This window comes from Corapipo altera, unplaced genomic scaffold (assembly GCF_003945725.1).
Source record: "Corapipo altera isolate COAL_440 unplaced genomic scaffold, ASM394572v1 2c, whole genome shotgun sequence".
In the NCBI taxonomy this organism is placed as follows: domain Eukaryota; kingdom Metazoa; phylum Chordata; class Aves; order Passeriformes; family Pipridae; genus Corapipo; species Corapipo altera.
In genome coordinates this window covers 2867751-3422555 of record NW_020884923.1, presented here as the reverse complement: position 1 = coordinate 3422555, position 554805 = coordinate 2867751, and the positions used below count along the sequence as shown (strand labels likewise).

The following is a 554805-nucleotide window of genomic DNA, read 5'->3' as shown; positions in this document are numbered from 1 at the left end:
ATAAAACAAACATTCTTTCTTTTTTAGCAGTATCTTTGACCATTTTAGGTGGGTTGGGGATAGTAGGATTAAGGGCACTTCACTTTCTGCTGCTTGTTGCTGTCATGCTGTGTTGCAACACGTTGTAATAGCACTTTCACCAGACAGAAAACACTTCTGAGATTAGCAGAAAAATTAGTAGAAGAATCAACAAAAATATGAGCATAATCTGTCTTCATTGTGTTATTAGGTAGCCAAATAATTTTTTTCCTTATTCTGTCTCTATTTCTCTTCCACCATTTTTAAAACCTCCATCTATCTTTGCAAAAATGCTCTTTTAAAGGGAACTTTTGCTACAGTTTTTGCCACGGTAGAACTGTGAATTGTCTTGGTACCTTCTCTGGGAATTAGTTATTGTCTAGTGATAACATTTGTGCAGCTTCCACAATTCACAGAGTTTACTGTATTAGGCTATTTCTCTACATAACTATCACAAAAGAATTATTCAACCAAAGGAAATGAAAGTAACTTTTAATACAAAAGATGCCTTCTAGTTTAAATGTTCTCTTTTGATGCAATTTTGTTTTTAACTTGCTTTGCCCAAGGCTGTATTATAGTAAATAATGTCATTATGGTGGAGCTCTGAATCTCATACAGGCCAGACTATTTTCACAAAGAAGTGGTTCTGCAGAACAGCTCATCTATTAAAGAAATGCCATGAAACATTTTGTTTACTGTAGATTTAACAATATAATTGTACAGATCTTTTTGGCTTAGAGGCAATTATTTGACCAGTCCAAATGATACTATAATTTAAATGCAATTCAGTTTTTATACTAGGATACAAGTTCTGTAAAGGCCTGCAAGTGCAGCCCAGCTAACAAAGAGAGGCAGGTAAAACTCTACAGCATACAGTATGGTAAGCTGCCATGGTAACAAATATAGGGCAAAAACCTGTAAAAAAATGATTTTGAGTCCTTGAATATCTAAGATCCCATTATGGAAAAAGGTAAGTACATTTTCAGAACCTCATATTTTCAAATTCAGTTATATGTCTTATTTCCATTTTAGTTTTAAGATTGGAATTGGAATCAAATATTTAAACTTGTAATAATGATAGTTATGATCCAAATAACTGGGATAAAGCTTGGAGAAGGTCCATATAAGTTGAATATTTGGCTTAATCTACCTGACAGGAAACTCTTTGGATCTATGGAAACTCTCTGAATCTATGGAATAATTTTCCCATGTGAAATGAATCCAGGTCTGCCTTCTGGCATATTTTAAGGTAAATATGATAGCGTCAACTCTAATCTGAAACTTTCCAAATACTGAATGACTGAATATATAGCTCATGAAAACAGTGCTTTACAGAGATTCAGGTGTTCAATCTTTTTTAATTACAGTCTTTTTTTTACAGGGACCAGATCATAAAAAATTTCTTCAGCCTGTAGCCTAGATTCAACTTCTAGCTACAGTATTTTGATATTCACAGAAGGGAAAAAGAAAGTAATTATCTCCAATAAATAATAAATATTGCATTTGAAGTTTGTATTTACCAAAACAGGATTATTCCTTCTGCTCATTTTGGGCAGCTCTCTAAGTGATAACAAGTTCCAATAACTTTCCTGGTGAACAATGTACCTGGTTGCCTATGCCTTCCAGTGGAGAATTTGGGGGTTTAGGGCCCACATATTACAACAAAGCACTCGCAAATCCATTTGTTCATGTGTGTGAAAAAACAGGAAAGTTTACAGATGATTATGGGTCTGGAAGTCTTATACTGAAAAAAACAACGGAATGTTTCCTTAAAGCAATCTCTGAAACTTGTAAAGAGAGGTAATACATTACAATAGAGTAATTACTTTTAATCTCATTCAGACTGGTTTAGGACTCAATTCCACAAAAATTCAGCAAAGAGCAATGGAGGAGATGTGAAAGAAAATAATTCCACTAATCTATATTCTTTTTTTATGATTACGGAATATGTGGGACCAAATTACTAAGATGATTTAAATTATCATAATTTCATTGAAATCAATGGTCTTACATTCATTGCATCATTTGAGACTGGAGTAGCTGGCATTTAACAATGCATTGGAACCAGCTAAGTTTGCAGAAACATAATTTTTTTAATACAATTTGTTTTCAGCACATATATCTCAGAATGATCCTTCCTTGTATGGATCAAAAAATAAAAAAACATTAAAAATTACTGAAGCATATAGTGGTGCTACTGAGAACAATTTGAACAAAGGTAATTTTCTTGAGAGTTTATACATCATTTTTCCAGTTTATAAAGGCAAGAAAATGCTCGCCATAATCTCAGCCATAGTGGTGCCTTTGACTATAATAATTCTCAGCATTCATTGGGGTAGCTCTGCTAGTTTCAACATTTAGTGACTTGGACTGAGTTCATGTCTATTGCACTACACAGTTACACAAAACATATTGAAATTCACTTCCTATAGTTTTCTAACAAGGCAAGTGCACATTTTAGTGGTGATCATACCCAACAGGAGTCTGATATCCAAGGGGTGAGTTCTTAATTCAGCTGCAGCTCAGTTTTTACATTTCTGAAATGACTTTGTCCTCTCAGGGTTGCTGCAAAGGAGAGGTCTGAAGAAAGTGCTGCATATTGCAGAGAATATTCATTACCGGTCTAATTGTTGATACTAAAAACTTGACTTTTGCCCTTCCACATAAGGGCTTAAAGAAGTTCTGCATTTAGCCCCATCAATAGCCCAGAGCCAGCAATGCCTTTTTCAGACGAACACAGTCTCATTAGCATTGAAAAGTATTTCCCTCCTTTGCCCTTTATGACAGTGAGAAGCACGCATACAGAAATGTTGCAGCACACATTTTACTCCCCTTTTAGGATCATTATAGTTTGGACTGCAATGCCAATAAGAATTTCCTTGCAATGTGATATCAACCAAATTTCAAATTTTCAGCCCAGGTCATGTGTATTTCAGTACTTGTTCTTTGCATAGGCAAAATTTAGAATATCAGATATTTTCAAACAATAAAAAATTCCAATAATTTTGGTTCAAATATGCTGAAAGTTTAATTTCAAAAGTGCTGAGCAAAAAAAAGCTTCCCGTTCAGACCAGGGGTGATGCACAACATTTTATTTCAAGTATGTTAAGTTGCAATGCTTTTCAGGAGTTGAAGTGTAAGCCACCTCATCAGACTGTCTCTTCATTATTATGTTCATCTCAGAGTATATAACACAAAATTGTTCAGGTGGGAATTCTTCATTATGTTCTGGGCTGTGTAATCCTCTGAGGAGTTCAGCTCATGGGGAAGAGTGCACTCCTGAACACCCTGGGAATTGCTAGGAAATACCATTTCATGTTAGGCTCATCCAATTAACCAACCAATTCAGTCTTTGAAACTGGGTTGAAGCAAAACAATCCTCCTTTTTATTTTCTCGGTGTAAAAGTCTAGACTAGCAAAACTGCTGTTGCATTTTCTGCCTTTTTAAGAGACAGAATAACAATTTTTACTTTCTTCCTGCCTACATTTGGACTTTCAGTTACATTATGGGGAGTAGAACTCTGCAAAACATTGAAAGATTAACAGATTTCAAAATTGCCCTTTGTCTTTCCCATTTGACTTCTTAAAGAAGTGCAGTGAAAAAGTAATGCAAGTCAGGCATTCAGTTTCATAAAGAAGAGTCTGTACAAACGGCATACTAGAAAAAATTGGCCTCTGAGCTAAAGAGTTCATTCACTTCCAATAACCATATTTTTAGAGTACAATTCGGGGGGGGGGTTACCATTTTAATGACTTGTGTTATTTTGCCCCTGAAAATACCAGCCATTTCCTGTATTGTGAGCAAAAACAAAGGGAAGGCTTAAATCTGAGGACATGTACTTCCTTACAGTGTGTGTAATCTCATTGCAAGACTACTTCAATGAGAGTTAAGCTGCTTAGCTTTAGACTCATGGAATCACAGAATAGTTCATTAGGGTTGGAAGGGACCTTTGGAGATCACCAAGTCCAACCTCTAAAACTTTATAAGCTTAGCAGATGGAGGTGATTCCTCACCTGTGCTTTGATACGCAGATCTTGATGTCATATTATTTCATTGTCACAACGTTGCTGTTGTGGTTTCTGGGTCTTGCTTTTCACCAGGTTCAGGAAAACCTGGCCACTGGGGAAAACTTTGAAATTACAGGAAGTTTCTGACACTCCCCATGGAAAATTATTGAGCTTGAAGAGGAAAAGGTATTTTCCACTCCATTCTGACAGGTAGAAGTGCTATAGATGATACTTTCATTGTTAAAAGCATTTAAATTAATATGAAGCAACCAGCTCTATCTCAAGAAACATTCACAGTTCTAACAAATAATCACTTCCTCCTGAATCAGGTGATTCACCTTCCAAATTTAGCTTCCTGTGAGAATGAAAAATAACAGAAGTTTTCCCCAAATAATCCAAATTATGAATTCTACAAAATTCCATTAATTTTATTTCTCAAGTATGCTTCTAGGCAATGGGTCATTTTTACCTGCCCCTCCACCCTTTCTAGCTATTTTACACCAAGTAAGAAACAAATAACCTTGTCTGCAGTTGTTACAAGTCACCTTAATATATATTAACATTTAACCAATTCCACTGAGTTAGTCCAAAGTTCTTTAATGTGCTGAATTATTATCTAAAGAACACTGGGAGAACTTTGCAGCAGCAGGTATAAAGCAGATGTAGGCTGGCAGAGCTCCCCAGTATGATTCATGCAGCTGAACCTCTGTTAATGCTTGAATGCTTTCTTAAAATGTGACTCCACTTTTGATCCCATTGAAGTAGAAGAAGCTTATCTGATCCTTCTCAATCTACATAATAAGTTTTCTCATGAGGCTTCCCAGCTCTGCAAACGTCATCAGTGTTATCATTAGGAGAACAGCCTTTCTCACAGTACTTAGGAACTTGCTTTGCTAAAATCAGGAAGGGAGGTCCTATGAAAATGGAAAATAACACAACCTAGGGAAAGTGACTCACAATATATTGAGTTCTTAAAAGGTCCTAGATGAAATGATAATAATAATAACCTTAACTTTCCAATAACTGAATCAAACTACTGGAAGATGTAAATACCTGTGTGAGTGCCCCGAGGGTTCAGGTCTTGTGACTTGCTGCTTGGAAGTACATAGACATTGCCTTCTTATCTGGCAAGGATGTGTAGGGACACATTCACAAGCATTTGCAATCTACCCATTGAATTCAGTGAAATAGCTAATACTCTGAATTAGGTACCAACTTGACTCCTCTGCTGAAATTAGTCCAAATAAATAAATAAAGATCCTTAGAGCATTTAACTGGACACCTCTGATTCTGTCTGTGTAACTCTGAGCTACCCTGAGAGTCAGAGGCCTTTTCCACACTATCTACAGAAAGAAGAAGGAGTGCGCAGTTTGAGATGTAAACAAAAAGGCACGCACGCCAAATACACAGCTGCTTAGACACAATGAGGGGGAAACAGGAAAAAAGGATGCATGTTTGAACTCCTGTCTTTCTCTCTTGGAAGCAGTCCTGACTCAAATCTAGATATCATATACACAGGAAAAACAGCCATGAAGCCTCAAGGCTCTTCTGGTCTATCTGTAGACCTGATACCAAACAAGCTTTGCCCACCTACACACTCAGCCTGCCATAGGAAAGGAAAGATTTTATAAAGCAATCAGAGAAGGGCTGGGTGGCAAGAGCTGTGTCTGTGCAATCCCTATCACAACAGCACCTGGGCTGGTAACAGGGCTCCCAGGCACCACTGTAACACACACCAAAATCTACTCTGCAGCAACTTGCGTCTTGGTGTGGCATTATAGCCCACCTTCGTAAGACCTACAATCCAATCAGAGAATGCATACAATGCAAGGCATTATGCAAGCTGTCATGCAAGTCCAACTGCTGGTGCCAGGGTGCTGTCTTGGTATTGATTATGCTAAAACCATCTTGGTTCACCAGACTTTGAATCAGATAAGCTGGTAGCTGGCCTGCAAATGCATGACCGGCAGTCAATCACTTTATACTATAAAAGTTCTCTTTCAAAGAACTCTCATGCAGTCAGGTTCTTCTGACATAACCCTTCTTGGTGTGTATGTGTGGAGATTCCTCCCTTGGGTGGCGATGCCCTCCAAGGATACTCCTCAAGACTGAGAGAAAGATATCTCCCCATGAGTGTTGGTATAAGTTACATCAATCTTTAATTAATAATTATTTCTTTTTGTTAGCTTTAATATAATTGCTTCAATATAGTGCACTGTCCTATCTTATACTATACTACTAGTAGTTTTAACACTTGTATTGTGTAGTAAGCAATTCTGATTAAGATCTTTGTCTGATCATTTTTAATAATAAATGGTTCATTTTATATAAATACTCTCGTTTTGCCAATCATTAAAACCTGCAGGAAGAAAAGTCATTCCATCACACTTCTATAATTCCTTAAATTTAAACCATTGACATAATCCAAGGCTAAGATTGGATTCAGCTGCACCTAGACTACTCTCTGAGAAGTTTAGAAAGCAAGGGAGTCCTTTCTGCACCTTGTGGCTCAATGGCAGGGTTTTGTTTGGGGGTTTTTTTAATAAATTTTGCCTAAGCCTTCCACTCCCACCCACGACACTTGTCACACAAAACCAAAATGTGGCTGTGCATTTTCCCATGGCAAACTGAGCTGTATCTGTCAGAGCAGTGCAGAACTTACATTAATTTGGAAAACAGTAAAATGTAGGAAACACGAAAGTGCCTGCACTTCTCATATGTCTCTGAAAAATTTCATCAATCATTCCACTGCCTAAGCCTTAAGGATTTCTACCAGCTAAGAAAGAAAAAAATCTAGGGTGAGGAGATGACAATAAAATAAAAAGATCCTAAGTCGGGGGGGTGGGGGTGGGGAAGAATTTATAAATAAAAAACAACTTTCAACTTCTTCCTTTTAGATGAGAGACATTCCCCTTCTGAGCCCCAAATACTTTATAGGTTAGAGACAGGACATGAAAAATATATTCTCTCTCCTCTTTTCCTGTCACTGTTATGTTGAGACATAGAATCATCTTCCAAAGCAGGGACAGGATAGCAAGAAGGCGGATGAGATCTTTATTGTAACAGGTTGCAGACATTTATACTTTTCACACAACACACATGTCAACTTACTATTGGTGCCTTTCATGTAAACATACATCAGGCCATACACAAGTCAACCTACTCTTGGTACTTTCATGCAAACATACATCAGGCCATACGCATGTCAGTTTACTATTAGTGTCTTCATGTATAAATACATCAGGATTGGCTGCAAAATAGTAAACTCTTGCTGACACAGCTTTTGTTGAGTCATGATGATTTGCAGAAAGTCCAGGAAGTCCATTTTTGTATTTCCTGTCTTCCATCTTCTTACTTTCTTCTTACAGACTTGTTGTTGTCTCCAGCATCTTCCAGTTCCCATCTGTCAGTCATCACTAGAGAGCTGCAGATCAATTCTGCTTACAGAGATGCTATTTAGTCTTTGGGACAGATCCTCTGGAGAATCCAGACCCAAAGGGTTTTGCAACAAATGACTATAAACTCTTTAGAAGGGATAGGCAAAGAAGGAGAGGTGGTGGGGTAGCCATGTATTTTAGGAAGTGTTTCAATTGTCTAGAGTTTTATGATGAGGATGATAGAGTTGAGTGTTTATGGATAAGACTGAGGATGAAGGTCAGCAAGTCAGATGCCATGATGAGAGTCTGTTGAAGACCACCCAACCAGGTGAAGAGGCAGAGGAAATAGCAGCTGGGAGGAGTCAGTTCTCATTGCCAGTCCTTGTTCTCATGGGGAAATTACCAGATATGTGCTGGAAATACCATACGGCAGAGATGAAACAGTATAGGAGGTTCCTGTAGTGTGTGAAAGAAATCTTCCTAACCCAGCGGATGAGTAAAACAAGTAGAGAAAGTGCCCCACTGGACCTGTTGCTTGTGAAGAGAGAAGGATTGGTAGGTTATGTGACAGTTGGGCACAATGACCATGAAATGGTAAGAGATTCTTGGAGAAGTAAGAAGAGGGGTCAGCAGAACTGTTCACTTGGGTTTCTGTAGGGCAGACTTCGGCCTGTGTATGAAAGTAGTTGTCCTCAATTTGCACCAGAGGAGGTTTAGGTTGGATATTAGAAAATTTTCTTCACAGACACAGTTGTCAAGTATTGGAACACACTGCCCAGGGAAGGGGTTGAGGCGTCATCCCTGGAGGCATTTAAAAGACATGTAGGAGACATAGTTTAGTGCTGGACTTGTCATTGCCGGTTAAACAGTTGGAAATCATAATCTTAAGGATCTTCTCCGAGCTAAACGATACTATGATTCTGTGAGGGGATGAGGAGGTGCTGATAATTGCCACATAGCTTGCACAGCTCACTTCAGCAGCCACACTCCAGAGTTAATAGTTTATCTTCCACTTCTGCAGCCTCAGAAGGAAGAGGAAGATGGAGCATACAGAGTCCAGACTGCAAGAGACTTCACAACTTCATTTCATCCTTTCTATCCATATCAGTGTAAATATTTTTTAGCAATCAATAACTTTCTAACATCACTTCTGTGACTTAATTTTTGCTATAAGAAGTATAAGCACAATTTCTTTCTAAAAAGTGCAGCAAGCAGTCTTTAGATATAAGTACTATTTCTAGCAGTAGAAAACTAAAGAGAGTGGAAAAATACAAGTAGTTGAAATTGGTAATAAAATAGTAATTGTTACAAGTTTTCATATATAAACTAACCAACACTAATGAAGGATTGGTTCCATATACTTGTTTTCAAAGTCAGATGCTTTGTTTAAAGCAGAATAAGCAATAGAAGAAAATTGGCTTCTCATTATGGCATCATATTTTCTTTGTGAAAAAGACACAAAATTCCTTATGTATCTAAAAAAATGAAAGAATAAAAGGATTACATAAAGTTTTCTGAGTAATAATAAAAATGGCCATCTCTTACACTTTGCTTTTCATCCATAGGTATCAGGGTCAGACTTACTTATTCCATTTGCCAGAAGAGAAAACAAGCCACAAAAGATAGAGTGACTGCCCAGGTTCATCCCTCTGGCTGACACAGCTTTGGAAATAAATATGAGTTTCCTGAATCCCAGCCCAATGTTCTGTCCTCAGCAATAAATGAATGGCCATCTTAACCACCAGAGGACAACATTACCCAATCACTTGCATGTCTCTGAAACCGAAGGCCCTCTGGAAAACACAAGGTATTTGCATGCTGGTGGTCTCTGCAGTGTCTGACACTTCCAGTGTTTGTAAAGTCATTTTTTAATGCAATGTAGTGATGACCTAGAGAGAAATGGATTACCTCCATAATCAGTTGTAACAAAATTTGCCACTCAGATGCTTTCCTACATATTAATATGGTTTTGAAACTTTCACTCTGGAGACTTGTTCTTGATAGGCTTTGGTATCTAGCCAATATTTTATAGGCAACATTTTAATTCAATAATACTTTAAGTACAACAACAAATTTGACAAATGAAGCATCTGTGTGAAACATACAAATTAAATGCTACATGGGGAAGGCAAATCTGAGGCTGTCTGAGCAGAGATTATAACAGCAGTATGATTTTAAACATAACACTGATGAAACTTTTGGAAAATATCCTTCCTTTCTTCATGAGAAAGTAACTTGTAGGCAGATGTCTACACATCTTTAAAGTCTGGAGACTCAATTTCTTTACAGAGTAATTACTAGATAACAAAATTTTAATCACTGTCTGGACCATTAAACTTTGGTAAAGGTGACTGAAATGATCTCAGGGGAACCAAGAGCTTGTTTAGAACAGGGATATTAAGCAGCAGTAATTAAGTAACACAGCAGGAGTGTGAGTCCCAAGAGAAAATATGTTACAATGACAATGTTTATTACACATCTCAATTACTTTGTACTATGCACTTCAGCTTTCTGCAATAGAAATCTACCACTCTTCAGATCTCCAGAAGCCTGAAGCACTACAGAAGTGTCCTGAGTGCCTTCTCTGGTCCTGAGACCAGGTGTCACAGTCTAGTCATATCCATCCTGAAATTACAAACTTGCTGTGGAAATAGGACGGCCGTATCCAAACTGCCCAGAGTTAATAGCGTATCCTATATTAATTCTCAAATTGTCCCAGGAATTACCTGGAAGATTGATAATATACTACAGCTGTACATGGGACTGTTTGAACAGTTTAACAGTGCAGGTAATTTACTAGTCAAAACAGAGCCAATGATGATCTCCTAGCAAAAACAATATGCTTCTCAGGTGTGATGGACAAAAAAAGAGCTGAAAAAAGATGGACAAAGAAGAATGACGAATGGAGAGGGAAGACAGGGCCAAAGTTCTTAACTGGGAAAGCTCTGAGTTAGCAGTATTATAGATAAACGTGAGCAATGCAGGATGGAAGAAGAGAGGAGGCTGCAATAGTCAAATTACAAAAGGTTGAGGGATGGAACTAATTAAGGGTTTGGAGCAGCATCTGCATTTTAGAGCTACTAGGCAAGAGGAATCTTCGAAGTTTAGAGTCAGCCATGGGCAGAGGCTCAGCTGAAGACAAATCTGAGGTCCAGGGAAGGTGGTGCTATTCTTGGTGAGCAGAAAGGAAGTAGCAGGGAGGGCTAAGGTGACAATGTACTGTTGATTAGGGTTATCCACCACTAAGCTGGATCCCCATAAAGCAGAGGCAAGCACATGGCCTGAAATTCATCTGACTCAACTTAGATACCTGAACACCTGACAGTCTCCCAGAGGTTCCCAGCTGTGAAGGAAGCCTGCAGTTCATCTTCAGTATTATCCAGAATTATTAAAAGAGACACAGAGGTCAAAAGAGAAGCAAAAGTGTCTAAAGAAGCTGGTCAGATTGAGAATATTACCCCAAAAATACATATTAAAAGTGATCATCCCTGTCCTACTGATGTGCTGGTGAGGCAGACCTTCAATGCATCCAAGCTCAGGAGGCAATAGTGGGTGTTAAAATTATTCAAGCTGCCCACTTGGCCAAGTATCTGTGGTTAGAGATGCTGAAGTCCTGCAAGTCAAAGATCACAGAAGCTACCAGGAAACCCTAAGAGTGCCTGAGAAATGGGTTTAGCGTCCCTGTACCCAATCCAGCTCTTACTGCTGACATCTAAACTAATAAGTAAGATTAATAGTACCAGCATCTTGGCTACATAATTGTAGCCTCTTTACTGCATAATTGTTGGAAGGTGATTAACATGGTTTTGGAACAGAGGCAAATAACACTCTCTTAGGCAGTTCTCAGGGACAATATTGGTTTCTGATGAGTCAGGGACCATTTCCAGTAGGCCATCTGGATACAACCCTCTGTTTTGAATTTAAAAATAGAGGCACAGTAAAAAAATTCTGGTTGGGTTTGTTGCCTAAAACTGGGAGAAAAAAACTCACCAGGTCATATTAGAATAACTAAGATAGAGAGCAGGTCTTTAATGAAGGCCTTTTGGCACAAGGAGTACAAAGGCGTGCACCCGTGCCCAGGGGTTCCACAATTTATGGTCCAATCCAAGAACTATCTGCTCCCAGATCCTCCCCAAATCTTCCCCCCTGGTACACCTTCCTGGAATAGTGTCAAAGGTCCCAAGATCCCTTTCTTCCTCATCTTCCTCTTCTTCACGGCATGTACTGTGTCTGGAGCTTCTCCAGGGTTCCAGGCTAGAAGGTTGCTTTGACTATGATGGTATCTTCTTGTTCCGGCCTGGGGTGCATATGTTCTTAAACAAGGTATATTTACTATAGTCCTGCATTGGAAGGAGGCTAAACAAGCCTAAAGAATTTAGAAAATTTGATATGAAGTGGGGAATAGGGTTTGGTAAGTATTAACTACTATACTAAAGTGTGAGAGACTATACAACTATACTAAAAATCTATATTTACTACAAAGCTACTTTAAAATCTACGAAAAGCTAAAATATCCTAAAGATCTTAATGGTATCAGGTTCAAGGACAAAGAACAGGTTCTGATACTGTTCAGTGTATTATTCCAGATGTATCCAGACTCACTATTCTGGGATGAATAATAGTTTTGCTACTAGCAATTTTGCTGTTTCTTAACAGGAGTTTAACCCAGATAAACTTCATATTGGTAGCTAAAGGTATCATCTAGGAGCATGATACAGAGTGTAATACAGGTAGTAGTTGGTCAACAGCTGATGGTTTTGTGGTTCTGTGAATACTGCAATACATACATAAATATTTGTGGGGAAAAAATACCTTATAGTAATAAACTTTGCCTGGCAAATTATGGTGCAATTTAGTGTGTGTTTTACTCCCTTTCTTCATACTTCCAGATAATCACATGGACAGGCAGCATGCTGAGGATTTTGTTTGTCAAGATTGTTGCTGAGGAAAAAGATATTAAGGACTGAGAAACTCCTGGAAGCTCTTCATGCACTGAGGTGCCAAAAGAAGAAAGGAGATTTAACAGCTGAATCCTGAAAGGCTTTGTGTTGGCAGCCAGCATATGACTCAAAGTTTGCTATTATCTTTTCTCTCAACGTGGAGATACAGCCCTGTAAGGACTTAAAGAGAGCAGTTGCCTGTCTCAGACAGTTAAGGCCACAGAAGGACTTTCTCATGAGATAAGCACAGAATGGAGTGACAGGATGTTGCTAACTCCAGGCCTGGCAGAGGCAAGAGTACTGTTGGAGGTGCCCCGATGGAGGCTTACGGGTGGTGGAGGGAAATTAGTGAAAAGAAATCAGAAGAAGAAGAAGAAGAAGAAATAACATCAGAATGCACTTATATCATGGTGTACTGATTGTGCCTGCCAGGACTTCAAGAGTGTTTGTTTCAAAATGACTTTACTCTGTGGTGCAACGGTTTTATTATTAGTATAATATATTTTATTATAAAAATGTGTTATTCCCAGTACTGTACCCCTGTCACCCTTTTTTCCTATTGGTTCAACATAAGCCCTCTCCTTATTTGTCCTACCTGCTTCACCTGTTCTCCCCAGAGACAGTTTCTCATTTGTCCAGGTTCATACAGTTCCACCCCTTTTTGCTGTGATTTGCCACTGTTGAAATACTCCTCCCAATCTCCACCCTTTGTTCCAGAAAAGTCCCTGCTCTCCCTATAAAACCCGGTGTCCATGTTCAATAAACATTCATTCTGTGTCACAGTAGGACTCTGTGCAGAGTGATCCTTTCAGGGTCTTGCATAAGGGGGGTTACAGCTCTCCCCCCGTCAAGAGTACCTCCTGAATAATCCATCCAGACAAAAATTCCCACTGGGGTGAACTGTGTAAAGAAGCAACAGGTCGTATACATATCACTGGTCAAACAAATATCACCCCAAGTTTTGGGACAGGTGGCATCTGCAAGCACCACTGAAGCCCCCGCCAAATAGGACCTGAAACTTGGACTGCAAGATGAAGGTAGTACTATTGCCCAGGTGTTACCTCAGACCTAAGGGGAGGTTAACAAAGCTGTATTACTGATTATGGACATAAAGAATGCAAAGTTTATGGACCACAAGGAAAGCCAACTCAGTTACTGTGATGAAATCAGCTCTGACTGGGTAAAAGGTAATTCTGGCAGGGAGAGATCACAAGCACTGACTCACAACCCACTGACTCAGGAAACCCCCAGACTCAAAAGAAGAGGAAGACTGAGCATGCAGACTAATTTGCATTAGAAGCGAGGGAATCATTTAACTCATAGAGAACTGTGTAACAAATGCACATTAATTCCTTTGTTTGCTAAAATGTATAAATAGTGAAAAGTTTTGGATGACCTTGAGACCCCCCCCCCACCAAGAAGCCCAGGGTGAAAAAGGACAAACAGGACACCATGTGATCCATTCTATCTGATCTCTCTCCCCACTCCACTCTTTTCTATTTCTTTCTATCTGTCTACCTCACCTTCATTTTTGACTAAAACCTATATTATTGACTTTGGCATATGGTCTTGTTTGTAGCTTAATTTGGGCAGAGGTTTCTCTCACTAATCATATCACAACAAGCCCTCATGCTCTACTAAACTAGAAGTAACTCCGTGTCTCTGTAATATTTGCTTCTAACACATGCATCCTTTTATACAGCTGTTTAATAGCTACAACCACCCATAACACTAGGAGTAGCTGTGGCCTGATGCTGCCACATCTAAATAAACATATCTAGAGGTATTTATCAATGGTGATAACGTTTCTGAGGCTGGAAGATGCTGCAGTGTATATGCAAATATTGTTACAATTTTGCTCCTGCTTGTCACAATTTTAAGCCTTGAAGGGTTCTGCGCTCTGGTAGCTGTTTTCCACACTGTTCAGTATCAATCATTCTGCTGTAAATGAACAACAGACACCATGTCCTTTCATGGGCAACTCTATGCTGCTCTGAACTGTTTCACAGTCTCTGCTTACCTTCTGAAAGAGAAAAAATTCGATTCAAAAAATCTGAAAGACATTCTAATGGCAGTGATGGCACCAGTGTTTCTTTGTGCTCATAAATATCTACAGTTAAAAAATTGGAGATTGACCTAAGCTTCTCTTCAGAAACTGAACAAACTTAGGATTAACCTGAATCTTACAATAAATAACGTATCACTCACTACCATTTAGGAAAATAAGGTAACTTGGTCCAAAAACTTCATGTGTATTATATGCTTTGATCTAAGAAAAACACTATTATTTATAGTGAAATAATGAAATAATGTAATACAGAAGCTTTCAGGTGGCCAAGGAGGGATTTTTATGGCTCCAAGGCTTATTTATCATAACTATTATTTATTGCCCCTTTAAAAAGTTTTTATACCATTACCATTCCTGCTTTTTCTCAAGGATCAACAAAACATAAATATTTTCTGCCCTTTAATGTACATTTGGGATGAAGTTCCTCTAAATGGAGATACTACATTACTCTCAGGATCGTCATCCTCCCTGACCCCATCCCTTCCCATCCCTGGGTTCCCTATTGTACATGCACAGGACCTTGTCCGTGGAACAGTTTCCTCACTGCACAGTGCTTTGGTGACACAGAAATATACGAGTATATTAGGGGGAGGAGGGAGGTAAGTCAGTAAATGGGCTGCAGTGTTTTGACCTGGATACAATAAGCACCCACACATGAAATGATACAGCACTCCTGAGAAAGTACTTTATTCTTATTTCAAGTTTGGTTGAGTTTCAACCTCCTCCTTCCCAGGAAGTTACATGTCAAAAGATTGTCCGAACTTTACACAGGGAAGGCTAGTTAAGCCTCTTTGTATTTAAAGGAATAAACCAAAGTCATATTTACTGCCATTTCATGGTTTAACAAGTAGTTAAATGCTTACCTATGTTTCTAAAGACATCATTCCCTGCTTCAATGGTATATCTTTGTCTGGAGTGGGAGGATAGTCCAGTCTTCTCTCCTGTACTATAACTCTTATGACCAGCCTGCAGACTGATGGGAATGTACAGAGTTAAAATATGCTGGTCAAAATCTGTTCCTCAACAGCCCCACTGGTAGAGCACAAATAGGGTAAATATCTGCTCACTAGCTGGCAGATTTTTTTCTTACTATCTGTATTCAAAATATAACCTCGAATAAGGATACTTATGTCTACCAATTGCATGACCGTTCACAGCTCAAGAGCAGCTCTGCCACTAGCCATAACATAACAGTCAGAGCTTTCTATACATTAAACAAATATTCTGCTCGAAGCAAAAACCCAACCAAAATAGCAGTGTCACAACAGACCAATGACTCCATACCAAGACAACAAAAAGACACAGTGACTAAAGTGACTAATAACAGTGATAGAATAAGCCTCTCTACATTCAAAAGCTATGTAATCTCTATATGACTCACTGCTATCTTGGTTTCAAGTTATTTATTTGTATTTGTGGCCAGAAATTAGAAAATCATGAGAATTATATGGAAAACAGGCCTGCAAAGGACCAGGTTAGTCACCATGCTTTGCCCTCCATAATCAAAACACATTATATCATAGGTTTTAAGTCCATATAATTCCAATCCCATTCACACAACCCACAAAATGCTATTCATTATCCACAGCATGCAAGTCAAGCCCTCAGTGACTGCAGTGCACTATGGGAAGAGAGATTCAGAGGCTGGAATAGGGGGCTGCTGCTGGCTATGTGTTCACAAGTAGGCAACTCTTGAGACTGCAAAGTACAATGAGGATCACTTCATCTCCAGCATAATACCTCTCCCAGACAGGAAGAAGAAAAAAAAGAAAACCAATAGAAGAAATGTTATGTGTTCCTGTGGACAGAAAATTAGTTCTCCTACTGCTAGAAAGTAGTGATCAATACTGGTCTTAAATTGGTGCAGCACCTCTGTCTGGGCTAGATTTAGCATGAACTATAGCCATTACCACATAATCACACCAAACTCCAGAGAAAAATTAAAAAAAAATTAACAAACAACCAACCACAAAAATAGAAAACCCTCACCAAAATAACTACAAAATTCTGCACAGGCATTCTGGCATTCCTCAGTGCTGGAGAATTTGTTTTCTCTCTTCCTTTTTGCTATAGCCTATATGGCACCTTGTTCTGCAGAAATCTGAGATAATGATGAGAAGTCAAACATCTTTCTTGACTGGGAATAGATTGGAACCTATAAATGATTACAAGAGGCAAACAGAAATTTAAAGAATATATTTAGACCTGAAGGTGAGCCCCTGGGGATGCAGTACAAGATGGAAGAACGAAGAAAAGCCATGAACCTCTCACTACCTGGCTGATGTCTCCTGGGTTTTCCTACAGTTGCTGAAGAGACTCAGGTAACTCCAGAACACCGAAAGTATTCAGAGTTCCTACTTTGAATTTCTTCTCAGTATCCTGGATACTTGGAGAGAACAATCATGCCAGAGAGAACACATTTTCTCCTTAACAAAAAAACAGAAGTAAAACACTCAAGCCTGAATTTCTCTGCCTATACCCCAGCCCCATATGGCTGGAGTGCCTCACCTTAGTGCTGGGGAGCTTCCTGAACTCAAAAATTACTCCAGGGGTAATCCTGCAGTATTAGATCTACACTTACAGTATATGCTCCACAAAACATTAAGAATTAATTTTTTTTTTCATTTCTATGTCTCATGGTTTCCTGCATTAAGTTGTTGAGGAGAGAAGTAGTTTGATTTTGAATGAGTGGAATAAACCAGGGCGATAAAACCCATAACCCCACTCTCTCTTAATGACTTGTTAAGTCCAGTTCTTATTCATTCTGCAGTCACAACCTAAACTAAGAAGGATTACAGATGGGTGGCACCTGTTTGCTGAGTTCATACTGAAGAATACAATAACACTATCCACTGGTGTCCTAATGAATTCCCATTTATACAGTCTTCTCATTCCCAGAACTTCCGAAACAGCAACACACGCATAGCTCACCTTTATTTTGTGCAAAAGCCCCTGAAAGGTATACAACAAAGATATGCAAATATGGCAGACAATGCAATGTCATTACTTCCTGAAAATGAATAAATTTTCACAGTCTTTGGCAAATCCTCTTAGGCAAATCCTATTTTTCAGACAAAGAAAATGTCTCCTGGTTTTCTTTTTGAACAAAGAACTATCTCTGAGCAGAAAATGCCTCTGCAGGCATAAGCACAGCATTTCTTTTTAGTAATCACAGCTAAATTTATTAGAGACTTTTTTCTTCCACCACATGTGAAAATATACCTCATGGCTGTTGTGACAGCACCTGAAAGCTGGAGAGAAACACACTTTCAAGCATGGAAATTGCTTTTCTTTCAATTCAACTTGGTTATGATTTACTTGAACAGAAAATTGCCCAGTTCAGAAAAGAGGAAAGAAAAGTTAAAGAGACCCTTAGCAGATTCAGAGGAGGGAGAAGTGACAGCAAAGAAAAGGTCCTTTCTAATAATACAGCTCTGTGTGAAAAAATAAAACAAAATAAACAAAAAGAGTTGTTTTCATCAGCTAAGATTGCAGCACATTCTTTCTGTCCTGAGGAAGAGTCAAGTGGATCTGTTTTAACCAGGTTTTCCTAAGGGCCTGAAATTGGGGATGCTTCAGGGACAGATGCAACACGAGGAAAAGTAGAGGGCGCACACAGCCAGGGGACAACTCTTTTATTTAGACTAGGTGATGAGCTCTATCCAGGTTCCCATTTTAGTGTGATCTGCTGAGTAGAAATATCAGCATGTACTGGAAAAGTAGTGGTAGTAAATGCTGGGTTCCCAGACAGCACTGGACTCTGCCTGCACCAGCCCGGTTAAGCCTGTTTCTGCATTGACAGTTCAACTGTTCTCAGTAGGCATTTGACAACACCTCTGGCATCAGCACCTAATCAAACAGGTAAAAAGAGCTACATCTTTCCCAAATAATCAACTTCCCCTTCTTCCTGCCAGGCAGCAATCCAGGCAAAACCAGGATATGGGTGGCAGGATGTGCTAGCAATGAGGCTAAGCTTTAAGTTTTACTTAATTGTCATTATCTTTCCCACTTTCTGAAATATCCACATGCAAAGCCTGTAACTCAGTAGAAATCTTTCAACAATGGATTTTATGATACACTTCCCAAGGACTTTTACCACTAAATTAATTTAGTGTTAAAGACACACACACTGAAAAGAAATGTATTTAAACTCAGTGGAAGTTACTAGAGGCTTTTTTTACTTCTGGACCAATTCTACTTATATTTAGACTTATTTGATCACTCAGTCTTTGCAAATGTCTCACTTCAAAAAGACATACCATAATACCACCAGCATGATATAGCCTTGCACTTTCTGCAGACTTTACTATGACCTTGAATGTCCAAAAACTTAAGCACCACATTTAAAAATGAACACTTGTCTTGTGAAGAATTGTATAATGAAGCAGTTTGTATACTTCGGACTTGTCTGAGGATGTTTATTTCAGATTCATGAGCTCACTTTGAACTAGGAGAGACTTTAGCACTGGTCCATGTGCCATCTGCTTGTGTCAATGACAGGTAAGAGGCTACATCACCATACAGATCTTTCTCCATTACAAATGACTTTCATTAAAATCCTTTGGTTTGATACAAATAACATTGCTTCTAACTTGTTATAAAAAACCTGTATGACAACAGACAAAATAGGAAGTAAGTTGGAAAATTACAGAGCAGGTTTTTTTCCCAAAACCCTGTTCTGGATGCTGGGTTTTTTTAAGAAATATCTGAATTAAGACCTGAAATAAAAAAAAAAAAAAAACACCTCGCACAGATCCAACCTATGAAACTTGGTTTAGAAGAAATGAGAACAAGCTGTGACAGTTCTGCCAAATTTATTGGCGCTATAGATCTGAAGGTCAAAAAAAAACTACCTTTCTTGCATTGTTATGGCAAAATGTTATTACACTAAGACTTCACCAACCAAGTTGACACAAGTATATCACAAGAACTAAGAGAGTAAGATGTAGCTCAGGTCTCAAGTGATCTAAAGTGCTGGGCCAGACATCAGACCCATGCTCTATAACCTTCAAATTTGTAAAAGTGAAACTATATATATATAGTAATATATATATATATATAAACTATATATATATAGTAATGTCCATTTTATGGAAGATATAAGATCTAAAGCAACAGTATTTATAAAAGAAAATAAAAATAAATACTGCTATAAAGAGAAACTAAGTGGTTTGTGTGTGGAAGATCATCATAGGTGGAAAGGCGTTATAGCAAAAGATATGAGATTAGAAGGGTGTTATATAGACAGATTCATGCATATATCATACTATTTGCATTGCATGTTCAACATATCTTGGTGAATCAGATCATAACAAGCCCAGAGCATGTGTTCAAGTAGTGATAGAGGTCTGCAGTGACTGGAAGTAGGGGATGAGAGAGGGACAGAGACATGGCAGGGCAGGAGCTGGCACACAGTGAAGGAGTGCTGCTGGTAGAAGACACATTTACAGGCAAGGTAGGTGATTGGCATTAGGTGAACACTGAGGAACAGTGTTCCATTGTTTCGGATGCCTTCTTTCCAATATTTGCGTTTTCTTTACAAAACTTTTGGGACTTTATGATTTCTTCTTAGTGGTAATGGGTTAGTTTTTTTCTCCCTCAACCCATGTATTTCTACACTTGGTTAATTGGATTTTTTCCTGTTTTGCATGATGCACACTGAAGATGAAAAATGACAGAAGAGATACTGCTTTTAAAAAGAAAGTAGAAATAAGAGAGAAAAGAAAGATGGTGCAAAAAGAAAAGAGAGACGGTGTCATTGTCAACACTGAAAATTAATGACATCTAGAAAATCTATTTATATCTGTTGCATAAGGGTCTAAATTAACTGCAGTATTTTCAATCCAAGAGTACTCAAGTTTTGGTGAGAAATTCTTAGTTAAAAAGTTATTTCATCTTACATTGTAGAAAATGCCCAGAACGGAGCATAAATTTTAGGAAACTTTTGAATGTGTCTTTCACTTTTTAAGTCAAACAGAACAGTGCTCAGAATCTCACAGCAGTGAGATCAGTGCAGCTTTAGCTATTCAGTACAGTCAAAATTTGACAACAGGATAAGAATGCATTAGACATTAATGCAAGTAAATCTAGGTAGAAATCCGTGAAAAGAATATAAATATTTGGTGGGTTTTATATTCTTGAACACTACACTCAAACCTCACATTTTTTACAAATAATCTCATTTATTATGTTAAATTTTCAGTTTTATTTTTGCTTTCTTAGAAATAACATCTTATCTTTCCTAGTTTAGGAAAAAGAGTCAAGATAGAGAAAGAAAGAATTTTAACTGTGATGTTACTTTTCACAGTTCCATTCTTTTTGTGTAATATATCATGTGCTCTTTTCTTCACATCCTCTGAAGATTTCCTGAAGTTCAGAGATCTCTTGCTTTTAGTTAATATTTTTATTCCCACATGTAGTAAAACTCTAAATTGAACTGAACCAGATTTTTTGACAAAGACTTAATTTACAGATCTTGTGGTAGCATTTTTGCTTAAGTTAATCTTCTTTTTCACATGACTATTATTTTTCTTAGTATCATCAATTCAAAACTAAAGTAGTTAATTTAAATGAAAGCAGAAAAAATAAAATATTCACATATTTTTTCAGATTAATATATTCATGTTTACCTGAAAAATAGCTTACAAATACCTAGAAAGCTCAAACATTATACAGCTGGACTGCATCTACTTTAAAGTAGTGATATTTTTCTAAGAAAACCTAATTACAAGAAAATGTCTTCCTATGAGAGAGTTTAATGCAACACAAGGAGTATTATTATAAGTGAAGATAGAAAATTAACAAATCTGAAATGTACAGTACATAAAGAAAAATCTTTCTACTAACAACTACTAGTAACTTTCACACAGTTTACTTTACCATTTCACATCAAATACAGCAAACACCAGTGGGTAAAGAAAGAATTCAGACCTGGATACAAAAGGAATGCTTTCTGGCTTTCAGTGAAAAATAAAGTTGTATGATGTATCTGGTTAATCATGCGTTTCCCAGATAACCTATTCTTTCTTCTCATTCAGTCCTCTGTCATGCTGATGAAAGTTTTGAACAGCATTTACTACCTGCTCTTTTTTCATTGGATATCCCCATCACTAAAGCCACAATTAATCCATATAGTTAACAACATCTATGCAATAAGTATACGGTATTGCACACCTCCTTAAGTTATGCTCTAAGTAACAGAGGCAGTCTTCCCTGATGAGTTCTTTCCTTACTCAAAGAAATCCTTATTATGTATTCAAAAAGTCTCATTCTTCAGGCAAACTATCTACTGCCTTTGCCAAGTAAGTCTGTGGCATTTGACCTCAATGTGTACCCTTATTTTATTAACACGCCAAATTATACTATGTCCATAACATCTTCTTTCTTTTCCTTCAGGAAACATGTTGAATATGGGAGAAAAAAAAAGAAAAATTAAAAAAGACATATCAACAAAAACCTAAGGCAAACGGTCAAAATTCAAAGAAGGAATGAAAAATGAGAGCTTCCAGCAGGGAAAAAAAGAAAAAAAAAAAAGAAGCATTCTATCTATCAGCAATTTAAAGAGATACCAAATTACCAGCATTCTTTACCTAACAATACTCCATTTGAGCAGAGATCCATACAGTTAATAGAAATTGTATTTCCAGATGTTTCTAAAGGAAATTCTAATTGTATTTTAATATAAAGAAAGCTATTTGGGCAACAGAAACCAAACCCGTAATATTTTAGGAATACTTAACTTTGTAACAATGCCAAAATAGTGTTTGCACTTTTCTATTTGAGGTCTTTAAGGAAATACAGGACACCTAACATTCACCCCGAGGATTCCCTAGAATCTAACATCTACCAGGCTTCACAAATGACAGGAAATTTCCTGCTGGAGTATGTTTTATATTTGCAATGTCACTGCTACTTGACATGCCTGGCCAATGTCAAAGATGCCTTTTTCTTATATCCCTTGAAATTGCATCTGTGATGCAATATGCAAAGTATCTATAAAAGGACCAAACTTCATTAAACCAGAATGGTAAAGAATTTTGAGATGTATGCACACATTTAACAATAGAGGGAACAGGACACAAGCCAGCTTCTTTGAGCGGGATGGACAAAAGTACAGGGCAAAAGAGAAACAAAGGAAGTAAAGAGAATATCTCTATAACTTTTAAAGGCTGAAGTATCGGTACTGTCTAACCAATATATCAGCCTACCTTTCACCAGTGTTCCATGGCTTCCAGATCAGACGAGCTGCTCCAGTGGGCAGCTGCTCTAGTTCAAGGACTGCTCCTAAATGCTTCAGTATGATTTATGGTGCAGCATCATACGAAATAATCCGGGGGTTACTTCCCTGTCATCATCACCTTGGCTATGACATCTGATCCCACTAAATTCTGTGAAAATAAACTGAGTTAAAAATAAATAGGATATTCTATCATTCCAAGGGTTTAAATTACCTGTATTATCTCACAGACCCCTAGTCTCTTAAATTGGTTCATCTGTACAGTACATTTGAATAATTTGATGAATTGTTTCTTGATCATAGGAGGATTTACCAGTTTTTAAAATCTTATGGCTAATAGTCAGATTTGGGTACTCTAGCAGAAATATACGCAAGTTGTTCTTATGAAATTCCTTATATTTAGATCGAGGGAAGACGTACCACTCTGTTGCTGCCAGTTTGCCCTACTCTTTGAGGCCAATTGAAATGTTGACTGCATTGGAACCAGAATTATTCAAGAAATAACATCTATTTCAGAGTTGAGAACAGAAATATAAAGTCCAATCTGTAGATATTCATCCTGGATCAGTCATTGCTTCTCTTCATAAATGCAGGTGCTATTGCTTTTTCTAGCTGATCTATCCCCCCTGGAAGACACAGCAAACCTGCAGCCCAGTGATCATAGAATCATGGAATTTTTAAGATTGGAAAAGACCTCTAAGATCATCAGGTCCAACCATTAACGCAGAACCATCAAGTCAACTACTAAACCATGTCCCTGTTGTCACTAAATGTTATTATGTCACTAGGCGAGGGGTGGTGCCTCAGGCTCTGCAGGTGTTTTGCCGGGGCTCAGCCCTGAGATTTGCTGGCTGGCTCAGTCAGCACCTGCCAAGTTCTGCCTGAGACTTTGCTGCTGCTTGGCTTGGCTGTAAAAAGTCATTCTTCGTATGACAATAACACCTGTCAAACTCACCATATAGAGTACAATCAGAGTGATGCAGACTTTCAGAGAAAAGAGGAAAAAATAAGGTGTTAGAAAACCTGTTAGAAAAACACATAAAAATCACTCCAAGTAGATCCTAGTGTGAAGACACAGAAAGCATTGACTTCAACACCATCTTGCTCTTGGCAAAGGGTTCAGGATGCCTATTTCTCATTGTACATCCCCAAACAGACCCCACTATCAACCTTAGAACAAAAGAGCAGCAGTATGAGGAACATAACACCTGGAAAAGTGTTAGATGCCTGAACATACACATAGCAATATAAACTTTTCTGCACAGCAACATTCGTTCTTTTTTTTATTTATTTCTCTTAGATCTGCATTACCAATAGTTATTTTATTAGAATGTTTAGGTTCCATTATACAAATTCTTCACTTATATATAAGTTTTTTTGACTGGAGCAAAACTTTGAATATAAACACAGGCAAAAGAGATTTTCCAACTCAAATAGACATTAACTAAAACATCTCTTGTGTCGGGTAACCTGTTGGGATCTGTAAAGCAGTATTGTATTAAACAACTGTTTTCGACACAGAGATCAGCTGGAACCAGAAATTTATTTACAGATTATTCCAACATGTATTACAAAAATCTCAGACTAAAATAAGGATACAAATCAAATGGTTCAAAGAAATGCAGATGTATGGTGTGACTCAGCCAGCCCCAAACTTCCCAGCTCAAACCTTTACTCCAGCTTTTTGAAGTCATCATTTATGAGCTTCTGGTTCAATACCAACAGAGCAAATATGGCTAGATTGAGTCACTTAGCAAATTGATAAAATTATTCTTTTTATTGTCAGGTATTGTCTTGACATGAAAAAGCACAATGTTCTTAACATTAGAGCATATTGGAAAATGTTTGCATTGATAGGTAATAGGTAATCTCAAATAAAATCAACTTTCTCTGAAGTGAACATAAACTGTGAACTTTCCCCATCACCTTTCACCTTTTCAATCTCCTTCAGATAAATCCTGAACTTTGTTTACATACCATAATTGAATTGAAGGCAAGTCCCTTTTTCATATAAAAACACATCTCCTGGGAGCAATCAATAAGTAATCAATTACAAAGATTAGTGTTAGTTCACCTCTTACATGACATGAATCCTTACACAAACCCAGTGCTTGAGATCAATACAATCTCTCCTCCTTCTCTCCCTGTAATTCCCAAAAGAGATTAGCAAGACAGATTCTCATAAAAAATGGTTAGCAAAATAGCAGTGAGTATGCAGTTGCATTTTTCCTCAACAATAATCTTTAGAAAAACAAACCTTTCAGCTGGGAAGCCTTAAAATACAAATCCACTTATAGGAAAGGAAACCTCAAGGTCTCCTCTTCCAGCAGAGGTCACATTCAGCATTCAAGCAATGACAGCCAGGATTTGTCCCAATGGCTTGAGCTTAAACTAGAAAATGTGGCACTAAAAATACCAGCCTATCTCAAAATCAAACCTCATAATTTCACTCCTGGATACCCTTGACATTCCGCTTTGTTGCATCCTTCTGTTTTCAAAACATGAATTATGGCACCTACCAGCTGTGTAGCACATCACACCTGACGATTTTACCTGCCTCAAGACAGGGCACAGTCAGATGCCTGCCAGCAGCTCAGTGGGCTTGGCCAAGGGCTATCTGCCCCATGCACATCCAGAGACCTTGCAGGTGCCCCCTCTCACACACCTGCCCCTCTGCTCCCTCACAGGTACAATGAATGTCTCCTCTCCCTCTGCTGCAGTTGCGTAAGTATGTTTCATCATAAAGGGGGACTGCATAGCTCCCACAGTCATGATCACCTTCCAATTCCAAAAACTGAAACAAGCATAGGGGTGGAAACTCTGGGGATAGCAAACTGACAGCAGCAAAGGTGAAAAAATGATCCTGTCTGCCTGGCAGTGAAATCAGTAGAGGACAATTTCTCTGTCCTTGTTGTGCTACAGTGGAACAGGATAATTATTTAGCATCAGATTAGGGGCTTTACAGTAATGTCATGATTTGCAGCTATTTTAATGTGCCTAAGATAACCATTAGACTGGAAAAAATTAATAATTAAGTGTAGTGGCATAAACTCCACTGAAGACACTTTTGTTTGAGCTGTGAGCTCCAGTTATGAGCTGGAAGTTCAACTACTTGAGTTTTCAAGAGTGCAAAGCTCCAAGAAGTAACAATTGCATTGTAAAGAGCAATGATACCCCTGTAAGAAGGGAACGTGCTAACAGGGCAAAAAACCACTGCCTCAGATCCTTCACTAGTGAAAGAGCACAGTTGCATTGATTTCAGCAATCTCTTTTGTTTAGCTACAGCCATTTACATCAGCCTTGAAAGCTGTCAATATGATTAACACCTCTTAATTTCTTGAAGGCTGATTGATTTTCATGTGGTTTGTAACTACTGAAAACTGCAGAAGCCGAAGCTGCTCTTTGTGGCATCCGACCTTAGATCTGTTTTCAGGACTTATTTAATCAAAGATCACTGCACAATGCATCCATCTAAAATCTGTCAATCCTAACATCAGTGATGCTAGGAGTCAAACAGTATACAATAAAAAAATAGTAATTGTAGGTACACTGGTGATTTTGTGTCAATGTCATTGTACATAGGCTTTTGAAGAGAAACTCCATAGAAGCAGCAATATTTTTAGAGCACAAGGACTGAAGATAGAGGGAGCTGTGTGAAGCACATGGAAAGAAAGCAATGCTAATAAAGTTATAAATAGGAAGGTAAGTGCTCACTGGACAGTTTCACTGTTAAGATTTACAAAGAAAGTTAAGCATCTTCATATCCAAAAAAGCAGGTGATTCAGACATGTGACTGCAGATGATTTTCAGTACTATTTAATTATGTCTATAACATTAATTCCGTAATCCACATCTTAGAATATTTAAAAAATTCTGAGCAAGAGGGTTTACTGTATATAGGTTTTTTCATTCTTTTTATGATTTTAGAATTCATTTTCCTCATTACATCTAGGATCATTACAGTACAAACAATCCTATGTTATATTTATCTCTGATAAGATTCCCGAGATTTTGTATAAATCGGGATTCTCTTTATGTGACAGATGCCACAAACACAGGATGCCGTTTGATAATCTCTTGCTCTAGAAAATGATCATTACAGCAGCTTTCAACTGCACTCAAATAATAAGTGAATATTTTTAAAGAGAAAAATAAAACTTACAGGAGACATTTGTCCTCAAGGATTTGTAACAGCTTATCAAAATGTCTTCTGTGTCCCGCTAGTCCTCATTACCCATGAGAATGCCTTTAAAATCTTGATGGGAAAGAAAATGTGCAAAGGGCATCCATGATGAGGATTAAATATGCTCAGCCCAAACCTTTGGAATTAATTTCAGAAGCTTAAATAACAGGCAATTCAATGATGTGAGGACTGAAAGGTGGAAATTACCTGATCTGTAGTCTACATTGTAAGGTAAAACTAAAAGGTTCTGTGGTAAGCCAGACTGAGTTTTCTTCCAGGTAGCATCCGAAGTCTTCCACACCAGATGATTCTGTTTCTCAGACAGAAAATAAACCAACTCAGACCCTGAAGCACATTTCATTTCAAATTGGCTGGTAATTAAAAAGTGAAATATATACACAAACCAGCCCATATGGGCACCACTGTTATTACAGTATTAACTGCTTCCCCAATCCAATTTATTTATACTGAATGAGAATTCATTGATCCTCAAGAGCTTATTAACATGAGAACAAATCAAATGATGAGTTAATTAACCCAAACACTGTTAAGATTTCCAGATTGCAGTTTCTAGTCTAGCTGGAATTAATTTTCTGAGCAGAGAGTTGTTAATGACAGATCACAAGTTTAAATGAAAGAGAGGTTTCCCCAAAGCTTCAGAAATATGGAAATACAAATGCCACATCCATAAATGCCCATTATAATCAGTACCTTGCAATTCTGGCATTCACCCAGTATTTTGTGTTATTTAAACAAAACAGATATCTTAATTAACCTATTTCCAGTCTCCCTAACACGAAGTTAACCTTCAGTATTGTAAAATGTGAACACAATGCACACCAACACAGAAACATACTGGTGGCTATTTCAGAGATTGCAGTATCTGGACGAGACTGTTCCCACAAATATAGGTTTAAAAGGACCTGTGCCTCTGACAGGAATCAGCAGAGACCCAGCCAAGCTTTCCTAGCCACACCATGCATAGGAAAGGAAAGCAATGTTTTCAGCTCCAGATACAACAGGCTTTACCAGAAAATGCACTCTCCTTTTGACACAGGGACCCAAATTCAGTTCCCATCACTGCCATATCCCTATCTCTCAATCTGCACAAGTCTGACTAAACAGTGGCATTTAGCATAAGGTCACCCTCTGCATCCCAGATTTTCTTTGCAATGCAATTCTACTTTTCCTAGCATGTTTTTTAAGCTTAGGAAAAGGTTTCTCTACAATCTACGAAAGATAGAAAAATATTATGAAATAGTCAGTCAAGGACAAGTTGTGTTGCTTTTATCAGGCTTCGCAAAGAGCACAGTGCTAGATATCAAAGAGCACTGTGAACAAAATTATGTTTTTAATCAATGAAAATTTTAATATTTTTCAGTTACCTGTAAAAGAAAAAAACCTATTTGTTCTGTTTTAACCTTTAAAAATAATAAAATTATTTCCCAAAGGTAAAATGTTCAATTCAAATCAACCATTTTAAACCTTATTAACTTCAAAATTGGAACACTACAGCTAGCTTTCTTTCCCTCTGCCTCCCCTAAAAACTTGATGAAGTGACCCTCAGCTCACCAAATCCAAATTTGTGTTTCTTTATTAGGAAAATGCCACCTTCACTCAGTACCACTGCCAATTTCCTTGAAAATCTGGTTTTAAATGTCACATAAGGAGCTGATGAATGCTGAGCTCCACAGAGTGGGCTGAGCAGCTGAGATCTTCCCAGAGAGACAAAGATGTCTGTGTATCATATGCCTGTTTTCATCCAAACCTCCTGGTTCTCTGCCTCTCCCTCTCTTGAGCCTTATTAGTAGAACTTCTAGATCATCTTTAGTATTACCTGACAGTCAAGTTTCTGTACATGATTTTTTCCTCATTCAGACTGTCAAGAAAAAAGGAGGCAACATTGAGACCTTCAAATCCATCGTGCTCGGAGGAGCTTAAAAGCAGGGGTATATAGTCCACTCTGATTACATTTATCATTAAATCAGTGGAGCAAATTCTAAGAGAATAATGTGAATAACAACAGAACTAGTATGATTCAAACAACTAAGAGAGTGTAATGAATGTGCTCAACCCCCTTAACCAAACTAAAAATACTTTGGTACAGACTCCAAAAAGGTAAAGGCCTGAGCTATAGTCAGGCCAAGAACTCCTCCAGAAAACCCAGAAAGGGGCAGTGACCCAATGAGCATCATGCATATGAGCTTAAAACACTCTGGTCAACACATGAATAACAGATGTTTTTTCCAAGACTCACAAAGAAAGTTTTGGGTACAAGGGGTCTCATGCATACCCTTCCGGTGCAATTTAACTGTTAGCCAACCACTTTATCCCAAAAATATGACAGCTTTAGAGAGCCTTCTTGGAGCTCTCCCTGCACAGCACTGTGGATGCATGGTGATAGTCTCACTTACAGTTGGGACACCTCTCAAGTTTGAGATTTCTTATCTGAGACTAAGAGATCCTTCCTTAACCAAGGCAGAGGGACACCTTATTCACAACAGATCCTTGGTAAGCTGCTGATAACATGCTAAATCAACACTAATGAAATCTATGGATTTCTTCTATTAGATATAAACCATTTTCCAAGTTAAAGACTAAGATTGAACCTAGCTTCACCTAAGCTCCATCAGGAGTTTAGAAAGCAAGAGAGTCCACTCTGAACCTTGTGACTCAATAGAATAGTGTCCTTTACCCTTTTGTGTCTTCAATTTCTATGTAGTTTATTCTAAATCAGTTATAACTTAATTTTTCTTTGTGCATTTAGTCCATTTAGTAAGCAATAGAGTGCACCTTGCCATGGAATTTTGTTAAGTCACACTTTTACAAATTCGTAGTAAAATAACTTTTGTTAATAACATTGATGCAGATTGAGTGACCGTAAAGCACTCATTCACAATACGAAGAAAACTTGACCGAGAGCAAATTAAAAACAGACAAAATTAGTGAAGTTTCTTTTTGTCAATAGATACTCAAAACAGCATTTAGCCTTTCAGAGGAAAGTTTTTTATGCATGTGTTAACTCTTCTGTGGTTAACTGACTTCATTTTTCACAGCTATTCCTCTAGCACCTTTATTAAACACTCAAATGAAAAGTGGATGTCATGCAAGGTCAGCATTTCCATACCAGAAGCCACCCCTGATCTTTCCTTCTCAGTTTTAGAGGATTTCTGTAGATCATAGGAAGGGCATAAGATTACCATAAGATTTTAATGATCCAAGGAGGTGGTCAGGTGTGAAAACTGATGCAAGTGCTCCACCGTGGAGTAACCACTGTCATGTAGCACCAATGGTAAATGTCACTAATGAGATGGCTTGTAGGTGCCTGGATTTTGCACATCTGATGTGCACAGCCTGTGATGAAGAGGTTTGGAGGTCATTGCTGCTCAACTAAGTGCCTGTGTCCCATTAGACATGTAACAGGGAGACAGACAGGTGGAATGAGTTGCTTTAACTTTAAAATCACCCCCCACTTCATTTTACATCTGGTATTTTCATTGGTCCTTTCTTCCAGTGAGACAAATGGATAGAGTTGGCGTTTGTCTGAAAAGCAGGAGACTGGAAAAAATAATGTATAACTCATCTGAAAGTTTTAAATACTGGTAGATTTGAAAGAAAGGAGAAACCAAACACAGCTTAATAAGCACCAAGATAACAAAGCATGTTAACAATAGCAAGACTTACAGCCCAGTAAGAGAAGATCTAAAGGCAGAAGAATACAGTACCAAATCTCCAAGATCCTCTTGTTCATTCTTCATGCATTTCTGGGGCAATGAGATTACTTCCAATTAGTCTTAATCTGACTCTATTGGACAAAAGCTCATTAATTGGACACTTCTAGTTTAGTTTAATCAAGAGAAAACTAATTTGCAGACTGTGAAATGTTTCCTTGATGTAAGCCAAAATACCACAAGTAGGGGGACATGTAGAATTTTCTTCAAAATGCATTTTTGATTCAAATTAAAATGCCTATGGAGAACTACTGAAAATTTTCTGAGTTCTGCTGCTAAATAAAAACAAATGTGAATTCCCCAGCATCAAAACAGCTTCAGTTTCTTCTTCTGCCTCATGGCAGAAAATAATTGCCAAACTTCAACCCTTATATACTTTACTGGTAAAGAATCTTTTCAAACTATAATAGCAGGTGTCAGTGGGATAGTAGTACCTGATCAGGCCTCCTTCAACCTGGTGGCTGCTTCTTAGTAATACTGTAATGACTTCCCTATAAAACTTTTTCTTTTTAAAAGCATTAAGCAGGTCATAGATACAGTAACTCTAAACAGACATTGCTTCACTGAAGGAAGGCCAAATAAGAAGCTTGTCCAATACCACCAGAGGGTGTTGCTCAAGGGGTCTATCTATTCCTCAGTGTGGTATTGAATATCATCAAACATTTAAATAATTCTTGTTACAAATGAGTGACAGTCCAGTGGGGAATTATTTCATAGATCTAGGAAGACCAAATTGATTGTATCCCTCTTGAAGAACATTAATAGCTGCTATCGAAATACGATGTGCTCTGAAAAATGCCAGCACAATGTTAGTCTCTGTTTACAGTTGTTTTGTTTGAGAATTTTTGGCACCTGAACTACACTATTCATAATAAAATGTTCATGTGTTATGTGCCCCAGGACTAGGCATGCATAAGGATACAGAGAAGACTACGGGACTACTGTTGGCCCTTCCAGCAGACTTCTTTCGCCCCAGCACTTTTGCCATTTTATAGTAAAAAACTACCTTGATGGCTGTGATACCACCACAGACGGAGTGCTTTTGCTAGTAGCAGCCATCCATAAGGCATGTGAAGTCCCCAGAGCCACAAGCCTTCATGATTAAATCCTGTGGGAAGGAGTGCAGGTGTACTTTTCTCAAGAGATAATTAAGTGGTGTAGCAGCAGACATCTCTGATAGTGACTGCAAAACATAACATGCATAACAAGAACTGGCTTTTAACAGACTTTGGAGATTGCAGGAATTGATGTGTTATTTGCGCTTCTGCGCATGAATTCCACTATTTCCCTACCCAGAAGGTGAAATAACAAGATAGAATGCAAGCTGCAGAACAAAGACATTAAGCAATCAAAGAGGATGAATAATCCTTTGACCTGTTATGTTTTGCAATTAACCTATGTTGCTAATAGATGACTGGATTGTCTCTCTGGCACTACATGTTGGAAGAAAAAAAACACAACTGCTTTTCTTCATAAAACACATGCATGATGCATACTTTGCATGCAAACTTATGGCATTGAAGAATATTTCCAATAAAAAGAAGGAATAATATCTTCACAAGATCTTTTAGGATTTCTGGTTTCAGGTTAAGAATAACCAAGCTGACTTGGATAAAATTGTCAACATGCACATTTGATTTAACTTATCTTTTTTATCTAAGCTACATAAACTCAGTTATTTTATCCCCTTAACTCCAGCCTTATGCCCCAATAGAAATACAGGGAAAGTGTGCAGGCAAAATCATCACTGCTTCTAGTCAAGACAAAGTGCTCTGTTGATAAGAGCTTACAAGGGAAATGATTCCCAGGCTTGAGGTCTTGCAAACCATAAGTTACTGAGGAAAAACTTGTTGCTTCTCTGTTGTCATAGTAATGTTGATCCAAATTACTATTAGACAATCCCTGTTTCTGACGGGGGCATTATAAGTCAAGCTTAACTGCACGGTGTAGCCACAAGTCCTCTGCTGCTTTAAGTACACGCAAAGAGTTCAATCCCATGGGTTTTTGGCACTTTCATTTCTGATTGATAAACTGTGAGAATATAGATATTTTATGAAATTTTGCTACGAGAATACTGAACCAGTCAAACAACACTTGCAAAAATAAAGCTAAAATATTATAGGAACATATGTTCTAGCTGTGTGAGTACTGGCACAGGAAAACCCTTATAAGCTGGACTAAGAACAGGAAAGTACAAAAACAAATTCCAAGGTTGGTACTTCGGCAGAGAAAAAACTCATCCCCTCTGCATAGTGTCTAACTGGCATCCAGCCTATCCCATACCAGATGAGGTCAGCTTAACAAATGCATGAGTACAGGAATAGCTGATAAGATATGTAATTATAGTATTTATGCTTTTGTTAATCATGTCAGTATCATTAGTTGTTATTTCCCAGATCAAAGGCCTATAATCTGTTTCTCACAACATTTTAACACTATGTTGAAATATTTTTAGAGCTAATCATAAATGTTATCCTACTAAATCAATGTTGAAACTTCTAGCCATAATGCAAGGAGCTATACATACATAGATGAATTTCTTCCTTTGGAAAATCATATTCAATCTTGAAAGTTTATCAAAATCTTCTGGCATATATTACCTAGAAGAGCTTAGATCTAATTAGTAGAATAAATTGTGAGGTATTATCTTCTCTTATTTAATATTTGGCTAGTGACTTCTCATGCTGCTAAGAGAGGTCCATGATGGAGTGGAATGTCTCTTCAGGAAATTAGGAATAGTATCTCTTTTGGATATTATGAAAAAAGTCTTTACTCTGAGAGTGCTGAGGCACTGGAACATGTTGCCCAGAGAAGTTGCGGATGTCCCATCCCTGGAGGTGTTCAAAGCTAGGTTGAATGGAGCTCTGAGTAACTTGATGTAGTGAAAGGTGTTGGAACTTGATAATTTAAGCTCCTTTCCAACCAAATCATTCTATGATTCAGAAGTGTCTGTACATGTTGGGCACTTGTCTGGGAAGTTAGCAGTTCACCCATTAGGAAGTGGATGCCTTCCAAGCTTTCTGACTACAGCGCAGAAGGAACATTGATTTTCTGCAGTTCATATATTTTCGAAAGGTAATATTTTGAAGGTATGTTCATATATATGTTTGGAATTTTTTTTCCAAGGGTTAAATTATACTATTATTTACCCAGAATTCACATTCTATTGATAACTTCTATCCTTTACAAGTTAAAAATATTTAATTTCAGTAAACAGGGAATAGAAGAGCTATCTAAAAATAACTCAAAAGCTTTATAATAAGTAGGTCACACTTCTGAACTTATAGGCTCTATGGTCTTTTCTCCAGTACATTGAGTGTTAACAATTCTGGGAAATGTGTGCATTTCTTATTTGATACCAAACCTTTATCTTGGTAATTTACCATAACCAGGAACTAGAGAATGAGGCATTTTCATGATATGCACAAAGGTTTTGACTTGAATTAAAAAATGGCCTCAATTTAAACTTACCTCCCTGTAAGTCACACTTAAATCAAAACCTGTCCATAGTCACTTCAGAGCTAGAGAGATTTCCAGGTGAAGGATGGATCTCTCAAAGGCCAACTGAGGTAGAATCTTCAACCAGCTTTGTCACCCTTGACATGCACCTCAGGACAATGACATGGCATCCATCAGCTACTGCAGGGTGTACTCTGGGAACTACAGCCACCAGCATAAATTACAGCAGGTCACAGAGAAACTTCAGCAGCTGCAGCATGAGGATCAATAAGTGTCTTCATGACAACTGTAGATAATAAATGCAATTCTATACTTGCAGAATTATTCCTTGGTTAATAGAGAGGTTAAAAAAAAAAAGTGAGAGTGTCAACATATATCTAAATATTCAGAAACTAAAGGCACGACAGTCCAGACTTACAATGAGATCATTCTTGTTCTCAGAGTCCAATGGAAAGCAGTAGCTGACACTGCACACTTAACAGTGGGAGCTGTCAGACCATTTCCAAGTGAAAGGGAGCAATCTCCAGGACACTGCCCATCACTTTAAGTCGAATTATCATCTTACAGTTAAGTTGTATTATTCCTGAGGTTTAGCCCATGACTATGTTTTAGGAAGAAAAAAAATTTCTGATGGGTCAAAATATACAGCTTATCATGGCAACTAAATCTCACTATGGAGATACACAGGAAAATAGTCAACACATTCAGCCTGTGCTTTCAGCCAACTAGAATGACCAAGAAATGTGCCAACAGCTTACTTAAAATAAAATGGGAAAAATAAAATACCAACACAGAATTATGCATCAATCCCAGAAGAAATTTCAAGTCAATTCAGAGTAGTACATTTGGTCTTCTGATTTTTTCCCCAAATTTCATGCAGCTGCTTCACACAGCATGTCTAAAGGGCTGTCAGGAAGCTGGTATAAGGCTGGATTCACAGTCCTCAATATCAGATATATTACTCGATGGGGAATATCTGCCTGTACATGTTGCAGTCTCCCTGTTGCTGCAATTAAACAAATTTTCAGTGTTAAATTGTGCTCACAGGGCTGAATTCAGGAGTTCAGAAGTCTTTCTACTATGTGTAAAGGATTTTAGGCTAAGCGTTTTGACCCTCACTTTTCAAAAATATTTCAAGGGCTGATTACTAATCAAGTACTGGATATTTACAAATGAGCTGTTTGAAAATCTAGCCTTTTATTCCTGTGTAGCTCTAGAATTTTAGCTCTTCTGAACATCTGGTTTACTACAGGGATCTATTTTCATTTTCCTCATGTAGCCAGTGTATTTTCACTCAAGATCAAAATTTAAAATTGATATGTTTTGTTGAGTGCTTACCAGACCGGTATCTCATATCCCAGAAGTAATATTGACCTCTTCCAGGGCTGCATTTTCTGTCTGCACAGCATGTTTCTCATGACTTTTGCTTTGTAAATGAGCACTGATATTGCTTGTCATTACTATGATTCTTCCCTATAGAATGACTTTCAAAACAGGTAAAGGAAATCTTCCCTGCAGACAAGAGACCCGCAGCTGGCTGAGAAGAGGAACATTTTTAATTTAGCCCTGTAAGTGGTAAATTTCCTTGCACTTCTTTCTTGCAGCATAGACAGTGCAGTGATAAGAACCATTCCAGAAATCCAGAGCCTCAACTTCACTGCACCAGTGTGGGATTTCACAGAATTTATGCCAAGCTGGTTGAGTTACTGGCAGCCCAGCAGTTACTGTAGAAAAGCATTCAAGACGAGAGGACAAAAAAATTATGCAGTACAGAAAATCTCTCTGTAGTTTAAAGCTAATGTTTTGATTTAACTTCAATTCGCATGAGAAGAAACTTTTTGTTAAGTACCAGTAGAGTCAACGGAGTGACTCCACTATAATAATTCAGCCTTTTAGTTTCCAGGTAGCAACAATTTCTCATGTGTTCCTATGATAAATAGTACTATCCCAGTGATGAATATTAGGGCAAAACTGAGGAGCTAAACCAGCATATTTTTTACCAGTTGCATGACCTAGAATCCACCACATATTTCATTAATTAAGCTAAAGATTAAATTATGTGTATTTACTTTGAAAGTTAAATATGAGATAAAACTATAAAGTTTTTGTTAATTACTGTCATGGATGCCAATTACATGTCAAGATTTTGTTTAGTCTTGTGATTTATGATACACTAGATTTTGATTTTCTGATTCTTACTTATTAATTTTTAGAGCAACAGAAAGAAAACATGAATTTCATTTTCTGGCAATGTATGGCCAAACCCTGCCGCAGTGCTTCACCTTTAAACCAGCACCAGTCTCTTATCTCAAGGGACACTCCTTATTTCAAGGCCACCTCTCTTTCCATTCACTTAGCATGTAACAGAAACTCCCAAACAATCAAATCTTTGCAGAGCCAACTGAGCAATCATTGATTAAATTTTGTTTCCCCGTTTTCTCACTCTTCCAACAAAATGAAGCCACAGATGCTGGGGGAGGAGGGGAAGTGATGCAGAAAGGTAATTCCCTTCTGTGACTCCTAAAATTGCATTGAGCTTCACTTCCGAAATACAGAGTGAATAGAGTTGCTTGTAGCCACAGGTTTCAGACCTTTTCTAAATTTTTTTGTAATTCAGACCTTTGCATTCTAAGCAAGGAAATGTGTATTCCAGGAAAAAAAAATCTAAAAAGATTGATTAGTATAGGATCATATATTCACAGGATGGTATGGTCTGGAAGGGACCTTTAAAGGCCATCTAGTTCCAGCCCCCTGCATCAAGCAGGGACACCTTCAACTAGATCAGGTTGCTCAGAGCTCTGTCCAAACTGACCTTGGATGTTTCCAGGGATGGGGCATCCATGACCTCTCTGGGCAACCTGTTCCAGTGTTTCACCACCTTTCATCATAAAAAATCTCTTCCTTATATCTAGTCTGAATCTACCCTCTTTCAGTTTAAAAGCACTACTTCTTGTCCTATTGCAATAGACTCTTCTAAAAAATCTGTCCCCATATTTCTTTTAAGTCCCTTTTAATTACCAAAAACCTGCAGTAAAGCCTCCCTGGATCCTCCTCTTCTCCAGGATGAGCAACCTAACTCTTTCAGACTTTCCTCATAGACGAAGTGTTCACTCTAGCTGATAATTTTTATGCCCCTCCTCTGGGCCTGCTCCAACAGGTCCATGCTTTCCCTCTGCTGGGGACTCCACAGCTAGACACCATGCACCAGGTAGGTATCTATGCAAACAGCAAAAGTTCTCAGAGGCATGACCATTATATGCAGATTAGGACTTTCAAACACAATGACAAAGCAGCTCTTTCTAGCAGAGCCTGAGGCTTTTTGAGTCTGATCCTCTCTGTGCGCTTGGGAAGCCATTACTCAGGATCTGTAGGGACACCAGACACGCAACAGTTGTATCACATAGACAGACAACGCAGGCAACTGTCAGAGACTGAAAAGGATAATGGCTTAAACATTAAGATCACCAAAATACTTTTGTCCACTGCTTTCCCATCCGCTTTATTCTATTCTTCTGTCACGTATGCAGTTTCACAGATACAGTGACCTTCTAATAGTTTTCCCTTACTGTGGGACCAGAGCTATAGCATCTTTCTCGTGTCCTCTTTCTATCAACCACATTTCTGTAATATTCTCCACACTTTAGCACCATAGTTACACATACCCAACCCTATTACCCCATTCCATATCAATTCCCCCCAAATTCCAGTAGTATATTTAGTCTCTTTTTCAAGGTAGGCCTTCATTCTGTTTAAGAACATCTGCACCTTGGCCTGGACAATAAGATATCACCCAGGTAAAGCAACCTTCAAACCCAGAACTTTGGAAAGCTTCCAAGGACTTTATATGCTCTGAGGAAGATGAAGATGAAGAAGAGGGGGTCCCAAAACTCCCCCAGACTCAATTCCCAAGGGTCGGATCAGGGTCAGAACGGGGCAAGGGCCGGGGCGTGGACGAGCAGAGACTGGATGGACATCATTATAAAAATTGTAACACCTGGGTCAGGGGGCACAGAGCCTGAGAGACTTCATTAAAACCTTCCCTTATCTTACCTCCTACTTAAGTTGCCCTGGAGATTTTTTCTCCCTGGGTCTTTTAGGCAACACTACAAACTGGATTTCCAGATAAGGGAAGAGGCTGATAAGAGGCAAATCCTGCAAAGTCCTTCTTATGCCAACGTCTTCCCTTTACGTGATGACTCAGCTGTGGAAATCCTTCCAGGGAGCAGCGAAGACATTCATACCTAGCCTGAGCTATTCATCTTGGATGATGGACGATAAGGGGCCAAGGTTGGTTTTATACAAAGGCTCATGACATGTCCATGTCCATGATCCAGTATTGCATCATCCATTGTAAAATTTCCCATCACAGTGGAGGTACTAGGCATTCCCACCTGAACACCTGAGTATATATAACTCATGAAATCTTTGAGGATTGTGGACTTCCCCCCATCCCTGATGGATCTAGAAGTTTCATCACTGGATCCAATGGGTGGTGACTATATATCTTTGTACTTTTATCCTTTCTTTCTCTTTCTTTTCTGTAAACATTTTCTTAAGTGCTATTTTTATGCTTTTGTATTGATATATTACTATGGATTATAACAACCAGAACAGCCACATACCTGTTTTCCTTTACAAACAATTTGTTCTAAAATAAACCCTACATATACATCGATACAAACACCAATCATTCAGTGTCATTTCACTCTTATCCACCCCAAAGGATCTATTAACAAAACCCGAGTCAACCCTCGCCTTCTGTGAGAGGTTGTAACAACAATGCAGGTTGCATTTGTTAATCATTGTCCCTGCAATCATCATAAGATCTTTTACAGGTCTGATTCTTATCTCTGCCAACTCCAACTGAGCAACTTCTGCTTGTGCAAATCAAATCAGAATCCAGTAGAGCATCTCCACAGGAGATCTTGAGAGTTCATTACTTTGGAATATGATTTATTTTTCCCTTTTATGGACTAAATTGCCAGGTCCTCTTTATGCAAGTAATTTGCCTGCCTGTACTGAGAGCACAGGAATTGCCTCTTCCCCTCTCGAAGGCTGTTAATATTTGTATAGCTGCCTACATTGCTGTAGTTTCATTTGGATATGTCTGAGCTGAATACAAGTGCTTAATACTTGTCATAGAGTCCCCAGTAGAAGTTGAACCTATTACCCCTCTATTCTTGTGCATTTTGGCATTTGCAATCAACATTTGTCTTATTTGTCAGCCTGCTGTCATCCACTTCATTCATTACAAATCCAGTTTTTAGAGAAACATTATGCAAGAATATTTGCTGCAAAACTTACTTGTCCCAATAGCAATCCATAAAACAGAAAATCTAGGTGTTTGTAATTTATGTGGGATGATTGTTTCCCCTTTTAATTTAAAAAACTCCCTTTTAATTTAAAAAACTTGAAAGAGTAAGATTGGTGAGATCTTTCTTTTCTTTCTCCTTTCAGTCATCTTTTTTTTCCAAGTTCTTAGGTAGTAGCTTAGAGGTGTCCAAACTTTTGTCCAGGTTATGCCTCCTACACTTTCATAGGGGCATTAAAGCACTGTATATACACAGCACTGTATACTTTCAGCTTGTGACCAGATGTGTGCTTAACCTGGAACCAACAGGCACTTCTGGCAGCCATTCATGATGCACAGTTATATAATGAGCTGGATGTTCATCTCTGAATGATACATCTGCAGTGTGATCATGGGAGGCTGATGCATTGGGTCACGCTCCCATAGGCCACTGAGGAAAGAGGACAGAAAGGAGTCAGCCATCAGACCACTGAACTGTTTGTGCAGACTGCATTTGGCCTGTGGCAGAGGTTGATTGCTCTTTCTAGCAGTGCAATGCCTGCTTCCCGCTTTGCAGGGAGAGAACACATAAGTTCTCACACACTATCCTCCCAATAGTGTGAATGTTTATCATTCTTGGGTCAAAGCTGAAACTGTGAATGCAGTTCCACCGTATCAGTGAAACCTTCCGGATCAACAAATCGGTTCTGCCTGCAAAGTGTAAAATTCTGCTTTATAACAAATGCAACATTGTCAAAAGAAGCAGAAAGAGATTAGCAATTACAGAGTTAAAGACAATAGCATAGATAAATTGGAGATGTAGTAAATTCAGCAGTGAACTAAATCCCCTTCACCTCCTCCATTCTTTCCCAAGCAGGTGACAAAAAATGCATACAACCATTTCTTAGTGTAAGAACTAAAATACTTGCAATGGTGCAGCAAAATCACAGTACACCAGTATTAAAAGTGCAGAAGAGCATCACTGTGTGCAGAAAGAATTAACAAATCCTGAGGGTTGGCATAAACTGTATAAGAACCAAATGACGAAATATTAGAAACACAGAGTAAGAACTTCTGCTGTGAGCTTCAGCCTTAGAAATTGGAAGCAATGAAAGAGGAAAAGAATCTGTGTTACACAGTTGTCAGGTGTAGTGAAAAACATAAATCTTTTCTGTGATACATGCTTGGAAAGATCTGTTCTAGAAGCTATTTCAAACATGTACAGGAAAGAGGAACCCCAAGTAGAAAACAAGTAATGTGCATAAAATGAAGAGATGGAGAGTAGCTTTCAATTCACACTGAAAAAATCGAAGTATTTCCAAATCACTGATGTTTTGGAATAGCTTTTAATTGGAATTTGTGAAAATAGAACCAAATTTTTTTTTAATATGATATTGATCAATTTACAGAAGCAAGGTTTGGATTCAGGCAGTTCGGTGTGGATGCCTAATGTTTGTAGTCATGAAGCTTTGTACCAACAGATTTCCCCCCGTCCCCATCACCCTCCCACACACACACCCAGGTCACACGTAAAGTGAGTGGGAGCGACTCAGTTCCACATTTTCGTAAATCAGCCTGAAGTCCCCTCCTTGCTCTCCCCCTTGGTCCCTTTGTGCTGCAGACAAGGCCCTGGGATGCAGAGGAGCCCTGTAAGTTCACTCACTGCAGCACATACAGGAGTCAGCCTCTGCCCATACCCATTCTGTTAAGAAGCTGTAAATAACTGAAGGGATTAATGATGTGGAGTTTCATGCTCAGGAGACTCAGTCTTAGGCAATTAATTTAACACATGCTTTATAACCTTATGCTAATAGGCAGGGAACCTATTACAGATAAAATTTAAGGGGAATATTTATTGATCACTACAATACTTCTGTATTATTTTTAATTGCTAGTTTTTCTTTACAATTATACTCACTAGAGCTGTGGAATAAGAAAATGATCAAGTTGAACTGGTAACACCAGTTCAACTAATTAAAGTTTAAATTAGTGTGATCTCCATGTCTTTTTGCAGTTAATTATCACTCTAATACCTACAACAATAAAGCCAAATTTAATCCATGAATCACGGCAAATTATCTAGTGGTAATAACAACAATAAAGGAAAATGATACACAGTGGGAACTTGGTTCTCAGAACCAAGCAAACTATCAGCAATAAAATACAAATGAATAATACACTTCATTAAAGACAAAACACTGCTCCCCATCAAGAGTACCATCAAATTATACAATATTACAGGCAGTGGTATCTGAAAAGACATCGATGGACATGAAATTCCAAGAAAAAGCTTGAGTCATTAGCTGCATGGGTTTTTTTGCTGAAACATAATAATTTCACCTTTGGGAAGCAAAGAGCTCTATAAGAGCAAGAGTGAACTCTTTCAATATTTCTCTGCATATAGGAAGATAAGTATAAGCAATACACTGGATGATAAGAGTCAATGTGTCATGCTAGTTTTTTCTCTTTCATTCATATTTTATTTTTCTTTGTAACTCTGGGATAAGTCAGGCGCCTTACAGATTTTTCTTCTCAGTACAGAGGCCAAAAACCAAGCTTTCCAGAAACTTAGCAAATTGCTTAGCAACAGAATCAGACTCCATTTTGTTCGTTCACCAAGTAGTTTCATTATTCAGCAATTTTGGATGGATTATGTTCTAGCTTCCACTAGACACCATGAAAGTAGCCTGCTGCCTTATCTCTCGTTTTATTGCCCAAAGGTTAGTGTACTTCTAGCAAAGAAGAAGCCTAAGCCTCTCAGAGTTGGAGTAGTTGAACCACTGCAATTTCTGTCCTAAGGGCTGTCTAGCCATTAAGATGGTTAGCTTATTCCCAACTGGATAATTCAAGAAAATTGCTGATTAGCCTATACAGTTTTCACATCATCACTGGGCACTTAAGTGTCCCCATGTACATTCTAAAGGGATAAAAACATTTTTAGAGATGGGATCAGATTTGTCACATTTGTTTTCATGATGATCCCAGTATCTACTAGCATTAAACAAGCTCCTCGCTCAGCATATAACTTTACATCACCCCTCTGAAGGGTCTGATTTTCCAGATGCAATACGCTAAGCACGGCACAATCTGGGCTTTGAATTCCACATGAGCACATAAGGATTAGGGATCTTTCTCTTCTCTATTGGGAAATAATCTCTAATTGACTGTAAAACAAATACAAGACATTTCTTTCTTATCTGCTATAACTGTTTTACGACAAGCCAAGAAATCAGCAACATATCACTATTTAGACAGCTAGCTAAGATAGTGATGGAGCCATCTCCATGCTTATAAGGAGGGTTTGACCTCAAGTAATGAATCATACTTTAATCCATTATAGAACACATCTCTTACTGTGAATTACCAAACTAATGAGGTGAAAAAGTGACAAAATTAATTATCCCTAGAGCTATGACAATTTTAATGAGGCAAAATGAACACAGAGGAGAAGGCAGTATCATAGTTCTTTCCTTTTTCTTTTGGGTACTACCTTTTTCAGGATTTGGCATACGATTGTTACACTGTTGGGTTATATTCTCTAATCACAGTGGGCATTTGTAGGAAGCTAAATTCAGAGTAAAAGAATATAAAAGATGCTCATTAGGAGAATTCCTACTGTGCCCTTTCTGTGGTAGTTAAGAGGAATGAGCATAGAAACTGCTATGTATATAAAATCCCACTACAATACACCCACTCTTGGGGAAAACATCCTTTAGAAAACCTGCCCAGTCCATTTACCACAGAGAAACCAAACGTGGTGGCACTCCTCAGGTTCTACAGCTGCCTGGAATGACTTGGGCGACCAGCCCAGCTTGTGGGAATTTGTAGTCCACCTCCTGATTGCTGCTGAGTTCGGTATTCTCTTTGGATGGGGCCTTGAATGCAGTGGAAATGCTCATGGTGGAAGTTAAGTATAAAAATGCTGGAAAATTGCTGCCTAGCATGCTGGTTTAAACCCTTCTATTTAGAAGTTGTCAAATAAATCTATATTACTATAGAAAATCATTCCTTTGGCAAAACGAAAAGGTCCTTGTATAACACCCCAGTTTTCATGAAAGGAGTATTTTTTTCAGTTTCAACAATGGAGAACTGAAAGGGAATGAAGACAATTCTAACACCGAAGGTTTAGAGCTGATTGCTGGGACATATAGGGCTGGATCCCTGTCCCAGACCCTCCAGCTCTATTCAAACAGAGGTGTGCATCTATTAGTCCTTACAATTCAGGTGTGTGCCAAGCTTCACTAAAGATTTCTTCTTGGGCTGAATTCATGTCAGACTTATGATAATCAGAGACTTAGATTTCATTTTTTTTTTTCTTTAGCACTGTTAGCATTATATTTTTTTGAAGTATCAAAGTTGGAAAAAACAAGAAGTGAAAAAAGAAAGGATGTGGGATTTTTTGATGCACTCAGACAAGAAAGAAATGTTTTTTTCAGACAAAACCTGTGCTGTATAATAAATAAATAAAATACTGTTTCACCATAGGGTTATATCAAGGAAAAGAACATGCAAATAGTTATTTATTACCAAAACAAAAATATTTTTCACATGTTCCTTAGGAAAACAAAATATCTTTATGAGTCATTTCTTTATCAGAAAATTGAAGCCGTTTCTTACACAGCCAGCCACTCTGAAGATTTCACAAGCCTTTTGTTTAATTATTTTCTTTACTATATTTTTTATATTTTAATTAAGTTAATTTTGTTATAATTAATTTCTTTAATATAATTTATATCATTTTTAAAGCCTACACATACCACGCAATTTATACAAAGAACTTCTGGGGTCAAACTCATTTGATCCGATGAATGAATCATCACATGCAAACCACTTGCTGACTGTAATTGCTCAGAGAGTGAATTTCAGTCCTGCCATTTTTGCTAGTGGTTCTAGCAGTGCATAGCGCAAATGAGCTGACAAATTACAAATGTTTAGTTAAGTCCTCCTCTATTAGAATAAAACTAGAAATAAAATACGTGCTAACCTTTGCTCTGCAAAACAAAGAACCAAAAAAAGAAAATGCTTTTTTTTCTGAGGGAAAGAGGTTTGGTTCACTACTTGATTTTGGTTTTATTTCAATATTCTTAACTGTTTTACCTATAATAATACTTATTGTCCCTTAACAGGCAATATCACAGAATCACGGAATCAATTAGGTTGGAAAAGACCTCTGAGATCATCAAATCCAACCTATGAATGAACACCACCATGTCATCTAGACCACAGCACTAAGTGCCACTTCCAGTCTTTTCTTAAACCCCTCCAGGGATGGTGACTCCACCACCTCCCTGGGCTGCCTGTTCCAATGCCTGGCAGCCCTTTCTGTGAAGAAATTCCTCTTAATGTCCACCCTGAACCTCCCCTGGTACAGCTTGAGGCTATGGCCTCTTGTCCTGTTGCTAGTTGCCAGGAAGAAGAGGTCGACCCCCATCTGGCCACAATCTTTCAGGTCGTTGTAGAGAGCAATAAGATCACCCCCAAGCCTCCTGTTCTCCAGGCTAAAATACTCCAGCTCCCTCAACGGCTCCTCATAGGACTTACCCTCTAAAACCTTCATCAGGAAGGAAGGAGTAAGCTGGAAAACTCAATTAATAAAAATAAATAGAGGAATTAAAAAAAACCAAAAACCTATTCTTTCAATTCCACCCAATCTAAAGCTCTTTCTTGTGAAGCAGAAACTGAAAAGCTTATTTGCTAAATCGTTTAGCAATTTCAAGGAGAAAAAGATGCACATCAAAGACAAAGATCATCTCTAATTGTCTTAACTAACTTTCCCAAGTCTAATTATTCTTGTTAAGGCAACACATTACTTCTTTTGATCCCTTGAAGCAGTGGGGAGAAAGCTTAAGATGCATCCTTCTTTATCAAGAAAGAATTTAAATATTTTTTTATTTATTCCCATATGATTGGGAATCAAAACTAAATTTCTTCAAGAAACCCAGAATCATAAAGAGCAATGTCACCTTGCAAATAAATTTAAAAAGAGAAAAATCAACCAACAAGATTACAGAACTTCACTGTATTGTGTTGTTTCAGAGCCAGCAAGAAGGCATCCAGCACAGTGAGCAAACACCTTTCCCATTTTTTTGTCCAGCTTGCTGGAGAACAGATCAGAAAGCCAAGCAGCCCAGGGGACAGTAAGCCAGACCATGTATGTAGTTGCTCCCAAAAAACTCATTCTGGGGATCAGCAGGGCATGGGGGCTCAGGCAGAGGCCACGCTGGTGTCTCCTACCTCCATGCCAGCCTGCCCGGATGGGAGCAGTGGGGCCAGGGAGCACCAAAACTTCCCTGGCTGGGTGGGGGGAAGAAGAAAGTCCAGAAACCAGGGAAGACTGGAAAATCATTATGCAAGGTACAGGGCCACTCAGCCTATCTTCCCAAATAGTTTGATCTGAAGGTTTGGACAGAATCAATAAATTATCATAGAGCACTTCAGGTTTTGTCAGATTGGCATTTCTCAATGAGTTTTCCTGAGATAAGGAAAATGTGCAGGCCAAGTGGGAGAAAAAGGTCAATATGGGCTGCAGTTTTCTTCTGTTGCTTTAAATAGCTTGGCAGAGAGCATGTTATAACTTGGTTGCCTTAACAGTGAGTCTCCAAATAAAAAGAAATGTTCTTCATCACATTCATCTGACCTCGCTTTTTGACATGAATGACAAAGTGAGGACCAGGTAGGGCATGCATGCAACTACTATGCCAGTATCTTTGAGGATGAGGCAAGCTAAACACTCTGCTTACTTGGAGTCTGATTTTCATATTGGCAGGAACATCACTTCTCAACTTGTCTGGAGAAGACAGAGAAGTTGAGGAAGGAAAAGGAAGGCAGAGGTGTCTATCAAGTAGTTTCCTCTTTTTTATTTTGTAACCCTGAAAGCAAAGTAAGACAACTTACTGTTGTGCCAGTCGTGACTGTTGGTGCTCTACTCTGCCTATATCCTGAGCTCCTGAAGTCTGTCAGGTTTGGACAGGAGAAAAACATCTCCAGGATACATTTGAAGCCTGTCCTGTGTCAGGGCACCCCTATCAAGCCATGGGAGGAGGCAGAAAGGGATACAGTTCTACTTGTAATGCCAGACTTTATTTTTCTCTAGTGTAGAGGTTTTACAATCAAGTCCACACCAGATATGTCAAACTTGATATAGTAATTATATCAATGTAAGTGCGAGTACTTATCAGGCTTACTGTTAGAATTGGTAATTTAGGAAGCTTGGTAAGGATACAATTTAGGAAACCTGCAACGGGAAAGAAAAGGATCAGCATACACGTTCCCATGGTAAATAAAATTGCATCAAGACCTAAGAAAATCCATTAAATGCCACAGATTATTACAGAAAATATGCAGCCCCTTCATTAATACATGAAAAGGATTCTTGAATTTGTATGCTAATGGAGATAAATATACTGATGAGAAGTTATTTTTCGTATGCTATAAATCTAATATCAGATCATAATTATCCTGGGGCACTTTGCAGTTGATTTACTTAGCACAAAGAAGAAAGTAGTCTCTATGCAAATATACATGGTCACCTATAAATAGATTTAGCAGAAAATTTAATCTAATCCCAGCACAAGGCTACTACTCCAGTGGGTGATGATCACCTTATTCAGAAAAACATTACTCTGCTCTGTTTTGTAGTACCAAGCAGTCTTATTTCTTTTCTCTCTGTGTAATTATGTGTTTTCTCTGTAGGAGCTACAGAGCATCTGCAGATCCTAACTTGGGAGGTCAGGGATTTGACACAATCTGCTTCTGTTGGAGGCTTTTCTCAATTTGCATATGCTGTTATTGGCCTTTTCCTGCAGCCTAAGTGAATGAGTCCAATTGCGGAACCCTGTTGTGACCAATAAACATTGGAATTTTTGCAAGTGTTTGGGTAATAAGATTTGAGTTTTTTCCAGCATAGAGCTTTTTTTGAAATAGGAGAAAATGCAGTAGTTGAAAAGCCTATTTCTAAAATGTCTGCTTATTAAAAAACATTGTGGTTTGAGACATTTCTTTTTCTTTTGTCATTTGAAAGAAGTCACCTTTATGGCTGATGAAAGACTTTTTTCAGTGCACTGTATATTCCTAACAAATCAAGAACTAAATAATAGGGACATCATAAAATAAGATGACAATATCTTCAGGAAGGCCATTTAAATGCATTATCATATATTCCAGTGTAAAAAAATATTTATAGTAAGCATATAACCCTTGTTGCTAGTTGTATTAAATATTCATTATAGTAACTATAATGAATAGCATATTATAGAGGGACTTAATTATTCAGAAATACTAAGGATCAGAGTTTTGTAAAAGAAAGAAAGAAAGATTTTTTTTTCTGGTTTGTTCAAGCAAACTAAGTTCAAGAATATGATCCATGTTATCCTATGAAGACGTAGTTGTATGACTACTGAAAGCCATATTTTCACTGTAATTTCAGAATATAAACTGCCTTGAGGAAAAGTCACAGCAGACACATGGATTTGTTCAAGCTCTATCTGTACCATAATTTTCATCTAATGGGGTGGTATTTAAATGAATCACCTGATCTTTAGGTGGACTTTAGCCCCAAAATCAGTAGGCCTTTGACAGGTTGCAAAGAGAAAAAGATATAGCTGTCATTACTCCAAACAGGTACATTTTTTAGATGTTTAAAGATACAAGACAAAGAAATCAAAAGTAGAAGAATTTCAAACAACACAGAGCTCCAATCAATCTCCAACAAAAGATCAATTTATGAAGCACACGATCATACAGAATAAGCATAGTTCAGCTTTGAAATTAATTCTAATCCTCCCCTAATTCCTCCATCTACATACCTGTGTATACATCTTTTCAAACTGCTTCTCCCAAGTGATCATGTATCACCTTTGGTAATGACATTAATAAATCTCAGAGATGATAGCTAGGAATCTCCCTGATGTCACCATGAGTGATTCACTCTCCAGTAAGGACTGGCAGCCAACGAGCTGTCATGTTGCTGCTGTTTCTTTAGTACAATGGAATAGGAAAGGACAGGATTAGGAGAAATGCTTTAAATAAATCTCTCAAGTGTCATGAATGCATTTGGCCAATAGATAACAGTGGCCAGTAATAGCGTTAGAGAAATTTCAATTTGCGGTCCAGATCCTTACCCCTAGTGCAGTTTCTGCAGTGCTTTGATAGTACTGAAAGAAAATTTGCCTGAAGTGCAGTATATGCTTTTATCAGGGAATATCTCTAGCCAAGGTAATGATGCAGTAAGTCCTTTCAGCTTTGCTATAACGTTTGGAAAGTCCTAAAATGGTATCTTAATTGTAACTCTAACATAGACTCAGGCTATCATAATTCATCTGACTGTTAATCCCAAGATATTTTCCTAAGGTGGGTGTTTTTCTTAGTCACCTTTTATGAGGGGGTAATCAAATGCAGGGATGAGTATGCCATATTCCCTCTGGGTCACAACATACTTTAGAAATTATATCTATCTCTGTCCAAAAACACAGCCCTCACCCTGCTCTGTTGTTCTAACCACCTTGTTATTCTTCACTACCACTGGAAAAATGGCTTGAAGTTATACCGAGATTATTTACTAGGAGAAATAATCTGTTATAGTTTACAAATCAAGATCTGTGAGAAACACTTGTAAGGTTTGAAAGAGATGAGTGTTGTCCTTTATGCCAAATATCTGGCTGTTGCAATCCAAAATTCAGAAAAGGAACTGCAAGGATTAAACAGGAAACCTTGGGTCCAGGGGCTGGGGAAAACCCCACTGTCTAAGAGACCAGACAAGAGCCATTGACATCATTCATGTGGACTGTCCTGATCTCCTCCAGCAGGATGTAGAGAGACTTTGCATGATGCTATCAGATACCCCATTGTTTTCTCCCTTCCTGTATAAATTCTTCTTTCAGGTAAAGTTGATCACCCTCCCCCAATGTAACCCTGCTTACTGGAAATATCAAACTTTTTCCCCAAAATGTAAATACTATATCTGAGAAATATAAAATCATTTTTCCCCTTATGTCATCCCTGTTACTGGCAATACTAATAGATTGTAGAAACTCCTGTTTGGAATAACCCTGCCTCCTCATTAGTATGTAAGCCCCAAGACCCTTAAATAGCACTTGATTGTTCAATAAATCATTCCAGTTTTTACCAACATATCTGGGATTGTGATAGCTTTATTGGACCGTTATATCTGGACACCACAGATTAGCTCCAGAGCACAGGCTGCTCTCTGATCTGCAGGTCTCACGTATCCTTCTCTGCACATTTTTACTTGGTGGGATTATGAGAGAGAGCTAACATTTTTTGCCATACTTCAACCTCTGGATATTTATGAATTACTTTTTGAAACCTTGTCCTTTCTTTTCTTGTTAAAAAAAGAGATGCTTTGGTGCATTTATTGATGTACTGAGAAAGCAAGAGATTCAAGTATGACAGCAGATGAGGGAATGGAAAGATCAAACAGAAGCCCAAAACCACCTTCTGACAGAAGTCTTTGCTGTGCCAGCACTGCATCTTGACTGTTGGAGGAGAAGAATTTGGCAGATATGCAGGTTGGAAAAAGGACACTGAGCCTAAGTTCTCTTATGAAGATGAGACCTCTCAATGAAAAGAAATGGACTGTTTAAACAAAAGTGTTATGAGCTTTGCCCTTTATTTTCTAGTTTGTTGTACTAGTCCCTGTTTACTGTACCCCAAGTTGTTGAAAGTTCTCCTGTTCCTCATGGTCCTGAACCCTATCCTCTGATTGGTTAGTTTTTGGTGCATTGCAGTGCCTTTCCTTATTCGGTTGTGCCATCCCCTTAGTTTGCATGTTGCGCCTTAACCCCTTCCCAGTTGTGCCCTCCTTCCAGCACTTTCCTGCCCTACCCTATATAAGGGGGAAGCCATTTTAATAAACAGACCATTTCGCTCCAGACCCCTGAGGTGTGCTGACCGTTTTTATCTTCGTGGGCCTTCACCTGATCAGTAAAGAAAAAGGAGCATTCACTGTGCCTGAGACAGGTGAGAGGAGATAGGCAGAGCAGCACTTCACTTCTAGCTCTGTCAGCTGGTCAGTCCTGTCAAAAACTGAGACACTTATTAGCACAATGAAGTAGAGCCTCAGCCAAGTGTAATTATGATTAGTTGCATCCAGAATGAATTTTCACGTAAATCTTTACTGAGTGCCCTTATCTAGGCCAAGACATTCCTCATTTGGACAAAAAGGTAAATGAATCTCCGCTCTTTTTTGTTTCTCCGGGAGAGCGCTTTCTTCTTTGGTGGCAGCTGAGTACAGCCAGCTCCTGCAGCACCACCATCAGGAGCGTGCTTGGGCTCATGACCAGGCCCGTTGCAAAAGGGCATTTCTAGAAGGCATGGTTATCCAACACTCTTATTTTTACGGCTACGTATTGCAAAACTGATATTTATAAGATGGTAGACTGCTCAACAGTGCAGACTGCCTACAGGAATGGGTGCCAGAATTTTATACAAGGGAAAGAAGCTGCTCCAGAACAGAGTACCTTAACTACTACTACTAAACGTTGAAGGGAAAGCAAGCCTTGCATATTCTGCTCAGTATATTTCTCTACTCACTCTCTCCTTCCTTACAACAGAGGTATCAAGGTAGATTTGATTCAGTGAATTTCAAATCAGATATTCCTTAGCCCAAAATCAGTCCAGCTCTGACCTGGTTGTGGGAGATACTCAGTCATGTCATGTAACAGATGTGTAATGTAGCACATCAACTGGTACTCACCTGCCTAGAAAACGACAACCTGTCTCAGTTTTTTGCAGTCTGAAGTCTCACTTCAGACAGTAGTTTAATAACAAAACCAAAGCTCTTTTTTAAAAAGATGTTGTCTATCAAAACAGAAAAATACTAAATAAATTATTAATAAACTTTAGTGAAAATGGTTGTTATCTGTGATCTGGAAAAAGTGTTATTTTTCATTCGGCATCCCTTCATTGCCACTGATCTGTTGCTTACATTGCTCTCTCTGCCTTAAATCCTGCATCCCTTTGCATGGTGCTACTATACTAATTCTGATGGAAAAGATAGGCACAAATGTGAAACTCCTTGTCAAACCTGTGGCGGGTAATAAAAGATATTAGGTGGATAAAAATAATATAAAATATAATAGGTGGATAAAAGGTGCATAATAATACTCTACAGCCTGACAGTGACACTGCAAAAGTCAATGGAAGTGTGTGACATATAGAAATACATAGAAATATCATCCATCTCAAGACCTTTAAGCAAGGTGAGTATCAGAAGAGAAATACACTTACCTTTGCTAAGTATGAAATTATGGCTGCTATTATATTCTTAGTTTATGTTCTCATGCAATAGGTCTAGACATCTGAATCCAGATTAAGATTGTGAATGCAAAGACCATAATGTCCTTTGTCACTGGGAAAACAGACAACGGTGTTTATTATTCTTATACTAAGCTGCAATGAAAGAAAAAGCTTAACATTTCATTAAAGTATTAAGTCTGCTTTGCATTTTAACTGTGTATTGTGACTCCCTATAAATGTAGAAGCTGAGAGCTGACAGGAGAACAGGACTTTCCTGTTCTTCTTTCAGTGGTGCTATGGATGATATTTTGGGGAAGGAAATGAAAATTGTGGTAACTGCTGTAGTGCTCCGCTTAATATTTTTACTGATGTCAAATCCTGTTGTCTTTAGGAAAAACACAGAGAGAAACACAGAGCCTAAAGAAAACAATGCCAAAGATAACAAGGCAATTTCTGCCTTGTAAACTGTGATATTTCCAGCAGAGCTGTTGGAGAAATATTGACACAGCACAGTTTTATTAGCCTCCAAGACATGACCTGATCTCCCCTGGGCCATACTGGTTCTGAAGTGGTCTGGTTGTTTCCTTCCAGTTCCTTCTTTGGCCACAGATCCAAAGAGATATAAACAAAATTTCAACTCTCCTGAGTGCCAAAGCCAGACTTTTATTAAGTGTGCAGGGAGCCTTAGGTCAAGGTGAACAATAATTAAGAGAACAGATCAAATGACAGGTGAGAAGACAAACAAGGGCAAGGACTCTGTTGTCACTTACATGTGCTATTCAGGACTCTTAGATGCAAATGGAGGGGGTAACAAGGACTATTGTGCAGTAGGCAGCAGGCTGCAGTTTCCTGAGGGATGGAAGAGCGAAGACACACAAGTTTTAGACTCAGGTTTCTTAGCCTTTCTTCCTGTGTCAGATGCATCAATCTCTTAATCGGTCAGCATTGAGGCAGCAATGCTTAGAATTTCAAATTATACTTTTTAACTGTAATTCAGTCCCAAAATATTTATATTAGAGAAACTATTTATCTTGTACTCTCCAAAAATTTATCTTGTTACCAATTAAGGATGAGCAAAACAGTTACAAAAATACAATAAACTCACCAGTCGTTCTCCCCGGCTTCAGGGTGTGTTTGCTGAAGTGCAAAATATCTTTATTGCACACCACTGTTTCTTTTGGTCAGAATTGAAAAGAGAACAGCTTTATGAAATATTTCTGGCCCACCTGGATTTCTAGCCACCATCCCAATTAGGCCTTTAAGGCCTTCACTGGTCTGAAACTCTGCCTTAAGGCAAAGTTCTCTACTCCTGTGGATAAAACAACCTTCTGCCCTCTACCTGCCTCCTCTGCCCTGAGGCTTTTCAACAGTCAATGATGCTCAGAGCTACTACCTGTTTCATTTCCAGGAAGGTGCTAACTATTATAGTTTTATAGGCCTCGGGGAACAAACTTAAGTGAGAGGGAAACTCCTGTGGCATACTGGTTAACCATTCTCTGGCTTCTCTGTGCCATAAAGAAAATAAAAGTGGCAGCTGAGGAACCAGAATAAGACTTCTCAGCTCTTTCTGCCCTATTGCTCCTAGTGGTTTTGCTGCTTTACTAACAGAGTAGAGTCCTACAAGGGACAACAAGAGTAGAACTGTCAACTCAAAAGGCAGAGCCTCATTGCCAAAGGGGCTGCTTTCACCATGAAAGCAGAAAGAGACAAAACACAAAATTTTCCTAAATGAGATCAGGCAATCATAGTTGCACAACGACAATTCAGTCAGCACACTAAAACAAAGTGAGTTTCTCTTGTTGGTCACAGGCAATAGTGAAAAAGGCAGACTTCAGAATCTTTCATCACCTTGAAACCTTATCACCCAAGTCAGTTAAAGAGGCTTGCTTCTCCAGTGCTTTTCAGTCAGGCTGGTCATTGAGGCCATGCTCAACACCATCCTGTAGGCCTACGTCAACTTCCATTCTTATTACCATCACAAGTTTTATATAGGAACGTAGACCCAAAAGTCAAAACATAGAAAACGACATTCAAGACAATTATAATCCAGTGTCCTACTAAGCTTTCTCTTTGACTACCATCTTCTATGTGCATATTCTAGAGGGAATGTTAAGAACTGGATTGAATTTTTTCCATTTAAAATTAAAAAATTCATCATTATTCCTCCTTATGTTTTAAAATGTTATAAAAAAGATCTACCAGTAGTAGCCATGGTGAGTTTCCCCCTAAACAATCAGGTTTTCAATATAGGTACCAGCTGCCAGAGCAATAACTCTCACCTGTCAGAATGGTATTTGCTCATCTGGAACAAAAGACTGTTTCTCTTCCGTATGTCCTGAAGTCTGATTAGGGACCAAAAGAAGAGATACTCCTGTCTTTTCCCAGATTTCTTACAAGTTTAAAACCAAATCACACTTGATTTAGGCAAGTAACAGAAAAATAAACTGGGACAGGTACTTAAGAATGCAGTGGTTTCTGATTTTATGTTCCTTTTGTGTTGCTTCTAGGTTTTGCCTTTTGCAATATTTTCCTAGCTTCTATGAGTCTCAAAAATAGAACAAAGAAAAATGACTACTTCAATTTGTAGCATAGTCTGCCTTGTTCTTTTTAGTAGTACACAAGGACTTAAATGTCAAAAGACTGGATATTTAAATATATTCTACAGAAAGCATGGATTGGCCCCTTTATATATCAGATTAATATATATGGCTTAATGCTTTTGACTATCAACAGGAATGCAGTTTTTTGTAGCCCTGCTTCAAGATGTCCAAATGTGAAAGCCAGCAAAAATTAACTGGTTTACATGGTATTTATATGCTTTGAAATTCAAGCAAACATGGAAAAAAAGCATAACCTGAACTTTGACTCTTGGGTTTCTGAGGTAAAAATTTGGTGTCATATTAGGCATGGTATATTTTTGTTGCACTCCAGTTGCCATCCAAGGCAGATGCAGGTATCTTATAAGCCCTGTATAGCTGTATCTGGATCCCTGAGTGTTATTCAAAGATCTTGGATAATGGAGAATATCTCAAATGGCTCTAGCTAGACATTATGTTTAAGCAACTCAGCCTAATCCTTTGGTTTGACCCACTACACCCAGATCTTGTATTGTTATTAGTTTTTTTAAGAACTCAGAATGATATAAAGTAGAATTGCCAAAGTTTTTGCTTCCTACATGATATTGTGCAAATATTCAAGGGAAGATTAAAAAATATCTTTTCTTGTTTGCTGTTTCCTATTTAGAGACAAATTTCTGGGAATACAGCCACAGTATCTTATTAGAAGAAGTCCTATGCCCCTACTTCCAGATTTATATTGAAATTTGTCCAGATGATGAGCAAGAAAGAAATGTGAAAGAGGATGAGATTTTTTTTCCATTAACTTCGGGTGTCAAAAAGAAGCTAACAATCCCCTCCAAAAAAACCAACACTACCAAGCCCTACAGTTCTGCACAAATATGGTAGGAAAATAAAAACAAGACTATTTCACTCTGTTTTGACAGTTATTTTATCCAGTATTCCTTATTCTGTAACCCAGATAAGTCTTCTTGTCTCTTGGGTTCCCGAGGAAGTTTTATTTTCTTTCAGAAAATGAAGACAGCTCTCTCCTTGCCTGTAGGGCAAAAGGGACTAAAGAGCGAGAGCAAAAAATAAAAATCTTCTCTTTTGCTACTGCACCTCTGTTTATGAAGGACAGAGATAAAGGAAGTGGATACCACTGGGGAAGAATAGGAAGATCTGCAGCTCAGCAAGCCTGCTAGTCTCCGCCACTATGCCTGTTGCACAAATTGTGCTTTCAGACCTACTTTTTCAAATGCACTTCAATAAGCTCATAGCCCAGGACTAGACCAGAAAGACTATAAAGAAGGCAGAGTAGTTAAAAATCTATAATTAAAATAAAAATGAACACTTGTCTAGCTTCAATCCTTTCCTTCATTTCCGTTCATGGTACTTCACTACACGCACAAATTTTAAACCTTCATTGCTGCACTGGGAAGTCCCCCCGATTGACAGCAGAGCTAGGATGAAGAGGTAATATATGTAGGTAGTTTAAAGAATTCATAATTGATTTGGAAATTTGATTTCACTTGACACAACAAGAATAACCATGAGTCTGCCTCCCTACAAACAGGTCACAGGCACACAGGAAAAGCGCAGACCATTTTCTGCCAGGATCTAAAGCCTTATACTTGCATTGACTGCAAGGGTTGGCAACCATCACCTTGTCAAAGAATCAGCCTCAAGTCATCACACTTTTTTTACATTAAAATTGTGAGACTTCTACCTAGTTATATCAGACGGAATACTTAAACTTTACTCCTCAATGCTAATCTTCTTGTTTACAGCCAAGTAGGGTGAAAAGTTAGCAGAATACAACACTTTGACATTTTGCTTGAAAATATTTGTTATTCATGGGCTTTAATTTAAAATAAGTTTTTAGTAAAATCATAATAAGAGCTAAGTCCAGTAAACCGCCATGTTGCATAAATTTGCAGGACCATATATTCTGCTATAATTGCAAACTATTTCAATCATGTCTTCAGGTTACAGAAAAGTATTTCCATGGGAAGATAAATTGAAATTAAGCCAGATACAGACAGTAAGCTACAGCAGTTCTTTTGTTGTTTGGGGCTTTTTTTTATAAGTAAAATGCATCCTTCTATAGTGGCAATAGTGATAATAGTTCAGACAGTGAGATCATAACTCAGTCCCTAAAACATGAGATCTAATTGGAAATAACTCAACCATTTGACTAAAATACAGGCCTGACAGAGGATTTGAGAGAGGCACATGGCCTACCAGAGTGGAGGCTGAAAAACAAGCAGGATGCTTTCAGCCATTGCAGTGGCATCAGACTCGGTGTTTAAATAACTGAATCCTACCATGAAAAGTTGAAAACATATACATTAAGCGAGGAACTTCATAATTCATATTATGTTAGGAATAGATTATTCTAAACCATTTCTTGATCTAATTTTGAAGTCATTGATTTGACAAATTATTTTCATTTTGTGATGTTTCATAATCTTGTCTCAGAATCCTGAGAAGAAGAAGAATTGTAAGGCACTTGATGCACATGCCTGAAAGCTGCTTTAAGACAGGATAGTGAAAAGGAAACATCACCTGAGTGGTTTAATATTAATGAAAAAAAATCACAAAGCCCCAAGGAAAACTGCTTTGTGTTGTTCTTCCATGTCTTTAGGACTGCAGGAATATTTTATTGGCTGAGAGTAAGCATTCCCAGTGGTCCACCCACCAGAGACAAGAGTAGATGTTTGAGGAGAAAATGAGGAAGCTGCTATCCTGAAGAAATACGGAGTAATTTCTCTGTAAGAAAAAATAATTTTAATCTTTTTTCATTTTAGTTAAAAAAAAAATAAATCTAGAACTGTTTATGTTGTGACAACTGAGAAAGCTCTCTTCTAAATACATAAGCTTTGTTCTCGTGTTTAAAGCTATGAGATGTAATTCCTAAGAATGGTTGGGATTTTTTTTAATTTATTGGGGATGTGGGCTAAATTATATTTGCAGGGAAAAGCAATTTAGCAGATACTTACTCATGTTATAAAAGCGTTTTCAGTGATCTACTGGATTCACTTCATTCTATATTTTCTGATAAAGGCAACTGCTTTCCAATATTGCCAGTACTGCCAGCCTGAAAACTTACTGCTACCAGATGATAATTACCTTCTTTTTCTCATTCCTTTTCCCCACTATAACAAGTTATCTGGGGAATTTCCTCTCCTTTTTACCTCATAAAAGGTTTTTTTTTTTTTAGAATAAAATGAAATATTTATGAAAAATAATGTGTTCTTTATATCCTGCAAAGAGGATTTTGTTCATTTTTGGCTTTTCTGACATGAAAAGTGGAAATTAAGCAATTACTCTACTAATCTTATTTTGCTCTGTATCACAGAGGTTTGACCTGCAGAGTTCAGTCAGTATTTTTGTCTGTGTTATCTCTGCAGTGAGTCTAAGTGCTACTGACCACATGGCTGAGAAGCATCAGGTAAAAAGCATGACTGCAAACAGAACCAGCACTTTGTTCTCCTGTGATAAATAAGATGTGATTTCTTTGTTAATATTTTACTGAATCATCAAATTGAAAACACAGCATAGATTATCCAAAGGAGGGTAGGCAGCGGAACTTCTCCTACCTGGATTTTGGTAAAATCCAAATTCTGAGACAGTTACAGGGTAACAGCCGAGAGAGAAAACATGGGGAAAGTTGGCAGGCTCAGGAAAACAGAAGTGGCTTGCTTCCTCAGTTGCAGCATGAGGACAAGAACTAGCTAATCACACCCAGTTCCAGGGAACACCACATCAGCAGAGCAGGGACAAACCTTTCTGCTAGTGGTCTAGATCCCACAGTATTATTCCTTCCCTGAATCCAGTCTTCAATCTGGTATCTTTGCAATGCCATCTTTATATAGTTTTTCTTTATACCTGTCTCCAACAGGTACCAATTAAACTCTTCCATTTTTTAATTCAGACCTCCTCTAGGCAGCATGGGTGAGGTATATGCAAACAGCTATCCCTCCCTTTAGTTTCAAATCCCTCCCCTCACTGCAACTTTAGCCCTTGGTTTGCACAGTATACAAACCTTGTATTATCTTAGACCTTACTACACTCTATCCACTGCAAACCTCAGGTTATCCCTTCCCAGGCCATTTTTTTAGCCTTCTTCCTTTTGGGAACCTCCCTATATGTTTACAGTCAGCAGAAGAGAAATTAAAAGATCAGGGAAAACACTATGGCAATGAATTCCTCCACAGGAACTGTCTTGTTTTCCTCCTTTCTGGAAAAATCGCTGTCACAGATTTATATCTGCCAGTCTCAGATGTAAATCGTAAGTGGTCAGTACCGATTTAGGACTGAGTGGATTTGTCAGACTAGAAGTGCACTTCTGAAGTGAGTCTCCTGATTATTCCCACTAACCTTTTGCATGAATTGGATTCCTTTTGGATTAAACTAAACTAGAAGATGCACTTAATGCAAAGTAGCTGTTAGTGGGTATTTTATCCTCAGGTCCAGGCTAGTGTTACTCCAAAGCAGAATGCTTGAAATACAAATATTGTGGACACTTCAATCTCAGTACCAAAGGTATTGTCTTTCTAATCTGCTCTTGCTTGCCCATACTGCTTGCAAAAGGAGACACGGGCAATGCCTATGCAGAGTTTCAAGGCTATAGGCTGAACAAATTTCTCTTTAGTTCAGGAAGAAGAGTCTGGCTGAGGTGGCAATAGATGGACCCATGGATTTCTCATGGAAGCTGAATGGATTAACACTCATCTTTGTGGTTTGCGGAGCTTGCTATCAGAGGAAAAGCTGAAGCCTAAGAAAGCAGCTCAAAGATCTGTAGTAATTAGGCAATAAGAGAGCACAAGGTTCAGAGGAGCAGCCCCATTGCCTCTCACCTGACCACAGTCAAATCACCGGAGAGCTATGACAACTGTGCTCATCAGAAAAGTAAGCAATAACTCATCAGCAGGAAATTCATTCCTTTGCATTTAAGATGTAGAAAATTAAAGCAGAAGACTGAGACCATCTTCAAGGGGCTTTATTATATGGGAATAAGGCTGGCTGAGGAAATGTTGATTTGAGAGTTCCAGTAGCATCAGGGGTTACTTTTGTTCTAATATAGAAATGCTTATGGAAAATGAGCATATATCCCTCATATATTTACACATGAGGAAAGCACTCTATCAATTGGCTACTTTTTACAAGACAGCTCCACCAAAATCACCATCATCGCTTTCTGCTAATTCATTTATCTTCACTCCAGCTTTGTTGCCACACAGTCAGTATTTTTCCCTTCAAAAATCTAGTGCTACAGTTTGATTGCTCCTTAAGAAGCATATGTTGTAGAACTTCTACAACAAAGCCAGCCAAAAAATTCAGTGTGAAGAGAAAGTAGTCTCCAGGGAGGCTAAGAAACAATTAAAGAACGATAACCCCATGAAATTAATGCATAGCTCTTTCTCATTTTATATGCAGTGCTTCATTACCATGACCAGATGCTGCCATTCTAATCATGTGAGTTAAATCATATTTAAAGGGTAGGAAGGAAGGGAAAAAAAATTGTTAGCCAAAAATTTAAATACATTAGGGTTTTCCTGGTTTCAATACTCATGTATTTCAAGAGGAGCGTGCCATATCACAGCCAACTTTGGAATTAAGTACTAATCTTTACGGCTTTAAGGTAAACCATGTAATAAACAGCTGTCATGATTGGTCTGAAAGGAAGTTGAAGCTTTACTCAGCTCCAAAAAATGAGCTTTATGTCTACTGCTAGATAGATACCTAAACTCAAGTACAAAGTGGGTGAAATTCAAATGAAAATGCTAAATTCTGAATTAATTTTTGAAATACAATTTCATGTCCCACAATGTCATGAAAGAGGACTATAATAATACTGAGTTATTAAGAGCAAATAATAGTAAATAAATTTTTGAACAGACCATTCTCCCAGCAAAGGTTTTTCTTGTTCATTTTTACAAAGTATAAGGTAAATATCCCTTCCATTAGTATTTCTAGTTCATTAATTCTACAAAAGGTGCTTTGTTCTCTGGTCAACAAAATTTTTCTCAGAAGCTTGGTTGCAGTAATAAAATAATGCCTGAAAGATTTTAATTTGTCTCCAAAATTTTCATATCCACACAGATGATATTACAACATTCTTTAAAGAGTAACAAGCATCAGCATTTTTAAATAGGCAAAGGAAAATAAACTGTTTTACACTACCAAGCACAGCTATGGATGTTAACATTAATCCCTCTAAATCAGAAGAGATTATTAATCTACAACTGAGCCTGCTTACCCCACAATGCAATAAATAAATTTTGAAACAGTATGCATTATTAAGCTACAGAAGCTTGTTGATACGGCACAGAGTAGCTTAATAGGGACATTAGCAAAATCCTTGCACAGCCATAAAGAACTTTACAGGTGGAAGATCTTCACTTCATCCCTTTAATGGGAGATGAAAAGTGAATTTCTACCAAACATCTGTTTCAGTTGCTGTATGTAAAAAGCACACATCTCCAGAGTGCCGATCTGTTGCCTTACTGATCCAGGAGAAGCCTTTTTTTCTCTACTCAGCCTTGACCTCGGAATCCTTTTTACATGAACTCAGGGTGCACTCTCTTTAATTTCAGTTTTCAGTTAACATAGTTTGAATGTACTTCACAAAAGCTTCATTGAGCACTGCTACATTCTTCTACAAAAAAAAACAACCAAAACAAGTCTCTGCAGAGTGCACCACTGCTAACAAAACTGTTCCTTCTGAATTTGTTGTCTCACAGCATGATGGCCTGGGGATGAGTTGCTTCCTGCAATGCTCAATTGGGGTGAAAGCTATAACTTAATAGGCTCATGCGAAAGTTAACCATGTAAAACATCACAGTACACACACTGTGAGTGTTATAAGCACTTTAACTGCCTTTTTTCTTGTAAAGTCTTTTCCTCGGCTGAAGTTGGGTTCTCAATATTCTAAAAATCACTGTCAAGCTGTTCACTAGGTGTTATCTCCTATTTAGGTAGAAAAGCACTTGGTAGATCACAAATCACTTCATGTGACACAGACAAAACAAGCTGGGTTGAATAAACTTCTTTGTGGGAAACAGTAAGAATAGAATTCCATACTGGATCTTTAATGGAATTTATCTGCACAGACACACACAGAGTGATTGTGAATTTTAGCACCACTCATCTTTTGGTCACCAGCTTTCTAGGTAAAAGTTTTTGCTTATATCTCTATTTAGTCAGCAGAAAAAAAATAAGATCTCCAAAGAACAATTCCAAGGACTTAAAATCGGCTCCTGAGTAGGTTGACCTCCAGTAAAGATTTACCCTTTCTATTGACCATCTATCCATCACTAATAGGTTGGACCACTTAGCCAGCAAAAAGATGGCTGATATGAATATGCACAGCTCTGTTGCAACTTTCTCTATACACTAGATAACAGAGTTCTGGGGCACTACAGGACTCTCGATGGTCCTAAAAAGGAGAGACAGGAAAACCAGATGTGATCAAAAACTGACGTTGTGCTACAAACTCTTGCACTAAGGAAAAGAGGACTTTGTAGCTATCTGGAAGAATTCCTAATAATCTCCTCCTAATTAATCATCCTTCTCATGCAAAATGAACCAGAGTTTATTTTTTCACCTGGAGACTTCTTTCTATGGAATCATTAACAGAAGATGGAGTTACTGCTTGCAAGCAGACAAAGAAGAAAAGTCCAGAAGTAGTTCAGTGCCTTATCAAGCTTTTCCTATTAACACAATGTCATTTTAGAAAGATTCAATTCCAATGCAATTCCACTAAATGAATCTGATGAAAGGTTTCATTTTCTTAATTCTGCAAGTCAGTAAAAACACAGACCTGTCTGGACAAAAGGGTTGTAGGGCCAGTCCTGCATATCACAACACAGAAAAACCCATCCCTACTGTATATCAGCTCCCATACTGTATCTTTGCCCTTATTACCAGTAAAATAACCCTTCAACACATTTAAGCTGCTACATAAAAAGACAGATAGAACAAGAAAGGCATTCAGATAGATTTTTTAGTAGTTAATTTTTAGTTTGAGAAGTTGCCATCTGATTTACTACTAGAGTTTTAATGACTAGAACCCTATCTATCCTGCATCGATTGTGTAGCAAGGTATAAAGAATATAATTTCTTTCTTCATTTAGTGCTTTTTTTGTAATTTTTAGCTAAGGACATAGCAAGTGACAAAAGGATTTCCTGCCATGCAATAAAGTCAGTTTACTTTCTTTCAGTGATTATTTAATCAGTATACAACAATGGCCTAATTAAATCCAGCGAAAGACTGGTTATAGGTGAGACAAGGCAGGTGGTTTACAGATTTGCCGATGTTCTAAATGGGCTACTTGATTCTCAGATTAGTTAACACTTTTTTGATTTAGGGGGTTTGGTGATTGCTTGCTTGATTTATTACAGGAAGGAGACAAAAGGTCACCTCTCCCTAACTTTTTTCTTCCATTTTACTGTCATCCAACTTTTCTACTATATACAGTCTCTACTGACTTCCGTGTTTCTCCGTAGCATCACTCCCAGAAAAATTCCCTATTCAGTAGGCTCTGAAGATTTATTCTGCATTCATTCTGACCTTTCTGCCCTATTAAGCTCATGACAGCTGTGTTCAAAATAAGAAAGCACTGCACAGACTTCTGGCACAATAAAGAAGTGTTTTGCAAGAGATGTGAAAAACCAAAAGAGGAATATTGGGATAAGCGACAGGTTGGAGAGCTTTACTGAGTAGAGTTCCTTCCTTTGGCTAGGGGCCACTACCTGCCATTTGGAACGCATTGGAGACGTGTCCCCTGCCAGCAAGAAACTTGTGACCAAGCCTAATATCTGAGTAGAAAGTTTCTGCCATTCACTGGCTAGTCATGTGTCAGCAGATGGAAAAAGAAAATGCTTGTAGCATTGTCTCAAACTCTCCTTATGGTTCAGAAGATCCTCACCAATCTAGCTTTAAAACAGAGGAAAAACAGAAAATAATATACTCCAATTCAAGAGCATGGCTATGAATTTTCCTTTATGTTTCCTGGCTTCTCAGCTACATGTCTGTTGGAATGCAGTTCAACCAAAAAGACTGAGCAAACAAGTCTTTCTGAGAACCAGTCTTTTTTAATGAAATAAATATTTTTTTTAGAACTATTAGTATCAAAAATATGTACTATAGTCTTTTTGTCACAAACCTAAAATTTTTAATTTTTCAGATTTTGTTTGGACCAATACTTTCAATACTATTAAAGTAGAATGAACATGTATGGATAGATACCACCCTCATTCTTTAGTTCTTATTTTCAATTGCAATCCCAATTCTTCCAGAGATGTATCTATTCAAGCTAACACAGTGATTCCATGTATCAAGGCCTGCTGTACAAAAACAAGCCAATACAAAAAAAAAAAAAAAAAAAAAAAGACCAGTAGTACTGTGAGGCTTTTTCTTTGTTTTATATTCCTATAACCATGCTCCACTGTATCACTGATGAGCTCGTACTTTCAAAACCCAGAGATCAAGAAAACAATGGTGAAAGAGTTGTTCTTAGTTCTGAATAGTCAACTGCTGCATTTTTTGCATTCACCAGTCTTAGTCTCTTTTTACATGAACAGTATCAAAAAACTAGGATTGAGCCAAATTAGTACATTCACTAGGTGGGATTACCAGTCTTCCTTTTGATAATAACCCAAAAAGAGAAGGAAAAAGGACCCATTTCATAAAAGGTTGTTTGCATTTTACTGGAAGAGAGTTGACGATGATGCCAAGCTGATTTCATTAGATAAACATCCGAGTCATACATCCTATAATGTCTCCAGTGAGTAATCAACAACACTGAAGAACTCCTGATACAACTCTGTTACGTCACAATGATCAGCTGCATTTTACGCTATGTTATTATTTTATACATTACAGTATGTCTAAGAGGAAACGGCTGCCTCCATTATGCCCTACAGTCCCAAAGCAGCTAATTTTTGCCACATCCATTTCTGTCAATACTCCAGAAGGTATGCAATGTTTGTCCACATAACAGGGTGACTAGGTGTGCTGCTTCTGGTTGGGTCAGAATTAAGTTTCTTCACAGTACCTGATATGGGGCAATGTTTTGGATTTGTGCTGAAAAGAGTGTTGATAACTCAGGGATATTTTAGTTGCTGTTAAGGAGTGCTTATGCACAGTAAAGGCCTTTTCTGCTTCTTACCCTACCCCACCAGCAAGGTGGCTGGGGGTGCACAAGAAATTGGAAAGGGACATAGCTGGGACAGCTGACCCCAGCTTACTCAAGGGATATCCTATGGTATATGACATCATCAGCATATAAAGCTAGGAGAAAAAGGAGGAAGGGGGCCATGTTCAGAGTGATGACATTTGTCTTCCCACATCACCATTATGTGTGATGGAGCCTGGCTTTCCTGGGGATGGCTGAACACCTGCCTGCCCATGGGAAGCAGTGAGTGAATTTTTTGTTTTGCTTTGCTTGTGCATACAGATTTTGCTTTATTATTAAACTGTCTTGATCTCAATACATAAGTTTTCTCAATTTTACCCTTCTTGTATGGGGCTGAGCTGCTGGCTGGAGTTAAACACAACACTAGGTTAAGGAAGGAACAGAATTGAATTTTCATATTTCAATCCTCTAGAAGATGTCAAAAAGGAAACTGTCTATAAGAGCTAACACGATCCAATAAGAACAGAGAAACCTATGAGCACAGCTGTCAGGAGTGAGACAGGCATAACAGTTAGTGAGAAAGACAAAAATCTAATCTTACACATTTTTGGTTATCCATATTATCTACTGTTGCAGAGTTATATATATCTATAAAAAATTTAAATGAAAGCATGAAAGAAAACGTACTATAGCACACTATCTATTCTGGATATTCTGAACAAATATTCATCTATTTTCCTTAACTTGACCTATGTGTAGGTTAACTCAATGAAAACAAGGCAATCCTCACACAAGGGTGTAGGGCAGTTACAGATAACTGGGACATTGTACCTTGTCTTCCCAGCACAACCAAGATCCACTGAAGGTGATGCATCTGAACCAGCCAGGACAGGCTGAGAAGCAGTATCAGGGGCAGGAGGCTCAGAAGCATCTTGCAGAGGCTGTTGATAACACCTGCCAGGGCTCAAACATGCAGTAAGAAGTTAGAGGACAACTTCAGTCTCAAGGGTATCCATGAATGTACATTTCCATGCCTTTGGTCTATCCAGGTGATGTATTATCTCTTATTTTTCCCCTTAAATATAATTGTTTTTCTTTCTGTTCTTACAATGTTATTGCTGATGTCATGATCTAGACTAGAGCAACTGTTCTGTGACTGGCATAATGAGGCTTCACATATGAATGTAAGAACATTAACACTGGTTACAGTTAAGGTCAAATTTCACAAATGTTTTTGAAGAAAATAATGAGGGGAAGACATTTTGACAGCATCAAAATATTTTGTTTCAGCACGCTGAAAATAACATGTTGAATTTCAGTATTTCAGAACACTTGTCACTCCAATGTGTTTGTAAAGGTCAGAAAGAAAAATTCAGTTAAGGTTAAACTAAACCTTTCAGTGTAACTAACAGCTGTCCTCCTTTAACTCAACTCTTCCAGTAAAATGCAAACAACCTTTTTTTTTTACGCTATTTGAAATAGAGCTCATTTTCATTCAAATCTATACATGACACTGTCTCTGTGCAGCTGGATCCATCTCCATTTGGTGTTGCAGTATTTGAAGTGTATCACAATGGGAGAAGTGATGAACTTGGGCAGTGTGGACTAAGAAAGATAAAACAAACCTTTATTTATAATATGATGTGTTTTGGTTTTGAGGTAAATTAGAATTTTAAATGGTTGATGAGAGGGTAATTGTTTAAGTTAAATGAAGTCTGTGTAGGAAGGAAGAAACATAGGGAAAAAAAGCTAGAAAATTGTATCTTGGGTTTACTTGAAATATTTCATTTAGATATGAGGAAAAGGTCGCTTTCATTTTGCTGTTATGTAAGTTATTTCCCCACCCTTATCTTTTAAGGGAGCTGACTTCAATCAAATTTTACATGAAAGATGCAATTTCTAATGAAAAAAGTCAAAACACTGTAGTTGGCTTAGAGCTGGAAGGGTAAATATGCTTGAACTGCAAATTATAGGCTGTTCTCATTCCTTTCCTACAGACAAAATGAGTTTTTTCTGCAGGAAAACAGCAATGCTGGAAGAGAGTAATTCCCTCAAAAATCACTGAGAATTTCTTTTCTACAGATCACAGGAAGCATGGCAGTTTCATACCATGCTCCCAGTTTGTCTGCTCAAAATAATTTATGATATCTACAAGTTTGTCTTTCCTTAAAATAATCACGGGTTTACTCTTTTGGGAAGAGAGAACTAAGTAGCCAAAAATGCAGCAGCAACATGATCTCCATATAAATCTGATGACTGAAGGTATGGAGGCTTCTTATCACTAAAACTTGGAGCATCCGAGTGAAGAAGCTGCTCAGCATGCTGCTTGCTCATTCTCCTTCCTCACACTGCAGAATCCCCAGCAAATCCAAACTACCACTGTGCTTCATTACTTAGTTTAAGGGGAATTTTACTTAATTTAAGGGCAATTTTTTCTTTTGTTCTGTGTCTACAGTAAACCCCATAGTATTTTCAGTATATAACTCTTCTTTTCAAAAAGCCAGATAAAAGCTCATAACAAAATATTCAATGTTTCTTCTTTATTGTCCACAATGTTTATGCATCTGGGTTAAATCCCTGAGCCAAGGCAAAAAATTGTTTTCAGAGTACTTAAATTTCAGTTTCTGAAGAAATATTTTTCCTGTAGCAGCATTTAATCTCTTTACAGACTCTGTAAGCCTTTGCTTTCCTGGCTTGAAGAGTTCCTCAGGGCTGCTACATGACCGGGTGGTGAAAAAATTGCCCATTTGTTTCATCCAAAAAATTCATCCTATGCTCCCAACCACCTTTTAGTTCTGTGATTTTGGTATCCTTTTAACTTTTCAGTCCCTGGACACCCTACTGTTTCTGCTGCTGAGATTTACGGTGCTTTGAAGTGGGATTTGGGTTATAATTGCTGGACTAGATGCCCAAGTACAGCGAAGTTGCTGCCAACATATCCTCTGGGAATAGCATACAGATTGCTGTAGGCGAGTTCCCATTCCCCATCCCCCATAATCTCAGCATATCTCATATCCTGCTGGACCAAAGCAGAGAATATTTTTCACTGTAGTTCCCCCCTCCTCACATTGCCAATACAGAAACACACCAATACAGAAGACATGCACCACCACAACAGTTATCTAAAGTTTTTGCTTTTGGGAGACAGACCCTCACCATAGAATAAGGCAGCTTGAAAACCGTAAGTCCCACAGAATGAAGCAGGCATCACACTTTTTCATGCAGCACAGGCAATATATTTGAACGGTAGAATGGGGTTTTGTTTCCTTTTAATGTGAGTCATTCTTCAATACACCATGACTTTGCTTTCCCTTTATATTTTCATCCATTATGAGAAAACATTACCATAAAATTTAATTTTTCTTTCCTAGCTGTCATCCCTAGCAAGAACCAGTATTGTAGGAAAATACAGGATTTCTTTTCAGCTCTTCATAAATACCCTTATCTGTAGAATATTAATCTCTTTATGACTGCAATTAAAAATGTGTCCAACACCATGCAGATGTCTGCATACAAAATATTCCTAAGTGGTGTTATAAAGACAATGGGCTTATTAATACCTCAGCTGTTTCTTTATGATATATTGAAATATTGATATAGTTTATTCAATTTGAGAGAAAGAATTTTACACAGAATACTTTTGCCAGGTGGCTTATTCTTAGTGAAATTATGGATTGACAGTTTAATTACTCTAGTGTTTCTCATTCACAATGTTTACAATTACCTGACAATTCCCACTGTAAAACTTTGCTTTCGGGTGTTTATCTTTGCCACATTTTAGTATTCAAGTTCGATGTCTTCTTTTAGATTAAAAATTTATGAAAATTTTCAACTAAAATCGCTTATCTATGTCTGAGGAAAGTGATTTTAAAAAAAATTAAAACTTTACCTTAAGTAATTCTCCAGTCCTTTCAATTTCTCTATGATTTTTTTTTTCTCTCTCACTGGATGACCTTCAATCACTTCAACATCCAGTGTCCTCTGTGTGTGTGTGAGGGAAAAGAGAGGAAACATTATAAATGTATATGTTAAAGTTGAAATGTCACAGAAAAGGTGTTATCACGCACAAAAAACCCAAAAAAAACCAAAAAAAAACCAGTTAGGAAATTTAGAAACAATCTTTTTAAAAAAAATCTGAAATAGAAATATCAAGGTTTTAATTTTACAAAAATTTTACCAGATCTAAGAGGAAAATTTTTTTAACTTTCTATTTTATAGTATAAGTAGCACTAAGTGGTTGCCTTCATCACTTAAAGCTATGTAGTTTTTAAAGTTATCTACACTCACTTTGTGAATTAAGACATATGTCAGGGATATCACTCATTTCTAGTCTACCTTCCTAGAGATTTCTTTCTTATTGCAACTGACAGCATCACATACTGTCAAATCTTTCACCCCTACCTTTAAAACAGCTCTACCTTAACAGGACTCAGTTTTATCCTGACATTTATAAAGTATGAATTTAATAAAAGTTCCTAAATTGCTGTGTTGATATTTACCTGTATGAATTCTCAAAGCCAAACAAAATACATTGTTTTGGGGCAGCGAAGAAAAGAGTGACAAGCTAAAGTTAGTTAATCCAAATAAATGTTAAATAGCATTTGGAATAGGAAATATTTTTCTTATTTCAGGTGTTTTCTTATATTTCCAGGAACCACTTCTTCGGAATTTTCTTGTGCATTACCATTACTTTAATACCAGAAGGTCTCAGTTGTATATGGATTTCATTCTGATCAACATTACTCAAAAAATGCATAGATGTTTTTGAATGTGAATACATGTGAATGTGTATAAAACTCAAAAAACTGATAAACGAAGAGAGGTGAAGTGTTCTTCCTTGGCTATATAATTTATTCACAGTGTATCCTTGTACACTAGCCAATCCTAATCATTTAAAAAACATTTGCCTTGATCTTGGAGGCCTTTTGCACTCTGTACCTTCACTACAAATTTGATTCAAGGTTGCAAACCTTTGCTAAGGTTTCCTCAACAATTGACATCAGAAGTTGCTTCAGAGTGAACTAAAGAGAAAAAAATGCACTAAAAGCCTTAGAAAAGATTAAAGCACAGACTTTTCCCATTGACATACGTTTTAGCTTTTCTCAGCAACTTGAACAGCTTTTAAGGTGGATAGCAAATTCATATTCAGATTAAACCGAAGGCATATTCATGTCTCTGTGCTTCAAGATAGCCATAAACATTACTTAAGCATTTTAGACCAACACAGATTATATTTTCAGCAGCACTAAAGAACTCTGTGTACCAAAAATCTTTGCCTTTGGGGTTTCTGTGCGCATGGCCCCATAGACCATGAAGGAGAAAGTGCTCTAATACACAGAATCACAACAAATCCTTTCCTTTCTAAATTATTTGAATTACCTGACTGGTACAAATCTTCTAAGTGCTCTTTTATCTGCATTTCTTCTGATAAGCATGGATTTGTTTGCAGATCTGCCAAGCTATCCATACAGGAACATGCCTTCCCATCCTTTATTTACACCATTCCATACAGACGGATCCCAGCTGCCAATATCACCAATTGGCTGCTAACTCACATCAGCCAAGGTCCAAGGTACTAATTCTTATTTGATTTCAAAAAAGACAAAGGAACTTGATTTTGGAAGAGGAGGTTGTTTTCAATGAGAGATAATTGCAGTCCTTTTGACTGCTTACTCTTTTGGGAGAGTCTGGGCTGTAGTAAGTGTTCCCCAAGTGGCTGTAACCCCAGGGCACGCACATTAGAGACAAGAGGACCAGCAACATGACTTGCAACTCCTGCACCAGCTGTTTCCTACACTTATGTTCATCCAGAGACATGAACTAATTCTCATTTTGTAGCTCAAGGAAGAAGGCTAATACTGGCTGAGCCTCGCTAACTCCCCTCCACAAGAACAGTATCTTGCCTTTTGTCAGTAGGGCTACTGCCAATTTATTGCTCTTGCTTGTGAAAGGAATCAGGATGTTGTTTTGAAAATCTCTCCACTCTCTAGTAACTTTTCAGCTACTAATAGTCACAAACTGACACCTGAAATAAGAGCAGAAACTAAATCAAGTTACTTACTTGAAACTGATACAGTGAGTGCAGCAAGATTTTCTTTATTAAGTGCATAAACCAAAAGCTCAAGAAGCAGTGAGAAGCCTCAACAATTAAAACTATGGAGTGTCATTATTTTAACCATATGCTGGATTTCTCACTGAGAGTGTTTTCTCCGATAATACTAAATGGTTTCACTTACCTGTGATCTTTGCCCTGATTTGTTAGGAGTTCTGCCTGAATCTCAGGCAGAAATATAAGCTGAAAATAAGAAGCTAGAGTAAGAAGGTATAACAGCAGGAGGGCAGAGAGAGAAGATATTTGATGACAAGTAAAAGTGAAGTGAAGGTCTCTTGACTTTCATTATCCAGGGGATTAGTTCAAGAGTCAACATCCGTGACAGGTTTGCCTTGAAGCTGACTGGGCATTTTATGTAGTATACTCACAGAGAGATGACTAGACTAGGAGAGAGAATTTGAATTATAAGAAAATTGAAACTGAAATTTCAGTCCTGGGAGAAACTCTGATATGTAAACTTTTGCTTCTATCCTGCACAGAAAGGGAAATTTTTCATTGGAAAACTATTTGATGACTATTTGACGACAGATTAACAGTTCTTGTTAGAATTAAATGCCTTCTGATGCTGGCTAAACCATCTTCCTTGACCATGCAGCACACTACAAACTTTCCTTTAGGTTCACTGATGCATAGCAAAAATTTACTGTGCCTCAGTGGCTCTAAAATAACAACAATCCTAACAGTAAGACTTGCTCTCCTCAAGTACTGTGAAAGAATTCAGAAGCATACCCACTTCTGGAAACAGAAAGATAGGTATATTCAATATTTATGTATTTTAATATAAGAAAGGTAATAAGAAAGGTAATAAAACTATAATAGAATTTTCTAAAATACAAGAAGTTTCACCTCAACATGAAGAAGAACTTTTTTACACTGAACATGGCAGAGCACTGGAACAGGCTCCCCAGGGAGGTCATGGAGACTCCCTCTCTGGACACATTCAAAACCCATTTGGATTCATTCCTGTGTAACCTGCTCTAGATGACTCTGCTTTGGCAGGGGGGTCGGACTGGATGATCTCCAGAGGTCCCTTCCCACTTTAACAATTCTGTGATTAATTAAGTCAGAGCACTGTAAAATTATATTTCAATCCAGAGTAGACTCAGTTCTGTGCTACAACAGTTATAAGTTGGACAGGAAGACAAAGGCCAAAAGAGAGGAGTTTTCACTATGAGTATTTGAGGATGGGGAGAGAACGTGTCAAAAGGACAATCAAGAACATATTGGGAAAATATTTATCATTGTAGCATAGATAAAAATTCACAGCAACAGTAGCAAAAACTTGAAGAAAGATGCAGAAATTTCCCTGAATGTTCCTGTGACTATGCAAGCCAGGTAAGATACTAAACAGAAGATACTAAGCCAGAAAAGACATTACAAGTCCAACTTTTGGAGAACAAAAATGGTAGATCCTTTTCTTTTTTCAGGTAGGACTCTGAGAACTAGATCTGCCACAGAGTCCCTCAGAGATCCAGCAGCCACCACCTAATGTGATGGATGGCAAGGATCAAGCAAAGCAGCCAGATCTGGAGGAGAAAGAGGATAAGATGTTTGTATGAAGAACTAAGGAAGAAAGGAGGAAAGTGGCTCAGTTATTACAAACAATAAAAAATATTGCTTTAAAACATTTTCATTACAAAGTGTTCGAGAAGGGCAAGATTTAAACAAAATCCTTTTGGTTAATTTTTCCCCTCCCCCTTTCTTTCCCCCTGCCTTTCCTTAATTATTTATTTATTTACTTATTTATTTATTTACTGATTTTAAAGGGAATAGGAGAGCAGGAAAAATAAAACTGACACGAAATGTGTTTCATTTTCATGTTTTCTTGCAGACACAGCACACTATTCTTTTGTTCTTATGTGTGAAAAGGGAAAAATCTTTTACATGCCCATACAGCTGTGCAGCCTGTTTTTTCAAGGGCTGGGAGGAGAGTCATCAGTGTGGGAAATGAATGAAATGAAGAACAGGTCAGGAAAAAAGCATAATCATAATCAGATGCTTCAGGGATCTTGATCGTCAGGGGAGAGACTCCAACACACTTCAAGAAAGCACAAAGTACTGTGGCAGGAGGAGAGGAGATGAGGTTTTTCCCTGGGGTCCCAGAAAAGCAGCTGGGAAGATAGTAGGGAGGAATTAAGGAAGACCAAAGTCAGAGAAGGACAGAAATAAATTAGAATGAATCAGGAAAAGAAGAAAATGCACCAGGGATGTGAGATGTTTCTAGTAGAAAAATAAAACAAAAAGAAAGTTAAGTCAAAGAACCGAAAAAGCGATAGACCGAAGTCCTATGAGTAGTGCAAAGTAGCACACTATCTCAAGTCACTCAGGCAAACAGAGCTGTAGTTGTCAGTGAAGACACTGTCAGAAAGGACACAGAGTCAGCATAAGATTGGTGGCAGGATCCTGTAGGTGAGGTGATACATGGAAGGAGTCATAGCCCAATTCTGAAAGCAAAAATCTCTTCCATCGTTTCAGTTGTACTGTTGAAACACACCCAGAGGTACAGCTAAGCTACACAGATTGCAGAGAATGTAAAAAGTCCCAAATCTTTACGTAATAAACTGAAACACTGACCCATCTTTCAGCTTGAAACATGCATATATATGTATATATGTGTATATAACTCAAACTGCACAAAATTTCTTTCAGAACACTGGAAAAAAACAGGTTGAGTTATATAACCCCCTATAAATTATGGTGGCACTGTGCATAACCAACAACTGCATCTAGGTGCCTAGCATGCTAAGTAATAATTCTCCCACATCAGACAATTAAAGACTCCCTGAGTTCACATTAGTGTAACACACACTAACTGCACCCAAAGAACTATTATAGTGTCAAGGAACTATTATAGTGTCTCACATTAGTATTCAAGAGTCTAGTGGCTCCCCAAGCAGGTATTGTCAAGATACACCCAAAGGACCTCATTGGAGCTGTAATTGCATCCTCTATACAAAATATGCGGATTAAACACTTGTTTAATAGGTTCCAACATGAGAGAATGTAGCAGATACTGCCTATAATGTCAATCATCCATGGGTATTGGGAGAAACTAACACCCAGCAGCAATGGCAAAACAGATTCAAACTGACGGTACCAACACAATCATTCTACCAGCACCTTCCAACACAACAGTGGCACAAATTCCCTAATATAGCCTAAATTAGATAACAGCTAATATTATACTTTAAAATTGCTGAGTAATCACAGAAGGGTAAAAAATAACGAAAAAATAGCACTATGGAGAATTTGACAGGAACCCTCAAAAAGGAAAATTCCTAATCAATTACATCCTTCTGTTGTCATTTTATGAAATGTATGATAGAGAAAGTGATCATGATGTATAATTTCCACCAATACAGATTCATTTGCATTCAAAAGCATGTTCACTTTCACTCAGAAGCATTTTATCTTGCACTAATGGCTTCCAAACACCTCCTATTTTTGCCCCAGAAAGGAGATGCTATTTTGGAGGACATGGAAATGATACGAATGCAAATGGTAGAAATCATACAAATGGTACAAATCTGAAAATAAAGTTGGAATCCTTTCCCTTTTTTCCTGTTAATACATTCAGAAACTTCACAGAGGTTTGAAAAGAGAAAACAAAATGAAAAGAAGGAACCAGCCCTTTTCCCCAACAATACTTGACCTAGATGAAGTACATAACAGGAGTTACGATGAAGACCTAAACCAGTAGCCACTCAAGTAATCTCACTGCCAGTAGTACTGTAGAAATTGGTGAAGTGTGACAACCCTTCTCTGACAACAGCAAGAAAATACATGAAAGATCAACTTTAAACAAGGCTGCAAAGTGAAAAGGATGATTCTAGAGCTCTCTTTTCTCATGAGATAACTGCTCAGTATTAGCTGCATTTGTTGCTGGGGACTGTGATTTTGGTGTATTGTAGTGAAGGTCTGCCAGCACAGCGACATGAGCAAACCCATATAGCATAGATGGAATTAATCCTGACCAAGAAGTTCTAACAATGACTTATACTAATCAAGCGAGCAAATTCTACTACCTCAGGAAAAACTAGTTGAATCACAATGAAGGAAATGTTGGCTAACATGTCACTTAGGTTATTACAGCAGCCAAAGCTTCAAGAGTGGAAATAATCAAAGAAACATGAAGTTACAGGATGGTGGTTTCAAATGACTGTAGTCATCCAAGCTAGAGTCTGCACCAGCTTTGTCATTAAACCATTTCTTCATGAGGTCTAGAGAACTGCCATTTCAATGGTATTTTTAAACATTGGAAGATGCATTTTGGTGCAGAGGAAAGGGCATCTACTGAGTTTAGAAATTTGAGTCAGATCTTCTTCAAAATATATCAAACCCATATAAATGATCTCATTCTGAAAAAAGGCAAAGTTGTGGGCTTTCTTTGTTTTTTTCTTCTGAGCTTTAAGCTTTCCAATTACTTTCTATAATTAGAAACACCTTTTGAAAAAAAATATTACTCAGATTCTCACAAAATCACCCTGCCAGCACTCAAACCCCAAGCGTCATGAGAATCCTAATAAAGCAATCTTTTAAATGGCACAGCTCACACAACACGACGCTGCTCTTTAGGTGCTACAGACAGGCTTTATCTTATTTCTTTATCCTGCGCATCAAAGACTGTCTGCAAGCACATCTCAAGAGATCTGCATAGTTTCCATTCATTTTCAAATATAATGGGGGTTTGGGTTATTAGGGTTTTGTTTAAGCTTGTTTGCTTCATTCACTTTTTCTAATGAAAGGGTGAAGAAGGAAGGAAAGTGTGATTGTTTCTACACTTGAATCTGTTTGCACAGACTTTGTGTTTTGTGATTACACAGCCAAGAAGCACTAAAAATGCCTCTGATAACTGTAGCACAGCGGTATTTTTTTTATTTTGCTTCGACTAACCTCTTTCTCCAGTACTGTGAATTGCCTTAAGCCTTTTAATTGAGTAAGTGGTCTGAAATAATAAAAAAAAAAATTCCCAAGTCTGTTCAATCAAAAATACGTTACAACAAGAAATCATAAAGCAAGATTTATCTGGTAGGTTCCTACCACAGATAAATTATCAACAAGCACAACCATAGACTCTAATACATGTGCAAATGCTGAATATTTTTAAAAGTGTATGAGTAACTTGGAAGTAACAGTTCCATATTTAAAAGACTGGTAGGAATCTTGATCCCACTTATTTCTGGTGAAACTCAAGATACTTCCTCCTGAATTAGTGGTATCCAAAACACAAATAACAGTTTGCCCACGCTCCATTCTGCCCTGCTTGTTTCTGCCTCTAATCACACCCTCTATTTCCCTTTTAAGGCATCTTTCTCTTATAAGGAAAGCCCTACTATCATCTTCTCTGAAAAAACCTGAAACCTGTCCCTTTGTCCTGAAAACTTTAAGTTATTGCAAACCCCTTGTAAGTAATCATGGGCATATCAATGCCTATGGGCATATCAATGTCTATGCACGTTTCTGTGAGACATCTCCTGAAAACCATTTTGCATTGACTCTTCTTCAGTGATTCGGATAAAACCCCCACACTTCTAAACTGACTTTCAAATAAAAGTGTCTATAGTTGATGTCAGAAAAACATAATAAAACATTTTTAATACATATTTTTTAGGGAATTATTAATACAGCAGTCTGAGGGATGCTTGATAACTCAGAAACACTTTATAATATCCGAGAGAAACCTCAGCTGAATGGAAGTTGATATGCAAAGACTTAATACCCAAAAGAGGCAGCTTTATATTGTGACATATTGGAGGGTGCCACTACAGCAGTCTCCTCTCAGACCGCACAATAATTTGAAGACTGCAAAGACTTGACAGCAGAAGAGAAAAGAAGCTTCAGTTCTCAGCACACTTTCCTCCTTCAGCAGTGTACCCAGCTATCACACCTCCACTGGCATGCCAGAAGCCAGGAGAAATTTATCTGCTCAGTTTGACCACTGATCTTTCTTCAGAAGCAATGCTTAACCTTTATTTTCTGCAATATGTCTTAAAACTAACACCTCATGTCTAGCACCACACAAAAACCTGTCAGACTGGCTAGTGGCACATGCTGTGAGGAAGGTTTACTCCTTTTGAACTCAAGGTCTCAGTTCAGGTCTTACCGGGGAAGCCAGCCTTACAAGTATGTGAGGTTCATGTGCAGCCAACCCACAGAGCTGTCACTGCTTTTAAGTCTCTAACACTCCGCCGACAGACCAAGATCCTGGGCTCTGTTAGCATAGTTGCCTGAAATACATTCTGAAATGCATTCTGAAAACAGAAATAGAAGCAGAGTCAAAGATTAAAAAAATTATTTCCCATCCGCTGAAATCTGAATAGCTTTCAGACTCTGGGTTTCGCACAAGGTCCTTGATAACACCAACAGCTCCAGCACAGAAAACTTCACCATTACTAGCTGACAATGCAGACATAACTTCATGTGTTCAGTGCTATAGCACACCTATTAACCAAAGCTGAACCTTGTCAAACAATGTCTCTACCCATTTGGTTCTAAGGCACAATGGAGTAGCAAAGAATGTTTAAATCCCCATGAAAAAGCTAATTTTTTTTTTTCTAAATGGAGAAGAATTTATGGTACAGTTTTTAACCCAAGGGTTATGTCAGAGGGTTGGTGCTTAAGCCATTTATGGGGCTTCAGTGGAGTTGCCTCAGCAATGTGATTTAAGGACCTGCTTCTCAACTCTTTGTGGTTGATAGCACTGCTATTGCCAGCACAAGGCAAGCATGACACAAAGATATTGTGACTTGATGGCATTTTTTCAGTTACAAAAGATGGTTAAAAATCTCACTCAAGAAGCCTGCCACCACTTCACTCTTCTGTCATGACTGTGCCAAGTTAATCATTTGTTCTGTCTCTGCTGGTTAGTGGCAGAAAGAAGAACAACAGCTTCGCTCTTGAGTGGTCTCTGCCCATTTGACATTAAAAGCTCACATTAGCACAGAAATGTTTGATGGTTATCCAGAGAAATTATGGCAAGGAAGGTGGAGAGCAAAGTGTTGTTATTGTTACTCATCTTAATTGACAATAGGGAAGAAAAACTGAATAAAGTACTCAAAGAAGGAGGACAACAGGGCTGTCACTTTAAAAAAACCCAGAAAGCTCCAGATGGTTGTCACTTTCACAGAGCTGCCTCAGCTGTTTTTGACATGAAGCCTGTGCTAGTGCCAAGCTGTCAGAAACACAGTGTGAAATGGTCAACCAGAATCATAAATGGGGTCCTTGAATGTACACAATGGAGTGTCAAATATGAACTTAACACTTCCTCTCTTGAGACTGTGGTCTAGTATGTCAAAATACATACATCAATGTAATTCCAAAAGGAGTGAAAAGGGCAAAGTACTATTCAACCCACAGGATAAATTACAGTGGAAAACTGACCTATCTTATTAACTATATATCACTAGCAAATTTCTTTGTGCTCTTATTTACATATACATTTGCCTCTGTGTGCTCTGACTCTTACAGGTTTTACGGTAATAAGCCTCATCTGTAGCTTTTATACTTCATATTGATTTTTTTTTTTTTCAAATACTTGGCTGTGACCTTCACAGTGTTTTAAGAGGTGCAAGGGAAAGGAACAGAGGTTATACTCAGCACATATTGACTGAAGGTATCCACAAAGAAGGTATCTAAGAAATGATTATTCAATGACTTTCATTCCATAATGGAAAGACGTGGTTTGCACCATTAAGTAGTTCACAACAATCATGTAGGACAGCAGCTCTGAGTTGTGTCAGTCACAGCAGGGGTTTTGTCAGAAATAATTACCCAAGGGACTAGCTGCAAAAAACGGACTCATTTCATGGAAGTCACCAAAGGATAATCACCTCACAGTGAATTTTTTAGACTACTCATGCAGAATGAATCTAAACAAGCATTTCAGAGGGAAAAGGCTCTAAAATCTGGTTCAAAGCTATGAAGTTAACTTGTCTTTCAGTCAGCTTTGAAATGGTTCTTCTCACATTCAGCAAAGGATGCAAACTGATAATGAAAAATGGGAAATCCTACCACATGACTATGGAATTTCTAGAAGGAATTTAGGATCTTGAAAGAGTGGCAGAGAACCAATTATTTGCTTACTTCTACAATAGAAAAATTTCTAAAAACTCAAGTAATAAACCAACATTACAATGTAAACAGCCCTTAGAAAAAAAGAGGGAAGTCAGAAGACAGCGCATTATCAACTTTAAGCTTCAAACTGTACCAGGGAGTAGCCAAGACTGACAGTTCCCTACCTGATTGATGACTGCCTTCCCAGGAGTTTGCACTAGGGTTGTCTGCACAGCAGTGTCTCTGTCTCAGCTACTCTATAAATGTGTTAGCCAAAAAAAAACCCCCACTGTAGTTTGGGTGATGTGCTTATAGTTTGGGTAGGATCCTGTTTGCAAGCTTCCACATTAGTAAAACTTTCCCAGATATGTATGTTCCAAAGAACTCCAGGTTCCAATAACAATGAATATCAGGTCTAATACCCCTTTTTTCCTCTCATAAAAAGTACTGGATCCTACATACTACTGAGTAGACTGGCTGCAACCCAGTAAAGCACTCAAAAGACTGCTGAGATAAATCTGTGGGTAATGTACAAGGGGCTATTTCCATACTTACAGAAAGTAGGTGATTAATTTTGTCAGAAGTAATGGTCATCAATGATTCTTTTTTCCCTGCAGACTTGAAATCATAAATTTTCTCATCAGTCTGACTAACTCTTTTAGCTTCAAAGGAATACAAAATATGAGGAAATAAAATACAAAGTTTTCCCAAAGAATCGCATAAAATATGTACTTTTTCTTAAATCATCTACATGAATTCACAGAATTATCTTTATGGTAGTTTTTACCATAACAAAATCAGACAACTATATAAATTGGCATGGTCTTTGCTACCCTCTAGCCACATTTCAGTTCTGTTTTCAGTTCTGGTTCACATCTCTGGTACTATAACAATACGAACTGCACTACATACAGAAATTATAAGGATAATAGCTGACATCTGTCAGACTGTAGTGCCTTCATCACACAAGCCCAAACGACTAACACTCAGGTGATGAGAAGTGTTTAGAAAATATTTTCTACAGAAAAATTGCTGTGGGGTCAGGATTCAGAGTTACGTGTCACTGTAAGTGGGCTATCTGCTCTATGTACTAGGAGAAAAACTGGAAGATATAACTCAGAGAATAAACCTGCTTCTGGAGGGGATTGCACTGCATAACCTGACAGGGCATCTGTTTCCATCAACAAGTCTCATTCACTCATTATATTGATTCATGTGTCTGTCCTAAAACTTGTGCTAAAACCTAGCACCTATAATTTACCTCATGTTTAAACCCTGGGCTTTAAAAAAGCAAATCTTTTCAAAAAAATTGACTTATGTTCAAAAGAGAGCTCCTGGATTTCTAAAGTAGGAGTTTTAAAAGGTCTCCTAAGCTTCTGCAGGGCCAGGGCTGTGCTGTACTGACTGTTCAATATTTTTATTAGAAGAAGAGTTGGTATTTTTTCCAGTCTTGCTTTCTGCAGCAACCATGTACCTGTGTACATGCAGGCACACATCTGTGCATGTACATCTGACAAAATATTTTCAACTTAAAAGCATTTTAATTGTAAATGGCTCTATGGCATTGTCAATCACAGCTTGATACAAAGAAAACATTTTGCTATAGGAAATGAAATTATTTGAAAAACCAAGAAAAGGGGAAAGAAATGAAGGTAAATTATTAAATGGCCTAATCTGTGGTCGACATACAGTCTTATTCTGCTAAGAAGCATTAACAGATCATAGCAACAAATATAGATCAGTTAATCGAGAACAATGCCTTTGTTATTTCTTAGCTGCTATAATTTTTGAATGCAATTAAATAATTCTAAAGATTAAATGAAACACTGGCAAGGAAAAACTTTATAAAAGGTGAAATATTAAAACATATGTAACCTTTCAAAATTTCATATTCTTCCCATATATCTGGCCTTCGCAGATTCTAAACCGTTTTCCACATGGGTAGTCAGGATCACTGATTCATAGTCTTTCACAAATCAAATTTTTAATCAAAATTATTTATTATTATTTATTATTTATTTTCTCTTCTTTGAAAAACCTACAATACCTTCAAGAGATTCTTTCTCTATCTTTTTCAGCAAGATGATTTTTTTTGGTGTTGTTATTTTGGTTTTATGGATAGCACAGTGGATCTCTTTTCCTCTACCTTGTTCTTTCTTTCCTTTCTCTTAGTAGAAAGTATGTGATATGGCTCTATCTCCACTACACTACGATTTAAATTCTTTGTCATTGACCCTTTTTGAAGGTTTGTGGTCATTCATGTCACCTTCTATACCTGGTGAGATGGTTTATAAAAAATAGAGATCTATTGACTTCTCCCTTAGTGGAAATCAGCCATATGAAATAGAACTGAGTTACAAGACCCTTCAATACACTTTTATGGTATAAAAAATTCAAAACTTCTCACTTTCCATGTCTTTATGCCTACAACGAAAAAAACTCTAGCTTCAATTACATCCATGATAGGTTAGAAAATCAAAAGATTCTGTTCATCACCTGTTTCACCAGTGTTTTGGAAGATTATTGTGACATTGCTTTGTATACTTCAGTTAAAACGTCATTTCAAGGAAAAGGTATACAAGGATCAAATTTTAAAAAAAGTATTTTAGAAAATCATGCAAGTATTTTCGAGCTTCTGCTAGGACTTTTCACTATCATTATATTTGCTTAATGATTTTCAGTTTGATAATTATAACAAATCATCTACAATCAATTCACAATATACAACTTAATGTAGAAAATATTTGGGTTTATCTGATTATGAAGACCTACTGAAGTACTGAATACTTTGAGAAAGACAACATAATTTTTATGCACTTAGTGAATAGTCTTTTACTTAAATCAAACACCCGTAAAGCAAACAGCGTCATGTATAAACTGCTTAATCCTACTAAGTAGCACAAGGATCAGTGTTCTGCTGCAGCAGTTTGTGTTTTTAAGCATAGCCTAATGTATGCTTTAACACAGTCTGATCAGACATAAACATTAGATAATGACAAAGCCTCTATGAGTTCCCTAGAATACTCAAATATCTTACTGTAGATAATAGATCCTGTGTCATGAGATGGCTTTATAAAATTCTTTTGGTTTTTTTTTTTGCTATCCTGTCATCTGATTTACCCTTGACATTGGTCTATGTTGAACCTGAACTGATTGCATGCTGGTTTTATGTCACTGTAACCTCACAAAGGCAGATTTACTGCCACCTTGCAGCTGTTTTGCTCTACTTCTGCAATGCAAAACAGCTTTTAACTATGTTTCAGTAACAATTTTAGTAGGGTTTACAACTGCCTTGAATAAGAGAGTGGCAAAAATTGTTACAAAAGTGCCACTTTTGCATGCTTGATTATAACTGCAATGTCCATTAGCAATTAGACCGCAAAGTCCATAAAAATTTTCCTCAGCAGGCTTATGTTAGATTTTCTCAACTCTTACTAGAATTATGCATTTCATAACTGCCACACCTGCAAAGTTTCATATGGGCAACAAAAAGCCAAGGCATTGCCATTTCTAGCTGGTAAAAAAAAAAAAAAAAATCATGAAGGTTCAAGTTACACTCACTACAGAAGAGGCTGACTTAAAAATTAAGATCTCCACATAACCATATGATTCCAGATTCCAGTGCTTTACAAATAAGTCTCAGAAACAAAGAACAGCAAAGATTGTATCTTCAAAGAAATAACCTGAATATTGACCCTGCTTTTGACGTAGTAAATAATTCAAAAAAATAGCTAGCTCTTAAGCCATCTGTTGATGAAATGGTGCTCTGAGGGTGCTGAAATAACACTGTGGCAGTCACCCTAAACACAGAGTATATTAATTTTTCACGGTTCACTCACGGACTCCACATTACTTTAAAAATTAAAACATCCATATGTTCAAGAAGTATGTTTCACTTGAGCTTGAACAAGCCTACCCTTTTGTGCTAAGTGTAGAGTACCGAAAATTCCCCACTTCTATTTCATTAAAAAGCAAGAAATCAAGGTGATTTCAGAGCTCGATGAAGTTTTGGTTTTTTATTTGTAAAGACCTTTTTTTGTCTGTGACTTTGCTCTTACAGTTTGGTAGTTGATACAATAGGTAATTGATACAATAGGAAACTCAGGATACCCAAACACATCCATATTTACTAAATGCTTTGTGAATACCATGTAACTCATGAACATGTTTGAAAAGGTTTAAAATATCTGTTCAGGAATCTGAACAATGAACAACATGTAACAGGTTATAAAAGGCTCTTAAGCAAAGGAGAAAGCAAGCATTCCTTGAGAATTTTCTGATCTAGAGACTTAAAAAAATGGAAAATCTTTTATTGACCATGAGAAATATGATTCACTGTTTATTTTTTCTATTATTGTTATAAACATTTAATTCTTCCCCAAACTTTGATTGTGTAATGATATGTTCCCAGAAATGCTAATACATTACATCGAAATATTTTACAGGATCAAGTTACAAAATCTAGATCTAAATTTCCGAAATGTCATTCTTTGAATGCAGTCAAATCTGGCCTTTTAATCAGAAGAGGAGTGTAAACAATTCCTGTTTTTCCTGTCTTCCCCAACTAGTACACAGTTAATATAAAACATACAAAATGCTTCTCTATCCTGCCTTTCAAACCATGAGGAAAAAGAATAATTAACAGGAACAAGTGTTTGCACATAGTTGATCAGATTCATGAAGGATGCTTCTGAAAACTTGGGTTAGTGACAGCACTTTTTCCTTCTCAAGCCTGTTTCAGGCCTGCTGCTCTATTTACTTGCTAAAGTAGGAACATCAGTCTCAATTATTTTCAAAATAATCAACTTTTCATATTTTCTGATGTTCTAAACAAGAAATTATAATAAATGCCAGAGTAGAATATTTTATCTGTAACATGCATATGATGTTTAATATAGAAAAAGATTAAGAACTTGCTGAAATGACACTTTATATGCTTGAATACCTAATAAGCATTCACAATGGGCAATAGATACTAACAGGCAAACATCAACTGCTTGCAATGACATCCACTTAATAGCCTTATCTCACTGGGTTTTATCAAGAGAGAAAATGTAGTATCTTGCTTATACATATTTTTGTGGTACCCATCACTGCATCACTGCAGTTTCAAGGAATATTTGAGTGGGATCATCAAACACCTGTAAGTTACTATATCAAGGAGCCACGAACCGTTCAACCATCTTTCCCACTATCTCAGTGAGAGAAGTATTCTGGTTCATATTTGCTACTGGGGATACATCTCATACAACCATACATCAAAACTCTGAAGCAGCTTTCACAGGCTATAGAGGAGCACTTTGCAATATCTCCTCTGATCTGGTACAGCACCAGCACTTGTTACTGATGAGGATTGTTCCTAAGCTTATTCTTCCTACTCTCACCTTTTAGTCACCAAACTCCTTAATAGAACTATTTTAGAAAATATTTTAAAAAGACTACTTTAAAAAAAAAAAGGTAAAATTTACCTATACGTCTGATTTAGTACAAATTGTTTTATTTGGCTAAAATGCTGTAGTAGTACTTACCCAGATGGGCTGAACTGTTATCTGGTGTATTTTATCACTGAACAGGGTCTTGATCTGGGGACACTATTGCTTTTCAGCACTTAAAACTCCTGAAGATGTTCACATAATTCATATCACCAGAGAGAGAGCAAAATCCTTTCCTGAAAGCCAAGCTCTTGCTACTTAATTCCGTCAGAAAAGAAAGTGCTTTCTTCTCTAAGTTTTAAATCATTGACTTAATAATTCGCTTTGGGAGATTGTTTAATTTCAGAGCATTAGAGAAAGCTACTGTTTCATATAAACAACTTCTTTGAGGAAGCATGACTTGTATTTGTAATTTATTAATTCCACACAGGACTGTGTATTTAACTGCTAGTTCCCAAAAGAGACAAGCTATGATGATAACTTTCAGCATCAGGGATGAAAATAGGGTTTAGTGAAAGGATGTTGCATGCGGGGAGAAGGAATCATAGAATCATAAAAGTTGGAAAAGACCTCTAAGATCATTGAGTCCAACCTTTAACCTAACATTAACGTGCTGTCTTTCATACCAGAGAAAACTGAGGTACAAAAGAATTAGATTATTTGGTTATGGTCACTTATCACATGGCAGAGGCAGGAAGAGATGACAGTGTTCTGACTTTAAGACCTATGACTTAATCACGGGAAAATAACAGTCTTTTGAAGGATAATAGTGTGTGTATGTGCCATCAGCAATGTGTATCACATGAATAATGTCCCCTAGAAATTTCAAAGTATAGGGACTATACTGAAAGCCGAAATTTTAGCCATAATAAATTAACTTTCTTACTAAATGAAGACAATTTCTTTTCTTCTTGTTCAATATCCTGCTCTCAAGTGTACTGTTCGATTCCCAGTTCAGCAAGAAACAGACAACACATATTTCGTTTCTGCAGTTCATCTATACTTACAGTATATTCTGTTTATCTACAGGCATATTTTCATTGCCCATTCCCTTGTAAACTTTGATTTATATTATTCTTATAGTTCTGTTCTAAAAATCCCATTTTTAGTAAACTCATACTTGGACAACTCTGTCACATTAATAGTTAAAACTTTGGTTCACCCAGTGTCAACAAGAATGACACAGTATTTATCTTTTCCCAGAACAATGACTATGTCTTTGCAATAACTAAGATAATGAGAAAGTCTTTAATTTTCCATATACATGTAGTCAGTCCCCATTTTTGCTTGCCAGCTAAGACACCAATTTAAAACTCTTTCTGTTGAAATATACTAAATTTTCACTTTCTAATTTGCCCTCTGGATTCCTCTAATTCATACTCTAACAGACTCTCTATCTCAACAGCCAGAGTTCAGCCTGGGGTTAATAGGAACAGATTTTTAGCTCATAAGGACTATTTTTGTCATATGTTGCCAAAGATACTTTCTTTTCAATGTCATATTGATTTCAAGGGCACCTTTCTCAATTCATCCCCCTCCCAGCAGATCTTAATCTCCAGTCAAAGAGCTAAATTTCATCTACACATATTGCTTTTCTTTACTATCCTAACAACTCAATGACTACTAACACCAGTTTTTCCATATTGGACTGCCTAGGAGCAGGAATTAATTTGTTGTAATTCAGGAATTGTTGCAGAATCAGTACAAAATGCTGTTGAAAAGATTAATTCATTTTCCCTGTATTTATAGTTGATATAACCTCTGCTGACTAGAGCACTTTAATTCACTGCAGTGCATACATGCTGAACTTTTATTTCAGCTTCTTCCAGCCACCAGTTTACCACCATCTAAACAAGTTTTGAAACCTAATTGTCATAGAAGCACCACACTCCTGTGTTTGTCATCCTGTTCAGGACTGAGAGAAAAGTTATATATGGCTTTTGTTTTATTTTGGACAGTTACAGTAGAAGATACAAGGACAGAGCCTGGCCTCTGGTCTATCCACAAGGAGTAGCTAGGCATGTGCCTTGTTGTTGATGATCTAACAGTGACCCTGTCCCCCTTACCTAATAGAGTTATTACCACTCCAGTGGAAACTACAGATGGAGCTGGAGCACTCAAAGAGAAAATGGTATCTTAGGGAATAACTAGCCATCACAAACTTGGCACCTTTTTTTTTTTCGTTTAGGGTACTTAGTCACAAGATCTGGCTCAGTTACTTATAACTTCCATGTTCCCATAGGAATCTGGGATATAGAAAGAGAAACACATCATCTCCCCCTCCAGGCAGCTGTAAACAGAGTTCACCAGACAAGTATGAACAGCTTCCACTTGCATTCTTCATGAAGATTAATAGATTCAAAAGCCAGATGGGAACAACGTTATCATGCACTCTGGTCTTCCACCTAACACTAGGGCTTTCCCTGAATTCATCCTGGTGTCAAATTTAATTGCTGTGATTTGATTATATTTTTTAAATTTCCAGCAACTAAGAATATGGCAAAAACCTGTGTGAGTTATTCCAATGGTAAATTGACTTCTCAGCTAAACGTGTTGTCTGAATTTTTCTTTTTTTCAGATTTCATGTGCTGGATTTTATTATAAAGTAAGGTCACCCCTCTAGCCCCAATATTGTTATTCTTATCTTCTACCATTATAAGGCTGGAAGAAATGTTGTCATATATTCTGTTCCCAAATCAAAAATCAATCACATTTTAAAAATGCCTGCCATGTCTTATTGCTTATATAGATACATTCTTTGAAAACTGGTTTGGTTTTTCACAGAAAATTGCTAAGCAGAAATCTATAAGCATGCTTCCTCAGGGCCAGTTTGTATTTCATACTCATACAAGTTCACAAAACAAGTCCAAAAGAACAACCAACTTTCTGCTTACCATGTAAGAGTCAGTCAGAACTACGGACCTTTTTCTCCATCAAGGTACTGCAGAGAGAAAATGCAGTGCTTAAAAATAATGTATGACATAAGAATTTTGAATATTATTCTAGCTTTCTAGTATTTCTTTGGTGAAGCAGCAACATGTAAGCACATTAAAATGGCTGAACATCTATTAGTTTTAGAAAGTGAGGCAAAATAAATCAGCTTTTACAAGGTTAATATGACATATTTTTACCTCACACAGCTCAGGAAGCATTTACTGTAGTGCCCAGGCACAGCACAAGGTCACTTCACATGTTTTCAGCAGATACAGCTGGTCTGCTGTGTTGCCAAGGAAGCACTGCATCTGGAAAGAAATATATTTTTTTGGATTTGCTTAATTTTCTCTGGCAATCACAGTACGTTATGGCCACAGTGATGTACCTTCTCATGAGTACGTAGTTCACTCACACCATGAGCTTCACGGTGCTCACTCTTTATCTGTAGAGCATCCATCCCAGATGTCACAGATAAATATTTTGTCTTTAGTGCTCTGTGACTAAATTACTATTCACTGCATAAAGTAAAACTTTTTTATGAGTAATGTATTTTCATACAACCATGTTACAATTATCTTTTGAAATTTGGAGGGAGTACTATGTAGTCACCGATGTGAGGAGGCATGGTTACTTATACAATCAGTTGGATAGGAGGTGTCTAGAACACATTTTGTCCCTCAAAAAGCAATCAGTAAATTACTGAATAACTCACTGCTCTAACCATTTGCGACATGATTTTGTCACATCACACTCATATCTAGAGGAATAGATGCTCTCACAAATGCAGAACAATAATGGAAGGAGTGGGCAAAAGCAGCAGCTGGGCTGTGAAGGAGAATTTTATTAAGAGAAACTTAACTGTCTGACATTGCAATAATACAAACAATGATTGCTCTGAGGAAATGACTTTCCATAATCATATTTTCTCATTGTAAGATTATTGTACTATGAAAGTCTCCTTTTCAAGGAGCTGGGCATAGTCTGTTTGGGGTTTCTTTTGCTTTGGGTGTGCAGGGTAGAAGAACTATTAGAAGAACTAGAACGTACAATAATCCATCTTCCTACACACTGACCTTAGTAACCATGACAGATCCTCTTCTGATGTAGCTTTCTAGGCTCAAAATGTTTGCTGGGATTGTGGAACTGAGGTAGGGAATGAACAGCAGAGGATCATATTCCTCCTTATTTTGGTAGTGCATTGATAACACATCTAAGGGTCTTCAAACCCGTATTGTGAATAAGCACTTGTATTCGTCTTTGAAAGAAATACTTTCAGCTGATACTTGAGCAAAGCAGAAGTGAACAAGAAACCAGATCTAATACAAGGATTTCTACCTGGCTGTGAGAGGGGCTATTTGTCTGTCAGACATCATTATCTCAGGGACCAGGTATGATTATTATAATTTAAGTATTGTCATACACCCTCCAAATGGCATTTTTCCTTAGTTGTAACTTTTGAATAATAAGACAGGAGGGAAGACAGCTGGAACACCTCAGAAGGAAGCCAGAGGCACAATCTGATCAACAACATTATAGCTATAGCAGGTGCTGTATTTGTCAACCCATATCATATCTATAGGAGTAATCTCTGCCGCTTTACCTGAAGCAACAAAACATAAACAAATCAATATTGTTCAGTCACCAGGGCTGAGGTTGGCTAGTAACAATGATGGAAAAATCCAAAAGATTTATAACAAAGCCAACATTACCAGATTTGAGAATTTATTCTCTTTGAGGCTGTGAAGACACTTCAACCAAAGGAATTGAATTTTTTTGGTTGTTTTTTGGGGGGTTGGTTGGGAGGGGATGTCATTTGTTTTGGTTTTGCGAGTTTTGGGTTTGGGTTGGTGGGGTTTTTTATATAGCCAGAGCACAGTCAAGTCTCCTGGTTGACAGTTTCTAGAAATTATGCCTGTATTACCTAAATTTAACATCATCAGTAGTTAAAAATATATTGTCTCATTTTTTGCACAGTAATAACCCGCCATCTTTCTTATGTTCTTGATTTTATTTTTTACAGAATGTCTTCATTTCACCAGAATCACCAAAGTAATATTTTTAGCCTGTGAATTTTTCTTAGCCTTCACATCTGTAAAAAGGTTTAATTGTTACTGGCCTGCTCTGAATGCAATCCCACTACTCTTGGAGGACTCTCCATAATATTTAAACTTTCCTTAATGCATCAGTTGAAAAGATTTTTATCTGTAAGCTTTATTAATTTTCTCCCTGTAGTCTTTATTACTTCAGGTTGTGTCCTCTGTTTTCATCAAAGTTCAGGAAACCTAAAGGGCAAGTCTGAGAAAAAATATATTCCAAACTTAAAAGTTCAATTTTTTTTTTAGCTTTACCTACCTCTACTTTTGTTACATGATTAAATTTTTCAAAATTTGGACTCCATGCAGTCATTTGCAAAGTTGTACAAAGTTCGGTCATGCTTCTATAGCAATTTGTGTAAATCAAAGTAGGCATGTAAAAATGAATGGCAAAGCTGGTTTTGCATATGTTTAGTTCACAATATCAATTCTTTACTAAAGGTTTTTATAACTGAAGTGCCCAGAGTATAATTTAGTATAATTAGCAGGGACCAAGCATTTCTGAAAGGTTTAAAATTCTCTTGCCAGAAAAACTGATGAACATCTGTCCAAAAGAACAAAAATAATTTCTAAGACAAATAATTTCAGAGACATCATGTCCTAGAGTTTTCAAATTTAAAGTATCATGTTTCTTATCTTTTGTGTAAAGACATGCATCACATATCATAGAATCACAGAATGGTTTGGGTTGGATGGGACCTTAAAGATCCTCTATTCTCTACCCTCCTGTATGGTATGTCTTGTCCTCTTCCATGAACATAATTTCTTTGAATATTATAAAACCTAGATGGGTATTTGAGGAGTTTGACTTTTACCTTTTCTTGATGTGAAAAGAGACATGCACATTCAAAGTAAGCTATATTTTACACTGAGGACACCAAAATAGTAAAGGAAATAGTAAAATTCTCTGCAGTGGCACACAGAAATCTGCCTCCCCTTCAGAGAGCTCTAGTCTCAACATATTTGCTGTCCTGCTACAAAATGTTACATTCACACTGAAAAAAACATAATTTGCAAACACATATAGGCATAATCACAGAGAAAGCAAGCACATTCTAAGAGTATGTATAAGATGATGTGCCTGAAGAAAGAAAACTACACAATATGTGAAAACAGAGGAAGCCTTTTTTTCAAAACCTTAACAGTGACACATCAGTTGCCCTCTACTGATTAGTTGCCCTCTGCTCTTAAGTAATAAATGCATTTGGCTTTGTCTCACCAATAGCAAGCTGAATTAAAAACTCAGTCATTACATTTCCATCTACAGAAGGTAACTTCAGCAACATCCAGAAGCATGTCTGGTTTTGTACACTGGTGCTCTTCAACAAAAATGTTCAGTAGCCAAAATTATGGTTAAAATGGGGACCCCAAATGATTCGTGAAATAAAACAATTTCTTTTGCTTGGCAAAACTGTTTGGAGAACATAGTCAGACCTGAGCCACATCTCTTCCAAAAGTCTATACTAAAACCGCTCATATTGTACAACTGTAAGTGATGACACCGAGGGTGAAGTAAGCTTCTAGTATGTGCTCTGTACACGGTACCCATATTCCACAATGCGCCCATGAACCTAACCTTACTGTGATCCTTACTCCCTCATATTGCAGCTTTTGAAAGAGGCGACAAACTACAGCACTATGGAAGCAAACTCTTGTCAGATTCTTCACCAGATAACAAAATAATATGGTATCTGTCTCCTAATCTATAAAATACTGAAAGTGTGAATGGCGTGCCTTCACATGCTGTTAAAGCACATACACTAGTAGCACTACCAATAAGCCAGGTGTAATGCAAACACAAAGAGAGAGCTATGTGACAGACCACAGCTCAACCACAGACAAAGTACACTGGGAGAAAAAGGGACATCATGTACAATATGTCTCTCCAATTTTTTTCATTTGTTTTAGTTAAATTACTTTTATTATGAACACAGTATCTATAGTTACATTAAAAATTATTTCTTCAGAGGGATTTGAGTTATAAAAGATTATGTTTATACAAGGTTTCCACTTTTGCATTTATAATGACCTTTAATTTTAAATAGTTACAACCAACTACTCTAACTCTCATTATTACACAGGTCATTCCTTTTCCCTACATCACTCTTTATTATCAGCTACACTAAGCTAATGTATTAATAAATTTTCCTCTGCAGCTGTGGTATGCAAGGAATTAATATTTAAATTAAGACATTATGCTATTTTTCCTCATCAAGCCTTTAAATTGGAGTGAGTACAAGTAAAATTCCTCCAGGTTTTACAAGTTTAGATCCAAGGCAAGGTCACAACACTGAAGCCCATCTCTCAGACAAAAAATAACACTTGTACAGGCTAGATTCAAGGACCCTGGAAATTTTTGGAAGATCAGTTTTTGATTTGATTACAATCAACTTTCCCCCTCTAATTTTTTATACCCCACTTCTCAAATATACTTCATTTCAAGAATCTGCATTGCAATGGAGGAGCTGTTGGCAAGTGAAGAAAGTTGTAAATCATACAGCCATAACAAAAGCTGAAAGTCATGTTAAAATTCACTGTATTTCTCTGCAGGAATTTGTATCAAAGATATAAGTAACGTAAGTTTGCACCTGTCTGAAAAATTAGTCTCTGCTGTACACCCGTCCATTTATACAGGGAAACAGAGTGGTGCTTAAGTAATGCAGAGGGATTCCTCAACTGCTCAGGACTGAAAATGGATACAGACGCAAAAGAATTAATTCAGTCCACAAAAATGAAGCCAAGAACTGCATAATTTCAGATTATAATTTTGTCAGAACAGCAGAACTAACCCCTGTTCTGAAGTGAAAAAATGAAAAAATAAAAAAATAAAAATGAAGTGGAGCATGACGAGTCCTTGATAATGGATCTAAAAACAAAACACCTGACATAAGCAATATGACTCACATTAATACTAGCTCAAGGTCTCATGAGAATAAATCTACTCCATTATTGTAATACATGTAAGTGCCTAAAAGGTCTTTTACCCACACACTGATTGAGCTTGACTTTTCTTATTTAGGCGAGGATCACTAATTCAGCATTATGGAAATAAAGGAATATAGAGGAAAACACATGAGACAGTCTCATGAAAGCTGCATTGTTGTAAAGTCCTCTTTGTTTTGTGAACTTTCAGCCCATGATTTTTTCATACATTTCTTACCTTTTTATTCCCCTCCATTTTTCTTCTGCTCCATTTCACCCTGTTTTGCTTCTCCTGCTTGCAGTTAGACAATAATCTGATAGGAGACAGTTCTCTATGGCAGGAACCCAAATTATACAGGAGTTAGTTTCAGCTGCTTCGTAACATCTTTCCACAGATTTCAGAAACCTTAAAAAAATCAATATTATTAACAGCACAACAACACCAAAACATGTTGATTAATAAACAAAGAATGACTTCAAGTACAAATAACTCAAAATTAGAAAACATAGCAGAGAAGTAAAAGTCAGAGGCACTATTAGGTGTAAAACTGCATCACAGTATCTTGCATAGCAATCAGATTGGTAAGTATGCTAGCTGTCTCTAGCACAGGAACACTTTATATTGGGGAGAACGATAACACTCTCTGTCCACACTATTCATCTAGCCAGGATTATGGGTTGCCATTGAGCCTTCTCGTGAGTCTGTTTATGTCCTGAAGTGTGATCTTTGATTTTCCTTATTTTATTTTGAATAACATTGCTGATAAAAAAAAATCTGCCACTTTCGCACATCCAGTCCAAGTATTATTTTGATTCTCCAGTGGAAACCTAGTCCAGATCCATATTATGCACTATGTGAAAAAAACTGTGCTTTGTAAGATGATGTATTATTTACATATATATTCACAACTTGGAAATTTATCCCTTGGACACATTTCACAGATATGGTTAAATTAAATGCATTAGAACTCTTCTCACCTCCTCTTCCTGAAGTCAAAGTTTTCCAAGACAACTTCTATTTCAAATTCTGGACAGTTTCAAAGAGCTATCCTTAAAAAAAAAAAAAAAAGCCTCTCTGATATACATTTTCTCCCTCACTCACTATATACGCATAATTATGCATAATATTGCATATATGTAAAGAGAAAGTGGAAGATAATACATGTAGTTCACACACAGCAATTAGTAAAGTTTCATGCCTACCTTAATATCTTGTTTCATCTATCAAAAGGTTATGTTATGTTACCATCACCACCTTATGTTAGGTTATGTTACCATCACCACCTTAAAAACACTGTTATTTTGCTGTTATTAAACTAACTTAAAACAGCTAACAGCAGATGTAGGGTGCTTAAAACCAGATTTTGTTCTTGAGCGTGTGGTTACTACAAAGAATGATATTCAGGCTTATACCATTTTACATCCTTTTTTGATCCAAAGATTATACACTTCATCTGATATACCTTGAGACATTAAAATACAGGACATTTATGGCCTACAAGGAATGCAGGGTGACAATCCTAAGAAAAACCACCTCTTTTTTCTGCCCGAGGTTGCAGATAACACTGAGACACTCTTTACTGAGGTCTGTAAAAGCCTGCTGAACCATCCCTATTTGCTTTTGTCAGGTAGATCTGCAATGGTAATTATTGAATTCCATAATTTCTATGCAAATTAGACATAGGGCTTCAAGTTGTTAGCTGAAAAAGGCTGAAATTCTCTTGCATTTGTGAATTCCTGTGACAGGAGTCATCCTCAGTACCCAGGGAGAAACCAATGTCTCCCAGGTTCTGTCTTTTTTGCACTTACACAGTAGGGCAAACCTTGATCTTTTTCTCTCTTACCTGGTTTTTTGGTTGCATAACTTTGTTTCTAGAAATTAAGAAACAAATTCCCACTGACTACCAACATTTCTTACACATTTAGAGGAGACAAATTATATCTTAACATCTTTTTATGAAACTCATCTTTCTTTAAGTTGTAAAACTCTGAAAACGTAGCCTGGCTTTTCTAACATTTGAACTACGTAAACAAGATGTTATTTCCACTTGGAGGAATAACAGTGTCTTTGTGTCAGTAAGAGAGGTGTATAATAAAACATATTATGAGGAATGGACTATTAATGGTTTTGTGCTAGATGTAATTTTTAAGTAGACAGCCATATCCGGAGGCAGTCTAGCACTTCTATTTCAATCTGTTGAAAGTGTGTTCATAATTCAAAAAAATGATTATAACATTGCACAAATGTTCTTCCCATTTACCCCAAAGCAAAGAAGTCTTTAAATGCTGACAGTCTGAGACATTCAGAGGCCACACTGCTCTCCTTCAGCATGACAGAAAGTCATGTCAGTCACCTGAGTGAAATTACCTACAACAAACATCCGTAAAAAATTAATGACAGCATCTGTTTCCTCTTGTGTGGTTGGTGGTCTCTAGAGCTTCTTCCCATTCTCCATCCAAGAAAGCCAGTTATATTCCCTGGTTTGCCCTGCAGGACAGCAGATGTATTGGACCTGGAATGCCCTGAATGCAAGCTGCAAATTCAAAGCACTGTACTTGCTTCTGACTAGCAGAGCGACCCTTCGTCATGAGCACAGTGAGAGTCATGCGTCCAGCTTATCACACCAGCTGAGGAAGATCCACACCCAACATGGGCAGAAACAGCAACTCACACTTCTCAAGTGTTGAAGGGAGTCTCATCTGGAAGATGCTGGTCTTGTAACATGTTACTGGAAATGTCCTTTGACTTAGAGATTTGCCAAAACTGACAATGAAAACAAACAAAGGAAAAAAGCAACATCTCTTCAGTTTTGTCCAATCCATGCTTTCTAGAGGGGAGAAGAGGAAATAGGAACCAAACAAAACTGTAATGTTCCTACAGTATGAAAAAACAGGAACCTTCCTAAACAATTCTTTGCTGGTAATGTTTAAGGGCACACCACTTCTTACAATTAGGAATCCTGTAAGTTGTTTTAATGAGAAAATTAAATAAAACCAGCTTCTGTTTTAGTGGAGTACTCCTTCCAGCTGAACAAGAAATAACATACTGGTAAAGCATCTGATTTTCAGTATTGTTCTCTTACCTTAAAGGAAAAAAAATTCTTCTAAACTCTGACTTCTGTCCCTTGGTCCAAACAAACAATACTTGTTATTTTCAACTAATTAATCAGCTTTCCTTTGAAGGTACCTAAATAGGTATTAAGGACACCTTGGGCTTTGTGTCACCTGGGAAAAACATTTCTATCATGCTGCAGTTTTAAAAGAGACACTAAGGCCACAGGTTTTGGAACTGAATACCTACAGCTTGACATCTGAAATACATCCTCCAGACTTCTGAACAATTAGCATTCATACTGAATGCAGAGGGAGTACAGCACCTCTTACGTCCAGTTCACTTTTAGACACTTTCACTATCTAGCATTAGATAACTAATCTAAATGCACTTTCAGAGGTAGTGAGTAAGCAGAGAATCTCATGTTCATGCCCTACAGTTTTTGTAAACAGAATGAGATGTCTTGAAGTGTAATACATGCACTTGCTAAGAGAAGTTTCAATATTTAAAATGGAAATAATAAGAAAAACTCACTACATCATGAGTTCTGCACCCTAATGTATAGAAACTTGTATCATTTCAGAAGCTTTCTGCTTCCTGGAGGCAGCAGGAAGAGGGGAGGAGAAGAGCCTCCTTGTGTCAGCTGGTATGCTCAGTTTCCTACAAGTTTAGTCTGATGTTACCTAAACTGTCTCTGCTATGACAATAATGCAGCTTCTCCCTAAATTGTTTAGGTCTCCATCCTATGCAATAAATCAGTCATCTCTTCTGTCCCTTACTCCACACAGAAACACTTCCAGTTTCTTCTCAGGTCCCCAGAGTTTTGGGAGCAAGAGCCAGAAAACCTGCTACTTAGGAAGCCAAGCTAAATATAAACCTAATGTGATAGGTAGACCAACAAATGTAATATCCCAGACAGTCCAATCCTTTTATTTTCTCTAGTTTCCAGGGAGCTTCTTATTCTGAGAAGACATCCATATCAAAAATAGCAAAGGAAAATAAAATAATATACAGGAAACTTCATACTGCATCAGGCAGCCTGGACAGAGATAACCAGAAAAAACATTGGTCAGACAAATAGAATCACGCATCTTGTGAGGACTTGTCAGGGTCAGGAGGTGATACACTATCTGTGCTGTTCACACTTTATATGACCTCTTAAAGAGGAAAATGAGCTGCAAATGTCAAATCAAATGTTCATTTTCCCCTAAATGCAGGAGACACTTCATAAATTTATCAGTTCTGACCACCTACAGAGAAAATAAAACATATCAGGTCTAAAAAATGAGGGTCAATCTTTCAGACCTGCCATTCTTCCGGAAATAATAGACCTTTCTTCATGTCAAAAATGAGCTTTTCTAGAATCATTATAGATTAACACAGCTTCCAAAAGACTGGGGGACGGTAGGCAGCAGTCAGATGTGCATTGTTAGCAAGGGAAAAAGGTGACATTTGGTAATTATGTCATGTTCTTATTTTCTGTTCTAGGGGGGAAATGATATTTTGAGGAATAAACTGAATTATTAAAAAGACCATATTGATTCAGCCTGTCAAAAAGACACTGCAATATTCATTTTTCATTAACAGATTTTTTTAATATACTATGTGATGTATCCTAACAAAGGTGTTTATCAAATCAGCACCAATGTGGGGAATTTTAATAAGGCAAGCCTTTAGTATTGCACAGATTACATCCATTTGTTATCTAGTACCTCAGCCAATTTCCCAGTCTCATTTCCCAAAACAATCTGCCTCCAGCTGCTATCCAAATTTGTCCCTGTAAAATGTTTTCATGAATCCTGAAAAACTGTGAAAAATAAATGAAAAAACGGTGTTATGCCATAAGGATAGACATGATGAGGACAAAAGAAAAAGGCATTTTTGTAGCACACATAAAGTAGGCCTTTCCTTAGGAAAGTCCTCATGCACATATCAATATCTTGCACTTTAACTGTAAGCACATGATCAAATTCCAATGGCTTCAGTAGGACTTTATAAGCTACTTACAGTTAATAAATGTTGAAATATTTTTCAGAACACTGCTGGCTTTACTCACCTGCCCCAGTGCTTTACCAGAATCAATGACTCTGCGTGTTGGTAAAGTAAAGATTAAAGTAAATAATATTGGCTAGGGATTTCCCTTTTTGTCAAATTGAAGCCATGGAAGACAAAATATAAGAAGAAATAGTCTCTGTTTTTTACCCATGAAACACAGGTAGTTGCAACAGCCAGGTTCAAGTGCAGGATTAGGATCTGCATGTTTTCAGCTGTTAATAATGGTTAACGGTTAATTATGATTAATGGCTTTGTCTACCCATCCCTCATCAAGATGGCTTTATTTGCTGTGAAATATTATTTCTCTGCCTTTCTTTTACATGCATGCATTTTTACAGAAACTGAGTAAACTAAACTTGGAACATTTCCTATAAGGTTGCTTCCTTTATTCTCAACAAGAAATCCATCCAATTCTTACAAGCCATGGGGCAGTATTGAAACCCAAACCCTGTCTTTTTTTATATTTTGAATTTTTTGAGCCAATTAGATATGGGTATAAGAAGCTGAAGAGCTCCAAAAAGACTTCTTCTTTGTTAATTTCAAAAGAAAGTAGAAAAATTTCAAAGATAACAATTTCCAGTCCATTTTGTGTGAATAGTTTTAGACAGCACCTCTATGGTTGCTGTCCTACCAAACTCAGCTTTTCATAGAGAATTTTGAGAGCCCACAGAGATCAAACTTTTCCTTCAATTCTGAAAAAGGCACAGATGACCTCCTACCAAGTTGATTTACTTAAGAAGCAAATGTAGGCTCTCCTCTTAATTTATCTTTGTTAATGAGGAAACATATAAAACATTGAAATTGAACTCAGGATGACAATTTCCTCTATAATAGAATTTTAGTAATTGCAAATATATGCTGATTGCAGCTGGATATCACCTTGTCTCTCCTTTATATCACAAAATGACACAGTAAGTTCACATTTCTGCAGGTAGCAAAAGTGTTGATTTTGCAGTTTGTGAGGAAGGGCAAAGGGACGAAAACTGCATGTGAGCAGATAGCTCACAGCATGGATTTCTCTTGCTGGGAAGAATGCCTCTATCTCCACCTAAGGAAAGGCCAACCTACATAACTATTAATCAAGTTGAGCTCACTGACAATACTGGTAAGAGTAAAGGAAAGGACCACTGAATAAGAATATTAAAAGTGGGAAAAAAAATACTCAAAAAGGTCAGTTTTATGGATGACTGTGCAATGTAGATCTGTTCTTTTTTTTATTTATATGGAATGTTGGTGTCCTTACTTACATCCTCATATTACTTTTTCCCATGGGGGTTCTGTGCATTCCTTAGTGCACTCCAGTGCTGATGTTCACACAGCAAGTAGCTATTAAGTACATTGTTTAGTAGTGCTCGTTCAATATGCTGCTCTCCGTGCATTGTACTCGTGCCCTACTCCTTATATGGAAGCATTCAGCATGAATTTTTCAGAGATAATCTCGTATGTCACTATTTTTGTCATTTTTTTGAGTTTTCAGTTGTAAAACTGTAATGATTGCCTTGCAGGCATAAATCAACTCAATCTCCTAGGGTTTCGTGGTCTGGATTTTCTTTGCAATGCCGTTTTCAGACAAATTTCACAAGATTCCTCCAAATCACTCAGGAATTTATTTTTGCATGTGTGGGGGTTTTACCCCAAAAATCCAATCTCCAAGCTCCCCACATTTTACCTCAACACCAAAGAGAAGTTTTCTGACAGGCACATCTCAGCATGGGGGAAGATATTACAATTTATTACTACCACACTAAATACAGAAACTAAAGAGCAAATAAATACACAGTATTAATAATAATCCCTACCACCCGTGGGGCCTTCCACATCAGTTCAGGAGAAGTTTTTCAGGGCGATAGTTATCATTGGGGTATCAGGGAAGGGGTCTTGCACCCCCACCAGCCCTCAACTCCTGCTGAGGTCCCCTCCTGAGCTGCAAGGGAAACACTTGCATCATCAGGTCTTCATCACGAAAGTCCAGGGAGTCAGCTTTTGAGTCCTGTCCCCCTGGTTCATGAAGGTTTCCTCCCAGAGAGTAAGATGTTCACTCTCCCTCTCCGGGTTGCAGGTTTCTGGGTCTCGCTCAGTCTTTTTACCCCAAATAGTTTTCACCAAAAGTCCTTACTCAGAAAAAGCCTGCTGGTTTGTTTTCCTCTCTGTTTTAGCTGCTGCAGTTCAGCTTCCACTTGTCACGGGGGCATTCTTCCCCTGGTGCATTCTCTCTTTGGTTTTCAGCTGCCCTTGTCCAAACCTACAAAGGGCACCTCCGAGCCCTTTGGCCCATCTCCAGTTCCTTCAGCCTGGAGTTCTTCCAGCTTCTGCACGAATCGCAGGTGCTTCTCTGGACTCTGGACCACCCTGGCCCATCTCCTGGCTCAGCTCCAGTACCCAGCATGCCTGCCAAGGGAGCTAGCTAGCTCCAACTCCCCTGGTTGGCCTCCAAGTCCACCCCACCACCTCTCCTGGGCAGTGGGGGGGGAGAACCGGCAAGGAAACCACCCCAGCCCTGGCTGAACCAAGGCCGAGGAGGCCCAGGGGCCCCCCCAGGTTTGGAGTCCCCGGGCCACCCCTCGTGACTCCAGTTCTCTCTCTCTGCCAATAACTTCCAGCTATTGTAACATCTAATTTCACAAGAGCGAAAAAACAGTTCTGATTGGTGCCTCAGTGGAAACTCTCCTGGGACCAAACACCTCTAGCCCCTCCCACAGGGGAGGGTGGCTCAAACCAAGACAGCATGGGAAGTCATTTCTCTATATCGTTCTTCTCTGAAGTAGCTGTGTACTACTGTTTTCACAGCTTACCCTGAACAGTCACTTAGCTAGAAAGTTTGGGGTCAAACAGCTAACATCTTGCTAAATTATACACCCCAAAGAAATACATGAATGCAGTATGTGATGTACAAGTAAGGTTGCCTATGTCTTACTGTAAGAGTATTTCTTCCAAAGAATGGCTGGCTATGAATAAATGTATCCTCCACATGATTGTGCCCAACATCTAGGAAAAATGCTATCATTGCATTCCACTGTACTGTATTTGCTTCATTCAGTATGAAATGAAAGTTCTACCATGTGGTCAGCTGGTACACTGTTTTGTCTTTCAGACAAAGTTTGTAATAAACTTTCTTACCCCTGTTGGTCATTAGGAAACATTTAAAGATATCTTAATTTTTTGAAGAAACTTTTAAACCTTTTTCTCTGATCCAAAGCTTCCTCCTCTAAGGAACTTTACAGAACTTTATTCTTTAAGTGTTAAACGACTTCTTTTGGCAGAGGTGGGGGCAAATTCCTTAAAAAGTTTTCGGGTTTAACTATTTTCTCTGAGTCTCTTTTCCATTTAACATGGAACTGAGGATTTTTAATATTGGATTTTTAAATTCTTTTAAAAATCTTTTCCCAGAGTGGTATGAGGACCTGCTTCTTCATCAACAGAGAAATTAAGATATTCATCTTCTGGAGCAGTACACTATGTATGCTGTTACTCAGGAGAAATTGCTTAGAGCTGCCCAAAATTTTTTACAAAATCCTTTTCATCAAAACATGTTGGTTTGCAAAGGCCATAAGGTACATACATTTCAACATGTCAGCAGCTTGTAACACATGCTTATCAGCATTAAAAAAAATAAATAAATTGTTGGATTAATTTCTTAAACTTCTGACAAACAGTAACAACAAACAAAATATGACTGGATATTTGTTCAACAGTCATCAAGTTGAGGAAGTTCCCTAACATAGCAAGAAATTTGTATAGACCAGAAACTGTCAAGATATCTAGAAGATGTGAAACACAATATACAAAAAGGTTACGCAGTTTTCACCCTGCTGGGAAGCACCTGAGAACTGTACAGAGAACAAAAGTTTGAGATCTCTCTGATGTTTGCATTACTGCAGCCACAACAGAAGAGAAAAAACGGCCATAGGTTGAACACAGACCACCAGAGACAGAAATTACTCCAGATCAGAGATGACAGAATATAAAATCAGCAATAGAAGTCTCTTCTTTACCTACCCCATCAACTACCAACTACCTGCTCCCTTTTTCCCCAAAGACTACACAGGAACTTTTCAGGTGGCCATGAGACCTCTCTTTCTGTACTTTACAGCACTAGCACATTACTTGAATCTTTTACTGTGAGGCCAAATGAGCAGCATGTCAACCTCAGCATCACATACAGGTCAGAAGAATCTTGTACAGTTGTCAGCAAAATGGAAGCAGACATGGACTGACCTCTGGGAATATATAGAGCAAGCACCTGTTAAAAGGAGATGGGCTCATGGATGGCTTATGAGGGGAGGATTAGTAACCTTGCTCTGAACCTTGCTCTCTCAAAAAGAACTGTTTTTCTGATTTGCCATTCATCACATTTTGGCACTGTAGACTCAGTAATCATGTATAAAAGTAGCAACTTTTACTTTATAAATGAGATCAAGTAGAGTACAAGTTTGTGCTTTCTGCTTCAACCTTTAGACAGAGCATGATAGTGGAGACTGTAGCACTAAAGAGTAAAATTGGATGCAACCACTGTCATTTTGCCTACTCTATATCTCATAGTAATGTTTTCCCCAAATCCCATCACTATTTAATTTCTCCTGTTGAATATGCTGATGCCATCTAAATTCTGATTGCGAACCTGTCTGTGTCTCTATGCCAATTATCCACTAATGTAAAGGCTCAAATTAGCTCAAATTCACCTGTGATCCTCAGTTCTGCTCAATGAACCTGGTTCCTGAGCCCTGTTGATGTGAGGTGATTGGCATGGGTAGGTGAATGGCCGGAGGACCTGGACAATGAAGTTCACAGGAGCAGGGGGAGAACAGAAGGTGATACTCCTGGACATGTGTAAGGTACTTTGGACAGGAAGGGAACTTTTATTTTAATGCATGAATGTGAATGGCCATGCTTTGAGATGTGAGGTAGGTGCCAGAGCTGAGGGTTGAGAGACTGGCACAGCTTAAGCAAAGAGATGTTTTCTGCTTCATTCCTGCATGGGAATTTGAATCCTACCATACTGGTGCTGGGAAAGTACTGTATGTTTTATTTTAATGTATTTTTATAGTTGCCATTTAGTTTGCTCCAGAACTTGACTTGACTTTCCAAGGCAATTCTGCCTTAGCATATGACAGTGCTCCACCTAGGAGTACTTTAATGTTTTCTGTTGGACTAATAGTGCATTTGGCAATGAACTTTGCATGAAATGATGGCAAAGAAAGAATTTAAAACCTTGAAATATTGCATTTTTAGACATGTACAATCATGACATGGAAGAAAAAATTTCATTTTTCAAAATGTATTTTCAGACATCTTTTCCCTGTAAAAATATTCAAACTAGTCTTACTGTCACACCTAGAGAGTACTGTATGTTTACCATATAGATTTATCACAGTGTAACTAATAACATATTTTCATTTGTCACATGCCACCAATAATTTTTACACCCAATGTTATACTTACTGCACAAAATAGTAGTGGTAGCCATGGTGGTTTGATAGTCTATTAAGATTCCTGTTATGAATGAAATTGAATTTCCACTATGTTTTCTACATTAAGCTGTGTTTCACTTTGTTCTTAATGAACTTAATTATTCATTCAAAGCAGTACATATCTTAGGTTTAAAAAAACCTCTATAACAGTAAGACATGGAAGTTGGTAATAGGTCCTATTACTCAAATATATTACATTTTTTAAAACCCTTGATAAGTTTCCAATTGTTTTGAAATTGAATCTCACAAACTCACATCCATCAAGTTGTTGTTTCTCCACCTTCCTTTTTGTTCTTCTCCTACTGCTAAAGTTAAAACAAACAGATAAAACAGTCTAATCTAACAATAGAAATATCTGCTTAGCCAAATTTACGTTCATTTAATATGTAAAAGTAAATTTATATTTATGTATACACACACAGAGATATGGGTGCTTGTATATGCAAATACAATTTCATTAGTAATGAATGGCAGGTAAGCTATTTATTCATCATTTAATTTTCTATATTTAAATCAGAACCACATATAACAAACAAATCTAAATTCAGTTACTGATTTAGTTCCATCCTTGTCCTCTCTTTTGTGTTTGTCTAAATGAAGCCTTCATAGGAACCAGATTTCTGGACTGAAGGAGAAAGAATAGCAGGGAAGAGGGGATGATATCCATGGTTGTCCCACTTACATAAAGAAGATGAATACAGAACCTGGAATTATTATTACCAAGAGAAATTCTGCACTGCCCCCTCCCTTTTACCACTAAACTTCACAAACTCACAGCATGAACTGTTTTAAAAGATGCTAAAACAGAACTCAGACATTTGGTTATTACAACTTTGCTTATAAAACACAATAAAGCAATAGACAAATGGCACTTAGCTCACAGAAAACCTTCCATTTAGGATATATGACCTGTAGCTCCACAAAGAGTCAGAACAATTTCCTCAAAATGAAGTGCTTAATCTACAGAAGAGGAACTAAACATAGAAAAGAAAATGGATTTAACACAACAAATGGTCTATATGTACTTAATTTATCTAATTTAGTGAGTTTTGTAAGCTAAGACAGATCTGGGTGCTTAAAGGACTGTTGCATAGGGTCTCTTCATCAGCCTATTCCCCCAAATCTTACCCTGATACACTTCTGTTTTAACTCCTCTGGGCCAGGCTTTCTCCTTAAAATTTCTTTGTTTCAGATTTACAGTCATAATTATTCTCTCCTTTCATATCCCAAGACCATAAGTCAAACCAGTTTACTGCTCCCAGTACATTAAATGTAAAATTTTAATGATGTAAAGTCCCACACCAGTAGGTGCTATTCAAAAAGATGTTGAAAATCCAAGGTTTTAAGCAAACAAGGGGCAAAATTTCAGTAATAGTAGGTATTTCCATGGGTTGTGCAAAATGTTTGAGGATTTTTTAAAAGCAAATAACTCAGCTGATTAGCTTGTTGAGTTTCAATGTTGTTTAATATTTACAAAATCAGTTTGTAAATTTAAAGAGTCTGGTGTGTGTCTTCTTTGACATTTCCTTTCCAAAACAGGAACCATCTTCATATTATTCATTGTACACTCATAAAGCTGATTCCCCTAGAAGGTATTTTCACAAAACAATCTCATTAAAAGCAGGAGAATATAACCAAAATAATAATTTCCATCATTTCAGTGCCTGTATTGCATTTGAATGGCCAGGTTTTGGTAGCAGGGAGAATACAGGGATGGCTTCTGTGAGAGGCTGCCAGAAGCTTCCCCCACGTCCAGTAGAGTCAATGCCAGCTGACTCCAGGATGGACCCACCACTGGTCAAAGTTGAGCCAATCAGGAATAATATTAATGGCTCTATGTTAACATATTCAAGAAGGAAAAAAAAGTTATTGGGCAGATGAAATTGCAGCCAGAGTAGAGCAGGGTGAAAACATGTGAACAACTCTGCAGACACCAAGGTCAGTGGAGAAGGAGGGGGAGGAGGTGCTCCAGCCAGAGATGAGGTTTCCCCACAGCCCCTGGTGCAGACCATGGTGGAGCAGCTGTTCCCCTGCAGCCCTTTGATGTCTACAGGGGTGCAGAGACCCACCTGCAGCCTATGGAGGAGACCCACGGCAGAGCAGGTGGATGCCTGAAGGAGGCTGTGACCCCATGAGAGGCCCATGTTGCAGCAGGGTCCTTGCAGGGAGCTGCTGACTCATGGAGAGAGGAGCCCACGGGGAAGGTTTTCCTGGTAGGACTTGTGGCCCTATGGGGGACCCATGCTGGAGCAGCCTGTGCCTGAATAAGTGCACCCGTGGAAACGTGACCCGTATTGCAGCAGTTCATGGAGAACTGTTGGCCATGGGATGGACTCACGTTGGAAAAGTTCATGGAGAACTATTTCCATGGTGCAGCATAGAAAAGACTTCTCTCTCTGAGCAGCAGCAGAAAAGACATGTGATGAACTCACCATAATCCCCATTCCCCATCTCCCTGTACCACTGTGAAGGAGGGAGGGCTGGGGAAAGACGCTTTTAAGATTTATTTTACTTCTCATTATCTTACTCTGACTTTTTTTTAGTAACATATTTAATTAATGTCTTCACTTTGAGTCCATTTTACCAGTGACGGTAAGTGGTGAGTGATCTCTCCCAGTCCCTGTCTCAAGTCATGAACCCTCCATTATATTTTCTCTCCTCTGTCCAGTTGCAGAAGGGAGTGAGAGAGCAGCTTTGGTGGATACCTGGTGTCCAGCCATGGTCAAACCACTACAATGCCCCAAACCAATTTCAGACTCTTTCTACTTTTCTGTAAACGTCACTTCATTGTATTGACTTTCTCTGCAGATTACATCTGTTATAGCACAGAGGAGTCAAATGGCATACAAATTGAGATTTTATATCCTCAAAATTTACCACAATATCCTAGGCCTACCTGAAACCAGTAGGCCCTTATTAAATAGAATTTATTAAAAGCTGTGATAGACTGATTGATTGATTGATTGATTGATGGAATGCCCAAAGATCTGTATGAGCCTTGATACTGATGAGCATGTTGGTATTAGTCTAGAATGAGTAATTCTTAGAACTATAGGGTTAGGTCCTGCACCATACATGGTTTAAGGAAGAGAAGTTACTCCTGCTTCTGTCCTATTTGCAGGTCAGCAGCTGTCCTTCCCCAAAGAGTGGACAGAGGCCTTGAACCTACCTGCAGAATAAATGTCATAACCATTACCTACCCTGATTTTGGATTGCTCTGTCCCTGTTAATGCAGATTTCCATCTTACATACCTCACTATTTATTGGATCAGAAAAAGACTGTGACATTTTATCCTAGTGGTGAGATCTACCAGTAGGAATACTGGAGTTGAGATTCTCCTGTCAAGTCATAGTCTAAGAGAAGTGCTCACATCAATACTGTGGAGCTTGCCAGATGCCACGTAGTAAACCTTAAGTAAGGTACTTAAGACCTAGTGGGCATTAGCATTCCATATTCACTACTTTAGGCCATTGCTTTCCAGGTTTGGTGGGCCACTCTCCTCTTACATTATACAGCATTTTCTGTTCACAGCATTCTCTGCAAAAATTTTATAATCCAGTTGCCTCAGGACCTTTAAATACCAAGATGTTTAAAAGTTAAACACTGCAACAGAAACCTTTTGTCATTGATCCCTTGCATTCAAATCCTGAAAACTTTGTTCTCTATCTTATCTTCTGAACCCTACAGCCTCAACATAAAATTCAACAAGGAGGATTTCTCAACCACAGGAGATTGCCAACAGAATGATGCTTTGAACTAATATTTGCATTTCTCTCAGAAGAGACACCAGTGAAACCCTGTTCTCCTGAAAGTCAATAACAGTATTGTCATTTGCTTACCTTGGAGGACAGAGGCTCAAACACAGCCTTAAGTGAAAAGAAGAAAGTTATACTGCATGGTTGCTCTGAAGAAAAGGGGCAAAATTTGGATGAGATGAGGAAAATGAAGACATACCTAAATTCTAGTTACTAGTTAACATATGTAGTATATATAGACACAAATGGAGCTCTGTGGAGTAAGGAGGGCCTAGGCAGAAGCTTACCCATGGCACAGATATGAAAAGATGGCTCCAGCAGACTTCCACAAACTTTCTCAGACAGGATACAGCAAAACTACTTCACTGGTAGAGACCAGGCTGGATAAGTGAAAGTGAATTTTGGCAAGCTTTTGAACATTGTAAAACTAATAATAAATCCACTGGATTTTTTGTTTGTTTCTTTGCTACAACTGCTCAGTAAGAGTTTCTGTTATACACAGCTTTTTCTGTGTACATGAAAGCCAAGAACATTCAGATAAGTCACCTACACAGATTAATTTTCCTCTCTTGTTTATTTCATATAGGTACTCACCATGTTGTGACTTCAGTGAATTTATATTTGGCAGTCCTTATGTTTAGATGACCAGGACTGTGTATGTAATTGTGCCAGGCATAAATAAACCTTATTTATAAAAACAAGATTTAAAGCAAATTCTTAACAGCTTTGGTGAATATGCAATATATTAGTTTCACATATTTTAACCCTTTCAATATTTGAAAGCTGCTTCAAGTAAAATAAAGATCAAAGAAAACACTGAATTTGCGCTACCCAAATGCATAGAAAGCATATAATTTTCTGATTACAACTAAACCAGGTACTTTTCAGGCATGGAAACAGCAAAATATGAATATTGCAAAGATATTTTTTAAATCCTTTGAGACCTGAGGAATTGATACAACTTTTTCTTCATGAGGCAAATGTGAACACATATTTAGAGAGCTGCAAAAGGCAGTGGTCTAACACAGTTGTTGGAGCAAAGTATTTCTGGTCCTTCCCTGAAGAATTCAGGTCCTGTTGAGAGAGAAATGACAAGTCTGGGGAAGACAGTTCTCTTGGAGATATGCAGAAGGTTGAGGAAACAGCAAGCCTCCTGGGCTTCCCTTTTTTGATAACCTATGAATTACTATTTTCAGGAATTGTAATAATGCCTAATATTTTGATGAATCCCGAAGAACACAATAGAGATTTCTATGCCTGTCTTTCATTAGAAAAAGTTACCAGTTGTGGGAAGTTTTCCTTTTGCAGTCTTCCAAGAAAGACAGAAAGAATTTTTCTTTCACATGAAACTGATACTGGACCAGACTTGTCCAGGAAATGATCCATCCAGACCTTTTAGCTAACAGAAGCATCATTTCATTCCTTTTCACTATGTGAAATATCTCTGTGTTGAAACTAGGTAGCATCTCATGCATTTAATAGTAAATAACTATTTTACTTAACTAACAGTAAATTCCCTTCCCTTCTTTGATAACTCAAGTTTCAATGTGAAATTTCTCCTTCCCTTCGTAGTGCACTTGATAGTTTACTGAGCTTTGTAGTCTGCACATACTTTTGAAATCTAATCTCAGTGAGACACATTTTCCATGGCCTGTTGTTGTCTTCTGATTGAGACCAAGTACAACTGTCATTTACAAACTTAGGATAAAAATAGATTAAATGGATTTCCCCTCAGCATCTTTCTCCTAAGCTTTATGTGATGTTGATTCTGGTGACTGTTACTGCATCCATCTTTACACCAAGGTGAAATTAGCCACCTTGGCTGTATTCTGGAGTCACCTGGTGGTCCTCAGCACTCCACAGGTATTCAGGGTTACAGACCTGGGGTTTCTTTCACTGGTCTCCAAGATTATATTATATAGATTGGATTAAATGATTTGTTGAAAAATAATGAAAAGCTGCTGAATCGGACTAGATGGGCACATATATTTCCCTGATGGTTCAGATAAACATGTATAAAGGAATGTCTGAACCGAAAGAGATAAAAAATAGGAGTAGCATCTTTATAGACAGGTGTCTCATCCTGAAGGGAAAGTAACAACTGAGTGGAAACATTAAGTACAGAGAAACAAATTGCTGGTACAGTATAATGGGTCTATTTGTCATATTTACTGTGGGACTGTCTCAAGCACTTCTACCAGAAGCCAACAGGCTGTCTTTTCGTTCATAATTCATACTGTTTGCAACACAATGATTCTTTGTCATAATGAAGACAAAGATTTCACATCTCTGTACCATCTTTCATCTAGGTGAATCACAAATCACTTAAATTTCATAGTACTTACACATATTGCCTTTAAAAATTTTTTTTTACCACCCACTGAAATCGGACCATTATTTTTTATTATACCAAGAGAAAACCAGAACAGACAGAAAAGCCAGTTAATAACTCCTTGATACAAATCTCTCTTCTTCCTCTTCTCTACGATAGAGTAACTGAATTGTGAAGTCCCTTCTTTTTTTGTAAATAATTTCTGCAGTTCGGCAAAGTAAGCATTTTCTTGGGGAGTCTTCTGTTGTAAATATTCAGCCATGACTGTGGTGTATACATGGTGGCAGAAAATAAGATATGCAAATACTTCTTTCTTTTCCCTCACTATATATCAGATACCAGTCTTCTAGAATAACTTAAAACAAACTGCAGTAAATCTGTGATGATATTCTTGTGCTTGGGAGGCTAGAAGCTAGATCTTTGACTCCTACATTTTTGGAATATCTATAAATATTAATTTTCCATTTTTTCTTCACATAATTTCAAAATTTGCTTTACATCTTGCACCTTATTAAAAAAAAAGAGATTTGAAGCACACAAGCTTACCATTTTTTTCTGACTTTTATTAATAGGCTAAGTGTTTACATTTTCTTTTCCAGTGGTATTTTCCTTAAAGTTACATTTTCAATCTTTAAGCTTACTTTTTTAAAATAAGTCCAAAACTATGTAGATTTATATTTTTTATGCTATTCTACCTACCTAAAAAAATTATACCCATGCCAAAAGAGCAGCCAAAGGCAAGTAACATCTGTTAACCTTTGTAAGCTGCTTTGTGTCATTATATTACTGTATGACAGTTTACTTATTTCACAAATCACTACAAAATACCTTTCACATGGTTACCACCCAAGTACAATTATCCTAGGCCTGTCTCGGATTCTTTGCCAGTCTTAAAATCATAAAAGTTCACACTGAACCTGGCTTCTGTCATGACAGCAAGTACTGCAAAAGATCTTAGCATCTAATATGAGATATGTATAGCTGCTAAACCAGGTTTTACTTACTGGGATTGTAATAATCCAGGAAAAATACAGTCCAAACCAGTTTGCACACAGTGTTGGAGCAAAATCATATGTTTTGTCTTTGATAATTTACTACAGCAGGATATTGATTAACAAAAGTCAAGCAAAAATAATCAGATTCTAACCTCACAAACCATCACAGGTAAACTACAACACTCTATTGCTACATTATAGCATGAATTTACAGCTACTTCTAAACCTACAGGGCCAAAGTTACTCCCAATTCAACTGCAACAAATTCTGTAGAATTGGATGGAAACTGAGACAAATGAAAAGGAAAACTATTTCAATTATTATTGAATAAAAGTATTTCTTACTTTTAACCTCACCTGGAACTGGTGTTTCAGGAGGCATTTTTCTTCTTCCTTTTGGATGAAAACATAATGTCACAGACGGAGGTTGTTCCAATAGTGGTTGCAGAGAGTTCAATTTGGGGAATCCAGAAAACAAAATTCATTTCTCCTCCCAACAAAAAGTAGTTTTATATAAAATTTGATTTCTTGAAATTGATTCATTTAAAATAAACAATATACTTGTTTTATGTTATCATACAAAAAAAAAAAAAAAGTGCTGTTAAAACCTGAGAGTGATCAAACAAAATCATCAAGATCCTTTTTCTTGATGGAATGTTGCAAACAAGGACTTAACAACATGAGGTCACTGAGGAAAATTAGTCCAAACTTTCTAAAGGTTCTCTTTCATAGCATAACTAACAGAATGCCTAGTTTGGTGCCTTTTCAGGTGATAAGATGCCTAAGAAAAGACACTCTGAAAGGACATACAGTTGCAACAGGTTTCAGAGTAAATGGCTCTACATTATCAAAAATTATGGACTTTAAAAATAAAAGAAAAATAATCATCTATTAAATGAGAAAAGCCAGGTGGCAAGTGTGAACACCATCTCATCATGCTATGAATGCACTGAGGAAATGGGAGATGAAAGAAATGTTTCATCCTATAAAGAACTAGAATGAAGAAATGAAAGTTATCCAAACCATAACAAAGTAGTTGTCCATAATTATTATAAGGCAGAAGACAGAAAGTCAAAACCACAATGAGAGGTTTTTACAACCAGAATTAATGAAAATGGAATAAGAATAATTAATTCTATCACTAAGAAAAGGTGGTAATTGAGAGCAGGATGCTTCACCAATGAAAGCTTCTCCAAGTATTCAGAAATTAAAATGTAGTAGGTAATGGCTACATTACACTACATTACCAAATGTGCTGTCTGCATGTAACGTAACAATTCAAAAGAGAAGAGAGACAAAAGGGAAATTAGAAGCCTAGCCTTTGGTTTACCAGACCTGTCTTGTAGGACTATTTGAAAGTTTGCATAGTAAAAAAATGAATCAATATGAGCTGAATCGTTGACCAAACAAGGAGTCTTTTAGCAAAAAATTAAGGTTCAATTAACAAGTTTTGATCACCCCACTTGTGATGGCCCAATAAGTACTTCAGATTAGAATTCTCCATTTATTATACTGATGTCATTTATAGAAAGAATGAACAAAAATTTCACAGTAAGCTAAAACTTACAGCAAAGTAGCTGCAAAACAAAAAGTGTTACCCAAAAGCCCTTAGTGCAGTACAACTATTTATTTAAAAAAGAAAAAAATAACAGAAGCTGAATTTCTTTATAGAGTGCTTCCACTGCAATGCAGTTGTGATTTTCTTTTTTACCGGATTATAAACATTAACTTCAGTCACATCTTTAACTCTACTATCCAAAGGGAAATAACATGGATGTCTAACCACTAAGATGCTTAAGGTGAGATTCTTTTTGAACATTGAAGCTATATAGTGCTTAGCTAGCAAGGAAGTTAAATGCTAAATTCAGTACCACCCTTAAGCAACAGGCTAAGGAATGGAAACACACGTTTCTCTAATTCAGGTTAATAAGAGTTGTGAATGTGAAATAGAAATTTGGATCTAGGCTGCATCTAATCATATATCACCTATCAATTCAGAAGGCCATGGGCTGAATTAAAGACAAAATATAGTCCATGAGTTTTATTAGTATACAACCACCAGGATGTCAATAGACAAGAACAGTGATAGATCTTTGTGGCTCCATCCACACCATTGTGTAAAACCAGTCCCAGGTCAAAAGAAGTGCCTGAGTCAATTGTTTATATGTTGATGTGCCCTCAGGACTGGTATTTGCAAAGGAAAAATTCCAGACTCATTCACTATTTAGAGTAACCTCCAGTGCACAACTATTAGTAGCATTAGGGTGTGACATGCAAGACAACCTCCAACTCTTCTATCCACTTTTGTGAGGATAACCTTTATAGAAGGTGAAATATCATCAGTCCTACAAATTAGTGCAGGCTCCCTACCACAGGCTCCCTACATTACTGGTACCAGGGAGCAGTTGAACCCTTATCAAGCAGAAAGAAAGAGTAATGTTCCCCTAGGGTTATACCATCAGATTATATGATTTCAATATGATAAACCTTTGAGACTGGCTAAATTAAGTCTGGTAAACCTGAACACACAGTGGACCATCATAAATTTTTGCCTCCCTGGACAAAGAGACAAAGTTGGTAAACTGGTAAAATGATGATCATTCTACTGCTCAGAAGTGCATTACTTGTATTCTCACTCCCTGTTCACACCCTGCCCTGCAGTCCAAATGACTGTATGACATGCAGTGGCTGTGAGTCCACATCTGGAAAGTGTTTATTTCCATCATTTGCATAACAGTCCATGATACAGTGCAGAAGTCTCTTTCTCCTTTCCCAAACATTTTAAAGGGCAGAAAAACTACAAAAGAAGTGAATGATGAACATGATGACAAGTGTTTCTTTCTGTCTTTCACTGTCCTGCATTTTTCTGGGGATTAGATAGAACTGGTGATTGATGCTTTGATGACTTTATTAAAAATAATGTAAAGGGCACCTAGAGAAAAGGGATAGATGATTTTTTTTTTATGAACAATAAACATGTAATAAGAAAAATTGGTCACCAGAGACTGTTGTTTCTCCTTTCTCTGCTAATTGCTGCCTAAAGAAATAAAGTTTTAAAATCTTATTTTTCGGTCATTTAAATGTCAAGAAAAATTATGCAGAAAATAAAAGCCAGAGGCAGTGTAACATCTAGACAAATTACTAGTGGGTTTTGGAGGTTGCAGAAATTCCATTTAGGAAAATTCCCTTCTGGTGAAGCAGTCTCTTAAGTCCATCTCAAGAGAATGCAACTTAATTAACTCTAATGCCAACAAACTCTCAGAAAACCTCCAGAAGTCCACTAAAGGCAAAACCCCAAAGCAAGTCTTTGGAAAAGATCTATATCCTTCCATCATTATTCAGTCATTTTCTGAAGGACTGTTAAAACAAAACTTAACAGGTAGCAAGACACATGGAACTGATTTTTGACTTTTTTAGAGAATAAACAGCCGGAATCAAAGCTGGGTGCACCCATATACTGATGTCTGGGTTCATTCTCAGGCAAGGAATTTACAACAGTATGTCTCTGCTTCCTCCTCTATGTTATGCTTGAGTTACCTTGGTATCACTGAAAATAGAATCAGCCTTATTTTGTTTTTAATTCCTTGATCAAGTACAAATAAAGATAAAAGGTTCAACCAGAGGTGCTACATATTTCTGGAAATTGACAAAAATTACATATCAGATATAAGACAAGATGAACTCTAGCTGAAAAGAGACTCAAGTACTTATTACTATTTTATGCCTATTTTGCATCTTAAGGTTGGATTTATTATCTTCATTATTGCATCGCTTCCTTTATTTTCTCAAGCCCCCTAGGGATAATTGTGAGTCGCACTGGTTTGCAATGCTAAAATAAGATCTTATCCAATGTAATGTGATGAAAAAACTTTGTTTTCAACAAAGTTATATTAGTTTATTTCAACTAGGGAACTAGATTTGTAACTTCAGTTACTCTTTTATACTTTTGTAAGTTATATGAAACAAAACTGGGCCTACATGAAGAGTTTGTTTGTTTTTCTCTCTTGGTAGAACAAGATTTTTTTGGACAGTTAGATCAACAAAGAGATTTAAGGTACCTTAAGTGAGGGGTACAAAGTTTAGGTTTGATGTTTATATGTCCAAAACAACCACTCTTAGTTGAGAGCTGCTTAATCCCAGAATTACTTGAGCCTACCAGTAAATGGCTCTAAAAAACTTAATGCCCACCCCTTCCTCATAGAAAAAATTCACACAAGCCATTTTCTTAGTCTCTACTTCCTCCAAACCATAGTTTAGTATTTGAGGAAAAGGGGTTCTGGTCTACAAAGTGTCTGAGTATCAAATCACTTCTCGGGAAGCCAGCTAAAGTGAGAGAGAAAGCATTTCCCTTTATTTGCAAAGTCAGAGCTAAGCAAGTGACTCAGCCTCATGATTAGTGCTCCCATGCAGAAAATATGTCCTTGGGTCTAGATCCACTAAATGTTTCCTAAGGAAAATAAACAGCTTTAAAGAGCGATATCTACACCTCCATCTTGCTCAGCGGTTGGGTTCCAGCCCAGTCTCTGCTCTGTTCAAATCTTGAATGTCTTTTATGTGCCCATGTTTAGTAGCCTAACTCAGCAGTTACAAAAGGATCTTGGATATTTATTTTAGAAATGTGGACTCCCAACTCCTCAAGTTAAAGATTACAAAGCAGAGACTAAATGTCCTCAATGTATTTAGCTTTTATACAGAAACTAACCTAGAAAGACTTTAAAAACTGCTAAAGGACTTTATGGAATTCATATCCTAAATGCAAGACTCTGATCTTCAAACCAGGCTTCAGAATACTTAGGGGGTTTACATAGATTTGGCACTATGTATCACGTGAAACTCCCATGCAAGAAGCAAATGACATGGGCTGAACAGTGAGGTGGTGAGACGTCAGTGCTTCTGTCAGTCATCATCTACACAGTGCAGACCCAAATAGCTACTGGACTTAGTAACTGAAGTCTTGGTTACACCACATACTGAGGGAACTGGAAGTAAGATTGTTTAGCCACTTTCATTGAAAATGCTACTCACTTTGGCATGAAATCCCACTCTCCCCACAACACCTTTAAGGTCCTTTCTCAATCCTGGGGTATTCCACTGGGACACGAAGCCAAGAATACAAGAGAAAATAACCAAACAGAGACCAAATGGTGGTGAAATCTGCTTCTAGATGAGTTTTTAATACAATTTATAATACATTTAAAGAATGGAAAACAGAGTTCCCAGGTTCTTCCTTCTCTGCTCTCAGCCATGCACTTTAACCATTAATCTAGGAAGCCTAATTTTTTCCCTGCTCAAAGAAATATCTATCTGAAGCTGGGCTAAAATTCATTAAAATGGAGAATAATACATTTTAAGCTATCAGATTGCACATGGAAATCTATTATTCAGGCAAAATGAAAGCAAGCAAACAAGATCTAAAGCATATAACTTTAAATCTCTTCAGAATCAGAGAAAAGGGGATATTTAAAACTAAAATGTAGAAACAATCTTTTTCAGAAATGTACACACAAATACATATTTCATTAAATCCAGCCTTTTGCTATCTTCTTGGGAGAAGCTTAGTCCAGCTGTTTTTCACTCACAGTAAAGGATACCTAAAAATAGACTGTGAAACAAATATAGGTTTTAGCTTTGTTTATTCTAAATGAAAATGACAATTTATAAGAAATAGCAAGTGGTGAAGAATGCCAGGTTTTTTCATTCCTTTCTTTTTCAATTTTGATTTTAATAAGGTAACTTTGAGGGAAATTTGCAGGAAGATCAGAAGGTCCAACATAAATCACTTCGGCTCTTTAAAATTACATTGACAGGAATGGAAGAATTAGAAAGAAAAGGTATTAAAACTGCTTCTCTGACTTTATCATCAAGATATACAAGATTCTCAAGGCCCAGTAACAAACCAACTGGTTGTAAAATGAAGCATTTTTCCATCAGGCATTCCTCTACTTTTTAAGGCTAATTGGCACTGTGCACAGAAGAATTACTGAATCTCAAATTAGCCACTTCTAATAGCACATCACATATGTTTATCTGTCACTCTGGTGATACACTGGGATTGTTGAATAATTTGTTTACAAATAAGAGAACAATCTGTGCTAAAAGTTTTGCAGATGAATAGGGACATCTGGAGAAGAGCAACATTGCATTGATTCTGTCGGAATAGACCGGACAGACTGAATAAAAAACCTTTGCAGACCATTAGTCAACAAGATGTCGTGTCTTCACAGCTCTGTTAGCTCAAGGTATAATTCAAATATTGTTTCCAGCTTCAAATAATGGTGCTTTATTTCATTTACAACTAGTGTTTCCTGTATGGTCAGTATATTTTTTTCCCAATCTAAATCTCTACTATCAGATTGATTTTTGTGAAATTGCCTGCACATGGCCCTTTCAGTGACCTGAAGTATGCTTGACTGGACAGTAAGCTGAGGGCCAGTGAGAGGTAAGAGCTTTAATAAGAAACATCTGACATGGATGCTGGAAAACAAGCATCACACAACTGAAGGGCCATCACTGCTGAGAGAAAAGGAACATTACCTTGTAGGTAGAAAAAGGAAATGAACCAGTGCTTTCCATATATTTTTCCATGTTTAATTCTTTTCACTGTAAGAATCATATATCCTTCTGTCTTTGACAATTTCTTTATGCCATCTGAAACATTAGAGCCCATCACATAATGTATCTTCAAAAGGAAAGTGTTAGAATATTTTAGGATTTCTTCTTTAGCCAAAGTGTTTCCTTCAAATGGCACGGCTATTATTTTGTGAAATTAGCAGTAACAGAAATAAATATTTTTTGTTAAAGTTACAATAAACTCCAGAGCCTACTGTGCCCATGTATGCATTCTAACAGACCGTTGAAATGACTACAACTCATTATCTATCTAGTAAAGATTAAAAGTCTAATGAGAAATTGGCTTAGTATTAAGAAGAGATATTGCATTCTGTTTTTCTCATTCTGGTACCCATGTACCTCAAGATGGTTGATCAGTAACAAAGCACTCTGTGCAATTAGACATCAGACCTGAGCCGGAAAAAAGAAACATATATTCCTATTTTTCTGGGGTTTAGTCAAAAACAAGGAAAATGGGTGCCACCTTCTGTGATTGTGAAGGTCTCCTAAGCATGATTCTCTACTGGGCAGGTGGATATAGTGGATTGCTTCAAGACTAATTTCAAGATTTAATTATAACAAATTTAGAAAGATCTCTTAAACCTTATACTGAAGAGAACTGAAGACCATTATGTATTCTAAATCAGCTTGAAAATAAAACCAAGTTAGCAGAATCCTGTGGATCCATAAAAAATAAAATGTGCTTGTAAGAGGTCTGGTATTACTCCTATAAGAGCGAGTCCTCCTTTAAGTTTAGCTTGCTTTATTTTTTAGAATACCTGTTCGTTACCTTGCAAAAACCAGATAAAATTTGCAAGTAAGTATTAGATGGGATGAAAATATTTTAAATTTATCAGATATACAGTGGTGAAGAACAGCATAGGAAAATTTTATCAGAAGGCAAACCCCATAAAATCTTAGATTATTAACAAATCCGATTGTTTTACAATACAGAATTATTATATATTATCATGTCAGAATCCCATTCTATCCAGATCCATGCAAGATATGGCTAGTTTTTTTGCTTCTATCCATTTATATACTGTGATTTTAATAATATATATTAGAAAATTTTGAGCTCTAATTCTACTGCTGCGGACAGGAACAAAGCTTCTGAGCATGATAGAATAATGTTAAAGCATCCCAAGACAGAAATTGAAATGATAATAAAATACCCAGAGAGACTTAACTGTTTCGGGGATGTGACACCACAAACCAGAAGCACAGAACTGGTTAATGAGCAGGATTACATGCGCTAGAAATAAGAAGTAAGAGAATAAGAAAACAGGTGTATTAGTGACTGGAAGCTTCATAAACTGAGTTCACACAACAAAACATACACTGCACAACATGGCTGCATGTCAAAAAAGAAAAAAGTCGAAAAGCTCTACATCTCTTTGGTAACTTTAACAAATCTGAGATACTGCCAACTTAGTGAAGCTCTTGTCCGGCAAATAGATCAATAAGCTCTCTTCCCTAATTTACAACTATATACATGAAAGGTGATCCAATAGGTGTTAAGACTTAGCACTGTGTCATTTAATCAGCACCTTCATTTCAAAGACATCAGCAGGAGTTGAGATTTTGAACATTCAGAAAACCATTATCCTTGTATTGATGGATGCACAAAATAAAGCAAGGGTAAAAAGACAGGTCAACAGATGTGAGAAAAGGGGAAAATAGTATAGGGGAAAATAATATTTAACTCATATTTGCAACGTGATCTACATAAAGCAGCACAACTAAGGCAGTTATGAAAAAGTACTTTTACCTAAACAACTGAGACATCTTACAAATAAAACACAATACATTTTTTGGTGGAAGAACACTGGAGATGAAATCCACACAAAGCATTGTACAGATCAAAAAAAGAAGAAAGTGAAAACGTTAAGTTACATGTGGGTAGAACATGGGTTTATAGTCACTACACATAGGAGCTATTATAAATAAAGGAGAGGAAGGATACAAAGGTAACAAGCAAGAGAATAAGGAAAACTGCTTGTAATGTCCTCAGTGAAGCTAAGGATATTATAGTTGGCTCAAGTTACCCTGAAGTTCACAAAACAAGCTCAAGAACAGACCCCCAGGAGACAGGCAGGACTGAACAGGTGTAGGGATGTGACACCACGCTGGACGTAGTGCTGGAGAATGATCACCAAGTCATCAACGAGGAAGAAGCTGACCAAAGTCATCTGAGGAGACAACATTACAAATGAGTTGGAGGATGACTTTAGTGGAGGTGGACACCAACAAGGGATTCCCCCTTAGGTCAGTCAAGCAGCCAGTCTGGTTTCTGTATGTTGTTTCTGGTGTCAGACAAGAATGTAAACCATGGTATTAACACTCTTCTCTCCTTGCACTGCTGCAGCACAGGTATTTCTTCTTCAGCTTTTGAGCACCAGAGCAGCTCCCCTGGCACAGACTCCATCTGGAGGGGCTTCATTCTTGCTATGGACCTTGCAGAAACCAGTCTCCATAGCAACAAGTGGAAGCCTGGGAAAGTGGGGGTGGTGCTGTCTGTCAGGTTTAAAGAGGGTAGGTTCAACCTGCAGTGTGGATTTTTTTCCTGAGTGCAATCTTTAACACCAAGTTAGTGCTTGTTTGAGACTAAGAAGTAAGGAAGGTAATGCTTGATTCATGCAGAGAAGAACTGCAAAATTACTATTTCTCATCAAATAAAACATTAATCGACTTCAACAGGAACAGAATAAGATACTTCTTTCTTTCATCAGAAGTACTTTACACAACTACTAGCATAATTTCTCTTAAATGAAGCAAAGCAGTAAACACAGACTAACACCAAGAATCTCAGCAAGAATACAATTACCTGCTGAACAAGTCCTGCAGATAAGCTTGTGTTTATGGGACAACTCTTTTATTTGCAAGCAAGTATTGGTAATAAATGATTGTCAGAGACAGATATAATTTTAGAGACATAACAAATCCACCTTTCGCTGTGAAACAAATGAGATTTACCTGTAGCCCAAATAACATTACTAAGGCTGAGTAGTCACCCTCCACACCAGAAAAATACATATTACTTAAATTTCACTCACATATATATTAAAATGTTAAATGAGAACTGTTAAATAAATTTTAAAAAGTGCCTATTTTTCATTTCCAAAATACTTCAAGAAGATGGAAACCTCTCTGCTACGGTAATATATTTTCTTGGTGCTAATTATCGAGAACAAGAACTTAGCAATTATACTATTTCCTCTAGTGAGGAAGGCACAAAAGGTCTTATTCCTGTTTGCAAAAAAGCCACTTCTCAATGTTCTGCCTTTGCAAAGATAATTTCTTGAATCTGCTAAAAATAAAGTTCTAAGTAAGAAAACTGAGACAACTCTCTCTTAAAACAATCAATTCTCAGAGGATTTTTTTCTTTTTTAGAATAAAAATAACACTTCTGTTGGCATTTTCCAGAGAAAAGCCACTACTCTGGTCAACCTGAGGTTTATTTTACTCCATAAGCTGTTATCCTGCTCTTCTCTTTGTGTAAGCACATATTAAGTTTCTTTTTTTGCTCATGTTTAAATATTTTTGCGAAACCACCAAAAGCTCTGAGTGAAACAGGCATTTTAAAGTAAAAACAAAAAGAACTTCCTAAAATGAGGTTTCCTAAACCTAGAAGGCAATCTGTTTTCAGTTTAATGTACGAGAGGCAATGTGTCTCTAAGACGGGGATAAAACACAAATGTTCAAGAGCTGCTTCAAGCACACTCCAACTTTTCCAATGCCTGCATCATATCTTCTGCTTAATATTCAGCACAGCAATTAACATCAAGCTGCTGCTCATCGCATCTTGTGCTTAGGCTTCACTGTGATGGGGAAAAAAGAAGTCCCCCATGACTACTCACTCTGACAACACCCTCGACTGTGTTCCTTTGTCAGACAGACCAAGCTCTCAAAAACCAATCTTCAGTTCCACAGAAGAGCTAAGACAAATGTTCAGCACTCATATTATTTGAGTCATGGGTGTAGGCGCTCATGGGTTTGGTTTACATTCATGACAATATAGTAAGCAGCTTTCGGCAAATAGAAATAGGCATCCATGCAACAGAATAAAGATGCTGCAAATGTTTTCTAGAAACAAACACACCATCTGTTTGGTAATAAAAGACAAATGGGTTATTCTCCCATCTCTTCTGCAGCTTTATTGCGTAAGGTTTGACAAATCACTCTGCCATCATGTACCATAGTTTCTCAGGTACAGGCTGAAGACAATTACAGTTTCTTAAATTTAGGAGGAATCTTGGAAGGTTCATTTACAAAATTGTTATGAATTTAAAGCAGAAAGTTTGAGTAAAATGTAATCTCAATCTCATGGAATTAATACAAAGCTGTACAAACTGATCCATAACTTCCACAGCCTGCACCTTTCTCATCTGATTATTACAAGCCAACACAGTCTGTCAGCAGCTACTGCAAAATATACAACATAAATATCTCTTTTTGCTCCATTTAAACAAAGATTGCTTTTTAAAAAGCAATATGCATTTTTTATCTCCAGATTGCATCCTTATCTTGCCAGTGGCTATACTCATCACTGAAATTAAGCCAGGATTTGGCACACTAATAATCAATAATTAAGTAGAAAAGATAATTATAGGGCCAATGGGGAATTTAGAGAGAGGAGTTGTTAGTTTATAAATTGATTTGCATTCTAACAGGAGTTTTTATAATGAGGCCTGTGTAGCTGTCAGTAGCAGGCACCTGGAACGTGGTCCATGGCTTTCTGCCACCCTCAGATTTTAGACCATTTCAGTGCAGAGCACTTGTTATAAAGAGAAGGAGGAAAAGGCAAATAGTTGTTTTTGCTAACAAGAGAAATTTCCAATCAAATATCAATTTTAGCACCACCCCTAAGTGACAGAAAAGCGTAATGAAGCCAGTGAAGTGATGCTGCCTGTCTTCTGTTTTGCCAGTGTGAGTCATTCATTCACTATTATCCTAGGCTGCAGCTGCCTTGTCTAATGAGGCTAATGAACTGTCCACTACATCTCTCTGGCACTACTGACATACAGAATTGAATAAAACAGCACTACTCGGAAAAAGTAGATAAAAAATGTGTTGAAGTAAATGAATCTGTGCCTCTGAAGGAGCACAGCAGTCATCACGCTCCTTGCTCTTCTCATTTGAACATCGCTTCTCGTATGTTTCAAAAGATTCCACTAGCAACGTTTTTCAGTTTATCATATTCTTATGGGGAGTGTGATTTCCTGTAGTGCAGAATAAAAGGATAAAGACTACTTAACAGACACTTTAACTTTCAGATTGATGATTATGTGAAATTGAAGTGACAAACAGGTTTGGGATTAGTATTATCAGTAATGGACTTCTCACTGAGCTGGAGTAAACTGGTTGCAACTAGAAGGCTATCCCACTGAGAAGGGAAAAGTCCTTGGACAGTTTGTTTAACAACACCATGTCTTTTCCTCTCTGGCCTGCCTTGAGGTCTGGCACTACTGCATGTCCTCCCCTTTACCCCAGTCACATAGAACAGAGAGCAGAAAGACTGACCTCAGTGAGACCTCAGCTGGTACAGAAGAAAACAGAACTCACAAGATAGTTCACTTTGTCTATCTAATTCCCAGTGGGAAAGCATTACAGTAAGATTAACTTTTGCAACAAATTATTTTCCATCATTAACATAGCAGCAATAGGGACAAGTTTCCCCAGGACTCCACTAAAATGAGCACATCTGATCTGTAAAGCCAAGACAACAGCATACATCATTCTCACGCAGAAAAAAGTACTTTGAAATATCTGAATATAACCAGCTAATCTAGCTAGATACATCTCTTTTTAAGGGCAATAAATAACTCTGACACATGCAGACTAACTCCGTTCCCACTGAATTAAACAGTGGGATTCAGTTTCTCTTCAGTTAGTGCCACCCTAGAACTCTGCTGGTATATTTATATTCACAAATTCACTGAAAGAGCATTTCTCTAAAGGGCACTATGTCAAACTCTCATTTAAAATTATTTATTGACCCATTTTGCTACAGGAGAAACCTGATACACTATCATAGAAGAAAGAAAACAATAACAAGATGGGGGAAACAATCTTCAGATTGAAGTGACAAGATGATGATAAATAAATTTGACAGATGTTGATGACAATGATTTGACAAAGATTCACCTTTTTGAGACTCTAAATAAGTGAGCATCATTATTGTAGGGAATTCAAAGCATGCAAGAGTATTTTAAGACAAAAAAGGACAGAGGAGAATGAGCATTATTTGAGCTTTTCTATTCTTTTATTGTACTATTGATTCAAAACATACCATTACTTCACATATACGAATAAGGTATAATAAGGATACTGTATTTCCTGCATTTTTTTCCTGTTTTGAAGTATTATTTTCCACTGAATGAAAAACCTATGCTGAAAGTATGAGCAATCCATGGAGAACTATATGGTCTGAAGTGACTGGAAAGCCAAAACCAGAGAAAAATGGCCTTCTCCAGAGGGTGGACCAGATAATCTGAAGGAAGCTCCACAGATGCAGCCTGCAGAGACCACTTGCTTCCTATCATATCAGCTAATGACTAGAAGTTAAGCAATCTAAAATGCTACTTTCCACCACAAAATATAGAACTTTGGAGAAATTCACTTCATTCCCAGGGCTTGGGCTCCTGATTTTATTGTGCAATATTGTAATCTGACTTCAGAAGAATCTGAAATACCTGAGTTATTGTACTGTTAATCTGTTCCAGTCTTTAGCTTGCCACTGGAGTTGGTTTCAATCAACTCACAATGAAATCAATGGATACCCAGAGGAATAAGCACCCAAATCCTTCGGCACACTGTAGCAAACTCAGTATCTTGCACCTGACTATGTCTATCTGTACATACAAAATAACTTTTAAATTCTGGTTCTTATTTTCTTGATTTCTCATACTAATTTGTTTGCAATTGGAATGCTAGTTACCCATCTTTCAAATGCTTTGATATTCTCACAAAGAAGTCTCTATGGAAATAATAATCCTTCACATTTCTCAACTCTTGACATTGAAAGCAAGTCTTTTTATTAACATGAGACATCCCCTAGGAGCAATCACCACTTATGTTTCATGATACAAGTAAGTAATGTTTTTATTCAACTTACCTGAGACTATGAATAATATTTCAAGTGGATTCCACTCTTACGTATCTGGTATCAGCCATATGGTAGGAAGGAATAATTACTGCTTATTAAGTCTGCATTAAAACTTTTCAGAGAACAATTTTATGAGATGCCATAAGGTCATATACTCACTGCAGTCATTAATCTTCTCTAAGCGTCTTTAATCAAGCATTCTGTCAGAACCATTAAAAGGCCTACCTAAACTCTTAAATTATTATGCAGTTTTTGTTTTTAAGAACCAATGTGTTACTGAATTATTTTCACATATGAATTTGCTCTGTTTCAAGATCCTGATGACCCTTAGATGCAGGTTCCCCTTATAAAGTATATTTTTAAAATGGTTTCTGAATCTGTAGTCAAAACACCATATGATCATGACATGTTGGTTTTAGAATTACAGTGAAGTATTCACATCAACAGGTCAGGAGATTGATATCATGTCTAATGTGAAGGAAAAAACCAGCAAGCAAATGAGAAGCATTTAAAGTCAGTAGACAAAGTTCATGGTAGAGATAGCGTAAAATACCCAGTCAAACAGCCCTGAAGAATTGAATAGAACAATTTTAGGGGCTATTGGTATTGCTGCATGGTACTTACAAAGGAAGTGGAGAAGGGAACACTGCTGTAAAGGATATTGATGGCACCTCTGTGGTCCCGAACAGGGTTACTGCTGACATTGACCTCTATGTCTTCCTAATATGCTCCACCATGGCAGAGGATGGCTCTGTTATAATTTACACATGGACATTAAAACTTACATGTGCAACCATGCAAGAGCCTGGAGGAGGCAGTCTGGCACTTGGTCATATGCTTTATCCCTCTGAGAGTAGTGGCCGGCCTGCTGTGGCTGCCACACTTTCACGTTTGGTGCCCTAAAATATCAGCCAAAATATAACTGCAGCTAAATACATAGGAACTAATTTGAATAGAAGCAAGAATGATGGGCATCCAAAAACAAGGAAGAAGTTAAGTAAGTAAAAAACCTGAATTCCAAATGTCAGCGAAAATGTCATTTCCTCTGGGCCCCCTAAGCATTGTAAGAGGAATTCAGAAGGGGAAAATAACAGATGTCAATGGAAAGATCAGATCCTTTGAAGAGAAGTGTCATCAAAAGAACTGAAGTATGGCTTCTATTCATAATTCTTGAAAATGATTATCAGTCCCTCTGAGGAAACTCAACTAATGCTAAGCAAAGCACCCTTTCCATGCTAATGAAGTTCCTAAGGCTCTCAAAATCTAGAAGTCATTAACAAAATATCCTCCAAAGGTACAAGAACCATACAGAGCCCACGTGGGAGGAAAGGAAAAGAAAATTTTCTTTGTCTGAGAGACACTCCCTTGAAAGTGCTGAGGTACAGCCTCAAGCAACCCAGAAAGGTGACTGGTGACCCTTCACCCTGTTTTTTAGCCATTTCTGAAAAAACAGGATCATGGTGCTGAAAGGTCTTGGGGTCAGTAGGGCCAGGCAAAATGGGCAGTTGTTGGATTGGTGATGAACCAAATACTGACTACTTGCATAAAGAGAAAGCATAAGCTATTAATTATTTTCCTGTCATAAACTGAACGTAGAACATTTTTTGCAACATTTTGGAAGACCCAGAAGTTAAAACTTCCATAAGGGATTCCATGGGAATCAGCGTTTGGTAATCAGCAGTATTTTAATGGAAATTAGTTTAAATATTGATATCAATATAAAGAAAACAAGACAGTCACATAAGGTTTTGGATTTTGACTTTTTGGTCATTTTGAATAGTTTTAAGTCACAGATTCATTAATAAGAAGTACAATCTCACCTTGTACTGGAAAGCAGTGGGTTTGGAATAAACGCAGATGTAATACTTTTCAAGCGAACATATTCATGTTTTCAGCATGATGCTTCTTTCAAAAGCATTTAGACAAACCCTAGCAGCATAAATAAGTCATACGAGTACTCACTTGATTCTCTGTGTATGCTTCTACAGTGCATATGATTCTGCTGCTCATGCTTGAAAAAACATGTTTTTCAAAACATACAATTAATGAGGTGTGAAGAAACCATCTAACAGGGAAAGATGTAAAGAATTCAGTGTGCTTAGTTTATCAAAACAAAACTGAGAGATGACTTAATAGAGAATAAGCATCTCTGAAGCATGAAAAATAGGGTATGAAAAAGTGCTTTAGATAAATAAACTTTACACAGGTAAAATATAGAACAATTCTTTTTGCCGTACTTGATGATATAACATTATAAATATAGTTTTATTTTCTATAATTGAGGCTGATCAAGTATAGAAATAAATAAGAAAAAATCTGTGTCTGTACAGTCTGCCACCTTAGGATCAGAAAAGCAGGATTTCTGAGAGATATGCTTTCTTCAAATACAATTTGTTATGTGTTATTGTATAAAATGTAAGTCTATTCTGTACAGAAACTATACCAAAATATTAAATCTGGGCTCTTTCTTTCAAAAATATCTGAAAGAAAGTGAATTCAAAATTTTCAGTCAGAGTAATCATACAAAATTCCAAGGCCACTATGATTCACAATGTGTCCTCCTTTAAAGCTACCACTGTCTTCCCCAGTTGTAAAAGGCTACGAAGGTCCTCTTTGAATCAGAACAAGGCATTCCAGGAGCCAATTAGTGTGAATGCATAAAATAGTCACAGTGTGTAAGGATATTTAAAAATATTTTATAAGGACAGTATATGAAATGCAAAGCCCCAAATCTGAATGTTATGATTTTCATGATCAAGATTTATGACTTCTTTTATGATTTCTAATGTTTTTTCATCTCAAGAACTGGGATCTCTGTTCCATATATATGAGAAAACCCACCTCACATCAACACATCAGGAATTTAACAATCAATAATATTAAATGAAGCATGAAAGGATACTAAGTGAAATAAGCAAAATTTTAACTCATTTGTTCTTCTTTGTTGCCTTTTTTTTGAGGTATGAAAGAAATCTTATAGAGGAAAACATGTTTAATTGGTTTATATTTGAAGCTTTGAGCAAAAATGTTGTATAAAGAACCTTACACACAGTTGACATTAACAGAACAGGAACATTATTACCTCTTCAAATGAAAACATGTTTTTATTGCAGCTGTGCGTATGTGATAACATTCAAAATTTAGTGATTACTGAAGGTAATAAAAAATTTGGAATGGCATTAGATTATAGTTTTTAATTGCATTCTCTTCCTTCATGACTGATACACAATACCCACATTAAAGTGGTTAGCATGTTACTCTGAATTTTTTGTTGGAAAACTTTGGGATCCAGAGAGAGTTTAGAGAAATACAAAAAAAAATACAATAAAGAAATTATGAAAAAGAAAAACCAAAAAACAAAACACACAAATTTTCTTACAAAAATTCATAATTCTGTTTTTCCAAGAGACAGCTGAACAGCCTTGTGACTGGCAGAATTCTCAGGGGGAAGAGGTCAACCACTAACCAAGCAAAAGCGTGGTACAGAAAAAAGAATTAGCATTTGAAACTATGAAAGCGGATGGGAAAAGAAAGTATTTTAAGCAAATTAACAAAAATTTGCTATTGAGTTTCAAGAAAAAGTAGGTAGTTCTGAATAGAAATCTTTTTTGCCCTTTGAATAGTCAAGTTATCACACACTGAAAATCACTAAACAGGAAAAATATCAAAATCTCTTTGCAGAACTTGTTAACAGTGGAAACAACAGACAACGGACAGAGAGAGTAAGCATTGTGTAGTGACTTAGACAACACAGCCAATTATTGCAGTGGTTTCATACAATTTTAGATTAATGCCTTCTGCCATATAACTTTAGGTAGCATTTATTTTCTGGCCTGCCACACAAGAGCTGCCTCAGTAGAATGACCCATGTGGAATCCGTAAGTACGTTACTTTAAAGTTACTATGATAGGTGTAACAGTGCTGTCATATAACACGGATGAAGATGCTACTGTGTAAATCCATTCTGTCCCCAAAGACCAAAAAAACTCAAAGAACTTGTAAGCAGTCAGCACTAAAATTACTCATGGGAGGAAAGTAAAATTGGCTGCTCAAGAGGCATTGTACAAGAATGCCAGGAGCTAAAGCCAGGACTGTGAACACAGAAAGGACACAGGCATGTGCTTACCACTAGCTCTGATGAATCAGAGACATAACCAGGAGCTTCTGATCATCTGGGAGACTGGGAGAAGGAAGTTCTCTTGTCCATTTATGCTTTCTTCTTTCATCATTATTAATGTTTCTGTTTTTTCTAAATTTGTTGAAATATTTTCCTATAACTCTCATATTTTACTTTTTCTCCTTTCCCTATCTCATTTTTACTTCATGTTTTTTCTCCCACAGCCAACTGTATAATGTAAAAGGAAGAAGGCAATTTATGAATAGTGCCAAAAACTTGAACATTGCTTATTATCAGGTTACATTACACCCTCTTACCTTTCAAGTTCAAACTAAAAATTAGGAACTGCACCCTTCTATTCTGAAACAGACAACTGACAAATAAGCCAACACAGAACTCCTAAATTAATTCATTTTTTCAGTCCTTTGTAGTTTCAAAGTAGGATCTGCTATTCAATGAGTTGATTGGTTTATGCAGCAGTACTGCACCAGTCTCCTAGAACGCTTCCATCAACGCTGCCTCCGTACAATCCTTAACATCCGCTGGTCAGATTATGTGACCAATACATCTGTACTAGAACAAGCAGCTGTCACAAGTATTGAGGCCATGTTACTGAGAACGCAGCTGCAATGCGCAGGGCACGTCTCAAGGATGAAGGCCCACCGCCTCCCTAAGATCCTGCTCTATGGTGAACTTGCCACTGGCTGCCGCATGAGAGGAGTCCCGAAGAAAAGATACAAGGACTCCCTGAAACAACATCTCAGCCTTGGTCTTATTGATCACCATAACTGGTCTACTCTGGCCTCCAATCAGGAGGCCTGGAGACACGCCATCTATAACGCAGCTGTCTCCTTCGAGAACACACACAGGATCACTCTCGAGGAAAAAAGGCAACGCAGAAAGAACCGTGCCTTGCAGAATACACCATCTAAGGAGTCTTTCTGCTGTGCCTTTTGCAATCGGATATGTCTGTCACGTATTGGCCTCATAAGCCACCAGCGTGCCTGTAGCAAATGTAGATAGTGCCTTCTCAAATCTTCGTTCGCAAAGCCTAGCCATGATGATGATGATGACTGCACCAGTAAATCTGACAGCAACCAAACAAGGTACAGGCAAACACAATGTACCTGCATTTACCCTTGTCTCCAGCTTTGGTTGGGTATTTCTGTATCTCGTTACATGCTTACCTTTTTTTTGCCAAAGTTTTCTTCAGCAATGAGGGAAGCATAAATGTCTGCTTCACCTGCAAAGCACTTGGGAAGTAAAAACTGATAATACCATCAAGACTCATTGTACTTTTGTCCAACTTGCGAGAATCTATAGTTGTTTCTAAAATTATTTTCTTTCTGAAACAATGGAGGAAAAACTAAAAGCTGTATCACTGTGCCACATTCTGCTCCAGGGTGCCAAGGCATTCTTCATATGCACCCTGTCTTTCAAATGTTTTTTCCCAACATAAAAATTATATTTCAGAAACTTTACTACTTTATAAAAAAGCTTTCAGTTTTGATTGCTTTTCAACACATCCAGTTGTCTAAGTAATGAAATACATTTCCTAAGTCATTCCCTTTTCCCAGAAAAAAAGGCATTGATCATAATAATTGATCATCTTTCTTTCACTGATTATTACTAGTTTGTGGATCTTATTCTGCTGAATTCATCTAGTTATTTCTGTGACCCCATGAAAAGTCAGGCATTTTCTATTCCATAAAACCTGCTTTGACCATAGGACTCTCATAAATGTAATTAGCAAGATCAATGTCTGATGGTGTTCTTTGCAATGAATCTTGACAAGGTGACAATTTGCATTTGTTAAAAGAATATTGGGCATTTTCAAATTTGTTTCCTAACAGCCTTCTGTTAGGATCACTGTCACTTCTGTCAGACACCACTACAATCCCTTTCAAACAGGCACAGATCCATAACAATGGCTTTATCATGTAGAAATTATATACTCAGATTTTTACCCTTCAAGAGGAGTTGTCCATAAAAGCCATAAAATATAAATCACAGACTTATTTTCAAAATTTTTAGAACTTAGAAATTCACTTCAAGTTAAAAAAAAAGTTGCTTCAGTATTTAAAGACCTTTCCATTTCCACCACCTTTCTAAATCACAACTGTATCTGACTAAATGGACAGGAAGCCCCGCAACTTGTATACAGAATTAATTTCCTCCATTACTGGATTCTTAAGAATACTTTTGATGTCTGTGTTCAACATAATCGAAGTAATCTTGCTTGGATAGCACTTTTAGATATCATTTAAGCCCAGCCTCCTACTCAGAGATGAACTTTGAAAATCCCCAAGGATAAGGGTTCCTGAAAGACTTGTTCCAGTGCTGTACCCCTAGTGAAAAGGTTTCCCTAATGTCCAGACTAAACTTCAGAAAGCACTACTTAGTCCCTTTGTCCCTTGTACATAGTCCAGCACAATAAATCCCCATACACTCTCACCAGAACATACATTATTTTCTAGACTTCTATCTGTATTATATTCTTCTAAAGTAAATTCTTTTATAGACTGAAGAATCCTGTCCATTGAAATCATTCTTTGTGCAAAGACATTGTAAATGGCTCAAAAGATGATTATTCTAACCTTTAACAAAACTAAGTATGAAAATGGGTTATTATTTACAATTAAAGTATAATCTCTGAATGACATTAAACTGTATATTGTTGTACTGTTGACTTCCATCCCCTCCCAAGAAAACCCCAAAACATTGTCTTTAAGAAAACAATAGCAATAATTTTCAAAGAAATGCAGAAATATTTATCTGACCAATATGATCCTCATGAATTTTCAGAAATGAAGACATTGTTTTCCTTAGAAATTTATTACCTTTTTGGGCTGTAACAATTATTGTAATCATTACTCATAAGAAAATCTGGGAGATTCAGCATTTCAGTTAAATAGTAAACAGTTACAGGGTCTAAGATTCAAAATAAAAGAAACCTTTCTTCTTGACATTATTCTTATGCTTATTTTATGCCTCCAAAGTAGACCAGCTTAATTAATTTGAATCATATTAAGAATAGAGGGGAATTGCAAAAGCAGTATACAGAAACATCAATCTTTTCAGGTCCAATTTTGAGTAAGTTAATTTAGGTTCAAATATTAATTTATGAGGGTACTATATAATTTCACCATGTAATAACATTAATAAAGCATCTAACAGTAACTGTATTCATCAAACAGGCTTTTTCTCTATTACAAGTGTTAATTCTTCTCTAATTGGCATATAGGCCAGAATTTTCTTTTTCCACATGGACATGCCACAGATGCTATTACACAGATAAGAAGGAGTGTAACCAACTCTGCCATACAGGTATCGCACAGTCAAAATATATACAGTAATTTGAGACTTCCCTAAACTTCATCACAGGCATTAGTCCTTCTGTGTTTCTCGGTTGTCTTTGAGTATGTGACTGGAATAATGTTAATTTTGTAAAAACAATTCATTTTGCCTGCTCCTGACCATTTACTACCCTGGTTTGGATACAAGTTTTGTAGGTTGATTAATTTATTTTTTTAGGACAGCCACCTTCTGCTTCTATGTTTGTTTGAAATCCATCATTGCTCCCATGGAACTGAATAGGTACGTATAATTTCTCTATGCATGTCATGTCCACAGAAGAGAAGAAAGGAACATGTGGCACCCTAGATCCAGCTGCCTGATCCAGAACCCATATTTCCCCAACAGTATTCCATGTTAGGTTAATTCCAGTGCATCCCTTGGACCCCGTTGGCTATACTCTTGTGAGTTTCTGAAGGATATAACAATTTACACATAGCAAAGAAACTATAAAGGATCTCAGGTAATAAAAATAATCCAAATCCTGGGGACACAAATTGAGTCACAGCAAGATACAACAAGCAGGCAAAGGCAAAAACAGAGACCAGATAATGTGATTAGGGCTCTGGGGCATCACAGTTTCATCAGCCTACAGTGGTAAGATCGCAAGCAGATCAAATAATGGCTCTAGGTCAAATTGGTCAAAACAATGCCAGCATAGATGTTATGGTTAAACTGCAAACTGGACAACTGGACCATAGTTCATCAAGAGCTGATTATATATGCAAAATGGTAACTATAAAACAGTCTTATACAGTAGCTTCCTTTCACCATTACAGTTTTTGTAGTTTACATTGCCCCAGTGGACAAGTTAAGCAGCAAACAATACGGGGAAAACTTAATGTGAATTATTTTCTAGCAATTCTACCAGGCAGAAGTATATTTTGAGCAGTATTATTCAGATTACCTCTCAGAAGCTTATTTTAGCCAGTCTTTTTTAATTCTGTTGGATTCCTATGGCAAGGAACTAAGCCTGCATAAAAATGATCTATGTGAAATGTGCATATAAATCTTTCATGCATATTAATTAACTTGATTATTTTTATTTTTTTAAATCAAAGATACAATTAATGATTTCCTGTCTGTGACACTGCAGAGGGCATCAGAAATCATTTGTAGAAGCAAAATTTAAACAAGAAATAGATTTCTTAAACTGCAAAGGGCTATCGGTTAGGAAAATTATATTGCATTTTTCTCTGAAATAATCCAGGATTATTTTGTCTTTTGTATATAATTACTTCTAAGTAGTGCAAAGTATGTGATATTAACCTCTTGATATGGGGCAGAAATTTGAGCAAATAGAAAGCAAAATTGCCTCATTACAGTCGAGAATAATGGAGGTTAAACCAGGGACCGGAAAATCCTCAAATTATGGATATATCTTTACATTCTTATATTTCACTTATTACTAATTTTGCACTTGTCCAAGCATAAAGAACCAGCAAAGAAAAGAAATTCAGTGTCAGTATTTCCTTTCACAAGCTCATTCCATCCTGACAGATTTATTTGAACACTGAATAGTTTTTCAGATGTGCAGAGAACACTATAAACCACTATTTTCTAAGACATTGTGCTTCAGAGAAAGAGAAATAATAATTTTACCTATTACTTGAATTGGCTTAAAGTAGAGCATATAGATGAGCATCAAGGATAATAATATTTTTAAACAAACAGGAACTACACTGAGTTTTGATGATCCTTATGGATCCCTTCCAACTTGAGACATTCTATGATTAACATTCAATATCAACAAGTTGGTTTATTAATACCTTAGGGTAACATTATGAAACACTTTAAAACAACTTAGTAGTTACATCAAAACTATGAAGCCACTTATTATAATATAGATTGTAGATACTTAAAAAGTTCACAATATTTTACTTAGTGCCTGAAATTTTATATTATTTGGAGAGAGCCAAAAATAACTACCTGCTATATAGTCCAGTCATACTACTAGTTTCCTATTTCCTAGTCAGTGGGTATACTTCTTCCCATCCATTAGGATGGACCACATGATTAAAGGATATCCTTGCTGCCAGCACTGAGCAACTGTCTTATCAATTTAACTTTAATTTGTTCTTGCAAGGAAGTGTCTGCAAGTGTGTGTACAGCAGCACGCAGTCTGCTGCCAGAGGACAGAGCCAATAATGCAACTGAGAAAACACAGATGGTCAGTTGCCTTCCTTTCCCTGGCACTGAGGTAGATGGGAAGGGACTCCTTCAGAATGGGATGCACTGAGCATAGCTTGAGCACGTTAGCACAGGAGGGAACAGGAGCCTTGCTGGATGTCGCTGTTTAAGCCAGACGTCATCCATTCTACTCCCTTCCTGCTGATCTGTATGACAGGCATAGTATGGCTCAAAGATGAGAATAGCACTTTCTTCAAAATTACTGCAATTTATTAGTCTCTGAAGAAATGTAAAAACAGTTCATGACCCTTTACATTTCTTCATTTTATTCACTAGTAGTTACAGGACTTCAGGACTTCAGTTACTAATACTTGAAGACTTTTCATGCTCTAATTCTCCCTGTGTGGTTGTATTTTTTCAGTGCAGTTAATTCATGCAGATTCTTTCTATCCTTCTAGCACTACATAAAGAACAATTAACCAAACCCTTCTGATTTAATTCTCAAGTTGTTTGATCCAGAATTGTTTAGCCACCCTTTCAGTGTTCCAAAGCTTCTTATTTAACACATATCCAGAGAGAGAGGTAATTAGCCAATGTAACTGCAACTTCTACTAAGAAACTCAGCAACTACATCTTGCATGCAAACTTGGGAGCATTTACATAATGGACTGATAGCAAGGACCTTCAGTTTATTTTAATTGTGGAGGTTTGAGGTTTTCTCCCTTACATTTCAGAAATTTTAATACTTTTTTTCAGAAGAACTTTAGCTCAGATGTTCCTATCCAGTATCAAAATGTATAGGTTAAACCTTTGCAGATTAGCCCACAGCTATGTTATTACAAAAGCAAGCTGTTCATATCAAGAATTGCCTCAACTCTTGACCTCTACTGGCACAGCAAAATGATGCTGTTTGGCTGATGGAGATCTTCAATAACCGCCAGAAAACTTATTCTTCTTTACCACCTAAGAGAGACACATCCTTTTGCCTATATAAACATGCAAAATCCCCAAAAAAGATACTAGTGAAGAAAAATAGATAGAAGGAATTACAAGGGTACACTTAAAATGTTATGCAGATGACAAGGAAAAATCCAATCCAGAAAAAAGAATCCTCAAAAAACCCCTTAAAAATGCATAAATGTACCTTTCCACTTAAATATCTTGCAAATCTTCACTAAAAATGGCTGTAAGATCTATATAGTCTAAAAATCCATTTGTAACCAAAATAGTTTAGCATCGCTTTAGAAAAGCTGAAGAAAATTGAAAAAGAAATAAATACATACACAAATAAAAGTGGCTACGACTTAAAGGAGAGAGACTGAAGAAGCTACATTTAACATTTAAGTATCAATATTAGACAGACTTAATCAAAGAACATACCTACCCATGCTCTCTGTGATAGATGTCTTATTGTTTGACAGAGACTGTTTTGGCCACCAGTTTTGTTTTGGCTAATGAATAAAGAAAATTAACACGCATTCCACTTTAGAAAAAACTTCCCCTGGAAAATATTGCATCCTATGAATATGAGTCAGCAGTGCCCTGGCAGCCAGGAGAACCAACCATGTCCTGGGGGCATCAGGCAAAGCATCACCAGTCACTCAAGGGAGGTGATTGTCCCACTTTGCTCTGCAATGGGGTGGCCTCATATTGAATATTTTGGGTAGTTTTGGGCACCACAACATAAAGATATTAAGCTATTAGAGAGTGTCCAAAGGAGGGCAATGAAGATGGTGAGGGGCCTTGAGGGAAAGCTGTATAAGGAGCTGCTGAGGGCACTTGGTCTGTTAAGCCTGGAGAAGATAAGACTGAGTGGAGATCTCACTGCAGTCTACAACTTCCTCCTAAAGGGAAGAGGAGGGGCAGGCACTGATCCCTTTTCTGTGGTGACCAGGGATAGGACTCAAGGGAATGGCCTGAAGCTGTGTCAGGGGAGGTTTATGTTGGATATTAGAAAAAGGTTCTTCACCCAGAGGGTGTTTGGGCACTGGAACAGGCTCCCCAGGGAAGTGGTCACAGCACCAAGCCTGACAGAGTTCAAGAACTCTGTCTTGAACAGACAACACTGAACAATATTCTCAGGCACATGTTGTGACTCTTGAGGAGGGTCCTGTGCAGGGCTAGGAGCTGGAATCAATGATCCTTGTGGGTCTCTTCCAACTTGGCATATTCTTTGATTCTGTGACTTCACTGGTGATTGTGTAAGTAAACTGAATTATTCAGCGCCTCTGAAGATGGTAGGAATATTATCATAAGAGTTACAAAAATAAACATTAATGCAATTCATATTAGTAAGAGTTCTGTAACAGTAGGAAGATACTACAAATGAAAATATTCAACAACAATTTAAATAGCACATTAGTGCCTAAGAAAAAGGGATTAATCTTGTAGTAATGCATGGGTGAAGGATATTACAGAATCCTTTTCTTCCTTTCTATTTTCTGTGATTTTCTCAGCAAAAGAACCACAGACTTAAGCTTCTAACTTTCAGGGAAAAGAAAGACATAAGAAAAGGGTATTGGAAGAAGGTGTAAAATAAAGTCAATTCTAAGTGAACAATATATAAAAAGGTAACAACTTTCACAAATAAATCACACCTCAACTACTCTTCCATCTTACTTTTGCATTGCCATTCATTTCTTCTTTCCTTTGCTGAAATCAACATGGATCCATTAGGATCATCAGTTTTAGAGCTCTCGTTAATTTTTTTTTGACATTCAGAGATAAACAGCAACAATTCTGTCTCGATATTTTCAACAGAGGGCGGGAGTTCCTTCTTAAAATTACAGTTTTACTCACACAAACAATAAATTCAGCTAACAGCTGAAAAAAATTAGCATACACAAATATTTGTGTAAGTATAACCTTATCTTAAATATAACCCGCATAAGCAGTATAATTGAATTTCTTGGATTCAAAACTGCAGTTTTCAAGTGACATGATATTACTCGCTTTTGTATATTGTGCTACTATACAGGACATATGTCATTGTTAATTTCTTTTGATACTATTAAAGCAGTGAATTGTCTGTATTGCTTGACTGTTCGTATGATCACATAGTTTATTTTACTGACTCTTTTACAACAAAAAAAATGTGAAGAAGTTGCATTTGTCATAGTAAGTTCAGTAATTTTTAATAAAATCTAAGAATTTGTTCCAGCTTTGTCTAAGTCTAAAACAATTACACAGTAGTTAATTGGATCCCACAGTGTGCATTATGTATTATGTACTATGTGGACTGCCTGAATAACATTATTCTGTTAAAAGTGCACATTAGTGTTAGAAACAGTATGAGTCACAGGAAATGCATACCTTCTAAATAAACAAGTCTCCTCTGACAGGTACTCTTATTTTTAATTACCCAGTGAGGTTTTTTTTCTTGAATTAGATGTGTTAAGATAACAACTTTCAGTGGTAAGTTTTGTGTCACCAAACAGGAGATGTCGAGTTTCAGGGACTCACAGAAAGCATACGGCCACTGCAGAGGGGACTGCATGAACAAGGCTCTTGAAGAGCTGCCAAAGCCAGTTCACATCATTTTTAGAACTCTCTGAACACTAATCTTGTAAACTCTCATAAACCAGATCCTAGCTGTAGGAATTTTCTTCTGTGAAAGCTACAATTGATTTAACAAATGAAGATTTTTGATACTTAAACATTAGAGGTTTTTAGGATGAAAGCTACTGACTTTATGGTGATGCAAAAACTTTCTGTTTAAGTGTGGCTTCACGGATATTTGTTAAACAGCACACTGGATTCAACGGCAAGGATGCTCCAGCAGGTCTGTGACTTGGAAATTAAGGTTAAAGAAACATGTTACTTTTATTCCGGTATTTACCTAAAAAGGCCATTTGAATTTGTTTTCAAGACAAAGGAATCTTGAAATATCCATCAGAATCATTAGCTACATATTTCTCTACAGAATGGCAAAACCAAAATAGCATGTGTATCTGTATGTCAAACAACAACTATTCCCATGTTGTACACTCAAAAAGAAATATAATTTCAATCCCACATTTCTAAATCTTACAAACAAAACCCAGAAAGGCTGAACAAAGGTGTTTTATGAAGTTGTTCCAAATCTGGAACATTCCAGACTGTGTGTGGGTGAATATAAATGTAGTTGTTACACCTGCCCCTTCCAGTGTCACCAGCCTGTCCAGCCTTAGTTCTTGCAGAATTTGAAAGAATTTTACCGAAATCCTCAACAGGATACCAATTTCGGCAATATTCACTGTCTGCTGAACTGAAAGTTTGGCTTTTAAGAATAAAGAGTTACTATTTTTAAATTATTATTTCTTTAGCTATTTTTTTTTTTTAGTTATAATTGAATACTGATACAGACCATTTATTTTATGATGAAACTATGACTGGTAAAGAAATGAGGTGGGGAAACAGAACAGCAAGAAGTCAGGAGAAAAAAACCAAACAAACCAATACCAGAACCTTTCATTGCGTAAACAGTAGCTTAATCTTGTTTTGAAGTGGTTGTAATTAATTCAAGGATTAATAAAAAGACTCCATAACAAAGACCTCAAATGCTACCAAAACCAGGTTGTTTCCATTCTGAATGTCTCTTTTTATTTGTAAAGACTGGCATTACAATTGAAAAGGACTCAAAATGGAGAAATGTACACATCATTGGTGTTTCATGATGCAACTGATGGAGTCCCTGAATGGATATTGCTTCAGCTTTGCTTTTAAAAAATAATTTAACAAGAAAATCTTCAACTCCACGATCGATCACAGGTGGCAAAAATGAAAGAAAGAAAGAAAAAAGAAACCAAAATTACTGTCAAATTCATACCATATACATTGTTGGTTGATGACACTTTTTCCAGGTGTACAATAAAGCCCACAACACTTTATTACTATGGATATAATTATTGTGAATGTTTTTTTCATGTTGATCAACTCGTTTCTGAAGGTTGGTTTTTTGATTGTTTTAAACTTGCATAATAAACATGCAATGAAACAGTTCTTGTTAAAGTGGTTTTTTGCAGCTCTCTTGTATTCATACAAAGATTTCATAAAGTAGCAGTGTTGTATCAGAGCATTACCAAAATAAGAGCAAAAGCTAAAGAGGAAGGTAAATGTGAAATGAACCTGATGAGAATAACCTAATCTTGTCCTGAGACACTCCAGTCTTATTAAAAAGATGTGCACAATCAAATCCCTTCCTCCCAAACCCACAAAAACCACAAAATAAATATTAACTTGGAAGAAAGGGAAGACATAAAGAAAAACAAAAAGATGTCATCATGCACTCATCTTCTGCATAGCTCAACCCACATATAGTAAGGCACTATTTCCCCACAACTTAGTGTCCACAACAATCTTTTACAGTGCTCTGTGAACTACATATAGTTCCTTCCAGAATGATGAAATAAATAGACTGAATGAGTGTTGCTACCATGTCACCCTATATGTGATCTTAGAGACAAGGGCATCATCTGGCAGTTTCAGAAATAAGCTGTCTCAAGTCTCTACTTGTGTGTGCATGTTATGTATAGGGACATCTTGTCTGTGCAAGTGGTTGGTTTGTTTCCAGAGTTGCTGGAATTTTTCATTGTTCTTTTCTCCAGTGTTCTCAAAGCAAATACACAAGAAAATAAAAGCGCAGTTGGGTCATTAAAAACAGAGCTTTGGTGCTCCAAAATGCACACAGCTTTGGGGATTTAAGAAATCTGTTAGATATTCCCAAAAGAGCTGGGAAATACATGGACATTTTCATCCAGAAAACCTCATCTCTGCTTAGTTGAGTTGATCTTCATATTGTTTTCGGAAGCAATCACCAGCAGGGAAAAACTCCCAGCACCGTTCCTGGTACATTTTCCATACATATGATTCCTGAAAGAAACACAATTTAAATAATTTAACTTGATTTAATGAGAAAGCGCCAACTATGACTTTTTTCTTTTTTATTTATATACCACTCCACTTTTTTTGATTCTGTGTATGTCAGGTTGTTGCATATCAATCTACACATTAATTTTAATTACTTCGATCACTTTAGAATAACTTTTAGGGTTTCTTCCCTAGTCAAGAAGCACTATAGAAATGCACAGAAGAGAATTAGGCAGTTTAGTTCTTTTTGCACACCCAGGAGCACTGCAAAGCTCAATTAAAGTTGGTCACAAGATAAATACCAAGGTAAGCAGAATATTCTCTGTCAGAGAAATCTGACCAAACTTCTGAATCAGTAATTTCAAAACATGTCTACAAACAGTATATAAACCAAAATGACCTTTAAAGGTACTTTTTAGAAGAGCAGTATTTTCTGAGTCAGTGGCATTTTGGTTTCTTTTCCCTTTCTGATTATTTGTTCAGGTAAGGTTCTGTCTCTAGACAGTCCAGAGAACAGTAAAGGATATGTCAGTTTATTTCCATTATAATCACAACACTTACATGGGCTTCTTATTACATAAATTCCATTGTAGAAAGGGCAAGTGTTACACAAGTTACAAAACCATAGAATCATTTAGGTTGGAAAAGACCTCTAAGATCATTGAATCCAGCCATAAACCTAGAAGTGCCAAGTCCACTGCTAAACCATGTGGTAGAAATTATGTAGTATGAATTACTCTCAGTTTCCAAACTGTATCAAACACTATAAAAACTGAATAGTTAGTAGAAATCTGTATTCAGTGAATACAATAGAACACTGCATGCCAATAAAAGGGAAAATGCAAATAAAAAAGACTTTTTAAAATGTAATTTAATATAAAATTCTCAAATCACAAATGGATGTTCAAAAACAGTAAGGCAAACACATAAAATCTCATACTGGACAAGGTTGAGATTTATGCAAATAAGATGATTATAGTACATATATCAGAATTCAGAAAGTGTAAACTACACAGATTTACAGCAAATTATCCCTCTGACCCAAATCTCTAGGGCTATGTATATGATACTATTCAGTTCTTTTGGTTTTCGATCTGCAACACAGGAACATTTGCTTAGTCAGCTGAAAGACTCTCACTAGGAAAAAAGACCAAAATGGTAGTCTGTAAATTTGATACATTTTTTTACTGACTTTCAGTATACTTCAAGGAAATCGAAGGAAGTACCAGAAGGTTGAAAGAACAGCATAAAAGAAGAAACCTCCAGGGAAAACGTCTCATAGGTTTCATTTTAAATATATGCACAAGCTTTTTCATATGGACTTATTCAGAAATGTAGACATGGAAGATAATATATAGATGATAATAATAAAAGACAAAGACTATTGAAAAAATCAACAAGGAGATGTGATGAGTGCTGCTTTCACATGATGCTTAAATGTTCTGTTTCCCATTATTTTTGGTTATAGTCTGTATTTTTATTTTGTTGAAGTAACAACTTAAGAATAATAGGTCAGACAACAACACAGGAAAAATATAGAGAGTTATTCATTAGAAAACTCTTAGTTTTTCCAAGCCTGAACAGTTTTTATTTTAGAATCAATCTTATTTAATAACCATTGACATTTATAGAGTTGTTCAACCTACCTGTCCTGTATGCTCTGTTTCATCTTTGTTAATAAGATACATCAGAAAAAACCTACAAGCAAAGAAAGAGATTCTGTGAATATAGAATTTGGAAGCATTAGGCAATCTGCAGGGAGATGGATATTTTTCAGAATGTAGAGTGATAATGCTGTTCATGGACTTACAAATTCCAGAGTTCTATTTATGATAATATTCTGAGACAGATTAAACAGACTTTCCTGACACTGTTGACATTCAGTCATTGTTGAATGAGTAGTATGCTAAAATACAGGAGATTCAGTTTGATTTAGTGTAGTTAGCAACAGAGTTTAAAGGAAGATTTTCTAAGTTTTCTAATCTGAAAATTACAATAGACATTTTCTTGCCCATGAAAACCCACTGGGAAGCAGACAGATAATGGTCATTGGAACTTTCTCTTTTTCCTCTTCACACAATGAATAAGAAATACTGAACATGTCTAAGAGATTTCTCTTATTGAAATTATAGGTTGATGACATTTTACTAGTGTATGCAACTCAATAACGAATTTAATAAAAAATACACATTAGTCGGGGGTTTGAGATAGCTGACATTCATTAGGTGATAATTTTAAAATTTTGCTTATAATTGACATTCTCTCTGAACATATATAAAAACATAAAATATGATCACGCACAAAAAGATAAAAACCCAGTTCCACAGGATGATGGACTGAAAAGTATGCTATAGTATTTGGGCAGAATTTATTAAGCAGGAATAAAATCCTACATGTTTGTTACAATCCATTCCCTGCATAGTGGCAGCATTAGTATAAAATACACTCAGTCAATAGATTTTCATATGTGAGAGGAAATGATACAGTCGTTGTAGAACTGATAATTGCCTTTATTTCTAGATACAAAAAGACTGAGTTTAATGGTCACTAGTGCTCTGCTTGGATTTCCAAAGGCAGACCTGATGCCCTTGGTTGATCTCTCCTGTCTCCAGCTCCTCATTCCAGTTCCCTTACCTCCCTTTGCCCTGGGTTCTCTTAGTCAGCCTCAGCCTCAACGTATCTAGTCCAATGTAAGATTTCCCCCTTTTCCCTCACTCCTTTGTTCCTTGCTCCTCTCTCCATGAGTCTTCAGACTAGGTCACACTGCTCCTCTCTATCCTACACACCACATTCAATTTTACAATGCCTCCACAGCCAAACACCAAGTTCCTGGTTTCCATCTACAAGCTCACACAAACTTGGTGTGTCACAACCAAACCAGAAAGAAGGATTTGAAATTCGTTCATTCCTTGCTGCCATTGCCACAGAATTATATATTCAGACAGCATGAGTGCACATCAAAGTTAAACAGTACTGACTCTTACTTATGCAAGAGAGTTAATCAGGTACCTGCAGAGGCTGCAAGGGTCATGAGTTAGTGAGGAGTTCACTTTTACTGTACTTACAAATAATTGGCCAAGTTGTGCTCCTGTAGTGTGTGTGTTTCAAAGCCATGGGGCACTGTATCAAAGTAGTCATTTCCTATTCCACAGATAAAGCACTTTGTCTAAAAGAAAGCATACAGAGCACTTCAACATTATATATAACCCTTGCCCAGCTTTGACAAAAGGCCAATGTAACAATTTTTCTTGAAAATGACAATGCATCATATATAATATGTGCTGAACAAAAAGGCTTTTCTTTTAATGACTGAAGCTGGATACCTCAACCAAAACACTTGAATAGAAGTTTAACTACCAGTAGAGTAGTTACTTACTGTTAAAAAAAAAATAAAATCTTTGCCAGCTCTAAGTGAACAGGTATCAGGAGACAGAATGACATACAATAGTCACAGCTGACTTTTTAACACTAAGTAGCACTTACTGTAACACATGGCAATATTTACCTCAAAGCCTGTTGTGCTTGTCCACCTGAAACTGAATAAGCTCAAAGTTCAGATGATAAAATGTAGTAGCTTTGCAACACTTTTCAGAGTTCTTACATTTATATTTCAATGACAGAATAGAAAACCATGAAGTACAGGATACTTTCACACATAGATTAACCAAAGAAAAGTACATCTGAGATGAGATGAAATGAAACATGACAGTGTTAATACCCTTTGCTAGAAACCTCTTATTTGAAGATTCCAAAAGACCTGAACAGCCACATACCTGCAATTCATTATAATATACATTGTACAATATCGGACCATGTACAGAACTGTATTTTCCTCTTAGTTAAAAAGCTATCCACTAAAACTAGATCACATTTTAATTGAAAACAGATATTCATGAAACCTGAAAATAGATATGGTTCAGCAACTAGATGTTCTTACCTCCATGTCTTCCTTAACTTGCTCTTGTTGATCTCTTAACTCACCAAAAGCATCAATAATTAAACCTAGGGTTTAAGTTAAAATTATTTAGTTGATTAGATAGCTAATGTTCAAGAACTGTGACAAAGATTATTTGGAAATCTAGGGATAATATAACTGAGATTATTAAATGAGAATATTAAATGAGAATTTTATGCAGAAGTAATAGAAGCCAATATACATTCAAAAGTCAACAAAAACAGTTCAATACATAAATTAAAATGAGTAAGCCAAAGAAAATGGCTGGCAGTAACATGACTGGCAGTACCATTTTGAATTATCAAACAGGACAAGCAGACTTCTGTTTTATTCCCAGTGCTATAATCTTGATTCAGTACAGTAAGACATAGTTTTACAGTGACAAAGGCCTTACTATAGAATAGCACTGTACTAATAGAGTTCAGGAATCTCTTACACAGCAGATGCAGAGAGGCCCAGAGTTCTGTGCATCCTCTCTCATTAAGGCTGTCCTGTACTACAAGGTTCCACTGTCAGAGCTATATAGAGGTAAGGGGTCATTTCAGGGAGATAGAGAAAGAAGAAGAAAAAGAACCACAGGCTCTATGGTTAAAATTATAAATTCTTTATGATCTTCCCTTCACTTACTCCAGTACAAATAAGGACTAACTCCACAATCCTTAGCAACAATACGTACTCAAAGATTGACAGTTAAGGCCACTATTTTCCTGTCACTCACAAAATTAAGAAACAAACAGTATGAGATACGCCACTTCAAGCTATGAAAAAATTTGTCCCCTCCTCAAGCCCTTTAAAAAAATTGTTGCTTGATTAAGAGTAATAAACAATTTACCACAAGCTCAAATTTGCCTCCTGAATTTCCTTGTAGTAAGTGAGAAAGCACCCTTAGCGCTGTCAAAATTACCATCAGTTAGCTGTTAGCTGACAGAAAGCAATGGTGTATCAGTATTTACAACAGTAAGTGAACCTAGCAAAAATCTTTACCTGCTTTTCCAAAATTGAGAATATAATTCTATTAATTTATGAAAATTTTAATTGAAAATGACATTCTGGACATTCTTGACAATATTTTGAATGTATAATATGTAAACAGATGTGGTCTTAAGTACTTTAGATAATAACATTTAACATGGTTATTGCATACATAATAGAAAAAACCCTGACATTCCAAAATTAAGTACCTACTATCCAGATTATAACAGCAAGACACACTGTGAGTCAAATAGTTTAACTGAAATTCCAAAGCTAACCTAACGGTACCTAACTTTCCATTGTCATTATCCAGGCTATACTAAAGCTGTTTCATATCAAGCACCTTTCTCTACTCTTTGACACTGTTCAAGTAAGCAGGCATCACAAAAAACAGCTGTTTTTATGTAAGACAAGATTAAACCTCTTAAAGCTATGCTCCAATTTTCACACCGCTACTACCAATCTGAAGATTTGTCAGTCAAGAAGATTAGATATTGGCAGCAAGAACAGTGACAGCATCTGCTACTGATTTTGTCCACGTATGGGTTACACTGAAAGAAGATTATAAATTGTGTCGTAAGATTTCTAATCACTCCTCTTGCTGATTTAAAGGAGACTTTTAGAAAGAGCAATGAGAAGATAGAAACTGCAGTGAACACCAGTATTTTTAGAGCAAAATATTTACGTTTTTTTCCATTGATCCAGTTAGAGACCACTGATTTTACAGAGACTCAAAAGAGCAGCATATGGACAAAAGTCAGTTGGGTGTGATTTACCATATAAATCTGCCCTTCATGATCTGCCCTGATGTTCTCTATGAATTTTAGGTGTGGGATTACCATAGGATTAAGATCTTTGTACTGTTAAATAATCTCACCACAGGTTACAAACATATACCTTGGATAATTGCAAGTAAGATGACAATCACAAAGAAGAAGAAAGTGATGTCAAAGATAATCCGATAGATTTCATATTCATCTCCTGCTGGATCCTCTATTTCATCACCAATGCCTCCACCCGCACGTACTCCAACATACATATGAAACATGTAGCACTAGAAAACACAAAACAAAGGGATATGAAATTTGTCTGCAGCTAGAAGTAAAAATACCCACTGTTACAAATTCAGTAACTGGTAGAACTTGTCTGTGTTCTAGGAATTATACCATGTCAAGTCATCTTTTTCTCTCCTTTAAGGTTATGCATATTTCTGAGAGAGGTGAAATGCTGCTGTGCAGTTGAAGCTGCAGTATTTCATGTTCTGTCATTATGTAGCAGTTCAATAAGTTCAAAAGTTCAACTACCAGAAGTCTAGTAGCACCCCGTGATTCACGTAAAATAATTTCAGCAATATACAATTAGAAAATATCACCACCACCACAGCCATCTCCTTTTCTAAATTCCTAGCTCAAAAGTGAATAAATTTCCCTGGTTTTGATTTTTCAAACACAAATTTAAAAACAAACAAACAAAAACTCCCAACCTAAAACAAAGGCAAAAAACCCAACCAGAGAAAAAATTTTTGTGAATGCTTGTGCAGATGACAGGCTAATGACTGAAAATATCTGAGAATATTGTGAAACTATCATCTGAAAAATGGTATAATAGGTCTTTCAGTATAGTTATGATGCGGGATGCTAATACAAAATTTCCATTTTATCGCATTATAATTTAATAAAAAATGATGATATCACTCTAGAGGTCTAGAGCAGGGGATTAGTTCTTTTGCTTTAAGTACATTTGCAAACTACAGGTCCAGGGTTCTCACTCCTTATCAAAAAATAGTAATAACAATAACTAACTCCTAAAACCTAACCATACAAAAAATTCATTCTTCTATTTCTATGCCACACTATCCTCAAAATCCATTAGGTAAGAAACTGATATAGTAACATACAATGCTAAGCAACCATTGGCTAAAAAATCCAACAATTTCTAGAGATAGTTTATATTCCACCACTGAAAGGTAATAATTAATGAGTAAACATAGTGTTAATTATTTAAAAAGTTTTAAAAGTTATTTTTCTATTTCTAAAAGAATTATATATTCTCTCTACTTTTTTTTTAACATCCCAATGCAAATCTTACTGTTTTTACAAAAGACGACCCTGATTTTATAGCATATCACATGTTATTCTAACTCATTCCTGTACAATACTATGGCCTTTAGATCTGTGTATTTTCAGAGAATTGCAGAGTAGGTCAGGTCAGAAGGACTTCATGAAGTCTCTGCACCAACAAGGGTCCACTATAATGTCAGACAAAATTGCTCTGGGCTTTATACAGTCGGGTAATTACAGTCTCCCGAGGATGTAATAATCTCTCTGAGCAATCAGATCCATTGCTTGGCTCACTTCAGTCAGAACACATTTTTCCACTTTATGTTCATGGTCTTCTGCCATGCACTTCCCGTTAAGAGTCTGAACTTCTTTTCCCAATAAACCCTGTGCAGGCACTGGGAGCTGCTCTTACACTCCACTCCACCCTGAAGCTTTCTCTTCTCCAGCCCAAACAAGCCCAATTCCCTCAGTCTCTCTTTTCACAGCAAGTGCTCCAGCACCTGAAAATTTAATAGGCCTCCACTGAGTTATGCTCCAGTTTATCTATATTTTCATTGTACTGAATGTCCCAAACCAAAAATACAGATGTACTACTCTGCTTCAATAGTTTATCTATTCATTCAGTTTTTAAATGTTGTTGACTCCCTGGAAGTGATTCATATTGCATAACATACTGAAATATATTTAACATCATTGTACATGATTGCTTTTTGAGGGATATTAAGTACAAGGTCTCTTAGAAATTCTTTATGGTCTAAGCTCTACTCTACCTACCATCTACAACTCCAAAGCCTGGCACTGTCCCAGTAAGTACAAAATAATTTTCAGTGCTTCTGGGCACATGAGAGGTTTCAGTAACAGAATTACCCATTGAAGATATTCATGGCAACTCATGCTAAGAGAAACTGATGCATTTCCAAGTTTAAACAAGCATTTCGGTACCTGCATTGCTTATGAAAGTCCTTGCCTATAACCGACTCTCTTCCCTGAATGGCCTCTAGAATCTCAAGGTTTAGAAGTACAGCCCTTCAACAGCTCAGCTCAGCTTTGCAGCTTTGCAGTTGGTTTGTGTTTTCTGAGAAACCATAGCAAAGTATAGATAGTATGGCATTTCTTCTGTTCCTTTATAGATGTGTTTATTTAGCACACACAGTTACTATGGATGTTCATTTAGCACATGCTAGTTGTTACGCATGTTCATTACATTTGTTCCTTTGCCTTCAATTAATTATAAACTTTCCTGCTTGGTGGCTAATGATACAACTGTATGAACAGGAATTACAGAAGGTCAGGAAAAAGCAAAACATTTTAAGAAAAAATCCAGAAAGCAAAATAAGACTTACTGTTAGCATATCATCACATTTCATGTCCGGCATATCACCATCTTCACTCTTGTTATAGAACTTGCGGAAAAAATTGAATGCCACCACTGTATACAAGTATACTACTACTGCCAGTAATCCCACTGTTAGGACAAGCTGGAAGACAAAATTATAGAATGGATATAACCTATTATATAATTGTAATTCAGTATTTCAACTAATTTAATATGGACAAAATTTTTTTACATCTACGAAATCATATATAAACCAAACAGTTCCTAGTATTTTAATATCTACCTCAGAAAAGCAGCAGCAAGGACCACACTGCTCATATGCAGCATCATTCAGATTTCACTTTGAGCTTTATGGAAAGGAGGTGGAAGGGAACTTCAGCGTCCTGTAAACTGATACTTCTCTTGTGTAGCTCCCAGATCTAAAAAGTTCTTTTTCACAAATAATGGTCCCTTACTTTATAGGTAATTTGCTGATTTGTTTTGCTTTTTTGTTCTTTTAAGAAATCTGAACAAAGAATTTAAGAAATTCTGTTCTTTAAAATGGAATGAATGTAGTGTGTTGATTGCTGTAACTTTTTCAAAACACAATTTTTATTCTGCAAATGCAACTAAAGTTTGTCACATAAATCAAAACAACAATTATACTGTTTATACAGTGAGTTCATACTTAAGTCTTCTATATGTCATGTGCTTCACCAGCTATTTTGAAATATAAGCTGTGTCCATTTAAATGTGTATTACTTCTTAAAAACGTTGACAAGGACAGTGCATTTGAAGACAGAATTAAAATAAAACAATCATCCTCTGCATTAAAAAAAACATTGCTAATGATTTTATGATTTTTTTAGTATCAAACTTGCTTAAAATAAAAGGGAATCAAATTAAAAACATGAAAAATAACTTGCTACTGATAAATTTAGAAATGACACTTTTTACAAGACTTCTAAAGCACTTACATTTTATAAAGTCAAAACTGTTGTCTTATTACAACAGCATGTAAGTATACACAACAGAGAAAGCCTTTATGTTATCATTCCCAGCTCACTTTAATAAGAATTATATTAGCTGCCTTGCTGGAAGATCTTCTGATCAGATCAAGGATGGCTTTTTCATAATTTGAAATTGTTTACAAAATTCCTTTGAAATGGTAAGGCCATCAGCCTTGAGGAACACCTAGTCTCAAGTTACATTAAATGCCATTTCTACAGTAGATCTCAGTAGATGAAATGCCCAATTTTTTTTTTTTTTTTTACTTAAACCAGAAATGCAATTCCAGATTCTATAGTTTCTTGGAAAAGATTTCTTAACATCCGAGAGCCGAGTTTCTCAAACAGTCCTCTAACAAATGAGTAATTGGATCTCAAGTGGACATTTCTTTAGATGAATCCTGAAAAGAATTTAAATAGCAACTTTATGATACAGTTGCTCATAACAGTTAGAAACTGTCATACATCCCAGTCGGATGTATGACTACCCCATTGGCTAGTTTCCTCACCAGCTCAAGTTCTAGAGTTCATGATAAAAGAACAATTCTGTCGTCAATCTGCAGAGCACCTGAATTAAGTTATGAAGTGATCTTCCCTATATACTCCTGAAGTTATAAAGCCAAAAGGAGATGAAGTTGATACCTGTTTACCATTGTGGGTCACTGATGACAGGATAGTTCGTAATGTCTTGAATCCCATTGCAATGTCAAGGAGATGAGCAGCAAAGAAAAAATTGTTGTAATGGCCAAGGACTGACATGGTCATGTACCACGCTAGGTAAAGGAAAGACTAACAGAAAAAAAAAGTATATTCAAAATAAAACTCATGGTTTTCATCTTTAACTTAATTCAAAACACTAATGAAAGGTAGAATTTTCTCAAATGTGCTCTTCTTTAAATAGAAAACAGTTCTTTTTTAACACAGAATTTTCTAGAGATCTTTGAGAATTTTCTCTATGTGCAAAAATATTAAATACTCAAATACAGAGTCCAAAAGACATGGGCACAATTGAGAAATTCTAAATTAAAATTCTAAAAACTCATTTTGAAATTGTTAAACCCTTATTATAATTGTTTCTGTTGTAAAAAAAGTTTTTCTGATTTAAATTACTTTTTTATTAATTTCTAAATAATTAAATTAAAATGTTACTGCTCTAAGGTAGTTAATGACAAATGATAGGATTCTGCAAGAACAAAAGAAATTTTAAACATTACTTAAGTAGTTTACTATTACCACAAACGTAAACTTCATCTTTTCCTCTATCAATTAATTTTTATTGGATTTAAAGACAAGTACATATTTATAAGAGAAATTACAGTCTGTTCCTTAGGAAAAAACAAACACTAACTGTTTACAGATCATTCTGTCTCTAGACTTGGAGACTTTATTGTTCACTTTTCCTGAGTACAGTCTGATTACGCTCTCATTCTCCGTCAATCCTAGTTCCAAAATTGTTTTTTTCCCCAATCATCTTTCTGACCAACAAAATAAGCTGTTAGGCAAGCAATAATCATAATACTTAACAATCAGATCAGACTCCCTTTTTTAAATTATTAAAATAATCTGCCAACTGATGGCACATCTTACTATCAGTCTCAGTGATACAAATTTAGCAATTCCAGACACATTAACTATACTGATTTGACTGTACTCCAGGAATATTCAAGTGTTCATAAAATTAATGAACAATACGAGAAATGGCAATTAGCATTTATATAGTCAGTTTTCTAAATGTATAATGCAGTGTTTGCTTATTGCTTCTAATAAAGCATATCAGAAGTGGGGCAGGAATTGGCTGAGGTTCTATAGACTACTACCAACGTTACTCTGAAAATATTTTGACAATGTCTTTTTAAGCTTCTTCATGTAGTAAAATAAGTATAATCCAGAGTATTTCACACCTCCCATTGAAACTCTTTGTGGTAGCAAGTGCATATTGCTTTTTAGAAAATGAAAATACATATATGTATGTACTGAGAAACTTACATTATCAGTGAAAACAACTCCTAATTTCCACATCTGATACTTCACATCAATGGAATTTAGCCTGTAAAAATGCATAAATAAATTGCATTTTGTAGCAAAACACAATCAGAAAACACACAACACAATCTGTAGAAAGTGCATTGTCACACAAGAGGAGGCAATGGTTGATCTATTTCTCCAAAGCTGAAATACATCAGAACCTTGTTCTAATTCACACTTTTACCCTGGAATGGATCTGTCAAAAAAAAAATAATTCTGAAAATCGAATTCATAAATACTGTTTTGGATTCATCAGACCTAATGCTGATTGATTTCTACAATGTTAGCACATACATGCAAGTGAAATGAACTGTCTTTATAACCCAGGGAGAAAAAGAGACTGTACTTTTTTTTAAGGGAACCCATCCAAGCCTAAAGTAGCTGTCAAAAAAGGTCACAGAATTTGCCCCACAAAATGCCAATTCTTTACCTGAGTTTTGATAGCCTACCTTGGGTGACACAATTAAATGATATTAAAGACAGACAAATTTAAGTCAAATGAATCTCAGAGCTTTTATCCTTTGCTTTTGCCACTTATTTATTCAGGAATAAATGTGAATAAAAAGAAGATATATAGTGAAAGCTTTTGCAGAAAAGGACCTGAGGCTCTGGTGGACTGCAAGTTGAACCTAAGTCAGCAATGCACCCTCACTACAAAAAAGGCTAATGGTACCCTGTCCTCCCAGAGGAGTTGCATTGCCAGCAGGTCAAGGGAGGTGATCCTTCTCCTCTAACTCGGTACTGGTGAGGCCACACTGGGGCTGCTGGGCTCCCAGTTTCTTCCACAGCGTTTGCTGCTTTGTTATATTAGCCAGTTACCCTCTTCTACTGCTCTCCTCTCTTGAATAAACTTTTATATTGTATAGACTAATAATGTAAACCATGCTCTCAAAATTTTTCCCTTGTATTCCTTTAATTAATACCTTTAGGTATTATTCTATGCTTACTCTAATAGCACAAATAAAGTTTTTGTCCCTCTATAGAGAAGTGATACAACTAACTTAACAAAGAAGATGTATATCATTTTTGCTATTAACTGTATCTTGTCCTCTTTAGTTTTTGATATTTTCTTTTAGAAAAGGTTTGGATCATCTGTATTGTAGTGACATAAAAAAAATTCTAAACCTGGATCACAATTGAAGAACATATATAAGTAATAGAATAAAAAATGTCATCTGTCCTACTTTTATCCTTAAAATGTGAGTGATTCAATGCTCCTGAAAGAGATGAGCTCCTGACAATGACTAAGCAAGTAGAAACACTGCTGGCAGATGTCATACAGTTGCCTTCTGTGCCAGATGTTCACTTGAGGCCTTAGATGAAATAGCAAGAGTTAAATTCTCGTCTATCTGTTTTCCAAAATTCTTACTTGTATAGCCAGAGTCACTGACCACATAAAAATAATAGTTTTATTTGAATATTACACTCTCAAGGCATTCTTTGCAATTGGAATACCAAATTCCTTCTTGTATTACATGCAACAGTATTTAATCTTTAATTAAAAAAAAAAACAAAACACCATTTTTACAGATACAAATTAGAAGCAAAAGACTCCAGTCTTTTACAGTCTTTTTACTCCTGTGTAATAGTATAAGCACCACATATATATATAAGTGGAGCTACTATAATTGAAAACCAGCATTCAATCAATGTTAAGAAGAGTTTCTTATTCAAATTTTGTTGAATATCATAATCAGATGATAAAAAAACCCAAAACAACTTGATATTTATTTCTGAAAGTATTATTGTAGCAAGTGAACCTCTTACTTTATTCTGACCCAATACCACTCATTCCTAATGCCAGGCATATTCTTGTTACTACAGTCCACCTATTCATAATTCTATTTGTGTTATGTATGAAACGTGATGGACACGACTGCTTATGGACAAGTAGGATACTCTCTCATGAAACAAAAACCACCCTCCCAACAAAGGGGGGTCATCTCTAGTCAATTTAATTTGATGATTTTATAGCTTACAAATAGCAATAGCTTTAGAGGTCCTAAAAATAATGTGAATACTGACCTATATGAAAAAAGGCAGGCACTGTTAATTTTTTTATATCATTATTTTTTAAAAGAAGTCTGATCTGAATATGCATAATACTGCATTTTCCTGTTTATTTATGCTCACTACCTTGATCAAGTAGCTTAAAGTCTTTAAAGAATATGATGTCATATAAAACTTAAGCTCTACAGTTGTGAATTAAAAAGTAACGTCTGGTTTCAAATTTCCTTTGGAACATCATTAGTTAGTATTGGATGAATTTTAGTCAATGTATTTTTATTTGACTTCTTTCCTCATCATTGTTAATCCCGGAGTGACACTACAGCAGGTATAAATCCTGAGATTCCAATTGTAAGAACTACTGCAGGTAAAATTCCTTACTTTTTCACTAGCCGTTACGGGCAAGAGGCAGACTGTCACCTGAGGGAAGTCTACTAGTTTTCCAAAGACAATATTGTTCTCCAAGATACTATATTACTAACAACAAAGTTACCAGTCCAGAATCTTTTGAAAACCCAGGTTATGGTTTCTTATGACAAAGAAGAATAAAACCTTTTAACTTCTTTCACATTCTGAGGCCAGCTGGCCTCATTCTTTGTACACTTCACATTTATGATATGGTTTCACTTCTCACCAACCTATGAAAACTTTAGATCTTCCACGAGAAAATTATTTACATTTTTTCTACTCTTGAAAGTGGAAGAATTCTTCTACCACGTGAGCATTTGATAGAAGCCCCACTTATTTCCCTCCCAAATTAGCCTTATGTCACTGCTTGCTGCAGATGCATGAGCCTTATCTGACTCTTGTACTGACCCTGACTAGACTAAAGACCACAGAAACAACAGCATTTAGAAAGGTAAAGGGACAGGGAGGTAATAGTCACAATGGCACGTATGATAATTAACTTTCATGTTTGCGGTTTCCATATTATTCTCCCAAATATACTTCATCCACCATGCATCTAGTTTAACACCACCCAAAAAAGCAACTAAATAAATGGAAAAACAGCACTGCTGTCTCAAGCTCAGTGCACAAAATTTAACTGTCTTTACTGTCTACTCCACAGTAGAGCTCCAACTTTACTGCTCCAACTCCTTAGTTGGTGATATTTAAATAATACTAAAATATATTGAAATAATTATTTATATATTTAAATATATATTTATATATTTGAATAAATGTACTTTAAAAATACTCAAGACTGCATCCATTAGCTGTATGGCTCTTCCAGAGTCAGTACACCGAGGATTTTTTTAACACAGTATATCAATAGGATGGGCAGGAGCTTCTGACGAATCATGGTCGCCTGCAAGTAGAGTGCTTTAAGTCCCTTGCAGAAAGACAGATGGGAATCCCAGGCTATTTTCCCAAAGGAAAAGGGGAGAAGCCATAGGAACTAGGGGTCAAGGAGACAGAAGAAAAACCTGTTCACTTGTATGGGGAATGAAAATGCTACACACTGCAATTCCCTTCTATGTTGTGAGTGACACGGGTATGAGGTCTGGCCTCAGTCTGCACCACCTCCTCCTGGCTTATGTAGAAGCACCAGCTTCTTCTAGAGGTGTAACCTGGATCCAGGTCATACCATTCTCTATTTTATTCCCAAAGTACCACAGGAATTTTCCAACAACATATTAATCTCTTATAAGTACAGAATGATTTCTCCAGGGAGAACATGAAACATGTAGGAGGTCGTAATTTTTTTTAACCATATATAACATGGAGAAGATGTTAGAAATGTAAAAAAAACCCAGGCATGCTTCAGGCATGATTCTTAAATTAAGTATTTCATCAGCTTTCGCCAACTGTTTCAGTCTGGTCTGTTTTCTCAAAAACATTATTTCAATTTTTTTCCCTCATATGAGTCATGAACAGAGAGGAAAGGGAAAGTAGTTTTATTTTGGTTTTAAACCAATAATAAAAGTAATATTTTCTTTTTTTTTCCCCTAAACTCAAGCATGGCTCCTACTATAATCCAGCAGCAGAAAAGAGCATGTAAGAAAGTATTCTGCAAAATACTTCTGCCACAATATTAAATTTCACTTAGTACTGAAATGCCAGAGTCCTTGAGCCTTATCACTGCACCTGACTGATTGCCCAGTTAGACCCTGGGTTAATTAATATCTTGCTTCAGTGGTCTGACTGTGTACTTCTCACAATCTTTGTAAACCCATAGATCAAATGATGCTTTTAAAGAAAGCAATAAATAAACTCTTACATAAAAATCTCTGTAGCACTAAAATTCCACCTGTTAAAATATGTTCTACCTAGTTGAATACCTTTTTTATAACACACAACTGGAAAAAAAAAACATTTTTGCAGTGCTTTACAAAAACTAAGGATGCCCCTGCCCTACGAAGGCAAATTTATTACTCTGAATATCTAGGGGTTTTTCTTCATGTCTGTCTCTCAAATGATAAGCAAATATACCGTTTAGGGAAAACAAATTATAAAAGGATGTGAATACTGATCACCCAATCCCTAGATTTTACTGTTCACTAGCACTTAAATTTATTCCTTAATTTCTTTATAAACAGAACACAGAGTGCCAATTTTCTCCATTCTTTCCAGCAGAGTTGAACTGACAGAACGGTGAAAAGGAGTTTCCAGCCCAGTCATAACGACACTATCAAAACAGTGGGAATGTTGCAATATTCAAGCAGCTGTACACTAAACTAAATCTTCGTAAACAAAAAACAGAGGAATCCTGCAGATATGTTGTCTATAATGAAATAAATTCACTATATCATTCAACATAAGAATTATCTTATACAGATACACATAAATGAGCAACAAACATGTTTTGTCTGAATGACAAACCTTGAATGCTTGATTTTTACTTACAAAAAAAGAAAAGAACAAACCAACCAACAAAACAAAAAACAATCACACAAACAAACTGGAGGTAAATGCTTACACAGCAGAAAAGGAGCTATCTTTCTTTGGTTTCTTCTTTTCTCGAGCATCACTAAAATCAAGAGCAGCTTTGTCCATTCCTAGTAACTCACTGATCCTGTCACGGCCATAGAACTCACCATATTTATCCATGACCTAAAATCAGAAGCAAAATTCAAGAATAGTCATCAATTGGGTAGATGAGCTGTTATTAAGTCTGGTTCTGAAGACAAGAGGTTTAAATACATGATATTTTTCCTCTGTTTCCATCTGCTTATCACACAAGTCAGTAATAATTTTTTTTTCTGCTCAATTGCAATCAATTCAATAGGCTAAGAGGTGGATGTCACAGAATCACAGAATGGGTCAGGCTAAAAGGGACCACTGTGGGTCATCTTGTCCAACCTCCCTGTTCAAGCAGGGTCATCCTAGAGCACATGGCACAGGATTATGTCCAGGCAGTTTTTGAATATCTCCAGTGAGGGTGACTTCACAACCTCTCTGGTCAAAAGATGTATCAAAGATAAGATGTTTCTACTCATTTAACAAAAGCAGGAAGAGGAAAGGTATCTAGCAGCAGGAGAATAACTAAATCTATATCATCACTGACAGGAAAAAAAAATACACTGTGAGGTCACACAGAAAGGAGATGTTTTGAATATCCTAGCTACGTGACAAGCTCTGATTAAATAAGATTTCTCAAAGACAATAATTGATCCTTACTAGTTATTAGTTTCAAGAAAAAAACCTCCAGTATATTTATTCTGCTTAAATAGGTTTTTTAATAATCCAAATTTCTTGATAATGTTAAATTTTTTTGTCTTTTAAGAGGAAGTGTTTCATCTTAGGAATGAAAAATGTCCCCTCTTATAAACTAGCTCAATTGAATTCTTTTATGATTATTTTTATTAGTTAATACTGCAATGAAACTATAATACACATAAAATATGGAGGAGTCTAAAGATCTTGAACATAGAGTTACAGCTAAAAATTATTTTCACGGAATTCAAACTACCCCCCATCTCTTTCTTACAAAATTTAACATGTTTCAAAAGAAATTTGTCTGGAAATGAACATTTACCTGCTCTCATTTTCACTGAACACAGAGTTCCTTCCTAAATATTATGTGTCTCTTCTCATTTTAAAAAGAATACTCAAAGAAATACAAAATTTTGAATAATAAGATTATAACTGAGAGACTCCTGAAAGTGAGGTGGTAGTTTACCAGCTTTCAAATAAGCAATGTTTTAAATCTTTATATCTTTAAATCTTTAATCTTTGGAGATTTTTAGAGGCAAGCCTTCTTTGTAACATGCCCAAAAGTAGTGCTTCATGACTGGGGATTATTCTTCCAGCTGGGGATTAGGGTACAAACATATATAAAAGAAAAAATTCTTTGCAAAATAGGGTTACTTGAAGGCACTTAAATCTACACAAAGCAGTTCCTCAGCCAAAGATAAAGTACCAAATCTTCCACACAATTCAAAACCATCCTCCTTTCCTTTCAATTGGAACCTTCCTTGACCTAGTACCTTGGCAGAAGCAACGTAGAATTTTATTTTATTTCTCGAGTACTCTGTCTGAGGTGCTCCCTCCTCTTTGCTTAGACAGACAGAAATCTGTATATAACAACTTAAAATATGAAAAAAAAAGTTTCAACGGCAAAACGAATACACAATTCAAAGGAATTTTTTATCAGGTTGGCCTGAGACTATTACAAAGCAGAAGAGCTAAGAGCATTAAGAAAAACATGTTTCCAAAAGTATGACACAAGATTGGCATTAAATATTGTGAAGGAGGGGTAAATCCAATCCAGCAACATGAAAATCCTCTTTTTCAATTGTGACAAAACACACTAATACATGTATTCTTGCTGTAAGCTGTGGTACAAACATTAGATTTATTTCTTCAGAGTAAGCTGAGAAAACATTTGAAATAGCATTTGTAAGCAATGAGTCTCCGCTTAGAGAGGATTTTTTGAGAGAGAGATTGTTAGGTTATGTGATAAAAGCTCACCTGCACACCCACAAAGGACCACAGAGACACAAAGGTTGGGGAGAGTCCTAAGAATATCTTGCCCAGTTAGTCCCAGGGCCATCAGCCCCTTAAAGGCCCATTTACTTGAGCCTAGAGGAGTACAGGGGCACAACGGCAGGCAGGAGCTCAAACTGCAGACCCCAAATGAATGGACACTCTGCCTGGTCCCTCCCAGGGCTGTCCCAGGAGAGCCACAGACCCAGTGTTCCAAATCTGAAACCCACCAAGATGAGTCATTGGTAGTAACTCTCCAGATAGCCTTTCAGACTAAGAGGATTACTGCCAAGAAATGTATACGTTATGTATCCCATAAATGAGTTGTTACAGGGAGAAAGTAAAGGTGGAGAAAGGGAAGAATTTCAGTGATTTGGGAAGGTGAAAGTGTGGAAAAACAGCGTGGCAAGGGACAAAAAGGGCCAGATGCATGTATATACCTTTCTGATAAGTACAGTTGTCTGACTATGCCCTGTGCCTAAATAACTCTATCTGTCCTGTCTTCTTATTAATTCCTTTCTAATCTGTTGGGTGAGGGACTCTCTATTGTTTGTGTATGGAAGTGAATACATAAATACACACAGACAAAACATTTTACACAATTTTCAATAAGCATACAAGTGTATACAGAAATTCTTCACATAATTTCACGAATGTATTTGAAATCCAGTTTTATACAACAAACTGTACGCAGAAAAAGTTTGAAAGAATAACTACCCAAACCAGTCAAAAGCAGTTGTAAGAATGAGGTGAAAAAGGAATTCTGTTCATTTTAAAATGGTAAACATCAAAATTTACACTGAACTAAAGTTATATTTCAAAGAACTGTAGTACACATTTTTTTAAACATGAAAAGAAATATGCATTAGAATTTTATTTTACCTTCATACATGTTTTTAAAAATAAGTCTTACCTTTCTTTTCACAAATTTGTCCCAGTAGTTATTTGGAAAAGACCTGAAAAACACAGATAAACAAGATTACATTTTAGACAACCATGAGAAGGTGTGGTAGTTACTAAGAGACCATAAAAATTACATAGCTTGTTTCTAGGAGGTTCTTTGTAGTGCCTATCACCAGCTAGTCATTTGTGAAGCTGCCGGAACGAAAGCTGCCAAATGGTTTTCAGCCTACCATGTAAATGTAGCTCGAGAAGAGCAGCAGAGGAAATGCCTGCAGACAGGGTTCTAAAGAGTTACATCTCACAGCCCCACCAGGCAGAGAGCCAGAACTTTAAATATGCTCCTAAAAGAGAGCCTTCAAGAGACACTGAAAGGATGCAAAGCACAGTTCACTCTCGAGCTGACAGCAATACACAGTCACTATCACTGTGTTTGCCAAAAGAAACTCAGTGCATTTTTTTGTCTTTTATGGAACAGAAATAATTTTAAAGCAAAAATCTAGGAATTAATAAGACTAAATAGTAATCCTAAAAATAATAGTAAACGTTAGCCTAACAGGTGCCTGACATATTTTGTATATTTTTGTGTATCCTTGCTAGAAATATGTCCCTAAAAATTATTTATTTCAGACAAGCTGGATGATCAAGTACATAATTGTGGAAATGGAAGAACAATTCCTTGCAAGGCTATAATGAGACAGAGTAAGTAAAAACTCACTGTGTGTTGATTACAAGTCTATCCCACTGTCCCTTAATATCATCTTCTGATGGCTGCTCAGTTATATATAGCCCATCAAATTCCAATTTCCTTGCCACTTCCTTTTCTCTCTTAAAAATAACCAGTGGAACCTGCAGTTAAAAAAAAATGTACAGGAATTATTTAAAATGCACTGACATGTCTGCAAACTTTTAAGAAAATCTGGTTGTTATGAAAAGTTAAGTATGAAAACTGAACAAAGCAAAAACAGTATTTAAAAAAATTAAAAGACTTGACAATTGCCTAGAACATGGAAAACGTATTGATGCACAAGGATTAGGTCATTCAGAATCATTAAACTGCAGTGTACCAAACAGTCATAAAAAGGTGGCCAAAATCCCTGAAAAGGGATCCTTCAAATAAAAATAGCTTTTCACTGCTATGGAGGGATTACAGTTATTCAAGTGAAAAGAGAGCTAAATAATATCTTTTTTAAAATTCTTAGAAAGTCTAGTTCCAAAATTGACTTGGGATCACACTTTTGGATTTCATTTTGATATTCAGAGATGCCAGATTTTGCCTTTTACTTGTTAAAGATTTCTTGAGGTTTTATAGTAGGAAATAAAGTGGTTTCACAGCAGAGAGAAAGACAGACTGTAAGCAGTAAAAAAGAAAAATCATATTCACATTCCATAGATTTGATTTGTCAGCAGCTGAGACACCTAACCAGTAAGGATCAGGTTTTACCCACAACTCTCTTTCATCAGCAGGATGACATTCAAAAGTACAGCCTGAGAAGGCAGATGTAAATAGTGGCCCCAGAAGAGTGGATTTTTCTTAGAAATCTGTTATCAACAAAAAATAAACCCTACTCTTCCCTGGAACTATTTTGCAGGTCCCCAGAATGCACTCGCCCTCCATTACCCACCTTGACTGTAATATTATTCAAGAGTGGACATGAGTATACTAAAATGGTAATAATATAATTAGGACTACTCAAGCAATGTGGTGATTACATTAGGTACAATGAAAATGTTCCAACACTATTTTCCAATAGTTAAATGAGAAAAATGTAGTGGATTTCATGATGAGCAATCTTCTGAAGTAAAGCTATCACATACAGGCCTGCAGTTATGAAGATTTTGGATTTCAAAATCTTCAAAGATAGAGATTGAAACCATATTTGGACTTTTCTTCAGAGTTTCAGAATTAGAAAGAAGACAATTCATTATGACAAATAATTATAACAATGCTTTTCCCTTCTAATCAGAGAATAAATGTAGTTTGAAAAAAAATGTGGTAAAGTAGCATAAAAAGTCATAGTAGAAAAAACCTCAAAACATATGGGGTGGGAGAAGAGAACATCTCAAAACCCAGAAGTCTAAGCTTTCATATTTCATGGCAACCAATGCAACAAGAAAACGTTGTAGTATTTAGTGGTCTGCAGGGACACTTAAGGTAGAGTTGTAATGCAGTAATATGAACTAAAAATGCTGATCATGTCTTTAGCATAGAAAAAGTATTATCGATTAAAAGAGGAAGGTAAAAATATCATGGACCACATAAGATATTATAAGGACAAATTAGCAGCCATACTGGGTCATAGCAGAGGTCCATTTAATTTAGCACTATCCTGCACTTTGACCTATAGCTTATGCCTTGGAAGAGTGTAAAAATGGGGGAAGTATATCCCATACATATTTTTCCCAGGTTCAGAGATTTATGGCATTTGGTTTTCCTAAACAACAATAAGCATTTTGCCAATAAAAGTCACATCTTTATTTTTCACGTCCCTAACAGAGACCTTCTGCAAGATATTCCGCAAAAGATGCTTAAGCTCCTGCCAAAACACTACCACCAGAGTGTGTGTCTATGAAAAGCAGACATTTTGTATAGCCACAATATGCAGCAGCAATAGGCCAAAATGCTGCATGCTTTCCAAAAAACCCAGATGACAGACTAGTAATACAAATACTGTCATCTAGCTTCCTCTGGCCATGTGCATTCACACCTTGTCTTTGACAGACTCAAGCAGCTTTTGATAGAAGTTATTGTTGTCAGCCAGACAATTACAGCAGATCTTCCTGAACTTCCTGAAAACACATATCAATTTCTGTTTACATTACACTAATAAAATATGATTTCTTTACATGATTTCCCTATCTGCTTAAGCAAGGTTGCTATGACTTTGTTTCAATTTATACCGTTCAACGGATAAAAGATTTTGGACCTAGAATACAAAAAAAAAGTTCAGGTTTTTCTTACTTTCAAACAGTAATACCCTATGATACAGAAGAATGAGATGACTGTGTGTAGGATGGCCAAAATCCGCAGCGTGGGCTCCATGTAGCCACTGCTTTCTTCCAGGACATAATGCACTGCAATGACCGTCTCATCATCGCTTTCCAGGATGTTCAACTTTGTACTTTCACCATCAGATACCACAGGAAGTTCCTTTTCTTCTGTCACAGCAGATGTGGAGACCTGTTTAAATCACTTAATCTTAATATTGCAGCTGTATTTCCTTTGATATGAGCTTTACAGTAAAATAGCTAAGTAGGATAGCTGAAAACAATGATACCAAGGACAATACAATTGTAAGACTTTTTTTGCATAAAAACGTCCAGAAAGAATGGCTTAGTGAGACCTTTTTATCTTGTTACACCAGCCTGTGATTTTTTCACTGTCTATCCATTGTAGCAAATTTGGCCCATGATAAATTTTATCTCCTCAAATTCCATGGCACAGCCCTCTTAGAAGAAATCCAGTCAATTCCTGACAATCCCACATGTAGTCTTTATCTTCAGGGCTCTGCCAGAAACTGATTTGAATCCACAGACTCTAGAGTTATATTAATGATACTGAAAGTCTTGACAAAATCAGTGAGATGAAATGTAGGCAGCTTGAGATGATGTGACTTCTTGTTGTACACACCCCCTCAGGAGAGCATAACAGCACAAGAAAACATCTCAACTGACGTGGATTAGTTTAAGTTGCCAATGGCTTGGCAATGGCTTGGCTTGGCTGGTTCACTGTACTGTGAAATGGAACATCTGAGGCATGGGTATGCCTTACAGCCTGCTGCTTTGCTGCAGCACAGAACTTTGTAAATAGATATTTGTGTACACGAAGTCTCTTCTTACTTCACTCAAGCACTTCAGCTCTCCTCTAGATTTCTGAAGTGGTAGGATGAAGCAGGTATTTAATCTGTTAGGCTAGGCAGTTTTACCATGGCATATTGCCTACAAAATCCGAATGGTTTCCATTGTGCTACTTGAAAAGTAATATTTTTAAATATTTACCTTATAGAAAAGCAGGATAAAGTTGATGGCAAAAGCAACAAATAACGCCAACATCCTCATGTTGTAAAAGTTTCGGGCAAAATAATTCTGAAAATAGAACAGAACATAAATAAACTTTGACTAATAAAGATTCAGTCATAATTATTAGGTTCTTGCATAGAGGGGGTTTTTTGAGTTTTTTTTCCCTACAGAACTTTTTAATGGAATGTTAAATATTTTTAAAGAATCCAAACAAACAAAAAAACCCTCAACAAACATTTTGAGTGATGTACAAATTCTCTTCTACTCCACATTACAATAATGGATAAAGGACCTTTTGTTTCACTCCTTGCAGAAAGGATGAAGGATTTTTAATTGCCTCTTACATCTTTTTCATTGTCCTCTCAATACATGTGGAGACAACACAGAGACATCACAATGTAATAGTAATGTAATAATAATACAGAAGTCTCCATTTTCCCTGCAGCTCATTTTTCATTCATATGGCAAATTGTTACCAAGAAATAAAAATATCTGCATATAAGTTTATTTTAAGTCTTTTCCTATTCCAAAATCAAATGGATTTTTAACAGGTCAGCAAAAATTCATCTGTGACCTAAGTACTGTGAGTAGAAAGCTTCTCTGACATTATGATGCAATCAAAAGGATTGCAGAAATGTGCCTTTTCCATTCCTGACAATTCACAATCCTTTACAGTAGACACTGTGAATGCTTTAACTCTCCCATAGGAATTCCTCAATTTTTCAGCTGTAATTATAGATGACTATTAGTGAAATATTAAACAAGACTATTAGAAAAAAAAATCAAGTCAAATTTGCATGACTGCTATGTGACTAGCCTTAAAAAAATTAACCTCAGTTCAAAAGCAAAATTTAAACACCTAATTTCCTAATAAGATTGTGACTACAGTTTTGTAGTTTTGCTATATTACTCATGTTAGAAGTAGGTTGTACCTAAACAATTATCTACTAGATAAATAGCAAAACTGTATTTCTTTTCGCTTTGCATTTCACACTAGCCTCAGTGAATATGCATGGAATCTCCTAGCTAATAAAAGCATAGATTTTAAACAGTTCTACAGCTAACTCATCGATATCATATTTTACTTAGAGACTCTCATATGCAGTTTTACTATTTAATTAGTCTTATTTTCTACAGGTTTTGAGAAGTTTGACAAATATTAACTTGTTATTTCACAAAGAAAAAAATCTGTAACATCTTTCCTTATTTGGTTTAGGTTAAGCATTGTATCTTAGGCAATTCTTTTTATAGCAGAGCTTGTAATTGCCCAAAGTTGTCTCTCAGGAAAGGAGAAATCCTACAGGCTCATTAGCTGCTGTAAAAATTCAGGAATTTTATTCCCAGAAAAATGCATGGATGTTTTCCAGTGATATACAGGCATCTCTGAAGGTCTGAGTTTGGGAAAATAATTCTCTGCCTAAGAATTAGTATCTTGTACACTATTTGTGTGTTTCTTTTCTCTAACATTTCCATTAAACCTTTGCTTTATGTTCTTTTTATGGATGATGGTGGATAGAAAAATGTGGTCTTTCAGATGCTATTTGTCTTTACATTGGTAGAATAATTTGATGGTACATGTCTCTGCCAACAGCTAAACACATAACCTAGAGAACAGCTTACAAGAAGCTTCTGTTGGTATGCAATAATATTCTTCCAGAAGACTGATTCCTGAACTTCTGGTTCTCCATATCTGTGTGTATGAAGTTGTCTTAATTTCTGTTTCCCTTTGTCTTCCTTAGTTTTCTCTTCTTTTTCTCCATCTTCTCCTCTTAGGATACAAAAGAAGCCAAAAGAGTATGTCAAGTCAATAAAAGTTAATAAGTTAGTAAAATTGCTAAACACAAAATTAAAATCACACACTGAAATAGGCTATTTCATCTTTTAATGAGGCTCAATGATGAGTCATGCGGTTCATGCAGTTCATGCACATGAGATGTATCCCTCTTCAGTCCAAAGCACTGAGTGACAGTCTGTTTAAGTCTGCAGATAAATTTATTGCTTTGGCACCTTGAAGTGAGAATGCTAACTGGCAGAGGCAGGTAATCAAGAATCTGCCAACCTTATTACCGAAGGGTCTGCTTCACAATTGTGCAGATAAGAGTTGCAGTGACAAAATGTCTGTAAGCTGACAGCTGTATGTCTGTATGAATGCCTATATGTCTAAGTGCTCCCCTCCAACCTCATGCATTTGAACTATCTGGTTCTCACAAATGTTGCAGAAAACTTTAGTTCTTCTTGCAGTTACAAGTCAAGCCTCAAGTTTTAAATTTTTTATTTCTGCCCACCTGATGAATTCATAAGTACCCACTCCAGAAGGAGACGGGAGTAAGAGTGTGTCAGCATCTGATGTGTGATTATCATCATGCTATCCCATTACAGAAAGTCAGAGTTAGTGGGCTGCCTTCCCCAAACACATGATCTGAAGAATTGTGAATTATTTAGAAGTTAATTTGACCTGTCAGCATGATAGATGAAAAGATCACAGAACTACATTTGAAGCCAAACTTTTAAGTTACACTATTAATTTCTGTGTATCTCTCTACAAACAGAATAACTGATGTTCTAAACTGCTTCTCTTCTCAGAATATACTTGACAAACTTTCACTTTCACTTGAAAGTTTGTCATGTTCAGAGTAGCTTCAGGGTAGCTAATAGTGCCAGGTACTTCACTCCTCACAGAGAATACAGGTATCACTGCAACTCACAGAGCCAAGCAGAGCAATCAACAGTGAAGTGACCTTGTAGGATCTGACAATAAAGTAATACCTACTCTGCTTTTTCAGGTTCTGATTTTGTTTCCTCTTTTTCTTCCTTTTCATCTTCTTTCACCTGCTCCTACAGAAAGTCAGGTTTAAAAATATGTCTAAACACTGTTATACACTACAGAGTTAGTTTAAAAGAATACCCAGAGGGCAGAATGTTAGGTCTGTTTGATTTTGTTAAACAACCAAAACTCTGAGACAAGATGATAATTCAATTTACATTAATGAAGAAACAATTTAACACTGAGCTAAAAGTAAACCAAAACACCATGTACTTAGAGAAGGTTGTGGAAATTCAAGTTTATGACATGAGAAAGAGTAAGCCCTAGTATTGATATGTGATTCCCTTAACAACATGTCAGAAAATCCAGAAAAACAGAGATGCAAATTTCATTTCAAGACTATACTAACATATGAAAGAGGGAAACATACATCAAAAATAAAAGAAACAATTTACCTGGATTTTTTCCTGTACCTCAGGCATTGGAGCTAAGGAGGGAGTGCTCAGCAAGTCACTCAAACCAGCATTTGGATTGTGAGGGATTAATTTATACTGTCCACCTTCTCGTTTCAAATCCAAACCAAATATATCTGAGAGTAGATCACTCTCTTCTGATAAAGTTTGCAGATCTGTCAAGTCTTCTGTAGGCAATGCAGTTTCCGTTGGCTTTCTCTCCCCTTCTTCTCCTTCCCCACGCACCTCATCCTGAGTGGGATCTGGCATATTAGCTAACAGTTCAGCCACCTTGATTTTCTTTGCTCCTTCTACTAAGCTTCCTCCAAGCAGCAAACTGCAGATAATGCGAAAGAAGCCCCGGACAACACTAAAAGCAAAATGTAGTAAGCCCATCAAAATACTCCAATAGGAAGAAAACAAAGCCATGACCATGTCCTTCATGGTCATTTTCTTCACTTTTTTCATCTGTTTCTTCAGGCTTTTCATGCTGAGCATTTTCATAAGAGTCATTAAATTATACTTGAGAGCTACTAATGCTGATTTCACGGTCACGAGAGAGAAGAAACCCATTCTAGGATCTTCTTCCTCAGGGTTATCTTTCTCATTCTCCTCTTTGTTTGCTGACCTTTCATTCAGATCTGACTCAGAGATCTGGGCAGCCAGTTGCATTTCAAAGATGGTATCCTCACAGAAGTTAACAAAAAGCTCCATCTTTTCTTTCTCCCCGCCTTCATTTACAACATCAAATATAAATTGTCTCTTTGACTCTTTTACCTGAGGTTTCTCCCACTGAGTCCGACTTGACTCACTTATTTCGAAATAAACTCGTTCAATGCGCTTTGCGCTGCCCATGATTTCTATGCGTCCAAGGAAAGGCTGAAAGTAATTTAGCACACTCTCTGACAGTTCAAGAAAGGTTTGCAAGCGGGTATCATGGGGCATGTGCTCTGACAGGTTTGTCAGGAGAACAGCAACATTGAAACCAATGTCTTTTGCAGGTTCATGAAATCGTTTCACAAACTCCTCATAGTCCAAAGTCTCATTCTCATCTGTTTCAGCACATGACAGCAGAAACTCAGTTTCAGACTGGGTATAATGCTTATGGCTTTCCATTGCCCTGTGAAAATCCCTCTTCGAAATTATCCCTTTACCATCAGGGTCATATTCTTTGAATGCATCAGAGGAAGTCAAATCCTTCAATTTTAAGAACATATCAAAAAACTTCAGAATCATCTCCACATTGTTCGATGATTCCACAAGCATATCGACCATTTGCTTTCCAATAGTTCCATTCACAACATTACCTAGATGTGATGACAGGATATTAGAGATAATGATGGCAGCAAATGTTTCATCAAAGAAAAGTGTATTATAATGACTAGTGAAATAATCAAAGACTAAAAATTATAAACTATTGGACAACACACTCATATGAGAAGCTAGCAGTAAAATCAGAAATCTTTTACTGATAACATTACCCTAAGACTTGGAAAAAAAAGTTAGAGAAAGGAAGAGCTAACAAGGCTTGTTGAGAGATATCTGTTACATCTAAAATAGAACTAAAAGTGGGGCAGCATATTATGAATTTCACTGTAGCACAACACAGACAGAGCTAGTGTCCCATTAGTTAGCAGGACCGGCTCAGTAGGTTATTCATGGAGCACAGCCTAGAGTACTAAGAATTCACTTTGCTTCTCAGTGACCTATGAGCAAAGCAGTAGCAATGCATGCTACGCTGCAATCTATGCTGCATTTACTGCTCTCCCATTCTCTCAGGAAAATATAATGGGATACACATAAGAAGCAAAGAGTAAAAAAAGATCTTTGAATCATCTATGTGTATGTCTGGTTACTCTAGCACTAGAGGCATTCATACTATAGAGAAGCTAAAGCAATAGTAGTATTATTTCTTGACAATGGTTATATTCCCTGAGGAATCATAATTTCAGGACCTTGAACCTAGTCAGTCACTAGACAAATCAAAGCCTGTTCTTTATGGTTAAGAGCAATACCAAAATAAATGCAATATATTAAAGGTGCTAAAGTGACTGATAAACAGTTCACTTCCTAGAACTCAAGATTTCAACTTAAATAGTCAAAACTTTTTCATCTAAGCCAAAAGAGAAACCAAGTTCATGGAAAGAAAGTAAATCTTCTGCTAGCCCTGGATTTTATACAATTCTGGCACTCAGAATTAATATCATTTATATTAACTGCACTAGTTAAATCTCCCATTCACTTTCAGATGTAAAAACTCTTCTGACAACTGAGACGTGAAAATTAAAAACTTTAAGGAAAATAGAGCATTATTTCTCAAATGAAGAAAATCGCAAATATAAAAACTGTTCAAAAACTGTGAAAGAGGATTTCAAATTTTTACTACCTTCCAGCATAGACAGCAACATGACAACCATATCTTTCTGAAGATCCATCAATTCCTTTAGCAATTCAATTTGACTGGAATCCTAAATAATGAACACAACATATATATATAATTGATATGTTTATTTCTTTGACATTCATATATGTGCACGCATATTTCACCTTGTAGAAATGAAACTTTGAAATCAGGAAGCTAGTAGTGTCAAAACTTGTAATACAGTGAGAATATATTTGACTGCTTGATTCCTTACAGTACATTTACAGGATCAAACATTTATACTATCATCTGTTTAGAGGGCAGTAATTTAATAACGGCAAAGTGAAAACTGAAGGTGATGAAAAAATTTAAAACAATAACTCGGTATGTCAAGCTCACAGATGATGCTTCTAAAATATTGTTGCTTTTCGTGTAATCAAGTTTACAGCTATGAAGACTTGTAAAAAACAGTAATAGCAGCAGCACACAGAGCTCAAAGTGTAACACAATTCAGAATGAGTGGTTCCATTATGGGTCACTGAACTTTTTTGGGGGAGAAAAAAAGTTGAAATAAAAATTAAAAATATTTTTTAATAAAGGTCTATTAATTAACATTCTTAGACATACATTATATATATTTTTACACATCTTTTATCTCATTGGACTTTAAATCAAGTTTACTATTTCATTTGCCAATGATTTCAACCTGGAGTCTATCTGGATGGATTTATTCAACTACTTAGTTTCTTCCTCAGCAATACTGTTGCTTCATGCCATTGATAAGGCATATTTGAGCATGGATGGACTTCAGAGAATGGTACAAAAATATCAAGGTACTTTATGGCAACTTACATCTTGGATTAAAAACAGCATAAGTTGGAAATAATAAAGATTTCTAATTGGTTTGTTTTGTAAGTTTTCATTATAAATCTTTTAACTTACAAAAGTTGCTTGCATACTGGATGATCTTTGTTCATTTAGATTGAAAATTTTACTTTCATTTTCTACCTTATGGAGATTTCTTAAGTATGACTATTATCGTGTTATTGCTTCCTAGTACTAGACTAGCGAGCAAAAATGCAAAAAAATACCTCAAAACTGAAACAACACAGTGATTTAGTTTTGTTCCCTTTTAAATCTTATTTCAAATGTTCTTCAAAAGTGACAGGGAAACTTATGATTGAAAGAAAAAAACAAATACTTAGCCTAGGCAGGTCCCTTTTACAGTCAAGAGCCATATGGCAGCTCCTTATAAATCCACTTAGTTACAGTAAACATCTTAGAAAACTTGCATTTCAACAGAATCTGAAAAACTTCACCATATATTCCTGCAATAAATATAAATTAACAAAAGAGCCCACGTCTATTCTGGTATTTCCCAAGACTCTGATGGTCCCCTTAAGGAGTTTCCAAATGGCAAGAGCTTGAGCTTCATGCAAGAGAAAGACATCATCATTATTTGTCACAAGTTTCGAGTAGACTGTGCTTCTGTCATCTCACAGAACAGTGTAAGTAACTCTACACACTACAGTGGATCCTGTGCAAAGCTGCTTGGCTATCTTTAAAGAGGCAGGATTATTATCATTATTTTCTAGATGCAATAATTAAAAGATGCTGTGAAGCCACTCTGGGCACAGCTGAGAATTTAAACTTGTCATTACTTTAAAAACAAATCTTGCCAAAAGCCACATCATATTTCATAAATAACACATAGCTACCACGTGTTTGACTCACTGTCAGTAACTATTTAAATACCTCTTTCCATGTTGTTTTAGTGGTACAGGAAGAAAGCACAGTAGCCACCATGGTGGTCTATGAAAATATTGACTGTTTTGTCAATTCTTAAAATTCTACAGGCATTTTAAATGCACTTTAGCAAAAATTCAATGCATTATTTTGCAAAACAGGTTTGACTGAGCCGTCCCTTCACTATTTCTATAGTGAGTACTCACATTCAAAAGCAATTCACCCATGATAAGGTCTGACTACTCTAAATCTCTGCTGAGAGTGGAAATAGCTTAGATGCAGATGGTTTGAACTGTAGTGAATAAACATGAACCAGGGTTCAATGCAGGCCTCATCAATGAAGATGATGGGTCCTGTGTAAAAGGATCATGAAAAACTTCAGAAAACATTGTGACAGAATTTTGGTACAAAAGACTGAAACTGAGAGTTCTTTTTGAATATCAGTGATATGCTTCATTTCCAGCTTGATCTAATCTGCTTTGTGCCTGTGGCCAGCAATCCAATTACAGGCCCACCATTCACATCCACTACAGTTTTCTAATTTACTCCCTCAATTCAATTGTATTCTATCACCTCTCCCTTTTCTTCATATTTCCTCTACTAACTGGTATTATTAATGACTCAAACATATTAATATGTTTGGTTTTGTTTACAAAAATGCTAGTAACTTATAAAGGAAAAGTAAAACAAAACAATACCTGAGACAGCTTCATCTGCATGTGGGCAAACACATGAAGGAAACCAACGACAGCATCCCACAGCCTGCTATGTGCCAGACTTTGCTGATTCCCAGTACATGGCCCCTATGTTCAGGTAACAAAACAGAAAAAAAAAAAAAAAGCCAAACAAAAAAGAAAACCAGAGTTTGTTTGCAAGAAATGCAACAAAACCAGGAAGAAAGATAGATAAGCAGTGCATAGTTTGGGGTTTAGGGGTGTCCTTTAGAAACTGCTATGAAAAATTAAACATATCTAGAATTACGTATCCAAGACCACCACTAACTGTAAACAATGCCTACTCCTAATAATCATTCTGCCTCTGTTTTGGACAAGTCTCAACATACTAATCGAGGACCACAAAGTGTGTAACTTTAAACAACAAAATCTTCAAGCTGATTCTTTCCTATGTACTTCTGTAAATCAGGAATAACTTTTATAGAAGGTTAATGCAAAATGTGCCTAAGGGATTAGAGAATCAGTCTCCTGAGTTTTTCCTCACAGCATATTCTAGCTGTTGTAGAAGACAATGCTAAAGAATATTTAAAAAGAAATCCAACTTCTGAAAAGAAGGAATACAAAATCTTTCGAAGCCTCAAAGGGCAAGAAAAAAGTTCTCCCAGATAAAAACACTACTTGTGATTTGAGAAATTCAAATACATTAAATATATATACACACATATGTATGTTGCCTCTTCTCATATTTATTCAGTCCTATTCTATCACATTTCATCCTCATGAACTATAAAATACTATTTTCATATTAATGATCTTCATCTGAATGAAAACAATATAATAGACACCTAATAGTCTAACGAAATTCTCTCTAACCTGCTTATTATTTGCAGATACAAACTGTAATATTGTTGACTTATTTACATGAGGAATTATTGCAGAAGTAAATTACACCGAATTCTTAAGATATCTTGGAAGAACTGCTATATAGTTATTTTCACAGAAATTATCCCAATCTCATTTATTGCTGAGTCCACCTCAAGTGCATCTCTACAATTCTCAAATGCAACATGTGAATTCATCATTTCAAACACAGCGTTGTTGCCTTAAAACAGCCTTAATCATGACAGAAATCTCTATCTAATGTTATATCGACTAAATAGCAACTATGATCTGCACTGACACTAGTTACTCAATGGAATAAAATTAAAAACTTTAATGTGGGTAACACCACTGCAGTTTAATGCAAATTAAAAACTAAACAAAACTCTACTATCTTATTAACAACCAAAGGATGTTTATTAATAATTTTAATTTTTAATAAATTGCTATAGATTGAAAAAGAGTAGTGACAGATATATATATACTTGAATATTTTACTTCCTACATAAACAAATGCACCAATGTTGAAGCACAAATGCATCTATTTTATATTTCTATGTTATATCTAGCTACTTTATATTTTTATGCCAACAGTATGAATAGTTTTCTTTCAAATCCATAAAATTCAAAATAAATTAATTTACCTGGATATACTCTGTAAGAGTATTGAATACTTGTTTTGCAACCTGGATGGCTTTGGAAAAATTTCGTTGTCCTTGCTCATCAATAACATCCTTCCCAGAATAATACCAATAGAAATCACTAATGGATTCCTAAAAAAAAAAAAAACAGTTGCAAAAAGCACAAAGAGATTATGTAGTCAAACTGCCTCTAGCTGGTTATTCAGCAACATAAGAAAAACAACTTTGATAGTATTCCAGTTTGGAAAAGTATTTACTTATAAAGGCTTCAACTGACCCCTCCCTAAACGATTCTAAAGTACTACTTCAATAATTGTGGTTTCATCTCAAGGGAATCAATAGAAAAACAAATACACTGAAATAAATAATTATAAAACCCCACAGCAAACCTCAAAATAAAATTAAATAAAAAATTAGATATGTTGGTATTTGCTCTTAGAAATACAACAGCCTGCATTCCGAAAAGGAGTGCTCGGTAGCACTGCCCTGTTGTGTGCTGTTCGTTAAACAATGTCTCTTTCTACTGCATGCTTGACACTTAGTCAATAATGGGAGTAAATGTTGTTTTGTGTGCATGATTCCTCTCTCCATCTTCCCTAAAGCCAAGCTTATTAAAGTTTCAACAAAGCAAGCAACGGAATTAAAATCATTGTATTGTCCCTACAACTTCTACAGAATGCATAAGGATATAAAGCAACATTGATAACAGGAGCAATGCAAAAAAACCCAAACAAAACAAAACAAAAGAAAAAAAAAACAAACACAAAAAACCTCATCCATTTTCAAAGTTTGGAATTCTCAAGTCAAATAAATAAATGGCTAAGGGGAACTAGACAAATAAACAAACCAATAAAAAAAAAACCAGAAACATACCAAAATATATTATTACCTACAGTGATTTTCAGAAAGATGAAAATTACAAGTAAAAATTATTAACATTTATCACAAAATATGTCTTTCACATGGTTCAATCTGGAAACAAATCAGAATCATAGAATCATAGAATCAGATTGGGTTGGAAAAGACCTCCGAGATCATCGAGTCCAATCCCTGGTCCAAATCCAGTCCATTTACTAGATCATGGCATTCAGTGCCATGTCCAATCTGCGTTTAAAAATCTCCAGGGATGGTGAATCCACCACCTCTCTGGGCAGCCCATTCCAATGCCTGATTACTCTCTCTGTAAAGAATTTTCTCCTGATATCCAACTTAAATTTCCCCTGGTGGAGCTTAAGCCCAGCCCCTTGTCCTATTGCTGAGTGCCTGAGAGAAGAGACCAACCCCCACCTGGCTATAACCTCCCTTCAGGTAGTTATAAACGGTGATGAGGTCACCTCTGAGCCTCCTCTTCTCCAGGCTAAACAACCCCAGGAATTTTTATTACATCCTACTGGGTTGTGACAACGCAATGTTTTCCTATTTAAAGATTTGGGAGATAATTCAAATTAGATGGTTGAAGGGTTTTTAATCTAGCACTGTGCTTTTGTTTTTCTTTTTGCCTTTTATTTCCCTCCTTAGAAAACCATGTGCTGTTCTTATGCTTCACTTCACACCAGCCTATGACTATTTATTCATACAGAAGCCAGTGTTCAGACTAAATCAGAACATGGATGAAAAAGCAGCTGGCTAAAGCTGAACTTGAGCAATACAAAACGCTCCTCAGTCACAGGGTAGTTTCAGCCAACAAATGGCTACTTGAGTTCACTGATACACTTATCCACCTTCTGCCCCCTTTCCTTAGTTAACAGGCTTCACTGCATTCTTGCACATAATGGTTGAAAACGGTCTTTCACACTTATGACACCTTTACTCTTCTGATAAAAAATATAAAGAACCATAACCGTAGAGAATTTCAGCCTTTCTCATCAGTTTGGGCTACACTGACCAGAAAAAATATCATGACAAATAAATGTGCTTCTCTAATAAAAATTAACATTTTGTGACAAGGATTAAATATGATTTTGCTGGAAAGTAAATTTTTTTTCTGGCAGTAAACCTTATATTACTGAAAGAAATTCCAGAGAAATTAGGAAACCTGAAGTCTCCTCATACAAACTTCTGCTGTATGATCAAAAGTAATGAAAGAATAAATAAAAACTGCAAATATTGTATAGAAACAAGTTATTGTTGTCACCTACTTAATTAGTATATAAGTTACCTACCTGAACTCTTAATAAGTAATCCACAGTAGAAATTATAATATTAACAGTTGTGTTGTTGCCAGTTTGAGTTCTTAGGTAATTCTGAAAATCTAAAAATTAAAATAAAAGTTTAATTTAAGTGATAAACCTATTTCTGAAAATTAATTCTGATATAAGGTGATCTAGAAAAGTCTATTATAGAGGCATGGATTTTTTTTTTCACTCTTTTTTTTTTTTGCAACAAACCATTGTATAGAGTTTTAGCATTTTATTGCAGAGATCGCATACCAGTGAACTTCTGAAGTCAGAAGCTTGCTCGTCTATTTCACCTGTAAAATTTAACTTGGCCTTATTTTAATCTCATTTATAACTAGAACTACATCAATATCAACCTAATTATACCTATATATTCTGTTAAGCAAAATCAAAATTAAATCACATAATTATACAGACATTGATAACTAAGTCAAAAATAGGTCCAATGGCTAAAACAGAAAACTATCCTTTTTTTTATTATTATTATTCCTTAAGAATGACACAGAGAACACAGGGAGATGTATTTAATGATAAAAATACACAATACCATACATTTTTGCTATGTGTTTTTATATATTTAAAAGAAATGCTATTTCTTCAAGAAAGGTATTGTGTACATTGTAATTTCACATACAATTCTCACTGACATTAGTGGCAAACAGCACACACCAGAAAGCATATAAATGCCAAAGGACGGTGAATATAACTTCCCGTTACATTTCGCCATGAATCTTCCCTGTCTAGAAGTCATAAACCATGTACATTTTCCTACATAAATCTACCTTTCCTAGCTGGTCAAGATTCAAAACTCATAATTTTGGAAACCATTATGTTTTTAACAACCTTAACTTTTCTACAAAGTTAAGACTGTTAAAAGATCTGGTAGTTTAATTCCACATACTTATTTTCCTTTCAGGTACAGCCTAGCAGCAACTCCATATTTCACAACATTTTATGAAGGCTGCCAAATCTTCACCAATGAAGAGCTTTTATTTGCAGTTACCATCACCTTGACTTGGTTGACAGGCAGCCTGCCCACAAACCTGAATTATGTCCTTCACAAAGCAATTGAAGGAAGCGGAAGAGGTCACAAGTGAATTCATCATCCTGCATCACCTTTTCTCCTGTAGAAAGGACAGATTAAAGCAGGTTATCACAGTCTGCCAAGTAACACCCCACAGCCTCTGAAGAAAATCTCCATAATTAATATTAAGAAAGAAAGAAGGGGAGAGAAAATTTATAACCTCCAATCTATCTGAAGCACGTATTGGGTTGTGCTTGGCAGATAGTTATTTGGTTATAAAAAAAAGAAAAAATTAAATTACAAAACTTAACTTTTGATTTATAAATATGGCAGCATGAGCTTGGCAACATTTTACAAAAAATCCCTGATTTACATTCTTGTTTGACTTCACAGGGCATGAATACTTCATCACATACAAAGGTAAAAGCTGGATTAATTTGGTTCCGATTCATCACAAAACCAGGTACTTAAAATACAGAATGAGATTTAATCAAACGGTGATGAAAATCATTCCTCAAATAAACTATTAGATTTTAAAATATTCTAAAATAACCCATGAAATTTACAGCTATGTGCATTTTCAAGAATCACTTAGGCTGAAATATTTAATGATTTAGCACCTGTCTGTTGCTGACACAAAATGTTGGGCATTTGTCTCCCTTGACAAAATAAGGCAATAGATTTATAATGAATTAAGACTAAATGCCAAAATGCTTTACTGAACTAGCCCCTTCATTTCATGTTTTTGATAAATAGCTAATAGCCAAATGAATAAAGCTTCAAATTATTTTCTTGATTTTTTTCACAAGAAACAATACACTAAAAAGCCCTCAATTAACCACTGCTATGTCAAGTACATCAGTAAGTGCAGTTAACTTAGTACAGGGACATCATGAAGAGGAAAAACAACTATTCACCCAGGAAAAAAAAAATCACAACTGAGGAAAGTGTAGAACAGCTAATAAAATGGCACAGGAGGACAACAATATAGATGTTAAAAAAAATAAAGGCCACCTATTGAAAGTAAAATTCCCATTTAGGACCTTGAAAATGTATTTGGAATATATATGGCAAGAAAAATGGAAGTCACAAAAAATCGACTTTTTAAGACTATACATCCTTCAAATATGTGCTATTTGTAGACAAGAAAAGGGAGATAAAAATGTAAGCAAACTGCAAAAGAATTTGGAAGAATTTTTGTTCAGGGAAGACAACTGAGGCTCTACAAAGACAATATCTTTAGTATGTGAACAGGAGACCAGAAGACTGAATAAAGGAATTAAAATTTAAAAGAAAAAATAATTCAAAAATATTACAGATAATATCTAAATTAACAGTTACTTCCATACAGTTGTATTGGTGCATCATTCTAACTATAATGTCTACATTTATAAATTACTATATTATTATAAGTAGATTATTACTGTTTGTGCTGGTTTTGGCTGTGATCAAGTTAATTTTCTTCATAGTAGCTAGCTGAATTGTAAACAGTGTTTAGTACAATTTGGAATATAAATAAACATGATCAGCAGTTTAACTTTACATAAAGTCATGAACAATTACAAGTTCAAGCTAATGGACTTATCCATCCAGAGCCTGTGAATTTTAAAGTGAGAAGCTTCAGTACAATGGTAAGAATAGGAAGCAAAAGCATTTTGAAAACTGATATGAATATTTTAAAGTACAAAATTTCACTCTTTTCTGTTGTCATTAAGTCATAATCTTTTGTATTAATAGTATACAGCACTAAGGTATATGTCAACATAATTTCTTGTAACACAGGGAAAGATAAAATGCTCTTTCTCCTAACTCTAGATGTGGACTTAGGGCAGTCGTAAACAATATGCAATTCTTTCTCCAAGGATGAATTAAAATACCGTAAATGACATTCCACGACATTTTTCTCCATTGCATTTATAAGTACCAGACACACAGTTTTTCAGCCACAGAAGACTGAAAAGCCTTTCAGCTAATTAAGCAATGAAAAATAAATTACTGTTTCTATCCAAGTTGATTATTGTATACATACAATATATGCCCAAGAAGGCAAAATCAGGAGTGGCTGTGCTCTTAAAAGTTGGATAATATTATCCAACATCATATGCAGGTTCGGCCCAGCAAGATACTTTCATGTGTTGCACGGCAAAAGCCAGAGTGTTGAATATTCTGCAGGATTAGTCACTCTCTTTTTGATTTAATTCCTTTCATGCTTAAAGTTACACTTGGAGTCACATGCTTTGTTGGTCTAGATGAATATTTATATATTGCAAAAGCAAGCATTACAGAAAGCCAAATATTTGGTGAAGCCTGTACCATCACACACGTAATGCACGTAGCTTGACTGCTGAGATGGTAATGATTTTAGAAAATAACTCAAAGGGAACATTGCTTGTAAAGATCAAGCCCATAAAAAGCCCAACCTTTTCGTGCATACAGGTACCACTGAATCAAAGCCAATAAAACTACAGAGTAAGTTACAGTTTAATATTTTTTGACCTCTGTTTTTCTTGCCCTCTTAGAAAGTAAGATTTTTCATAACAAGAAGGAAAACAAGTCTCCAATTAAAATGTTATACAGATTAATTTATGAAGTAATCTCCTGGCTTTTAATACACTTACTGGAGTTTGGGATTTTTTATTAAATGAATTCCATTTTTAATATTGGAAGGGCTTGGAAAGGTCTTTTAATTAGCTCCACTGTAAATAAAACACACCATGAATACAAGTTATTGAAAAATTCTTCAAAATCAGAAGGTGTTTAGGTACATCATTACATATAAATTGAAAGGTCCATTCTTTTTAGAAATATTTTTTCATATTTCAAAATGAAGCAACCCCCCCCCCCCCCCATCAAACAACCTGGCCACACTAAGATTTAAAATAATCCTGGTTTCCAATTTTTACAGCTGATCAAAATCCAACTAGAACCAACACTGGTAATGACAGGAATTTTAATTTTCAGATGTTACTTACTGACAGCAAGTGGTGCCTTACTGGTAACTGCAGAATGGCAATGGAGATTGATTTCTTTCTATAACATCTACGGGAGCAACCACTGTTGCTGTGCACACAAATTCATGCCAGTTCACACAAATATTTGCAAAGATACTGTACTTAAAAACATATACACTGCACAGAGTACAATTTGGACTGTCACAAATTTCTGTTGGTATGAGCTATATTCTGGCATATATTTGCTTAGCTGTTAAAATGCTGCCATTGCTCATGCTCTATGTAAATTATATGGCTGCACACATGAAGGCTTTAAACCTATAGCTTTTGCAAAACTGGCAGGTTGCGTTTGTGATATACAAGAACAAATGTATCATGTGGAGGAAATGAAAATAAAATTCAATGAAAAATTAAATACATGGTTTTTTCCTTGAAAGTGCATGTGTCCAAGTTCAATAATTCTTCCTCTTTTTTTTTTTTTTTTTTAAATCCTCAGTGGTAAAGATCTGACTTCTATTACTACTCAGAAACATGGTTCTGATGCTACATATTACAGAAATATACAAACACTTTCAGCTTTCAAAAGGGAATACGGCACTTTTTTTGATGGTTGTTAAGCAAGAGCATAGCTCTCACACAATAAAGCAAGTGAATTTATTCTTATCACAAGACATAGATCATATTGGGTTGGATTGTGAGTCCTGTATACCTTTGATTTCTCAACAATCTAACTCAAATAAGAAAGCACTTGTTTTCTCACTGGGTGACACAGAACAACTTCTCTGAAGTTACTCCAGTTCCCTTTAAATGCAAACACTGATTCAAATACAGCGATATAAAGGTGGAAAACACCTCTCCAATGTAGGCTGCAGTGGATCACATAGAATTTAAACATCCACTTTAAGCATGACGAGGCTGGTGAAGAACAAAAGCACATTTATTCATTTCACACTGTTAACAACTGAAAATAGCCCTGACGTGAACCCACAGTATAGCTAGTTATTATATCACATGTGTACCACTCTCACTCAGATTAATAGAGAGTCCTTTAAGAGCTACTACCAGATCAAATCTCATTCTAAAATTGTATTTTATTAAAATAAGTCTTCTGAAAACTTATGGAGAAACAAAAGAGTGCCGTGATACAATATTAAAAGATTAAAACCTAAAATAGACCTTTCTGAAAAAAGGGGGGGTAAAAGGTAAAGTAATATAAGTGTAAACTTAAAATCTTCAATTTAGTACTTTATACGACAAGTAATACAAATCTCTCCAAGGGAAAAAACATTGCACTTTCAAGATTTTTGTGACTCACAGTGAAATAGCAAAGAGTATGAGTGTTAAATGAAAAACCATTGCAAGATAATAAGCATTTCTACATGTCTTTGGTTTTGAACCCTCCTTTTTGGAAAAGGAAACAGAACAATCAAAACAAAATACATACAGAAGAAACAACATTGAGTACACCACAAAAACAAGTAAGAAACACGTTTGCTAAAGAACCATCAATGTTGTTACCAGTGGGGGTTCCAGGGTTTGAAAAGGGAAGGTAGTACCAGTCAGAGGAATATCAGGACAAGGCACTTACGATGTGGACAGCACAAAGAAACAATTGGAATAGAGCAATAAATCTCATATCCATGTTGACTCAAAACAGGGCTTTCTATCTGTTGCTAAGGTTGACATGGGACCAGAAACAAGGACTGCATATGAGGAAAAGTTGAGTCTATTCCCATAAGTGTCAATGGCAGTTTTTCTTTGACTTCAGGAATAATAGTTTCAGACCTACAGGTTGCAAACTCAATGACAATTACTCATTAATGTGCTTCTGCAACAGATGACATGAGAAACCACTAAAATGCACATTTTACATCCCATCATTCCCCTGGGAATATAATTGAGGAGTAATTCATTACTTATAAAATAAGCATCTCCCTCAAAAACAAAAAGGAGAGAAAATCTTTCTAATCTTTGCTACTTTCTTTGAAGTATTTACAGATGGTTATTCATAGGATTGCAAACAGACATAAGAACCTGGGTATCCCATAAAATCTAGATACTTTGAAAGTGTTCACTACAGGACTTTCCCCACAGGTACACTGGCTTGGTTTTCTAATGCTATCAGGTATTAATACCAGTACCTGTACGGCTCTTAGGTAAACTCTTTTCAATTAATTGTAAAATGTGTGCTTCATAATATTAAAAAAAGTTATTTGAAGGTAGCATAATATCAACAATAATGTAACCCTGAAAAAGAAAATTACAGTCTTTTTTGCTTGAATTTTCTTTTCCCGTTTTCTTGAATTTTCAGTAGCTGGACAATAACACATAAGAAAAGATGCTGTTAGCAAATATTATCCCTTTGTGCCAAGGAATCTTTGACAGTGATTACTGTATCTTGACACTGCTGCTGCTCAGTAACAAAGAAAACAAAAAGAAAATTATCCTAATAACTGTGTAGAATTTTGTTAATCTGCCAAATAAAAAATTTCCACTGAGAAAACAAATAAAACACCAGATCAGCCTCCTCTCCAACATTTGGGTAATGAAAAGACACTTCTCTGTTTGAGCTTATTGTTTCTGCTGACTGGTATACACATTTTGTATTTTAAATTCCCTTTTCACATGGTGACATGAACATCTCATGGCAACTGCTCCTACAAAGCTCTTCCATTACTTGAAGAAAAGAACTTTTGAGGTATAGCAACCTTAACACATCAAGTAGCTTCCCAAACAAGGAAGAGGCACCTGCAAACAGTATTGATTTCTCTAATTTAGTGATGCACCACCTCTTTCTTGTATCAACTCCTGACTGCATTAGATAAACCTAGCCAGTGGCATATCCTCTCCTTACTAACCACCCTCAAATCCTCACTGGATCCACCACTGATTTCCTGTGCTTGCACAAATCAGTGCAGCAATAAAGCCACATTCAATACACAACATAAAGGCTACAGGAGGACTATAGCACAAGGCTTTGTGTATATATATAATATTATTTTCCTTTTAACATTCATCCATCGCAAATACTGGGCTAACTAAAATGAAAATAAATAAAAAGGAACAGGAAAAAAAAAGTATAAAAAAGCTTGCTGCTCTTATATCTAGTGTGTCAATCACTGTGCAAATCCTGAGAAAGGGAGGAAGTACAAAGTAGGGAGATTTGACATGGAAACCAAGAATTTTAGAATAAATAATTATAATAATAATAGAAAAGTCACACTAGTCTAGCAGTCTTACAGGAACAAAAAAATCTCATAATGTTCAGGATCTGTACAGTGCTGACACAAAGCTAAGAGCAGGAAAAATAAGGAATAGGCAGTTGTTTTTAATAATTACCACGCTCATGAGTGATGACTGAGGAAGGGAGAACAGGACAATTAGTTCAAAGAAACAGAAACAGGGAAAAAAGAAAAAAAAGGTGAGAAATTTTTTTTAGAAAATACAAAGTACAGTTAGCATTGGTTTTGGCAAAATTAATTCTGTACTAAAAGAGAAACATCAAATAAATAGAAAACGAAAAAAAGTCCTTTAAATGAGGAAGCACGGAATACTCTTAATATTGGTAGAGTCAGTTATGCAGCATTTAAGGGTTTATTTATATTTTCATGCAAAATAGTCACCACTAGAAACAGAGCAGTGGTCAAAAGAAAAATGAGCTTGACAGTCCATTTCAAAATCCAACATTATGAATAAGTTTAATGATATAATAATAGAAATATTGTCCAAAAGAACAAAACATTATGCAGAGTAATCCTCAGTAAAACATGAGAGTAATGGCCAAAATTTATATGCCAGATAGCTGCACCAGTGCTCAATTCACAATCTTGTAGCAAAATTTTATCCACATGGTTTCACTTTTTGTTTACTCATATAAGTCTGGCAGGACTTAATCTATAATTTAAACTGTGGGAGCACTTTCAGAGAAGCAGCATTTCTGACTAGTCTTGAAGTCATTCAGTCAAATTTAATAGTTCATGAAAAATCATTATTTGTGACAAGCAGCTAAATATTAAAGAAATAGGCCACATAAAAGATCTACTGGCACAACAGACAATGGGATATACAGTGTTGCTGGTATGAATTATGATCCTTCAAGTGCAATAAGGATTATACAGTCAAGCTTTTCTACCTTGTTTTTAAGATAAAAACATGTTAAAAGATTAGGTCACTGTAGGATTTAGCTATAAAAATTCACTGTAAAAAATTCTGAGGATAAGGGAAGAAAATGTGCTCTGGTAGCTCTCGTAAGTATAATAAGAATGAACTTAATATTCCCAGACAACCACAGTAAGGGAGTAGTAGAATTTACTGTCAGACAGAAGAAAGGAATTGACAGTGAACTGACAACAACAAGGGCAGAAAGCCAAACTGGTTCAAAGTCAAAAGTAAAGAAACAGCTTTCCCAGTAGGCTTTTCTCCAAACAGCAAATAAAGTTCTCTCTACCACTTATATTTAACTTATAGTTTAACTAAATTGTGTGGTTTTCACTTTAAGAAATCAGGTGGGAACTTATAATTTCGTTTTAGACTTAAACTGGTTAGGAACTCCTGAAATGTTTTACATGCATAAACACTGCTGTTTGTAATTAGAATATGTTTTCAATTTTACATGTAATGTCTTCACTTCTTCAGAATGATGGGTAAGAGTCCTCTGAGACCATTCTGAAATCCAACACATGCTAGTGATTTACTGTTGACAAGAATGAGCTTAGGTATGCCAATTAAATAAATATAAATCACTTTTAAGAATCCTGTTTCAGCTTCAGCCTCTCTCTATACATATTTACAGGGTTCATAGAATTATAGAACATCCTGAATTGCAAGAGACTCACATGGATCATTGAGTCCAATTCCTGGTCCTGCACAGGACAGCCCCATGAGTGACATCATGTGCCTGAGAGCACTGTCCAAACATTTCTTGAACTCTGACAGGCTTGGTGCTGTGACCACTTCCCTGGGGAGCCTGTTCCAGTGCTCAAGCACCCTCTGGGTGAAGAATCTCTTCTTAATATCTAACCTAAACCTCCCCTTGGTTCTTTCAGCTTGCTTCTGCAAAATTTAAGATAAAAGTTTACAGAAAATTTCTGTTGAATCAACAGTACCTGATCCCTCTTCAGTCACCATGCCAAGGCCTTCTGCTTTGTTCTGACGTTCAAATGCATTTAGGTCAAGAACACTGCAGTGAGAAAAACGACATTTGTCCTGTGATTAATTAAATGTATGCAATATTTAATTTTCTAAAAGTTAAAAAGGATTTGTGATTAAAATTTCTAATCATACTTGCATCAAGAAGATACATCTCAGTGGCTTAATATTGTATCTGCTAAAAGATTACAAGTCAGCTCTACAGACTTGACCTGCTTTTGCCCTGACACTGACAACAGAATTTAGCATTTTATGACTGACCAAAAAAAGTGAATACATGCGTTTCTAACATGCATACTCATTTTTAGGTGTTACAAAGAAGTCATATTATTGACTACTTTTGCATGATAGCCCAGTTCATCCCAAGCAGTAAGGCCCATTAAGAAACCATCATTATTAGCTCCGCTTCGTGTTTCCCTCCCACCACATTCTGAAAAACTGAAGCTGTCAAAAGGGAATATGTATTCAACTAGATTTAAGGAACATATACCTTGCATATTTCCATTTGTGAACCTGTGAAGTTCTGCCTTCCACGGCTTTGCATGTCAGTTAACCATTAACTTTAGTTCATAAGCAAGAATGCTTATGAAAGTCAGGTGAACATAGAACTACAACAGCAGCTCTGCTGGCAAGAAATCTCACTGATTTCAAGATGAAACTTGGCCAGAGAAGAGAAAAAGTATATAACATGGTAACCTTGACACAACAAGAAGACTAAACATTCGATCCAGGAAGTCCTTTATAGTCCTATGTTTTATGTTCATTAATACATTATTTATTAATATGGTTTATTCTTAGGAATTACATATAAAACATCTAAATATATATATTTATATATGAAATCAGTATCAATTGTCAATAAGAATGAATGGACAAAAAGGTCACAGTACCTCCACAATTTATTAAAAAACAATATACACATTCCTTTTTCTGCCTTCTAAAAAATCTTATGAATATTTCTAACAAAGCCGGGTTTTCCCAAAATCTTTATGATTACTTAACATTGGTCATTAACCTGGTCTCTGCAGGATTACAGAATACCTCCAGAGTTATGGATTTGCCTCTGAGGAATGCTCCTAACTCCAGAATTGTCTTCTGGCATATCTCAGGTATACACAAATCACATAAACATTTGTGACAAGAGCTCCTTTACAGTGGTAGATCCAAATCACAAAGACTTTCACACCACAAGCACCACCCCATCCTTTATCCCAAATCTAGCACATTGTAAGCCCCAAGTGCTGTCTGCAAGAACTATGTAGAGTATCTTTCCAAAATTACAAATCCCATGGAATACAATATAAATCCAAAATAATAAATTTTTAAAGTAGATACTTTCTTACCTACAGGATTGCATAAGACCAGCAAGGCTCTGAAAGAATCCTACATCCTTTTTATCTTTGAGGTAGTCAAGCATTTTCTGCAGCAAACACAAAGAATTTATGCAGAAAACTATTATTCGTATGTTTTAATTTAGATAACTTAATACTATATAGATTCTATATTATTAGTGATGCTGGTGTTTGGAAATATCTCTAATATTTACAAATTGGATAAGTGTCCTGCAGAGAAAAATCCAGGTATCGAACCAAAAAATAATATTTAATGCTCAACTTTACAGAAAAGGCCATCTATTTCAGATATTCCTTCCTAAAACATTAAAAATAAAGATAGTAACTAAAGTCAACACAGCCAGTAGAATTCAGTGTTTAATACAAATGCTATCTTGCACTACTAGGCCAAAAATTTGCATTGACATTGTTTCAACACCAGACTGGGCTTTTTATAGCCTCAGTTAGTTTTAAATTATTTTAGCTGTAATAGCAATTTGAGCATTTTTTAAGTTTGTTTTAGCTTTATTGCAATGCACAATACCTATCTGAAAACAGATTGTAATAACAAGAATTTATTCAGTGGAGTGAAATTTTATTCTGGAATGCAATGTGTTGCTGAGTGATGATGGCAGATGACACCAGAAGTCTCAGTTGTGAGCAAAAATCACAAACTTGAAGATTAATCTTAGTAGGAAAGCTACAAGAATTCATGTTACAAATGAGGTAAAACTATTTTTGCAAATAGTAAAAATAATAAAAAAAGTGGATAATAAGTAACCTCCAAAATGAAGTGCACATAAGTACACAGTATTAACAAAACATATCAGCACAATCCCAAGTAGACACCAGATCACAGAAAAAGAAAACCCCCATCAACAGCAGTACACTAATCAAAGCAAAGAACTCCAGAGGATGATGGTGACGACTTTTGAAAACCACTTCTGTACCTCTCCCCCCACCCATATCATGCTTCCCAAGGAAGACTGAAGAGTTGATTCTAGGACCTAAGGGAAAATTGGAAAGGTGAGCATAACAGCAGAGAAAACAGATAGAAATGAGACAACTCAAAAAACCAGGAATTCAAACTGTACTACTGATGCTTTCATGTTATATGTCGAAGTATGCCATTTAGATTAGTAGCATTAGTATTAATGTAACCATACTAATAATTGTTTCCTGCATTGTGATCAGTTAAGACTTTATCAAATAATTAAACAAAATTGACTGTAGGATTTCAAATTAAATTACTATGTACAAATGTCATGATTTTCCTAATTTAATATCATGACATCGCAAAGAACAGGCATTGGTTCAAGCAGATATTTTCAGCACAATCTGTAGCCTTTCTGGTCAATTCCTCATAATGATAGCCCGAGAAAAGAACATTATTTGCATTCAGCTGCTTCAGTGTCTGCTTAATTTGGGACTTCAGCTGTTCCCAGTTGTTTGTATACTTCAAACTGTCCTACAGTAATTTAGGAATGGCAGCTATGAAGCCTTCTTGACTCAGGAATCTTCAACTAGTACAGAACACTGAATGTACCCTGTATCAGTCTCTTCAACAGGATACTCTTAACGTATCAGACTTGTCCACTGATCACCAAATTATCTTATAGATTAGTGAATCAAGCTTGAGTACTCTGCTTTTATCAGCAAGACTCTCCATTGCATAAGCTAAGGGCTTGTGAAATTGTATATCATTCTTTTTGGTGAAGGTTGGGGTCAGCAATTTTGCTCTGCTGACTATAGGACAATGGCAATCTCCCAAGAGACTCTTCCCTCCCAAAGAATTTCTCTAGAAGTAGATGACACAAAACTTCCTCCTTCCCCCCCAAGTGCAAAACAAATTTCTTTTAGCCTTGTATAAAAATAAGAAATAGATACCTACCAAGCAAGACACTTTGGTATACTATTTTTTTCTGGGAACAAGAGTAAGAGGATAAACAGCATGTGACAAATAGCCACACCATGTAATGCACTACTACAATAATAATGACCATGGTATAAAGATCTATACCGACTAGAATGGGTGAAAAGAAACTAATATCTTACCTGTTGAACAGTAGAATTTCCTCCATTTAAGATGGCAATTCCTAGCTTTAGGGTAGCTGCAACCATTGGCCCCATCTCACCTTAAAAATTATTTTAAAATACACTTTTAGATCATATATAAAATAAGAATGTCCTATTAATTTAACCATTCAATGACTTGTAAAACAGACTCTTCATAATTTCTAGTGTGACTTAATATCTTCCTGAGTGCCTACAGACATAGCGTAATGTATACACAGCACACAAAAGAGGTAAGGCAGGAAGAACTGAGCTCAGTGAAAATAAATCATGTTTCAACCGCTAGAGCATCCAACAGTTGATTTAAGGCTGGGTGCACAATTTTATGCTAGCTATCAAGTTGAACAATGTGTCTCCTCTGCATGCCAGTCTAGATTTCTTTTCCAGTTTCTTCAGAAAATTAAATGATCCAAGCATTTAGTTACAGTAAACAAAATTTGTAAACAGGAATTTTTAAAACATCACTACTGTGGAAACAAACCACAGAAGTAAAAATGAAAGTATCACACCTTAGAGCAAGATGGTTTCTAAGGGACAAAAGCATCGCTTACACTTCTGAAATTTTTTATCAAAGTACACCAATAATGCAGATATTTGGGGAATAATAAAAGGACTAAAGTCTACATCTACTCCAAAACTGTACACATTCCAGAATTTGAGGGCATTTTTGTCATGGCATACTGCTACAGTGATGAAGTTTTTCACACCTCCTCTCAACTAGCACTAGAAAAAATAATAATAACTACCAAAGAAACAATAGACTCTTGAGAACTAGTCATAATACTTTTCTGTATTAGCTGTCAGCAATTTTTTAAACTCTGGGTTCATTTAGAAAGCAAACCTCAGGGCCTAACATCTGCAGGTTTTGGCCAATAAAAAACTCAATCATTTCAAAGTTCATTAGAAATAAGGTTTAAAATTTAATCTACATACCAAAACCTTACCTTTACTAGCACTGATGGTTTGCAGAACCATCTCAGCAGCACCCCGATCATGCAGTCTGGCTTGTTGATACAAAAGTTTTTGCTTTTCCATTTCTTTTTCCTGAATAAAAATTCCAGTCATTTAATGTGAGAATTCAGTTACTATCAGTCCTCCAAAAGTTTTTGGTTTTCTCTTAGTATATGGGCTCTATGGCAACATCATGGACCATTTTAATACATACAATGCTACTGAACAAATATTTAACAGGATCAAGTAATAATGTCCACTTGGTATTTTTCTTTAATATGCTTTTAGCAGTTTATCTGGAAAGAGTCATCTCAATTGTTCAAAGCCCATGTTCATTAAATATATATATATATATATACTACATGTATCAAACTTGCACTTTTGTGCCGTGTTTTTGTGCAACAGTTCATACTCTTAATTATCTTCTATAGCGTGACCATAACTTCATACTGCTCAGTATGTGGCTCTTGAGTTGCAAGTTCTTGCTGAATACCAGAGTAACAGAAGCATCTCAGAATTTTTTTCAAAACATATAATTATATTACAATATAGATTGCCCACCTTGCTAACAGAATATTTGATAGAATACACTGTGCTTTTATATTTTGCAGTCTCTAGCGGCAACAAACAATACTGCATGGCGTTGCTTGAGCAATGGTGAAGTTTGTTTTTTGCCATTTAAACTACTACCGAAAACATAAAGAAGAGCATAAAGAGCAAACATAAAGGCACAGTTAATTCCAGATGAGTTTGAACTTTCATCAAGTTAATTGAAGTTTGCTGGAGAATTGAGGATGACTAAGCAGTATAAGTTGCAAAATGGAAGTTGCATAGAGCCCTATGACAGTGAGTCCATCAGATGGCGTGGTAAAAAGCTTACTCAAAAGGAACATGACACAGTCAGTTAGTATCATGTCCAAAAACACAACGCCCAAAACATGTATGACCTAAAAGCAGGAACAGCTGCAGCAGAAGTAGCCAGAATGACAGCTTTGCTGCCATAAACTTTCCATCCACGTTACGGAAAAAATACATTGGAAGATGGAAGAGGTTTAAAAAATGAAGGCTTGCTAAATAGAGGATATGAATAATAAATTAAAAAAGAAGAGGTATAAAAGAGAAATATGTTCAAATGAATGAAAAAGAAACCTTTAACTCAAAAGCAAACCAACACAGACATTTATGCTGTTACCAGAGAGTTCTCGCCGAGGCTGGCAAATTTGTTTCTTAAATCTTTGATAATATCGTGCTGCGGAAACAAAATTCATCAGGTTTTGTTTTTCTTTTCACACTATTAGCTCTCCTGTGGTTAAATTGCGGTTTAAATTGCTTTAAATAATGTGACAGATCTAGATGGAGGCACAAAAAGGAAAAAAAAATGGCAGCGTTGCTTCATATTTAGCCATGCTAAGGTTTGAAAGTTTTGCCTTCATGTTTAAACCTCTTCCTGGGAGTTCAACAAAAGCAAAACAGAAACATACACACACCCACACACACCCACACCCACCACACACAAACCACCACCATGACAAAATCATGACATCACAGGTTCCAAATAGCTACAATAAAATATTTTCATTTGCTTCAGATGTCACTGAAAACTGATCAGTGTTTCTTTTCTTAAAAACTCTTTCCTATTTCTAGTTACTTTTACTTTTAGACTCAACAATTTTTCATCTTTCTTTCACTACAAAATTTATTATTCACAAGCCTAATGTCAGCTATACTACTTTCATTATCTGGTATTTTATGATGAGTTTATAAGTATGCTTACAGTGGGAACACATCTGAGTAACCTGCAGACTAACTTGCAATGGCACAATAGAACAGTCAAAAGAGGCACTGCCGAACAGCTTAAAATGAGAGGACTGACATTTCCAGTGGAAATCAATATGTCTGGGTAATTAGTAACAAAAGAGAGCAAAAAAAGAAAACCAAAACAAACCAACCAAACCAATACACCAACAAAGAAACACCACAAGCATTTCTTCTGAAAGCAACCATTCCTTTGATGATAACACCCAAAGATTATGGTTCCTTCTTCAGCTTGACAATGCTTTTTTACTGCTGCTTTCTCCATGAAAAGTTAATACATATATATAAAACATACGTGTAATGGCAGCACTTATAAGAAGTGGGCCACCCACTGCCTCCAAGTATACTAAATAATTAAGGTATGCCCATTTCTCTAAGATGTGCTTACACTGTTATCTGTGCTACCAGTTTCAGCTTTTTGCACTTTATCCACTTGCTTGCCTGTTGATGTCAAAAAAACTACCAAAATAATTAGGCAATGGTTTGAGTTTTCTGTCATTTACAAAACCATCACAACAATAACAAAATACTTCCTAAATGAAACATTTAAAATAATTCACCAGAATTAAAAAAAAAAAATAAAAGGAAAAACAAACAAACAAACAAATCCTCATTGAAGACCAAATCTATCTTATCAGGGATGTTTTCCATTCACATGTGAAAAAAGCTGACTACTTAGAAATGTGTATAACATATATTCTCATTTCACAGACTTTTTCCAGCAACCTACCAAATCAAGGAAACTTTTGAAACATATTCTTTAAAAGCAGAGACCCAAACATTTCCTACTTTAATCTATTTTTTTTTTTGGGGGGGAGTTAAGTCATTATAAGCAATTGTATGCCAAAATACACTGGTGAAAACAACAAAATTTCTTGTTTGGAACTGTAGGCAACAAACTTGCTAAAACTAAAGAGAAGCTTTAACTGACAAGCATGTCACTGAAATTCTTCATTTTTTGTAACCCATACAGACAATGATACTTGGACTCTCTACTGGAGCTAAGACATACGGAGAGGTTTTTTTGCTGTCACCATTAAGATCCAAGCCACAGACTGCCTCTGGCATAAGATCCCACTTTTACAAAGCATTCTCTCTTTTTTTTTTTTTTTTTAATATGAAATCATGAAATTAAGTTAAAGAGAATGACAAAAAGATAGAAAGAGAAGAAATTACTTTCAACTCAACTGCTAGAATATAAATTCTTCTCCTTTGACTTGTCTTCATATTTTATACTTTTCAAGACTTCTGTTTAGTCCAGAGAACAAATCCTATTAGATGAGACTTATGTTGGCAAAACTTGTGTTCATTTCAGTGTCAGGCATGCATGAGTAAAACCTATGTAATTAAAACATCAGGTACTCATGCAAAATCTTTATGTATATATTTTTATATACATCTTTATTTAGAATTTAATCCCTTAAGTTCAATATATGTTGGTTTACACTTTATAAATGAAATTGATTTTTCCCTAAATTACTCCTTTTGGACTTCATCATTGAAGCATCACTGATCATTACAGGGGATTTGGATTAGATGACCTTTAGAGGTCCTTTCCAATGCAAACTATTTTATGATTCTATGCATAAATAATTCATCCTGTAGTTTTAGAGTGAAAACCACGTACTAGTTTGCAAACATTCCATTATGGATAGGAAAAACTAATAAAACCCACATTTTTACGTATTAACAGGAATGTTTAATTCCTAAGAATTGATAAATTGATTATGGAGTCTGACCTTAATTCCTATAATCTTTTAGCAACACTAGTTGCTTATTGTAAATACATGGTGTATGGTTACTCTGTTTATTCAGGATTTGCAACAATAAGAGACAACAGTAACATGTTCAACAGGCTAGAGCTTTAAGAGGTTGCATTATTTGTATGTAAAACTGAAAATCTTTCTGTGTTTCAGATACAAGTGATAGCATAATGCATCATTTTGCCAGAAAAAGTAGTGAATACAGAAGTCTATCAACAAAGTTGCTACTAATAACAGGAATAAAAAAAACTAGCATAAGGAAGCTCTATTTTCCCCATTTCTTTACTTCCTCTGAAGAGTCAATTTAAATCAAGGTAATACAATTGAGTTTAAAAATATGAACTAGATTTTTACTCTTGTCTGAGTTCCCATCCCGCACGTATTTAGAGCATATTAATACGTAGCAACCAGCAGAGTCAGCAACTCAGATGCAGAAAACTATATGCATTCAGTAGTAATATGGTTCAATGTGAAAGAATTTCCTACCAGACAGAATCAAAAGGGACTGTGACACCAATTCTATAAGAAGACAATTGAGCATTTGTTCAATATGACAGAAAGTTAACTTAGAGACAAAGGACAAGGGGCAAGTACAATTGTTTTAACTCAAAGCAAATAGTAGCAGGTAAACAAGACAGGAACATAGTAGGACACAGACGACTTTATTGTGGATTTATATTGTCACCTCCCTGTTGCCCACACAGTGATCCCAGCATAGATTAATTGTACAAAAATGAGACTACACTGCACCAGATATGGGTATGAAAATTGTCAATAAAATACACTTGGCATTCTAAAGTTGCTCAAATGTCTCTGTTGCTCTGCGAAAAGATTTAAGACTTTAAACATCACACATTTTTAAAGCCTAGAGGAGCAGCAGAGTTTTATTCCCATACAAATTGAACAGTCAGTCTTTTCGGATGCACACACAGCACGGATTAAAAGAACTGCCTTCAACACTGGATTTTGAGGCAGATTGCCAGACACAAAGAAACACACAAATGCACACACACGCACACACACAGCTGGTATATCTGGTTTCATATCTGTACAAGTATTTCCTGCCACGTATGAAAGAAGCAAGAATTATTTCTTGTTGTGCTTTCTTTTTCCCTTTTAAAACACTCCTCAGTCAGTAAGACAGAAAATTTTCTATGGAGCATATAACATTTAGTGTATGTAACCAGGTAAGCAGAGTGATAGATACTTAGTATTTGAATAGTTGCATTATTTGAATTAAAAAAAAAAGAAATTATATTATTAGATTGCTTATATATTTCCTTTAGAGTTTTGTAATATGCACTTTGTGTTTCTGGCTTTATAATACTTTTTAAATAACTTTTTGTGAATCTTTGTGAGTACACTCATCTTCCAGGATAATGCCTTTCTTGTATGAAGGTGGAACAGATTCGTGCAAATTTTTGAAGGAGTATATGGTAAAGTCGATCCTGAAATACAGAAAGGGAACCCCTTTCTTTTGTGATCTGAATGTTAACAGAAGGCTAGCAAACAAAACACCAAAATCATCTTGCTCTTTCCGTGGAGAAGTTTACAATTGTGTCCCTACATTGCCACACGCAATGAAATTTGACATTACTGGCTGGAGTCTGACCATTAGCTAAATCCGTGCATTCCAAATCTCAAGCAAGTCATCTCTACTAAGTCTAGATGCCACTAGCCACAGCACAAATAACTGTATTTAAACACCTCAGAAACAAAAACTAGTGGCCTCACACACCACACCTTCTCTCAGAATATCAGCCTTGCAGCACTATCAGCAAGCAGCCTGAGTCAACAATGGGAACTAAGACTTCTACCTGCATAAAGTAGGCAAGTAGGCTGCTGAATAAGCCATGGAACACCTTATAGAGACAAATGGTGAGACTTTCATGATGAGACACAACAGACTGTATAAGAAATTGAGTCAATAAAATAATTCACACTGTGAACATTCAGAGCTCTTGCCCCTATGTTCTTAGAGAAAACTTGGAACAACTAGAAATCACTTCAGGTAAGGAGTAGCTAAGGAGTTTCTATCAAACAGTCATGACGAAGGCTAAGGACTTCCATCTGAATCAGAGATGAACTGTGATTGATGCTCTCTCTGTGATAAACACTGGAAACAGAATTCTACCACTGTATCAGAAGTGTTTGTCTGCTAAGATACAGAAAAAAAGTCCAACTACTTTCCCTTAAGAGCCAAATAAATTGTTTTAATCTGTCAGATTAAATTATAACCAGAAAGAAGAAAACTGATGCACAAAAGGCAACAAAACAATATGAATAAGCCAAATAAAACTCTGTTTTCCCCAAAATGGTAACACTATTTTACATGACATATTCTTCATAAATAATTCTTGGAGTCTTTAGAGAGTTTGTGCACAAGAAGAGTTTGGTAGAGATGTCATGCTGGAACTGAAATGCTAAAAACATTTTCAAGACCCTTTAGTTGAACTTATCCAAGATGTTGGGCCTGAAAAATCACAAAATTAGACCCAGACAAATACACACATATTTTTTTTTGTTTTACCTTGCTGCGTTGTGATCCTGTCACCTTAAGGAAGGGCAAGGACAAGAAGCGAAATAGTAATAAGAAAAAGAAGTCCAAAATTTTTTTCTGCAGGTGACTGACCAAATACATACACAAAATTGCCTTTTGAACATATAAATACATTATTTAAACATAAGTTTCACAGCTATAGAAAAAATAATAATGAGAAACAAATGAATAAGATCTTCTCTCAAAACAAAAAAGTTGAATGCTGAACAAAGAACCCACTAACATTTAGATAAGAAGCACTAATAAATTCCTTACTGATAATTTTTTTCAGTTATTTCAATGACTTTCTATTTATTGATTTTCACATTCATAAGCACAAGACTTTTGACAACTAACAAGCATATATGGGCTAAGTGAAAGAAGCTCGTAGAAATAAATATTCTTTGTTTAGTCAATGATATGTCACACATTGCATTTTCAGGGGGGAAAAAAAAAGAACAAACACACTGAAATTTGGATTCATCCTTAGATATTTGCCAAGAAACAAAAATTTATATATTGGGTATATTAGTTGTAACTCAACTGAACTTCTGAGTGACTGAAAAGAATTTGGTATTACTATTCTTTCTGATTTCTGTATACAGTCAAAAAGGGAATATATAGTTAAATAATTTAGAGCTATCTCATGCAGCATCATGTAGAAAACATACAGAACATTTGATGTGCACAAAACAACATGAGTAAAAGGAAACATAACTCAAACCACTCCTCGAAATCAAAACAGTATAGATAGTTTTATATGAAATCAATCAGTACATTTCGAAATATTTTTAAGAAATAAGAAAAGTGTTTCTGTGGCTTAGTAAAGATACGAAATATAAGTATTAACTGCTTTGAAAGATATGAGACAACTTTTAATGTCAGAATTGTACTATTATGAAATATGTTAAAATAATTCCCTCAGTGTCCCTAAGAAGAGACAAATTTTAACAGACTCCATTTTATTAATGGAAAAAGAGAGACAGATCCCAGAGCAAACACATGACAAGGACTCATCTCTTACTCTTGTAGTCAACTCTTGTGCATATCCTTATACAGTGATGATTGCTAAAACTCAACATTGAACAACAATAAATACAGATTTCCTATTCTCAACATAAGCAAAAGCTTAGCAGTACTGATGAATAAAAGCTCACATTTTATTAAGAAGCACTAATATATATGTGAACATAAAACTACTGTATGAATTATTGGTACTGAATGAAAATGTCTACTCCAAAATCATTATTATTTCAGTATTTTAACAATCCAAACTAAAGGTAAGGTATAATACTTTAAAAGATACAGTCTGTTATTATCAGACTTCTATTTTAAGTTACTAGCCATAATAGTCATCTTCAACAACTAAAAAGTTAAAGTCAATGAGATAAGTATGTAAAATCCATTCAATTACTCTCTATATAATCTTATATTATGTGATACTATGTATGTTTTTGTTTTACTAATATTAATCTGGTGACTCACATCTGTCAATCCAGCTTGTGACATGCAGTTCACTGGCATAATAAGCTGCAGTAAGCCATGAACCAAGAAACATAAATGTCGGCTGGAAGCTATGAAATAATGTCTAACATGACAAGAAAAACAAAACAAGTATAATCTTACTTCAAAACTCTTTACTTCTTCTTCACCATCATCGTCTTCTTCATCATGGCAGCTCTGATATCATGTAGAAAGAAAACATTTACTGATAAGTTGCGAGGGAGAAGGGTATAAGCCTTCCTTCACTTAACAAATATTTTCTCTTGATCTTCTTCATTAGGTTTATTAAAACAGAAAATACCCAAAAGATATCAAACAAGTTACCTTTGCCATAATGTCAGCATAAGCCATATACAGGAAATCTTCTTCCAGTTTACTGGTTAATAGAGAGAGGAAAGGGAAAATGAACAAGATTAGAGTCATTATTATAGAACTGAAGTGCTAAAATAGTTTTAAACATCTTACAAATATTTCTAAAGGATTTCTATGCTCACAATTAATTACAAAAGTATTTTTGGAAAATGAAGACTTGATTAACTAATATAAATGGAAAAGTATAGTCAGCTATAAACAAAGTACTCGGAAATTCATAAACATGAATTCATAAAAATTCATAAAAATGAACACAGTTAATTTTTCAATTATACTTAGAATGTACTTGTATTTCACATTTAGAATATATCTGTCAATAGGGAACATAGACAGAAGACAGAGGTGTAGTAAGTCCTGAACATAGCATTCATAACTGTGAAAAAGTCGTGTTAAAATCTCTTTACATGCCACAAGCTAAAGAGGTGTGAGCATAACTCGAACTCACCATATGTTCATATGCACATTTTTTGGCCTAGCCTATGCAATCTCACTTGAAAAGAGACATACATAACTTCAAATACAGGAGTAATCTGAAAATCTGCATACACTCTGAAGTCTCTCACACCATCCCTACCATTTTTCAGTCAAGGCTGTTCGACTGAATAGCAGAATAAGTTGATGTAAAGGATCAACTCTTTTAAGGCTTTCATCTTCTTCTGCTGGTTCCTCCCCAGGTTTCTTTAGAGAAAAAAAAAGATTTTAAAAGCATATTCAATTATCTATAGTAAAAAACGTTTTACTCTGTGCAATTTACTAAACATTAAATAAATGTAATTAAACATATGTAATTTTGATTTGGACAATCAGGAGGAAGCAAGTTTCAAGCAAAGTATGAAAATACTGAACCCTGACTGTGTTTATGACCATGAAGACTCACAGAGATGATACCATTTGCAAAGCTTTGGATTTCCTCTCCTCATAAAAACTAACCCTCTTCCCCAGATTCTGAAAATAACTTCAATCTTTTACTCTGTTATCGAAAACCAGTGGTAACCAGATACCATCATTTGCTATAATATTGTTTGTTGCTCACTATGTTAACCAGCTTCATCAGCTAAAAATGAGAATCCTCTGTTTCAAGTCTTATGCCAGATATAATGTTCACTGAGGAACTCTGAGAGACTTCAAAGGAGAAGCAATCCAAATCTGAAGCTCACCAATAGTTTTAGAGAGAAGGAGCCATATGTACCAACAAGAGCAATGCTGATAGGACACAGAATTTTAGGAGATGACAAAACAATAATGTTCCAAAAGTATTATATATCATTCAATAAGATATAATGCATAAAGAGGTTAGGTTTTTTTCATGTGGCTATTTTGCTCTCAGGTTTAGACAGTTCTAGGTAGTTTAATTTAAAATAAAAATGTAGTCCTAAAGATTATAATGTCAACCACCAAAGCAGCGTTTTGAAAAGAATCTATACAAATCTGTCCTCTGACTTCTCATCTTTTGCAAAAAGACATTTCAGAAAGTAAGTTTTGCATATCAAGTTAGTAACAAAAGTGTTTCGTCCAGACATTTTTTTCTACAAAGAATCTGGTAGCTCAAAGAAAACTGGTTGCATAAATTATGCCCACTATTCCTCCTTGTTTTCACCCAGCAGTATACACTAAAATACAGATAAAAAGAATTCCACAGCACAAGTAAGATGGCACAAGTAATACATTATTATATTGTCAGATTTTATCTGTTAAGCAATAAGGATCAGTAGGTGACATAAGAGATATAAGTAAAAGGAATTTTTTGCCTACTGAGAAAATAAACTTTACATGACAAAGATTCCTGTGGGAATGCTTATAGATCTCTATGTGCACTACCCTTTCTATGTGCCTGTGAAGTCCATCTTTTTCCACTCAGCTGTACCAAACATGAGTGGTTGCAGCTGAGAATTCACTTTAGTTGACATCTATGCACAACCATTTTTTCACATGCTACTTGTATGGCTATGATGGTCATACAAGGCTCATTTTACATTTTGCAGTACGTGAAAATATTTACGGTATCAATAACAACATCAGAACAATTATGGATGTCTTCCCCTGCACTTTATTTCAATCTCATTTAGAATCCTGACCTTTCTCTTTAATTAACTGGTAGTATTCTATACTTCATAGTGTTATCAACCAGAATACCTCTCTAATGCTACAAAAACTGATAAAGTAAAAGGTCAGAAGTTGTGTTAATGTGTTACCAGTTTTCATAGGTTTACTAAAATTAAATGGAAGATCAAATTCACCAATGACTGAGTTAAGTAGAACTCATTATTAAGCACAGCATGAACACTGGAATCAAAGGATTTTATGACATTTCTGGGAAATAAATATTCTTAATTTTCAGTGTTTTGAGACATTTGCCCTATAGTTATTTAATTGTAAAATAAAAATCTTTAACTGAATGCAACATAAGAGGGTAAAAAAACGCTGAAGGTTTAAAGCATTTAATTTTATAAAATCTAATTTTTAAATGGTTATTAAGCATTGTTCTTATAAGTTGTTATGTCCATTAATTTCTAGCAATAAAACTAATCAACAATTATATCAAATAAGCTTAAGTGTTCATATAAACTCTTTATTAAAGTAGAAGCATTTTAACAATTAATAAAAAGTGTTGAATATCCTATGGTCTTAACATCAAACATTTACAATCTAGTTCCCTTAGAGGCTTGATTTTTTGAATCAGAGTTAAGAATTAGCAGAATTAAGCTCCTCAAAAGGAGGACAAGTTTATACTTTCTTCTTTTAATATTATAAAGGGAAGAAGCAGCGCCACTTTTGTGTAACAGACTTAAGGATGGAAGATTCATGGAACAAAACAGCAAGTTTAAAGTCTAGTCGTCTGCTTTCAGGGGATGGAGATGCTCAACTTACACATCCTGGAAAAAGCTCTTACCACAAATCTGTAAATTGCCTAGATCTGGCAAAGTCAGGAATGAGGTAGCTTCGACTGTATTTTTCCCTTTAAATTATTATTTTTATAGCAGAAAAGAATGCTTTAGATTCTCAGTATTAAGAAAGAACTCACTATGGCATACAAGACTGTAGTTTATTAACTACAGAGAGTTGAAGGACAGGAAGTCTTGGCTATAGTTTCTGGGGTCTGGACTGATCCAGTTTTCTACCTAATATGTAAACAGTTCAGAAACTTCAGACAATCCTTCAAATATATATCAGAGAACCCAAGGCTCCTCCTTTCTGCCCTTCAAGATGAGTTCTGCCACCACAGCCTGGTCTGTGATTCCATCTTGACAGTCCAACAAATTTTTAACTCCTTGCTACACTAGAGTGCAGTTTCTCTAAGAGGAACCTTCACCAGTAACACAGCCACATCTTTCATGTAGTCCACTCTGGGTCAGCTCCACAGAGCTGAGCAACAGAACCTCAAACTCTCACCCTCCAGGTGAGTGCTCTAATGCAGCAAGAATGTGATAGAAATTTATTTAAAAGACAGATAGGGTTTTTTTTCTCTTTTCAATGAAAGATGTAATACATCTCTCCTGAAGGGAATGATGGATGCACACTTATCTGTATCTTTGAGGAATTACAAGGGAATGCATGTAGTCTTTTAGTAAAGGATGATACAGAAGCCAGTCCAGTCTGTTTCTGTCTTCTCTGAGACAGTTTTCCACTCAAGCTACCTGCTGGAAAGGAGTTCTTCATAAACTTAACAAATATATAGTTTCATAGAGGAGGTAAGGAGACAACCCTTTACGTGAGTGTAACTAAATGATCACACTGGGTTATTTCTTTACATGTACATACTTGCACATACATGCACACATAAAAAGACCTATGTTGTTCCACATTCCATATCTGCACACTCATGCTTCCAACTGCTAAAACATCATTATTTTTGACAATGAACTTGCATTATTTAAAACACTTGCAGTGTGGTGGGATATATGAAATATTTTGAAATATTTTCAAAATTCTTCACAGCCTGGGTAGCTGATTTTAAGCATAAGGTTCAAACAGTAAAAGTAAACTATTATTTTTTCTAGTAGCAATTTTCCTCTCTCTATTGCAGAGAGTAGGCTCTTCTCACAATAAAAAGACTGGTCTCAGACTGTGTTCTGTTGGGCCTCTCAGGGGCTGAATCAGTTCCTAGTACTAGTTCTTGCCCAACCTGTGAAAGAACTACTTTTCAGAGAAGTAATTGTAAGAACTGAGGAACAAGACTTAACCGAAAATCACTGTAGGGATTTATCAGGCTAAAGACATGGCTCTTCTGTGAAGAAGAAGCAGACTGTCTGCTTCTGAGGAACTGATTAATCTAAGACCAGAATTCCACTCGTTTCATATTCTAACCTTTTGACTTCAATGGCTTTAATGTGGATTATGAAGTCCTTAAATACACAAAGCTGCAAAACAGGAGGGAATAGGCTGTTCCCCTTTTCCACAGGTCAGAAGATAAGAGATAGAGGAATTACAGCAACTGGTATGTAATTTAGATAAAAGATTATAAAAGGTGTTTGAAGCCCTGAAGCAGACTGCCTGAGGGGATTTTGGAATCTCCATCACTTTTCATTTTTAAAATCTGTCAGAGTGACTTAGTTATAACTCGTCCCTTCGGGTAGAGAGCACTTGGGTGATGTCTTAGGTACCTCACAGACATAAGTATTATTATACAAGATGAATGCTAACACATTCCTACGACCCTTTGCACCCAGACGTACTGCTAAGTCTTCTATCAGTTTGTCTTCAAAATAGTGTTCTTCTGTTTCAATCCAAGATTTATCATAGCCTTGAAGAAAGAGATTGACGGCTCGGTGCCTAGAAAGGGACATTTAAAACAAAAGCTGTAAACTTTTAAAGAGAAGACTTGGTCAATATGAGTTTCATTTAGCTTGAAGTACTGTCCAATCATTAAAACTCTAATTTAAAAACAAAACGAAATTTCTATGGTCGTTCATTCCAAAGAATAAGTTTACATTAAAATGTTCTATTTAAAACTTGTCCCATTAACTTCTAAAACTGATACTAAAACATAGTCATAATGACTTAGGAACAAATAATAAATAGAATTTTAAAGACATTCAAACATAATAAATAAATAAAATAAATTACCACATTAGTGGGGTTTATTTTTAATATATTATTTTAATTTAAATATTAAGATAACAGCAATAGATAACTTTGGATTGTGCTCCAATAATTGCATTTTTTAATGTTCAGCATTAGACTTGACTATCTAAAATGACAAACCAATTTTTTTCCAAACTCCATGAAATTAAGTGGATGATGAGGCTAGGCAAAAGAGGGTAAGCCACTGATGGGTCTTTTTGTTGTTTATTTGTTTCTTGAGGACTCAATCCAAAATGGAATGTCTGATGACCAATTCCCCATGAAGAATTTTATTGATCCTCTAAATCTTTTTAAACAAATCCCAGTACCATATACTGAGAATGAAGAAGTATAATTAAAATATAGAGGAATGCTAGTTATTTGCAGGTGACCTACTTGTTAAAGTAACAACAGCTACAGATGGATATATCTTTGTTCTATTCTCAACTGTCATGGCAGCTCCATTTTAAGGTAGTATGATTCTCATGCCCTAGTGCATCTTGAGACAGACTTCAAGATTCATCCTACTAACTATGGTAATGACAACAACATGCATAATTTCCGGAAAAAATAGAATTTTACTATGTTGAAAAGATCAGATATAAGTGTTCTGAAAATTATTTCTAGAAACTGCACTAAATAAAAATAATTTTTTCTGAATGTCCATTCCTTCCAGAATCTCAGGATTCTGAAACTTCCTTGACTAGACATCCCATTCTCTATTGAACAAGAAAGAAGAGGAAAAGGAGCCACAGGAAAAGGTGTGAAATGCCTAGTGTAATTCCTGTCTAATAAAATGCTCTTCCCAAAAGTGTACAATAAATAAACAAACAAGTTTTCAGATAAATAGTGTCCATTTATTTGCTGCATACGGAACATCTAGCATCTAATAATGAAGTTAACTCTGTACTTCCTGAGCTATACAATGACTTAGGAGGAAATTTATCTCCCAAGATGATATTACAGTGACACCAATGTCAGTTTCTGCATTTATGTCCTCTGAAAGGTACCTGCTTTTCAGAAAAGAAAACATACTAAGAGGAACAGCTGGAATAACATCAGGAGGAGAGAATCAGAAATTTAAAATTATATTTTTTGTTATTCTTTTCAGAAGATAGAAGGAAGTAATTAGATCTAATAAAACTAAGTAATATACAAACTATATTATCACCCAGTTTATCTACTGGTTTAGATTTTTTTCCTTTTGATCTTGTCAAATAGTACAGTATAAACATTAGTGCATTTGTGAAAGAACAATATAGCTCTTACCTTGGCAGGTTATACAGTGGTGCCATTCTAAAGCAGGCAACTACTGCTCTTTTCCTCTGTTTAGACAACAGCTTATGCCACACTGCTTTTTTGGACCGCTGAGGATGCTCAACCTGTTACGTAAAATAAACAGGGAAAAATAAATGATATGGCAATATCCCTACTGTCTGGACATAATAATATTAGTAAAAATGTGAGTTAACAGATAAATTAAGTAGAAAGGTAACAGAAGAATAATAGATTAGGAAAAGTGTTCTAGGCAGAGTTCAAGCAGTCAACCAAGTTGTAGAATCAGAATTTAGGAAATAAAGCAAAAATATTCCTTTCCTGGTATGATACAGATATCCTCCTTTTTTACTTCTTTTTACTTCTTCTATGTTTTGGATAGAATACTATAATCAATAAGGCTGTGTCTCAGGAAACCTTCACTTTTAATACAAAGAATATTCACTCATTCTATCTTTTATATGTAACTTTTTGCATATGTACAGGTAAATTGTACACCTTCACATTGCCTCATACAATATTTTTAAGGAATTGTGCTAAATACAAGTCATCTTTTATTTCTAATGTTTACCATGATCAGCTACAATGGAAACAAATTAACTTTAAAAAAGAGAAAAAAGCACAAAGACTTACGACTAAACCTCTTTCATGAATCAGCACAGCTAGAATGTACATGAAAAACTCCAAAACACTTCAGCTACATTTCATAAACCTACAGATCTATCTTAAGATATATCTTTCTGCATTGTGGCTCTACAGTAGCATGCAATGAAATTGGCTGTGCTCCATCTTTAACTTTTGCTCTTTTAGTTTCTTTTCTTCCACCTTTAATCCTTGTTTCCATCAGAAGAAAATTACTACTGTGGTGTTGAAGAGTATCTGCATATATCAATATATAGCCTGACTAGATAACTGGCAGCCATGATCACAGGCTATGCTATCACTCCTTTTCCACAACCTATTTACAGTTTTTGTGATTTATTTCACAGGTCTTCCAAAGAGATTATATAATTTGATTTAACCTACACAGTTTTTGTAGAGTTAAGGAGGGGATTACTTTTGTTGGGGGTTGTTTGTTTGTTTGGGAAGGGGGGTTGTTTCTTTTACAGACAACTATGCTAGTGGAATAATAGCTCCTCTGTGTTCCAACATTGTCAAAGAAGTCAATAGAAGTTAACATTTGTACCTTGAAAGACTTAATGATTCTCTCTTGTAACCAAGTTAGGTATTATATTTAAAATACATAGTGATGATTCTGATGTTTATGTAGACTTGATATTCACTCCAAATTTGGTTATCCAGTTTAGTGAAATACAGAAAAATCTCATAGTTAAACAATAAACATTTAATTAAACAGACAAAATACTACCAAGCATTCAGTGATATAGACAATTATACTTGTAAGAATAAATGGTGACAATCTGAAATAAGCTCCTTCAAAAAGTTAAAATAGAAATGAAAAATATTTGTTAAGAGAAAGAACAAAAAAGTGCTCACTGCAAACTTATTTACAGTCACAAAACAAAGTCAGTACTAATAATTTAGAAGTCAGACAAATCCAAATGTGAAAGTTAGGTAATTAGTAATATCTTCATAAACAGTTATAAACCCTTCTATACTTTCCCAAAAGAAATAGCCTCGGCCTACACAAGCAGATTTCTGAAAATAATAAAAACAAAGAAGTTAGCTGTGCATGGAAAGAAAATACAAAATAATACTGACAATTGCCAGTTGCAATAAGGAAAGCATTCAGAGAATGTATATATGGAAACAGAGGATTTGCATACAGAGAGCAAAGGATTACTCAAGACATCATAAAAATAGATGCAGGGCTCACATATTCATTATTTTTAAAAACACCGAATTACCCGTTTCATTAACAAAAACACCTGAGCATTTTGGCCTACAGAAGGTAAGTAAAGCTGAGGCGCTAAATGTTTAAACAAATAGGTGTAAGGTAGCAAAAAAAAAAGCAGAAAGCATTTACTTGACAAGTCATTGTTTAAGTCTGCTCAGAAGGACTGATCTTAAATGTTGATCAGATATTACAATGGGAATCCATCCTGTTCTGTACTACTGCTGGATTATATATGCTGTCAGACTGATCCTATGACAGAACACGCAAAAGACAGGTAACATACCTTGGGTTTCACTCACTTGAAGAATTTCTCCAAACTACACAATCTTAATCGATTTATATACATGATAGTAAAGCTAAAATGCCAGAAATCAAGATTGGTATATGCTGTTTGAACTCAAAGACAAGTTGAATTATGCAGCTCTGTATATGCAAATCAGTTCTTTCGGCTCAGTTAACTTTGATAAAACCAGTGTAAAAGACAAGACCTTTTGCCTCCCCCCCATTTCTAGCTTTCCTCTATTTTTCCTTCCTCAGAGCAACCCTATATCTTTTCAAATCAGCACCTATTCTCCTGTCTCTCTCTGTCTCTCTTTAGTTGGCAAACCACGATTGACATGTGTTTACTTCCATCTTCTATCACTTTTTGCTCGCTCCACAAGTATTCCGCAACAGATAGAATTTACTGACTCCTCTTTATCCTCTTCTACCAAACTGTGTAAGGCTGTTGAACTTGAAGCAAGTCCATACCAAGGCCAGCAAAGTATATTAAGAAGGGTTGTGTGATGCAACAGACAACGCAATATTCACATCAACACACTTCCTGCAGAGCACATTCACATATCTCTCAGGTTCCTACTTGACTGAATCAGTGATATCATCATGATATGTAAGCTTCCTGACATCAGATCTGAAAACTTGTGTCAAGCTTCTAAGCGAAATCAACTGATCTAGTCTATAGTGTGCAACCATCAGTTGCATCCTCAAATCCATCAATCCTCAAACCCATCAACAGCCTCCACGTTAATGTCCTGTTTCTTCAGAACATTTTAAAAAGGAAACCCTGGAAAACACAGAAGTCAAAATAAGTAACAATTAAGTAAGTTAAATGGCAAGACTAATTTATGAAGTAGTCTTTGACCACTGAGATGTATCAGTATAGGAGACTTGTTATTTCAAATTTTAAAGAACGATGGTAGCGGGAAGAGGACACAAAATAAAACACAGAATTATTTAAATGAAACTTACTATAGTTCCGGTCACATGGCAAGTCCATATATTAATGAAAAAAATATTAAATAAAGCTCTGTACCAGATTCTGAAACAACTTAAAGATCCTGCCAGAACTTTCCCAGAAAAAAAACAATTCCTCCAACCTGCTTCTACTCTCTTTTGAATGCAGCAAGGAATATATGAGTTGGCCTTGTTGGTCAAACAAATTACTGTTGGAGCTGCTGCAAACACACTGTGTGATCAATATGACCATAATATTTGATTAGAAAACACAAGACTAAGCATGTAAGCAGTAGCCATCAAAATAAAGAAAAAATAACATAACATTAAATACAGCAGGTGAAAGTATAAATAAAAGGGTAAATATTTTTATTCAGAAGCAATGGAATTGGTAAAATGTGTCTAACCTGTTCCAGGTGAAACAGTACATTAGCTATATCAAGGACCCTTTCCACAGTCTTCTCTGGATCTGAGCAATCTTCAGTCCTGTTTGGTAAATCTTTGTAAAGTGCCATCTGCCACCTAATGGCGGGATCCTCAAGCTGCAGGAGAAAGATTTCACATGTCACCAAGTCAAAACGTTCCAAACATAGGTTCAGTTTAATTAGTATAGAAACTGCAGCAAAGGTCAACTGAAGCACTTTATATGGCTAACCCACACTTTTACATGGCAAACTCATAAAGTATCCACTACGCTGTCTGTGAGAACAAAACTAAAGACTCATTTGTGCAGCATTTTTAGGAGTTTCCATAAAATGTTTTGGGTTGGACGGAACCTTAAAGACCACCTAGTTCCAACCCCTCTGCCATGGGCAAGGACACCTTCCATGAGACCAGATTGCTCAAAGCCCTGTCCAACCTGACCTTGAACACTTCCAGGGATGATGCATCCACAGTTTCTGTGGACAACCTGTTCCAGAGAACTAAAATGCTAATAATCATACAATTAGCAAATGTTCATGGAACAAAAAATAGCACTGGCATCAGCAATGAATATGCTATTTGAGAAAAGTAATGAATATGAAGTGGACAGGCATAACTTAGTACATTGACTTCCCCATTATTAAACCAATTGAAATTGTTGCTCTACTAGTTGGGATTACTTAATTTTCAGTCATGGAAATTAGTAGCATTACTATTATTTATGTCTATTTTTTAATTTTTAATCCATTGCTAGAAAATCCTAATTTTACCAGTTACCAGCTAAAAAATGACAAGTTAATTTAGGAAAAATTAATTCAAGATGCATTTGCTTATTAGCCTACAAATTATAAAGAAGTGTAAAAATCAATTTTTTTAAAAAATTTTTCTTCTTACATTTCATTTTTTTCTATTTTACTGACCTTTAATTCTCGGTTTTACAATTAATGATCTCTTTTTTGGTTTATTTTGTCTCCCCAGACCCACTAATCAATGGTGATGCAACACAGCTTGCAACCATTTACCGTGCCAGGGACAATGACGACAAATGCAATGCCTAACCCATTTTACTGAGATCTGTGGCCAGTGATCATTCCTGATAATACAGTTAATGTTTAAGTCACATTGGCCTGGATGCCTAGAGCAGTTAGGGGCCTAAATACTACAGATTCAAGTAAGCCTTGAACTAAACACTTACTTATCTAGAAAATCTTTGTGGATCCAGATTTCAATTTGTGCCTAAGATGAGACAATAATGCTACTTCACCTCCACAACACATCTTAAGATACACAGTTTACTCAAGTTCCAGGAATTATTATAAACTTACACAGTCGTTCAATAATAGCTTATTACAACCTAGAAAGCCACGATTGGCAGGCATTTCTTCCACCTTTCGGCTTTTCCATTTCTTAACAACTGCCACATCCACAGTCTTTGCGTGAGCATTTGACTGGATCATCATGAATGGATAGTCCACAAAAGACTTTTTAATCACAGGTGGAGATGTCTTTTGATCTGAGGACTCCTCACATTCTATCAAGGTACAGCTTTTTTGTATAGGTAGTTTTTTAAGGGTATGAGTAGTTGACATTTCAAGGTGTGAATTAGAATGGCTGGAAGAAGATTTTGGTGACTTGAGCTTCATCCATGTCAAAATGAATGCAAGTTTCGTCATCAATTTCTTGAAATAAAAGGCTCAGTACTGAGTAACAGCATGCAGGCATGCAAGGAAAGGAAAGACAGAAACAGGGTGAAGACAAATGTAGACAAAGGTAGACAAATGCATGAAATAGACGCCACAACATTAATAGCCTAAAGATTCAGAAGGATGATTCTCAAACAATGCATTTTTCCAAAGAGAAATCAAGATTAATTGAATTTTAGCTCTAACATAAATGACAGAACACGGTGTCTGTGAGAAGCAGGTGGTTAACAGAAAACACCACTTGAAGAATGAATATTGTTATGACTGGAACAACACCAGCCTTTCGAAAAATGGTATTTTTCCTATGCTTTGAAAGCCACTTTACACAAACACCATTTCACACGTAAGTTACATAACATAAGTTACACACTAATGCACAGCATTAAATAGTAATTTAACTTTATAAGACCATTTGGCCTACATTCCTTTTATGTCTAACTCAATCAGACAACAAAGGAGTAGTGTATGCAGAGAGCAAGACAGCATAATTTTCCTTAACAAGAAACATCATATTTGACTGTACCTGACACGTACTTGAGTCAGTCACAGCAATGACTGAATGCTAATGACATCAGAGAATTATGGAATACATTATATTGTACTTTGTACATAACTACTGAATTTAACTTTATGCATTAAAGTAATTAAGATACATGCTTAGGTTTTATGTGAACTCGAGAATGTACCAGTGATAAATGATTCATTTTTTCTGTAGTTGCATTGACTACTTTTCACACACAGGACAAAATCAGAGCTTTTCAAAGCTACTAAAGAGATGTGTAAATAGCTATAAAATCAAGACAGCTACAACAGCTGTTTAGTTTTGTTATCTATTTATATGGTTCTCTCTCAGATTTCCATCTTCCATGGGAAAATCTAAATTCACTTACAGCTGGATTAGCTAAGATTACTTCCTCCTTAAATATCAAGGTCCTGTGAAATTTCATCAATTTAAAAAATTTAAAAGCACTTTTATTCTCATGTGGTATAAACAGAGGAGGTGATATGTTGCCTAATAATAGTAAACTTTTAATGGAAGCACAGGAAGTTTCTGAAGACAAAGCACAGGTCAAAGTGTTAAGATGTAACATTCCTTCCAGGCAACAAAGCAGTAACAGACAGAAATTTCTTAACAGCAATATGTAACACTGAAGAAACTAAATAGAAACTGAAGTAGTTAAAACAGGAAGAAAAGGGCTAAATAGCAACATGAAATGCCAGGCAAGACTTAAAATTACATGGCTCACAAAATGACAATATAGACATACCAAAAATAACAGAACAGAAATATCTATCTTTGTCATTAAGAAAACACTATTGAAGTTTATACACAAAATCACCTCACATTTAATGTTTCTATGTTCACGGCATGCACATTGCTTACATTAAGATCTTCAGAAATGCTCTTTTCTTCCTAGTACTTTGCCTGTGTGTTTTCTTCTGCTTCCCAGTATATAACAATATTTGCTATATAAGGATAAGTATTTCAAGCTTTTGCTTTCAGTGGTAAACTTTTCTATGTGCAATCCCTATAATTTAGAGCTATTGAATTTTTATTTGCAGTATTTTATGAAAAATGCTAATTGTTAGCCTTGCAAATGATGCATGTTCTTGTGAGCTCCCAGAAACCCCACCTCCACATAATCTTGCTTGACATGGTAGTGATACATGGAAAACATGATGGGAGAAGATTAATCTTCACATATTATTCAGGAACAACCATCCTAGTACCAGCTCATTTAAAAAATTTATTAATGCCATGCATTGATTGCAGTGGAATCTAGAATTCTGGATGATTCTTAAATACTCTTCAATAAAAATGCACCAGATTTTCAACTCACATGTTTATTCTCTTGTGACCTTTTTATGAGCACAGGAAGTACTACTTAGTTTTTTCTTGAGGTGAAAAAAACATAGGGTATGGGAAAAGGTAAAGGACAATCCTAAATAAATAGGTACAATTCCATCTTCCTTCAACAGAGGAGAGGTGTAATTTTATTACACTTTTATTATACTTCCATATTCTGGCTTCTTTGTCATTATTTGAAGCATTAATAAAACAATTCAACTACACTGGCCATTTCAGGACTTTTTCCCTAGGGCTATTCATCTGGTACTAACTGGAATTCATTAAGAAAAGTTGATTTTTTTTTCCCCAAAATACTTTCTTTTCCCTAGGCTGAAAACCAGGAAAAAAACTTTGGAAACTAGAGGTTTTTCACTTTACAGATTATGCCAGAGCTTCCTTTTCCTTTACACTTCAAATTGAAACTAAGTAACTCTGAGCATTTTGCAGATTTTATCTCAGATAATAGTAGGTGGAGTGCTAGATGTTGCTTCCATCTCCAGTTTCCTGTTAATGGTGTGCATAGCTAGGGATTTGAAGGTCCACATGTTATAATACATCAAAAACGTACGATTTAGCAATTGACATGAACAAGCTACTTGACAGAAGAGAAAAAGAGACTACAAGTTATCCTAATGAACCAAGGTAGGATGTCATTTTATGGCACTAACACATGAATTCGAAGGAAGAAAAACCACATTTAAAAAATGCATATAGATTACCTTGCCCTGAAGGTGAAGATTACTGCGGATGACATCTCGTACTTCATCTTCAGTATCTTTCTGCCAACAGATTACAAATCATATAAATTAGGAATAGAAGGTAATTAGGAAAAGTTATGATTCATTAAATGTCAGTCTTGGGTTTCATTGGATGATGAATGAAACTGACAATGTGGAAGACTGAGGAAAATCTCAGAGACAAATCTTTTTGAATCAGGCCAGAACTAGCTACATCCAAGCTTGCAGTAACAAATTCTGGATGGCATCATACACATTTGATCACAGTAACACACTAAATGCAAGTCTGAATTAAAATTACTAGTATACATATAACCAAAGTTTCACCAAATAAAACCAAAAACACAAACCCAGCCTTCTCTGATTTGATTTCTGTTTCTTTTGGAAATCTTTTATCCTGTATAACACTCAATTCAGCTCTCCAAAGGTCAGAAAGTGTATAAAGCGTATAAAGGGTGTATAAAGTATCACAGCCTGAGAGAGGACTATATTCCAAATTACAATCACACTATTGCACTGTGATTTTATACCCAGAAGAATCACTTTTAAATTAGTCTACCCCTACAAAAACTCTTGCATTCACATGAGAGTGACCAAAAGGAATTAGTTATGATATTGGGCATAGAAGTTAGGAAACATCTAGTCCCTAATTTTATTTCCAAATTCAAGCTTCATAAAATATAACAAACTCAAGTTAACATTAAAAATTAAGAGAGAATAATTTTTAATTTAATAATGTCATCTTTATTCATATACTGATCATTTAGAAAATAAGTATGTCCAAACTGAAATGTTTTAAGCCATGAGAACTACGTGCAGATAACTATTTACCATTATTACCTATTGTGCCTTTATATTACAGAATTATAGTCTTGTTTCTCTGTGTCACACTGTAAGATGAATACAGGGTGAAATATTCAAATAATTTCCCTAGTAAAATATTTCTACCTTTTGCAAGTGCAAAAAGAGCACCTACCATGCTAAATCGATTTTTGGCCAGTGCAATTAGCTCTTGGTCTCCAGGAGCACAAATGTTTAGGCCGATGGGCAGTAATCTCTTCAGTGCTGCCACAATGAGCGAGGTCTGCATAGAATACCGGTCACCTTTTCGCTTCATCTTCTTCCTCTCCTGGTCAGAAACTGCTGCCTGCAGATAAACGCCAAGATGAAAAAAAAAATCTAATATTAAATAAAAGAATTGTACTAGCAACTTTGTACTTGTCTCTGGTTTGAAAATCTCCTTATCACCTGTACAGGTGCAACTATATCTAATGGAACTGCCATTATTTCACTGCCAATATTTTGCACGTATACCTGTAAGGTCCACTGTGTTTCTCAAATGACTATGTTTTGAATCTCAACCCAGGGTTTTCATCAGATCTTGTTACAAAATCCACTAACAAACAAAACCTTCTCAAACAAACACCACCAAAAAACCCAAACCCCGCAAAAAAACAAATTCACTAAAAAAAAATACCAAGAATACAAAAAAAGGCGTTTCTCTGGAGTCTTCCGCTCTTCTTCCCCTTTGCAACAAGAAAAATACAAAGAACTTTACACTACCTTAGACATCTTAGATTTGGTGTCACTGATAAGGAAAGACATGTTGTTGATTTCATTTTGTACCACAAAGTTCTGTTCTTCCCTTTTGAAATTCTGGAAATATACAGATCTCAGTTAGAAGCATTTATACAAGGAATCTATCTAAACATGTCTTAAATAAAAATTTAAATTAACTGAAAGTCTGTAAAATCCATAAGATAAGAACAGTAAAAATTAACAAATGATCAATAATTTCCTTGAATCTCACATTTATTTACATGGCATAGCTAAGGTGGTTGTATGTTTGGGGTTTTTTTCCATGTTAGAGAGAAGGAAATGTTTCTCTAGCTATTAAACAGACATGATAAAAGTCTCACTCCTCCTCCATATTCAAAATAAAAATATTGTCTGGAATTTTCCTTACCAGTAAATATTCATTTAATTTTTGCCCCATTATAAATTTCCACTATATTCAGATACATAAGAAAATTTTTAAATAAAAGACTGAACTTGTGAATACACAAGTAATTTGATGATCCAGTATCTACTGTATAAAACCAGTTTTTGTGAACAGTGGTGTTTATATTAAATCTTACAGTTAAATTCAGGTACAAGTACAGAATTCAAAACGAATCTTGTTTCCCAAACTTGAAAGAATTGAAGCTATGGTAAAAAAAGAAATTTAGTATAGCCAACAGTCCATACAGAGACCTAATGCCTGAAAGTATTTAGTCTCTTTTGCTTTTTTAATTCTTTGTGTTCCAGTATTCACTGCATCATGTGCCTGATTATGTCTGGTTATAAAAAGGCTATAGGGTCAAAAGAACTGAAAAGAAAAAAAAAAATAAGGACTCAAAATAATGAGCTTAATATATTAAATATAAAAAAAAATTAAAAACCCCCAAACAAACAGAAAACCCACAACAACAAAAAAAAAGTAGAATCTCTAAATAAAATATCTACAATTAGTGTTACCATGCTACAAAATACCTATCAACTCTCATAGCTACTCTGCCATTTCAAAAGTGTCAGAAATGTGAAAGTCATTATTAATACCTTCTCATCTGCAGTTTCAATTATGTCATTAAACGTGTTTTACAAACATATTTGATCTACTTGTTTAAAAACCTCATTAAAACAAGTATTTATCAAGGAATTACTTACATGAGACTTTGACCAGTAAATGAAGACCTCAGCCACCATGCGGAACAACTCTTCCGCTTCAGGGTTTGGCTCCTTCAGCCATTTTGCCCTAAAATTTGGTTAAAAGGTGAAAATGCGGATGATTCTCACTGTCTTTATGCTTTGAAATCAGTTTACAACATTTTACAAGGATACATGTCAACAAAACCAAGCATGCATGTTTTTAATCCTTTCTGGTACCAGTGGCTTTTTGTTATTCTATTTCAAAACCCTTAAAATCCTTCTACATTAATCCTAGGTCTAATCCAATACATTTTGATTGCAATTGTTTTGTTTTGTTTTGTTTTCTTATGAAAGAGATCCCAGCTCCTTCTAAAAGTCACAAAGCATTAGCTTGAGCAGTTTCAAGATTGTCAGACTGAGTAAAAGCCACTTTAATTCAGTGCTAGGTATATCAAAGGATATGAAATTGTATCAATAAACAGGAAGGTTTTATGAGTTTCATTGACCTATTCCTCTCCACATACCTGTTATAGTCCACAAATCTAATCAACAAAGGGTAGAAGGCATAGAGGTCCCGTGCCAAAGTGGTGAACTCATCTAGGATGAGCAGTTCAGACTCCGACATGTCACCTCTGCCTTCTGCTCTTAGATGTTCTTCATCCGATACAACCACTGCTGCCTTTTTCTTTAATTTATCCATCAGTGGAAGGAAGTGTGTCTTTAAGAGTTGTGGTTTCGCTTTACTTATGATGGGCTGGGAAAACACTATTTAAGGCAATGAACATTATAATATATACCTTGCCACAACATATAAATAAAAACTTTTACCTTTTCCCACTTTCTTGAATCTCATTTCTAGGCTACAAAGCAAAATCCTGCCCCCATTGAAATCAGCAGAAGTTTTGCCCAGAATTAAACGTGGTCAGGATTTCACAAAGTCAATTCAGTTTGTCACTATGAGAGCTAACTAAGCTTGCAAGATAATAAAACTTGAAATACCTCCTTACTGGTATTCTGTCAGCATGATATTTGTCTACATAGCAATGTAGAAGTTGTTTAATGGTATGTGTGGGTGGATACACGTATAGATAGTTACATAATGCACACACAGGTTTTCTCAGCCACTGGCCACCCTTTTGAACGTTTTTTTTTAACTTGTGCGAAGTGGAACTCAAAAGCATTCCCTGGTTATTTGAAAAACCTAAGGAAACAGCCTGCCTGTATTTCTTATGCACATTAGGAAGGCTTGTATGTAGACACAAATGAGACAACCATTCATTTCAGACTCATTAGCACAAGCTTTTGCAAATCTACTCATAAGAACAAATATGTAAATTAGCACTGGGCCCATTAGTGCAAAACCATTTGTAATATATTGATTAAATTACAAAGAATTTGTCAGTTAGCACCTATCCTTAGACTACATTACATTACTAACCCTCAAAAGACTAGGAATTCAGAGCACTACGATGAATGAAATTACTATTATAGCAAGTACTGGAAAGTCATAATAAAGTCTAATTGAAAAATCGAATCCACACCACTGAAGTGACTTTTCCTCAGGGATTGTAACACTGAGAAATAAAGTGGTTTTAAATAAATTTTAAGGTGTTATCACAATGACGTTAATGTAAGGATTACTAAAATCACACGAACATTTCTAGATTTTACTGTAATGGATATGTTAGATATACACCTTCACAACCACATTTTAAGGATCCAGCACTCACATAGAATAGCAAAGAACTGTATAATGCCTGCAAAGGGAAACTTGCTACATAATGAAAATGAGCTAAATAACTATAAGTCCTTGAATTCAGTATACTGCAAAATGCATGTGTATATTCTGGGGGAAAAGAAATAGTCTAATGTACTTCTTATATTACTTATTAAGAGATTAAAACATATTGCTTTTTCTTTATACTTAATATTTCCGGTTCATCAAGATTTTTCATGGTTTAAAAATGTAAAAATATGAGTCTTCTACTTCAGTTTTAACACAGTAAATACAGAGTAATTCAGGGTGTGCGTGTGTATATATACATTCTGAATACACACACGTTTGCTTGCTTAATTATTTATTTTTGCATCTTACCTGCTAATCTCTTCATCCAGGCTCCTTCATCAATACCAAGATTGTTATAGATGATTTTCAATATGTTACCCAACAGAGTGTTCATGTGCTCTGACGTCAAGGCTGTGCAACACATTTCAGCCTTGTCAGGATTGTTCTCTGGTCCATGCTCCCACCAGTGTGACATGTAACTACATAGCATAGGCAGTATTACTTCCATGATATGTGGCATTTGTGTGTAACGGATACCAGATTCTGCCAGTTCCACGATTTCTTCCATTAACTTCACCAAGGAAGGAATATTTGGGCAAACCTCTTCTACACTAGTAGGTAAATTGAGAACTATTGAAAAAAAAATTCCAAAAATCAATAAACTATGTTATAGAAGGAAAGTAATTTTTTTTTTGCTATTCAATACAATTTTTGTTTTCTATTTACATTTACAGTCTTCTGATCCAAAGGAAGAAACCCAAACACAACAATAAAAAACCACATCATTTCATACACTTGAGGAATAAACTGTTTATATGAAAATTCCCATAATTAAAATAATTCCTACATGAAAGTTTTAATAATGTAAATATTATGGAATGAATTTGGAGAAACCAGATGTGCTTTTCTATATTCAAAATAAAACTTAAATTTCAAAATTTTTTCCAATATAAGCTTTGCAGTTGAGGAAAGAAATTGATACAACAAAATATCTCTCAACAACACATCAGATGAGACCTGGAATGCTAATAGAAGAAAAAAAAACCATTGCCTGTCATAATGAATTGAGTAGATCCAAGAAATTGATTATAGAGGTGAATGTCTCATTGTAAATGTATACTTTTGAAGTTATTTCAATTATTAGTTCTTTCCTCTGAAAAGGCACTGCAGTTGCCTTTATTTTGGAGGCAGTTTATTTCATCTACAAATAAATATCTGTAAGCAAAACTACTAGTTCTGTCCAACATCCTTATATATATATCCTTATATACTAGCTCTGTCCAACACATACAATGACATACACAGATATCTATAAATCAAAAATTTAGCATGCAATTGGTAAATATAAATGTCTGTACCAATATAGCCTAAGGCTAGTCTTTTTTGAAAAACATCATCTTCTCCACATAGACCCAATACATTTTACATGGACATCACAGAGTCTCTTTAAGATTAACGTAATTTTTGAAAAAAAATTCAATTTTCTGTTAAAAAAATAATTGAAAATACAGCGGATTGTCCTTCTAGGTGTAGTAAAATAGCTAGAATATATATGACAAGAATGCATAGCTGTTGCTATTTTCAAGTTAAGATACTATAGCTCATTGGAGAACAAATCTGGTATGACCCCTTTTTTAAAAAAATAAAGGTGAAGTTATAAAATGGATGTCATTATAAACTGTCATCTTATACAAACATACTGTCATGTATCTGTATCTGTCATATAATTCACACTCAGTATATATGCAGAGCTTGTACACTGCTACTGCAACTTCTATTTATTGCAGGAACAGGTTTGCATATTCTACAATCATGTTACACCATAAGAAACATCAAGAGTAGAATAAAAAGGTATGTGCAAAATAAACATACGTAATATTACTGGAAAGTATCTGTACTGTCTTGTATGTCAAACAAAATAAAAAAACAATTTACATACTACCCTGCAATGTATTTACTTTATAAGGGCCTAATATGTAATTAATACAGCAAAGGTATTTTTCTTCAGTTGCAAGTATTTATATTTTAGGGACCCAATATTGTGTGCATAAACTGAGGAACCAAAGTTACTGATAAGAATACATAAGTTTATCATCAGATACATAAAAACTGAGATACTTAAATTGTGCAAAGTCTCTTAATTAAATTGATTCCAAAGTGGTATTTTGAGAATGGTATCTCAAAATTAAATCGGTAACCTTAGGAACATAAAATATTCAGTTTTACCAGACCTATTACTGGTTTAGGAAAGAAATACAGACGAGATATTACAAGAAAATTCTTGCACTATAAAATGTATTCAAAAATACATGTATTAAGGAAAGAAACATTTATAGTAAAATAGTGCTTTCATAACCATTATGTGAGTTTCTGGAAATACCTGCTCTGTCTCTCGCATTCTTGGTATTGTAGATTGAGTAGATATTATGTTTGTTCAAATGAGTTTCCAGAAAAGCCACTGGAAAGGCACCTGAGAAAGCAGCCAAGCATTCTCCTAGTGCTGATCGTTGTCTGTGAATTAAGAAACACCAGTAAGTATACACACCTTTGATCACAGAATCACAGAATGGGCAAGGCTGGAAGGGACCACCAGTGGAGTCATCTGGTCATTGGTGCTTGACTACACCTTGGGGTTTTATTTTAAGATGAACACATTTCAAAGAGATAAGCCACTACATTATTAGGATCATCAACACAAGGACAGGTAAGAGAAACTGAAGTCTAGCAACCCTCTGCTAATATATGAATGAAATGTTAAGACATAAAACGTCATTAGCTTACAGAAAATGAGAAATATGCAGGGAAAAACCAAAGTAATTTTAACAATGTCTTCTGTTCTATTACTTTCCTCTTAGCTTTACTGACTTTTATAATCCCTACCATTAAAACAATGCAAACAGATAGAACACGAGACCAAAAACATGTATCATTTCATTTGAGTGATATTTCCTCTTCCTGAGAAATAGTGACAATCACTTTCATGCTTGGTCTAGTATGAAAGTTCTTCAGCAAGTAAAACTGCTTCTAATGATCAATAACTGAAAGTTTTTCACAAAAACATTGCTTTAATGTCTTCAAATATATAACAAGATTTATTTGATAATCAAAATTCCTTCAGTGTGTCAAAATTTTAAAAAGCCTGTGTCTAGTAAGAAATAAGTGAGCCCCTGTCACTTCACTTGGGTCAATTAAAACTATTCTTTTTGATTTCCAATTCAATTGATCAGATTTTAGAGAGGTGAGATATTCCTAGCTGACGCTGAGTCACACAGGTGGCACATAGCCAAGAGAATTTGAATCCAGGAGAATCATGAAAGGCCTCAAGAATGATTTTGTGATTTAAAAAGATTCATCTTCAGTCTATAGTTTACCTCATTTTTGGAGATTTTATTCTTTCTAGATCTAACTCATTAAACTTTATATTTAAATCTAATTTCATTCCCATTGTTATTTATACTGTTTGCTTCTTCTTCCTTTTTTTTCCTTTTCATTAAGTCTTCATAAGCAAATCATACATCCATCACATACACCTAAAAAGAGCATGCTATATGCTTTTCAACTGCAATAATGGTTGTAGACAACCACATACAAAAATATTCACACTGAAATATTTTGTCTTAAAAACAAATCCCATATAATTTATTTGCCAAATAGCAAACTAAGTTAATTTTATCTCCTTAATGAAATTAAGGAGACCTGTTTTTCCTCAGATGTGTAATTTTTAACTTAAGTATTGGTCCCAACCTTTCTTCATAATGTTTCCTATGATGCGGCCACCAAGTAAGCAAGGGTATGTCATTGGGCTGCTCTGGAGTTATGCACAGGTGGATTTGCTAAAGAGTATGACTTCCTAAACAGTGAACTTCCTAGATTACTGCTACCAATATATGAAATGTATAAATGCTGTTTAGCCTTCCTTCCGAACAGTTCTAGTCACTATAGTTCAACTATTCAGTTTTAAGAACTGAATTATCTAAGTATCTCTATTTTTTGGCCTAACATGGCTTACACAGACCAAATGTAACTTGAAGGGGGGTTAACAGATACACAGATGCATAAAAAAGCAATTATAAAGCCTCATTTCCCTGGGTAACTGAGTTAGAAAAGAAATAGTGTTGTACAACTGACAAATTAAATTTAATTTAGGGTAATAAGAAAGAAATATACAACAAAATTAAACACTATAGAAGGAAGAATCATAACAATTGCTGAGCTGAATGACAGAATTTTGCAATGCCTCAATTGACCCTCAAATAGGCCTTATTTGTTATAATGTCAGATAATTTTTTTACTTTTGTTTTAATTTAAAAATATATTTTGACAATATAATGGAATATTTTTAGTGTATTATAATAAATGCAACTGCATTCCACTTAAAATCTGAGCACCATTTTTTCTCTCATGATATCTTTGCAACAACAATCTCTTCCTATACTCATTTCTGAACTGCAAATTCATGATGCTAAATATAAACACAAATATTAAAACCAGAAGAACACTTTTCCTTCTTACCGCTCTACATAGATACTCTTGCTAGTTCCCAGAGCGTATAAACTGGCCAATATTCTATAACAGGAGACCTGAACATCTTCCACTAAAGAAAAGAAGAAAATGCTATTTATAAAGAGATTTTTTTTTGCAATTTCCCTAGAATTAAAATACATTTCCTTCTACAATAACTGAATTAATAACATTAAGATGTCAAAGGCAATCCACAGAAATCACTCACTAAACACAGAAAGTCTTTGGACCACTGAGTGCTATAGTTTTCACTCAAAACTTCCATTCACTTCAATATCATGTTAACAGCTAAGACAGTAAACGTATTTCACCAGTGCATTAACTTTCTGAAATTAAGGCATACCAACTCTTTACATGTGACACCTTTACAAATAGAACACCACTGTACAAAAGAAAGGAAATCCAGTGAAACAAATACCTAAGTATTTTAATCAGAGTTTATACTTTTTTAAATTTAGGCACAGATACTAGCTAATAGCATGTACTTTGTTTACATTTTACACTGACAAAGGATTAAAAATATAATCCTTTAGTCCTTATGAATACTTCATCAAAGGATGTTTTAAAATTATCAAATATTTCAGCCACAAAAATGTCAGAATAATCTTAATATCTATTTGAAAAAATGCTTTTCTAGTGTACTCTGCAGTAATAGAGTAACAGAGTAAGTACCATCAAGAAGGACAACACTCCCATTCTTGCCATAGATATCTTTCCTAGTATCTCCTACACTGCTCATATTATTGCCCAATATGCAGTGAAATATTGTGAGTAAAACAGGATAAGACTTCATGGGCTGGGAGAGCCTACAAGACATTGTATCAAAGGTACATGGCTTGGCCCTTTACTGTACCATGATTTCAGTTCAGATCATCTTGGAGTTGAGTGTTTTTACATAATAATAGTAACCTCAGGTACACCTTCGTACATGCTACTCCCATAGAGTACTCTGTACCTAGTACTTCTAGGTATAAGTGCCAAGTCAAGATGCTTGTACAAATAAGATAATCTTATTCTTAACAAGATGCAAAGAGAAGTTGTGTGCAAGAAAAAATAACCTTTTCATCTATGCTCTAGATAAAAGAAATAGGCATAACTTAAATAATTTATTCTTTCTCAGTTTATGAATTCTAAATTGGGTGTTTTACACCAGTGTGATGCACGTAGAATAGCTGATAAGTGATAAAGTATACAGAGCTAATTATTAAGTTTTAAAACACGGAATACAAGAGATCAAAAACTATACAAGGTATGAACCCGCTGATGTCTGAAACACTAGTTTATGATGAACAAGAGAAGTATGTGAACTCCACAAATACTTTTTCTGCACACCATCACAGTCTCCATAATTTTACTGAAATAATTTAATGAGAAAAGAGGATGTTTATATGTCATGACATTCAAATCCATCAATACAACTGCAAACTTTCAAAGAGTTCTTTTAAGGCCATACTTTTTACAGACTCTAAAAAGAGAAAAAATATAACTTGATATTCTTTTCCACCAGATCCTTTTCATGCATTTTCATAACTGAGTTAGCTTTACAGAGCAGAACTGCCTCCTTTAGTGCAGTCTGGACAGCAAAATTTCTGTGAGTTCCTAAAATATATAAAACTGAACCTTTATGTGCAGACTGCAAAGTCTGCAAAATGTTGTCTTGCAGATACCGTGTTGGGGAAAACACAATATGCTGTATTCAGAATCTCTACAAAAACCCCATATACAGGGTCTCATAAACATTCCCTTCTCTGGTGCCTGAATTCTTCAGGAGCTTCTTCCACTTCTCCCGTTTCCTTAGAATTTAAGATGCACCCTGCTAACTGAAACTGAGTCAAAGTGCATGTATCATCATACATGTATAACATCATTCTTGTAGTATAACCTTATTTATAGATAGAGAAAAAGCAAATTGCACAAAATGACTTCTCACAGAAGAAGAAAGTCATGTTAAATCTATAGTAAAGTTATAAACAAAATCAATCTTTCTTTCTAATCACAGCCACATCTGCTTTAATAATTTACCTGATGTCCACTAAAACCTGCAGACTGTTTTTGGTTGATTACAGCAAATTTTTTATTAAACCTATAATAATTCTGTCAAAATGACATAGGATTTGTCCTTCTCTAACAGAAATGAGAGTCTAGTAACTCTTACTACATGATATGACCAATATTTTAGTGGCATGGCCCTTCTACATACATACATGATAATATAATGCATGATACATACATATCAAATCTTCCCCAAACTGGTGCTGTCCAATATGCTCAAATAATGAAGATAGCACTGGCAGGAGAGCAACTGTGGTATAATTAATGATTTGTGTAACTCCTTTTGGCTGATTTCTGCTGTGTGTAAACTGGCCTTGCTTAAGATTTTCCATTGTTTTCTCCAAATCCTCAGCAGCATTGTCCAAAAATGCTCTCAATGCCATCCTAACAGATTCCAGACCAGTTTTCATCACAGTCCTGTTTATAGCATGCAAAAAGAATGAAAAAGAATATTCTATTAGACAAGCATGGAATAAAGTTTAGTCTCGGATGATATGAAATAGATAACAGAGATCTGAAGAAAAATCTTTCATCTTTTAATATTGTAAAATTTTCTCAAAGCAGAATAACTTACTGAAAACAAGTTTCATAGGTATCCTGCAGAACACAAGGATACTTTATTTGGCTTTCTGCTGAGAAAATGAAGTCCTTTAAAATTTATAAATTTATTCATTTAATTTCAGAGGGGAAAAAAAAACACCTAACAAAACCAAGAATGAGTAAGTCTGAAATTTCTGACTCTAGAAAGAAAAGAACTATCTCAAGCTAGAAATCAAGAAGTTTTCCCAACCATGACAATCATATTTCTATCTCCAAAATAAAGACATCAAAAAGGAATGAGTAAAAATAACCACATCTGTTTAAAAATATAAATAAATAAATAAATAAATAAATGCATTGATTACATAACTCTAGTACCATAATCCAAAGACATAATTCAGGAGAATTATTACCTTATTTGTTTTAACTAGTTCAATTACAGAAATCCTTTGTTTAAAGAAAGTGAAACCCAGATTATGTTCTTTTCTAAATTTAGTATTAGTCTAGTTTTTCTCTTTGGTTGTTCATTTTAAAGAGTAAATATATATAGTTTCAATGGCAATCTCTTCAAACTTACATGTTACTCCCATGAATTCCCTAATCCCTATCTAGAGCTATTTTTACATCTCTACCAAGAGCTAACTTAGTGACCTCCACCTGTATCTGTATTCCATCTATACAATTGCATAGAGCATGGACAATTTAAGACCAAAAATCCAAGATATTGCAACATAAAGGATTACCATGCAGTATCTGAACCATATTAGTGACCATGATCCTGACTACTGCATAGCAAATGGAAAGTAAAACTTGTCCATTTAAACCACTGCAAATATACTGAGAAAAAGAGCTATCTGTGTGTTATACAGTCAATTTCTGAGACTAAATGCAAAGTGAAAAAAGTTACCTTGAAATTTCCATGGAGATAGTTTAAACTACCATATTTTGCTTCACAGCTGCAAAGATCTAAAAATCAACTATCAGCACAGATGGTTGAAAGTATAGTAAACAGAAAGCAACACAATACCCTCCAATATATCAAGGTTTTCTCATCTATAAACCTAACAACAGGTTAGGCAGCTCAATTTAACTTAAAAGTAACACTGAAATCTATGTAAAGCGTCTGGGTTGTTTTGTTTTTTTTTTTTCAAATAAGAACCTGAATTAATTTTGCAAAGACATTCTGTGAGACAGATTTATTGAACTTCGTGTCCATTTAACTCCTGAATTTTTTGATTAAACAGTGTAAGCAAAATACTAAAATATAATTTTACTGCGGTTTTAAGAAAGTCACATGATTAAAACAAGATGAATTAATAGCCAGCAGTTTCTGGAAACCATTGATCCATACCAAAGTTGAAAGTGTAACCTACAAATAGCATCCTGTCAAAGCCTAGTAACTAACCTACTTCACAAGGGGAATTCTTTTCAGCGTGGTAATTCCTTGAGTGTTGAAATTCAGTAGCCTTATATAGATAGCACAAATCTGACTGCACGTTATACTCTTTATTCTTGATTTTCTTTGTACTTTAGAAAATATAATCAGTATTACCTTGCATCCAAAGTCTGGCCCAGTATGTGAAGACAGTTGACTATTGATGTGGCATCATTTCCTAAAAAGAGGCAAAAATGAACCACCAATTAAGCTGAGCATAGTGTGTAGCGTATCGATACTCTGCTAACTGTATCTTTGCATTTAATGAAAGAATAAATGACATAGCAGAAGAGCACCTGAACTTCTGCATAATTTTAACATTCAAGTGAAAAAACATGCATGTTTTGTCTTAGCGTTGTTTACACAAATGCAGTAACCAGAGCCAGTAAAGCATCTCTCATCAAATAGCTGAGGCAGTCAAAATGGAAGCACTAAAATGTGGGGTTAATTAGAGTTACAGTGTATTGTCTGGTTTTCATTTGATTTCTATAAATTTTGCTTCAATTAGTTCAAGTTTATCTGGACATTTATCTTCCTCCTCTCAGTAACAAAAAACTGTTAATTTTCAAAAGTTGCTATTGCAGGAAGAGAACATTTATATAAAATGTCATAATAGAAGTTAGTTCCCTGGTGTTACCTATAGGCTGCAGCCATTTATAGCTTGATTAGATGTGGTTCACATGAGTAACGGCCTCTGACATAATACACATATTCCATAATATTTTCCATTATTTTTTCATACTTACGTATGTAAAAATAGGACTTACGCACAACATGCCTTGTATGCATATATATCCCAAAATGTTGCCTTGTACAAGCCTCTTTCCTCTAAGTTCACTTTTTAAATACAGGACACATGTAGGCTACAAAAATCTGAACCACAGCTTACCTAATACTTTTTTTTTTTTTTAATGAAATTCTGCAAAAATAGAACTGCCTTTTCTTGTATCTCTTTATATTTAAATTTTCTCAATTAATGAAAAAAGTAGAAACTAATTGAAGGTTTAAGACATATTTCTGTAAATACTGTGATCTGCGTACAGTGATACAGTACACTATACTTCTGACTGGTGGTTATTTCACTTAAAAATACAAGCAAACATACAACTAAAATTAGTAACTCAGTGAAATAAGAGATTTAAAGATATAAATTGCAAGGAAGGTGTAAGAGGTTTGTTGTAGCACTGAGAAACTGTTCTATCCTGCCAATATTAGGAGATATTGCCATGGTGTTCATCCACAGCAGATTAAACAAAACCGAACCACAACTTCCGCGGCTGCCCCTAGTCAGGCTCCACCCCTTTTTCACTGGCACTTGTGATCAATACAAGGAGCAGATAAGAAAACTGAGGTGACCTAAAACAATCCTACCAAAAACACCACTCCCAAGGACTTTTTTTGTCAGATCCATTTTTTTTTCCTTATTATTTTGCTGCTCTGGTGATATCAATGCCAGTGTTGATGCAGAGAGTGCAAGATTGTGCTAATGACAGCAGGTATGAACGGAATACTCAAAGCAAACTGGACTTGGATTATGGATTAGACTGTCATAGAATCATAGAATGGTTTGGGTTGGAAGGGACATGACAGATTATCCAGTTCCAACCTCCCGATCAGGGGGGCCAGGGACATCTTCCACTAGACCAGGTTGCTGAAAGGTCCATCCAACCCCGTCTTGAATATGTGCAGGGATGAGGCAGCCACAAATTCTCAGCAACCTGCTCCAGAATAGAATTCCTTACTAGAGATTTAAACCAAATTGAATCAAACTACTCATATAAATGTGCTTTTTAAGTGGAGAGAACATAAATTAAAATGCTCAATTCACCAGAATTATTCACTAAAATCTTTCAATTTCAGCCAGTAATAATAATGAAAATAAGTCATTACAGTCTTCCTGATGCACAGCTACAACTCTCAAACAGTAAACTACTGGGGTCAAAATCTACTTTCACAGTGTAAGAAATAATGCTTCCATGTTGAATTACAATTCCATAATCTAAATGACAGTCTTAGATATCGAATGTGATTAACTAATTAAGTTCCCTCTGGAAGACTCGCATACTTAATTTCCCATTTTATCAAGACTTCTATATACAGCTTAAGCTACATGACTTTCACTAATGATTTTCATAAAGGCAGCTGTATATTCAGAAGTACCATTCAAATTCAGTTATAAAAATACCTACATATCCAAACTATATAGCATTTTGTTATTTGTTATAGCAAACTCCCCACTATCCATAAAAGGTGAAACTCTTGCTCACTGAAGATGCCTCCAAAATGCACAAATAACTTTCTAGGCCCCAGCTGTACTCAGGGGCATCCTTATGAGCATTTTCCCCTCTTCTACAGAGTCCTTGTCTTTGCTGGAGTAAGTGCAATTCTGTTGATCAGGTTTTCGAACATGATGCAACTCACTGTCAAGGTAAGGCAAACTCTAAGGTGACTTATGAATTGAGTTAGTAGGTCCACAGTAAACAACTCAACCATGGTCCACAACCTTATGGTGATCTTGTCATAATTAACAGAAAAACCGCAGCACTGGCATAAAGATTTTCTATTCTGTTAGTTACTGCAATATAGGAAAAGAGTTAAAAACCAAACTGTAGCCATAGGGAATAGTCATTTGATCCTATCTGACTTATCTCCTACCACTCGAACCTAGCCAAACAACAGGAAATAAGAAAGCTGAGATGTAGAGTGGAAAAGATTTTTTCTTTAGTACTGAAGAAAGTTACGTTGACTTGGATTTTTTTATTTCAACTGTGACTCATTTTAGAAAAAAAAAGTCTGAAAGTCAAATGCACACAATAACAAAAAAGATTTACAAAATTTTAATAGTATACCTGAGCTATTTCATTCTTTGAAGAAGCAACCTAGGGTATAAACTTATGCGTACGCTTGTGACATATTCCGCCTTTCAGAAAAAGCTGCAACAATGCCACACAGCTGCAGACATAACTCCATTCCTCCTATGATCTTTTCGCTTTACATATCCCAAAATAACTTCTGATCTTTCTTCTCAGTTTAATAGTTTTCATAACAGTCTATAAACTTTTTAAACACCACACTGCTGGAGCAAGTTCCTTCCCTTCAAATTGAATGAAATATGCAGGAATTGAGTTAGATGCATGTTACCTTAATCAAATTCTAATTCACTAGAAATTACACATTTAGGTATGTTCGTGGATGCTGAAGTTTGCACTGCATCCATCATAGAAGCTATGTATGCATAGGATGTACTATTTCAACTCTCAACTCATGGCTTAAGAAAAAATTGCAAAGTAAATGACTTCAATTAAGTGATTTTCACATGGCATAAGACAAACACAGAGCTCCTGCTAAAGTCACATAATATCAGAAAGATATTACACATGCGTATGTAGAGTCAAGCAGATCTGGGAATATTCAAGAATTCCACAGAACATAACTAAGCATTTCAGCCCACTTCAAATTTTCCTTAATGACTTTCCAATACAAATGTGCAGTTCGGTGATGTTTTTCCCAAATGATTTAGGATAAAATAATGAATTATTAATTATAAGTTATTCAGCAAAATTCTTTGGTAGGATAATGAAATCCAGATATTAGTTAAGACCCACGGAAAACTAAACAAAACCCCCCACACTGATAACTACAAAAACTTTTTATTCCCTCTAATAAATTTTGTGATCTACCAATCTAAATGATTAGTGGTCTGTGTAGACCATGCATTTCTGCCATGCAGCATGCAACAAAGCAGCACGTAACACAATGCAAAAATGGCAAAGAAAACCAAGTGATGGCCATGCTAGTATTTGTCAAGGGTCTCCTTACCAAACAGTGAAATCCTATGCCTGACAAGAACTCCAAGTTTGCAGAACAGGCTGAAGACAAAAGAAAAACAAAAGAGAAGAGAAGAGAAGGGAGAGGGAAAAAAATAAGGGGGGGGGGGGGGGGGGGGGGGGGAGAAGAAAGAAAAAATAACAGCTGATATATGAGCAGGAAAAGCAACATGATGTCACGCAGAAAGAATCAACTGTCTGAGCAGAATGTGGGACAGAGTACTAAAGAAAGAGTTTTTAAGTGCATATCTTTAACAAACATGGTTAAATAAGCACATATTATAATTAAAGAAACAAAAAAAAAATTAAAAGCAAAGCTTTTAATGTAAAAGCGTCCCATAAAATAACCCACAAAGAAATAATCATCAAAGTTTTAAGAAGTAAAATGCAATCATTGTGCTATGCAGGATACCACTGACAATTTGAAAATGAAAGGTAAGGGAATCAGATTAATTGAAGTGTGTGATGGCAAATGTTTAACTAGTTCAATTAGGATCTTGTAAACTCGAACACAGTAAAAATTTCTTTTCGAATATGTTTCATTTTAAATATTTAACATAAGAAGTAGCCCCTAAAATGTTTTAAAACAATAAAAATGAATATGAACAATGATTTTACTTCACATGTTTGAACTAATCCCTGTGCTGAGCAGTGCTCCATTGAGAACAATGAAGAATGAAGTTTTGTGTTAATGCACTGAAGCAGGAGCAAACTGCCCTACCCAAACTGACCCAGCCTCCAGATTTGGGAGGGATTTGTTCAACCTTCATGAATTCTTCTGTGTGAGAATTTTCACCAAGAACAACATCCATCTTGGTGTTAATATTTTATGCTGCAAACCCCCTTCATCCACTACAAATGGCATGAATAATATAATAACATTTTATTAAGTTACTTAATTATTAGGCACATTGGATATTTATTAGCCTCCCAATTAGAAGCAAAATATAAAATAAGCATGTCTGCACAGCTTATGGATGAGATCTGAACATGTTGTTGCATTGACAGACAAGAGCATGGTGTCAAATGAAAACATTTATGTCCAGAATCACAACAGCCAGGTTAATGTGGTATTGAATATAGCTAATTAGCCAGTGCACAGTGATCCACTTTACCAACAGCAACTGTTCTATTTTAGAAATGAGTCTGTTTGGTGCATGTTCAGGGATCTCTGTTCACTTTTTATTCCATGATGCAGACATTTACTATATATTTCTTTATAAGGATCCTGGTTCACCAAGTCCAATATGAAAAGCTGAATAGAAGCATGTAGGCATCATGTAGATACTGTAGATATACAAATACCTCACAATCTATTTTATGTTCTGATATACAAATGTTATTCAATGTTATATAAATGTTATTCAATTGGCTGTACCATTCACTACTGATGCTCTGCTTTCACAAAGTGAGACTGAACCTGTTTCCTCCAATGTAATTAGTTTAGGCAAAATAAAGAAATAAATAAGTCCAAATGGCCAGCACTTAAATTGATGTCCAGAACCAATTTCATAAACATACAGTAGTACAAGAACTTGTACCGTACTGTCAGATGGTCTAGTGGATAAGAAATGCAAAAAGCCCAAACCTGAAGAGGCTGGCTACAAGCAATATGGAATATAATGCCACCACATTTCAGGAAGAAGTCTGACCCATATTTTCCAGAAAAACAGATCCGTATTTACTGTATTTTCTGAACATGGAATGGTTTTTGCATATGTTAACACTCTCACTGCATTATCAATACCCAAATCCATACTCTTCCATAGCTTAATGAATGCAAGTTTATCTTCACTGGAGAAAGAAAGCAGCAAGGAACTGCTCTTAGCTTGAAGCAAATATTATGTAGGAGGTGCACTCAAACAAATCTAAAGAGAAAATTCAACAGAAAATCCAAAATTCAGCTTTGGTAAGCTCCCTTTAATACTGTAAGGGGAAAAAAATACACAAAAATGTTGGGAATCTATTAAAATATGCCAAAACAACCCTTCAGGAAATGGATCATTCAGTGTAGTTTCTATATCTTTGTGTCTTGATAATTAAGAAATAAATTGCTTATCAGGGCTAGCTATACCTATTATTCATTCAAGGTTTCCTTATAGGTGTTTTCTTTTCTTTAGCTGACCCATCCGGATGGCAGGTAACCCACTCAACTGTGGTAGCAGCTCTGATCTTTATGCAAGGCTATATGTTCAGGAATCTCACACAGCTATAGAGCATATGTGCAGAAATCCTGAATCTCTATGCAGCAGGTATGATGACATATTTGACATTCCAGAAGTGTGGGGTTTATTAGCATGACTTAACAACTGCAAAAATACGGTTATCCAGGACATTACAGAAAGAAAAACAGCAGCTCATAAGAGTGGAAAATTATTTATATTCGTGCATTTCAATAAAGTTTTTAAGCTCTTTGAAGAACACCATTCATATAAGCTGCCAGATCAAATTAGTCCATGAGATGATGCAGGGTCGAGACAGTCATTACCTACTTATGCTTAGTATTGTTGCTAGAAACTTTTTTCAGTATTTACACAATCTTGCAAACCCTGTATAATCACGAATTAGCTGTCAGCCTCAAAATACAGCAATTCAATATTCCATGCCCAATAACAGCCAAGAAGGCAACTATGATACACACATACACTACAGGTATTCAATAGGTCCTGTGTGAAGCTTGTAGTCCACCTTACTAAATGGGAAATGTGGGTTTCAATTCAATTAGAACTGAAATTAAGTGAAAACATATCTTAGAGAGATGGTCTAAAAAAAAGGGTAACTTAAGTGAAATGAAATAATCAAGTGGGTATTTCTGTAATATTACTACTGTTATTACTATTTAGAAAACTAAAGAGCAGAAAGAATGCAACTGCCTCATTTTTCCTTTTTATGGTGGACATAATAATGATATTTACTGAATATCAGCTATAATATATGTTTGGCTTTTAAACCTACCATTAAATTTTGCAGCAATAATGATTTCAGTATATACCTATTTCCCACAGTGAGAAACGATACATAATTGTATAGCCTGTGCCACAGACTTACACAGTGCTCTATTGTGCAACATAGTGATAAATTTAAGTTCCCTGCATGATAAAATCATCACCACTGCCTTTTAAACAGCACATAATAGTAACTCTGCACTCCTCTCCATTTTATACAATGAATTTTCCTAACAGGAAAAGAAAGTGAAAAAAGTTTAATCTGTTTAAAAAAGTTTCATTCAGAAAAATATTTCTCTGCCTTCCACTTCTCACTTTCCCACAGTCAACTGCTGCTGTTTAAAGACAAACACATATATGCATAGACATTAACATTATTTTAAGCTTTACCTTGTCACCATTTCTTTCTCTTTATTAGAGGCATGGCCTCCACTGCTGAGAGGCCTACTTGCTGAAGATAAGAAATACAGGCGATGATTTTTAAAATACTGATCAATCAAAGGGAGCACAACCTGAAATTACATCAGAAAGAAGTAGTTATCTCAGGACTTTCTTTACTATGTTCTGTATCACTCTGTAAGTCACAACTAAAGACAGGAGGTTTCAAATAGGTTTTCTGTTTTAAAATCTCTATGTGCTTTTTTTCTTTAATGTCTATTCCTCTTTGAATTTATTTAGTATTAAAGGCACTTATTATGTCATCAAGAAAGGTAGCAGAAGAAAACTTTACATTACCTCTCAGCCTTAATCTGTGTGTTTATTCAGGAGGAGTACAAAGCAGAAAGCATAATCTAATTTTATATCACAATTTCAGATTTTTCCCATACCACATAACCAGACACAACTATTACTATTTGTTCCTTTTAATGTAGGTTTAAGAAAAATTCACCTACAGCTGTCAGCACACTAACAGCACTTAATTCTAGATGCTGTCAAACAAAAATCCCAAAACAACCTCATTCATTAAGGGTTTGTCCATAGAAGTTTTACTGTTTACTTTCTGTGGTTATTATTACTCAGTACCTACTGAAGGTGTCAGCCACGAGGAGACCCAAAATAAACTGCCAATAAGAACACCTGAAATTGTTTCCTTTTTGGAGCATGGTTCATAAAAAAGTGGAATGCTATCTTGTGAGTCAGTGAACTTGGCAAATAATACCACATGGAAGTACTCTAAGGTATTGAAATTACAATTTACTGGAAGGATATCAGGGTTAGAAAATGCTACAAGCAGTGCATTAGACAGACTGTTATCAGTAGATCCAGGGAGAGGATTCTTCCTCTCTCTCAGCACTGGTGAGACCACCTCTGAAGCGCTATGTCTAGTTCTGGGCTCCCCAGTACAAGAGAAACATTGACATACTGGAGAGAGAGCCTAGTGAAGGGTCACAAAGATGATTAAGGTAATAGAGAATCTTTCAAATGACAAGAGATTGAGGAAGGTGGGACTCTTTAGCCTGGAGAAGAGAAGGGTCAAGGGGGATCTCATCAATGTGTATAAATATCTGAAGGGGGGGAGTACAAAAGATGGAGACAGGCTCTTTTCCATTGTGACAAGACCAGAGTCAATGGGCACAAACTGAAACATGGTAAGGTCTCTCTGACCATCAGGAAACACTTTTTCACTGTCAGGGTGACTGAGCATTGGCACAGGCTGCCCAGAGATATTGTGGAGTCTCTGCCGTTGGAGATACTCAAAAGTTATCTGGACATGGTTCTGTGCAACCCGCTCTAGATGACACCGCTGAGCAAAGGGCCCTTCCAACCTCAGCCATTCTGTGACTCTATGCTGGAGACAACAGCATGGTTTCAAGACAAAGAAAGAAACAACTAATGTGACACTAATGGATACATGGCTGTGTTAATTCCAATGACTGTTGCTCACATTTACCTGCCTGAATATTGTAAAAGAGAAAAATCTACAAAAATAGACTAAGCTGGAAAACAAAATGTAGGGAGCTTATGGAAAATATCGTATGAGTATTTGCATATCATGGAGCAAGGAAATAACCAGAATAAAAATATAATCCTGTAATTTTCCCACATCTATACTTCGTCCTACATTATTTTCAAGTTATTTTTATTACTACTGGTTTTAATTAATGAAATAATGAATTTAACACTGAAAAATGCAACTATAACAATAACAGTCACTAAAATTATTTATTATTTCTCACTTAAATTACTCACAACGTTGACAAAGAATAAGCAAAGATATACTGTACTTTGGCAAAAAACTTGATTTCTTGTTCATATGGGAACTGCTCTCCTTTGCCTCTGCTGCCACCATCTGCAGAGAGAAAAAAATTAAGCTCCCTGTCATATATCCTAATTTCAGTCTATTCTGTATTTTTCTTAGAAAGTGTACACTATAAGCAAATAATACTGGTCAGTTTTAGATGTAGATTTAAGATAACTCGAACAGTATACACACTAGTTAAGTGGCATTTTATGACTACCTCATGTGAAGAAAAGTAATAGCAAATAAAATGTGGAAAGAATAATTGTCCAAATCTCTGTAAAAGTTTAGACATCTCATAGTCCAAAGAGATACGGATATTTTTGTGAGATAAAGATCTGGTGCTATGTTTGTCTCTTCCTGTTACAGGTGATAATTTGAAAGCCTTATTCAGATTCTAATCAAACACCTTTCTCCAGGTGTTCCTAGGAGAAACAAAATTAATGAATTTTTACTCCTTACGTGGAGTCTTTAGATGTGGACTTCCATCTAAAGGACAAAATTAATGGTTACATCTATCCAATTGAAATTTAAATTGCTTCACTTCACTATAAAAATTACTATAAAAATTACTATAAAAATCAAAACTTCATAATCAAAAAATAAAATCTGGTACAGCTCCCAAACTATTTCTCCTTTATTTAATTGTCCTGTCTTTGTTAATACATTGCAGGACTTGAATGGTATTTGTTCCACCAATGTTTCTAGTGTTTCAGTCTTTATTCATTATCTTTCTTGTAATTATGACAAATTTATATAATTAAGAAGGATGAAGCCATGGTAATCAGGCATGAGCAGATGAAGTAACCTGATGAGGTATCAAGACCAGACTTTGGCTAGTGTAAGTAACCATCATACCATTCATAAATTTGATAATTTCCACTTTGAAACTAGATAGACTTTTGGGTGAGCATTGATTTAGTCAATCTTGATGTTCCTGTTACTGTCAATTACACCATCTGTGACTACACATGAGGCACAGTATATACTGTGTGTAACTTATAACTCCCATGGTCACAACATGCATCTAGCCAGGTTTTTTGGCTTTTACTGCTCATGTAAGAAGCAGACTTGGGTCACTGAACTTTTATATCTTTTTTATCTTCAACAAAAGTAGATAAAGTTAAATCCTTCATAGCACTGTTGACAAAACGTGCCAGGCGTTTGTGAAAGAACCTCCCAATTGTGGGACTTTGTTGAAGAGGTTTCTCCAGAGAACATTTCAGAATTTCCCTTCTCCAGAGAACATTTCAGAATGGTACAAATGACTGGTTTTGTTTGCTCTCTGAAAAAGGGATTATATATGATAGTAACTATTAATGTGCACATGTGAGAGATTATAATTTCGTGCATAAATGCAAGGGAGTATCTAGTTTCTTTTTCAAAGAATGAAAGTCATTATAAATTCTGGCCAAACACTTTTAATATGATGAATGAATATGGGAAACTGGAATGAATGGCAACCACGTAACTTTTCAAAATTCATAATCTTCATCAACTATAGGAAATTAAGGGAAAAATTAGTCCAGGAACATGCTATTTTTAAAAATTTTCTAGTTTTTTTATAACATCATCTTAGTTAGTAATTATTTGAAAAAAATGTGCAAGGGATACTATACCAAACTCCAGAATGTACTGATGGGCTTCATCCACGTATCTTATAAGCTGCTGAAGGAAACTGTAGGCAAACCGTTTCTCAATGGAAGGTGTGTCTAATTCCAGGTCCTTAAGTCCTCTGTAAAAAGAAGCAATTTTCACACACACACACACACACACAGAAGGACTAAAAGCAGTCTTACCTTTCCATGTAAGCTGACACCATTTTCTCTAGTAACAATTAAGTGCTTATTAACATAAGAATTTTTTGTGTTTGACATAAACAGTACTCTTACACCTACTCAAGTTTTGAGCAATTTCTAAAAACACAACTAAGATTTCCCAGCTAGAACATTACAGAAAAATGAGACTTGTCAATCAAGTTAATCCACTATTATTATAATTTCTTTCCACTATTTATAAGGCATTACTATCTTATATTTTCCTCCAGGGACTGATTCTTTGGTGAGGGAGTTTTGATGCTTCCAAAATACTTTGATTTAAGCAAATTAGAAGAAAATCTATTGTTCATCACTATGACTTTTCCACAAAAGTCTGTTTGCAATGGAAAAATCTTTGAATAGTTATGTAGCATTTACAACAAAATCAGAGAAAACCTAAAATAAACTGATGGGATTGCTCTTCCTGCATGTTTCATCATAGTTACTAATCTGATATGAAAAGCACTTCTTTCAACAAGTATGAATCGTCAGAGAGTGAATCCATGACATGGACTGATTTCTGCTGGCAACAAGTTAGCATTGACACATGCCTTGATTATGCAGGATCAGAACTTAATTAATGGCACACAAAGAAACCAAGCTTAATGAGCAAGAGAGAAGGGATAAAGAAGACAATACTAGAGAATGAAAGTCTCCAGTTACTAAATAAGGGGCCATTAAGAAAGTTCAGACACAACTTTGGAGAGGGACCACCTCTATTTTGTAACTCCTAAGAGGAGGGGACATGAGGATTTGGAATATTTGAGGCAGATCAGTGGAACTACACAAACCAACGATGAACTGTGCAGCAGGAAAATATCAAGAGCAGAGGGGAGAAAAGGCAAAAAGAGCTTTAAAAATGGCTGATCACATGTAAACTGTGGCCTGTCAATATAGTTTTCTGACTGAGCCCTGTACCTCATCACTAGAGTTTGTCCTATACTCTTATTATATATGCTATATAATTTTATTACCTGTAGAAAACTAGAAAGTTTACTAACAGTTGGATGTATGGAGACACACCAGAAAGGAAAAAACAGGCTGCAGTGTTGAGAAGAAAGGTGGAAGAAGATGTGCAGAGATTCTGGAGAACTCTGCTTATGCCTTCCAAAACATTGCTACTATCTCTGTAATGCATTTCTTCCTTACAGTGTTTTAAATGAAGGAGTTCATCCTTATTTCCAGGCATTGAAACCTAAAAATGATCACAGAGCTTTCTTCTGATTAAAAAACCAAATAAAAATCCCCAAAACCAAACAACCAAACAACAAACAACCACCACTACTGAGGACTATTAGAAAACTTCTGTTACAGAGAATTACCTGGAGACAACATATCCATTAATCTGTAGAAATTTCAGAATATCCTGTGCTTTTTCTCTGTCCTTGGCTTTTTCTTTGGCAGTGAGTGTATCGTAAGGAACAAGAAGAGGATGGTTGCCTCCTCCTACTATGGAACATAAAGAGAACTAAAAATTAGTTAAAGAGTTTTCTGTTGACATGGTAAGTCCTAGTAGGCAAAAGCATTCTCATGTACATATATGTTACAGTAAAATCTAGTCTGAAATAACAATAATACATTTGTCTGTTTCTTTACACAAACCTTAAGAAACATTCACATGGGAACTTTGGACATGGCTCCATAGTTCTGACATAGTTGCTGCAAGTACCAAGTAAATACGCTGAACCTACCACAAGAACTCTTAAAGAAGAACAAAGTGCTTAACTGTTACAAACATTTATTACAATTACAACTTCATTTAATGAAACTGGAAATATTTCAATAAATTACACATAATTTAACAAGAAAATCATTATATTAACAAATACATAAACATATACAGTCCTGCTTTTAAACATTCTGACAGGGCTCATTGAGTTTAGCAAGATATACACATATTTAAAAATATATTAAAGTGATACCATTCTATTTTATAATAATAAATTAAAGACAGAAAACTAGAATGCATTTTTCAAACATGGTTCACACAACTGTCCAACCTGATTAAAAGAATGCTTATCAGAGCTAAACAGAAAAAACTGCATTGGTATTGCTTACAAATATCTGATGTATCAATACATCCCTGAAAGTAGACACTTAATTTGGCAGGAAAATAATGCTGCTATTATTAATATAAATATCTGCATAAAAAACAACATTCTTAGGATTTCAGCTTCTAAAATCACCATCACACAAGAGAACACAATAAATTCCTACAACAATTGCTCTGAAACCCCAGGAAATTGTAAGGGCAATGATCAGACTCATCTCAGAAAAAATACTATAGCAAGTCTCTAATAACAGTAATATTTCTAAAAAGGAAAAAATTCCCTCTATAAAAATCCTTGGATTTTTTTTTAAGCCACATATTATAAAATTTTCTATTACTTCTAAAAGATTAATGTTATAAGAAAAATATATTAATGTAGCTTCAATTAATTTACAGCCTTTGAGTTCTCTTCCTGTGATATATTTGAACTGGTAAGCTATAAAAACTTCCAGGTACTAAACATCGTAACAGATACTTTGTTGTTTCTTTTTTGTCATTTTAATATGCTGTTCCTTTTTCTGTTCATCTATTTTCTCAAATGCATAAACCAAGCTAATCACAGTGAACTTAAAATACTGAAAATATTTATAGTTAATATTACCTTTTGCTTCAAGCTCCATTTTCTTTTTCTTTGCCCATATGTTATGGTAGTTTTCAGCCATCATCTCAGCCATAGCCTTAGGAAAATGGAGAGCTTAGAGATATGTCTTGCAGTGGTTAACTCTCAAAAAGCACAATTTTCTGGTTGATAATAAATAACAAGTTTTGTTCTCTGGGAAGTTCAATACAATTACACTATAATGATTTACTGGAAACAAGTTTTTATTGAAAAATTATATAGAATTTGAGTAGAACGGGCATAGGTATAGGAGTTAGGAACCTGGTGCTGAAGAAAGAACTGTTATTAAAAAAGGGGAGGAACTACAAAGAGAAGTATAGTCTGGAAAGAGTACTGGGCTGTAAGATGGGGTACTTGATTCTTCAAGGCCAAAAAGAACCCTCTGAAGGCCCTGGTCAGGGAAATAAAGAACAGCAAGCCAAAGGACTGAATCAACATTGTTACTGCTGGCTGCAGACTAATCATATACCCATGGATATAGCTTCTTCAATGTGGATATTATGCTCATTTTTGTGGGCACACTGTTAAAAGCATCAACTATTTTACCACATAAATTCTTTTATACCTTCTTCCTATAAAACAAACTCAGACTGGCAAACTAGAAGCTAGATCCCAGGCAAAACAGACAAGCTCTCCAATCTCTAACTAGAAGGAACTACTATTCCAACATGAAACAACTTTTTAAACCCACCTCTTCTGTTCCCCTGGTTGCACCCCCCACGGTTGTACAGAGTGGTGGAATTTTCTGCAGATTTCATTTTTCATTTCTTTCATGAAACTACAGAAATATTCTGCTCATCTTCAGTAAGGGTTTTGAGTAATGAGTATTTCCTTTATTTATGAGAATACTCATGAATTCACAAACTTTTCAGCCATATCCTGTGCAGGGCTAAGAGTTGTACTCAATGATCCTCGTAGGTCCCTTCCAACTCAGCATATTCTGTGATATCTTTTTCATAAGACAATTCGTTTCATAAACTTTTCTCCAATGAATATATTATTGCACATATCTCTTCTGCATGGTAGATGCTTTCTATTATGCACACTCGGATCCTGGTGTTTTGATAATCCAAATTAGGACCTTGGAAGAGTGTAGTATAGTCTGTGTTCTATTTCCTTGGAAAGCAGGATGCTATGAAGATGTTTTCAGAGTAAGATCTAGCTACTCATGGAGCCAAGATGTGACCAGGTGATGTAAGACCAAAATGAGAAGTATTTTGGAGAGTTACAGTTTTAGACATGGTCAGTTCCTCCTAGCATATTATTTGCACAGGATGATGTAAAAATTGAACAGCATTAATTCTTATGTACTAGTTAAAACAAACAAAAAAAGAAAGAAACCACAAAACCAAAACACTTAAAAAAAACCCCAACTCTGTTCAAAACTATTAACTTTGTTCTAACAATTTATCTAAGCCTGAACTCCAACTTGAAAGATATTAAACATTTTTAAAAATGTTCAAAATTAAATACACAATTTTTAAAACTCAGATCTCATTAATACTAACATGTTTGGATATTTCCTGAATGTCTGTATCAGGACAATTAATAGCTGAAATTGCATTTTAATTAAATTTACTTAGCTCTAAAATAACATATTCTGAACCTGGTTTCAAAGACCTCTCTTCACAGGGCAAATGAATCATTAAGTCAACAGGCTCTGCTTTATAGCTAAGGACTACAAAGGAAGTTCAATTAATGATAAGTATTAGAGGGTATGGGACTAACAGAAGTTCTAATACCATTTCTTTGTGGTTTGTGACAGGATGGTTACTTTTATCTGACCTTGGTTTACTGTAACATAACACTATGATGATGTTCACATCATGAGTTTGTTCATGAGCAATAAATAAAGTCCTCACAGTCTTTCAATTATACTGAGTTTATACAAACATTAAATGTAATTGTAAGGAGTCTTTGTTATCAGAATAAGATAAGAATGTAAGAACAGAGAATAAGATAAGAGTGTAAGAAGAGAATAAGATGGAAGTAGTTATTCAATTATCAATTTTATGAACTCTTTGGAATAATCATCAGTGTAATGACGGTTACCTGGCAGAAAATTCTTATTACTGTAAAGCTAGTCAACAATCTAAAATGGCTAGAAATATAAAACTCGAAACTACAAGAGAGAAATCAAGGAGGAGAAATTCAGTGTGAGAATTTGATACAGTACAGTATATACTGTACAATTAGCCAGTTATCTACTACTGCTGCTTGTTTCCCTGCACCATACCAAAGCTTAGTATGGGCAAACTTCACCCTGTGTTTCAGGAGTCTATCGTAGCCAGCTTTGAACACCATGTTGCAATCACTAGACTGGCACAAACATTCATACTAACTAATTTAAAACTATTTAGCATGCCCACATAATACTGTAATCATATTCCCAGTAAATAAGTAGGCTGTAAAAACTAGCATCATGCTCCATCAAACACCATGAAAAAAATCCTAACTAATGAAAGAAACATCATTTATTAACTAAAATATATTGTTCCAGACAGCAGCAATCTACTGATAGGTCTGTCAAAATCATACCCGCAATTCCTTCATTCTCTAATCTCACAATATTTATTGTAGCAACAGTTCCTAGTTCTTATTTCTTCAGTTTAGGGAAAAAAAAAGGCAACGACAAAATGTTTTGGACAGATAACAGAGAAATGAATGAAAAACAGAAAAGATTGGTGCTGCTAGCTCTTCTAAACAGGATTGTCTTCAAAACAACAAATGTTCACAAAGAGAGATGGGAAAATCAATTCAGGAATACAGAAAATTTTGAAGCTTTTCAACATAAACCATATTTTTTAAGCAACAGAGAATCAAGGAGAAATTATAGAAAAAAAACCCGCAAAAATCAAAGCATATTAAAGAAAGTAAGATTTGGTAGCAAATTATTTAAAATAAACTAGTAGATCTTAAAAAATTAAATTATAAAAAAAAGGGTAGGCAGTTTAAGTGTTTCTGACTCACATGTAAGTCTCTGGAGAGGGTGACATTGCTCATATCAATTGCTCGAGGAGTGTAACCATGGGCTGTATCTACAGAGATCTGAATGACAAATGTGCAAAACAGTCAAGTTATGCAAGCATTTAATATGAAGAACTTATCATTAACAAGGCAGGAAAATAGTGAAAGAACTTAGGGAAAAAGTAACTTGTATATCTCTAGAGAGCAAAAATATCCTATGTAGTCCAACTGAAAATAAATCAAGGTCGTAAACTTAAGTGAGAATTAGGCAAAGATCAACAAAGTTTGTTCCCAAGGACAGCCAGCCATCAGACACAAATCCCTCTCATTCAAAGGCAAATTTTACTTGAACTCCTTTAAGGTTTTAACCTACCTATTGTGGATCAGGCCATATGAAGTTATAATAAAATCTCTGCATTTTCTAGAGGTTTTTCTTTTTCTCAGCAGGTAAAATCTCAGACAATCACGTTGAAGGTGAATTCAGGGAAAAATCAAACTCTGAATTCGGCTTTTCAACCATATTTCTACATTTAAGACTAGAATCTACAAAATACTTCTCTTTTACCTTCTGTTCCTCCTCTCCACTCAGAAAATATCACCATTTTGTCATTCTTTCTTTCTACCGCCTGAATTGGTCAAAACTTTGCTCATTACATTGACACAAATGGTCAAAGAAGGTTAAAAAATTATGGAGGTTCTCTGGGTGACAAGCCACTGATACAAGAAGTGTGGCTGGAAAAGGGGAAAAAAGTGTGGCTAGAAAAGGGGCATTGCTAAGTTTTCCTCTACGTATTCTGCAGTAATAGATATATGTCTCCCTCAGGTAGGTCTTCCTATAGAAAGAATAGTGTCCAGACTTTTGCTCCTATTTGTGATATTATTTTAATTTGTATTTATATGAGCATGTAGAGGCCTAAAAGTTTGAAGGCTTCCTTTAAAAAGGCAGTTATTATTCATAGACAATAGCATAAAGGATGTATAAGCAGCACACAGTAAATAAATACTGAGAAAATACTATTTTCTAAAGCAAACAATGCAAGCATTGTTACATTAACATGAAGGTAGTGATTAAATTCACAATCCTAAACATCCACTGGACAGATTATATGACTAATATGTCTGTTCTAGAACAAGCAGCAGTCACAAGTATTGAGGCCATGTTGCTGAGAACACAGTTGCATTGGGCAGGGCACGTCTCCAGGAAGAAGGACCACCGCCTCCCTAAGATCCTGCTTTATGGTGAACTTGCCACCAGCTGCTGCAAGAGAGGAGCCCCGAAGAAAAGATACAAGGACCTCCTGATATAACATCTCAGTCTTGGTCATACTGATCAACATAACTGGCCTACTCTGGCCTCAAATCGGGAGGTCTGGAGACACAGCATCTATAACGCTGCTGTTTCCTTTGAGAACACACATAGGATCACCCTTGAGGAGAAAAGACAACGCAGAAAGAATCGTGTCTTGCAGAATGTACCACCTAAGGAGTCTTTCTGCTGTGCCTTTTGCAATTGGACATGTCTATCTTGTATTGGCCTTATCAGCCACCAGCGTGCTTGTAATAAATGTGGATAGAGCCTTTCCCAAATCTTCGTTCGCAAAGCCTGGCCACGATGATGATGGGATGACAGTGCATTTTAAAAACATAATGATTATTAATATGATAATGTACTCTGAAATACAGAAATATTTTAGGTTTCAGAAACTCTTCTAGAAAAGTTATACAAATTCATTATAGTAAGGGAAGATAGTAAATATAGCTACAAAAGTTGTTCTGATATGTTGTTATAATTTGAATCTCAACTAAAAAGCTATTCATTCTGAGATCCTTATGCTTAAAGCATATGCAAATATCTCTATCACTACAGTCTTCGAAGTTGGTATTATACACACCATAAAGTCTGGAAATTTGGAAGTCAGTAATTTTGGAAGGCAATAATAGTGTACAAACTACAACGTGTAGTTTACCCCAAGTACTAAATCAAATCACTTTATATACACTAGGGTCTACATAGAGCTGAGAGGCAGGTTCAACTGTTCATTTTACACAGGTATATCACCACTCAAACATGTAAATAATGCAGAGCTGAGTGGTCAGAAGAGGAAAAGATTTTTCCCCTCCAGTTTATTTCACCTATTTGTTTGCCCTCCATGTGTGTCTGTATGAATGAGATTTTCTCACCTCCCTAGTTTAATTGCAAAGTATGTGGAGCTCCAAGAGAACTTAGTGTCACTATTTCTCCATTTTATCCTTACAGAATTTTGATTTCAGAAGTCCATTCTAAAAGATAAATAATAATTCATAATTTTGGCAATCTATGGATGTAAATTTATGCTGCATTAACATTGATTCTTAAGTTTCCTTGAAAAAAATAAGTATAAAAGTAACTTTTATATGTACTTTTATTTATTTCTTTATATACTTAAAGGTGTCAAAGACACCAAATTTCAAAAAACAGCAGACTAAAATCATATGAATACTCACAATTAATATGTAATCACCAGCTGGAGTAAATAATTCCCCTTAATATCATGGTTAATTTTAAATCAGGTGAACAAATCCATTCTTATTTCAGTTTTGTTTAGTTTTATTTTTTTGAAAAATGTTTATTAGCATATTACTTTGGAAAAGGGAAATAAAGTTCCAGCTTCAGTGAACAGAAATCCAAACCAACTGTCAGAATTGTACAATTATCTGTGAAAACTGCTTTCACATATTCTTATGCTACAAGTTTATTTCATCACTTTTGAAATCAAAGACCAGAGAACAGATTTTGCATGCCTTCTTGTTAAAAAGATTTTAGCAAAATTACTCACTTGACTGGTTTGAGATATGCGACGCGTCCGATTATACAGTGCCATGGAATCTCCCTCCCGTGTTCTTTCAATTCGCCATCCCCATGCCAGCATAGTTTTTAATGATTCTTTGATTGGCCATCGATAAATTTCTTTCTCCTAAAAGAATGTACATACAATAATTAACTTGTTTATTACAGTTGTACAGAGCAAAAAAAGAGTTTGGATGTTTCCTGTTTATGAGATGCAAAGAAATGCATTTAAATCAACCCTTACGGTCCAGGGTTAATGAAACGAGGCAAATAAATCATATAAGATATTAAAAAGCTTATTTATAATTTCAGGGTTGGGCAGAAGAATTCTGGTCCTGCAGGAAGCTGATAATCTCATCCTGTTAACAGCATTCTCAGACATGAAGTCAAAGGTAGAGCAGTAATTCTCAGGAGTAAGTGTTCTGTTTGCTACATGAACCAAAAAACCAAAATCATAGAATCATAAGAAAGTCTATGTTGAAATAGACCTCTGGACATCATCTGCCTCTACCTTCTGTTGAGATCAGACAAGCTAACCTAATTGGGTTACGAATTATTTTACTATATTTTAATGTATTTAATATATTTGACTATAAAATTTACCAGCATTATCACACTTCAGTTTCACCATAAATTATGCCATATAAATTCGGCCATGTGACGAAACAGACTGAGTGGCTTATTTAATATACAATAAAACCCTTCTATATCTTTTCAAGGTTTGGGTGAAGGCAACAACCACACATTAACTGACGTACTCCAAATAATCTTTTAAAATTATATAAACACAAGATAATATTTTCAGTGATATTTCAACCACCCTGAATGAACAAATTCCTTACCTTTTCAGACAGTAACTTATATTGTTTCATTAATGGTTGCACTTTTGCAGATTCAGAAAATGTTTCACCATACGTCCATCCATTGGCAAACTGAAAACAGCAACAATAAGTTAGGAAAAAATGGAGAAAAGCAAAAAATTACGAAAAATCCTATTTTTATTGGTACAAATTAACTGAACAATGCTTCTGCAGACCTGTTCTCTTGAAGTTTCCTTTCTACTATTTTCTCAACCAACATTTATATTATCTGTACATTGAAAAGAGAATCATGTAGTGTGCCATCTTTTTGCAAATTAATGATTACCCAAGGCTATCATATCAATACTCTTTTCTTTTGCAGATTTATATGGAGCAGAATATCATGCTACAGTGGAGTAACTACTTCTAACAGTGGACAAACAAATGGCACAAAGGAATAAAAATGCTAAAGACCTTTTTTGCTTAAAAAAAAAAAGTAATTTCAAGTCCATAAAACTGCTAAACAATTAGCAAGTATGTTTACTCAAAAGTTAACAATAAAAATAATGAAATGATGAAACATTATTTTGAAACACTCATATGCACTTACAGAACTTTTCTTCAAATACATTTCAAGAAAATTATTTGTCTATATCTTATCTACATACTAACTTGTAGCATTATGAAAAATAATAACATCCAGAGTAAAACATTTTAAAGATGAAATGGATTCAAATAAAAAAATCTGATTTTGCTTTAACAGGAACATAGATTTTACCTTTTCCATTGACCATTTATCATGAGCATGTTCTGCATATTTGTTAATGAAATATTCTAGCTTTTCAGGGATTGTAATGCTGAAAGTGAAGAGAAAATTAGCATTATATTACACATGCTAAAATGTGAAAGCTTTTGTTTTGAAGAAAACTTCAAAGTATATAACTAATAATGCGTACATCAATTCAACACATCTTACTGTGCTGTTCTTCCTCACCTACAGTTTGCTCCAAGGCCTAGTTAAATCAAGGAAGAAATCTGAATTATTTAATGGGCACTGAATGACAATCACAGCTGTTGTAGGAATTTTACTTCTTTGAAATGTGTGCAGGGAAAATCAATAATGATATTGAGCACTCATGTTTCTTGACACATATTTCTTTTACTATCATTTTCTTAGTATTAAAGATAAAACTATGACTTATAGTTTCAGAATTATGGTAGTAACTTATTGCACATGTCCATTATAAACTAAGTGCGATAACAGTCCTTTAAGAAACACATCATCTATTTTATACATTCCTACAAATTGAATTATATGCTTGAAGCACACTAACTTATGCAACTTGAAAATTATATGCCTAATGCTTTATTTTCCAACACACCAGTGAATATTTAAAATATTAAAATCCTTATTAAAAATAATAAAAATCCACACAAATTAATACACTAGCCTTTCAAGAGGTGTACAGGACAATGCAGAAGTTAAGGTTTCTGAGGCAGTAAAAAAAAAGGAATGATTTTTAGTTGTCAAGCAACTACTAGAGATAGAACCTTCTTCAAGAAAAAACTTATCAAATATCAGTAGTTTTCTTCATCTGCATTCTTACAAATGAAAAGGATTAACTGTTTCTTGGTCATTGCTGAAATAACAAAATCTTCCCTTCTAACACATGGGATTTGGTAGTAGAAGTGTTACAGTGCCACCTACTGCAAAGTAGAAGAGTCTGGATTTTAATTTTCAGTCATAAGAAAAAGCAGAAATGTAAACCAGAAATGTCTGAGTAACAGTTTTCAAGAGCCTAACCACATACAAAGGTCAGAAAATATTCATCCAGTGCTGTCATCAGTTTTTTTATTGCTTGAAAGAGTGTATTTCAGGGGGAACTCTACTAGTGCTATAATACTTCAAATAATTTCAGAAATGCAATAAACTGACAAGTACAAAAACGTCCTATTACCTACAGCTTGATATAAACAGGTCTAGTAGTAAGCAATGTGATGCAGGATTTGCATGTTAAAAGAATATTAAGATAATTTGTAGGTGACATAGCATTAGTGCTTTCTTTGTCTTGAAATATCACAGAACTGGTGACTATGGCAAAGAAGTGACCTATGGTTTGAGTAATGTTAAGTAACATTTTCCAAGTTTTTCAAATATATTCTATCTACAATTTTTCTCAAAAATGACACCAGATAAAATAATATTCAATTCGCTAAATGATAATATAATATTCTTACTAAATTTTGTTAAACCTTCATATATTTTAAATACATTTTAGACAAATGAATTTTCATGGTGGCTGAAGTGATTTCTATATTCCAGACTAGACTGTGGTTTTTACTACCATATTTCAATGTGCATACATGTACAATCATGCTGTAACACAGGTATCAACCTACTGACAGCATTTTGTGTGCTGAATACAGACAGAAAGCTCACTGAAGCAATTGAAGCAAATGTCTAACAAGAGGAATTTTTCAAGACACAGTGCATAGCCACACTTCTATAAGACTGTTCTACAGAAAGGAAAACAGCATGTTGGCTGTAGTCAAAAATCAGGGCAGAAAATTTCCATTTAGATATGTCTCTGTCTGGTTAATGTACTTAAAAAATCATGGTCAGAGTATGACTGCCCAGAGAGAATGAATATCTTTCTGCCCAATTCCCGATTATTCATAATAAAATGATGATATGAATGCATGATCAAACATAATTTTTTGTAGGTACACTGTCACTCACACATACTGGAATTAGTGTCTTGTCACATGTTAATAATGACAGGAATGAGTAGGTTAGTCTACTTTTTCAGCTCCTAAAAACATGATGGTTTGTTTGCAGCAGACATATAAAGATAATTGGACAATTCTATCTTCAGGGTAAAAATGCATTAAAAATATTCTAATTTGACCAAGAAATCAGTTATGTAACTTGATAGTTATTCCTTTACATGATTTAAAATAAATACTTAAATAAAAATAAAAATTTAAGGTCTCAATTTTATCTAGAAGATAAGCATTCCAAAGAGAAGAAAAGCCGTAAGTTCCCATTATACCAAACAACAGATTCCCCCCCCCCCTTTTACACATTCACAATTAAAAAAAAACTAGTTGCAATGAAGTAATTCCTTACTTTGAGGTATCAACAGGTTGAGGATTAAAGTTCCCATCTGAATCCATTGAAGCCTGTTTTTCCATCATATTGACATAATTTGATTCCATGTAATCTGGAGGTAAGGCCCCAGCAACTGCGCTCAGACAAGGCAAAGCCAGTTTGAACAGTTCTTGTTCATATTTCTGTGGAAAACACCAGGAATAGAAAGTGAGTAGTGAATAGGAACTTTCAGCATCATTGCTGAAACTGATGCAGTTATGTGTGAAACCAAGCAGCCACAGACTGGCTTTCTTGATGTGAAATTGAATCTTTGTTCTGAAAATAAAACTGACTGTCCAAAGCATGTAGATAAAGCTAGGATCAAGTCTTGTTCCTGCTCAAATAAATGAGAAAAGTGCAGACTTCACTGGCAGAAAAAATAGACATTTTTCAGATGCCTAAGAAGAAAACATAGCACAGGAATATGCACAGCATTCCGAAATACTTAGATTTGAAATGAAACTGATGAAATTTTAGGCAGATTTGTTAAAAACTGTCACAGAATGAACAATAAATACATAACAAGGTGTATTATTAAATTTTTGTCCAACATAGAATTGATTCAAGGGTGCTGCAACTACAACTACTAAGCAGAGAACTGTACAGATCTATACAGATATATAACAAGATTACTGCTTTACTGATATATATTTTTTTAATGAGCAGAAAAATGGTATACCTACATTAAAGCAGAAGTTACAAGAGAAAGATTTAAATTTACTAAAGCCTGTATCTTTTCCTTCAGAGTGCATAATACAGTACTACAAAAGCTGGGTAAAAATCACAGATTAAAGAAAAAAAGATTACACAGTAAGGATTTTACAGTAATAGATGGATATCAAAATTACTTACCTTTTGAGATAAAGCATCAAAAATACCCCAGAACAACTTTCTGGATAAATGAAGTTCTTCTTCTGAGGCAGCACCAAAGTTACCCCATCCACTTGGCAAACAATAATATTTCCAGCATCTTTCATAATGATTTGTCAGCAACTAAAACAAAACATATTTTGAAAGCAAATAAAATTATCTGTTGAGGTCCTTCCGTTCTGGCACTTGACCATTACAGATATTACCAGAAAAATTTCTATCTTTTTATCAATAATTGATGTTGTGTATCAATTTTTTAAATCACTGGGTCATATACACACAGAATTAGAAGTTTTTTCTTTGTTTCAAAGTTTTTTGGAAAAAAATCTTGCAAGTCACAGTCAGTAAAGATCTGACAGGATTCTCTTTTTCCAGTCAGAACACATGTCAAGGTGGAAAAATGCAGACATTCATAATAAAAATCTGCACTATTTATGCACAAAAATAAAGACAGGACTTAAAAAAAAAAAGTCTGTTGTGCAGAAGTGAGGATTTTGATAACCAAAAATATAATCTTGATACCACACAGTTCTTTTATACTTTTAATGGATTGGGGGGAAAAAACCCAACAATACACATAATATATTTTTATACCTTCATATTTAAATAATCTATTAATACCTATTTACTACTTAAATTGGTCAGATGATTAAAAAAAAATAGAGAGAAGAACTTACATGCATATAACCTGTAAAAAGACAAAAGTTTTATCATTTATGTAGGACCACAAGAGTCTCACAAATATGGACTCTAAGAGTCAAATATGTTCTATTACACAATGGCCAGACAAGTTTGCTTTTAGACTGTATGAGCATACTAATATATATATACACATATGCTTTTAAACCTAGTCAAGCGAGTAAAGGTAGGTCTTAGAAAAGTACCTGATGAAGCACTGAACATGAATTAAGAGGAAATAAAAAGGCAGCTCTACTCCATAAAGTTTGCCATATATTATACAGGAAAAACACCACAGATTTGAATTCACTTGTTGCTTAAACTGAGGAAGTTTTTAACTGTAGAAATAGTAAGTGTATTCACAGTAGGTAACACTGTATTCTGATTAGCCTTCATTATTTGCTCCTCTTTTCCCACTGAAAATTGCATTTCCAGATGCCTGATTAACTTACAGTTGCCTTTTTAGATTACTATAATCTGTTTGCCAGTACAAGCCCATAAGGAATACACAGAGTAGTTTCAAATCAGAAACACATTAATAGATACAGGTAGGAGTCCCTTGTTAAATCACTGAAAAACAGTTTGTCAGTGAAACCCCTTAAAAGTTATAGGTCTATCATCAGATTAAGAGTTCACTTTCCTCAGAAACTCCTATTACTTGTTTAGGGTCAATGGACAAAATCTTTTGATAACACCATGGTTCTCTTCACATCTATATTCTTGCAAGGCCTGACTTGACAAAAGGATCCAATTATTATTTCCTTACTGTTCAGTTCGGCAACATGGGAAACTCACTGCAGTCATGACCCTCAGTATCATAAAGCCTGCTATTTCAGATGAAGAGATGTCAAGGAACTGGGGTTGTTCCTTCCCAAAAAACAAAACCCTGAAGGACTATAGCCATGGAGAGAGCGCCAAGTTAATCTTTGGTTTTAGCAGCACACAAAATGTCATAATGCATTAGAAGGGTCCACTTTAGGGCAACATACTAAATTATCAACTATATTTCTCATACACAGACACTGAAGAATGGCAGATCCGGCATCTTAGTTTGATCAAGGACTTCTTAAGGAACAGAAACAAAATTATGAAGTCCTTGGCAGGACTTCAGCAGCAGGTCCTGGGTTTGAGATTAATGATTTAAATTCCTCCTCTGAGGTCAGAGACCTGATAGGCTTTAAAATCATAAAAATATATTAAGTAAGAAAAGATTAAATACCTCGTTCAGAGTGGAAGTGGGAAAGCACTAAAAAGGACTGCTGAAAAACATTAGGTAAGGTAGGAAGCCATATGTTTCTTAGAACTGATTATGATGATATTCTGACGAATCTTCTCAGAAACAAAAAAACACACATTTTTCTTGTGCATTAGGAATCAGAACAAAAAGATATGGATAAACTTTTGGGATCTAAAACCAAAATGAAACTTCATTACTAAATATGTATTTCTTAGATTTCCAGGTCATCATGGCCAGGCTTCGCGAACGAAGATTTGGGAAGGCTCTATCCACATTTGTTACAGGCACGCTGGTGGCTTATGAGGCCAATACGTGACAGACATGTCCAATTGCAAAAGGCACAGCAGAAAGACTCCTTAGGTGGTATATTCTGCAAGACACGATTCTTTCTGCGTTGCCTTTTCTCCTTGAGAGTGATCCTGTGTGCGTTCTCAAAGGAGACAGATGCGTTATAGATGGTGTGACTCCAGGCCTCCCAACTGGAGGTCAGAGTAGGCCAGTTATGGTGATCAATATGGTCAAGGCTGAGATTTCCAGGTACCAACTACAGAAAAAGAGTCTGTTTTCCAAGAGCAAGGAAAACCAAAGCAAAGGACAGAAGTAAGGGTACATACAGATTATAAATTGCTATGCTTTGTGCACAGGATTCTACCCCCTTCCCCCAAAGGTTTTTCTTTTCTATATCCACATGGGCTAAAACAAACAGGAGATAAAGGAGAAGCAAATAGTAGACTCGGACTTCATAATTCTATATGAATTGATGTAGATCAGACTGAATTTCTCCCAAAGTAACAATTTATCTTTAAAAATCATGGCCTTAGATTACTGCAGAGTGGAGATAATGTAGCAAAGATTATAGAGAATCTTCTCCATGCAAGCATTTTCTGTTGAATACTAATATACATTTTACCTTGAGAGGCATCTTTGCATGTTCATTTAATAGAGGAACATCAAATACTAATCTTCTCAGCAAATGCTGCATCATGGAAGGCCGCAACTGCCTAAAAGCAGACAAACCATTTCAAAGGGGTGTACCAGCACAGTTTCATTCAAATAATTGACAATTACATTAAAGCAACATATCAGTTCTATGTCATTACAATTCTTCAAATTCATAAAAACTGGACAGAAAAAGAAGTTGTCCATAAGAAAGTAAACAAGTGCATACCAAATAAAATATTCTGAACTAGCTGCAAATCAAATGTTTTAAAGAAGCTGAAAAAATACCTTATCAATAGACAGAGAAAAGCAGGAAAAAAATACTCAATTTTGATATTGTGTATTAGGATCACCATGCACATGAGAAAAGGATATAATGTAAATTTCTTGTAATATATCTCAATGGCTCTTAAAATATCCTAGAAACTAATAAAGACATAAAAGCACTATCTCTTTAGATGTCCTAAACAAGACACACAGCAGTGGACACAACTGGAAAGACAGTAGAAATAGTTATAATATGTATGTTAGAATGGCATGAACATTAAAGCTTTTCAGATAAATAACAAGCTCTGGTCCATTTTATTGGTTCCTATCATGGTAATATATATATAAAATTGTCAAAGTAATATTTATTTAAAGAAATGCTATCTAGTACTTTTTACAGTATTATAGTATAAATATCTGTAATTTCTGAATGCATTTCCACACTATGAAAAAAATCACGGTGAAATATTAAAAAAAACCCAAAACATCTCTGTTGAACTGAAAGCCTATATATTAATTTAAACCAGAAACTGAATTCATAAGTGTTTAGTCAACTTCTGATAATTAAGCCTGTAGGCTTTTAAAAAACTTGGGTAGTAATTAACTGGGTTTGAGTCTGCAGACACCCAGACAAAATTTGTCCCATAGGTATCAATAATCAGGTATAACAATATTAGTCATTGATTAGGATTTCAAATGTAAAACATAGTAAATAAAAATCTACATAGAAATGTATAAGTTCCATGTTGATCAACCACACTTCCAATCTGTATAGATAAAAGTATTTAAATGGAAATTCAGTGTATGTATAATTCCACAATTCCAGAGCTCTATCTTTTTGCAGTACCTCCTCTTCGTTAATCACAATGGATTTAATTTAAAAGATTTGATAACAACAAAATAACTGAGGAGTGATATGGGTAATTTATAAAGCTGCAAATTGAATACACTATATTAAAAACCATACAATCATTTGCCAGGAAAAAAAAAGTCTTAATTATGTTACTGGTGGCACAGTTCTGAATTCCTCCATTATAAATATCACAGGTTACTTTATCACTTAGCAGTCCTGTACAGTCAGGAGTATTTTCTTACCCACAGATTGACAGCAAACACTCTTCAATAGAATCTCGCTGAGCTTTGGTAAGAGAGCATCCCTTTGAGAGTCTGTACACAGTATGTAACAAGGAATCAATGAGGGAAGCATGGTGCTCTGTGCCAGCAAAAAGAGGAGCACATCTGGTCAAGAGAGGCAAGACTGCTGTGCAAAGGTATCGATTCAGAGCCAAAGCCATATCCGTAGCACTTAAAGCAGCCTATGAATTAAATGGGACAGAAATTAGACTTGTCTCATCAATGTTGTTACAAACGAAAGGAATTTGTTGGTTTTTTTTTCTTTTGTAGTAGTTATAAAGAGGGAAATTTCCAAAACACAAATGAGGATTTGATACCTACTGAAAGCTAGATGCCTATCTCCTTCTCCTACTTCTGAAGTCTCATAGATGGCTTTTGTTTTTAGTGAATGAAAACAGAACACTAAAGGTAGTCATTCAAAAACAAAACAATTTTCAAGACTATATTGAAGAATGTCATAGTTGTTTAATAGAACACTCCAAAATCAGGTAATACCAGTCAGTATTTTTGTTATGATCAAGGCCAAGTTTCATGTGAGAAAAAAAATCTTCCCCTGCTCTTTCTTAGATATCTGGATGAAAAGGACATGGGAGTGCTGGTCCTTTTCATGAGCCAGTGTGTGCCCAGGTGGTCAAGAAGGCCAGTGACATCCTGGCTTGTATCAGCAATAGTGGGGCCAGCAGGACCAGGTCAGTGATCGTTCCTCTGTACTTGGCACTGGTTAGACTGCTCCAGTTTTAGGCCCCTCACTGTAAGAAAGACATTGAGGTGCTGGAGAGACTAAAGAGAAAGGCAACAGACCTGGTAAAGGGTTTGGAGCACAAATCTTACGATGAGTGGTCAAGGGAGCTGTGGTTGTTTAGTCTAGTGGAGAAAAAAAGGCTCAGGAGAGACTTTATCAATCTCTACAGTTACCTGAAAGGAAGTTATAGTGAGGTGGGGGTCAGTCTCTTCTCACCAGTAACAAGAGACAGGACAAGACAAAATGGCCTCAAGTTGCACCAGGGAGGTTTAGATTAGTTATCAGGAAAAATTTCTTCATGGAAAGGGTCGTCATTGGAGCAGGCTGCCCAGAGAAGCAGTGGAATCACAATCCCAGGAAGTGTTCAAAAAACTTAAATATACTCAAAAAGTGGATATGTCACTTGAGGACAGGGTTTAATGGTGAACCATGGTGGTGCTACACAGATGGACTTGATGATCTTAGAGGTCTTTTCCAACCTTAACAAATCTATGATTCTAAATAACAACATAATTATTTTCAGAGTTGACATAACAGGTCAGACAGGAAAACCAAAGACAATGTCTTAGCCCTCATAATAGTTCTCTAAATCTAATCTTTCTGGACTAAGACATTTAAGAAAAATTAGATTGAAATAAGCCTCACAGAAAAAAAAGGTAGCAACACTGAGGAGGAACTAGACCAAAAAATCTGTCATTTTCTAAATAACAATGTAGGTGTCTCTAAAAAATGCACAGAGATGAACACTTTCTGTGTATCTTTGGAAAGAGGCTCTCAGTTACATGCTTCACCGGCAGCTCATCTGATTTTGATTCCATAGCACAGGCTCAGAAAGTCTCCTGGGGAAAGGCATTGCATCTTTTATTGTATGGGTAATAGTGGGGGCTCTTATAAAGTGAGCATTATTCTGGACAATTCATCTCCAAGTAATATCAAATTTCAGCAGCAACACACAGTACATCCAGAATTTGAGAAATGCAGAAGACATGAGGACACAAAAAATGTTTTTCTGAGGAATGAAAAATGCTTTAGTGTTCAGTAAGAATCAAAATAAAAACAGACTTAAACCCTTACTGTATCTAAAGAAGCAGCAGCACGAAGATCTGGCAGAAAGCCAACTTCAAGAAGGTGTAGAAGAAAATCTTGGTCCTCAATTCCATAGACCCTGTCAAGGAACAAAACCATGGCTGCCTTGTGATCTGGGCAAAACCCCGCAGACATGTCAGGTTCCACCACAGTACCATCTAAAAGGAAGAAACAAGACTTCAATGACAAGGATCATCCTTCATCAGCAGACCAGGCAGTCTAAACATCTTCCCCATGCTTTTATTACAAAAAGTTAAATGAAAAAGAATGCATAAGGCTAATTCTATCCAGAGAGACCTCAAAGTCCATTCATGCTTTCCTGTTTCTGCTTTGTGTATCAAGGGATTCTTACCAGGTGATATTCTGATATGCTAAGTACTCAAAATATAATAATTAATCTACAGAACTACCTAGTTTTTAGAAGAAGCAGACAGAAAGTAAAAATTACAACAATTCTACATCAGATATCCTGGAAATGCAGCATTGGTGACCATATCTGTAATGTGTGACGAAGAATTAAGAATGTACTAAAAAGTTCTCTGTATCTGAAAACTTTTGAAATATCTGAAATATCATTGAAATATCACTGAAATATTTTAAAATGTTGATACTTTCATTTTGAAAAGCAATAAGCAATTCTGTATCTGTGAGTGGCATTCTGCTACTGAGATATCATCTACTGATCTATACTATTTGGAACATAAATAAATAATGGTGTTATAGAAGGATTAATCTTTTTATGTCTTCTACAGCAACCTATTGGACAATCTTGTGCTGTGAGTTCTTAGACAATCCAAGCTGCAATTATAATGCTCTCTCTCCAGACACCTTAAAAAGCAGATGTAACTCCTTTCCCCTTTTTATATAGATGCTCTCATAGCTCCCACAATTGCAACCAATTCTATATAGGCAGAAAACACAAAGAAATACATTTGCCTATATATGGCACATCTATAATTTCACCACAGTTGCTGAAGAACAACTCTGGTGTCTTAGTAAGATCTGCTAGAAAAAATTGATAGGGTTAGAACAACAAAAGTTAACAGTTATGCTATTGAGAAAATATATCTTAATTTTTTAAAATTGTTTATAAAAACCAAAAGTATGCATTCTTAAATCTCTTTTTAAAGTGGTAATAGATTTTCATAACTCCGTTTAATGGGATTTACCTCAGTGATTTAAGATTACACAGAATTATTGACTACAGCATGCAAAAAAGATTTTTGAAACATGTTTGGGATACATGATTTCTCCTCTAATTCACATAATCAATAGTTTAATTTCTATAGTATTTTTAATTGCTGAGAAAAGTATGAGTGTCAATACATCAATAAATTACAAAACATAATAGGATGAGACAAAAAAATGCAGAACAACCATATTACCTTTAGCTATGGTTGGCATGTGGAAAGGAATACTAATTACTCCCACCAAATCTTCCAATGGAATCAAAGACCGTAGAATTGATCTGATTCTAATGGCTTCCCCTTTACCAGCATGGATTAGCTTAGGAAAAGACAAATAAAAAATTAACAAGGCCTTCTTTTTATCTTCAGTATGTGTTCATGGTCTGGAAACTTCCTTAACCATGGACAGACAAAAAATGACTTCTCCCAAAATCACACTCTAATTAACAATGTAAATTTCAAACAATCTGCATATATTTACTCTATTTTGGATGCAAATGTACAAAGTCTAAAAATCTAGTTGTTTGGTTATTAAATAAGACTAAGTTTTCAAAATGGAGTATTAGGTAAAAGAGGTGGACAAAGCATTTAAATATAGCATATGGTGGGAGGGGTGGAGGGAAGCAGAAGCAAATTTTGTGATTAAAAAAGACAGTTTTTCTGTCCTGGTCAAATAAGAACACTTTCAAGTATTCCAGTTGTTTCAGTTTTGTTTTTAAAAAAAGGCAGCAAGACAATTCTTTTATTCAAACAAAAGAGATATTCATACACTGACCTAAATGAATATATCTCTCTTTTTAAAATTATTAATCTCTTCAATAATCTTATACTGATCTATACTAATCCATATTAATTAAGGAACATTTCAGGGTGAAATTAAAAGCTATTTATAAGTAAATTTTTGAAGAATAGGAATATATATTGAATCATAAACAACAAATATTTTCAAATACTTTCAAGCTCTTACAAAATAAGTGGTAAGGGTTTGGTTTTTATAGTGTAACTAATTCTTTATATCTAATGCCTAAACAGTGACATCTTACCTTTGAGAAGATTTGTCAGTGTGAATAAAGATTATGAGATATTAATGCATACATTCAAGGATAAGAATGCTATCCCTACATTGTAAAAGAATGTCCTATAATATTTACACTTTGCTAACATTTAAACTTTTATATGCAATTTAAAGAGTCTGTTTAAATACGTATATGAAGAGTAAAGCTGTGGTTTGCAAAAAATAAATCACTCTATCACAACAAATAGGGAAATCTGAGGAATTTGATTGTCACACTGGACAATCAAACAAAAACAAACAAAAAAAATCCACAAAAAAAATAGCAATGGAATAATTATTTTTAAAAGAACAGCTTCCAAATAGATTTTTTTTCCTTGCAAATTATGAAAACACCACATTATGTACACTAAGAAATTATGTAGCCATATCACTGCTTTAATACCTGATAACATGTTACTGTGAAAAAAACAAACAGCAAACCACGGATCAGTCAAATAACTATGCTTTTAATTTTTAATGCATGAAGAATAAAACTTACATGCATTTCAGGGGCACAACGTCCTAAGAGATCAATCAAAGCAGCATAAAAGGTCATGATTGCATTTCCCATGTGAATAGTGTCATCTTCTTGTTCTTCAATTTCTCTGTAATTAGTTAAATTTTACAACAATTAAAAGATGAAAAAAAATACAAGGAAGTACTTTACAACAGTAATAAATAAAGAAAATCTGCTCTAGATGTAACAGCTTACACAGAGTGGCTTCTGTTAATTAGCAAACTCTTAGCAGACTAGGACAGAATGTATTTTGTCCCTAAGAGATTGTAGTGACATCTGCTTTGTAACCATTGATACCATTTATCTGCCTCATTTTGCATCAGACATCATTTGCATCAAACTCTTAACTGACTGGTAAAGAACAAACAGAATTTCAAAGATGTTTTAATATTTAGAGTTACTTAAATTAGCACTGCAGAGAAAGCACAGTTTAACACAATACAAATTTCTACTCTTCACAGAATCCAAGGGAGAATCCAACAGATAATTGAGGTGTTAAAACAAACAAGTCATTTCACACCTACGATTATAAAACAAATAGTCAAATATTATGGCAGTGTAAGTGGTTCTATTGCACCTACAGGGTTTTACTAGATCCATTACTTGGGGAAGGTCCATCTCTTGTTGTATCTTCTGATATTTCTATTGCCTCTTCCATGGCAGCAAGTAATCCATTGCCTCCTTCTCCTCTTAGAGCTGGACCAAAACATTCAGGTCGACGAATAAGCAGTCTGACTACAACATTAGCATTCTCCTCCACACTCTCTCCTACCACACAGAAAAAATATCAAGATATAAGATTATAACAAAAAGAGTTCTGACATATAATCAGAAAAAGGTACACAAAAGTGCAGAGTGCATGCATCAGTAGATGCTTTTAACTGCAAAACAGTTTAAATATCACAACAAAGTTACATAAACATGCATACTCCTTTATTACTGCAATAAAAGCTATGAAATAAAATGCGTGTTTTAATTCAAAATTAAATAGAGTCAAAGAATTAGCTACGTAGTAAAGGGTGTTTAAAGCATCACTGAAACTACTGATTTGTAGTAAAGACTCACAGCCAAGTGCAAAGGTTAATGAGAGGACTGATATAAAAGCTGAACACTAAACTATAACTGCTGGTCTATCTAAATCTTCACAAAAAGATGAGAGTTTGGCTTTGCATTTAGCATGACTTTATCACAGAAAGATTTAGGACTCTCTGCTCTACTTTCAAAAGAGAGGTCGGCATTTCAAAGATTAAAGCTGAATCTGAAAAACGGAGCATAGGTTCACAAGATCCTATATGACTTGTGAAATGGGCATCTAAGATAATGTATGTATTGAATAATTATAGTGTTTCTGCAATTGTCCTTTAAATTTACAGTAAATTATCTAGTTGGCTTGTATTACTATTTAAAATTACAAACTTATTTGAATATTAGAGGAAGTTATAAAATATATAAGCTTCTACTCTACCATTGCAAAAAACAGCGAAACGAAGAAAATCCAAATATCGTTCTCCTTCAACTGGATTCCATCCAATGTCTGGGTAGCCTTTATAAATTAACAAAGGACAACTCTGCAATCCACATCCAGCCAAGTAGCGAACTACCTAAAAGCAAAGTAAGATGAAAAACACATTAATTGTGAAAAAGAAGGGAAGTGCAACTTCAAAGGGAAGCATTCCCACTCTGTGTCAAGACATGGTGTCCACATTCTATTATCTCTGACACAACCACGTCATACTGTGAGCAAATCAGAAAAGCACCCTCTTCATTAGCTCACTTTCCCAGTCTTTTCCTACTTCTGCAAAGACCTACGTGAACTACTTATCTTAATTCCATCATTCCTCTCTCTAGATTACTGCTCTGATATCTGTTATTTCTCTTGCAACTCTGAGTATTACAAATTAGTCAATTTTTCACTATTCCCCAAGTACACACTATCCATCCTTTCCTTTATAATGAATAAAAGGTCTGAAATGGGCAGTCCAGGGAGGAGGTGGAGTCACAGTCTATGGAGGTATTTAAGAAGAGACTGGATGTGGCACTTACTGCCATGGTCTAGTTGACATGGTGGTTTTGGTCAAATGTTGGACTCAATGATCTCAGCGATCTTTTCCAACCTGGTTGATTCTGTGATACTCTTTATTTTAACCATTCACGTTCACTTGCCTTTTTTTCTTCCTTTTTTTTTTTTAAACACACAGCAGTGACACTCCCTGTAATTCAGGTCTATGGGCTCAGCAGTAGTTTTCAGTTGGCCCTTTACTTTCTGAACTGTAAGAATTGTAAGCCTAACCTTTAGCCAGTTTGGACAGCTTCTTTCTGCCGACCACTTATAAGAGTGATAAGTCTGAAAATGTCTTTTTAAACACACATGTTCTTTCCTAAGAAAGGAATATATACACTTATATTACTCCTGACAGATATTTTCCTATGAATATTATACCAAGTCCAGAATTCAAGGTCTTCAAGAAAAAACTGGATACTGTAATTCCACTGTCTCACTTTCCATTAGAAAGTGGTTTTAACATCTATCTTTAATCCATCTTTCTATTATTTAACCTGCTTTTCTTATCCACTACTGACATAGAAACTATTATGCTAATCCTTCTTGCAGCAGCAATTTACATGTACTATACAATTGTCACAGGCTCTCTTGAGTGTTTTACTCTTTAGTCTAATTAATCCTAATTTCTTAAAACTTTTCTGGAACAGGTTTAAATGATAAGGGAAAATACAGAGAGATATAGGCAGATATCGCTATGAAAATTTGCCATATATTGTAACAAGTTGTCACAAAGTTACCCCTATTGTGTTATGTCACCACATCATGTCACCATCCAAAAGAACAACAAAGAAAGATTTTAGCAATAAGGTTTTGTTGGGTGCACTACTCCAAAAGTAAGAGCTGTTCTTGAGGCAATTCCTTTTTGTTACAACTGTGTGTGTAACAACCAGAAACTCAATTCAACTTTTCAGACCACCAACAGAAAAAACAACCAGTCAGATCACGATAATCTTCCCCGGAAAAGTAGCAAAAACTCCCATACAGGTTTGAATTTGATGACTCTAAGAAACAGTTATCTTGCCCTCTCTACAGGGACAAAAATGCTTGAAAAAGACACTACCAACCTTCTCCAGATCAGGCTCCCTTAACGCCAGAGCAAGTTCATTGTTATCCATCACAGACGCTGCTGCAACATCTAAAGGAGTTGATCCTCGCATAGAAGGAGAGGCTGTTAAAATAACATTTAGTTTCAACACCAATTTAATAAAACCAACAAACTCATAGGAAATGCATTAATAATAAATTGCCATGTGCTTGCATGAAATCTGACATTGTTATGAAATCAAAATATAATATAGACTTTCAAGCTAGAAACAACTTGTCTTACACGTTCCTGTTCTCATCAGATACTTTATTTTAAGATCTCATTCTTTCTAATTTTCCTAAGTGACACAACTTTGTTTTGAGGAAAATGTAGTAATGATTTTATATCTAATACACTGACATGTTATCAAATCCATTGAAATAGAAAATACCTTTAAGCTTTAAAACATAAGATTATAAGTTAACTATTTCTTAAAAAAAATGGCAGTAACTATAGTGTTGGAAAAATCTGAAGTTTTCATATTGACACTCCAAATTCATTCAATTTGGACACTTTCTCTTCAAAAAGATTTTTAGTTTATGCTTCTGTCCTATATCTTTACATTAATAAATCTGTGATCATTTAAAGAAAATTACTATGAAGACTCCTAAATAATTATATATTCTTAATCATAAGTACTAAATTAAATAAGGATAAATGTATCTCTTCTACAACACTTTGCACAGAAAAGAAAGGCAAACACTTCAAGGTTCATTTCTGACACTATACATGCATACCCAACCAAATGAGTCGTGTATTTCTCCTACTGCCAAAGGCTTACACTGACCAGTCTACAGAAAGAAAGTGCAAGGGTGTAAGCTTGAGCAGTGAGAGATAACCCTAATGAAATGCTGCCAATAATTATTGATTATTCTCTTTCTCAAAACAGGATTATATTCTGTTCCTCAAAATGTACTATCACTAACTCTCTCTGAATGTTTAGGCACATACAAAAAAAATGTATACTAAATTAGCTCAACTTAATGTCTCCCTGACTGTCAGGGAGGCTATTTGGAGTTAGCAATACAGTTCATGAAAATATTTTTTCATTGGGAAAAGGAGAAACTTCAATACAGAGCGTAAACAGAGAGATGTAAAAAAGTACAGGTGGTTTTATATATAAATTAGCTGAAAGTTTTAAATTATATTTTTGGTATAGGATCTCAAAAGCCCCACAATTAATACTTACCAAGGCCAACACTGCTGTTCTCCAATAAATAGCTAAGATGATCAAACATAGCTTTTTGATTCTGTCTGCTGATGCGGCAAAAATAACACAGAAAACGACAGCAGTTTGCCACCATCTTTGGGAAAGTGATTTCCTAACAAGCAAATAAAAACAGACTGAAGCTCAACTCTAAGACTGGAATAAAACTTGCAAAAGTTCATTTATGCAAAAGCCTTTTAACCTACTCATATGTTGGCATTATATTCACTGTACCTCAGTAAAATTAACTGTTTAGGTTTTGCACTGGAATCAACAGGACTTTCTCAGCAAGTTAGTAACACCTTAAGCCTCAAAGATCAAAGTATAAGCTTGAAAAACAAAAGCTGGGGTCACCCATACATTCTAGATTCCAACATGAAAGAAGGTGAATGCTCATTTTCATAGAGTAATACTTCATTGATTTTTAATTAGTTACTAAAGAGATCTCCCCTTCAAAACACGGTAAGCATATAAAGTGCTATTTGCAATTTTTTCTTTAAAGCATCTGAAATTACAATGCTAATGATATCTTCCTCTGGAATGGAAGGACTGATTCTTCTAAAAACTTAGTCAACTATTATGCTAATGGTAATTAACTAGAGGTTATGGTCCCACTACCTCCAGTGACATCTCAGCGCCTTATGGGATAAAGCTTTGAACAGCTATGTTCTAAACTCTCTGGCTTTAACAGTTAATTGCTTTACCTTGGATTCTCCTCCACCAAGTACATTAACCATCACTTCCATGACAGTTTCATGCATGCCTAAAGCTCTCATGAGATTTGGATGTTGGTAAAATACTTTATTATTCATGATGTCTCTACAGGAAAACAAAATAAAGAAAATGTTATGGACCAACAGTTTACCTATTATGTTATTAGCAAAGCTGATTTACTGTGCAATTCTTCACCACCATGTGAGGTGAAAAATTACCCCAGGGACTTTTTCACATTGCATTTCAATCTCTCTTGTCTATTTTTCTATGCACATTGTCGAAGAACCTGACCTTTATTTTCCTATAGTTGTTGTACTAATTGCCACTCGATTACAGCAGAGTAGAATGATATTCTATTTTCATTAGATAGTCCATTCAGATCTAAGACTATTTTCTGACAAGAACATCATCAAAATTTTTAATTTTAATAGTTTAAATTTTTAATTCAATTATTCAATATATTCGACATAACATTCTTTTCAGATTATTTCAGCCTTGAGACATTTTCTATTTGCCATCAAAACAAAAAAAAATGGTAGAGGAAAGAGAATGTATACCCAGCTATCCTCTAAGTGTCAAAGACAGAGGCTGCATAAATATTGACCTTAATTGATGAGTTACTGCTCAAAACAACTCTTCTTTCCTACATATTTCAGCAGAATAGATTTGCATACTTAAAATGAGTCTTGAAGTTCATAATGTCAATATTTTATTGGACATTTATCCAAGACTAACTATAATTAGTCTTGAAATCACATACAACCCATAAAACCCTGCGAAAGCAGTTAGATCACGGAAGAAAAGGACTAGCAGATCTCTAGGAAAATACTGTTTGCAACTGCTCAAATTTCATTGTATGTTTTACAACAGTCCTTTTCTTATTTTCTTTTTTCTGACCTAAACCCCTGCACCCAGGCAAGGAAAATTTCCGCCTTTTGGAAGATGAGATGTGAAGAGAACTATTCCATTACTCTAAAAGCTATCCATTCACGACTATCGGTCACGCAACAAAACGCATATAGTATGTCTAATGTAGATGACACTATCAGAGCTTTTGAGAGTCAAAATGTCACTTCGGGACTGGTCAGCAACATTGCACTACTTAGGCTAGTACATCTACTTTCAGTGTTCTGTTTTCTTCAAAAATGATACATATAATGTTGCAAAGGTTTTATCTTACAGCTGAAGATACAATACAATGACAGCGGTCTGCATTTACACCCATATTCAGATTCAAAAAAAATTCATGTATAACCTCGGCCATACAGTAAATAACAACAAAAATCTGTAAATAAAGAGATGTTACACTCCAGTTATTTACCCCAATCCACGAATCATAAGTTTCTCCTCCTCCTTTCCCATTCTGACACTAAGCAAGGAACGGATTTGGCCAAGGGATGCCAGAAGATTGATTGTATCTTCCACAGACACACTATTTATGGTGTAGGTCTTTGGTAAGGCTCGAACTAGGCCACCAATACCATCATACTGGCGATGTAGCAATACAAACATGGCCCTCACTAACTCCGGGTCTTCTATCACTGATTCCTGGGCCCAGCGTACCATTGTGTCTGAAATCAATTGCTGAAGAGTAGCTGTGAAGAAAATAAATCACAAAATTACCATTAATTGCTAATCTCTCAACTGGTAGTCCCTCAGAACCCAATATGCAACAGGAATTGGAATGAATTAAATTCCTAAAAAACATCTTTTTCTTGGTACTTCTTTAGTAGATTACCAAAGGAAAACAAAAATCACACAAGAGAAGTAGAAATATCTCAAAACCAGAAGTCTATATTAAAAATAAAACTTCAGGAAAAAAATCTGCTAATAAAAAAAATTATGAAGACATAGAAGATGCTCAGAAAATCACCAGATTTATTTGTACATTTTTTTTTCAATATTTTTCCATAAATTCAGGTCTGAGAGCTTTATTAACATATTATTGAATTAAGGTTGAAAAATTATACTGGTAGCATATATAAATGCTGTACTATTTATTTACATGTCTCAGCTCTGTATCCACTCAAAGTTTCATAATGTACATAAGGTACATAATTTAACTTATTCCTTTGCCAAAACCAAAGGCCCTTCAAAAGAAATAGACATAAGAGACTAAAATCAAATAAATAGCAAATCATCATTTGCATATTTCAGATTTAGTCTAATGAAGCAAGAAACCCATATCTGGTAGTGTCACTGATAATCTTTATTACTTGGGATATATATATATTTGGGAAAGTCATATGTTAAAATAGACAAGCTATATAATCTCAGTTAAGATTTGAGACTGCTGTTTAGAAAAATCACTCATGAACAAAGAGTCAAGGCAAAGTACTTGAAAAAAACAACTGAATAATGTTCTTTTCCCCAGCTCAGGGAACTTCCATTCATGTTTGCAAGATTTTGTAAGGTCAACTGAGGATCCTCTAGAGATATTCCAACTTCAGTACTTACCTAACTAATCAATTTATGTCAAGCAGCTAACAGCAAAAGTTTATAAGAAAGATTTTAAATATCCTGATGTTGAAGAACGTGTCTGATGCAGATCAAAAATCAAAAAATATTTTCAAATTCACAGTCTAAGTGTTAAGATAGTAACATGATTTTGGAGTAAACCAAACCTGCAATTCCAGGTTAATTCAAACAAACAAAAAGCAAAAGTACTTACAGAAAGATACTGAAGGAATAGAAGTTTACAGAAAAGAGAACGTTTAACAAAGAGAATTTGTGCTAAGATGTGTTAGTACAAGGGAAAGGGGAAAAAAGAATAGTAGTAATGTATTTCATTGTTAATGTCCAAGCACTGTACTATAGGTGTTTCTATTGAAAAAAAAAATCTTTAAAATAAGAAAAAAGATTAAATGTGTCTGGGCTGATACTTCAGAAGGACTGAAATAATTATGAATAAAAATGGACACAATGGTAAGTTTTGAGGAGGGGTTTGGGGGGGTTTTGTTTGTTTGGTTTGGTTTTTTGGGTTTTTTTTTGATGAAGAATCGCAGGAACAACAGACCCTCATTTGGTTCTTATTTTGCTAACTACAACACTGCATTTCACCTACCTGTGGGTCTATTTGTTTAATATAATACTATCTTTCTACTAATAGGAGAGAGAGAATCAGATTTTTTGGAGCTTTAAGCTTACTACAAGAAAAAAAAAGATTCATTACCATAGTCTGCAGACCTAGTCTCTAATTATCACTGCCTCACAGCTGAAATAACAGCTATAAACTGCAAAGCTAAAAGGCAAAAATATTTCTACTTAAAGAGCATTAAGCTAACACTAATAACTGGCAGCTAAGAAGCCACCTAATTAAAGTACCCAGGGGAAATCTTCCCATCCAGTAACTTTAGGAACTTACATTAAGCAACCAGGGTAAAAGGCCAATTTCCCTAGGAATTCTGCGTGGTCAGTGATGGAAATCAATTTTTTTTTACCAAAGTCTAAACACCTAAACTGTGTGTCCAGAAATTCATTCCTGCTAGTAGGGTAGCAACATAAAAAATTAGGACATTAGAAAGTACTACCTATCACAAGAAAGGGAAAAAAAAAAATAAAAGCAACATTGACAAAAAAAATAAAAAAAAAATTAGTCAGTTGGTACCAAGTGCAGAACTAGGATGTCACTGGCAATGCCTCTTATCAAGAGGGAAAAACAGAAATTACCCAAAAAAAATGGCAGAACAACAGTGATAGTCAGCAAATCTTGAATTTTAGGTTGGGTGAAGAGGTTTCTGCTAATTACAGTCTAATTGTACACTTTTCTTTCATACAGTAATCTTCATGCAAATACTGATTTGAAGATGCTGCAACTCATTTTATGAGGAAGTTCTAATAAATCAGAACCTATATATTTTAAGGCGCACAGATGTTTCACTAAAAATCCACCTTGTTTTGGTTGAAAATATATGAAGAACTTTCTGTTCTGTTTCCTTTTCCTTTTGCAATTAAGACACAATAAACTGATTTAATTTTGCTTACTGGATGTCTTAGCATCATCATCAACTGGCTTCTCAGCTTGCTTCTTCTTCAGATATGTAACTTTTTCCATGAGGTATAGGAGGCGACCCCTAATGGTTAAATCATTGTTGCCATCCAAGGTTCCATCTTCATCTAGTTCAATTCCTGAAATAGTAAATATACACTAAATAGTAAAAGAATAAAATTAAGGGAGTTACAGAGATTTTTTTGTATATTGCATGCACAAATATAATTAAACTGAACTATGTTGTTCTGCTCTATTAGAACTCTAAAGGAGTTTTATATGGGATATGCTTAACCAGGTCTTTGGAACGAGTACAGAACAGGCATATGTGCAGGGCAGGAAACTGTAGATAAGGATCATGTAATCTTAGTAACTTAGTGTAGAAATTGTATATTGTTATACCCAAGACAGAGAGTAAACATATTTCCCACAGTATGCATTTTCCCATGCTAATGCTGATGCCTGTGTTTTGGGAATATGTACCTCAGAAATGTGGATATAATCCCTACTGACACAGTGTCGTACAAATAATACTACTGTCAGGATACTGAAAGTTCAGCAAGGACGAATGCAAAGTTTTGCAACCCCATGTGACAATACAGGCTGGACGTGAACTGGTTAAAAAAACATGTTGGCAAAAAGAACTTTGAGAGTCCTCTTAGCAAGCTAGACACCAGTCAGCAGCAGTCAGCAGTAGTCAGCAGTTGCAGTTTAACAGCAAGGGGAGTTAAAAATATCCTGTAGTAGTAGAAACATAATCACTAGTTAATTAATTGATTATTACCCAGTACTCGGTACTCATGAAATGGCATCTGGAATACAAAATCCAGTTTTGGGTTACCAAATACAAGAAAAACATTGAAAAAGCTGGAAAGCATCCAACAATGACCTGTCAAGATGATTGGTGTCCTGACTACATGCCCTATAAGGAAAGGGTGAAGGAACTGGGCTTGTCAACTTGCAAAACAGAAGCTCATGATGCAAAATACACAGCATTCCCTTTCAGTTTGACCAGATATGAGGATAAGAAGATTTCCTTGGTTTTGACTGCAAGCTAATTTTCTTTATTTGATAGTATTTATAACTGATACAGTCTAATCTATAGACTATTCAGTTGGTGTTGCTTATGTAAAAGTATTTATAATTGCTTCTACAGCTAATATAATTAAAAAATAAAAGTAAGGCTTACCACAGTGTGTCATTAGGTCTTCATGGAAATCCAAGAGTTGATCCCGAATTTCTTCAGGGCAAGGACAATCATTTTTATCATCTTTAAAGTTCAGCAGCATGTTAATCTTAAAGAATACAAAAGACAGATTACACTCTCAGATCAAACAGAACTCTGCCACACACAGACCAGAACAAAAAATAAATTGTCCATTGTGAGTTGTACCTGCTCCTGAGGTGGGGATCGAAATTCTTTTGTTTTTCTAGCTGTCAGGGCAGCAGACATGTTCAAGGCCTGCATCACTTCATTGTACCGGAAGCGTTGATTCTCCTGAAGCTTGGCCACAAAATCATCTGAAAATGCTACAATGGCTTCTATTCGGTGTCGTACTTGGCAATCACACAGGTACTGGAGTAGATGACACATCTGAGAAAACAGTATCGAGAGACGAGTTGGCAAGCTAAGAAATATCTTTTGCATATTATGCAAGTAATGATGGATTTCCTACAGCAGCAGTTACTATCATGTAAAGTGTCTGGAATATTTAATGCTGTCATTTACTATATGTAAAGTAATCTCACATCAGGAATATCTGGCATCTGCAAGAGATTAATGTCCCCCAGACATAATAAAAGTTATAAAAGAATGGATTTACCCCTTTCTTCTAGGGAATTTCTTTTCTGTTTGGATCCATAAAAATGAAGAATTCCCTATTAATGGCATTGAGAAAGTAATTCTTTTTAATACAACAACAGTTGCTTGATCTATAGTGAACAGGTTTATACCATCAGAGATACTAAATCTTCTCATTTCCTGTAAAGAAATTACCTCTTTATTTGACTAACACCAAAAAGAAAAGAGGATCTGTAAAGAAATGGGAACAACCACTATCACAACAGTATTGTTACCTGTAATTTAACTGGTTCTGGAAGTTTCATCTGAAGGAGTCCTTCCTTTGGCATTTGCTCCCCTCTGGTTTCTTCCTCTCCTTCTTCTGACTTGAATTCATCTGAACCCAGCTCCTTCTCTGAGAAAACAATTTCATCCTCCTGGCTCATTGCCTCTTTGAAAACCCGGGGCTCAATCAACTGCAAGATGTGTTTCAGATCCTCATTGTGGAAGATTCCCATAATTAGGAGGGTATAAAAGAGCTTGATGAGAGGGACAAAGAGAAATTCTGTAGAACCCCCAACTGGATCTCTGACGTGGAGGCTTCCCTCCTGAACAGCTTCAGTCAGCATCTCTATGGTTTTGGCCTTCAAAATTTCCAGAGGGAATTCAGGACTGAACTGAAAGCATTCACTGCTAATGCTTACAAAACTTGGAGAGGAGAACTGCATTCTTGGCCTTAATGAAGTGCTAAGTCCTATGCCAGGGAGGCCATGTTTTTTGTTTTCATCAGGAAACAAAGTAATACTCTTGGTCTCATCTGTCATTGGTACTATAAATTCATTATTCATCATTAACCTGGCAGTTGCATAGGTATTGAGATGGATGTCAATGAGTAAATCATAATATCCTGCACGTAATAAACCTGGCATGTATTTATTCTCAATAGCATAGAGGAGCTGAGATTCATCCACATGGCTACACAGGGCATGGGCCACTCGGTTGTTGCCTAAAGCACAAACAGCTGAATATAATCGGAGGGTATGGTAGTGAAATTTCAGCAATTCTTCTTGTTCTGTCAGCTCTAAAATATCAATTGTTCTGCAGAGAAAAAAAGAAAAACAACAAACAAACAAACAAACAAAAACAAACAATAAATACAGTAAATTTCATATCAATGCAAAAACTTCTTTTGAAGGGATTAAAAATTCTCCCTAAGGATAACATTGGCTTAATATCAATTCTAGGGATGGACTTTTTCCACATTTCATCTTTCATGTGAGAAACACTGTCAACCTAAGAATCAAGGACTAATAACAAAGCTCAATCAGAAATTTATTGAAATTGCTCCTGAATTCATTACTTCAATTTCTTTTGGTGGGGAAGAAATCTAAATTATTTACTTAACATAGAATATTTCTTCATACTACAAACGAGAATTTGCATAACTGAAAATTAAGGTTTTAAAATCAGTAAAAATTGAGATATTTATATCATTTACTGGTTTTAGATCTCAGATTGCAAAATGGTAACAGACTAACCAGTTCATTTGAAGAGGGTTCAGGGTTGGGGTTCTTTGTTTAGAATTCTTACCTAAACAAGTCACCTTTTCAGTAACTTGTTTTTCAGTTTTGGCACTGGCAAAATGCTCATACATTTGGATAACAAGGAAATCACTTCAACTGTTTAAATTAAATTTAGAAAGAAAAGGAATGGAAGAATTAAGGGGATCAAAAATCTTTAAAAGTCTCTACAAAAAGACACCTTTGCTTATTTTACGGATTATCTTTAATAATTTATAAATAGAATTACTTTCATTTTCTTTCAAAACCTGCATATACTATTAAAGAGTTTAGAGAAAAACTAGGAGAGGTTGGAAACACAACAAAAGAAGGTAGATTTTAAAACACTGAAAATTAAGATAAATTTCAATATTAGTTAAATCAAAACACACTACCTTTATTTACCTGTGTTATAAATACAGAGAAGACCTTAGACCTTCTTATAGAAATGGTATTACATGACCAGTTTCATAATACCAACCTAACCCTGATACAGCACAAAACAAAAGCATCAACCTGTTTTCTTCAGGAATATGAAGGGCCATGAACTGCAAAGGATTCAGGCACTGTATCATCCAGCCTTGACGTTCACTGATCCGAGACACATCAATCTTCAAGAAGTGGTTTGGCACTCTGCTCCAAAGCACATGAGTCAGAAACTGGACATGAAGACGTGGAGGACATTGAGAGACTGGGTTTTTGTGCTCACTTTTGAATAAGCCAGCAGATAATGGCATTACATTCTGGAAAATTCCAATGGAAGAGACAATCTGTTTCATCATCTTTATCAAACAGTGCATATTTTATTTCTCAAAAAATGCATTCAACATGTAGTAAAGTACAGTGCAACATGAAATTAACATTTTCAGTAGTTTTTAAAACCAGCTGGGAACTGTTGGAAGATCAGCAGCAAGCAGCATTTTCCTTTTTTTTTTTTAATAGCTAAATTTGAAATAGAAACTTTGACTGGAATGTGTGGTTACTTCCTTGTACCAGAGACCCAATTTTCCTTCTGATTTTTTCAACATCCAATTATCCAAGGCAAAGAAGCAACATTCAGCTCAGTTTCCTTGAGTGTTTTGTTTGCGTGTACTTTAAAATTATTTTAAAACCCTAATCTAATCTGCAGATACACCAGTCTTCCATGCTCTGTTTGTAGAATAAGAGAATTGCCTTACTGACCCCAGTGATTTTGTTTCATCATGAAGGATGAGATTCAGAAAATTCAACAGGACTCTGCAATATTCTCTGCTAATTCTAATCAGTTTCAACCCTTCTTATTCAATGTACTGTATGTTAAATTCATGACGTATTTACAACTGAGTTAAGAACAAAAACAGCAATAGTGCAAACACTTGGAATCATAAAAAATGTGCCTAATACTAGGAAGACATCACAGGAACAAATGGTAAAAAATAAAATAAAATTATTTTATATAATTCATAAATCCTAAACCTATACAAAACCAAGCATTGTTTACCTTTATTCTTCCCAGTTCAAACTGGAAAACATTGGGGCTTGTAGCTTGAGCAAATACAGCAGGAAATAACTTTGTACTTGGTTCAACCTAAATCGAAGATACACAAATACATAACCACAGAAGACAGCAAAACAGTATTGCAAATTAAAAGAAAAGGCAGCCAGCAAGTGCAGGCCTTTGAATAAAACCCCATGAAATTCAAATAGGAGGGGAAAATTAGAGTCATAACAGTGGTGATTACTTTTTCTTACAATCTTGTACAAAAACCTCTAATGAGATGCAGTCTGAGGACTTGGTTTTCCCCCTTCCCGTTGGAAGACACCATCAAAAAATACTCACCTGATAGTACGTGCCTAGTTCCTTGCCATTAGCTGTGAAGGTCAGCAGGCCACTGGCAGCATCGACCAAGCAACCAATCTCCAGACCATTATTATTACGTCCTTGTCCAGGGCTCATGCTCTCTCCTGCGCACACCATATAGCAGTTGCTGCGTTTTATACTGAATATCAAAAGACAAATTTATTTATGGATGCTGCGTAAACTTTATGTAATGAATTAATAACAACTTTGCACGGCTGAAACCAGGTCCTGTGGCTTAAAACAGTGGATCCCACCACAACCACTGCCAAAACTCAATGAAACTTGGACATCATAACTGAAAAAATAAAAACTGAAGATGACATTGTATGAACAAGTTCAAATGTTTTGTAAAATTCTGAAGACAAAACTGACTTTGCAAGTTAAGGTTTTAAATCACTTAATGTTGAGCATAACAGAAGGTTTCTGGCATGGATAATAAATTGAAGTGCTGAGAGGAACTGTTGTACTAATTGTGGCCTCAGAAGTCAACATTTACAGGATCATAGTCTTCAACTATATAGATAAGCTGCACCATTTTACTTTTCAGTGCCTATTGATTTGACTAGATCACTACTGCACTGTTTCTTTACAAGTAAGAGGAGGTAACAAACCACACTTTTTCCTACTACTGCTTCTTTTATTATTTTTCCACATCAAACCAGTTACATTAAATGAGCTGGATTTACACTTTATAAATTACTAGTTGCTTTTATGGGTATAAAATATATATCATAAGAAAATTATTACCAACCTCTCATGAACCTTCCCTTTTTCATCTCCCAGTGTTACTGTGACAGTACGCACTCTGTCCAAGTCAAAGCTTGTGTCATACTGGTGAAAGTCTGATGTAATCCAGCCCACCCAGACATTAGCAGGTTCTTGACCAGGAAATATTCTCACTGAATAATAGTACTGTTAATGAAAAAAATAATGTTATCAAATGTTAGTATTCGCTTTCCAGTGTGATTCCAGTTTGATTCAGAGCTTGTTGCTCTAAAATTTGGAAACGTAATCTCTTCAAAAGTAGCATAGCCTTATTCAAGTGCAAGTTGTAAGCAAAGCAACAAAAGAATATGAACACAAATCAAAATACAGCCAACAAGATAAGTTTGCTAAAAGAAAAAAAAATTGGAAAAGAAGTGTATTGAAGACTTCTGTATCATAGCATTGTAAGCTATTTTTTACAGCAGCTACAATTTCTATACTGCAGGTGACTCAGTTTCCAATATATGATATCTTTTAGAAAGAGAAAAATACATTGGGAAGAGTATTTTTTCCCTTTCAACATCAAATAGTGAGTGCTTACGGAGCTGATTTTGTCAGAAAAATATGCACAAATCCTGCACAAAACTTCCACCAGGAGTTACATTAAATAAATGCTTTGTAAAATTAGTACAGATGTTTTCAAATGGTCCTGAACAATGACCTACTGGTTTAATGTACTTTTTCCTATTTATTTCTTATTCTAGAACTATTTAATCATCCTCTTTTATGTTAGGTGTTATCAACACTAGTTTCAAAAACAGATTCAACTAGTTTATAGGTTTTCATCTGGAAATTGTTTTAGACTGACAATCAATTCAAAACAAAAGGAACAAAGCAGTCTTAACTTCAGTAGCAGTACAGAACTACCATAGACAATTAAATTAAAATTTCTGCTTGAAAATTGGACTGTTTCTGAAACTCTTACATGCAAAACAACTTCAGCTATATATAAAAAAAACTCAGCAACAAAAAAAACCAAAACAAAATCAATAACCCCCCCCCAAAAAAAACCACAAACCAAACCAAACACAAAAAAACCCAAGAAAAAAAACCCCCATCAAACAAAAACCAAACAGCAATCCTATGTTACGATACCGTGGAAGTTTGCATCAAATAATCATAGTCATCTCTATCATCTGCTAGCACATCCTCAGTAAGCCGTGCTGAGTGACTCGTACTATAATCTGGCTTCGTCCTCCTGAGCATAAATCTGTAATAAAATAAGTAAAATCAAAATTTATTAATGTCTAATCACAAAGACAAATTATTCAGAAAAGAGAAAGGGACAAGCTCATTTTTAAAAGCACTTAATTCTGACCTTAAACTACATATCCAAAAGTTATTTCACTGGTCTGCCAGGCATGACTGGCATTTTCTTACACTTTGAGAAGGGAAAAAAAAAAGTAGCACACCAAATATACTACTAACCTTTGTTTAAGACGTGAAGGCTTTTCTTGAACATAATCTTTATGGTTGTTTAACTCTGGTTTTGTGGCATCTTTTTCTCTTTCTGTCCGATCGGGAACTAGATGACCATGAGCAGTTTTCATTAGAACCTCAAAATCAGAATCAGCATCATAATCCTCCAAGTCATTCTTTGGGCCAAAAAGACCAGAGCCTGGTAACCCTCCTGCAGCTGATCTGGAGAACACTTCAGCACATTCAATGGGCATGCTTAATCGAAAAAACATGACATCTGTTTTACTGTTCTGTGAACCAAAGGACTTCTGCGTGACTTTCAGACAGGGGCAGCTGTCTATGGTGCCATCAATTCTCATCACCTATGAGACAAAAAGATGTAGTTGTGTTGAAGCCAATGCTTCTTCTGCTTGTAACTATTCAATTTATATTTCTAGAATATGCATCCATGACTTGCAAACCTTGCAAGAGTATGCTGTCAACAATCAAATGTACTGCAATCACGTACTGCCATTTTGAAGGGAAATAAATACTATGAGGAGTGGATGTTATCTGTGGTTCCATTGTTAAATTAAAAAAAAAAAAGACTCAAAGAAATTACCTTTCTCATAACTCTTTGCAACATAATTCCAGCCCTGCCCAGAACAACACAGACCAAAAAATATAAATCATACATGTACATATGCAAAAACATAAATTGTTTCTTAAATACTACATTGTGATACACAACAGCTGAAAAAGAATTCTTATTTCATCAATTTCAGAAGGATTTAATGGAAAACTTACAAGGCATGAATTCCGTTCCATCAAGATGCACAACTGAGACATAGGTTTTGACACAATTGGTTAATAAATGTTTATTAAAATCAAAACCAATTAGCTATGGAAAAATCACAAAGTGTGATCACTAGAACACACGGTATCTGTTATGTAAAAATGCCCAATTTCTGGAACTTGTTTACAAACATAGCTTTCACTGCAAAACGAGCTCTTAATGAGGACATCTTGTAAAATTTGTCTCTGAGAATCTCATGTTTACACACATGACAGATTTCATTGATAAAAATACTATCAACCAAATAATTACATTCTTTGCAACTCTATTGAAGGTAATAAAATTCTAACAGGTGCAAGGTTCATCCAGAAATGGGACAACATATCACATTAAAAATCTTGTCTAGAAGTGCAAAAGTAGAAACGTAAATTAAACATATTCAAGTGTTTAGAAACATTTTAATAGGATCACAAACCTCAATATGTTCATGATTTGTGGGCACTGGTAAAAACTGAGGGAGTCTTTTACTCAGCCAAATGGTGATGTCTCTGTTTGTATTAACAGCAAAGGGTTCATACCCTTCCTGTAAGCCACATATAGTGAAATATTTTAGAGTGCTGACATCTTTTCCAAAGTTCATTCTTCCCACTTGAGATGGGCCCAGACTGCACACAGGTAGAAATCCTTAAAACAAGATGAAAGAACACATGGGTTGTACGTCATGAACATCAATGAACTGCTCTTCTCCATAACTGAATTAAAAATTATTTGGTAAAAAAAATAAATGAATCCAAAAAACCAAAGATTATAAATGTAAGCAGTCATCAATAGCACATCGCATCTTGCGTGTCACCAAGTAATGTATCCTAAACATCATTCTGAAAAAGAAAAGCCCCCTAACAGTCGTGAATCTCTTCATGCAACACTCAGTTTACTTCACGGAGTCTGACAGTCAGTTCTTGGTTAATCATTCTGCTAAGCTGGGAGAGTGTTGCCAATTTTACTCCAATTTTACTCCTACTACTTTTATATTCCCCCTAAAATTTCATTATTCATGGTATTTTGAGAGAATCTTACTTTAAAAGTAATATAGTGCTTGTCCATGCAGCTATAATAGTGAAAAAAAAATACAAATATGCACCAAGTGCATGTCATAGGTTTAAAAAAAAATAATTAATTTTAAAAATTCATAAAACTGTGGCTCTGGATAGTGAGAACTGACAGTATGATACTACAGCTTCATGAAACAATGTAGTTTGGTTTGGTTTCTGTTTTACCTTTTGAATCAGTTTCACATTTGTATGCATCTTACTGTTTCACTAGCACAGTGAATTCATTTGTGACTTCTTTGTACCTTTTTAAAAAGGGGTATTTTTCTCAGTTTCAGTCCGAACAACCTAAGAAAATCTTCAAATTCTTCTATTCCTTTTCATCCTGTTTGTCAATTTCCACAGCTACAAATCACTTTGTAGATTCATTTGATCTAGTTATTAACAAAATGTTTTCTTTTTTATCGAGGCAGGAATATGAATCAATGATTCTGATTCATACGAATGTACCAGGTATCAAAGGATAAAAGGACAAAATACAATTTAGTTCCTCTCTTTCTTTATGCTACCTAGATAAAAAAAGGGGCAGAGGATCAATTCATGATACGTGTTTTCTTCAGGGACAAAAGCAAACTCCATAGCACCATCTACAGGAATGACTTCACCAGTTAAATGGTCAGTCTTCAGTATCACTTTCTGAAGATTTTACTACAGATATACAAAACTGGTTGTCATATTTATGTGTATTAGACATTATATATTTAATGACATACTCTATAAGTCATATTTTACACACTAACATAAAATGTAAATGAGCATTTGTAAGGTTCCCTGAAAGAAAATAAGCCCAGAAAAAGCTCCTACACAGGTAAAACTCTCATTGATGTTTTTACTCAGTCTAGTACTTCCCATCAACCCTGTAAATGTAGCCAATACGAAATCAAGATGACAAACTCTCTCACCAATGCAAATTTCATTGATTTCAGAAGGCATTGTACATGTAGCTAACTCATGCAAGTAACTGTAACTGTATGAACGGAATATAAATATGAGTACCAGCCCTAATCATGAAAACACTATCCACCTCTGGTGAAATTCTGGACTGATTTGCTCATGGTTCAGTTGTCATTAAGGTGTTTTAGGGTCTCTATATGACATAGACAGAGCATATCATCTTACAGGGAGTGTACTGATAAGGCAACTACATGTCTTTCTATGGAATAAAAATGAATTTTCAATACCCACTTCTAAATGGGTATCCAGCCATTTCAGATGTGATGTTTCACAGATTCCACGTAGCCCTTGCATGCTGGAGGCCACATAAAAAGATTATTTGTCCATAACCTAGCTCTTAACCTCCAGGTATATAACTGGGCTATGTAACAAAACTTTCATCTCACTTTGTGAAATAGGAAAACAAGAAATACTTTAACATTATCACGCGAAGAGTGACCCTCTAGCACTGTCTGTCATGTGGCGAAAGCACAGGACAGCAGCACTTTTCATAATGTTCCCTACTTTCAAGAACACTATATGAACCTCCTGACCCAATTTGTCAAACACTAAAAACGGTTCATGCTCATGGAGATTGAGTAGAAAAAAACAAAATTTGATTTATACAGTGTTCTTGTTCATATCTACAGTGTGAAATTTCCCTTATACAATTGCATAATAAGATGCAATTATGTTTATCAATTTTACTACTGAGATGGTATCTCATAAGCAAATTTGTCTGCCATAATCCCAATCCTCTCATTGGTAGCACAATATAACACACAGTATATGAGTCTTATTAATAAGATGGGAGAGCATCATACTCCATTTTCACCATTCCTAAGTAAATTAAAACTACAGGCCTGATTTACAGTAAGGCTGTGCCAGAAATTCTAACCTTTTTTTAAAGCTAAAGATCCCTTTCTGCAGCAACATAACATGCACAGGATTCACTGACAGAAGAGACCAGAAGAAGAGTCTCAGTTAAGCAAGAGCCAATACCAAAACCAAAGTCGAACAAAAAAAAAAAAAAAAAAAAAAAAAAGAAGAGAGAAAGCTCAATAAAAGTAATTTATTTGGGGTATTTCATTTGTCTGTTTGCATATACACACTCATACACAGAGTTACCTTCCCTCCCTGAGTCCTCTTCCCCCCAAGAATTATGTATTAAATACCCACAATATTTTCAAATATGGCTCTGGAGTTATTAAATCTGAGGTCAATCAGCACATTCCTTTGAAAACCAAATAGGAGGTCTTATTTCAAAAGGCAAGTTCTTTTCCACAAACATGACAATAAAGGAACTTAATGTGAATTACAAGGATATTGTGAAAAATATGAGAGGTTTGACACTGACATTAAGTCTTCGACAAGGTTACCAAAGCCTTCAGGCTTCATGTCAAGCCAGGAACTACTTTAGCAGTTTCAGACTCAGAGATCCGTTTCAGTCTGAACCTGCAGCTAGAAACAAGTAGCACAAAAAGCACACCACTGTGATTTCATCAACTTAGAAATCAAAATAGTAGTCAAACAGGCTACCCTCAGAATTTAATAAAATTTCAGTTTCTTTCAGAATCTTACTCTTCAATGGGATTATACTACCTAATAACTGGAAAGCCATTACAATTTAATGGTATCAAGATGATTTTTTTTTGCATATAGCACTAACAATAAGCCAATTCACAAACCCCTTTCCCTCATCATGTTATCACTGCATATAAAGAAATCTGAAGTAACAGCACAAGTCTAGAAAATTGATGGCAATTATGTAATTTTAAAGGAAATTAAAATATTTCTAATTCCTAAGGTATGCCAAAAGAAGGAAAAAAAATTCTCCCAAAGTACTCCTGAAAGTAAAATACTCTGAAATCCAGATGAAATTTAAGTGGTTAAAATTCAAAGAGGGAATTGCCTAATTAATAGGTATGAGATTCATACTTCCCCTGGGAATAGGAATGAGTAACCAAACAGTATCATTTGCAGCTCTTACTATTCAAAAAATTTAACTTTATCTCTCAGCTACAGCTGTATTGTTTAAAATATGTATAATATATATGGTAGAATATATGTACCTACAACAAATAAAAGGGAAAGATTAAAGCTTAAAATATTCTTTTATGCTATGATAGTTCAGAAATTTTAGGCAGTGAACTAAACTAATGCAATTTCTTACCCTTTTCTCTATCTATTTGCACACAAGTATATATTAAATTTATAAACAAAAATGCTTCTTTGGTATAGAATCAATCTGGCACCTGATATACCCTCACAGTCTTTGCCATCTTTGGCAAACCCATAAGCTAGGGCTTTATAACAAATTAACACCTGCTTGTGGACTCTGAAACCTGCACCAAGAAACCTACAGCAACAGACACATAGCTCAATCTGCTGCTTTAGAATTAAGCAAAAAATTTTGAAGGCCAGCTTTGTATCATTTGATTTTACCCTGGATCAGGTGTCATTTCTCCTCCCAGTGCTAAAACAAAACCTTAACGATGACTTAAACTTCCTATCACAGTTTCTCACTAATTTGGTAACATTTAAGTACTTCATCTAGATAAAATCTGATGTCCCTACCCACAGCAGGGCAGGTGGACTAGATAATCTTCAAACGTCCCTTCCAAACCAAACCATTCTATGATTCTGTTATATCATACAATGACCTGCTGCAGTGAGGATGAAATATTAAAGGTCATGAATCTGCCATTCCAGACACATCTCTGTAAAACAGTGAAAAGGTCTCATGACAAAAGATGGCCACAACAGTCATCACAGAACAAAAGTCGTGTCTCATCCTCACACCTAGCAAACTTCCTTTCCAAAGGCTTAATACTAATCAAATAGAGAAAAGGACAAGGGGTAGTTCCTGGGATGGGAGGGGGCAAGGGGGTGCAGATGAGGGAATAAGAAACACACCACAAGAAACACATTAAAGCAAAGTCAGAGCAAAAATTGGGCAACAGGAAGTTAACAGCACGATATATTACAGTACTTACCATCACCAACCTCAAAGTCCTTGAATGCAAGTTCTGAACCTGAGTCATCAAGCAGGATTTCACCATTTAAGGTGAACATCATAGTGTGCTCATTCATGTCAACCATGCATCCAACAACATCTCCTGCCAGCCAAGAGCGGCCAAAATGCTCATTACCTTGGTGCCACCGCTGTGCCTGAAAAGAATTAAAATAATAATAGTGACAATGTGGGTGTTCCTCTCATCTTTATTGGTAGAACTAATAATTAACCTTCTCAATTAAGATGGTACTGAAGTGAACACTGAATATAATTCCAAAACAATGTCTTTGAGTTCTCCAAGTTGAGTCTGAAAATGGAAATCCAACAATTAACTTCGTGCAAGTACCCCTCACATCAGCATTATAAAACACTGCTAAGAGAGTTGACAGGGAAAATTGCTATTTCAACATTTTACTAACAAGTAAGAGCATTGCTTATTTTTCTGCAGTTTCATGGAAGACCTGTAATTAAAATAATATTATATCTATTACAATTTTACATAGCTGTTTCATAAACTTTTTAAGAAATTGCTTTTATTTATTTCAGTGACCTATAAATTCATTACTTGCAAACAAACTTAATTCTTTCCTCGAGTATAATTCTAAAAATGTGGTGTGCGAAACAAATTAATCTTAGATTAATGCATAGCAGATTTTGGAAGGAATAGAATTGCCTGTAGATGAGACAAGCACTGAGTTTCTGATAGATTCCAGAGTAGCTGAGGGCATGACTAATGATACCTGTGACTGCAAAGGCTTTGGACAGAGCCTTGGATTGGAGTTCAAATAAATTTAAAAGTATTGCAACAAGCATAAAACAAAAAAAACCCTGTTAATAACAAATAGGTTTTCTATTTATATATTCCATCACAAGCAGATTTTTATCATCTGTATTCATCCTGAAAATCATACAAAACAAATGAACTCTTCTGGTATCCTGAAGATCAAAATTTTTTCTCCAACCAAGAAAAGAGCCCATTAAAATCAAAGACAACAAAATAGTTCTGTGGATTGAGACCTAAAGATCAAAACCTAAGATTAAGAAGGTAAACTACAATGCAGCTATTCCAGTAAAAATACAGGATTTGAACAGTTTATTTAAGCCAGTTAGATATTTTAAAAAAACGACTTTTCAGTTCTCTTTTCAAGGCATCTTCTCAAGCAACATAAGAGTGGAAAAAATAAATTCCCACCACATAAATAAAATACATCTTGAGAGCTTTATCTGACTGGGAACACCCAGGAATACTGTTGATTTCTGTTACATATTATAATAGTAATAAAGTCAATTAATTCCAATACCAGATAGGAGAAATACTTTGACAATAGCCTTAATAATAATTATGATTTTGATAGCAGTTGCAGTTGCACTTGCCTTCATACTAAAATTAAAAGTTTTGCTGAGTCATTTAACCTATTCTGATGATAATCAGTAACATATAAAACTTTGTTTTCCTATATATTTTTACTACTTGATTTCAATCTGTCATTGTTTCATACAGAGTTAATTTTGAGCAAAATTTACTGGTTCTATGATACTTCAGTTAAGTTGTAAGGATTTCCATAAAAAACTAGCTATATTCTTTGGAACTCTTACATTTCGACAAAAATCTGTATCAAAGTTTGCCTCAAACACTAACTGTTAATCATCTTAACCATATTTATTCCCTAATGGTACTTCTTATTGAAAGAATAACAGAGTAAAACTTTAAAGAAATGATTCATAGCTAATTACAGCTCTGCCAGTATTTTGAATTTAAGTCACTTTGATTTTCAATTCTTTATAGATACTGTACAAATACTGTGAAACTGTGAAAAAAAATATAGAAATGTCAAATCCTGTTAATTAATTTTTCAGGTGACACTGATCCTCCTTATTCCACCTAGGCCCTCAAAGACAGAGAGAAATAATTTCATAAAACATCAATGAAAGATGAGAAGGTAATTAAGTTGAGGCAATGATACATGGAATTAGATGCAAAAATTAAAAGTTTTGCAATCACTTATTACTGTAGATAAACACATACAAACCTTAAAGCCATCAAAAACAAAAGCTTCTTCATCTGAGCCAAGCTCCTGATCTGGCAGACAACCTGGCCTGGTCCAACCAACTCTCATGTCTCCTGCAGTAACCGCCTCAAACTCGAAGTACCACTTCCCAGCCTTCACTGCATAAGTCTTTTCTGTGCGGAAGATCCTGAACTTTTCCATTATCCCACTGCACATGTCCAGTCTCACTGCTGTAAGGTTTAAAAAGATACAAATAAGGAAAAAAAACCCCAACCAATACAGAAAGTACTGTGTTAAACTACTGACAAAAATTAAGACAGTGAAAGGAAAAGGTAAAGGAACACCTTTAAGCATAGGCATGTAAAGAAGAATGTGCTTGCAGAACAGCCATATGGAGAAAGTGTCCTTTCCCATTCTGGGGAATCAGCATGCTTAAGTACCTCTCTAAAATAACCCTACACTTGTAAATTCACGGGGGGGGGGGGGGGAAGAGAACTTAGAAATCTGAGTGCAGCTACAAATCACATGACTCAGGAATCACTCTGATTCTTTTTCTCAGATTAGGAAAAAGAATGCGAAAGGCAAGGATCTCTTTCCACAAATTTGCAATGTATTAAATCCTGTGCAACCTCTGAAGCATTCCAGTCTAATTACCACAACTCCTCTTTTCCTTGCATTTGTTTTAAGACCAAATGTGTCTGCACCTACCTGCACCTTCTTATTAGACCATGCTATAACCTCTCCCTTTCTCTTCTGTTTTCTCAGCCACATCAAGGTCCACATTTCCAATATCATCTAGAATAGCCTATAAAATCATATCCCTCAGAATTTATTATCACTTCTGATGCCACTATGCCAGACTTGGGTGAGGCTCATTAAGCTTCCTGTAAGCAACTCTGAACTCTCCGCCACATAATTCTTTATCCATAAAATTTTCTCTTTGATAGTTGACAAAATCAAAAACATTTTTGAAGACCCTCAGTATCTCAGCTATACAGATGTAGCACCATAAAGCATGATAACTGAGAATTTGTTTTCTTTTTAAATTCTAAGTAACATAATGCTTTCCAGATTCTAAGCAATCCCAAAAATACAGCTGCTGTGGGAAACCAGCAAGGCATAATAATAAAGCATAAAACCTGACACTAGAGAGCTTTGTAAAATTAAGTTTAAATAAAAATTAATGATTGGAGATGCAGAACGCCACTAGAGGGCTCTAAATCCTTTAATAACTGTACGGATTTTTCCTGATGAAAGAGGATCCCTATAACAAGTTTCATGCATCTCAAAAACTTGAGAGACTTATAAACTGCAAAATCTAAATCCTCAAAATGAGTATAAAAATCTTCTGATGAATGTAGTTCCAGTCTTTGCTCAAGAAAGATCAGTTTGTGGGACACTGTTCTGCAGTTCCTTTCCTCTGGCAATTTTGTGACAGCACTGATCACATCTTTCAGATTCAAGTATTGAACTTGTGTTCTTTACATTTAATTAGTAACTCCATTCAAAGAACCAGATCAATGACCTCTGCATTGTAAGGAAAAAACAGTATTTTCCAGCAGTTCATTCCCAAGGAAATTAAAATCTAAGGGAAATACAAACAACAGAAAATGAAGAAAAGCACCTATTAGATTTGGAGACACCCATTCAAAATGTTTTACTGAACCAACAAATTCAATAGTGGAGTGAAACATTCTAATCCTTTTTGGTTTTGAGAAGAAAAAAAACCCCAAATTAATTACCATGGTCTTGATCAGGAGCTTCCAGATTGTAACCATAACCTAGAAGGGTGCGGACTGCTTCCCGAAGACTGTCTTTGTTTGACTTCTTTGTTCGATCATCCAAAAGAGCATATGGTACAAGGCGAGGGTTTCTTCTATTCTTCACATCCTGCATACAGTATGAAAAATCAATTCAATTTCAGAAATTGCATTTTTGTCTTAAAGACAAGATTATGCTAGTATAGCAGTATAAAAATTACTATTTATACCAACTGAAACATGGAACTGCAAGTATAGCAAGGATTCAAAGAAGCTGAATAGTCTATAAAGTAGTAAAACCCACTAAATTCACTAAAAAAGAAAGTAACACACAAATAAACAAAACTATGTGGCTTATATCTGCTGCTATTTTCTATCAAATTTACTTAATAAAGTAACAATATAAACCACAAAAACAAGGACAGATGCGAAGACGTTGACAGAAGAGTCAAAGGATTATATTTCGAATGCTGTTTATGAAGCAGATACCATAACAATAAGTTAGTACATAACTAAAATTCAGAGATATTTCTGTACCACAAATATACAGGTTTGAGGGTTTTTTAATTATTACAGTACTTAACAAGATACATAAAATGCCCAAACAATAAACATCATTAAAACAAAAGAAAAAATACTAATAAAAAATAATAAATACATGCAATACTAATAAATAATAAAACAGATAAAAAAATCTGTCTTACTATGTCAAATGCTTAAAATATGTATTTTTCCAAAATAAAGGGTCTTGTAAGAATATGGTTGATGTGCTTCATGTGTAGAATTTTTGTAACAGACAATTAAACTAACCTGTCCTCCACCTGAAATGAATGTATTGTAAGGTTTAATCTTCGTATTTTAGGTTTATTGACATAATATTGATAAAGTTTTCCTCTACTGCAAAATTATCTCATTTGAAAGCAGCATTTAACTGAAATATTTATATGAGAAACATAATTTTTAGTGACTAATAGAACTGTTTTCTTGTCTATATTTTCTTCTCACATCCTGTCAGACTTTTTTGGCAGTCAGAGAAACCATGCTAAGAACTCTCTATGTTCTTCCTAACATCTTACTATAAAAAAAATTACAGGCCAGACATATAAAAAAAATATTGCTGTTTCCTGTCTTGAGTACAATACCAATAATATTGAGAGGTTTTTATGATTGGTAAGATTTAATAAGAAGTGCAAATATAGTGCCTATTATTTTAGAAAGCAGCACCTATAATGAAAGTATCTTTCTTCTTTTATAGCATTACAGTTCTAGTTTTAGGAATATAAATTCTCTCTTAGAAGGCAGAAAAGGAACAGCACATCCATTCTGACAAACATTTGCAGGCATCTCTAAATGCTTAGATGCAAAGCTATCTATCTTTTGTCTTGTCATGGTAACCAACTAATAAAAGAGCAGTTATAAACCAGTGCTTGATGAAATCTGGTCCTACAAGTGATCCCTCTAGGAGAAGAAATATGAAGGGACAAGCATTACCTATATCCTAAAAGGGCTAACAAAAAGATAAAGATAATACGTTGCTGGGGACACAAATCAAGAACATATCAGCTCTAGTTATATTCAGTGGAAGAGAGAGTGACAAAGCAAACACCAAGACCGTTTGAGGGATCTACTTTTCATACTCATTCCAAACACTTAAGTTCATATTCATAGCTTTTTCCAGTATTTAATTTGGTAGATGCAGGTAAGGGCTGCATCCAGAATGAAGTGAATGTTGAATTAAATTTTACAAAGAATTATTATTTGATATAAGAATATTCACAGAAGCATCTGAGATTAAACACTATGGTTTAATTATTTGTCCTGGAAAGGACATAAAAAGAGAACTCATTTCCTCTGAAACACTACCTGTCCCAAAGATATTACCAACTTTTACTGTCTTTAAAAATATAAAATGGAATTTTGGAACAAAAATTCTGTAATTTCTTACCCATAATATACAGTTACACTAATGCATTGGTAGTTGCCATAGCAACCTTTAACACACATTAACATACAGCAATCAGCTGATAACAATGTATCATAGTGAAATATAGTATAAGTGATTTTAAAAATGCCTAAGCACAAAAATGAGTGAGGCGAAAAAAAAGCCAAAAGGAATAAAGAAATCTTATGTATTAAACCAACTTGATTCTACAGGGTTTAATTTTATTTAATATTGTGACCTTTGTCACCCATTCAAGACTGTGGCTGCTTCTTTACATTTGATCGTGAGAAGGAATTTTTCTTTTCATAATTTTGTTCTTCTTTTTCCTAGTACATGTCCATCTAAATTTTGAATGCGTTACTTATTGATGAATTAAGAACTGTTATTGTTATACTCATCATAAATTTTTGTACTAATGACCTTCTACATCTCTGTGATTTAAGTGTAGCTAATCAAGAGAATGATCCTGTACAGTGATTGAGCTTTGCACACTCACAATCAAGTCAACAAGAAAACTGATTAGCTAAGAGTGCTAATTTTTATTGAGTATGCTTCCAATTGGTATACAGACTGAATTCTTCCTATTAAATACAGAGAAGTTATTGTAGACTGTTAAAAGAAGAAAAACTCAGCATAAGTTTTTAATTTTTTGGCAGTATTTTCCAGATTTGACAGTCTAATGCTTCATCAGAAGACTGTTTTGTATAGAGTTTGTCTGGCAACTACTTATACACAGACAAATGGTTTGACATGGGTCACACACATGACATTCATGAAATTCTTTTATTTTGAATTCACACTCTCTCATATCACAGGAAAAAAAGGAAAAAAGCCTATCCATTTTATTACACAGCTTTGTCTTCATTTGATGTTACAAACATCCATTAATAATTTAGAATTTAATTTACTTTAATTAGGTAAAAGAAAGCATTGCAACCATGAAAAGTTGGAATGCCTGGCAGAATGTGCCTGACCGTTAAGTGGAAGGAACTAATAATGTTAAATGATGTAGCGCTGACCAGGAAAAATCGGTATTACTTTATACAGTGTACACTACAGATTCTGCTAGATACAGCAATTGATAGACAAATAACTATTACAAATAACATATACATTTATTTTTATACATTTATTTTTATACACTTTAAAACATTTTAAACAGGCAATAATTGGTCAACAACTGCCACTACCTGAATATAGCTCTTAAAAGTAATAGGAAAGAAATACAGAAAAAAATACCTAAACACACACCAAAAAATATCACTATATCTTTTAAAACTTCCAGGTAAAGAACACTGATGCAAAATAATTCCAAGGAAACACACAGGGAGCCAAGAGATACAAACTGCATTTATTCATTCAGTGAGTATGTGACATGTAGGTAACTGATCCAGTGCACTGGAACTAACAACTGGTCTTGGAACTTGCATAGACAGATATCACTTAAAAGCAAGAGTGAAACAAGAGGAATGGTCATACCATCTACAGCATTATAGAAAACCATAGTGAAATTCTATGAGCCTATTAATAGATGCAGTGTGTGTAATAAGGTTGTACGCTTCAGAAGTAATTCAGTGACAAAAACCAAAGTCTCATATAAACCTCTAAAAGACATCTGAAAAGAATAATGTAGTTTTCAGAGTTATAAATGTGATACCGCAAACCTGTGAACTCCTAGACCTTCCTAAAGCTCTTAGAAGTTCAGGAACAACACAAATCACTAAACTTACGAGAATACAAAAGACACCAGAAACATATGTAGATAAGTTCCATTCAAAAAGAAAGATAACACATACTAGGACGAGTGCAGGAAAAATATGATAATAATGTAATGGGATCATACATTTTGCAATTTGAAGTATTAGAAGTGTACGAATACATATTCTGTAGGGTAATTAAATGATTTTGTTCTCATAACCAAAGCACAAAGCAAATGTATTTTAGCACATATCCAGTGAGACAGATGCGCTGTTGTTTTCTTAGCTTCTTTTGCACCATTAGAAAACACTCATTCCACAGTCGTGAATTGATTCTGCTTGCTGTCATATCTCCAGAGACATGCAAGATCCACATCTTGCACTACCACAAAGATTTCTGAACAACTGGTACAACAAATGCTGTCAGAAAGCCAGTGAGCCACCATATGAGTGTGCAGCATGTACACTGTGAACAGGATCATTTACATACCCTATGCCATTCATGCCTTTTTATCCAGAGGTCTAGCTTTTTTGCATTTATCATGGTAGCTCATGTTTAACCAGAAACCATAAAAATTAAAACTCATTTTATAGGGGAAAATGAAAAATACAATTCTAAATTGGTATTTACTATGTAAGTAATTCACGAAGTCCAAAGCACCAGAACCATAAAGCACAACAAAGTCCTCATGAAGTTATATTCTTAGCAACATTAACAAATACTCTACCCAACCAAAGCAGAAGTTGTATTCATCATCTGGAGTACTAACAGCTGAGTTCTGACCTTAGAAGTATGTGTATACTTAGTAATATGTGTACAGCTTCTACCATCTTCATTGAGGACCATACCCACATGGAACGCCTGCCAAAATATGCCCTGACTAAAAATACAAGGAACTAATATATCAGTATAAATAATGTAAAATGTGAAATTTAGGTAACATAAATAGATTTTACAAGGACAAGATGCTGGTTTTATATATATTTAATTTAAAAAAAGTGACAACTTGTGATTTTGCCCACATATCTTTATTTCCTCAGCCTGAATTTCCAGAACAATGCCCCTCTTGCATTACAGTCTGTGGGGGGAGGCTGCAGGCCCACTGGGCCCCTGGAACTTGACGAATATAATGTATTGAATGATATAAGGCCATTCCCGTGAGAGCAGAAGCTAATTAACTGTCCCCATAAACAGAGCAGCCTTGAGAAGCCGGGAGTTGACTGGAAAGATGATAAGCAGGATGGAACGTGCAAGGACAGGGATGTTGTCCGTGCTCACAACTGCAGGTGTTAGTACTCTGGTGTTTTGTAAAAATTATGTTTACAGAAAGTGAGTGGTAAAATGTGGGTTAGCTGGTTCAATAAAGGATGTTGCTACGCTTACGTGGCAGACAACTCTTGTCTCAACTGTGTGTGTGTGTGTGTGTGTGTCTGCTTTTTCTATCGACCAAACCTAACCAATACGATACCCCGCGACAACAGCCCTAGGCAGGCTGAGGAGACCAACTCCTGATCAAATGGTGACATCATATACTTTTTATAAATCTAAAAAAAATAAGATCCTGACATAAAGACCAAACCATCTTGCATTTTGGGCCAAAGAGAAGTCAGATTTGATAATTGCTTCACAGTACTAAATGTTGTAGAACAGGAAGTGCAGAGCATCTTTTTTAAGATATCCTTCACACAGTGGAACTTTTTATGTTGCTGATTTTTATAAACAATTGTTAAAGCTGTGAAATTTTTGATACTTTTTTTGTCAATATTGATGGCAGAAAGGCACAAAGAGAGTTATTGCTGGTACACCCTGCCCTGCTGAGCCAGAAGAAGGTAATTGCTTAAAAATTAGTGCCACGGTCCAGCAACCACGGTGGTAGTGGATCAAGGTCGGACTTGATGATCTTGGAGGTCCTTTCCAACCCAGCTGATTCCATGATTCTATGATATTTGTTCTCCCTGTCTCACTAGAAGAACACTGTAGGAATACTGGTTAATGTCTTGTTCTGTTCTGTTTACTGGACCAAAGTCTCAATACTAGGGAATGGACCACAAGGTAATAAATCAGGTAAACTACATGTTTAAATAGAAGGAGGGACAGAGCCAGGATTTTGCAAGCTTGAGGAATCTAGGTCACCTAACAAAGAAAGCTGAAAAATTCACCTGGATGAAGAAAAGTGTGGCGACCACCAGGGGATGAAGGCTCGAGTAGGCAAGCACCCTAGTAAAGAATACGCATGTGCCAAGGAAAATTCTGGAAAGTTTCCACCCAGAGACCAGTCTACTTTTTAATATGTATGTTAGAAGGTGTAACCGTGTACCTAAAGTGTATAAAATGGCTTGTTTCTGCACTTTCGAGCTGAGCAAGTTTTGTGTGGTGCAATAAACTAATACCTTGCTGCTTCAAGATGGAAAACCTCTGAGCTGTTCTTTCATTCCGAAGTTTTTTGGAAATGGGGTTTCTGATTGTTAGCTTCTTCAGCCACAACACAATGCAACATGAAGAAGCAGCAAAATAACTTTTGACTAAGCTATCTGGATGCATGACAATGCATATAAGCAAAATTTGAAAGAATCTTTGGCTATGATTCCCACAGTGTGGACACCTAGAAATCATGTATTCAGGAGGAGGGAGGGTGTAGGTAATGTACTTGAAATTATTTTCATTTGCTTTCTGGTCTCTAAACTTGACTCTTTTCTCTCCCTTTCTGTATTTTCCTTATTTATATGGAAGTTGGGATTCTCCTGTATATATAACACCACAATTTTATGAACATCAACAAATACTGTAAGTACATGGATAAACTTATGTGAGTTCTGAATATTTTCCATTAGACTTGATGGAAAATATTTGTGAAGATTTAGTCATAAATACATCCTTTTACACTTCCATGCTATTTTTCCATCAGCTTATTATGAGAAATTCCTTAAAAGTAACCAAACAAAACACACAGGTAATCATGATAGGACTTAATGTCAAAATCCATGGCATATTTAAAGAAAAAAAGCCCTCTCCCATAGCACAAATGCAATTATTTTAATTCACTTACACCAAGGTTATATAGCTCCTTTGCCTGGATCTGGCTTCTGTAAATGTCCTTGGTCATCTACCACTCCCCCAGTTCCAAGACCACTAACTTGCAGGTAATCATGTTTTCCCTTAAAGGGACTTGTTTTTCCACTTACCCTTGCTATTTAAGATGTTCTTTTAAGCAGAACTATGTATTTTTTCTACCTGTTTTGTTCCTTTTGCTCCTTTCATGAAGCAATAATTTACTGCAAGTCTGTACTACTAAAAAATACTTACTTGTTAGTGATCATTGTCATCACAGCTGTCAGGACAGTTCTGTGAACAGGATTTATTAGCTAACTTGTGCTCCCTCTCCTGGTTGGTTGGTTGGCTCTGCAGCAGCAGAACAAAAATACTGTATATAGTCATGCACAAAGAGCAGCTCTTATGTCTTCTTAAGAAAAAATCCTGACAAGCAGTGGTGAATTTAGAAGAAGAAAAAAAACCTGGAAGTAGGAAGGTATTTTCTCCAATACTGTTTAAAGGAAAGAAATGGTTTATACATGGACTACTTGACAGTATCCCTTTAATTTTTTCATTTTATGTAATTCCAAAATGATGAGGCACTCATACGGAACAGGTCTACTAGATTATCTAATTCACCCTACAGCCACAGCAGGATTGCTGTTCATAATATATTTCCCAGTGATTAGTTCATCTACTTTCAAACATCTGTAAGCTTCTTTCCCTTAGGAAACTATTTCATAGCTCTGCAAGATCTGTTATAGTATTATACAGCATAACATCATGTCACTTTATTCCAGTACTGTAACATGTCACAGTAATATGATGGGATAAAAAAATGTAGCCCATGAAATAAACCCACTGGAGTCAAGCAGAAGCACATAGCAACGTGGACAACAGCTACCAGATTGCCATGTGATATATGTAAGCTAAATGAGAAACATCTCTGCACTGCACCCAGAAAGGAGAGTCTCATTATTCTGCTCTCTTCTTACAAATTTTAGTAAATGGTATTTGCTATCTGCACATTGTAAGCACTCCTAGAACTCAGCTGTCTGTCTTTTCTAGAGAAGATAATTATTTGAGAAGAGAAAATTATGGCATTAAGATCAAATCAACATTGGCACTTGAGAATGACAGCTTCTGCAGGACACACTATCGGGAGCAAGGCTTTCAAGGCCATCATCTACCTGTTTAATCATACATGAGACTAATGTAATTTTTCTGCCAAGAATAAGGGAGCAAAGTACACTGCTGATCTTGCAGATCTTCCTGAAGGTCACGAATATTTCTGAGCTCTTGTTCATCTCCAACAGTCATACTCTATTGAAAGCATAACTATGACGCTGTTCACTGCACCACTACAGTTCCCCACCAGCACACAAAAGTTTTCAGTCAGTTTGGATGAATCAGACACAAAAATACTTGGATGTTTAAAGCATAAGCACTCAATACTGCAAAATCCCAACTAAGTGGCTTTCCAATTCCCAATATGATCAGCTTCATAGGCACGTAACTTTTTAAACTTATTTAAACTTAAAAGTTAAAAAGTATTTAACTTTTAAATACTGCAGGCTCTTCTCTGAATGCCCATAACTGTCTTTGTCTTTGTAAGGAAGAACAGTACAATATTTATCATATATACCTAAACCCAATCAAGATTTAGAGCAGAAGCATTTGTCTAAGGCTCTGAAAGAGCCTTAGACAAAGTAGTCAAAATCAGGGCATGATTCACACTGACTGCTTAAAAAATTTCCAAAAATTTAAGTAGGGAATCCCATTCCAATAATCTTTTTATAAAACAGCTTGTCCTTGGCCACCAAAATGGATTTAGATACCTAACTCCTATTTGTCCAGTCAGATACTTCTGAGGATACGGGGTCAATTTTTAAAAAAAACTCTTGAAAAACGGGTAATGCACCATTCAGTAATTACAAGACTAAGGGGTTTGAAACTATACCTCTATTTTCCATGAGTTTTCTCACACTAGACTATAAATTGTAGTAAGTGAGCACAGATTTAATTTTCCCATTGAACTTTGTCATCTAGCAACAAGGGCATTAATTAGGAAGAAAGTCTAGGCAAGGCTAGAGTTTCAAGGTTGCCCCTCAGGACAGTATTTTAAGAGTCACTAGATAAAATACAGAGAGCTGTTCAGTGAGTAGATCACAGAGTCCTTTTTCCTTCCCTGTGAGCCTCAAAATTGCCACTTCACAGGGTCACATTTTAGATTCAACAGTATGTTGAGTCTCTTTCCCAAGGCACAGCGCTGAGAACATAAGACAGACTTTATCATTCTTCCGACATTACGCTGAAGTGTTTAATTTTAGGTTATATCCCATAGCAGATTTGTCTGATCAATGGGTTTCTTGGGGTTTTGTTCAGTTTTATTTAACCAAGTTTGTGGTCTGGAGCAACTCCACTGCCTTTTGAGAACCATAATAAGACTAATGATTTATGACTATCACATCACACCTCTTCAAATGCAGGGCCTTCTACATCAAAAGGTACACCAAAACATATATAAAGACAGTGTATAATAAACATGTTGTGTAGATGTAAAGGAAAACTTTTTCATTGCCACCCACTCTCGGTCCATTTTTTATTTATCATTCCCAACCCAGTAAAACTCGGAAAAGTCTTTGACATCATTATTTAACTGCCTTTCCTACTTAATATCTTACTAATTCAGAAAACACATAATTTAGCTGCAAATTCACTCCAATAAATGTGGCAAAATTATTTGTGTTTTTTTTCAAAGATACATAGATACACAGGGTAGGTTAGATTGTCCTCAAGAAACTTTATTCACTACACATGAGTCATGGGATTAAATTTTCCCAATGCTACTTAGAAATGTAACTAGCTAAGAGATGCATTTGATTCCAGAAACTTCTTAGCTTCATCTTAACCAACAAATTTTGGTGCAAAACTAATTTTAATTGTGGGCTATGTCAAGTTTCTATCAAAGCTGTAACTATTTCCCAACTTTCATTCATTTCAAATCTCCCGATTGGCAAGGTCACGTATTGAAAATTATTGGTTTCTGGAAGAATAAAAAATATGGGAGGCATACTGTAAATTACTGAGTGCATTGTTTAATATATCAGAAATATTTCTTTTGAGCATACAGTTTTTCATTCTAGAAATGAATTGTGCACTGCCTCCATAAACACAGGATTGAAACAGTGAGTTCAAAATGAATTAATCTGCTCCCCCTACCTGACAACAGAAAATTATCACTTCCAACCTTTATGATTCATATTCTATGAGAAATATTAACAGCACTTCAAAGGGCCACCTTCTCTTACTTAAAGATGTAAGCACTATGGGAAAATTTAATCCTGTGGTAAGCAGGGGTTTGCACCAACACTGAATTATCTTCAGTGTTTAACTAGCAGGAATATTACATACATTTCAGTCTCCAAACACAAGAATTGGCTCACTGTCTGCCTAGATCCAAGTACAGAACATATATTTCCTAAATAGTTTATACAGTAACACAATGACAGCTTTATAGTAAGATACTACAGAGGATGATGTTGAAATGCATATAAGCAGCATCTATTTTGTCACAGAAATGTACTTTGTCATTACATGGTGAAGTGAAATTAGTGGCTATCTTAATATATATATAACCAGATTAATTTATTTTTTTATACAAAAGTTTTGCAAATAGAACTAGTTTTGGTCCTGTAGAAAAACAAAATATGACATGAGCGGCACTGAAATGTATAACTCAAATTTTTGCCAAAAACAAAACCACTGTTTGTAGACAGAAAAGGGTATGTACCCATAAAACAACCGTTTCTCATTTTTGCAAAAATAGTGAGCTTTTATGCTCAGTGCAAAACCATGAAAAGTCTTTTTTTTTCCCAAGCCTAAATTTTCACTGTGATATGCTACCACACATTTATTAATGGAAGTGAAGAAACCTTTCTGTATATAAAATTCACAGTCACAAAAAGAATAGAAAATAAGACTCTAAAGGGAAAACTGATGTAGTAACTGTTTTGAAGAATGCTAAATTAGGTTCATTGTATACCAAATTGACTTTTTTGGTTGGTTTTTTTTTTTAAAGAAACCAAAGAACCTGAGTTTTAACAATCTATCCACGCTTCGTTCTTACTCCCCTCTCTTGTTAACACATTATGATACCTACCACATAATATTTCTATTCACTGAAACAAAACAACTAAAGTAGGACTGAAACTTTGAGACTCACTTAACTGTTCTCAGATAAACACTGTCTCTGCCAGAAATAAAACATATTAGCAAAATTACTAGAAGTTTACATGCTGATTTTCCTGGATAAACAAAATTATTCAATTCCAAGGACTGCAAACCTTTAAATGATGACCCTAGTGAAAGTCAATGTTTACATTTCCTAATACACTAGAGCACATTAGCTTCCTGTATGCAATTTTCTCACTCTGAAATCTAGACAGCATATAAGAACATACCACCAAGTTTTTTTAATACTGCTTTTAAAAGAGTCTCATACTCCAGAAGATTTAGCAGTATTTCTTCAAGTATGTTTTTGTGTTTTCTTTGACTGACATACATTAATTAGTTGTTTCTTCCTGATTGTGTATCCCCATTATTTCCATTTTACTGTGAAATATGTCAATAGATAAGTGCTTTTTCAAGCGTCTGAAGTCAGCACTTACCTGCTGGATACCGTATGTCCACCCCTGCCTTATACGGTCCCTTGCCCACACATTGTGAGCATTCTCTGCTAGTTTATCCACCATAGCTTCTTGAGAGGGAGTCAGTTTGATAAAACTCAAATCCATGGGTGCTGGTTTATATCCACTTAACAACTGATAGCTGTTGAAAAAGAACAGAACTTGCAGTTACTTTTCAATAAGAAAAAAAAAGAAACCACAAAGGAAATAAATATAACATCTGTAACATCTACTCAACATATCTACATAAATATGATATATACCTTTGAAAATAAAGATTCACTGATGTGCATCTTGAGGGGATGAAGTAACTGGTAATGAAAGCTACCCAAAATAGTCTGAACTAAAAATGTTTTTAAAGTGTTTTAGTACTTCCACATATTCAAAATAGTAGATTAAGATGTTGCTTATCAAATGCTTATATTAACACTGTTGTTGTTACCTCTGAGTAGTTCACAATACTTATTAAAATTTTTCTATTTCCTACTGAAGCAAGAAAATATATTCTTCCTATTACACATAGGGATGTGAGAGACAGAGCAGGTCAAATGGCTTATTCAAGATCACTTATGAAGTCCATATAATAAAAGTATGTCTTTATAATACTTCATACCTTAACTATCATTCAAACCATAAAGCATGTTTAAAGCATGACTTAAGAAAATAAATGCACTTTCTCACTTTTTTTAGCACTCCTAGGGATGCTACTTTTATGAACTTGTTCCCATCCAATTAGTTACAGAAATCTCCTACTTTACTTATGACCAAATCTTCTTCAATAAAGGACGTAAAGCATATGGTGACAGATGCAGCACAACAGGACTTAATAAATTTACAACAAAAACCTATGACACTATGCAGCACCACTGTGGTGGTGGACATGACCTCCCTTAGCTCAGGTGATGAGGGAACACACAGGGGAAGAGGAGCAAGAAGAGAAAAGTGTTTGGGGAAGACAGACAGGGGCTGTACTGGGTAACACTTGTGCCCAGGCACTGGTGGGGGGGAGGCCACAGATCATATGCATATACAAATACAGTTCCATTATTTCAACTGTGTTCAAGTTCCCAAATTCTTCATTCCTAACCTGGGGGGGGATGCACTGGTGCTAAGGAAGAGGCCAGGGCACCTTGGCTGAGCCATGAGAGCTGCTTTTAGATCTGTGGTAGTGGAGACCTCTATACCATACCAGCCTGAGCCCAGTCCTACCAACGCTGTTGCCAATTGATTGCTTGGGAAAAGAAGTCAGGCAGTTGTATGAGTTCTCTCCACTTCAAGTCATGGCCATTCAAGGACTTTCAATGGGTTACGTTCAAATATTTTCAGCACAGTTAAATATATTGACAAATTTGCTGTAAAAATTCTTTATAAAGTCTCTGTGGTACACTCCATATATAAAATAAATATATAACAATGAATGTCAGACATTTCAATGAATTACAAAAAAACTAAAATTTGTCTACACATCAGGTCACAAATATCTAAAAGAAAAGCTGTGGATGAAGGTGTGTGAGAATTTCAGAAAATTCATACACAAAAATGTATGCCCAAGATAAAACTAGCATTATAAATATCAAATTGTTAAATGTGTGTTCGCTTAACTCACACTGCCTAACAAAAAGATGCATTTGAATTTCAACTTACTTCTTTGGAAGTTTCATTTTTTTCACTTTTTCTTCAGCATGTTCATCAGCAATTCCAACATGGCAGCCTAATGCCAGTAGGGTTCTAGGACACAGAAATCGGAAAAATTAGTGCCAATGTTTATATATTTAGAGTTTCTGCTGTGAATATAAATGGCACTATACCACAAAAAAGACCAATAGAAATTACTACAATACAATACGGAAAGATCAACACCAGCCTTTTTGTATATGTAATAAGCTTTCTGATAGTGTTAAGTAAACGCCACAAGATGTTCCTAAAAAATTTGAATAAAAATATGGGGAGGCTACTTTAAAATGGAACTGTGATACAGTCTACTTCATCTATATGAGGCATCAGTTCAAAGATTCCCTGCCCTTGATATATTATTTCTGCTTTATATACTTATTCATACTGTTTACATACTCATTCATATCACTTCATATCCAAATCTTTTTATGTTATGTTATTTACATCACAGTTGATGAAAAGAAAAAAGGAAGAAAATGTCATTTGTTATTCTTAGAATGTGCTTTCTTTATCAAGAGAGGCTATTATTCAGAGATTTCAGTTGGATCTGGATTTTTTTAGGATACGCTACTGAAGAGAAGACTGACAGCAGAATGCATGATAAGCATTAGCCCTGAACTGGCATCTTATTCAAGCTAGACACAGTGTGTCATGTACCACAAGGCTTGTGTCATAGAGCCACTGAGCCAGGCAGTCCACCCTGGTCTGATTCTGCCAGATGCAGTTCACTTCAGAAAACCAACACTCTCTACATAACTTTTGAACAGGGTTGACAGTATTAATTGGGTTTCTGATTACTTCAGACTTCTTCCTTTCCTTACAGTCACACTCTTCAGCAGTATAAATTTTAAGTCTCATTTGTCTTCAGAATTTGATCTGTATATCATCAGTTATTTAATCCTGCATTATATTCAATACTGGGTATTAAAGTCTTAGTTTCTTTAGCCAGCTGTGTTACTAAAATATTGACATTGAAATGAAAAGAAATCCTAGACAAAAGTCAGAGACCACTTTCAAGTCAGATGAGAATTTTCTCAAAATCTAAAGGTTGAAACTGATTACACAGAAGAAATCGCAAATTTCAACACCTTGGACTTCATTTCCAATTTCCTCAAAGTGGAAGAAAGGTGGAAAACAAGGCTTGTATTTGTTCTCATCACTAGCTAAAACAGTATTTTCTAGTCTTGCTTTAACCATGTTTACTGCTCTTGAACTGACTGGAGAAAAAAAGAGCATAAATACCACTCTAACATTATTTCTCTTGGCAGATGAATTGCATGTTTCAAGGAGATTCTTACAGTATATTTTTAGTGCTAGCTACATGAAGTAAATCCTAGTGTTATGAATTGTGAACCTGATTTAAAATTAAACAGTAAAATCAGAAATGAGGAAATCAATATGCAGTGGCTACCTCTGGCAAAACACACCATCTGCACACCATGCAGCTAAATTTCAGCTGGTATAAATAGTATATGATTTGTATGCAGCTATCACCAGCATAAATAAGAGAAACATATCTAACAATATAGAGGAGCTAACCTCTGGTAAGCCTAATTTTCTTGTAATGTAAGCCACGAATTTGGATACTACATTATCTCTACCCAAATAAAACAAATGCATATCAGAGTGGTACAGGAGGATAAAAGGACATACCATACTGACAGATCCTGAAAGACCACTAAAGCACTTCAAACCTAAACAAGAAAACTAAAAGCATCTGAATGCTGCTCTCATCATCACACTGATACATGCAATTCTCACATAAAACTGAGTACACTGACATGGGAAAGTCAATCACAAAATAATGAGCCATGAAAACAAAAAAATGTACAAGACCAAACTACAAAATATGTAGAAGAATGCGCAGAAACAGTATGAGGAAGCATATTTTAAATCCCATGACATTTTCAGAGGCAACTCTTTCCTGAATCTTGACATTTCCTACAGTGTATCATTTTTATAGTTCATAAAATAGTCAATCATATTGAAAAATAAACACAGATCCAAATATATTGAAAAGAACTGTCATATTGGATAATATGACTCAGAACTTCCTTGGTTTCTGACTCTCTCATCTAGTAAAGCTGGTAGCAAAGCTGGCAGCAAAGCTGGCAACAAATCAACAAAGAAAACACAATCACAGTCAGAGTAATTCTCAATGTCTTGCAAGTATTTCAAGTATGCAGTAGGCAGCTTTGATGCAAATTGTAAAGAAAATTTTTAGGGGAAGTTTTAAAAGAACATTTTCTTTCCTTCTTCCCCTTTTTGCACTCATTGAGGTTTACAGCTAGTAGATTAGAAGCATCCAGTAAGTCAAGACAGCTTACAATTCGAGATATCACAGTTTAGATCACCTAGAACTGATTAGTGTGCTAATTTTTCCACCTTTCCAAACTTGCAGAAATAACCTGGGCAAGAAACTTCTATTCTAGTCACGAAACAACAGATGTCTACGTGATAAATATAACATGATATTACAAAATTAGAAATGTGTATTTCAGAAAACAAGGAATAATAGAAGAATGTAATGAAGACTGAGCTCAGTAAGCATACAAATTTTGAAAGCCATAGAAAAACTGAATGTTTTCTATTTTGGATATTATCCATTTAATGAAAAGGCTCTTTCTAGAGTAATAAAATTACTAAAATAAAAGTTATCCATAGTTTATATGTTTATAAAATAATTTTTTTTTACCAGGGTTAGATTAGAAAAGCCCTGGTCCTGAACTCATGTAAGGACTCATAAAATTTGTTTAATACTTAGTGAAACATGAGAAGTGTGCATTTAATTACGAGAGCAGGATTTTTCTGATGCCTGAGTCATATTATATAGATTATTCTAGGAAAAGATCCAACTATAAGGAAAGTTAATGACATTATCTTTTGTAGTTTCATAAAATAGAAAGGAATAATGTATCCTGAATTCTTAGCACACTGCTGTGCTGACAAGAGTCTCAAAAACATTCCTTGAAATTCTAATATCTAGCTGAAGACAAATATGAACTTATTTTCTTGCTTCCAGTTCAATTTATCTACAAATGCTTTATCTCCAAATAATGCCAAAATATCCCTCCAGAAACTGTTTAACACTTAGGATCATAAACATGTTTTTCACCAAGTAATTTATTTACTGCGGAAATGGTGGGTCAGTTAATAGTGCAGAGAAGCTGACCTGAGAAGAAATCTGCAAGTGTAGGAGGTGTGTTCTACCCAACTTTCTACTATGAGGACATAAAGTCCTTATATTATGAGTGTAAACACTCTATTGTACCATCAGTTTACATGGTAAATACTTAATTAATATAGGACAAATATTCACAGAAAATTAATATCACCTGCAGATGCTCATTTTTGTAAACTCTATGAGCAGGAAAAAACAACTATCTTTTAATAAGAGATAAAAGAATAGATTTCAAAAATTAGTGACTTGAGAACCACATACACCACAGAGCATTTATCAGCTTGAGAAATATTTTAACAGGTTGGCTACATGCAATGCTACATATGGAAGAAATTACTTAACAATTACAGATTTTTCAATGTATTCACAGTAAAGTAAGAACTTGCACCTGCTTGATTGACAAAGCTGAGGTGAAGAACTGTATCTCTGTGAGACAGATAACTATATAACTTGAACAAACCCTTTAACATCCCCCTGAAATTTTCTAGCATTCCAACTGGAGAGCTTCTACAACATTCACATATCTAACTGCTCATCCACAAAAGGAGGGAATGCCTACTACTGTCTGTTCTGTGGCAGTATGCAGAGATAACACAGAACTATTAGTCAAGTGTCCTGAAGTAAAGTTCGTCATTAGTCAAATCCAAAAAAATATCTATTGAGTGTCAAAGTGTGCTTTATCAAAAAAGAAAATTAAAAGAAATTAAACGAAATTGAATTAAACCAAATAAGAAGCAGATTTTTTTCAAAGCTTGGGTCTGTTTCTTTCCTCAAAACTACATGAAAACTGAGTTTCTGCCATTTCATAACCAGCATTACCACAATAATTCTAAAATTTCATAGATAGTAAAAAGACTATCAAAGCCATTTTCAGTGCCAAATACATTACTCATTAATGTATCTCACTCCTTCATTTTCATATTATTGCCCTCAACTACATGTCAAATTTTAATTCTGGAAACTGTATCTTAGAAAATTTTAACTATAAACTTCAAAAATGTTAGCAACTTACTTCAGTGTTTCAAGTGACATTTGCAAGTTATAATTTCTTTCCTGCTCAGGCAATTTGGAGAACTCCACTAGGCATGGGTGTTGTCTTTTGTTGTCATCTCTAATCTGAAAAAAAAGTAAAGAAATAAGCTTAATGTAAAAATGTAAAAACAGTCCAATCCACAAAGTAATTAAAGCTGATCCTGTCAGAATTACTCAAACTGAACAACACTTCAAAACAGAAAGTATTCTGTATTCTCAGAGCATGATCATTCTGTTCAAGCAAGGCAAAATTTGCATTTGCAAATAAACTTCAGATTTGCAGATCTCAAATAAGTGTTAATTTGTACATGTTATCATAGGGATGTTCAGAGCAAATATGTAAAGCTCAAGAACAGTGCAATCTATGCTTTGAACATACAGTCATAAAATCTCATCTTCAGCCTCATATTTGAAAAATTTTACATCCAATTTATATAAATATGTTGATACAAATAGTACTTAAATCCTTAATGAAAATAACTATATAAAAGATAAATATTCCCTATCCCTTAATTCAGAAAATGTTTCTTTCTAAGTCACGTCCAGTATCATACAAGCAGAATGTGACTGTTCAGCAGTCACATGAGTGGAAGGCGAATTTCCTTTTACTGTATAGCAGAGCCATACAGACTATAATATACAAAATCCTACATTTTATTAACTTAAAAATTTGATCAAAAACATTTTTCACCTGCACTATTTCTACACAGTTTTAGTCTATTACTGCCCAGAATCAGGAAAGGAACCTAGGAGGCTGGGATAACTAAACACTGTTGCTGTCAACTTAGCATCTTGTGCTAGAATTCAGTCCACAAAATCTACAGGTGCTTGATAAAAAAACATTAGTTTGAAAATATTAGCTAAAAGACCCCAATGAAAGCATTAACATTTGCTCAGTTGATGTGACTTTTTAAACCATATATTATAACACTTTTTTGTCTATGTTTGATGGACCATAAGCTCATCATTTATAATAATCTTTAAAGCCGCAAAGTGGAAGTTATTGAAAAATAGCGTTATTGACTTTGGATCAATCAGATAATTCTGCTGGAAAATTGAGTGTTAACAGTTGAGGTAGAAGCCTAACTGTCATACTTTTTCCAAACTGTTCTTAACCCCATTAATCAATGTGGTTTATTCAATCTCATGAAAAAAAATCACATTTCTCCATAATATTTCTGAGTAACATATTTTTTGCATTTTGATCTAAAGCACATAATAATTCTCAAATTGAACAACTGCCATTTGTTTATATTTTAGATTGAAAAATATTTACAATCTCTAGGGGATATTTATATTCCTTTGATGGGATTAATGTTCTTTGGACAGACAATACAGGCAATTCAACTGTCAAGCTACTTGATCAAAATCATTAGAAGCTAAAATGAGAAATATCTTTTAGTGGACACTGAAAATGTTTATTTCCAGAGTTCTTTCTAAGATCTACAGTACTCTGCATTAATAAAAATTCAGTATAGTCTCTGAGCTGTGTACGGCTAATTTAAGCATTGGATGGCAGGTGTTTTCCTCAGAATTCCAATGTTAATTCATTCCCCTAGTGACACTCTTTTTGCTCTACAGCAACAATGTATAATAATTCTATTATACAGTAAACATAATTTGCAGGTTGCCTTTCCATCACTTTTTTTTTTTCTGAGTACAACGTAAAAATTTACTGCCTTGCAAATACTTTATATTAGTTGCAGAACTCATGACACCTATCAGTTCTTTATTTTTGTCAACGGTTTTAAATATACAGAGATGTTTAACAGAAATAAAGATATGCAGATGCATTTGATGATTTCAATAGGTAACACACATATTCAACCTTATAAGGAAGTCAGTAAAGGAAGACCTAAATTTTGCTAAATTAGTTTGCTGTTTTACTTTGTTACATGAGTAGAATGCGGCAGTAATATCATATGCAATATGAGGTATCACTTTGGTGATACTACATACAGATCTGATAAAACATATATGTAGAAGAGAATATCAAATGTAAACTATAAAATGTAAAATCTACAGCAGATTTTTTTAATAATATGGAGGACCATTTAAATTTATAGATTGTCTGTCTTTCAGCCTCTAAACTTTTTGACTGAGTGAAAAAACACCACTAACTACTATATATAGTGCATCTTGCTCTGAATTAAAAAGACCAAATCTTACTAAGATTAGATGACTCGTGTGCATCTAAACCAGCTAATATCTGTTCCATGCCTCCCCTCAATACTCAGTAACTGCAGTGCATCCATTCAGATAACTAGAATTGACCACAGTGGCTTAAACTGATGAAATCATCTGTGCAAAACCAATATGATTAAGGAGTCAATCTCCAGAAGATGATCAGCATATACTTTGCCACATTCCCAAAGTGAGCATATCCTATCACAGAACACTACCTCTAGAGAGAGAAAGCTAGAAAATTTATAAGATTTAGCACCTATTTTTATTCCAAATATAACTAAATTTATTGCTGCCTAACTTGATACATATTATATATTGTTTAAATAGTGTTCAACTGTACATTAAGATTCTCACTGGTAAGTAATGGTACACTAAGAATTTCTGCAGACTGCTTCACAAAATTAAAATGTTTTGACATGCTAATTTAACTGGGGGGTTGTGTTTGATTTGGTGGGGTATCAAGAACAACAACAAAATCTAAAGAAATTCTCTGTTATTTAAATATTTTATTTGCCACACCAAATATAATAACTATGTCCAGTTACATTAAATCTGTAACCTGAACTCCTCTAAAGACCAAAATCTTTTTTGTAACAAACATGGATTACATATGTTTTTACACTTTTATCTGGTACCTGACGTATGTTTCTATATACCCTTCACAGCAATTTCTTCATAAACACCAGCATTTGGGATCCAAATTACAAGCTCGGATACTTTTTTATTGATTAACTTCAAAAAGAATTTTTTTTCATACTCCATGAAAGTAGAAAAGAGATAATAGTTATTTGGAGCACCTAATACAGACATGAGACTGAAGAAGTGGAGAGAAGGCAGGAGAAAAGCAGGTTTAATGAAATTTGCTATAGGCAATACTTATTTTTCATGAAAAATAAATTTGGGATTTCTGAAAGAGCTATATCAGTCAGCACATGTGAAGAGAATGAAGAATAACTGCTTTCACTGGCTTACTCCATCAGGCAACTGAATTATTGTTGCACCCACCATGTGCTTTCTGTGCTGACAGACTGGCTGAAAATTGCAGCACCAAACAGATTTAGCACCAAAATTCTGGTTCAAAAACACACAAGCACTGTTTGTTTCCACCTGCTTCTGGTGTGAAGGTATCTAAAATCTTAGTAATTTTGGGAGGACGATAAAAAAATGCAGTCCCATTAGCACATTTAAACTAGCATGCTGAATAATACTATGCAATTAACAGAAAATTAATTTTGAAGGTACATACTGGTCCATACTGCCAGCCAAGTTCAATCTTATTCATAACCCAAAGTTCATGAATGTTCTCTGCTAATTTTTCTCTAATCCTTTCCAAGTGGGGAGGCAAAACAATCTAGAGAAAAGAGAGAAAGAGGCTATGACAAATAAGTTACTTGATATATCACCCAAACTTTTATAACAGAACAAACTTTGTACAAACCAGATCTCTCAACAAATCCCAATAAAAAACCAAGTTTGAGACAAGTTGCAAATTCAATCAAATGTGAAGTAATACAGTCCTACAATATGTGTTTTAAGAAGAAAATGAAATCTTTCCGTTTCCATACCTGGCTAGTATCTACAGGAACTGGAGTGAAAGCTGCTTGTGACAGAGAGACAGTGGGACCCAGCAGGTCTCTTGTATAGCTACGATCTTGTTTGTATTCTCGACTATGCTCCACTTTCAGTTTCTCTTTTGGTAGGACAGCTTCAAAGCAAGGGGCATATCCAGGTGGAGGAAGGAACTTGAACTCTCCATGGCGACCTCCAAGCAAGAAACGTACCCTGTAAACATCAGAGCTACTTTAGATTACCAAGAAACCCCTGGTGAGACCAAATCGTGAGACCAAAATCGTGAGACCAAAATCGTGAGACCAAAACAAGGCACTGAGAGAGAGAATAATCTGTTTACTTAGCACACCTATGAGGTAAGCAGCAGCCTTTTGAGTCTCAGAAGGCAGGGATTATAAACCAGAGTAATCAACCAAGTACCTCTGAACTTCCTCCATTAGCAACTCTCCATTTTCTCTCATTTGAGAAATGAGCCTAAAAACCCCATTGTTCTTACTTTTCTCTCACAAAATCCTAAATCCTTAGGAGACAATACAAAAACTCCTGTACTTCCTTCCCTAAAACTTATATTTGTCATACTCATAGAAAGCCAGGGGAAAGTACTCTTTTATTCATTGAAAAATGGTGAATTTTTTTTACGGTCTTTTGTTACTGAAAAATTCATTCAGTGAGGTAATAATGCTGCAGCAATGACATAATACCAAAATGACATAGCAATGACATAATACTGAAAAATCGTCCTAGAACATTGCCATACAGAAGGAACCAAAAAACACCCAAAAACCTACCTTGAACACAGAATAGTTTTGCCTCTTTTCTGTTTACTATCTTACAAGATCGTTGTTAATGCTATACCAAAACATACTCAAAAACTGTATGCAGCACACAAATAATGTCTGTCAAAAATATTTCTCTCGTGACAGAAATAAAGCATGCAGGTTTACAGCTTTGCATTTTGCAGCATGCGCATCTATAGTTTCACCACATTCTACCTCCTGTACTATCCAAGGCAAAGTCTAAATAAGTGTATTTTCCATCTGGAACAAAAGGCAGGTTGTGCCCACTATGTGATAGCTCTTAGCTTCTGAGGGATTCTTTGAATGAACCCTCTCAGAGCATTGTTCTGCCTCCAACCGAAATTAGCTTTCAGCCTTTACCTTTGCCAGCCCTGCTAATGTTGTTCTCCCCGCCCCGCTGGAACACCACACAATCTTTTTTAATATCATAGTCTCAAACTGTTCAATACATGGAAGCAGAATTCTGGCATCTCAAGTGTGACTTGAAATTTTATAGAAAACCAGTACATATTGACTGAATTTATATTAACTCATCCTGCTGTAAAGGAAGTGTATGACCACCATTTCTTAAGGTAAGTGCAGATAGTGCCTCTTTAAATAATAGTTACTACCTCATAGGAAGTGAGTTAGGAAAAATATATTCTTAATATCAAAGGCTGATGAAGGATGCTGTCCTGGAGTGAATGTGTAGCAATGCGTCAGCAAAGAAATCATTAAGCTTAATACACTGGTGTACTGAAAAACAACAGATGCACTATCTCTTCAGGACTTCTTTGTAGCTCTCACTACCCCAAGAAGTGGAACTTCGCCAGAAAAGCAGATGTCAGAAAGGGAAATAAGAGCAGGCAGCCAGGGAAATATTCAGCATATTCTCATATATAGAAAAAAAAAAAAACAAACCAAAAACAAATTGGGGGGAAAAAAAAACACACAAAAAACAACTACACAGGATGCTAACTTTATTCCTGCAGAGAAGCTGACAACTGGGAAGAAGAGGCCATCTATGTTGAAGTTTTCAAACATTCCTTGAACTGGCTGACCATTTATTCGGAAAGAAATGCTGGGGGCACTTAGATCCAAACAGCAGCTAATAACATCATCAGTTCTCAACAGATGTTGGTTGGGAGAATTTACTGTTCGTGCTACACAACCTATGGAAATAAAGGAGACACATTTGGTGAAACTTATGGAAATTGCACAGGTTTTCACAGCAGCCTAATAAAAGAGAAAGAAAACACAGCTATAAAGCACAAACACATTAATACACAAATATCTAACCTATGACATCCAAGACCTGATTTTAAGTTTGCAATACAGTGAATAGCAGCCTACAACCATAACAACACAGCTATTTTAATCATAAATAATTCAATTACATTATATTTAAGGTAAGTGAAAATAATTACTGATACCCATATAAACAGTCAAAAAACCCCAAAAAACTATATTCTATTCCTTACATTATAGAAGAGAAAACTGAAAACAACCATTAATATTTAATATGAAACCTAGCATACTTTACTAAAGAATGCTCCATTATTCATGGTAAAGACAACTACCTTACTTTGAATTATTTAGGAAAAGTTAGGTACTCCCAGTTATTAACAGCCACGTCATGGTACTCCTGCTAACTTTCATAAGATACTACTCAGTTTCATAATCAAACCACAAATCAATATTTTTATGCCATATGCAAAGAGGTATATATATTCAGTAATATATGCATTTTTAATAAGTGTTATATGAATTCTAAAGGATTATTCTACCTTGCATCAAATTACATTTACACAAGTACACCTGCTTTCCAAGAGAAATAAGTTATAGCATTCAGAAATAGAATGATAGTCTCTGAACTTTACTGCCATATACAATAAAAGAATTTATGGAAAAGCATCTAAGTTGTATGAAAACATCTCTACACGTATTTCCAAAAATAACTTATGCACTGTTTGCAAGAGATAAAACCATGATGTGTACTAAGAACACAGCAGTAACTCTTTACCTATGGTGACCAGCTTTGCAAACATGAAGCACTTAACTTGTACTACATTTCCAAGATGAAGATGGCATATGTTTTTAACAGAAGCAAAAATAATAAAAATCTCAATAATTCTACAAATTAATTTTCATACACATACCACTACCACCACCCCTGAGGAAAAATAAGTTCCCATACTCCATACGTATATGGAAAATGACTTCACAATACTGCCAGAGGAAAACATCATAGCTGAGGGTTAGTTTGCAATAAATCACATAAAGGGACACTTATTTAATGGTAGGGATAACTAAACTCTAAAGACCTATCAATGAAGAGTGGATATTTCATCTCTTTAAGGTGTTCTACTTGAGACTAGATGCCTTTTTAGGCACTAAAATTTAGGCAAATATAGGTTATGGAGATCAATGCAAGGGGGACTGCTAACAGAAATATATACTGGTCACTGATGAACACACAGCAGACCAAATGACCTAAGTGTCTTTTATGGCCTTAGGCTTTAAAGTTCCACTTTACAGAGAGTTTCACTTTATGGAGAGTTCCACTTCTCCATAACAGATAAGTAATTGCAGGGTTGAAGAAACAATTTTAAATTAAATGTGATTCTCATACACGCTTGGTCCAGAAAAGAAATTTGGGGGCAGAAATTATTGCTTCTATTCATCAACCCAGTAGGTGCGTCATGTTAAGGTTATTCTTAAAATGCCATTGCAGAGAGTTATCAAGATGCAGCCGGGGATCTTGGAAGCAAAAGAAAGGTCATGATTTTCAAAATTCAGCCACTTAAAGTCCTTCCAAATTTGAGAGGTATGTGTTACATAATAGTGCCAATTAAGAATGAAGACAGAAATATGTTCAAATCTACCAGCCAAATCCACATTCACAACAGATACAAAAATTGCATATAAAAAGGTTGTCTGGTTTCTTTGTCTAGGCTGGATTATTGACTTGAGAACCACAAACAATTGTTCATTTATTGGTTTGTACCATTTCAGAATAAAAAGTTTGATGTAGTTGAAAAATAGTTTTGATTTTCAGCAATCTTTTGTTTCCTACCTAAAAGTGACCTTATCTACAAGAGCTAGTTTGGTTAGCTCATTATTTTCTGGTTCTTCTGTAATAATACTTTATCTGTCAAACTCAGTTATGACATAGTTTTAATGATACCATTAATTATACATCATTGTTCCAAAGTAATTCTCACTATACATGAGAGGCAAAGTGGCAGCTACTTTCCTAAGATGCCACTCCAGCCGAAACGCTATTATTTATTAATACAATCCATTGCTATTTTGATTGCAAAGTTCTTTTGAAATGTAAGACTGTATTCTTTTCCAAGTATCAAGACACAATGCCTCAAAACTTCAAAGATCTTGGATGATACAGCTGACTTTCTCTCTTGTCTGCTAAGGCACTTCAGAAAACCTGTTCATACCTTCAAAGTGGCAAGAATTGCCAATCCAATGAGCCTTACTCACTTTCCAGTCAGTTTTACAGGTCACCACTGCCCAATAATCTCTCAAAGTAAAAGGAAAGTTTTTTTCTCAGCAAGTGAAACCACAGTAAAATCTCCTTCCAAGAAGTTCAGGACTGTCCAACTCTAGAACTACCCATTCTAAATGACATCTAGGAATCTTTTCACAAAAGTTAAATCACGTGAAAAAGATTAAGAGAACAAGTTATGATTCTTATTATTCTGATTTTGCTGAGCTAACACAATTTGAAGAGAGAATAAGGTATCTGTAGAATCAACAGTAAATACAGATACTCAGTTCAGCTTTCTCTAACACTAAAATTTGTGTGAAGAAATTACTTTTAACAAACAGATCCACTAAGCCAAGAACATTTTAAAGATGAATACTTGTCCAAATAAATCATATGCAAACTAGGAATATGATTCTGCAAGTCTGGAAATAATCAGTCAGTCTTTATGTACATAAATAAAAACATTATTATAGAAAAAAAACTTGTTTCGAAATGTATGGCAAATAACATACTTAAAAATCTTTACACCTAAAGTATCTCTGAACTCCTAAAGACTCACATTAAAAATCTGGTTTGAAAAAAAAAAAAAGGAGAGTCATGTGAATTAAATTTCTCAAAATGTTCTTAAACTACTACATACGAACTAAAAATCCAGATGACTGTCAGACTTCATTTTTTGCAGCTTGAAAGTTTTAAATAAAATATTTATAGTTGGTATGAAAAACAAACAAACAAGTCCCAGGCTGAAACATAAATTATTAGTCTATTTGTATTACTTTGTATAAAACAAGTTTTTCAATACACAATGTCAATTTAAATAATATTTTGATATAGGGTACTGTTTCTGTATGTTTCTAGTACCAGTTGAAACAGCTGATTCACTTTGCTGCTGTTGAAAACAAATCCACTGGGATTGCAAACAAGACTGTAGTCTTTAAACAAGAATAAACAACAACAAAATACCCAAGAAAATACCTGACCACAGATGGAGACCATCAAAGCCATAGGAATATAAATCATCACCAACACCATTTCCTCCCCATTCTGCTCCTCCCCCTGGATAGGGTGAGTAGCCTTCTGTTGAAGCCCAGCCCACTCGTAGATGAGTTGATTCTGCAGTCACAAAGGGCTCTAGATGGTCCACCATAAGTTCATAGTACCATTTTCTGTATTGGGCAGAGCCTTCACTAATACCCAAGAAGATGTTGGGTCGCATGCTTAAACAGAAAGAATAAAAATGGTTATTAAAAACTTATCTCAAGGACATGATGAACTGCTGTATACTTTTTATTAAACTCAAATTTCAAGCTTGTTTTGTGTGATTAAACAACAGAAGTAATTTTATTTCATAGAATCACATAGATTACCAGTTTGTAAAAGACCTCAAGTATCATCTGGTCCAACCTTTCTTGGTAAAAGCATGGTCAAGACAAGATGGCCCAGCACCCTGTCTAACTGAATCTTATAAGTGTCCAATGTTGGGGAATCCACCACTTCCCCAGAGACATTATTCCAATGGGTGATTGTTCTCATTGAGAAAAATTTTACTCCTGTGTCCAATCAGAATCTCCCCAGGAGATACTTGTACCCATTACCCTTTGCACCCATGACTCCTTGCAAAAAGGGAGTTTCCATCTTTGTAGCCACCCTTTAAATACTGGAACACAGTGAAAAGGTTTCCCCTAAACCTTCATTTCTCAAGGCTGAACCTCCCATGGTAAGCTTTCCAGTCCTTTGGTCATCTTCGTGGGCCTTCTCTGGACCATTTCCAGCCTGTCCAGATTTTTCTTGCATAGCAGGGACCAAAACTGAAAACAGGATTTCAGGAATGGCCTGACAAGCACCAAATAGAGTGGGACAAAAATTTGTTTCTCTCTGCTAGTGATGCACTTGAGGATGCAGCCCAGCACCCTCTTGGCTTTCTCTACCACAGCAGCACTGCTGTTCACTCGTTCTGAGCTTGCTGTCCAGTGAAACCCTCTTTCCACAGAGCTGCTTCTTAGCCAGGCAGATGCCAGCCTGTGCTGCACTCTTAGATTATGTTTTCCCAGGTGCAAGACATTACCACTTGTCCTGATCTTCATAAGGTTCTTGTCAGCCCACTCTTCTAATCTATCCAGGTCCTCCTGCAGGGTGACTCTCCCTTTCCAAGTGTCCACTTCCCCATTCAGTCTGGTATCAATGGCCAACTTCATCAGGGTACACTTGATCCTTTCATCCAGATCACTCATGAAGATATTAAACAGCATTGGGCCAAATACCAATTCCTGGGGTACCTCCCTTGTGACCGTTGCCAGTTTGAAAAAGAGCCATTCACCATCACCCTCTGGGTGCAGCCGGGCCGTCAGTGCCCACACACTGCACACACCCCTTGTCTCGAGCCTGACATACCAGTTTCTCTAAGAGAAGACTGCGAGAAACTGTATTGAAAGCTTTGGAGAAATCCAGGTAGACAGTGTCCACCATTCATTCCACATTAACCAAGCAGGTTACTTTATTGTAAAGGTGATCAGGTTTGCCAAGCACAAATAGGCTACAGTCATCAAAGAATGTCCCATTGCCAAAAAAGTCAAAATCCGCACAACAGCACTAACCATGAAGCCAAAAGCTGATCTGCATTATATGTCTATATCTGCACCCTTTCCTCTAACTGGTAAAATGGAAGAAGGGGTAGACTGAGCACCAAGACTTTGCACTGGCACCCCCAGGGCTTTGCAGTCTTCCTGACTCTACCCAGGTTCTGGCTTGCAGTGCCATTTGTGCCCACATGAAAAGTAACAATTGATAGTAATTCTGTGCTCTTGACAAGTGGTGGCACCCTTTTGGCATCATCTCAGACCTCAGCTCCCAGAAGGCAGAAGGTAGTATTTATTTATTCATTCATTTATTCTGGTGAAAAATACATTTAAAGTAAAAAAATATTTGCTTCAGTAACTGAAACAGTAACCTCACTCAGAGACCAATCACAATGGTTTATGTGTTTGAATATTTAATAGATGTTAAACCCTGCAAACAAAAACGCCACCTATTAACCAGTTACCAATATAAATGTAGTAAGTACACACTGCAGGCTTAATCTGACACAGCAAACTGCAATCTGTGACAAAGATTATCCATTCAAGAGAATAATATTTAAAAAGATACAAAAGTAAAGTATTACAAAATTCTCTTGTACCTCCTCCTTCTTTATTCCAAGTCCTGTATAACTCAGTAAATTTTAGATTGTAAAAATCCTTAATGCCAATGTGATGCTTCTACTGCTACTGATTTTACAGTACTTCCCAAGAATACTTAAAAGGTAAAACTATTACTGTGCCTTCTCAATATCTAGATAAACAGCAATATGCAGAGTCATATACCTAAAGGTCATGGTGGGGGAAAAAAAAAAAAAAAGGAAAAAAAACCCCTGCGCTTTTTAAATCTGATTTTGGGGATAATATTGAATCTAGACTCTCAATCAAAAAAAAAATCTCTCCAGACAATCATTTCTGTGTCAGTTTTGTACTAAGAAAGCCATTCAATCTTGAATTAAAGCTGTAGAGTACATGAGTATCCCAAACCAATGCTAGGTATATTTCCTCAATGGTTGCTTACTCATAATACAAATAATCTTTGACTTCTAGTCTGAGTTATCTAGTCTTCACATCCCTCCATTAGATTGGGTTATTACTTCCATAAATATTATCTTTCTACATACAAGCTGACTAATCAACAAAACTGAAGCTCCAAGATAGCCCAAACACACAGTATGTCTTCTGGTGTAGGGAATAGGAAGAAGGGCTGATACAGGTGGTTAAATATAAGTCAGTGTAAAAGCAAAGTTTACTGATCTGGTAGCTTATAAAGTAACTTGTTTTATCAGATAAGACTAATAAGCTTTCCTTCTAGAAGCATATGGGGTGTCTTTTGCTGAATGTTTAAATATAAATACTCTTCACTTTGTTCCAAGTAAAAATTTTAAAAATTTCCTTAATATTATAAACAAAACATGCTTGACAAAAGCTATCTTTCAGAAAATTCATATCATCTGTAAATTATTGGCCAGATCACCAACTGAATCTTTTCTGCCTGAACACAGTATCAGCCTTTGTCCAGACCTCAAAATTTAATCAATCTAATCATCCAACTTAATCTTGTTAAATGGAGGTTTTTGAATAGAATTTTCCAGTCCCCTGGAAAAGTACTTTAAACAGAAATATCTTAGAAAGTTTCTTTGCCAAATATTTTTGAGGCAAGGTATGCATGTCTTAGTCTAAGACTAAATGTCATCAATGTTTCATTGATCTTACTTACTGCCTTTTGAAAAAAATTTTTTCCTTGTAACTGCAAGAATAAGAATGTTCTCATTCACAACTTTCTACTGTAAAGCAAAAACATGTCGTAACAAATCTTCTTTTTCTACAGCCATATTTTGGAAAGACAGCTCTACCTTCCATGTATGAAATCCAAAGTCAGCTCAGATGCTCAATCACAGAATCACACAATCATTGAGGCTGGAAATGATCTCCAAGATCATCAAGTCCAACCTTTGGCTGAATACCACCAGGACAATGAAACCATAGCACAAGTGCCACATCCAAGTGGCAAGTGCTTCTTAAACACTTCCAAGGATGGTGACTCCACTACTGCCCTGGCCAGCCTGCTCCAATGTTTAACCACCATTTCCATGAAAAAAATTCTTCCTGATGTCCAAGCTGAACCACCCCCTGCACAGCTTGAAACTATGTCCTCTTGCCCTGTCACTAGTTGCCTGGGAGAAGAGACTGATCCCTACCTGGCTACAACCTCCTTTCAGGTAGTTGCAGAGCACATTAAGGTCTTCACAAGTCTCCTCCAGAATAAACAACCCCACTTCACTCAGACACTCCTCATTAGACTTGTGCTCCAGACCCTTCAGCAGCTCCGTTGCCCTTCTCTGGACATGCTCCAGCACTTCAATGTCCTTCTTGTAGTGATGGGCTCAAAACTGGATACAGTAGTCCAGGTGTGGCCTCATCAGTGCCAAGTAAAGAGGGACAATCAGTTCCCTAGATACAATGTGGATTTTTTACATTTTTCAGCACGTAATAAATCCTGTCAACTCTGAATTATAAGTACCACTTCTGTGTTTCAGTTTTCATTCTCACTTAATCAGTGATTGAAACTTTTAAAAATAAACATAAGTTTGAGACAGAGGAAGATCCCACAAATCTTGACACAAAGCCATATTCTTCTGCCTCAGCATAAATTCAAACTCTGAATAAACATTACTTGGTAATATTTGTAAAAAATATTTTACTAATTTAAGACACTCATAGCTTCATCTTGTAATTAATGTCTGCTGCAAGGTAGCTTCTAAAACTCTGCCAGTGGAAGGAAGGATGAGAGCGCTGTCTAAATATCCCAGGTACTGGTGACGGTGTTTGGCACTAAGTTCTTAATTTTGACCAAAGGTGATTAGGAAATTCTCACAAGATCACAAACAGAAAGGCAATCACAGGACATTGGCTGACAATATGTTGAATACACAGCTAGATCTAGACAACAATCTATAAAAAAGACTACTGCTTCAGAGATTTAATGCAGTTTAGGGCAGCTTTAGCTTGCAATAGCTCTCTCTGCTCTCTGTTTCTAAATTAATCACTATTACAAAGAGAATTTAAAATCCTGATAAGAATAAAATATCTTAACAACATTTTTGGAAGTAAAACAGATTTTCTGTAGTGACTATTTCTTTTAAGTACAATTTTTTTCTGCTTTGTTCATAGGTATAGTTTTTTTTTTTTTTTTTTTTTTGTACCTGCTCACGTGGTTGACTAGGCGTGTCTGTAAGAGCAGATCTCTTCCTGGCAGGAGATTATCACAGATTAGATGTTGATTAGATCGCACAGCTACTCCATGACAAACACAGAGAGAACACAAAACATCCAAAACCTGAAAAAAATCAGATTCTTTTAATCTTAAATATTTTTTCATTATTATTGTTAATTCCTTCAGGCAATATAATGCTATATACCACATTACTGGAAGACGTGATGGTACCTAATTCATCCAACACAGTGGTTTCATTTTAGAACAGTTCTGAAATTTTCATAACAACATTAAAACATTCTTCCAGCATCCCTTGAGAATTAATGTGTATCAATGTTTTTGTCAAAAAAAAGATAACATTCCACTTTGCTTTTTCAAACTGCTCATATGCATTTTAGGAAAAGTTTCATTCCTAATTATGAAAACAGCATTAAAGTATTGGAATTCTAACTTTCACATAGAAGAATGTGCTCATTTTGTTCACAAATGTTCACCTAAATATACCTGTCTATTCTTTGCCTACCTTATGGTTTCTTCCATGTTTGTCTAAAAGACAGATGATTGATTTAATATGCCCTTCCTTAATAATGTTTAGAGCTTCTGGGCTTTCTACCAACACACAGTGTAAAACCTCCAAAATTCCTGGGGAAAAAAAAAAGAAAAATCATTTTTCCAAAGTGCATATAAAAACACAACTGTGCATAATATTTTTTAATATGTTGGTCAGTAATACGGAATAGTTTCAAAAATCATTGTATATGATAAACCAATCAAATAAAGCAGCAGTCATTGCCATCAAGAATCATTAGTCTTAAAATGTTTCTCTGAAATGGGACGTAAAACTCCTGTCTGCAGTGGATCAAGTCAACACCTGCTTTGGGATCTTCCACATCTGGTAAAGATACATATTGTACATGGAGTTCATCATTATTCATCACTACAGTTGTTGACACAATGAAAAAATCAAAGGGACTGAAATAAAGCTGAGAAGCAGTCTTAAACCTAGAGATATGCAATTCGTATTTACACTGAACAGCTCATCATTCTGCCTTCAGCCTTGTATTCAAGCCATGGCTCCAAACACTCAACTTAACCTTTGTAAAGGAAAATCCATAGCAAGAGTCTTCTGCTCTTTGCATGTTTTCTCCTTTAATTAAAGAAAAATGTAGCATGTCAACTCCACTTGACGTGAGAAAAATAGAACCATCAGACAAAAAAGATCTCAGTAAGAGAAAAAAGACTCAGTAAGAGTACAAGAAAGACTCTGGTCTTTCTTTTATCCTAGTGAGGAAGAGAACATCAGCCATTATAGCCAATCTACAGCACCATCACCATTTATCCCCATACTATTTAAAGGTTTTTCCAGAGATCTGGAGGATGATATGCTGTCATCACTAATAAAGTGTATGGAATACTCTACAACTGAAATGTAGTTAAGGTAGAAGACAACAGGTACAATGACAATGCAATTTATCAAGTAAACAGGTTTCAAACAAAGTGTGTGGTTTAATATACTTGAAGACAGAGTCATACATATGTAAACAGAAAATGCAGGTGACTCGGTACACATATTGTAGACTATTTTCTTGTTCTGTACAGCGGCTCCAAAAAAAGTCTCAACTATGATATAATGAGGTAGAGGTGAACTCCCAGAGCGATTCTGTAGCCCTGAAGGTATAAGAATAAGAAGTCTCAACTACAAATTAGAGAACATACTAAACCTGAATTTGGCAGTGGTATAATCTGGGCTGCAATGGATGTAAGCTTCCATTATCCCACCATTCATACGTATATGAATGTATTCTGTATTCATATGGTTCTATAAATAATGACAGTAACAATATGGTTAAAAAGGGTAAAAACCTAAGTCATGAGAGTAAGCTAAAGGAGTAGATGCTCTCTAGCAACATAGCAGGAGCACAGTCCAACCATCCTGACAACTATACAGGTAGGAGTCACTTGACCATTGTAAAACTACCTAGGGAGGTAAAAAAAAAAAAAAGTGTTAAAAAAGGATTCTTAATCTAGAGGGGTAATCTGTACCAAGATCAACAACTTTATTGTGTATCACAGTGATCTGGGAATGTAGGAAAATCACTACATTCAAAACTTGGTAGTTGAAACTTTGCCACCTCTCATTGTAGCACTGAAACACACTTTTAACAATATAAACAGTAATCCAATATGAAATTATATCATATAATGCAAGTGTGGTAACCATAACCTTGGAATTTTCAGATTTGTGTAGGCAGAGTCATAATCTTAACTTCGTTTTAAGGTATTGTACTGGATTCATTTTCTATTCTTAACCTTTTCAATAACAGAAGTAAAAATACTCTGAAGATGTAAACATTCAATAATACATGCATGTTATCAATTAGATCTAGTTTCCACAGCACCTTCTTTAATTCCTGGAGCAGCTGATTGCTAATTATCAAACATGTTTTGTTCTAAGGGCAAATTTTGTCTGTTTTAGAAAAAAATTGCATATGAATGCACTGTGTCTGTTTGGATTGATTAACTTTTAGATTGTCTACATTAAAGACAACTGGACTTGTTCTGATTTCATTAGAGTTGTTCAAGACAGTAAAGCAGGAAGCTTTAATTTAATACAAATATCACAAACAGTATGATATGCAGAATTTATGGTAAGGAGAGTGAAAATTCTTTCTTAAAGACTAAAAGATGAAAGGAAGCATATATTTTCAGGACAATATGTTAACTCCTCTGATGTCATATTGTAGAATACTAGAACAAAATGCATGTGCTTTAAGAAAATATTCAAAAACTGATATCAGCTGGTTCCAAAAACCTTACTTGGAGGATATCAGTGTTAAGGAATCTTCCCTGTCCAACCATCCAGGAGCCACTCTGGCAGCAACACTTGCACTACCTGAGCTGGGACCTTAGCAGCTACACACCCCAGACTCACACAGTCAGACCAGGTTTCCTTACCAGCTTGACCCCATGTTTCCCATAGCAGTCTCAGACATCCCGATCCTTGAAATAATTTTATCTTAGTTCAATAACTAAATAACGAAATAACAGTTCAAGCTGGTGCTGCCAGGGAGGGAACCCAAACAAAGGAACCCCTGAGCTTTTACACCCTCACAGTCTAAGCACACGAAAGTCTGGGGGTCTCTCCTCCTGCTGTGTCTCTGAGGGTCCAGTCCCCTGCATGGACCACAGATTCCCGTGCCCTTTGTTTGGCAAAGGGTCAGCAGTTCACAGCCTCTTGTCTGGGGTTCAGGCTCCTGCCCCCCCTAGAGATCAACCTGCAGCTCACACTGCAGCTTACAAATCAAGCTACCTGCACTGAATGTATTCCTCAACATCAGATTACTAACTTGCCATATTCTATTGGGTTTTTTACCTAAGTTTTAATGCCTATAAAACTTTAGTAGGGCTAGTTAATACCATCTGGAATATATTTCAGAGTGAAAGACTAATCTAATCTTAATTTATGCATTGAAGAGACAGCTGAAGCATTTGCATTGCATTATTCACCCACGTCTAACCTGGTTTACTCTTGGACACATTTATACTTGGACAGAACATAATTTTCTTTCTTTTGCTTCAGTGAAACTCAAGAAGTGAATCAATTTCTGATCTAACTTGTACAATCAACTCACAGTTGCTATTTATATATTTAAAGCCTTTGTTCTGTTTTCATAACATTTTTAGCTCGAGGACAAGAAAAAGTAAAAACAGGAATTTTATTGATATTAGTTTATAGCACCAAATCTTTGTCACAACACATTCAAGGAAACACTTGCAGATGTAGTTGACAATTTCCATGTTGAAGGTGAGCTTTGTTTTGGTGTGATTAACAGAACATGGTATTTCTTCCTCATATACATTCTCCCTTAGAAAAACATTAATTATTTTAAGTTAATATACACATCTAAGTACTCTTATTTTAGAAGTGTAATATAAGCCAGTATTTCTCCCTATTGTAGACCTACCACTGTAAATTAAAACAGTGAATATCTTCATCCTGGTCAAGCCAACTAAAGCTTAAAATCTGTCAAGCGAACATCCCACATAAAATCACAAAATTACATGTATATGCTAAAATCTAAATCTACTGTGCCTCTTGAGATAACTAAAGTACAACCTAGTAAGTATCTTTTCTAACTGACTCCATCAAAACCAGAAAAATCCTTATTATAAAACTAGTTCTGGAGGCAACATGGAGTTACGTTACCAGAATACATGGGAAAAGAGCTCAAGTGGTCTAGTTCCTAGAAGAAAACTCAGAACAAATGAGCATTGCAAATATTAATACCTTCAGAGTTTTTGCAGCATGCCAGGAGATTCATTACACAGTGAGACTACAGCATCAGATTACTCTGCAGTTTACAGAATGCATCTCGTATCTCACTACAGCATCATAAACAATTAAGTTCAAATTTTCAAATTTTTTTTACTTCAAGATTAATATTTAAAAATACATACATACACACAGAAACCATGTACCACAGCATTTTTAGAGCTATCTTAAGATATTTCATCTTGAACCTCCAAAAGTTGAGCACAAAGTTTTGCATTATTTCTGAGAGTTTCAGATGTAAAATTAGGTCTCTCAGGAAATAATCACCATGAAGAACTTGGGGAAAGTACATTGAAATTAAGCATGTTGCAAGCAAGTCCCATGCAACCACATAGTTGTGAGACCATTCTCCTTAGACGAATGCTCTCACACCAAAGGTGGACCATAGTGGAAAAAGGATCTAGCTTGTGATTTTGACAGTTTTTAAGGGCTTTTATTTAATTTAAGTTTAAATTCTTTGTTACTCAAATTCTCATTAAAGTAAGAAGATCACAGCATCTGCAGAGCAGGTTTCCCTAACAATAATGCAAACCCACATGAATGTTCAGTTACATCTATTTGGTTAGGACACTGGTGCTATGAGCAGCCAGCTGTCTGTGTCACCAGCTGAGAACTAAAGTAGTGATACAGGCAAAGCCTCCTATGTTTCTGTTGCCTCATCTCCTGAGCAGCTCAAGGGTTTAAAGCATAAACATACCCAACTGAAACAGATCAGCTGCATGCCAGAAGTAGGAACTAACCTCATAATAAAATAGATCCACCACCCTAAGGCCATAGTTCTGCAAACAAAATCTGAAACAAAATTCTGCAAAAGTGCTTCTAGGAAACATTGCTGACTGAAGGGGCTCACGTGGGCAAATGCTTCAAAGTCTCTACACTAGTCTCCACCCCAAGAGAAGAATAACTGACTTCTAAACTCTCTTCTTGCTCCAAGCGTTGACAATGGAAGAAACCTCCTAGAGGTGAAGAATCAGTGTGTAACTGCTCTTCACAATTGAAATCACTCACTGCAGAATTTGCCAATCAACTAGCAAATGTCATGCCAGTTCACCCTTGGCTTGGAGAGGGAAAACACTCCTGCCACTGCCACATTCGACAATATTTTCCCATGCTGTTGGTCAGTTCATTTCAGGAACAGATTTATGGCAAATAAACAAAATGCCATGAATGTGTAATGACAAAGCTGAGTGGAACAGAAACACCTTGTTTACTATAGAACACATCTGTTCTCACGGCTGCTACTGATCCACTGAATACTACACTGAGGTAAGAAATTTGTTAATATATGCCAAATGGTCATCTGCACTGGGACAACTCCTATTTTTACTTAGAATACTCAGCAATAGCAGGATATTTCTCACCTATTAATGCCACAGTAAAAGGTAGAACAACAATGTTGTGCCTGTGACATTTCTTTTCAAATGTTTACCAGTCTAATATAAAACAAAGAACTTTTTCAATGAGGGACATATTCCCTTCCTGGCATCCCTCCCTTAGTATTTCAGACTTATGTACACACCTATCTGTGGAAGAAGTATGATTTAGGAATGGGAACAGGATGGGGAATGCAATTCCAGTTCCTGAGGACAACTCTCTAATCAATCATTATGTTCCTTTCAGTTCATGGAAGAACACATGACACTAAACCAAGACACTGATGGGAATAAATTACAAATATGCAACCTGAGAGGTGTGTTGCACTGTTTTTGTAACTATCTTGCCACTGGTCTGTCTACAAACCTTCCTACCTTTTGAACTTACTGTATCATAATTAGAGGAAATAAGACTTGAAAGACTTTCAAAAGGTCATCTTCAAAAAAAATAGTAAAAAATATTATGTATAAAGCAAAACAGTCTCAACTGCAACTGAAAACATTTCTTGTTAACTTTTAATAGAAATTCAGAGCTCAGGAGCAAGAGAGGTGATTAAAAAGGGACTGTATGTGTATTACATAGGTAACACTGTTACTTGGAAACATACAGGTATTTTGTGAAGACTCATCTATTCTTACACACACTCAAGTAGAATACATGAACTTCCCTACATTACCACTACAGTCCTTCAAGAAACGACAAATTATATCCATTCCATACAGTTATTGTTGTATTTGATTTTATACTAATCCTGAAAAACATGCAGACTTCCAAAGAGAAGGGTAGATACTACAATTAGAGAGAAAGCAATTTAATATGACTTAAACTGTAGAACAGCTATTTTGTCAAATGCTTTTTTTGCCTGCATTAAAAGGTAACACTACAACCAATTGGTCAAGGAAAAGGCAAGACTGCCAGAAGTCTAAGTAAAACTACAACTGAAATCAACATGTAAAAAATATCACAAATATAATTCTCCCTTTATTAATATAATTTATTCTCTCAGAAGAAGAACTTCACTATAATTAGGCTGAAAAAGTATATCACCAATTTTAAAGAATTTAGAACTGGTCAAATACGGAAGTTAAAATACTAAAAAACATACCAGAAGAGGCTTCAAGTCTTTCTAATCTGCTGATCAACCAATCAAGAGATCCAGAAAATTGAGCACAGTTTTTACGATTTCCTCGAATCAGAGCCGCTATTGGAAAAAGAGAGAGAGAGAAAAAAAAATCACAGTTATGAATCCATTTAAATTTAAGTAATCCCTGTCTTGTCTTGCCAGGGAGAACCCAGTAATCTAATTATAGATTCATAATCTTTAATTATTGATGGTTTTGATTTAAATTTAAATAATGTAAGCAATAGTTAGAATTAAGCATAAGAACATCAAATTGACCTTTAAGGAATTTTAATTATTTTGGCTTTACAATCATCTCAATAATCCCTGCAAAATGCTTTACATGAAGTAACCAGTACTGACACCACAGAAGTCAGCTGCTACTGTAGAAGCAAGTTTCTGTAAAACAATATTCTTGTAATGACAGGAAACATTGGAAAAGCAATGTGTAGAGCCAACAATACAGGTGATGAATGTAAATTATTTTCCATTGATACTTTAGTACAAGAATAATAGGAATTAACACAAGATAGATGTCCAGGAACTTTGCCATACTTTTGACAGGGGAGGAAGTAACTGTTTTGAATCTGCTTCACTCTCATGCTTAAGCTGAAGATAGATGGAGACTTAATGCATGTGCTGATTTGGTGGGTATAACTGAACTGAAATCTCACTGGCCACTGCAGGCACCCACAAGCCAGCCCTGTCCTGGATTATATGCATTTGCAGGTATGTGCATACACACAAGCTCTCAGAGAAGCATTTGTTCTACTCCATTTCTGTCTGTTGTGTGGAAGAGTGCATACTGCTTTTCTTAAGATTTTTTTTTCCAGTTCTGACAAAAAATTATTTCAAACTGAAATTTCCATGGTTATTTCAGCAGCAGAGACTGTTGCTAAGAGGCAATGGCCTCTTAAAATCTGTTTTGTTGCTGCACAAATTCACTATATTATATATTGCAACAGTGTTTTTATTCTGCTTTATTTATAAAAGGTTAAACTTAGAGACTTAGGACATCATAAAATATGAAACTATCTGCAAAGAGGAATTGCAAACAAATCACTGTACTGACAGTTCTATATGATAAGAAAAGAGATCACAATCCAATTGCTTCATAGCAAAAAAAAAAAAAAAAAAAAAAAAAACCCTCAGGAAAACAAACCTTAACAGCAAAACATACAAAACCCTTTCTTTTTCTGCCTTATATAACAAAAAAAATCTGTACCCTGAAATCTTACACTGTTAATTACCATGACCACAGTTATTGGAAAGGGAGAGCATCTTGTTAAAACACACAGATTAGAACGAAGGAAAACCTGTTTCTATAATTGTTTTTTATTGGTTATAGGCAAGCCACACAATTTCACTGTCCCTCAGGTATGAACATAAAATGAAGGCAGTAATAGTTCAATGCTTAACACAACATCACTAAATTTAACTTCATTAGCAGTAATAAGACACAAGTGGCTTCATAAATGCAGCTCAGCAGAAGTTTGTGAAAGGTTAGTATTCACTGGTTGAAGCTGTGCATTAAGTGAGGCACACAGACTCTTAAAATTGAAAACAAAAATTAACATCCAACAGTTGCTTTTCTTATTGTCTACTACTCTGAACAAGAGTAGTGCTCAGTTTTAAAGAAATAAAAACCAGTTAGACATTAAAGTCACATTGTTGCATATACTCCTGCACTCTGTGACACAAAAGGATTCAATATAAGTTCATGAATGCATGTATTAGTGATAGAGAAAGGACAGACGCCCTAATGGATACATGTCAATCATTTCAAATTCAAAGATGGTAGATTTATATTGAATATAAGGAAGGAACTTTTTGCAGTGAGGATGGCTGGACTAGATGATCTTTAAAGGTCCCTTGTGACCCAAACCATTCTGAGATTATATGATTTTTCCATGTCATAGTTTGCAGTCAACTCAAAGTCAGTAAATGCCTCCATTCTCATCACTGTGAAATATAACACAAAGTCAACAACATGACAAAAGCCATGAATTCTGCCATCACAGTTTACTTTTATTTATGTGCAGACTCAGAAAACAAAGTGCTGCTTGCTGAAGGAAGACTGAGAAAGCAATATCCATTTGTCATCCATGTAATTACTGTACACCTCCAGCATTATTCAGAACAGAGCAATGTACAAATTCATTATAGCCAGATCAAAGCCAGGCTTCCCCAGCATTAGCTGCCAGAAGATAATGCAGTTGGTGAATTAACATCAGAGGGCAGGAGGGACATGATGACCAAAACTTGTGCAATGTTCTCACTACAAGTCCATGGAAACAACACGAGGTACAAGACATGCAGATTCTTTCAGTAGGAGTTTTCTAGCCTTGCCAACTGGAAATTTCAGACTTCAAGAAACGATTCAGATATCAAACCATTACTTCCTCCAGTCTGTGCTTAAATGCAACAAGAGATAACTAAACTGTAACAAAAAATTCAACTAACTCCTACATCCATGAATAACCCAAGCACAGAATTTTATACTCTATCACCTACGCTCTAAAAGGTCATCAGTTGATTTCATGGAGACATTAACTCTCTAGCCCTAGTCTGGATAATTTAAAATGTTTATAATTCCTGCCATAACTTCTCTGACTGATTCTTAATAAAGCATATAACTACCATTAGTATAGACAAAATAATCACCCTTAAAAAAAAAAAAAAAAGGAAAAAAGCCTAAAGCAGGTTCACATTACTTAATGGGCATATGAGTTGAAAGATAGATTAAGATGTAAAATTTTTGCCAATGTTCCTTCTAAATGACCTTTTTATCTCAGGGTTGTACAAGTTATCCTTCAAAATCACATTACGTCATACCACATTTTCAAGCATTCATACAGGCATTAGAGTGAGAAAAGAGAGAAACGAAGGGAGAGAAAACATAACAGTAGTACTAGTTGTGTGGAGAAGCTCACAATAAGATTTAATATAATTTTCACTATGAAAACTTAGTTCAGTGTCATGCATCTTTTAAAAATTTTAACCCTTTCCAAATGAGCCCTAAATAAGGAATGGGTCCTATAGAAAAACTAGTATGCAACTATGTTTCACAATGCATACCCACAAAAAAGACAATTAGTAATACCCACACTATATTCACCTGAGCACTTCCTAACGACTTGATTCACTTCATTTTACAAACTATATATTCAGTTATGGAGTTTTAAGTGGAATTTATGCAAAAAGTAACATTATTTGTACACCTTTTCAATAATAATTTTTTCAAGAGCGAGATTTAGTATAAATTATACACAAAATGCTTTAGGTTTTATTAGAAAATAAGAAAACAATCCTGCAAGAGGACTTTGTCCAAACTTGAGCTTTTGACAAGACATGTGCAAGTTTAAAGGCAAGCAGGCCCACACATCAGAGCTAGTGTGTTACAGAAAGAAAGTAGAATAGGGACATGTATGCAGCCTCCACAAAGGACTGCTTAATGACACAGACACATTACTGTCCTCAGTCACTTAAGGTCAATGTTACTATTAATGTTTAGGCTTAGTTATGGCAACAAGAAAACCTACTGACAGAGGATAAAAGAACGGACAAAACAGTCTGGTAGGCAGGAAAATTTCCTTTTGTAGACAATTAGGAATTCAGCAGGGGTGAATATCCAGGCAGCTATTATACGGGATTAATAACCCTATATAATGATTCATAACTGAACATAAGTAACGTATGCAAATAAAACTGGAGGAGGTATTGTGAGATTTTCAGTGACTGCAGGTGGACAAGAACTTAATGACTAGATTTTACATGAGTATATACCTTTCCATGGCATACCGTATACTACTATAATGCTGGAGTCACTGGTCATTGCTGACTAATAAGAGAGTTCTTGGTTATAGAAGCTTTAGATATATGCTGCAGTTCTGCAGGCAAATGTGTGAAAAACCATAGACTTCTACAAAGGCATATCTCCTTAACATAAGAAAGATGTATTTACATATATTTTGTTCACACATTTTTGGATCATATACAAGATACAGAAGCAATACGATGATATGAAAAAGCAGTCAATCATTTAAGTCAGAAACTTACTATTTTTCATTATAAAATCATAAAATTTACAATATATGAGTGTTTTTGGTGTATGTTACTCTTAAGCACATGCAAGGACCTGAAAATGCAAAAATCTTGTTTAATTTGTATCATAAAGTTCTACACAGGGGAAATTATTCTATAATAAAAAAGGTATGTGTTTCTTTATTATTTATTATTTTAAACTAAAACAACAACGCATACTATGTCTTACCTAGTAATTCATACAAAGAATTCAGAATAGATTTCCATGCTTCTCCAGCTTCCTTCCCAGCTACATCTGCAAAATGAGCTGCACTGCTGTATACATTCAAGCGATCAATACATTCAAGAACAAGGTTGATCATACCCTAAAAAAAAGTATTTTTTAGGTGCAAACAAAAAAAGGATAGCATATGCAAAACACAAGAATATATACATGAAATCAAACAAGCAATCCCTATGGAAAATTTTCCTTGGCTGTGATAATAAAAACCTACTATTTAGTATGGTCAAATTAAAACAAAAAAGGTATAATTTTAGAAAATTTTCTATTCTCGAAGGCATTTAGGCATCTGAAAAATTATAGGCAACTATCACTGCCAAAGAAATAACAGACAATATTAAACAAGATACTTAAAGCATGCTTATTAAACCAAAACATCCTTCTGCATCAAGAGATTAAACTATAACTAAAGAAACTAATTCACACATAAGAAGAAAATTATGGTTAGAATTCAGAGCACTAAGATTTAATTTTTTTAAAAAAGAAAAAGGAAGTAAGGCCTTAAATGAATTTCTTTAAATAAACAGGAAAATCAACACATCTAGAGAGATTATAAATATAGCAAATAGTTTGAGTCTTACAGGATAAAAAAACCCCAAAACAATGTAATCATACTCCACATTAGATAGCAACACTACAGATATTGTGAAAGAATACTTGCAGACAACATGGTGGAAAATCAGGAGTAAAACTGAAAAAACTACCTCTTCTTGGAAGAGGTTCTGGCGGTTCTTCAGTGCTCGGAGCCTATTTTGTTTGTTTTCATGCTCTAAATGTTCATCAGGAGGGTGAAAGTAGCCAATCAAGTCCTGAAGGCTCAGACTGACTGACTCAATAGGCAAATCGACGGTGGAAGACTTTACTTTTTTGCTGAGAGCATCAAGGCCCCTATAAAAAGATGCAAAGTCTCCTGAATATTGAAAAATTAATTTATCATTCAAACTCTTTATTTGTTTAAAAGCTAAGTTTGTTTAGATGCCAAAACTTGAATCATTTTCTGACAGCCAAGTAACTCTTCAAAAATTATATATGTCTGCCCATTCTCTACTTAATAATCCACCCCTCCCTTCCTAAACATAACCTAAAAGCATCAAAAATGTTGTTTCTCTTACATTTTTTTTGAAATCCAGAAAACACTTTAATATTCTACCTACACATGTAGGAGTTTCAGAGGCAGAGGAAAAGAAAAGTTACTGTAAATCTGTACAAAGCATCATGAAGCTGGAATGGACAGAAGCTAAAGAAACCAGTTCTGTGGTGCTGAATAGGGTCTGGATAGCCCATGGAGGCTCTCAAACACATCTCTAACCTGTTCTTCAGCCTTCTCCAGTGCGCAAGACTCAGCACTTCCGCACACTCCATCCCAGCAATCCATTAGCCTTTTTGTTTCCTTAATACCCAGTTTACGCTTGGCCTTGCAGTAGTCTGTGATCAATTTCTCCTAGAAGTGGAGGGCTGACTGTCCTCTAACATGTTGCACCTGCCCCGGCTGAGCTGAATCCCCAACAAACTCCATAATCCAATTTTCCCTCAGTGCTGGGCTTTCCAGACCCCTGATATAACTCTCTCCTCCATTTAAACCTCATCTTTATTGAATCACAGGCGAGACCTCACCAGCACTACGCAGCAAGTGGAAGGCGAGGGCTCTCCCTTGCACATCCGTCAGGAAGATGATGGTGGGCAGGGGGTCTGCCCCAGCAAGGGCTGCAGGAGGCCCTCAATAACCTTCTGCAAGGAGCAGGAGGAGAGAGAAACTGGGGTCCAGAGGGCTTGGGAAAATAACACCCATGCTCTAGGAAGAAGGAAAGGTCTGGAGATCTCAAAGCTCTGCAGTAGCCAGCCAGGGCCCGAAGTGCTGGGAGAGAAGCAGCCCTGAGCAGAAGAGCCCACCCTGGCAGCACACAACAGGGAAGAGTGGGATTATTTGGCATGTGATTTCTCTTATGACTTATTCTGCATTCTGCCATTGTAACATAGTTATTTTGCTAGCTTATTTTTGAGTAAAGCCCAATTATGTAGAAACGAGGTCCTTTTTGTGTTCACTGGTGGTCTTTAGATCAGCATAAACAGAGCAGAACAGCCCACCACACCCATACAGTCACCCACTCAGCCCCATACCCATCTCCCTCTTTTCTCTCCTTGAAGGCACCAAAGGTTCCCAGCAACCTAACCCATGACTGTCCTTGCCAATCCTTTCTCCTGAGCTGTACAGTACCTGGCTTGCTCCCAGGATTCATCTCCTGGCCATGATATGGAGCACAAGCCTCATTTCATACTCTGCTTCTTGCTGGATTAAGAGAAAATATCTGGGACAGGGTGGGGGTGGGAGTTATATGCTTCTTGTTTGATATTTGGTTTGGGTTTTTTGTGTGGTTGGGTTCATTTTTCAAATTTCTTACAATAAATGCAATGTTTCAAAAGGATAGCTACAAAAGTTATCTTTAAAATTTAATTTTTATTCTGAACACGTTATCCAAAGTGCAATTTTTCTACTGCCTTCGTGGGAAAGAACACTTAGAAGAATAATTTTCATCCTCTCCAATTCAGTTTTTTCTTCTTGGAGTAACATCCTGCCAAAACTGAACTGCTAAACACTACCTTGGACTCCCTGTGCAATCCACAAAAATCTCCACTGTAATTTAGCAATACCTTAATTTGCGAAACCTTATCATTAAATTCCCTTTCTCTGTCCTTGTCTTTTATGGCATTCTTAGAAGCTTCTAAGAAGCTGTATTATTTCGGAAGTGACCTAGGGCTTACATTTCTTTTGTATTTTAAATGTCATACAGGAGGCAATTCTCCTGATAGGTGATTTTCTCTGTTGTTATTTAAGTACCTTGTTAAATGTTTTTCAACAAATTGACGTGTGTATATCTTTGGCTGTGCAATGATTTATGACTTGGTTGCTTCAGGTCACCACCTCCCACACTGTTTTTTTCTTGTCACAAATGAATTCTTATGAAATTCTTATCATTCCATATAGTCTTACTGCTTATCATTCTTTTTCTAATACAAGCTACACTGATGAATGGGCCTTTCATCAATTACTGAAATTAGAAGCAATTGAGAATTAGCATTTTATCAGTGTTATTTAGGAGGACATTTGGAATAGGAAGATAAATGCAAATTGCATAAATCTGACAGGATTTTTTAAATGGCTAATTAGTATAAAATAACACATTTTTCAATGTTTCAAAATATTAAAGAAAAAAGTAGCATTAAAATGGTACAAGTAAGCAAAGTGTAATGGGAAGGTAGAAAGAAGCTATAATTTTTAAGAAAAAATTTTCTTGAGACTATGAATTTCTTCAGTATATTTGTGTTTTTAACAAATCTGTAGTCATACAATTATCTCCTTCTTCCAGCTTTTTCAAGGAAGAGAACTCTTAAAAACTATACTTAGAAAAGGAAAAGATAAATGATGCATCACATGACTTAAAGCAAATGTTGGAAAGGAAAAATCTCTCTTTTATGGTTTGTTTGCATTTTCAGTATGTTATGCATTTAAATCAAGATTGAATGAGAAACTGGTATTAGAAGACAGAGAAAAGAAACTGACCAGTATCTCTCAAGGCCCTTATCTGCTGATAACACATACAGAATTGACAAAGTCTGCTTTGAGAGGCATTCATCTATTTTTTTTCTGAAGGCTAAATTGTTCACTGTTCAGTTAATGGCCACTTTGAATAAAATAGAAGAGAACAAAAAGAAAAAGGATAAAACCATAATTTTAAAAGCATACCTTATAAACCTATTGAAAAGGAAGACTGTACTACGGATGACACGTGCTGTACGGGATTCTTCATTCTGAGATCTAGACAGTGTCAAACCATCATCCATGTGACCTTCGTGGTGCATTATTGCCTGCAAAACAAAAATAAGGAGCGGTCACTGCAAAATGAAACATTATTTGCAAATAAGAACTTAGAAAACTCACACAGTAAGGGAGGCTAGGAAATGATGAAGTCATATACAAAAATAACTATCTGATTAAAAACAGATAATTCCATGTTTTAGTTCCTCATTTCCAAGGACAGACTTTACTGAGCCAGCAGGTTCAGTGCCACAATAATCTCAAAGCCACAGCTTTTGTAAACAGTATATTTTATTACAAAAAAAAATCTAAGGGATTTTGCTTGCTGTTTGTTTTTATCAGTGTTAAAAGCAGCAAAACCCTAAAGCAGACATGGTCATAACAGGTATTCTTTACTGGTTCTGTTTTCTAAGAGTGTTATTGGCCTTCTTTTCTTTGAGTGAATGCTTTGAGTGATTTCCAATAACTTACAGTTTTTTATGTTTAGTTATAATGGTTCTGAAGGCATTCAATCCAATCTACATAAATATTTTAAACCATTTATGGTAACAAGATTTTTTCATACAGGTACATGTATACACACACACACACACATGCAATTTATAAGACTTGCATTACTAAATTATTTAGTAAGGTAACTTATTTTGAATTATTTTAGAATTATTTAGGTATTACAATTATTATGATTGATAATTTTGTTAGTATTATAATCACTAAAATTGTACACGTATAGAAACTGTTTCCTAAATATTACCTTTATAGAATATCATAGAATATATGTTTATTTCATAGAAAATATGTTTATATTTATACACACATATGATACAGACAAATTTTATATATAAATTTGTAAGGTATGTCCTTTGCTCCAGCTTTGTAGTTCTGGTATGTAAAACAGTTATGGAAAATACAACAGTGTTAAGTCGTAAAATAATATTTTTCCTACTTTATGATGCTGAGCTAGCATTCTGCTTGGCTATTATTATTCTATAAAAGATATCTCTCAGGGCTCAAGACTTGAACATTCTAGATCAAAAAGTAATACACTTACAATGTGGAAAGAAGTACTTTGAACTAAAAGCATCCTCAATCCAAATTACACTGAAGAAACATATTTTAGCACATTCTATAGGTTGTTACTAATATTTAATTTGAAATCAAGTATATCCAGATTTATCAGTGTTTGTAGGTTAATGTCTAGAGGCTGACACATGCACTTTGTCTGCCTTTCAGTTTAAAAATTCAGTAAATCACTTAACTTTTTTCAATATGTGACTGAAAAGAAACCCAACCTTTCACATGGTAAGCATGCTAAGGCATGCTTTAAGTATTTGAAACCCAGAAATTAATTGTTTCATATAGTTCCCTTCATTTCCTACCCCCACCCACCCTATCAAACTGTGACTGAATGAAATGGATTCCTATTTAGAGTCTTACCTTTCTCTGCACAGAACCCATTCTTACAGACTTTGCATCAGCAGACTGGTATGTAAGCCATAGGCCTGTATCTACATGTTGTATAAAGCATATTGAATCTCCATACTTTATTTCAGGTGCTCCCATTCCATCCACCTCTTTTCTTGTCCCTATGTCCAACTTTTCCTGAAGAAGACAAAAATGTATACACGAACAATAACTAACATGTTAATATTTGCATAAAGCATTAAATACCAGGCACTTGTCCAAAACAGGACCTAAAAGAATATTCGAGATCCTTCTTTAAATTAATTATTTTTAAAAATGAGAAAAACTGCTAATTAAAGACATAGAGAGAGAAATCCCATCAATACAAACACCTCACTTATTCATTTCACCTGCACAGAAAGAACTAGGATCATAATTGACAGTATGTCATTATTGAAACATAAAAGCTTACAAAACAACCCCAAATGCTTTGACTCCCCTAGCTGAACCAGGCATTAACCTTCATAAGCTTTTTCTTGGGAATTTGGGGGTTTTTTTCCAACCTGGAAAAGATGAGCACCATCCAACTGTCACTGAGAGATGGCCTTTAACCTATCACTGCCCAACAGCAGGCTCAGTATTTCCTGAGAAAAGCAATCCATTTCTGTGTGTTTGTGACTAGTCTGCAAACTAAGAATGGCATGACAGTAGTTGCTTCAGGAGAGGAAATGTAGTATCCCAAACAATACTACAGTTTGTGACGGTAATCGGAGGTGTTTCCCCAACACCTAGCTCTTCTAAGAACCAACTCCTTCCCCACAGACATCAGTTTATAAGACAAGTAGCCCATGCATCCTGCTTCACAGCAGATCATCCATGTCTCCAAAAACATATGGTTCAACTGACTGATATGCCTATTCCACTGTACATTCAATGTGGAACATAACCCTCTTAAGCAAATACAGCTTCAACATTCTCTGCTTCTCCTGATAGCAGTAGACAACAAGCATCTTCCTTCAGCTAATCAGAGTAATGTTACAAATAGTGAGACAAAAACTTCTACTTGTTCCATCCTTCTACAACCAGGAAAGAGTAGAAGAATAATTATACCATACACATGTGCCTTGGCAATGTGGGAAGGCAGTTTCACAGTAAAAGATGGCAAAGATTGGTTTCTTTAAATGAACAATGATCTCTAATTTATTAAAGCATTTTTAAAAGTATTTCTTAAATAAAGGGAGATGTCCTGCAATCAGATTTTCAGCCTACAATTATGAATGCATTCTGAAGCATTTTGAAGTATAATTTGTGATTACTTTTCATAACATTAAGCTTTCAGATATAAAACATTCATCAATGCAGATTGTTTTCTGATTGTTTCTGGATACAGATGTTAATTTTACTACCATGTAAATGGCTGATTCCTTAAGCGCTCAAATTCTTATTAAAATCTTGTCCATTGATACATGCTAATAACTGATTTATTAGTAATCTGATGTCAATAACTGAGTTATTGTGTGCTTCTATTTCATTATTAATTCATTATTTTGTTCATAGCATTTCTCTAAGTGTTGCATTCAATTCTTTCAAAAGCTAGCACAAATAACCTGAATGTCATGACAGTTGGAAACTGAAAAGCTACTTATAATATGACATTGCAAACAAATGATGATACAAGAAAAATTAAGTTAGGTCCCACTACTGTATGAAGAAAAAGACGCCTGATTTCAAGCTCTAGTCCTTCAAATTCTCTTCATAACTACAAGATAGCGTGAACCTGTGTGAATGTACTGTACTTTTACATTGTAAGATTTTCCTTTTTCAAGTCTCACAACTAATTTTTTAAGGTATGAATGTACGGATTCACAAATTTTCTCATAAAGCACTGTAAATAATATGAGGGATTATTTATTTAAAATCTTATTCCATACTTTGTTTAAAATTCACTGGCAGGAACAAGGGGGTTTGGGGTTTTTTTGTGGTTTTGGGGGGGGGGTTATATTAAAATCTTCATAGAATTAACGTTAAATTTACTTAGCATAAAAATTGCAGTGCCAACAATTTGTCAAACAAGATCTCTGTTCTCAGCAACATAACTACACTAACAGTTTTATGTGTAGGCTTAGAGCCCAGATTGAATTCAATCCCATAATCTCTTTCCTGCAAAAAAAATATAATAGTCAGGAAAGTATAGTGTAAAAACTGGACTAAATATAAGATAGAAATGGAAGACTAGAGGATGATCTGGGGCAGCAGGCATTAGAGCATTCATTTGGGGACATTGAGATTTTTGGAGGAGCGAACAGGAACCACAAATTGTTTATCAAGGGGAAGATTTGAATGGAATCCTGGTAAACAGTAGGTAGTACAGTAGAGAAAGTAGATATAATAAATCAATCTCATTATCCACTGTAAAATACTGTTCACCAGTGAAAATTAGGATCTGAAAAACATCAGCAATCACCACGTCACCAATTAATAATTGCACATTGGTAGAGATATTAAATTATGCTAGTTTCCAGTCTCCTACACACTTACCACATATGTAACCTGTCATTACTTAACCATCTGTTAATTCTTCCTACTGCATTTTTACACAGAAAACCTTAAGTTTTATTGCAGTCTATACCTATTCTAGACCAATTCTCAGACCATATACTTTTTCTAAGCAGGGATCAAAAATCTTGATTTATTACACTGGAACAAACAAGTGGGTTTTGCAACAGTCTGTAAAGCACCTCAGTAATGCAAAGCAACAAGAGTGAATTGGAAATGAACAGATTTAATGAACAATATACCAGATTTTCTCCAGAAGGATGTGCTCTTTATAAATAGTTTGTATAGTTTGTGAACAATCTTCACACTTTTGTTGTGGCCTAAATGAACAAAATCATTTAAAATGGTTTCATCTTACTGTTGAAAAAATTATTCTATGAAGCCTCACCTTAAATGTGTTATTTCACTCTAATGTTTCTGTTTAATTTCTTATAACAGTCCAAAATGGATTCCCATGATTAAGCCCTGTCCTTTCAACTTTACCTCTTGTCATCTGACCCAACTTATAACTTTTGTGGCATACTTTTAGTCAGGACTGATATTCTAAAAGATCTCACTGGTTGCAAGAAGCTAATTCATGACTGCTTTTTAAGTTGATATTAATATATATTCTATGAAATTTTTTGTAAGAAAAAGTTGAAGACAAAAATACAAACCATAAAATTTTATTTAAATTGATATATTTCTGTCCACTGGAAAATACTACCGACAGAAAAAGCGGACTATGTACAAAATATATAAACATTTCTAAATTGGTAAAATTACCTTATTTCAGTGGGAGAGTGATATTAAACCAAATGCTTTCTATTAAAATGAATCAATATTGAGCAAATGGAAAAGAGAAAAAAAAATCCTCAAAACTTGATCACTACAAACTCAAGTCTATAAAAGAGACATATGTTTGGGGGATAAATTGTAGATATCTGTGGACATCCTGTGCTGAGTGAAGCGGGACCACAAGAGTAAAAAAAAAGAAAAAAGTGGTTTTTGAATTTCAGATGATTGAAAGGTTTCAGCTTTCTGGTTCTCTTCTGGGTTACTTTTTAAATGCAGTACTGGGAAGCTAATATGTTTAAGATGATGAGCCCTTGCAAATAATAAGGGTAAAACAATAATAAATGATAAGCCTTTACATTTGCATCTGAATCTTCAGATTTATAGGGGATACATTTTCAATATTTTCTCTGCAAACATGAAAGCCACTTTTCATTTAGGAATTGAAGTTATTATCTTCTCACATGTTTGAAGGAAACTAGTCTTTAACACTTTCTTCTCCTTCATTTGTTTTTGCCTATTTAGAGCTAACTTACACTTGCACAACAAGTGGGATCTTCATAATTCTTCTCACTTTTCTTCTACTTTTCAGGTAGTGGAAGGAAGAACTGTGACTGTGGCAAAATAAAAAGGGCTGAAATTCCTATAAGAAATATCTAGCTCCTTGAAATACTTCCAGGTATTAATGCTCTGTAGTCAATAAAGAAGGTTAGGGACTCCCTCTTATCCACTAATAATTTTTTGTGTGCTAACAGCACAAGGGAAAGGTTGAATGATTTTTCATTCAACATGCATTTTTCATTTTCATACATGCTCAGAGGCAAAGAGACTCTAAGTCTGCTCACCTTCTCTACAGAAACCTTCCTAGGACTGCTATAATTTTGAAATCTTTATTTTAACACTCTTTTCCAGAGAAGGAAGGCACCTGAAAATTTTTAATGCCTGTATTCTAATAAACTGAAACATGACACTCCTATAAGAAGTCCAAAGCAGGACACTGAATTCCAGAATCAATCAGGTTGGAAGGGACCACAGTGGGTCATCTGGCCCGTCCAACCTCCTTGCTCAAGCAGGGTCATCTTAGAGCACATGGCACAGGATTGCATCCAGACTGGATTCATACCCAGCAATGAAGTGCAAACCATATACTCCTCCCCTGTGGTATCTCTGTAACTCCTGTCAAATAAGTCTTTAGTTAAAATGAATGTGGACATCCACAACATTTACTTCAAATATGATCTTCCAAACTTTCAATTTCTTTGAAAGTCCATATTTAAGCATCAGTAAGACTGTATTTTTCATGTGCTGATTAGTTTATAGACCTCTCTGAGAATTCTCTCATGTTACTTCAAGAATTAATTACCATAACATGTTTCTACCTGCCCCAAAGGCTTTTATCTCTGCTGTGCTCATCATAGAATAAGTTTGGTCACTAAAAACAACTAACCAAATATAATTCCAAATAAGTAAATTCAGGCTGAAAAAAAATAAAAAACACATGTGCATATGCTCCTCAGAAAAAAAGAGACAAACCACCTTATTCATATCAACAAAAGATATTCTGTATTGGTAGCAATTCTTGCCTTCAAGTATTTTTTGACTAAATAAAACATGTAACAGCAGAGTTACAATAACAGTATATTGTTCCACTCTTTTTGGAATAACCCCTGCTGAAAACCCATCTTGAAAATCAGTGAATGGATTATTCTATCCCTCTTGCTTTAAAGTGTTGAGATCTATAATAGCTGCAACAGGAAATCCCCAATGTAGCTGCACTGCATTGCCTTAAAATATTTAAGCATTTTTATGACTTTTCTAATTGGTTTTAAAAAAGATACATTGTCTGCATGTCATAACAATCATCTGAAATACAGTCTTTGTTATCAGAATGCAAAAGTCTATATATCTGCTTTTGGGTGTCTATTCTTTTCTTATTTACCCAAGCAGGCAACTAATTAAAATACGTATAGTAAATGCTACAGAAGAGCTATTGAGTAATTTTGTTTACTATTACTATATATTTTAGAAGACAATTTTTTACAACAACAGAATTATTGTTGGCAAAATCTTAGAGACACCATGCAACAGGTGAAAAGTATGAGAAATCAAAGGACATTAAAGAATTTATCTTCTTATTATTATACTTAATACTATACTACAAAAAAGTACTGTTTTAAACTTTAAATGTTTATTGAAGGTGTCAAAATGAAAACTCAAACTACGGTAACTTCAGATTAGACCACAATAAAGTATCTGCTGAAAGAAATCCTGAATTTCCAATTTAAATTCAGTAACCCACAATACTACAAATTTTTCCTATGACAGCCAAGAGATCTAAGCAATGAAGAACCAGAGAAGTTAATCAGAAAAACAAATCAGAATTGAGTAAACTGTTCAAAAGTGGGTGAGCAGGACAAAAAATCCCCAACTTACAAAAAAATACACAAAAAAACCCCCTAACCCAAAACAAAACAAACAAATAAACAAAAAACAATGAAAACAAAAAAAAATCAACCAAACAAACAAAATAAACCAACACACCACAAAGAGACAGACAAGTAGCAATACACAAAGAAAGTATTCATAAAAGAAGCATTTTAGATATTGATTATACTGAGTTTTGGATTTTTTTAAAAAGTGAAAAGCAGAAGGTTCCAGTAATCAATGCAATCACAACAAACAGAAAATATCTAAATGTTCTTTTCCAAAGAGATTGAAATTAGTACTAGTTATACTAATGCTGCACTGATTCCATACCTTGGAAGACCGAAAACAGAATGCTGTAGATTTTACATCTGCCTTCTCTTTGTCTGTAAGAAGAAGACTCTTGTCATCCAGAAGACTTAAATATTTTCCTGTCGTTATATGCCTCAGTCTGAATGGCTGTCCCCATCTAATGTGGCTGCCACTCCACCTAAGAGAGTTCATAGAAAATATTTAGTTACAAAAAAAAAAAAAAAAAAAAGGAAGATTTTAACTACTGGCAAAAATATTTTACAGTACATTATATTTTCAACTACTCGGTGAAAAGATAAAATTCTAAATGTTGGAGTATCAGCAAGAAAATGGCTATTTTGTGGCTATAAAACTACTCTAATAAATAATCTTAACATCCTAATATCTTCCTTTGCACAGTCTGCTTTCGTTCAGACTGAATTCCTCATGAGAAACAGTACAGACCGCCTACGGAAAAGGCGGCTTATGCTGTACACAAAGAGCTTAGATCTGCCAGTTCTCTCTCCAATACTTCATCTACCAGCAGCTGGGTTTGTTCACTCTCCCAGAGTCCTCATCTTCTAGCAGTCAGCACACTTTAAGCACACTTAAAATAGTGTGCAAAAATAAAATCGATAAACAAATAAATAAAGAAACTTCCTAAAATAAATAAGAAAACTTATTAAGTCAAGAATGGCCCAGATTCTTCATATAGGAGGAAATAAAGGAAGAAAGGCAAAGCTTGTCTAAGCTCTCCAACAATTACTCTAAATACAGATCACAGGTTTCTGACTTCTTGCCTTAAACTGAAAATTCAGCCCTTCTGTACTTCCTGATTAATTCCTGAAGACAAACTTGTGTAGGGGTTACTAAGGAGTATGTATTTCACAAAGGCTTTTCAGAAGGTTTCTCAAATATTTCTTAGATCGGAAAACGGTCACAGCTAGGATGTTTTCCTGGGTCTTCACAAAACTTTCTTCAGTCTTATATCTTCAAAAGTTTGTATTTCAGATGTATGTGGCATGCTATTATTTAGAGAAGAAATCATACACTTATTTTGCATTTGCAAAATACCCATCATAATGGAATTATGACATAATGTCACAGTTCTGATGTGCTTTTGCAAATACTAGAAATTCTCTATGCTTACTGTGGTTTTAAAAAAATAACAAGTTTTTATGTATATGTTTTGTATATATTCATGTACAAGTCTGCAAATCTATTAATTAGCACTTTAGCATGTTTAAGTCATTTTTGTTTTCTATGACATATAGATGTAGCAGATTAGAGCACTTACCTATTCAATAACAATACCTGGTTGTTTAAATGTGTTTTCTTTAGAGTTGGTCATACTGTATGCAAAGTATGAAAAACCAATTTGGTAGACATTTTCAAATCCGTGAGTTTTTAAAATGCTTCTATTTTGTAACAAGATTTATTACATTTCAGTGATTAAACTTCTACACCTTTTTAGTTACTGATTCTAAAGAGGTCAGAAGAATGAAAAGGTTTTCACCCTCAACTATTTTCTTTTTTAGACTAGACCCTCTTCTGTTTAAGTTGAGGGAGCTCTGAGGAAGAAGGAAATACAGAAGTTTTACATCTTAGAAACACATTTCCCTTTTTCTGTCTTCTGCACAGCAAAGTTGGTATACTCCACAAAAGGACATCTAAAGCCAGTGTTCTAGCGTTAACTTCTGTTCTCAAGTCAGTAAAATGTCAGATCATGAATCTCAGCTATTGTGTTGCTGAGTCTGGTAAAATACATGAGTTCTGCACCTTTCATGTTACAGGTCATGCTGGGGACTTGCCTTTTCTCTTGTTTGATTCAATTTTCTCTTGGACCCAAGAGCTATGGACCATAAGAAAAAAAAAGAAAGAAAGAAAAAAGTAGTGCAATTGAGCCATGTCCCTAATTCATCCCTGCAGGATAGAAAAATAGCAACCATGTGCATTTACGTGTAAAGTCCCTTGAGCAGAAAGAATCTTGTGAAGCCATTTCTGACTACTAAAAACATTTTTCTGCAATGTGAGAATATGATCCCTGTCGCCTTTTCAGAAAGAAAGCAACGCTGAGTAATAGTATTTGGCATTCTATGGCATGGAATCTGCACAGGTACACTGCCCAGGCAATTTTTATGGGACTTCTCCACTTAAGAACAGAGTGGAGGAAAAATGGTTCCTTTAGAATCATACAATTTTAGCACAATATTATATCTGCAGTCATTCTGGGAAGGACTACAACTTATTGAGAACTTCAGGCATATATATATTAAGCTACAAATACGCATTTGCATGAATGGTAGTGGACTGCAATTCAACAATGAATGTATAGAGCTATTACAATATTATATAGGAAATAGGTTGGTGAGGGACTTGCAGGAGAGAGCATTATTCTTGGGATTTTATTTGTTTGGGGGTTTTTTCCTGGTAAGAAAATCTTGAAAAGAAAGATTACCACTGCCTTCGTTGGAGTTATTTCGACAGATCTTACAATTTCTTTCTGTCATACATGTTCAAATGTTTACCTTTTAAAAGTTTGTATAAAATGCCTATTAAAGTGAGATATATCATGGTTGTAACAGATGGTTCCTGAATCTCCAGATTGGTCCAGTACTACTGCTTATCAGGGAATTACACATCATGAGGAAAATAAAAAGCCAGAAATTCTTCCACAGTTTCATTGTTGTCACTGTCTCAAAGTCTATTTTAGTCCAAAGGAAAAATCTCACTGCCCTATCACTGACATTTAACGTCATCCTATTAATAAAATGCACACACAGAAAACAGCATCATTAGAGTGTAACCTTTTCATAAGATGTCCTGATTCAATCTCTAAAAATCAATCATTTATTAGTCTCTAGAAACTGTATCACAAGTACATATTGTAACACTATTTAAGTGCAATTTTACACTGCAATTACCTTAACAAACAAGGCACAATTCCTTACTATCACTCCAACACTTCCAACAATGCATGATAGTATTTTTTTTTGTAAATTTTTTACTTCCAAATGGCTTAAGCAAGTTGGGGGAAAGGGTGTCACACATGAATTTTTTTTTAAAAAATCAGTCCTGTTTATGTATGTATGTGTTAAAAAAGTAAATGGTGAATTCAGTGACAGCTATAACAACATCAAAAAATAATCAAAACACACACATACTCTACAGGAAGTTATTTAATTTTAGTGAAAGTGATATAGAGTATTTTTTAAAGCTTATTTTCGTTTTACTAGTCTGGACTTATCATTATCATTCTGATTTTATAGGATCACTCTTACAATACAAAAAGTGTCTTGCCAAAGGTACTTCTTTTCTGAGATGGATTTTACTTACGCAACTCTTAGAGTCTCTAGTCGCCAAAGGGAACGAGCATGAATGGACACAGCGCCACCTTCATAATGGACAGTTCTGAAAACCAAGCAAAGCCACAGACTAAATGCTCAGAAGAATTCATCATACACGTTTGTTCATTTAATCACATCTCTCATTTCAAAACTGTCAAACAATTATTGCATTTGTCAGATTCAAAGGTTATTAGATTCAAAACCCACCCATCAACTAAACCTTCACATTTAGTTACTCAAATTTTGTTTTAATTGTCCTTAGCATCCATTATTGTGACATTCATAACAGTAAAGTTTATACAGTGTTTGCTTAGACATTTTTCTTAGTGTTTTAAAGATAGAAAATCAGGGGAGGGGGGAGGGGGAAATAATATCAATAGCCTGATAATTAGAATATTTCTAGATTCTAACATAAATATAAATAATTATAAAGATTTGTGATCATTGCATACATCTTCTAAGAAAGGTAGTGTTTTCTCAGAACTTATACTATTAAAGTAACTGCAACTTATTACACTGAATCATGAAAACTTACTCAATTAGCACTTTATTTTATTACCATAACACCTAAAGTCTTACAACCCCACTGATACAGTTTTCACACATCTCAGATGTTAATAGCTTCCTATTTACAATTGACCTCTCTAGTTCCTGCATATACCCAAAAATCTAAGTGTCTCTAGAAAACAGCCAGTTAAGCCTAAAAAAGGTGAAGGGTTTTTCCTCCATTATTCTACACACAGATAAGTGATTTATATTGGATGCACAAAAGGGCTGAGACTTATGGTCAAGAAAAGCCCTCAGTATGTAACTTGACTTGTCTTAAAAGTAAACACTAAGGAAAGTTAGCATTGCCATTCTAAATGTAGGGAGCCATTCTTTGGATTGCTTCCTGTCTGCGTCTCTATTTCCACCCTATGGCCTTTCCTTTGGGAAAATAAATATAGGAGTCACTTGTGCAAAGGAATGCTGTCACTATGCTTATCAGATCAAGCACGTCAGGGAACACTACCAAAGAATGGCCTAGTTTTATGGATCCTGGAAGAGCTTATGGATTGAGTAAATGTTACAATCTTCAGCCAAGATCAGGCACTGCCAAAAATAGCCAGAGGTATAACTTTCAGGAATATTAATAAGGAAATGGCAGGCATTCCCCAATCTTTGTTAGAAACAATTTTTTGAGGACTACAAATTTGGAATCAAGTACATAGTACTTACTAGGCTTTAGTTTCCAAAATCCTCCTGTAGATATAATATAGAGGGACTGAATGCTTAGCACAGAGGAAAACCCAGCATTGAAAGAGACAGTTCAAAACCAAAAGAAATAGTGAGTTAGAATATGCTTCTTAGTACTATTAAGCATACATGCAACTACAGATGAGCTAAAATCATCTTGGAATATGGTAAAAAGTATTATGGAAATAAACACTTCCAGACACTGCAAAAGAATGAAAACAAATTATACAGGAGAAAAAATTAGTCAAAACCCAAAATAAATACATCTCACTACAATTACAGAACCACTCATACTGAACATTCATGACCCAGCTATAAATGGAAAGTCTGGCGGATGTTCCATGTAGCAAGAAGAGGTTATGCGTTCATGTATAAATATGTAAAAAAATTCTCCCCTTGACCACTTTTTTCTCCAACCATTATCTTAGCCATTTTCTGAAATGGTTGTGGTGCTAGGAGCAGCTGACAGGTATTGGCAATTTGAATGAAATTCAAAGGCCATCTTATTTTTTATTGAAATTTACCTTCTTTAGTACAGTAAAATGCAATTGCTAAACAACCTTGCATTAAGCTCCTTCTCTGTTCAGACACTCTCTCTGCTCTTCAGGTACTTGTTCAAATTCTTCTTCTGCAACTAACAGACTGAGACTGGCTTTATGTTGTAACATCTCAACAATAACAGATCAGATGTCACCCTGGTCAGGTATTTTGGGTTAGGACTGAGAGGATGTGGGCTGTTTTTTTGGGCAGCTTGCGTGGGGGTATTGCTGTTGGGCTTTTTTTCAAAGCTGAAACGTTCTGATTCCATCCTGGCATATTTCAGTATGAACCTCACTCACAAAAATGCATTGGGAATTCTTGTACTTGCATATTGCATAATACAAAATTTAACAATTCTATTCAGCAGTATTCAAGTCATTAATTGTATGAAAAATCAGGTTGAAGCAAAGGTTCAAATTCACAAAAATGTTTCATTTTTAAGTTGGTAATTTTTTACTTTGCAGGGATGAAGTTCTTTCTCATAGTGGAAACACAGAAACTTTCACCAGTTTCTCAGTCTGATTATTCTTTTAGAGCTAGTTTTGGATTACACACAGCAATGGGTAAGTGTAACATTAAACACCTAAAAAACCTCCCACTGTGAACTTAAAAGAATGGTTTCTCACGGGTGAAGTAGTTTTCTTTCATGTGACTACCCATCCATTATTTCCTTTCTCTGTTCCTTTAAGGGGGAGCTATCAGTCTTGGAATCGTGAGGTAAGATGAGAAAATGGAAATGAAATAGAAGAGAAGAAACCCTAAAGAAAAACATGTGATTTGTTTACCAGAGGAAATAAAAAGGATTCTAGGATTGTCTCTTACTTTAATATGAACAGACAGGTACAGCAACAACAGAGGGAGTAAAGGCTGAAAGACAGTAATACACCTTGGGGACAAAAGCCAAAAAGGTAGCAGCAAAGCCTCAGCAAAAGAATAGGTGACAGCAATCTGGAGGGGGACTGAGAAAAAGCTGATGACTGCAGGGCTAGGGATCAAAGATCCCTACTTGGAAGCAAAAGGAGAAACCTGTAGACTGGAACCAAGGATGGAGCAACAAGACTTCGTAAGGATAGGAAAGAAGATACATGCTACAAAAAACAAGTTAGCACAGAGCACCAGAATAGGGTGTTAAGCTCTTGTATTTTTAGCTAGATACTGTCTTTGCTACAGAAAACATGGTAAAGAAAAGGTGGTTTTGAATAAAAGATTTCTTTAGTGAAGGGCAAGTCACTTGGTCTTTACCATAAGAGCACATATACTAACCATTGCCCCAGAGCAGATGAATAAATTCATAACCTAGACTATCTCAAAAGTCTTTCTGCTAAGGAATTGAAAGTTCATTTTCAGCTCCTTTCATTCAAATAAATGTAGCAAACTGCTCTGAGATTGCTTAAACCAACTTCCTTAGTACTTGTTATATATACCATTCGATAGGACGCACCTCATCTCTTTTTATATACTTCCGATGGCAGTTCAGTGTTGGAAAGGAAGGATGATTCATTACATTTGAATCCTCCCTGAAGCTGACACTGGTAAGCCATATCAGATACTGGTACTACTAGGTCAAATGAAACTGCTTTTTATGATACGAAATTAGCGACAAAAATTCTCTGACTCTCAAGGAGTTACAACCTATTTATATTCATACAGTGGGGAAAAAAATTGAGTTACAATGTGCAAAGAAGATGTACATTTGCCAAACAGTAGAGAAAACCCCCACATTACAAAACCTAATGATGAAATTATAAGTCATGTAAATGCACAAGGAAAGTGCAAATAACAGCAGAAAAAATGAGGATTAACAAGAAGCTAAAATGAGTGTTCATCTTCCTCAAAGTTTGAGATAACTTGTATCTTCAGAGCCATACACTAAGACTAATTCTTGATGGGTTTCTTCTATTCTTTCCAAAACACTTCATCCACATATTCTACATGTATGGATTAAGGGTATTAACCACTTTTATTTCAAAATAAAATATCTATAAGTAATTCAGAACCTTTGAGACTTTTCAGTCAATCTTTATTATAAACCTTATAGTTACATTGGTGTAATGAAGTCATTTTTTGGTCTGACCTATGACTGTAAGTTAATCATCCTTTTCCTGACTACGTCATTCTTCTATTTAATTCTCCATAATACAAACTAGCATTGGGATGGGCCCTGAGGAGAAGCCATATGAGGAGTGGCTGATGTCACTTGGTCTGTTCAGTCTGGAGAAGAGGAAACTGAGGGGAGACCTCATCGGAGTCTACAACTTCCTCATGACGGGAAGAAGAGGGGCCAACACTGATCTCTTCTCTGTGGTGATCAGTGAAAATACCCAAGGGAATGGCCTGAAATTGCATCAAAGCAGGTTTAAGTTGGATATTAGAAAGAGGTTCTTCACCCAGAGGTGGCTGGGTACTGGAACAGGTTCCCCAGGGAAGTGGTCACAGCACCAAGCCTGCCAGAGCTCAAGAAGCATTTGGATGATGCTCTTGGGCCCATGGTGTGACTCTTGGGGATGTTCCTGTGCGGGGATAAGGGCTGGACTCAATGATCCTTGTGGGTCCCTGCCAATGCAGAAAACTCCGTGATTCTGTGATTTGCCTCACAGCGCCCAGGCTGTGGGTGCAGCACCAGGGACAGCGCCATGGCCCTGGCAGGACCAGCCGCCCAGGAACCGATCCTGCTCTCCTCGGCTTGCTCCTGGCGCTCTCCTCCAGCTCTCTGAGAGGAGATGCACAGGCAAAGTGAGAGTAAACATCAAAAATAAAGCTTGATATTTGAATCTATCATCTCCAATTACAACAATAAATTAATTATATAGGTTTAAAATAGACTACCACGTATCAAACCCCCTGGAGAACCATTACTGAATTCATACTCTTATTAAAGTATTGTTCAGCAGAGAGAGGGCAATCACTTCAGTGAAATTCATTGACTAAAAATGGGCATTAAATGAGGTTAAAATAAATTACATTAAACGACAGTGTTTTGATACTGTCGAAGTAGTCTTGGTTCAAGAACTTGTAAATCCTAAATTCCATAGCAAGAAAATAATGGAGTAAATCTCAGCAGTTTGGAATGAATCAGGGTGCCACGAGAACAATGGTGGCACCTAAATAATACAAAAATTAATAAATCCAAGTAAGATGTCAAAGTTCAAGTGAAATAATTTGTTCCATTCCCCTCAATGACAGACAAAGCTGTTCTGGTTTTAGTTTGAAAAATCAGTCATTTAAGACCGTCACTATTCAAGGCTCACGGTGTGGGGGAAAGGTTACTGATTTATGCTGGGTGAAAACTTTCTGAGTTCACATTTCAGTCATAAATAATCCTCCACGTATGCCAGATCCCAGCCTTTCTGGGGTATGACAGACCTCATTAGTTCATAATGCCATAACAAAGACTGTTGGAAGAGAATAGCATGGAAAGTGAACAGAAGCAGAGATTGGTTAAGTCATAATGATTTTGACCTTCATCATTTTAAAACCCTGTCCATCTCTGAGACTAACGCAAAATGTTCAATGCCATTTCCAAAAGCCTTAACGTAATACGTTTCACCCAAAGAAAGTCTCAAAGGCAAGAATGACAAAACTGTTTCTGAAAGTAGGCTTCACTTATACATTCCCTCATGAAGGCCTATTCCAACCCAAATGATACTTTGAAAAGCCAGGAGCACTTTGCTCTCTCTCACAGGTAATTGCTTTCTGTAACAATATATTTCTGAAGGGTCCAAATTGCACTGCAGTCATCACTTTGAAATACATATTGCAAATCAAAATGCAAAGTAGTTGCAATGGGAAAATTCATGGTTCCCTTCTAGACTGGGAACTGAATATCAAAGCCCAACTCCTGTGTAGTATTTCAGTTCTAAAAGAATATGAAAGATGGTGGTATAATAAAAAGTAAGCATCACAAACCAATTAGAAAAAAAAACTCTTTTTTTTTTTTTTTTACATACTTCTACTACTATCCGCTATTGCCTTTTTCGGAGGGACTTCTAAGAAAAAAAATGAACTAACAAAGAAAAAACAACAACACACAGAAACCAAAAAAAATCCTCCAAAACCAGAAAGCAATAAAAAACTCTACAGTCCTGCCTGAATTAATTACCAGCTGACATTTCTACAGGAAAATAAAAATGACACACATATTACAGCAGCGGCAATATTGTAAAATAATTCCACTTAATTGACATATAAAAAAAGGGGGAGCTGTTGACTGATTGAATTGTGATGAATTTATTATGAACACTTTTAATTAATTTTTTTTAATCAAAAGAATGAAACAATGGAAAACAATTTCATAGAACAACTTCAATGTACACCCGCTCTAACTATCAACTTCCATCACAATTAGAATAAATTTATTCATTCCTTTGATATTATAAATTCAAATGTGAAGACTCAATACTATAATTGCCAAATAACATGGTTTAAAAAAAAAGTGTCACAATTTCAACAAGAAAAGATTTCAAAGGAAAGCAAAGACTATTCCAAAGTACTTGTAATACAAAAAGTGATCCAAATCTTCTGCTGGATAAACTCATAGAATCCTCCACCCAAAAAAGAAGTATTAAAAATTATTAACAAATTTCTCCTGTATGAAACTGGAGGGAGAGAGTGGGAAAGGAGACTACACAATTCTTTATTTAAAGAAAAAAACTTTTTATAAATAAAGAAAACCCTTGTGGGTCTGCCTCATTCCTACTGACATACTGCTTATATCAGTTCATATGACAGAAGCCAGACCACGAACCACGTGGACAGAGAGTGGAGGAAAAAGAGTAAAGATAAATATGGACTCCCAGCTACTGTGCTGCTGCAGAAGTTTGCCCTGCCTTTAAAGATAGATAGAAACCAAAGTAGCCACCACAGGAACAGCAAGTTGATTACAGTATGCCTTCACTTATCTACCTATACCCATATTTATTTTTTTAATCTACATGGAAATACTTCTGAAATTTGAATTGAAGAGCTACAAAAACAACACTGTAAATTTAAGTCTAGCTTGCTAGAGATAACTAAGGCATTTTAAAGAATAAGAACACAGTTTAAGGATTCTATGCACAAGGCTTAAACAGCTGCCTTAAACCTACAACATACCTAACTAGAATATGCAGAAAATTATATTTAATTCAGTGAAATTGCACATACTTAACCTTTTCTCTGTTTCATTATTGCTCTTTATGTGGGTCAGTAACTGAAACTATCAGGGTCATGTCCACCTGCCTGCGGCATTTTAAAAATAATACCACTTTTTTCCTCTAGTGTAATATCAAATAATCAACATATTGCCACAAACTTCTCTATTTGCACTGCTTCCATTTGGAATGTTTTTTAATAGCAAACTATGTCTAGCAACTTCAGGGAGGATCTACTTGAAACTGCTTCCTAAGGAAAAGTTAAGTTTCTGACTTGACACCAAAGTCCCTCTTCCACAAATACAATGATTCCATCCTACCCTCTAGTGATCGCAGTAGCACAATCTAAGGACCACATGGAAGGACACACAGGCTAAACAATCAAGCAAGGAAACACAGTATACACTCAGAAAAAAATTGTGATACATAGAAAATAATTTTATAAGTTTTTTATATGACTAATTCTGCCACTGTATTAGGCCTCTTCCAGCGCAGATTTGGATAACCTTGCCTCAGAGGAGGTTTTGCTACTTACTGTAATCACAAATACAGTATCTGCACTGTCACTGCTTCATAAATCTCCACTGTTCTGATGGTATAAACTCTCACATATACATAGAGTATAAACACCTTGAGAACGTGTGTTTTATTTTGAACTTCTGGTATTCTTTGAAACACTTTTATTCTCAAATTTATGCAACTGTATCAATGTTCGAAGAATAGAGTTAAACAGCAGTTAGTTTTGGAAACTGCCTAGGAGGATCCTTCACATCTAAACTATTTATTTATTTCCTGGAATAGATACCAGGTGACATGATAGAATAAAACTGTTATTTTAGTACTGTCTGATCTTTTATTTATTTGAAAAGGCATAAAGAGAAGGCCTCTGAAGAAAAATAAAAATGAGATAGAGGAATTAGTGAGTCACAACAGGTGTGAACTTCTCAGTGCTTCTTTATGCTGGCATTCTACAGAGCAGAGCTGCTCTTCAGGCATACACTGGAACAAAACAAACCAATCAAAATAATCTATCACCAGATTATTTCAAAAGGAAATGACAAGATAATACAGAATTATTGTACTCTAAATATATCATACCTAACCATGTCTTATGTGCAAAAGTTACAAAACTTAAATTGAAATGAAAGACAAAATAATCTATCTTACAATTTCCCACCTGCCAAAGTTACATGTATTTTTAATATAACTGTACCAGCTGTTGAATCCTACCCATCAAAATAAGGTACACATGCATACTGAAAACTGAAAGGAGCCACAAATTATTTTGAATAGGCAACAGTCCTAAATAGAGATAGAAGTATAGAGTTTTTAAGCAATAACTAAATTTACTAATAATTTAAGAGAAAGCGTGGGGCACAGAGCGATTATACCTAACTCCATACAATTAAAAGTAATCATAGATTATATTCTAAGTTTATTATTAAAAAAAATAAAATATTTCAGAAAAGCAATAGAAAAACTTGAGAAAAGTAAAATATGAAAAACAACAAACTTATTTTTATTTTGCTTGTTTATTAAAGAAAGATCCTGAACAAGTAAATTTTAGAATATCAAATCTATTTTTATGAAGCACTGAGAAGCAACATTTCTCAGTATTGCTATCAGGAAATATAAAGACAAAGACATACATACTATTTGTTGCCTACTAGCTCTGCTTCTTTTGGGGTATTAGACAGATACAGAGAAGGCAGAAAGAATTACAGAACACTGCTGACATAGCAGAAAGAAATACAGTTATCTGATCTGTTTACAGCCTGTCCTACAGCTTAAGAAATGAACCATATTCTTCCCATGCTATAGGACAGAAAGATGCATTATGCGAATGCACACACAGATCAGATCAATTTTTTTCTTAATTTGCAGCTTCACTCTCCATTACTGTGGTTTAGATATAACGTTAGTCTTGTTGAAAAGAGACAGATTTTTAGTGTGTTCTTAAGCACTGAAGTTCATTACTGAAGTACTTGATTGCCCTATAAATCTGCAGTTACACTGCAACTAAAATTTTTTAAAGGAATTTTGCAGGATTTAGACTGAATAAGTAGCAAACACTATAGGATCCTATTTATCACCTTAACTTTTCATCACTTTCAGGCTGAGAATAATAATAGCAGTGATAAACTCCAAGTTGTAACGTATATCACATGGTAACTAAAATTAAAACACGAACTGATCACATTTTAAGTATCAGCATTTTGAACTCTCTTCTGCATTCAAAAAACTATTCCCTTGTCTAAAAATGGGAAATATCCAGGAAGGGTTGGTTAGCAGCTGTATAAGAAAATTCTAAATTATTTTTATTAATATTTAAAAAATTACAGAAAATTTTTGCAGAAAACATTTGACACAAAATATTTTATGAGATCTTCCAGAGTCTTGTCCTTATCATTACAAATAAGAATAAAATAGAATAAAAAATACATCTCTATTTGCAAACCAAGAAAACTAATTTTAAAATGAATGAATAGCACTTTCCTTGTCATGGAAATGAAGTTATCCAACATGCTGCATCAAACAAACTAATCCAAAATATAATTCAGCAACATTTAGGCTGAAGGTAGGAATAAATTATATGACACTGCCCTACCAAAAAGAAACTTAGGGTATATTGTATTAGAGTACATAAGAAGGAGACTGATTCATCCATGCAATCACTCCACTGAGACATGCCACTTACAGTGTCAGTCTTCTTACTATTTGGATTTTTTAGTTAACAGAGAGAGAATCATACTGAGTTGTCCTCATTGCTCTACTCCCTTTCTAGGATTTCTCGAGTCAAGAAAATAACCACAAATTAAGTTCTAGACTGCCATGACAGCTAGACCTAAGATCAATACTCAGACTAGCAGCCTTGACGGACTGGGAAGTAATCTTACATGCCCTGTCCTGAGGAAATTTTTGTGACTATAGAAAAAATCCAGCAGTAAAAAACCAACACATTTCATTCACAGGGTTTTTAAACCAGTAAAGATGACAATAGATGACCAAAAATCACTATTGCTAATACATCTGGTGAGTGAAACGAGACATGAACAATACTGAAAATTCAGAAGGCTCGTGTCTAAAGTTTGCCTCAACAATATTCATTCTTATGAGTAATATATCTCATCACAACATCCTCCAAACATCTGGATATCAGTGACACCTAATATTGATTCAGCAACATTTGTTATTATTATTCTGTTATAAGCTGGAAACCTACCTTCTTTGTTCTTCCCCATGTTCACCCGAAGGGACTGTCAAACATTCATCCATGTGACCATGCAATAACCTCAGAACATCACCTCCTATCAGGTATCCTTGAATAAAGGGAGAAAATCGAGGGCATTTGTGTGAACGTAACACCACATGAAAATATAGTTCGAACTGTAATAAATACAATTTATTTATTTCATTTTTTTCTGTTGGCATTTTATGTTACTTGAAAAAGAGAATCAGAAGAAGAGGAAGATATCTCATACCCTGAGGAGCCAATTGAACATTTTCAAGTGAGAAAAGCTCCAACTCAGCAAGTAGCAAAGGGTGGATCAGGATAAAGAGGAGCCAGAGATGGGACCCTACAGAGTTTCCACAACTCAGAAAAAGACTGAGCCAATGGAAACAAGGAAGCAAGTACTCCTCCCTAAGATTACAACATAAAGTGGGAAACTTCCATGTTACCTACTCATTTTGCTTTTGATTTAAGGATTCCAGTTTATATACTATCATAACAAAGATTGATTTAGTTAGCTCATTACTTTTAAAACCGTTTTTTGGAGTATTTGGAGTTTTCTGTGAGAAAAACTTTTGAGACAATCTCTAAGCTCTGCTTGACACAGATTCACAGCCAACAGTCATGATTTATTTGGACTCCAAAAGGAAACTCCTATACTGCCAATACCTCCACTGCACATGCAAGTTCAGAGTCAAACACTTGGCTTTACAGTGTATATGTGTGTTCACAAATTAAGGCGCAGAGCATACACATAGCATCACAATATTTGAAGTTCCAGGACATGGCAACCAGAAGCTGAAAATAAGGCCATAATTCTAACCAGTAAAGATGTTAATAAAATAGAAGCTTTTTCATTGGTCTTTTTGCATGACATTAAAAAGAAAGATAATTTTGTGTTATCGTACAAATATTATATTATTATCTAATACTAAGACTTAGTAGATTTTAAGCACAATTCAACAGTATTTTTTCAGTTTGACAAGATAAATGTAAACACTTGTTTCCTAAACTCACATTCCCTTCTCACTAAAACTGGTTAATATAAAATTCTGCATTTGAGTAATGGTAACATAATTCCTTGGGTTTAATGTTATAGCAAAAGGATTTTTAAAAAAATATTACTGGAATAAAATTTTGAAACAATGCCAAGTAATGCATTCTTGATTTTGACACAGAGGAGGACAGTAGTTACATTGTACATGAACCTGTGTCAACATAATTTTGGAGATGTTCTGCCCTGAGTAGCTTTTTAGGTTTTGTTTTGTTTTTAAAAAGGCCTCCATTAAATTCACAGTACAGAATTAGCAGAATTACTTGATCTGACTCTAAAGCTATGTTTTGATTTCAACAATAAATTGACTCCTGCATAAGCCAGTTTTACAGATATGCATGCAAAAAGAAATTATATTCTTTAACTACTTCAAATATCCCAGTTCATTTTACAAACTAATTATCCATTATTTCCACTTCAAAGTAATTTCATTTAACTTATTAACCTATTTTTAATGGGAAGTTTTGATTAAGAGAGGGTATTATTGCATAGTTATTCCTATATATCAATATTTTATTTATGAATATGACGAAGTATTTGACAGATATTAACAAAAACAGGGGTTTTTTTCTTCCTCCTTCATTTTGAGGTAATTTTCTGCAGTTCAGCTACTGTTTTTATGAAGCATAGAGAGTAAGGCCTTACACACAGTGTCAAATTTACTCTCCCTTCACAACAGGACTACTTTGATTACAGGAACATTTGCCAGCTTTGCTAGAACAAGGCCTTTGCTCTAATCCTTTCTGACACTAGCCAGCTGATCTTCTCTAGAAAACATACTGGTTAACAAAGATAATGACTATACTTGAGGAAAGTGAAAATGGAAAGGCATAGCAACAAAGAAAAAGCAAATACACAGAGAAATGCACAGTTACAAAAATCATATTACATCATTTTCACATTATTTCCTGGGGATATAAGTACACAACATGACACTATATCATTGTGGATTTTTGTTTCTCTAAGAGACAGGTAGGTCTCACTAGTGAGGTTCACCAGGCAAAGATGTGGCACAGCACAGATCTGGGTCTCAGCTCATAAACCATACTGGGGTTATTAAAAAGAATGACACATCAGTGCTGGCAGCAGTGGGAGGATGAGGAGAATGGAGTTTATAGGCAGGAGCAACAGGAAAAGGTTTTCTCTTCTTCTGAACAGAAAGGTTTTCTCCATAAAGTTTTGGACACTGTCAAGAAATGTGCTAGCATTCTTTACTAATGATTTGTACTAGAAAGCATGTCAGAGAATCTGAATGTGCAAAGTGATTCTCATATGCAAAAACAAAATGAGTATATAGAAAGGAGATTTTGGCAGTGCTGTCCCTAAAATCTGAATGACAAAAGTTGCAAGAACGTTCCACAACTGAATTTTAAAATATGCCAGATAAAAATAACTGAAGTGAAATTTCAGTGTATTGCCTTCTATAAAACAGTATCCTAAAATCCCAAGATTTAAGCAACGAAAGGACCTGCAGCTTTAGCTTTCTTAAGGTTCTATTACAACACCCACTCAAAACAATCAGTCTGTAGAAAACTAGAAATCATTAGGCTTTACACTGTGACAGACTTCTCAGAAAAAGACAACTGTTTTCTCCTTCTCTGTGGAATCAGCATGGCATAAATTCCTTGTCCTTTCAATGTCAAAAAATTCATTAAAAAAACTCCTTCCTAATTCCTTAATAAAATAAATAATTCTTGAAAGCTGCATTCTCTCTTTCCTCTCATTTTGTTTTTCTTCCCAACCATATGCTACCCACAAAACCATTCCCCATCTTTACTCTTAGGATTTCACATCCTGCTTCCAAACCTCTCGCCCATTTTTTACACAGTCTCAGGAACATGTAACTATGACTGCATACATCAGAATAATGTTAAACAATATTTTAAACCAGGACCAAAAGCCATTTAAAAAAAAATGTTATGAATGTTATCATACCTTTATCAAAATGAGATTTGAATGAGCTGTTCAGTATTCAGTAGAAATACGTTAGAAAATTATCACTGTAACTTTCAGTATAACCTTCCCTCTATTTTCAGAACATTAGTATATTTATTTATTATTTTGAATGTTTACATAAGAGAAACCCACTCCCTCACTTGGCATAATAATTTGATTTTTAAAGTATTTCATTTACCATGAGTCTTTCAATAATTAAAGTTGAGTCAATCTTACCTTGGGCAACTTCACTTCCTGAACTGATCGGTGCTACACTCCAGAGTGTCTGCTGGAAGGCTGCATCAACGTGTAAGCTACCATTGCCATAAGAGAGATGCTAAAACCAGGAAAGACAGAGGCTTTTGTTTGGGGTTAATTAAAAAATCTCATTACAGTATACAATAATAGTATCAAACACTCTTGTTTCTTTCACAAATAAATTTTTCCCATTGATTCTGTAAGTAAACACAAAGTTAGACCTGGGTACTCTTCAAGAGACATCAGAAATAAAGCTGGAACAGTAACGGCATATTTGCTTCAAAAAAACATACAAGAACAGTATAGAACATTCAGCTGCTTGGGGTCTTAGACCATAGCACACACTCTGAAGATATTACTGTTAAATGCTGCAGGGTTCTTATACTTGTGCTCTTCCTTCTATACATAATGGGGTTTTCCACAAAGTTTGAATATTGGGATATGACATTAACCTGTATTTCAAGTGTAACTCACCACTTGAATATTTCTTGTAGCCCACTGGCTTCCTAAAACTGCCATCAGATCAAAGAAATTAAGTAAGCAAACTGCTTTGTAAGGTACTTAAGAGAGTTCACGAAATGTTTTCAGGATCCAGGCAAATCTAAAATGATCTTTCCCTGAAAGACTCGCTTCCTACCAAAGCATTCAATGGATGACTTTCCTTTGCTCCATTACTCCCTATCTTCTGCCAATGTTGCAGGTCTTTACAGTGCCACAGGTGCTTTCTCTTCTCAGAATTCCTTGTGTGTGTGTGTGTGTGTTTGTTCCAGCTAGTTCAGTAACATTATTGTCTCGGAAATTCTTAAAGCATATTTTATTGCATCCATACAAAATCCTTTGTCCCACACTCACAGTCAGTTCCTTTGATACACTGTCAGTGCCAAACAATATAACATTACACAAGATTATGGAAACAAGTGTTCTGTGAATAAGCACCTCTTTCGAAGTATACTGTTTATCCTTATTAGGTAATAATTTTTCAAGTGCAGTAACATTTAGACACTTCTATCAGAACTCTGTTTTAAACTACTGCACAGTAACTGTTTATAGAGTAGTATTTGGCCTCTGTTTTCGTGTGTTGTGACCAAAATTAACAACTTCTGGGTAAAATAATTAATGATAAAAAAGACAAAAATGTCAATGGAGGTCAGAAGAAGGTAGATTCCCAATGACATTTGAAGAGTTCTTCTATCTTCCTACATGCACATATTCTAGCTGTACAGCAGTACAAGAAACAGCACATCAGCTCATTTAGAAGGCTCCCATAAGAGCTAATGGCATACAAATAAGACATTTCACAAAAGTCATGTTTACACTGCACCAGTGTTACTCAGCATATGTAACAGAGAACATTAATGAACAAACCAAGTTTTCGCTTCTTGTTTTGCCCTTACTGCAGTTATATAAAATACTAAATGGCAGAACAGGATGAGAGATTAGACTGCAGTACAGCTCCAGTCCTGTTTTTGCCCTGTAGGCCTTAATTTTGTTAGGTTTCCTCTGAGATCACTACATCGATCCAGTTAGTGACAATGAGGAATTCAACCATTAGACCAAAGCAGGAATATTACTTTTTGAGGAAAACTTGTCATTCAGGGTAGACAAAAGAGGAAGAGGATAACTCCTCTGTCATTTAGATCTGCAATCAACAGAGTACTTGTAACAGTGTGCTTTGTACATGTCAGTGAACTTATTTTCACACACAGTGGTATCAACTGAATTAGTGTTCTGTCTTTATAGACAGGACACTGAACAAAAATACATTGCTGACATATCTCTTCAGAACATCTGTTAATTTTATCCATCCATTTGACTCCAGTTGCAGCTCTGTTTATAATCCAGACGTCTCAAGCTGAGTCACCAGGGAATTATAACTTTAAAAAGTATGGTTTAAATGACCTAATACAACACATGACCACAACAGCAGAGTACCTCTGCAATTCCCTTCTTCCCTTCACTTCCCTAGATTCCTTGTGGTTTCCTTAAATTTACAATTGACAGCAGGTGTCCTGCCATTTACAGTTCCATAAACTATGGTGTTCATCTCTGGGAACCATTCACAGAAAGCAATAAAAGGGACCTTTAACCATGTAGATAAAATAGCCTGTCAACGAATATCAAAGGATTCAATTATACAACATGTATCAAAAAAATCCCAGAAGTTTAGTGACGGCAGTTATTTATCCTGGCATAGCCTAACTTTTCAGTGCTATACTTTAACAATCTCAACATTGTTTCAAAGCAATCTGTTCTTTGTCTGTAACTTCCTGGTTACAGACTGCTTGGTCTTGTACATTCACCACAATAAAGCTATCCAAATAAAACAAAGTCCAGAATGCAATGTCCAGGATGTGGACATGACACAAGGATGATGTCTCCATACGTACTACACAGATCTTTGCTAGCTGGTATATCAGAGTATGTGGCAAAATTAGCACGTTACCGTCATTGGTGAGGACCATACGCATAGCATATCTTTTGGGTATGCAGTAACAACATATGCAGAGTAGAAATATGTTGAGTTTAGGAATCTTGCTGTCTATTCCAATACTGATATGGGTCTTTCCCTCTACAGGCAGGGTGTCTACACCAAATATTATTTTTTTCTACACTGGTGCCTAGGCTCAAACAAAAAGCTAAGTTTGCCTTTCCTACTAATAGACTGATAATCCCCTAAACCAGTACTTAACCTCTTTTCAGAATTAAATGATGTTATTTTATTAATAAGGGTTAACACTACAGTCTACAGGATAAACTCCCAGACTCAAATCTCTGAGGATACTACAGGTTTCCCAACTTAATGGCGTATTTTAAACTCTGCTCTGCACTACTCTGCAGAAAAGTAACATAATCACAACTCAGTCCCTAGGTCTTCAAGAAGAACACAGTGTATTTAAGCTCACTGAAGAGCTCAGAAATCAGATGGTAATTTCCACAAGAACCCTTCAGCAGTGATTGCATCAGCATAGTGAATTTACAATAGCTCTGAATAATTAGATGATATATTTTAAATTTCACAGTCTGCATGAAAAATTCTGTTCTCCAAAAAATGCATGCGCACAAAGAGAAAAATGTAAAGAAAGGAAAACTTTTGCTTCAGGTTTCCTCTTGGCTAAGGTGTGTCAATACTGACAGTTTATCTATCAATATGTATTTCCATTTGCAGTTTGATGACTCTGCCTTCAATCTGAGGCCATTCCAAAAAGTGAGAATAGCATAAGAAAATAATACAGAAAGTCTATTTTCTTCTTCTACTGTTTGTTAAATTTTGAGAACCATGTACAAAGCAGGAAATTCCCAGAATGCTTAAGTACTGCACACAACAGCATCATCAACCACACTCCTTCAGATCTGTCAGTACCAGCAAGTGTAGAGATAGAGGGATGGATTCATATGCTTCTCTAGTTTTCCTTGGTCAGTCTGGAAAATGTTCACAGCGGATATATTTCTATCTTTAGAAATAAGTCACAAATAATGTAATTGTATCTATAAAGAAAACTGAAATACTAAACTAAATAAAACAAACTACACTCCTTTTCTGTTTTTTCCTTTTTTTTTTTTAATTAGGAAGGGAAAAATATCTTGCATTAAAAAAAGAAATTTCCAATGGGTTTGAAGTACTACAAAGTCCTGGTTTCTTTGCATTTCTCTGAACTAGTTTAAACAGTTAGCCAGCAAATTCAAAAGCAAAGATTGATAAAGAAAGAGAATTGCCAGCAATATACTAACCAATTCTCATCCCTCCACTCAGCACAAATGTCCCATCAGCAAAGGGAGAGTAGAAGGTAAAACCCACAGATACTCAGAAATTACCATTACAACTCAGCCATCGAAAACCATCTACTTAGCTACCACCTAGCTGAATATGGGTAATTGGAGATATATGGCAGGAAAGCATAAGGAACCCACAGAGCACAGATGGGGGGAGTTTGCATTCCCCCTCTTTATAATAGCTTTCCTTCTGCACTGTAACCACAAAAAGCCTGAAGCACATTGGTTACTGTGCTTCCAAATGATTATCATTTTGTAAAATTAATCACAAGAGCTTCCATTAACAAAATATTAATTTTACAGAAGCAAGCATTGAAAGTTAGGAAACATCAAACAAAGAACCCCATGGAAAAAGAATGGCTTCTGGTGAACACATCATGTTACGGTCTTCAATGGCACGATCCTGTACAATTTTTCCCCATGTACTGCCTCATTGTATGTACAGAATAAAGGAGTTCGCTTTGTCAACAGCTGCTCAGTGCTTTGTTTTCCCCTCAGTCTTCAGTCTGCAGTCTCATGCTTTATTCAATATAGTCAATTCCTCAAAGTTTTGAAAAGAGAATTATTAATTTTCTTACAGTCTTTTCTCTTGTTTTTATTTCACAAAATACAACAAATATTAATGAATTAACTTTCTCAAAACCCCAAAGAAGTAGTATTACGGTCCATTTTCCAATGGGGCATGGATGTACATATTACATGAAGAAGTTTTCATTAATCTAAGATGCTCAAGTTAAGGTGACAGGGACCTTTTTAATTTCCACTGTACACTGCATTATATGTAGTTTAATATTCAAGGTAAATCTTACATTCACCTCAGTTGCAGGTATCAAGACTGAGTAACTCTGAGACTTTAACCTCTGGCAGAAGGAGGAGACATGAGAAACACGACTCCAGCAAGGAATATTCCCAGTAAGGGATGAGTAGTGACCTCTGCAAAGCAAGTCTAGTATACAAGAAGATCTGCTCAGCAAATTCCACAGTAGTCTGATACAGAATCTAATTCTCCGGGAAAATAATTAACTAAGCATCGTACCGTCCATCTTTCAAATGCAATTCCCAGCTCAAAATTTCATCTTCGAAGTTGCTTCATTCCACAGTTTCTCTGCTACTCAGCCCTGACACATCCATCTTTTATCATCACTGAAATAACATTCCATAAAAAGCCAGTGTGACTATATACTTAAGAGATTTCATAAAAATACACCAGTGTCATAATTTTTGTATTTTCTATTGCCTGTGATTTTTCAAAATTTAAGAAAATAATTTTTGTGGTATCACTTACATGTAATTTTCCTATATTTAAAAAAAAAAAAAGGTAAAAAATTCCCACAGTGACCTGTGGTTCATGTGGATAACTTGAAAGCAATTTTTTAAACATCTGCCACTTAAACTAACACAAAAATCTCAACAGAAATTGGCTGTCAGCATACCACATGTGACTGCTGTGCCTTAATACAATGGGTTTCTTGAATAGTTGTTCATACTAGTTATCTCACCTCATTGCTCCAGGCCTCTACCACTCTTTTCCTTACCAAATCTTTACCCTTTTCTCACAAGAAATTCTTTACTGTGAGGTGGTGAGGCACTGGAACAGGTTGCCCCCATCTCTGGAAGTGTTCAAGGTCAGGTCGGATCGGGCTATGAGCAATCTGGTCTAGTGGAAAGTGTCCCTGCCCACTGTAGTGGAATTGAAACTAGAATATCTTTAAGTTCCCTTCCAATCCAAGCCATTCTATGATTCTGTATCTCTCACATAGCCAAACCAGCTTCCTGATCCAATTACAAGCCAACCTTATCATTTAGAATTAGGACTTTCTCCTGCTTCAGAAGGTTCTCCTGAGACCTACAAAGCCTAAGCAGGGTCTTTAGGCTATTTTTCTTGCTCAACCTCTTCCCACATCAACCAGCATTAAACTTCTTTCCAAAAACTCACCACAACTCCCGACTGCCAATTCTTTTCTCATTTCTTGGCCCAAGACGTTCTTCTCCCTGGATCTTTGTCCAGCAGTTTGGTTCTTCCCAGATAGCCCACTTCTCTACAGATCTCTCTTGTCATCCTTCATTCCCAGTCCCACTTCGTTGGTTTTTTTATCAATTCTCCCTGCCAAAACCACACAAATTTTCTGCCCTAAATTTTGAACCTCAGCAAGCAGGTGCCTACTGCTCATCACCATCTTCTTGTCCCAGACAATTTGTTAGTCCCTTACTGCCTGCCTGTCTTCAGCTGACAATCCTTTCAGCCAGTCATCAAGTCCCACTCAGTTTCCCTCCTTCCTGCTTCAGTCCCACTCCTGTCACTGATACATCACCTGCCTTTTGTTCCTTCTGCTTTGTCATAGTTTCTTCCTCCACATATCTTAAATGACAGCAGATCACCAGCAGCACACACAACACTGAGTTCTCAGCTGTCAATACAGCGCCTGACTTCATCTCTGCCTTGAGCAACCCATTTCAAGGAGTATCTACTCCCACCAGGGTTGGGGTGTATTTAATTATTCACTGTAGAGGGAGTTTAAACAGTTCATTAACACACAGGAGGTACAAGAGATCTAGCTTACGTAAAACAGTCATCAGACTTTTAGCTACTAGAAGAAAATTTAAACCATCTTCCCTGGGCATGACCAATCTCCATTATTTCAGAAGAATGTTTCTTTATTAAGATTAAGCAAGAAGAGGTTTTTTGCCTTTTTATTCCTTTCCCTTTTAAATTCTTTTATGTTACCAAGAAGTACACAAGAAAATGAGCTCAATTTTCCTAAAGATATGATTTTTTTTCTTTCCTGTGTTTGAGCTCAGTAACATCCGAACTCTTCTGGAGGAACTAAAAAATATTATCTAAGACTGATAAAAAAAGACCAAACAGGGGGAAAAAAAACAGAAATAGATGCTACTATTTCTAGTAAGTGATTTTTCACATTGCAAGCACTTGACTATAAGCACTTGGAAGCAGGACTCTATAAGGCAGAGCTGCTTGACAACCTTAATTATCGGGAAGTTCTACCAGCCTCCACAGTAACATTTCTATGTGTATAAAGACTCCATGGGAACTGCATTATGATCAGTGTAACAGAGCAGCTCAACTCTACCTTGGTTCCACTAATTTCAGGTTTGTTTATGCAGATTAAAATTATTTTAAAAAAAAAATCTTTTTTATAATTTTTCAACAATAAGAAATTATGGAATTGTGAATTTACACATAAGAAAGCAAAGTTCAATACTGAGTTTCATACTTTTACAAAAAACTGAAAGAGAAGAATAAATTTTTTTGAAATTTAAAAGAAAAGTCATACACTGCTGTTTTCCCTGGTAGTATTTCACCAACTAATGATACAGATATTTAGAAGCTGTTCCAAGCATATGATAATAAACAAGACAAATAAAACTAAGAGCTGAAAACAAACAATGTATTTGATGCAAGAAGATGCAGAGGGAATGCCTCTGCAATACTGAGGAACCTGTCCTCCTGTTGAGGAGTAATGACAGATATCAGCTCCACCTTTAAAATAGTGTGATCTAATTTGGATGAAATTATTTTTGAAAGGGAACTCTGCCATTAGTTAACCATGATAAAAATCTTCAAGGAAAAGCTTACACTTCAAAGGAAAGCTTCTGATTAGTTTCATATTAGTTTCCAGTAGCCAAAAAATATTTAAGAAAAAGGTCACTTCAGTCAAATAAACATCAAGATTTGTTCACAGATCTGCATAATGCAGCTGCAGGTCAGCACTGCAGTCACTGAGACAGCAACTCAGAAACTACATATATACCACAGTGCAGAAACTATTGCATTATACTGAAATCTGTGCACCGTAGATTCAAAGTTGGGGGTTTTTTTCCCTCCTTTCTGACTACTTAGCCAGAATAACACTGGTCTCATGGATAAAAATTTTCAGTTTTATCTTCACTTATGCATTTTGTATTTCAACTTCATGTTTAAGGTTTTTTTCTTGAATTATGTTTAAAAAGACTAAATTATTCAGAGGTTTCACAAATTTGAAAGAAATTAGAATTAACTGAACTTCTAAATTATCAAAAATTGTCAATATTGAAAGAAATCAGGATATATAATTAGTAATAGGCATGGGCAAACCTCAGTGCAAAGGTAGATACTATTACGTACAAGTTGGGAAAACTTGCTGGAAATATTACATCTGTTCTTTATCAGGCTGCATTGCCTGAAGAAAGGAAATACAGCAACTCTAGCTTGAACTTAAATGGTGGCAGTATTTATAGCAGAACATCTTTTTGCTAACAGGGTTCAGCAGAGCCAAGCTTCCTCTCTGAAGTATCTGGCAATAATGCAGCTCACACGTTATATAATGCCACAAGCACTTACATAAGTGCTTTTCCTCAGAAATTCTACACAGGAAAATAAGGATCCAAAATTCCCTTGTACAGGTAGATAATTAGAGTCAGAATAAGTGAATGACTTGTCCTGGGATATTGTTGTGAGTCAACAAACAGTAAAAAGTCCACATCTCTGGACCTTTAGCTTATGATTTTAACACTAATCTTCCTGTAAGTTTAGCTCTTGTCACTGCAAGTAAAAAGATCGCTCTGGGGAAAAAAATAGAGTCAATTGTCCCAAAATAATTTTTTTTCTTTCTTTGTGGAAAGTGGGGAAGCGGAACTATAGCAAAGTTCTGATATTTTCTTAATAGGGGTTGCCAACCAAATAAGGTATAAACACTAATCTACTGACTACACTGACTTTGTGAATTTATGATCTCAGTGTTAAATTAATTAAGCTACAGTCAGAAAACTGGAAGACTAACTAATGAATATGACATAGTTCTGCTCTCCTCTTACATTATATAAATTCAGCTAAGAGCTGACTGCATTTTGAAAAAGCCATGCCCTGTGAATGAACTCTACTCATCTGTTATTTTTACATGCACATCTGAGCCCCAGGGTGGTTAACCTATTTGTCTTCATTCAGAAAGAATTAGTGAGTTGTTTGAAAACATAGAGCAATATTGCAATAGGAAAAGGTGACATTCCAGCCCTATTCCTAACAGCATATTTACTCAGAACATTTGATAGAAAACTTACTTTTCCCTAAGGTTTTAACCATAGAGTACACAATATACAGAAGCCTATCCCTCAGCATCCTGATGAACATCATTCTTTGGTAAGGGATCCATCTGAGGAACTCCACATCCTTAGAAAAAGCATTCCTCAGCTAGATTAAATAGAGCTTGTTTGGTATCACTCCAAGTAGCTTCACAAAAATAACTTCACCTCTCCACAGTCCTAACTATTGTAAAAGGTATAAGTTGCTGCATTTCTTTAAGAGTTGTAGAAAACAGTAGCTATAACATGACACTGCATTCGACATGAAAAAAATTTACAATTTATAATATATGCATTATTAGATGTATACTTATAATATATGTATTACTTTCAAATTTAATGTCCTTTGAAGTTAATTTTCTAAATGGCTTAATGGATTAAGAGAATAAGAAGCAGCTTTCATGAAAAATATTCACTCATTCGTAACTGGTCAATACAGTTTTTATCAATTATTTGAATTTTCATAAAAGTTTCACTGCTTTATTGACAGTAATATAATTACTGAATAGGTAGGGAAAAAAACAAATATTTTTATGATTAGGAAGGTACATAGTTTATCAGCTCTTAATTTAGTCTTGAAAAACATCTGTTTATAAAAATGTGTGAGTGCACGTAAGAGCAAAATTAGTTTGCTGAAACCTTGCTTCTTCTTACTGTCAAACCAGAGCCGTATAACTCTAATAGGCTTAATAAATACTCATTAAAGCCTAGTTCTAAATCATGTTACAACTATAATTCAGTGTCATTTCTCTCTACACTGAAAATATAATTTCTTTTTAGTATATCGATATTTTGCATGGAAGATGAAGTATACACATTAACACCACGTGTTGACAAAACTCAGTCTCTGCAGACAGCATCTTGCTGCATCAAACTACACATTACAGCCTTGAGAATCAACAGTTGATGCACAAACCTAAATAATATAAAAAGCTGAGTTGATTTACTAATTAGAGGGTAGGAAGTATAAGTTCAGGCATAAGCCTACAGAGAGATACTATTTGGAGTAAAATTCAACTTCAGCAACCCAATTCAATAATGCAACGAAACCCAATGTCTTTAAATAAAACCTTTTCATGAATCAGATTTCTCATTAATTTAGTCCACAATAAGTTGTTTTTCCACTGAGTCTAATTGCAATTCTCCTAAAAGTAGTTATTTAAAATAATTTTAAAATGCAAAGATGGTGAGAAAGTTGACAGAATATGTAATTACAAAAAATAACTCATTTAATGAGTTACTGAGCTTCTAAGTAGAAGTTACAATTATATTCTAATAATTATATTCTCATTTTCCTATGTGTTTCCAAAAACGGAAGAACATTTTCAATTGTATAATTAAAGTCTTATTAAGCTATTCACTTTTTTCTAAATACTGTAAAAAAAAAAAAATAATGTCTCATAGTAAAAAAAAAAAAAAAGTTAATAATAGTGAATAAAACTTAATGTTATATGCAGATATCATGGAATATCCTGAGTTGGAAGGGAATCATATAAGGATTGTGAAGTCCAACTCTTGGTCCTGCACAGGACAGCCCCATGTGCCTGAGGGCATTGTCCAAGTGCTCCTTGAGTCTGTCAGCCTTGGTGTTTTTGCCACTTCCCTGGGGAGCCTGTTCCAGTGTCAAATAATCCTTGGGTGAATAATCTTTTCCAATATTTAACTTAAACCCACCCTGACACAACTTCAGACCATTCCCTCGGGTCCTGTCACTGGTCACCACAGAGAAGAGATCAGTGTCTGCCCCTCCTCTTTCCCTCATGAGGAAGTTGTAGACTGCAGTGAGGTCTCCCCTCAGTCTCCACTTCTCCAGGCTGAACAATCCAAGTGACTGTTCATAGGGCTGTTCATCAGCCACTCCTCATAGGGCTTCACCTCTCAACCCTTCACCATCTTTGCGGCCCTCTCAGATCTGAAAAAGTTTTTGATAAACTCAAAACAGCTCTTGTTTAGAGATTCTATTTTTAGGTTGTTTTGCCAAATCACTACGGTTGATTTTTCAAAAGCCTCCAGCAGAACTATCTTCTTCTTATTTTGAACTTCCTTTACCATAAAGAATAGTTCAGGTGTTTGCAACACCAAGAATTCCAAAAGAAATTCATGTTAAAGTGTGGAAGTGTTTCATCACAGAAAGAATGGGAGATACTTAGATGAAGAAAGTTATTTAAACCAGTGATAAGAAGCAGCTACCACAGAATTTTTTTAAATATTTCAACTATATTTAATATTAAGTATTTTAATTATATTTAATTATGATGTGCCAATAGCTCTACATATTAAACTGTACATAATCCTAATAAAATTATAGTAACAAGTTTTAATTTATATGTAACAGCACTGTTAACCTCAGAACACTCAAAGGGATTCTAAACATCTCAATTATGCGATTTGGACAGATTTTTTTTTTCTGTGTTTCCTTTTTTTCATGATTAGTAGATTTTTCAACTTCTATTCCATTACTGAAATGGACACAAATTAGGTTAGTCATATACTGAAGTCTACTGAAGTCGCACTTTCCAGACCTTCAGTGTCTTGTGTTGCAAAATAGTATAAAAAGAACAGTTTAAACACCTAAGTTTTAGTTCTGGGAGGTGGAAATGTAAACCACACTTTTTTACAACACTTTTTGTAACTGGTTTTTTTTTTTCTATAGAAGAAGAATTGTACAGGTATTGTTACATAACTTACCAAATATCTTTCTGAAGAGACACTGACTAAAATAAGATCATCTCCAACACGCACTTTTTCTCCTTCTGATCGTTGCTTGGAAGCAGGATGTATGGTCCACCAGCATGCCTCACCTATATCAATATTAAGTAAGAGCAAAGAAATAAATAAGAAAGAAAAGGTCCAATCTTACAGACATTACTTTCACACCTATCTCAGCCCTAAAGTTCGGATCCATTTTTCAGTTTGTTAAATCAAATGTTCATGTGTTTTCAGTAACTAGTATCACTCCTGCACCACCTTGTCAGAAACTCAGCTGGAAATAGTACACATAAGAAGACAACTAAGATCTCTGGAACAGTGATGCCAGAGTAAGGAGGCAGCTCTGTGTTCTTTAGGCAACCTGGTCCAGGCTGCTTTTGCTAAAGATTCACAGTCACCTTCTTAACAGATTCTGAAAAAGACATCAAAGAATATTCTGATGAGAATTAGGACAAAGAAATAGAGCAAACCATCACTAAGGGCAATGAAAATATCCATTTACAATACTGCTTAAAACGATATTTGATAGATCTCATAAATTCAAATTCAAATCTGTCCTTCGACTTGTATTGGTTGCTAGTGTCTCTAATATTTATGAGTCAAAGATTCTGTTCCCACGACAAATCTTACTTTCTGATATGATTCCTGAACAAAAAGCTTGCTTTTCAGAAGAGAACTCTTTGATCTTGAAATTGGTCAACTATTGCATTTATTAGCCTTACTATTCCTAGTTAGAACAAGACTTTAAAAAACAAGCAAACTTATGTCTAACTACAATTATACCAAATTGATTGCATTGCAAGAAGCAGTATTAGTCTTTAAAAAATTAAAATAAATCCAAGTAACCACCAGTTTAAAGCTTTAATAGAATTTTTATTAAAATAATACATTTTTTAAAAAAATTTTTAGTGAAAGGTTTCTACAGGAATTAAAACTTGGGAATATTCCTTTACTTATATTCACTAATATAAATTTATATTTAAATAGAAGTAGACATATTTATATATCATAGAAGAGAAATAAAATATCCTATTAGAAAACAAAAAGATACTGAATATTTAAACAAGAAAATATTGTTTGGTTTCATTAGTTCTTAAAAAAATCTTACTTTTTATGAGATTTATCCATAGGTCTCTTCTGATTTTAGACTGAAAGTATTCTTCATTATCTAGTCTTTTTAACTAGTGTTTACCTGTTGTGTCCTCTTGCAATCCTACGTCAAATGCCAGCTTATCCATTGAAGATCGAGATGTAGAGAGGCAGCATAGATACTATCAAAAGAAAAAAGCGTACAGAACTTGTTCTGCTCACTTCTGATAATCCACTAAAATATAAAAACCTACTAACACAGGATTAACTATTCTTAGATTATCCCCACTAGCTACTTTCAAGAACGTGTATGCCTGATAACCAAATGGCACTCAAGGAGACTTGACAAAGATATATGTTCTAAAAGAACCTCTCAGTCTATCCAAGCTATCTTTCCACTGAGACAGGAAATAGTGAGAGTGAAAATAAAGGAATTAGTTGAATCACATTTCAGCTCCATGAAGCCTCATCTGTAGTTAAGGAGTTTGGAACCTATATAATTCATCAAGGAATTGAAGACTAAGACTTCTGTCCAAAATACATGCAAGAAGGAATTTCCTTTTCCACTCAGCCTTCAACATATGCTCAGGTTGACAGCAAGATGCCAGCTGTTAATTCAGTCAAAGCTTATGCAACATGGAATATTCAAGGCAAAAGGAATGAGAATTCACCAACAGACTGATGAACGGAAGATTCAGCACTGCGGGAGCCAGACTTAGTTTTAGCACTTACCCAGATACCCCCAGCTTGGTTTTGTATTTCCAAGCATCTACCCTTCACCAAGGTTTCCAGTAACCATGAGTAAAACGCCTCTTTGATGTGAATAACTCTCCAGATATCAGTAAGTGGCAGTAGGGTGGGCACTTTCAAACATAACTTTCATACAGAAAAGAAATCATTGCTGCTCACAACTCCTGTTACATACCATGCCACTGTAGGAATGGCGCAGCAAGATTGCATGCCCATAGAGTAGCGTTCGGTGACCACCACCTTGTGCAGACTGAAAGATAAAAAGAAATAATATAGTGGTATGTCATAATAAAATGAGGCCTTTTGAGAAAGAAAGGAAGAAAAATGAGAGAAAATTGAGTACTTTGTACCATCACCTATTTGGTATAAAATATGTTCTAGAATCTTGAATACTTCTTCCTTGGGCTGAAAGCAGGCAGTTCTAGAGAAGAGCAGCTTTGATGTGTCATACTACCTTCTACACATTTATGTATTGTTAAATCTCTCCATATTCACCCATTTTCCCTCCAAATTATTTACTTTTATATAAAGGTATGCAGAGTGAGGACATTCTGAAATATTCCCCCTATTTTACCAGAAAGTATTAATCAACCACATTGAAGAACATCAGCCTGCAGACTCCTTGTCCCCCACTGCTTATCAGACAGAATTCTTCATCTGCTAGGGCAGGTAAGCTAACTCAAAAGTATTTGGGGGTTATGAAAATTCAGAAATCATGTCCAAGTAATTGTTCCTCTTGCAAAACGCAGCATAAATTTCGAGAGAAAGAAAATTAAAAGTAATAAAATTCACTTCTATCCTAAGAAACTACAACCACAATTTCCACAATTTTTAATACAGTTTCTACTAATCAATAATCAGTTTAACTACTCAAGAAAGAATAAATAAATCTTGTTAAAGCATGAGCAATGTTTCAACTTCTGCTGAAGATTTACATATTCCTTAGACTGAGATGCAGATGACTGGTACTGGACAGGAGCAGAGACTGTCTGACAAGACACTGTCAGGAGCCTAAGCTCATATTTGACAGAACAACTCAGGTAACATTATGCACAACACGCTCATCAAGAAGTATTGATGAGTACATATTTTATGAGTCTATAAATGTGACAATTCCATAAGTAGCATTATTCTTTCACATAGGATTCCTAATTTAATTTCTCAAATACAGTATTTATATCCCTTCTTTTACCACAGTAGACTGACCTTCTGTTTGATTGGAGCATCAGATTCATAACAGAATAAACTAGACACAATCATACTATTTTATGTGTTTGGTAACTACACTTCAGTGCTGAAGATCAGTTTAACTGGCTATGGTGGTAACACACAATTATTTCCCCTCCTTGTTTACTCATTGCCTTGCTTTATCATTTATGCATTTGCATTTGTTGATCTCTGAGTTACTTGGTCAAGAAAAACATAATAGGAATAGGTGGCGAAAAAGTGAGCACTTCAAAAATAACAATTTTAGCACTTTTAAGAAACTGCCAAAAGTTTCAGACTTTTACATTTATTGAGAAAAGAGCAGTTTGATGGACACAAGGTATATTTTGACTTTAAGCAAACTGCGTAGCAGTCAAAATGCAGGGAGGAACATTCAATAATCTCTCTGGAAGACTGAATGACATGAATTTGTACTGAGAAAGAATCAAAGCCATGGAGTTTGTCACAGACACAGTCTTGACAGTAAGATATGAAGGTTTAGCTTTGAACTACCATTAATACCACCCCTCCTTCCAAAGGCACAAGGAAAGAACAAGACATTTGATAATGTCAGGCCCACTGTGCCAAAGACGAATGTCTGCTGCTCATCACACTGGGGAAAAGAGAAAAAAGTGCTGTGAACATACTGCCCTACCAGCATTTCACCACTATTTTAATCAAAATTATGCTGTGTTACTATTCATAAATTTGATATCTAACATAAAGATTTGGTTGCCTTTTGTACAAAAGATGAGAGGAGTAGTGTGACCAACAAAATCATAGCAATGTTAGTTTGCTCTTACTTTGGCCATATTGATTTGTCTGTCTAGCACTTATTTTCTTAAATGCTCACTTGTAGTTGAACAGGAAAAAGGTTGGCTCAAAACAACTTCAATCACTCCTGTGAAAAATGGCAGAGTGGTTTTAGATAATTTTTCCAAGAGGATTAAAGCAATTCTTTTTAACCAATATTATTTTGTCCATTAAAAAAATGCAAGCAAGTTTGCTGTTAGTTTCTTTGATGGAAAACGGAGTTGCAAAAAAACATTTTAAGAATTTCCCACCTAGAGGTTTTTGAGAGGGAATCATAATTAAACCATCCAGGTTGGGGAGGGGGCGGGGGGAACAGAAAAGATGAGACAGAAAAATACAGGAAAAGTTAGAAAAGAAAGCTGGTTCTATAAAACTGCCTTCCATTTTGGAGCTTGTCTTCCAGGATATGTACATACCTATAAGTTCATTTCCTATTTTAATGGCTCGTTTCATAACTAAATACTCAGCATTTATCTTTATGCCAGAAACTGCATAGGAAGTAGCAGTTGGACCATGATTGTCTACTGAAAGAATCCTTGATTTTCAAAATGATCCATTCTATTTCCAGCAGAAAGCTGCAAATTTTCCACATGTTAAAAAAAAAAAATTAAAATAAATTTAAAAGTTAACAACTGGACTATTATGGCAAAGTTGCAAAATCCAAGATGAGATCTGCCACTGAAGTTTTACCAAGTTTCTACTAATACTGCAATAATAAAAACATTCAGAAAACTCTGCAAGTAAGACTTCTTGGAAGCCACAGTGCTGACTAATTCAATTCGTTACGCCCACAGATTTTTGCACAAATATATGAATGGCATTATAATGCAAGCAATTTGCTAACAACCACATTATTTATCATGAACTTTTTAAAATTTTTTTAATTTCCAATTTTCAGAGTAATTTCTAAGTTTAACAATACATTCCTCGAATAAAACCAGGATGGACAAAAATATATTTGTGTTCAAAGAAGAACTCACCACTGAAGTTCTTCCATTCAGGAAAATCAATTATATTAACACAAAACTCCTCTTATTTTATCCCCCAAGAATCTGGGATTTAGAGTAAGACTTGAAAAGCCTTCAGAACTGGCAAACACTGAAGACAATAAATTGAGATTTGAAAGCACATGGGGCAAATTCACAATGCTTGTGAAAACTTCACATAAACTGCCCATCTCTAATGTAATATTTCTGCAGCTGGAATACAAGATTAATTTGGAGCCATCTAATTAATCAAAAGTCATTTCCAAGGAAAAGGCAGTTTAGGATATAACAACAAGAATTAGAGTTGAAGAAATTAGCATTAAAAATATATAAACAGCTTTCAAGTTCAATACATTGCTAAACCAGGCAATGAGAACAGATTACTAAGATCTGAGCTGTTTAATTTGATGTAAAGAGTGTTATCTTGAAACAAAAATAAAAGAAAATAAGTTAAAATTGGGAAATATTTATTTTTCCTTGTTATCTTAATAGAAAGAGAATTAAAACACCAAAAGGCACTCAAATGCTACAACCTATAAACTATGTAGTAAACTGTGCAAACAATGTAAATACCATAACATGAAATAACATATTTATAATTAGATTGAATGAAAAAATATCTATTTTACTGTGAACACCAATGCTATAGTAAGATATGTTACACTTGACTTAAAAAAACCCTTTATATCTGTATAATTTTGTATATACTTGACTGTCATAGATACAGACGTAATCATCTGACAGAACAAAAAATTCACAGAGTAGCACCAGCACTGCTGTGCCTACGGCTGCACTGCTACACTCCTACATTCACATGAGAAGCTGCAGGAAATGAATCAAGGTCACATCAAATAAGTGTTTTGGAACCATTTGTGCTTCTGGGAACCTCAAAATGAGACTTTCTAGAGGCTGGTGAATAGCTTTGTGACATCCATGATTTCGAGTCAGATAGCCATTTCCTTTCTATTCTTTTCAAAAGAACAGCCTACTACTAGAGTAAAACATTTCTTCCTAACCACTAGACCACCTAAAAAATCCACTGCGCAGGCTCAAAGGGTAAAGACCTTTCCCAAATCTTCGTTCACAAAGACTGGCCATACTATACTATACTAAAACATTTCTTAGACCAGTGAGTACTCTACTGCAAGTAAATGCTCATGTTTCTTTGCTGACTTTTCTTCACAGGTCTACACAATCTTCAAATGTGTGAGAAAAGGAAAAAAGCTACGAGCTTCAGGGAGGTACCAGAGAAAGACAATCATGCAAAAGCACGTACTGAAGACAGTTATTTCAGCTTGTGTACAGACAAAGTTTCTGTAACATTGTCATTATTCAGAAATCCAATGCTTGCGAAAGCATGACAGCAATTGCATTTAGCACATGGCTATTCAAACAAATCTAGTCACCCACGAAAGCAATTTAAAAATACTGAATGTGTCACAAGAACACAGGAACTGATTCACACTCTAGAAAAAGTCATACAAGATAACGCAGTGACTTTTTAAAACAATGTAATGGCTTTTCCTGCTTCATTCCATTATGGGTCCATATCAGTAGAATGGAATTACAGAAATGTGCTATAGGGAAACTGCCAGTACAAAGAGTAAATTGTAGGGAAAAATAGCTTTGATGGACCTAAAAAGATAAAAATTCTAAAAAAAAAATCAAATGAAAAAATAAATGACAAGACATCAGTAGCAAATCCTTCAAAAATGCAACCCATATAACTTACTGTAATGGTAAATCATGACCTAATTGCAATCAGCTGCTCAGCCTCATATTTCCTCTGTGCCCCAGATGCAGCTCTAGCACTCTAGATGGAATTTAGGACCACTCAATATTTGCTCTACATGGGTTTCTAAAAAAAATACTACACAACTACTTTCATGGCACTGAACACTTTTAATATGGCAAAGCATGAACAGAAGCTTTACAGTAAAAGAAGCAACATGCTCCCTGTTTTTTCTTCAAAAGTGTTTTCCAAGGCAAATACTGCAAGATAACATTAAAAAATTCAAATATGACTGTTATGCATTAGTATATCACTGTAAAATTAGTGGCTGTTTCATATGTACACTGGAGTAAAACAATGTCCCTTAAAGCACTGTGTACTCACACTTCATTAAAATGGAGCACACTAATGGTGGCCAACTTAAGCATAAAACAGATGCTAGAGACAACAGCATGTTAAACAGAGGACACCTATCCATAAAAACACTTGTAAACATAAATGTAAAGGCATTATTTTCTTCATCACAAGTATGTTCTAAGTTTCAAGAAGTTCAGTAGTTTATTTCTAACATTTGTACTGTTAGAAAACTACAGAATTATGAAAAAAATTCTATTTCTAAATATAGATTTAAAATTAAATGTATAAGCAGAAGTATGGAATTAAACACAGAATGTACTACAGTTACCTGCTATGAACCCTTTTAAATTAAAAGCCATCACCACCACAAAAATAAACCAAGCAGGAAACTGCACCCACCAGTGATGGAAGCTCTCCAGAATTATATGTAAAAAACCTACATGTTTCTCCAGTGATGGAACCTTCTCCAGCTCCCTTCCCTGGGACCCACTTTGCAGTTGTCAAATTTTTCATGCAGGAGAATTCATTACATTCTGAAGTTGTGGTTTTGATCCATTAGGAAGAAAAGTCAAATAGGAAATCTGAGTCTGACCACATATATTGGCTTGAAAAAAAATCAACTACCACATATTTTGAGTAAAACTACATTTAGGCCCTGGACTATGCTGTTCCCAGTCAGAAACAACTTGTGTCAAGATCAGAGATGTAAGGCTGTTGGCATCAATGCCTTTATCAAGATGCTGATGAAAGTTTTTTAACCAGCAGGCTAATATAAGTATTTAATCTCAGCTAGTTCTTTAAAAAGAAAACTGTGAATGCATAAGAAACATGTTTTGTTTACATAAAATTCTTCAGGAACTTCTTTCATTAAAGGTCTCCATTTAAGCAACCTTAAGATAGAGTGAAAACTACTGGAAGGATGTGGAATAAATGCAGATCTTGAAAGTTTTTGAATTATCCCTCAGGAGAAGGCAGAATTAGCAAGGAAGTGAAAGAAATCAGGAAGAGACTAAAAGGAACTGTGAGGAATAGGAGGGAAGGATGTCCCACAGTCTAAAACCATCTCACTGTGGTTCTACATATAAATATATGCATGCTACAACCATTTCTGTAGAGGATATGATACTCAAAGTATTTCCATAGCAATGTAAAAACTACTCAGTTATTGATTTAATTATTAATATGCAGTTTCTTAATCTGTTCTAGAACAATGTTGATGGAGGCCAGTATTTATCTAAAATTGGCAATTATGCAATCCTACAAGCTGCCTAGAATAGGAGATCACCACAGGTTGATGAGACCTCTTATTCCCCACAATTACACATTGTCTAAATTCTTTAACACTGAGTGCAAGTTAGATGACTAATGAGAGCTTCTTGCTGACACTAGGAAACAGCCACTGGAAAATATGGGAAGGCCTGTTCTCTTAATACCACCATGATCCATTACAGTCTACGAAAAGCTAAAAAAAATTCTTGATGTGGTAGGTTGACCTTGGCTGGATGCCAAGTGTCCAAGTCACTCCCCCTTCTCAGCTGAACAGGGGAGAGAAAGTAAGATGGAAAACAACTTGTAGGTCAAGATAAGGCAGTTTGCTAAACCCAAAGTGAAAAGTCATGCATGTGCACAAGTAAAGGAAAAAACCCAAAGATTTTATTTGCTACTTCCCTGCACCAGGCAATGTCTGGCCACTTCCCAGGAAGCATGGCTACAGCACATGTAGTGGTTGCTCCAGAAGGCAAATGTAAATAATGAATGCTTCCACTTCTTCCTTTTCTTAGCTTTTATATCTGAGCTGACATCATATGGTATGGAATATCCCTTTGGTCACTTTGGGTCAGCTGTCCTAGCTGTGTCCCCTCCAAAGATCTTGCCCACCCCCAGTCTACTGATGGAGGGGCAGAACGCTGGAGAAACAGCGCTGATGCTGTGCCAGCACTGCTCAGCGGTAGCCAAAACACCGGTGTATCACTGACACTTTTCTAGATACCAGTGCAAAGCACAGCACTGTGAGGGTTGCCATGGGGAAAATGAACTATGGGCTATCTGAACTAGACTTATGCAAACTCAGATTAATTTAGCCTAAGGCAACTAAACAGCCAGTGGAGAGAAAAAGGCCCTTTTGGTAATAATTCAGCCCACCTAAAATCTGAGCATTCTGCTTGCGGTTACACAGGGAGCTTAGAATATCCACGGTTGTTAAGTCTGGCATTTCAGTCTTGTGAGATGAATGCCAAACAAAGAGTCCAGAAAATCCCAAGCAGTGGTGAGACTAGAGTGTGTGGAAACAGGCTGAATCACTGCAGAACTTGCGAAGTAACCTGGAACAGAGCTAGAAGGCTTGTGAGACAAGATTAGGCAGGCAAAACTAAACAGCTAACAGTTGGAATGCAAATGCTGGTAAATTAAATCTTCAGTAGCATCAGAGAACTCAAAAATGCTGCAAGCAGTAAAGACTACAAACAAAGCTAGAGAGTGAGCCAAGAAGTTTTACATGTTCTTCTTGCTCATAGAAGTATCCATTTTCTTTAAAAATCTTGACACAAAACAGACGGAATTCTCTTTACTAAGTAACATCATCCAGGCCCAGAAGCCTTGAATTCTTCTACCAAAAAACCCAAATAGCTAAGGAGACCCTTCTGCAACTACTGTGCTCTTGGGTTGCCATTTCCAGTGGTTGGCACTAAACCCACAGCATTTAGTTGCTTAGAATTTAAAGATGCAAAGTAAATCAATTTACTGACACATGGCATTGATCTAATTTTCCTTCACTCTGCTCCTATCACTTAACATCAAGTTGAATATATCAAGACATTATACATGCTATACATATTCTAGTCTTTATAGCTAACTTTTAAACCACTACTTATTTAATTGACTTTTCAGAAATTCACTACAAAGCAGTAAGTGCTGCAAAAACTCAGGCGTGGAGATTAGTATGACTGATGACTGCTGGTACCTGCTCTTAGATAATGATGGTCACTGTGATCAAGAAAAAAAAAGGTAAAAAAAAGAGAAACAAATAAAACTTCTTTCATTGACATGATCAATGGTTACTTTCTATTTAATGTCAAGCCAAAAATAAAACAGAAAAAGGAGTTTATCTAAACTATAGGCTTCCTGAGAATAGCTTGAATTAAAAGCTGCATCACAATGTGTAATTATGCTTTATATAAATATCACATAAAAATCTGAATGTGAATAACTCAACTGGCCAATAAAAAACATAGGCATGTCTTATTCAGCTGAGAACACAGAAATATTTTACTATCTACATTAAAAAGATTGGAAACATCAGTAATGATGACAAATGTTTTCCAGCCCCATGCTAAATGATCCCAATTTCGCTAATATTACCTGTTGGAAGGCAGAATTAGAAACATTTCAAATACACCTCATCATTAATATTTCTGACAGTAAGTATATGTTATCACTTCCCCAGCAATGGAAAACTACACAAGAAAGAAAATCAGACACAGCAGTAAAAATAAATCAAAAATTAATAATATTGATCATCTGTTTCCAGTCTTATATTTAAAACAAACATTTATATTTATGGCTAAGGCAATAATTCCATTACAAACGCCTACTTTCAAGCACTTTCAGTGTTTTGGAAAAAAAATTGCCCAACAGAATAAAATTTATCAATTTCTCCCTTCATCTAGTGAAGATTTCTCTTCCCCTGCACTCCTCCTCCTTATCTGTATAGGACATAGAAGAAATAATAAAAATCGCCCTGGTTATTTTAGAGCTGAATAAGCGGAGGAGGGAGGCATTTTTCACAGGTTAAGGATTGTGACTAAGCTTTTTCTGTTGTTATATGATAGAGGGAATGTGAATCATCCTTGTCACTTGAGAAAGAAACTCACAGATAAAGAATAAGACAGACAGCCGAGGGGGAAGAAAAGATGGATAAGCAGAGGAATCATGCTAAGAAAATTCCTCTGACATCATTAAATCCAGTACTTAAAATAGAACTGCTTATCTAGCCCAGAATTTCTCCCTTTGGGAGTGTGACAAGGAAGCAAGACCATACCATAGAAAAGCAAACTCTTACAAGATGAAAATCAGTAAAGAAATCATTTTAGAAGTTGAATTGGGAATAGACATTGATAATTAAAGTAGAAAATGGATCAGCAACACATTTTGGTGAAAACTGCAGCTAATTATTCAAATGTCAGGTATTTAAAATGCTAAATTCTTAGAGGTTCATCACGTGCTTTGTCAAAAATAAAAGCAAAAAAAAAAAAAAGCAGCCCTGAGAAGCAGAGCTACAGCAAATGCCTGCTGACCTGAGGCAGGGACAGCTCCATCCCAAGCGCTCCCCACCCATCCTAGAGAGATACCAAACCATTACAAGAGCTTCTTGTGACAGAGGAAACTGTTTGATGTCCCTGCTTTCCAAAATGCCCAAATGTTTTACTGTGACTTCTCTTATTTATTCATTGTCTCAAGATTTTGTATTTACAGAATAATGCTACATTCTTACTGAAAGGATAATTATGAAATGAGAACTGGAGAAGCCAGCCAAAAGTCCTTTCTCCATAAGAGTGCTTCCCCTTAGTCCTTCATTATCTAAATAAACCATAACCCCAATCCAAACTAGAGTCACTGTGGTTTCTAAATCCAAATTTTTAAGAAATTCAGTATGTTTTATTTAGTGAAGGCAAGTTTGATGCTGATGTTAAAAATAATGAAATAGAATGAATTAAACTGTAGGAATTCACAGGAAGTATAATACCAAATGTTTAACTCACTTACCTTAATCATAAATTTCTATAAATCCATGAGAAGGGGAAAAGAAAGAGAAAATGTGAAATGAATATTTGCTTTTGGGTGCTTAAAAGTGGGATTTGTTTTCCCTGAAAAAGTGAGTGGGACATACTCACTAGAAACCACATTTAAAAGGAACATTTATCATTGCAATTACCATAATTATAGCTCGTGTTGGAAAGCAAAACAGCTACTCAGAACAAGGCTTCATCATTTTTTTTATGCAGTAGTTTTCTCAGAATTTTCTTTACCTTTAATAATATAGCATATGAAAAACTTATTGCTTAAAGACAAAGGACAGTACAGTTAAAGCAGGAGCCATGTCTGATTGTCTTAAACAACTTGCTCTGCTGATAGTTTCTAAATACAATGCAAGTTGTAAATCCTGCATTCAAAGTGCAGTGTTGAAGAGCAACATCACTATTGTAGTAACACATCATATGTAAATGCACATTAAATTAAGACAATTTAATGTTAGCAAGACTAAAAACCTGAGAGCCACATGACTGATACCAGAAGATTATAGAAAATTTTAGGTTAATTTTCATGAAGGGTGTTCAAGAATAAAAGGAGAGTGATATGCTACATGCAATGATTTTCTTTTCTTTGTGAGAGATCTATGGCCACCTTTTCCCCTTTTGACCTCATCAGTTCATGTTTTGATATCACAGAGTTGAAACCGAGGACTGAAGTTTGTTTCTATCCCATATGAAAAGGGAGTCTAACTGGAGAGTTTCCAAGCAATGCTGGCTGCTTTCATTTCATACATGCTTTTAAAACCAAAGTATCTGTTCTCGAAGATGTACAAGGTGTTCTAGCTAAAGGGAAAAAAAGTATCATCTAATCAATTTAAAATGTCCAAAGAGTTCTCTCCTTAAAATTCTTCCCCATCTACTTGGTTGTTATCAAAATAGCTTGGTAGTTGTCACGCTGAAATTTTGTTTGTTTTTACTGGGAGGCTCCAAAAACTAACCAGAAATCTTTACTGAGCTGTCTACAGTGGGGTGTGTATAAATTAATTAATACAGAAACAAGCTATGTACATGATTAATTAAAATAAAACCTTTCCTATATTTGTCAATACTGACTTTCACTTGCCAACACGCTGTCAGTTTGTCAAGGACATTAGATTCATCAAAGTCTCTTCCAGCTGTCATTCAACTACGAAATTTTATTCAGGGAACTATACAACCCCATCTCTTTTAGTATATCAAAAGTACATTAAACAACAGTCCTGTGAAACCTTCTTGTTCTCTTCTTGACAATTTATTTAATTGCTGGATTGTAATCTCTTAACCACCTTCAAGTTAAAGTGAATATTTTATACAGTAGCTTCTTGTGCTGGATTTTTTTTATGACCAGATTCAACAATTCATTGTCACCAGTTAATGTATTAAATGAACTATAACAAATGAGAAACAATTGTCATCTATTTGGATCTGTCATATCATATTCTTTAGAGTTACTCTGGTTCCTTAATAATTTTAAAAATAATTTACACATCAGTCTTAGAGACAGAAAGTTTCATGAACAGTCTTCCTCAAGCTAGAAAACCTGAAAGACAACACTGGGTGAGGAAAATCTGAACACATGTCCACCTATTGCTTCAAAACCACCAGGGAAAGAAATACTCTGAAATGTAGTTGTTGCAAAAATGTTATTTCTACATGGCAAACACTTAGATGTATGTTATGCCCACTTATATGAAGCAAGTTGCCCTGTGAAACTTCAGGCCAAACCTAAGAAGTTAGGTATCATGAACTGTAAGGGCCACAGCTGCCAGCCAACAGCCAGAACAGAGGGTTCTGGATACTCCTGTCATACCCTCCTGGAAACATTCTCCAAGGTTTTTAGACAAAATATCTTCTTAGTTAAAGGAGAATGCTTACTCTTAAAAACATTAACTCTCAGCTTGGGGGAAAAAAAGGAGAGAAAGAGAAGAAAAAACACAGTAGAAATTATGGACTTCACATAGGTAACAGGCTGTCACAAAAGAAATTTCTCCAACTCGTTCTCTGCAGAAGGAAGAAATTCCTGCTCCTACACAGCTGCTCTCTGTGTCTCAGCACAACAGTGGACATGAGTTTCTGGGCTAAAATTAGCAATTTAGAATCTGTATTTGAAAATTAAACAGACAGAAGAGATATAATTTGAAACTTTTAAAAGTCATTCTAACTTTCTCTCCTGGTTTTACCTGGGACAGAGTTAATGTTCTTCCTAGAGGCTGGTGCAGTGCTGTGTTTTGAATTTAGGATTAGAATAATGATAATAACACACTGATATTCTAGTTGTTGCTAAGCAGTATTTATACTAAGTTAAGGGCTTTTCAGGTTCTCATATCCTGCCAGTCCGTAAGCCGGAGTGCACAAGAAGCTAGGAGGAGACATAGCCAGATCAGCCAACCCAACCTGGTCAAAGGGATATTCCATACTATATGGAGTCATGCTTTGTATACAAACTGGGGAGAAAGAGGGCCTGAGGCTGCTGGTCAGGAACCAGCTGGGCATCAGTTGGTGAGTGGTGAGCAACTGCATTGTGCTTCACTTATTTTGCATATTCTAATTTTTTCTTCATTATTGTTACTATTATTTTATTTTCTGTCCTATTAACCTTTAATTTTATCTCAACCCACATATTTTACTTTTTTTTCCCAGTTGTAACCCTCATCCTACTTGGGGTTGGGAAGGCAGTGAGCAAGTAGTGTGGTGTTTAACTGCCTGCACTTATAAAGCACCTCAATCCTTTCTGGTGCCTGAAATGGGGTACGAACTGTTGAGATAATGACAGATCTGATTGGAGTGTGCTATAACAAATTTTTTATAAGCATTCGTTATATTATTTTATTAGTCTCTGGTCACAATGTTGATTTATTTGCTTTTAGAGGCCATAGAAATGTAGAATCATAGAACATTTTGGGTTGTAGGGGACCTTTAAAGGTCATCTAGTCCAAACCCCCACAATGAGCAGGGACATCTTCAACTAGACCAGGTTGCTCAGAGCCACATCAAACCTGATCTTGAATGTTTCCAGGGATAGGGCATCCACCACCTCTTTGGGTAACCTGCTCCAGTGTCTCATTGCTCTCATCATAAAAAATGTCTTCCTTATACCTAATATAAATTAACTGTCTTTCAGATTAAAACCATCACCTCCTGTCCTACCCCAACAGGCCCTGCTAAAAAGGTAATCTGTCTTATAGTTGTTGTGTATGTTCTCAAAGTTGTGTTATTTAACATCTTGTATGAGGTGTATCTTCCCAGTTGCTCTGTTTATAATCTCTGGGGGTTGGCTTAGGGTCATTATTTTGTACTTTGTAATACTGCATTAGGATATGATAAAATTGAGCATCATGAGACTACTCTGGTATTTGTAATCAGCATTGCCATCACCTTCATATTCCAGGAGCCATCTATCAGAAAGTATTAATCATTACACCTTTTACCTTTACTCCTCAGAGAGCCAATCTATGGGGGAGATATGTTCCTCCATCTTCCCCTTTTCCTCCAAGCTAATTACAATAGTGCTTGAGAATTTTGGCTATCCTCAGGGTGTTAAAGCCAGCATGTTCCTATTACTAGGTCTCCTGAATGTGTTTCAGGTCTTGTTTATGGCTAAACAGCTGTTTAAGAATACCACCCATAGATCTGTCCTGAGGCTTGATAGTGATGAGTGTCAGGGTGTGTGGGATAGGACAGGCAAGTGCCTAGAAGTGCCTCTAACATTTTGGGATTTCACCCCTGAACAAGTGCAGAATCCTGAAAAGCTAGTAAAATACTTGGTAAAGGTATGCTCTCACCCTGGCAATTCCAGACAGACACAAATCACTGCAACATGTTTGGGCCTGGTTCACGCCTGCCATGCCCTGTTCAACATTATTCATACCCTCAAGGGGAAGAGAAGATCTCTGGATCTGATGACAAAATGACATGCACTGTGGCTACCCCAACCCTGGCCATAGGCACTGCAGCTGAACCAATGAACCAACCCATGCCAGTATCAGTCACCTCTATACACCAAAAGAAATACTGGAAGCAGAAGTGAGGTCATTTAGTAAGGGATGAAAGAGTGTCTTCTAAGAGGGAGTAGGAAGGAAAAGTGGACAAGGTAGACTACTTCAAAGCAGGGCCATCACAAGAACAGGAAGAGGAAGAGAAGTGGACATTGATCAGGGAGCAGAAAAAAGAAAAACTCATAAATGAGATGGCAACCAACCAACTGAGTGAGCAGTGAGACGTGTGAAAAGATTTCAGCTGTTGTATAGGTAAGCACATTGTCATCTTGCTGCTCCAATGTTGGGAAAATGGAGACAGCAGCCTGGAATTAGAGGGTAAGGAAGCCGGGATTCCTTTCTAGGGAAGGAAGCATTGACAAAGTGGTTGAAAGAGGGGTAAAATTCCTTAGTTTCTGGAGGTGACTTCTGTCAGATGGGAAGGAAAGGCATCCCTTCAAGGAATATGTGTCACCCAGGCAAGTGGACCACCATGGTGAAAGGTATCCAGTACCTGAGGGAATTAGCCATGCTAGAGGTGGATGAATTAGCCAGTCAACTCCACCAATACGGAGAAAATGTCTCTTCCTTCCTCATCTCAGCTGCGGAAAAACTGGTCCAGCAACACAAAGATCATACTCCCCACCAGTATGGACCAGTGTCTCAGCTATTCAGTATAAACTTTTCTCTGCTCAAAAGAGAGGATATAGTAGGTACACATCACCCTGTAGTTTGACCTATGCGACCACAGAGAGGACATGAGGAAGTGGGCTGGCAAATCTGCCTCAGTCCTAGAGGCACCTGTTTCTCTAGCATCAAATTTTTTCAGAAGTTATTCTGACAGGAGGGGAGGGGAGAGGAAGGGGAAGGCAGGGCAGGGCAGGGCAGGGCAGGGCAGGGAAGAGCAGGGCAGGGCAGGGCAGGGAAGGGCAGGGCAGGGATCATTCTATTCATCATCCTCACTATTCTCTCTTTTTCAAAATAAAACAAATAGATGTAACCTAAAACCTGTTGAAGCTTTATCTGAGGACACTGAAAATGTGTTCTTAGTGCAAACATTCACAGCTGTTCAGAGCCATATTACTTGGCTCCTTGGACAGGTTTTGGGTAGCATATCACTTAATATTCTAATTTATCAGAATCTCACCTTAATGCTTGGCCTTCCTGGCTAGATGAAAAGATCAAAATAGTATTGCTATTTTATTGATAATTTTTTGACAGCAAAGCTGCCATAAATCCTTTAATTTAGAGATCATCTCCTGACTATATCTTTCATACAATTCTTGTAGCATTGCATATGCTATCTGAAATATCAGATCTTTACACTAACCTAACCTAGAAGTTTGTTTCTAATTCACAGAAATTACCATTGGTACATGGAACACAGCTTGAAATTCTCAGATCTATAATATGGACTGAAGGAGAAATACCAAAAGAATCCTAGTATACAGTTGGAAATGCTACTATCTATTAAAATAAGTTTTAGTCAGATTTGCACACGGATTTTTTCTAGAAAGAAAATGTTAGTATAATTTTTTTTTTGATGACGTAAATTAGACTTGGACTGCAGTTAGAATACACTACAATATACAGGGCACCAAGGATGGAATTACAGATACGATTGAAACTATCACAGTAGGTGTGGCATTTTAGCAGCATTTCCACAATCACTCTATTTCGATATGTCTGTTCACTTTAACATCATACACTGGTATCTCCTCCCATTTCCCTTCATGACATGTGTGAAAGTAACTGAACGCACCTATGTTAACAGTGCTCATTTCACTCATTGAGCCACCTCTGCAGTCTATGTTACATCTGAAATTTGAATGCAAATTCTTTACATTGGGGGATAAAATATTTGTGCACAATTTGCATATTTGCCAACAGTAATATGAAAAATAAATCTATATTTAAGGAAATTAACTTAGTGTGAACATGAAATTAAAAAAAAAAAATTAAGTCCTTATATAATTCATTTAATGCTTGAAAATCATACTGATTATAAAGTACAGATGTGCAATTAATTACTTTAATAGCACTGAAGACATATTACCTGAACCATTTCTCTTAATGAAGTTTTGTTTTATGTCTAACTCCAATGTCTACAACAATCGTAGCTTGTTTCCTCTAGCCAAAATCCATTTGTTACATTCACCCAGTCCACACTATCCTCAAAGCCAGAATTTATTAACTTCTTCTCAGCTCAGAAGTACTGTAATGAAAGTAATTCTTTTGGAAAGTGTCTAAAGTGTGCATCCTTACTCTGCAAGTTTCTTTTCTCCAAAGAAATTGAAAATTAGTTGTATTAGTGGCATAAAACTAAGCTAACGCTGTAACTACTTGAGGCGAAAAGAAAAAGATTTACCTTTACCTTCAGCAAAAGAGGTTTCTCTGTCTAAAAGTTGAAGACAATCCTACATTGCCATTAGCCAGGGTAAACATGAAAATTCTTGTACCTTGCACTCTAATTTTAAGAAACATTTCATTTCCCTTCAGAGTAATCTGTCCTGAAAACATTCATTCTTGATGGCTCTTTTTGATGCCAAATTTTCAAAATAATTCAGCAATTATATGTAGTTGATTCTGTACCAAAGCAGACCTACAAGCCTTCACACTCATACCTGCTCAGAGACAAAAGGAGAAAGCCAAGGGTTCAAGGAATATCTTAAGGCCATTTAATTTTTACTCAGCTTCAACTCCCAGCATATCCCTTAAGCAGAGCAAATATTTTGGAACAAAATAACCAGAAGAATTACAGTCATTCAACAGGAGAACACAGGAACTGGAGTAATTTCTCCTAAAAATTTTGTTAGCACACTTTACAGGCTAGAACAGCTCAGAAGTGAATGACTTCAGCTTATCCTTTGAATGGCATGAAACTACTTGCAGTAAGGTTCAGCTACTAATTTGCTCATTAATTTGACATGAAGCTTTCCTCTGGCCTTGGGCTTCAAGGTTTCCACAGATACCTAGACATAATTGAACACACTTGCATTAGTCTTGTGTGTCTTATATTGGAAAATGGCTTATGAAGAAATAGATGTATTAGAATGAGGTGTCTGACTTCAGTGACCATGCAGCTGAACAATCACCAGCTTTCTACTGCATTAATTCACTGTGTACATCTGCAGTCCACCATAATACCGCTGGTAACACTCTGGAATTACAGAGGGAGTTAAAAACTGCTTTACAGGCCAAATTGGGGCTTCATTTGAGGGAGAATTATTTTATGTGAAGTAAAGCCAGCACCCACTCCATCTCTATCAGATCAGTTGTCTGGATTACATAGTCAGTCTGTTAGGAAAAGCCTTTAACCAGTATAACTTGGAATGAAACATTTAGCTTTGCTCTCATGGGAATAAGCTCTTTTTAAATAACTTAAGGACTCATTTCGATGAAGCAGTCTTTCCAAAGCATAAGATTTTGATGTTACTAAATTCTGAAATAAAATAAAATAAAAAAAAAACAACACCAAAACAAAACAAACAAAAAAACCCCCACCACCTAAACAGCAGATCTGAAATACTACATTTTCCAAGAACTGACTATGAACACTTCAGGCAAAAACAAGCCACATCAGAGTGTCACTAATAAACTTCTAGCATATAATTTTTCATGCATTGTGAAGTATGAGGCTAGGTGCTTGTATAATACTGAACATGTTTTTAATAGTAGTTTTTTCTCTTTATAGCAAAATTACTTATAGGAATAAAACCACAGAATCTAAAGATATACAACCTAACTTTCTCAATTGTAGTTAAAAAGATAGGCAAACTGAGAAGGTAACCTGACCATCAGTATGGCTTAAAAACACTCAAAATCAATCCGTGTAAGAATTGATGGTTTTTATCAATATCAGATCCACAGAATATGGATAACGCCACCATACTGCCACAATTAGCTAAAATTAATACTTAACTAGAGTTATTGTTTAATAAATATTATAAATATATACCTATAGATGTCACATAACATAGATATTTGTGAGTACAGTAGCACGAGTGTTGAAAAGTCTAAGCCACCATTTAAACAATGTACTTACCTGCAGAAGTCTCAGGCAAGCTCTAATTTGAGTCACTACTTACTATAAATATGTAATAACCACAGATTAAAATTCTGTAATTTCTGGCTGAAATAAAATGAGACCAGTGCTATAGTTATATTATCGGCCATATTCCAGAAGATGTCTGAGGTTGTCACTGGTCATGTGCAGCTCAAACTAAGTATTAAGAAACCAAGGAGGCCTATTATGGCCCAAGCTTTCAGAGAGGCTTCTAACATTTTCAATGTGAACAAACAATTCTACACACATTTTTACAGCCATTAACTCATACATATGCAGATGTTACAGATTACATTGAAGAAAAACATACGTAAATATGTCCCACAGAGAGGAGTTATATCAAATGCTCAAACAAATATGCATGGTATAGACAGACACATTAGGAAAGGCCTTAACAACACATTCAACAGAGAACTGTGCTTTATTTGCAAAAATCTAGGAATTTTTTTTATTCTACAGCAGCTGTTCTCCATCATTAAATGTTTCGTGTATTTGCAGTTACACACAGCATTACACATTATTTACCAGTATTAATTATCTTACTGTCATGCAGTTTAGGATTACACTGTCTATATTGGAAAAGATAGGGTGGGTTACAGAATGGAATTATAACATTAGACAGCAAGGCTCAAAACTGACAGGCAATAATCATACGTTCATATTACACAATTCTATGATCAAATTAAAAGAGAAAAAGTCATTGTGGTAACATGAAATTTGGCATGACAATTCACAAATGACCAGATTCTACACGACCAAATATTAGCCTCTTTTTTTTTTTTTTTTTTGAGCCGTGCAAGTTGAAGGGTCATGAACACACAGGGTATCAAAACAGACAGGTTAGACTCAGTGGCAACATGAAACATTTGGGATCGAGTGAATAAAAGACAGAATCACATACCCATTTTTCCACATCAACTAGCTGTAGAAAGAAAAAGCAAGAAATCAGTAAATCTCTTCCCTTAAATACAGTGTATCAAAGTCTATTTTGAAGTTAACATTTCACATTTTTGGAAATGTATCTAGTATGAGTCTAAGTTACTCTTCTGGTAGTTTCTCTTTAAAATACCAATATTCCACTTTCTCTCTTTATTTTGTGGAAAGCACTTCAAATTCTGGAAGTCCAAAATGTCCCTCCAAATATCAGATAATAGGCAGCAAAGGAAGACTGATGCTGAAGTAATTCCACAGTGTATTCAGTACCAACCAGTCAAAAATGCAGAACACAGTTACCCACAAATTGTATTGCCATTTCTTCTTGAGTAAAACTCTGTCATAAGTGCACATTATTCACTTGAAAAGGTTCCATTGCTGCTATTCAAAGTTTGCCATTTTAGTGAATGTAGTAAGTATAAAAGGTAAAATTAGGGGCACCTGTCAGACCCTGACCCTACCTGCAACATAAGAGAATAACTTGTATAAGAACAGAGAACAGCACATCAAAATGTCATTCAATTTTCTGATGGGGAAAGAGAGAATGGTTTCAAAAGCTTAAGGTTTCAAGGTTCATTAAGGAAACAGATTTTAAATTACTTTATCTAAGAAGTTTTTGGACTATCTTACAGTCTCAGAAAGGATTGAGAATATCTACTAGAACACATTTCAGCTACTAGAACAGTTTGTATGGCACTACCTATTAAAAACTAAGTTGACAACAACAGCAGTATATCTGAAGTAGATTTGTCTCTGGACTTTGCACAGAAAACACTGAAGCATATCATGCCTTCCATGGTTTTATTGCAGGTACATACTGACCTTTTGTTAGCATATGCCACATAAAAGTTTAACAATAATTTAAGATAGCTTAGGGAAAACCAAGAGTAATTCTCAAAAACAGTAATATTCAGATTAAAACTTGTTTGTGAAGTTTCTGTAAAAAAAGGCAATGTATTTAGTCTTATCTGTTAGAATAGTTCAAAGTAAATTTTCTCATTTTTTAAATACACATTTCGATTAAAGAGGAGTTTTATATTTTCAATATTGTTCAGTCCTGCTAGCACATAAAATTCTTATTTGCCTCTATTTTTTTAATTAATCTTTATTGTGACTTTTATTATCAACCACAGCTTCAGGAATTCCTCCTAAGAAACACCTAAATGTTTTAAACCAGATAAAATATAAGAAAAAATTTAATAAGATGTTGATATATTAGAAAAGTAAGCAATAATTTAAATCTAAACACAAACAACACAATTACAATGTCTTAAAGAAAAAAAAGGAGTAAGGAATAGCCAAGTTAGATTTAAGTACAAGTACTTCATTTTTTACCTTGTTTTAGATACATCTTTTGCTTTGTTAAAATTGTATATGCTCTGAAAACGGCACTGCAAGCAACTTGCCTGTGTGACAATGCTAGAAAGAGGTGAATTGATTTATGTCTTTATTGCCTTGCTTTGAGAAGTGCTTGCTATCCCAAAATGTAAGTGAACAGGGCAGTATTGGTATCAGAAAGAATTTACTCAAAGCTCAACACCCATTATCAGTTCTAAAATTAATTGCCTTTTAATTTCTGAATTGTTCATTTACCTTATTTTAATGAACACCAGTTATCTTAAAGAGTCAAGTGCAATATTTGCCAAGTATTTATAAACTCTACACATAAATTCTGCATTGGTATACTCACCTTTAAACAGAACTGTCAACAGGTTTTGGCATATGCCAAAGCCACCTTTATCCAAGAGTCTCTCAGGACAAGTACTTGAATGGTTCATGTACAATTGTCAAACATACAGTTTGACACCCACATCTTTCATACAGGAAAGATGATGAATGCATCCAAAATGCTTCTAGTACAGTGTACAGCACAACAAAATCTTGCATTTGTAATTATGGACATATTCTATAGGCCCCCTGCTGTGAGTTTCTTCAGAGCCCTCCCAAATCCAGTGTGCTTCCTTTTCATTTGTGGGAGAGCTCATTCAGAGACTGAGGTCACAAGACATTTGTTTCTTACAGACCACTTTGACCCAAGTTCTAAAACCTGTCTGTTCAATATATGTAGACAAAATTTAGTTTGCTTTTACCTTATGGAACATATTCTGGAAGAGCTATGACCTTCTAGACATTTAATATCCCATCTGGGGGTGAAAAACGGCATAAGCATGACATAATAATATATTTACTTAACTGGAAATTTCCAGTAATGCATATTAGGTAAAGCTAAAAGTAAATAATATGAGTAATCTTAGTATATATATACATAAAAATACTGTGAGTAATTTTCCTAACGTAGGCAAAATAGATGTAAAGCTCACAAAAACAGAAATGAAAGCAAACAATGGATATCTCAGCCTAGTGTTTGTATCTAAGATCTAAGCTATGATTCAGATATGAAGCAAGCAGATACTTCACAGCACTCCTATATACCGATTATGTTTCACACTGAGACCTCCATCTTTTGTCTGTCTTGAAGACTAGAAGCCACAGGAACCCCTTTTCCCATCGATTTCCCAGTATTCATCCAAATTCGGGAAACACTAGGATTCAGAGTTCCTATTGCTATATATGCATTAGTCATTAATCCAGGGGGAGAACTTAAGAAAAATCAAAAACCTAACAAAACAAAACTAAACAAAACCCCCCCCCCCCACCCAAAAAAAGCCCATATACACTCAAAAAAACAAAGAAATAAACAGAAAAATATAAACAATCAAACAAATTCTAACATTCTCTTCTATCAGACCACATTTTGTCACCTCCCTTTTTTGGAGTGCTTAATGCTCCCATGGTTTTGGAACTACCTGTTCTTACCATAAATTACTCAGCTTGGGTTTTGCTGAGCTGTTCACCTCTTAGGAGGTATAGCTCTTCCAACTGGTCTAGGAAGGTTTACAGTTCAGGAAGGGTTGAGTGGATGGCAGACAGGGACTGGCAGTCATTTCCATAAGTTCCCTCTCACTGTGGCCTCTTACACTGTAAATTGCTTAATTTCTATCACACATTATGTTAAAGACAGTCTGAAAGAACAGTACAATCATTTATTTTATAAAGCACAGTCAATTCTGCCTTGTCCCAATAAATCCAAATCCCTGGAATTCAATAACTATTCTTCTTCTGGCTCATTTTCTCTCCTGATCATTTAATTACATTGTTTGGAAAAACAGAATGCTTAGGTAGGTATATACTGATTTTTCTCATTTTCTTTATCCAAAGACTATCAAGATTTACAACATTTCCTCCAGTAGAGGATGCAGAATCCGAATTAAATATATATACCTCAAAGGCAGTATGCTACTTAAAAATATTCTTTCCTCATGTACCTTGGTTTTTCCTAAGACAAAAAAGAACATGACCCCGTCTAATCCTGCATATGAAAATTTAGTGGGTTCATTGCCATATGACAGTTCTGAATATAAAAAATTATTATCTTGCCATGAAAAGACCAGAGTTAGCAAAAGGATGATGGATGTCATATCTCCAGAATTCACCTAGTGATTGTGAACTACTTATACTACAATAATCATTTTACAGAAAGCTACTAACTTGAACTTAAAAGAATTATTTCATTGCCTACTGCTAGCAAGTAGCCATCAACATAACTAATTTAATTAGTAGAATATATGATACTTCAAACTAGAGTATCGTTTGATGGGCAATAAAATGGTATGGCACCCATGTATATGGATGTCTAAAAAAATACAGGTAGAATAAGGACAAAAAGACAAGGATTCAAAGTTATATTCTAAGAATCAAGCAAAAGATCAAAGATGGCATTTCACATTACAAAATGATTTCTCTTCTTGAACTAGAAGAGAGCGCTGTACTACAGAGTCTTAATACTTCCCTTAGAATTTCATATAGCTCTAGTGAGAAGTTCTCAATGAAGAACATGCAGTCACAACTTAACAATTTACTGCTATGCAAATCCAGAAATTTCAGTGATCTGCATTTGCGGACTTCTCTTCAGAGGCATATCAGAACTCCAATCTTTTCAGGCAAGCTTTCATTTTAAACGCATTTAATCCAAACTGGAAAGCTGTTTTTTTCTTTATTTTTCCTGAGCACTGCAGATATTCAGCATTACATTAACCAGACATAAAAGTCAGTTAAAAGAGCAGGAACGTAGTTTCGTTAACCATACTTTCTCTTGCCAAAAGGAGCCATGAACTAAATGAAGAGAAATAGAGGGACCTCTTCACCATTATGAGGAGTCATTCACAAACTCACTTTTTAAATCTTGACATAAAGTAAGCTCACAGAACATATGCTGAATAACCACTAATACAGCAATATTGATTACCAGTGCACAAAGCTGCAAAGTAAGCTACTTTAAGCCATGAAAACAACCTCCCATTCCTAATTCTGGCTTCTGTATTCTGTTTGCTTTCATCTGCTTGAGCAGCATACAAAAACACTAAGGAACTTTATTCCACACAGTATAGGAGAATCTTAGCTGACTATGGCTAATCACATTCTCTACAAATATTTATGAAAACTTCATGATATTTATAATATACAACCATTATCCACAGATGGGATTGTAAGCTGAAATCTCAAGGATATGTATTCCTGCTAGTGGATGTTATATCTTCCCTTGCGGTTATACTAATTTTTTTATTAAATGAAGAAGGATTCTCTTATTAGAAAAAACAGAATTTTTTTTCCATTTCTCAGTTATGGAAACTGAGAACACCAAGCAAAACCTTTGTCTAAAAGTTTAATAAGATAAGCAAGGTAAGAATAACTAAAATCAAACCAGAAAGATTCCAAATCTAATTGTATTTTTTACTTCTGTTACAACACTTGACTAGCTTCATAGACACCTTGATTTCCTAAATTTAATACCCAACAAGTTAATTGATGATATGCCTTCTCTTCCAGCCCAGGGTTGTCTTCCACTGCAGACTTTTGTCTTCAAGATGCTTCAAGAGCTGTGCTTTCATGTCTATTTGGTTTAACGCCTCTGAATGCAACTTAGATCATAAAACATAACTGAGAAGAAACAATTTCTCTTCCCCCAAAGTCAGTTTTTACTGACCATTACCCTAGAAAGAAAACTTAGAGCACATTAGCGCTCAAAGGGTCATGGTAAGACTGAAATAAGGTTTGCTGCTATCTACCTCCAAAATAGGAAACTTGTCTAGGATGACAAAATGTTTACTTTTATGCCATACATCCTCATTCCAAATATGGCACACACAAAAGAAGAGCTCATGTGCCAGGCTAGAAATACTTGCTTGTCACAATTCTGTGATTTTAAATAGGTAATGATTTTGATCCTGTCCTTGCTTCTCCCTGAGGATGAGCAGAATGCAAAAATACTGTGCCTGCCCTTTTTGATCTTTTCCAGTACTTGCATTTGATCAAAGTGCAGTTGATCAAAGCCAACTCTTATTCTTTATTCTTTTTCTGCCTTACTTGAAATGGACTGCTAACAATCACTTCAGATGCTAAATAAGGTGGAACGGGGAGAAAATGACAGTACCTCTTCATCTGCAAAAATTCCACACTTTGTCCCCCCCTCCATTTTATTTCCTATTGTCCTGTTAGCAGTGTTGTATCTCTAAAATAGTTGTGAGTAGTCAGTATTTTAAGTACAATAAACCTCTAAACTATCTCACCTTTTCATAAAGCTTTCCACTGGTAGCAAGTAAGTCCATCCGCATGATAAGAAAGCCCACACTGCATTAAATACTCTTCTTCCTCTTATTTCTCTCACTTTCTCTCTTTGCAGTGAGAAACATTTAGGTTATGTAAATTCAAAGTCTGGGAGGGTAGACCTTGCAATAAGTACAAGCTAACACTGTTGGACATTAACAACTCTGTCCCTTTTTATGACACATCACCATCTGATAAAGACTTACCCAAATAATTTCTTAAGAAAATTACTGGGTTTATATTTTGTTATTTTAGAGAGTTATGCCTGGCACCTGTAGACAACCCCTAGACTAATGAAAACAGTCAAATAAAGTACAGAAATAAGAAACTATAATTTGGATTTTCTGGTCAGAAGTTTGATTAAGAAAACTTTCTAGTCAGTGCTGGGAAACTAAAAGAGCTCTGGTTATATCAAGAGACCTCCAGTTCATTTCTGACTCTTCCTTCCTACAAGTGGGGGTTCCACTAGAAAACCTGAAAACGTTTTCAGCCATCATAGTCACAGCTACTGTTAGCTTTCAAATATGTTATTAACTAGGCTACTGTAGTGTGAATCAGCGAGCTTAAATTGCCAAGAGTGCACTTAACTGCCAATCTTCATACTTTTTTTAAGGAAGTACCTCAATAACTTGTCTTATTCATTAACATACAGAACACTTATTAAAAGAAATGGGAGGTGTTACCTTTTTCCGTTTGCATGAGGGATGAAATTACTTTCCCCCTCCTCCCATGCTGAGAAAATGACAGAGCTGCCAGCTCTCTGTGTTATCTTGCTGCTTACTAATACAAAGTAATTAATGAATTCAGAGTTCCGCAGTTGGAGATAGGTGATTTGAATATTTAAAAATCCACCAGCTAAAGTTGCATTCCTCTTCCAAAACGGCTCCATTCTGCTTCCACAGCACAGGAAAGCTTTTTGACTCTGTGGGGAAACACACATTTTTCCTACCCCTTAAACAAAGAAGAATAATCATACATGCAAGGTTCTTGCATGTGATGATTCCTTCACATGGCCCTTCAGATCAGAGAAGAGTTGCACTTTGATCCCTTCAGCAAAAACTATCCCACACATGAAATTAGACAGCACTTTTCTGGTCAGCAGCAGGGAAAACAGATTTTATTAAAACAAGGCACTAGGAGGAGTGATTTATCAGCCATGACTGGATGATTAGATGGGAGTTAATAAGCTCATGATGCAATTTAGCTGTTACACTGCCTAACTGATGAGTATCTGCAGACAACATTTTCCTGAAAAATGAAGTTGTCAAATATCGGAGTAGAGCTTGTGAAATTAAATTCTTTCATGTTACAGAAAAAGTTTAGCTTAGAATTCACATATAATGTGTGCAACCAAATGCTTTTGGCTCCCTTAATAAGCTCTGACAAGGATTTATGGGCGCACAAGCCTGAAAAACTCCTAGCCTTAATTACAGTGCTTTACCACAATACTACTGAGACTTTTTAACAAAAGATATTTGTTTCATGGCTGTTTTCTCATGTTGTCCATGAATTATTTCTGTCTCTATTTCAGTGGTTCTCTAGTGTAATTGGATTGGGGTGCGGAGGTGAGGCAAAGACTGCGACATTTGGAAGAAAATAAGGACTTTCTGGAAGTAATGTTACTAAGGAAGGAAAGAAAAGTCGGATAGTAGTGTCAGTAACCAGGCTGCACACTGGTCAAAAAGTTCTGCTCCAAAGTTAAGATCTCCTGTTAGTTAGAGGAATGAGACAACAATGTATAAAAACAATCAGTCTCACAAGATGTGGAAAAATATGCAGCAGACCAAAAAATAACAGTATAAATGAAGGAAATAAAAGCTATTAAAACACATAAAATAATAAAAAATAAGAAAAAAGTTATATTAATGCAAAAGAAAACAGATGTACATGTCCTTTATTGCTGTACTCCAAAATCAGTGCAAAAACCAGTGTCGGGTTTATATTAGAAAGATAATTAATTCAATAGCAGACTATTTATATGGTTACACCAAGCTGCAAAACAAACCTTTACCAAGCATCTCCTCACAGACAAAAATTTTCACTTAGGCATGACTGAATGTTATGTGTTTGCATCACTCCCTTTAATCATCACTTTCACAATCTAATTTTCAAGAAGCTCTTTACAAATCCCAACTACAGTAGGGTTCCTTCATATTTGGTTCTCTGAGTCTGGTTTCTTGATTAGTTTAATCTTACCCTCAGTTTGAACTGATCCAATAGGCCAAAATAAAAACAGGAAACTGATGCAAATGAAAAATCCAACTAGAATAAGGAAGTGAAAGCAATGATATTTCCCTTTATGAAATGCAGCTAGACTGTAAAAAGGAGATATCTATGAGCCAAAAATCCCTAACTGCTTTAAATACAAGCAGAATAAGCATGGTATAAAGAATTTAGAAAATGCTTCCTACTGTACTGTATTTAAACCACCAGCTATATTTGTAGCCTTCAAATCCTCAGGAGATTTCCATTTCAAGTTACATGGAAAGCCTGTAAACACTGTCCTGTCCTATCCACAAGAGGTTTCAAACAGTGGTCAGTGGTAAAAGACATTGAGAATAAGATTATCAATGCCAGGACAAAAAAAAAATACATATGAAGAATAAGAAGAAAATGAAAAAAAGTCACAAATGCTTTCCTAAAGGCTTTAGCACATAAGACAATTTTTGTACTTCACTGATAAACTATATCACGTAGAAATGATCAATTTTTACTGTGAAGATCAGCATATCAGTTTATCTCATTAATCCCTTGCTTGAGCTTTTAAATGTCTTAAAGAGATCTCTGTGTTAAGGCATTAATTTTCCTTACTGTTTTACATCAAACCAATAAAATCTTGAAATCATCTATGAAAGTGATTACAATTTCACTGAAAAAAGTAGGATAAGTTACTGGACTTTCAAAAGAAATCTCAGTAGAAAGCCTATTGCATGCACTCTTTCTCCTCCATGGCATACATGAGTTCAGAAAGGACTCTGTAAGCTGTAAATCTAAAAACAGTGTGCAGTCTTGAAATCAAGCAAGTCTGTGTTTTAACTGTTCTTTCCACACAAAGATCTTGTATCCCTAAAAAGGTTGTATTTTATACTTTTTATCTTCTTCGAATACTCAGAGAGTCATAAGAAGCACTGGAGTCTCCTATTGCTTGCAGTAATAGGAAGAAAGCATACAGAAAGAGAATTGTGGTCTTTTTTCCAGATGGAGTCAAATGCTGGCTGCCTAATATGTTCCTCTGAAGATCTCCAAACCCACCACCAAGTTGCTTCTTTAAGACAAAGATTTTGTATTTCAGTAAGTAATGTACCTAAAAAATAGCAGCACATGGCTGAGGAGAGAGAATAAGAAACCTCACCTGAAATTCCTTGGAACAGCCAAAGGATTTAATCAGTTAGTGACATTATTACAATTTGGGCAAAGGCACAAGTTCTTTTGAAGAAGCAGAGCAACACCCAGTAGATTGCGTATAAGCTAACAAACAAACACCACCTGGAAATGGAATTTTATAAAAAGACCAAAATGCACCAAATGCCCAGGTAACTAAAACAGTCTGCAGTAAATAACCTACATATACAGTAGACTATGTGAATTTACCACATTAAATAATCACCACTAAAATCCAGGACTTCCAGGTTTTTCCCTTTCCTTCTGCTCGTTATGTACCGTTGTCTTCTGTAGCTCATCCAAATATTTTTTAAATAGAAACTTTTCAAAAAAAGTAAGTGTTCTGCATATTTACCAACAGACTGCCAGCTACAAAAGGCTGCTTCAGGAGTGGAAGCTGCATGTACCACCATAATCACCAGCACATTCCACACTATCAGCAGTATCTGCACAAACAAGAATTAACTACAAAAATCATATACAGTAACACAGGACTTCATAAACTGAATGAATTAGGTCTAAAGCAGATGACAACACCCAACATAATTAGAACACAGGTTTACTGGTAGTAGTCTGAGTGCTCTCTGTTCTTGCCAAGTTACTTTTCTTTGTTCTGCCTATTTAAAAGTACATTATTTCCATACAGAAAAGTAAGGTGTGAGCTTCCACTACTATGACACGAAAAAGGAAATCAAAGCCTTATCTATTTATGTGCAGAGGGAATGACAATTATCTGGAGGACTAAAGGGCAACTAACTGTCTAACCAGCAAATGCTGTAAAAGGCTGTAGCCCAGGTAGAAAGAAGAGACTTCTAGGAAAAGGGAGGACAATCCTCAGAGCTCAGCAACTATCACATTTTTATCAAAAACGTATTTATGAATCAAGATCAAAAACCTTAAAACAGTAATGAATGAGGGGACAATGCCTCCCCTTCTCACTTGCCATGTTGACAATACTCTAAAAGCACAGGTTTCAATTTTCATTTGAAAAATGAAGGACAGATGCATACAAAGAGCTCAGAAGAGTCAAAAAGAGCATATTCTTGGTTTTTTAACCTAAATGTGTGTATGGATATATATATATATATGTGTATATTTCACAGGCATGCTTTTGAAGTGGAAGAAGTCAATTCAGACTGCCTGCAGGAACACAGCAGGAGCCTTTACTGCAGCTGAGATCTTGCAAACACTCCAAAATGGAGCCTGCTGGCATGGGACCCACTACCCATCACAGAGACAAGAGGCAGCTCAGCAGGTTGGCTGCATAGGCTGCTGCAGGCAGGCGGCAGCTCCCTGCCCTGTCCCAGAGCCTGCAATCCTGACCGACCCTGGCAGAAACAAGGTCCTGCCCAGAGTGGCCACTCAAATGCTCAAAACCAAAATCCAGGTTTAGGAAAAGCCAAGGGATCCTGACACACACCGAGGCAAGCTCATGGTCTATAGGTGGATGATTCCACCATTCAAAAAGGCAAGTCAGTGCCCCTGTGAAGAGCAGGGGTTCACAGCCTCTGCTAAGCTCAGGTCCCAGACTCAGCTACAAATAATGCACCAGGAGCCCAGAGACAGAATCTCAACTCTGCAAACAGAGCTGCTCCCTGTTCTCAGCATCTCTCTGTTCACACCCCTGGGCCATAACCCCTTCATTTCTTTCACTTTCCTTTCCGGTATCCCCAACTCAGGAGTTGTTGCCATCCTCCTAAGTAAACAAAAAATGGTAATTCTCTATGATAAGAGAAAAACAAACCCCAAATATGTTAACTTTAGACCTGGTCTCACACTACAGTAGTACTTAAAATAGACCGGTACACTCACCTGCTTGAAAGGCTTTGGTCTTACTATAATTATTGAAACAAACCATTTGATGACTCTCCAGCACAACATTCCAAAACCAGAAACCTTCTCTGTGAATCAACACCACCACAGTACTAAGGAATAACTCGGTATCAAAAGAAATCATTTCTCCATAGACAAATAGTTACTCTATAGATGGATGGATGTGAAACAATGTCTGTTCCCACCAGATATTGTGCTAAGATACTGAAGATTTGCTCAGAGATGTAGCTACCACAGATTCAAATTTCTTATTGCCATGGGGAGATGCAATTACATACATGCAGATGAACCCTCATGCTTATAGTACCTATCCAGACCTTTTCAGCAGCAGCCATCAGGAAATCATGTGTGTTTAATCACCAACTCTGACAGACACCACAGATGCAATACAGAGAGGAATCCTGCTCCTCCCCAAACTCAATTCCTTCCCATTTCCTCTTCAGGAGAGGAATCCAGTCTGTTCAGTCATACTCAGTCTCATGATGCTAGTTCTATCTCTTCTTTCAGGCACTAATCCTGTTTATGTCATTCAACCATCACTCCTTTGGGGAGGACCATCCCCATCTAAACTTTAACAACATGGAAGTCTATGATGCATTTAGAGCATCATTAGCATCAAAAGCACCCCAAGGTGCTGAACCCTGCAAGATGAGGAGAGTTAGAAAGAAACTTGCATTAAGAAAACTTGTCCAAATTTGAGAATTAGGGTGGTTTGTTAGTTTTTTTTAATTATCATAGAAGGTATTGGAAACTCCTGGAGGATCAATGCACTGAACACATTTCAAGAGGGAGAATCCCCTGTGTAATCTTCCAGCTCCAGCTGCTGAGGTCCTACAGAGCTGCCTGATAGACTATTTTCTTGTTACTGCAGACATGATTAGCATTTTCCACACTCCCACCCTCTGGGACTGCTATGTATTTCCTACACTGATATCATTTTGCACCAGCCATCTAAATATTCTTTATATTTGCAGTTATAAGTTGAGACAAAAGATCCTTTTTTTTAATTTTTTTTAATTTTGAACCAACCTAGCCAAATATTGCAGGAAGCTATCCCTATAAAAAGCCATTACAAGACAAATGTAGATTTAGAGAATTTTCATATATATGACGAGATATTTATATAAAGTATAAACAATCTGTATAAAAACATTGCATAATTATTATTTCCATTCTCAATATAACTGGATAACTTCACAAAAATTAAAGTTATATTTTATTTAATTTAAGGTCCTGGGCTTTACCAGTAATTCATGTTACAATTGTGTGCCTTGCAAAGGAAGAAAATACAATATTTGTGTATCACACTATCGAGGCCTCACCTCAGTTGTGCGACTAATGTAAAGTTGCCCTTTGTACAATCAGTAATTGGAGAGTTGTAGCAAACACTAGCCAGAACTATACGTATTCATGAAAAATTTAATATTTCAAAACACTTCTGATTAAGCTAAATATCAAGGTTTTGCATTTTAAAATATTATGCTCACTTTTACAAAAAAAAGTTAATACATTTAAGGCACATTGAAAAAAGAAAAAAGACAAAAAGTGACAAAAATCACCTGCAACCTTAATTTCAATCCAGTTCTGTCACTGTTTTATGACACAGCCTTCCACATGTCCATTGCCTTTTCAACATCAAATCTCCCTCATTTAACATGTAGACAAGAGGGTGCTCACTTACTATTTTATTTCATTCCAGCTCAGAGTGAAACTATTGTACTGAATATTGATAAAAAAACCTCTTCTAAAGATATAACAATTAAATCCCATCAATTTTATGATATCCACTACTGTAATGATAATATCACATATATTAATTCAGTTTTCACAATACCTCAGATGACATATAAATAAAGAATCTAAAGCATTGATCTATTAAAGTCAAAATAATACACAAACCAGGAAGTTCAGTTTAAGGTGCCTAGGACCCAATTTCTAACATTATTTTATGTCTAGGTTTCATCAGCTATGGTCCTCAACACCTGTACAAATCAGTCCTGAGATATGTAGACAAAGAAAACAGAAAAACTACAACTAGCAATCACCACTTAGCTTATTGATTCTAACTGCTTATCTAGACTGACTTGGTTCAAAAACTGAGTGTGTTAATAGCTTGATTAGACATCTGGTAGCATTAAGAAAGCAAGTGGCTGAAGAGACTGCCTCAGCTTTACATAAGATTGTGCAGCAAAATCGAGACTCTTCAGCATTCTGAAACAGCATCTGAATGTGAGGATTTGGTGGGTTTTATCTTTTCATTTTGTATTTTGTGCAAATAGCCTTTAGAATTTCAGTTCCAATCATTGCAAAGAAAAATATAAGGGTTTGGTTCTGAAGACAAATTTAACTGTATCATTTTCAAGTTCACTGCATTTAAATGTCATTAGAAAAAAAAACAAACAAAACACAAAAAAAAAAAAACCCAACCAAAAACCAAAACCAAACAACTCTTTCAGAACTTCACAGGGAATCTTTACCAAACAGCATCAGTATGTTGCCATCCTTTATGTTAACAAGCCATGGATTAGAGATTGCAAAGGTACAATACCCATGAAATTGACTGGTAAAAGGCATAAAAACAGTCTTATTGTCTCACCCTTATTGTCTCACCCAAGGTAAAAGCGCCACAGCACACCTTCATCATCTTCCTCATCTTAATCTCTCTGCCAATATTTCTCTGCTGTCCCCATGGCATCTCAGTACATCAAAGTGACATTTTCAGTGACTTCTACACTGCTCAGATTCAGTTTTGCCCAGCTATTCTCAGCTTCTTTCCTAGGACCACGTGGAATCTGAACCGATTCTTGTTTTCATCCTAGCTTTTCCATTCCACTTCAATGGCAGAATTGAATTGGCTACAGTTCTACTTGAGTTGAACTGTTACAGTGCCTGAATGTTCCAAGAACATCATCCCACACATCAGTTTTTTTCTTATAGGATCAATGTCCAGCTTCAGATGGGTTAGCAGAACACCCAAAAACATCAAACAGAAATCAACTTCCAGATCTGAACCTCCATCTCTCTGAGAATGGTATAAGTGCAATCAGTCAAAGAGCAGATCTGAGAAACTCCAGCACTTTCACTTAGTATGAAGTCTTCATGCTGCATTTGTTATAAAGGTTTAAATGTCTTTACTGAGAAAGAAATGTGAAATAAGATCCTCTGCCCCTTTTTTTTTTCCTCTCACCCCACTAATCCATGTAAGACCAAGCCTCACGAGTTGACAGTGGCATAGACAATGTTTCACATCCTTATTACCAACCAGGAGGACAGGATAGAGCTTCTAAGTGCAGCAAATCTCCAAGGCATACAGTATTAGAAAAGCACAGCTGCTGGGCAAATTAATACTGGGGGAAAAATGCAGAAGACTGCACACCAAAGTGCTCCATAGACACTATAGCAACTTAGATCGATTTGCAGGAAATTAACAAGGGATTTAACTCTACACTTCATTTTACATAAAAAATAAACAAATTTCAAGTATATTAAGGCAACTGGGAGTCAATTTTTTTCCCTGTATAATGAAGTCTAGTAGGACAAATAGCAAAAAGTTCTCTCAGAAAGTAAAGAACAAACACAGCGTGATTTGCTGAATAAGCACTTAAAATCACCTCAGTATAAATTTTAGAAAACCCCACACTCTGTTGAAGTATTCTAGTATGTAGTCTATTATATCGTTCAAAATACAGAAATTGTAACTATATATACATTTACTTTCTTGCTACAGGTGACATGCAAAGAAATCCATACTTATTTCAGTGCTACATTTTTTCTAGTAAGCAATCAAAATCTGACCCTTGAAGTGAAAGGACAAAAAAAGCAACTGAGAGAAATCCATCAGGCTGCATAGAGGATAAGTGAGTTTGGTGCATCTGTCCTGTAAGACTCATTAAAACACAATTCCAACAGAAACACATTACACTCCAAGTGCAGATGATTCTACTAGTGAGCAGTTCATGTAGCATGAAGCCGAGCCATTAGCAAAGGAATTGAATTGATTCAAAGAAATCAAACTCAACAGCATGATACTGTTAAGCCAGCATTCCCTTAATACAACATCAGGGTAGTGTTGGGGATAGCTCCTCCATAAACACTCCACCAAAACAAGGATTTTGTGAGCTTTTATACACTTTAACATCTCAAGCCTCTCCTTGACAGTTAATCATTTCATTGTTACAAGGTATCAACATTAATCTTTAGTTAAAGATAATCTAGACTTCTTTTACTTAAACAACTTTGAAATAGTTTCATATTTTATTGTTACAGGACCTCAACAGCAATTTTTAGTGAAAGATAACTTAAACTTCTACTTAAACAACCCTTGATTGATTCAGCTGTCTAGAGTGTATTTTCATATCTTATTGGTACAGGATTCATCATCCATCTTTGTTTAAAGATTAGACCTAGACTACTTTCACTTAAACAATTTTCTATTGATTTAACTCTCTAGAGTGTAACAGTCTCTGAAACTAATTCAAACTACAGCTGCATAGGTTGCTGACCTTCCTAATTTTTACTCTTTATTTTTTAGCAGTGTTTAGGTAAGGGCTTCAAAGTTACAAAGTTTAAAGCAGTAAGGGCAAACTACAAAACTCTTAAGATTTTTATAACTGGGACCATCATGAACAGCCCTTTTTAGAATGTTCCATTCGCTGTGCTGATAAAATTGGAAAAAAAAAAATCCACAGCAATCTCATACCCCTATATATACCTAATCAAAAAAATCCTGTGCCCACATCTCATGTTGCCAGAAAAAGCACATATCAGCAAAGAGGAGTTCCAGAAGCTCTCACCAGAATAGATGTCTCTTACTCTATACCCTCCCAATGCCATGAGATTTTCCTGTGGATGGATGGTACAACAGTAAAATTGGGATGGCTTGGCACTCACTGGTCTTCTGGTAGACCAGAATGAAAAATATGTTTTAGTCCTGCTAGAAGGAATAATTAAAGGTGCTATGAAAGACAGGATATTAAGAGTTCTGAATCACTCCAATTCAACTCTGCAGTTAACAACAATTCTCTGCATGGGATATATCATCTCTCATCCACACAAAGATGTACACCAGACTGGTATGTGAAAAGCAAGTCATGTACACCTGTATTTATACATGTCATATATAAACATACACACACACACACATATATATAGTCTATTCACCAGATATGGCATGTAAAATACAATCCAGAATCTTCAAATTTCAGTGGCCTCATTTATGTTAATTATCATGGAGGATTATAAAAGACAAGGCAAAAGAGTAGTACATTATTTATATCATGCGACTGCTGGATATATTTCAAAAATGCAAGCAAAGCAAGTGTAATTCAAATTATAACAAGTTTTTTTTTTTCTTGCCAACATAAAAGATAGGTGACTTTGTGCTTGTCCACTTATGGTAAAATGCCCTTTAAATGCCAAGCTAATTTTATTTCCTGTACCTAGTCACTGTACCTGAAACTTTTTTGATCTCTTTGAAGTAATAAATGCATTAGAACAGAATGAAAGTTCAAACTAGCCTCTTGTTATATAAATACAGATAGTAGCACTGTTTTGAATCCTTAGGTATTCCCATTAGAAAAAAATAATTTATATCAAATCATATGAAAAAAAACTTTGAAATACATTTCAAGTAAGAGTTAGTAGCAATAGACTTTATGAAGGTTACCTCACACTTAATTTTAATTTTCACGCCCTCTTGGCAAATCTTTATCTTAATACTTGTTTTTCATGCAGTGTGTTTGCTTGAGGATGATTAAAAAAACCCAAAACTTTCAGACAAAGGTCTGAATCATTTTTGAGCTAACTGAGGCTACAAAGATACCTGATGTTGTTCTATGTCAAATCTGTCTGGACAATTTTTCTTCTGGCAGCTCTAGAACTGCCACACAATAGAAAAACTTGTTGGAGAATTTTTTGAAATCAGGGAAATTCACCTGTATGTCATCAAGACTTAAAGCCAGTAGGCTTGCTCAGGAGTATGCATGCTGGCCCTGATCTTGGCAAACAAACTGGTAACAACCAGCATCACCACCTACTTTACCTGCTATATAGGCTGAAATCTGTGCTGGATCTAAAGATACCAGTCATTGTAAGATCTTTCTGAATCACCAGTATCAGCAATACATCATATATTGTAGATAAGAAGTAAAGTAATTCCTGGATATACAGTAGGACAAAGGGAAATAATTTTCCTTGTCATAAAAGCTGAGACTGGTAATTGCACACAATGTACAGGTCTGTTGTTTAACTTACCTGAAAAAGATGTTAAAATCTCAAAACTGAAAGTAGCCACAAAATTATAAATCCCTTCCTCATACCTGAAACTTCCTTCCCCGGTCCTTGTGACACCTCTGCCGAGCAAAAGACAGCAGTGCAGAAGGTACAACAGTGCAGCAGCAGTGGATGGTAAAATAGACAACTTTGCCTTCCTTTCCTCTTATAAGGGACATAAAGTTAGATCCTTTTCTCCCACCCAATATCTGTCACATCTGGAAGAACATAACTATCTACTCCTGGTTTTAATATTGTTTATACTGTCCAGAAATCTCAGAAGTTACTGAATTCAAGAGTACTAATGGATTGATGGCCAGGCTTCATTTCCTAATAAAATTACAGAAAATTTCCAGGAACTGATTTGATTATAGCATTTCATCACTTTCACAAGAAGAAAGCATTAAATGTTAGAGCTCTTGAATCTAGTAAAGAAAGACGTGATTTGAAAAAAAAAAAACCAAACCCAAACAAAACAACCAGGGAAAAAAAATTATTCCAGAGTGCTGTGCATTTGCTTTCTCAGGATCATTCAGTCTGATGAGCTTCAGTGTTCCAAAGAAGGTTCACTGGAAAAATTTAACAACCAGGTTGAACACTTTTTATGGTCTTAAATGCTTTATAAAAACGTAAGGATCTCCATTTTCATCATTCATCTGTTTTACTGATGATAAAAAGCTACACTCAAAAACCAAGCAAAATTATTACAAAATAGTACCTAGGCTGTAGGCCTGTCTAGGACAGTACATCTGTAATTCTGCTTGCCTAAGATCATAGCCCAGACTCTGGGCACTCTGGACTATGTAATGATAATCTTCATTTATATAATTATCTACTATTCTCTCTCCTCAGGATTCCTCCATTTTTCCTTCTCTATTTCTGATTTGTTGCTCTTTGTTTTTTTCCTGCAGATGAACTAATAAAAGCGGTACATGCATATAGCATGCTGGTACCCAGCAAAATGAAAAAAAATTATCTGTTCAAAATGAAAAGTGTAAAATAAATAACGCTACCTGAGCAAACAAAGAAAGTTGTGATTTTATTTTTGAAACTAAAACCAAATCAAGCTATGAATTTCAATGTTTTAATAAACTACCAGAGCTAAGAATAGTATTTTACAGGGAAATGATAAAACCTCAGGAGCACAAAGTAACTACTCAGTGCCTAGGGCTAGAAGAAACAGAGCACTTGCTTATGAAATTTCACTCATTTTCCACTGTTGCCTTTGATATTAGCATTTAGCTGAATCAGGAGAGACAAGCAGGTATGCTCAGATAGATGGATCACTGATCTCATGAAGTATGGAAATTCTCATTTTGGGATTCTTGCACTAAAAAGGTAGGTATTTATTGCAAAGGCATCCAATACCCATTTTCTGAGTATATAGTAGGACAAATGGAAATTACCTTCCTTGTCATAAAAGGTGAGACAGGTAATAGCATACAATGTACAGGTCTGTTTTTGAGAAAAAGCATTAAATCCATTTAGTGTACACAGTTATTCTTTCTTAGTCACAAGAAAGTTGCTTATTGTTCTGACTCAAGTCAGCATGAGATTTTGTTCATATTACTCAACCATTTCATTATTGCTAACTTACCTGTTATATAACAAGAATGCCTGTTATATAAACATAGCATTCAAGAGATTACACAACTCAAAAAGCAAACCAGTGCAAGGAGACTACTTATAAGCACAGCAGCCTCAATGATTTCTAATGTAATGAAAAGTAATTGAGGACTGAAAAGACCTCCCTTTGCAGGATTCTTTCCATTAGAAAACTGTGGTCATACTGAACCCAGCTTATAGTAACAATCTCTCAAGAAATTGCTATACTTTCATTTAAATGAAATGAAACACTGTTATTCTAATAAAAAATTGAAGTTTCTCCAAGAAGATAACAGTGCTTCAGATGTATGCACAAAATTACCTCTTCTCTTAAAACTTGTCCTAACAGCTATTTCAAAGAAAAATGAAGCTGTCTATATAAGTACCTTTCTTATTATATACAAATATAAATGTAAAGGAAAACTTTGTATATTTTTCATAGAAACTACATAGAGATTTCAAATGCCAGTTCTTTCAATTTATCTGCAAGTACATATTCAGTCATTTTAGTATCATCATCACTCTTGACTTTGACTTACTAGAAAGAAAAATATTGACACTGACAACATTAATTTTTTTCATCTACGAGTTACTATTTTCAAGATTAATCTTGTCTAATATCACTATATTAGCATGCAAGAGATGCACAGGCAGATTCCTAATGCATTTGTACAGAAGCTATCAAATTCTGCAGCAGGAATATATTTATGGTTCAGTGAATACCATCTATCTACGTTGGTACAGCTGTAGCTCTGTATCTTCTGCTAGTGTTGGCATTTAACAGGTGCTGAGAGCCCAGTAAAATACTCTGTAAACAGCTAACAGCCACTTAATGACCACACTCATACCACTGCTTTATCTTTCTTGTGCACACCTCAGAAGACCAGTGAGTACAAGCACTGTACATCAGTACAGCTGCCATCAGTTTTATTTAGGCATGGGTATGAATGCCCACAACTCTGACCTTCATGGTTATGCACAGAAAATATCAGTAATTGTTTCCAGAATTGTTTCCAGGTTACCATCAAACAAAGTAAGTCTCATCAGTCACTGTGCCCTACAAGAGTCTTTTTCTGCTCACATCTAGTGCAGAAAATAGTCCAGAACTAGTGCAAATATTCCACCTGCGACCTCTAGAAAGCTCTCTTTAGTCTCCCTCTTCCCAGCAGAACACTCAACCTAACATTTTCTAATCATTCTGAAGAGAAGTTTATTCATTCTCCAGCGTTCCCTAGGTATGATATCTATATTAAAAATAAATATTCACTTAACACTTGACCACAACACTCTGCTAAAGACAATGCAACAGGAAATCTGCCAATTGATGTTATGATTTAAAGAGAAGTTTCAATACTTTATATTCAAAAATTGAACATTTTTTCATTCACTGTATTCTGCCCTATAGCACTACTTTAACACACATTCCTCTACATTTTCTTTAATTTCTGCTCCTGCCCAGATCTGTTGGGAACAAACAGCAAGAAAACTGTTGCTCTACTTCACACACGTGGCTGTACGCAGTTATCACTGCACGTCTTCAAGTCTGGACTGTGATTTTTGACATTATGCCTGTATGTGTCGGTCCTTTTTATTTTATTTATGCATTTGTTTGTTTATCACTGTGGATTTCATTGCTCTTAGTTTCAACATTTACAAACTAGGAGAATAGGGGTTTAGAAGCATGTCTCTGCTTACACTGGTACCACCTCTTCTACCTCAGATGTGCTTTTCATTCTCTTGCTGTTTAACTCCTTCAAACAAATTCGCACTGACAGAACACACTTTGGATCATCCATGGGACTGTTCCCAGACTTCATTTCCCAGATATCATTTTCAGTTTCAGTGCCTTGCATGTTATAGGACTAACTACCCTATATTAGTTTAAAGTTTGTTTTCTCTAGGCATTCCCATAAATATCAGAGACATGCTTCTCTTCTGTCAGCTTTCACTCCTGTGCCTACAGTCACTCTTCCTCACTTAAAGTTTATAGGATTTGAGTTGGAGCATAGCATTCGAATTAATACTACAAAGCATATATGGAACATTCAACAACAGCATAACAAATCAAAATAATTACTCAGCAGAGAACATTAATTACACTACTATGATTTATTTGTAAATTCCTATTTGCTAGTCAGACAATTTATTCCTATTAAAACCAATAATATTTCCTATAGGATTTGATTAATTCCTATATCCTTCACCTTCCAGACTGCAAAAATGCATTATTGTCCATATTTCTTGTCCACTGAGACTCAGTAATATTCTATTTCCAGCTTAAAAGTCTATTTCAGGACATTTTAGCTCGGGCCACACAGAACAATTTCATTATTCCTAGAGAAAACCAGCACACTTGACAGTCTCATGTGATACAGCCAGGAATGCTCAGAAAGCTTAGCTGCCCTGAAGAAGTGATCAAGCTTTATATGACACATTATAAGATCTCAAATTAAAGCATCCTTTTAGCTCTATACTGACCAACAGCACATTGAACTTGGTGTGAATTTACAACTCTGGCAAACTTCAGTGGAAGCTGCAAGTGTTTATAATTTCTCACAAAACAGACCATTCCTGTAGCAAGGGAGGAAAATTTAGCTATTGATGCTATAAGCTTGTGACAGTCATGAAAATTGTGGTACTATAGGGAAAAAAAAGTAGTATTGTGCAAGATGAAAAAAAAAGTGAATATTTAATAACTTACCCCTTCTGCCTTCTCTTCTGTGTTAGCCAGCATTTCCTGGAGGGCCCGTACTGACAGAGACTGCTCCAGCACAAAGGTGCAGATGGACAAATCAGGTGGAACATTCTAGGTGATAAAAACCCGTGAGATAACATTAGTAACAGATTTGCTGAATAGCAATTTCCAATGCCTCAATTTTCCCTCACTTTCCATAAATCTGAAAGTCTGCTAGATCTTTGAGGTTATGAAAGACAGCCACATACTGGGCTGCAACAGCTAAGTCTTAGCCAGCAAACAAAGGGAAGCAACTCTTCCCCTGGCTCAATGTTTCTAAGCTGGCACCCGGGGTACAAGGTTCTATCTCACTGAAAGAAAGAAATGCTCAATAAAAGAAGAAACCAATGAATTTCATGAGGTTCAGCAGAGATCACCAGGACTGGCAGGGCTGGTGCACTCACCCTGTGTGCCTGCAGGGAGCTGGGCTTGATCAAGCCTAGATGATGGAGAGAGAGATATCTTACAAATCTAGTGGTGGTTACGGGGAAAATGGAAGCAGACTCTTCTTGGAGGGGCTCCTTGAAAGGAATAGGAGCAGCAATAACAAGTTGTACAAAAAAAATTACAGGAGAAAATTAGAAGAACTGCCAAGCAAAGCAGTGAAATGTCTGCTTGGACATTAGCATACAGAACATGTGTCCCAGGCATTATGCTCAGACTGTAAGGGAAACCAAATTCAGTCTTTAGGCTACTGATCGTAGCCAGACCTCATCCTTGTGATGAAGGTCAAGATGAATTTTCGTAGCAGAAACATTCGACACTAAGTATCAAGGCCAGGCCAGCAGTTTCTCAGCCTTGCAGGGCAGTATGCTTCACAATAGTCTGCTCTAACTGGGATAAAACTAAAGAGTCTTATAAAAATGAATATTTAATTTGTCATGATTGAAAAAAATATCATTGAGTTATTGAAAAGATAATTTTCCAGACTACCATAAAAATTCATATAAAATTGAAAGAGGTTTGTAATAGCAATGCCTAAATTACAAAGTAGCAAAGTAAAATTAGATTTTATGTGGGGATCTTTTCTTCTGTTAATAGAATATGCAACACCTACACACCTTTACTTGCCTCCAGAAATTCTTTCATATGTCTTCTCTTTTTCTTTTCAAGTTAGTTGCATATTTTAGTTTAGAATACTTTTATTGACTACTGGAAATCAGTTTTTTATACCATGAATGCTTTTCCTACTAAAGATGTAAAATCGTACATTTACTCAAACTGTGCACAATATGAAGAGACCTCTTCCAAGGCCAAATTGCAAAATGTAGTTGGAAAACCACTTCATTCCCACTTTTTTTCAAAAGTTAGTTTATTCATACCCTTAACAGCTTATTAAACTGCTGTTCATTCCCACGAAGTACAGCAATTCAGGTGCTTTTTTTTAATACATAACAAATCTTTCATTATCTTCCACTACTTATATTTCAATAAAATTAATGCAAAATTGTATTTTAAAATTAAGTTTTACCCAGATGAAAAAGAATTAAATAGCATCCTCTTTTGCATGTGTTTTGAATGACTTATGCAACGATACTTAGGCATGAAATATTTTTAATCCAACTCTTTCAAAATCAGGCCTCTACTTACTGAGAAGTGTTCATGTTACCATTTTTCTTTTGTAGCTACTCAAACAATACAACTGCCCTTTTCATGTTAGTACTAGGCCAACAGACAACTAATTAGATTCTCTTCAAAACATCCTTATAATGTAAGTACTATCATAAGCCTTTATTTTACAAAGCAGAAAGGAGAGCACTCAAAGACTGAAGGTTGCAAGGTGTTGCTTCTACTCAGTAAATGTGAGGACAATTTTCCATTCTAGAAAGTCTCACAGAAACAAACCACCTAACAGTCCGGCTCGCCCTCCGTTCTTCCCAGTGAAGATTGAATGACTGACAAACAAGAGCATGAACAAAACAGGAAAAGATGTACAGAGCCCTGTACACTGGGCTCAAAAATGAGTCAAGGCTACACTTCCCGTATCTGGTTACAAGCAAACAACTATAAGCAAACAAAGTCTCCATAACAATATTCCCACTATCATTCATTACTGTTACTTAAGCAGGATTTTTGCTGGCAGAATGTCTCACACATACGACTTTGGACTAACCATTTTTTTTACTACTGAACCCACCCTATAGGTTATACACTTTCAAATACAGAAAATCCCGCATCATTTCACACATTGATCAAGCCAACATAGCAAGGACACCCCTTCATCCATTTCGTTCTCCTTTATGTTCAAGACAGCCAGGAGCACTTTCTTCCTTCCCCATTTAAACTGAGGTATGAAGTCCCAATGAACATTTTTCAGCTATTCTCATAGGGGAGTAAGGCACACTTTTGCTGCCAGAGAGTAATAAAGGAGAACTGTATGAGACCATTTTGCTTTAATTAAGTGGAAGAGGTACTGTCTTCTTACAGTCTAGCAAAATGTTAGAGTCAGTTTCCTTTTCATGAGACAAAGAGAGAGCACATTATCCCACCTCATCTCTGTTGTACGTATGCCTAGACACTTGGTGGCCCCCAGAGAGCACTGTGTTTCCCCTAAGAGCTAAAGAAAGATGCAGCTACTGATGCCTCAGTAAGCATGTGAATTGGACCTTCCTCTCTGGCAGTTCCTCACCCAGATCTGCTCTACTGATGATCAAACAGGCAAGGTTGCATCAATCACGGCATGTACAACAATCAGAGCATGGACAAATGCAGAACAGATGCAGAGCTGCCAATATATTTAGCTCAGTTACAGCTCTGCTCACCCTTATACACTCCATTTCAATGCTGATGCTTTTAAAGCTCTGGATTTAAAAGAGGAGGCTTCAGGTTGGCATAGAGACACAAACTGGAAGTTCCTATTTTGAATAGCCCTCTCCATAAAACAATAATTCCAGCTTATTTTTAAACCCTCATTTAAACATACCAAACATTACTCACACCGCATTTCCCATCTCTTCCAAGCATAAAAATGAGGAAGGAAAGTCTTTGCCAGACCTCTGATTGTCTACCTTATTTCTCATATTATCTCACATAGAGACAGAGGACAGAATACAAAAAATAAAGGTATTCTGTGTTATACTGGCAGTCTGACATTCCCTATCGAAAGGTATCTTCACACAAATTACACAGTAGATTTTAGTACTCAGTCTGGAAAGTAACTGCCTAGTCTAGGTTCCATAAGGAAAATCTGTAGCAACCAGTTGTCAATATCAGATTCTTAAGGACAGGTGAAATGTGTAGGCAGCTTTTTAGGAATTGCTTTGCTAGACTATGAGCACACTATTAAATAATAAATACTTTTTAAAGAAAACGTTTTGCTACATGTCCAACAACCACCCACCAGTGCACTTTTAATAAATACCAAAACTACCAGGAAATTTTCAACAGTTTAATGATAACAATACATCTCAGTGCTCAAAAGCAGATTACTTAACAGATATAAGTACCCATACTGGCAATCGTCAATCTTCTTTTCCACCAGTTTTCATTGTATTTAGCTTTGCTGCAGTAACTTTCTAAACAAAGGCATAGAAAATTAGTTCATATTTCAAAAAGGTTTTTTTCTTTTGTTTTGTGACAGAGTATATAAGGAGGTCCTTGGACAGTACAGGGAATTTGTATCACTTTAAAAAAATCAGTGGAAAATTCGGATAAGCAATGACTATTCAAAACAATTTCTTTTCATTTTATTTTTCACACGTTTGCAAAATCAATTATATTTTAATGGATTTGAACATAAAATACACCCAGTGACTTAAAAAAGTAAAAGTTAGTAATTCCTGTATATCTCAGAGTTTCAAGCATTAATGATTTTGGCTTCTTCTACTCAGACATAATTACTAATATGCAAGTAGCTTGATTTTAAAAAAGTTATTACACAAATAAACTAGAAATTCTATATTAAATTTTAAAAGGAGATTAATTTCTGCTAGGAGAAGAACAATACATAAATATTACCTTTTTCTATTGTTCTGTTGTTTGTAATAGTCCAATTAACAAAATTAGACAAGTTAAAATAATGTAACAGTCATCTGTATTTTTAAAGCATATCTATTACTGAATTGCTAGATTATTTAGAAAATTGGTGAATTCTTTATTTCTTCCCATCATTTTAAACTACATTTATTGTGTACACTAGTTTTCTGTAGTAATATTTGCATAGTAAATTATGCTTTACTCTGTGGGAGGCAGATTCGCAAATTAGATAATCATACCCTTTATTAAAAAGGTGTCTTGAGTAAAGCTTTTGAAACACGATTTAAAAATATCCCTAGCTGTATTCCAACCCACAACTGAATCATGGATACTGAATGTATTCATTACACTCTACTTCAGTTTTTAGTGAATTACTATTTCCAAGCATACCACACTCCAGTGAAAGCAAGAGGCTGAGATGCAAAACTCAGTCCCACTGTCATTACTCTGATGGTCACACAGTGCTAACAAGCCACAGTAATGTATGACCTGCTCATGTAATATGTTGCATGTAATCTTGTGAATGTAAACTGAACTTCTGCCTCTCATAAATATTAATACAAGACTGAAGAATAATAAATTACATCAGCAAACAGAATTCTGTCTCTAAGAATAAGCAGCTTTACCTCGGCTTAATTTTTCTTCCTAGTTATTTGTAAGCTTCTTAGTTATTTTCCTAGGCTCAGGGGTGTGGGTTTATTTCTCTTCTAACCAGATTCCCAATGAAATGGACTTGCAGGTATTTAATTTCTAGCTGTATACTAAATATTCACATAGCAACGCCTAAAAAATCACCTAATTAAGTAGCCTGATTTACAAAGCATCTATCATTTGCATCATTGTCAAAAAATGAGATGTGGGTGTTCATAACTTTTTTTAACACTAGCTCATTTACTAAATGCCTAACTTTGAGAATCCAAGGAGGATAACTCAGAAAATTAATTTTAGTCCAGAATTTAAGCAAATCATCTGTAGTTCTATTTGTGGGAGTAGCCTGAAAGAAACTGAACCCACCAGATATTTTCAAGTTACATTTAAATTTATAGATCTCCATCGTTCTGGCCATCCTTTCTACTTAAATGAGATTCTGTCCAGTGACAGTGACAGAACAAACTCAATACTACCAAGTAAAAAGATTCATTTCTAGGACTCTATATAGAAGGAACAGCTTTCCATGTTTTCACGTTTGTCATCAAAACAAGGGGCCCAGGACAGAAATATATGGGTCTGACAACCAGTCCCATCAGCCAAACAGGATGAACCATAATCATCAAATCCCAAAGTAGAAAAGACAGAGAATTAATTATGAGGCTTACAGTTTCAGCTCTATGGAAAGGATGGTGTCAAGTAACACTGTCCTCTCTGTAGTACTCTTCCAGTAACAGAGTCAAGCTCCCATGTGTTCATCATCAGCAGACTGTGAAGGTTGCCTGGCCACTTCCTAAAAAAGTTTGCTATCAGTTGCTTATGATTATTTCAGTCTGAAATTATCACTTTCTGTATGAGGCTTTTATAGGACATTCTGTTCAAAACAGTTGTTTCCTTCAAAAGAAGTTCTCAACATTCAAAACTTTTTAGGTTACTATATCTAAAAACCATAATGGTTCCACGTTTTAGGAAGAGTAGTTTGACAAGAGAGTGGCTCTTTGTGACAAATATGCTTTTTGCTTTTTATAGGAAAAACTTTGACAATCTGGTCAAGTTCTGCTTCCTGAAATATGTTGGTTTTCACATAGCGAAAAGTTTGTTGTTAACAACTGAAAGCTCTAAAGAGTCCTTTTTCACAGGACAACTGTTTCAGGGGATAAAAGTTAAAAATTCACAGGAATACCAGCAGGATAAAATGAGAACAGGGTCCAAAAAAAAAAAAAAAAAGTAGAAGGAAAAAAGGAGACAAACAACCAGAAAAACAGCTAGCGGTGGAACTGAGGTCAGACCCAAACACATTTCAGTCGTTCATTTTCAAATCCTAGAACACAAGACAGCTCCATATCCTCAGTGGTTCTCTTGAATCATGTGTTAGTTGCCTATGCCTCTACATGCTGATCTCCTTGTTAATCTGACCTAAAGAATCAATTAATCGTTTTAATTTTTAAAAAAATATTCTCTTGTGGTCACACATAAAAAGTTTCCCCATCTTGTCCAGATTTCCAAGTGAGGAACTCTATCATAAATGAAGTGTTAGATTTGATAAACCCATCAGTGAAAAAATTCTTAATACACTGAGCATACTGTTGATATATGAAACACTCATCTACAGTATTTTTTGTCCGATTACAAGGAGTTACTAGTTTTTATCTCCATTAGACTTTACACAACAGTAAAGACCAAAATCCTCCCCTACTCATTTTCACATAGTGAATGTCATGTGCTGGTCACCATGGAACAGAGCTCATTGGCAAAGAAAATTGTGTATGCCTGAAACTTAGGCTGCACAAACTTGAAGGTATAACAACATCCAGAAGGAAAGTGCTTCTTGGGGTTTTTTTCCTCTTACATTCTCATTTAAAGATCCATAAGAAACCTATATCTATTTAGACTGATGTTACTTAAGTACAATCACAGTATTTTCCTTTATGCTGAAAACAGTGTCAAAGTTTCATCTTACAATTTTTCAGCTTTTGATCCTTGGAAATAGCTTTGATTCTGAGAGCTGTCAAAGGTCTTGAGGCCATTATTAACAGACCAGACTGTTTTAATTGCTTAGAAGTTGTAATTCCTGGTACAGTGTTTTCTTTCTTCAAGGGTCTCAGAGATTCCACCTCTAAAATGGATAAGTAAAGAGGTTTTTTTCTCTTATCCTCCATCTCTCCCCTCTAGTCTCCTTTCTAACTACACAGAAGTCCAACATATCTACATTACTGAGAGCTGTTTCCTTTTTTTCTGTTCTCTGAAAATTTAAAACTCTTAGCAACAAATAAAAGTGATATTGTGTAAGGAGCCATATTACTACTTACAGCATCACCAGTTAAACTCAGTCAATCAACTCAACACCCATTGCAATATATGTTGCTGTAGCCAGAAGCTCAGATGAACATTAGCTAATAATGTTTCACTCTAATGCAGTGCAAATGTGTTAATTTTGAAGGTAATTAGGAAAATCCCATGCTCATTAATAAAATAAAAACATCTTATAGGATCAACAGTGCTACAGAGGTTCTGGGCACACATTCAAATTAAGAAAACAAGATTTGTTTAACTTCATATTGATCCTGCAAACTCTATCTTATTATGCTAATCTTATGTGTATTATCCAAAACTTTAACTTTCTCTTTTATTCTTAGAGATTACGTTGTATTTGCAGCTGGTGCAACAAGTAATGGAAAAATCTAGGATATTATCAGTTGGGCGGGTACTGTTGCTTTAGAACCTGGAAAGAATTGGCTATCCTTTGATTCTTGCAGCATCAGAAAGATGACCTATTCTGCCCCTTTTTGAAAAGCACAGCAGACCTCCAAGAGGAAAATCTTCCTAATATCTGACCAGATTTAATATAAGCCATGTACATTACAACAATCATATTTCAAAGTAGGAATCCTATAACCTTTAAGGATCAAACTAATAGGGTAAATGTACACATATTTTGTGGCTGTAATAACTGACATGGCCTGACCTGTGTCAGTGGAAGTCTTACCTTTGCATAATAATCAATAGACCCTTATTTCCTGAGATTCTTCTTCTGTTAAATTTATCCCATAGCTGAAATCTTTACAGTAGAATTATAGAATGTAAAAATGACATACAAATAAACATAATTACTAACTTCCAGAATACTAACTCTTATAAGTAATTCATCTACTTTGAACAAGAAACAATATATCTAAGAGAAGCAAAACCTGCTTATTTATCTCATAAACTATCAATTATAAAACATAATGGACACCAAATTTTAACTTTTTAGGATTTTGTTTTAAGTTTTCATCAATTACATTTTCCATTTTATGTTGCTGAAATCAGTGTTCAGCCTGATTCAGAAAAATCAGTACCTATCAAATACTGCTGGAATAGGGGACTGGACATTTATGCTGAGTCACCTCTGACTTGTCCTTAAACAAAGGAAAGGAGATGCATCATCAGCTCTGTCCTGGGCAACAGTGTTTAAAAGTAGCAAAGCATGCATAACTATGAAAATCCTTTGTGGTAAGATGCAACAATGCACTTAGGTACTTGCAGTACTAAATTGCATATTAACAGTAAATATTTTCTTTACACATATGTAAAGTAAATCAGTTTTTATAGCTAAAATGAATAATACATACCTCTGTTTTGAGTCACTACTCATCTATGTGCTTAATTCAATTTACAAAATTATTCAAAACAAATTAAATGCAACCACCCACAGAATTTTCAATCTATCCCACCACCTTAACAGAAGCTAAACACGCTTTATTGAAATTTACACGTGCCAGTCCCTACTGGCTGGCAAAAAAAATATATATTATAAAGCCACTTTATGAAGACGAATATTAAACCATATCACAGTTCTTTAATTCATTTTGTCCTGCTTGTTATATGTCTTTTAAAGGTAGTAAGTCCATTTTGACTCAGGTTGGATGTTATGATCCCCAAATTATTTTGCACTACAGGATGTCTGATCTGATTTACTTGATTTAAAATTATATCAAAAAATACATTATCTTAAAAGGTACATACATTTACCTGTGTAATGTAAAGCAAATCAACTAGAATGGCATATTGAAAGTTGTTCAGTCAAAAAAATGTATTTTTAATAATAAAACTGTTGTAGTCTTAGAGAAACTCTAGCAAATATTTGGGTCAGGGACAGAAAGGTTTTAAGAGTCCTAAGAGCAAGAACTGTCTGCCAAGAAATTTTCCAAGGATTTAAGGACCTGTACTGCCAGAGTTCCACTGCTGATAAAAAGTGCAATAATACTTTCAAGCATAAATATCTGCTTAAAAAAAAAACCCCACCAAATATACTCAGAAATTGCGGTTTATCTTTAAACATGTAAAATATATAAAGCCTCTGCTTGCCTGTGTATGGCTCTGCATTTGAATATCCACTGCATGATGTAAAATATAAACACTTACTTGACTACTCACCTCTATTAACTACAAAGTCAAAAAGAATAATTAGAAGAGTAATTAGTGATTACTTTTTCAGCTTCTTAAAGATTCAAATTTTTCCTGTTTTGGTCTAAGGTGCTGAAATATTGTTACTAACCTGTTAAGAAACAACCAGTTCCTGCTTTAAAGGACTCTGCTTATCATTCAGTAACACAATAAAAAAAAAAAAAGCTGCCACAAAATACTGTCTAGACAGAAATACCCACATGCATTTCCCACCTATCTCAGAAGTGAATAAAGCAAGAGGAAATAAAGCAAGAGGCTTAAAAATTCAGAGATGGTAAAGACAGTCTCAAGGACTCTGAAAACTCTCTAGATTCTTACTCTTTTCCTGTTACTCTTGAATAGATGTGCAAGGAGGGAGTATAAAAACAAGTTCACAGATATTACTCCTACATGAGAATATCACATTCATTTAGATCATTTACCAACCTGGAGTTTCCTCCTTTGCCATAGTCAAGTTCTTCCTTTCTAAAATTTCACATTCTGACATCACATCAGATGATAACTACGCACCTTTGCAGAGACCTATTATATTATGCACAATCACATATTATTTTCTATATGGCTTTAATTTTATTTTACCAATATCTCAACTTCCACCTAACCAAGCAAAGATATTCCACTCCTCTAATAAGGTGCATGTCTGTGCTGGGGATTTGACATAACTTTTCAAATGTCTTTGATATTGGTTTATTTTCTAAAAAACAAACAATCAAAAAAATCCACATACTTCTACGTTTTTCTTATTAATCTTATTAACTCTTTCTGATTAATTCTCCTAAGGAATTCACATTCTCTATAGAAATAAAACAATTCTAGTAAGAATTATGCAGACAGTTAAGTGTATGTGAAAATCAAAGCTCCAATGGAAACTACAGATACAGATAACCTCCATAATAAACTAGCCAGAAACATGCACAAGGAGAAGGAATTCTTTTGCCATTTTAAAAGATTTTTATAGTCATTAATCTGTACACATTCTTGCAACTGTATCAGCCCAAAGAAGCTTAACTAATTGTTAGTGTACTGCTGAGTAAATCAAATATCAAATATGGCACTCAAAGCTTATAAAGCTTTATTCTTACAACAGCTAATCACACTAGGCGTGTTTCTTATTTAAAAATAAAACCTCATTGCAATTGGACTTCATTTCTGCGGACCTTTTGTATTGACTAATACTTACTCAACTTACAGACACTAATGTTCTAATGGCATTAGAATAATGGGTGTTGATTCCAATTCACATTTCCCACAATTATTACCTTATCACCAGCTGTAAAAAGTGTACTGTTTAATTATAACTGGTCAGTACTCATAGAAACACCAAGAGAACCTGAAATTCATAACTACCTGTTACCATTAAAAGACATTTAGATGTGGGATAGAAGTAAAGTTTGCAGGATTGTTAGGGGAAGACTGTATTAGTCTTTTAAACTCAGTCCGGTGACATTCGTTGTCTGTTCTTTTTTAATAGCATGTAAAAATTCAGTTCTCATGAAAAGGCAACATTTTTGTGAATGGTATTTTTGTAAACATGCCAAGACAAGAGTACAAATACCTAGAAGATGGAATAAGCTTTCTATTCCAAAACATATTCTTTATATCCAGGAGGGAAGAAAAAGAGACCTTCTAAGGAGTTAAAGCTCAGAAACATCAATTAGCATTATTCACAGGGACTCATTGTATTTACAAGAATATCACTTTGTAAAACAAAAGAAAAACTATCCCACACTCCATTAAGCAGAACATGAGCTTCAACTCCTTCCAGCTCACCTAGCTTCCCAATTAGCAGGTTGCAGGCAGGGCAAAAGTAGATTGCACAGAGTCACTGCTCTACAAGAGCCTTGCACTGAGGCTCTTGCACGGAGAACCAAACTCCTCTTGGCTTGTAAATGGTATTTGAACAGGTCAAGCCAAAAATGACAGATAAGGAGGACATCTTAAGCTGCTAATCATACTGTGGGAAACCAGAGTATTGTTCTCATCCTCCAGATATTAAAGACATGTTGGTTCGTGTAAGAAAAACAGACTAGAGATGCCAATGTGGTTCATATGTCAACTGCATGTCCATCACTCTTATCTACAGGTTTTCAAACAAACATCAAACTTCCAGCAATTATTCAAAGATAAACTCGCATGAAAAGCAGCCTGAACCTGACCTTCTGTATTTATGCATACTGTTTAAGAGCATAATCGCTTTTTTTACAGTCTGGTCTCTGATTTTTTAATGTAAAATAACGCAACTGTTCTTTTTTTGTGAAACCGGAAGCTCTTCTTGTATTTGTATTCAGTAACCCACCAGTCAGCATTAGGAAAGTTACTAAAACAACTTGTATTTGGGTTTCAAACACAGGGACAAAAAGCATAAATCTTCAACCTCAAAACTACTTCCACTTGCCCAACTTCCCTCTTCCAATCCAGACTATTTATAAACTAACACCTTCAATTTAATGTTGCAAATACTCCTGTTATGATAGTAAATTACAGCATTCCCTTGGTTGTTACAAAAGCACAAATCTTCCACCTTTTTCTTGGGGAAGTAACCAGGGAGAAAAGCCTAAAATATTGAAAATCACCACCTAAAAGGCCTAAGTTTCAAAAAGTCTTAAGAAATAAAAAACAAGTGTCTGATACTCTTTTTTTAGTTCTGTTTCAGATGTGATTGACACTATATACCTCAAACAAACACAGATTCACTCGTTATTAGGCCACATTTCTTTGTCCTAATTTCTGAGCCCATTGGGCTAGGATTATTCACAGGAGTCTGCTGAGCCAGATTTAGCCAAAGTCCTCAAAAATACTGAATACAAATTAATAATACCATGACTTAAGCGCTAAGCAGGGCTACGAGGCTAATGTGAAATTGCTATTTTAGATAAATGCTCATTTAAAGGGCATAAAATAACATATTTTCACGTGTTCTTAGCTTGGAACACAGATTTATGAATCTGGTTTTTTCAAGTTTTCAGATGTGCAGCTACCTATCAGTCTAATTACAATTCGAACAACTGCTTTGTAACTACTCTGCATTTGCTAATGAAGTATAGTCTACCATAAACCCATCAGAGAAAATATTTGAAATGCTGAGCTCTAGGGGACTTGGTAGAATATGCCACTGCGTAACCTTGTGATGCTCAGTTTCCCAGGGTAAGGCAGCAAGCCTGAAGCTGCCAGGGTTGTGTTTGCACTGAACAGCTAGCAGTTGTAACTTTCATCAGTCATGAATGTACAGCAAGTAAGAACTCCCATCTCAAAATATTATGCCTTTGCTCTATGAATCACTTTAATTATCTTTCAAGGACTTTCTTATGGTATTTTAGCGCATTTGGGGAAGGCAAATAATCTGTTTGTAGTCCTTAACACCTAGTCCCAAGATTATTAGAGTCCCAAGACTTGTATACTAAATGGGGAATAAGACAAACCCAACCATCAAAACCCATCAACTATGCATTTGGGTAAGGGCATTGCTTTGAACAGAATGTTCAAAATGCACGTAGACAAACCCATTATGCAATGATGGCAACTCTCCTTTATAATAGGAACAGTAGTAAAAAAATTAGGACTCGGAAGCTAAATCACAGCAAACTGGTAGGTTTTTAGAAGCCCCTAGAAAACTCACCAAACCAATACAAAATTGTACACCACATATCTGAGCTTCTTCAGTCACAGTGTTTGTGTCACAGCCATATCCCAGACAAGATTTTCCAGCACAATATCTGGTTCTTTTTACCTTTTAATCTTTAAACAATGAGAGGCCTAAACAGTTACTGGGATATATAAAGGAAAATGGATGTAATGGGATTTTTCAGGTTTTCTTCATTTATTTTAGACCAGAAGTGAAATTCCTACATCTGTTCCACTACAAAAAAAACCCAACCAAACAAACAAAAAAACCTCACACAAACAAACAAGGGAAAAAAACCAGCAGCTACTATCATAGGCAGATCTGTAAACATTTAGCATTTGTTTGGTTGGGGTTTTTTTACATTTAGATAATTAAGAAAGTTGCAAACTACATATTTGACTGGAGAAATTACAAGTCGTTTCGTTTGTTAAATTACATAAATTATACAGCTTTGAGTTAAGTTTCTTGAATGGATAGCCTATGTCACTAACAGTATGAAACCCATCATTAATATTAAAAAGAAAATGAGCGTTTCGAAATTTGTCTTGCTTTGGTTAGTTGATAACAGACATAATGCATGCATAGATATCATATGTACTACTATTTTATTCAGTGCCATCACTTGGAGTACTATCATCAAGCAAATGTATCTACAAAACTGTTTTGATTTTCTCTTTCAGCTTTTGTTGCTACATTTTCAGATTATGTCATGAACTCCACTAGCAGATTTAGGAATTTAGAACTTTCCTTTGGAGGCTTTTCCCAGGTGCTTTACCAATGACAGTCTTAAGTATTTCTAAAACACTATAAAACATTTTGACAAAAAACTCCCAAGTACTAAATACATTAAAAATCTTCTGATAAAACCCCATGGGTTCTAAATAACTAATATTAAACATGCAGAGTTATCCCCAATAACAGAGAACTGGCCCGTAGCAATGTCATACTTTTAAAAATATTAAATAAGTGAGTGTGATTGAAAAAGAAACTCTTTCCTATTCATGAAGGTACACTTTGAAGATAGGAAGACTTTTTAATTCTTTTTGGTAGTAATTAATGCCTTATTATGGTAAAACTCAATGTAAATCTCTGGCAATACAAGATTTGATAAAAAAAATATTTCTGTAAGATCAGAAATAATCCATTCCTGTGTGAATTTAAAATTCCAAATATCTGCTTCAACAGGAGCTACTATGTGGACAATGAGAATAGTAAGGTATCATATATTGGATATATTATAATTACACTATTTAGTCTGTGATGGCTTGCTTGATATCACACAATTGTTTCCTTTTTAAAAACTACCTGAGTTACAGGTGACAGTACAAATACACTAAATTTTATTGTTATGCCTAGTAATAATGCCCACAGTTTTCAACTCATATATCTGTTATTGCCTTACACTCATGGAGATCTGACACAGTGTCTTTCATAGTCTGAATATTTCACATTCATTTTAAATTATTCACTTTCCATCCCAAGAAATAATTCTGCTGGTTTCTGGGACTAAGTACAAGGATCACAACCAAGTCTAATGAATATAGCTACACATCTACATTTAGTCTCAAAATTTATACAATTTTTAAAAGAAGTGAAAATTTAATTGGAAATACATAAATAATAAAGATAATATTTACAATTATGTAAATTATATGTTGCTTAAAACTACATACATATGTTGCAAAACACACTGTTCTTATTTGCATTGCTTCTACAGAGCATTTTCATGGGAAAGAATGACTTACTGAACAAAATTCTGTCTGATCGACACCTATGAAGACTTCATCTACCTGTGTCTAAATTACGTATGTAAAGTAGGGCAAGTAATGTGTAAGTATGCATATATTTGATAGCAACTCTTTATTTAAATTATTAAAATCAATCATCTTAGTAAAAGTCTGCTAAATGGAGAGTACTCTGAACATTACATTATGTAAGATTAAGTGCCATCTTTGTCATTAAATGGAAATATTCATTTTGGCAACATGACACAAAAGCAATTAAAATGGGCTTGGAGATGTAGCTACAAAGCCTTGCCCAAGCTCTGACAGACTTTTTTGACTTTTTTAGATTAATCAAATGGAAACACAAGTACAGAAATGAACCACAGTAACTATCAAAAAAAGTCCAAGCAAACAACCACCTTACTATATGGCAAATTCACAGAATGATCCAATGCAAACACAAGCAAACAACACTGATATGATTTCTCAGTGTGAATCGAATTTTAAAAAATTCAGTATTTCATTATGTCAGTAGCTGCTCAAAAGCCATCTACTTTCTGCTGGGTGATGGAGTCAACAGTACCAGCCAACTGGTCTACACCAATCCAGCACCAAATCTGTAGAATCCCTCTGCCCTGTCACAGGAGCAGTGACTCTTCAGAAGCAAAAATGGAAAGTAAGTTATCGAAGTCTTACTTTCATGTGAAGTCCCTTCTCACTTTACAAATAAAATTATGAAAGGTATTTTTTTTGGACTCTGCTTTCGGCACTGTAACTGATACATAAAAATTTCAAACCAGAGGATCAGACATTGTACTGCCTTCTTGAAAAAGTTGAAGGGAAAAAAAATAACTTGGGAGGCTTTTCAGATCTTAAAAAACCCTCACTGTGTTATACACCCCTCTCCAAAGTCCAAATTATGGAAACCTCAAGAGGAGAAAAAAAAACCCAAAACACATAGATTTTATCACTCCTTTTAAATTATGTAAAGCAGTTCTTCTATACCTCAGAGCATCATCAAACTAAAGCATGTGAGTTTACCACCTGTTTTTAAAAACAGAAAAAGAAACCAAAATCTTGTGTAATTTAGAAAAGAGTACCTGAACTTCCAGTGTTCTGCTGTGCAGTGATTCACAAGGGATCAACACCACATTTGTGACTAGCCCAGAGCTGAGTATTTTTCATTCTGCACCATGGACAGGAATAGTTTTCAGGAGCTGTTAAAACAACAGCTCCAGCTTGTTTGATTTTCAAAAGTCCATGCATTATTTAGGTCTACAGAAAAATTACTTCCATAGCAGACAACATGGTCTTTTAATGAATGAACTTCCTCACACTAAAAATCTCTTTATATATAAAAAGCAACAATCTTAATTTTCAAATGTATAGAAATAGAATCTCACTAGTCACTGAGACAAGTTAACTAATGATAATTTTTTTTTAATAGAAGAGATGGTCTTCCACACAAGGAATAGATTTAAAAGTACAGGAAACACTGACAAAACAAAAGTACCTATAGACAATTGTCAAAAAGGAAGTTTACAAGTGTGCTGGTTAGGGCTATTCTGTTTTTCACGCTGCCATGCTGGCAAGGAAGTTGGGGGTGCATGGGAGGAGACAGCCAGGACAAGTGGCCCAAACTGGCTAAAGGGATATTTGATATGACATCATGCTTAGTATATAAAGCAGGAGGAAGAAGGAGGAAGAGGAAGAACATTTTGAATGATGGTGTTTGTCTTCCCAAGTAAGTGCAATGGGGCTCTGCTTTCCTGGGGATACCTGAACACCTGCCTGCCCATGGGAAGCAGTGAATTAATTCCTTGTTTTGCTTTGCTTGTGTGCATGGCTTTTGCTTTCTCTGTTAAACTGTCTTTATTTCAGCCTGAGTTTCCTAGCTTTTATCCTTCTGTTTCTCTCCCTGATCCTACTGGTGGGGTAGTGGCTGCATGGAGCTTGCTTGGTTGTTGGCTGAGTTAAACCACAACAGTGGGGTGTTTTGTTTTCTTTTCTGACAGCCATCCCTTATTTTCTTCTTACATAAGAAGTTAAAATTTTTGCTATAGATTTGACAAAACCTGCTGAAGAAATAATTGCAACAGACAAGAAAAGTAAGCTTTTTAAATTTTGTCTTCAGCATGTTTTCCTTGGATTTTGTTATTCTTGCTGTTGCTACTTTTTCAATGTTAAAAATTTTTGATGGTTTACATATCTGATATTTTTATACATTTAAAACATGCAACCTATCCTGAGAACAAAATCAATTTTGAGACAGATTTGATTTGAAATTGGTAGAGATTGAAATATAATTATTTTTTACTTAAGCTACTATGCCTCTATAGATGAGGTAGTCATGCATTTATCTTGGACAAGATTACTTTATATTCAGAACTGTCTTCCATTAATAAAAGTACACATAATTTAGACCTGACATCTTTTTTATTTATTATTTTGCTCTTCAAGATATGGGACCAATTTGAGTAATTTGCAGCCTTGCACTAAGTCAAGACCTTTGTTGTTCCTCAACCCACTCCACCAGTGAGTAGGCTGGGGGTGCACAAGGAGTTGTGAGGGGACACAGCCAGGACAGCTGATCCCAACTGACCCAGGGGATGTTTCATACCATATGATGACGTGCTCGGTGTATGAAGCAGGAGGAACGAAGAAGGAAGCATGGGGTGTTCAGAGTGACAATATTTGTCTTCACAAATCACCAGGACACATGAACCAGCTTTGTTTTCTCAGGGATGGCTGAACACCTGCCAGCTCATGGGAAGATGTGAATAAACTTGTTGTTTTACTTTGCCTACACACATGGCTTGTGCTTTATCTATTAAATCGTCTTTATCTCAACCCATGATTTTTCTCACTTTTACTCTTCTGATTCTCTTCATCATCCCAACACAGAGGGAGTGAGCAAGTGGCTGAGTGAGGCTCGGCTGACAGCTGCGGTTAAACCACAACACCAAGTTAAAATAAAATAAACACAGCAAAGGGCAAAATAGCTTTTGTCTCATTATCAGCCAAAACTAGAGAACAGTCCCTTGTGTAACTCAAAACAAATGTTACAACAGACACATGCCTGATTTGTCCAAGGCTACTGCTATCACTCATAGAGAATCTAGTCCATCTGTGTGTCCTTCACAACTGCAATCCAATCCACTGGCTCAGGTAATTAATTTCAAATCAAGAATACATTTGCTATACAAAGACCCAGTACCCTCTGACCCAATCTGGGAGTCTGCTTTGCAGAAAAGGCCTGAGGGTAGCAAGGTGGGCATGATTCCACAATGTGCCCTGGCAGTAAAGATGGGCGACAGCCTCCTGTGCTGTGCTAAAACTTGTGTATCAGGGAATTATTGTTTTTCCCCTTTACTCGGCACTTGCTAGGCTATATAGAATCATAGAAAGGTTCGGGTTGCAAGGGACTTCAAAGATCATCTAGGTCCAACACTCCTGCCATGGTTGGGTTCCAACCCTCATCTTCCACTAGACAAGTCTGCTCAAAGCTCCATCCAACTGGGCCTCAAACACTTCCAGGAATGGGACATCCACAACTTCTCTAGACAACCTGTTAATGAGTCTCACTACTCTCAGAGTAGAGACTTTCTTCCTAATAGCTAATCTAAATCTACCCTCCTTCAGTTTAAAGACATTACCCCTCATCCTATCACTACAGCCTACGATAAAAAAGTCCTTCACTTTCTTTACTGAAGGTCCTCATTAAGTACTGGAAGGCTGTTTTTAAGGTCTGCCTGGAGCCTTCTCCAGGCTGAAAAATCCCAGCTCTCAGCTCAACTCCCTTCCTGTAAGAATGACCAAACCAATGCATAAAAACATTCACAAACTCAGAGTAATAACTTTGATATACTTTGAAACTTAGTTCCATTAAAATGCCATTTTGTGATAATTTTTTTCCTTAGAAAGAGTACCATATCGAATTTAGTAGCAAAAGATGTCTCTGTATTTGCTACAAAGAAATAAACCTCAAGCCTAAAACCAAGTTGCAATGTACCTCCAAATACTATTTAATTCCTTATTTAAAATCCAAACACCTTACAATACATACAGAAGAAAAATCCATTTGCAGAATAAAGAAAAATAAAGAAATAAAGAGGATATTTTTGCTCAGTAAAATGATTTGACAAGCAAGTCAAAAGAAGTGAATAAAATGGAATTTGGAAATAGTTTTTAAATGTGAACACATGAAATGATAATCCTTATTAAAGTGCTTACTAATTTATTCATCTTTTGTTAGTATGATGTTTTCAAAATCTCCTGTTTTCCTCTGACGCTGAGGGAATCTATATGACCCTCCAAAGAAATACTTGTGTTTTAAACTTGAACAGAAGAAAATAAAATTCATTAAGCAGTTTTCATTATGGGCCTTCCAGTGTTATTGCTGTAACAGGATAAGTATTAACAGTCAGCAGTTGCCAAATTATTCTATCAACATGTATCTTCAATTTGACCATTATTTTAGTAGTGTGAATTATTTAGTGATCTTAGGGCAGGAAAGTGCATGCAAAGAAGTTGTGATAATAGAACATCAGCTACGTCATGAGGACCCGCATCTTGAAAGATATTGGAGAGAAGCGGGGGATAGTAACAAGAATGCAAGTCCAGGATGATAGCTGAAGTCCATTATTTGAGTTTGGCTTATTACTGGTGCTTGGTTTTACACCTCATCCTTGATACCTGGTGGGAATTCAGATGCCACACTACTGTTTGCATTAAAGTGCATCACAATCCCATTAAAACTGGAAAATAGTCTTCAAGACATGAATGGAAATTTTTTTACCAGCTCAAGAACTCTGTTGGAACCTTTTTCAAATTATCATATGCCTCTTTGAATATTTTGTATGTTCCTCCTTATATAATGCAATAGTAACCTTCTATGGACACAGACATTAGGAAGAAAAACATGTTTATTTATAGTCCACTTTGCTTTAAGGATTTGGTAATTTTATGGTTCCCTCAGTACTTATACCTACAAATGACTTCAAATGAGCACATCCTAGAAACTGTCAGCCCTTAAAAACTGAAACACAGAGGAGCTGCATGAGTTTTCTTTTGTTTGTTTTTTTCCCCCCAATCTCATGCAGAATGAGCAGAATACAGATTGCTTCACAAAACAAGGAGAAAAAGCAGTATCAACAAAACAAGCATAGAAAACTGATATGAAATCTACACTGTATTCCTTAAAGATAAGAATGTTCAGAAGTTTAACACAGTGAGAGAGAGACTGTAGATTTAATATCCAAACTTACTGAATGATAATAAATTCATTAAATAGATCTTTCTGGTCTCACAGGCAACGAGCACTACAACCACTTCTATCCAAGCACATTTTTATTGTTAAAAAGATTCACTTAAAACAGAGTGGCAAGAATTAATTCATCCAGATCACTGCTATTATAATGAATCATTAATATCCTAGTGAAAAATTTATTATTATGAATAATACATTCAAAATGATGAGACAGAAAATGAAGCATTACTCTGTGAAGAATCAGAGAGAATTAAAGTGATGTTATGGAAGCTGGCAAGATAAAAATAATCATTTTTTGTTCTAAGTCTTTCTCGATGTCTTTCTAGATGACCTACCCTTATTGTATTTTCTCATCAAATATTTATATTTTAACTGAAGAAAAATACGTTAAGCAACATTCCTCCTTTTCTATGGATAAAATGTCCAAGTATATCCATTACTTTGGTCACAAAACCAGTTCTGCCCTCAGAAGGCCTATTTGTGTCTTCAAAACATTTGAGCATTATGTGATTGTGAAATAAAATCCCTACTTTGCAATAAATAGCAAAGTTTTTTTTCAAACTACTCTATCTACTGCATACACAGCAGAGTTAGAGGAGGCTTAGATAACAAACTTCTTAGACGAGATAATTCTGAAATTGCACTACGCTCTGTTAGGGAATTAGGTCTTAAAGTAATAATCATCTCCATGTAAATGTCCCAGAATAAAAACTAACCACAAATAAAATGATTGCTCTCTTTCCTGTAGAGCTAAAATCAGAGGAATCAAACTCATGTTTGAAGTGCAGTACACAAAAGTTGCTCTGTGGTTCACTAAAACTGAGTTTGGACAAGCAAAATAACGAGTATTACTGAGATGGACTTCAGCAGCTAATTAGTTTTAAAGTGAATCCAAAAAAAAAGCACAGCATCAGAGTCCAGTCAAAGGGCCATGACAAAGGAACAATTAAACTTTGAAAGGGGATTAAACATTTCTTATATTATTGATAAATTTTATTTGTCCATACTCCTTGATAGACTTGTGTGTATCACATCAAAGCAAGCAATGCTATAACTATCCTTGCCTCATGCATGACAATTAAAACATTCAGCAGTACCTTAGAATTTGATGTGGATTCCAAAAAGCAAAGCCTGTTGCCAAATCCTTCTGCAGCGAGACACAATTTCTGTTGCTCCTTTTGAACAGTTGCAGTGCACTGCAGAACCACTTCATCATCCTACCAAAAAAACCACCAGACAAAAAGAGAACAAGGGTTATACTTCTGAACCAATAAGATTTGTGGAAGTATTTAGAAAATCTTTGCTAAGTGCACAAACAGTTATACCTGAACACAAGTAGAATCAAATCTCAGCATCATTCTTATCCTGAGTTGTGAATGTCAGCAAATTAACTGAAATACTTATAATAATTGCATATATACTTTTGTCTGTCTTTATAATAAAATTCAGTATGTATTATCTACCAATTTTACAGAACTAATTTCTTGTAGTAATATAGTTAAAGGAGATCTTGTCAACAAGCCTCAAAAACCAGGCAGTTCTTCAAGAGCTGGAGAATCCCTTTGAAGAAATATGGTTCAAGTTAAAGAAAGAAAATTTTGTTGCAATGAGTCTATTTACTAGAAAGATTTTCTGGTTTAGAATTGAAAAAAAAAAAAATAGCATCACCCTGTGCATTCTGCCGATTCATTTATGGGTTTCCAATAACAAATTTCACAGGAATGATTATGGGGGGTCATATTTAACACTGTAAATAAGATGTAACACAACAATAAAACTACTGGATGAATCCTGCAACTGGAAGTAGAAGAGGATGAGACTACAAAAAATCATTCATTAAGGTAGACATGTTTACTAAAAAAAGTTGTTCTTATAGGCAGTTTGCTATATAGCGACATTCAGAAAAGTTCATCAAATTAAATAAATGCCTGGCTTTAAATTTAACTGAGTAATTTGAAGCTACCTATAAACACCTATCCTGAATTAAGCTAGTTTGGTTTAATTTACTTTACTCAAATAATTAAACTAGACTAAATTAAAGTGTATTTAATTCTGAAAAGAGTAGGAGCTTACATACAGTTTAATCAGACACTTGAAAAAATTAATTCCTGTTACCCTTTTTTAATTGTCTCCGTGTAGCAAAGTTAAGTGTGGGTAAACCAATTTTCCTTGTATAGCAGCAACAGTGCCCATGCTGCAATCTACAGTCAATTGTAGAGGCAAAAACTAATAATGGTTTCCAATCAGGCATTAAATTCAGAAAATGTAATACATGCATATGTTATATGTGAAGTTCACAATGTAAAATTGTAGTTAGCAAAATAAAATCCCGGAAGGCCAAAATCAAGGATCTAGAAGACCATGTATAGAGACCTAAGAGCTTTGCTGTGTAACCGTTGTAAAAGTAGCATCATTTATTAAAACCCAGAGCATTTGGGGGAGGAGGAAGTTGGTTGTTCGTGTTTATTTTTTAAAGCACTAAATTAGTATTTCTTAATCTTAATTAAACTTGATTCAAATAAAAGTTTCTTTTCAGGTTAAAAATAGTGATGTTAGACTGCAGCTGTATCAACACATTCTCCTTCCTCTTTCTCTTCCTAGCTCTTCTTCCTGAAGTAACTACACCAGCAGAATGGAAACTCCAGTAACCTGGTCTCCATCATACACTGTGCTACAGTTGTTTCCAAAAATGGTCACTAGAAGATTCTAACATCCTACCTCCAAAGCCAGAGGCAGACAACATAGTAAGGCTACTTTCTACCGATATGAACCAACAATTTGGTTTTATAAGTCCCATATTCTACCATTCTATGCTAGGATTTTAGAAAACATCTGACAAGTGTTCTACATAGCCCATCTACAAAAATGATTTTATGCTGACAGCAGCAAAAATGTAAGTTGGTTTGGGGAAAGTCCCTGACATACTTAATTTTAGTTAATGATCTAATGCATTGTATCCTTCCCTGCAAACCAATTAAGCTGAATTACTAAGCATACGTGTATAATGCAGATAGATGCTGCCTATTGGAAGATTAAGAACAGGAATAATGCAACTGCTAAATTTCCTGGCACATAAACTTTCTCAATTCATTTTGCAAACATTTTCTCCTTCTTTTTCTGTACAGTGTACAGAGTACACACATTATTTTGTTACATACTTAGCTCACAAATAAAGATGTTTTCTTAATAAATGCGTATTAGTTCACGAAAATCAATCACCTTCCCATGCCCTTTTCAGAACTTAATTTCTAGGTTGGCAGGACATGTTCATTAAAACAACAAACCACATTTCTACTCTGTTTTGCTACATTTTCTGTTTTGTATGGTGATGGTTACAATAAATATTGTCTTAATTCAGGCCACAGAGTCACAGTGTTGAGGAACTTACTGTTCTAGTCAAGATGGTGTTAATCAAATTGCCACATAAGGTTAAGAAAGACATGATGCCATTGTCAGATCAAGTGAAAGGTTATTACAGATAAGGTTACACACACACAGTTCTAAGATACTTTGCATTTCTGTGTACACGATTAGACAAGAATCTAATACAGACCCTGCCCTCGATTCAGTCTTCCAATATTTGCTGACTATGTGTTTAGAAGATTCCCACTGATATTCAATTTGATTATGTTGCAAAATTATATTAAGTCACATTATTCCATTATATTTCTTTAGAGTTGACTGGTAAGTGGGTAAGCATCTCAGCAGTGTCTTTATAAACCTGTTTTCAAATCAGCAAATGATACCCAGCTCAAGCAACAGGAGAGCTAACAATGGGTAATTTTCATATTTTAAGTCACACCACTAAAGAGACCTTCACTGAAGGTCACTTTGCTCTTGTACGAAGAACGCTACAATGTACATCATATTAAATGTCCATTAAAGAAAAATATCCTTTAGATATTCTTTATCCTTGAATTATGGGATGCCTCAAACTGCTTCATTTTCTCCTATTACCTTCTGAGCATTTTCACATCCAAACGTTATACAGAAGAGATTTTAGATCATGAACTCTCCTAACACATGACTGAAAATTCAGGGGTAGAGGCAACACAAGGGGGCTGACAAGAATATAAGTGCCTTTTAAACATGTCTGTAAATGTTGAGTTATTTAATATCACAGTAAACTGCACACAGACAAAAATTTGACTGTTCAAGAACCCAACTACTTTCTGAAACCCTGATATTTGGTGGTTTGTTTGATTGTTGGGGTTTTTTTAAATATTCATTGTGTTTTATTTTATTTGGCTTTTATTCTGCACTTTGTAGTACCTTAAACTTTTAATCATTACACATACTTCTAAAACTCCTGAACTCATTCATATCTGGTACTGTTTCAGTGGGGAATCAAAGGATAGGAAAGAATGAATAATTCTTTTTTTTTTGCATTTTTTGAGAATGCAAAATACATTTTTCTACAAATTTCTGCACAAAAAGCTGATGATAAATAAAGCAGCAATGCACTACAAGTAATACATTTATTTAGAAGCACTCTGTGTACTTCAGCCCAAGGTTCTTAACTCCTCATGTCATGACCTTGACATCTGCATTTTCATTCCATTTTAAGACAAAACCAGTCAACTTTTCCAAGTATTTTCCTTGATTTTAAATTTTATACTTTATATTTTATTTCTTTGCAGAGAATGGAGCAAATAATACATGAGTTATTATGACTTTAAATAATTTGCCATGCTCTTCGTAATCTGACCCATTATATAATTATAATTATCTCCCTTAAAGATGTAACACTGACTCTGTATTTCTACTCCAACATGACAATATACCAATGCTGAAACTGTATACAGAAGAGAGAATGTCACATTTGCAAAATTCAGCATTTAAAGGTTAAACTTGGTAAGTTATGCTTGTACATTCAAACTCACTTCTATTGCTGTTTTATATGACAAATACTGCAGTTAGTAGAATGTTCTCTCAACTTCCATATGGTATAAATCAGGATCACAGCACAGACTTTAATATCTTAATCTTTAATAGGTTCCTCAAACTCCGCATATGCACAGTTCTGCTTCACTGCATCCCATTTACTGTTCAACTGTGCAACTGAACTCTGCAATGGGAATAGGTGCCACACATACTTTAATCTACTTTGCAGTTTTACCAATAGAAATTCAGCCAGTACAAACTCCTTTCTGCCTAAGGAAACTGTAGAGTATTTCTTGACTTACAAACTTCACTTCAACTTCCATTTGCCTTGTTAGGATAAGCAACAGAGTACAGTGTAAAATTAAAGTCTTTAAGTCCAGTCAGTTATCGAGTACAAGACTCGCATAATTATGGGCAACCACATGCTGACAGGATAATAAAGCCTACAAATCAATCCCCCAAGATGACCCTACCGATCTGACCAGCCAAAAAAAAAAAAATCAAATGTGACTTTTTTTTTATACTAGGCATCTGAATAAAACACACCAAATGGCACTTTAAATCTTGATACAAGCTCTACTACTAGTTGCCCCAGAGCTCTTTCTTTCTATGCTTTGGAAGAAGGTAAAAAGCTACAACAGAGAAATCAAGTAATAAACTAAGATCATGTTTTTCCTTCTCCACATCCCTGCTAACAACAAACAGAAGCCTTGACGCACAAGATTTATGAAAAATCATGTACATCACATGTAAGAACTATGATCTACAGTGATTAAATAGCTTTTCAACAATTTTATAGAAGACGGCAACAGAACAAACACTCAAGAGCACAGCATTACTTAACTACTAATTCTATTTTTGTCTGATCGACAAAAGTTTAGTCTTCAACAAACTACCAAACTCTATTTTGTAATATCACCCTATTAGGGTAGTGGCTTCTGAGATCTGAACGCAGAGGAAGACTGTGACAGAGGTAAGAAAAGGATGCAAACTTCTGATTACTGCATCTGAGCTTGAACCACAACTCCCTACCTTCTTAGTAGTAGATGGTCATTGCAATAGTTAATAGTAAAATAACAATAGTAATGTACTTGGTCACTGGGAATTAGTGCTCAGACTCTTTTAAGGGTGACCAATCTATAAGGAACTGCAAACATCCTTAGAACACATCCATTAGGTAGGGTCACAGGGTAAAAAGCAATGAAAAGATAACCATGCTGTAGAGAAGGATTTGCTGGTTACATTGAATCAAACGTTCATCAAGTATCAACACCACCAGGGAGATGCATGGAAGCCAAAAAGCTGTGTTAATCAGGAAAGGGTACATGACCACAAGAGCAGTGATCCTTCGACTTTACAATCAACACTGGTAAGGCTTCAGCTGAAGTAAAATGGCCATTTTGAACCTTTGTTTCAAATAGGGAAAGGCTAAAGAGCAATGAGACTGATGATACCTATAAAAAAACAGGAAAGATCCAGTAAAACTGCTGGGATGCAGCTGCTTAGATTGTAGGGAAACTCGGCAACAATAATATTTTTGTCAGTAAAACATGGAACAGAAAACAGGTAATACCACTCCTCATTGCATTAAGAAAAGTATTAGACAGCTCGGGAAAAGTTTTCTTAAGATAGCAAAGCATTGTTACAGACCCGTTTAGGAGCTTCATCTTCATAAGACCACAAAAATTGCTCATGAAAACCTCTGTCAGGGGGATTTATGTACAGTTGAACTTTTCTTAGTATGAAAAGAAGAGAGCTGACTTTTCTGGTCTGAACACATTAAATTGTACATGTTTCAGTTTTATCCTGTAGGAGGAGTAATTTCATAAGAATTCAACCTTATTCCAATGGAATTATCCTTTGAGAAAGAAAACTCCATGCAGAACAGATGGAATTCCAAAGGACCAGACTAGCTGCTAATTCTCAATACAGTACTATAAAGTAGGTTGCTAGTACAATAACCATGTTACCTCCTCCTCCTTCCCCAAAAAGCTCTAACTTACTCATCAAAATAATTGGCAAGACTGCAGCAATGTCATGGGAATCTGCAGTACTACAGACATGCGGTAGCAAAAAAAAACCAAACCAAACCAAACAAAAAAACCCAAACCAAAACAAACAAAAAACCCCAAACCAAAACAAAAAAAAAACTGAAAAAAAAAAATCTTGAGTCAGGTAGATTAATATTCTGCACTTGTCAGAGAAAGTCTTCACTAAAGAACAATCATACAAAGAGTCTGTCAGAAAAAAATCACTAAGCACAAGGGAAACAAAACTTGTTACATACCACTTGAATATTGTGATGCTATATGGCACAGCAGAGTTTATCTAAGACTCGCACTGCAACACTGTAGAGTGTCTCAGACACAGTGCACATCCCAGTCTATGCACTTCATAGCCACCGGAGGAAAATGAAGCACGTGATCAGAAGGCAATGAACAAACTGAATGCGCAGCTCCAGCACACTCAGGTAACAACTGCACCTCCTGTGCTCTGAGAAGTGCTCCATGAAGAAACAAAGGTACTACTGCGTTTGATCTGGCTGGGCACTGCGGTGATATTGTAGGTGTCTGCAGCCTTCAACTGCACATACTAACCTCCTCCTCAAATAAACTATTTACTAGTGATATCAACATGCACACACCAGTGAAAACAGATATACTATCTACGTGTAGTCTAAAAGCTTCCTCTTCTGGCTCATTATTTCACCGAGTCATCATGAAATGGTGTCAAATTTGCTTTCAGCATTCAATGGCCTTGTGTATGCGCATGTGCTAGTGTGCTCTTGAGTTTTACTAAAAATGTGTCTGCAAATGAACATATATTCCAATTGAGATGGTTCATTTTATTATTTCTCACCAATTAGGTTTTGTGGTCCTACAACCCTAAAAAAATGCCGAGTTCAGTTGTCCATGTCTAATAATAAATTCATTTGTCTGTTACCATAGTTAGTACTAGCTAACTCTGCATCTGACACAGTTGATAGAGGAGTAGTGGAAAACATCTGCAATAAAGTATGAATATCAAATTAAGCACAAAACAGCTGGTGAGCTGATTTCAGCTTCTTAACAGCCTCAGTATTTCAAATTTATCTCTGATGTAATTCCACCTATTTTAGGAGTTTGATAATAATCTCTTGCATTACACACTCACTACTTTCGGGCTATGCCTCCTGCAATCAAAGGTGTGATTACAGCATGGGAGATATCTACGCTATATTTGATTTTGCTAGTGTGAATAACAGTAGCAGTAAAGACAGAGGTGAGAGTGTGCTAGAAAAGGTGTCCACAAGATTCTGCAGGCAAACATAAGATTATATGTATTGTCTGAGTCAGGAAGGTAGCAAGTTGATTCTAAAAGCCGTCAAGGATTTTATAACCCCACAGCATTCACAGCTAATAAACTCAGACTCTCACCAGTATCTGAAAATGCTTTATCTGAAAAAAATCACTGAAGGGTTTTAGTTTTACAACACTTTTCAGAGAAAGAGTTCATTAATCTCAACTGGAAAACAGAGGTGCATGTTAAAACAAATAATTTGTTCAAGGTCACAAAATACTGAGACTCAAACTGAACAAACACATTCTTTTCCATGTACTCCCCCTACCCTACTAACAGGTTCCAGAGCAAGAAGGCTCTAACAACACGCCTCTCTCATGGACACGGTCCTCTCACTCCAACTAAGGCTAAGAAATCCCCCCCTCTGCATCATCCTTTTCATGCAAGAACACATGATAAAAAGTTCACCAGCTCTCAGTCTCGGATCTTGTGAAAAGTCTCAGGCAGCTAAGTCAGTAATATGACCTCTGCTTGAGTCTGCGCATTGAATCCTAGATCATTTTCTCTTCCCTTCATCTTTTTTCAGCAGTGTTTCTTGAATTATTCCAATTCAGTGCTCTGCTGAACTGATATTTTGCAGTTCCCCAGTCGATCATGGAACCTTTCCTCTCCAACCCCAAAAGACTCACCTATCACTGTGTTTATTTTTGGAGTAAGGTTAAAGGTTCATTCCAATTTTCATCTGTTTCAGCCATATAATCCCCTGTCAATATTTCTCCCTGCTTTCATTCTGAACCTGTTGCAATTTATGAGATTAACCCTTTCACTTCACACATTTCCCATGAGATGCCTTCTTGTTTCAATTAGAAGTCTACTGCCTTTTCGAATTCTTTTTAGACTAATTTCATTTTGAAAACTTCTCTCAGACTGCTGTTCACGACTTCTCCTCTGAGCATCTTTGATTTATGATCTATTCTTTTATGTAGACCATTAATAAAATCATTAAGACAGATTGTGGTACCTTCCCATGAACAACTCCAAAAGGGCTATTACCAAACATTTAATCTCTACCCATCTTAAATGCCGCAAAAGGGGCATCATACAGCTGGAGTTGAATCATATTACGAAACCCCAAGCAATCATAACACTGAAAACTCAGTTGCTAGGTATCTTTACTATATAAGCAAGCATAAAAGAGTTTTTAAGTTTCTCACAGACCTGCTTCTACACTCACCTTGCGCCAACTGAGATTGAGACTAGCATCTCATGACAGGTAAAGGGAGCCATACTTCAAGCAACTGAGAACCCTGAGTGAACAGCTGCAGTGGAGCAGTTGGATTAACAAGTAACAATCTTTACAAAGAAAAAAATTTAGACATCCTTCTTCAGTTTTAAAGAGTCTCTGATACCTCATGTACCTCAGTTCTAATTGTGCACATACTTGGCCACATTGAGCAGTTGTAAGAACTCTTTGTGGCCCTTTCCATGTATGCAGGGATGTAAATACAAGAAAGACAAAATGCCAAACAGAGGCAGTCTGATCTTGATCTCATTTACAAATAAACCACTAGCATGTTGCAGTTTATACGCACGTTGTGTGACAAAAAGAAAATAATTTCTAATAATTTCTATTTTTGAGAGAGGATGTTCTACCCTTACTACCAGCTGCCAGTCAAGGCAACAGCACGGGGATACCCAAGGATGTTAAGCCTCAGCTAATCCAGGGAGGGTTGAGAGGGTCCTATATTTATCATCAGGCATTTTGAGTCCTAGTAATAGAACTCAACTTTACAAGAAAAGTTTTATGAGGAAAACATTCCTCAAGCCAGGAACCACAGATTGTATGGACAATTCTTGTCAACTTTACCCCAATTTAGAATCACAGTAGTTAAGTCGTAGGAGTCCTATTTTTAGGGAACCATGAGACAGATGTTCTAGACAATAGCAATTGTGTATTTTCTTTAACTTGCCAGTTCTACTTTTACCTCACTTTTATGATAAAAGAAAACCTGAAAAAATATATGGTTTTATTTTTAAAATTATGTTTCAAACCATTGTTACGTAATCCATTAAATTGCCCCGCTTTGTCCTAGGAAAACTATAATTCCCTTAACTAACAAATTTTCATTTTATTTGAAACATCATGACATACCTTGCTTACCTGGCAACAGCTGCCCCCAGAAGCAGTCCCTACTACTGATGTCTCGTTTACTTCATATACTTTAAAAAAACCCACATGTATAGGGGGTGTAAAATGACAGAGGTCTTTCCTAATTGCAGTAGAAAAGATGCTACATGGTAGCAACTAGATGTGGTAGGCAAGATGGTAAAATAATCCTAAATTATTTTTCCAGGAGTCAAATGCTCTAGCTGGCCTTTATACTTCTTGTTTCTGACACTAATAGGCTACTTCTTTGCAACTCCTAAGCCACTGTAGAAGAGGGGATGGGATGGGGGGACCAAATCTGTGGCATCTTGAAAAAGACACATCTGAAGCATTAATACCTTGAAAATCAAAACACCTGAACAGCTCTTATCCTGACTGCATTATTTCCCCCTCAAATAGAACATACAAAACACTGAATTTTGTATTTTGCACCAAAGCTGACATGTAGGGTCTGCCAAAGATAAGATTTCTGCTGCAGAATTTAGGTCATCAAGCAGCCACATATCCACAGGTTTTAGTGAGCATGGGATATTCCTCTGTACTTTACCAAGTGCTGCAAACTGCTACTACAAAATCAATATTTGATGGTATCATAGAATGCCTCCTCCAGAGAAAAATACGCTGTAAATGTTGTAACAATTGCTCTGCCATTCCACTTGCTTTTTTTCTCATAGATTGAAAAATAATATTAGTATAAAAAGATTGAAAGATTCAGTGCAATAGTAGCATATGTTGGATTGACAAATTCTGCATAAGAAATCAAAGCACTCTGAAGTAGAACGTTTGGTTAGACTCTGTGCAGGCAATAGCAGAATAGTAAGCAGATCCTCATGCATTCTGTGCTAATCCTGTCTTTTGAAATAGTAAAAATTTATGGATTCCTAAAAGAATTTCTCTTTACTCCAGTCTTCAGGGCACTCAATTTTTTAATCATTTATCTTGAGTCCTTCACAGTCTTCCTGTGGAGCTGAACAGTTCAAGGAAAATCTGTGAGTCTCAACCAGCACACTGGATACTACTAACTTATGAAAATTAAGGAATCTTCAGATACACAGGAAAATGGCTTTCTATCATTAGGTTCTCAAGCCAGCAGATATCACACATTTTAATCACGTGCAATGACAGAAGGCTGCAGTGAACTGCGAATCCCAAAAATATGTTATTAAGCAGGTGCAAAAATATCTTTCAGGCTTACGTACATGTTGCAACATAACATTCAGAGACAGTCCAATTTTTATTTCCTGTTTATGTCCCTGAACAAACTCACCAGCTATTGTACATGAGCCAGTGAAATGGAAAATTATCACCATGAATATTGAAAAGCACAAGTATGTTTCAACTGCTTCAACTCTAACTTTCACCAGCAAATGTTTCAACACACAAAATTATGCACAAGCACAAACTCAAACACTATAAATCACAAATTCATATTTGTATACTAATTTCTTATTCTTCCACATATATATATATATATTACATGACGTGGGATAAAAGGTATGCTTCACTCTACTCCCAATTAAAAGAAAGGGCAAAAAACCCAAATATCAACAAATTCTTGCCATGTTTGTTTATATAGTGGAATTAATGGTTCCGTATTATATTTTGAAAACCCTACATTTTGCCAAAAAAACCCCACATCTCGAAATACAGGTTAATCACACCTAAAAATAAAAATTCTCAAATACTGATTTAATTATCATATGCTGAACTCCATTTTTCCCATTCTTATTTACAGTAAGAAATTCTGTCATTGCTTCCACTGTACTTTGAGAGTATTGAGACAGTAAAAAGTATCATGTTATCATATGAGCTGCATCTGATATTAGAAGGCCTCCCAGAAATCTGTCAGAATTGTAACTAAAGAAGATACAAAAATCAACATTTTTATTTCCAGCATGAAGTTCTATGTATAGACTGTTTTTCACAGGCTGTTCTTTATCAAGTGCCACCCTTGCTAAAAATCACACCATTACATTAATTGTAAATCAGAGAAGTCTGAGAAAAGGAAAAGAACATTTTAACCAGGACATGGATTCAGTATAATGGTTTCATCTGAGCCAAAGAAAATCCTAGAATCCCAGAATGGGTAAGGTTGGAAGGGGACACACTGGGTCATCTGGTCCAACCTCCCTGCTCAAGCCAGGTCATCCTAGAGCACATTGCACAGGATTTTGTCCAGACAGTTACTGAATATCTCCAGTGAGGGAGACTTTACAAACTCTCCAGGCAACTTCTTTGAGTACTCTGTCGTCCTCACTGCAATGAAGTTCTTCCTCGTGTTCAGGTAGAACTTCCTGTTCTGCCATTGTTGAACAATTTCTCATGTTGCCTCTTGGCATCACCAAGAAGAAATCAAGGTTGGAGTTTTTAATGCTGGGCATTTTTTTTCTGTTTTTCTGCATATGTTACATGACTAAAGAGTTGTATTCTAATACCTTTAAAATTTAAAACAACGTAAGATATGTCTAAGTCACACAATTCAATGTATTAACTTGTCTACTTATTACAGAGAATATCACTTTGCATTACCACTTTTATTCCTTCATGCATGTACACTGATGCTCAACATTTACTGTTAAAACAAAGGCATAATCCACAATCCCACAGAATTTTTCACATTGCCTCAAACACAGTACATGTGTGTAAGTTCATTTTGGGACACAATTCTATTTCAACGCTTCTCCTCCAAATTCAATAATTTTAGTGTTTATTTAAACAAGTATGTACAGCAGCAAAGCTATGCTGACAACCATCTGTATACCAAAGAGGCTAAGCTCTACTGAGTCCATTTTGGCTCTAACTGAGCTAACTGAGCTCCTGCAAACCACTTAGACTAGGATGCACCACACTTAAACCACCTAAAATTTATTCACTTAAGTCTGTTTAGACCTCTGTCATTTACAGCTACTCAGCCTCAGCTCCCTTTACAGCAGATGCCAGATTAGTTTTCAAGACAGCGAGATACCTTGTGAAACCAGCCGTAATGAACCACCCTCTGTAGGTATCTGCTCCTCTCCTTGGACTCTGCAATAATAAGCTTAGGCTGGGGTGACCAACATTCGGGTGTCTCAGTTTAGGTGAGACGAATCCCAGCCTTACCATGCTTATAGGAGCTCGTCCAATGGTCAAGAGTCAAGAGAGAAACTTTTACCTTCTACAGAAGACTACAGAAGTGGTAGTATGAAAACTAACTCACAGGAGCTCAAGGCATCAAATGTAAAGAAATTTAGAGAAGCTTTGCACAACTATTTAAATTACAACTATATCTTAAATAACAACAAATACCACACTGTTAACTGGGGCTTCACATCCTTTCACTGCCCAGTGCCTTAAAGTGCCAAATCACATAAAGACTGAGCAAAGAATACCTTGGTATATTAATTTCAACCTGAATCACATGCAAATCTGGATATTCAAAATAAACTGTCAACCTGTCATTCCATCTCTACTTACAACCTCTGAGTCCTTGGTCACAAGATCAGTCTCCCCCCAGCTTCAGTATTAACTTACAAGCATGTGCGTGCAGCACCTTCAGCCCCTAAATGCTGAGGGGTAGCCACAGTCAACGTGATGGCAACACGAACAAATTCTGAGGCAACTGAGAATTTACAGACCTCAGCTAGCATGAGTCATGAGCCAGCCAACTCTCCAATGCTCCCCCAGCTGCTCCAAAACATTTAGATGAAGCAGGAAAAGCCAATAATTCTGTGAAGAAAGTATAAATTTGTGTGGCTTTGGCAGTCCAGCTTCCACACAGCTAGTCGTCCCAGGAAGAGGGGTGGAATTGCTGCAGTAAAGCTTTAGGCATCTATGTTCAAGCTACTGCCATTAGGAAAGAAATTAATGCCAAAAAGAAAAAAATAATGAACTGAATAGCTGGCATAAATCCCGCTATACTTCTCATGTTAGGTCAGCATTACCAGTTGTCTTCATGTCTAGTTTCTGTGGGTAGGCATAAGATAATAGACCTGAGATAACAGAACCAAAGTACAGGTCAGAAATCACTATTTCTTGCCATAACTAACACAGCATAAAAGTATATCTAATAAGAGAACCTGTTAAGCCTGAAGCATGATAGAGCATGCTGCTAGCATTACAGCATGCAGACGATTAAACAATTCATGTATGCATACAGACACACACACACACTCAGACATACACATGTATCAATATCAAATCAGTCTTACGAGTAGTTAAAAGTTAAAATTCAAGGTTTCTGGTTTTATTTGGCCTCCAGCTCACAATAATTCATCTTAAGTAGTGATAAGACATAAAAATTTTGTCTTTTCCCCACATGCTGACATAAATTTTAAGAATATTAATGGCTAGGTAGAGCTTTTCTTGACCCTTCTTGAGCAGGCCATTGATCTCAATACTGTAGATGTAAAATAAAATGAAAAGAAATCTCTTTGGAAAGAAAGATATATAGATAAGGGCAGATAACTTGAACCACAAACTTTGCTTACACAAATACAGCTTATTCTCTGCTTCAATACTGACGTGATTTTAGGTTCATCCTACAGGCTATAGTATTTATTTACTTTTAAACTAGAAAGATGATGGAAATTAAAAGAGAGCAAAGTCTACAGAATGAAATGATACAGGCCTCTTTGTGCCTTACCACTTGAAAACACTACAGTACACAGGAGTTAAACTAGTTTCAAGCAGAAGGTCACTAACACAGCATAGACAACCATAATGGACAACCACTGGCCTTAGTGCTCCAGAAAGGAAATGCTGCACTGGTTGTGTAAGGAACACATTGATAGAATACTTCTCTGCTATGGATAACATAAATCCATGAACTATGAAAGAAAACATCACCTAATACCAAGGATTTTTTTTTCCTTCCAAGCTAAACATTTAAACTAAAAACATTTATGTCCAGGGCACCGCTACAGAAGTCAAAAGAAGTTTAGCCATTGTCATCAGAGGGAATGTTTGGTAGTAAAACCACTAGTAGAGAGTCCAGCACAGCAGATGCCTAACATTCACACAGTTGAGTATATACTGGAGTACCAGATTACCTGCCAAGAATAAACCCATTGAAACAAAAAGGGATCTACAAGAGTTGAACACATGCTGTGGTGTTGTCCCTTCTACTTCAACCTCCCCAGCTTTGAAAGGGTAAATCCTTCTGTACCTACCCCCACGGAAATCATCATAGATTTCTCTTTGGTCACTACACCATTTCCATATAAATAAACTGAATTACAAGTTTGTATAGCTTTTCACATTGTTCATTGCAGTTGATGAATCAAACCTGCAGTATTTGCATTTGAATTGTTCTAAAATGAGTAATTTTTTAGCTGAAATGCTCAGGCTTGGTCTTCACTTAAAGACAAACTAGTAATGATATTTTAAAGATGATTTTTTAGGAACTGAAAGCCTGAAATATTTCACACATACTTAACTGGGAAATTAAAGTTTATATAGATGCAGTGATAAGAACACTGAGGCAGAATCACAAACTGCAACAATAAAAAGGGAACAGATGTTCCAGCTCTGATTTTTGGCTTTCTCAAGAAATACTTACATTAATAATATATCACTGTAAGACTAATTATATTTACTCTATGACATGCTGAGAGCTTTCTGGAAAGTGTTGCTTTCGGCAGAAACACATTGCACTGTATCATATTGCTAATAGTAGGCAGAATCTAGCAAAATCAGACTTAAATCATGACTAAAATACACAATACCAAATTGAAAGTAATCAAGGTGTGCCTTTACAAGACACATTCTATTAAAAAAAAAAAAAAAAAACTACAACTATTACAACTTTAGGTTTATTTTAGCAGCTTGAAAAATATCTTCTGCTGACTGCATCTGTTCCATTTACCCAGACAGTCTACACATCTGTCCAATTCCACTTATTAGCTTTAAAAAAAAAGGGAGCAAAGTCAACAATAAAAGCAAAATCTGAAGAGCTTCTGGGGACTCATGGTCTGTACGATATTAGTTTGCTTTTCAGAGGTAGACTTTGTTTAGCCAAATATAATGCAAGGACATGTGAAGTAAAAGACAACATACATTGGAGGTATCAAATCTGCACCAGAAATTGTTGGAGTTTTGTGCAAGTACAATTGTTTGTTATTTATGGCTAAAAGCTATTTCAGTTGAAACAAAATAGAATCATGCATAAACCACACAGTGTTTTTAATTACACAGGAGATGGAGTTTTTACTTGACTTGGTTGGGTTTTGACATGTTCCAGTTAAGCTGGCATTGGTGGGAACATTCAATTCCATTTAATATTTCCAATTAGATGTGCTATCCAGACTTTCGTTATAGGAATGCAGCTTCTAATATCATTTACACAAATACAGAATGCTTTCAAAAATCCCGAAGTGTACATCTATGTGGCTTCACCATAAGCAAAACACTTTGTCAAAACCAACCTTTTTCAACTTCCTCTCTCATGTTCCTTCTCCTTTTTTTTCCTAGTCATGAAGCAACAGTCCAGAGTTTTTAAGACAGAGGAAAATACCAGACCAGTAACATTTCCCAGAAATAGAGCTAAGTATCTGCATTTAATTAAAGGTGCATTTAATTGCAGCATGTTGATCTAAAAGAAAGCAGATCTTACAAACCTACTCGCAAGCACAAATGCAATAAGAATAAAAGTTCATATAAAGTATATACTAAGAAGTAACACAGTAAACTAATGCTGAACACCCTTGCCTGAAACAGACTGACACCATATAGCACTTGCTGCAAAGTCTAATGACTCTAAACACACAAGCCCTTTTTTTTTCCTCTATTTGATTGATACACTTCTCTAAGTGTCCATAAGCATCAATTCAATTACCATTTACGAACAGGTAACCTGAATTGATCTCACTGCATCAGATATGTTCCTCTCTCCAAAACAAGATGTCTGCTTGTGCATATAGTCCATGCAAGAAAACACCAAAATCTTGATGTTTCCAGCAGATTCACAGCAGGCAATGCCATGACTTTCTTTGTGTCAGGCTTGGATCTCTCACTTGCTCCTTAAACATTCCAACTGACATCCCTCCTGACTTTTCTCAGGAACATCTCTCTGCCACTGCATTTCTTTCTGCACCAGTTTCTCCAAGTTTGTATTTCTTTGTATTTGAATTACCAAACCACTCAATTCTATTGCCTCAACCAATACATTCTCCTTCCACTCCCATCTTGTTAAAATGCAACTATAAGAATAATTTTCTCAAACTTTTGCTTTGAGCCTATTGTCACCTTCCTCATCATGCTCTTGCTTTTCCTCACGTCAATTTGTATGTATATCCTAATTGTTTTATTCATTAGAGATGGTCAAAAAACATAGCACCTGATTAAAAAGGAAAATTATTGGGGAGAGGAGGGGCCTAAGAAGAGTTGAATAGCAAATAGCAAGAAAATCTCTTTTACATTCAAGAAAACTTCATGTAATTTCACACTTTACTGCCTTCACGTAATTTTTAGGAAAACTCCATATAGCTCAAAGAACCCTTACACCTAAGCTTTATAAGCTATTGCAATCCTTCACATTTATTGGAAATATTTGGTATTAAAAAGCAAATATAAATGCCTAATTCCTATGTAAAAATAAAATTTTATGTGCAAATATAGCACAAGCATTTCGTTTGCTGCTATTGCTGGTGGTTGCCTAAAAGCTTTTACAGTTTAGAACGTTTATATAATTTTCTAAGTGTGTTTAAGCAATCTCCCTGGCAAAGCCAGAAAACAAGTTACTTCTCCAAGAACCATTACACACAAGTTAGATGCCTTTTGGGGGGATTCAGATCCTTAAGAATCATGCAAGATTTAAATAGATATTTGAATGTGAAAGTAAATATTTACATAAAAGAGGGTGGTTTGTACTTATGTGAAATAAGCATTCCTATTAAACCTCTAAGCAAACATGAAGAAACACATCCAAAGATGGAGAAAAAAACCCACAACCCTAGACCTCTAATTTGCTGAGGTATTTGGCAGTCCTTTCCACATGAACAGTCATCACCCTCTTGAAAACAAATTAGCAGCATGCATCCAGAAGCAGTAGATGATTCACGAACAGTCATTAAAGAAGATGGGCCAATAAAAGACTACTTGCTACTAGTATTTAGGACTAGGTGAGCCCTCAGACGTTTCTAAAGGATGCACGAGGAAGCTACACAAGTGCAATGCCTGCAGCTCTCAGCTTCAGAGACATGGCTTGCTCTAGATCCCCCTTTCCTCTCAGACTGCTTCTCTCATCTCTTGAGGGTGGCGAGCATATGCATGTACACAAGGAGGGAGGAAGATATGCTGCACTGCAAAGTGCCAGCAACAACAGAGCTTGGGAAGATCCTTGTGGCTTCCACATCAAGTCTGAGAGAAAATCAGCTGGAAAACTGGCTAACGAACTACATTCATTTTTACTGTGTGATAGTGAAATCTTGTTACAATTTATGCCTACAAAGGGTTTCTCTGCCAGAAAAACAGAGCAACCACTTCGGCTAGGTATTCCTGGAAAGGAAGACAAAAAAACCGACAAGGATAAAAGGGTAGATTTATTTTGAATTTAACCAGGTTTTGTCACTTTCCCTTTTGTAAAACAGGCTTGGAGGGCAAGGGATTTTTGTGGGGTTTTTTTTCTGTATGGCTTTTGGTTTGGTTTTAAGATAACTGCTAAATGTTACCTCTGGCTTCATACGATTTACATAGGATCATATTTTTCCAATTTCAACAAGTTGATGTTCCCAGGATAAATCATAGATTATTTACTTATTGTTATGCAAAATTCCTTATCTACAAACAATTGTATTTTTTAAATGATACACAAAAACAAGACTCACTGTTAAGAGCAGATAAGACAGTTTCGTTTTATCTACTCCTGAATCCCACAGCCAGAAACCCTTGAAAGTGTAACTACCACAAGGTCTTCTCTATAGCGTACAGAAAAGAAACCATAAAAACACAAATTTCTTCTTTGTAGGGCAACGAGGGTGTTCTCCTTTTGTTCTTTTCAGTAATTGTATTGTTGAGCTTGTTTTGCTCATTTTTAATCTTAGAGTTCCCTACAACAAATTTATGGAATTCTATGAAAGTGAATTGTGGGTAACTTTTCCTGAAGGTTATTAAGAGACATAGGTATTAAAATCTGGTTTAACATTCCTTGGATTTCCATTCCACACCTATAAAAAAAATACCTGCCTTTCAAAAACCCATACATCATTTTCTGTCTTGCATAAAAATTATAATTTTTAATGGAAATCAAAAAGTTTCATAGAGAAAGAAACATCCTTTCACCATAAACCAAGGCAAAAATGTCTTCACAGATGTTTTTGATGAGCTCTGATACTATTATAGCTATAAAATTGACCTCCAGTTAAAAGAAAAAGAAAAGTCCATCTGGTTCTCAAGAACTGGGGATGACTCATTTTTGCCTCACCACTGCTATCTTTTGGCATCTTCTCCTATACATGTGCCAAATTTAGCAAATTTCTCTGATCTCCTGATACAGAAAATTACTCTGATTGCGTTTAGATGTTCGCGCTTTGCCAAATTCTTACCTGCCTCAATTTTTTAACTTGTAAAATACAGCCATTCAGTGCAGACAGATATAATGAAGCATTTCATTCACAGTAACAAACAATGCAAGAACATAATTTTTATTATTGTTTTGGTCCACTGGTTGACTGTCCTGCAAACATACCTTTTAGACGTTGCCGGTTTTTTGGTTGTTTTTGTGGAGTTTTTTTTTTAAATACTTTCAGTATTAGCAATCTATTCCAATAGCCATCACATACCAGAGAAGACAGAAAAGCCTCTTAGTTCTACTTCTCAACATTTCTACTCAGAGTTTAAATGCAAGATCCTAATCCCTCACTGTTCACACTGCAAACCAGGATGGGGGAACCTCTTCCTTGCTGAGGATCAGGCAGCCCTCTCAAAGACCCCTAGCGAACCACATCCTACCACATCTCTTACCATTATCAAACACAGGTATTCAAGCACAGGTCTTTCTCCATCACAGTGAGGACACTCTGGTTCAGAGCAACACTGCTGGCAAGCACACAGCTAAGCACTTAACAGATCTCAGATAAACAACCACGCTGAATTCAAGGGGCTGCAATGGCCATCTCTACTCAGAGCTACAGAAAGGTGAAATCAAGTCAATCCCTTTGTCTTTTATCCACGTATCAAAAAAATTTCTAACTTAATTAAGCAGCTTACTAGGTCTTAATAGCAGTATGACCTATATGTTGTGATCATACATATCAAAGAGCTACTTACATTCATATTTAAATATGTAACTAAAACAATGCAAATTTTCATGATATGAAATTATTAAAGTGTAAAACTTAATGTAATGTCCTTTCTTATTGGCACTGAAAATCTGCTGAGGTCTCTGATTTCTTACATTGCTAGGGTAAGATTATTTCCTTTTATTCAATGTCATTAAAATGGGAATATAGAGAAAAGCTGCATAAATGGTGAGCTATGATAAGAAAGCACTTTATCATATTAATAAAGTTGATGCTTTAATATGACAGCTGAAATCTAAAGCAGTAAATAAACAATTAGCAAAATCACTGGAATAGAGGGATTAACAGGGTGAAAAAGATGTACAGACTCCCAAGAAAATAAAAATATTACCGATCCATAGCTGTGCAGCTCTCAAAGTTTGGCCCCTGAGAAATTTGCTTCTATCAATAATAAAGAATGTGGTAAATTATAATTAAATCACTTAAATCATTGCATAGTAACAGTGTTCTGCTGAGTTCGAAAGAAAATTGTCTATACTTTAAGTCTATACATAAATCATATGAATCAGTAGTTACATAGAGTGTCTCTTTTCAAATGCCTTTTTAGACAGAGATCAGGTAATTAGTAAAATTGACTTTACTGTTAGAAAACCTCATCCAAAAATCCTACATTTGGGTTGGCAATGTAGGAACTATGTGGGAATGCATCAGAGAGAAAAAAAAAGCTCAAGAAAAAGACTTGAGCTGATATTAGCAAAAAAATAATGGACTACCTTTCATTTCAGTAATCCATTAGTAAATTAAAAGGGGGCCATCATCCTCACTTCAAAAGGAGAAATGCAGAATTTTCAGAGGAGGAAGTAAGACGTGGAATTTCACTGCTGCATGTAGGATTTAGGTGACTGGTAAGCCAATTCTGTGAACAGACACTGGACTACAACTCTGTCCCCAAAATGCTAATGGGCTTGTCCATCCACACACTGACACTACTTCCAGCAGACAGCTGTACCGCTTACATTGTTAGACATACTGTGTTATACACAAGGACATCACCTCTGACTCCACAAGTTGTGAAACCACTGGAGGCTACATGAGTCTTCTGGCCAAGTACCACAACACGATTGCACTGTTCACCACCAAACATCCCAACTTACAGATGCCTGCCTCTTACTGTGTTCATTTCAAAAACTCAAATCTCATGAATACCACTGGACTTCAGAAATCCAGTTTTGGAAGTCTTCTCCCTCATGTCGTGTTATAAACGGCTGTAAGCATTGAAGGGCAAGTACAGATGAGCCTTTTTTTTTTTTTTAATTGCTTGAAGACACGTGTACCAACAGGATAAAGTCAGAGGCAGGGAGACCATTCTAGAGACTGAATGAAGGGTGGTGAGACACAAGTCCCAAAGGGTCACTTAATATATTGATATATCTTCCTCTCTCTTTTAATGAAATCCCTAGGTCATCCCAAAGACGCTCTTTAAGAAGAGCAGAAAGCCAAACCCTCATTTCCATTTCATTAATATACACATGACTCTGCCACAGTGCATCAGAGACCAGCCTGATGACAGTCATTCCTGCAACTAACTTCATGGTAATACCTCATTAATGACAGGTCTCCTTTTTTTCCTAACCAGAGAAGGCAGCATTAAGAATATAGAATGGTTCGGGAGACAGAACACTGGAGCTGTTCAGTCCTATTTGAGCCAACCACTAGGGACAGTAAGTGACAGGTGTCTTCTGATAGCTGTCTTACAGGGCACAAATAAAACAATCGAACAAAAAAACAAACAGGGATAATGTTCACATCTCAAAACAAAGGCACTACAGATGTCTACATTACTGGCAAGGCCCTGTAGTTTCTACAGAGATGCCAGTGATCGAATTCAAAAGTACTCAATTTTTCCTATATCTGCAAAACAGGCACTGTCAGTCAGGGCTGAGGCTCTGGGAGGGTAGGAAGGCCACGGCAAATCTGGCACAAACACCTCCAGCTCTGTGGATAAGTCAATTGACTCTCTATTTAGAATTTTAGGTTTTAGCTCTAATACGAACATGAGCTATGTTACTGTAAATAATCCACATCTAGAACAATTCCTCCACATTTATTTTCCAATTCTTATTTTATATTGCTAGAATAGCAGATGGATTCTTCAGATTAAAGGAACTAACAGAGAGACATAGAGAAAGTAGTTCCCGCATCCTTCCAACTCATGTCCTATAGAACATGCTATTTAAAGCTCAAAAAGTATCTGCAAGTTCTAAAATTGCCCCATTACAAATCTGCATCTACAACCACTTTTTTAGACAGAAGTCAAAATGATCACAAAAATAACAGCAATTCATCAGTTGTATTACTTTCCTTGGACTTTCTTATATTTCAGACTGTCCTAGTTCAAAAAATCCAACCAAAATATTGGATTTCAACCAAAACAGAGTGGTACATGAGGAAAAAAAATGTTTAACAAAATCCACAAACTCCCTTCTTGCTGCACTAACATAGGAAACAGAGGTGCAAAATTAATAAACTACTTATTGATTAAAGAGGATACAAGGGAGAAAAATATTCTTCAAACTAGAGGTCTATGAGACAAAGAGCACAGCAGAAACTAACAAAAGTATAGTATCATCTAGTGGCACAAAATAACCACAATAGCTGGAAGCCTTACAATATGCAGCCACAGGACCACTATCCCGCAAGTACAGCAATCTGTCACAAATACTGCTTAGCAAGCTAATGACATCATATATCCCAGGCTCCTAACTGAAGGATGCTACAGACAATTAAGGATTCTGCAAGGTAACACCATCAAGAGGCTTTTAGAAGCATAGAAGGAAGAGACACTGAAATGCTTAGAATACCTGACTTGACGGTGCTAGAAAAAATCACAGCAAAGAGAGAATATTTTTGTGTTTGCTGTCTTGTCTTGTTCAACCCAGTCACAACACAGGAGATACACAGAATCAAGCAAGTTATGGAGGATTTTCTAGCATGCTTGGTAACAGCTCCTAAGGTTCAGCATAATTAAAGATTATGAAGATATAATTTACACATTCTTTGCAGAACACCATGAAAGTAGGAATTATCTGAACAGTCTTGATATATTTAGGTCTTGAGAGTTGCTGAAACTCAATAAAAGGCTTATTGATTTGGTAGGGTAAAAAAATCCACAACTTAATAAGATAAAATTTTAATTTGGAAAGGGGTTTTTTTCCCCTGTTTTTTTTTAATCATCACCTTCTTGCAGTAAAAAAAAAGGAGATAAGAGTAATGCCTCCAGACTTTTACGCATGGTTATACTTTAATGGTAAACTGCCTTTTCTACTCTAGAACATGCACAATTATAGGTAGATTCTTATGAATGGCCATAAAAATTACACTGAATCAATATAAGCATGATGGACCATTTCTTTTTCCCTTCACTCATAGAAGAAATCAGATCTCCTTCTGCACAAAATGGAAGTGCTTTAGTAATTTTTGCTATTACGCAAATTTAACATTAAACTGTTAACTGCCAAACAACAGACAACTCTCACACATCAAACCAGTATTCATAAGCTAAAAAACTGGCAAAGAGAAATGAGAACACTTAAACACAGAGGCCAAGTATGGATTAAAACTGCAAGTATCTCTGAATAATTAAGCATATCATAAACATATTTTTAAAACAGCACAGAATAAAAAATTGAGGTGGATTTAGAGAGGAAATAACTCTGGTCCTTCAGTAGACAGCAAAACACCTACAAGTCCAAGGGGAAAAACCCTGACATAAAGCAGATCAACCTATAAGAAAGTCATAATGTGTCATCTGGATGGAGGATGGCCGATGGTTTGGTCTTAGATAAGGAAACCTCTTTTCTTTCAATTAAATTAGCAGATTCATTAATTTTAAAGTTGTTGGGAGACTGTCCCTGCTCCTTACAGGACAGTGGACTACCTGTGAATTATGTAGACTACACTTGGATAATTGGACATAATTAAAATCTATGAAAAATAACTGTTTAGCTAAACATCTGTGTTAGTTAAGCAACAAACTCAGCACTAATAAGAACACAAAAATAAATTTCTCTTCAAATACATGTGTAACCATCTGCAGGAGTTTGATATGCCTACCAAATAGCCCAGACAGCTGATTTGTCTTCAGCAATTCATCAGATCATTCCAGAGAGCAATCTGCTTTTGGAGTCCTCCTTTTGGAGGGCTCTGAAGTGAAGAAAAAAAGCTACCTCAAGATGCCTGTATTCAAAGAAGTAGCTCTTCAGCGTTTACATCACTTCAAATAAATAGGAAGCTAGTAAAAATGTTTTGCTGAGATTGGGCTATGTCTAGCCACAGGTGAAAACAGAACAGGTCTGATGGAAAACTGTGAATAAACAAGTCAGTATATAAACTTCAGCTCTATTAAAGTATGCACTCAATTCTATATCCTCACAAGATCATGCCACTTCTCTGCATCTCTGTTTTCCCATTCACATTACAGGGTTTCTTCCTCTCTTCTCTGAACCAATTTGAGATTAAAGGAATAAACAAGCAACATTTATTAAGACAATGTTGTTCTATGAACACTTAATCATCGCTTTAAGTGCTTTCTGTATGTGATTTCAGACACAGCTTAGCAAAAAAACATCTCATACGTAAGCTGGCAAAACCATCATAATAAAATGCTCTGATTCATAAAGTAATTTCCAAGGCACTAATATTGGAAATGAAATTTTCACTCCTCAAGATTGCCCAGTTGTAAGCCCTATATAAAAAGTATAATTTCCAACTAATAAACACACTAAACTAGAATTTGAAGCTGCATCTTAAATAGTGTGAAGCATAAAGAGTTGAAATACAGTTAGAGCCAATTTTTAAAAAAGGACAGTGATTAATTTAATTTTTGTAATATTGACTATAGACCAAAATAATTCTGACAGTTTTAAATTTTCTGAAATGTGGAAGAGCTTTTTCTAGGTAAATGAAGGGGGGAAAAGGAATCTATTTTTTCCTATACCAATCCAAATTATTTTTTTTCTCAAATCTCCTCAAGAAGCAATAATCAATTCATAAAAATTATGAGTTAAAATGAAACTATGCAGAAGGTATTTACCTCTCTCACCTCTTACCTCCAAAAAGTACAAATATTTTAATACTTATATTCCTACATGTTTCTGAGTTTTAGATTTAACCCTATTGTATGCTCAGAATAAATAGTACTACTAATAATACAAAACATTAACTAATATGCTGGAATTAGTGACATGAAAAATAATCATTAACTATTTCAATATCAGAACACATCAGTATATGGGAGCAATAAATAGAAGCAGTTATGTGGGCTTAATAAAAAGCAAATATATTGAATTAGAATACGACAGTGGCACAGGTTAAAAGATACTACTTGAATTCATCAAAGTTTCAAGATTTATTAAAAAAGAATAAGTTTTATATATTCAGAAGTTTAGATTTATGACCAACTATCAGTATTGGGCCAAACCTGATCCTTCAGTACAATCACAGAGCTATTTCATCTTCTTTTGTATGAATACTTATGCAAAACTAATACATAAAAAACACAGAGCACAGGCATTTTTTACACAATGATCACTTTCATTTATCATTGTTCCAATTTACAGTAAAACAAAAAAACATTCTGTTCATTTACCTCCATGGAAAGAAACACGGATGAAATTTTGAACTAACAAGCGATATCTGCCCTGACTCTTGTGTATTTTATTATAGCACCCTCCACAAAGAAGTGTGCATATGAGATGTAGCAGAATGATGCAGCAGTAGTGGTGCTCATGCTGGACAGGTCATGCTGGTGTTCCTCCTGTTCTGAGGGGGCTCTGCAGTCATGGAAATTTCTGTAATAGGCAAATGCCAGTGTTGGCAATGGGAGACTATGTGAGATGGTTTGCAAAGTCCAAGGAACTGACAAATAACTCATCCATCAGGTCTAAAGACTGCAGAACCTGCCAAGTTAGATGAGTCATAATTGGGCAAGAAAGAGAGGTCACCATACCTTTAGTTACACTAGGAAGAAGGGGAGTGTAGAAATTGTGTTTTTCAGTTTGGTAGTAGGAAACTGAAGTCAAGAACCTCCATGGCAACTTAAGAAACAGACTGAGTCTCAGTGCAGCCACAAGATAATGTTGACAAGAGGAGAGATACAAAGAATTGGGGAAGTAAGGAATTAACCGAAGAGCAAGTCAGGCCACCTGCAATGTCAGCTGACCAGCACATACAATAGGGAACAACAAAGTACTGATAAGTGCTTCCACAACAGTATTAGAAGCCTAGAAATATGTTAGATAGAAGACTTTGATAAGGAGATGGCATCTGAGATACAAAAAACTCAACATGCAGAAGCAGCAATTTTCAACTATCCATGTGCAGTCTGGACAAATGTCACATAAGGACAAGATGCAGAAATACAATTTTTTGGATGCAACAACTGGTTCCTAAAAGAGCTAGTCTTAAAACCCCCAAGAGAAGCTCTTCAGACCTTAGTCATAAGTGGAGCAAAGGACTTGTATCAAGTTGTAAGTGGAAAAACCTGATGTTTAAAAGTAATCAGAACATAATTAAAAATAACACTAAAAAAAAAAATGGAGTATTCAATAAATCCAGCACAATATTTAATTTCCAGCAACGACACAGATAGAAGTGGTACAAGAATTCAAACCAAATGAAAAAAAACCAAAAGGAGTGGTTGAAAAAGCATGTGAGAATGCAAGCATGAGCTGTTCCAAAAACAATGTACTAGATGACCAGATAAAACTGCCTACCACAGTTCTAACAGAAAGCAAAACAAGCAGATAGAGATCTTCTTAACAAAAGAGTAAAGGAGACAATCTCAGTGAAAAGGTCAACAGCTTAAAAAACCTGGAAACTTATCCAAAAAGGAAGAGGAAAGCACATAAACCATGACAGATCAAACAAACTGAAAACAAGAGGAAAAAGGAGAAGAACTTGCAGAGCTTACAAGAGACTGAAAGAAACACTCTCACCTGTAGGGAATCAAACAGGTGTTCCTGTTTTAGGGGTTTCTTTGGGTTATGGGGTTTTTACATTGGTTTTTTGTTGGGGTGATTTTTTGGTTTTGAACAGTCTATAATTAACTTCTGAAATTTCTCACAGGGTATTGTGTATTCTGCCATTGCCAGAACACAGAGCTAGACGGACCAGCGGTCTGACCTAGTAGAGCATTTCTTAACTTATTATATTCTAAAGAACATGTTAAAATAAAGGAGTCTAAGTAAACTGTAAAAACAGAATAGTGAAAATTAAGAGGACACAGTTACCATGTTCAAAGTATAATAAGCCAGTCCATAGTATAAAGGGCTTCCCTATACAACTAGAAAACTATATATTTCTTACTTAACATTAATTTTTCCATGAATAAGCAATTGTTGTTGCCAGAGTTTGCTACGCAATTGTGGTTGGGGAAGGAAAAGGAGTCCCCAAGGCAGCTTCTAAACAGGAATGTATTTGAAGGCTAAGTGATCATTAGTAATAAAACTACTGACATTTTTTTTGCTTGTATAATAAAAGATTTTCAAAGTGACAGTTTCTCTAGAAGGGTATCAGTGTTCCTAGACATATAAGGTTTCTTCCAGAGAGCAAGTAACTATTGCAGCGACAAGCACTAGAGTTATTGTCATAAAATTAACATTATCCTTACGTAATGAATGCAAAATCAGATGGCCCAGTTAAATGAAAACAGACTCCTTTAAATACTGCCCTGCTTCAACATTAGCTTTGATCATATTGCACTTGAAAGGTGACAGATACTCAAGATAAAATTAATCTTCCACCGTAGTGTTTACTTCTTCTTTGGACAGCCATAGCAATCTGTGAAGGGATCACAAAGATAAATTCGTGTGTGTGTGTCCCCCTTTGCTGTGTGCTTCTCTACATTTCATCTGCCTTTAGAATCAATCTTGCCTTATGCCTGGGAAATAAACACATAGCAAGAGCTGGATGTTTGTTATGCATCTGTGCAGCGTATAACATAATGGGGATCTGAAGTATGATAAATATCTCTGAGAGCTATCACTCTATAAATACCTGGCATACAAACATATACACACAGACCTTTTATAACACTTATACTAATTGAAATGTCTCATCATACTGGGCAGAAGACTTTTAGGACTAAATTATCACAGCCATTACTCATCCAAAAATGAGAAACAGAGAGATTCAGTCTAGTGTTTCCTATTTTGCCATCCTAACTCTTCTTCCCTCTGCAAGCAAAGTGGTGGAAAATCACATTAGTAATTCCATTCACTCCACTCCTCAAAATCAAACAATCAAACATAAGCAAACAATCAACTATGAACTCACAGTATAGACTTGTCCTGAAGCCAGGAGAGACCAAAATGAACTTGTCAGCTGGCTACACCCCTTCCCCAGAACATGCTAAAAGCTGCCTTTTGGTCCTGACCAAGCAACAAATAACTTCTTCAGTAGATAAAAAGCACAGCTGCCAACCATACAGAAGCAATAGCTATCCCTAATCAGCTTGATGCTGTTTTCATTCATTACCAAGATAAAGTAACAGGAAAAAATGGATTTTTTTTTTTCTATTTCATAAATGCTGTATCACAGGAAAAGGGAGTGAAGGTCCATTAACTCTTCAAATATTACAATTAGCTGAAACAGAAAATGCACGTGCAGAGAAGTGATGGTTTTCTAGCTAAGGCAATGGACTAAATATTTTCTCCTTTCAGATGACCATAAATATTCTGTCTCAGTTCCTTTTACCTAGGAATAATAGCCTCTTATCTTATGGGGATAAGAACACAGTACATTAATACATTGTAACACTGCTGCCTTTGTAAATGCATAAAACATTTTAAAAAGAGGACATTATTACAAAAGATGACACAACAGGGCCAAAAAGGTTGTCCATAACTTGCCAAAAGCTCTAAAGTCAGGATTGTGTTTCCCATCTCTCAATTGAAATATCGATCAGCTTGGGCAATTAAATAAGAGAAGAAAGCAGAGTGAGGTATACAGAGGATATAATTAAACACATTCTTTTCCCTCATTCTGAAAATCTTTAGTTTGGGACTTTGTGACACAAAGCTAATAAAGGCTCTCAATCATTTTGAACTGAAAATTACATTAAAATAATGACACTTGATTGCAGACCTATTACTAAATTTGTTTAGAATCATGTAAAGCTGCCAGGTTTCAGTCACCAGTCAGTTCTGGGTCTATTTGCAAAGTCCATGAACTAAGACTACCCACAGCACCCTGTTTGGCTCAGACTGAGTGAGCCACCTCTTAACAAGTTCCTCTGCTTCTATTGGTGGTGTTATTTTATGCTTTTAACAGTGTCGTTGGTTTATGCTTTTATTAGAGGCTTTTTGACTGTTCTGGCAGCTTTCAGCAACAACCTACTGCAGAGACAGCTGCCCTTGATTCGTGCAGGTCCTGACGTGGATTGCCTCCCTTATTGCAGAAGCACCAAGACCTGCTGCCTGGGTTTTATTGAAACAGTCGTAAACCCTTGCTCCTCAGAATTTGCAGAGAAGCATTGGTTAGCACCGCTAACCAATGCAGCATTAGCATTGGTTAGTGGAAACCACTAACCCACTTTTTGTCAGACCAGAAGTCATTGCCTCAAAGAGACAGCTGGGTAGCAAAATCTTGAGTAACATTAAGTTCCTAAATGATTAATTACCTGAGTGCCTCACAACTGCTCTTGAAATACCACCCTTAAAACACAGTTGTGAATCAAAACTATTAGTAGTGGTAGTATTCAGCATAGGGAACCAGAAGAACTGCATGAAGCACTGAAAGTCTATGGTGAAGCCAACAATCTAATAAAATATTTTCAGAAATCAGTTTTAGTGTCTAAATTATACTTTCTATTATGCAACATTTAAAAAAAATGAGGTCCTAGAATAGAGAAGCTTAGGATAGGAAGAGCACTACAAGGGATTTCCTAGGTCAAGGAATAAATCCCCTGCTGTTGCAGATATCACAACATATTATTTCCTTAAATTCCCTCCATCTTAAATGCACCTGCTTTCTCTTATACAGATCTGAACTGAGAAGCTAATCATTATGATGATTAGGAAATTTATTTTGATTTTCAAACTACATTTTATTTTTTTTACTTAATATATATGTTCACAACAAATATTTCTTGAGGTTCTATAATTCTATTTTTTCCCTCTCTGATGTATTATTCCTTTCAGAGCAATTAGATTTCCTTTTGGCCTTAAAACTTTCCTACACTAAAAAGACACTGTTTTCTTATTTACCTCAAAAAAAAAAGTTCTCTATCATACTTTCCTCTTCCTCTGCTTCATTTTACTTTCAGTTTCCCTGAACAGATTGAGTTTTGCTAACAATTTCCAAAACAGCATTAATATTTCTCTACTGGGAGATTAATACTCTGAATGAAACATAGAGAACATATGAATTACAACTTTAAAACTGCAAAATAAATCTTTTTTAATTGCAAATGATCTTTGAGATTTCTATCGTTTTATTTTCATGCAGAAATAAAATCCATGTCTTAACATTTACTATTATTCTACAATTAAAAAGCTGCATGAATAACTTTAATGTCAGAATTAGCACTCTTCTGCTTTGGGATACTTGGCTGAATCTCTAATCAGGTTTGCAAACCCAAGATGTGAGATCAACTTCGTCGGCAAGATCAATTACAAAATAATACACCCACTGTTTTGAGGCAGAAGTATCTAGCACAGCTTTTTCCCTTCTCAAATCCCTGGACTAATTTACCAAATAACTGCAAGTGATGCTTTTCCTCTGCTACAAACTGAAATCAAATAAAAAGTTATTTCTACACCACTCACATATCAATAACATTAGAATTTGTTGGGGTTTTTTTTTTTTAAGAAAACTAAAATCCCAAGAAACAATATTTTTATGTACATAAAACTTTTTCTCTTAAGGCCTTTTAAAGGCTTTAAGCTGCCTGATTTCTAGCTTGAACATTTTATTTACGTCTATTCCTTCAGCACATCTAATTTGCAGAATACTTCGTTTCTTCAATTCCTCCCAATATTTCTGGGGAAAAAAATTATCTCCTTGACAGGCTGAGCAGTATATTTTTCAAAAAATGGTCTCCTGACATCATCTCAGTTTATACTAAAGGTTATCTCATATAACATGATACTGACGTATGCACTTTTATAGAAAAACAGATTTGGTTATATTATAGGAGTATTTTTTCCCCTTATCTAGGAAAAAATGTCCAGAACCTCTTCTGTCTGGCATGAAAGGCTCCACAGTTCATGTTTTTGTCTCCCCACCTTGGCCTAATATTATTATATGGTTTCCAAGGCTATGCAAGAGACACCTATACAATATCATATACAAATAAACCCTGATAGTATTATGTATAAATCCTGCCCATTCAATCTAAATAGAGCAGTGACTGCAGAACAGCATTTGCTTAAAGCTCCTCACAGTCATTTTTTTAAATGGGGGCAAGGACAGATAATAGCAGCAGGTATGACATATGTTATGGTTCCATAAAAACAAAACAAATTCTCTGAAAAAAATATGCAGAGTAAAAGCTAGACTCAAAATATCACATTTTTTTCCAAATATTATGGTTCTACACAGTAATCTTGACTTAATATACATAAAAGATTTAAAAGATGTTATCAGAATGAAGTACAAAATTTTTACTAGCCTTATGAAAAAGCAGAATTTATATAAAATGCCAAAAAATTGCCAAGAGTACATCCTCTGTCCCCTGTAGCTACAGACATGTATAAGGCATAAGAAGTAAAATTCTACTGGACATTATAAGCTTGTTTATCAGTTCATAAATTATGTATTTCATTTCAGTGCTGAACTGTAAGTGGGAGTGCAAAGTTCTCCTTTCAATAAATATTACAGGGAAAACTAACACTGTTCAGGTTCTACTTAGCAAATAAACCTAAAAATAACTACTATCATTAAATTTAATTAGTATTTTTGACAGTAACCTTATACAAGCCATCAATATCTTCAAGCAGACAAAAAACAACCAAAAAATGACAGAAAAGGAAAAAAAAAGGAGAAAAAAAAATCTTCTCCCACAAATAAATAACGATAAAAAATGAAACAAAATTCTGGTTTTTCATTCTCACATGTGGTTCGACGACAGAAGAGCTGCAGACCATGAAACGGACAAAAAAAAATTCCATGTACATTGTAGGTTGCTCAGATAGACTTTTGTTAATGCCAAATTCTTGAAGCCTTTCATAAACACTAAATTCACTTCAAGTGCAAAACAGGTAGATGATCGCGGGAATTCTATCTGTACCAATAAATGCACAACAGACTAGCTTTTATGGAATAGTGGAAAAAAAAGGAAATACTAATCAAGAAACATTAAATACCAGCTAATACATTTTCCTTCCACAGTATCCAAAATTTATGCACTGTAGTTTATTTCAGGAAAAAAAAAATCTGTCCAATATTATTTTTAACAACAAAATTGACAGACATCACTATTCAGCTCTGTTGAAGGAAAACTTGCAGAAAAGCAGCATCAAGAAAAAGGGAGCTACTGGACAGAGGTAGTTAACAAGCATTAAGTCAAATTCAACATCATTCAGATACTAAAAAAAAAGCAAGCCAAGACGGATGGAAATGCATCACATCTCCATCTATATCAAATAAATTTCACCACCCCAATAAAGAAATTTTGTATTTTTGATGTTCACCCCAGACAGGACAGTGGAAAATTGCACTGACAATTTATATGCAAAGTGTTCTCCACTAAAATGAATCGAAAACCATAGGTCTAATATTAAATAACTAGCACGTCCACAAATTTTCTAATTTGCCATTCATTTTAAAAACAAAGTATAATTCTTAAAAGCAGCTTTACAGTTAAAGCAATACCATTATTTACAGCTACAAAGTGAGGAAACTGGGAAAAAAAGAGTCAAACATCCAAGTTCTGAGAAGCGGCCAGATTTTAGCAGAAAATTACAAATACTCAGCAATCAATCCATGATCTTTTGCCAAGGACTGTAAGCCTACATTATTAATCTCTTACTCTTTACTTACTCTCTAACAGCCTTAATCAGATGTTCTAAGGACCACTGGAGAACATCAGCTACTACCTCTGTGAATCACTTTATGTTTCTGCAATAACTTCCACAGAAGTTAAAGCTTAGTAAAGAATAGATATATTGCATATAAATTCCTCAGGTACATAATTGCTAAAATTACCAGAAGTCTTGTATGCAACTGAAAGGGAAAGACAGTGGTTCCACAACATAACCGCTGAAATGTAAGCTATGCAGTTCAAAACCTAAATATCTTTCATGAAAGGCCATGACTAAACAGTTACTAAAAATATTTCATAAAATTCTGATACCAATATGCAGTGCTGTGCATTTTAAAACTCACCTCATGCTAGCAAGTGTACACTTCAGTTATTTCAGCTTATCACACTAGCACAGGAAGAAAGAGAATCAGAATTATCTCCTTTTCAAGACAAAGGCAGACAGAAAATCTCTATATTGCCAGTCTTGCTCTTCAAATCTAGACGATACAGTAAAATTTTGCAAATACATTCCCATACTCAGCAGAAAAATAAAAGTGAGGTTCCTGATGCAAAAATAAAGCAACCAAGAGTTTTACTGAATTCCAAGGATCCAATTTCCATTTGTTTAATTATTGATAGAATGGTAAAAATAGATTAAAAAGCTTGAAATTGGAGTCTCCACATATACGTACAAATAGGTTGAGCTGTGGTAATATTTTATCATCGTACTTTTTCAAACTACCAGGGATAAAGAAGTTTCAAAACTGAGATAAGTTTATCTGAAAAATATTCTGCATTGATTTTGATTGAGTCACACATAAGAGGACTTTATTTTTCAAATGTTAAAGAAATGGCCTTTGTCTAGCTAAATATCAACCACACAATTTTTCTAAGGTTTCATGCTTGACTTTTTTGGTTTTAATGTGAAAACTAGCCACCGTGCAATCAAATAGCATAGATCATATAAACAAATAACGAAATAATCAGATTGTAATCTAGTTAATCACATGCAAGAAGTAAATGATGCAACATCTGAATTACCTGAGTGCTTCTATACCTGTGGGACTAAATCCACTCTTACCAGAGTGATATCTAAACTAGTTACATGCAGCTCATCTTGTGATCGGAACAAGGAAAACAGCCCTTTTAAAGTGCAATTTATTTGATCTATTTTCAATGCTTATATCAAGATAAGATTAATTCTACCCAGCGTGATTGGCAATTTTTAAGGGAAATGATAGCAACATTTACTAGGTAGACTACAAATTCTCATTTAGCATCTAAACTTTCCCTAAAGATCAGTGTGCACTCGTTAAAATTTAAAACAATCCATTTTTCACTTGTAACATATATTAGAAACAGAAATCTCTATAGCTCTTTGGTGCCTAGAGAACTTATAGGTACTATTCACACATGCAAAGGGAAAAATCTTAATGAAAATAGCTAAAAAGGAATTAGTAGGCTAAGAAGAATTTTGATTTCTCATTAAAATAACATCTAGAAATTTAATTCCTTTGCAGCCCGCATCCTCCAATGCTATGACAAACTTGCCCCAAAACAGGGAAAAAATGCTAACTTTCAGTTAAGGTCACACTTAATGTTGATATATCACATTCGTGCTTATTCAAACAAAGGTGCTTCAGGCAAACAATTTTCCTAACATCCCATGTGCTCAAGACTGAAGAAATTAATCACCTGTAATTAAAGCTGAATTAGCGCATTATCTGGTCCAAACATTAGAATAGCAGTAACAGAATTTATTAAGGCTCTTTCTTCTCTCTAAAATAAGTAAGAATTTGTGTAGATGATTGATTTTCACCACCTCTTATTTTCAGCCTCCTTTTCCAGTGCAAACAGAAACAAGAGACTATCTATCCAAGAGAACTAGTATAGCAGTTTTAGATGTCCAAGAGGGTAAAGAAAACTGTCATTATCCCACAATGTGTTTTCTGAATAAGGTCAACACATTTGAGAAACAGAACTGGAAACAAAGGACAATAAACCCCCAACAGTGATTTGCAATGTTTGACTATAACAGTTTTGCTATAAAATTTTACTTCCACAAATAATTTTTTTAGGTTTTAAAAACATATGACAGAACATGAACAGAAATGAATTTAAATGTCAGATTGCTTGAGGTTCAGAGTTTCTCAGAACCAAGAATCAATTCAATTTCGAAATACTTTGTTATCTCAGCTTCAAAGTATTTGTTTTATTATGACATCTACCAAGTTACCCCATCTTTTAGACAGCAATGCAACAGAAGAGGAAACAAGAGATACTGAACATCACCAATTCTATAGTGTAAAGATGATTTTGATACTTTTCCTATAAACAATCTCAACATATGCAAAGTTGCACAAGTAAGATGAATGTGCTACTCCTCATGAACACAGATAAAGAACTGAGACTTTAGTCAACAAGCCTATGCACACTACTTTTAGCATTTCTGTACTACAGAAAGCATGCTTCAGAAGTGTCTAAGGCAGATAAGTGACTATTTTGTTTCACTAACTCTCTTCAGTGTGGTCCATGAGGTGCTATGTTCTGGATTTGTGCCTGAAACAGTGTGGGGATAACAAACCATTATTTTAGCTAATGCAGAACAGTGCTTGCATGGTGTCAAGGTGTCTTTGCTTCACATTCTGACACCCCAGCAAGCAGGCTAGGGATGGCCAAGCAGCTGGAAGTGGACACAACCACAACAGCTGAACTTAACTGACCAAAGGGATTTTCCATACCATGTAATGTCATGCTCATCAATAACAACTGAGGGACAAAATTGTCATTGCCTGGAGACTCCCTGCACATCAGTCAGCTTCTGGGAGGTGGTATGATGGCTTTTGCATCACTTGGGGTAGAAGTGGTGTCCCACCTCTTTCCTTCACTTTAATTACACTATTTTTAGTTTGACTGACAAGTGGGTTTTTTTGTTTTTGCTTTTCCAGTTCTCTTCCTTATCCCATTCAGGATGGGGAGCAAGCAAGTGACTGGGCTGGTGCTGGCCAGCACCTAAGCCATCACAGCGAGGTCTGGGGTTCATAAAACTGTCTAACTTTTCTTTTGCATTGCAGACACCTCCAACTCCAGTGCATCTATACAAGGATTGCTAATCTTAAATTTACAGTGCGTGTAAAAACACGCATCTTCAAATTCAAAACATTCCATGCATCTTCACCACACAGTAAGAAATATATCAAGTATAGTATCTGACCAGCCTTCACCAGCATTATGTTTCATTACTTTGCATAATTCATCCAAGGCCTTTCCTAGAATGCAATCGTGCTAAGGGATCCTCATGCAAAGCACTTTAACTTCAATATTACAGTTATCAAGAGAAAGGTCCTTAAAATATTGCCAAATTGCCTTTTATATATCAGACACTTTGTCTGCATTTGAAGTTCTGTCTTCACAACAGTTGTTTTGTATCCTTACATGACACCATACTGAAGTGGTAATAACAGCAAATCAGTCTCACTACAATAACTGTTTTTCTGTATATTTTTTCATTGCTTTTCTAATACTTTATTAGTTTTTGTGTAGTAGATAATCTTCTTTACTCAACTAATAAGGAAAATTTAAAGAATGTTTCCTGATGAAACTTCTGTAATTAGGGGAGTACATAAAAGTACAGGCTCTGAATCATAAGCAGGCTCTCACTTGTGTCTTTGCTAACTTTCATCTACCAACACTCTACTGTTTCCCAGGCTGATTTCACCCTTCCAGAGATCCACACAAGCTCTATCTTCATTCACTTAAATTAAACTGAAATCTGAAATACATGGCCATTAGTAAATAATATATAGCATCCTACTCCATCTGTCTTCCAACAGTGTTTATGCATTTACCTCATTCAAAGGGGAAGCAAAAAAAGAAAATCAAGATGGCCATAGTAAGACAATCTTCTTACTTGAAAATCATGTACTTTTCACAGATGATTCACAAGTAGCAAAGGAAATACTATGTGACAGCTAATTTATTTTTAATAAAGACTAGGTTTTTTTGCAGAAGAAAGAACCTTCTTGTGCAGCAACCTTCATCAAATCATGAGTAAATATTGAATCTGCTGCAATCAATTTTAAACAACTCTTGCTTACATGAATTGGCATTATTAACGAAATGTTTTTAATAGAGATTCTACCCCCTTTAATTTGAAAGGCATCATACCTAGGGTTATTCTTACACTTTAGCCATTGTTTCATCTGGGAACGCATCAGCAGTACCTTTACAATTTGGACAAGTGATGTGCAGGATAAATACCACTCACAAAAAGCCTGAGCATTACTTCAGAGAATTCTGGATTAGAAGGAGAAGGTGAAAACCATTTGTCAGCACAAAGAAGTAGGAAAAATATGCTGTTTAACATGCAGGACCCAAAAATCCACAGGGATTTTCCTGAAATCCACAGGGAAATTCAGATTTCTGCCCTTCCCCCTCAGCTCTGACCCTTAGCATCTCCCATTCTTCAAAGCTGGATCCACTCAAATCCATACTGTCATCACTTCCCCTACTCTGAATTTCACTTTCTCAACACAGATGTTGCTTTCAAGGAGGGGTGAGAAAAGATTATAACTGCCTTGAAGAATCAAAACTATTTCATCCTTCCAGTTTCCTTATTATGAAAAACAATGTATCACAACAGTTCAAAATCTCTGCTGAGAGTTTCTAATCTCATACACAAAGCAATGAGATGGCTCTCAAAAGAGCATACCACGCCTTAAAAAAATAAGAAAAAACAAACAAACACCCATAAACCCTACAATTAGTAAGCAATCACAAAAGTTCTTTCAGATGAAATACAAAGAAAGGAAAAATAGAAAAATAGAGTTCAATAATGTGCAAATTACTTCCATAGGACCTTATTTTTCACAGCTTTGTAAGTTAAATAGCATATATATTAAATAATGGTAAGAAGTATTTCACTCTAAGTATTTATCACTATTTGATATGCATATATAACCTTAAAAGGGCTTAATTATGAACAAAATACTTAGATCACAGATTTTTTTTTTTCCTGTTCAAAGATTAGAGGCAACTTGGAATGGAGTGATGTTTTACGTTCTCTGCTAAAGGTTAGACAACAAATCACAGTAGATCCTCCTGGCCGTGTAGTCTATTACATCCTAAAATATGTTATACTATCTTTTATGCTGTTGTTGCTCACTGTGATACTGCCATGCCCTCTGGATACAGGCTATGAAAGCAACAAATATCAGAAGACAAAAAGTAGAGAAAGAGTAATTGAACAGAGTCTCAACTAAGAACTAAAAATGCATCCCCTGCAATGGCAACCAATATCTGTCACATTGCTAACTTTCTTTAAAAACTATGACAAAAACCAACTGACTTATTTATTGCATAATTTGGGATGATATCTCCTTTTTTCAGATATTGCATTTTTGATCAAATACCCTTATAAATATTTGTATTCATATTTCTTCGGAAATCAGTGGTGGGGGGATTTAAGACAAATATTGCAAAAAAGATTTACCTAGTGAAATGTAACCCTACAGACTTTCCATACTCCATCCACTGGCACACTAAACCAATAAAAGAAGTTAAGTAGAACCCCAAATAATCCAAATTAGAGGTAAGTAGCACAATCTTCTTGCATTTAAGAGCTACATTCTTATTTATTTCTTCAGGAAATGTAGACCTAGATGCAAAAATCTGTTAGCAATGAGAACTATCGTCCAGGACCTCAAGCTAGCTCACTGTGTTGAATTCATATTCCAGACTCTGGATGACTAAATAGCCCCCTCTTTTTTCTCAATACATACATATACAAATGTGTTCATTTTCCACTGCTTCTTTCCACCTCCATTGTATTATCTTGGCAACTTCACAAAAGCAGCACAAGAAGTGAACTCACTTGTTTCTCATGCAAGGAACTTGATGTAAGCATATAGCTGGCTGTTTTGACACTTGCAATTGTCATTAGGAGATGACAGACTGAAATTGGTAACCAAATTTCAACTTATAAATATTAAAGTTATGGAGAAATTTTGAAAGATTATAAACTTTATTAAAATAGTTATCTCTGTTCATTATCTGTTCTACATTTCTGACTATAGAGCAGAATTTTATTAAGTTTTTAATGGAACTCTGCACCTCTATCACTTTAATAGCAACAAGTTTTTGTGTAATGTTTTTGCTAAAGAATAGCTGTATGATAAATTTCACTTAGTTGTTACAACATAAATCAACCTAAAAGTAAATTTTGCTAAGTTTGCTAGCTTGCTAAGATGATGTATCAATCTGGGCATAATCAAGATGAAAGGCTGGTGGACATAATAACATAAACCAAAAAAAAGTTCTAAATATTATACAATTATACACATGAAACCAAAAAAATTAGAATTTATATAAATTCTATTCATAATTTTCATAGTCTCCATATAAAGAAAAACACAAGCAAAAAATTCAGGCTTATAATAAAACAACAACTGGACAGTGTTCAAGGACAACCATGAAAAAAAAGTCTGCAAGGAGTTTTAAACCTACTGTTTCAATATTTATTCGTTGAAACTGAAATACAGCTGTGAAAGTCTACAGTTTTTACCACAGGTACAATTTGCTTGATCTGATTCTGCTAGCAAAACATAAATGTTCACAAGACAATGAGACAAAGAAGAAAAAAAATGTAGCTCTTTTGCTAAGTTTCACTTCTTCCCTTATTCCAACACACTCTCTAAAAGCGAGGCTTCTAAAAATTCTCTTAATACTTGTTCAGAAATTGAGTCTTTCAAATTCACGTTTCCTGTTGATAAACAAAAACAAAACACCTTGCTAACAAAGGGATAAAACACAAAGGTTCTTATGCAGTTTTGGGCTTCTTTATGCTGCCAATAACTACATAAAAGGACCGCTGATGTCTCCATACGCCGTGGTAAACCATAAGATCAAGGAGTTCAGGCTGAAATAAGTTAGTATTTGTTAAAGGCACTCGAAGCTACTTGAACTCAGCTCCTGCCAACAAGTTACCTTTTAGTTGGGCCCTGAACCTGCCTGCATCTTTCGGGAGAGCTAGAAGAGAACAGCATAGACACTTCTTGGAGAAGGATAGAAGTGCTGAGTCAAATTTTGCAGTAGTGCCAATCAGTACTTTGTGTTACCAGTCCTCATCCAGAAATTGAAACTCAGTTTTTGTACGTAAGGCTGCAGAACAAACATACCTCTCTGCCATCACACCATCAAATTTTATTCAAATAGGGAACATTCAGAAAAGGTCAAAATCTCTTAATTCTTAATATACCAACTGTACCCCTATTCTTAACTAAGTACATATCTGCCACAGCCAGAGCCAGAAGCTAAGCCAATTGCTGGAGGCAATTCTAGACAATTACTCAGCAGAGAAGCAAAGGAACAGACAAACTAATTTCAGATCCCATGCTATCCATATTCTAGTAGCTAGTTGTGTGAAGTTAAGAGATATTTGCATTATATTTCTTTATTATACAAGTTATATCAGCTTATTGGTATAAAATTAAGAAAAGCAATAGGAATTCACAGTACATTCAAAACACAAGACCAAAAGGAATGCAGGATAAAGGCTTCATTTCTTTCAGCTTCACTAAAAAAATAAAGCAATACTGTAGCCGCACTACATGTGGTTGACAGCCTTCCTACTGAACCCAGACTAAAGCTGCAAGGAGCTCGGGGAGGTAGGAGTCTTTCCAAAATAATAGCATTTATTTTCTTACACAGACAACATGCATGAAAAATTGTGTATTTAGTCATGGACCAAAAAGCCCTTTCATACATTGTGCATCTCTCTAACTTAATCTGGGACTTATAACATTGCTCATTTCTGTTCCCTTTATTCTTTGAAATGCGGCAGTGGAATGAAGCTTGGTTTATCAGAGCAAAGCTCCCTGAAGACTTAACAATGCAGACTGCATCATCCGCAGCCTATTATCACTGCAGCCGTTTGACACAAATACATTCAGATGCTGAACACTCACTACAGGCTTTGGATATGGTCATATGCTCTCTAAAAAGCAAAATCGAAAGAAAACAAGAAAAAACGTGGGCTTTCCTTAGATGTTCATCTTAAGAATAAAGGAAAGGTAGAGAGTTTCCGGTGATAAAAACATTCATATACTTATTGCAAAAAAGTTATGACTGAATATTGATGAACAGAAAAATTATTTAGGTGCAGCCTTATTGCAGTTAGATATAGTCAAGAAAAACATTTAAGCAATAATATCACTATTTTTTTCTGCTCATGTGCAGATTTGGACAAGAAAAGCAATTTCTAGGAATTAAACTGGACACAGGTAGCTACTAAAAGCAATAATGCAGTCAATAACTTGGTTATATATAAAAAGAATTTAAGGTTACTAGTTTTTCACTGTATTTGCATTCAGATTACTGATGTGTGGCATTAATTTTCCCCTGAACAATTAAAAAGTTTTTCAGCAGACATTACTAAATACTACAGATACCTGACCCTGTCAAACACTGCTTCCCAGAAACCTTTTTGCTTAGAAATCAACTGAAAGATTTCCCATGAACTGCAATAAATTTTAGAATAAGACTTCAAGGGGGAAAGAAGCCAGAGAATTATATAATATTAATGCAATTTTGTCACAGAATCAGATTCGTATACTGGAAGAAGACACATCAAATAATACTAATATTCAGGGCATCCTAAACATATATTGCAAACAGATCTTTAATTTAGGAATACTTTTTCCACCTAAACAAAGACTTTCAGTAAAGCAGTAATATCTACAGTGCTCAGTGACACACTATTTCTTTCTGAGAGCCAAACAGGTTTCCCTCTTACAGACACTGGTCATCTAACTCAGGTACCATTCCCAAATCATGCACAAAATGCTAAGAAGATTATATATCATAATTCAGGACAAGAACATGACTAACAATCACGTGGTTACTTCCATCAGTTCTGCATAATTTACATGGCCCAACAGAAAGCTATTTTTAATAATTAACTTCTAAAGACTTACAGCTTGTGGTAAGTGGAAGTGTATAGCTTTAATCAGGAACTCTGAAAGAAAAGAAATGAGTCCTGAAGCAACTTCCAGTGAAGGTTCCTGCAAGCATTTACAAAGGCACTTACATGTATGAAGCTTGAACAGCAACATGGAAGTTCCTTGTGCACAAAGACAAGCACACTTAAATTTCTGCAGGATCAAGATGGTAGGATGTTAGGCAAGGATTTAGGAATGAAGTAACCCAAGGGTCATGAAGTACAAAGCTGAAGGATCAGACATTAGGATGACCAGTTTTTTGTACAATGAACTCACTCCTTTTATCCCCACTGCCATACATAACTATACCTAACTCACACAGCTGCCATAAAGGTTGCAGCTTTTGCAGGAAATAATACAACTCTACTCACATCATTAAGGTAATGTAATTAATGTAATTATTTACAGTTAGAAAATTATATAAAATTATAAAAATGACATGTATCTCTGGTATTTTAGGAATAAATTATACTGTACATCCCAGAAAGGCATGTATATAACACAGGAAAATTAAGGAGCATATACTTAATGACTATTTAACTTCCAAGGAAAAAGATGACTTCTTCCTTTAGGCTGTTATTCTTAAAAATATGGAGCATAATAAAATATTGGAAGAGAAAAATGACACACAAGGCCTTATTAAAGTTTTGACTTCGTTGCTTATACACAAGAAGACTGAATTCAAATTTTAATTATTTTGGTTTAAAAAATATCATTTGTCTTATGAAATAAGGCTAAAAGGTGAAGTTTCATGACCAAGTATATTAAAATTACATTCCAATTTTAGAGTATCGTTCTAAGCAAATAATACTAAAGTCTCTATCACAAATTAAGAGGTAAGGCTAAAAATGGCCTGCTCCACCGAGGCTTAATAGCTGCTACTAGTAGATGAGCAAAAAACTACTGCCAAGGAAGCAAAAATCCCTGTTTTTCAGTGTGAACCCTATATGGGTTTTTGTGCTTCCACAGGCTTATGTTAAAGCCTTTACTAATTAAATTGCATAACGGCAGTTCAGTCATTTTAAGAAGCACCTGTAAAATAAGTCAAAGACTGCCCTTGAATACTATAAACCTTACCAGGCTACACTGTAATGAGCCAAAATAAAAAAAAAAAAAAAAAAAGGTGTAGTCATAAACATATTATATATATAGTGGTCATAGAGCTAGATTGAGAAAAAACATACTGTAAAAGCTGTCATCATAATAAATATGTGGCATTTGAATTGGATGAGATCCATACAACATGACAGAAGAGTTGAGGAGTTCCACAGTCTGCCAGATCAATATCGCAGGCTCAACTTGCAGCTGCTCTTGAGTACACGCTGCCATTGATGAGATGCTTTAATGTCAAGAAGGTAGTTGTAGAACTAACTTCCGATCTGCTATATGCTGAGCTAAGCATTTGAGTGTGTTGGTGCTCATAACTGTAACAAGTCCAAATAAAGAGAAATAAAAAAAGTAAAATTCTTACCCCTTTGGAAAATCAAGTTTACTTAAGCCCATGTGTTAGTATTTGAAACCCTGGTAAAGGTGACAAACAAAAATCCTTCCCAATTAGCACAATCATACAAAGTTTTAGAACCCATAAAATATGAAACAAGATGTCCAACCCTTGGAATTTTTGTCTCTTGCTTACTGCTTTGTTTATTTTTTTATGTAATGAATGCTGAAAAGCTTCTGACAAGTGCTGATTTCCAAAATAAAAATAAATGCAATATTTTGAAAGGTAGCACCAAAATTATGGACTAAAAATCCTATGCCTATTATTTCAATTAAAAGTAAGAGCCAAAATAACGCTGAGGGAAACTGTCTTTGAGGCTTTTAAGAGCATTTAGGTTTATTTCTGGGTTATTACATAGGTTGTAAAAGAAGACACACAAAAAATGATTTCTGCTATTCACTCCATTTATAACTTAACCTTGTTAATTTAGGCAAAGGCCACCTTTTTTTGGATGTCTGACCTTTCAAATTGAAATGGGACAGTCTTTAAGACAACTCAGAACTCATAATTTGAACAGATCTCCAGACTAGCTTAGCTCCTACACATACATGAAGAAAGAATAAAAAATAAATTAAAAAAAAAAAAATAAAAATCCAAGGCACAACTCCAAAAATGATTAACCAATACAGCTTAAGTTTTTTAGGAAACATATTTTTTAAACATACCTGAAAAAAATAACCGATATACATACATGTTACACAACTGTACTGTGATGTAACTATGACTAGCAAAGTCATGTAGCTATGACTAGTGAACAAATAGGATAACAGGAAACACAAAAACAAAGCAGGGCCTGTACAAAAAAAAGGTCATCTGCTCCCCTCACCCTGCTCTCATTTACTTTATAAGGCCTAATAAAAGACTTCACATCTCCTCTCCACCCTGATGAACTTAGGTGTCATATGAAATGTTTGCATATTGTGTATAATTTCTTTAATATTATACAGTATTTTTCAGTCTACAGCTCTAGTTAACATTTATGTATGTTGTTTACTACAGGTCTTTTATATTTTATAGTGAAAACAGGAGTATCTTCTGCATATTTTACTAAAGCATCCTTTACTTCATAAATGACTTGGCAAAAATCATCCATTTCCAATTACACTTCCAATTACACTTCCGCAAAAAATTAAATTACACTTACAAAGAAATAACAGAAAAAATTTATTTTACTGGCTCAATTAAGCTGCATTACCGTAAGAAAAGTTAAGCTAAAAACTAAACAAGCAACTCAGTTATTTTCAGAATTCATCAATCCTTATTTCAAAACTGGTTAGAGGCTAATTTGACCATTTGGAAATGTCTCTTGCACTATTGAAACTAATTAGGTAGAGTCTTGCCAATTACTGTTCTTATTTGTATATGCCTAATTCTCATGCATGTGTATTCACTGTGTTTAACATCCAACTAAAAAAAAAAAAGGATGCATAAAGAAAGTCACTTCACAGACAACATGCAGCACACAAAGTATCTGGATACAGACTTCTCATCAGTGTGAGCTCAGGTAGTAAAAATCTCCAGGCTCAAGATGTGGAAGCTATTTATTAGAGAATCGTGCTACTCCTAAGGTATTCCTTATTTTAATTGTGAAATTAAAAGGCACAAAATTGGCACAAGTGAAATGCATACTTGAACACACGAGCCTTAATACATACAGATTTTACTTAACCTCCAACTTCTTAAATTATTTTGCTCCAGAATTCATACCTAGTTCTAATAATATTCTGAAAAAATCTTGTCTCATCATTACTCTTCTGCCTCCCCTATGATCTCACTGACACAGCACTGGAACTACTGAAACTAATGATACAGCAGCAAAGGTCAGCTTAGAAAAATGCCTTTTGGGGTTTTTCTTAGTGACTACTAAAATCCCAACACTGACAAGCTTTTTCTATTTCAAAAGCTTCTCATGTATTTACTTTCAGAGGTAATCTGAAATATTATCAAAGATGATATCATTCAATAATCAGGGATTCTGGTTCAAAAAATATCACTGCACTAGGCACAGCAGAGAAGAAACTCAATCCCAGAAGACTCAAATCTGCATATCAGATGGAACAAACATACAGATGGAGGTGAGGTGGGCTGGAAAGATGAACAGATCAAAGGGATGCATAAAAGAAAAACACTTCCACTGCATATCCACCCCCTCCCAAAGCTTAAAAGATAAACACACACAACTGTTTTTAAACTACCAACACATGCAACTTTCAGGCCAGAATTTTTCAACTAACATCCAATTTTATTTTTGTTTTGGGGAAAAATGGGGTCTTAAAATAGTAATAATAATAACAGACTGATAGAATGGTCTGGGTTGGAAGGGAGCTTCAAAGATCACCTAGTCCAACCCTCTGCAATGAGCCAGGGTATCTTCAAATAGGTCAGGTTGCTCAGAGCCCCGTCCAGCCTGATCTTGAATGTTTCCACGGACGTGGCATCCACCGCCTCTCTGGGCAACCTGGCACAGTGCTTCACCACACTTAGGTAAAAAACTTCTTCCTTCTTGCCTTAATAACAATAATAAACAATCACAACACAAAAAAAACTTTGATATCACTTGAAAATCTTTCCATTTCCCTTGAGAGAACTGAAGACACTTCCTGTCCTCTCTGCCTAGAGACACCCAAGGATGCTGGTTTCCAACTGCACACCAACTGAACTGCCCTTGTCCTTCACCCAATCTAATGGACTCCTGGACTTCCCAGTGCTTTCTCACCACTTTCCAGGCAAAGATGCCAGGCTGGCAGCCTTCCCGCTTTCGGGTATTCTCTGCGTTTTTCTGTCCATGGGGCTTCCAGATTTCCCAGACCACCAACCAAGTGTGGTGCTACACGGGCTTGTTCTGCCAGCTGCCTGGTTTTACAGCAAGGCACACAGACTCTTTGAGATTCTGTCCTTGGTTGCTCTGAATCCAGCTAGAACTCAAATTTCAAGTCACAATGAAAGCTACGAAATTTCAGCAATATCTCTCCCTCATGAAGGAAAATCCCAGTTCCTACATTGCTCTCACCCTCTTGCTGAGATGCAAAGACTGTTCAGACACTTTTCTTACAAGCTTCAAAAACACTGGAGAAGCATTTATATAATTACAGAAACAGTGCTCTAATCCCCAGGTTCCAGACATCAGCCACTGATAGTCACTGCTGACAATCTGCAGTGTGCTTGTGAGCATCATGTGAGTGCTGGCAAGAGGCACCAGGTCTCTGCATCTTGCCAATGTGACCCTGTGCTAGCTATCTTGTGATATTGTATTACTGCAGTCAGAAATAGTCTTGTTTTTTGGCTTCCCTGATTCTTTTCCTTTGCTGTGTCTTGATTCTGTTTTTCTAGTGAAAAACAGTTTTTCTGTTTTGCTTTACTAGGTCAAAGTTGTCTACTTGTATTTTGTTTAATGTCTCTTTCATTCTTTAATTTAACTTTTTTATTGCATTCTGGAAGCAGAGCTCATCAGTGGAAGCTTAGTTATTAAATACAAACCTACAGAAATTTGTTAAAACCTGCCCACACACATAGATGATTGTCCCTTCAAAAGGAGACTTTTGATATCCATTATATTCATGGAAGTAAAAAGAATATCTTCCTCCCTGCCTAACAAACAGTAGTTGAGAGCCGCAGCCAAGACACAGTGTAGAGTAACTGAGTTTAATATCCAGGGGAAAATAAACAAACAAAAACCCAAAACAAAAGCACAAACAAACAAACAAAGAAAAACAGGAAAAAAACCACCCACAGAAATCAATTAAAGCCTCCTGTCTTTTGGGATGTTTGGGAAGTTTGGCTGGGAGTATATGCCTTTTTTGCTTTGCAGCAGCTGCTCTTTTCATCTCGTCTACCACACTTTGACCTAATACTCATCTCTTTTCCCCCACACTCTCACAGTTAATCTAAAGAAGATTATAAAAGCAATGACAAGGATGTGCATCTTAATCTTTTTTTGGACAATATTGGGGAAAGGAGCTTATAGATGAAGTTTTCTTAGTACAACGGAAAAGCAGTTTTAGGCGATTTCCTTAAAAAAGGCTGAGCACATCAGATCTCACAAGCTAAGAGTAAATCCCGTCTACATGTCTAAGCACTGCTGGCATGGCAGAGCTGTTGTAACAGGGAAGATTAAAGATTCTGCAGATGGCACTCTTCCCCTTGAATCAACATAGACATAATGCCCCGGAATAAACTTTCTGAGCTCTCAGCAGCAGCGTCATTTTTTAATGAAACATTAATACGAAAAAGAGAGTACCATCTACTCTTAATAGGCAACATATGTTACCCTTCATGAAAGAATAAATAAAATGTGGGTAATGCTTAAACTCTCCCTTCACAAATTCCTTAGGTTATCACTGCTCTCCTCTATCACAACCCTTAAGTGACACGTTACATAACTTTACACTGTTCAGTAGGTATTTATACAGCTGCTTTTTTTTCTTTTTTGCAGTCATATGGCTAGACAAACCTCTAGTCATAGCTAATAGTTACACATACTAAAGCAGCAGCAAACAAAATTCCATCACCTTTTAAGGACTACTAAATGGCATCCTCGTTAACAGGCTGAGAAGAGTTGCATTCAGCTAGCAATTGAATCCAACATACTGAGAGTTACTTATTGTTCTGTTGTTTCCTGGAGTCTGTCCTAAAGGCTCACTCTAATGTAACTCCTGAAGAGCAATATGGCAGAGAATAGTTCTGGTAGGAAGAACAAGAATCTCTGCATTGTAAAGCTGGAATATTATCAGATTATATAATTTGTTCATATTCTTATATAAACTTAAGTAACCAGCCATTAATCAAAGTGATTTTAAAGTGTCACAGAATTAAAAAAAAAAATCAAAACAAAAAAAATATAAACAAAAACACATACAAAAAAACCACACTGCAAATATACTCCTAACCTTAGATAACTGCATCCTTATAAAAAGCTCACACACATAATGCTGACAATGTAATCTGTATAGTCTACATATAAAGCACCACGTTACTCAGCTGATCTGTAAAAAAATTACAGAACATAATATTTACACTTTATTTAATCTCATACATTTAAAACAATTCTGTACAGACTATTACTCTGTTTTTCTTTCTCCTTTTCTCTTCACTTTTGTGCATTTAAAATCAATTGAAAGATGCTAGTATTTTGTCAATAATAAGTTTTCAGGGCATCCTAATTTATCAGTATATCAGTGTCTGAAAGAATAGCATAGTACTTTCATAAATGTAGCAAATCCTTTGCCAACTACTGCCACATTATTATTATTAATATTATTATTAATATTATTATTATTACTAAAAGGAAGATCATAACTCATGAGTGAGAAGCAAAATAATTAATACAGAGGAACCTCCAAAAATTATTTTAGCAAATTCTATTAAAGGCATACAGGACCTTACACCTAAAGGTCAAGAGTGAATTGAAAAAATCAACATTCTCCTTCAGTAGGTCCCGTTCTGACATTTTCCATATACATAGACATATGTACACAATCTCTGGGATTTCTTCAAGGACTTCACAGCATCAAGGTGCTATGACACAGTGTGCTATTTTTCCAGCCCTATTCCCTGATACAAAACAGAGTTGCTATGAATTCTGCATTATATTTTTTTTTTTCAAACTCTCCACATTGGGTTAAGAGGGGAAGAGCACAACCGGAGAGCTTAAAGAAAAGGAAAGGCTTAAATGGTCCATGTTTGCTCAGGGGCTGCCACTGTCTTACAGGAAAGTTGCTTTTTGTCCTAGAGATGCTAAGGGCAAATCAGGCAAGGCATTCGAGAACAGAAAAAGAAGGAAAGATGTCACTATACTACTTAGAGCTGTGAATTTGTTTCGGACTGAATATACCAGCCAGTTGGGGTTTTTTTCCCTAATAACTTGTTGAAAGTAATCAATATATTGCAACTGTCAGAGTCAGTCAAATATAGTAGTTTTTACAGAGGTTTGTGAGCCTGTGGCAGCTGAGGATGGGCTGCTTCCCAGACTGCCCTGAGGAAACCTGTGTCATTTTGGGCCTGTGCATGTCTATGTGAATTTTTTACTGCCCACAGGACAGCTATCTCAAACTTTAAATGCATGAGCCCTGTGTCCATAGCACAGAGATACAACTTAAGAAGAGTAAAATACAGATTAAATAGACATTTCCCAAAGAACACAAGATTACAGAGAGAACATCCTCCCTTTGTTACAGAGCTGACAGCAAAGAGTTTCTCATTAAAAGGTTTCCATAATAAGCAAATCAACTATTCCCCTACTAAATGAGAGAGCACAACCAAGACATGAATTATAAAATGGTTTGGGTTGGAAGGGACCTTAAAGATCACGTAGTTCCTACCCCCCCTGCCACAGGCAGGGATACCCTCCCCCAGGTTGTTCAAAGACCAATCCAAACTGGCCTTGGAACATTTCCAGGGATGGGGAATCCAGAACTTCCTTGGTTCCAGTGCCTCAACACCCTCACAGTAAAGAATTTCTGTTGCATATCTAATCTAAATCTGACCTCTTTCAGTTTAAAGGCATTACCCCTTATCCTATCACTACATGCCCTCTACGCTTCCTTGTATGAGGGATAAGGAAGTAAGTCCCTCTACAGCTTCATTGTAAGCCCCCTTTAGGTACTAGAAGGCTGCTCTAAGGTCTCACCAGAGTCTTGTCTTCACCAAATTTCACACTTCTTGAATAACAGAGGCAAGAACTACAGCTAAAATTACAGAATAGTTCTCATCAGTGACTTAATACAATGGTATTATATTTTTTTTCTACTGGAAATACCTTTCTTGACGTATCCTACATTTTCATTTCCCTTCTTCATAGCTTCATTCCATTACTGGTTCATAGTGAGTCCCACAAAATAAGTGATTTACACACCTTGTACTCGCTTTGCAAAAAATAAAACATTCAATTTGAAATATTTCTTCTGTATCTACACTGCATATGCAAGTGTGGGAATGTAGTTCAAGATTTATTATTGTTATTTTTATCATTACTAAAAAAAAAAAAAGACACAATTTTCTTTTATATGCAGCACAGTATAACTTCCCACTTCAAATGAGTATTTCTATTTTCTCCAACTACAAAATTTTCAGCTTGTGACACCATTTACATTCCAGTCTGGAGTAAAAGGAAAATTATTGGAGCTATGATCTTGAATATACTCATAAATTGAATATTACTGGACGCACAGTTAAGAAATTGTCAGATCAACTAGCAAGAAGTAACTTCAAGACTGAAAGTCTGAAACACGTGAACCATTTGGAGAGAAAATGTTCTAGTCTACAAAATAAAGCAACTCAGCACGATCAGCAAACCTCCCACTTTGTCCCTACAACTCATCAGCAAATGTATAAACAACATTGCTTCCAGTAACCTTCCTTCAGGAGAAAAGCCTTCAGCTGTTTAGTAGACTTTATTCTCCTTCAGCATATACAGCAATTTTGGGAGCACAAGAACAGCCTTTAGGACTTTGGGAGACCAGGTAAGACCAAGGAAAGCTACTATATATCCAAACATCTGGGATTTTTAGTCTAATAAATACATTATACCAATGCTCTACAAACTTTGCTCCTCTAACTTGAAAGTTCCATGCAACTCAATCAGCATTTTGCCAATAATTCATGAATGTCAATAACAGCACTGCTTCACCTCCCCAGGCTTTAAAGTAGAAGTAAAAAATAATAAGCTATCAAAGGCCAGGCACACGTGGGGGTGCACAGCTAAGTCTGGTAGCCAGGGCTCATCCCACCTCCCGCTGCAGGCATTGAGTTCCTGCCTGGGATCAGTCCAAAGCTGGTCTGGGATGTGGTCTACAGGTGGGCACGGCTCAGCATGGCCAATGGCTGGTGTAAGGTAAACATACACAGGTATTCTTCCCAAGAATACCAAGGCAGTGGAAGGACTAAAAAAAGCAAGGACATTTCAGAAGCAAGGACCACTTTTTTACAATGCAGAACATCAGATCTTTCAGGGGCAAAAGGCAATGCCCCTCCTCCTCCGGGGCTTTTGGTATCTTCTCTTTCTCCTCCCCCATTCCCTCTGGCCCAAGGAGACCTTGCACATGTCTGCAAACATGTTATCTCTCTGCATACCAGAGCAATGCTGAGAACTTCTCTTGCTTTGCAGGGTGGGGGGTGAGGGGGTAGCATTGAAACTGCCTTTGAGAAAGAGCCACCACCTAGGCAGAAAACCTTCCTAGGGAAAGGAGTTCTACCTTTCCGTTACAAATTCTTCCAGATATGTATCTATTCCTACAGTTGACAGAGCAGGGCTGTGAAGAGCGGGAGACTGGCCCTGCAGCAGCATTCCTGGAGCAGTGGCTGAGGCTCCCAGAGAGCTGACACAGGGTCCAAGTATATGGGCAGGCTGGAAGGGGAGCCCTGAGACACTGTGCAGGAACAGTAATGTCTACAAATGCCTTCAGAGTCCTTCCAATGTGGACAGGGATGAAAGAATGGATTTGTGGTGGGTTTTTTACATGAAGCTAAACTCTTCCCAATATTCTCTTCTTCATAAGGCTTTCCTCTTGTTTTTGCAGTGTTGATTTCCCTCTAATTTAGTCTCTTTCCCATTCACATGGCTCTTACACAACACTGGCTGTGGAATCACTGAAGGATCATTCACTCTATCTTATGGTGGGGTTTCTTTATCTTTTTCATCCATTTCTTTAAGGAGAGAAAGTCCTTCCACCTTATCTTCTTTCTACTATGTTCTAGCCTTATCCTCAAAAGCCTTCCTCACTTATTGTCCTGGAACAGCTTCCTCCAACTTTTGTTTTCCAGTCTCTGTTCACTTTCTTTCTGTTCCTATTGCTTCCTTTTTTCACCTGCACCTCATCCAAATGATTTTCCTTTTCTCCAATCTCAACATTTGCCTGCTTTTCTCGGCCTTGAGCCTGCTCCTCATCTCTGTCTCAACAATAATCTTCATCATGATTTTTTTTTCCTCTTTTTCCTTTCATTTTACTATCCACTTACAATATCATACATTACAATGGCATCCAAAATTCAGAAGCCGTAAAGACAGGAAAAGGTTTAAGTTCCCGGTCTTCTACAGATGTCTGGTCTCTTTTATTCCCAGTCTGCACTGAGAGTCAGAAAAAACTAGAATGAAAAGTAAGTTCCTCATCTATGATCCTAAACGGATTGAAACACTAAATTTTCTAATTATTTTTTTAAGTTAATGCACAGTTTTGCATTTTGCATTTTCTGTGTTTTGCTTGTTTGTTTGTTTATTTTAAAGGACAAGAGACACAAAAGAATTTCAGAAAGGGATCAATTCTCCCCCTCAGAAGTTGGAAATAAACAAGGATTTAGAAATTTAAAAGCAGTTACTGCAAATCAAGCAAATTTCAAAAACACAGGATCTCAACAAAGTAAGTTCCTTTGTATCACCATTACATTATTTTTACTATGCTATGCCTTCATACATAATCTGGTCCTGTTCCACTGACATAGATCCTCAGAATTGAGTTTTTCCCCACTCTTAACATTACAACTAATAAACAGAGACCACTGTATAGTTACAAACATCTTTTTCATAGAGTTCTCATTTTCCTGGGATATTCAGTAAGTTCTCACACAAGGTATTAATTAATTAATTTAGTTCTCACACACCATAAATTTTACTAATGATAGAGTGATGTTACATTGTTCTTTAGATCTTCTCACTGCACTGTCACAGACATCCAGCAGGGAAGGGGGAGTGGAGCTGGAGCGAACAGTCCCTGCAGGAGGGTAAGCTTTCAATAAGAGAGCATCAGACCAAGAGATTGGCTGCTTCTTTCTCCCAAAGTTTTTGCTTTAAAAAAGAATTTAGGACATACCTCACTATGTATCATACAAGCAGTCGCATAAGCACTGTCACAGGCATAACCTGTTTCCTACCACACTCCCTGCTTTCACAGTAATTGTATGCTGAGGGGCTTTAATTCAAGCTGCATTTGATTACTGAATGCAAATATCACCAAGGGGATACTTACTTCCCCTTTATATTTTAAAGGGACTAATCCAAGGCTTTCTCTTATTCAAGTAGTAATTTCATAATCCTCAAATGACCTTACAGCTTTATAGCTTTGCCTGGCACAGTTTATTCAAGCGCTACGTGACATTACACTGAGCCTAACTTCTCCTGATGTTCCACAGTGAACATAAGCCAGTTCTGACTGGAAGATACAGCAATTCTGATGGCAACTTAGGGTAAGAAATCACTCTTATGAAGCACTTGGAATCAGTTGGATCGTTGTAGTCTGGGAAGAAAAAAAATTCCTAGTGAGTCAAGTGCTCAATGAACAAGGGTTAAGCTTCTTATAATTTTTTAATATGAACATCCCTCTTATTAATGGTGACAAACTACAAATCCTAATTTGCCAAATTTCAGAATATATGTTATGTAAATATATTTCTGTTGAAGTTTTGTAGCACATGTACAAAAGACAGGTAGAATGTTAAGTTTTCCAAAGCTATAGAAGTCTTGAATGCCAAATTTCCTACTGATCACTCTTTAGTGCAAAGAAAGTAAAACCATAATGTATTCTGATTATATTACAGAGTTTTTTAAATACAAAATTAGACCCTTCTTTGAAGGACCTTGGACACGATCCATTGAGCCTACAGAGATAGGCTCTGTAGAAATCAATCTTTTCTCATTTGCAAATGTACTTTTCCATTTAGCTGTACTGATTTTCAGAGTGTCAAGAATGTGGCTGAAGCTGAGCAAAGGGCCTCCATGTTAAGAACTAGACATTTATCTGTGCATTGGCATCAGCCTCTTGACTTCAGCAGAGCTCCTGAATGTTGCAATCAAAGAGAAGCTGGGGTCTCTGATGAGGGTACAGAATTACTGGAAGTATTGTTAAGGGAAACAATCCCGAACTAGCCTGGCGAGGAGCCTCGCCTCTCCCACCTGGAATGCAGCAAGATGAAAGACACTGACAGAACTTGCCAATATAGCAGTAAGGAGAGACAGCAATGAATTTAGTCCTATATGGCAATTTAAAAGAGGGGTGCAAGGAAAGTATGTCATGATCATCTTTTTGTCTGAAATGGAAACTCAGTTAGGTTTGAAAGAAAAAAAAATTAAACTGGTCCAGTGAACACATTTCAGATCAAGCTCTGAGTTTGGTTCTCTTTTCAACTTTAGACTGTTCAGGTCACAGCTCCCCGCTCAAAAGAACAGTGCCTGTGCTACAATAGCACTAAGAAATAAAAAGTCATGGGAGAAGGCAACCACAGGAAGTATTAAAAAAGGAGAGAGGGAAGACAATTATCCCTCTACCACATTAAGATACTTAAGACAGCTAAGCTTAAGAAATTTAAGAAGTAAATATATGCCACATTTATGTGGCAGATGTACATGAACCTACAATACACTGTGCAGAATATCAAACTGTTTAACTGAATGAACACTTTGACTAATAAATATAAACATTTCTGTCAAGATTTCTCATTCCAGAAATACCATATATCTAACTCCAATAGATGATTCTGCCTTCTACAAAAGCCACACTTTGCTTCTTGGACACTTTTAGGCTTCAGAGACCCAGTACATAATGAATGTCAGAGTAAAATGTTCCTTGTGAGGCTTTCAAGTGACAGTGTTCTTGCTTATATACCTTATGTCAACATGGAGGGAACAGAAACAGTTAGGTTAATGTTTAATTAATAAAACAGAAACAATTCTCTTTAGGGTCTTTCATTTTCATTAGAAATCTTTGACTGTAGTCAGTTGAATGCAAAGTCAATATGTCTGAGTATAATAACGAAGGACAAGGCCCTCTGGCAGATGACATCGCCTTAATTAAGACTCCATACAACCTAGTAAGAGATGCGATTATTAATATACATGATTGTGCATTACCACCAGCAAGGTTTTAATGCAATACAAAGTTTTTACACAAAAGTGACAGTGAAAATAAAGAAAAAAAAATTAAAAAATTACACACCAATAAAAACCCCCATCAACTTTCAGAAAACTTTGACTAATGGTAAAATAATCCATGTGAACAGAAATTGCATAGAATAAACCTCTGGTACAATTGCTGAATTAAGAGAAACAGATAGAAGAAGAAACAATTTAAGCCTCCATATACCCAGAGAAGGAGAGGGTCTGTTTACTGTCATGGCTGCTTTTTGATTTTGAAATACCTACGAGGGCTGAGTAGCTTTGTGACAAAATGGACATTTGAATGGGCTGCCCAGGGAGGCAGTGCAGTCACCATTCCTGGAGTGTTCAAGAAAAGACTGGACATGGCACTTAGTGCCATGGCCCAGTTGACAAGATGGTGATAGCTCAAAGGTTGGACTCAATGATCTCAGAGGTCTTTTCCAACCTCATTGATTCTGTGATCCTGTGAAAAACATCCCAGATAGCTGAGCACATCCCAGAGCTGCATGAAGGCCACAGAGTTCCTGCTCTGTTATCACTAATTATAGCTATTCTTCCACTGGCTTCATAGAGGCCCCACCTTCCATTTCTACTGCCTGTCTGGGCAGAAAACACAACAATGCCATGGGAACATGCTGACACCAATATCAACTAAATCTTACCATTATGTTCAATCTATATTTTTCTAATTGAAGTGGAATACAGGTCTGCCAAGAGGATTTTAAGGCAGTGGAATGGCTGCTGCACTGCAGATAAGAGTATGGTACCTGCCATGAGACTTACATTTACAGAAGCCAAGGTATGTAACATATTTCCTAACCTAATAATGTAACCCAGTGCTTCAGACACAGACATTACCAGATGCACCAGAGGTCTTAGCTGCTGTCAGACAAAAAACTGTTACAAGAGAAATGCTTACATCAGACTGCAAAACGACAGTAGAAGAACAAGGCACAAGAGTCTCAACTATTCGCTCAATGCATTTCTAGGACAGATCCTTTCTTCCACCCTTTTACCGTCTTATGCTTTCCACCACCAGACAGCTAACAATATATCAATCTGCCATCACCATGACTTCAGTGAATGCAATTCAAAACAAAATATACATTACCTTATATCACTACAGTAATAAAGTTCCGACATATCACACATTAAACAAATGTATTGACTCAGTATATTTGTTGTGAGGACCTAAAGTTTTCAATCTGCATAATCCATAAAAATGGAAGAAATTGGCAAAATTTTGAAATCAAAATATTGCTATTAGTTTAAAATTCATCAATAAAAATAAAATAACTCTTCTTAACCTCTAAAACTCTTCCCAGTTTCTGACAGAAACACTAAAAGAACTATAATCAATGAGTGAATTACTGACTATGTCTGGAAAACAAACCACTTCTATTATACAATTCTTGTATCACTAAGAGATATTTTGTGGTTTAGAGTAAATTCAGGAATACTTGATTGTAATGGTAATGATGGAAACAAAACAAATTTCACCAACACATTCAGCAAGATACTTAACACAAAATAATCATAACCTTTCCTGGCGATTCTCATGGCTCATCATTAATTACTCAGAATCCTAACACCTTGCTATCTCGACCAAAGTTCAGTTCACCACTCAGATTGTGTTCCTCTAGGAAACTGAGATAAACTGTAGCATGTCTGCTACTTGTGAGCCTGGAAATTCTCTAGAACCACTTACTATTTTTAAACACATTCTTTAGATGGAACATACTGGTATGCTGTAATTTTTTCCCTAATGAAAAGCAGTATCCAACACATTCTGACTGTCATGAACTCACGTGAATTGTTCCTTTGTGACAGTGCCATCATGAAATATAGAGCATATACTGCTAGGTTATACATAGTTCTTGATGAGAGTTTAGGAAGAATGGCTGAACAAACACAACACAGTGTATACTTGGGAGAAAAACTAATGAGAACTTGAACAGTGAGTTCCTGAAGAGACTCAAAAACAAACAGCATTTGGTTTTGCCTATAGTTGCTTCATAGGTATTTAAATAACAGTGAGTGATTCATATTCTTTTATCTCCCATAGTATCCATACCCACATTGTAGACCCTGCCCATCTGAAGAAGAGTAATTACACTGGATATTAAACCTTATGAAGTCATGGAAAGACAAACATTAAAAAATAACCACATGACCTTGTTGAAAAAGTGCAGATCTGACAAAGTCTAGTAACACAGGCCAGTTGGCCAATTAGACAGTGGTGGCTACTACTGCAGTCCAGTAGCAGGTAGGAGTCACCACATGCCCAGATTCAGAACATAGTTAACAGAGGGCACTCATTACTTGGCCACAGCACCTGATAATTATGCCTAACAGATCTTCATCAATTCACTCTGCCAACTAATGTCTTCTCTGACTTCAGCTTCCTCAGCTTTAATCCAGCTCACTCTCATCTGCATGCCAATCTCATCCAACACACAGCAATTTTACTGACTGATCTGACTACACCACAAGAGTGTCATGAGGACTACACTGCAACTGCTTCCTAAACTTCTCAACACAAGGCACACACACATTTGAAGTGGACAGTAGCAACATGCAAAGATTGACAGAAGACTTTCAGTACTATTCCTCACTTGTGACAATCAGAGCAGGAAGGTAGCAGTGAGGAATTTGTGTTTCCCTGGGATTTGCAGCAGAGCTCCATTTAAAGGAAAACACCTGAAGATGTAGCTTTTGTCTCTTTCAAAAGCTATCTTCTAATTTTGGAGTCCCTTGAAATAGTTTATTATAACCAAAGAAGAAATAGAAAATTTAAACATTTCAAAATGAGATGCTGACATTTTCTAGCTTGAGGAAAAAGGTAGCTCCTAGTCCCACTCCCTACCCTCCACTCCCAACCCCGGCAAATATTAATCAGAAAAAATCAGTCTCAGACTACAGGCCTGGCTGACTTAAATATTTTAATCACTACTAATCTTACACACTTAAAACCCTGCATTCTGCATCAAGCTTGCCTACCCATAATTTAACCTGCTCAGTGTCATTCCCAGAAGTGATAAGATTATTTTACTTCACAAAAGCAATGTTGCATGAAGACATTTAGTGTTGTCTTGTCCCTGACTGCCATTGTCTTTATTGAAACCTGATATAAAGGAGGGAATGAATTCTGCAAATAACCCATAAATAATTTTATGATGGGATTTGAAAAAACAGCATATTACTGAAATGATATAATAGCCAGATAGTGACTTAATGCTATTATTTTAGACCTAAGGCTGGATGAAGTAATGCATCACTGAAAATATAACTGCATTCACAGTAGTTTTCTAGGCTTTTATGTGACTTCAGGAACTAATAGAAATTAACAGGTTTTATCTCTATAATGACGTTTGAACATATGCAAACTGCAGAAACAAAAATTTGCAGATCCAGTTGGTTTATAGCTTTATTCTATTAAGAAAGAGTAGAGCTCTCATTAGCCTGCCATTGTTTTCTGTTCTGAAAGAAACGAGCAGTATAATTTGGATGTAATCACACTGGAATCACTTCAGCATTTCTCAACTCATTTTTCATCCCTATTGTACAACAGTCATTAAGGGTGTAAATGCATTAACATCTACCTTTTGCAAATCAGAAAGCAGCCCTCTCTCAGAACAGAGCTGTCCTTTCATAGAATCATACAGGATCATTATAATTACATCAATTCAAGAAAGCACTGAAGTGCAGCCTGGCTTCAAGCACGTACATTAAACCTACTGGGCCTTGAGTAAGATTCTAAGTGGTTTTTTGAATCACAAAAAAAGGTTCATAAAAAAATATCAGCTTAAAAACAAAAAAACACACAACTGATTTGAATGACACAGACAGCACAATGTCTTCTGTAGTCCTTCAGAGAACCACTGGCCTACTCAAGTTCTTTTGAAATTCAGACACCGAAGTATGAAGCTAGGAATTTTATCTCAATATCCCATTTTGGAAAACTTTGATTGAAAGTTTTAAATACAGTGGATCAATATCAGTAGTGAACAGATCTGAATGCTTTGGATTCCAAAAATACTCTTGAACAAAAAATTAATTCAGATTATTTTTTTAGGTGTCACAATTACACATTAGTTTGAAAAGCATTTCAATAATTGTTTGACATTGTTCTCAGGGTACTAGAACGGACCATATCAATTATTTCCAAAAAAAAAAAATCAAACTCACATCCTAGATTATTTATCTTATATACATAACATACATAATCCTTATATTATGTATCTAAGTAAATGCACTAGCTATGCTGTATAAAAGTTTTCATATTTTTTTCCAATTCGACCATCTGAAAGAAGAATTTATTTTAAATGACAAAAAACCCAAACAAACCAACAAACAAATAAAAACTTGAACCATAACTAACCTTTCTATCTGAAAGACTGTTTGCATTTTATTAGATCAATGGAAGGCTACCTAGCTTCTTAAATTTTCAAAACAGCAGACAAAGAAGAGATAAAATCAATTACCATACAAAACCACAAGTATTTTACTTGTGGAAGAAACATACATGATCCAAAATACTATGTATGAGTACTAGAATGCCCAGAAATAATGGATGTTTGCTATTGTCTTGTTCTTGCTCAGGGTATTTCTCTTAAATGACCCTTTGAGTTTTCTTCCAGCCCATCACACCACATTTGTAAAGGATGAAGGAAGACTTCATATTTAAGTTTCACTTTCTGTTTAACACCCAGGGTACTCACAAAAAAAGGTTTTTCAATTCTGAGGTTTCTTCTTGCCACAGTACTTCGGAAGATCAAAATACATACCCTTCACTAAGAACTAAGAAACATTCCAATCATTTCTTCTTTCTTGGACAGATCCACATGCAAAGTGCTGTTTAAGTCAATAGTTCATTTTGTTCACTGCTGTTTCTGCTACACTCTCTCATCTCCATCAGACAGAGATGTTGGACAGATTCAATAACTGCAAATCCCAAAAAGGACAACTGACTCTTCAGTGCCAACAGGGATTTGACTAGACTTGTACTGCAGAGATCTGCAGACTGTTTCATCAAATATTCACTATAGCAAAGCTTCCAGAGGTCTTTCCTGCAGCTCTTCCTTTCTCCCCTTGCCCCACACTCATGACTATCTGTCTTTCAAAGCTCTGCCAGAGTTTTTATTAATGTTTGCTACATTTTCTTGTTGGGCACCTAGGAAAGAAGTTCATTGTCTCACTTCTTTTAATGCTCAATGCCTGAAAAATGGCAGAAAAATAGAGCAATTCCAACGCATACCAATTTCTGTACTGCAGTTTTGTCAAAGCACTACTGGAATTTATATGGCAAGTGAAGCTTTAATAAAGGATTAATGAAGTTATTTATCTGATTTTTAAATACAGTTTAAGCAAGAGGCTGCATGTATGACATTAGAAAATGCTATAACAGCCTTTCTTAATACCTCAAGTAGTGGAATTAATTCTTCCTGGTAATTAAGAAGTAACATTAGTTGGTCCACAATCACCTTGACACAGCCCTCTGATGGAATTCTCATGTGAAGGCATGCATACATTATATGTTTATGTATACTGGGTGGGTTCATCATTCTAAAGATATCCTTATATTAGTTTGTGTATACTGTCTGTAATGCTATTTGTAGTTAACTTTCAGAATGTTATTGAAATTATTAGAAATGTACTCATACAACGGGGAAAATTTTTCACAAGCCCCCTGAGAAGAGATAAGGTATAGTCTTAATGTTCAGTGTTGAAGTCTACAGAAACTGTACAGGTGCAGTGTCACTTCATTAATTACATTCTTCTCATGAAATAAATATCTCACAAGAACATACAAAAGAATGTTTTTATTCAATTCATTGTGGAGACATGGTAGATCTTAGAATGACTGATATTATTTCTAGGCTTCCGTTCCCAGTTTTTCAAGTCTATTCGTATTCCTGCTATTTACTTTCCAGTGGCATGCAATTTTAGACAAATAAACTCCAAAAATAATAAAATGCAATGGATGAGAATTTTTTTTTAAAAAAGTAAATTGCTAGATTCAAGGTTGACTTGAATAGCAAGTAACATATTACCTGATTGCCAGAATGTAATGACTGTTTCGATTGCCCTCCCAGCACTCACTGTGACACACATCTGTGCTTCTGCTGTCAATACACTTTTATTATACTTTGTAACGTATTTCCTCCATAGTACTGAAAGCAGCAACATTTCTCTTTTTTTCTGCCCTTTTTTAAAAAGAAAGGAAATCAATACAAGCAAATCATGAACTTAATCAGGTTTTGCAGAGAATATTATCCTTCGGAAGTTTCACCAACAACAAATTACATTAGTTTGTCACAAGGCCTAGAAAATGAACTATGGGAAGGAAAAGGTATCATACTTATCAGTGAACAGATTCCTGACAAATCCATGTATCAGAGATACCACGGATGCATGGTAAGATAGTCATGCATCCCCAATATAGTCATGCAATCAAAACACAAACTCAGCTTGATTTCCTAATTTATTGTATAAATACTTTCAGAGGTCACCAAATGGCTGGAAGAAATCTTAGACATTTCTTCATCAAAACAAAAATGATTTTAAGTAAAATCTTAAAGCTACCAGTTATGTCAGCTTTCTCACTCTGTAACAAACTTTGAAAATTATTTCATTTTGTCAAAATATTTACTTTTAAGTAAAATAAGTAATTCTTTCTACTATGAAAATATCAATTATTTTTAAAAAGGAGTAGACATTTAACATGCAGTTTATTGTTTGAAGTTTGTGATCATTTTTTGATTCAATGCTAAGGAATGTTAAGCAGGTATCTTTGTTTCGAATTAAATCTCTTGAAAAAAATTGTAAGTTCCAAACTAAATTTATTCATTTGAAATCAGTATCCAGGGAACACAAAAGTACAGTAACAACAAGAAGCATATCTCATTGTGCGAGTGCTGTGTTCTCTGCTCAGTCATTCTAAACCTGGAAATAGTCTAGGGAAAACATATTAGAATAACTATTTCCTACGTTCCTGAAAATTTTCTGATAGGGATGGTATCTGAACTAATATTAATGCTAACCATCCTACTTATAAGATAGAATTCAAGTTCTAGTTTAATGAGATAAAACACATAATTACCTACTTTTTTTACAACTTCAGCAGCATAGAAATCAAGTGAAGCAGAAGCTATCTGAAAATTCTGCCCAGAAAAACAACACTAGCTTGTTTAAGTGCTCGTTCTCACAAGAAGTCCTGCAGATTTTTCCACTGACAGCAGCAGCAGTTTTTCCTCCTTCAGTCCTCTCTTGCAGCCTGGGTAGCCAGCTGGACTCAAACCCAGGGCAGAAACAGGTGGTAAATAAAGGGACTTGCTTCTCTTAGCAGGAGGGTGAGTTAGTGTCTAGCAGTTGACAGTGCTAAAGAACATATCAAGAGTATGGAATCTAGTTCTCTCTATAAACCCCTATAACACTTCATAGTGAGGGAGCTTTGCTTTTACAATTCCTTCAGGGTTGACCATTAAGAAAAACAACATAAAAACACCATCTGAACAAATTAAATATCAGTTAATTTAAAAGCTATTTAATTTGCAGAAGGTTTCCCCATTATTTATTGAACAAAGAACTCGTCTGTCCATCTTACAAATCATTTGACTACTCATAACTGCAGCTTACTCTCTGGTAAACTGTAAGTTTTCCTTAGTTCTGCTTTATTATTATCTCCTCCTTACCTTTAGTATCTTTAATCCATTTTATTCTGTCTAAAATGTGAATTGCATGCTCTAAAGATCAATAACTAGGCTTTTTTTTTCTTTTAAATGAATCACCTAGCAAAAGGGGGCCCACATCTTCCACTGAGGTTCCCAGCAGTTACTATATTAGAGAGAGTAATTCTCTCCACATTCCAGATGGCAAGTATCCCAATGACAGCCAGAGTCCTTTTAACCAGCACACTAGGGTGAATATAATGATCCTCTTGGGAAGCATTTCCCGTAAAATTTTGAGAAGTTGGCAGATGGAACAGAAGATTTTAAGACTAACTTTTCTACATGAGTCAATTTGGAAGAATTAAAGGTGCTATGAAAGCAAGCTCTCTGGAGGTAGGGAATTTCTAAAGACCTCTTTCAATAGACAGTCAAAGTAGCCAGGAGTTTGTGGGGGGAAAAGAAATAAATTAATCTATACATTCGTCTACATTTACATTGCCCTGGTGTTCTGTTTTTCACCTGGTACTGTTACTGGGTAAATAGAACAGTTTTTAAATTTGGGAGTTTTATTTCAAACACCTAGGAGGAAGATCTAAGTTAATTGTATAGAAGACTTACCATTTAACCTATCAATCTGTCATTCGGCATAAATGTTGCTACAATATACAACAAAACTTTACTGCACTAAAATGTGTGGAATAGAAAGCAGAGAAAATACTCTCAAAAAAAGCCCACCTATTTCTTGGGAAGTCACCTAGTAGAAAAAAAAAAGTACACCATGGATCCAAGAGCTAAAGTCTTCAATTCCATCTCATTTACTCAGCTTTCCCTTACACAAACCTGGGCCACACGTTCTTGAAGATAAAGATGCTAAGCACTATTATGAGACAATGCAGAGGGGTCCTACCCAAAGGCTTGATCACCTAATGTTTCTGTTTTTCCACACACCTCAAATCTCACTTGGTACATATATCAAGTTTGAATCCATCTCTGGAGGTCTCTTGCTCCATAAACCAGTACATGTACTATACTCTTCCATACCCTTTATATAGTTTTAATCCCAATCTGTGTTAGAAATAAACTTGATAATTTTCTTTATTATGTTAGCAATGCTAGACACTAACAAAACGCTTCTACATGTTCATTTTCTTCATCCATTATACCATTTCTTAGAAAACATTAAAGCAAAGTCTGCCTCTGAATATGGCAGAGACTTTGCAAGTTATTTGCAGCAAATGTTTAACTTGCTTTAGTTAGTACAAAACCCACCACAATTTAAAAATGCAAAAAAAGTTTATCTTCTTTGACATAGTATAGGTATAACTCTTCTCTGACATATCATAGGTATAACCTACTGGAACTTTTCGTTTTCTGTGAGGGCTATAAATCTCACTGCTAAATGCCTACCTGGTAATATTAGAAAATACTGGAAAAGTTACTCCACAGTTTTCTAGTAGCAGGAATGGGAAATACAAGGCACAAATTCATATACCAGATGCAAGAAAATGTAGTTACTTGTAGAAAAAGAGATACAAATCTTGAATCCCTGTTATCTTGCACCCTGTATATGTAATTTGCACTTGTGCAAAATAAGCAGAAACTCTTACACTGCACTTATTCTACACTTACTTTCTGTTATGCTAATGCCTCCAGCAAGGTGAAAGGGAATTAAATAAATTTTAAAAAAAGTAAATTTTACATTGCCAAATGCACATGGACATGCAATTCCAGTAAGCATCTTTATTTCTCAAGGTTAAATCAAGCTACTACACACTTTATATTTTACCCATGATAAAGAAGATGATGCAGAACCTGCCTTCAATTGAACATACAAATTTAAAAGGCATGAAGAAAAAGATCTCAGATAAGGCAGGAAGAAGGAAAGCACCAGACCAAAGCACTAGCCCTGAATTAACTGAAGGGAAAGAGAAGGGGAAAATAGCTTCTAATCTCATTCAGGAAACATAGACTTCTCAGAGGGCCAGGCTGTGCATAACAGTGTAACTGCTCCAATGGACCACTCTATATGTGTACAATTACCATAGCATTAGACAATTCCCTCTGGGTTTTCTGCAATTAGTATCATTGCACCCTTTGTGTCATACATAGATGGACTACAAAATAGTTGTTAATTAATTTTATGAGCAAGTATCTTTCCCCTCCCCACAGAATGAAGCCCTGTAACAGTGCAGACTGAAAGACGTTCAACAGATTGGTGTTCAGTACATGCCCCAATGTCTTGCCATCTTTATTGCACACCACTTCACTGCATCCACCAGCATTCATACACTGCTGGGTGTTCTCTCCATAGGAGACAGGACTCCAGCACCTCACATCTTCACAAGCACTGAAGAATCCTGTGCAGAATCCCAAGCTAAAATGTCACCATCATAAATTCAAACAGGGAAAAGTACTCAAAACCAAATGAAGGTAAAAAGGACCGCCTAATTTTGAGTGCCCAACATGCATTGCCTGGGAGCAGTGTTTTTGGAACACTTACAATTAAATAAAAATTTACATTTGCCAAACACATCCAATACTGAATTCTATTGTACCTGTAAGTGCTTAACACTTCTCTAAATCAGTTCCAGGTATTCCACATCAGTTAACCAAAAAAACACAACCATCTATGAATATTTGGTCCAACAGTACTCAGCGTTACAAAGAAGTGGTGTAAGAGCAGCAGCTACCAAACCCTAAGGGTGCACAGTTTTGAAATTCTCACTATCCAGGTCAGGCCTCCAATCAGAGCAAATAGTCAAGCACTTGTATGTCCTAAAGACAGCTATGTATGACACAGACTGGTACAATCTGATTTTTAAAATCAAAAACTAAACACAAAAATTTCAAGTTGAAAAGATTTAGTCCAAAATTTTGTTTTTGAGGAAGAGCCTAACCATAAATTTAATTTACTAAGCAGGTTGTGAGGTTGTCTAAAAACAGAGCAAACTATTGGATTTTACTTATATAAGTAATTTTATTTTTTGAGCATATATAAATGTAGCTTCTGCTACCAGGGATGTGAAGGTTAAGTTATATACCACTATGCATTTTCATTCTGGCTGTATGGAGGGAAGGAAAAAAAAAATTTTAGCAAATTTTTGCACACACTTACTTGATTTTTAAAATAATCTGAACTATGGATCTATCTATTCTAACACTGACAGACAGACTTATAAGACAAATTCTAAGAGCTCCCAGGCAAGCTTCATAGACATGCAGACCAAAAGCTAAGTTTATCGGTGTCCTTGTTCATGCATTCACTGATCTTTTAAAACTCAGAAAAATCTTAAATCATCAATTTTGTGCAGGATGGGAACACCAAATTTTTCTTGTTTAGACTGTGGTTTTGGGACAGCTGAGGGCTGATAAACAGAAATATACAACTTCGGAAGTTGTGGGGTTTAAGGCAGAGAGAACTGCCTTAAAATATTCAATATTGCTGCTCTTGAATTTTGTGTTGTCTTAGCAAACACAGCATGTTCAAATACTGTAGAAGCCACATCCAGACAACAGAGCCTACATGCTGGTACTCTTCCCACTATGGTCACAACAGAGCTTGTCAATAAACTTTTCAAATAGATTCAGGGCCCTGAAATTAAATATTTAAAAATCTTTGTTTTCAATTAATGAGTCAGACTTGAAGTCAAATTGAGGGCAGACAATTAAAAGTGCTCATCTGAAGGCCTTTAATGATGGTTGATCAGGAATTAATAAAAATGTCTTCATTTTATTACTCTTCATTTCTTACAGCCAGGTATCAATATGATGAACTGTAATAAACACCTAACACCTATTAAAACAGATAATGGTTTTCATTATGAAGAGAAGAACAAATCTCTCAAAGCACCACTGAAGCCCTCAGTGGCACCCAGGTTAATTTATACAGAGTACTTCAAAGAAGTTTGGTACACCTAAGAATAAGTCAAACTTCAGAATCAAATCTGAACAGTACCTACCCTTGTTGTCGTATATCTGCCTCCTCCATTCTTGTCTTTATGGTACTCAACGGTGGAAAATCCAGTCTCAGAACAGAGTATATTTCAACAGCATACCCAACAATAGTGCCTGGAAATAAGGCAAAAGTAGCCCAAGGCTTGGAAAGTAATCTCAGCATTCTTGGTTTAGTATTAGTTGACAGACGGAGAAAAAATACCATTCTCATTTTTGTCAGCACCTGACCTAGGCAAAGTATAATACAGTTAACTGCACTGAAAACAACGACCTGAAATCAGAAGGTCCTGATTTTTATCCAGTCTGGGTTGAAAGAAGCCATGCCAAGCTTTGTTGAAACACTCTGCGATGAGTGTCAGACAGCACTGGCTTGTCACTTAAGTAAACAATGAAGAAACTCATCTTTGTCTCCTCAGACTGAGGAAACACGTGCCAGAGCACATTTAAGTTTAACCTAGAAGCTTTAGTACAAAAGTTTTTGACAATAAAGGCAGCAAGGAGAGAGACATTCAGACATGGTGAAGAGTTAGCATCATGAGAAACAGCAAAGGGGTGCTTAACATTTTTTAAAATTTGAAGTAGTTTATGAATTTACTAGTGGTTTTAAAACATAAATAACAGTCTAAGAATTTCTCTACTTCTTTCTCTCTTTTGTTTCACAAAGAGCCAAAGAGAGGGCTTCACAAAAGCTAAATCACTGCATTATTGGTCTTGTCTGTGACTATGGAATGATGTTGGCACTATTCTCTCAAGCCCCACTGTGTGCCTTGATTACAAGAGAAAATGAAAGAAATTGAAAAATTAATGATAAACCAAGCACAGTACAACTACAAAGATGACCATGGCAAAGGGTACAATTTCTGAAAAGGTGCCTTTACGTTACTGTGACTTCAACCCACTTCTCAAGCCCTCACCTGGCTTTACTGACTAATAAAAACACAAAGACTTTATTGATGTGCATATTTCAAATCACAACAATTTCTCATGCACATATGCATGCACCTTATTTTAAGTTAGTCCACAATGAAAGATTGTATATGTACCCAACTCCAATGCACACAATATGTTTTTCTTCCCAACTGACACAAGTCAGAAGTACTCATGCACATCTGGTAGCTTCACACTGAGATAAACTATGGGAGACATCATTACATAAGCAACAGCAGAAAAGCAAATCTCCAATGTAAATTAATATCATTAAATTCTTCACATAACAAAAAGTCTTAAGATTTAATAAGTCTAAATATACCAAGTTAAATATACCAAGTTAAGTTCAAGACCAACCATAAGCTCACTCACTTTCTATTTGTGCACCTAAAAATTGAAAACTGAACCACTTTCTACTCTTCCTCTGCTTCCCTCTGCTAAAAGGCACTGCTGGGGAACATTCTGCATGTCACCACCAGACTGCCTTAAGGCTTGCATGTGATATTACAAATCAAAATCAATACCACAGGCTTTTACAGTAGTTGATTGATTGTTGCACAGATTTGTAGGACAAATAACCAAATAAAATTTATTTAGTCACACAACTAAAAAAAAAAAAAAAACTACCTTTTATTTTTTTACTATGATACATAACCCAAACTGTGTTTGTACATTCTGACACCTGCAAAAGTACTGATGCACCCTACTCTGGAAAGATGACATTACTTTTTTGAGGTAAAAAGCACATATTGGATTTCTTCTGAAATAAATAAATAATAACTTACTTATTACAGGTAAACAGAAAATGTGAAAAACCTGAGAGATCTAAACCAGAATAAAAAGAGACACAAAATTATTCTCATTGACTAGAAACTGAAATGGATTTGGTATATAATCCCTTGTCAGTAATTAAACAACTAAAAAACTTTAAAAGAATAGATCAGTGATCCTTATTTGAGAAAAAAAATATAAAAGCAACTAAATCAGAAATAAATCATTGAATTATGTGAGAAAACTGAAAAGTTACATGAGAAAACTAAAAAGTTAGTTGACACAATAGAAGAAGAAATTACAGGGAAAAAAATGCCCCAAACCATGATTTATAACTAGACCAAAATCAGAGATTGTTATAAAGAACAAAGCACCTCTACTACGAAATCCTGAGGTGGAAAAAATTTACTGAAAGTAGTTGAGATACGCATACAATAAGAATATGGCAAATAGACTGTGTCTATCTGAATGCAATCTATGGTGAAGCCACTGCATAGGAAAAATAAGCTCCACACAGACACAAAACTAAACCTGAGAAAGGTACGAATGAGACTGCTGTCATATCTCAGAAAAAGACTGCAAGCATCTATACCCTTGTAGGTTATGAATGCATTCTGAATTTGTCTTTTGCAATTAGACATCACTAGAGGACAAATTAGGGGGAAGAAGTTACAGGAAAAGAAAGCATGGTTTTTAACTGTGAGGGTAAATAACCACAGGAATATTGTCAAAGGAAATTACTAATTCATAACAGAATATTAGCTGCTTAGGGGTTTGGGCTTTGCTTTCAAATAGACGTGACTTAGCCTAACTGTACTTTAGTGGACTTAAAGTAGTCACCAAATATTCAACCTCAGACATGCAAAATGATCTCTCACAGAAGAGCGGAATCACTGCTCTTTGACTTCTGCTAAGATGGGAAGGGAGACCAAAGAGCAGCAATGGGCTCTGTGAACCTCAACAACCATAGCTGAATCTATGATGTGCCTTAATTCAAAGACAGCTACTATGGCACTCTCAGAAAGAATGAAAAATAAGCTCAAGTCAAGAGACTTGAGAATATGTGCAGTTTAGGGAGTGCAGAAGTGGCAAACTATGTCTACCGTCACCACTTCTAGAGAGCTCTTACATATTCAGGATTTGACTTTAAAAAAATGGTAGCTACAGCTGCTAGTAAAAATCAGCAAGAGCCTTCAGCATCAGGCACTTCTGAGAATATCTTCATCTCAGAGCAGATAAAACAGCAAAAGCCTCAGTGCAAAACTTTTTCTGCCCAAGGTGCAAAATGCAAGTCTCACAAGCTTCTGCTTGAGCAATTCAGAGATACTTAGCCCAGTTCAGAGCAGTAGGTGAAAATCTGCCTGAGCTATTACATTGTACTAGTATGTCATAGTTTAAGAGTGGTACTTCCCAGTTCAGTGTCCCCACAGAGGCTCTCCAAATCACATGCCACTCTCTCTTGCTCCTCCACTTTGTCCTCCCCTTTCCCTTGCCTCTGACAATGACATAAGGTGGTATAGAATAACCTCCAGGTCTTAGACATACCCTCTTCTGGCTACTGCAAAAATCACCCCTGTCCTGGCCAGAACCAGGACACAGTATAAAGTAAAACTGAACTGTACTGAATAGTACAAGCCTAATCAAAGCAGAAAAACAGTTCATTACAGACTAATTTTGTACAGAGTAGCAACTGACCTCCATTCATTCATACAACAGTCTTCCCATCAGTCCAATATGGAGAACACAATACCTTTTGGCTTGTTTGAGTAGGAAAAAGAAGGGGGGGGGGGGGGGGGGGGGGGGGGGGGGGGGTATCTACCCCCCCCCGAGCACAAAAGCCCCCCAATAAAAAAAATTCACAGCCCAGGGGGTTAAAAAAAAAAAAAAAAGAAAAGAAAAAAAGGAGGACTCTCAAAGACAATGATAATTCTCTGTTTCAGGACAGGAAGTTTGGGTTTTCAAAACCCAAAACATCAAAATGACATCACCACCCTCAAAACTAAGTGGAAACCTAGAAATTTACAATTATTCCATCTGAAATTGACAGTATTTTTAGCCAGCCTTGTATTTTCCAGTTTTCATCTGCAAGTATTAAGGGTCATCACTGAAAGGTCAGAACTAGTGACCTCCATTTCAGAACTTCAAAAGCCGAGAGGAGAGATGCTCACCACTTGGTTCCCATACAGGGCATCCTCATACTTACAGACACTTCCATTTGCAGTGCACAGCTACCACCAAAAGCAACTGTTGTTTTCTCTCTTCTCTAAATCTTTACTGTGGGTGTTGCAAACCATGTCTGCTGTCCAGATGGAAAAGCAGCAATAGCAGATGCAACATTATTTTCTTTGCTATCTGAGGACATTTCCTTCATCTCATTGTGCTTCTAACCTCAGACCAAGAGCTTCAAGAAAAGCCTGCATTTGAATGTGAATATTTGAATGTTTAGTTTTCATAGAATTCTTATTTCTTACCATTGTTAAGTTCAGGACAGCATCTCTCTTTGAATATTCATCAATTTAGCAGCCTTTCAGAGGTTTTATAAAAGAATAATCCAGCTTACAGTTCAATTTATTCATTATAATAAAAGTCAAATTAAAAATATCCATACTGCTGTTTGGGTTTTGATTAATTGCTTTTTTAAACAAACTGCAAGTATTGAATGATAAAAAATTATTTTTCACCTCTAAGATTTAGTTTGAACACTGGCACTTAATACTTTCCTGCACTCAAAGGCAAGATGTCTGGAATTGTTAAGTATCGTTACTGTAAAACAAAATTAGACAATATGCGTAAGAGACTTTACTGCCTTACCAATAAAGCATTGAGATTGTAAGTTTGTCCTCCACCCTGACTAAAGGGTGAGCATTTAGCTGTGGTGTATTACCGATTGCCTGTCTCCTCACAGCACTGCATAATCCAGCGACTGTTCCCTATTTGCTCTACTCACCTACACATGCATGAAGGTCAGGGTCTGAATTCCTTCTCATCCTGCCAGTCCTCACAATACAGGTACACCACAGGGGTATAAGGGATGGATCTCTTCTCCTGCACTGCAAAACAGATAGCTTGTGCAACCATGGAAGATCAAACCTTGCACCTCCATCTGGCTGCAGTGTTGCCTATGACTATCTGACCACAATTGCTGTTGACTTAGGCAGTCCTGCCAAAAAGAGCTGCACACCTCAACTCCAGGTTTCTTAAGCTCTAACACAACCACGTCTCACTGTCAAATACACGACAGCAGCAACATTACAAAATGGCAAAGCAGAGGGTCAAGAACTAGAGCCCCAAGAAAACAGACTGGTGCTTAGTCCATACCATTTTTCTTAAGGCACTCTGACCCTTACTCCCCAACCCTGTCATCTCCCTACAGCCAGGAAGGACCCAGGGCATCCTGTTACAGTAGACTGCATTTCTCTGCCCAGGAAACATTGGCCAGCTGGTCAGAGCCACCATTACCCTCTCTGTGCACTCCCAGCAATGCTTCTGTGGACTTTCCAACGCTGAGACCAGCCACTCAAACCCCATTTGAGGATGCAGAGACAAAATTTTGTAGCAGTGCATCCATGAGGAAAAAGATTTCAACACAGCATTGAAAACAAAATAAGCAAGTAGAAATGATTTCCTTTCAGGCAAAAATCATAAGCATGTTTGATAATATTTCTAACTCCTCAAATGCCTTCCCCAGTAGCCACAACTGGAGACAAATAGACTGCTGCTGTAAAAGGTCAGAAAGCCTCCAGAATGCAGGCTATGCACAGAGCCACTGTTAGGATCCGTGACTATAAAAAGTCAAGAAATCTGCAATTGCAAATCCTTCCACAAAAGTGCAAATTAAGAACCACAAAAAGGGAAAAGTGGATGAGGAATGTGAAATTACAGAAGAAACACAAAGAACTCCAGCTATTGTTAAAAAACAACCCCTTATTTTCAACAATTGACTCTGTTGCAAGACTGAGCAACAGATTAAAAAAATCTGAACCTTTTCCTTTAAGCCTACCAAAAAAAATTTACAATAATGGCAAATGCACGCAGCAATATTTTCAGTTATGATTCACTGCCGTTTCCAGTACCAGAACTAGGAATCATCAATTAAAAGTTGTACACAGCAGCTTCAAAACAAACAGAAAGTGACACTTCCCCATGCAACATCCACAGCAGCTGCAGAACACAACTTGTTACCAAATTCAGTGTCACCAAGCCTGAGATTAAATCCCCCAAGACACAAACCACTAGGGGCTGACACCACACAGCAGAGACAGGGAAAGTATCTTCTTGTCCTCTCCCCTCTGTTATTGACCACTACCAGAGATAAAATACTGAACGAAATGGACCCCTTGGTCTTCAGTTATTCCTTCAGTTATTTTTATGTTGTTGTGTAATCTACAGTAAATATACAAATACAACACACAAAAGCACTGCCATTAAGGATAAAAGTAGTCTAGCATATTTCACTGGGAGCACTGATGTATAGAAGAAGATACACAGATTTTTGAAACACAATATGTTAGTAAGAGTTAAAAGAACAGCCTTTCTTTTCAGACAGCAAGCACTGCTTTAGACTGGAATTTGTATTTCCTGAGTAAGGTAAACTTCTGACATTACATCATAAATTAAAAGTGCAGTCTTGCATAATTTCTTTTAATTATTCTTTTTTAAGGCATTATCTGCATATTTTAAGACCACAGAGGAGGTCTTTAAAAACAACAACTACCAAAAAAAACCAGGAAAAAAACCACCACAACCAACAAAAATATAAACCAGTAAGAGTAATTGGATACAGCTTTTATTACTATTTTTACAGTCTTTCCATCACCTGACGTGAACTAAATACTTTAGCAATTTTATGTAAGGCATTTTAACTGTGACTCATCTGCAAGTATGCTCTTGCATACTAAATAAGCTGAAAACAGTTGGTACTGCATGCTGAGTGACACTCCTGTTTTGCTTAAATCTTCAGACTCCATCTTCATATGGTATTTCTGTTCCTTTTAGAAACAGTGTACTACCGGTTGCATATCTTTGCTTCTGCTTGCCTTTTTTATTCACCAGTACAAATCTGCATTTAAATTTCAGGTGAGTCATTAAATCCAGTGAAAATGCCAGTCTTCATTCTCACTGAGACTTAACTGCAACCATAAAATCATCTTTTGTTCTTTTTACAACCTCCTAATACCTCGAGAAGACATCTGTGTAGTAACTTGACTAGGAAAATAAAGACAGAAGATCCAGTTAGAAAAGCCTCCTTGAACCGTACTGAAAGAAAAATAGAAAATCTTGACCTATGCAAAGCTTAGTAAAGGTGGTTTCCACAAAGAAAAAATCCACTGTGTTAAACAATTAAATGTTTTTCTTACTCAAGTTTTCAACTACAGATTCACTGCTTTACCAGAACACAAAATCTAAAACCTGTAAGGCCTTATTAATTAATTGTTTTTTCATTATTTTACTTGTACAAACAGATCACAATATCTAACAAACAAACAGCAAAAAAAATAAAATCAAACCGAATTCACACTGTTTTCACAGAATGGACAGAATAATCAGATTCTAAGAATTAATTACCCTCACTTGAAATATTTCATTCAGAATGCAATAATGATAACATACTAAAGTTCAGGGAGGGAAACCAACAGCTAACTACAATTTGGGATTTTAGAGTGTAAATTAAGAGTTTAATCTATGCTAGCATTAAGGACCCTTCTTATCATATATGTCTTCATGAGTTAAGTGGTCATACTATGCCATAGCAAATTGCAATATGCTTTGGTTTCTCATCCAGTAGGTATCTTGTATTTACATAATTCAGCTGCAAGGAGATAACATTTAAATAAGACAACTTTTAAGTACAAATAATAGCCATATTGACCACCTACAGTATTGGTACATATGCAAAACAGCTCTATGTACGTGAAACATCATACATTTTGTAGGTGCACAGAAAGAACAAACACAGGAGTTAAAAATTACCTTCAAATCGAACTTGCACTTCCTTGGAAACATTCTCTGAGAATTCCTACATTTATTCAATTCTAAGTGCAATTTCTTTTTAGGCACTTCAGGAAATTCTAACTTATTTTGATCAGAGCAGACAAAAACAACCTCCAAAACAAAAAGATTATATACATGTGAAACTTCCCTCCAGGTTTTGCAGTATGTGGCTGGAGCAGAGTTAGAGCTTATCCATTAACACTTGAAACTTGGGACAGTTCCATGAACAAATTTGTTGCTATTTCTGTTCATTTTTAACAAAACATTCTACTCAAATATTATTTTACGTGAGGATGTGCACACTCCCACACCATGCAGTAAAACACTTTCAGGTCTCCAGAATGCATATTTTACAGTTATTGCCTGGCCATACAGTTATTCAGAATAATTGCTATGTCCCATCTGCCATTTTTTCCACTAAGAATAGCTTCTCAAAAAGAATTTTTTCCCAGTCCTTTTTTTCTGATATGCCATGAACACAAGAATCATGATGTATTCTACTTTAAAGTAAACATTACCATTAAAGACCAGGCACTATTTTAAACCAACCAGGCAATCACAATTTAGAACTTTCAATTCAATAACTGTAATGTTGGTGGGGTTTTTTTCCAACTATGCTATTATTAGCAGTATTATACCTTTTATAAAAAGACTTCTTCATATTTCTGATAACAACCATTGAATAAGTTGAAAATAAAGTCACCTTTTTTTGTCCAGTCTTCTGCCCATTAGGCCTCGAATCTCTGTACTGACTTCCAGCATCCTCCCACATAATGTCTCTATTGTATGTCCTCATCTTCAATGGCATAGCTCACCAAGTCTCTATATTCTAATTCACCACGAATCCAGAGGAGCCCAGAAAGGACCTCAAGACATCATCTGTGGTCCTGGGCACACTACTTCATTTCCCTGTCCCTTTGTCTCATCTCAGTGTTTCTCCATCATGCCTACGTGGAGTCTGTCCCCTTCAGGCGGGAATTGTGACACACTGTGCATTTGTACAGTAGCATAGTGGAACCCTCGCCTCAGCTAGCCCTCCAGGCACTATGTAATACAATCAATAACAGTAATTAATTTTGTCCCTTCTTTCCTCTTCTATCCAATTGCTGTAGTCTTTCCCCTGGTAACTGAGTATACATATTAGCTCCTCAGGTTTTGTCTCACTAGCAAAGATATCTACTGTTCCCCTCTCTTTAGACCTACTTAGATCCAGATCTCTAAGACAGACACAGTAATTGCTTCTCTTTGTTCAAATCCTATCCCAAAATTGACTTCCTTCAGGGATACAAGAAGTGATTCAGAATTAAAATACCAATCTAATATGGAAAATTGTATTTTATACACACACACACACACATATATATATAAGTGTGTGCGTATATATATATATATATATATATATAAATAAAATCTCTTATCAAACTAATGGGTGAAGAGAAGGACCAGTCTGTACATAGAGCAGATCCTGGATTACTGATTGGGCCCTCTGACAATGGTTTAAATTATTGCAATAGATTCCTATTGACATTAAACACAGGAGAATACTCAGAGAAAACATTCATGTACTTTCATCCATACTCATACACACACACCCACGCAAGCAGTCAAGAGTCCAACAAAGCCAGAGCTCTTCTGGCAAGGCAGACTTCAAATCAAAATTAGCATTTTGTGCCAGCACCAGTCAACAGTTTCTTTGTGTCAGTCTCTTAAACACTGCAGCACCTATTGCTAGACAGAAAACGCAAGTCTTTTCCATGTAACTATCCCTAATGTGACTATTTAAAAGCTCCCATTACAGATGCCTCTCACAGAGCAGAGATGCCAATGTGGAGAAATCACAAGCAATTTGTGCCATTATAAGTGACTAAGACACTACACTTTGAGGAAAACTAAGTCAAATTTGGGTTAAAGCATGGGTAAGTCACCTGCACTAGCACATCACATCACTACCACTTGGTTGCTGTCACCAATGCAGCACCACATAAGAAACATTAAAACATCTTATCAAGATGTAAATGTCTTAGCATCGTGTCTAGCACTGAAACAGTGCCAAACACAGTTAGATTTCTTATAACTTCTCTGACAGTTTAGGGACCCCTTCCTTAACCAGGAAAGAATTGCTTTGATTTAGAGACCAAAACACAAAACTTTTCTGTCTTCAGGTTAAAAGTCAAATTGTGACAACTCATGAGCTGGATTTACACCATTCAAACAGAGGAGGAAAATCCAGTTTTGCAAATGCAAAGTGATGTAATATTTCTGTGCAACTATCTAAAGACTCCAAATATTTCTTTGCAAAAGACTCTTTAACATTTATTTCTCTCAAATCAAAGCTAACTTTAACATTTTAAATTTTTATATCTGTTTATTTACAAAGATTTGCAGAAATTCTTCTTGTTCATTGTGGCCATCAGGTTAATTGTGCCTTTTACTCACTCTGATAGGGATAAAATATTTTACATACATATTAGGCATATTCTACAATACAATCTAAAGGTTTTTTCATATGACCTCTCTCCCCTTGTACCAAACTCTCTTTTGAAGTGGTGCATATAGCAGCTAGGTACTGTTCTTAAAAAAAATGTAGGTAGCTTCCTAATGAGAAATACTTTTTTAATATTTCTTTCCCATGCTGTTTCTGCAAAGTAAAGAAAAGCCACATGTCAAAAGGTCTTGTAATTCACTTCAATGTCCAGAGTTGGAATAAGGTATATTTGGATTGACTTAATCAGAATTCCGATTCTGTAAGAGTACTCTAATCACGGACCATTTTAATTCTAAATGTGAATGACTTTTCTTTATCAAGTTCTTCAAAAAATGTACTTTTACTCCTTATGGAAAAATCCTGCCATTGTGTTATATGGTTCAGTTCATGCTGTCTTGCCTGGACCAATAGAGATTCTAAAACTATTGACAAGCCCTGAGGCGAGGTAGGTTGAACTCCAGAAATCACTTCCTTTTTATCTCTCTCTAGGTGCACACACTGCAATAAATTGCCATGAGACACTATGATCTCTGCATCTGTGGAGGTGTTCAAAAGCTAAATGGACTAGATGATCTTCCAACCTCAGTGATTCTGTAAAAAATCCAAAAAACATCAAGTGTTGCATTACTAATAATTTTGACTATTCAGACTGCATTAATCACCAAGACAATCCCAGTTAAATTAAAACACCTGCTCAGTGCCCAGGAGCAGCCAAAAATCAGCAGGAAAACAATGATGGTTATAATTAATTTGGACTTTACAGTTTTGATCAATCAGTCTCCACACAATTTACAGCAGGTGGAATGCAACTTCATCTTCAAACTATAGACGGAAGTCTAGGTATGAATTCCCACACTGATACACATTTTAACAAATGCAGTTTTAGCAGCAGAGGTAGAGGATACGGTGATTATATGTCTTAACTTAGATGAGGTTCTTTATGCCTGAAGAGGGTTCTGAGGATTGTTTTATTTTTCAACAACATTGTACTTAAACTTCTTCTTTAGAGGATGAATTTCCACAAATCAGAAGCTACATTCCTAGTGGCCTACCTACCCCTAGCAATAAATATGTATTTTGTGATAGGACCCTCATTATCTTCACTCAAACACCAATACTCATAGAGGTCCTTTCCACAGAGATTCTTAACCAAGTATTAGAATAGTCGGGCAAGATTTAATAGAAGATTAAAGTGATTAAATATTTCAAAGATGCCAAATTCCTTATGCAACAAGTAGACTGAAACTACAATATTTGTACCACAGGTGATCTTTACAACCTGTAGCTAAACAAGTGGCACTTAATTTCTCAGTTTCCCGGACTTCACTCTCTTGCTAGCCCTCCAATCTCATTTCCCTCCACCTGATCCAAAGAAAAAGCTAAACCAAAGAGAAAAATATTACAATATTTATTGCTTAGAAATCAGTCCATATTTAAGTTAAATAGTTAGGATCAGTCATAAATCACTGCATTGCTCATGGTTTAAAATTATCTTTCAGAAAAAATTTAAAAAAGTTATCTTTTCATTCTTCATCTTGCAACCTCCAAGATTAAAATAATGCATAGTAAATCTCCTCTGTTTAACCCTGTTTGCCAACAAAACCATGCCAGATGAGTGTGCAGCTAATCAGTAAAATGTACCAGAACAATGCAACAAGATTTCTAATGCCCAAATTTGAAGAATGAAAAAAAAAAATAAAAGGGGAAAAAAAAGAAAGAAAATAGTTCATTGAAACTTTTCAGTGGTTTGATAGCTCCCTGAAGCAATCTCAGTAACCTAACATACTGTTAAAACAAACAAGCGTCAAAACAAAAAGCCAAACCAAACAAAACCACGCCAAAAAAAAAAAAATCAAGCCAGAATATAAAAATAATTCTTCCGCATAAGAAAAGTCTTCAATTTCAAGCAATAATGCAGAGGAGGGTTCCACATTGCACTGCAAGCTGTACCATTGCAAGCTGTACCACAGTTTCATAGATGTCATGTTGGCTGACCAGCTGGGAATGATACCTCCATCAGCTAATCTTTAATAATACTCTGTTTGTCCCCTGGATCATCTCCAAATCTCCTAACAACAGCTTCTGGCAACCTCCAGAGTCAGTTCATGAGCATCGCATTGTGCAACAATTGCAATGATATTTTGAATTGACACATGTCCAAATTGCAAAATATCATGACGGACTCTGTGCACACTTCAGCTACAAAGAATTCCTCTCTGCAATTATTAATGTTCTTCAGCACTGGGCTCATCACAATGCACTGGGGTTTGTACACTGTTTGCCTCTACTACTTGCTAAAAACTGTCTCAACATACAGCATGTAAAAATCCAAATCTTGGCACAAATGACTGAATCTGAAAATATAACATGCAAACAACAGCTAAGAGAGCTAGCTATCATCCCTAGATAGGATATTAAAAGAACATTATTGATGTAACAGAAGTTACACAACCAAAACCTAGTGAATTCTAAAATTGCTGACTGATCACACTTTCTCATTTGAATTTTCTTACACATCCAATGAAAAAATAGTCCTTGGCCAGGTGTTGTGAAATCAGGATCTTCTGTTAAGCACTGAAGTAAAAAGTTCACAATTCCAGTTGAACCTGACAAAAAAAAAATGTCGGGTAAAATGAGATAACTGCCTTCCAGTCTTACAAAATGTATGTCTTTATGATTTTACTATACTGTACCTCCTTACCGAGGAACACAGACAAGAGCTTGCTTTCCACCTTGAGGGGGAAAAAAAAAAAGGAAAAAAAAAAAAAAGAAAACCAGACAGAATTTCCAGGACAAAGAAAAGGTATGGCTCCTGATTGCCTGAGGTTAAAAAAAAAAAAAGTAAATAAAAATAAAAGCCAAAAAGTCACAAGAATCTTGGGGAAAAAAGTTATAAACTATATTTTTTTATATTATAAAACTACCATGAGTTTAAGATACTTACAGTGCTCTTACCTCTTTATGGTATAATATATTTATTATGAAAACATATTGCATTTTAGAAGAATGTGACATTTAAATCAAAAAATACATTATCTTTTACTTCAGCAAGAGTTGTATTAGGAGAATAAAGAAATGTAGGTCAGTTTTAAAAGAGAGCAAGAGGTTGTTTATACATTCTTCAGTTTTTCTCAAGATCGTCCTCTTCAAGAGAAAAGATTATCATTTAGGGTTCACCCCTCTGGCTCTTCATAAAGAAAGAGATACATGTTTTTGAAAGAATTTAAAGTTTGAAAATGTTGTTTCAATTTCATAAATGGGTTAGTTTCGAAAACAACAAAGCAAAAAAATTCCAAAACCCCATAACAAATACCTACAAGGTCAAGAACAACCACAAAACAGCATCAAGAAAACCTGAAGAGTAAATAACATATGCATATTTTCAAGCATCAATATTTTCTTAACTCTGATCAAATTAACTCCTGTGTGTAAGGGAAAAAAACCCAAACAACTGCTATACAACATTTTAAGTAAACATAGTCATGAGACCATGCTATCATTTTTAATAATTAGTTTCCAACAGAAGTTACTGTACAAGACAGCTGGAAAACAATGGCTATTGTAGAAATATGCAAGGGAGCAAAGGTTTGGTTCAGCGTATGGAAAATCCAGTAAGTTTGAAGAAACTTACAGAGTACTTCAGCAGGAAATAAGCTGGAAAAGGACTGTTACCAGATACTGCCATGAAAACCACGTGTACGCAAAAATACTGATTGAAGATCTTTCCATTTAAGCCTTTCAATTTTACTCTAAGCCAGGAGCTCAAGTGCTGGACTAGGCAGAGTAGAAAAATGAGAGCATAAGGTAAACACCTGAATATTCCTATGCATTTTCTCATTATATATTCTGCTCCAATCCAAGTGCAAGGTGAATTATTCTGATGAACTGAGAAGACTAGCAGATATATTTTAATGTTTACCTGCTCTCTACAATGAACTTGAAAGTGTGTGTAATTTTCACTATTTCGCCACTGCCACAGTTAACATATGAGGCTGGAAAAGCACCGCTGCACAGCAAAAGCTCAGTTCCATCCAGTGCTGATATTCCTAAATTGGGCATTAGTCAGGCTCGCTCGCAGACACCAAAGAAAAATCACAGGTGCGCTTATGATGTTTCAGAAACTTTGTGACAAGATAGTTTCTTACCCTGAAATATAATTCATACTTTCTTCAATAACTAAACAAAGGCAACTGCAAAGGTAAAAGCTTCAAGATAAACAGATCTCCCAACTTGTAATTCAGACCAAGTAAAAAGATATTTGTTTTAAAAAGATACTAAGAAAAATATGACACTAAAATAGTAAAAGAAATTAGTAGGAGAAAGAAGTGTTTTGCACATATCAAGCACCTAAAAAGCAGTACTCCCCATAGCATAGATGACTTTCTGAGAAAATTAAACAGTATATGTAATTTCATATCCAAAGTAGGGTTCTGTGGTCAACATAATAAAATTTATGCTAGACACAGCAAAAGCACACTGATAACAGAAAAAAATACAAATGCAACTCTGCAAGAATGACATTCAGCTTCTTAACAAAGACATCAGGGAGATCTGTAGAAAAAGAAAAATCCAACTTTCTTCTCAGAAAAGAGGAGCATGTGACAGGTTATTACTTTTGCTGAACTGGACAAGATGATATATCCGAGTGGCAAAGTTGGAACAATTCAGCATTAAATGTAAATATTTTGATGGAAAGTTAGCAACGTGTACACAATTTTAAACTAATTGTGCAAAAACCAGGTCACACACTTCCGGTGCAGACGCAAGATAAATACTAATTGTGCTTAAAATGGCAGACAAGGATATGAATTCAACACATTTAGGCCATTATATACAACAGCACACAACGCAATTAGTGTATGATTCAGCTCTGGTTAAAATCTAGAGGAGGTTTGACATTAACGTCAGTGAGAACAGAACCAGATTTATAAAAAACATACATAGTCATATAGAGACCCTTGCAGTCAGGGTCCAAAAAATCATTTCATGGAATGTTTCATGGATGAAGAGTCGATTATCCTGCTAGACAATATACTAAAATCAATTAATTTACATTCAGATTGCAGTATCATTTAAGCAATAGGTAAAAAGCCAGGTTTTTATTTGAAGCAGCCTTTGTAATACAGGGTTTGGTTTAGGCTTCTGGCCAAAAAATATATTTGTACTATAAGTATTTTCTTCTAGTCTTTTGCGAATAGAATAACCTTTAACAACCTGTTACACCAACACAATTATTTTCTTCAGCTGATTACTCTGTTTAAAGGTATACAGTAAGGCTACAAACTCATTTCAATTGCAGAACTCCCTGTTTCTCTGCCCTGCCCAACGAAACAAATTACTAGGATACAACCACTAATAGCAAACTGTAACTTTTGAATAAGAACTTACTACAACAAAGTGTGCTTCCCAAGCTCTAGATGTGGTTCCAATAGTCAAACTGTAATTCTGGAACAGACACAAATCATCATAAAAAACCTCACTCATCAATAACAAGTCACATAGGTACATAAAGAAGTACTTTTGTTAGCACTCAAACGCCCACACAGTTCACCATCCAATCCAACTCATTCCTTCATTGAATGCGTGTTCCAGCCCATGTCAGTTTATTTTGTTAGTAAACCAAAAAGTGCAGCAAAGCCTTCTCACATAAACAGAAATGCAAATGCCATGCCTAGAAACAAACGTCCCCCATCAAATTCTGAAAGTTGAGCACTTCTCACGCACTCTATTAATTGGATTTACTTTACAGGATTACAGCTTCAGAAAACTGATACAGTAACTCTCACCTAAAAGTTTTTCAGAGTTTGGTAGAATGCACCGCTGTGCAGAAGGCCAGAGTAAACAATTCCCTAAGCCAGGCACAGGATGTCTGCAATGAGGTGACTTATCAAGCCGGAGGGACAACCCCCAAAACAAACTGGTTTGCAAGGAAAGAATATTGTCACTGATGCTCTTTTATCTTTACAGTTTGTCAAGAGAAAAATAAACTGTAGAACAGAAAACAGAATAAAAAATGGGCATAACATAGGAAGTATCTAATTCTGCTTCAATAACAGATTTATAGTATAAGGAAAGAAGAAATTCAGAAACTTCAACTGCAATTGCAGCTGACATACAAATTATAAGATAGAATCCAACTAGAAATCTCAAAATAAAACCCAGCAATATATTACTTATGACATAATCAGAATAAAGTGATGCTTGTAACATTATCAACAAAACATGTCAACATTGCAGCTTGATATACTTTAAAACCACATTCATTTAATTTTCAGTAGCTTAAAAGAGGTATGAAAATTCCCAGATCAGAAGGGGAAAAAAACAACTATGCTTTCAGCTGGTTGTAGTTAATAAATAGGTGTAAATATTTCAGTATTTAAAAATGCAGGTATATAGCTTTTTGCTAAACTGACCCACACATCTCACCTAGAAAAAGATACCTCCATTCACCTTTAGGAACATGAAAATCCAGTTCTCACTACCTAATTACTCATTTTTCACCTCCCACTCATGGAAAATGAAAGTGTTCCTTCTTGCATCTAAACTTAAATTACACTTTCTATATAAAAGCATCTACTTATTTTGAAGAAAAGCCAGGCAACAAGCCTCTCAAAAGGATGACAAAGCTCACCTACAAGTTCTGGCATCCTTCCCTCCTACATTCCATCCCTCTCCCTTTCTAGACAAATTCTGTTCATTTGGAATTGAGGATTTTAGAGTCTTCCAGTTCAATAAGCTGAAACTTTCCAGAGGTGAAGCATGCAAAGGAAAAGGAAATTGCAGACTAATTCATACATCAATATCAACGATGTGGAGAAACATATATTACTGAAGTTCTCATTAAAAACTCTCACCTACTAAGTGAACTTTATGTAACACTTTTAATACACTTATTGTCTTGTTCTGAGAGAGAGAAAAACAAACAAACAAAACCACTGACCTTGCCCTTTCTCAGATCAAGAGAAAAATTTAAAGGAAAAAATAGATAAGGAAAGAAATTCCAAATTTATGAGCCCCTTGAAGAAAATAACCTTCTACCAATTTGAATGAATGCTTAAATTCATAACTAAAGAAAACAGCAAGTCCTACTACACGCTTAGGCTGAAGCTGTGTCACACTTAAAATCACGAAGAGCAATCAAATCCAATACCAGAAAACAGGGCTCTCAGTGACTTTAACAAGAAAAAGGGAAAATGGGAAAGTAAACAAAGTTTTGGACTCAGATGTTGAAACTACAAAGGAAAGCAATTTAAAATGAACTAGAAGATAGGGTACAGAACAAACACAGCACTCTTCTTGTACAAGATACTGCTAACAGATTCCCAAAATGGACTTGGAGGCATAACATTGCAAGTAATATTTTGAAACTATCCAAACTGCAACAATATTTTTTCTACAGAATTTCAGGAACCTCATAGCAAAATGAGATTTACGGGATGTTTCTACAAGAATCCTGGTCAGCTCAAAATGGAGACCAGGTTTCCACTGATGATTTGTTTACAATCCTTTTTTCTTGCAAGCTTTAAGATTCTTTTACCATCAATGTACCAGTATCAAAAGTAGTAACTTTTTAAATGCATAATTCATTACATTAGACATATTAGAAGTAATTAAAGACTAAATAATAGCTGACATACCTTATCAGGCAGTCAGACTGTCAGGTCAAGACCTACTAAAAAACATTGTAGGATATGAATCATTAACTCACAAGCTTACCATACCAAAATTCGGTCAACAATGATGGAATATCTATGGCATTTGTGTTTTCTGAATTTACCTGTGTAGCTATCACCCTCCTTCAATTACTAAATATTAAACTACTGGGGGGTTTTAGCTAACAAGCTATTCTGAAGGACTACTACATAATTCCAAGACTACAATAAACTAGGAAGACTTCTTATGTACACACCAATAAATACAACCTTTATCCACGTTATCCTTACTATGGGAGCATCATATTTGCATCTGTGATAGTACTGATTCATTGACTCTTTGCCTCAACAGTCATACTTCAGCAAAGCTGTCTAACATTTCTGGCCCTGAAAATTCGTACAGTGTTATTTGCACAGACTTTTATCTCTATTAGTTCCTTTATTAGGAGACTTAGATCTCTTCAGCCACACTTGCTGGGATAGATCTCATGAATGAGTTGCTCCACGTCTGCATGAATGCAACACTGCAGTTCCTTCAGGTGCCTGCTAGTACCTGTCAAATCATGAGACAAGTCTTTGCTTTCTGTGTTAGATCGGGTAGAAAAACAGCAACCAGAACCGACATTTACTTAATACAAGCTTTTAAAAAAAGATTAATCCAACAATTAAGCAGTGAAGGGGTATTAAATTTTCTCTAAAACCAGAAGAAAGGTTCTCTCCATCCCTATTTCGTTCTTACTGAGTATTTCCCTACACCACACATTGTGAATTTTTTTACTTTCCTGTAGCATGGAAAAGGGCACGTGCATTCCATCTCCCTGGTACTTGAAATAAGACTGTGTAAATGCACAAAACTGTCCATGCATTAGCATTGCAAAAACTAATTCATAAGTGTGCAGAAAATAGTCAAAAAAATGAAGTCATGCAATTGATGCTTCTTTTTTGGCAAATCCCCACTGTAAGGATCACACGGAATTCTCGTGACTGTTGCAGGGCTAAAGGTTTCTTATTCACCTGTACAGGTATTCAGATTTCCTCTGTTCCACTGGAACCAAATGTTTTAACAAAGACTGCTTCAGGATGAAGACCGTGTGTCTGCAGGGAGAGGTTTAATGACCTAGCTTGTGTTTAGCATGCCTCTGTTAGTTCTAACTAAATTATTCCATTCTGCAACTAGAAAATAAACACACCATACGGGATGTTCAAATGTTTATCAGCATGGCTACAGTCCTGATGTACGATGAAGATCAGTTACCAGTGGATGAATCCAACTATCCCATAGTTTACCAAGTTTTATGCAAATCTATCCAATTGCCTAGGCTTACTTCGAAAACTCTGCAAATTCCTTTCATTCCTCCACCTAAATTTTTATATAAGGAATTCTGTTTGCTCATCAGAGGAATGAAGAGGCTCATATACCAAGGGAAATTATGTGGCATATTCAGCAAAGGAAGACACATTCCTCTTTCCCATTTTCCTTTTTATGAAAGCAAAGAATGCATCCCACACAAATCCCAGGCACTCATTTTTGCCAACTTTGCCTGGTTTGAAAGGAAGAAATATAGCTGTAAGAGACAACCATTTCTGGCTTGATTCCACTGATAAAACTCCACTTTCTCGCAATCCTCAGAAAGCCAATGCAGATTTTGTGTTGCTTCTTTCCATCATTCCTTTGAAAGAAGGATTTAATCAGGGACATTCTTTAAATTCAGTGCACTCAGTTTTCACAGTAGGATTCCAGAGAGGTTTTCACACAGGTAGAGAGACAGGACATGCCAGCATTTGGCATTTGGTTCTGCCAGCTAATATCCATCAGATATTATTTCCGACAGTCAAGTGAAAAACAACCAGGTAATACAACTATGTTATTATGCAGCATTAATTACTCTGAAATCCTCTGGGAAGCTACCTCACAAAATGTAATGATCTTGTTACTCCCTCTCAGTGCTCCTAAAGTGTTCAGAATATGAAAAAATCCAAATTAAACAAAGCAAAAAACTTGTCCTCCACTAAAATGTGGTCCATGATAAAAATTAACTGATCCATGCATCTTACAGAATGTATCTTGGAGATTTTTGCCAAAGTCCATCTTTGAAGTCTACTGAATTACTAGGTAACCTAATATATCTACAGTTTTCTTCAAGCACATGGCAATTTTAAGGAAGTCATTCTGGACTATGATAAAAATTAAAGTATGCCACAATACTGAAAGAGTATACTCATCTTTTTATTTAAAATTTAATGTAGCTGTTAGTGTGAACACTCTTGCAAACACATTAATATTCCTTTAAAACTGACCATTATAGCATCACATTTAAACAGAAGTTGCAGCTGTAAGTTGATACAGCTTATGTTATGACATCTTACCTATCCCATATTTCCCTTTCCTAACAGGAGACATCTAGACATTATTTTGTTTTTATTAAGGAATTTTGATAAGCTAAGCAAACCTTCTACTAAATTACATGCCTCAAACATACATTTATTCCAATCCATAGCTGAGTAACATATCACTGGGTTCTAGAAGCAGCAACATATTTTAAGAGTTTAAGCCCTTCACCTGACAAGTTGCACCATCATAATGTAAAAAAATTTAAAAAGAAAAGCAAAAGTTCTTTAATAAGTGAATACATAATTAGTTAATGAATCTCACACTTAATAACAAGAGACTGCAGCATAAAACTACCCTGCAGTAAAACCACATGGGAGTTACTGCCAGTCTTTGCTAGAAAACTGGGGTGACCTCTTCTGTGATGATGTTTCAGGCAGTAGCTGCCCTTAAGTTGCTCTTTTTTTTTTTTTACAAGGAGAACAAAGAAATACCATTGCTGTGCTCCTCGTGGGCACAGAATATTTCAGTAAACTCCATACTGCTGTGGTTGCTTTTAAAAAGCTTAAACTATTATCAAAACTAGTTCCTTTATGCCTTTTCTCAGTTGCCGAGATGCATCAGGCAGACTCTTCAAGAGGCCCTCCATTTCCAGAATGGTATAGACAGCACAGCCAGACAAGTGCACAAGTGCCATACACTTGCAACACATAGTATAGGTCTTTAGCAGAATACAGACTAGAGATGTAAAATGATACCTGACTTTGAGATATGAAGAAATTTCAGGGTATAACTGTGTCAAACAAACACAGTAAGATAAAGTTTAAGATCCTTTCATTCACCCTGATAAAATGTGCTCATTTTAGAGTTCAAAGGTTATTTATGGACCAGTATCATGACAAAAAAAAACTCAAATCTATGTTACTGAAGTTTTATTAGGAAGTATAGGAATACATATGCAGTTCTTGACTTGCCTTCTGTCATTCACCACAGCTACTTTTTCAGTCAATTCAGTAAGTTTAAACAAAAGCCTAGGTGTAATTGAGAAAACAAAACCAAAACTAATTCAGAGTTTCAACACGAATCACCCATAAATATAAAAATCAGATTTCTGTATTTTTAGTTTAACCCACGTACTTCCTGGGGTCAATCCACTGACTATTTCCCCACACAGTTTCAGATCTCTTATCTAGATTCAAAGAAATGTTTCAGTGCATCCCTATCCCTGCACAAGAAAGACCAATGTACTTTCTTGAATTAGGATCATCCTGCACACTTTCCACACAGCTATATTAGAGAAAAGACCACCTTTAACAATATGCCTGTAGTAATATAGCATTTAAATAGAGAAGTGAAAGTCAGATATAGCTCTCAAGACCACTGTACATCTTGGGTCAGAAATTAACTGGAATTCTCTCTTTACGGTCTGTCCACAGCTTAAGTTCCTACAATGGATTTTCCTCAGGCCTCCACAATACTGAAGAGCAGCATGCATCAAAACATCTTCAGGAAACGCAGCTCTGTCTCTCAGAACGTGAGGCAAGCAACTCACAGGGCTAGCAAGAAACTTCCCTGGTGGACCAATTATTTGCTACAGTTTCCTCAGTTGCCTTCTCACATATCTGATAAAGACAACTTCCAAAAGCAGAACACTGGACAAGACAGTACACGTGCTAAACAAGTGATTTTATCCAGTAATATAATTCTAATGATGGTATAAAATGTTTGGCAAACAATTCTGGAATAAAAAAATTTATATATAAAATGTTCACATGCAATTCCCAAATACAAAATGGACTACATGTCCTGGCTAAAACCCATTCACTTCAAACAGCCTGTCCAGCTCAATTCCAAAACAAAATTTGAGATCATATTCAGTATCTGTACTGCAGTGCAGTGCCTTAGAGAGGAAGGTACAAATGCTGCAATCTCAACCACGCCATCCCTCACATGAGCTGTTAAACAGTGGTCTCTTGTGTCAGTCCCTGGTGTATCTCCAAAAGTCACACACTGACAAATAAAAGAAACACTTTTTAAAATAAACAAAAAATACCCAGAGTGTTTTTCAGCATTATTTTATTCTAAAATTGCTTCTAACATCCAAGATTGCTTTTGAGCATTTTCTTCAGTGCACTCTGGGAATCATGTTTGTATGTTTGATGACTGCAGCTACCAGAATCTAATGTATTGTGATAAATTCCTTTAAAGATAAGCAGTATAAATTAAGGGATTAAAAAAAACCCTAACTTTTTTTCTATTCTATTTTACTGAGAGATTCACATAGCAATTCTTCTGATGTTTAGTGACTTATTTTACAATAATCTTCGAACCTCATTTCTCCAGGTTCCTTTTGTGTCCTCTAATTCCACAGAATCTTCATTTAGGATGGCATCTAAGCATATGATTATTAGTCAGATTTAAATATTGCCATATTGTTTAAATATTGCCATAATGAGAAATATCTGGAATAGAAGTGACTCTGGAATCACAGAACTCATGTCCTTGAAATGTGAATACATTATATTCTTCCTTTCAGAATGGAGCAAAAATCTCTCCCATAAACTTAATTCTTTTATTATCTGAAGTATTAAAACGCAGCACTGAGTGAATAAAATCTTTTGCATGTCAAACATGAATCCTAAGTAATGTTTAACTTTTTTTAAAAGTACTTTTCCAGTGTTGCAAAGTAAACTTACACTTTTTTCTGGCAGTCACACTCAGAACTATTAAGTCCATGTAGAAAATAAGGTAGCACAGAATATGTTCACACAGGCAAAAATTCTCTATTACTGCAACGTTCTAATTAAAAAAAAAAGAAAAATAAAAGAGAGTGAAACATGGAACACTGGCATTTCAACCTTTACAAAAAAAAAAAAAAAAAGGGTGAAAAAGAGATGATGACTCCATCTGACCTGGGGAAAACATGCTGCTCACACTGATTATGCTTCTGATTCCTGACAGGCATGGTAGTCTTCACTGTCTCAGAAGACAGTGACACAGACCATAACCCTGTCAGCCCTATTTTAGTGTGTCCTGGTGGTGTCTCCTACCATAAACAGCTAAAAGACGACCTGCTTCTACACTGAGAAACTCCACAACTCCAGAAAAGCATATATACTGGCATCAGGAATATCACAAGATCAAATAGCTAAATTACACATTTCTCATCACTTTTAGATACATACTGATCCTAAAATTCAGGACACCCTTAATGAATATAAGGAACATATATAGGCAGTATTTCATTGAAACATTGCAATTGTTTTAATCCCTTCACCAGATTGTCACCCCACTCCATGCAAAGGCCTTCCCCTATGGGGATTCTGTGTCACGAAAAGCAGTCCTTGCAAGTGTGCATTATGGAAGGAGACTGTGCATTTAGGCAAAAACATTTTCTGTTCTCTCCTGCAACTCTGAACTACTTTCACGCTGGTCAAACTACACATCCTAAAAAAAAAAAAAAAAATTTAAAAAAAATAAAAAAAACCTCCAAACAAAATCAAACAAAAAATAGGTAATTTCCATATTAACTGTAAGTGCTTTAGATTCTTGACTGTAAAGACCAAATAATTAAAGTCTATTTTGTACATACCTTCTTCTTTTTTAATACTTAAAAGCAAAATCTCCTCTACAAGGAAGAAGTCTGCTCCAGACACACAACTAATAAAAGCAAGGGCAAGACACTCACTCCTCTTCAGTTCTCTTCCACAATATGTGTGCATTCACTAGGAGAAGTCAGGGGAATGTATGCCCAAGTTTAAAAAGGGCCATACATAATGAAAGGTCATCTCCACCTGGAGCACTCAGCAAAGTAATGAGGGAGATCCCTGTTTGTGGAGAAACGTAACATTCACAGCACTACAGAAGATTTCCTTGAGGAGAACTGAACAGCACAGAGCTGAATCCCAGTCTGTCCAAAGTTATCTCAAACAAAGTAAGGACTGATGCTTCCAGAAATACATGGCACTAACATGTTACATTCACTTCTCAGAATTGATGCAGCAAACTCAAATTATTCCCAAAAGAAACAGAAATTCACCCTAGTAGCAAAATTTGGAGGAGATAATGCATGACACCACCTTACCAAAAAAATAAGAATAAAATAAGAGCAGCAAACAAAAAAGAGGGATCATTAGGCATATAGGAATGTGTAAAGAGGAAAGGAAAAAAGAAATTATACATCAACATGGGGGGCAAATACAAGTTCAGTTTAGTCCCTTAATGCAAATAAAGGGTATTTTTAATTGAGTAAAATCTCATATGTCTCCTTAAACATTAAAAAAATATAGTGTAAATACTTCAGGGTAAACTCTAAAGATGCTACAGTAGTTTTGAAATATCAGAAAAAGAACTCACAATTTTAGAAAGTTTATCAGGTCCTATCAAAAAAACATGAAGAGCACTGCTTACATGTAGTAGGCCTACAGATGTCATCCTGAAAATATTCCAAGTATCGAATGCTTTTTGCTTGCCTAGAGTGTTCTTTGAAAAGTTCTTGTTTATCTATGAAACATTTATGAATGGGTCAGTCCTTAATTACTATTTTAAAAATAAATAAAAATAAAAACTGCAGCAATTACCAGGTAATATTCAATTTCCAGTGCTTTCTATCAATCGCATTCAGAAAGTTACGCACAATTAATAGCTTTAGAGAACACTAGTCCAAGCTTTCTAAGAATAGACAGAAGGAAGACTACATTAAAAATTATGTCTAAAGCAACAGACTTTTCTGAGTAACTTAGACAAAGTGGAAGGAAGAGAGGAGTAAAAATCACTACTTACATACCACTACAGATTAGAGATCAAAACTTCACATGAAAACAGATTTCACTACACAATAAGCCTCCCCCAAGCCTCAGTTTACCATATTCAAGGTCATTTTACCACCAGTACAACATTCTAAACATTTTTAAGTATTATCTAAGACTGGGTTTGCCAAATCTGTATTAAGACTGACACACATTATCAGGAGTGCTGTTTTACATAACATGCTGCTGCTGTCAGGTGCTGGAGTTTAACATTACTGTATACGTGCTGAGAAGTATTAGCATGCTCACTGCTCCTCTTTCCCTATTAAGCATTCAGATAACACAAGCTAAGCTTAACATTCAAGCCTGCAGTAAAACTGCCATTGTACAAGTCTTCCAAAAATGTTTACCAGTGAGAAGCACTACTAATTAAACTCTCATAAATTGAGATGACAAATTATCTTTCACAGAAGTATTTTTCTGTTTTGTCTTTAGGTGTTACACAACACTAAAATAGAAGTCACATAGCACTAACAGGAAAAAAGTTGCCAATCTTCATGCCAATGTTGCATAACAGCTGTATTTCCTGTAAAAGAAGATTTTCCAAGAATCCTCAAACAAACAAAAAGGGAATAACAGGATACATATCTATTATTTTAGGGTTTCTGGTAGAAATGGAAGATGACTGAGACCCAGGATTCACAATGCTGCAAACAGCATATGAATATGCTTCACATCCACTCAGTGGCTTGCTTTCCTCTCCTTTTTAGATGTATTTTCTTACAGGATGTCGAACATGAACATTTTCTAAATCAGACTGCACTAAATGAAGAGGAACTTAAGCTTTATCCTACAGTCTCAGTGTTTTCAGCTCTACTTATCAAATGTCTCAGCAATTTTTCCTCAAACTGGCACGGTTTGTATACGCCACTACTCAAAGATGCTCATCTGCAAAACTTGCTAGGATTGTCCATATAAAAGACACTTGGGAGATGGCCGAGAAGGTAAATAAAGCAATGCTTGAAGAAAAATAATCCAGATAAGCATTAGATGCAGCAGTCCTGATGTATTAATTAAACTGAGGGAAGAAACGCTCTAGCGCCTTAACATGCTTTGGATCTAAGTAACGAAAGGATGCGCACGCCAGAAAAAGCAGTATTAGTCTGTGCCCAGCGACGAGAACGCTTGCAAGTTAGTGGGAACCTCCGTGGGGAGGGGATAGGGTGGGAGAGTTGCTTTTTTTCCCCAACTCTATTTTTGCAAAAGGAGTGTGATTGCAGCTTTCGCGCTGGGGATGGCTGCTCGGTTAGTATCTGCAGTACGCGAACACATTGGCGGGTGGGAAGGCGGCAAGGAGAGGTGCTACTGGGAAAGCGCCGCTCGCCCCCCGCCCGGCTGCCCGCCCCTCGCCCTGCCCGGGGTACCCCCACCGCCTCCCCCTCCCGCTCATCCCGGCATCGCCAGCAGGGAGGGCGGGCGGTTGTCGCCCCTCTGCCCGTGGGTGCGGGGCAACACGGTGCCAGGTGGAGAGGAACGGGGCTGGGGCTCCGGAGCCCTCCGACAGCAGCCCCCGGGGCGGCGGGGACAGCGAGCACCCGCCTCCCGCTGCCCTCTCCCGGCTCCCACCCCGGCGAGGTCTGGGCGTCTCCCCCCGCTGCCCTCGGCCGGCGCAGCCCCGTTCCCTGCCCCACGCCAGCGCGGAGGTGAGGGAGGCAAGCGCGGCGCTTACAGTTCGCAGGAACTGGATCTCGTCCTCGCCCTCGCCCCCCTCGGCCATGGCTCCCCCTGTCTGTCCTCCTCCCGGGCGCTGCTCCCGGTGCCCGGGCGGGCGGCGGCGGCGGTCGCTCCCCGCGGGCAGGCGGCGATGGCAGGAGGCTCACGGCCGCACCGCACCGGGCTGGGGCAAGTGCGAGGGCGGCGGAGCCGGCAACCCCAGCCCGGCCCCGGCTGCGAGCGGGGTGCGGGTGCCCGAGCCCCTGCAGCAGGTTGACAGCGCTGCCCGGCTGCCAGTCCTGCCAGGGGGAGGGGGATGCGATTAACCGGGGGAGGAGGGGGAGGCGGAGCTCCCCAGCCCCCCCCGCCGCTGCAGGTGATCCGCAGCCCGCTCCCTCCGCACTCCAAACGCGCCGCCCAGCGCCCCTTTCCGGCTGCTCCGCGGAGAGGCGGCCCCGGCCGGCGCGGGGGGCTCGGCCGGGGGCGCGCCTGGGGCGGTGATGCTGCTGCCCTGGCCCGCCTCACGGTCTCCTCGCACGGCCCGAGCCCGGGGCTGCACCAGCCCCGCCGGGAGGCACCGGGAAGGCCGGCCGGCGCCTTGCCTGCCTGGGCACGTCTGTCCCGCAGGAGTTCTGCGTGATGTGCTGCACTGAGAGATACCTCAGGAGAGGTATTAATTAAGCGGCTCTGCGCCAGTTTTTTTGCCACCGGACAGTACTGTCGGGGAGAAGGGGTGGAAGGTTCAACATGGCTTCACGGGGTGTTGTACCTCAACCATCGTGTGAGTGAGCTTAACCCAGAGCGAATGTAAAGCTTTAAATATCATTCCCTTGAAGGATAGCTACCGTGTGTTTACCGTAGCGTGAAGACAAGGGCTGCCATGGAATAGCTCATCTTTCGAGCATTCGTGCAGACCGTACCTTACCACGGACACATAACCCCATTGCAGGAAAGATGCTTGGCCTCCATCAAAAAAAAAGTCTGGCAAGCCACGGGAGCTGCCAGGCATTTAACAGCAACAGCTCCCTGGAACAAATACATGGCAGAGGGGCTCTGCTAATGTGATGCAGTGGTCATAAGGTGAGGACAACAGAATATCTTAAAAAAGAGTAAAATTGAAACTGGATCATTGACAGCTTAGAATGTGTGAGGGGTGTGTGACTGCAGAAGGCTTCTGAAGGACCAAAACTGGTAAACATAATGAAATCACAGTTATTTTGGTAATCAGGCCATGTGGCTAGCATAACAAAATACATAAGTGTTTCTAGAGAAGCCATATCCATAATCTGTAACTTCACACCGTTCAAGGACATAATGAAAAAGTGTTATCAAACACCTAGGAGATTTTATCATTACTTCCAGCAGTAGAAAACCTGTTCTTCTGACAGATTGGAAACTGCAAGAGCAGCCATGACCCATAAGGCCTCTAGAGCAAGTAATCTATGAGTATTTAATATAGAGGTTCTCCAGATGAACTCCAGAGTTCTGCAGATGAACTCCAGCTTAAGCATTTCCTCTATAGTTTCCTTGTTTCAGTTACTACTGACTTGAAGAGATTTTTACCTCTCAAACTTACTCGTGACCGAAAATATTTTTTTCTAAGAATGATAAAATAAAGACATTTTTTCATATTTTTCATTCATAGTTTATTCAAACCTCCTAAATATGCCTTCCTCTATATTATTTAAAGTGAGAGATATTTCTTGAAACCTACCCCAATTATGAAGAAAAGTCCTGGCTTTGGATAACTTTAAAAAATTAGGATTTATAAAAATGCACTGAACAAATATAATTGCACTTTATTCTACTTACAGCTCAAGTCAGTTCCAGCACTACTATTTGTGAATGTGTTTCATATGGTTGTAAATCTCAGTTCACATGAGTTTACAGGACCAAGGTCTGGATTGTCAAACATCCAAGATAACTTCCATAATGCTTTGAAAGTGAGTAATAGATTAGATGCTTGTTTTATTTCCAGCATGTAATGCAAGGACATTAGAGAGAAAAGAAAGAAAAGAACTATAAATAGTCCCCTCTAACATCTCTACCTAAAACATTTTGTACAGTTTTCAGCACATTATGACATAAGGAAAGTCGTTCCAAGAATGTGGAACTGATGATACCTGGTTCCTTACAGATTTGGAGCTCATAATTAGACTCCTTGGTTTTTAGCAAGATGAAAACTCCATCTGAAGGTTCTCAAGGCTAGGGCAGTATTATTTCTCTAACGTGCAGATTTGTTGATGTCTAATGTAAGTGAACTGTATGCTGCAGTTTTTCAGACACCAGAATATTATCTGCTATCTTCTTTGCCCATGCATCTGTTGTAATGAAATGACTAAGAGCATGTATTATTAGGACTATTAGTCCTCTGTTAAATTGTTGGAATTTTCCAGATAGTTCAAAAAATATTACACAGTAACAGACATACATACACCACACCTGGCTACATTAGATAATTTGCTTAGGAAGCAAAGTTAAAATCAGGAAAGGTAATAGATTCTTCTGGAAACTTTCTGAACAGGGTCATAAAGGCCGAATGTAGTTGGAAGCACAGCTTCTTGTTTAATTATTCATCAAGGACAAATATTCATGTGTGCAGTACACATAGAATATTGTATGTACATATCTGCAAAATACGTATTAGCTATTATAAAATATCCACAGAATGTAAAGTCAGCACATGCACAAAAGCATCTGAACAATCTAATTCCTGATGGACAGTTTTACTTCCTCTACGTTACCTGCCCACACCAATCAACTGTATTATATGTACCTCTCCCTTTTGACTCAAAACACACAAGGTTACTCTACCCATGTGAAAATATAAGGAATGTTTTCAAAACTGGACTGGTGCTGTGTCTTAAAGGGAATGCATTTTGGCTGATGTGAGGTTATGGTTAATTAATAATTAAAAACAACTGATCGGTTTTAAGTGGAAATAACATGATCATTTCTATCATAACAGGAAGCAACATGAAGTTCACAGACTTGTTTCTGAGATAAACTCATAGTAAAACTAAAAGAATAAACATCATCCATGGCTGATATTTGCAGGTGGAATTCAGTGGAATTGCATATTTTGTGGGGGTGCAGAGGAACAGGGCTCCTTGCTCCAGGACTACCAGTCTCAAAGATCAAGGTGCCAGTCAACCCCCTAGCGATAAACTTTGTGTTCCCCACTGTTATTTGCTCATTTTCAGTCATGCATTACATTTTATTATGGCCACTGGTTTCCACAAGTCTGAAGATTTTTATCACCAACTGACAACTGTACTTTCCACAGAAAAATGCAGAAAACACTAGACCCTACTTCTACCAAAATAATCCCATGCTGATTTGGGAATTTAAAAGTTTTAACACAGCCTCTGAAAATTAACAGAAAGTTTTAGCAAGAAAATTGTAGTTCCTTACAGCTCTAATTTATGTTTTGTTAGCTATCTAGTTGTCTTATGACATGCATATACTATACCTACTTCTTTTTTGCCCAATCCGGAAGAAGTCTTTCAAATTTTTGGTCCAGTTCTCCCACATTATGTTGCCTGCTGCTTAATGTAGACCTTTTGTTGCCCTGTTTTTGTTATGTTTTTAAAATGGCACTTGAAATCTGCCCATCTTCATACACGTTTGTAATTGTCACTATAACAGGTACTGAGTGCATTTTGCCTTTGAATGGCAAGGGCTTCTTGTTCTTGCAAGCCTAGTTTATCAAGGCAACAGCACTGTTATGACCCATAATATGCCCTTAACAACTTTCACCAAAAAACAGCTTTCTTGGTATAATGCAAGGAAGTACAGCAGCACCAGTGTGATAGTGCTTCTGAGATACTGCAGCAGGATTCTGAACTGAACATAAATTGACACTATTATAAGAATGTTAGCACTTTAATTTCTCAAATTTTATTCACTTAAATTAGATGGTAGAAGATGCATAGATAAGTTTGTATGCACACACTAAAACAGAGTTTGCTGTCTATAATAATAACAAGATTGTAAACGTTCAGTATTTAGTAACCTGAAGGGAATTCCAGGTGTTTCTTTGTTTTCATCTAGCAGAATATACTACCACACTATTTTTTTCTTCTTGGAGGCACAGAATAAGATAATGCCAATAGGAATTAAATGGGGCAGATACTGTACTTTCTTTCTGGCACTGTTCTTTCTTACAGCATGTCAGACTTTTCAGCCAGATATCAATCTTGCAAACATGTTATTTCAAAGGGTGTAAAACTAGAGAGATTGCATCTTCTATCACATGTCATAAATCAACACCACTGTGGTCAATGAAATGGAATCAGTGTAAAATCTATGCCAGTTTAGGTTACAACTGTGACTTGGAAAGAAGAATAAAATTAGTAGACCCGATTCCACACTGAATTTTAAAGAAGAATTTATTGCAGATTAGCAGAGTTTAGGTGAACATAATTATACCTAACATCATGTAGGTATGTGCTTGTCATGATCACCCTGGAGTTCAATAATATACTGCATTTTCTTCAGTTGGTGTTTATCCTGAACCCATAAAATACAGTATAAGTGTTAATTGCATGTCTGTTATTAGGTATGTTTTCTGTACTCTATATATAGCATTATGTAAGAATTTACTACAGGGATACAGTGCAATAATAAAATTTAGACAGTGAAATTTTTCCTTTTTTATGAAAACTTCTGTTCTGCAGCTACTGAGCTCATGTCTAAGTGTAGTCTGGAATATGGCTGTGCCAAAGTCTGGAAATCTACACTTCTCACCCAAGAACAAGAAACCAACACTGTCTGAAGCATCCTTCCCGGGAAAGCTCAAAGCTTTTCATTTCTCTTTTTATTATTTTGTGTGGGATTATTAACATTAACAAGGAGGTATGGATCTTGTGGCTTATATTTTTGGGAAAAAGTTTGCTTGTGTTTTCATGTTCTTGTCTCCTTTGAGTTTTTATTGCTCTTTTGAACTTTTTCTAATGTACTGTCTGATAAATTCATTGGAAACTGTGGGGAGACACAAAAGAAGAAATAGTTTTTTGAAGGCGCTTTTTTTTCCCCTTTGGTCATTTTGTAGGCGTTAATATATTATGTTTCTAAGTAATGTTGGTTTAAATTAAAAGAGCACATGGAATAGCATCCTCAAAATAGAATTTCCTGTTTTCCTCAGTCTTGTAGCAGGTTATGTCATTTTGTAACTATATATATGTACTATATGACTATAATGTATATAAGGATATACATCTTATATATACAATGTATATAAGGATATACATTCTCTCTCGCTTGTATTAATAAATGTGTTTAGTGCTTTCTTCAGCTTCTTGCAACTGACATTCCATCAATGTTTAGCCAATGAAAAGGAAGGAATAGAAAGGTAATTTTAATTTTGTTGATAATTTATGTTAACCATACATCAGTCTCAAAAATCAATGCTGTTGCAAATAGTTAATCAGCTTTGCAAAATCTTTTCAAGTAAGTGTCTAAATATTACATTGTATTCTGAATGAGTTAATAATCGAGGACCTAAATAACTCCCTAGAACAAAGACAGGGAAATCCCTCCTTCTAACTCCATCAATCCGCTGTATAGTTTTCCAGTAAACTTATAAAACCAGAAAAACTTGATCCCCTGTCCCTACAATGGCAATCTTTGCTATGAAGTTCAGTTGTGTGATATTTAACAGTTCTGTTTCTAAAGCAACAGGCAGTTTTGTGGGAAAAATTTTAGTAGCCACAGCACTGCTCTGAAACTTGAGAAATGCAAATAATTGTTAAGAGATTTGTCTGCTTCAAAAGAAACTTGTTTGAGAAGGCAGTGTTTTTGCACTTTCATTTTCAGAAAATCAAATTTCAGTGATACAGCAGACTTGCATTTTGTTCTATAGAGATAAAGAAGGGTTTTTTCCTTGGCTGCTGAGACAACCAGTTGTAGATGGGGGAAGAATGAAGGTAGACAGCACAAACACTGGGAACAGCATGAAATTTCTTCTAGGATGCATTTCAGTATTAATCAGATACTAGTTACCAAAGGTCAAAGTTTTTGGCAGGTTGCGGAGAAGTAACTAATTCATTTATCTTCAGAGACAATGAAAAGAATATTCATGGGGAAATATTTACATTACTTAAAATGCTTATAAATTAGTGATAAACGAATTTGATAATCAATGCAAAACTCAGTTGGACTGACCATTCTCCAACTGAATGTCCTTTATGCTAGCAGTTAAAATGTACTTTTCGCATAAATATTATGGGAGGTGGTGATGTAGTAGCCTCAAGAAGCTACTACATAAGGGCAAGAATAAAAGAATAAAAGGGAAAAAAAAAGGACGAAGCAGAGAAAGGGAAGGACGACACTTTTAAGGTCTTCCAATTTTAAATATTACACCTGTGAACCACAATATCATTAGATTAATATCTTAATTTTTACCTTTCACCTTCCTTTTCTAGTACTTTTCCAAGTATATCATAACATAAAGCCCAAGACTCAAATATTCACACAAGACACAAAACACCACTCAGCACTTAAAACTTCAAACTTGGATCCATTGCTAGTCATAATGCAAACATCTTATTTGAATTGTGATTATTACAACACAACTACAGGATTACAACTGTTACTAGGCAAACTGTTCGCTGTGAATAAATGATATAGAATATGCTGAGTTGAAAGGCACCCACAAGGATCATCAAAGTCCAACTCTTGGCTTTGTACAGGACAACTCCAAGAGTCACACCATGTGCCTGAGAGCATTGTCCAAATGCTTGAACTCTGTCAGGTTTGGCACTGTGACCACTTCCCTGGGGAGCCTGTTCCAGTGCCCAACCACCTTCTGGGTGAAGAACCTAATTTAGCTTTTTTCAGTCAAAAATTGTGTGCTAAGAAGTTTACTAATATATTTGTTTTTCATTATTATAAACAAAAATGTCAGGCCATAGTTTTGAGAGTTACACACTTGGGTTTTACCTTAGAATACTTCTCACACCTTTTGTGATATCTGTGGTGTCATGTAAGTGACACAGTATGGTTTCTACTTCTGCAGTGGGTGACAAAGTCAGAAGGACAAGCATTAACAACTGTACATAAGCACAAATAACCTTGTGCACATGCCAGGGCAGATAACTGAGGAAAAAAAATAGATGTTCCCTACATACTCATAGGAGAAATCTGTAATGAGGCTACTTCTTCCCACCATTATTTAACAGGCCAACATAAACATGGGGTCACAGATTTCACGGTTAATTATTAATTTCTTTAATATAGAATAATTACTCAGGTTAAAGGATTTGTTTGTCTTTATAATTATGATGAGTTTATTCCAGACTTCCTTTAAGTCATTCTAATGTCCTCTGCACAAGCTATTCTGCCTGGAAAGGCACACATGAGCTATAATTTCCTTTTGACATTAAAAGCCACAAATCTAAACACCACTACAGTATTGCAGGGGAAAAAATGTTTGGCTCTTAACTCAAGATTAGTCTCTGTAGCCATTAAGAAGTGAAAGTTCCATGGAGGTAGCAGTACCAAAACCACTAAGATTACATTCCAGTCACAACAAGCACTTAACTGTTGTAGGTATGGTATCTGGGAAAAGATATATAGTAAATAACCAACATTCAATTGTCTGTTTCACTAATATAATTTTAAGAAAATATTCATTAACGCAATTGTAAACAGAAACAAATAGATTTATTTATTGAAATAAGTAGCAGAATTCCTTAATTGGAGTCTCATATCACACAGTAGGAATAAATCAAGACATTAACAGTACCTACAACGTTCTTGCTAGAACACCAAACTTATATTTGCTATGGTTCAGTGACTTCTATAATTAAAAATAAAACTGTTTTCTGAAGCTCTATGAGGAAACTATATTGCATAAATACATTGTTTAGGTACTTACTATCTCATCCCATAGCAATTAATAAAACGCCTTACTTCTAGAAACTGGAAACAACATCTTTTTGTGACTGCTTACTGAACTAAATAAGAAGAAATGCTGAAATGCATCTAAATCAAAATGTATAGAGCATAGTATGCTCAATTGTAAAAGGAAAGGATTTAGGGGGTTGTATTGTTATTTTAAAGACACACACAGAAGCAGCCCTGCAGCGTTTAACATCCTGCTTTGCAGATGCTCCTGAGCTCTTTGGGCTGGAAGTCAGCTTAAAGAAGACAGAGGTCCTCCATCAACCTGCACCTCAGGAAGTCTTCCATCATCCCCACATCACCATTGGCCAGTCAGAGCTCAAATCAGTCCAACAGTTTAATTACCTTGGTAGCCTCATCTCCTCAGATGGTAAGACTGACAGAGAGATAGACAACAGGTTAGCAAAGGCATATAGTGCTTTTGGAAAACTCCACAAAAGAGTATGGTGTAATAAACACTTGAAGAAAAACACCAAGATCAGTGTTTACAAAGCCATAGTGTTGTCTACTCTCTTATACGGTTCCGAATCATGGGTCATCTACCGCCACCACCTGCATCTCCTAGAACGCTTCCATCAACGCTGCCTCCGTACAATCCTTAACATCCGCTGGTCAGATTATGTGACCAATACATCTGTACTAGAGCAAGCTGCTGTCACAAGTATTGAGGCCATGTTGCTGAGAACACAGCTGCGTTGGGCAGGACACATCTCAAGGATGAAGGACCACCGCCTCCCTAAGATCCTGCTCTATGGTGAACTTGCCACTGGCTGCCGCATGAGAGGAGCCCTGAAGAAAAGATACAAGGACTCCCTGAAACAACATCTCAGCCTTGGCCTTATTGATCACCATAACTGGTCTACTCTGGCCTCCAATTGGGAGGCCTGGAGACACGCTATCTATAACACAGCTGTCTCCTTCGAGAACACACGCAGGATCACTCTTGAGGAGAAAAGGCAACGCAGAAAGAACCGTGCCTTGCAGAATACACCATCTAAGGTGTCTTTCTGCTGTGCCTTTTGCAATCGGATATGTCTGTCACGTATTGGCCTCATAAGCCACCAGCGTGCCTGTAGCAAATGTGGATAGAGCCTTCCCAAATCTTCATTCGCGAAGCCTAGCCATGATATTTTGCTGTGCTAGACTGGACCTACTATCTGTGAATTCTAGTTTCTAGTCGCCTTCTGTGGTGTGCAAAGAACTTAAACAAAAAGAAACTATCTAATTCTCCCCTCCTTTCCAGTCATAAATACTTGGTCTTGGCTGGATATCTGTTTCAGAATCTTTCGTACAGTTGATTTTAACAATGGGTTTCCCTGTTGTGTACAAAATTCTATTTTAATCTTGCTTTAAACTCAGTGACTCTTGTTGAGTCCAACAAATCATTCTTTATTTTGAAAACCTCTTAACTGGACCATTTTGTACCATCACTAAGATCTTAGATGTGACTATTCAGTATTTAGTAGAACTGTTCACATAATTTTCAGGAATACTAGTTCATTCCAAACCTTATTCTTCCTGTTTAGTTCTCCCTCCCAGTTAATGGATTCTGCTCTACTTCATGCAGCTCAGACTGACTCCATAGGCAAAGTTCCTATATGTTTCCCAAGAACATGGCATATTAAAAAATAGTTCAAACATCCTTCTCAGATGCAGGGGCATTTCACCAAGTGATCAGTGAAGACAAGCTGAACTGTTTCCTCTTTGCATCATCAAAGATTCTTAACTAAGGTGCTCCTGCTTTCCTGATAGCAGAGACTAATTTGGTAGTCACTGAAAGTGAATACCAGCTAATATATCAGGTATTTCCCATCTTTATTTTTGCTTCTCTGACTTTGATCTTAGTAGTATATAATATAAATCAATATTATAATATCCTACTATTGTAGTATCTTTCTTTTCACTCCTTTTATTGCTCAGCAGTTTTTCTAGAGAATAAGCATTGTGCAACCTGTTAACTCTGTTTATACAACAGTGTATTATGTGCCTTATGATACAGCAAAATAATCACACAAAAACTGTATCCACATATAGTAACAATTGAAAAGTCGGGTGAGTCGCTTAGAACAGAATGGGTTTACTTCATTAAAAGCAAGAAAATCAGCCCTACTCCACTTAAGACCATCTTCTCTTTGAGGTTACCGGGGTCATTTAATAGCTTTGGAGATTTTGTAACTCTAATTCAGTAGGGCTAACCTCCTAGTAATCAGAGTGTGAAAAGGCCAACTCAGGGCACGATGTTTCGGTCTGAGTAAAGCAATTGTTCTCAAACCACGAGATGACTGAAGCATCATCCAGTTTCAACATTTCTAACTGGCCAACATATTCCTAAGCAAGAAAGGGAAATGCATTGAAATGTCACCCACTTAGAAATTAGAGAAATCTGTAAACATGCAAGTATTTTTATAAACCATACACAAGTAAATTTCCACATTTCATTTCAAGGCAGGCATGGTTGCACTTGAAACACTCAGCTTTACATTAAATCAGAACCCCTAGGCTTTTCTGCATATCATAAATGGATATTTTAATTGTCCAATTAACATTTGCTTTTTTAGCAATACATCATGGTTTCTAGCATTAACAGCGGCACTGCAGCTCAGAGTTTTCTGACAAATCTGCCTAATCTGCTTATTGAATTTTATTTTAAAGGCTTGGTTCCATGCTTGCCTCTTAGCATGTGTAGTCATTGACACCAGCAAAAAAGTGGGTGTAAAGCTCTCCCACAACAGACTGATAACATTTTACACCCCCATTATCCAGATGTATATCACTCCAAAGCAGCAGAAAATAGCGATTTTATGCTTTTGAACAATATTAGTAGATTTTGAGATAACTGTTACAGGAAACTATTAAAAGAAGCTCATAAACAATTAACAACGGGACATTCAGGTTTCTGCTGATTTAGCAGAAGGCAGCAATTTGTTGGTGATTCATTGCTTATCCTCCTAAGAGGAACACATAATTTGCTAATCCATTTCAGTCCCTGCCTAGTGATCCTAAAGCATAATGTTAACATCCTTCACTTGTTTTACCACACAGAATAGGTATAATGAGACTACATGTATATACATAGATAAGACTATACATATACACATTAGCATTAAATGAGGATGGAGATGTCAGTGCAAACGGAGCAGCACCAACTGCAATATCCACTCTGAATTAGACTTTAGAATGACAGAAGACTGCTTTTCTCCCGTTGCAGAAATGTGCTTTTATTACTGGTCAAGAAAACAAGCTTCCAGTTAGGCCATGTAGCAGATCTTTCCTACTGACAGCTGAATTTATTTTTATTTAAAGCTAAGCAAGACCATAATGGAGTGAACTGTTAGACAATTTTTACCCAAATCAAATAATATTAGCTTTACGATAACTATTCTCTGCAGTGATATTGCTACTACTTATCCTCCCCTCACCCCAGCTTGTATGACCAGCGGTTGGTTCTTGGGTTTTTCACCTGTATTTTTATGTCAGTCAGCTACGGGACTGTGACTTCTGTATGCAGTGGCCCCTGCATTTTGGATTTGCTCTCAGAATTCATAGATATAATTGTTCCCAGGCAAGATAAAACATTCAAATGACACATTAGTCCTAGCCAAGGAAAAGAAGGACAAAGAGGGCATTTAATCAGTCTTCACATAAAGTTTTGTCATGCACATAGTCACTCTGGTAGTTCCTTTCCCATCAACTTTGATCCCCCATTGTCCTTTTAGTGTTGTTTTACAAGATATCTCAGTTCTGTTTCAATTGCAGGTTCCCATAGTCCCTGAAGCTCATTATCCTTCACTGCTGGTGAAAGAAAGAAACAACCTAGGACCTAAATGTATACTGAATTTCAAGGAGGTAGCTATTTGTAGTGATATCTCCATGCATTTATTTTCCCTTGCAGCGTTTGCATAACCACCCCCTCTGAGCCCTGACCGTTCAAAGTGCAAGTGCAGCTGAAAAGTACTATTTAGTCCACTTGAACTAGCTTTATCAACAGAGATGAGCTTATTTGTTTCATCGCGTATGGCAAGATGCACAGCTTTTATTCTTTTGCCAAACTAAAAGCAAAATCCCTTATATTTATGTAGTATACTTATGGTCTTGCTCCAAACAGTTGAGAGAAAAGTCTTAGATCATGCTTTAGGTCTGCTCCATTTGAAAAATGCACATTAGAGGAGATTCCTGCAGATGGAAGGTATCTTGGTCTCTGATTAGGACTGGCAGAAAGTTGTTATAAGCACATTTGATTTTTGTCTAGGATTATGTAACATTTGTTGGTAATTAATAAAATAGTTCTTGCTAGTCAGAGGTACAGTGTTAACAGGTGCTCTTCATAGTAAGTTTTATAAAGAATCCAAGGTAGAACACCAATCAGGCAGAGGTCCAAGTGGTTGGGTCCTTCTCTAAACACTCAATATGCTTTTTTCCATCAAATGACCAGGGAAATGTATTAATTTTGATAGAGAAGGAGGGTCAAAAGTCTTTATTTGAATATGACATTCTATAACACTTGGATTAAGAGTTTCAAACTGTCCATTTGTTTTCACAGTGAAAATTAAAATACTTTTATTCTTTTTCAATAACTAGGGATAAAGGGAAAACAATAAAACACATTAAGCAAAACAGTAAACAATTTTCCGTTGCCTTTATCTACAGTCTTTAGATAAAGTTTTTATAAGGGAAAGCCCCTTCTACTTTGTGTTAAAGAGGTTAGTAAGTGTCCCTTTGGGACAAAAAGTTATAATTAGTTGAAATCAGTGCTACTTCTTTAAAGCAAACTGAGGCCACACAGTGAAAGGGAGAAAAGCATGGAAATTAGAAAGAAAAAATAACTTCTATTCTATTTCAACTCACTTGCACCTGGAAAAAGACAGACCCAGCACATTGGCTTATCAACCACTCCAAAACCTGGCAAACTCCTAGCAGCATCTGATGACTACAATGCTGCTTTTAGCTGCCCTTTTAGTCATGGGTTCATAGCAGTGAAACAAGACATGCCACAGCCCTAATCAGCTAAGTCACACCTACTTGGAAAACACACACACATAAAGGTCAGAAAAGATCTCTAAGAGGAAGGTAGAAAAGAAAATGGACACATGAGATAGGAGGTGATGGTGAAACCCACTGTTGAACATTGTATAGATTCCATTTGGTGTCATGGATTTAGCTTCTCTCGGGAGAATGATAACACCCTTCAGTCTCTCCTCAGTGGAGATGGACAGGAAATCTGTCAGGATTAGATGACAACTGCCCATCAGCCTCATATGTGTGTTTCCTTAATTTCAACAATTTCAGGCCCAAGGAATCAATGATAGGAGAAAGACAGGGGATTTACTCATGATTAGTTATTTTAGAAAGATCAGTCAGTCATGTATTTTGATTTGTCTTTACACAATGCAGTATTTTACACATTCTGCTTCTTTATTATTAAAAAGAAAAAAGTCAGACTTATTCAGACATGGCAAAAGCAGTCAGATCATTGGAATTGTACTAAAGGAAACGTTTCAGCACTAGCAGAGATAACCATGTGATTTCCTTAAACCTTGCAACGGTCTGTAACTTCATTTTTCAAAGTACAAAAAGCCTATTTTTCTCAGTTTTCTTAGATTATTGGGTTTACCCTGGAGCATACAAAATTCATTATTTTCAAGGCCAATTGGATTTGCCTTTGATTTGTTCTTGATCCCACAGAATCTTGACATAATAAAGATTAGATCTAGAGATAATAAAGATTTTCAGCCACCCCAGTTACACTTTCCTTATTATTTTACTGAGATTTGTTTGTATCCATCACCTTCCTTCAGGATATTAGTTCATGTCATAGAAACTGTATTGCAAATTTTAAAAATTGTTATCAATCTGAAATGATCTTGCTTTATTAATTTTTTGCTATTAATTCTTCTTAGTATTCTTAAAAAAATCCTTGTAAACATGCATAATTCAGGATATTATTACTAAAGATTTTTCAGAATGCATATTAGAATCTTGTCTGCATACAAAGACCCTATTCCTACAGCTCATATTCTTCTGGGTGGCTTTGTTATAATAAGACTGCAAAAAAGGGACTTTTTTAATGTGACTAATCAAAAGATTTGTGAACAAGTTTTTGACTCATAAGCAACTGACAAAATATCAATTCATGTGCAGAAACAAGGCCCAGCAACTGTGTGGCCTCACTGAGCATGTGTCTAGAATAGGCATATCATTTGACTTTAAAACCTATATAAATATATGAGTCCCATCTTTTTGATCAGATCATGAATCACACAAACCACATTCTCCTGAAAAAGCTCTCTCTCACTACATTTAGTGGAATACATCCAAAGTAGATTTCTCAGAGAGACTGTGCTCCCATCTGTGGTGACATTAGCAGTAAAAAAAATACCTCTTCATATGCTTGCTACCCATCCTAAAACGAAACAAATGAAACTTAATCCATGACAGGGAAAAGGCAAGGCAACAGCGTCATGCAGGTGTGTATAGAGTGGCAGGTTACATCTATGGGGTGAAGCAATGTGCTATGTGGGGAAATTAAGCAATGGAGCCCACTCTGGGCCACTCAGAGCACCACATCTGCCAGGTCTGCATTTCTTTGGACACTCAGCATGGCAGCAAGAAGTTCCTGCAATACAGCTTTCACAGAGGTCCTTCCCACAGAGAAACCTACAATGAAAAGGAAAGCAACTCTAGCCCTGGATACTCAGTATGCCTGGGATTTGTTTTTGCATGCCATCCCAAACATACGGTGCTTGGACTGCAAAATAACAGAGATAATTTAATTACTGAGTGTAAGTTGGAAGTAGGTAGATACACAGGACTGTAACAGAGCCATCGCCACTGAAGACAACCAGTGCCATACGGGGAACAGTTGGTACAGGGGCATCCACAAGAACACTGTTGCATAAACATACTTAAACACATTATAAGAAACAAGACTTTCAGCACAAGATGAGAATTTCAAACATTGCACTGTGATGGGGGGAACACCAAGAGACTAAAGAGGATATCAGCAATGCAATACTCCCTTAAAAAAGCAAGGAGTTTTTTAGTGAAAATGCTCACAGGACTGAAGAAAGTGAGATGCACACCAGACTTTCAAGAACAATAAAGAAGTAAAAACCCCATCTCCTCTTCAATCAGGCTGTGGGAAAGTGAGAGGAGGTGAAGATTTCCTTTCTGATCCAAACTCTAGGTTTTTTGTTTGTTTGTTTTATTTTGATCCTGAACATAGGATAGAAAAGTCATCTAAACATCTGATGTTTCTTGATATCATCGTTAGTAGCAATTCAGCCTTGGCTATCTACACACCTCCCATTTACCTAAGAATTCTTTAGAGGAAGGAGAGTATAGAATTTAAGTAGGGGAATGAGATGGAAATATTTTGCTCATTACAGGAAAGACGTCAATGCAACGTCCAGGGACGTATATCAGGAAAGTACCAATCCCTAGGTCTGTACTGCACCACAGACATTTCCAGTGGGGAGCAATAGCTCTGAGCAAGATCAGGCACATTCCTGTTACACCATTATGTATAGTTCTAATGTAATAGATGTCTCCTGAGACGTTCCAGTGAGATATGTGTTCCCTATAATAAGTCAGCAACCCTTGATTTGTCAGAGAGGAAAAAAAGTCTTGTAACAACAAGAAAACATTGTAAGAAATCACTTCATGTTTCTGCTTGTACTTAAGTTCTTACGCATCAGTTCCCATTGAAAGCAATGTATCAATATTCTCAGGTGGTCAAATTTAATAACAGTAGGCATAGGAGTAAACGCCTTAACTTTGTGTTACACAATCTACTGCATCGAGGCCTGATCCTAGGAAAATGTTGTTCTCTGGAAGAATCAATTCAGGTGACTCAGTACTGCTTTGCGAGTTCTGAGTAACCTCTTCTATTTTACGTAGTGTTTCCCCTCAACATTAGTATACAAGCATCTCTGCGAAAAGCAATAAGCTCCTGACTAATATTCATTATATTCAGCTCATTTGAGAGAATTAACTCTCCTCCTCTCTCTGTGGGTCGAATAGCACATGCAATTACTCTGAATGGGTTTGACACTTTTTAAATACAGTGTTATTTAAGGGAGTGAGTGTGCCATACACTTGGAGTGAGGAATTGTTTCTTGTACATCAGCCTGGAAAATCCTTTTCAGAGGATTAGATGTGAGCCTAGAACATCAAAGCATTTGAAAATAACACTGATCTTTTGAGGTGATATTCTGTGGGAAACCATTGCAGAGAACAAGACATTTGAGTTAGGAAAGTTTTGGTTCTATTTGATCGAAAATCAAGTAATAAAGCAGTTTATGTAGGTAATGAAATTATGTAATGTTTAACAACCAAGCCAGGAAGAAGTTCCCTGCCTCAACAAACTGTCATGTTTTTTGGGTTTGCATCATAAGAAGCAACAGAAGAGCTTGATGCTTACAGCAGTTTTTTAAGCAAAAGGTATTTGACAGTGGGAAAGCATGATGCTGCATCTTATTTGACCGTGGAGCCCTGAACCACATCCCAAAACAGTGAGGAACAGTAGGGACACAAAAACAGTAGGAGAGATAAAAGTGCATAAAAGAAAGTTTGATAATTTCAAAGGGCAAGGAAATCACAGAAGCTTAGATCTGAACATATATTTTGCTTGGAGGATGAATTTCATTTTACAGATGGCTACTACTTTTTCATCTCAAAGACCACTACACTATACATGCTGGCTTCTGCTAAACAAATACATTCTGTTTCTTTCCTATCCCCATGAATTTCCCATTTTTCTTTAATATGAATTTTAAGACATTTGCATTTACATAATCCCAGTCACAGATCCAAAAGCTACAACTGAAATGTAGCTAAGAGCTGTTCTCTGGCCCTCCTACACTCAGAGAGAGCTCTGGCTAAGTAGAGAACTAAAAAATTTCCTTTAGGTGACCAGCAGGCTTGTATATTTGTGTGACTCCTGACTGATAATATTCTACAGACACTCATACAGGTATTTAGGGATCGCAGTAAACATAAAACTCAAGATTTGAAATCTAAAAGTCTGCTATGCAACCAATGGAAAGTTTCCTTCTTGGTCTGGTCTTCTCTTTCCCTTTCAGTGTTACATAAAAAAACCTTATAGGTTTGATTCCATTTAATTGTCAGCTATAGTGGATTTTTTTTAGTCCAAAAATTTCAACACTATCTTGAAACAGTGTTAAGCTAGGGACAGCTGGTGATATGAACAAGTGTAACTCGACCCTATTTTTCTAAGCAATATAGTTACTGAAACAGTTAATCTGTCATGCTGTATCTGTGTTTTCGAACTAAAACTGCAAAGAGAACAGAAATTCAGTAAATATCTTTGAGTATACAAATACCATTCCTGGGTATCAGAGAACAGAATACACTGTAGAAAAGATGACAGATGTCAAGTTTCTTAAATGTTTTTAAGGAACCCAGACTTGGAAAGTGATTATCTCCTAAATTATCTCCTTGTCTGTGGCTGATTCTGTGTTTGTTCAAGTAGCATTCTTCTTCTTCTCATATTCACATGAAAATTGCTGACTTTTGGTAAAAGAAAATACATTATTTCACACCTACCCTATAACAACAGGAAGATACACTTAAAAGAATGACAATAAACACACTAATGCTATCTAGACTCCCGGCAGGCAATCTTTGCTGGAACCCAGATTGGTACAACCTGTGTAACAGTGATGCCTGCACAAACATTTGAATTTGTGATAAAATTTAAGCCATGTAAAAAAACAATCTTAATTCCATGCTGCCCTTCACAGTGCAGGGCTCGGCGATAGCTCTGCAGTCACACCCGGGGCAGACCAGCATCCTGAGAACAAGTGCAGGAGATAAAGCGATCCTTTCTTTTTAAGAGCTTCCTAGAATCAGGTGAATGACAACATTTTTTTATCTTTTGTTTCTAGCCTGAGAAAGTATGAACACTGACAGAGAAGATTTTCATCTATAGGAATTCTCTTTTGTTTCACTTTAATGGGAGAAAATTTAATCCAGTTAAAAGAAACCTTTCAATCCAAAGCAGGCCTACTTCCTTCAGTAATTTTATTCAGTATTTAAATAACCAGTTTATCAAGAACACAAAGGCCTAATTTCAGGACTGGATATCAGGTGGATATGCAATTAACATCCTAAAGGGAATTAAAGTCTGAGCCTATTTAAATGACTGTTGTGATTAAGACGTTTGACCTCCTGTTTCTTTCCTTTTGGATTTATTAATAGCCCATATCTAAGTGATTCTATCTAGGTAATGGGACTTTCAAAGTGCACCTTTCCACTTTTAAAACATACCTTCTAGGGGTGTCACTGAAATTTCCTATAACCATGTAAAATTTTTGCTGACATATCTTAAGTATTTTTATACCAATTGCTGTTTCAGATTGCTTGTTTTGTTCTCCCACTCAATACAAATACTTATTCATTATCTGAGTTTAAATTCTACCTACAAAGCCCATTGATTTTTAGCTTTTACCACCTTTAATTTTGTTTCTGAATTGTCAGCTGTATGCATATATATTACCACATGCTGAAAAATTCATTATTATACTTGGCTTATAGTAAGAATTGCTTCTAGTTGAACAGGTGCTTTTGATGACTGGTTTCAAAATCATACTAGATATCATTTTGATTAGAAATAGTAACTTGACACATACTGAAGCAAGAACCATGTTTCTCTAAAATTTAGAAGGTGGCTGGCTATATATCCAGCTTTAATATTAAATCCTGTCTAGTTCACCTTCAGAGTAATCTTCCTAAACTGCTTGAAGGGATATATGAGAAGAGGGATGCCAAGCTTCCCAGGCAGGATATTCAGCACTTTTAGCCTCTGCATGTTCTGATTTTTACAGGACTTTTTTTGCTAATACCTGGCCAAAGTCAGGGCTCTGTGTTTGATTTACTGTTAGCCAGTTTAAATATATAGTACTGTAGAAACAGTCTTAAACACTGGAGCTGCCTCACTTTCAAAATTAGATGACACAACTGTGCAATGCACTCACCAAGACAGAACTTTAGATTTGCTTAGATTTTATACCCTATCTTTGGCTTTCCAACTACTGATGAATAATTGCATAGTGGGAAGCCCCTGCAAATCTTAATTCTTAAAGAAAAATCTCATTGCTTGAGTTCTCAAAAGTTGACTTAAGCATATTAAGTTTTACCTCCTAGTAAACTTACGTGAAGCCTCCTTATAGCTGTTTCTTCTCTTACGTATCTGTAAATATTATTCAGAGGACTCAGAGTGACCCTGAACAGATCCTCATGACTAAGAAAGCTAGCAAGAAATGCCCCTAATGCTTTTGCCTGGTCCTACCTTTCTATCAAAGCACAACTCACAAAGAATACATTGGAGAATGGAATTGCAAAATTCGGGGAGGGGAAAAGTTTAGCCAGAGCTTTTCAGAGGTGTCATTGTCTGTAAGCACATAAGAAGAATCATGTTATGTATAGATAATACATATTTCTGAAACAAAATCTAGCATCAACTAAAGACAGATATTTTAATCCTACAACCTACATGGCTTTCAAAGAAAGATGTTGTAATTTAAATCAGAGGTAATGGTATTATGCAGAATTAACTGATAAGGTCCTACAGCCTCTACAATAGATTAGAGTAAGTGATGATTTGAATAGTCTCTTCTGAGATTAAAAACCATGAAAGCCTTGCTCTACTTTTTTCTCCAAAGTTGATCATCTAGACTGCAGTGCCTCTTGACATTTTTTAAAAGCCCCAAGCTAATACAGATACTGTACAGAAGTTCAAAACTTAGAATATTTGCTTAAAGTTTTGAGAAAAAGAAAATGTTGAAAAACTAGCCCCACACAAAGTTTAGGGATTTGTGTATTAACAAGATTTTTCATGCATAGAATTTTTCTGTTCTTACTGCACTTGCTATTTTGCTAACTCCCTAGCATGTCCATCGTGCTGGCAATGCTCATATAAACTTGTTTTGCAGCAGCTCAGTTTTTATCTGGTCATTGCAGCTTTGGAGACTGGGAATGCTTCTCTATTTACTTCTCTGTTACAAAACCACAGTCTCTTCCAGCACACAGAAACTATTAGAGTGATGAATTATCCATTCCCTCTTCTCCCAGATGTAACCATCGCAGTTACTCCTACAACTTAATATCTGTTGTCATCTCCCATTTTTAAGTATTCTGCTGTGGCCAAAAGTAGCAAAGCAGCAACACATAAACCAAAAGTTTTAATTTTCCATTCCACGTGCCACAGTCTGCTAGAAGATACAAAGCAGACTGAAGAAGCTGTAAAGAAACACAGACCTTACAGCTGTGCGTACAAGAGAGAAAATACAGTCATTTACTAGACCAGTTAATGTTGAGTAGACCCTTTATAACAATTACTTGCTTAGAGCTTTTAGTGTGTCATTTTTATTGTGCCGAATGGAAGAGCAGTTCAGCTGCTGTCCTGAATGTCTTTCCAAACACGTGTTTTTCTTTCCACAGCCCATACAGGGAACCCAGCACAGCTACATTCTTAAATTAGGTGCCCAAACTTACGCAACGTGACTACCCTGTGCACAGAAAAGCACGCACTCCCATCCACAGCCAAGGCAGCCTTTTTGTCATTTGAAGCAGACAGCAGAGTGCCCTCTCCCAGACAGTCTTGTTTCGTGCAACGGCAGTGTTGAGCATTCAGTGGAAACATGTGTCAACAACATGGATCTGCCAGAAAGTGCTCCATGGCTTTTGCTTTACATGGTCAGCTGGGAGGCAAAAAAACCTTCATGCTCTCTCTCATGCTAATACAAGGCCCAGGTGCTGTAGTAGGCTCAGAGAGCATCAAAGCAAAATGCCTGCACTTACTTATTTACGCTAATGCACACAGCTCAAGGAGAGTAGAATACGTCTGGGGTAATGTCACTCTGCTCTAAAACTGCTCTTCTCCCGGAGGAGCTGCCCAAGCTCTCAGCTCTGCCAGCAGCACATGATGACATACCAGAGGAAGTTTTAGGCTGGGGGAAGAAAGAGCTCAGGTCCAACAGCAGCACGAAGAAGGTGAAAATACAGCTAAGGAGTAAGATTTAGGGCTGAGGACTGATGTTTTACAAGGGGTGCAGAAGTTGTCAGGAATTTGTTGTACAGGGCTGTATTTTAGACAGTAGACTTGGGCATAACTGTAGAGCCTCACTCAAGGCTCTGTCTATATTCCAACTTCAGCCCCACCGTCCTCCCTTGGTACATTTCTATAGTGATGAAATTGCTGAAAGGGGGATAATCCATGCTTCATCCAGCCCCATGAGGCTAGGAGGAGTGTAGGATTATGGGGTGGAGGGCATGGTGACTTACATGAGAGAGGAGCCCCTCTGTCATCTCCCTCTTCCCCTGAGTCTGCCTTCAGCCCCACCTTCTCAGTATCCCCTATGTGTCTCTGCGTACAAGAAGGAGGAATGACCCATGGAGCAAGCACACAAACCCACAGAGAATTATCCTTCTACCCCTCAAAACCATCAGGAAGGGCAGCAAATGCTGCCCTGGGAAGGGATGCCCCTAGCAGCAGTCCACATTTCCTCCCCTGCCCGGAAAAACTCACACCAGAGCTGGCCCTCCCTGCCCTTTAAACCCGTCTCCTCCCTCTAAGAATTTCCTTCCTCCTTCCCACTCCGTAGGTCACACTGATGGACACTTTCTGTCATATGCTGATAGGACCCTTTTCTTTTTTTCTAGGTGTGAACAAATTAAAATGTCAGTGACCTAGACTTGCATTAGAGATTTAGTTATTTCACCTCTTTTTTGTATCATTTGTGCCTTTCTCCCTTTGCTGCTGTTGTGGAGAGGGTTGGAGAAGCTGTGTGAAATGACTGGCTTTGTACTCTGCTCCAAAGTACACTGCTTAGGGCTCCTTCTCATTGCTTTTAGAAAGTTACTGTGCAGCTTCAACTCTTGAGATTTGTCTCCATGGCAGGGAGTTTTCAGTTGACTTACGGTGAGTGAGCAGAGAGATATTTTTGGGTGGTAGTCCTTTAGTCTGGCCAAATATAAGTACTGTTAAGTTAAATTGGCAAAAATGGGGAAAAGTTCTTGCTTAAAATTAGGCAGTGTTGAAAGAACCACTGCAACTTACCACCCCAGTTACAAGTTTCAGATTTTGCCCATATTATCTCACTTCTCTGTAGCACAAGAAAGATTTCACTACATGATTCTTGCAATTGCAGTAATTGCAGATGAAATGGTCAATATCTATTAGTTATATGTTAAAAAATCCTTACTATTTTAACACTTGGAGATTTGTTCATCAAGTAGTTACCCTGACCGTAAAAAAATAAAGGTCTGTCTCCCATTGCCTATTTGATCTACAGGGTCCTGCAGGCCCAGTTCTGCAAGATGGGCAGGAGGAGGCAGATTCCTCCTTGACACAGCCTGGAAGACAAACTCCCAAGTGCAGCCACAGTTGCACCAGGGAAGCACCACTAGTCTTGGTGAGCTTCTCTGTACCATATAGAACAATTTTATTAGGTTGTTGTGTAAAGTAGAGCTCCTCTGCAGCTGAGCAGGCTGGCAGGTGCTTGATAGCTCACAAAAACATGATACACCTATTTAAGACAAGGGCTATTGAGTAACACTCTGAATATGGGGAGGATGTAGCTGTCCCCACTGAAATATGGCTACTGTTAACATTTCTACTCTTGTGAAAATCACTGTGCTCGTGCACTCTTCCATGACCGCATTTGGGCAGGACTTCATCTTAGATCTTATCAAGAAGTCTTTCTTCCCACAAGAAAAGATTTTGCAAAACTGTCAAGACTTTTGTTTCTGTATTTACTCCTTCAAATGGTTTAGAGATTCTGAAACCTTTCATTTTCAGTGCTTAGAATCAATGCAATGAAAAAAGTTTTGAGAGTCTAAACTATTTGTTTACACAGTACTTCTTGCTGTTATGGTTTATATACCCACGTAGATATTTCTACTATGCTTTTTAATTCATTGCAATGCCATTACTTGAAACATAGTCCTTAGATGTCAGTAGTTAAAAATTGAATAAACAAACTCAAGCAATAAGAATCTAAGTCAATTCTGGTTTAGTTAAAGAAAAGTGTATGTCTGAACTGTGGACTTTTCAGCCAGATCTCACCACGCTTCTCCAGTAAGCATTTCTGAGTAGTTTAAACATCACCAGGAAACCAGGAACATGAATATTGGTGGAGTAAGCTAGGTGTCCTCTCAGTAGCATTATAACTTCCAGCTAAAAAGATGGTGGCTCCTTTTGCCATTTCTCCTACATTATCTCCTCCTTAATTGCTGTGGAGTCAAGGCTGCCATTTAGCAAACTACTTGAGCTATGCTTTAACATGTATTTAAGCTGATGCTCATTCCTACAAAATAAAAGTAGTCCTGACAGGTTGCCCACCTTTCTCTCTGCATATCTCTTGGACATTCCCAGTAATCAGCTGAACAGTGAAACAAGACAGGGTTACTTAGGTGCTTTGTCTTCCCAGGCAGCATGGGGAGCAGGTTAGTGTTGCAGCCACGTAAGCTCACTGAGATACCCTCCTGCAGCCACAAGCACTGGTGCCAGCAGGGATGAGTGCGCAGGCTGGGGACAGGGCCAGGCAATGACAGCACCAGCTCCCAGGCACAAACACCACGAGTAGGTCACTGGCAGGCTTCCACTTTGAACAGCCCGCTGTGCATTAGTGCAGTCTAAATAGGCATTTGGCAAGACTCGCATCACCTCATACGAGAGCATCTTGCTCCTTAATGTCATCATTAATTCTGTACTAAGCACATCTCATTTCAAGTGGGAAACAAGAAAGAAAGGCAAAATTCTTGAGGCAGCAGTGCAGAGAAGTCTCAAGAGTTGTGGTTCCACAGGACAGATCAAGCTGACAACACTCCAGTGCTTTCAATAGGATTATCACAATGCAATTAAAATCAGAAAAATGGCATTTGAAGTAGTCAAAAAAGAATATAAATCTGAACAAAATCTGATCCAAGTCAGTACCATGTTAGGTATTAGAACTAAATCAAATAATTTTGAAACTCTTAGGAGTTTTTGTCTTCATTACTCAGCAATAAAACTGCGGGGTAGTCTTTCACAGCATTCCATTATAAGCCATGGTTTTGTAGTAGAAACGTATATGCCCAATTTAAGAAAAAGAAAATATAAGTGATTTTAAACTGCATGCAAAGAACCTACTAAACTATTATGATAATGACATGCATGGGAATTAAAATATGGAATCTCTAAAAGAGCAGGTTTGGAAACAAACTCAAATTGCATTTTTCTGAAGTAACTATAAAATAATACAAAGGGGCACATTTAGAGGATATCTGTGAAAGAATGTTAAAAAGATGCTTCTTTTCACAGTTTGTCTGTGGATATCTCAAAAACTCTATTTCTAGTCAGATAGGAAAAGGATCAAACTGTTTATCCAACTTCCACATGCATGGCACATGCATTTATTTTTCTGCTTACCCTCTGATGTACTGATGCTCAGCAGCTTCTCAAATGTATACCTGACAACGTAGTGCATCCTATAAAGTTGTAGTACTTATTGCAACATCAAGAATGATGAAGGAAAAAGAAATAGAGTTGGTGTCAGCACAAACCAAATCTACTTAGTTGATGGATGATAAGAATTCCTCAGTAAGGACCTTGATAAAAAGTTATGTTATTCTTCCCACATGAATAGCATCTCACAGTAATTATCCATTCCTATATGGCACTTGGATCCTTTACATAATCAAAAGTTGTAAGACTAAGTTCCCACTTCAGCAGAAAAATTAATCACCCCAATTAACGTTTCTGTTGCAGAAGAGGCTGGTGTTCTCTGTTTCACACCCAACAAAGAACACAATTCCCCACAAAGCATGTGAAGACTAACAAACTGTGCTTAGCTACACTCAAAAGGCATATCGTATAAAAGCTGTAAACTCTCGAGCTGAATATAGAATTCTCACTCTTTCTAAAGAATATTCATGCAGATCCACACAAGCATTGGTGATTAACTACACTGTGCTCCTCCAGCCCTGCTTTATCAAGCATAAGGCTGTGCTTGTAGGATTGCACACCTGCTAAATACATATTTATGGAACAAAATCCAATTTATGCATTCACAGTACTTACCTCATTTATTCATATATACTGTCCAGTTATCTTTCTGAAAGCAGGAAATATTTTATGCTTATACATAATTTTTTTCCATCAAAAAGTTATTTCTTAAGACTGTTGTGCCTTTGGAAATATAACAAGCTCAGCAATGCTTTGTGTCTAATAATATAACATCTGCTGTTCATGCATTTTAAAAATAAAAGAATATGTAGCAAATTTCAGATTTTGGGATCAGTAAGAATTTCCCTGGCTAATAAAACACAACCTACAGTACAGTATACCTAGCTTCTGCAGAGTAGCTTGGTAACTGTATTAAGCAACACTTCATTTCACTGTGAAAAAGCAGCAGGGTTTCTCTCTACCAACAGAATATATTTTGAAGTCAGACCAATTGCATTCTAAGATGGATCAGGTTTATATTACAAATTGGAGTTCAGCCAATCTTTGAGTTTTGATTAAAGGATCAAAAGATTACAGGGTCTACGTTATCTGTAGTATTTCTTTAAGGAGTCATATACACTGGTTTTAAAAGACCCTTCTTGGAGCTCAAACTGGAACACAAATTAAAGGCTGGTAAGTCATATCTCAAGTGCTCTGTTGCATGGTTATCCAGCTGCCAATTCCCCAATCCTATAAGTAGTGGTATCTTCCACACTGCACTACACTAGTTGCTTCTACGGGCAGAATTTTCATGACTGTTGCAGCTACTCTGTGGCAAGAATCGAGAATAAAATTCACACAAGCTATAAGAAGAAAGCAGTCTCCTTTTTGTGCTGACACTTTTCCACAGTAACTTCATAGCAAATCAGAGGGGACATATGAGACCTGGATTTCACTGATCCCTAGCCATCAGACAGGATAAGTCCACATCATTCTCCAAGCGCAAACTTGGCTCTCCTCTCTGCGTACACTTGGGCATAAGGCCATGCTGAAGCTGAGTGGACCAGAAACTTGATGCATCCTGCAGTCAACACTCAGCCCATTTCCCATCGCAGTAGTATTCACCAACACATTCACCAACTTACACTCAGCAGGCTGCAGCAAAATCTTGTGGTTTGTGGGGGTTTTTGGCTTTGGGGGTTTTTAATTAGTTGGAAACAGAAGTGCTGAGGTGTGACCAAGCTGACTCGTGTTCTTACCTTTGCCATCAGAGTGCTTCCAAAGAATGTTTATCAATATAGAGATAGGTGTTTTATGTATGTAAATACTGGCTTGTCATTACCAATCGCAGACTAGGAATAATTTATTTAAAATATTCCCATACAAAGACAACTGTTAAAATTTCGTGTATATTACCTAATTGCAGGTGAGGAACTAACTACAATGAAACTGGACTCAACTACTGCAGACTAGCTGGAAATTAGCATTTAAATTTACGGTTGTTTGCTGTTGGGGTTTTTTGTGTTTGGTTTTGGTTGGGTTTGTTGGGGTTTTTTTAATCCAAAACTCAGAGCCATTTAAATATGTAGAATTAGAGGCCCTAATGACTGTACTCTTAAAAAAAGTAAAACATATCAGAACTCTCCACCATACTGTGCAGAACGGGACCCAGAAAGTGACTATGAAAGATGGAAATGTATCTCCAAGTCATGAATCCAGTGACAAATTACTGTTCTTAATCTGAAACATTTCCCTACTTATGTGACTGTTTCCAGGGACTGAAAAGCAGATTGTGACTGGAGGACCAATCAGCTATACTGAGGAGAACTAGCAGATGACCAAAATAAGTATACTTAAATAAAGTGCAAAAAAAATTTCAGTACAACTCTTGGACAAATCTCACTTTTGATAATTTGGGACTTTCAGCCCTTGAGCAGCAATATGTGGGCAGGTACCTTCTATCCTTCAGTCATGGCTGAGAAAGGCACATGGTGTGATTCTTGGGGTGTCCTGTGGAGGGCCAGGAGTTGGACTTGATCCTGATGGGTCCCTTCCAACTCAGCATATTCTATGATTCTATGATTAAATATTGGCTTTTGCCCAATAGACATCAATGCAATAGGCGTACTCCTTACAGCAAGGAAAAATATCTTCCATCACAAATATTAAAAAGCTTGTAATGTTTGTGACACAGATATATGAAGTCCTTCAGTTTCTGCTTCAGAGGAAACAGTCATGGAGCTGCACCCACAAAACACCTTATGGAAAACTTATTTCAAAGACAAAACCAAAATCACTTGTGTTTCTTCTTAAACTGTTACTGCTTTTCAGATGTATTAATGCAAAGAGCTACATTTAAATATAGCAGCAGTCTCATGTTTGATTTCCTCAAACTGTAACTGTTATTAGCTTTGTATTTGTATTTATTCTTACCTGGGAAAGAGACAGAAGCACTGTCCAGGCATTTTTTTTTTTTTTTTTTTTTAGTGATCAGTGAATCTGCTGTTACAAGTTTTGGAATATTAGGACTCCTTCTGGAAAAAGAGACCCCTGTTGTAGCACTAAACCTGCATTATATGGGAAAACTGTGGTTTAAACAGGTCTTAAAATGGCTTTTGGTGGTCTCTTTGCAAACACATGCTTCTTCTTCCCCAGCACCCCCCATGTTATCCATGCAGGAATGTCCTGGGAAGGTGTCCTGAGGTGTTTCCCATTGGCCTTTGTTAACCCCTTCCTGTGATTGGGTGTTCCTGTAAGCCCCTTGAGACTTCTAATTGGTTACTCTGTGAATCCTCCTAAACCCTATAAATGTAACATCCCCCACAATAAACTACCTCTTGTCTCCTCTCCACGCCTGTGGTGTCCTGTCTCCCTGCCGGCCATGGGGCCACGTGCGGGGGGGAGGGGGGAGCACCTCTCCCCTCCAGGCTCAGAGCCTGAAAAGACCCCTGAGAAACCCCTGGAGTTCCCTTTCCCCATCCTTCAAAGCGTCGCAATGGTTCTTCAGATGGAAATGGAACTAGAACTGGGCTGCCCCACGTCGTGGGTGGGGAAAGGGATCCAGACCCTGTAACCCAACTGCAAAGAGATAAACATTTACATCCTTTTACATCCTTCACACACTTGGTCTCCTTCATTTTCCAGTGCTCTCAACTCCTCAAGACAGTTCTGCAAGCAGATGGCTTAGAAAGAATCCCATCAACAATAAAGCTGAGTGCACAGAAGATATCAAACACTAAGTCTGACATCCAAGATACTAGGCAAATACGCATAAATGGAAGAGAATTGTAACAGTCTAGAAGCCAAGTAAAAACTCCAGTGGCAAGACTGGAAGCAGCAGAAATAGGATGAATGAAAAATAAAAAGTTCCACAGAAATACAGAGCTATTAAAAGTGCCATAAGACAAAGAAAAAAACCTCTCCATTTATTTATCAAGGCATATTTTACTGACAGATCAAGAGATCACATGATAAGGAGTTTTACATAACATTAAGAATTTCAGATCATTACAGCCCTCATCTGAGTTACAAAAGCAAGAGATTTTGTATACTTCATGCTGACAGTTCTAGAGAGAAACCATAATACAATTCTTAAATTTATTCAGACTGATTAGCAATAGCCATACTAGAGCAGCTGCCTTGCCATTGCACAGCACTTTTTGATTATTAACAACACAAAAGATGTGACAGTACTGCAATTTTTCTGAAATTTGTAGAATTACATAACATGAAACATTTATTTAAGGAGGAAATTTAACTAAAAGGCAGCTTTTCTTTAAAAATGGCCAAATGAAACTCCAACATTATATAGAAAGTTAGAACAATGTATATTCACGACTGCCAAGGACTATGAAGCTCAAACTCTCATTAAACAGTATTTGTTTTAAAATCACAAGAGGCTTGTAACAACAAAAACATTTTCAGAGTATTTGCCAATCCTCACCTGCTGGACCAAGGCAGTCTTAACCCTTCCATCATTGACTCTGCAGAACAGGATCAATACCCACACTGCTGGCTCTGTTCAACAATCTCCCTCAAACGTCCCCGACATGGATAGTTACCATTGATCGCACCAGACCCACAGCTGCAAAGTTCATCTATTCCCAGCTCGATAGGGTATCACTTTCTGTCAGGTGTTTCAGAATGAGAGTAAAAATTACTTCCATAGTCCCAGCCATCTATTTTAATGAAGCTGAACACTGAACAAGGTTTAACAGCACATCCTGTTAGTCCTCAAGTGTTTTTGACAGGATTCGAACACTGAATATTCTTTCCAGATTACTGCATTAGGACTGATCTCACTTGTGTTTTGCAGAGGTAGTAAGGTCTCCATACACTTTAATAGCAGCTGGATCAGGCACTAGAATACCTGCTAAGAGATGTTCCACCTCACTTCAGCTCTCAAGCAATGAATATGACAGCAGACAGATGAGCTAGTCAAGAGCTGAGAATAAAAGAGTACCACAAAAACTTCTTTCACTGATACTCACTCCCTCCTCCAGCATACTTGGAGCTGTGAGGAAATGCAGACTATTTGATTCCGTTCACTGAGTGATAAAAAATGCATCACTACCTGGAGACTTTTTAAGGAAAAACAAATATTTTACAGTTCAAGAACTTGAAATGTTCATGTACAGTGGGGTGTTTTAAAGTCCTTCAGACAAATAATCGTGGAAATGCACATAAAAATCTTCAACAAAATCCATGTCAAACCCTTCTTGTGGAATAACCAGGAATTTGGATGCAGTAGCAGGATTCAGTTGTGGGATACACTGACAAAAAAGGAGGCAAAGAATGCAGTATAATGCCTAAAATGCCATGAAATGCTTCTGATCCAACATCTGAAAGGCTAAAATTTTCAGGTACCCTTAGCTGACTGCTGACTCCTGTCTTACAGTATTTTCACCTAATGTTGACCTGAAGAGACAAGATGATAGTAGGTAAGTACCCTGTACACTCTTAACATCATGTTAAGTTTTAAATGTCTTGCTTTAATACTTCTCACCATATATGTGGTATTATAAAAACTGAACCAAAACTTTTATTCCTTTAGCTGCTCTGAGATGTGAGGAACAATATTTAGAAAAAAGTAAAAGTTAAAAAAAAGGCAAGGGCTTGCATTTGTTTCCTAAATAAAGCACATAAACAAGGTCACATTTTTGTAAGTAGCAAACTTCTTGACTACTGAGATGGGTCTGCAAACCCTTGACCACATAAGTAAATTTGTTAGATCAGGTGTTGATAATAAAATCCGATCTTATGGGCCTTAGAAAAACAATGTGTTTATTTGCTCTATAACAGTATTCTAAAGCCATCTGTTTGGTTATAGAAAGGTTTATGAAAGCCAAAGTTATAACAGCAGATAGTTAGTGTGAAGCCATTAATTATAAATGCCCAATTAAGCAAAGAGGACCTTGTGCAGTAATTAGCAAAGCATGAGATCTCACAAGTAGCCATTTCCTGAAATAAAAGCAGCTGAGTACAGACAAGATCGAGAGAGCAGTTGAACACGCGCCCTGACTGGGCAGCAGTACACGTTGTACCGATGCATCTCAAAAGAACAGTTTGCTAAATAAGTCTTTTGGCCGAACGGTGCAGCTTTTTATCTCCCTTACTTGCCATACCACTCCTGCCCTAATCAACAGAAAGATACGGACGTATTTGTTCTCACAAGGTCGTAGCAGGAACAGAAGTGTGTAAGGAATCCACCTACCACAGAGAACTGACACCTTTTTAGACCTCATATTTGCACTCCATTTCTGAACCTCAACCTAGATTTCCAATTGATGGCCAGATTAAAAGGAATAAAGTTCTCCACTTCCTAGGAAGAGGCCATTTGGCAAGAATGTTGCTGAAATTCAACAAACCCCCAAAATAATATGTATTTTTAATTAAAAAACCAAACAATATGCAGCACTCACAGGCCAGTAGAGAACTCTGAGTCACATCTCCACATCTGTATTGTGAAGCTGGAGGAGGAGAAACAAGTACAGTATATGAAAGAGTAAAGCAAGAACAAAGTATCTAATGGAAGTTGCACTCCCATATACAGGAAAAATCGATCTTTTAAACACCTTGAGTAAGGAAAAAAAAATCCATTACACTTACACACCCAGAGCTATTTTATCTACTAGACTGAAGTAATTCTTAGGTCAAAATTACACTGACACCTATGTGCAGATACAGAGCTGATGCAAAGTTTGAACATCTTTGAAAATCGTGGAAACAACAGGATGTTTTATTTTCATTTATCACAATATTTTGCCGGAGTCAGGGAACACCAGTGTCACTGAAAATTCTGTCAGAAACTATAATCTAAGTAATGAATCCAACAACTCCAAAGAGGAGGAGGGGGTGTCACAGCATGGGATGTCCTTTTCTCAACAGCTTGTTACTTAACCCTAGAACAAGTTTAAAACCTAATTATTATTTCTTTCACCTTCTACCACTCCTAAACTTGCAAATATAACTCATCAATCCCAAGCATGCATTAGATTAATGAAAGCTCCTTAAAAATTTTTCTTAAATTGCATTTCTTATACTCTGATGGTATACATAAGGTAGAGGGTTTTATTTTCATTTACCACAATTACTAATATTGAGAATATCTGGGTTTTTTTAAGAGATTCATGTTTGTCGTACCTGTTAGTTATTTAGTGATTAAGTTTTCAACTACCTAAAGAATTTTAAAAGCATTTGTTATAACAGCAAGGCACAAATTCTCTACTTCATCTTAGCAATTCATACCATTAACATACTTCAGTTGAAAATTACATTAGTTTTATTAGCTTATTATTAAGTGGGCTTAAAACAATACACTGATAAAGGATTAAATTAATACACATTTTGGTTTTGCTATCTACGTGAAAACCACTCCGTAACTAAAGAGGCAGTTAACATAGAGGAAATTGTTTAATGCCTCTCATGGCCTTCTTCTTAGTTGTTTAGGAATGATTAACATACACAGTACAAGGCTCCTATAGTCTCAGCTATGAACAGCATTTATTATTAATATTTCCCAACACTTGCTAGGCAAAAATTCCTCTTTCTGGAACAGTTAACTGGTTCAGACTATTGCCTTAAGAGACCACAGAAAACAGGACTCCGAGCCAACTCAGTGTATAAGATAAGATAAAGAGGGTAGGTCCTTTAATTTCAGGCCTGAGGCCCACAGGAATATGTGGGCCTCCCATGTCCACAGGGTTCTACAATTTAAGGTGTTAACCCATCCAATCCCAGATTTATCCACCCCCCAGCACCACCACCCCCCCCGACACGCCCCTCTGGAAATTGAGGTGGGGGCTCTGGGACCCCCTCTTCCTCAATCTCCTCTTCATCACAGAACGTACAGTCCTTGGAAGCCCTTCAAAGTTCTGGGCTTGAAGGTCGCTTTGCCTGTGTGATATCTTGTTGTCCAGGCCAGGGTGCAGATGTTCTTAAACAGAATGAAGGGAGGGAAGTCTAAACAAGCTAACGGAATTAACGGAATTTTGAGGGAGTGATATGGAATGGGGTAACAATGTTGGGAAAACGTGTAAACTACTGTGCTAAAGGGTGAGGGATATAATACAGCTACTTTAAAATCTACATTCACTACATAACTACTTCTAAAGTCTATAAAAATTTTAAAAAATCAAAAACTCTAAAGCAACAACACTTTAGAAAAAACTTATTTCAAACCTTCTACAATTCCATTTTGGCAGAACCTACAGAGGAGCCTGACATGCAGCTAAGGGGCATTGCTGGAGGGAAAAGGAGGAAGAAGAGGCCAATTTGATAGGGAGATGGGGTAGAAAAGACCACGAGCTAAGAACTAAGATGGGGTAAGCTTGAGTTTCCACGCTCCCTCCACTCACTTCATGCTCTTTCTGTAGAAAGGAATGGCAGAGCCAACCTATCTTGCCTCAAGATTGCTCCTCATTAGCCTTATCAGGAGCTGTAGGCACAGGACACATTGGTGGCTAGGGGACTGAGAAGAAAAGGAAGCCTTTCATTTCGTAGTCGTCATGGTAGCTTCAGGCCAGCAAGGATAATTACAGCTTGCTTTTGCCATTCTGGCTGAAAATGAATCACAAACCCAAGACACCAAGTTTGGTAATCTCTGCTGAGTTCTACTTTGTACAGCTATTTATATCAGGCATGTGGCATGGTCAGAAACCTCAGGATATTCAGACATGGTGGTATTATTAGAACAAATATGGAGGAGAACTGCATTGTGTTTTCAGTTCTGCCTTTAGCTGGACAGTTTACAAACGCTGTGGGAAAGCAGGATCGACATGTTTGCGTTCTGTTCACAGTGCACCTTCACTGGCACCTACAGGAGCCTGACAATCAAATGAATCAACTTTGTAGTGGGGCTGAACAGGCTTTGCCATGACAAGGCTATGATAAATTGAGGGCACAGGAATTAATTTCTCCAGTGACAGAGAACACATGCTGTTTCTGTACGGAACCACCCTCCAAGTTATTTCTCTTCTTGCTCTTCAAACTCTTTTAAGACACTGAATCCACTTTTCCAAGGCACACTCAAGTAAATCAGCCCAATATTTCAAAGGGAATTTCATGAAACCCAGCCACAGTTACTAGTAAACAAACCCCTTTCTAAAAGGCAAGGCCCTCAAAGGGCCTATTCCCTCATTTTCTGGATATCAGTCATGTTTTCAGAAGCAAAAATTCACTAAAAGGGTGTATTGAGGTTTATGTTAATGAGCAAAAAAGCAGAAGATTCACAAAAAATGCTCAAATATTTGCACAAAAAATAAATGTGAGGTTTGGGGAGTTTTCCTGAGGAATGGCATGACCTTGGTAGCACCCTCACCCAAAAATAAACTGCACTAGAATCTTCCCAGGAGTAACAGCAGCACTGAAACAGACCTGATAATGAAGGGGCAGGCTTAGGGGTAGAATTCCCTGACAGTCGTAAAATATGTGCCTCAAAACTTAAGCTCTGGGCTGCTGGCCTGACTTACAAGAAAAAAATCAATAACCAAAGTAAATTACTCTCAACAACTAAACCAAAGTTGTTTACAAAGCATTCTAAATTTCTTACATCTTGGACTCTTGTTAGTAGTACTTAGAAAAGAACTGCAAAAAATATTTAATGCATTCTAAAATTGTCAAGTAGTCTTACCTGGTACAACTAGGAGACCCTTTTCCTTCACAATTTATCTTTGTTTTGGAGAGAATGAAAACTTGTCTTATCCAAAGTGTCAATTGACAATTTAAAAACCCAAAGTTTTAAAGAAATTGTCCTTGGTAAAAACATTTGCATAATAACAATAAGTAATTCTTCCAAACAGATTCTCCCAATGACAAGTTTTGCAGGCAAAGATGAAGATTTTTCTCAGTGTATGATGCCATCTGTGAAGGGCACACCGTTTGAAACCCTCTGCTTGTATGCAAGGTAACACCACCACTGTGAGACAGCGGGACATCTACAGCTCTGTCACTCTGATGCTGCTAAAGCTGTACTCACTGAGCTGTCTGCCACTGATTTCAGGAAAATAAATCAATAAACAAAACCAAACTGTGCAAGTCAAACTTTGACCCCATTCACACAATCAAATTTTCGAACTCTCTAATATGGCACTCTGCTTCCAAATGTAAGAATATGAAAGAGTGCTGGAGCGAAGAGCATTAAATTGATTGACAAACGTGCAAGGACCAAAAACAAAGCCAAGAGGATTTCAATTTTCGCAAGCTATGTGTTTCAGGAATAAAGTTTCCTTTATATTAAGAATGTTTTACTGTATTTTTGGCAATCTAAATGAGTGTACTACCATCCCCACAACAAGAATCAGCTGATCAACTAGGACATGTCTCAAGTCCCTTGACATGGATTGGGGGGAGGGAGGGAATCCATATAGAAATTATTTTTGTAAGTCATTAAAGGATGAGCCATTCTAAAACATTCAGTTAAGAACACACTTATGCAACTACTTTACCCCCCCTCCCCAAAAAAGCAGCCTTTATAATTTCAGGTTCATAGTACAATGTGTATATTCATTTTCACATTATCTGTTTAGATTATTGTGCACATTTTATTGTTGGCATTTAAAGGATTCTAATGAGATAACACCACTGACAGCTTAATCTTTATTAAACTGTTGATACAAGATGATTCTTTTAGCATAAAGTCAGATGAAGACATTACAAAAATTATATAGCTATTCATAGATTGCAATAAACTATTAAAAAGAACATTCTCTTTACAAGATTGGTCTTTTATTTACAATTAGAGACCAGAAAAAATGAGGGGTTTCTTTCACAATATTTTAGTAAATTAGCATTTAAATAATACTTGAGGCACTTTTCAGAGATTATTAAAAGCTATGAACAATTAGATCACTGAGAGTTGAATCTGAAGAACATGTCTCCGATATTAACTGTTACATATGACAGTATTACTACTAGTTGCTTTTAAAATCCAGGTATCTGGAAGGTTAAAGAGTTTGTAAAACACTGAAGTCAGCTCCAAGCTTTCTGTCTGTCTATAGTAACAAGTATGTTTCTCATATTTTTCACATACAAATGATTGTTTATGTATGAATTAAGCCTCACAACATAACTCGAAGGTAGGAAGTGCCAGTACCCTTCATGCGGAGTAGAAACAGATTGTGACTTGCTGAAAGGAAGAGGAAGCATGAAGTGGACAACTCCATGGGCTGTCATCCCATTTCACAATACAGCACCTCTGATATTGATCCAGCACATTGCATTATTCTAAATACCATCGAGAACAACCTATGTTCCCAATCACAAGACCTAAACACGGAGCAGACAGGTTTTAAAAAAGATCTGTTGTACTTCAATTGCTTCTCATCAGTCAGTATAAAACCTTTTGTTACTTTACAGAAAAATCACATCATATTTCTGTCCCTGGACTTGCCAAACACATTAAAATAACACAAGTCAAATTCTGTTCTACATATGTCCACAGCCAATGGGATAGAAATTCTGGCTTCTGATTTCTCCTTCTCCCGCGGACAGGAGAGCTTTGCATTTTCCACATTCCACCCTACACGTAGTCTCT

The 554805-nt window shown here is 36.0% G+C and overlaps 1 protein-coding gene and 2 long non-coding RNA genes across 12 annotated transcripts; 2 read left to right on the top strand and 1 right to left on the bottom strand.

The window, feature by feature from the left end:
• Positions 1–18220: 18220 nt before the first annotated feature.
• On the top strand, positions 18221–21828 carry LOC113953780. The gene is made up of 4 exons (XR_003530014.1): positions 18221–18272; positions 18839–18911; positions 20076–20274; positions 21807–21828. It is a non-coding gene; the product is annotated as an uncharacterized LOC113953780 (long non-coding RNA).
• A 3580-nt stretch (positions 21829–25408) lies between these two features.
• On the top strand, positions 25409–35589 carry LOC113953781. 3 transcript variants are annotated; one of them, XR_003530015.1, is made up of 3 exons: positions 25409–25496; positions 26230–26349; positions 35500–35589. It is a non-coding gene; the product is annotated as an uncharacterized LOC113953781 (long non-coding RNA). The 3 variants fall into 3 exon arrangements; XR_003530017.1 differs by lacking the exon at positions 35500–35589 and adding an exon at positions 30437–30703; XR_003530016.1 differs by lacking the exon at positions 35500–35589 and adding an exon at positions 28709–28744.
• A 101746-nt stretch (positions 35590–137335) lies between these two features.
• RYR2 (ryanodine receptor 2) lies at positions 137336–519182 on the bottom strand. Of its 8 annotated transcripts, none has more exons than XM_027657254.1 (104): positions 518940–519177; positions 425856–425975; positions 405042–405146; positions 383556–383576; positions 364909–364983; positions 364087–364165; positions 362874–362986; positions 351318–351417; positions 348083–348179; positions 337944–338018; positions 334650–334806; positions 328596–328760; positions 327087–327208; positions 324049–324232; positions 323294–323429; positions 319006–319101; positions 312717–312835; positions 312183–312316; positions 307379–307620; positions 303878–304070; positions 302119–302335; positions 301800–301904; positions 298347–298450; positions 294124–294207; positions 292462–292621; positions 281104–281251; positions 279383–279591; positions 277333–277507; positions 272770–272978; positions 271529–271881; positions 271196–271310; positions 270087–270247; positions 269315–269474; positions 268976–269062; positions 268012–268238; positions 266233–267034; positions 265550–265750; positions 265346–265451; positions 264153–264296; positions 261490–261763; positions 260159–260273; positions 259437–259569; positions 258228–258331; positions 256567–256702; positions 255683–255869; positions 255084–255189; positions 253729–253849; positions 252332–252501; positions 250477–250697; positions 249086–249176; positions 246243–246383; positions 245370–245533; positions 243018–243096; positions 242282–242371; positions 241429–241566; positions 238616–238693; positions 235628–235703; positions 234299–234425; positions 232779–232894; positions 231146–231210; positions 229311–229432; positions 225968–226017; positions 222266–222326; positions 220352–220590; positions 218113–218194; positions 215981–216111; positions 213910–214230; positions 212339–212579; positions 211833–211920; positions 210690–210782; positions 210103–210273; positions 209109–209168; positions 204822–204956; positions 201318–201430; positions 199661–199757; positions 195562–195665; positions 194940–194991; positions 194739–194792; positions 193104–193127; positions 186989–187088; positions 186027–186106; positions 183984–184060; positions 182598–182671; positions 174561–174641; positions 173503–173591; positions 171344–171472; positions 169845–169949; positions 167425–167506; positions 165042–166345; positions 164593–164651; positions 163443–163590; positions 161802–161888; positions 160765–160983; positions 158521–158651; positions 157816–157858; positions 154894–155027; positions 149928–149988; positions 148584–148730; positions 146963–147097; positions 144457–144613; positions 142570–142634; positions 141698–141798; positions 140279–140330; positions 137336–138635 (listed from the first exon to the last, which is right to left on the bottom strand). In XM_027657254.1, exons 1-104 carry the CDS (start codon positions 518985–518987, stop codon positions 138540–138542), a joined length of 14874 nt encoding a protein of 4957 aa, XP_027513055.1. In that variant the 5' UTR covers positions 518988–519177; the 3' UTR covers positions 137336–138539. The 8 variants fall into 8 exon arrangements, with proteins under 8 accessions (XP_027513055.1, XP_027513054.1, XP_027513060.1 ...); XM_027657253.1 differs by having other exon boundaries at positions 164593–164657; positions 518940–519176; XM_027657259.1 differs by lacking the exon at positions 193104–193127.
• Positions 519183–554805: the final 35623 nt, after the last annotated feature.

Excerpts from the sequence above, each read along its gene's own strand:
- RYR2 (XM_027657253.1), bottom strand. The coding sequence starts at position 518,987 with ATGGCCGAGGGGGGCGAGGGCGAGGACGAGATCCAGTTCCTGCGAACT. Across the intron at positions 312,836-319,005 it reads AAGACTTGAAGCCTCTTCTG|GAATTTTGGAGGTTTTACAC; the intron begins GTATGTTTTTTA and ends TTTTTTCCCCAG. Across the intron at positions 255,870-256,566 it reads TTTCGCTGTTTTTTGCAATG|GAGAGAGTGTGGAGGAGAAT; the intron begins GTAGAGTAGAAG and ends TCTGTGTGGTAG.